General features: G+C 46.9%; 1 protein-coding gene across 5 annotated transcripts; it reads right to left on the reverse strand.

The window, feature by feature from the left end:
* Positions 1-24,910: 24,910 nt before the first annotated feature.
* On the reverse strand, positions 24,911-416,220 carry LOC138503311 (uncharacterized). Of its 5 annotated transcripts, none has more exons than XM_069622930.1 (6): positions 415,391-416,220; positions 280,529-281,048; positions 104,246-104,333; positions 100,513-100,575; positions 48,324-48,485; positions 24,911-39,718 (listed from the first exon to the last, which is right to left on the reverse strand). In XM_069622930.1, exons 2-6 carry the CDS (start codon positions 281,015-281,017, stop codon positions 39,615-39,617), a joined length of 906 nt encoding a protein of 301 aa, XP_069479031.1. In that variant the 5' UTR covers positions 281,018-281,048; positions 415,391-416,220; the 3' UTR covers positions 24,911-39,614. The 5 variants fall into 5 exon arrangements, with proteins under 5 accessions (XP_069479031.1, XP_069479029.1, XP_069479030.1 ...); XM_069622928.1 differs by lacking the exon at positions 415,391-416,220 and adding an exon at positions 415,224-415,246; XM_069622929.1 differs by lacking the exon at positions 415,391-416,220 and adding an exon at positions 365,533-365,646.
* Positions 416,221-576,716: the final 160,496 nt, after the last annotated feature.

Raw genomic sequence — 576,716 nt, forward strand, 5'->3', positions numbered from 1 at the left:
ATGCAGCATTTCTTCTGTGCAAGCTGTGCATGCCAGCTATGAAGACCTACTACTAAGAACCGGGACCACTGCAGTTTCCAATGGAAACATAATCTTGACAAAGGGGGACAGGGCTCCAATTTCCAGGACAGTCCCAGTAAAAGCGAGACGTCTGGTCACCCTCGCCTACCCATGATGATCGAGACAATGAAGCTAGAATCATTCTCACACAGGGGCAATGCGCTGGTCTTGGAAGCAAGAGCATGCAGAGCAACAGAGGTTTGAATCCTGGATTCGCGTTTAGAAATTGAACTCAGGTACGGTGTTAGGCGCGTTATAAAAAACAAATTCAATAAAATAAATAAAATCTAGCATAAGACGCTTTTATAGCATTTTGTTTTTTAAAATTTTCATGTTAGGTTATGTGATTTGTGTACTTTCCAAGTTACTTCTCTAAAATGGGATTTTAATAAAGTAGGTTATTTATAACGTGCTTAATACCCAGAGGTTTCTAAGTGCGGATCCGGGGATCGAACCTGTGTTGCTCCATGTCATCTTGCTTCCAAGGTGAGCACGTTGCCACTGAGCTATCCTCCCGAGATTTAGTTACTGATAAGAACTGGAAAAGAAAGTGATAAATTGTATGAATCAAAGAGTTGTCGGAAATTCCAGCTTCACTGCTTAACCAATGTGTTATCCTGGTCATCTCAATTAATCTTGTAATACCTACCCCGTCAAAATTGGTGTTGCTTCCTCTATAGTAATAGTGAGCATGGATACATTGGACATAAGAGTCACTTGTTTCTTTGCCCTCTAACAGCAACACCACTTGAAAACTATGTCCCACCTCTAATCTTAGTACATCTGCATACAGACACCTTCCCGGTAGCTTCTAATCTGCATCCACTATCTACACTGCAGTATGTGTGACTTTCTCCTTGCTTCCAATTTGTCTCCTCCATCCATACCTGAACACTTTTGTATTCTTTGAGCCATTTTTTCTGGATTACGAGCACCTTTTTCATACGATCTGTGTGCTACATTATACAATGGCCAGTATACCTTCACAGTGCCTGCTATTGATGAAGTGTCATGTACCTCTGCTAGAACACAAGTGCCCTGGTCGCGGACTGCTAATGTTGGCATTGAAATGCTACTTGTTTATCATTCTGATTGCTGCAAGAATGACAAGGTAAGGGGACTGAAAGTGAGCACCCATGTTTATGTTGATCGTTGCGATTAAGCATATCGATCTTTGGGGTGTGATTGTGAAAAGGGGGTGAGAAAAGATACTGTGGATCCATTCATTCGTTTGGTTCGATGGAGGGGGGCCCAAAGGTGTCTGTGCCCCGGGCCCCAAAAGTGCTTAAGATGGTCCTGCACGAGAGCATGAGAGTTGCAGTGGTCCCTGATTGGACCACTGCTGGCGTGCATGAGTGGGGCAGATCTTCTCATTGGCCAGCTGAGTGCGAGCACTCACTGGACTTTGGGATATGAGGAGGGGTCCTGAATGCAGACCCGCAGATCACCAATAGGTCCAAATCGACCTATACATGGATCCAAGTATCCAGAAGCACGAAGCAGATCCAAGGACTATCCAGAACCATTCAGAAAAGGTTGGCACTGTGAGCCCGCTGTTGTTCCAGTAGAGCTCTGCTTTGCACTTGATCTCCAAAGGCCTGCAAAGGTGCTTCAATCCCGTGGTGGGACAAATCACTCTTGATGCCTCCTTGTTGCCATGCAAATAAGTCTTTTCGGAAGTGTTCCTGGGCCCTCCAGTGGACTGACCAGCTTGTACCTTGGCACTTGTGCTGGAGCGTTGTTTCATCGAGTTTCGTCTCAAGCTTTGGGGGAATCCTAGGTCACACTGCAAGGCATCTTCTTGCCAAATCTCGTTGTCCCAGCTGCTTTGGGCTGTGAGACAGAAGCGTGCGTCAGACTGCAAGACTTGGGTGTCCCAGCGTCACTGTGTGACAGTGGCAGTCGCTGTTGGGGACTTTCCTGCCTTTCTTCAAGTGTCCCAAGGCCAGCTGTATCACTGCTTTCTTTGTCCTGCAATCGAGACGAGAGATCCAGCGCCAGTTCTGAACCTGACCCGTATCTGCTCCCGCACCACCTGCGCACTTTGAAGCTAAACCAATGGTGGGATTTAGTACTCCAGGTGACCCTCTCCAGACCTGCCAGGTTTGATCCCGGAGTGAGCTAAGGGTGGTGAGTAATCATACCACTTACCGGTGGCCCCTAGTTCAACCATTCCCTTTTCACGGACACAAAGGATCCCTTGTGGTACTTGCCTTGGCTTGACTCCACTTCCTAAAGCCGTCTGAAAGTTGGGAATGGCTTTGTTCTCTGCAGCAGAATCCTCTAACTTTTCCTCCCCTTTGAATATTGTACTTTGTGTCTTTACGCACGACTGTGTGCTTTTACACACAAAGCTGACATTGAGCACAAGGCTCCAATCTTATCAGGGGTGGACTTATAAAGTTAGGGTTATCGATCTCTGGAGTTTGGCAATATGTTTAAGTTTGTCTGCTTTCCCTCCTTACAGGTTTTGACAGGAATCCACACTTTACCACATTGACCAAAAGTGACTGTACATATATTTTACATAGTGTGTGTTTAAGTAGTGATATTACTGTGTTTTCCATTATTCATTTGTGTTTGTTCTGGGCCTAATAAATTGTGTATTTCTGATACATTACTGTCTCAGGGTAATTCTTGTTGTCCTACTGGGTGTGCTCCTCCAAGACCTCAGATCACCCCCACTGCCCCTGAGACTTAGCCATGACTGCTCTCCAAGCTACCTTGAATTGTCCTTGCTAACTTCACGGAAGTGTTCAGTGTTTCACTAACAAGGGTGGCCTCCTAAACATTTGTTCCCCAGAGCAGAGGATAGAAATCCATTCACAATCAGCCCAAAGAGAAATTTAGAATAAAAGATCAAAAGAACTTTTGTGAGGGAAAAATTGTTCATGAGAAACTGAAGAACCATAGGGATTCAACTTCCCTCAAAGTATTTGAGAGAGAAAAGAATAACAGGACATTTCAAGAAGAGACTGTGAATAGGGTGCAAAACCCAAAGCCTGTGAGAAGGAGAAGAAATATAGCCCAAGAAGGAAATTGGGAACCAGGGGAGTGGAAAAGTCCCCTAAAAGAACTGAACAAGTTAATCAAGAAGATAGCACATCACAATCTGAAATTCCTATACCAAGTCTGGGGAAGCCTATCCAGGAGAAGGGAGTCATTCTCCTGGACTTTATGTTGCGTTCTCTTAATTGGTAGGGTCAGAATAGATTACTTTCAAGGACACAAGGACAGACTATTCATTTTGACTTTAGACTTTTGACTTTAGATCCTTATGACAAGCACCTTAGTTTTGATTAGGTAGGGAAACCAACAGAATAGGGATAGACAGGCATTTTTCTGAAAGAAGGAAAAGATAAATATGCAGATTCTGCTGTGAAAAAATGTGTTTCGTTGATTACAAGAACCCAGAAAGTTACTTATCACCTGTATTGAATTTTTCAGAACATATCGGTCATCCCACAGAAAGTCTGAGTATACTGCATGAGTATATACGAGATAAGGGACGAGCGTGGGGCTATTGAGATCATTACTCACCCACAAAGGTATACAACTCTCATATATATATATGTCCCGTGGAGGGCAATGGTCCCTTTGGCGTCAGTGGAGCTGTGTAGCCATGGTTACAACACCTTCTCCCAAGATGGCACCTTGTATTGCTGATCGCATTGCAGTCTATTTCGTTCTCCTGCTTGTGGCGCTGTCCCTCCTGCACGCTGATAGAGCTTATCTGGAAGCTGAGGCTATGATGCAGCGCGTCGCTACTCCTTACTGCAGACGCTCCGTAAGTTCGAATTCATGGAGACTTGTGTTTATTCAGCCTTTGCTTTCTGTGCCTATTTCTTACTGCTCTGTTGCTTGCAGCGATCGGAAGCTGCCCAGACCTGCGTCTCTGCTGGTTCACTCCCAATCGCTTCCTGGTTCTTCCCGGACGCAAGACAGTTGCCAAGCAACGGTACATCTGGCCACCTTTGTGCCGCACAGCATTGTTTTCTCGCCCCTGGTTCCTCCAGCTCCTTAATCAATCTACTATGGTCTACTATGGTCGATTTCCATAGCTTTGCCAACAACTCCTCATCACAGTAATTCCCATAGCACTCGTGCCATCCCCTCAGAGAGCAGCGACTTCATGTGTCTTAACCTTCAGCTGTCCCGATACTCTCCACTCGGCTGCGCCGAGGTGGGTGTTCCCAGTCTTCCCCAACTCATTATTCATTACTTACTTCTCTTTGTAATCTCCTCCAGACTAAAGACTCTGCCCCTTCAGTGCGATTTCCCAGCTATTTGGAACAGGACACGCCGCTCTGGGCATTCCAGTCACCTCATTTCAAGGGTAGTTTCCTCTCCTATCATCATTCACCAGTTCCGCCTGTACAGTCAAGATATTCACTCATTGTCCTTTCTCCTTTCTCATACCTAACAGCGAGATCCAGAGTTTGGCCGAGTTTCGGATTAAGAAGACTCTTCAGACCCTCTCACCCATCCAAGTACAAGAGAGCAGTCTGAAGACCACTAGAAGACCACGCTCCTTCAGGGTTTTCTTTCCCAGTGGGATTCCCTGAGGGTTCTGTTCCCTCCACCCTGTGGAACGGAGTGGGGGGGCGCAGGGCCACTGAGCAATTCTCTCATTGCCGCAAGCCTCTCATCTGGTTCAGGTTAGTGCTAAAATCCTTATTGGCTTGATTCAAGTATACGTATTCCAAATACAGTTGTTACAATACGATACATTACTCACCATAATTGTATTTATGATGCTTGTATCTGCTTAGAGTCACATGCTATGCATAGGCTGATATCTAGTGGGAGCTGCAGAGCATTACAATTTTTGTTTTCGAAACTCGAAAAGGGACGTCAACAGGGCATGCCAGTAATACTATCCCTAGTGTGACAAATACAGGTGTAATAAAGCAAATTATAGCAGATGAAACCAGAGAAACATATATGCAACCTCTACTCTACAGGGGAGGAAGCATGGGCGCATGTGAATCTGAGCAGATACAAGCATCAGAAAAACGGTTATGGTGAGTAATGTATCCATTCTAAGGCTTGTTGATTCTGCTTAGCAGCAAATAGATGTTTATGAACTGCTTGTCCCACCTGTGAATCTGCTTTAGAATGTGTGTCAAGCAGTAGTGCTGAGTAAAAGTATGGATAGAGCTCCATGTAGCTGCTTTGCAAATGGCATCCAGCTGAACGTAAAGTAGCAGACCTGTATGCATCTGACTATCCATCTGGAGATGGTGTTTATTGAAACGTGGTCACCTTCCCTGCCAGGAGCTATGGAGACAAAAAGTTGGTCTGTGTTCTTAGCGGCTTTGTCTTGTTTACATAGTAAAGGATCGCCCGCCTTACATCTAGTGTATAGAGTTTTTTCTCAGCTGAGCTTTAAGGGCTTTGAAAGAAAGCTGGTAGTTTGATGGACTGGTTGACATGGAACTTAGATATGGACTTAGGTGCAAACCTAGGATGTGTTCATAATACCAACCTGTCTTTGTGGATTGCAAAGAAAGGGTCTTGCACTGACAGAGCTTGTAGTTCACTGGCTCTTCTTATGGAGGTGATAGCCACCAGAAAAGTCGTCTTATATGTAAGGGATTTATGGCTAGGCTCAAAGGGGGGTCCCATGAGTTTTGCAAGTACTACGTTATGGTCCCACCCAGGAGGCGAGTTTGAAATGGGAGGGTACTCCTTTTTACTGCTTCCATGAATGCCTTAATGACCGGGACTTTCCACCAGGACACCTTGCTTTGAGAAGTGGTGTACACGGATAGAGCTGCCAGGTGAACCTTGATAGAGTTGAATACTAGCCTGGAGTCTAGTCAGTGGAGCATGTAGTGGAGAATGTGTGATGGGGTACATTCTATCGGGTTTATATTCTTTGACTGGCACCATATTACAAATCATTTCTATTTGTTGTAATAACAGTGTCTGGTGTTTGGTTTAGATGCCTCCTTGAGGATGGCCATACACCTTTGAGGTAGTTTTATATGGCCAAATTCTATGACCTTCGGAGCCAAGCTGCCAAGTTCAAAGACTGAGGCTATGGGTGGAACGTTGTTCCCCCGTGCTATGCAAAATGTTGTAGAGGCACAGGAGTGTGAGTCAATTGCACATCAATTGCACATCGCCAGTTTGTGCATATGTGGAAACCAAGGTTTTCTCGCCCACATAGGAGCAACTAGGATTACTAGAGTCACTTGTTCCTAGTACACTTTGTTCAGTAGCAGAGTCGGGGGGAAAAGCATAGGCAAATTTCCCTTCCCAGTACATCCACAGCGCGTTCCCCTTCGACCCGTTTTGGGGAAACCTGGTTGCAAAGTCTGGGCATTGCATGTTTTGGCTTGTGGTGAACAAGTCTAAAGGGGGGGTAACCCCATAGGGTGAAGATATCATTTAGGACATTTCTGTCGAGCTGCCACTTATGCTCTTCGGGTAGAGGATCTCTGCTTAATGAGCCTGCCAGAGAATTGAGTTCCCCTGAAACATGTTTCGATGTTAAAAACATGCCCCGCTTGAGTGCCCAATTCCACATTTTTTGTGCTAGCCTGGACAGAGTTGGAAAGTGTGTGCCCCCCTGCTTGTTTATGTAAAACAGGGCAGTTGTGCTGTCCGTGAGGATTTGTACTGGCTGACCTGACAGGTGCACTTGGAAAAGCTTGCAGTGCTTTGAGCACTGCTAGCAGTTCCAGTAGGTTTCTGTTATTTTGGTCTGTGATCTGTGTCCACAGGCCATGCGCTGTGTGGTGAAGGTAATGGGCTCCCTACCCGGTGAGTGATGTGACTGTTGTGACAACTGCTTGCACTGTGGTGTTGTGAAAAGGTTTTCCCTTTAACAGGTTTTCCTTTGTCCACCAGTGTAGTGCTTGGCTAGAGTTAGCGAAACAACCACTAGATCGTCACACTGACCACTTGCTTGAGACCACCGTTTCGCTAACCACTCTTGCATTGGACGCAATCAAAGTTGTGCATGCGCAACCAGGTAAATGCATGATGCCATCATCCCGAGCAAGCGCATTGCTTTGCATACGGTTATTTGGTGACCAGGTAGATACTGAGGTATTTGCAGCAGTATGTTTTTCACGCTTTCGTTTGATGGAAAGACTAGACCCTCTTCTGTCTTTATGTCAGCTCCCAAGAACTGTTTGGTCTTGCTTGGAACAAGATTTATTTTATTTTTCGTTGATTGAGAATCCCAATTGGAACAGGAGATTGATTGTTCTCTGCGTATTTTGCTAGCAAATTTGGGGGGGGGGGTTCCTCTGTTATCAACCATTCGTCCAGATAAGGGTACACTGGGATTGATTCTCTGCATAGATGCAATGCCACTACGCCTAGTACCTTGGTAAATACCCTTGGAGTGGAGGCTATGCTGAAGGGTAGTACCTTGAATTTATAGTGTTGGATTGCTATTTTGAAACTCAAGAACCTTTCTGTGCGCTGGGAACATTGAAATATGAAAGTATGCATCTTTCATATCCAAGGTTGCCATGTAGTCTCCCTGCTTTAGCAATGGGATAACCTCCTGTAGCGTTGTCATGCAGAATTTTTGCAGCTTGACATAGGTGTTCGCAGGGCGCAATTCTAGGAAAGGGTGCATTGTTAAGTCGTTTTTCGACACAAGAATGTACATTGAATAAATACCCTTATTTACCTGGTTTGCCGGGGCGATGTCTATGGTGCCCTTTACAGGCAGTGACTTCACCTCTTCCAACAGGATACGCTGTTCTCGCTGGGAGGTGTGTCTTTGTCTTGGAGGGTGGTTGGCAGGTGTTTGGATCATCTCTATGCAAACCCCCCCCCCCGCCACAGTGGAAATTACCCACTTGTCCAAAATGATCCCCTCCCATTCCTGGGTAAAGTGTGAAATACGACCTCCTACTGGAGTGGCATGGGATAGAACCTGTAGTGGGTCATTGCTTAGGGGGGATTTGAGCCCCCTCTTGAGGAGGGTCTGCCCTTACTTCGAGACCTTCTTTGGCCTCTTTGAAAACCCTGTTGTGAGGACTGCACTTGTGACGAACCCCAGGACGAACCTTGGCCACCTTGATTGTAATTTGAGGCCCATTGGGAGTTGTGTCCTCTGAAATGCAGAAAGTTAGAGCCTCCTCTTTGCCCAAAGGGTTTGTTGGTGAGCTGCCCTAGGGATTTGAGGGTGTCATATTCCTCTTTCGCACTCTTGAGAGCATCCTCCACCGCTTTGCCAAACAAAGCGTTGGGTTCAACGGGCATGTTTAGGAGGGTTGCTTGGGTTTCTAGTTTGAAGCCTGATTGGCGTAGCCATGTGTGGTGTCTAATCAGTGTGCCTACTACCACGATTCTCCCTGCATTGTCTGCTGCATCCAAGTTGTTTTTGAGGATGCAATTGGCTTCTTGCTTCCCCTCTATGAGGGTGAGTGAGAGCTGTTGAGTGATTTCATCCCACTTGTGACAATTATAACGGGCTCATAACGTCGTGTTATTATCTATCCTTGTTTGATAGGCTGCCAAGGACGCTACCTTCCTGATCAGGGTGTAGATTATTTTTACTCTCCTTGTCAGGAGGGGCTTCGGCAGAGGCTAGAGGGATTCCCGCCCTCTTTCTTGTAGTAGTAACTACTAAAGAGTCAGGCTTTAACTGCCCCCTAATGTATAAGGGGCATGAGGGGGCTGTTCTGAACATCTTCTCGATGTGCAGCTTGGCCGCCCGAGTTAAGTTGGGTGTAAGCAGAGAGAGTTGGATGTCTCGCTGTACTGATTGTAACAGGGGATCAATTGGGTTGCTGATATTTTACCGCCAAGGATGTCCTCCATGAAGTCCTTGTAGACTTGGGCTTCTTGTGTGTCTATTTTGAAGTGCTCTGCAGACTTTAGGAGCAGGTCATTATATTTTAACTGGTTATCTACCGGGGAATCAGCCACCGGTGGGTCGGTGTGATCTGGGGACTGGATGACGTATACATCCTCATCATTGTCATCATAATATTGGTCCAGGTCCACTGTGTCCCCTTTCGTCCTCTGGGTCTGTGTATGTGCCAGGATCTTGGGAGCCTTGCATGGTATGGTAATGAGTGTCTTGCCCTAGGTCTTGATGCGAGGTGGAAGCCTATGTGGAGTCTAGGCAGGCTTTTATGGTAGCTGGCTGATTGACTGCTGCCCGCTCTGAGTGGCTGCAGCCCTACTCTGTGGGGTTCCCTGAACATTTTGGAGGATCTCGGCTGGTCGTCAAAGAAATTCATAAAACAGGACATCCTCCTCATAACTTCATAACTTTATCAAATTGTTCTTATGTCCATTATGAGAAGCTTGGCAGTACAGAGGGAACAGGAGTATTAGCAGCAGGTGTAGGCTCTGGGACAGGGGTTTTCTTATGGTGCATAGCCAGTGAAAGAGTGCCCTCTGGGGTGGTGAAATACCTGCTTATAGTAGCTTGGAATTTTTCCACCTGGGACATCGAAGACTTGTGTTTTTTTGACATTAGGGCCTTTAACAGGGTGTCAGGAACGTATTGTTTTATTAACTCGCTCATTTTCCAACTTTTTTTCAGAGTTCATTGATGCGTCTTTTGATGCCCGGTCGTAGGTGCCTGAGGACTTTGTAGGTTTAGACGCAGTGTTGGAAACAGACTTTACTGTCTGTTTCAGGGGCCTGTCGTGTGGTGATTGTGACCGCGATGACCCAGAGGACAGGGAAAGTTCGGACCTCTCCTCAATGCTGCGTGTGGCCTATCGGTCAGCGGCATGGTCGACTTTCAGCCGTGGGAGGTGTGCTTGGTGTGATAAGACTTGGTATTACTTAAGCCACTGGGTGTCGTCCCCGTAGCAAAACCGCCGGCCTGCCTTGTGGGATCAGGGGCTCACATGCAGGAATCCAATGGATCCCGATCGCCCTCGGCATCACTTAAGACGTTGATGCTGCCGTCACAGTAGGCTCCCTTGACGTCCATGGCGACCTCAGCCTGCATGGCATGGTGGGCCCAGCATTTGGTCTTGCAGTCCTTTAGGGTTTTAGGCCTGCACAGTTTGCAAGACTTGCACTGTCCCTCAGCGTGATCCCTGGGCAGACAAAGATTGCACACCCGGTGCAAGTCTTTCCAGAAGAACTTCCTATTACAAGAAGGGCAACATTTAAAAGGTGTGTTTTCCATGATGTATGAGGGTGGCAGCCTGGCGAAATAGTTGGGAGGAAAGGGGAATATACATTCTCTTAACAAGACTAGAATATTAACCTCCCCCCGCTCTCCCTACTGTGCAGGGCCGAGGCCCGTTGAGGCCTTCAGAGGCTGTAGACAAAGGATCTTCGAGACGGGTGTTGCTGTCGTTGACGATTGAAAACTTGTCCTTGAAGCCATTGCCGAAGATCTTGCGGCACACTGACCATGGCTGAAGGCCATGCTTAATGCCAGTTACAGTTGTAATGTAATTAGTGATGTCATCAGTGATGTGATCTGTGATGTCATCATTGTGGTCATAGGTTGCACAACAGGGGGCGCCAAGTTAAGGTGGCTTTAGCTGAACTTCAGGGATTTTGTTGCGTTCTCACCTTAAATTCCCTGCAACTTAAGTCTTTTCCTTGGATATATTTATAGTTAAGGTGATAGGCCCTCATTACGACCCTGGCGGAAAGTGACTGACCGGACCGCCACAGCGTAAATAGCGTTTCCGCCATTGCACGATGGAGCAAAGTGCGGCTCATTCCGACCCATCGGGCACGAGCACCACGCCATGGCGGAAGTGCAAAGTCCGCGATGGCGGAAATGACCCCAAAACGGCCCACACCGCCGCCGTACGGCGCCCTAGGTGCAATACCGCCACCCATCTCAGCGGACACCGCAGTGAGCGCCAACCGGAAAGTACGGTGACCGTAAATATACGGAAACGGAAGTAAAAGCATGGTCCCGGAACGGGAAACATCACGCCGTACACCTATAAAACCACTAAATCCACACAACCATTAAAAATACTACCCTGAGACACATCCCAACCCGTCATCCACCCTAGTGAAACCAAGAAAAATGGGAAAAGTAGCGAAGAAAGCGTGCGACCGCAAGCGGCAGGTCCACTTCTCCCGTGAGGAACTCACCGTACTCACAGAGACCCTCCAGGAGAATGCAGCCGCCGTCTTCTCCACGCAAATGACCAGGACGGCACTTGCGAACAAGAAGGCCATATGGGCCCTGGTGGCACAGCGGGTAAGTGCGGTGGGGACCGCACCCCGCAACCCACAGCAATGCAGAAAGCGATGGGACGACCTGCGGATACGCGTCCGTAGCATACTTTCTGCCAACCGCAACATTGCCACAGCCACCGGGGGAGGATCGGAATCACCCATCAAGTTGACCCCCTGGGAAGAAATCTGTGCCTCCACCATAGGAATGGAGAGCATAGAGGGAGTCGGAGGGATGGAGAAAGGAGTGCAGACATCCGAAGAATCAGGTAGGTGGCCCAAATAAAACAATGCCAAAACCACAATGTCCAATCATGTGAAGTACCACGTGCCCACATAGTGCAACAGTAACACATGTCCAGGAGAACGTCCACATACATAGGCCTGATAGCACACTTCAAAACTCACATCAAATACATAAATAATTAAAAATCCTAAAAACACCCTCTACACGTGCAGCAGGCACACCCTAACTGCAGGCTGCCAAACAACTGCACCCTCACTCCACACACAAATGAAACCACCTCCAAGGCCCCGACCCAAATCACCCTCAGGTACCACCCCAATGCATGTGATACATTGCCATTCCAATTCCCACAGACCCATTAATAACGCACGCCCTCCCTTACTCCACCACAGGGTCCGATCCAAACGACGTGCTCCAGGACACCCCTACCAGCACACCTGCAAAGAGGGCCAAGACCAACGGCCAAAGACCCTCCACCTCAGCTGCACGCATCAAGACACGGCAGCAGCACAAATCAAGTGGCAGCACAGAGGAGGGAACTCCAACAGGCACCCCAGCAGCCAGCATGCCCACACCACCACCACCACAGGTCCCCCCAATGGATGCCACAGTAGGCACTGCTTCTGGTGGCAGCAGCACCATAGGTGACACTGCATTAATGGCAGCATGCTCCGACACAGAAAACGGGGATGTCGAAGTCAGATCCATCCATGACCTGTCCCAATCCCCCTGTCTGTTCCATCCCGTACACCATGAGGATACCACGCAGGGGCACCCACAAGACGACGACTGGCCATCCCCCACAAGCCCTGTGGCAGGGCAACAGGACGCGAACAGCCACTCTGTGACACCACCGCAAATGGCCATGGCCCAGCAGAGGCAACAGTCCCTCGACCAGTTAATCGTGCAACAGCAGCAACTGGCCACGCTCCTCAAGGACCATGCCGATGAATGTGGGGGCACTAAGGCAGACATAGAAATATCAACTGAGACACTTAGGGCAGAAATGGAGAGAAGTACAGAGACACTAAGGGCACAAATGGAGAGTAGCACCGAGTGCCTGAGAGTCCAAATGGAGAGTAGCACCGAGAGCCTGAGAGTCCAAATGGAGAGAAGCACCGAGAGCCTGAGGGGGGAACTGCATGCGACGTCCAAAGACGTATGTGCCGAACTTGCCGCAGTGCGCCGTGTGCTCACTGAGCTCTCACAAACCCTTAGGGACATGCATGGACGTGAGCAGGCAGAGACATCATCCGTTGCAAGTTCCGTCCAGGGCAGCCCCCAACGTAGATCTGGGAGGAACCTGCGCTCCACAGGCAGGGGTGCCCCTGATACCCGCAGAGGGGGCTTGCAATAGCGACTGCCCACTGACAATGAGCATCTCTGGACACTGGTGTTCGGGGGGGAGGTAGGAGGGTGGAGGGGGGGTGTTGGGCTCACTTGGGTGGCGGGTCGATAGGGTGTTTAACATGATATCACATATGCCATAAACAATGCACGATCAACCAATGAGATGTGTGGACATTGATCTTTGTGTACGAGGCCATTATAGGCGTACAGTCCATATTGTGCATGTACCATACACACACAGTGCCACGAGTCCCGTGTCCATGTATCAGCCACCAGGCGTGAGTGCTAGAAGCATGCATCTATGAGATGCTGACGAATGTCACGGCCCTCCTGTGCCTCGCAGACTCCTTGAGGTGCTGCCACATCCCCACCCTCATCATGACCATCTTCAGGTGCTTGCAGTTCTGCGTCAGGGGGCATGGGCACATTTCTACGTACGCACATGTTGTGTAGCATGACACATGCCATCACCATCTTCGCAACCTTCACATGGCGGTACAGGAGTGCCCCGCCAGACCTGCTGAGGCACCGGAAACGAGTCTTCAGTAGGCCGAATGCCTGTTCTATGACTACACGGGTACGTGAGTGGGCATGGTTGTAGTCCTCCTCATGCTGGTCCCGTGGGTTCCGGACTGGTGTGAGGAGCCATCTCTTCAGTGGATATCCGGCATCACCTGTATGTGGACGATAAACGAATCATGTGGAATGCCATTGCTACGTACGCACCCCCCCCCTTCCTGCCAGGTCATTGCCGCATCACATACCCCACATCATCATGCATGAAATGAGACTCACCGAGTAGCCAGGATCTGTTCCCTGCGTGTCGCTCCATGTAGCGTGGTATTGTAGAGTTCCTCAAGATCATAGAATCATGGGTTGATCCAGGGAATCGGGCACAACAATGTGTAATGATCCTGTTGGAGTGACACACCATTTGTACATTCAGAGAATGAAATTGTTTCCGGTTGCGGTACTGGGCCTCCATGGCATGTGGGACGACCAATTCCACATGGGTGCAGTCGATGGCACCAATGCAACCCGGTATGCCGGCAAGTGCATGGAATCCCACTTTTGTGTTCGTAATTTCCTGCTCCGAGCGTGGTAGAGAGATGTAGTCGTCTGCGTGCTTCAGGAGGGCATCGAGCACTTGCAATAGTGTCCGTGAGAACAGTGGCTGTGAAATGCCATGCAACTGTCCGACTGTGTGCTGGTAGGTGCCTGTGGCCAGGAAGTGGAGTACAGACACCACCTTCAGTAGGGGTGGGATGGCGGTTGGGCTATCTATCATGCTGACAAGGTCAGCCTGTGTCATGTCCACAATGGTGGTTATGGTGTCCCGGTCCAAACGGTAGAGGGTGTGGATCTGCTCATCAGTGAGGTTGAACGGATGTGCTCGGAGGCGTGGGATTGCGGGCTGCCTGCGTGGTGGTAGTGGCTGTGCTGGCGGCCCTTGCTGGCCCTGCCTTGCCCTCCTCCTCCTCCTGCGTCTCCTCCGTGCGGCTGGTTGTAGTTGGTGTTCGTCTTCTTCTTGAAGTTGGAGTACCTGCAGTGCTATCAGGTCCCCCAGGGCCAACATAGCTAGTCCTGCCAGTAGCATTTCGGAGTGGTTGTGGGAGGAGACTGGGTGTGCAATTTATGTGTTTTCAGGCTGTATGGCCTCCACCTGTGGTGATTCATTCCACCTGTGCAAGCTGCTCTCCCCTTTGGGCGAGCACGTCCCGCACACAACGCTGCAATTCGACGAATGGCATCTTGCTATTACAATCATGTATTTGTACCCGATGGCAGTGTAACATTGGTTGATATGTTCATTCGGCTATGGTCCCATTGTTTCACGTACTATCTTTGCAGTCGCGAACAGACTTGTGAAGGGTCAGTGGAACGTAGTACTCGAGTAACGGTCGACCCTCATGCATCACTGTACCGAGGTTCAACGACGGGCGGGGCGTCCCATTTGTGAGTGAAGGCAGTTGCCATTTTCACACACAGCCGCACTAGATGGATTAATTTGTGATTTCAAGCGGCCACAGATGCCTTTTCAACGTGATGTTGCAAATGAGGAATTCGAAGGGCGGCGCTTTCGGTTTTCAGCTAGCGGCGAGGAGATGCCCACAGGTCTGACTGCAAATATAACGTTCTATTGTTCAATGTCCTTGGGACAGGGGCCATGGCGAGGATGCAATGATTGATATGAATAGTTTGGGATGCGCAATGGCGAAGTGGACGATGAGGCCGGACGTTCCCAAATACATGTTACTTCACAACACTGGAATTACGGGCTGGGGCACAGTGGATTTTGCAGGCTGCATAACGCACAGACTCAATGGAAATTTCACATGTTATGCGAGTATGGAAACAGGCGTTTTCATTACGGGATGAGGGAATGATGAATGGATGCATGGACAGATGAATTGATACAGAGTTTGCCATGTACAGGGCTTCTTGGAATCTGTCCGCCTCCCCTGCGCTATGTGATGCAGGGCTGCCATAGTGGGACCATCGTCTATCTGGCCTTGTTGAGCCCTCCCTGTCTCGACGCACCTTCAGACACTTGTGTCTATGCACGTTACCAATCCCATCTGATGGATTCTGTTTTAACAGACGCATGCACAGGTACACTCGTTTGTGATGGTGTTTTCACCTCGATATAGATAGTTATGATTCGCAAGTGGTTTTTGGGTGGTGATGATCCTTTGGAGTGGGCTAGCATGCATATGGCTGTGGATTTGGTGTGATCATTGAAGTGAGTAATTCAAATGTAGTTCTGATGGCCATACTATTCTTTTTCATTTCATTTGGTTGACAGGTATCTCCTCCCCTTTTGCCACTGCCATCTGTATGCCACTCCTGCAGATGGATTTTACTCCCGACACCTGCTGCTTCGTGTTAATCAGTGGAGCAGCATTACGATCTTATGGGACGATCGCCAATGGGCCACATGCCCTTACGCAGTACTAGTGGCTAGGAGCAACATTTCGGCCTTTCAGCTGGACTAGTGCCTCCCTATTGGGACGGCCCTGCGGTTCTAGGCGCTTCCATGTTGCCTTTTCGTACGAGAATGTAGCCCCTGTGTACCATGAAGGAACAGGGCGTCACACAAGAAGTAGCTGGTCATTTATTGCGGATGCAGCCCACAATGGTGAAATGTGTTTTGGAGTTCATGGCCTAATGGCTGTATGGGCTTGGTGAATTTGTTGTGCATTAAATTTCTATTTTGATATGGACCGTGTAGCGTTCTTCTTTGCAAGTGATGTGGCATATTCCTATTTGGGGAGCGATGTATTGTGAGGAGATCTGCATTGGGTTCCAGCTTCGGAGTATAGTTGCGTGGTACTGTGCTGGGCGCGTTTGCCTACGAAGCCCAGTGAGGTCAGGGATGAGGGCTGCCAATATGACTGTTTTAATGATGTCATGCTCAGGGGCGGGGGATTTGCTTTTGTGTAACAGATGCCGGTCAGCCAGGTGGATTGGTGGAATGATGTGATTTTCGGAATATTGCTGGTCACAGGTGCCTGTGTTTGCGTGCGTTTCTTGGTGGGAGACTGAGGTCATGTCCATTGGGATGGCTTCTGTATTCGTGCCATCTGTGCCCTGCAGCTCCCATTGGCCCCTCTTGAGATTTATTTGTTCGTTGGCAGGCATGGATGACTAGTACATTTCACTGGTTGCATTGTGTGACTTCATTGCACCTACGGGGAGTTGTACAATGTGGCCAGGGAGCGGTGTACAGGCACTCAGTGGGGCCGTTTACGGTTGGTTCGCGATGCCGTACTTCTCACCATGGCGGAATGGTACTTTCCGCCGTGCTTGATGGCGTTAGGTGCATGTCCGCTAGGGTCAGAATTCGCGTACCGTTGCGCCATGGTGGTAATTACGGTTTGGCATGGCGCGCGCGTACTTGGTGCAGTTAGCGTTGGCGTTCACTACGGTGTCGCTAATGGCATCGTACTTTGCGGTGACGGGTCATAGTCGCACCGAGCGCTATTCGATGGCGGTATTGCATTTCCGCCATCGTTTTTCGATTTCCGCCAGGGTCGTAATGAGGCCCATAGCCTTGAGTCATAGGAAATCAAAAAATTCTATTGCTATTAACTTTTGAATTGCATGACGGATATGGCTGATATTTTCCACCAAAATGTTTGTCATCCCCCCTCCGTCACACACATTGGAAAGATTTGTTAAAAAATGTAATTGCTATTAAGAAAACAAAAAAAGCAGTTTTTGGCAAACGCCCATTAATGTTCCCATAGAGAAAAGGTCAAAATCTGGTAAAAGCCAAAGTGCATAAACTACCAAATAAGAAAAAAACAACTTGGAAATGAAGAGTTGACTGCATTTTCACGACAGATTTGGGTTTATTCCATCCAGGAGTTTTAAAAATATTTGACAGGGAAGTGGGTGTCCCTGCTCCCAAAAATATAGCTATATCTCCCATGGTGCTTTGCAGCAGAGAGACTTTTCAGAAATGAAGAGCCACCATTTTGTTTTTGCTTGATGGGTGCGATTACCTCTATCTGCGAATTTATAGAAAAAGGTTTACTAACCTTATGTTTCAATTTAATGTATTTTAATTGTTTATTTACTTTTAACATGATGATCATTAAACAAACTGTTACCTTAATACTTAACATGATTGTTAATTGAAATATTGTTGAATCCGTATTTATTGAATATATTGTAATTTATTGGTAACCTTCGTGGTCTGTGACTGAATGCTATTGGGTTCCTGATAGGATTTGTCTATCAGACAATTTTGTACATATGATGTATAAATCCAAGGTGGAGGACCTCGTACAGTTAGCACCGATAATTGTATTATGCATAATCAAATATTTTAATGAAAATGTTGCATTCATGTTAATCCTAGTGTGCATACGACTCTTAATCTGTTATTTATGCAGTTACTTCTCCAAAGAACTTTACATAAGGCCTTTTATATGCAATTTTCAAAAGGCTGGAGTTTTTTTTTAGACTCACCTTATTTTTCTTTCTGGGATTTTTTAATTTTCCATTCATGATGTGAAATGAAAGCCACAATGGTATTCTTCAATCCTAACTCAGAAGTATGTGACATGCAGCTCTCCAGTTGTTTTGGACCATGACACATATGACTCTTCAGCATTGCTGGCTAGGGCTGATGGGAGTTATAGTTCAAATCACCTAGGGAGCCAAGGGTTGCAGATCCCTGCCTTAACATGTTTCTATAATGATGCATCTATTGTCAGATTGTTCGTCTATGCGATTTGTGTATTTTGTAAACACTAGAAAGCAGAATTATAGTGGACCTTGAAAGCCAAGTCTGAAACAGCTGTACCAAGTAAATATTGGAATGTTTGTGTTTAAATGCCTAAACTGCAGAGTGGGCAAAAATCCCTGCTTCACTGCATAACCAAAGTGTGTGATCTGGGCAAAAAAATGTAATCTCGCTGTAGCTGCTAAAATTGGAGAAGTTCTTAATTCACTATTTGAAAAAAGGCTCCCTTACCATGGGACAGATTTCATGATTTAAGTGTCACCTCGTTCTCTTGTGTTAGGATCTCCTCAGGCCATCAATTAATATTGTGTTATTTTTGGCTCTCTTTAAGTCCTGTATCACTTGATTTGAGAAGCAGATGTATACTCTCACCAGCCAGTCCATGCACCAGATTCTAGTATAGCCGGGTGATTGCGGAAAAACCAACATTGATTTCTTCCCCTGTTGCTGCCAATCACTGATGTTGCTTTGGCCATACAGAGTACTGCCCCACAGGAGAATGAGTTATTATGTCCTGTTATGCTATAGTATGGAGTCTTGTAAAACACACATTCTGCCGTTTTCGTGGTATCTTGGCGTTGTGTAATCTTCAACTGGTGGGGCTGCTGAGCCAAGTTGCTTTGTTGCAATGTTGATGTTTCAAGATCACAAAAGATAGAGCTCTGTGGGGTTTGGTTTTATACATTTTGTGAGTTTTCTGAGCTGTAGTTAATGTGAGCACCAGGTTGCTAATGTCAATTGTTTGTGTGGTTCTCTGTAGTGTCTGTCAGAGTGGTCATTTTTAAGTAATGTGGAGTATTGTGTTAGTCCATCTGTGGTGGGTTAGTGTGGTATATAGGGTAATTTAGTGTTGACTCATGCCTTTAGTGTCAACATTAAATTTAGTGTTGTCATGGTGTTAGTTCCATCATGTAATTTGTGCTGTTTCGTGCTCCTGAATTGTGTGTCGAGCGGTGGCGTCGGTTAGGAAGGGAGGTAAAGTGATTTTGAGGTGGTTATGGTTACCATGCATTGCACAACAGCCCACCCAATAATTGTGAACAACCTGTTTCACTTTGGAAACATCACAGTTAGGCACATGTATTCGTTCATATACATGCAAAACATGTCTCCATCTTTTGTACCATGTTATTGATGTAAGGCTACGTGATTTATTTTATTTTTGGCATTTATATAGCGCACAAAGCCCAGAGGCATCTAGGTGCATTGCTAAAGAATATGGTTACAGTAAGTGCTTGAGGCAACAGGTTACAATAGTTATGAACCAGGCAATACATAAGGCCTGGGTAGTGCAAAGATACATACTTGGAGAAGCTTGCCTCTTGTTGCGAGGAACTACATCAGAAGTACATATAAGGGACAAAATAGCCGCATAGAATATATACTTGGAGAGGCTTGCCTCTTGTTGCGAGGAACTACATCAGAAGTACATAAAAGGGACAAAATAGGCGCATAGAATATATACTTGGAGAGGCTTGCCTCTTGTTGCGAGGAACTATATCAGAAGTACATATAAGGGACAAAATAGCCGCATAGAATATATACTTGGAGAGGCTTGCCTCTTGTTGCGAGGAACTACATCAGAAGTACATATAAGGGACAAAATAGCCGCATAGAATATATACTTGGAGAGGCTTGCCTCTTGTTGCGAGGAACTACATCAGAAGTACATATAAGGGACAAAATAGGCGCATAGAATATATACTTGGAGAGGCTTGCCTCTTGTTGCGAGGAACTATATCAGAAGTACATATAAGGGACAAAATAGGCGCATAGAATATATACTTGGAAAAACGTGCCTCTTGTTGCGAGGAACTACATCAGAAGTACATATAAGGGACAAAATAAGTGCATAGAATATATACTTGGAAAAAACGTGCCTCTTGTTGCGTGTAGCTACATCAGAAGTACATAAAAGGGATATGGTAGGGGCATAGAATATGTACTTAGGAAAACACGCCTCTTGTTGCGGGGCACTACATCAGGAGTACATATAGGGACGTAGTAGGTGCATAGCATATATACTTAGGAAAGCTTGCCTCTTGTTTCAGGGAACTACATCATGGGTATATATAGGGACGTGGTAGGTGCATAGCATATATACTTGGGAAGGCTTGCCTCTATTTGCAGGGAACTACATCTGGAGTACATATAAGGACGTAGTAGGTGCATAGAATATATACTTAGGAAAGCTCACCTCGTGTTTCGGGAAACTACATCATGGGTACATATAGGGACGTGGTAAGTGCATAGAATATATACTTGGGAAAGCTCGCCTCTAGTTGCAGGGAACTACATCAGGAGGACATAGAAGGACAAGCTACGCAGTGTCACCTGACGTGATGCTACGTCAGGTGACTCTACGCAATAGCACACATCTGGAGCCTATAGTTTCTAGTCAGTTGGTCAGGACCTCCTTTCTGACTGCCCACTGACACCTCAAAGATACTCCACAACTGCAGTGCCATTCAGTCGTACAAAGGATTATGGTACAATGCAGCTGGACATGCACCATGAGCTAGCAACTGGCCTATCACACCTGACATTCATAACCTCTGGCGTTTGGCCAGAGTCTCATGGTTTTTATGCTCTGGAGAAGAGACTGCAAACTCTGGCATTCCTAGGGCCTGAAATAAATTACATTGCACTGGATTACAGTGGCTGCCTTCTCTTGCCACCAGCAATAGTGATCAGACAACGCCTGTGGCAGACCATAACTCTGCCAGCAAATTCCACAGGGCTCGCACTGGGGCGTTTAACGTTAACGTCTTGTTGTTAATATTTGGAATTAAGAACCGGAGGAGGGATTTGCTAATTTGTTTAAGAAAACCAAAATAAAGCTTATGTTAAATATCAATGTATCCCTCTTATTTAAAGACAAAAACAGTTAAACTGTCTCCCATTTTCATCGTGTTCTTATTTGACACACAAAGAGTTTGCATTTACATTTTAAATACCTGTATCAAACAAAGTCTTGAACGTACATTAGCAAAACAAAGGTAATTTTTTAGGTTTACATTACTTTGCATTTTGGAACAAGTACTCCTGAATTCAACGGGGGAGGGCGGGCACTAAAATTACACTCTTTTGCTGAATATATTTCTATAAGGATTTATGTATTTTTCAAGCTGCATTTTTGGCAGTCAACTATTAACAAATACCCCTTCCAACTAGGCCTGAGAAGATATGTGGCCAAGTGCTCAAGTTGAAGACCGCTCTCAAATCCCGGCTTCACTCCTTATTTAAATTGTGTGATTGTGGCAAAGAATGTTCTCAATGTGTTTGAAACTCTATGTCCTGCTTTTGAAGTGAATAGCTGATGATCTAATTAAACAGAACACATTTGTGCAGCTGTTTTTAATCATCGACAAAACTGAAATATTTAGGTTTAGCCTGATGAAAATAAACTAGAGATGCTGATAAAGTTGCAATAACTTATTTTTTTCCAGATTCCTCCATTCTAAGAAATGCTCTGTTTTCACATGTGTTTGTGTCTCTTTGTGTGTATACAAATATTATATATATGGGATACATTACTCACCGTAATCATATTTCTGATGTTATATCTGCTTAGATTCACATGCTATGCATAGGCCGACATCTAGTCATGGTCCTTCACGTGTCGAGGTCCGTCAGATTGTTTTGTTTCTGACATGAGGTAGCATGAAGTGTATCATGAGTAAAGGTGTAACCAAGCAGATAAATATCAGAAAAGCTCATAAAACATCTATGAACCTTCTCTCAGGGGAGTAAGGGTGGACGCATTGTGAATATAAGCATATACAAGCATCAGAAATATGATTACGGTGAGTAATGTAAGGCTTGTGGAATCTGCTTCGAAAACATGCTATGCATATGTTAGCGAGCAGTGTTAGGAGAAGGTGGTGGGTCGTGAGAAGGAGCGGCAGCAAACAGATGTTTTAGAACCACTTGTCCCACCTGTGTATCTGCTTTGGAATGAGTGCCAATGCAGTAGTGCTGAGTGAAGGTATGTACTGAGCTCCATGTAGCTGCTTTGCAAATGCTGTCTAGAGGGACATTTGCGATAAAGGCCAAGGTAGCTCCTGTGCTTCTAGTGGAGTGAGCTCTTGGTGTGAAAGGTAGTTTTTTATTTGATAATGAATAGCACAGTTGTATGCATATGACTATCCATCTACAGATGGCATTCTTGGAAATGCGATCTCCTTCTCTGCCTGGTGCTACAGAGACAAACAGCTGTTCTGTTTTCCTTAGTGGTCTCGTCTTGTTTACGTAGTAAAGGACTGCCTTCCTTACATCTAATGTGTGGAGTTTTATCACAGCTGAGCTAGTTGGATTCTGAAAGAAGGCCGGTAGCTCAATGGATTGGTTTACATGGAATTTGGAAATGAACTTAGGAGAGAATCTTGGATGAGTACGTAAAACCAATTTGTCCTTGTAAATGATAAAGAAAGGATCCTGCACTGACAATGCTTGCAATTCACTAACTTTTCTTATGGAAGTAATAGGCACTAAGAAAGCAGCCTTGTAAGTCAGGTGTTTAAGACTTGACGTGTGCATAGGCTCGAATGGGGGCCCCATGAGCTTAGCGAGTACAGTATTGAGATCCCGATCCCAGCTTGGCGGTGGGCTAGAAATTGGAAGCTGGAGTCTTTTTACCCTTTCCATGAAAGCCTTAATGACTGGAATTTTCCACAATGGTACCTTACTTTGAAAGGTGGTGTACGCCGATAAAGCCGGCAGGCGGACCTTTATGGAGTTGAATACTAACACTGAGTCTAACAAGTGGAGCATATAGTTTAGAATGTGGAATGGAGTACATTCTATGGGGTTTATTTGTTTAGACTAGCACCAGATTACAAATCTTCTCCACTTGTCGAAATAACAGTGTCTAGTGTTTGGTTTACGATCCTCCTTGAGGATATCAATTCACCGTTGTTAAGGTGTCTAAACTCTATGACCTCAGGAGCCAAGCTGCCAGGTTCATAGAGTGTGGTTGAGGGTGTACTGTTATTCCCCTGTGTTGGGTCAATAGTTTTGTTTCGTTTTCGTTCTGTACGGAGCCCTGCCTTCCTTTTCCATGGTGGCCATCTTGGAAAAGGATTTTCCTTCCTACAGCGTGTTGGAAGAAAAATCCTTTTTTTTAGCACCCCGGGTTACCGCTTTGGGAACCCAGGGTGCTAATGGGCTTCATCCCCATTGCAGGGGCTGGAACGGGGGATAATGGTCTGGAGCCTTCGTTATCCGCCCTTGCTTCACTTGGGCCAATAACTTGGGCTGCCGGGCAGTTATCCACTGTTCCAGTCCCTCGAACGGTGGATGACCACCACATTATTCCCATTAGCATAATACAAAATGCTAATGGGAATGTTGGAAAATCTTATTGAGTCTATTTACTTTAGTGAGAAATGTAAAGTAGATGGTGTCAATAAGATTTTATTTTAGTTCTAATTTTTAACTCCGCAAGGTGGTTCCTAAATGAACCTTCCTTTTGTTGTTGTTTGATGTATTTATTTTTTGCAGGAGAGGTTTGAACGTAAGGTGGTGAGGGAAATGAGGGAAGAGGCATCAAGCACTAATATGGAGGGGCAGGTGGACAGGGGAAGATGTTGCTCGTGTGTTACTTCTATGGTAGGGGGCAGTGTTTCTCATGCTCCTTGATTACAGCTTCCAAAGCACTTCAAATTTGCTGGTTACAGTATTGGTTGAGGAAGATGAGGTGTAGGAAGACAGCCTCCTACTTGCTAAGAAAGGAACAGCCTTTCTGAGAGCATTGCAGTGGCTGGATTGGGTGTGGCGGCGCATGGCGATGGTCCCGTTGGAGTACTGTCCAGGTAATCCATGACTCAGTGAAATTCACTGGTAGCTTTAGCCTTTGGTACATTCCCAACGGGTGGTAAAGAACTGCCACACCCATGATTCTCTCTGGGTGCTAGAGGTAGGCACTTCCTCTACCTCATGTTCTTGGTCGTCTTCATTGTCTTTGGAAGTACTGTGCTTTTTTTGTTGTGAAGGTCCTCCAGGTGCTGGTGGCTCTTGGTAGGAGGGATGGCAATAGATGGTGCCATTTTTAAGATAAATAGCAGTTCTGCTAATATTCTTCCATGTATGTGCTTTGTACCAGATTGTTAATGGACAATGAGTAAGTGTAGCTGTTGGAGCTGTGCAAGGGTACATTTTGAGCTTGAAAGTTCCTAGATCAGTAGAAAATGCATTTCCAAACTGTCCTCGGACCCGATCGCGAAGTGTGGACGCGTTTGCGGACACGTCAACATGATGTGCATGAGTGCATGGTCACGTGGCACTGTCCGAAATGTCCGCGATGATGTCAGACGTTTGTGGACATCGACGAATGCAAAAACAGTGGAAAAGGTTGCAAAAAGTGTATAGAAGTGTTAAAAATGATGATAGAAGGTGTGAACTTTGTTAAAGGGACGTTATAGTTAAGTTGCACTAATAAACACCTATGAAATTCACTGAAAAAACATTGCTAAAGGGACATTATGGTTACAAATAAAACCCAAAAACCTCAGAAACATAAGCAACCATAACTCGCGCCACCACTGTGCACTAACACCCAGGACATCAAAGATGACATCACAAAAGTCTACTATTGGAGTAGGTAAAAGTAGAAACAGACTCTGGGTTTGATCTGTGGTCAAAGGGTGTGGGTAACTTAATTTTTGTTATGCCATCATTATATGGTCCGCTCGTCTGCACTTGTGGCAACCATGTATTGAATAGATATTATAAGAGAAATCAATGAGGATTAAAGATTCATGAATATTGAGGTACTACTCATTAACGTTGTTGGTGCATATATTTTTACTTGTGTTTTAAATATTCACTTTTATATTGAACACTGAAGCTTCAGATCCTGTGGATTAAAATTGGTTTTAATAGAAGACTGACAAACATCAAATAAACCAATCTACACACACACACGACACGAAAAATTGTGAATTGCAACTTTTAAAAAAGGTACAATATAAATTAGACGAGTTTGGTGCACACAGGAAATACATATGCAACTTGCTGAATTTGAACTTTAAATGCAGTACAATACATATTTCACTGGTTATTTCAGTCAGTAGGGGAAACAAAAACAAAGCTGCCTCCAAAATCCCCACATCAAATGTCGACATGCCTAAGATAAGGGTGAAGCGAAAGAGAAAAATAAGAAATAGGAATTAAAGGATTCGAACAAGAGTAAATCAAATTGTTCAAGACATAAATAAGCCTGTCCTGGGCAAACTGACACGGTAAAATGATTGTTGGTTATTATCTAGAACAATTTTTCAGTTCAAACGTAGTTCCATAAATTAAACAGATTCCTGGGTGTGGAGGGTCTGTCTATTTGTTTGGGACAAAGGCACAAATGGTTCTCTATATGGTAGCTTGGCTGAGCAATCAGGGCTTAAGCACTCAGTAGGTGATGCAGACAGTTTCTTAAGTACAGTGAGTCCAGTACAGGGATTTTGTGGAGTGACAGGACACTGCAGCTGAACCCATTTGCCTTGATTGGTGGTACCACGTGTGCCGGAGGACGCACAGAAGATCACCATATGGTAAGTTTTTGTCTCAGTTTGCTTCTGTGTCTTCTCTAATCACTTGTATCTACTGTGCCTACCACATCCCTCTCTGCACCAACTTTTTTGTCCTTTATGTGTCCAACCTTTTTGAGATAGGTTGGCACTCCGCTTTGGCCGCTCCAGCCGGATAGTTAGCTTTTATGATATTGTTTCCCTTTTTTTTTTATTCAAGCAACCGCTGAGATGGCCAACATGCAGGACGCATGGGTAGCAGCCCGGCTTCTCCAGGCCAAAGATTTATTTAGTGAACAGCAAGAACATACAGTCACGCCGCCCACTGTAGGGGCCAACAAAAAGTCTAATGCAAACATTAGTAAGGAAGTAACTTTATTAAGGGAATACGAGAAATTGTGGAAGAAAGAGATATCAAAGTGGTGGGAAGAGCATTCTCTTCAGAATTATTTGGACATTGGCAGAATACCTCGAGGCCTATGCATTATGACTACTCCCTCTTTCGAGGATCACGATCCGTTGATGCTCCAAGAGTGGGGTGAAGCAAGCAAAGATTGTTCCGGCAAGTTCCTAACAATCTTAGTCAAATATGCTAAACGTGATCGGGAGCTGGCGCTCAAGGAATTGGCCAAAGTAGAGACGGAATTAACCAAGATCCCTCCCACAGAGGAAGGCAAACAACTACGTATCAAAATTGATGAAGGTCTGATCTCCTATGAAGATGATATCAAACAACGGAAACATAGGAAGTTCTTGAGAGATAAAAATAGATTATGAAATGGGCCGAGTTTTTACTTTTGCCAAACGGTTTGACTCCCTCCGTAGGACCAATGCCATACAGTCGACAGCCACACAGTCTGGCGATTTGGGGGCTGCTGCATCAGAGTCGGATATCTCTGCATCTGAGACTGATGAACCTACGCCAACATTTAATTTTTCAGACAAAATGAGACTGCTATGTCAGGACTGGAAAAACCAAAAAAGAGGCAGAGGGAATGGCAAAGCAAAAGGAAAAGGACAGAAGTCACAAGCAGGAAGATCATCCGCCGAGGCCGCCGTGGGAAACAGTCCAAAGGGGCACCAACAGGGCAGATCAATGCGCTCTGGGACAAAAAATTTGCCGCCGATCCTATGAACTGCTGCCAAATAGTTAATCTGTCGACTCATGTCCTTACTAAATCAAAGACCTCGCTTTTGTCTCTTGGCCTCAACGTCTGTCCCACTGTCAGTTTTGACTACGTGCAAGCGCGCATCGATTTTGACAAATTTTTGCGCAAAATCAAGTTAAAGAAGTTTTTCGTCACCAATTCTACCACTGCCAAGCCTCCATTATCAAGAACTGGCGGCACTGATCTGTTGATTTCTGACATTCCATCACTCATGGATCTGGCCTGCCTTGATGACGACAAATTTAACACTGCTCATTTCGATTTGTTTGACTTTGATATTAATCCTAATTGGGACATACGTACCCGATTCAATCTGCAATTTCCAGTAGGGGGCTGCATCGAGGCGTTCCATGATCTCCGTATCAGTGACCTCAGAAAACTACGCAAGAAAACCAATAAGACTAAGCAGAACTTGACCTTTACTCAACAGGCCGCTATCAGTGAACTTCAACAATTGCCACACATCGTCATTAAACTAGCTGACAAAGGCTCGAACATTGTCATTCAAGATAGAGGCAAATATGTAGCAGAAGCTAACAGACAGCTACACGATCGCTTGTGCTACAAGAAGCTTTCCAAAGATCCATTTGTAGAAATAAGGGCCGATCTTACTACTTTGTGTACCAAGTGGGCGAAAGAAGATCTCTTGGATGATGATCTGATTAAATTCCTTATTCCTGCATGCCATACTATACCCACGATTTATTTTCTTCCCAAGATACATAAATCTCTTAAGTGTCCCCCAGATAGGCCCTTTGTTACTCTATGTGGCTCACTACTAAAACATCTGTCTCAATTTATTGACGAAACACTTTTTCCTTTTGTATCAGTGTTGCCATCCTACCTGAGGGACACTAAGGATTTCCTTCAACACGTCACAAATACACCATGGGAAGAGGGTCTAATTTTAGCCACATTTGATATGGTTTCCCTTTATACTTCTATCGAGCATACAGTGGGCACTAATGCATGCAAATATTATTTGGACACTCGCTCTTTAAATTATTTTGGTCACAGTTCTATGATCTTGGAAATGCTTCTGTTTTGTTTACACAACAATGTTTCTCTTTTTGAGGGGTCTTTCTTTCGACAAGTCAGGGGGACTGCTTTGGAAAGTACCTTTGCACCATCTTATGCTAATCTCACGGTGGGGTGGTGGGAGGCTACTTTCCTGTCTGATCTAACTGCCACTTTGTTTCCAACACTGATTGTGTCCTGGTGGCGGTATATTGACAATGTTTTTATTATTTGGAAGGGAACTGAAAGTGATTGGTTACTTTTTGTTAAAAGTATTAATACCAACAAGGTCAATCTCAGCTTCACTGAATGCCATAGTTTTTCTGAGATTGTATACCTGGATGTCATTGTTAAGTTGGACAACCTTGGTATTCATACAGCTCTTCATAAGTCGACTAATACCGGCTTGCCCCTTCATGCTAGCAGCTGTCACCCGCCGTCCTGCAAAAAATCTATTCTTTACGGCGAATTCATTCGATTTCGTCGCAACTGCAGCAATATTGCTTGCTTTGATCGTTACTGTGCATCGGCAGCTGTAGACTTTGCCAAACAAGGATATGACAGGAGGACTGTTGAAATGGCCTACATGAAGGCACGGGGCCTTTCTAGAGACACTTTATTGTACAATACCAAGCCCAAAATCGCCAACAATGATGACCCTAGATTTATCATCTCTTTTGATGCTGCCTCTAACTACATTCGGAAAATTGTTGAGAAACATTGGCGCATCCTTACCTTAGATAGTGATCTCGGTTCTGTTTTGTCCAATCGTCTCACTATAACGTACAAACGTGAGCCCTCTCTCAGAGACAAACTTGTATCCAGTTTTTTGTCTCCCGTAGAGAAAAAGGTATCTTCTACGACATGGCTCTCGACCCCCTCAATGGGGTTTACAAAATGCATGAAATGCAAAGCATGTGCCCATGCCACTGTGCTCAAATCTTTTATTCATCCTGTCACCAAAATTACTCAAAATATCAAGTATTCCATTAACTGTGACACCACCTTTGTCGTATATGTCCTCTCATGCCCTTGCATGAGATGGTACATTGGGAGTACTACGTGGAAACTGAAGCTGAGAATCAGTGGCGGCTGCTATCATAGGGCGGCCGAGCGCCGCCCACCCAGAAAAAAAAGAGAGAAGCTAAAAGAGATTCAATCAGAGAACTTCTCTGATAGAATCTCTTTTAGCTTCTAGTGTGCTGCATTTCCTTTGCCAACAGCGCGGGGGCGCTGTGGCAAGGAAACAATATTGTATACTAACTATAGGCCAGCCCGGCTTTCACTGCGGGGCGCGTCCCAATTTAGTATATTTGTTTCTATAGTAGAGTGCGTGGAGCTCTTAGCTCCACGCACTCTACGTAGCCCCTTTCATTAGAAGCCTGGCGGGGCGCTTCAGGGGTGGCCCCGCCAGTATAAAATGTGCGCAAACAGCGCACTTCGGATTCCAAATCCTTCCCCTGCCATGAATACAGTGATGTCATTGGCTGGCAAACAGCCAATGACATTACTGTATCTATGACTGGCGGCGCAGGGTGTGTGCGTGCGCTTGTGCCGCCTTCAATCACACCATCTGTTTCTCTTTCCCGAGCCCGACGACGACAACAACACACGAGTGCTGCTGCACCAGGCCAACCCAGAGGCGCTGCGGACCCGGTAAGTACCCCGCCATCCCCATGTTTGTTTCTTCTATCTGTTTGGGCCCGGGGACTCGGGAGTACACTTACTTACGCTCCCCTCCCCGGGCCCAAACTATGTGGTCCACCATGGCAGGCCAGGCCCAGTCAACACTGAACGACGTGTAGGCCAGGGCCTACACGTCGTTCAGTGTTGCTGCCAGTGCCGAGCTGACTGCCGTCAACTTGACCACCGTCGAGCCCACCAAGGCGGGGGCCGCCTGGGCCTACACGCCTGCCTGCCCTGGGCCTTTCCCAGTCCCCGGTTCGTGCCATGGCCCAAGGGCCTTGCCTTGGGCCACGCCGGACCGGGCAAGGCCCAGGACATGCAGGCAGGCGTGCGCTGCTGCTGCTCCTACTCAGCCGCGGCCCGTGACCACTCCCGCATCTGCTAATTGTGCCGTTTTATATTTTCGGCATTTAAAAAGCCGAAAATATAAAACCGCACAATTAGCAGATGCGGGAGTGGTCGCGGACCGCGGCTGCTGGTGAGTGTGCATTTGCTTTATTCTGCCATATGTGTGCAACTTCTTCCTTACGTGCATTACACGTGTCAACCACAAATCCATTTGTTGATGGTGTTTTTACCTAATGTGCATTCTGCAAGAGTCACAACCCCCCAGTGCTCTGATGGTGTGTGAGACTCTCCTACGTCTTCAGCACTCTCATGTAACTGTCATGATGCACGTGTCCCTTGTCTTACTAGCATAGTATGTTTCATGAGGCTCTATAGTGTGGTGGTGGTATGCATGTCTGTGTGCTCTTTAATCATCTGCAAATGTATGTGAATGGTGTTTCTATCTTATGTGTGTTGGTTTGTAGATGCAGCCCATATATGTGTGTGCATGCATCATTAACAGACACGTATAGTAGTCCTAATCCATTCATCCACCTCCTTCAAATTCATCTATCCATTCATCCGTCCACCAAACCCTCACCCCTCCATCTGCCCCTCCATGCATCCCTCCATCCATTCCTCCCATACCCGTCCATCCCCACCCATCCATCCATCCAGATGCCCATCTCTGCAACCCTCCCTGCAACCACTCTTCCTCCCCAGCCTCTCTCGCTCATCTATCCCTCAATCCCCATATCTCCCCCCTCCACCTCCCCATCCTTCTGTTCATTCTTTCTGTCCTGCATGTTCTCTTTCCCTCCAACCCTTTCACCCTGTGTCCCTTCCACTATTGATCGTCAATCTCTTCCTCCACCCATCTCTTCATTCCTCTGTCTCTCCCTCCATCACTCCATCCATCCTTTCCTTCCTGCGTGTATCGCGCCTTCACTCCCTACATTTCTTCCCTGTCACATTCCTCCATTCACCCATCTCTGTTAATCTCGGCATTTCTTCTCCCTCCAAACCTCTACCCTTCTCTCTATCCCTACCTTGATCCATCCATCCTTCTATTCCAGCCTCCATTGCCCTCCCTCTATCTCGTCCTCTCTCTATACTTACCTCCATTTTCCCACCTTTCCTCCCACCATCTCTCCATCCCTTTAACCACCCCTCTGTCCCTCTCTCCCTTCCTCACCTTGTCCCATTCATCCTTCCTCCATCGTTCTCTCCTGTACACCCTCCGTTCCCCCTTTCTGCATTTTTCCTTCCATCCATCTCTCCCTCCATCCTTTCTTCCATCCAGCCCTTCCCCCATCCTTCCCTCGCATCGATTCCTCCTTCTGTCCCTTCCTTTAGCTATCCCTCACTCCCCCATCTTTCACTCATTCACCCTTGCATCGTACATCCCTCCCTCTAGCCATCCCTCTCCTTCTCTAGGTTCTTCTAGGTTTGTAATATTCGTATCTCATGTTTTTACAGAGCGTGTCGTAATTGTAGCAGTTATTACCGGACTGTCACTTAAAAGGTACTCGGTGCATCGACCTTGGAAGGATGGGACTGAGGAAGCGGCTGCTGGCAAAGGTAGGATCCCTGGAGTTGGTGTATGGGGGACCCCCCCAGTTTCCCCTCTGGGGCCTGTAGTCCCACATTCTGGGAAAATGTCATTACTGTAACCACCAAAGAAATGTATTTCACGAGAAAGGAGGAAAGTACCCAGAGCCGCTACAATCAGGGAAGCAGTGCTATGGGGAGAAACCCACAGCAAGAGAGAAGAGGAGGGGGGTGTGGGGGTTGCATCTGGGCCTCGTATGGGCGAGTGACGTGCATCAGTACATTATGCCGTGTTTTAACCGGAACACGGGAAATAAGGACGTATCTGTGTGCATTGAGGAATGAGGATGCTGTTTAGTGGCAGAGCCTGTCGTGTGGTGGAGTTGGGCCGGGTTGAGTGCTTTCCCGTGGCTTCCTGTGCTCCGATGCTGTTTTGGGCTTGGTCTCCTGGAGACTACCCCGTATCCGTTTTTTTTTACAGCCGCCTGCCTACCTGACTCTCACTTGCTGGCGGTTGCTCAAGTTCCCGTCATTTTCACCCCTGGGGTCTGTGCTGCAAGTACTGAAATCCCAAAGCTGAATGTTCTTTCAGATTACATAAATTCACACGTGGAAATGCAATAGATGGATGGCTAAGTAAGGGACATTAGGGGGCAAGCAGAGTTATGGTGGTGAAGGCTGCCTGCTAGTAAGCCACTTTTTGGTTGTGAGGTTCTGAAGCTACTCAGGCCCTGTTACGATGCCTGTATTCTACGGGAACTGCTACTTAGTGGGCAGAAACATGCAGCTTTGCTCTGCTAGCCTGCTTCAGCCACATCCTATTGGTCATGGTTGCCTCTGGGGCTTGGGGGGTGTACACGTGTGTACATTTGCTGAGACCAGGTGCGGCTGTACATGTTGAGAGAGGACGGCTCTGCACTGCAGCTGCAAGGGAAAGTGTTAAAGGAAGCAGGTCATGGGTCATAGAGGGTCGTGGGTGAAGGGAGGCTACGAGCATTTGTTAAATTACGTTCATTGCAAAAATGGTTTTGCGGTTGAAATGCAGTGATGGGCGAGGGGGCGGGGGGAGGAGGGCTAACAAGGCGGCCTGTTATCCATGTGTGCAGAACTTGGGTAGCAGGGTGGCATGTGTAGGGAGATCTGGACAGGTGGGCAGCTGACACACGTGTGCCCTACACACATGAGCTTGGGGGACGAGGGGTGGGCAGGGACATATAACTCACATTCCGTAGGATAACAATGTATACACACGCACATTTTAGAGCTCACTCTGTAGTACAGATATATCGATCACATGAAGGGAAAATAAGTTGAAATGCCTGTCGATACATGAGCCCTGTTATGGTTCAGAAGTTAGCTCAGTGTGTGAAGCACTTGTTACACGATTTCATATGGCACATCACACTATGGCAAGTTTCATTACAAAAGGTTGCCCTGATTAATCAAAGAGAAAACATTGTGTTGTGCAATATATGAATGTTTATGTCCTGTATGGTCCAATATCATGAGTTTGGCTTTTGTTTTTTTAAACAGCCTAGGGTGTAAACGCTATCACCTCTAGGAACTTCTAATTTTGTCAGCTGAGTCACAATGAGATTATGATATGATATGGCATTTGTAACACGCCGATACACAAGGCGCGAAGCTCACACGTGATTTGCACAAGCTCATATGCATCATCATGTCATAGCTGGAACCAACTCCCTGTACGGGAAACCTGTGGGAAAAATTGGAGCTACCCCAAAAGTACGATTTTGTAGAATCTGTCAGGTAAGGTTTAATAATGAAATTATAAAGCACCTCCTCGCAGAATGCTAGCGGCTAAGCCCCACATATGAGGGGCCTAAAAATAAATATATATGTTAAGTAAAATTGAGCTTTATTTTCCATTTGACTTTTATTTCCTGACCGGAATGAACTGCAAGTCCAAGAATGCAAAAGCATTTTCAGGCCGTATTTGAATTTTGTAAAAGTAATTTCGAGACGTGAAGACACACAACAAAACGTAGTTGGCCTGATGTACAGGTGTGTTTTTGAATGGGAAAACCCCATTTAAAAAGGCTTTGTAAATCAGGCCCAGTGTGGTAAGGTCACCTGGTTCACACGTAAGAATAGTGTACCACCATTAATATGTAAAACCGAATGCTTTTTTCATATTTCGGTGGGTTTTTTGGACAGTAAATTGCACATTTTGTAGGCCATTTTTCAACCCCCCGCACTCCCCTCGGGGGGGGGGGGGGGGACTGCGCGCTGCGCGCGCGCTCGCTACTGAATTCACCCTGGAAAATATACGCCCCACCAGCTTTCAAACTCACCAGCCGCCACTGCTGAGAATCCTATAACATCTCAGAGCCATTAAGAACTCTGATCCAGCGTACCCCATGGCTAAACATTTTGAACAAGACCACGACAATGATGTGAAATTATTCACTTTTTTTGGAGTGGCACATGTACCTGCTCATCCGAGCGGTGGGGACCGTGTCCTAAAATTAAGACAACTTGAAACTAGATTAATTCTAGATTTTGATACCAAGTATCCAAAGGGCCACAATGTTGACGAGGAATTATATACCTTTCTGGGCACTTAATTTTCACTTGTTGCCTTCCTCGCCACTCTGTTACTGCTCTGTCTCTTTCCCTAGGCCTTTTTTTTGATTATTCTCTGATTTTTATGTCCATTTCGGACGTTGATTTGCTGTTTTTGGATGTTTTTCTCTTTTCTTTTTGTCTTATGTTCTGGAGATCATTTCTTTACCTTTCTACTTGTATCTTAATTTGGATTTTTTTATACTTTGGCTGTTCACTTTAGTACCTATGGGGAGGTCTACATCATCAAATTCTTTCCTTTTAATTGGTTTTAACTCGGAGTCCTTCCATTGCTGTGGTCTGGTGTACTGTTGTTGCCTTGCCTCAGATGGTTAGTTTTAGCTTCAAATTTTACAATCTGTGCAATGATTTGTGATTATGGGCTGTAAATTGTTACGAGTGCATTTTAATTGTTATTTTGGTTATCCTTCATATTTACATTTGTGTTTTTTGTCTTGTTCTAGTTGCTTATGCACTTGCACTTTAATATGGCCATGTGACCATGAGGCCATATCTACTATTTGTAGTTGCCAATATACTGGTGCTTTAATGCGTGGATAAAGGTACAGTCATACTGGCATTTTGGCAGTTAGCTAGGTGGGTTCTGTAATTGCCCATTTGGCATTTGCCTCCTATTGCACCTTATTAATTGCTTTAAGCCCTAGCTGCTGTTGCACTTTATTATGGCCATGCCATCCTGAGGCCATTTCTCATTACTGCCATGCTACTGCCGATGTATGTGTACCTTAATACTTGCTGAAAGGCCCAGCCATGAATGCACTTGCACTTTACCTTGGCTTTAACATCATGAGGCCGTTTTAATATACTGATGCCTTTTTATTTTGCACTTGTTTAGCCAGTATCTCATTTATTTCCATTTACGAGTACATTTTACCTATTCACTGATTCGATTATGAGAGCTATTACCATTGTTGAATTTTGGGAGTGTTGTTCGACCTGTTAATGAAATGTGTAGGTGTCATCATTCCTTACTTTGCTGATGACGTGGTTTGCTTCGGCTCCATTACTACATCGCAGAGTCATTATTTCCGCTTTCTTAACTGGTTGCAATTTTGCATTTACCTTTTAGCTTGATTGATGCAATGTTTTAGTAGAGTCTGTAATGTGGGGTTAATATTATTATTCCCCTCTCTATTATGAGCCTGACCCTCTGTATGCACTATGCACTTTAGTCCTTTTGGACCATTGTCCCTACACAAAGCCGGTATGCAACGTTCATGCTCGTCCGTTGTATTCCTTGGCTGGCGGTATACATGTCATCTATGCCAGTGTTTATATCCCTCACAGGCATGCTCAGCACTTCCCGACTGCAAGGCGTCAGTGCTGCACTCATGGTTTTATATGCAGTCACTGTATAGCAGTGTGGTTCTATTGATTAATATTGTGCGTGCATGAATTATTGCTTTGCAGGAATTGCTATTTATATTTGATTGCATGTATGTTTATCCACTCTGACTGCGCTTTTTATGCTCATTCTTTTTGCCACTGGGGCTTTAATTCCAAATTGAAAAATGTGTTAACATTTGCAGTATTATCTTCATGTCATATTTCCGTTACACATAAATATTCATATATATTTGTATAGGTATGATCTAATTGTCCCTTGTGACTATACATCACTTTCCTGTTTTCCTACTCATGCACGCATTTTTCCACACTCTATAATGGCTGCCAGCATTTTTCTTCTTTAGCCATGGACCCACGAGCTAATCAACATAGTAAAAGGACTGTAGTTTTCACTGTATTTCTACTAGTCCATTCCTCCCCCTTTGCTACGTGATCAAGCGCTTAGTGGAGCGCGAAACACGTTGTGTACAGGTCGTGTACCATGGCGTCCTGCCTCTGTGTGTCTTTGTGTGGTTGCTGATTGTACCATTATTTTTTTGTACAATTCTTTTATTTCTATGGAAACATTAAAATATATCCGGTTTTCAACACAGTGTTTCCTTGCTTTTTGTCCGTGTTTTGGAGTCTGCTGCAATTGCTGCTGTGCCTGCGGGAGTGCGGCTCGCCTTTCCTCCTTATTTTGGATATGGATATATATATATATATATATATATATACACACACACACACAAATAAATAACACTTTGTACTCATGCAGTTCTATTAAATAAAATGGCAAATATATACGCTCTATGTGGTACCACACAATACTTAAATTCAGTAATAAATCCACAAACTGCAGACAGTTTCAAATAGGCATGTGAATTGCTACGTGAGGAGAAACAGCATAGATTAGAGAAGAAAGGCAGGTTAGTTATGAACAGTGGCAGAATGCTTTCATTAGATTAGATTCACAATTCTGTGTGAGGAGCCCCCCCACCTGGGCTACCTGCTATGGAAAGGTTAGGGAGTAAGTTAACTTGTCTTTTACAGCCAAGTCCAAAAATGTTCAATAACCCTCTACTGTCTTTTTAAAGGTTCTACCACCCCCACAGTACCTGAGAGGCCACAGGAGAACAGGATGCAAGATGAATCTGCGACCCCTGGATGACTCCTGAGGCTGGAAGATGCTCTTCCCCGTCACAGTACCTTTGGTGCCTTGGCAGGCAAGTGGCAGAGTTTCTCGGTTTCACTCAATGATTGCCTTCAAGGATTGAGCCCCCCTTGGAAGAAGGAGCCACTGGGATGCTGAGTCCAAGAAGAAAAATTGAACTAAGTTCTCTCTGAAGTGCAGCAGTTTTGCTCTTCGGTGCTCTCTGTTGGTCAACGATTTCTCGGACTGTAGGAGTTCTGGGAAGAGGAAACTTGCTGTTGCCTCCTAAAAGGCTTGGTAGATGAGAGTAAGACTCCTGGGGACCTTCGATGACTTCTGGCGTCGACAAGTGCAGATGTCACATTTGGTGTCGGGTTCTGGGATTCTGCGGTATTCTGACTTTTGGTTCTTCTGTGCTACACTCACAACACAGACCTCTAGAGGGCTTCGGGCGACCTGGACTCGACTGACACCTACCATATCTGGACTCTTGGGATGTCTTTGTTGGATTCTGGTGGAGAGAAACCCATCAGCGGACCTTCCTCTGCACTCAGCGCCCTGGACCTTCTTGGGAAAAAGTCGTCAGTGACGATGGCTAGGAGGTCCCTCATAGCATTCTTCAGTAGTTTGGAACTTTCAAAGCTCCTGGTGTCAAGCAGCACTATGGCAGGGTACCCTCTCTTCTGGGCGGTAGACAGCAATCTGGCTTTCAGCAGTCATGAACACTGTTCTGGACTCTGGCAACACAACTGGACTTCTTTGACTCGAAATGTTCAGGCACTCCTCTTCTGGATTCACGAAGACCCTTTCTCTGGACGGCAGGCACACAGGAATGGCTTCCAGGGTACTTCTGATGAAGAGAAGCAGGTTGCACAATGGTTCCTCGTAGCTCAGGAAGAGAGTCTCCTAAACAGGTCCTCTCTGATCAGTCCTTGCAAGAACACAGCAGCTTTCAGATTTTGTGAAGAAAATGCAGCAGCAGACTTCTCCTCCAGCTGGGCTTCAAGGAACAGCTTCTTCTTGCTTCAGCTTCAACTTCAGCTTCTGAACAAATTGGTGAGTTTGTTCCCCATCAATTTAGGCTGAGCCAGACTCAGTCAACCAATCACACAGAAGGGCATTTATGCAGGCAGGCAGCCAATCAAGCTCCCAGGCATTGAGGCCATTCACTCCAGCCAGACACCCATAACAAAGAATGTGGATTGGGGTAAGCAGTATGATTTAGTTTGTAGTTGGACTAGACAGACAGTGATCCAAGGTTGGAATGTCTTCCTGCATAGTTCTAGCTCATCGATAGAAATTTCACATTAGTATAGATATACAGTGTGTCTACTAAAATCTAATTCTTTGATTTTACATGTAATTTTCTGTTGTTGTATCTATTGTTCTGCTGTGTTTTTGCACACATGTATGTGCCATCACCATGTTATGTTATGTATTGATGTACACACTAAAATAGAATGATGATATGTATATATTATTTGTATATGTAATCTAGTCCAGATGGATATATACCTCCACACGAATACTGTCTAAAGGAGGACATTCTATATTTAGGCATCTCCTCTCAACGACTTTAGTTTCTTTATATGTATGTGTTAATGATACCTTTCTGTTCACATATCTAATTAGTTTTAAACATGTCTACAAATGTTGGGAGCCCACCCTTGTAAACTGTAAGCACCCAGCCTTTCAGCACACTACACTGCATTTATACCAGTTTCAGTCAGGGCTGTCTCAGGCATAGTGTCACACACAGAAACCAGACACTCACATACAGAATTTGAGTTGACTCCCAACTCCATGCACACAGGTCCCACCCCAAGGGTGAACTCACAACACACATCCTCTGGGAAGGCTCCAGTCAGTCTGACAGGAGGCCCCAGAGCCATATATATGGCATTACCACACAACAGCCAGTCAGGAGGAAGGGAACAGAGGCAGGGGTTCCCAGGACGTTGGTAACAAGGTAAAAGGCAATAGAAACCAAGCGGCCACAGTGGCCATCTTGCCTTCCTTCAGGAATCCATTGATTCCTTTGGCAGGCCCTAGTTGCACCAAAGATATAGGACACTCAATGCCACTGCCAAGTCAGCATTTAGGTGCCACCAGCCCATACCCTGTTCTGTGGGCAACACAGCTGCCGCAAAACACACATAAGGGGTACAAGGATGTACCCCCACCCACGGTATTGCACGGCTGTTGTTCACCAGGTCCAGGCTGGACCTCAGTGTCCGGAAACAAAGAAAACACACACAGAGAAGTGGTAGGACAAGGACTAGGAGCCGCTCTCCCCACAAAAGGCATTTCCAGCATCACACTCAGAGTCCCGCCACATTCTTTTTTAGGACTCGAGCCCTGGACAAGTACCATTAAAACTGTGCATTTTGTCTTTAAATACCATCATGTTTTTGGGCAATGTCACTGGTCCATTGTGCTTTAAATAACACCATTTGCAGCTAATTTGTTACTTGCTCCCACACACATTCTTTGGGGAGAACAGTAAAGGGGGCACATTTGAATCGTTAGAGCAACTTGTAGTTGCGGGTTACTTGCGCCCTGGTACTAGTTCAGAGTATGTCACAACTATTCTCTGCACCTCCCTCTGTGGTCCCTTCTCAAGGCATAGAGGACCAGGAAATACTTCCAGGCAGGTGGTACGATATCAGGCAGAGACAGACACTGGTTAGATGTGCACCTCTAAAAGGGTAGTAAAGGATCTGCATAGCCATTAGCACTGGGCCAAGGTTGGTGGCATAATCCAAGCATTAACTTCACCTGGGGCAGTATATGTAAGACCAATTCTCACTGTTGATGCCAGATGCTATGCTTATGCACTGTATAATGTGCATAGGGAAAGTAAACCTTATTGGACAAATGTACATTTAGTCATGTTAAAATAAGCCATGATGTTAGAGGTCACACCAGCCTTTTCTTCCCAGTTTTCTTCACTTCCATGAGATGGGCCCATAAACTCAGACAAACAATGGCATGGGGGCCCGGCGGACCCTCACTGTTATTTCAATAGGCCAGTTTGCCATGGACAGGAGAAGGTGAAGGAAGCGTGGCTAGTGGGTCAGAATCAGAGAATAAGATGCACACAGACATGCATATACCTAACAAAGATGTATTTGCATAAGGGGTTTGCAGCATAATCTTTTGTTTAGCAATTATTGCGGGGAATCATCTGGACCATGAGTCAATCTTTCTTCGTCCCATCAGCCTTTTTGCTCCCCTTCAGCTTGTAGTAGACGGCGGTCCCGCCAATTGCACCGTTCAAGTAGGAGATGCCGGCTTTGGCGCCTAAAAGAAAAGAATGGAAAAATCATGAATAAAAGTCAATGGAAAAACATACTGTTTATTTGGTTAATGTACTGTGTTTGGTCGATTCCTACTAACTTTAAACTTTATAAATCCCAAAATACATCCAATCTGAAGCTAAGATTTCAAGGTAGGGATTCCGGATTATTGGATGACCAACCAACAGCTTAAGCCAGGAGCTCTTGCCCTCTGCATTGCAGATATTATATGGATATGAATACAAACAAGAAGAAGATTGGTTTAGCGGATAACCCTACCCCTAAAAAGGCAAAGGCAGAGACAGAAGACACTGCAGGACCCAAAGACATTTATGCTCTTCTGATGAAGATGCCACAGGATGTTGGGGACATGAAATATACTCTGACGGATCTCTACATGAAAGTCACTATTCTGGAGGGTAGAGTTAACAAGATTAATCAGGAGACAGGGGGACTGGTCACAGAGATAGAAAGCAGCTAAAGCGCCTACACCGATATGAAGCAGGAACTGGAGGATTTGCCAGCTAAAAACATAGATCTGAATTTAAAAAGCTGGCATCACAATTTGCGTTTGGTGGGTCTGGATGAGAGTGAGGAGTCTGATAACTTCTTGGAGAACTATGTTGTACATGTCTTGATGGAAATGTATGGTCCAGACACCCTACTGGCTACAGATATGGTTTATGCCTACAGGGTTGGTAAGTTCATCCATAATAGATTCAGACAACCTTTGGTGGCTTTTAGCAGAGTATGTGCAAAGGAGAGGCTCCTGAAGGTAGCAAGACATAGGGGCCGATAGTTGTACAAGGGGAAACCCTTGGCTTGACTTCCTGACTTTGATAATGAGGCAAGCCTTTGGTGAGGCCAAGAGAAAGGTGAAGGAGAAATAGATCAAAGTGATGTTCGTCAAACCAGCCATTCTCAAAACTTTCTTACATAATGGAGTCAGAAGTAAGGAGGACCCAAAGGAGGATCTGATCTGGATTAGGGACGGAGATCCCTCTACAGTGTCATGGGACTTCCTTCCAGTGTTTAACATGCATGAATTTGGATATGCATTAACTTTTATAAGTTTTGTCTGTTATGGCCTTACTCTTGTTGGGGACTAAAATGACGTTGGTCATATCGGCAGTTTAACAGCCTCTTTTAACCTTGTTACTCTTTGCCTTGCTCTGTGCCCGTGGGTCCACTGATCCGTGCCGTCTTCTGTTTTCAACTACACGATCGAAAGATGATGTGCAACATCTTCAGGTGCCTTCCTCTAAGGTGCACATAGAGTCAATTTGGCGAGAAAGCTGTTGAGAAGGATGCCAGGTCGCTCACACCCTTATTCATGGCGAGGATGGATGCTCATGCTTGGAGAGATTTCAGCTGGAGGTACTTTTTTTGGGGGACATTTGAATACTTCTCCAGCTTGAAAGTTTGGGAGATTATCATGAAGCCAATTGAGGATCATCTTTTAGTCCAAGGGATGGGCGGGGGGAACAGCGTTCTCTGACATAAAATAGCTGTGTGCTGCTGTCCAGGGAGCGGTGTGAAGGGAGTGCCCTCGGCCATGAGTGGGGCAATTTTTGTTCACAGGCACGGCTCCTCCGGTCAGTGAGTTTGCGGACAACCGTGAGTAGGAGCTCCATGCCTCTTCCTTGCTGTGGTTGAATGAGTGGGCTGAGAATCCACAGATTCCACAAAATAAGAATCTGTGGCCAGTATTGTCGATGTTACATTGTGCCAAAGCCAAGGCTAACACAAGAATCAGATAGGCCCAACACATCTCATTGCACCTCAGAACTGGAAATGCCTAAGGTGGGGGCCAATATGTTGAGAATCTGAATGTCAGCACTGTTCTATACAGTTTCTTCATACATTATGTGGAAAGACTCATCCAGTACTAAGGCCAGGGATTTCTTCACCCTATCTAATTAGTCATTAAAAATGCCATGTGGCTCGCTAGATGCTTCTGAAAGCATGTGTACATTATTTTGGAAGGTGACACGCCAGGCTGTGTAGGTCAATACTTAGCTCCCAACTGAACACTGCTTTAAATTTGTGTGTATATAATCTCCATTGGTGGTCATAATGCAGAGCATTGAAGATAGTTCCCCGATGGTTCCCCTGTAAGAAAAGATCAAACCAAGTATGATACAATGTTTAGTTCCAGGACTTTTATGCTTGCAAACTGATGATCTGTGTGTAACCCCCTTGATGGGGTTGGGGTTGCCTTAAACCGTAGGCTGGGTTGTGGGGACGCCCCTTCCTGGTGTACACAAAAAACCACATATATCACAGCAACTAGGGCTGAAGGTATGACAAGCATTTAAAGTGCACTGAATAGTGTAATACACTGTTTCCACTATATAATTATTATTAGTTAGGTGAATTGTATGTGAAATGTAAGTGTTATAGATTTAGGTTTGATGCAGTATGTATTATATATACCTATGTATTGTTATTAGCAATAAGATCTTCCATTGTAGCTGCCCCGGTGGGGTCTTTGGCCATAACAATGACCTTTACTACAAAATGTCCTCCATTTGACCTTTGTGAGAACCTATGAGGGCTCATGGAATGTTGAGGAAGTGGCAGTTGAAGGGCAGTTGGAGTGAGAGAGCAGCTGTGACAGCCTGCCCTGTAGTTAAGCTCTCCACAGGCTATATAAATATATACATTTATATATACCCTGAGAGAAAGAAAACAAAACCCATGACTTAATATAGGTTGTTTTAAACCTTTTATATGCCATCAGTTTAACCCTTCTCATTATACCAGCACTCACCAGTTTGAGGAGTTTTTATAAGGGGTAAAATGTGTGTGGCTCCCCTTCCTCATATGTTCATTCCAATCCGACTTCAGTTGTGAAGAGGTAAGGATTATTTTTAGCTTTACAAATGTGCAGAGTGTTCCGATCGACACAGAAAGCACTGTTCAACGTGCCTTCAAGTCATGTTATTAGAGAGAGAAAGGCTTCAAGGAACACTCTCTCCATTTCTCTCTGGCTCAAGGGAGATAGGAAATGTATAAACAGAGGCTGCAGGCAAATGTGTCACTAACGGAATACCGACCTCAGTACAGTCCTGTTTCTACACGGTATGAACATTTCTTGGGGATTCCTATAAATGAAGGCCTGCCAGATACTTTTGACTATGCCAGTGGAAGTTAAGGAATACCTTTGTTTGCAAGGCAGCTGCACATCTATCCTCTGCACTGTGATGTAAATTGGGTTTCAATCGTTTTTTATGTCTTTTGAGCCTGTACTCCCCCGTCCTCCATCCCACAGCGTCAGCTGTATGAGCTACATTAGCAGTGTTAATATTTTATTTGAGCTGCATTCACTGTCTCCCATACCTTTTCATATGGACTTCCTGAATCCCTTTTGGCACCAGGAGTATGGGATATTGTGACTGATTTATGAACTACGCGCTCTGAAACTGTATTTCCATTTTTTTCAAATAGCCTGAAGAATGGACCCTTTTATAGGGATTAATGCACTGAAAAGTAACACGTTGATTCCTGAATCTTAAAGAGACTGATATTTAAATGCTGTATGTTTCTTCAAATCTAGAGTCCTGGAGCACCAGTGGAGAGAATCCCATCTGAGATCACTGAAGCTGCTCCATGAAATTCAATCTGCGCTTGACCCAGGAGAGTGGGCAGTGTGCTATTTCATCCTTCGCTTTCAGCAACTAACTGTAAGGCATATGGTGTCTTACCTGGAACTGTCTATGTCACATGATTTGAGGCATTATTACTTGTTTTTGTCTACTTGGAGTATTTTAATCAATTTTATTATATAGGCCCAGTTTTGTTCTGTTACTGATAATTCAGATGTGAATGTACTTTAGTCAGAATGATACTTCCAAGATCCATATTTGTGTTTCACAGAGTATTATCCCTCTAAGGAGGGGACAAGAGTATTATATATAAGCACCACTGTTATACCTATGCATGCTCAATTTATTGAGTCATCCATGTGCAACAGTGTGAACGCTGCATATTACAATTAATATGGAGGGGTGATTATTTTTATTGATTGGGCTTTCCACACTGTCAGTCCAGAGGTTTGGTAGTGCTCTCAGAGTTTACTAAAAAAAGAATTCAGGCTAGTCCTGGTACCTTCGCTCCCATATGTGAGAGATGAAGGACCAGTTACATATGGGTGAATTGTGGTTTTCTGGCTGCCTGTGCAGCTTTACGCTGATTGTCTGTCTCCTTTCTGTTATTACCATGTTGGTATGATTTTTTCAACAGTGGGGCTCCAGTTATATGGGGGGGAGGGATTACTGAAATCTTTGATTACTTGGCATGAGCCGTCTGTGAGCATGGCAATTTGGGTGGGTATTTCCATCGTTTAGTGTGGATCAGAGGTGTTTGGGGTCTTGTTGCTATATAAGCGGTAGTGGAGCATTCTTTCAGCTTTGGGTTATTATTTTATAGGATATAGGAGGCTGCTCTTTGCTCCTTCCTCTTTGATTTTTGTTATTAGGTAGGTGTATCGACATATGGTTGCTGTTGTGCTGCTGCTACGGTTGGTTTTAGCACCGGTTGTGTTTCTTGGGGGTTTCTATGTTTGTTTGAGCTATTAATTTTATTCCTTTTCCTTCTAGGAACAGGAACACTTTCACCTCTCAGGGTAGGTTACAATCTGAACGGGACTCCAGTTTTGAAAGATAAGTTAACAGTGGCCTCATTGAATGTGAATGGTGTGAAGAGTCCAAAAAAGAGGAAGACAATTCTGATTCACATGAGGCATCTTCGAGCCAACACTGCTCTATTACAGGAAACCCATGTGACAGACATTGAGGACTAAAAGATGTGTAAGGAATGGGTGGGGCAGGTGATTCACTCCTCTTATTCTTACAGTTCTAGGGTGCGATGATCTTATTGAACAAACCATTTCCAGGGGTGGTTGTATCCACACAAAGATTCAGATGGAAGGATTGTTTTGGCAGTGTTGAATTTGCAAGGGTCCACCATTTCAGTTTGTAATATATATGCCCCTGCACGCAGGAACACAGAGTTCTTTGGGGAGGTCAGTCAGCATTTACATAATCTAGGTGTACAGGACATGTTGTTGGGTGTGGACTTCAACAAGGTCCTAGACTCGTATTTGGAATATAGCGGTAATCGGGTCAACAGAGAGAGGAGCGGGAGCAGGGATACTTTGAGGTCCTTGATGACAGAGTACAATCTGTGGGATGACTGGAGCACCCTGATGGGAGAGAATACAGTTTTCACTCTGGGGCTCACAAGGTTTATTTGCGTATTGACATTATTCTGACAGCCAGGTGTGTTACTAGGAATTTCATCTCGACTGAAATTGAGAGCATAATCATTTCTGATCACGCCCCAATTAAATTGGAGTTTTCCTTAGAGTCCACAAGCAAATGCTCTCCTTCCTGGAAAATGAATACGTACATTTTGGACAATGAGGGTATAGTGGATTCATTGGTACAGAAAGCTGAAAGTTTTATTAGGATTAACATGAGCGGTGAGGTAAGGGATGACGCTGTATGGGAGACTTTTAATACTGTGATGAGAGGGGTGATAATGAACATATCCAGTAAAAAGCAGAAAACTCAAGTCACTGGAGTTGGAGTTGTTGGGAGATCCGATTAAATCTTTGGAAAAAGACTTGATAGCTCAACCGAATGAGACCAAGAGGAGTGAACTTTTAAGCGTAAATGAGTTTAACAAACGTTTGAGTGATAGGGATAAGCAAACTTTGTTTAAGGCTAGGTGTGCTTATTTTGAAAAAGGTGAGCAGTGCAGTTGCCTACTCGCTGACCGACTAAGGACTATGGAAGGCAGCAGGGCTTATATGTGCTATTGAGAGGCAATCCGGGAGAGTGACATATGACCCTACCCTGTTCCATGAGTTTTGGGGTTACTATGAAAAGGTTTACTCCGAAGACCTCAAAGATGGTCAGCATGATGCCTCATATTTTTTGGCTGGTTTGTAGATACCAATGTTGTCAGGGGAAGATAGAGTGGCGTGGACTCTGATTTCTAGATGGATGAACTCAAGAAGTTGGCATACATTCTAAATTTGGGAAAGAGTCCCAGTGCTGACAGGCTTCTAGTGGATTTTTATAGGGTTATGCTGGATAGCATTTTCTGCCTTCTTAGAGATATGTTCAGACCGAGTAGAAACAGAGGCATGCTTCCTAATGCTGCTCGACATGCCACTATTTCTGTTTTGCTAAAAAAGGATAAGCCTCTGTATTCCTTGGCCAGTTATAGACCTATAAGCCTCATTAACTCGGATAGTAACATTTTGTCCAAAGTCTTGGCAGGTAGATTGGAAACAGTTTTCCCAGGCCTTGTCATCATGAATCAAACAGGCTTCGTTAAAGTGAGACACTTTGCAACAAATATGAGAAAGTTGATATTAACTCTGACTGAGGCGGCCAAGCTCAAGACTAGTGTTACGGCTCTCTCCTTGGATGCGTAGAAAGCTTTTGATCGGGTGAATTGGGAATTCATGTTGTTGGCTATTGAAGGATGAATTTTGGGCCAGAATTCCTGGGCTGGATCAGGTTGTTATACCGCTCCAATGGCGGCAGTGATGACTAATAGAATTTGTTCAAGGAGTTTTGAGTTGGGCAGGGGTACCCATCAGGGTTGTCCTCTGTCCCCCTTGTTGTTTGTTCTAGCCTTGGAGCTGCTCGCTATTTCTATCAAAGAAGATGATGGAATAGTGGGTGTTCAGCTCCACAGGGCCTTACAGAAACTGTTGCTGTATGCTTATGATCTGCTGCTAGATTTGCAGGATCTTTCGACTTCGGTGCTAGCCCTTATACAAGAAATTGAGAGGTTCGGGATCTTTTCTGGTTACAAAATAAACTGGCTCAAATTTGAAGCAATACCTTGTCCTAAAGCGTGCCTGAAGACTGTTTTGGTGTCCTATGGGTTCCAATTGTGCCCTCGCAGGATGCTGTATCTGTGTATTTGGCTGACGTTAGAGGTGGGCGTGTTGAAAAAAACTTGGATGCTACTATCGACAAGTTGGCAGTAGATTTGATGAGATGGGAATTGTTGAAGCTCTTACTCTGGGGCAAAGTGAATGCATTGAAAATGATGGCTGCCCCACAAATAAATGATATACTTAGCATGGTTCCTCTTCCCGCTTCCAAATCCTCGTTGATGGGAATAAACAGACTAATTCAGGGCTTTTTGTAGGATCATAAACCACCAAGAATGAAATTATGGAAGTTGCAACTCTAATGTGAAAGGGGTGGTATGGGTGTCCCTAATTTGTTACGATCTCAACTTGCGTTCTGTGTGCTGCATTTGTTGCCCTTTTTGGAGAATTTTTCGGACACTGGCTGATACTGGTTTTAGTGCACCCTTGGAACCAGCTGCATTGCTGACGAGTAAGAATGGTAGAGGATGCGATCGTGTTGCACCAACGGAATTTCGAAGGGATTGCTGGCTTCAAATTCAGACACAATTGAACAAAGATCCATTTTGTGGGATGGACGCTTTATGGTTGAACCCGTCCATCAGGTTTAATAACAAACCTGTATTTTGGCCCAACTGGTATCTGGCAGGTGTGCTTTGGGTTGGGGACATTTAGACAGGAGGTTGATTTCTTTCAGGTGTCTCCAGGGGTGTACATATGGGGAGTATAGGACTCTAATGCCAGCTTTGTGTCCTCTGAGTCAGGTTGGTGACACTGCTTCTGTGAAGGAGGCCATTCAACATGCCGGTAAGCAGGAGCTTATGGCCTCTTTGGTTTACAAACTTGTTTGCGGTACGCAGTTGGTAAATGCCAGGTTGCTGGGGGCGTGGTCTAATTGTCTCCCATCTGAGACAGCAAGAGGCGAGGTGGATTTTGATTTGTGGAAGCACTCCTAAAATGTCTTTCAAATTGGGCGAAAGGGTGAGGAAGATCAAGCTGTTAAATAGGGTGTACTGGACCCCTGAAAGAATGTACAAATGTCGGATGATTGACTCTAATGTGTGTTGGGGGTGCATGCATAAAACCGGCAAGTTAGAACATATGCTCTGGGACTGCCAAAAGGAGCTTTTCTTTTCTAATAACACGTGCTTTTATGGTTGAATAACCGAAATGAAGCTGAAATGATGATAAGGTACAGCATTTTTGGAATGACATTACAGTCGTGTTGAACAAGGTGTTGGGGGTTGATCTGAATTATGATTTCTCAAGTTTGACTCAACCTTTCGTAGTATTAACTGTACCCTTCTCCTTTGTCATGTTAAGTTAGCATGGTTTTGTGCTGCTCCAAATCACAGCCGTAATAGTTTCAAAACACCAAATTAATTGCCTAATGTTTTAAATTTATATACAGCCATTTCGAAAAGCAAGCTTTAACATTTTTAAAAATAACCTCTCCTGTCCCGGAGGTGTTTTCTATAGACTAGAGCAGGGGTCTGCAACCTTTCGCTCTCCAGACGTTCAGGGCTTCAACTCCCATCAGCCCTAGCCAGGATAGTCACTGGTAAGGGATCATGGCAGTTGCCGTCCAAAACATCTGGAGAGCCACAGGTTGCAGGCCCCTGGACTACAGCAATGGCTAAATACATATGAAAAGGTATCGTAAGGGACATAATTCATGTAAGTGGATGTTAAAGGCCTTCCACCAACTTACCCAAGCTTTGCAAGGTGGCAACCGCCCCGCCTGCTGGTACGCCACCTGCGCTGTAGACAGCTGAGCATTTCATCATGTATGCGGCCATAGACTTGGCAGCAATGCCCGAGCTGGTGAACCCCACTGCCGTCAAGGTGAATGGTACTGCGTACGCAGCAACCCCTGAAATAAGAGCGAAGAAGAGGATGACATTGCCTGTAGGCAGTCCAGGAGACAGACTGAAGAAGTAGGCATTTCCCAAAAAGGCCATAGAGCGTGCGAGATCTCCTGGCCAGGGAGCCCTGGGCTGGCAGTAACAGCTGAGGACAGAGCAGGATCTGAAGAATCTGAGCCCAGCAGTACCACCAATTCCTTGTTTAAAGGGGCCGATCTATTGAGTGCTGTCACATTAGGAACGTCAGAAGACCACCAATCAATCATCTGGCCAGAAACGCAGGTGTAGTAGCAGGTCGAGACACACATTCCTTTTGGTTACTTGCCCCCGCTAGCAAGCCTAGAAACCTGCACAGCTACTCTCCATGCCCATTCACCACCCGGCCCCCAACCCGACTTACTTGAATTCGCCTGCCATCGACATTTTTGCCTTTGGCAGCTCTAATATCCCCTGCCTGCTGCCATAGAAATAGTTTCACCGGTGAGCTTTGTTTACTGTTTCCCTGGCAGCCATCTTATTTCCCTTTTATCCATTAGCTATTTTAGGTGGTGCTAAAGCACCATCTATAGGCTGAAACTATTGCATTAGAGTACAACTAAGGAGAAATGGCATACGAGGAGGGGTACCAAGTTTGTAGGTGTTGTTTGGGTATTTACCCACAGCCACTTCCTGCCCTTCCCAGCAAAAAACACATTCTCCTAGGATCTTTGAGATACGTTCATCAAGCCTTGTGATTAAACTTTGAGCTCGAAGAGTCTGTCAGTGTTTTTAAAGCAGTCTTCTGAAAGTTAATGAACCGTTAATACTGTCCAGCCGCATTACGAGTTCTACTCGCGGGGTTTCTGACAGCAGCTGTGCGGCACCCGCGAGCATAACTCGTAATTGCGCCGGCACCATTATCAACGGTGCCGGCGCAGCCTTGCTCCCCACCCCCATTCTGCCCTATGGGGCAGAATGGGGATCGGGAGCCTGGCAATACCGCCACCCGCGAATGGGCAATTACCGGCCCATTCATCTCGTAATGGGCCGGATATTGCCCAATCGTGGGAGGTGGTGCTCGCAATGAGGCCCAATTACTTAATTTGAGCTGCAAAGGCGCTACTGGTGTAATAAAAATGTAATTTACCAGGTCTGCCTTCAGCCAGTCTATGCATGCACGTCACTGAAGTCCTGTTAAAAACAAGCATTGGCAAAGGCAACAGTTTTGGTTTGTGTACCAGTATTAAACATTTGCCAGGAACTGCTATTATATGGTTAGGTACACTGACCATTTTGCAGTTGCCATCATCAATCGTCAGTTATTGTCACTGCAGCAGTGCCTGGCAAACTCCTTACCAAGGCCTACACAAAAGCCAAATATGGGATACATTACTCACCGTAATCGTATTTCTGATGCTTGTATCTGCTTAGATTCATATATATAAATATAAAACACACACACACACACCCCCTCCCCCCCCAAAAAGGGCATTCATGTGGCCCAAGAAGACCCCTTAGCGGTAATCACAAAGAAAGGTCCGTCGGTCCCTACCTATCACACAAAGCCTTGCTCTCCAGGGACAAACCGTCAGGCCTCCAGAGGATCTTGGATTCCACTAGATCCTGTGGTATTTTTTTCATGGGTGGCAGATAGGCTTTAACAAAAACCCATATCTTGACTCAAGATCATTCAAACGATAGTTACAATTCCTGCCCTGGGACTCCTTTCGGTGAGTACTTTGCTTCCTACAGACAGGTTCCCTTCTCCATAAAATTCACAAGGACAGAATGGGAAACAAAACCAACTTTTGAAAACTAACATTAAGCCCATTGGGCTTCATCACAAGTTGGGCGGTAACCATTAAAGGTAGTGGCAATGGAATTAGCGCCGCCAAAACTGCTCCGCCAGATCATGAGCTGGCACAAATACCACTAACTGTGAAACCATCAGGCGCAATTACATCCGGCACCATTATAGCCGGCTACACGCAGCGCAAAAACAGGCCATGTTTGGCAGTATTAGCGCCAAAAACCGACGCTAATACCACCGAAAACACAGCACAGTTACTGAACACAGGTGCCTGAAATGAAGCCACAGGTGATCCTAATCCACCCCAGACTGCTACATAAGGCACACCCCTACCGCAAACACTATTTCCAACACCATGCTGACACTAGCCACAGTGAGCTGGGACAGGCATCATGCTTTGGCTGGAAGTAGACAAGCAGGACAACCAGTCAAGGGCACAGTGAGCACACAGGGGAGGGTTTGGCAAGGAGGAGGAGAGCCCAGGTAAGGCGTGCACCGATCCTCAGGGTTAGGCCCTCACACTGGACCCACACCGACAACCAGTTAGTCACCCAGTAGCGCCTAAATGGGGAGACCATAACAGAGCTGCTCACCACAATACAGGACAACAAAGGGAGCAGCGTCAACATCCGGACAGCTGTGCCCCCAGTGCTGAAGCTATTATCCGTCCCAGAATTCCTCACAACTTGCACCTTCCAGCACTCTTTGGCCATGATGCACGAATGGAACAGCCCACATCCTGAGCATTGTTGGACCAGGTGCTTGAAGTCCTCCTGCGGCAAGTGCAATGCCACATCTCACTGCCTACCACCCCAGCCCAGCTCAATGCCATGAAGGCACAGTTCTATGCCATTGCCCAAATGCCAAATGTGATGCTGCCCTGGATTGTACCCATGTTGCGCTGGTGCGCCCACTAGGCCCACGAAGCAGTGTACTGGACCCGCAAGCCCCACCACTCCCTGAATGTAGAGGTGACTTGCGACACCAACCTGTACATCACCCAAGGGAACAGCACACTGCCAGGATACATGGAGAGGCACAGCGAACAACGGACCTGGATAGTGGGTGAGTAGAGAAGCCAGCAGACATGCAATGCCAAACACATGACCAAATTGGGGCAGGAGGGTGCAAATGACTACACAAAGGTTGGCATGTCAAGTGAATGAGCAATCTGTCCTACACCTCCTCCCCCACCATCGTCACAATACAGGCCAGGGAGCATGCACATGTCAGACTCACCTGCATGGCGAAGCAGCAGTACACATACAGTAGCAACCATATACAAGAACATGACAACAGGTACCACAATGCAACGTGCACCTACCAAATCATAGCTGACAAATGCCCACATAACCCCATATAACAATAACCCTGCCAGTACAACAGCCATGCACCCATGTGCGCCCAGCCCACAATGGCCAACAGTTGGCACCAGGTGCCCAGGGAGGGCCCAAGAGGAACCAGCATGCCACATGCACGGTGTGTGCCTCGAGCGTACCTTTGGCCTCCTGAAGGCACGTTTCCATTGTGTCAACCTTACTGGTGGAGCCCCGATTTACGCACCAGAGAACGTGGGTAGAATTGTGCTTGTATGTGCCATGCTGCACAAAATCTGCCTGAGGAGAAATGGTCCACTACCCCCTGACGTTCACATGCCACCCCCAGAAGATGAGGAAGCAGTGCCTGTGGCTGAGGCAAATGCATGCATTGCTAGATGACGTGAGGGATGGGAGAATGGCACACCAGGGACTGATAGAGGATTTATTCTGACACTCACACATGGCACAAGTCATGCACCAATGGGTGACAGCACCCAAACTAACATGACAAGGACACAATCAGGAATGTCCTCGCATTGATGAAGTTTAATGGTTTTTATGTCATGAAGTACCCCAACTATCACCCCTCTCCCCACCAACTCCCAATCACACAATCCCCCCTCCAACTCCCCATCAAACAATACCCCATCCCACCACCAACTCCCCATCACACAATCCCCCCTCCTCCCTCCCGCCACCAACTCCACAGCATGGCAATCAGTGCCCCGGAGTCCTTCACAACTGTGCTCCCCCCCCCATGTTGGGTGGAGAAGGCGCAGTGACTGCTTTTCCATATTGCTTCTGCTATTCCAGAGACACCTTCCGTCATTTCCCTGACCCATTGTGCATACGTGTTGGCTGTCATCTTGGCCCTGTTCTGTGCCATAGCGTGCACAACCCTGTGGGTAGCCCCATTGATATTGTCCCGAATGGCCTCCAGGTATGCGGAGTGAGTGTGGCCAATCTGTTCCATCTCCGCCATCGGCGCTCCATGTCCTTGAGCCTCTGCAACAGCATGCTGCGTGTTGGACTGCACTTGGCACTGGCCCAGGGCTGAATGCGGGGGAGCCATATGACGGAGTGTCACCATCCAGCTCTGGTGTCTGTGTGTGCTGGCAGCGTGGAGGGCTCTCTGGCGAGTGTGGCCCTTCGGTGGGTGGTGACACCAGGCTGGTGTCCTCTTGTGGCTCCTCAGTTGCTTGGCAGCAGGTGTGGCCTCAGTGTCCGTGCATACGGCTGCTGTGTGCCCATCACTGCTCCTAATGGTGTGTGGCATGGACTTTGCCTTGGCCCTGCTCTGCTGCGGCATTACGTGCCGGGAAATCAGGCCTTTGTGTGGCCTGTGTCAGCCTTTGTGAGGTGTGGTGGCAGACCTTGATGGCCTGGATCTGCAGCTCCTTGATGGGCCTGCATCATCCTTCTCCTCTGTAGCCGCTGGTGATGTGTGAGTGCCTGTAGGGGATACAGGAAATGTTGTTGGGTATGTTTCCCTCACGTGTGATGGCATGCAAGACACAATTGCTATGGTACAGAGTGTGACCCCACACATATTGGCAAATGGGCATGGTTGGTTGTTCCTTGTGACGATGGTTGTGTGACCCATGGCTTGTTGGTCATTGGCTTGTGTTTGGGTAGGGCAGGGTGTCCATGCTGGGGCAGTTTATGTCCGACATGCATGCTAGTGGCCCTTCACTGCCCCACATCCCCTCCATGGGAGTCACTCACATGTTGGAGGGGGGGCTTGTCCCATGGTACTGTCATGGCTCTATGGGGCACTGCTGCGCAGCCAGCAGGGCTGTACTGTGGTGCACAATGATTGGCAGGCTGGGCACATGTCCGTGTGTGGGACGTCTACTTACCGGTGGTTTGTCTGCCATGCCGTCATGGGGCAGGCTTACTGGACCCGGAACATGCTGGTGTGACTGCTGCATGGTGTTGTGGTCTCTCACACACCTCAATCCCGCTGGCACAGGGTGCGCCACGCCAGTAGTGGTGTGGTGTGCATGGCATTTGTTTGGTTCACTTGACTTCCCTTGCCGCTGCTATGACGTTCAGGGGAGCCCTTGGTGCCCTGCCCCATGGCTGCTGTGGCTGGTGTCTGATGTGCCACCCCGTCACTATGCCCTGTTTGCAGGCCCCGCTTCTGGGTCTGATGACTTGTGTCCCTGGCCACTGGGGCATCTTATGCTGGGCTGCCATTTGTGCATGCATTTCTTGGGAGTGCAGGGGGGGTTCACTCACCTCTTGCACCCTGGCTGCTGGCACCTGCCTCCGCACTGCCGACTCCTTCTATACAGTGCCTCCTCCTGTCGCCAGGGACTCCCGGCGGTGTTGGAACAGCAGTCACCGCACCCTGACCCTCAGGTCGTTCCACCCCTTGTGGCAGTCCTCTCCATCACGTGGTACACTTGAGACTGCTGTCACCTTCTGGGAGATGGAGTTCCAGATGGACCATCTGTGAGGACCACCAGCACCCCCTCGCAAAATTTAGGTTTTCTCAGGCGATGTTCGGCCCCCTTGCCTGTTGTCCTCCCCTGGGACATTTTTCCTGCTTGGATTGTGTTTTTCAAAATGGCCGTCGCAAGGCTTCCCGTTCCGGCGGTGACACAATTTCCTCTGGTGCTAATAGTCCCGGGTTTGCCGCCGGTAGTGCTATTAGCGCCGCTTTCTCGTCAGTAGACCTTATTCTGGCACAGTTACCAATGAGCACTAATATCGTTTCCACCAGAGTCAGGGGCACGTTCAAGCCAGGTTGTGATGCAGCACTGATTCCGCCGCACGACCCGTCAGTAACACCATTAGCGCTCAGCAGTAATTGCGCCGGTTTACTGCCAGACTTGTGATAAGGCCCATAGTGCACTAAGTGAAAAATTGAAGCAGCCTGTATACAACATAAAAAAACATTAAATAACCTTCCAAACGAGTTTGGGGAGGGAGGAGGTTAATTCAATGTCCTCCTCCAAGAAATGTTGTTAAAGTAATGAGGCAAACTGAAATTTACGGAAAACGGCAAAAGAATGTTGTGCAAAAGGTAGAAGGTAACCAGAGAGCCCCTTCAGGTTCACTTGTGCACCCAAGGTCTGCATTATTGCACTCTGGACTCAATGTGGATGCACATGCACCAGTGTGCCCCTCGAAAACATGTGCCCATTATGCGCAGCGGGTTAACCTGGGCATCTTGTACCATCACATTTGCTCATTCTTTTTGCCCCTTTCCTCTCCCACCCAGTAAGGTGCAGAATGAGACAGGTCTTCTTTTTGGCATAAAAAGGCTATAGAATTACGAAACGAAAACAAGTCCTCCGGTGCGGCAGGTGTCCTACAGCAGGACGCCCGCCGGCTATTATGCCGCTTGGCAGGCCCCCGTCCTTTGTCACCCTTCGCCGGCTTTTCCTTGCATTTTCCTTGCATTTGGCACACTTGCCACAACCCTCCCCCTTACCCAGGGGGGAGGGAGGAGAACCCTGCCCATATGTTAACCGGGCACCTCGTCCATTTTTCTCCGTCATCACCTTCAAAATGCATGTATCAGAGAAGCTGCTGTGCCTGAAAGCATGATCCACCTGAAAATATCACTGGATGTAATGGTGTAGTTATCAGGTGCAACTTAAGGGAGACAAGCTACACCCGCCCTCCCCCACCTTTCCCCACTGCCCCTCCCCCCCACTGAACAGTCCATGAACATCACAGTGATATTTGTGATGCGTAAAACGCTCACTTGCACTTAACTGCCATTTCCTGAAAAAGCATTCATGCTCCTCTAGCACGTAGCACTGCATGGTTTTCTACCTCATTTGGAGAAGAGCAAACTGCAACTCCTCTAGAAATTGCAACTTGCCCATATCCAGTCGCCCTCGGTCTCCTTCCTTGCGTCGAGTCTTCTCTCGCCCTTGGTCTCTCAATACGACTGTATTCCACTCAGCTAACCAGTCGTTGCCACTCCACCATTCCCTTTACTGTACGGCACCTACATCAGGATTTCTTCTGGGCCCCCCTCCCCGATTAACCGCCCTAGCTTGCCTTTCTAAGGGTTTCTGGGAAATGCGCACGCGCTGTTCCCTCAATATATTCATTGATATTGACAGGTTATTTATAACGCGCTTAATACCCAGAGGTTTCTAAGCACAGGCCTGGGGATCGTACCTGTAGTGCTAAGTGACATCGTGCTTCCAAGACGTCACAGAGCCCCTGAGCTACCCTGCCGAGACATTGCTAGGCTCCCTTTGCTGTCTCCGGTCACCGGCAGGATCTGCAAGGCCCAGCCTGGCCTGTCTCTATTGGGGGCACGCACAGTCCCCGTGGTGACCCGCCTCAGGTCACCGGTGTGGGCCACAGGACGTGTCAGGATCACCCGACGCGGTATAGAGGCACGGCATCCTCGCCGTGCATGGGTCACAGGGATCACCCTGCTAAGCCCAGATCACCGGGGCATGAGTTTCCAGCCTGGGGATCACCCCAGTCACCGGCAGCACTGGCTCTGGGGACACCCTGGTCAGGCCGCGCAGTGGGCCACGACCACACAGCAGGATCGTCTCCCAATAAAACACAGACACGATTTGCCGCTTCCTGGGGCTCTGCTGCACTGCTTTGTGCGTGCCAGCAGAGCCCCTTTTATTACAGAGGCATCATGACGAGGTCATGACGCTCTCTGACAAAAAGAACTAGACCAACACACAACATCCCTCCTTTATTATAACCAAACAAAACTCACCCCATTGCAAACGGAACCTTCTACTGGGTTACCTTGGTGCATTCTAGTCCATGCACCCACTGTGCCCCTACATCATCACAGCAAACATGTGGTGCATTCCAGTCCGAGCCCCACGTAAAAGCTACTAAAACTTAAACGTTTAAGACTGCAAACAAATAGGCTTGTTCCAGTCCGCACACCACGGTGCCCGACGACGGGCTCTTTGAACTCAGAAGATCCCGGGATCAAACTGGCCACTGTCGCTGTTGCAGGACAAAAAGAATACATTTTCTTCATCTTCCTCCTCTCCCATATCATACTGTATTCCTCTGGGACCCTCCGCCACCTGGACCGCTGCCACTCTGGGGGTCTTTCTCCACTTCGACTCGTTCCCCCCCCCGATGTCCCCGCCATACTGGCTGGAGTTGGGGCGAGGCACACCCGTGCAAAGTGATCTCCTTTCCCGCACCTTCCAGAGATGTATCCTTTTGCCGGGCAATCCTGCGGGTGTGGAAGATCCCAGCCGGACTGATGACATATTGTGGCATTGGAGTCTCTCCTTGGCCAGTCTCCCCTCCTCATCGGTTTTCCTCCTTGCCACTTGCCGACAGCTGCCACCTCCTCAAGCTTTACTCGCTGCATGGGGGCCTCCAATTTGAGGTGGTGTCTGGATGAGTCCATGACTGAGGCCCGCACCTCCGCCAGTTCCTGGGCCCGGCCAAGGTCTAGTATTCGATCGAGGGAAAGCGTCGGGTCCCTCAGGACTTGCTTGCGTAGCTTCGAGGAGCTGCAGCCTTAGATGATCTGCGCTCTGATTTCATCCCCCTCGAAGTTTCCCAGGTCGCAGGACAGTGCAATGCCACGCAGCTTCCCTTGGAATGCATCAAGGCTCTCCCCTTCTTCCTGCCTCACGCACCTCATCCTGAACCGTTCATAGTCCCTATTGACCATGGGTCGAAAGTACTTGTTCAGGGCTGTGATGGCTGCGCCGTATGACTGATCTCTGGGCCTTAATGTCTTGAACAGCCTCTGAACGGACAGTCCGGCGGAGTACAGGAGGGTTGGGTGCTTCACTGCATCCTTGATCTCCATCGCCTCGAAGTACAGCTCTAGGTTTTCCACCCAGGCTGTCCACCGAGGTCCCAAACTGGCAGTGGAGCCCATCACATCAAAGTGGTGCAGTGGCACAAGCTGTCCTCGACATATGCCCTCATTGTCTTCCTCCTTCATGGTAACTACTGGTCAGGCACCCTCTGTGGCTAGAGGAGAGAGGTCTTGGGGTGCCTATCCGTTTATGACCGTCTTGGAGGGCACACAATCGCTCCGTGGGGAGCCGCTACCCTTAGATGTTGTCCTTTGTTGTTGGTGTGGGTGGTGCACCCCCTATCCCTTGGCTCTGGCCTGTCCAGGTCCCCGAGGGCGCACAAGCACTCCGGGTGGAACCGCAACCCCTAGGGCCTGGGCAGGTAACACACTCAGGGGGGACTGACGATGCCCCTCTCTTCTTTTGTCTGGGGTTTCCAATGTTAAAAACCACGCCCCTTTTCAGGCAGCTCTGCTGGCCCTGAGATTCACTTCTGAAGAGAAAAGTGCTTTTCCTTCGCTTCCCTTCTCTTCTAGGCCCGGGTGTTGATAGGCCTTCCTTTCCTGTTGGCTAGGCTAATCACTGCTGCGGCCCGGGTGTTGGAATCTGCTTCCCCTCCTCTGTGGGGGAGGCGGAGAGATGGCCCTGCCTCCTTTTTGTAGGCCCGCCGTAGGGCCTGCTGGGGCCACGCTCCTTTCTTTTGTTCAGCAGTCCTCCCGAGTGGAGGGCACGCCCCCTGCCGGCCGCACTGCGGTCAGAGCCCAGAGCTCACACAGCAAATTTCTTTTTTTTTTGTTTGTACACAGCAGCCCAGGTGCTTTTGGTCTGCTGGCTCCCTGGCTGCCACATCAAGGACTGGTGGCAGGGCTACAGCAGCGGCTGCCTCACCAGGCCTACGTAGCGACTCCTCGCGGGCACAGGCCTTCATAGGCTCCACCCCCTTCCTTTGTCCTGGGCCGGGGCCCGGACACATCTGGCTATGCATGCAGAATCTACCACCCCTATGAGGTGTCAAAGCTTCTCCTTTTGGGAAAAATGTAATATTGTCACGTAGTTACATTGCATTATTGATAGGTGATTTGTAGCAATTAAAATATTGTTTGAATTCACAATCGTATTATTGTATTCACCCCATCCAAGGGTCCTTCTACATATAAACAGGAGTACATTAGTGTCTGCAGCCATTTTCCATTTAAACTACCGCTAAGGTAGCTCAGTGGTTGAATGATCCTACGGCAGACATCTATGCATAGCCTGCAGGCTACAGGTACAAATCCCACTAATTATGGTCTGTAGTTCAGTTTGCATGCAGACATCTGTGTTTAGATAACAGATCATGGGTTCAAATCCGAGTGAGATAGAGCAGTGATTAAGCGCACCCGCTTCTGAGACATGTGTGTAAGCTACTGTTAATATGTTTCCATCCCTGGCTACTTTGAACTATTAGCAGCAAGTTGGGTCCAGGCAGGGCAGGGCAGGGAGGTAATCACCCTGCCATGCTCCTTAAACGTTGTAGTAAAGCTCAATGGCAGCCATGAATGTGTAACCGGTTCACAACCTGGCACTACTTTAAGGGGTTAATGGATTCCAAATATACTGAGAAAGGTGGGGGTACCTATTTGGGTTGTGCGCTAAGGCCCAAAAAGTAAAGATGTGACTGTATTAAATGGGGGTTATAGCAGCGGTTTATAGGGAAAAGTGGATCCCCCAACCCACTTACATGAATGAACTTGAAAAAGGGATTCCCAACCCACGCTGGAAAACCACTCACGTATATTTGCAGACAAACTAAACTTGCTCGTAAAATGTTTTTTTTTTCGGATTCCAAGTATACCCTGCTCTCTTGCTCGTTCTTGGGTTTTTCTGATTTTATACTTGTACTTTGATAAAGTCAACACGTTATTTTAGGATTTTTCAGGTGCAGAGGGGATACTACGTCCCTGACATATGGGATGTTTACGGATAATTGAAACAGAAGAAAGTTCCCTGTTTGGGGAACCCGCGTCCCCTGCACACTATAATTGGCTCAATTAATAAGCCCAACTTTCTAGAATGTTTTTACCCTAATCTAGAGTTATTTATGAATGATCATTTCCATAAGGAATTGTTATTCTGAAAATCAAGAATTTGTTCCTTCAAAAATAAGTTTTTTAAGACTATTTTTTCAAATCACTTTTTTTAGTTCCCAACGCATTTCGAGAATCTGTAACTCTTCTTCAGGTGCTGTTATTTCTATAATACATTAAAAAAAACGAAATCGGTACATCTTCTTACAATATACAGTGTAGAGATAATTTATGCATTGTGATGTTGGAGAAAATTATGTGTCATCACCCTTAGCTGTATTATTGGTTTAACTTGTAATTATCAATCCAGTAGCAAGGATCAAACCTTATTTGTACAATTTATGTAAGTACACTCTGAAATCATATTGTCAGTATTATCAGATTATTAATGAAAATGATATCAAAAAAGATTGCTAACCTGTATTGTTTTCTTATCTGACACTATCTAAAAGTAGAAGGTCTAGTATTCTCAACTCACTGTGAAACATGGAACTTTCTTCTCTTTCAACTACTTTAAGGAGTTTGCAGATGCGTTTTATGATCATTTACAACCAGCGCTGGAGTTCGACTAGATTTTAGCAGATATAGGATCTGGTAAAAAATTAAATAATAATAAGTCTCCACTGATCACAGATCCGGGAAAGTCTGGAAGCCCTTGACTTGGCTGTCAGTGAACACCGCACCTGCAGGAATCCTGAAGCCAGAGTGTCACGTTTCAGATCCCCGGCGCTTGCGCACACTGCATCTTCTGGGCTCTGAAACATGACTTCGTGGTTCCAGTACTAGGTGGTTCCTGTGCACGGAACACTGGATGTGGGTGGAGTTACAGAGGGACTGTAACGAAAGATGGATAAGTAAAAAACGAATTATATGGTTACTTGTGTGAAAGCCCATGTACAGGGGCCTAAGTGCAGGTTTTTATTAACACAGTAGGGCCACCATATATCCTGAGGCAACAGCTCCCTCTAGCGGTCAAAACAGGCGGAGCGTCTCTGCTGCGCATGACTGCATCAGAGAAAATTGATCAGGCCTTTTATTATATTGTTGGATTAGATGTGCATGTGTGTGAGCATAAGGTTGAGAGGTTTGGGGTTCCTACAAGCATGTGTGAGCTGGCGGGTGAGAGGTGTGGGTGTCGTTGAGGGCTGTGTGTTTTAAAGTGACAATGGTGACATATATTGGTACCAACTGCATGATAAAGTTATCAGGGGCATGTGAATTTGGACGGGTCAGAGAGAAATCACCATTAAACACCCCACGCCCCTTGCATGTGGGATCCACAGTACATAATGTCCATTTCCAGCACTGTTTTCAAGCACCCTTTTTGTAAACACTTGCTATTGAAGGCAGTGGCACAGTTAGCTATTCCTTGCCGAATTAAACAATTTATCATTAGGGGAGCATTTCAAAATGGAAAAAAAAGCTTCAGCCATATGCCCATACTAAGTGTGAGCAGCTAATCCAGCCCTTTTCTTTTCCTTCAATTCACATGTCCGTAATTTTGTTTTGGCTTTTTTATATGCAGGAGTGCAGCTACCAGAAGGCATAGAAAATGCATGACAGGATAGGTTACGCTTACCAGGCTTTTTAGATCATATAACTTTGCTTTTTGGGACTCTTAGTGTTTCTCCCATTATACACCGGGTCCACCATTCCCAGCACGTGACGTGCCCTCCGCTGCCGACCATGCTTGGAGGATCCTTTTCCATCTTAGCTACTCAGCTCTGGAATTCACTCCTAATACACATCGGAACCAGCTCAGACTTTCTCTCACCGACTTCCTTAAAGTGCAAAAATCCACCTGCCTTATGTGCTTGGAGGACATACTGATGGAACCCCTGGGATGGGACCCCTTTTGACTCCACCAGTCCTAAAGGTCATACATTCTCCACAGTAAATACATAAAACAATGCACAGAAACTTGTTTTGTGTTGGCAATAAAAAAGCTGTGGTTTTTTATTAAACATAATACTAATAAAAACATAACATATTATTAAGGGTATTTCCCACCAAACAGGTGTGCAGTGTTTTCTTACTTCTGTACTTTTGGGCACGTGGGCCAGGACCTGGAAGTTTCCCTTCTTTGCTCAAAGGGTGCCCCTAGCGTGAGCTCCCAGGTCTGTGTGTTTGGGACCTGTGAATTGGCTGGTGAACACTCCTATGCCTGATGGCAGTATACTTCCAGGCCCATGCTGCCTCACCCGAGTGGATTCACGGTCACTCTGGTTCCCCCAAAAGACCCTTGCTCTATTTACCTCCCCTTGTTGCAAAAAATGTTCTGGATCCCTTTGTGGAATAACTCCACCCCTTTTACTGGCAGGTGGATTCCATCTCTGTGGAATAGGTCCAGGTCAGGAAACCAACTATACCCCCATGCTTGATGAAATTCAGGCCCATACTTGTGCAGTATTATTCTATGCTTTGTCTGAAACACCCTGATGTCCAGACGCCTATTTTCTTGACCCCTGGTGGCCTTATGCCTCCACTCCATGCAGATGTTGCTGCGCCTATTCTGAAGGAGTGGGTTCCATTTTCTGTGCTGTTCCAGCCAGCCATAGCCATAGCTTTTTTGAGGATGGCTTGGAACTGAAAACATCTGAAGGCCTTGCCTTCCCCGGTGTATTAAGAACTATCCCCCTGGTAGATGGGGGCGAGTTGCAAGAAAATAATTTGTGATGCATAATGGAGAGCTTGACCCTATCTTCAATGCAGTATAGGTTGATAAACCTACCTGTTCTTGTGTTTTATTTCCTTACCCCTATTGTCACGCAGTCCAGCCCCATGCGCACCTCTAGCGTGGCCCAAACATGATTGGCCCTTGTATTAGAGGCTATCCGCTCACTGACCCTACAGGGCTCAAGGTAGGACCTCACAAAGCTGCCCTAAATACCTGGTCTCATATGTGTGAGCATATTTCACCCAGTTTTAACATTATTGTTTTTTTAGCTTTTCAAACTTTGGGGCTGCCTTTTGTCTTTTGCTGGCCCCTCGAGTTTACCCCACCCTTTGAAAGCATAATCTATCAGTGCGCGGTGGGTTGGTTCTTTCTCCCCAGCCAATTTTACAAAATATGCTATGGCCAATAGGTGCCTCATAGCCCAGGCTCTTTTTATTCTGGCTATAAGCCCATGGAACAAATGTGTTAACCTCCATCTGATTTATGTCTTGCGACATTTGTAATTTCTTTTACTGTAGCCAGACACTTACTGTATTGCTTGGCTGCCTTTTCTGCCAATGCCTTGTTGACCAGTTCCATCAAGACCCTTTCAGGGGCCTCCTGGTGTCTGACAGGGAGTGGGCCTCGGTAGGCACCTTGCTCTGAAGTGCGCTTGTCACCTGCTGATTTCTTCTCCTGGCCTTGGCTGTTTTCATGAGTTCCCGGTCAGAACCCCCCAAAACCTCTTTTGGCACTTGTGTCGTCATCTGGTAAGCGAGATAAAGCGGCGGCAACATCATTCTCTGTTCCTGCAATGTGTTGATTCCTATGCTGTTTTTCAGAGAAATTGTGGTCATTGCCCTTAGTTCTTTCAGCACCCACTGGCATGAAGTTGTTCTTTTGTTGCTGATGCTAACTGCTGCCATATTATCTGACCAGACTACCAGCTCTTTCTTGCTCAACTCTGCAACCCCTAGCTTTAAGGCAGGCCATGTGGGGAAGATTTCCAGCAGCGTTACGCTCCCGGTCAACCCGTGCTTGTGCCATGTCTTTGGCCAAGGGGCGGCAAACCAACTTTTCTTCAACATTTTGAAAGCACCTAGTTTTTAAGGCGTTTTCAGTGGTGAAGGTTTCCAGTATTGCCATGGTAACTGGCCCACCTGTATTTGTGTCAAGGCTTTGGCAAAGGGTCAGCACCAATTTGAACAGATCTTTGCTGCTTAACTGTGTGATGCACAGCTTTAAGGCAATTTATGTGGGGAAGGTTTGCATTGGCATGTTGTGGCCACACTTGTATTTACCATATTTAATGTCGTGCGTCATATGCCTGACCCACTGAAATTCTTCTTGACCTCTACCCTTAATCTTATGTGTTTTGTTTGTTTTGTTTATTATTTGTAGGGCGCCCAAAACCCTTAGGTAGCTGGGCGCACAGCATATCAAGATTACTTAGAGCATAGTTACAGTTTGCAAGTTACAGTTCGTTTAGTTACATACATTATATACAGTATATACATTATGTACAGTCGTTTGCATGTAGTTTGTGGGCAGGTACATAGTATCAGGGACACAGTTACATAGTAGCAGGAGTTACTAGGTAGGGTGAGGACATGGCATAGGGATACATCATGGGACTAAAGGTTGTTTCGTCGTAGCCAGGTGCGGGTATTGTGTCTAAAACTGTTGTATGGCTGGTCCCTTCTTAGTTCAATTGGTAATGCGTTCCAAAGCTGAGCTGCTTGTACAGGGAAGCTGATGCCTCCTGTTTTATTTAGTCGTAATCTGGGTATTTGGAGGCAGAAGGAGTTGGCTGTCCTGGTTGGTCGTGCAGAAGTTTTTCTTGTTATTCTTTCCCTGAGGTATGGAGGGGCTGCATTGTTTAAACATTTGAAGGTTAGCTTGACGATGATTTTAAAGATGATCCTATCACTAATCTTTAGCCAGTTGTAGTTTCTCCATACAGTTGAGATGTGCTCTCTGGTAGGGAGGTTCAGAGGCGTTCTGAGCGCATATTTTGCAGGGTGTGTAATTTACTGATGATGTATTTGTTTGCTCCTGCATATAGTGCGTTGCAGTAGTCCAAATTTGATAGGATAAGGGCATTGGCTTGAATAATGCAGCTTGCTGGTGAAAGGAAGGTTCTCCATGATTTAATAAGTTTGCCAGTATAGGCGGTGGATGAGGCCAGGAAGTTCACTTGTTTTCTTAGGGACAACGTGGAGTCCAGATAGAAACCAAGGGTCTTCACTTCTTTGGCGACGGGGATTATATTGCCATCGATATTGAAGGTGCTGTAGTTGGATTTTCTAAGTTAGGATTTTCTAACCCTTAGTCCTAAAACCTAATCTTCTGGAAGAAAGCTTTCCCTGGGGTATCACCCCTGCTGCAAAGTTGGACCTGGCAGCCAGAGACTGTAATTCTATGACTGCCCCTTTTTCTTTTTTTTTAAGCACCTTATTGCCTCAAGTATGTATCTTATTTTTCCCTTTAGGAAACCTGCATTCTCCTATGTTGGTGTCTAATTCTACTCCTAAGCTGCTGTCTTCTCATGGGCTGCTGGGGTGCCCCCATCTTCTGTTGAATTCATGGATTTTCTATCACCTGCAGTCAACCAGGTCCTTGGCCCCCTTGAATGAGGACTCATCCCCGTAATGGCACATGGACACCTCAGGCATGCATTTATGATAAGCCCCCCCTTGTAATCATAACACATTTTTTTTAAAAGGGCGTTAGGATTGCGCACCCCCGAGCTGGGCCAGGGCCCTCAGGGCTGGGGGAGGGGGCTCCTCGGCCTGTCGGACAGGGAATTGACTTATGTAGGCTCCCTTCTCTGAGGTGCGTTTGCTCGTCAATTTCTCTTTTCATCCCTGGCTGTTCAGCGTTGACCCATCAGCTGATTTTAGCAGTTTCCTGTCAGAACCTCGTCAACCTCGTCAAATAACATGATACGGTCTATTCAAAACTGGCATTTTAGAGTGTTGCGGATGTCTGCCCCTACTTTTTTCTGCATGTGTTTCCCTGTTAATCACTCTTAAATTGTGTGGGATTTTGTAACCCATCATGTGTACTGGAGATAGATATGGTAGCGTGGGTGTGGGCCTTGTTTTATGACAGCTGGGGGATCTTCTTTGGCCTAATGGACGCAACTATTCAATGTATTAAAAAACGTTGTGGCTTCTTTCCATTGCAAGCCAAACTGTTGCAGCTTCAACTCCCCCAGGTACCTGGAAAGGCATGTAACCATTTGCAGTAACACAGGCGTGGCTGTATATATAGTCATTTCTTGAACAATTCTAACCCTTATTTTTATTTTATTTTTGCACTTTGGTATTTATTATTCGGGGGATGGTCTCGATATCCCTTTTTGGGTTTAAGGCAACGTGCAATAACATATCGGGCCACAGACTACTTATGCCTGCCGCTGGGTGATAGCTGCACATGGTATACATCAATTATAACCTAACATAACCTGAAATAATCCTCTTTCCACCTATGTTGGTATGTTTGTACTGCACCAGCTGGCCTGTGGAGCCACAATTGTGCCTGGTGGATGTTGGTGCTAAGCTAAAACGTCAGTCCCAAGCTAATCATTTGATCACCGCCGCATGTGCACTAACCCCTTCATCTGTTCCACCCTCTTGCCACTTTGTCTCAACTAGTTTGATTTTAAGGTTTCCAGTAATAATAATAAAAATAATAATTTAGCATTTATATAGCGCTATGAACCCACAGGTATCTGAGCACTGCTTATTATTACCCACGGTGTGTGGTGCTCATTTATCGCCTCGGAACGATGAAAGGCTGAGTTTGGCCCTGCCGGGATTCGAACCTGCGTCAGCAGGATCTGCATGGATGTCAAAGCAAGCGCTCTACTTGCTGTGCCACTTAACCAGCTTAGTAATAATGTCTTATAGAGTTTACTTACAAAATATCAATTGCATAGTAACCTAACATGACAAAATGTAACTCCCTTTAGCAACCTGTTCAGCTGAAAGAATCTCACTGTAGTTTTAATTTTCGCTTCCTAAATGGTAAACTAGAAGTCCCAGAGTGGACGATAATGCCATCCTGGCCAATCTAGTTAACCCACTGTGCTTTCAGTGATTTAATACATGCAATAGAAGGATGTGTGTAATAAACAAACTAGGGATGTACCGAATAGTAAATTTACTATTCAGCCGAATGCCGAATAGTTGACGTATGTATTCTGCAGGAGCCGAATAGTTACCTAATAGTAGATTATTACTGTGTCAAGGTATGCATACAAAGCTAAAACTGTTGGCTTTGCCAATGCTTGTTTTAACAGGGCATCAGTGCAGGACATTCTTATAAACAGATCACTGCTGTAACTAAGCTTGTAACTAAGCTTTAGAATGGGAGGGCCCTGAAGGAGAAAGAAAGAAAGAGAGAAAGAGAGAAAGAAAGAAAGAAAGAAAGAAAGAAAGAAAGAAAGAAAGAAAGAAAGAAAGAAAGAAAGAAAGAAAGAAAGAAGGAAAGAAGGAAAGAAGGAAAGAAGGAAAGAAGGAAAGAAAGAAAGAAAGAGGAACAAAGAGAGAAAGAAATAAAGAGAGAAGGAAAGAAAGAAAGAGAGAAAGCAAGAGAGAGAAAGAAAGAGAGGAAAGAGAGCGAGAAAGAATGATAGGCAGCCCTACGAAAAATGAGTTTAACCAACATAGCTCCATCTTACAAGATATTAGTGCCAACTACCAAAAATCTGCATTGAGGAATTCTGTTGACATGGGCCAATAAAGCCAAAAAGATCTTAGCGAGTGCTGACATACAATGGCAAACCGTGATAGATATTCCACAATTGGCAAATAAATAAAAATTAAGAATCTGGAATTAGATATATAATAGCGAACTGCGTAATAAATTGGTGACGTCACTCTACACAAGAGCAGCAGCAAATAGGCTTGACAATCTGCCAAAATATCTTTCAAGATTTCCATCAAGAAGTCATTGTAACAATTTTCTGAGGTTCAGGCTGAATGCTTACAAAACGAAAGATGTATTGTGGATCAAACACGACAAAGAAGCAATGGATAATCAGAGCAGATTCTGCAAAAAAGCTATTGAATCTTCAAAACATTTAATCACTGAATTTGATTAACTAATCACTCAACGATCACTTCATTTGGGGAGATTTGCACCCCAAAATGGTGAAATAGAGGATTGGTGGTTTAGGATGTTGGCAGGAGTCCATGTTGCTCAAACGTGTGCAGTTGTTGACTTCTTAGAGAGGATTTTGGGGTTTGGAGAACAGAGTGAATAGAGATATCCAAAATTGTAAATGATCATTGAAATAGGGCTGTGGATAATGGTTTGGGATGGACTAAAAGTCTAAATGACTGAAATATTTCATGAAAATCTTATGAAATCGTAGGGAATCTTATGAAATTTATGAAATTTAAAGGATGTGTATGAGATGTTAAGTAGGAAGTAGAGTTGGAAATGAATGGATGGATGACGAAATAATGCTAATGTTCTTAAGTAATTGTAATTAAAGTTTGTATAAACTAAATGTTTCCATAAAAAAGAAGGAAAGAAAGAAAGAGAGAAGGAAAGAAAGAGAAAGAAAGAAAGAGAGAGAAAGGATGAGGAAGAGAGAGAAAGAAAGAAAAAAGAGATAGAAAGAAAGAAAAGGAGAGAGAGAGAAAGAGAGCGAAAGAAACAGAGAGAGAGAGAGAGAGAGAGAGAGGAAGAGAGAGAGAAAGAGAGAGAAAGAGAGAGAAAGAGAGAGAAAGAGAGAGAAAGAGAGAGAAAGAGAGAAAGCAAGAGAGAAAGAGTGAGAAAGAGAGAGAAAGAGTGAGAAAGAGAGAGAAAGAGAGAGAAAGAGAGAGAAAGAGAGAAAGAGAGAGAAAGAGAAAGAAAGAAAGAAAGAGAAAGAAAGAAAGAGAAAGAAAGAGAAAGAAAGAAAGAAAGAAAGAAAGAAAGAAAGAAAGAAAGAAAGAAAGAAAGAAAGAAAGAAAGAAAAAAGTAAAGAAAGGAAGAAAGAAAGAGTGAAGGAAAGAAAGGAAGAAAGAGAAATAAAGGAAAAAGGAAGAAAGAAAGAAAGAAAGAAAGAAAGAATTGGGATTTAATGTAGATAAATGCAACATAGTGACAATTAAAAAAAGTAGAATGGAATTGCAAGATGGAAGAGAGCAAAGACTGGGATGGGAACACCATGTGTGCGTGTGCAGCGGAGGGGCTGCCCAATGAGTGCTTTTGTTATGGACCGACTTAAAGTAATACGTTGCCTGCTGGGCTGGTGCCTGCTCAGACTGGTGAGAGGTCTGAGAACCCTTAAGATGTGACACACAATAGTGCTGCTGTCCTGGAGGTAGCATATGCTATGCATATGCATATGCTAACCATGGAAAGTAGCTCACGCATGACCTGAAACCACACCTCATTGCAGTGTGCCGTCCTCCAGGGATAGGATTAGAGAGCACATCACTGCCATGCTTCCTTGAGCCATTAGAGCTCCTCTCCAGCAGTCTTTGCTTTGGGGCATTCCATGGCTCCTCAACAAAGTGTCCGAGCCCCAGGTACAGCGGGGGGCCCTCCCTGCTCCAGAAGGGGCCTCCATGGAATACAATAGCTGCTCTCGGCTGCCATGGAAGTGTTAATGGTAGTGAAACCAGAGAACCTGGGAGACAGCTGCAGGCCCTGCCCCCGAAACTGAGCACTTATATGGTATATCTGCACAAGACATCAGAGTCTACTCCCTCCCCACCCCCATGAGGCTGGGGTCTTTCTTCCCAACACTGTTGTTTCAACAAAGGGGGGAGAGCCGAGCAGATTCAAACCAAGAGGACAAGCGTTCCTCATAGGACAGTAATCGCCATGCAATACAAGGGCGGCGAGCAGCGGTATCTCCCATCGCTTTTGAGGGTGCCTGCAGGCTATGCAAACCGCATGCCTTCATCCTGTTCCTTGTACAAAATGTAAGGCAATTGCACCACCTCGTGGACGGCAGAAAATGTTTCTGTCTGATAACACAGCACATGGAATGAGGCCAACCAAGAACTAGGAGTGTAAGCAACTTCGGCTTTGAGTAAGATTCCAGTAACTATTCTGCCGAATGCAAAATAGCTGATTTCAGCCGAACTTCGGCAGAATAGTTACTCGAAGCCGAAGTTCGGTATACCCCTAAAACAAACTAGATATGCAGATTCCCTGTCGCAAACTTTCAGCTAGCTTTTCTCAAACCCCAATTATACTTGCATTACCTTGCTTTCTGCAGCTTGCATTCGTCTTAACGATTTCTTGCCTGAAGGTCACTAACCATATTTTCACGCTAATAAGCATCTTGAGCAGTGTTCAAAGTGTACAGAAAAAGTAGTGGAACGATGTTCCTCTGCCCCCATTAGTTTGTCATTGTCCCCCACAACATGCAGCTTTATGCAGCTTCCCCTTCCCTTCACCCATCATTCACACACCTATGAAGGGATTTGCACATGACTATAGCCACTGATAAGCCCCTCCATTATCTGAAAACACTGCTGTGCCTACACAAGCACCCCTACGCCTACAGCAATTCCCCGATTGCTGCATGACTGCCTGGGAATAGGCTTCATTCGCAAGCAGTCCCTTCAAATAAACAAAGCTTAGCCAGCACTTGCGAGAGAGCACAATGACATTAGACACAGGATTGTTAATGCAGCGCCTAGGTTAAAATCCCCATCAGGGGAACTGTTACATTTTTCATTGCCCTTTCCTACCGTCCGAACAGTGGTACGCCAGGTCACAAAGTAAGGGAACTATGGCCCATTTCCCTGAGAAGTAAGGGAAAGTCGTACCCTTTAGTTCCCTCCCACTTTGACCTCTGATCTGGAGCACAATCGCAAGGCAGTCGTTTGGCCCTCTGTGTTTTCAGCATTAGTTTACCCAACAGCGGACCCTGTTCTTCAAATGGTTGATCGTTTTTGAATTAATGGATTTTTCAGGCAAGTGTCGGTGTTGATGAAAATACTTCCAGCTGCCCACAAAGCAAGGTTCCCTATGAGTTTGGTATATGTGATTGACACTCATATTTTAGGTACCATGCCTCCACATATGTTATTTACAATGTCATGGGTGGTGCTACAAACTTGTGATTTCTTCCGCTGCATCTGCCTGTGGTGTTAGAGTGAGAAACTGAATTATTATACATTTGCTGTATGCTAAAGTAAATTTAATAATTTGTTTCTAAAACTCAACTAACATATGACAAGTTTATCTATATTATTATCAGAAGGATGAGGGTTGATTGAGTTGACATTGCCTGGATTTGAACCTGCGAACTGCATACCAGACAGATCCCAGCAATAAGCGTTTATACCATTGAGCCATCTTGCCATTACACAAAGTATGTTTAGAGCGAATATCTAAACTTAGAGACATTAAAATGAAAAGTGATTCAGGCACTTTGTGTAAAGCCTTCGACTCTGCTACTGTGCACATTACCGGAGAGATGGCTCCTTGGCTTCGTTCCGCAACTCAGTGGAGGAGGAATAGGGTGACCCGTCGCCCCTATTGCGTGGGATCAACCCTCTGTTTCCCCGTCCAGGCAGTTATTTTGCTTAATTTAAATACCTTCTGGTGTGTGCGAACCCATGATCAAATTGCATCATGCATTACAGATTCTATGTCAAGAGAGGAGGTTTCATATTATGCATTAATCTTAGATTACTGACACAACAGCAGCAAAGTAAACTTTTAACAAAATAAGTTTCTTCAACTTAAATTGAAAATGGTTCTCAATGATGTCCAAGGGAAGAATCCCAAACCAACATGGAGGCCAGGTCATGCTCTGCAGGCAACCAACAGGCAGAGACCCACCCCCATATAAGTCCCTTCCTCAAACACCAACTCTTCTTTCTTTGCTACTGACGCCACAAGCTAAGTCACTCCCTTCAGTTGTGTACTTTGTTGCGAGCAAGTAGTTAGAGATACATTGTAGTGCTGTGCTTTCAGTCATAATATATCATTCTGTTCCCCAATGTGTAGGTCCTTTCACGCTCAGAAGCATGTCCCTTCAGCCGTAAGAGTTTTCCTTTCCCCCATTACCGTCAAGCTTTAATTGTGTTTTAACATTGTGTCCTGCCTCGTGTGCGACAGCCGATTTAACGGAGCTCCTGTTACAGAGGTTGCACATATGTAAGCATTCCGTCCGGGCGTTTGCTTTCTATTACAGTCAGGCCTGACGTGCGCAGGCCTTCAATTCCGTGTGCATGGGTGGCCTAACAGCTCCCTCCTTCTCGGGAAGCTCTCCCAACTTCGCCAGCCTGCCCGCATTGCGCACTTAACCAGAACGCCCTACTAGACTGACAGGCTTTGCTGCCTTGCGACCGCAAGACATTTCCCTCGCTCGCTGCTACGTGCTATACACCCTAATGGGGTGAGCAGCTGTTCATATCATGCCTGCTCGACATTTGCATTCAGCACCATTTCTGTGCCTCAGGGATTTTTCTTTCTCAAGTAAAACTTGGTTTCTAAAGTCTATGTCTGCCATAAACACTGTATTTTCGGTCAGTCTTTACTCCTGTGGTCAGTGTGTCCCTTCATTTCTTCCCTTTTCCCTTCCCTCCTATGTTTGTGGGTTCTGTCATCAGGGTGGCAAATAAAGGTGCTGAGGGCCCCTCTTCAGCTGATGCCAGTACCCAGGTCAGACCTTGTAGAAAAAATGAGAGGTTGGGTGATGATGGTGTTAATAAAGTGTCGGTGGAGGTAGCCCTTCCTACCCAGCCTTCAGTGGCTCAGTTAATTCAAACTACCATAGATTTCCTTCAGGACCTCAATTCCACACTGGCCTCAGCCTTTGATAGGTTTATAAATAACATTTTTGATTTTCTCCCTCCATCTGAAGGTCATTTGATGCCAGTACATATCCCTCGAAAGTGTTCTAAAATATTCAAACATATTCCAAGTCAGGGTGCCCCCCGGGTAGGGGTCTAAGGTGTAAGTTGGTCTAGGAGGGTCCCCTTCCGTCCCAGTCAGCTCCCGCCTGGCCAAGTCAATGAGTGCCTCCTGTTAGCGCCCCTTCAGTTCCCATGTCTTCTGAGGACAGTTCGGAGGATTCAGACTCTCCTCCTAAAAGACATAATAAGAAGGGGGATCCCGTAGGTTTATCCCAGGTTTATCCCAGGGTCCGTTGTTGGATGACAGTGGGCCGTCTTTTTTCGACCCTTCCCTTATTCAGCAGCCGAGGTCAGCGGAGTGGCACCCCTCGGATGCAGTTTCAGCCTTTTTGAATCATTGGCTTAGACGCCCTTTACCCAAGGAGGATAGGAACAATCTATGTTCCAAGTGTCCCAGACCAGTCATCCCAGAAAAAGTGTATCTTACCTCAGACATTGACCAGTCCATGGTCTCAATTCTATCTCAAAAAGGGAATGACCCCAAGAACGGGGTTGATAAGGCCTGGAGGAGCTGCCAGGATAAGCTATTGGATATTTTAGGACCCTTAACACAGATTTTTGAGTTGGCAGAGGAGGCGCGCTATCGGATTCTCCTGTAGATTTGCAAGCCCTCCAGGGCTGGGGACAGAGGGTGGTTTGCCTCCTCGGTAATACCAACGCTGCTATTTCCAAGGAATGGTGCAAGTCTCTCCTTATGCGTCTCGACTTCAAATTAGCTGATATGGCAGAGGGTGAGGCAGGTCCAAAGCCATGGGTAATTTATACGGTGAATGATTCATTAAAGATCTGGCTGCTTACGTTCATACCTTTACTGCCTTGGATAAGGCTCAGGTTGACATCAAAAAGGTTTTTGCCCCTAAGATGTTTTGACAGAGGTAGAGCCCACTCCTCTGGCCATTTTCCCCAGGGCTTTACCCATCCCAGACAGTATGCATCCAGAGGTGTACACAATTCCTCGTTATCTCGGGGAGCCCAGTCTGAATTCTACCCCCAGTGGTGGTTCCACTGGAAAGGAGGTGCGGCAGGGGTGCTGGTAGAGCAAGAACAGCTCCAGGCAATGCCACATATTTTAAATGTTTCTTCCTGCAAAGGTTTAGGGGGGCAGGTTGGCCAGGTTTTTCCCTCAGTGGAAGGCGCTCACCTCAGATCTCTGGGTGTTACAAACAGTGAGGGGATTTCGAACAGACTTTTATTCCCCTCCTTGTCAGCTCACATTCCCCTTTCCCTCGTGTTTGACAAGGCCAAGCAGAAATTAATAGATGCAGAGGTCCGGGATCTCATTTTCAAGGGGGCAGTGGTTCCAGCCTCCTTCAAAGCCTCCGAATTTCTAAGCACAATATTTCTAGTCCCAAAGCTCGAGGAAGGCTTTCTCCCAGTTATGAATTTGCGAGCTCTCAACTCATTAGAGGTTTATCAACACTTCAAAATGGAGGGGATTCGCCTCCTCGGGGACACCCTTCTCCCGGCGGATTGGATGGTCAAAATAGACCTCAAAGACTTGGTCGTCCCAGTCTATCCTTCCCACCAGGAGATCCTGCAGTTCCGATGGGGGTCTTGCATTTGGCAGTTTGCCTCCCTCCCGTTTGGCCTCTCGTCAGCCCTGTGGTGCTTCACCAAACTAATAAAGCCGGTGATGTCTCACCTCAGGTCAAAAGGGATTCCAATAACCATTTACCTGGACGACATGCTTCTTCTAGCTCAGAGTTTTCAGATTCTTCAGACTCATCTGAATTTAACAGTTTCTCTTTTACAAGCGTTAGGCTTTGTTATAAATGCAAAGAAGTCAATTTTCCAGCCCACGCAATGTAATCAATTTTCTGGGCTTCAGTATAGATTCCAAGCAGTGCATCCTTCTCCTTCCAGGCAGCAGGCTCTCCAAAATATGGAAGGAAATCTGCCTCCTTCTCAAGAAAGGGAAAGTCTCCCTAAGGCAGCTAGCCAGGATTGTGGGGATGTTGTCAGCCTCCCCGAGGACAGGTTAGAATCCTTTGGTGGCTCAGGCACATAAATGTCTGGAATGGCAGGGCGATTTTTGGCGCCTCTCTGGATGTCATGCCAGCAGAGCAGGCTGGCGCGCCAGGATAGGGCAGGTGTTCATGGGCAGAAAGTGGTGGAGAAGAAGCTAAATATCAACTGTCTGGAGTTGTTAGCGGGCTCCTTTGCAGTCAAGAGTCTTCTGAAAGATCAGGGGAATTGCTGTGTCCTCCTTCAGATAGACAATGCATCAGCTGTTTGTTACATAAACCATCGGGGGGAACCCGCTCTAAGGTCCTGGCGGATTTAGTGAGAGAGTTTGGGCATTTTTGCCTGGACAGGGACATTTTATTGAAGGCGGAGTATCTCCCAGGGGTCAACAATGCAGTAGCAGGCTTGAATTCCAGGCATCTTCAGGACAGGAGCGACTGGATGTTGGGCAACACTATTTGCCAAGATCTTTTCCCTCTGGGGCCTGATTCAAGTAGACCTCTTTGCCTCGAGACTCAACTGTCAGGTGCCCCGTCTTTACAGATGGAGACCCGATCCCAATGCATTAGCAACCAATGCTTTCATCCAGGATTGGTCAGTTCCCCTGTCCTGTGCCTTTCCCCCGTTTGCCATGATAGCCAGAGTCCTGGTTCAAGTACGCAGATAGGCTGCAACGCTGGTAATGGTGACTTCTTTTTTAGCCCTATTAGGTGTGGTTTCCAGCCGTGTTCGAGTTAGCTGTGGATGTTCCTCATATTCTCCCACCCCACCCTCGGCTTCTAACGAACCTGACAGGTCTCCCTAAAAAGCTGGTCCTTCAGTGGCATCACTCCCTTATGGCTTGGAAGATTTCAGCTCTTCCTTGTGCTTCCAGGGACATTCGCAGGACTCTATCTGTATCATCAAAGACTCCTGGGCAGTTTATACCAAATCAGGCTACTCTTCAGCATGGAGCCGCTGGGTTAGCTGGTGTGTGGCTCAACACATCGATCCCGTTTCTGCCCCTCCAGTAGAAGTGGTTAATTTTCTGGTTGAATTATTCAAAGAGGGTCAGGCATACAGAACTATCAATAGGTTCAGGCCAGCCATTTCAGCTGGGCATGTGTTAGTGAAAGGTGAACCAGTGGGTAGGCACTTCTTGGCGCGCAAGGCCCTTAAATCTATTCGCATCAAGGTTCCACCTAAGGCTAAGTTTTCCATTTTATGGGATGTTAATATGGTGTTGGATTTGTTTCATTCTTGGCCTCATAATGATATATTGACTTTGCAGCAACTTTTCTTCAAGTTAGCCATGTTATTGTGCCTCATTTTTATTAAGAGAGATTAAGAGAGTTTCAGATATTAAACCTGTATCCCCAGCCACTTTAGCCAGGTGGGTTAATGAAGGAAGCAGGAGTTGACACTTCTTCTTTCGGACCTCATTCAGTTAGGGGTGCATTGGCCTCTAAAGTCGCTTTCCTGGTGGGGAAGTTTGGAACCAATTTTAAAGGCAGCTGATTGGTCCAGAGAGTCTACATTCAAGACATTTTACCACACGCGTGTTGCTCATGTTGCATTTCATGTGAGGCAAGGGCTTTAAACTTATGAAGCCTCCTGTCTTGACATAGAATGTTTAATCCCCCTCACTAACTAAAGAGAAGGAGGCGAGAATTATCCCACCAACCCACCCTTTTTCATTTTGTTTTGCATTCAGCTTCGGTGTGAGGTGGCCCAGTGAAGGAGATTCCTTCTACGTCCCAAGATGGTGTGGTGTATGAGGTTTCCGGAGTTGGTCGTGGATGATGTCTGATTGCTACAACATCTGGTCTTCAGGGTTGGCGTCTGGTGTGATGCAGCTGCAGAAGAGGAGTTGGTGTTTGAGGAAAGGACTTATATGGGGGTGGGTCTCTGCCTATTGGTTGCCTGCAGAGCATGACCTGGCCTCCATGTTGGTTTGGGATTCTTCCCTTGGACATCATTGAGTACTATTTCAGTTTAAGTTGAAGAAACGTTTTTGTTGTTAAAAGTTTTCTTTGCTGCTGTGGTGTCAGTAAGTAAAGATTGTAATGCATAATACTCGCCTCCTTGTCTTTAATAGAATCTAAACCCCCCTGTTACGTTAGAGAATGGTTTGAATGAACTATCCACAAAGTATTGCCATGCAGGCTTGGCTCGAACCCCCCTACCTTCTGGTTCTAGGCCCATGCATTTTCTGCTTGTGCCATCAAGCCTATCGCTCTCTGTATTTCTTCATGCTGGGCGGGGAGCTTTAGCTCCCACTCTGTGCGCGCTGGGCTTTCCGATGATGATTGGACTGCTTCCTTCCTCTGTTCACTCTCCTCAGCGTGTTTCTCCACTGTTATCCCAGCTGATATCAATTGGCCGTGATGCAGATTCAAACCTCCGACTCCGAAGTGAGCGATTTGTGCGGCCACCATGAAATAAAGCTTCAGTGCTTCCCGACCCCGTGCATAGCTTGTGAAGCATGTAGGACTGCCAGATGTAATGATAAAGGCATTCCAATGTCGAAAAAAAAACCCAACATATTTCTTTACTTGTGTCGTGCACCTTTCGTTGCGGGTCCACCTTTGGAGTCCTTCCGCTATGTGTCCTGGTAATCCTGCGCAGGAACAAATCTCAGGCTGCTGGGAGCACAGGATATTTCCTTTCACTCCTTTCAAAAAACCTGTTGGATTTCTTGAATGAACACAGCTGCCAGAACAGGAAAGGGAATTTCCTTGCAGGTAACTGAGCCTCGTGCGAGGCTACTGTAACCAAGAAAAGAGCTCGGTATGCTGCAAAACCTGTTACACTCCATTTATAGTTTTCAATTGTCAAACAAAAAGATGGCACACGATAAACTGGATCTGCGAGCACAGAATCCAGATGCACTCCGAGCAGAGTGTTCTTTCTGCAGGGCTGCTCCATATGGCTACTGGCCACCCAAATAGCTGGCCTGTGTGGACAGCCGATTCACACCTATGAGCTTGACTTACTGCCTCTCCCCTCTTCTATTGTTCTCTGCCTCTTTGAAGAGGGAGAGAGAGACTAGGGGTTTCAGTGTTGGCGCCAGCCGCCCATTAGCACCTTTTGTTGGGTCCTGGGTCTCCTCCTTGTCAGGTTCCTCCTGGGAGTCCTGTAGCAGGAGAGGTCAGGAGGGGAAAGTGGTCTGTGCTTTATGGCCACCTTTCTTCCCCCTTTCCCTCCTATTTACCCTTGTGGGCAGCTCCCCAAGCTTGAGGGCCTGTGCCCTTGAGCTACATGGGGGTGCCCCCTCATACCACAGCACTGTACACTAGCCCACCACCTTTACCACTTTCACTCCTTCCATTTTATAGATATTTCTGTCATCGCAGCAATTCGCATTATACCTGTGCTACGACAGTATCATCTGGCATCATTCCCTCATTCTCTATTCTTTTCTTGCTAACACAGCCTTGTCTAGTCACTTTTGTTAACTTCAAAAATGTGACTCCGCTAACCCTGGCAATACTTCCATCACTGCAATACTTGAATTGTTTGCAATTTGTGTTGGAGGTTTTGTACTCATATTCTGTGATTATGTTCTTTGACTCAATTACTCTGTATTTCTTGTTCTAATGTTTTCAGTTTCTTAGATATCCCTAAATGTATTAATATCCTTGCCTATTTTCGAGATTTAATGCTATATACTGCATCTGGACATTTATTTTTTAACTATATATTTTAACTTATGCCTCACTACCGTATGTTTGAAAAAAATCACTTCTCACTCACACTGTGCCTTATTTTATGTAACTGCCAATATTTGGATCACCTATAAGTGATTCAGTTCAGTGTGCCAAATAGAATATTGAAGTTACTCCTACGGTGGTGCAGAATATATAGTTCCAGCAAGCCACTTGTGAACTAAATTTCACTTCACAGGACTCCTCACCAGAACAAGAAGCCCATTATCATTTCTACAGTGCAAGCTGATTTGGCCTCTAGTTCGCTCTTGCAGTGCTCCTGAGCAATTTTGGCAGTCTCGCTGCTCATTGCTCTGTAAGAAAAGAGAGGCGTAAGTGGGGTGGAGTGGGAGGCAATAACCCTTGCATTTGTCCATTCGTACCCATAAGCCAATTGGCACATTTTGCTCATTCTTCGGTTTCCCTCTGTACCCCTTAGTAAAATACCAGAATGAGACAGTTCTTCAAAATGGCAAACTTGGCCGCAGATTTATTTTCACAACATAAAGAATCACTGTACACATTAGTGAAAATAGTCTGTAAGTGTTGCGCCTGCTCCGTATCCAACACCTGCTTCCCCCTATTCCTTTGCACCAAGTCCATAGTAGGCCCAACTCTCCCAACCCTTTGTGCCTGAGCCCAGCCTGCCCTTGCAGGTGTTCGTGGGCGGGGAGAGCGCCGTTTTTCCGGGGGAAGCTGAGCCCTTATTGTTACCACCAGGCGCCCCTGCCGTTAGGCTCCCAAGAGGCGCTGGTCCAGCTGTGGAATCCATCCGATGAGCAGGGGCTCCACCCACGAGGCCCCGACACTGCAGGAGCAGCGGGCCTGGCCAGGAAAGCAACCTGGATCCGCTGTTGTAATCCGGTAAGCGCTGCCACATTGCGCTATTTCCTGCCATCCAAGTTCGATTATAAAAATGTGTTGCATAATCACACACAAGTGCTCCTAGATGCCCCACTAAGGACTCGGATAGGCCTGCACTCGCCCCGCACCTGAAAGAGCACGCTTTGCCCCGTTTCAGCATTGAGATACACAAGGTACCGACACGAGGCACCCCCTTCAAAGATGGCCACCGCATTTAGGCTTGTTTCAATCTGTGCCTTACCAGGCACCCAGCAGTAGTTTTGGCCTTGCCTGATTGGGCACTGTAACTACAACCCCCTTGCCATTGGGCGCTGGCAGGCGAAGCCGGCCCTCTCCCACCAAGGCCCTCGGGAACAAGGCCGGTGCCTGTTCTCAGCCTGGGAGCAGCTGTGGACCCCATCCAATGAGCAGGAGCTCCACCCACGAGGACCCAACACTGCATGAGCAGCGGGCCTGGCCAGGAAAGCATCCCGGATCAGCTGTTGCAATCCGGTAAGCCCTATCACATCGCGCTATTTCCTGCCATCCAAGTTCGATTATAAAAATGTGTTGCATAATCGCACTCAAGTGCTCCTAGATGCCCCACTAAGGACTCGGGCAGCCCTGCACCCGCCCCGCACCCGAAAGAGCACGCTTTGCCCCGTTTCAGCATTGAGGTACACGAGGTACCAACACGAGGTACCCCCTTCAAAGATGGCCACCACATTTAGGCTTGTTTCAATCTGTGCCTTACCAGGCACCCAGCAGTAGTCTTGGCATTGCCTGATTGGCCACTGTAACTACAACCCATGCCATTGGGCGCCGGCAGGTGAAGCCGGCCTTCAGCCTGTCTTCTGCCGATCCTGCCGTCTGCCAAACCCACTGGACCTCCAACACCCGTTTCCTAAGGCAGCATTATGGGCACACTGCAGCGTAGAGGCCACGAATGATCAGTCTCCCTCACAAACTTACCTGATCTGTTGCAACTTAACCTGGCCCCAGTAAACCACCAATTTCCGTCTGCATGCTTCTCTTGTACTTCATGGGTATCCGCGCCTCCCTGCTCTCTTAGGGTGACACCAGCGCATTGTGCACAATTTCGGCACCAAATCCGCCCTAAGAGTCACACTCCTGAGCTGTATTACACTCTCCCTCATCATGCTCGACCGTATTTTGAATTGTTGATTTGTAGCCCAAATGCAATATTCGAATCTAGTTGTTACTACCATTGCACTGTGCCTAATTGACTTTAGAACTGTTTGCTACTGATTTGTAGTCCATAAGTAATATTCGAATCTAGTTGTTACTACCATTGCACTGTGTCTTATTGTCTTATTGCCTGTAGAACTACTGATTTGTAGCCCAAATGCAATATTCGAATCTAGTTGCTACTACCATTGCACTGTGTCTAATTGCCTGTAGAACTGTTGATTTGTAGTCCATAAGTAATATTTTGAATCTAGATATTACCTCCATCCAACTGCGTCCAACTGTGTCTTAGTCACCCAGCCACGGCTACCTTAACTATTATCCCTTCACTCGCCACCACACCATACTCATCAGGTCACGACATGCGGTCACTGCCTTTTGCCAGCCTCTACCTTACCCACAAAGCCGTCCTAGGATCCTTATCCTTTATGGTACACACTCCCCACGCCAGCACTCCCAAGTCACACTACATGTATACCCACGACGTCCACCCTATCCCTCCCTCTATCATGCTCCACTGCTCTGACCTTCCCTCGAATCCTTACCTCAACGACCCAACTCTGTGGCTCAAACACTTTGCCACCAAACCTACACCAAATCTTCCATGCACTGTACAATTCAGGAACACCAGACTTAGATCTAGACTGCCCCGACCACCTTGCACTCAGCGCAGCGACGCCGCCCTCCTACAGCCCATCCCACCTACGCCACAGAACCCATCGTCCTCCACCACACCTACCTTAACACTCAAGGGAGCCCTTATTAATGCCAGATCTCTCATGGCTCACGCCCTTGACATCGCAGACCTAATCACTGTCCAAAACCTGGACTTCCTAGCCATTACTGAAACCTGGCTACATGATGCCTCTGGCCCACTCCTAGCCCTATCCATACCTAAGGTTACGCCATTATCAGAAATGATCGACAATCCAACTTGTCTAAAGGAGGAGGAGTTGCTTTCATACACAGTGACATGATCACTATGAGAACAATTGCCAATGCCCAATTCAGCTCCGCAGAATCCCCATCAGTGAAGCTATCCCTTTCACCTACTAACACAGCAACACTCCACCTTATATACAGACCTCCAGGTCCACTTGGCTCTTTTACTGACGATGTCACATCCACATTATCTGCCAACACGAAGCCTAACTCTCAGGTACTGCTATTAGGTGATCTCAACCTTGGCCTCTCCGATCCTAAGGACCAAATGGCCAGCGAAGTTGCCACTACCCTCACCAACCTAGGTTTCCAGCAGCGCAATTGTGATCCTACCCACAACAAGGGTAGAACGCTAGACTGGATAGCAGATTTTAATTGCAACACCACTGTCAGCTCCAACACTGCTTGCGTCTGATCTGACCATCACGTCATTACCTTCCTCATGCCAGCCACCAACCCTCAGCCCACACCTACCATAGCCCCTGGTATACCCACTAGAAATAAAAAGGACATTACCAGGGAGAAACTGCTTTCTCTCATCCTCCCTTTTCTTAACACCTGTGCCACGCTGCACAAGGACCCCACCGTCTTAGTAGACACTTTCAACAGCACTGTGCTTAAAGCCACTGAGACTATAGCCCCGTTAAAAATGTGCAAAGCCAAACAACAGTCCCACCTGAACTCTTGGTTCACCCCGCAGCTTAATAATCTATGCAAAGAAAAGCGTAAGGCCGAAGCACTATGGAAAAGTCATCCTAGTACGACTAATAAATCCTCCCTCCTGATCACCTCACTTAACTATAAGGAAGCCATCCTTCAAGCCAAGAAAGAGACGTATAACCTACGCATATCTCAAGCAGAATCCAACACGAGAGAACTTTTCAAAATTCTTAAAGAATTAGAAGCCCCATCTCCTGCCCCCGACTCGTGCACTAAAGACAACACCTGGTGCAACAATATACAAAATGCGCTTCTCAACAAAATAACCACCCTACAACTCAAAATTAATGCTAAACAAAAGTCCCTCCACATGCCGCTCATAAGCAAAACCATGCCACCTAAAACAACCACCCCTGACTCTCCCTTGCCTTTCAGCTAAATGCCGCTCACCGCCCTTGAGGTTGAAAAAATCATCTGCAACTTAAAACCCTCCAACTGCCAAGGGGACGCCTGTCCAGCTCCTATCATTAAGGAATCAGCCCATGACCTCGCTCCCTTCATTACAACCTTTATCAACTCCTCATTTCAATCGAGAGTTGTCCCTAACAACTTGAAGGATGCTTGGGTATCCCTCTTCTAAAAAAACCAACCGTAGACCCTGAGGTCCCAACCAACTATAGGCACATCACGACGGTCCCATTTCTCTTGCAAATCTTAGACCGTGTAGTTTATCTACAGATACAGAAATACCTGGAAACTAACAATCTTCTAGGCACTAGACAATCTGGCTTCAGACCTAAGCACGGTACGGAGACAGCCCTCTTAGACCTCAAAACCCAAATTGAGGATCTTAAAGACAAAGGCAAACTAGCCCTGCTACTACTATTAGACTTATCCGCTGCCTTCGACTTGGTCAACCACCAAATCCTTTGTCACCACCTTAAAACTTCAGCCCATTTTTCCGATAATGCCACATATACCATGTCATTAAAACCTGGATGGCACAACATGAGCTCTGTCTTAATGATGATAAGACAGAGTTCCTCATCCTAGGGACACAGCAAAGACTTAACAAGTTGAACCCTAGGTTCAGCTCCTTCAATATCGACGGAAACTCCCTAAAAGTCTCCAAAGATACTAAAACCCTCGGAATATACCTGGACTCCACTCTTTCCCTTCAAAGACAAACAAATGCAGTTGCAGCCGCCTCTGCCTACACATGCAAGCTAATCACAGCATGTCGCCCTTTTCTCTCTACCCAGAACTGCACAACCCTTGCTAGGACTTTGGTAATGCCAAAACTTGACTACTGTAATGCACTGTACCAAGGCACCAACCAATGCAACCTTGACAAACTCCAGATCATACAAAACAACGCCATCAGAGCAGCCCTCAACATCCCTAGATCAGCCCATATCTCTGAAACTAGGAAGAACCTGCACTGGCTGTCAGTCTCCCAAAGGATCTCACTAAAATCTCTTGCAATGACTTACAAATGCTTGAATAATCTGGCCCCCAGTTATCTATCCTCCCGGTTCACCCATTATATCCCACCTCGCTCACTAAGGTCTGCCTCTAGCCAGAGCCTACAGATCCCGAGATTCAAGCTCCAAACAGCCGGTGGGGCCAGCTTCCCAGCTCTGGCAGCCAAACTGTGGAACTCTGTGCCGCTCTCCATCAGAAACTTGCCCTCCCTGAACTCATTCAAACACAAAGCTAAACTTTGGCTTGTCTCCTCCGATGACCAAGAGTCACTTAGATAAACATGTTTATCTATGTATTAGTTGTCTAATCTGCAATGTTCTCCTACTCGAATGTACAAAGTAAATGTTCTATGCAAATAAAATAAATACAAATACAAGAGCAAAAACCCTTCCAGCTTCCTCATGGCTCATTCGGAGTCTGTCGCTTGTGCTTGGTCGCCCAAACACTACCATACCACCTGGCCGTCTCAGACGACAACGACCAGGCATCGTCCCCTGTTTGTTCCTCATTTAGGGTGGGCGGGTGGAAAACAAAAAACTTATCTCTTCCGCGACGGGTGTCCTATTCCTGGGCTGGATGTTCCCTGGTGTAGGATGCCTGACCATTTAAAGGGGCATATCACGCCCCTTTCGTTTGTTCGTAGTGATGAGCGCAGGCTGGACGTTCTAGTCCTGAGGGTCAGTATGGTTCGATGTGGTTTGTGACAGCGACATCGGGGTCTGTATTTTATCCAGAGCGGAGACCCAGGAACTATTGGAGAACAGAGCTGGGACACCAGGTTAGCCGTTGGCTTGTGATGGGTGGTAAAACATCTAAAAGGTGCAAGCTTTGGCATAGCTCTGTCAAGGTTAATGTTTCATTAGTAGGCATAAAGCCGCCACAGGCATGGTGATCTGCATGCACAGCGTGATGGTGCTAGAAGAGAGGCGAGTGGGTTAGTTAGGGAAGGGGAGGTGAGTTGGTATTAAGACTCCTGCTATTGTGTTTAGTGCTTGGCAGAGCAATTAATGCTGCAGTATGCAGTTGACATGGGAGTTGAGCCTTTGTCTCATTATTCATAGGAGTGCAGAGTTCTTACTTAAGCAATAACCCCCTCGCCAGTTGGACATTACTGCGTCAGGTAATGCCGACAGGGCCCATAGTTACAGGCACGAGCGCACTGAAAATCTGGATCTGTGAGAATAGCATACATGCATCCACACAAGTCACTGCAGTGATGTTCAAGTAATGTATGGTGATTTTTGGTCAGTTCAGTAAGCATAGCATTTTGTTTTCCATTCTCATCTGAAATTACTTCAAAAGCATTGGCTGGTAATAAACAAAGTACTCGTCGTGCAAAGTGAATTTGTATGTCAAACCATACTTTGTATTGTAGTGTATAAGGAAATGAGGTATAGAACATTCCACAGGAACAAAGTTTCGAGAGGTCAGGGCGAGAGATTGGAGCTTTGTGTTTTGCTTGGTCTTTTCCAATGCGCCGCAGTCGTTTGATAATGCTAATGAAAACATTGTTGACAGCTATAAACTGGTCATTCTGTATAATAGTGACATTTCTGCAATAAGGAGGATTGTTTAGGTGTTGATTCAAGCCAGATCGCAGAAAAATAAGACTTTGAGATCGGTATTCTGCTCCAGAAACTGTACGGACTTCAACATAAAATTGGCACAAAAGAAAGGCAAGAATTGGGAAAGGTTGCAGTTCAAATGCAGATGAATAACCTTTTTGGACAAGCCATCCTTTAAAGGAGTCCACTGCCGATTTGGTGGCACACTGAGTGTTAACTTCAGATCTATTCATTTCTATTGTATCCAAATCAGTATTGCACACTGAAACATGTCTGCCTATATGACATAAATTACTCACTGTAATCATATTTCTGATGATTGAATCTGCTTAGATTCACATGCTGTGCATATAGTCCGACATCTAGTGGTAATCGCAGAGTATTGCATCTTTTTTTTGAAGATCGATAAGGGACATCGACATGGGCATGACTATAACACGATCCCCAACGTGACGTGTAGTGGACCCAAAATCCCTCACGTGTCGAGGTCCCACCTTTTGTTTTTCTTCTGCCGTGAGGGGGCCTTGCAGAATGCGTGAGTGAGCACAGAAGAGAGAAGGTGTAAGATGTCTATGTTCCTTCTATTCCAAGAGGGGAGGAAGTGAATCTAAGCAGATATAATCATCAGAAATACGATTACGGTTAGTAATCTAGAGGAACATTTGCAAAGAATGCTATGGTAGCCCCTGTGCCCCGAGTAGAGTGAGCTCTAAGAGTAAAGGGTAGCTCTCTCTTGGCAAGAGAGTAACACAGTGTGATGCAATTTACAATCCATTTGGAAATAGCTGATTTAGAGACAGGGTCGCCTTCTCTACCAGCTGCCACAGAGATAAAGAATTGGTCAGTCATTTTCAGTGGTTTCGTTTTTTCAAGGTAGTAAATTACTGCCCTCCTCACATCTAGCGTGTAGAGGCTTCTTTCTATCAAGTCAGTGGGGTTTTGGAAAAAGGTGGGAAGTTCGATTGGTTGATTCACATGGAATTTCGAGATGAATTTAGGTGCAAAATGTGGGTGTGTGAAAAACCACCTTGTCTTTGTGAATAGTCATAAAGGGATCCTAAACTGAAAGGGCCTGCAATTCACTAGCCCTTTTTATCTAGGTAATGGCCACTAGAAAGGCAGTCTTATAGGTGAGGGCCTTTAGGCTAGCCTTGTGCATGTGCTCAAAGGGAGGCCCCATTCATTGTTAAATTTAATTGATATGGCATTTATAACGCGCCTGTACACAAGTGTTTCTAGGCGCGACAAGGAGGGGCAAACGGGGAGGACAAAACAACGATCTTCCTAGGCCATGTGTCATTCAGATCGCGCAAGTGCAGGGGAGAAGTGGCGAGGGGTGGGAGAAGTGCAGGTCACTCAAAAAGTGCCGCCAGCGTGTGGCTCAGTGCAGGTAACTCAAAAAAGTGCAGCCAACGGGTGGCTCATAAGTGCAGGGAGAAGGGACTGTAGGGTTGCAGATACAGACCAAAAGTGCTGGGGGAGCCGGGAGGCAGTGCAAGGGCAACTGGACATGCAGGAGCCTGGCCCCAAGTTCAGAGGGTGGCCAGGTGACCAGTGCGTGGAGCAAGAAGTTTCACATGTTCTTAAAATACACTGCATTTGAGAAACCCCTGCTCAGTATATTCTTTCAGGTATTTTAAACATACGGTTTCTGTGTAGATTGCTATGCTGCTTGCATGCTGTAACCATGAATTTTGCACTTGGGTAGACTTGAGAGTTCCTGAAACTTTAGCTGTGTGTGCGCACAACTTCCACGCATAGAGGACACCCAAACACGGATGCAACACAGGAGTTCCCCTTTAAAGGCTCGCTTGTACCTTTCGTACAAAGAAGCCTTGCTGCCAGCTGTGACAGAACAACCTGTTCACCTCCTCGTCACCTCATGGCGGTGATCAAAACAAGCTGTACTCTTTTCAAGCAGTGGATATACCACTAGATACATTTTAATTTTGAAAAATGTCTGGTCTCTTGCTTGAAGCATCAAGAATTTCTGGAATATCGTTGACAACCAGCTTTTGTTATTTCTGTTAATTTTGGTGTACTTATGTTAGTTGTTTTTTCCTTAGCTGGGACCAGCTTCCATGGAAAAAAGACCTTAACTTTAAAATGCAACTTTGATTTTCTTTGTCTGACAGAGACTTGACAAACCAGAAGAACCAGACTAGACTATTCTTCTTTTATGTCGGTCCTTCTCCCACCGCTCTAGAATATGAACTGCATACAGACTTGATAGCTTTTCCTTGGTTTATTCTTACTGGTTGCTGCGCTCCATTGAAACCATCTCTTTGAATGTCTAAATCCTCAATGAATGTGGCAGGTGCCCATACATTAATGTTATGTACAACAAGAATGACTTTAGGGAAACAAGTTTGCACACATTAATATTGCCAACATTCTGGAGCCGGCTTCATCTACAGGACTCCCTGTCTCGTCAATCCACTGCATTCACAGTGCTACTGATAAGATGAGACTGGAATGCAGCCTATGCATCTTACGGACGGCATTACGATTTCGCCATCTTGACTGAACAACTTGAGTCATCCATCTTTAAGATGTGGCTTCAAAGCACGGTCTCCTTGGGAGACTGTAAAAGTAATTAGAGCCTCACGTATGATTCTGTGCACACAATTGATTCATGTATTTCTGAGGTAAGTGAACTTGATAAATGCTTCACCACGGTTTGCCCACTTAATGGTTTCTTTCAATATTTAATGTGAAGCAGTTCAATGGGTTTTGCGTAAAATGCGTTCCGGCTCACTCTTGGCATGAAGAAAAACCAACCATAATGGTTTCTGCTTTTGAGTAGACTGTGTCCATTCACTTCCGGGGTACTCACTGCCTCTTCATAGATTGAACAGTTGGTCTCTAACATACACCAAAGTATTTTCTGTATTAGGGAAAATAGTCACACAGCTAATTGGGAAGTGCAACAAGACAGTCGTTTTATCGCATAGCAGTTCAATAGAGCATGCCCCTGTCTAAACCAAACAGGTTTGTTTGCAGCAAATGGCAAATAGGTTTCACTTTGCATTGCTCGCCTTTGGGGGGCAGCGTTGCACGAAATACGAAGTGTGCTTATGGTGACATGGAACATTTTACAGAAAGTACTGGCAAATATTTTGTCACCTGCCACCATGGGGAAAGTGCATTTCTTAGGTCGAGTGTGTAAACTAAGGAATTTGCAAGGTCTGCTGCTTCCTCTGATCACGTGACTGTTAATGCTCTTACAATGTCCATTCTCAGAGAGGCTACCCTCTGCTGCAAACCATGCATTGCATTCTAGGCATTCGCATCTTTAAATGCTGGTCCCGTTTCTATCGCTCCTATTGTTGCCAATGTATGCCTTTTACCCCTTACCAGTGCCCAAGGTCCACTGTTGCAAAGTCAGCAGCTATTCACAGTGCTAGCAGCCCCATCCCCTGTGACCTCACAGCAATCATTCAAGCTATTGCCATCTTTTGTGTTTACTGTTCATCTTTAAAGGACATGCTCATTGTAAAGAATGATTCCATATCCTCATATTGGTAAGGTACTCCTTTCTATACTGCATTATGAATCCTCGTTTACTCGTGCCCAGAGATTTAATATAGTAGATGTATGTCGTTGTGCAATGTTTCTGGGCATACATCTCAAAAGTAGGATGTTCTTAATCCGATTCTCTTCTCTTGTGATTTTTAATCCCCTCTTTGGTGGCGGAATTCCCACGTACTTCCGGAATTCTTAAGATAATGGTTAACTTATCTTAACCCTGTTATAACTTGTTCATATCTCTCTGGCTCCAACACTCACAGAGGAATTGGGATTACCCTTTCAAATCCCTTTATCGGTCACAACTTCTCTAAAAGACTGCCCGATCTACTCAAGGTTTGCCAGATTGTAAACCTCGTTCTCTGGCTGTAGGATGAAACCTGCTCAATGTACTTCTCATGGCCTTCCTCCACACTTGTTTTTCTGCAGGGATGTTTTTGACCATTTCAGTTTTTCATCTGGGTTCCCATGTCGGTAATCATGGGTGAATCTCTCTATTCTGCCTACCGTTTCCGTCCCATGGCCAACACTCACCTGCCACACTTGCCCTTCACTCCTCCGTGACCTTGTGCCTCTTCAGGCTAGTTTACGCATCCAACCAAGCAAATACCTTTTTTGCTTGGCAACCAAGACTAGCTGTTCTTCACTTTCTCAACATGGCGTTCAGCCAGTTCTGTAGTTGTTCCAAAATCCTCTGGGTTCTCCTGCTTCTCTGCTGTGTTATCTGGTATAGTTGGGCACCTCGGTCACACAGGGCCCTGGCCTACAGTCTTGCCTTTCTGGCCATGGATATGGCTACTTCCTGTCTGATGTTTGGATGGGCTAAAATGGAAGACTAGAGAAGAGCTTAGAGTACAGTCTTCTTTGATCCTGTTCCACTCGTTCCTCTGCTGCCAGTTTATTCTTTTCACATTAGATTACCACATCACATTCTGTCTGCCTTTTCACATGAAGGTTGTTTTTTTACCTAGGCATATTGATGCAATACAAAAGTCCACAGCGACCGAAGCATGATGTTGTGGCAGTCGCCAACAGAAGACAGAGTAATTACTTTTGAGAGCATGAGATTTTTTCTTGTATGTACCAGCACCCTGCAGCTCTACATCAGATAGAACTCCTTATTTTCCTTAAACGCAGAGTGCCCATTAACACCCTTTCCCTCCATCTAAAGCTAATATGGCGCAGTGCCACGTGCAGCGATAATACTGGTCCGACGCCTCGGAACCTTCAATGAATTGCAAGACATTGGCGGCTGGCCCATTGGGCTGGAGCAGGCAGTGCCCCATCACCTTCCAGCAGCTTCTTTGAGAGACAATGCCCATGAGATGCCCGGAGTTCAAGCATGGCATCCTACACTCTTAGACCTTTTCCCTAAGATTTCTAATATTTGTGCTATTAAAATGCACCTGATAATCTAATTACTTAAAAAATGTTAACCGAGAGTGCCCAGCCAATACTCCTTGGTTGGTTCAAGCCTCTCGCTTGCTCTGGCTGTAATTCTGAGGAAACATTTACAGCCCTCCACTTTCAGAATTCATTGCCATGCCCATATTAATGATGCAAGACAGAGTTTGACTAATTATTTAAGCCTTCCTAAAGATATGGCTCTAAATATTTCCAAAATGTTGTCCTTTGCTGCATTACAATTTGTATGTCTTTTAACATGGATAAATGCCGTGGTATGAACTTTTTAAAAAAAAATCTGACGTGGGACAGACATTTTCTCAAATGTTTACTTATGAATTGAGATCTCCCTGCCTGCAGCGTTTCTCAAGGTGAACCACAGCAGATTTAGGAAGTACCTTTTTGTGTGCAGCTTTTGTTAGTGTACGTGTTCTTGATTTTATGCACTTTCTAACCCAAACCGAAAACCTACTGTACTCTTTGAAGAACCCTCCTGTATCCTGAGGCAATCTCTGTGGCGTGCGGCACATCAGACTTTGAAAGGTACTGCAGCTAATGGGGGAGGGTTAATGTGTACCTGCTGCTGTCAGCACTTGCCTGCAAACCTTTATTTCCTGCACCGAGGAAATTATCCAGCAGCTTAATGTTGGGATGCGATATGGCACAGGAGTGTTTCTGATATTGAGATATAAGCATTTTAGGCAGGCATGAGGGATTAGAGGGTATTGGTAGTAAATATGCAATGTTCGACTGATTATGCGATAGATGTATTTATTTGGGCGCTCTGGTAAAGACACCATTCAAGTCCCCATCTGGGAGTTGGGCTGGAAATAGGGGATGAAGTCTCTTCACCCCTTCCATGAAGGCCTTAATTACAGGAACAAAGGAATGGCTTGGATGACCGGGGTCTTTCATTTAAGGATATTTTCCATGAAGTCTGAATTAGGGACGGCTCTGTGTGTGGTAATCTTCAAGCGATCAGCAGCTTTCTTCAGAAAGTTGTTCAACATCATCTGGTCATCTACAAGTGACGAGTCTCTAGGCTGGGAGGCGGGAGGCGCATGCAGAAAAATATTTTCTGTGTCATGTGGTGTGGTGGAATGCCACGTGCCTTGGTCATTGACAGGGTTCCAGTCCGGGTCCTGGTATGCGGGATTGTGTCCGGCCTTGCCATGGTCTTGGGCATAGGAAACACCCGGACTAGGATCATCCGGGTCCTTTATAAATACATCCACTTGGGGGCCCTGATGGAATTCCTCCAAGGAGGGGACTTGAGCACCAGGAGAGTGGAGCCTCTGGGACTTAGGAGCGACGGGACAGGGGTCCACATCCCAATGCCTCTTCAAAATGTCCTCGTATTTGCCTGAGAAATTAATGAATTCTGCCATTTTGTTCATACAAGCCTCAAACTTGTCCCTGGTCCATTCAGAGGAGTCTGAGGGATCTGGAGGGGGAAAGGGACATGCAGGAGGAGCTGGGTCATGATGCAGGGCCCTAGAATGAAGAGGAGAGGCTGGAGAATAGCCCTCAGGTGAAGGTGGGGCCTTCCTGTGGTCCAAAAGAGGCGACTTTGCTTTAGAGAGCTTCTCCCGAAGGTTTGTAAGTGTTTTCGCCGAGTGGACCCGTTTTGGCACATGCTTCGGCGCTACCCTGTCAGAAGCTGAAGATTTAGTGGGAGCGCCCAACACAAAAGAAGATTTCGCACCATGCAGAAGCGGTTGCGCAGAGGGCACTGAACCGCGAGGTTCGAAAGTCCCAGTCAAAGACTTAGACTGGCCTGCGGGTGTGGAAACATTCCTCGACGGGTCAGCCGGGGAAAGTTTAGGGGTTTGTGCTTTGATGCGTGAGTGTCCCTGTCGCCGGGATGTGACTTACCCATAACACTGCCGGCAGCATGCCTATAAATGAAGGTTTTATAAATGAAGGTGTTTTCACGTATATGGCAAGAAAAAAAGCCTGAGGAAGCTTGGAAGCTTGGACAGACACATGGGAGTGCGAAGGCTCCATTTTATAAATGAAGGTGTTTTTACGTATATGGCAAGAAAAAAAGCCTGAGGAAGCTTAGCAGCTTGGACAGACTCTTGGGAGTGTGAAGGCTCCATGGTAAAGTCAACGGCCTCTGAATCAGAACTGCAGCTGCCAACGTATTCCTCGTCTGAAGCAATGATGCTGGTGGGGGAGTGCCTCTCGGCCTGCATGGCGTAGGACAACCACCTCTCTGCACGCCTGTCTTTCAGGGTCTTGGGCTGAAAGAGATTACAGGCTTTACACAAGCGCTCGTCGTGAATATGAGGGAGACACCAATTGCATCAGCGATGGGTGTCCTTCCAAGGGAACTTGCTGTTGCAAGACGGGCAAAATTTAAAAGGCGTCCTGTCCATAGCAGAGGGAAGTGGCAGCCAGACCAAGAGAAATGGCAGAGAATGAAAGGCATTCTCAAATGAAGACAATATGAAAAGGGCTCCACTCTTCCTACTGTAAAGACAGGGCCGGAGGGCCAAGGCCACGTGGTAAACAGTCGTCGATCAGCCCAGGATGGAACATCGGCAAACAGGACGGGTGTCGGTTAGTCTTTGAAGGCAACAAACCACCGAAGAACTTTAGAAATCTAGCAATCCAAATTATGTGCAACCAACTAGGTAGGCGATAAAAACCCAATCTGGTGGGACCTTGGCGCGCAAGGAATTTTGAGTACACTACACCCATGTCGACGTCTTTTTTGAAAAAAAGATGCAATACTCTGCGATTACCACTAGATGTCTGACTACATGCACAGCATGTGATTCTAAGCAGATTCACAAGCATCAAAAATGTATTTACATTGGTGAACTGTAAGCTGATTTCCAATGATGGAGACTTTTGAAGTCCTTCATTAGTTTCACTTCTGCAGTCCTCCTGCCACTGCGCTATTGAAAGGAGCCCCGTCAGAGAAATGTGTGCTCTGGTAGGGTGCCTTGGATGGACTTTGAAATGTCCTTTTTATTGATCCAGGGGGGGAGGTTGCACTTGGCCCGTAATTGAAACAAGTTCATTGTTTGGAAAAGTAATCACAGAATTATTTGAAAATCCATTGTACTTGATGAAGGAAGAAAAGTAATTGTGGCTGACAAGATGAAAATGCTGAAAACGAATAGGAAAGAACTTTCAGGGCCTTCGCGTGCAAGACGGAATGTCGGTGGAGGAATTACCAGTAGGGTAAGGCTAGGAAATGTACCAATGGGTGCTGTGAGAAACCTGAAAGTGTCTCCCTGGCTAAAACCTGGGGGTCTTTCAACCAGGTGGCCAGGGCACGGTCATCGCTATTGGATCCAGTTCCTAGGGGTGGACTAGTGAGGGACCATCACCTGGATGAGGGGTCCTCGGGGCGTTGGACACCAAACGGTGAGACGCGGTATCCCCCTTCCTTCAACACCTTTTTCCATCCTTTTCTGTAGGACACTCAAAAACACTTTCGCACAACATGAAAGACAACAAACTAACACCAAAGCCATTTACCTGACATGTGCCAATACAAGGGTCAGGCAAAGTCAGGCAATTGACCAGAATCAGACACACCTGACGGCCCTTTCCCTTCCCAAGGCAGACTGCATGACAAGACAGCTACCCAGACCCAGCAGTTCAAGAGGAGGAGAAAGGCGGCAAACATTGAGAGGCTGACGAGGAGAGACGCAACCTTGCCCTTTTTTCGACAAAACCCAGCGAAACCCCTGCAGAAGGAATCGTAAGAACGAGGACAATAGCCCAAGTGTGTTGCAGCAGATGTCAACGGTACATTCAGCGAATCTACACTGATAAGTTGGAGCGAGGGAGACTCCTGCTACCGTGGTACTGGCCTTAACTCGAGTTACAAGGAAAGCTGTGTGGTTCATCACAGCCGATGAGTCGAAGGCAGAGCCGATAAGAACCGAGCTGTCTTGAATGAAAGTCGCAAAGTGAGAGAAGTTCAAAGAATTGTAAAGGGGAGACCAGCTACAGAAGGGGACCGGCACCACATGGGTGCTGCTCCGAGAAACTCTGGTCGATCCCCATCTGAGTGAAACTACAGATACCAGAAGCCGTAGGAGAGCTGCCAAAATAGATCAAAGTGGTAATACAGGAGGTCAAAAAATATCCCTGTACAGTCGAAAGTCTTTGACCTAAGAACTGTAGAGGAAAGCAAGGGAATGAATCCCGCACAAATTGAGAGCAAATGTGAAGTTGGCAAGAGTGAACCCGGCAGAGGGATGTCCACTATGAACTGTATGAAAAGACATTGAAAAGTAAAGGGAAGTGAATCCCGGTAAGGTGAAGAGAAAGCCATGGTGAACCAGGTGGAGAGAGGCTGATATTCGAGAGGTGAAAGCGCCCGGAAGAGGGGAACCCCGAGGTGAAGAGCAATCACCTGAAGTGAAATCCGAAAGGAACCTTTTGTTGTTTTGTAAACCTATCAGGCCTTCGGAACCAGGAGACACAACCACCGAAGGCCCTGATAATGATAGGAACTGTTTAGGGGATACAAACCCAGAAGAGGGAGATCCAGTGGGGGGTGAAAAAGCTATCGCCAGACAACACGAGGAACCAGGGCAGCGCCCGGAAGAGGGGGGACCCAGGGGTGAGAGAATCACCTGATGAACATTTTGAACTGAACTTATTTGGTTTTTTATTTTCCGAACTCGAAGGAAAGAGACTTTTTAGTAAATGAGACTTGGGCCATCGAAACTCCTGATAAGCTGAAACAGAACTGTCGACCCGTGCTGGGAAAGCTCGAGTGTGTGCTCCAAGATCCCAACTTACCCTGTGCTTAAAACATGGGGAAGGAAGACCAAGGCTACCGCATCCTGACATATTATTTGTGAACACTGCTTTCTTTCCTTGAAAACTATCCCATGACCTTTTTTGTATTAGATGTAAGGTTTGGCAATAGGTTTCTTAGCATAGGCCCTTTTTATTTGACTCAACACCACTATGACTGCCTTTTTTTCATATGATGGTCAACGCTTGCTCCCATCTTAGATTTAGGTTTAGATTAGGGGCCTCATTACGAGTCCGGCGGTAAACGTGGCAGTAAAACCGCCTGGTTACCGCCGGACTCGTCTTACCATTCCGCCTCCGTGATTCCCGGAATTACTGGGGCATTACAACCCCGGTTTTCCGGGAATCACGGGGGCGGAATGATGTTAATCCCCAATCCCATCGAGTCCTATGGGACTCAATGAGATTGGGGATCATGGAAACACCGGCAGCATCTCGTAATGCTGCCGGCGTTTCCTTGTCCGCCTGCAGGCGGGCGGTGTTAAACCCGCCAGGTCAGACCTGGCGGGAACATCACCTCCCGTTTGCAGGAGTCGGGATCAGGCGGTCCGGAAACAACGGTGGCATTATTTCCAGACCGCCTGAGTTATAATGAGGCCCTAGGTGTTTTTCCAACCTGCATACAGTTTAATAAACACCCTTGAACTGTGATCACTTGTGTCTGTCTTTACTGTTGCCACCATGAGTTCCTTACAGTGCATGCAGGTATGACAAAATATGGTTGCTGGGGTACTAATTAGTCAATAATCCTCAGGTTGGGGAAGGGGGGTAAAAAACATATGTACGTGCCTCGTAGCAGAGACTGTTGGCACTAACATACAAATGTATACATACTGACACCTTGATGTCATTTTTAGAATTCTTTGTATTATAAGATTAACCACATTGGTTTATTTGGAAGATACAAATAATAATTGAGTAAACCATGCGCAAAGGCTTCTATAGAACCCACACTTCTGATCTAGCGTATTTCCATTAGTATTCTGGGGTGAAATGCCCCGGGATACTAATGGTTTTTGCATGAATTCAAAGCTTTTCTGTGTTGGGTCTCACATGAACGCGGCAGTTGGAGAGCGCATAAGTCTAGAAAGACTAGATAGCGCATTCCGGTCTATTGATATGGAGTGGAAGGCAGCCATGCTGGAAGTAATGCTTCCTTCCGCTCCATATTAATGATCCACAGGTCACACATGGCTTGTGAATAATGCAGGTGAATCATTTTTTGAAGAAACCTCGGGTTAATTTGAAGAAGCTTCGCACACGGAAGATTATGCAATGTAATGTCGGACGATACCACAGTGTAATGGTGGGCATAGAAGAAGTGCTTAGCGTAGTTGGAATGGGAAAGAACGTTCAGGAGAGTCGGGTTCGAGATGGAAGATTCAAGGTGGAATTACTGTTCAGATAAGGCTTGGAAATGCACCAATGAGTGCTTGCAGGTATATAAAAACATGGCGGCCGGGGTACTAATGGTCTGTGTTCCATATTATGATGACTGTTTTATGACTCATGGCCAACAGCAGGGGAGATTGACCCCCACAGAGTGTGATCTCCAGAGAGTCTTGAAGCACTGTGCGCAGGCGTATTGCATCTGTTGGTGGAGCAGACCATGAAGAGTTTAGTTTTGGCAATTAGGTGGAGCCACTTAAAAGCTGAAACGATTGCACTGGAGTACAGCTCGGCAGAGATGACATGAGGGACACAGCTCGTGAGTGTTATTTACTCGGTGGTAGTTCTACACATACACACAGCACAGTCAATTATCAATAGCCAATGGCTCATGGCAAATGTACATTCTGAGGTCTGATTTACCCACCAATTGACTGCCCATTGTCTTGCTAATCCCTACGGCATTCACACCCACTACCTGCATGAAACTTTGTCGTCGAATCTCTCTGTGCTAGCTCCATCAAGCAGTAAAATCAAAACTTAGCCTACCAGTGTTATTTCTAAGCAGTCCCTTCAGAGTTCATAGCTGTGATGCTGGAAGCTTCATTTTGGAAAAACTGGTCAATGTGTGCTGGTAGGATTTGGTAGATTGGCAATTGTGTATTGTATGTGAATATTCCTGTATGTGTTGGGTGTCCTTGAGAGATGGAAGAGTATTTGTAGTTCAGTGTTTCGTATCTGAGGTTTGTGTCAAGTTTGTTATGTAGTGTGGTGGATATAGTGAGTGTTAACGGGTTAGAGAGGGTTGGTTGGGTGAGTTGGGTTTGTTTGTGAAGGGTTGGCACTTTCACTTAGTCTTGTTCCTGGAGTGTTCCTGGAGTGTTTGTGGTTGTCATTTGAGTGGTCCAGTCACCTGGGGTTCTCTTGTGTTGTGGTGTTAATAATTTCCTGAACTTGAGGCAAAGCTCTGTTGTTCATATTTCCTTTGGGACTGAGGTCCTGAGTTTCACCTCTATGCTGGAAAATGCTGATCCCACAAATGTATGTTTTAAGTATAGTTTGTGTTGGAGTTGGATGTCGTTGGTGGATCTTAGTGTTTGTGTTGGTTTGTAAATGATGATTTTCTCCTTTATGCATTCCGCTTCTTGGCCATGGATCGCTCTGTGTGTTATGCAGAACATTTTGAAGAAGATTACATTTTTGACTGGCAGCCAATGCAATGTTCTTAGTGTTGATGTGATGTGTTCCCTTCTTGTGAGTTTAAGGAGTATTCTTGCAGCAGCGTTCCGTTTTAGTTGGAGCTACTTTAACAGGATTTCTGGCGTTCCGATGTAGATGCTGATGGCATAGTCTATTCTTGACATGACGATGGAGATGATGGCGAACATTCTGTTTGTGAAGGAAAAGAAGGTATTTTCTTTATCGTGTGTACGTTGAAGAAGCATTTATTAACTACTGCATTTACTTGTGGTTCTAGTGTTAGCTCTTTGTCCATTAGTATTCTAAGATTTTTGACCACATTGAACAGTTCAGGTGAGCTGCTAATTTGGCGGGCCATGGAATGTCCTGGTTTATTCTAGATCGTTTGGTGTAATCATGATTTTGGTTTTTTTTCTGGGTTGAACTTGAGGCTGTTGGTGCTCATCTATTGTTTTAGTTTAATGAGGCAATTGGTTAGAGTTGGGTTTTGCTCTTCATGGGCATTTATTTTATGGATGATTTGGGTGTTGTCTGCGTAGCTGTAACAGGTGAGGCCATGTTTTTGACGAAGTTGATCAGTGGAGTCATGTAGATGTTAAAGGTAAAAGCAATGAGCCCTGTGGGACTCCACATGTTTTTAAAGGTGCTGATTTGAAGTCACTAACCAGATTGTTTCTGTTCTTTCTGTCAGGAAGGAGTTTAACCAGAGGAGAGCAGTGAAGGGAGCAGTGTTGCCAATCCCAATATGTTCTAGTCTTCAGATGAGTGTCGAGTTTGACTCTGTTGAAGGCTGCTGAGAGATCGAGTAGTAATAATGCAGAGTTAGTGTTGGAGTCTGCATTGGCCGTTAGGCCATCCCAGATAGATAGTAGCACAGATGCCGTCCCTCTCTTGGGTCAGAAGCCTACTTGTGCCCTATCCTGCAGTTGGTTGTCTTCCACGTATTCCCAAATTTGCTCGTAGATGTAGCTTTCTAGTAGCTTTTTCCCGGGTATGGTATATTTGAGATTGGTTGGTAGTTGGTAAGGTCTTCCACGTTTCCTGAGGTATCATGAAGGAGTGGTTTGATGGAGGCCTATTTGAAGGCTTGTGGCACTGTTCCTGTTGCTAGTGACAGGTTGAAGAGGTTGAGGTAGTAGTCTGCCGGTGTTCATTGGGCGAGGATGGCTTTGTAGACATCTGTTGGGCAGGCATCTGCTGGGGAACCCACTCTATTGCTAAGTAGGTTTCTCAATGTATCGGTTGAAATAGGCGGGAAGAGGTTTAGTCAGGTTGTTGGCTCCGGATTTGGCTGTTGTGGTGGTCTGTGGGAACTTTTAGCTTGCTTTGTATAATTAGCTGAATGTTCGTGATTTTGTTATTAAAGTGGTCGGCGAGATCGTTGCATAGTTTTTGTGTAGAGATCGGTGTGTTGATGCACATAGATGGCTTTCTCGTCTCATTTACGATCTTGAACATTTCTTTCTTGGTGTTGCCTGCTTTTTTGATACGTTTGTTGCAGTATCTATTTTTGGCTTTGAGCATTTCGGTTTTGTATAGTCTAATCTGTCTTTGGTACAAAGTTTTTTTGTGTTGAATGTAGTTTTTTTCTCCATTCTTTTTCTAGTTTGTTTGTTTTTTTCAGTGCTTTGAGATGTGGCATGCTGCCAGCGTGAGCATGGTGGGCCTGAGCAAAGAGAGGGCTATGGCGAGGGCGGTGGGCCATTAAAAGGCCATATTCGCCCCCCCCCCCCCCACCAAGGTGTGAAATCCATTAACACCCCGGGGTTCATTCGGGGTGTAGAAGGCTTTCTGTATTTCCCCTTGGGAGATTTGTGCTGCCTGCGTAGTTAGTCTTCTGAGGGGAAAAAGATGGCCATAGAGAAAAGGGATTACGTCTCTTTTCCATTTCTATGGCAGGTGCTGGAGCAGAAGGTGCAGGAGACCGGAGCTCAAAGCGCTTGCACATGTGAGAATAATTTACACTCATTAGAAACTAAAACCTAATGCTATTTAGGCAATGTTTGTGTGAAATGGTACGGTAAATTGCAGTTTGGAACCCACCCTCACCCCCCCTCAAGTTTTCTCAGTGGAATCACTCGCAGTTTCCCACTTAAGGGGTTTGGCCTCGATCGTAAATTTGGACTCCAAACTTTACGCCCCACCACATTTCAAAGTAACAAGCCACCATTTGGTGGTGGCGAGACCACAGAGGGAAGTACGTGGTGGACAGCTGGTCCACATAACATTGACAATACCACCATCAGAAGATCTTTGTGTATACAGGCGAGCAGACGAATACCGCAACACTGTAACGTAACAGAAGAACTAGATGAGACGGATGCCGGAGAAGGGAAGGCGTCGGCGCCTCAAGAACTGAAAGAAAGCTCCCCACGAAGAAGGTTTCCGAATACGTTCCTCTTCAAGAACCAAGGTAACGGGAAGAACGGGATACCTGTAAGGCGTCAAGTGAATAGTTATATCACACAGTTTACTTGTCACAGTAGAAACTATTAAACAAAGTTGACCTTGAAACAAAGTAACTACAAAGTTTGTTAATTCCAAGAAGCTATTGCTGAAAAGCTGACCAGTGTGAGAGAAAACCCATGCCTAACAATACCCTAAGATAAGGGAGAGATAACTATTGGCGAAAAGCTGAAGAGTGTGAGAGAAAATCAATTAAAAAATAACTTGACATCCTGTACAAGACAAAGATAATAATAGAAAGAAAGGAAGTGATGAATCAAAGTTCAGAGGAATTTGTCAATTGAGCCAGACACAAAGTCAAATTGACCAAGACAAGCGGAACTATTATTATCCAAGAGAGAAAAAATATTAAAGTAAGATTGCCTGCCAAAAATACACAGAGACACAAGGCTGAGAACATAGAGCTAATAAAAAAAAAAAACCCAAAATGGAATTCTGGACACCAGGGAAGACTCAATCACCCAAATGAGGAAGTTAAAAGACTGATCAGAGAAGTAACAAAAGCTTATTTGTGAATTATTTGTGAATTGGATATTAAAGACTGATACTCGAGGTACCCAGAGGAGAAGGGAGTCATTCTCCTGACCTAAGTTAGTTTTCTTAAGTGGTAAGGTCAGTAAGGATCTTTTTTTGGACAGAAGACTTATTTCTTGGGGACACTCACAACTGACAAACAAGCACCTTAGTTAGTAACATAAGTAGGGACCACCCATAGCGATAGGAAAAGTTAGGCTTTATACTGTTACTTTAATAAAATATCATCCATCATGCCATTTGAGAGTCTATGTCCGTCTTCTGACCCACCACAAAGCCCATTGTATCTACTACAGTTACTAAGTCAGCCTATTGCGCCTACAATTGGATCAAACTCTATCACAGCCAACTGTACCCGCTACAGTTACTAAATAAGCCTATTTCACCTGCATGGGGAGCAAACTGTATGATAGCCCACTGTACCTGCTAGTTGATAAGTCAGCCTATTGCGCCTGAATGGGTAGCAAACTGTATGACAACCCATTATATCCTCTATATTTACCAAGTCAGCCAATTGCGCCTGCATGGGGAGCAAACTGTATGACAACCCACTGTACCCACTACAGTTATTAAGTCAGCCTATTTGCCCTGCAAGGGGAGCAAACTGTATGACAACCCGCTGTAACCGCTACAGTTACTAAGTCAGCATATTGTGCCTGCTTCTATTACGCAGGATAGAAAACTGCGCTTTCACAAGGCTGAAAGTAAGGTCTAGTGTACTTGCTGAAATTGGTAAGGGCAGCATTCTGTACCTGCTCTAATCTGGAAGGATGGCTTACTGTACCAGCTCCATTCCATAAGACTGGCTTATTGCACATGCTCCAGTTGGTAAGGATGGTTCACTGGACCTATTTCAATCTATCCAGACGGGCTGTTTTACCTGCTCCAATAGCAATGAGCGGGAGAGCCTTCTGCAGTCTGTGCCAGTCCTTCCCATCAGCAGCTAAATAAATAAAAATGGCAAAAGGTTATATTTCAGAGACGAAAAGGCTACATTTACAAAAACACATTTCAGACATTCAGTACTTTCATCCACTTCTCCATTGTAAGGAAGGCAGGGAATTAAACTGTGAAGACAGACTCAAGTGATCACAGTTCAAGGGTGTTTATTGAACTTCAATGGGTTGGTAAAATGCCTATCTAAACCGAAGTCCAAGAATGGGAGCAAGCTAAATATCAAATAATATTAACGCAGTCCTAGTGGAGTTTGTCAGAATAAAAGGGCCTATACTGTGGGAAAACAATGTATGCAAAAGAAAAGTGTTCAAGAAATGATATGTCAGGATAGTTGAGCAGTTAGCGTCTCTTCCCTACGTTTTCAAAACGGGGCAAGGTGGCACGTGCAGGCTTTGCACACACTCTAGCTTCTTGGCCATGAGGTAACAGTTCAGAACATATGCATCAGGGCCTTCCGCCAAAGTCTCTCACGCAATGACAGCCTCTTAAATGCAGTCAAAATTTTACTTTCACAAGGTCAAGACTGGCCACCCTCCTTCGGGCTCGGACCACAGGTCCCTCTCGTCCGGGCTCAGACCCTTTTCTACAATGTTCACAGTTTGGTCTCCTTCATTCAGACTCAGACCCCAAGGACGATAGCACAGCATCTGCTGCGCCTCCCTGCCTTGGCCAGTAACGAGGGAGGACCCTCAATGTCTACGTCTTTCTCCCTTCATTCAACTGCTAACTCGAAACTTCTGTACCTTTGTGTGTTTCGCCTCGCTCAGAGTGTGCTCTTGTGCTCTGCCTTTTATCCGTGTGGGGAAGTGTAATGGAAGTCAGGTGTGAGTGATTGTCGATAATTGCCTGACCTCGACTGACCATAGTATTTGGATAGGTCATGCACACGGCTCGGGGGGTGCAAGTCTGTTTTCTCCCAGAGCGGGCTGTCTGCGAGAAAGTGTTTGTGCAGGAAAAAGTGGCTGGGCATTGAGTTTCTAATTATCCCATCGGATAGGATGGGATAAAGGTGTTACAGGGATGAGAGGGATACCACGTCTCACCATCCGGTGTCCCACTCCCCGAGGACCCCTCACCAATGTGATCCTCCCGCACTGGTCCACCCCAGGAACTGGATCCAAAAGTGATGGATGTGTCCTGGCCACCTGGATGACAAGTCCCCAGGGACCAGCGGGTGAGACACCTTCAGGTGTCACACCCATGTTCTTATAAAAAAAGAAAATTAATGTTTGAGTGATGTGTACCATTATGTGGTTTATATTTCACCATTATAAGGAACTCACAATGCAAGGTTTTGTCTAGAATAAAAAACAGAATTTAGCTGTTGCGTAATGGAACATAAAACAACTTTACATATCCACCATGCAGGGAGTGATTGTTTGTTAGTGTCAATATTTGGATTGAAAAAGCTTTAATTGGGTAAAAAACACACAAACGCGTGTCATTTTCTCATCCATAGTATTTGGCTCTACAGCTTGGTATCCCAGCTCCTTAATCCGTTCCTGCAGTGTATTGACCTGCTTCTTGCAGACCCTGCTTCACTGATCAACCTGCCCTATGTTATCGTCAGCAAGGTTGTAGGTTGTTCTGAGGTAGTTCAACAATCGCATCTCCAATGTAAGGTCCAGTACTGGTGTGTGGCAATTTAATCTCTGCAGCCGACTGTCAGTACCTGGATTCTTGCCTAAAGATAACCAGAACATCCTCAAACAGAGTTCCTCTACTGTTCTATGTGACCATCGGCCCACATGTGACAATAAGGTTTTCAATGACTAACATCATTCACAAGGTCTTCTGCATCATTCAGTCTTGGATGGCTACCCATAACCTTTGCCTCAATGATGATATGACAGAATTACCCATTGTAGGCTGACCCACTTGCCTTAAAACCCCCCACCCCTCTTACGCCCCTATCATTGACAGCACTACCATTCCTGTCCTCAAACATGCCAAAACCCTGTTGGTCTACCTTGATGTGGAATTAACCATGATGAGACATGTCAATGCTCTGGCATCTTCAACCTCCCACACCGCCAAACTTATCTCATTAAGCAGACAATTCCTGAGCCCCAACAACTGCCTATCCTGAGCAAACTAGACTATTATAATGCCCTATTTATTCAAGGGCACATCCGCGTCCAATCTAGCTAAGCTACAGCTGCTTCAAAACAAAGCCCTGTGGATGGCTTTGGGCCGCTGCAAATAGTACCACATTTCTGCAATTTGATGAGAAGTCCATTGGCTACCAATAAAAGCAAGGATTGATTTCAAAATCTTGACTCTAGCGCACCATTGCATCTAAAATGAAGCCGCCATACACTTGAACTACTGCATCAAAAAGAAACCACACTATTGCTCACTCCGCTCCTCAGACCAGCTTACCCTAAACTGTCCCACACTTTAAATTAGCCAGAGCAGGAGGGGTTAGTTTCAGCACCACAGCCCCTGCCCTCTGGAACTCCTTACCTGCACACTTAAGAAATGAGCCCTCCTACCCAGCATTCAAGTGACTGTTGAAAACTTAGTTATTCAGTATGACTAACACCTTAAGCATGAACTGTCTCCTACTGCCTGTACTACCTCTTATTAACTCAATGATCTGTGCTACCTGTGGGTCTGGGCATTACACAAATGTTAAAAAAAAGAAATACAAATATCAGAAGTGTCATTAAAAACACCATTGGAAGTATCATCAGAAGGGGAAACCTATAGCCCACAAGAAGGAACATTTGATGAACAGTGAAAAGACCATCTGAATGGTCATTGGAAGAGCCATGGGAAAGGTCATTACCCAGATGGTCATATGAAGGATCAATTAGAAGGTCACCCAAGCGGAGTGAATTATCGAAACATCTCAAGATAAAGACAGATATTCTGCTTCTAGTGTATTTTCACAACCTTTGGAGAACTTTGGCTCCACCCTAGCACCTAGGTCCACACACCCTTCACTCCTCACCCTGCCCGAGAAGGGGTGTTCTGCTCCCCACTGTTTCCTCCCCTGACTGCTTGTAGATACATTGCTGCCAAATTGCCTCCCTTCCCATCCCCTGCTGTTAGCACCCCGCTCCCTTATATCTCTGCTCCCATATCTTATCCTTTAACCTATGATTTGCAAAGCACTCTGCTGCTTCCCGAAGGTAGGTCTGCACTCAAGTACCAAAATGATAAGGACCAGGCGCTTGCAAACATTGGTACGCCACAGGCTGTAAGTAAATAGGACATTCACGTTGCCACACTCCTTAAAAATGCAGAACACTGAAATGTATTTATTTATTTAAATTCTTAATAAGGCGCTGCATGACCGTAGGCCTGTGATCATTTATTGGAGGAAGTATGAGCAAGGCATGATAAAAAGAAGTTCCCAGCCATGCATTTTGGGGCACAATCTATTTATGAAAAATATAACTAAGACCTATATTTACTATGCAAACTATATTATATAATTCCACTAATGGTCTAATTATACTATTCAACTAAGCCAACTACACTTTATACTTGTGCTAACTACATTAACAAAGTGACTATATATGAATCGTGTACCTACACTATATCACTATCTCAAATGTGTATATTAAATTCTGTTACCAGATCACACTGTTTTACTATGAAACTTGTGTAAGTTTACTAGCTATTTAAGAATATTAACTGCCACTTACTGGAGTCAGGAGAGCTCCTGGAGTGTGGGCACGCTGATTCGAAATTGGAGTCCTCCCTGAAGTCTGCAGTGTTCTGGTTCTCAAACACCTGGTGGGGAGGAATATAGGCAGTTAGTTCCTTGCCAGTCCGCAATGCTCTAGTCCCCATTAACCTACCAAAGCTGAGTGTACACCCAGCTAAAACCCACTGCTTCCATTGGTATATGTTCAGTCAGGGAAGAATGCAATGACAGGACTCAGAGTTTGCCAACCTCTTTAGATCACGTCAACTCAGGATGCAAGTCAAGTTACAAAGCACAGAGTGCAGGATGGGGTTGGGAAGGTAATCCCACAGAGTATGGAGAGAGCTGTGTAAATCAGTATGTATGTTTCTACGTATGGGATTTATAAAGCACAAACCTCCAAAGCAATAAATTGAGCGCTGTACATATGGGTGCACCCAAGGGGTTCGAAACAGAGTGCGAGGATAGTAGAGGGGCTGGCATGGGTGGGGGTCCAGAGGAAATTGAGCTCCGGGGGGGCAGAGGGGATTAGGGTTGGATGGAGTTAGGAATGATTTAATTGTCCACCATAAAACCCATACAGACATACGTTGATTCAATGATCCCCATAATGATGTAATGTGGCCTCCAAGATCTTACAAAGGCATATGTCCAGTGGTGGGCGGGATAGAGAGTAGCCACAGCAGCATATGCATGCATTGGGCAGGGACTATGCAACAGACAAGAAGGGTGACTAAGGGAGAAAAAGTGTTTGACAACTCAGATTGCCCGCTTTGCTTTTTGATAACAAATTTCAGGGAGTCTAATAGTTGGGTGAACCCACGTGTTCTAGATCAGGCAACAACAGGCCTATCTCTCAGAAACCGGGACCTTGCCAAATGTCTTACCCCATCCCCCCCATGTACACCCCATGCCCTGCACCTTGTAAGGAACATAATCCTAGGCTGGCAAAGACTCGCATGAAAAGGTCTACATCCTCATTACCAGTTTTGTGATTTTAGCACTGCACGAATACAGTTCCTAACAGCATAAAATGAAGTAAATCCAAAACATGACATGTTAATGTTATTCTCCATTATGGTGCGCGTGGTGATTCACGGGATCTCGTCACCTCTCCCCGCAGGGGAGCCCACCTCTGTGAGGCTGGGGAGGTGAGCCCACTATGCAACATTCCCCCTAGGGGTGGCGGTAAGCGTGACCTCACAGCGAGCAAGGAACAAGTTACTTACCTGTAACTGTTGTTCTCCAGCATGGGTCTGGCATGGATTCACATGCTCATGAATATTCCCCGTCGTCAGGCTGGGAATCCTCGGTAAAGAAAAAACCAGTATCAGTTTCGTTTCTGATCTGTCTTTCGTAGTAATAACCAATCACTGGTCTCTGCGTCATACTGACCACAGCCAATGACTGCCCTCTACCTAAGCACCGCCTCTGGCAGCCATCTTCAGATTTGGAAGCACGTGAAGTGGCAGTATGACCAAGTGAAGAGCCGCAGAGGGGTAGGCGGGAGGGTTCGCATGTGAATCCATGCCAGACCCATGCTGGAGAACAACAGTTACAGGTAAGTAACTTGTTCCTTCTCCAGCATGGGGTCTGGCATGGATTCACATGCTCATGAATAAAGAATACATAGCAGTACACACATGCACAACCACGGGAGGTGGCAAAGGCTCAACATTAAGCATCACATCAACTCAACATTAAGCATCTTACCTCCTCACCAGGCTCACCTCAGGCGAACAGGTTGCGCAGCACTGCTTGGCCGACCCTGGACTCCTCCCTGGAATCCCGGTCGACGCAGTAGAATTTCGTGAAGGTGTGCGTCGACCTCCACGTAGCAGCCCTGCATATGTCCAGCAGGGGCACACCAGATAGGAACGCCGTGGTAGCTGCGATCGCTCTGGTGGAATGGGCTCTCGGACGGCCAGGCAGCGGTCGGTTTGCCAACCGGTGACAGCACATGATACAGCCGGAGAGCCATCTGGAGATGGAAGCCTTCGAGAGAGCCTTCCCCTGATTGACAGGTCCAAAGTTCACAAAGAGTTGTGACGTCTTCCGAAAACCCTTCGTGCGGTCCACGTAGAACTTCAGCGCTCTAGCTACATCCAGCGAGTGCAAAGTCCTCTCAGCCGGCGACGAAGGCGACGGGAAGAACACAGGTAACACCAAGGGTTCGTTGAGATGGAAGTCCGACGGTACCTTGGGCATGAAGGAGGGGTGCATCCTGAGCACTACCCTCGTGTCGTGGAAAGTCAAGTACGGGGCCTTGCAGGAAAGGGCCTGGATCTCTCCCACTCGTCGTGCGGAGGTGATGGCCACAAGAAAAGCTGTTTTCCACGATAGAAACTTCAACGGGGCCGAGTGCAGAGGCTCGAACGGAGGTCCCATGAGCTTGGTCAGCACCACGTTGAGCTCCCACGCCGGGGCCGGAGCCTTCACCGGCGGGAACGATCTGAACAGTCCCTTCATGAACTCTTTCACCAGACGATGAGACCACAAGGACGTCCGCCCCGTGGTTCTGGTGTATCGGGAGATCGCAGCAAGATGAATCTTGATGGACGCGTGTGCCAGACCAGCTTTGGCCAGCGTCAGCAGGTACGGCAGTACTTGGGGAGCCGTAATCCGTAGAGGGTTAATCTTCTGTGCGTGGCACCAGACAGAGAACCTCTTCCATTTGTGTCCGTAGCATTTAAGAGTCGAGGACGCCCTGGCCTTTGCAAGAACCTCTCTGCAATCGGCCGGTATGTCGTATCCTCCAAACTCTAGCGCTGCAGGAGCCAGGCCTGCAAGTTCAGCGACTTCGGGTCGTGGTGGAGGATGGCGCCTCCTTCCCTGGAGAGTAGATCCGCGTCCGCCGGCAGCTTGATCGGCGGGGACGCTGACAAGTCCAGCAAGTCCGGGAACCATATCTGCCTCGGCCACGCAGGTGCGACGAGGATCATCCTGCACCGTGACCTCTTGAGCTGGTTGACGAGCCGGATTAGCAGAGGCAAGGGAGGGAACGCGTAGAGGAACAGGCCCTCCCAGGGGAACGAGAAAGCATCGCCCATGCTCCTCGTCTGGGGAAACCTGCTGGCGAGCCTCCGGCACTTGGTGTTCGTCGCCGTCGCGAACAGGTCGATCTGGGGTGTGCCCCACCGTCGGAAGAGGCGATCCACCAGATCCTGCCGTAGTTCCCACTCGTGGCACGAGCGCAGCTCCCTGCTGAGTGAGTCGGCGATGGTGTTTTTTATCCCTGCCAGATGAAACGGCACCAGAAAAATCCCTTGGGCGACGGCCCAATGCCACAGGTCCTGCGCCTCCTTGGACAGCGCTGGGGACCTGGTTCCGCCCTGTTTCCTGATGTAAAACATGGTGGTGGTGTTGTCGGTGAAGATCCTCACCACCTTGCCCTTGAGGGACGGAAGGAAGGACCTGAGGGCCCAAAACACTGCACGGAGCTCCAGGACGTTGATATGCAGGGACTTCTCCGTCGGGAGCCAGAGTCCCCTTGCGTGCAGATTTTCGGTGTGCGCTCCCCACCCTTCCAGGGAGGCATCCGTGGTCACAGTCTCCTGGTGGGCTGGGGTCTAGAAGTCCATGCCCGCCGTCAGATGCGCGCGGGTGCCCCACCACCGTATCGCTCGTCGGAAGCTCTCGTCGAGCTTGATCCTTTCCTCGAAGCTGCCCGTCGTCTGGATCCAGCGCGCATCCAGGAATTCTTGCAACGGGCGCATCCGGAGCCTGCACATGGGAATGAGGTAGATGCAGGAAGACATCATCCCGAGGAGGGACTTGATGGACCTCACTTTGGCCGCGTCGGCCACCAACATCCGTTGCACCTTGCCCAAGATGGTCCTGGTCCTCTCCTCCGACGGGGAGGCCAGAAGGGACACTGTGTCGAGCCTCGCTCCCAGAAACAGTGCGACTTGCGCAGGCACCAGGTGGGATTTGGCGTAGTTCACGGAGAATCCCAGGTCCGTGAGGAGTTGGACGGTCCTTGCCGTGTGGACCACGGCGAGCTCCCTCGTCTTGGCGCGGATGAGCCAGTCGTCCAGGTAGGGGTAGACGTGAATCCCCTCGCGGCGCAGCTGCGCCGCCACCGGTGCGAGGCACTTGGTGAATACCCTGGGTGCCGACCGTAGTCCGAAGGGAAGGGCTTTGAACTGGTAATGACGCCCTTGGACCACGAACCTGAGGAATTTTCGGTGCCCCTTTAGGATGGGAATGTGGAAGTAGGCATCCTCCAAATCCAACGACGATAGGAAGTCTCCTTCCTCCAGCTGACCCAGGACGTGCTGGAGGGTGACCATCCGGAACTTCTGCGCCTTGATGAACTTGTTCAGACGTCGCAGGTCTAGGATGGGGCGCCATCCTCCCGTCTTCTTCTTCACGAGGAAGTATCTCGAGTAGACTCCGACCCCACGGCCGGTTCAATCCTGCTTGGACGCGGCCTTGCCGCCTTGACCTCCTTGGCGAAAAATAGCACTAACGCTCGAGAGCAATAGCACGAGGATCCCAACACATGAACGTGCGGTAAAAATCTGAAGATGGCTGCCAGAGGCGGTGCTTAGGTAGAGGGCAGTCATTGGCTGTGGTCAGTATGACGCAGAGACCAGTGATTGGTTATTACTACGAAAGACAGATCAGAAACGAAACTGATACTGGTTTTTTCTTTACCGAGGATTCCCAGCCTGACGACGGGGAATATTCATGAGCATGTGAATCCATGCCAGACCCCATGCTGGAGAACTCCCCTCTTCGGGACAAGAACTTTCTTTCTGTCAAGGAACTTCCTAAATCCGTCTATGAAGAACCACTGAAACCATCAAGGCTTCAGGAGAAATATCCTTCACAAGTCAATGATTGTTATTGTAATGACTCACCAACAGTGCACATGAGAGAGACAAAGGACTATGGTTCTATGCTGGGGAGGGACCAGTAGTTGCCCTCAAAAACAGAAGAAGCACCAACCTATGTTGTTGGTGGAATGCGGGAGATTACACCTTAGCGAGAGACCAGAGAGCTACGTAAGGTTTTTGGCCGAGAGGACGCTGTCAACCATGAGGCATAAGAAGCACAGAGAGGGCAGAGAGCCAAACTGTGTATACCCAAGAACTAGAATCGAGGCAGTGGCGTGATCCTAAAGAGGTGGACACACTGGCCTTCAAACAATGCTGAGACTTTTACTCTGGAGCTGGAAGAGAGAAGACCCGCTAGACTGGCACAAGATACAAGCCCGACCCCACAGGAAGAACCAGTGACACAAATCTATTAGAACAGGGGTAACAGGAGCAGCGGGAGATCCGGGAGGGGAACACAGCAAGAAGAGGCTCAGGGGACACATCCTACTTGTCTCAGTGGTTGTGAATACCTTGAAGAAAGTGAAGAATATAAGGGGACTCATTATACTCGCCCCAGTAGTTGTGAATACCTTATTGAAAGTAAAGAGTACAGAGGGACTCATCATGCTCACCCCAGTGGTTGTGAATAACTGAAAGAAAGTGAAGGAAAGTTTATTAACTCAACAGAGTGGTTGAAATGTGATCTAAAGATAGAAAGCCATCTAGAGACACTGCAAGAAACCAAAAGGGATAAGGGTCAAACCCCTATTGTGAGAACCCAAGGAACTGTATTGAAAGCCTTAAAGAGGAAGCAGAAAAGGTGGAACAATCCCCAAGAAGAATTAAATAATTTGATTCACATGGTCACCAATGACTATCCAGGACCGGAAAGAAGCCTGTCCAGGAGAAGGGAGTCATTCTCCTGGAACCTTTCTCCTTTGATATTTAACTAGTGGCTGGGTTAGAATAGAATAGCTTTTTCATGGAGGACGGACCACTACTTTGGACTGACTGACGACAATGCCCGTAGTTAGTTTGTGTTAGGTAGGGCAAACCTTTGGGACGGATAGGACCTTTTTTTTAAGTATTGGAAGAATCCCACCATTAGGTCCGCCTCCTTCTGACCTACCACACGCCCCATTAGCCTACATTGGGGATAGGTGGAATTACTGCATTATGGACACACTGGGCCTCATTATAACTCAGGCGGTGCGTAAATAACGGTGGCGGTAAACCCGCCGCCACCGTTGTTTCCGGACCGCCCGATCCCGACTCCTGCAGGCGGGAGGTGATGTTCCCGCCAGGTCTGACCTGGCGGGTTTAACACCGCCCGCCTGCAGGCGGACGCGGAAACACCGGCAGCATTACGAGATGCTGCTGGTGTTTCCATGATCCGACTCGATGGGAATGGGGATTAACACCATTCCGCCTCCGTGATTCACGGAAAACCGGGGTTGTAATGCCCCGGTAAATCTGGGAATCACGGAGGCGGAATGGTAATACGAGACCGGCGGTAACCAGGCGGTTTTACCGCCGTGGTTACCGCCGGACTCGTAATGAGGCCCACTGTTTATTACATCATTTCTGATACACTATCTCGTTTTCAGTTTTTCCACCACAGCAAGCACTGGCAGGAATTTGGAAATGGTGGCATAACATCAGGTCACAAAGTTTTAATTTTGCCAATGCTGCCTGGTTATTGGGCTCGTTAGCTTAAGCTTCATTGTGGTGTTTGTGGAAGTTCTAAAGTAGGGGTGTCAAACCCAAGTCAAACCCAAGTCCCACAGCCGAGATGAGGCCCCAAAGCTCCTACATCAGGCCCTCCACATGGACAGTGCAATGTACTACAGGGACAGCTGGAAGAAGCCCTACAGATAAGGGGTGTATTGGTACTTCTCCTCCCTAGAAATAGGCAAATACTCCCAAAAAATAAAAATACGGAGTAAAAATACTGCCAACAAATAGGAAACAGACAGGTAGGACATTGTGCCCCTGCTTTCACCCACACAGCTACATGGGTATGTTTGGACCCGTAGTGCACATAGTACCACAGGAAGAAACTACTATCAAAACTGCATGATTGGAAGACGTAAACTTTACTGCCTAAAAATTCATTTCACTGCCAACTTAAAAAAATAGGCGACTTCCAAACTTATCTGGAGCACTTGCTGGAAGTCTGCTCTGTGCAGTAACAAGCAGCAGGCATTGTGACATCACAACTCAAATGTAATAAGCAAATTCAAGTACAGTGGGGATCTCAACTTCCAATTACTAATTAGTCTTTCATAAGGGTATTGCAAGATGCCATGCATTAGATAGTAGATAGAGGTTGTAGTTTGCTTTGCCAAAATTATAAGGTTCCAGGACAGATAACGTCACAAAAAATAAACTTGGAAAAGTAAGAACAGTCAAAGATAGCTGCTTGGTACACATTACTGACAGCAACATGTTTTGCACTGGCCAGACATATTTATGGGAAATGTTTAGCAATATCCCTCAAGTACATTTACCTCAGATGCTAGGTTACTTCACGTGCTATGTTATATCCCGACCGCTCAGTACTGCAGAAATGTTTTGAGGCCTGTACATGGACTTTTTGAAGAACAACATATCTACATAATGCAGCAACATGTGAAAACTTCACGTCAATGACTATTTTAACTTGGTGCAAAAACGATGTTCAACTCAAGGGATTTCCCCAGTGAGTAAATAAATGGGACCCAACAATTAATTTCACTTGGGACAATATGCGCTTCAATTGTTTCATCGCAATATTGCACTAGAAGGTGGGAGCTGAAATTATACAGGAAATCCACCCAATAGAAAACCCCTTTTGCACCTCATCAGCTACCAACAATGTGGCTCATAAGCAGGCTTCGATAATGCCATGCTGTAAGGATCCATGGAAATTGAATGTATCCATTCGGGACGTTCTTAGGATCAAGGTGGATGACAACATCCCATCAGCCCTCGTACTCCTAAACATCTGAGCAGCATTCAGCACTGCTGACCACACATCCCTCGTAAAGAGACTGGAAGAAGCTGGACTTTGACACACTGTCCTAAAATAGAGGAGGTCCATTCTCATGGACAGAACAGAAACAACCTGGCTACCCACTACAGACCAAACTCGAGCCACATATCCTGTGGATTACTGCAAAAGCGAGCTTATCACCTCTGCTCTTCAACACATCCATGGCACAATGCACGAGACTCATCAAAAAGCACGGCCCAACATGCTGCAAGTAAGCAGATGACACACATCATAGTCAAAATGACTACTGGCAAAGACACAGATGCTACCATCATCAATTTCCTTGCTCAAGTGGACACACGGTTGATGAACGAAAACATAAAACTAAACCTCGGACGCGTTAAGGGCGACTGCTGAGACTCCTGCTGTTTGCTGCTTTTCTGCCTTCTGCCGACCGCAAGGCTCTTTGCGGAGCTGTGCCACCGCGCGATAAAAAATAAAAATAAAGTGCTACTGGGTACATGACGCGAACCATGGAAGGTCCCCAGACTCGGAGGAAGACGCTCCACTACCGCAGAATGGCAAACCCATGGACTGCCCTAAAAGCCCCCTCGGATGGGGGCAGCAAGGTAAGCAAAAGTGCACCCTGGCCTTCCTCTGCACATCTGCAGGAAATATCTATCACTGCACCGAATATTACACACTTGTCAAAGGACCTACCTGTTGTATGTGACGATGGCGTATGTCCATCACTCCTCCTGGCAAATTTAGACATAAATAATTGCACGGACAGCCACTCCTATGATCACCCTCCAAACAATAGTACTCTCACCTCACAAGATCACCAACAATTGGCAATTGAAGCAAGTGCAATTCAGAAGGAAACAAGCACAAATTTACCCGAAATTGCGAAAACTCAGGCAACAATACTACCTCTGGCGCTTAAACACACCATCCAGGGAGCGCCACCTGATTTGTCCAATCCATCTAATACACAAACAAAGGTGTCCATGAAAACGAATAGTGATCTTGGTGACCCGTTCCTCAATCTCAAACCTCCTTTTTCTGGTATCGAGGTCACAGATGTTGAGCTAATTAATGCCGCCAATGTCCCGATCATGGACCAAGAAATACCTTTCAATAAAGTCCAAGAGCAGGCGGAAGGTGCTATGCCAGAAGGCACCTCTGACGAAAATGAAAATCAGTCTGCACAAATATTGAGCAATAATGCCCCTGTTGTTCCTATACAATCGTCTCTGCTGGCACGACAAGCAACCACAATTGAGACTAATGCAAAGCCACAAGGCACAACCAGAACTAAACCTAGCATTAAAAACAACAAGAACATAGTGCTGGCTGAACCCAGGGAACAAGCCGACAAAACACATAATGATGTCCAAAAACCATATAATGGGAACAACTCGCCTGTAACTCGAAGTAACCTTGCAGGAAATCTAACTTACGGAAACATGGAGACACGAAAAACCATTCAGAGAAAGGAAAGTGAAAACCAAGGCGTATATGCATGCCAAGCCCCTGAAGATTCAGGGGAATACAACCTGACGAAATCAGGCAGTGCTCCGGTGGCCCCAGACCAAGGGCTATTTAGCCCAACATCTAAGTTGGCAAGCAAGGACTCAAGCTCTATTGCAAGAGCCTCCAGCGAATAATCGAATTAAAATTAAAACTAAACCAGTCAACCTTCGACGATTCAGTGTCAGCACCAACAAACGTCAGTACTCCATGCACCAAAAACCCTAACAGCTCTAACCGAAAAAATATTGAAAAAGTCCTAAACTCTTCACTTCAAGACGATCAGTCTGATATGGAACACTCACAACAATCATCCAATGGAACCAACTCTTCGGTGCAACAAGTGATCTTATCTGCTGATACTCTAATCCAACTGCACAATAACGTTGTAGCTGCCTCCTCAATTGTCTTACTACCCTTCACCAAACTGTACGAATCTGTGAATGGGACAATAAGTGATCAAGGAGCGATGCTTATAAATCTAACAAACAAAATGGAAAAACTCAAATCTTTCACAAGCTTCCTACAAAAACAACTTGAATCACAGGCAGACCTATCTACTCGTTGGCAGGAACGGTTATGCGATTTGGCTGCAAGACATCATTGCCAAAACGACAACCTAATTGAAAGTCTGCTGGAAGCAGTCAAATGGATGCGTCACCAGTCTGAAGAGGTAGACAAGAAAATCCAGAAGCACAACGCCCTTTCGACGCGAGACAATCTGCCAAAAATGACCCTTTTACAAAGCGGAAACAAGATCCTAAAGGCTCAGGGTCCTACGTTGGCAACAACGTCCCCAATAGCTGAAAGCTCACGGCCACTGGCGATGCCCCCCCACGACAATCAATCGCTGCCAGCGCCTATCAAAAAAGTCTCAAGCAAGGTCGCATCCTCACTGTGCTGATAAAACTGATGTCAAGATACCAGAAACAAACCATCATCAAACCATTGAAGACACTACAAATGCAAATACCCTCTTGCAAATTGATGCCGATAAGTCTTCACCGACAGGGGAGGTACATATGCTACCGGCCTCAACAACTAATTGCGAGAACACGTCCTCTACAATGCCTTCCAATATCATAAAGAGCTCATTCAACATATTTACTGGGTCATCTAAAACCATTTCCACGACAGAAAAATCTGTCAGAACGGCAGGGCAAGGGAACAATCCACTATTTCAAGAAAATAAAAAAAGACAAACAAAGCCAAAACATCCCAATGTGAAAAAATATATAAGGAATCTCACAACGCCAACAAAACCATGATTGTTTGACCGCACAACGGGAACATCCAAGCAGACGTCAAATGACGTGCCTGACCAAGATCTAGATAAAGGACAGGACTATGTGCCTAACAAACAATCCACAAAAAGTCGCCGTCTCGACTCCGAAGAGCTGAGTAGAGACAGTTCTGTGAATGCCTCGAGAATTGATCTATGTGATCTTTCCACATACTCAGCAGAAGGTGACGACCAAGATGAGCCAATAAATATATCCCATCCCAAAGAAAGTTTGAGATCTCGCACGTGGAAACAACATAAAACATTGGCTGGGAAAAAACCAAGCAGGTCTGGCCCACAAAAAGAAGTGGCTAGATCGACCGCGAGATCAATGTCACCACACGCATCCAAGCTAAATCCAAAATTAACGTCTAATCAAAGAAACTCCAAAACCCGTTATACATCCAGAGTGCATTTAGGGAAAAATCAAACCTCTAACAACCGATTTTGGAAACTGCAACTTCAAAACATCCAATCTGACGACAACGAGGTCAACTTAAATAGTGCAAATGTCATGAAATTGTTCACATGCATTCCAGTGCTAGGGACAATATCGTCAGATGACATAAAAATCGTTGAATACCCAACTGAGTTAACTTCGGACCAAGTACTACTACACATTGGCTCGTCAGCGGTGAAAAACATGCTATTATGAGCTACAGAAGACCTACTCATTTTTGGTTTCGATCTAATGCTGGATCCCGAACACGAATTGCAACAAGATATCTTGGAGAACAATGCTTGTGAAAAAACGGTAGGATTAGACATTCAACATGCTAATCTGCGGAAATCTTTAGCTTATCCTGCCGCAAAACACAATGAAAACAAGACACGTGGTTCTCCCGGTCGAATTAGGCCCGGAAACCAATTCCAAAAAGGTAATCATCATTAACAATGATTGAAGAAGAACAACGCGGACCAAATTGTGCTATCCTGGAACTCTCGAGGATTCATCCACCTATTTAACAACTTCGAGGTGCCTATGGATAACATCCTCGCTGCATGTCTACAGGAAACTTGAATACGCGAGCTACCAAATCGAGACAGCTTTATTACATTCCTAAATCCTGCTGGGAAAAACGCAACTGGTCGTCCGTTTTCTGGGCTAATCACCTTATTGAAGATCCAAAACTGGCTGACGCCGCTCGAATCCCAAAACCCGAATCCCTTTGTTCAAGGCACCTTGGTACAAATAACTGCTACAACAACGCGGGCGAAACAATACCTTCTCCTAATAAATGGATATTGGAATCCCGCCAAGATCTCATCAAATAGTTTCATCGGAACAGTGACAAACTTAATTGACGAGGCATCACTGAAATACAACAACTTAACCATCATGGTATGTGGTGATCCAAATTGTAGTTGGTATAAATTCGATAAAACTACAAAAATAAACATGCTGAAGAAACCCGATGATGTCGAACAGAGAGGAAAGCTTTGGTTTGATGCCCTAGCAATAAGAAACTGCACCATGGTCAATGGGAAAACCAAAGGAGACCAAAACGTCATACCAATGCCTCAAAGCGACCATGATCTACTCCGCCTAGTTCTGGAGACGGACTGGGGAGACGTTTCTGAAAAATATGACTTACAAGTCACATCGAATGCAGCGGGAAATCGCCTGAGGATCAACCGGTCGCAAATTGGGAAACTCACAACCGACATAACCAATGAGAACAGTGTGAATTATGTTCCCTTGTTGACAGATTGCCGGCCGGAAGTCGTAAACTCTAGAGTAATTGGGTACTCAAATAAACATCTGTACAGCGATGTCATCGCAAAAGCAAAAAGGATTTTGAGGAAAGACTTGCGGCGGATTAAGAAATTGAAGTCACCACCAGACAAAATTGCAATAAAAGTAAAAACAAGACGTCAAGAATACCGACACTTGCTAAAAGCGCACTCAGTAATGATAGAACAAAACCGTGCTGAGCTGATGCTTCAATTGCTGATCACAAAAAACACGCGTCATATTTGGGCCATCCTAAACAAAGGAAACACAAAAGCAACACCGACAATCTCAAACCCGATTGATGGCAATAAATGGGTTGAGCACTTTGAGAAAATATATAAACACCCGAATGAAGACATACAAGTTCAAGAAAGTGTCTCAGTACTACCGTGGGATATAACTCCTCAAAGCGATGAAATAGAAATAATAATACAGAAGTTAAAAAACTCAAGAGCAGCAGGCCCTGACCAGATTTCAAATATCATGTTGAAGAAAAACAAAGTACATTGTGCCAAGTTCATGGAATCTCTGTTCAGAATAGTGTCGGAAAACAAGAAAATTCCTGAGTCATGGTCAAAGGCGATTGTGGTACCGATCTATAAGAAGGGCAATAGGAATGATCCGATGAACTATCGTCCAATCGCCCTTCTTGACACAATCGGGAAAGTCTATGGCTCCTTCCTTCGAAAGAAACTTACTTTATGGGCCCTCAAGACAGGAAAACACGATGTTCGACAAACAGGTTTCACCGAGGGGACCAGAGTTGACGTAAACCTACTCTTGTTGAACATCTTAAAACTTGAGGCTCTGTGCTCAAAGAGAAAAATCTTCTTTGCATTTATAGACCTAAAGCAAGCTTTCGATATGATAAACCGCGAGAAACTTTGGTCCAAGCTAAAAGAGTGGGGATGTCCATCAACAATCGTGGAACCACTGAAAGCTCTCCATTCCAACACCTCGATACAGATCAAGTTAAACCAACAGGGTGCGTTGAGCCAACCGGTAATAACTCATAAAGGGGTCAAGCAAGGTTGTTAGTTGGCAGCTGAACTATTCAAGATCTTCATAGCTGACCTACCGGCATGGTTAAACTCAGTATCATGTTTTTCGCCTAGGATCAAGGACACCCAAATCAAATGCAACATCTATGCAGACGATATAGTACTAACTGATTATACACAGATCGACCTACAGCGCCTTCTGACACGACTGAACGAGTACATGAAATCAAATGAGCTACTGATAAATACAGACAAAACAAAAATCATGAGTATCAGTCACACTCACAAGAAGGCAGGAAAAAGATTCATATGGCGAATCGCCAGTGATAAACTCAATATTGTAACATCCATAAGATATTTGGGTGTGATGTTCAACAATTCCATCTGCGAAACGGCATGGGTCAATGACCTGACCAGTAGAACTCTCAAACTCTGCCTACAAGGAGCAAAAATCAACCATCACTCCACGAAATTCACTATTGCACCAATATTGACTTTCTATCTACAGAAGGTCATTCCGACCATTGTATTTGGCGCGGAAGCCGGTTGGAACTTGGACTTTCGCTTATGGCAAAGATTAGAAGGTACCTTCTGGAAACGTGCCTTGAGGCTTCCCCACTATATCTCGATATTGGCATTGAGATACAAACTTGCACTCAACTCGCTGTACATGACAGTAATTTGGAAATCCCTCTCCACCATTAGGAAAATGTATTGTAGCAAAAAATACCAGCATATGAAATCTTCAAGATCAGAAACGACGACACCCAATCCATATTAATCCAAATTTGGAAACAAAACCTTGAAGCCATCATGGACACCGTAAATATAAGCCGACTCGAGCTAATCAATCGACCGCAACACGTGAAAAAAAAACTAGAAGAATGGGACTGGATGCAAAACATTGAAAAACGCATGAAACTAAAAACAGGCCTTCCATTAGGACTAGGAGAAATCAAATTACACAAGTCACCGAAATACCTACTAGACTGTCCTTCAAGATATCACAGGAACATGTTTCTAAAATTCAGGTTAAATGCCCTAAACAATCGAGAAATACTCTGGATAAGAAAAAACAAAGATACCGCAGACAATAAATGTCGATTCTGTGAATCGGGTGAAATAGAGTCCCTCAAGCATTTGGTACTTGAATGCATAGGCACAATTACCCAGCGGACCTTGCATTTGAATAGCTTCAAACCTCGGAACCATGACATGAATGATTGGTGGTCATATGTAAGTGCCGGCCATAACATCAAACTATCATGCAGGCTACTTGACTACCTAGCCATGATTCTCTGCGATACAACTTGTGATAGGAAAAATCAAAAGTCTAACCAATAGTGACCTAAACGTATCACCACCATAAAGAATAGACTGTGATCAAAGACTTGGGGGGATCGACGTGATGTGGAAGAGGTTTAATTGTAACAAAAGTTTGATATTGATTTATTGAACTGTAGTTTTCTTTTACAATAAAAAAAAAAACTAAACCTCGGCAAGATGGAGATCACAATCTTCATCCAATGCCACACCACAGGCAGCAGTTCCTTGGCCTGCAGAAATGGGTACCTTCCAGAAATCTTTTAAGCTGGTAGAGAATTTAAGGATGTTGATGGACTGGGAACTAACTCTGGACCACAAATGAATGCAGTAGTAAGGAAACGCTTCTACCACCTACGCTCAGTCAGGTGTATAATGCCCTTCCTCACCTGCCCACACAGGACACTCGCTACAATATTGCTGGTTTTACCAAAAGTTAGTTATATCAAAAGCATGCATCTTGGCATGCCGAATCACCTTACCAAGAACCTTTAACGTACCCAGAACACAGTGGCAAGATTATTACTCAGACTCGACAGGGGGGAGCACAGTACACCAGCTCAAAGATCAGTCTACTTCATACATACAAGGAAATAAAATTCAGTTCAAGGCAATCTGCATCGACCCCCAGTGCTCGTCAGGGCTGTGGAGAAAAGGACCTCTTGCACCAATCGACGAGAAGTTTTAGGTCCAGTTGTAGATCCTAAAAACCAGCAATTATATCAGAAACAGACACAGGGGATCGTCCTTTTGCAACATCATGGCGAAAAACTGGAGCTCTCTTCTTAAAGTAATTTGTCAAATCCAGGAGCACCTTAGGTTCTGTAAAACACTAAAAGACATGGCTTTTCAACCCACCTTAACCAAGCAAGCACCCCATCAATCTGTTACTGAAGTCCACCAGGACTCTTCCCTCTCTTAAATCCCTACTCCAAACATTCTCCAGTAATTATGTTCGCCTATGGTCTACTTTGTACCCACAGCTGCAGCCACCCTACGTTTCCCTGGCAGCTCACTATCACTGCACACTGTACAAAGCTATAAACACCAGACCACAACCAGGGGCGTCAGGACAGCTTCTCTCATGAGACATCTACCAAGGGGCACCCGACTGAGGCATTGCCACGCACACATAGGATGGACACTCCAAAGTTGCACACAAGGCCTCCACTAACCTCCCAGCACTAACATTCTCAACCTCTATGCTCAAACACAGCCTACGCAGACCAAGTAAGCCACTCACACATAGAATTGTAATATCCCTCCCAATAGACATCAAAGAACAGAACACTACACCTATGCAACCAAGTTATGTGCCACAGCCGCATTCAATGCATCATAGGAAGATGGACACACAAGGCTCCCTTCTGAACACAAATTCCCCATGCTTTCAACACACAGCACCTATAAAAACCTGTACGTAGAGCTCAGGGTACTTCCAGGTTGCACACTTGCATTACGTTCGGTCATGGATGGTTGCGTTAGGTCAGGGTTCAACCTCTGTCTCGCCATATGTTTTAGACAAATTTCCAGCAGCCCTGTACAGCATAGTCAAAAGTAAGGGGTTGTTGTATCCGCCCTGCGTCCCGCAACGCAGTGACGCGGAGTGTTTGAATAAAAGCCCCGCCCCCGTGAGTAGGAAGCAGTTCCGGGGCAGTCAGACCTAACAAGTGTGTGTGTGTCGTTATTCGCTACTGCCGGAGCTGCGCAACTGAGGCCCACCACCGCGGTCTCACACGTTCTACCCTCGGGCCTTGCGGTGCCGCGGATAGAACACAACACTGGCGACGAAGAACAACGCATGATCAGCTGATCGCCAGGATAGCGATTCATCAATTTTTGGAAACTCGGTGGTGAGGGGCACACAAACCCTCCCCAACCCCCCCCCTGACCAAAAAAAAAATGTTTTCCTTTTCTCCATTTCCTTCATCACACGCTCGTCTAACACGGCAGAGGTGCCACTTCCAGTTATGGCGACCTCAAGGAACTGCCACCATGAACTCCTGACACCCTGGAGTCAGTAGACACACGCACCACGACGCAGGAAGGCCACACACGCCCCTGGCACGGAGGAGTGCAGCAGACAGACCAGGTCAGTCAGTCAGGAGACTACAAACCCCCATGGACACGCACTGAGGTGAGGCAAAGAATCCCTTCGGGGGAAAGCGTAGCCCTGTCATGGCGACCGGCACATCCACCCTCAGGCCAGGCACGCAATCTAGACTTGCTGCCAACTTATCAATGTCGACCCCACAAGCCCGCCCACAGAGTGGCTCTTCAGTCATGATACAGCCATTTGACCCATTTACCGACCCATCTTCAGTTGGCCCCCGGTGGCAACTTTGGATCCAAAAGTTCGAAATGGCAATGGAATGTAAGGACATCACCACCGCAAGGAAAATTAGATCATATCTTTTGTTAAATATGGGAGATGAAGTGCTCCGTATTTTCAACTCTCTAACCATCGGTGATGACCAGGACATTTACCAGCAAGCGAGGGACGCTTTGACAGCCCACTTCCTCCCACAACTCAATCCTGACTACAAAACTTTTATATTTTGTACCACTGTTCAAGCAGAGGAGGAGACTCTAGATGCATACCACACCCGACTCAGAAAACTGGCGATATCCTGCGAGTTCACGGATGTCGAGAGAGAAATTAGGAGACAACTCATCAATGGCATCCAGTCAGAGAAACTGAGGAGGATGGTACTGAGCGAAAGAGGAATCTCGCTAACACGCATCCTTGAATTGGGTCGCCAGAGAGAGCTGGCACACGGCAGAGCAGCCCTCATGGGCACGACGCTCCAAAAACTACAGCCCGCCCTCACGACAACCATGGTTGCCCAAGTCACCAATCGACAATCAATGAGGGATGAGTCTGGCACAAACTACACGAGTGCCAGATGGCAGCCACGAATCCCAGGGCACATGGAATGTGGATGGTGTGGTGGACAGCGACATGGACGGAGAAACTGCCCGGCACAAGGAACAACATGCGGCGCACGTGGCAGGAAAGACCACTATGCCAAAGTGTGCCGGTCGTCAACTGCCCAACAAACCACACCACAGAACACCCCGGAGAAAAGTGGGGGCAAGAAGAAGAAGCAGGTTAGTGCCCGACGAGTAGAGACAGCAAACTCCTCGACTGAGGAAGAAGGAGATGACATAACCGAAGCCCACCAGGAGCCTGCCAAGGAACAGTGGAAAAAAGGGAGAAAAGTATATCTGGTGTCAGCCCTCAACCATAACCAAGTCACGCCCAGGAAAGGATTTAGGAGGCGCAAGTGCCAGGTCACGATCCAAAACCAGCAAATTTGGATGACCATTGACACGGGGGCATCCGTGAATGTCATGCCCATGAGCACTTTTCAAATGCTACAGCCAAAACCGAACCTGAAGGACACAGACACTCTGCTATTCGCATACGGGTGCAAGAGTCCATTACCCGTGGTTGGCAGATTCCGCGCGACCTTCAGCCATGGTGAGACCATGCTGCCGTCCAAGATCTACGTGGTAGACGTGGGAATCGAATGTCTCCTGAGCGGCGACGCGGCAGAAGACCTGGGCCTAATAACCTTCATCTGTCAAATAAAGGACTTACAAGAAGTTGAAAGGCTCCTAGCCAAATATCCCAACCTACAGAGAGGCATAGGATGTTTGAAAGGCAAGTCGATCAGACTCCATATCGACGAGTCAATCCACCCAAAAGCTGTTAGACACAGGAGGACCCCATTCCACATGAGGGAACAAGTGGAACAGGAACTTAGAGCGCTGGAGAAAGCAGGAATAATAGAAGAAGTAACAGGACCAACGCCGTGGGTTTCCCTGATGGTCGTCACAAAGAAACCAAAACAGCCTGGCAAAGTCCGAATCTGCATAGACATGCCTCTACCAAATGCCGCCATTAAGCGGGAGCGCCACATTACACCGACACTAGGCGAAATTGTGGCCGACCTAACGGGGTCAAAGATCTTCTCTAAGGTCGATATAAAAGCAGGGTACCATCAGCTGAAATTGCACAGGGGATACCGACACATAACCACTTTTTCAACCCACATTGGCCTGCAAAGGTACAAGCGCCTAAACTTTGGGATTTCATCGGCAGCAGAGGTTTTTCAACAAACGATTCAAGAGGTCATCAGGGGCATACCAGGTGTCCTGAACGTGAGTGACGACATTCTGATCCATGCCAGCGATAGAGAAGAGCATTTGAAAAGGCTGCACATGCTCCTTGGTAGACTGGAAGGAAAGGGCCTAACGATTCACCGGGAGAAATGTGAATTCCTCACAACCGAAATATCTTTTTTTGGCTACACTTCAGCAGCACCGGCATCTCACCAGTCCCCCAGAAAGTTGCGGATATTCAAGCTGCAAGTCCACCCACCAAACCGACCGAGGTGTGCAGTTTTCTGGGGATGGCCACGTACTGTGGGAGATTTATCAGGAATTTGGCCACACTGTCGGAGCCCCTTCGTGAATTTACCAAGGCTAACACAAAGTGGGAATAGGGGCAAATGCGCCATGAAGCTTTTGAGAACATCAAAGAGTCGCTATCAACAGATACCAAAATGGCATACTATGACACCACGCTCCCAACGGAGTTGTATGTGGACGCCAGCCCGGTAGGTTTGGGAGCCAGGTGACGAAGGAGGGTGAGCAAAGACCTATCGCATACGCGTCCAGAGCTCTCACGACGACAGAACAACGGTACTCCCACATTGAGAAGGAGGCGATAGCCGTATTGTGGGGGTGTCGCCATTTCCATCTATACCTGTATGGCAGAAGGTTCACAACATATACAGACCACAAACCTTTGATCCCCATCTTCATGGGCACATCCTCCCACCCGCCAGCCCGAATTGCTAAATGGCTACTACACCTCCACCAGTACAACTTTGAACTGGCCTATCAGCCAGGAAGTGGGAACCCGGCAGACTTCCTCTCCCGGCACCCCCGAGCGGTGACTCCGCAGGAAGTGCAGGTAGCCGAGGAGACAGAAGAACATATCTGCCAGGTGGTGCGCACCATGAGACCCAAGGCCGTCAGTATCGAGGACATTTCAGAAGAAAGGCACAAGGACCCGTGCTGCAACCTGATTAAGGACACTATCATATCGGGTGAATGGATAAACTTTATGAGGAACACCCACAACAGGACGGAAGCAAAGACATTCCTCACAGGAATGTTCACCATACGGCAGGGCCTGTCCATCACAGAACAAGGATTGCTACTGAGGGGCAATCGAATTATCATCCCACCAAGCTCCAGGATAGAATAGTGGCACTAGCTCACGAAGGCCACCAGGGAATGGCACAGACAAAAGCACGAATCCGGCATCGAGTGTGGTTCCCACAAATTGACGAGAAAGTGGAGGAGCTGGTAAACACATGTCTACCATGCCAAATCACCGGTGCCTCCCCAGACCCAGAGCCAATCCAGTAAGCGGCGCGAGGACTCCGGAGGTGGGCTGCTATAAGCATCGATTTTTGCAAACTGCGAGAAGGCCTCTACCTCCTAGTGGCCATTGATGACCACTCACGATACCCCAAAGTTAAGGTGGTAAACTCCACGGCGGCGGAAGTGGTCATCCCTGCAATGGAGAAGATGTTTGCGACACATGGACTACCCACAAGAATCACGAGTGACAATGGCTCACCCTTGCAAGGGGAGGAGTTCAAATGATGCCTGCAAGAACTGAACATACGTTACCACCACATTATGCCACGGTGGCAACAGGCGAATGGGGACGTCGAACGTTTCATGAGGACGCTCAACAAAGTCCTGAGGCTATCAAGAACAAACGCTAGCCTGTGGCAAGTCGACCTGTATCGATTCCTGCGTAACTACAGGGTAACTCCCCACAGCGCGACCGGCATACCCCCAGCTGACTTGATGTTTGGCACAGTCATAAGGTCATCCATACCTGAAAACCCCAGCAGAAGCCCAGACGTGATCGACGACGAACGAACAAACCAACAAACGAGAAGAGGAGGGGAGCCAATGCGCACATGAGTGCCAAGAGAAGGGCGAAACAAACCAGCCAACGGGTGGGAGACCAGGTGGTCATGCTACGGAACCCGACGAAATCCAAGCTGGATTCTCGCTATGAGGCTATCCCATGGACTGTCAGCAAAAGACAAGGAACCATGATAACTGTTCAAAGAGGGGACCGACAAGTGACACGAAATGCGTCATGGTTTAAGGCGGTGCCACAAAACTTATGGACTGATGGGGAATGCCCCCAGGAAGACGCTGACCACCCATCGAACAATGAAGAACAGGAACCCCCACAAGGCGAAGAGGAAGCAGACGACTGAACGTGGGAGTCGTGGAATGAATCAGAGATGGGTGAGCCGGACATGGAAGAGGCGAAAGCGAAGAGGAAGCAGACGACTGAACGTGGGAGTCGTGGAATGAATCAGAGATGGGTGAGCCGGACATGGAAGGTGAGACACCCAATGAGACTGTGGGTCCCAGTTCCAGGGGTGGGGGATATGGTTTGAGAAGTGCCACCCGGCCGCCAGCTCGGCTAAGAGACTATGGGCCTCATTACACAGACGGCGGTAAGGGTTTACCGGTACCGGTAAGGGCACCGGTACCGGTAAACCCTTACCGCCTTACTACGAGGTCCCTTTGTGGGTTGGTACTTTAACGCCTGCTGTTTAGCAGGCATTAAAAACCAACCCGCAAAGGGACCAGGGTGCTAATTACAGTACCGCAATTTGCGGCACCGTAATTAGTGCCTTCCCCATTCCCATAGAGCCCTATGGGGCAAAAATGGGAATGGGGAAGGGCAATGGGGGAAGGGGGAATTACCGCCCCGCCAACCTTGGAATAGGGCGGTAATTCCCCTTTCCTCCAAGGCGGTGCCGGTATTTTACCGGCATGGACCAAGGTGCTAGTAGCACCTTGGTCCTCCACCTACCGTGTAATGAGGCCCTATGTGTGGTGAGACCCCCCTGGAGAACTCTAATGAAGGGAGCCTCCTTTTGATAGAAATTGTTTAAAAATGTATGTGGCAGTTTGTTATGTTAAATTTGAGTTAACTTGAAATAAAGGAGGAATGTTGTATCCACCCTGCGTCCCGCAACGCGGTGACGCAGGGCGTTTGAATAAAAGCCCCACCCCCACGAGTAGGAGGCAGTTCTGGGGCAGTCAGACCTAACAAGCGCGTGTGTGTCGTTATTCGCTATTTCCGGAGCTGCGTAGCTGAGGCCCACCTCCGCGGCCTCACACGTTCTACCCCCGGGCCTCGCGGTGACGCGGATAGAACACAACAGGGGTCATGGGATTTGTAGTACAAAGCATCTGCAGAGACGCATATTACAGATCCGAGTTAGGTAAATTCACTAACTAATGGCAGGCAACGGTCTACAGATGATTGTTAAAACAAGGAGTATTTTACTAATGCCACACTCTCCTTGCATCCAGAAAACACATTTTATTTTTTACTTGACGCCTCAAACTTCATGGGACGATTCAGTAATCACAAAGTCTGGGGCTCCCTAAACATGAACGAATCTGTGGGATTTTTTTGTTAACCTTCCTGACATACCACTGACACAAAGAATGGGAAACCAAATGCCCAACAATTGACAACCTATAATGCAGATATTCTGGTGGACACACAACCACAGGGTGATCCACTGGCTGCCATGTCGCTAAATTACTGACTCTGCCCGCCATATACCATCTGACAATCTTTAGACTTCACACATGGACCAGAGCCTGGGACAGAGCGAGGTACTGGATCCTAACAGCAGCATGTGACTCCGGCTCTATAGGAATGCAATGATCATCTTCCACTTATGGTGTGGTAAAACAGCTTCTGTTTTACAACAGGATGTTCTGTTGGGATTGTAATGTATGGACAAGGCATCAGTGCCCAATCAGGGAAGTGGTATAGAAAGGCTGTGGCCAGAAGGACAAAGCTCGACCTCTTTTCCTTGTTCATGAGATGAACAAGTTACTTACCAATTGTAACGTTCTTTCGATTTGATGTTCCTCTCACACATTCCTCATCTTAGATATATCCTTACCTTAGCTTATCTGCTTTGTAAAAAAAAATTCTCTCCACCAGAGGGCGCTCCACTCGAGGCTGCAGCGTCGATGTCCCTCGTCGGCATCCGTCGAGCGCCAACGTCATCCGCTGTATAAATGCCTCAAGCGTGCCCATTGACCTCAGTTCTGTGTTTTCGTATATTGTAGCCAATGGATTGTAGTTAATAGCGTGCCTCCTTTGACCCAAGCCTTAAAATAATTTAGAGTGTAAACCACGGAAACTGTAACGTGGGGTATGCTGGGAGGGTTGATGAGGAATACGTGGGAGGAACATCCAATCGAAAGAACGTTACAGTTGGTAAGTAACTTGTTCTTCGAATGGATTGTGTCCTCCCACGTATTCCTCATCTTAGATAGACTCCCAAAGCAGTTTTGTATTGGAGGTGAGAGTACAGAAATGTTAGTCATGTACAGAATGAAGTACTGATTTAGCGAACAGACCTCCTTGTGAAGAGGTCGAATCTAGAGCATAATGTTTTATAAAAGTGTACATGACCATGTGGCTGCTGCACAAATATCTTGCACAGGACACCCCTTTGAAGTGCTGTTGAAGTTGCCATGCCCCTGGTTGAATGAGCCGTCAGACCATCTGGAGGATCTTTCCCAGCTAATCTATAACATTTAGTTATAGTCAAAATTATCCATCTAGATAATGTTTGCTTAGTCATGGCTTGTCCCAATTTGCGGCCAGTGTATCCCACAAAAAGTTGGTCACACAGACGTAGTTTTGCCAATCTTGAAATATAGAAGCTAAGAGCTCTTCTAGGACCTAATCAATGTAGCCGTTCCTCTTCCTTACTTGCGTGAGGAGGAGGGAAGAAAGTAAGCAGTGTTATTTTTTGTGACAAATAAAAATGTGAGACAATTTTTGGCAAGAAAGAGGGTTTTCCCCTAAGGACCACTTTATCTTTATAAAAGATGGTGCGAGGAGGCCCGCTAGAAAGTACCTGCCACTCACTTACCCTGCGGGCTGATGTAATTGCCACAAGAAGTATTGCTTTTAAAGTAAGGAGCCTTAACGGACAAGAATGTAAAGGCTCAAATGGAATACATGTAAGGAACTTTAGTACTAAGTTTAAGTGCCACACAGGAACTTGAAAAGGTATTGGAGTAAACACATTATTTAGACCTTTTAAGAATTGAGTTATCAAAGGTATCTTAAAGTAAGATTCTTCTTCTGAGGAGCGCTTAAAAATGGATAGCGCTGCTAAATAACCTTTTATCGTGCCAACCTGGAGCCCCAGATTAGCCAAGTGTAACAGAAAAGATAATATTGTGGGAATATTACACTGAAACAGGTCCACATTCTTCTCTCTGCACCAGTTACTGAACTTGTTCCAACAACACCGATACAGAGATTTAGTTGCTGGCCTTCTGGCCGAAAGCAAGTTCTCCATGACGTCATCCAGAAGGTCCCAATCATTGTATCTCAACCTCTCAGAAGCCATGCGTGAAGGTTGAGTGTTTTGACCTCTGGATTGAGAACGTGACCTTCCTCTTGCGAGAGAAGATCCTCCCTTTTTGGAAGACGTATTGGAGGGCAGATGGACATGTTCAGAAGGTCTGGTTACCACGTTCTCCTGGCCCAATCCAGGGCAATTAGGATCATGGTTTTCCTGAACTTTCTCAACCTCCTGATTACGTGAGGTCTCACAGGGACTGGAGGAAACGCATAGAGAAGTCGAAACTCCCAGTCCACTATGAACGCGTCCGCTAGAGCTCCTCTCGGAGGAAATTCCCTAGAGCAGTACAGTTTGCATTTCCTGTTGACACTGGTCGTCAACAGATCCACTTGCGGGGTACCCCAAAGGGCAAAGATCTCTTTAAGGACTTCCTGAGCTATTTCCCACTCGTGGGAAACTGTGCTCTGCCTGCTCAGAGCGTCCGCCGCTGTGTTTTGTTCTCCGGCTAGATGGACTGCCGACATAGAGATCCCTTCTTGTATTGCCCAGAACCAGAGCTGCATTGCTTCTCTGCACAGTGGTAGTGACCCTACTCCTCCTCTCTTGTTGAGGTAGTACATGGCCACCGTGTTGTCCGTCATTATTAGGACATTCTTTCTCCGTACAGAGGGCAGGAAGGCCTTCAGTGCTAGTCTGATTGCCCTCAGCTCCAATAGGTTGATGTGTAGTTTGGACTCCGATGGAGACCAACGACTGCTGATTGTCAACTCGTTGGTTTGAGCTCCCCACCCTGTGAGTGAGGCATCCATTACTACTGTTATCTCCCGCCATGGTTGCCAAAAAGATTCTCCCTTGAGGATATGTTCCCTGCAAGCCCACCATTGCAGATCCTGTGCTACTCTGGCTGGAACTTGCAACAGATCTGATATTTGCCCTGAAAATCGAGACCATTGAGTTCTGAGGGCCCATTGAAGGGATATCATCCTCAATCTGGCTTCTGGCACCAGAAAAATGCAGTATGCCATAAGACCGAGCAACCTGAGAAAATCGAAGGCCGGTAGATACTGGGCATTCTGGAATTTTATTACCATCTGCAGAATGTGGTGAGCTCTCTTTGCGGGGGCGAGGCTTTGCCCGAACAAGTATCCAGGACTGCTCCAATAAACTGGAGTTTCTGAGATGGTATCATGTTTGACTTTTTTAAATTCAGAGAAAACCCTAGTTTGTGAAGGAAGTGGCAAGTTCTGGACAGATGTTCCTGGGCTTGTTCTGGAGAACGTGCCCGGATCATCCAAAAGTCCAGGTAGGGGTAGACGTGAATCCCCCCTCTCCTAATACTTGCTGCCACCACCGCCATCAACTTGGTGAAAATTCTCGGGCGGAGGTCCACCCGAATGCCAGAACTCGAAACTGATAGTGAGAATTGCCAATCGCGAACCTCAGGTACTTTCTGTGCTTGAGATGGATTGGCACATGAAAGTAAGCATCCTGCAGGTCCAATGATGCCAACCAGTCTTGGAGTTGGAGAGCCTGAAGGATCTGAGAAAGTGTGACCATCTTGAACTTGTCTTTCCTTAGGAACTTGTTCAAGCTTCTCAAGTCCAAGTGGGTCTCAGTCCTCTGTCCTTCTTTGGTATGAGGAAATATGGGGAATACCAACCCTTGTTCCTTTCCGCTACAGGTACATGTTCTATTGCACCTTTCTGTAGCAGGGTTAAGACTTCCTGCAACAGGAGCGGGTCTGGATGTTGACAGAGTTGTATCCCGGCGGATGATTCTGAGGTTTCTTTTGAAAAGGAAGGCAGTAACCTTGGGATACTGTTTCCAGTGCCCAAGCATCTGAAGTAATGCCCCACCATTCTTCTAGATGCTGTGAGATCCTGTCTCCCACTGGGGTCTTGTGGGTCAAAACCTCAGAGTGGTTTTGCGGCAGCTGCAGCAGCGGCTGAAGGGGCAGTCGCCGAGAAAATGTCCTTTGCCCTCTCTGACTCGCCTGTCCTCTTCCTTTCCCAAATGAGGAATAAAATCGAAAGGGACGACCCCTCCGGGAAGATGAGCCTGTGTAGGGGCGTTGTTGAGGTTGTCGTATAGCAGCGCTGAGTGATTTTGCTGCCGCTTTGGAGGTCTGCAGCTTCTCCAAACTTTCATCTGCCTTGCTGCCAAACAACCTCGAGCCGTCAAATGGCATATTAAGAAGCCTGGATTGCACATCTGGTACAAAACCGGACTTTCTTAGCCACACAAATCTGCATAGCACCGTACTAGAGTCCATGGACCTACTGATACTGTCAGCTGTGTCCAAACCTGATTGAAGGCATTCCCCCGAAGCCTCCTTTCCATCCATTACTATGGATAGGAACCCTTCACGTTCCTCACCTTCCGGGATGTGTTCAGCTGCTGCTGAGATGCAGTCCCACAGGGTATATGTAAATCTTGCAAGGGTGCTAGTTTCTACTCCATCCCATGAATTCAGTTACCCTGTTCATCAATTTTCTATAACCCCCATCAGCATGTTCAGCTGGGTCAGGCTTTTCAAATTCATATTCTGGAGATGTATCCAGACCACTTGCTGAATGCAAGCACTAATGTAAGTCTTGCATTTTAGATTGAGGGTCAATTAACTCCTCAGGGACTTTGTACCAAATTTAACACCAGCAGGTGAAACCTCTTCTGCTGATGAATCTCCTTCATATATGGAGGACATGGTTCTAAAAAAATCATGTCTACTTTCTGAATGAAAGACCTTTTCAGGTGGCATAGACTTTAACATTGGTATCGATTTTGTCATTGGAGTGAACAAAGACGTCGTCAAAAGCGTCGATGGCGTCAAAGTAATTTTCGACACCTTCGATGGAATCATCAGCGCCATCGAAGGAGTTGTTGAGACCATCGACACCGTGGAAGGAGCCTTCGACACAGTCGACTTTGCACTTGATGTACATTTTTTGGGTTGGGTCATTGACACCTTGTGCTCGACCGCCTTCGATAGAGGCTTCGAGGACTTTTAGACGAGGACTTTGATGACGTATGAGAGTCTGACGCCATTTTCTTGAGTTCTACCTCCGATTTATGCACCGGTAGGCTTTTCCTATGAGGTGTTTGGGAAGATCTCCTGGACGACACCCTCAACGATTTTTTGTCGGATTTTCTCGTCTTAGATCTTCCCTTGTCACTTTATTTGTGAGCAGGGGCATGGTCTTCATTAGACTTTTTTGAGGGGGCCGCATTCTCAATAATTTTTTAACATAGATGCTCTGAAAGCTTCCCACTTTCTTGGGGAGTCATGTCTCGACAGACATGTTATGACTTCCTCAGACGAAGTCGAGGAAGAGGGAGACCGGTGTTGTCTTTTCTTCGCCTTCTTAGAGGAAGAAGAAGAGGACTTCCTGGAACTACTCCTCGACCTAGATTTTTTATGACGTTTTGCCTAAGACTCTTCCGAGTCTTTTCTCCCTCTCGAAGAAAACTTTGAGGATTCCTCCCCAACCGCCAGTTTACCTCTTCGTTCTTTTAAGGCCTTATGGGTCATCGACTGACAGGAACCGCACTCATCTATACACTGGTCGGAACCGAGGTACCAGAGGCAATTCTGATGGGGATCAGTTAGCGACATCTGTCTCCTACATTTCTGGCATTTCTTGAATCCAGTCTTCGGTGTGGAAGGATTAGATGAAGACGACATTATCGTACGAACTGAAGTGCCGTTTTCTCGATCCGAAGCGAAGCTAACGGAAAAACGGAACAGATGCCAACGGGCACGCTCGAGGCATTTATACAGCGGATGACGTCAGCGCTCGGCGGATGACGACGAGGGACATCGACGCCGCAGCCTTGAGTGGAGCGCCCTCTCGTGGAGAGAGAAAACATTTCAGAAGCAGCAAAGCTGAAGGTAAGGATATATCTAAGATGAGGATTACGTGGGAGGACACAATCCATTCGAAATAAGGATATTGCCCGCAGTGTGCTGATAAAGGAACATATTGACATGGGTGATAACCATTCTTACAGGGAACAGCGTACAGTACAAGGCAGAAGTAACCCCACAAATTTCCATCAGCACCAGGTCTCTGACTGGAGATCAGTATTCTCCATCAGACAAAAATAAAATTATCCTACATATTACAGTTCCTTTCATGGAAGGCTATTAAGACTATTTGATGCTCCGATTGTGGGACTGCTGCCTTAGGCTTCTGTGTCTATGGTGTGGACCCACCCTATCAAGCAATCCTGGTTACATCACCAATTCAGTCAAGAATATATAATGGCCTTTTTCAGATATATTAGGGCATGTCATGTCTCTGCAAAGATCCATTTGTTGCTATGGGTGGGTCTTTTGGTTCCATGTGAGGGTCTCTTGTCTTCTATTTGATAGATTGTTGGGGCCTAAATGAGAGTTCTATTGGGTCACCTGGGGGTAGGGGTTTTGGTATTGTGTGAGGGTGTAGCGATTACTCTGCAGGTATGTTGCGAACAACATGAGGATATGGTAGGGTTATACATGAGTTTGTTGGGACAGTGAGAGTATTGATATGATATGATAGGTTATTTATAAAGCGTGGACCCGGGGATCAAACCTGTGTTGCTCCGCGTCATCTTGCTTCCAAGGCAAGCACGTTGCCCCTGTGCTATCCATTGAATAATTCTTGGAGGGTCTGTTGAGGACTGTGCGAAGGTCCATTCGTGGCTACCTGAGGTCCTATTGAGGCAATGTGAGGGTCTTTTAGGATTATGAGGGAAGTCAGTAGGTACTACATGAGGTGTCTGTTGTTGCTAAGCGGGAAAGCTGAAGGCTCAAAAAGCACTACGTTTTGATGTTATGTTGAATGTGTTTTACATGCAGGTTCTGAATCAGACTCTTTTCACTGTCAATATAGTTGTTGTGTTGCTGATTTTTCTTTGATATGTAGCCATCTTTGCAGACAAGCTATGATCAAAGACTTTCGGAATTAGAACTATAAATAGAAGCCGGATGTGGTACATAGATGTAAGTCGTTATGAGCGAATACATTTATGGAGACAAGCGATTGACCTACTTTGTCCCTGATGAAATAGCTTAGGAGGCTCAATGTGCTGAGAAACCTGTCTGCAGCTCGAGTGGGATAGCCTTAAATCACTGCAAGGTTATTTCGGCTTTGCACCCTCCCAATGTGGATGAAAGGTGTACCATTAATCTTAGTGTCACCGAAAATAGATGCCCGGCTGTGGTAGGAAGTGATGTGTTCATCTGCATAAGTTATTATTTCTGCCATACTTTTAATTCATTGCTGTTTACGGTTTCTTAGGTTTCCGACCTTCTACTTACTTCAGTCAGGTGGCGGTTTCTTCAGTTTGATGAAAGTCTTGCCGAGCAGGGAGCTACATCAATTTTAACTGCTTTTCTGCAGTGATGGGTGTTGGTGTGTCTAGTACCCATTTTGGAACACCATTGTGTTTATTTTAATATATATTAGTGTGATATGATGTCATCTACGTGGTGTGAAGGCATCATGAAGCAAGACACAGACAACAGATTCAAAGTTCAAACAAAAAGGACTTTATTTACTCAAATGTCAGGATGGTGTAAGGCCTAACTCGACCTATACTAAGGTGGGATTTCCCTACCTAAAAAAACTAAGGATAGTCTGAGTCAGTAAGTTCAACTTAAAAGTCTGCCTGTGTTCAAAACTAAAGCTAAACAATGTGTACGGATGTCAGCAACCAAAGTAACAGTGTTCAAAATAAAGTTCTGAGCTCCTTCCAGCTCCAGGCTTTTGCTTGCTTCCCTTCCCCAAGTTCAAAACAGTTCAAACAAAAGGGTCTTGGTGATCCCTTCTCCAGGTTCAATACAGCTCCATAAAATGGCCTCGGGTTCACTTCCCCAAGTTCAACTCAGTTTCAAAAGGCTTCAAATTCACTTGTGTAATTTGCCTTTTCTTTCTATCACTTGAACAACTTTTGGGCCAACCAGCATCAGCCATTGACTCCTGTTGGGTTACTCCGAGGAAGGGTTCCTCATTCTAGGTGCAGTTGTCAGACCACACAGTCCACCCATCACAGGTCACGCAACCGATAACCCTTGGTGCTTTACAACAGTTCATACTTTCTCATAGGACTCCTTGACAATACAGGTTTCCTTTCTGCGTCTGTGTAAGAAGTCCACTTATTCATCTGATGCACTTTACTGGCCTTTTGCCTTTATCACTTTCCTTACTGGTATTTCTTCTCGTTACCACCTTGCTTTCACACTATTCAATAGTGTTTTGCTTTTCCTCACTTTTCACTTTGTTTGCCAGTGTGGTTTCTTTGATTTCATATTGTATGCAAATACACATCACGTTCTGTTTCATTCATATGATATTCTCGTATTGTTTCTTCAGTTCCGCATACAGATTTATTACATGCTTGTCAGCTCGTTCTGTATTTAATATTTCATCTTTGGTCTTTCGACCCACTCATTATTTAAAACGTATTTCGTGCTCAGCAAAATTGTTCGGTGTTCAATAGTTTACTCTCAGGGTCTCCAGACCCTTTTTCTGTGTATTCCTTCTTGGTTGGCATTAGCCGTCACCCGCACCATGCCGCTGGAGTGCCCCAGCCTGTGTGAACCTTCCTTGTCACTCACTGGTGAGACCGCTCCTGCGGGTGCACTGGTTTCCTTGGCTGGTTCTCGTTTGCTCCTCTCGCTCTCCTGAGGAGCTGCAGCCAGCAGCGCTCGCTCTCACTCGTCTCAACTGCAGCGGTTGGCGGCTCCTGTGTTCCCCACTCCCAACGGGGAGCACACGGCAATGGGCTTCGCTCAGCTTCAGACCCTCTTCTGGCCCGCAATGGCCTTGGTGACTTCCTGGATTTCCTTCTCTCTGCATCCTTTTCACCGGCTCATATGTTGCCTGCTCCACCTCAGATGGCTGCGCTCTCTGGGCCAGCTGCCTCTTTGCTCTGCTGCTTCTCACTCCTATTATACACCTGCAACCATTTAACAGGTTGCATGTGTGAACACTCAGTTTCACTTGCCTGATCATAGTTATTGGGACATGCCTGACCCTCCCAGTACTGCCCAGGCCTCTTCTTCGTCCCAGTACCAGAGTGGTGAAATGAGCTGTTAGTGTTCACCACTCTTAGTCGCCTCTTCCTCGTCGCAGTACTATTGTGGTGGAAATGAGGAAAGATGGTTTACAACAGCTTATAAAGGAAGGGGAGGGTGAAATTGGTTCTCACTAGAAAGGTGGGGATACCATGTCACGCTCTTGAAATTCCTCCTCTTCACCCTCTTCCTGGTGTTTGTAGAGTGATAATATCTTCCGGTGTTTACTTGGCTAGAGGGAAAAGAGTAGCCAGATCCCATAAATGTGTCTGAGATTAAGAGTTCATCATGGATTAGAAATGGGGGATACTGCGTTTTATCTAAGGGCATCCTCCTACCATTCCCCAAGCCTCACCAGGTGATCCTCCCTCGCATCTCCACCCCCAGGGTTGGGATTCAAGAGCGATGGCCCTTCCCTGGCCACCTGAGCAGAGGATAATGGGGAAAAAGAAGTGAGGACGCCCTCAGGTTCCTCACAGTGGGTGGGGAATCCAGAGCTTTTTTTGTTTGTGGAACACAAAAGCTATGCTGGTAATTCTGCCTCAGAATGTGAGCTCTGCTAGTCAGACCCACTTTTAGAATGTTCTTTACTAAAAAGTATAGTATAAACATGTACTTCTGCTAGGACTGTTCTACTGACACCCCTGGCAGCGGCTTTGTAGTTTGGCAGCATGACAGTTACAGAGTATTGCAATCAGCATTCTGTAACCCAAAGATTCACTAGCCTGTTCCAAATGATATACAAATGTACATCCCCAAGGCCTACAGGCAGTTTGATTAATAAATACATATAAGCCATATCTGGTTTGGGGGGCGTGGCCTGGGCTCATGCAGTAAGGACGTGGCCGCTCGGAGCTCTTACTGAAATCCTATGATCAGATCCTTATTGCTGCATTTCTTTCACATTTATATGCATCTACCTGTTGGGGAAACAGATGCCTACAGCCTTTCGCCGGAGTAAACCGGTACTGCTGAAGCTGCTAAATTATAATCGATTCCTAGGCTGTGGAGTCCCAAGATGGCCACTGTCTGAGCTCCGTAGGACTCTATCGTCTGTCGGGGCACGGACAATGTTGGGGTCGGGGATGTGAGCACTTAGTTTTCTTTGCCGGCAAGTGTGACGACCTTTGCACTGGGACTGGGCACCTGGACCACCTTCTTGCTGGGGTGTGCTGTAGTGTCGGCGGGCTTTGCCCGATTTAGGAAGTTGGTGTGCTTATAATACAGCGTTCCTGAAATTAGCGGTACCCAGTATTCGCCCAAACATGGGAGACCCAAGGAGCTACCTACTTGCCTGGATTGTTGAGCCCTGCTTCAACTGTGTACATCTTGCTTTGGAAGGTGGCGGCCAATGGGTGACTGGCCAGACTGGGAGCTCCAGATCAGGTGTGCGGAAGACCCGATGAACATTTGGCAGTTTGCTGCTGCCACAGAACCGTGGCGGAAGCTGAAACAGGGCTGTGTTTCTGCATTAGTGGGTAAGACCCCTGACATTGTTGGAGACCCCCCACTTGTGTGCCCTGGAGGATCACCATAGTGCTACTTTTGCCTTGTGACCAGCGGCCCAGGTTTGCTGGCAGCCTGCTGTTGTTGGCCTTGTAACGCCTGATTTATTACCAGCGAGGCTCCTCTACAAAATACTGGACTACCAGCAACAGTACCACCTTGTTTCCTGTGGCTTGAAGTATTCTGTGCCTGTTCTCCCTGTAAGTACAAACTAAAACTCACTGTTGTGCATTGTGCATACACTGCGGAATAACAAACCACTTGGAGTTGCCCAACAGAGATCCTACGGTCTGCACATTCAAAGTAGAAGATATTTGCTGCTGTGTGGCGGCGCATATTGCTGGGTGCTCTGTGAAACCCATGACTGATTCATGTGTCCGGCTGGTCTCCACCTAAGGATGCTGAGGGAGTCTCCTGACAACGGCCCTGTTGCCTTATATACATCAGGCCTCAGACGAAGTGAACCTCTGTGAGTTAGCTGGGTTGGTGCTGGTGCCGGGATCCTACTGACACTGTTCCACATAATGTGACCTACCTGGTTGTGTGCTTGAACGGTTACTACTTTCTTGGTATGTTTCATTCAATCTGAACTGCAAAGCATTGCTGCGAGCACTGTGTTTTGTAGGCCAAACACTGTCACTGCTATGTCATCCACCAAACAAAAAGGTAAAGGCGCGATTATGGACTCTTTTCCAAATCAGACCAAGCAGCATGGCCTTGCATACGCTACGGCTGTTATATATCGCAAGACACTCAACTGCCCCTTGGAAAACAGAATTGATGAGGTTAAGATCGATGTTCAACTACTCCGACATGATGTATGGGCACTGGCTGAGAGAGTTACAAATGCAGAATTGTTGCTGAAGGAGACTACCTCTACGATTGAGTCCCTTGTGATACGGGTGAAGAAGTTGGAAGCACAGAATACCACCCTGGAAATGAGAGCTGAGGACGCAGAGGGTAGATTCCGCAGGAATAATATTTGTGTGCTGGGTATTACAGAAGGTACTGAAGGTTTGGATCCAACTGCCTACATCGAAAACCACCTGCTTCAAGAAATCGGTCCTGGGAAATTATTGCAAGGATTTGGAGTCGAGAGGGCCCATCGATCACTCTAGAAGACATCGGCTATGGGGTCCTACCCCAGACCAATCCTTGCCAGAATTGGACATTTCAGGGATAGGAAGATAATACTACAATTTTCTAGGGAAGGGGGTGAAATACATAGGAGGTCTTCGAAGTTTGCCAAATACCCAAATTATACACCTGCTGTTGAGAGGGCGAGGAACATTTGTGCCTGTTAAAGCGAGGCTTTGAAAATTAGGGCTCAAATACATGTTCATGTACCCATCTAGGTTGAAGGTACAAAGGCAGATCACATTTTTTTGTTAGCCCGGAAGCAACGACCATGTGGATTGAACACAACAACTTGCATAGTGATGGTGACTCTGACACCTGGGGTAATGATGGCGCTGCAACTTAGGATCTTCATGTGGATGATAATTTAATGTTTCTGGCCCTTGATTTGAAAGTTGGCGGACTCCTCCGGTACAGCGACCACCAAATGGGGCGTGCATACTGCTTTCTACTTGTGTGTACTGATTAAATCATGTGGTACATTGACCCTGAGACCTTTAGATTGATGCTATAACACTATGATTCCCTATTGCAACCTAGATTCTTTTATTTAGTGGGCGCAATGTTCTGTTACCCGCTGAGTTGACTCAGCCAACCCCCTTTGCTAATACCTTGCACTGCCCTGTCGCTGGTGCCTTTGCCCAGTACCCAACAACTCTGATGGGCCATGAACGTACAGGTACGCCAGAACGGAATGTATCTGTTGGACGATGTTTAGTCCCTAGTTTTGGGGATTTGTTTAGTTTCTGTTTTATTCTTGTTGTGAGGCTTGCACTCTATTACTATCAGACGGAGGGAGGTGTGCTGGGGATACAATTGTGTGTTTTGTGTAAATTCATTGTACTCATTGGTCTTGTGTAAGGGGGGGTGTTTTTTACTGAGGAAATGGGTCTCTCTGTGATTGCCATGCTTGAGTACTGGGTTAGGCACGTGGGAGCTATTGTGGGCGTGGCGACTAGAATCCGATCATGTCACAACTCAAAATACTGACTTTGAATGTACGTGGCTTAGGGTCCTATATGCATAGAAATAAGGTGAAGTTCTACCTACACCATAGGAGGATTTCTATAGCTCTGCTGCAGGGGACTCATTTGCTGGCGGTAGACCAGGAGGCAGTTATAAATCATTGGGGGGGGTGGACTACTGGTTATGGCACCCCATATTCTAAATTTGCTTGTGGGGTACTTACATGGATAGATGGGGGGTTACCGTTTCAATTGCTAGACAGTCATATAGAGAGGGGGGGGAGGTATTTGATTTTGCGAGGTTACCTTGACCATAGGAAAATGTGTGAACTCTTACTTCCCGAATCATGAGATACCGGCCCATCTTCGTATGCTATGTAATCGTATTGCGTCTAGACAGAATGGTTCCTTTATATGGGGTGGTGACTTTAATTGGGTACGAGACACTACACTCAACAGGACCTTCCCCCCGCCCTCCCGAGGTGGCCCCTCTCTAGCCACATGTGCCTTAAAAGCAATGCTGTCTGACCTAGATCTGGTGGATGTATGGAGGGAACTATACCCGGATGCTAGGAGTTATTCCTTTTGCTCCTCTCCTCATAAATTCCACACTACGAAACACTATTTCTTTGTTGGCGCAGGACAATTGGCGGAATTTGTTAGTGCGGCTTATGTGGGCCGTATGTTACCTGACCACTCCCCTCTGGTGGTTGTGTAAGAGAACATGTTTTCCAGGCTCCCTATCCCAATGTTGCACATGCCTATGGAGGCCTTGGCAGATGACCTCTTTAGAGACAAGCTACAGGACATTCTGGTTAACTTTTTGAGGGATAACGTTGGGAGTGTTGATAGTTGGGGCACTGTCTGGGAAACCACAAAAGTAGTGGTAAGGGGGAAGTCATTGCTAGTGTTGGGGGTCATCCGTAGGGCATATCGGGAAGACCTGGAAGATAGGAGCATGCTCCTGGATAGCATGAGGGAAACACTGATTATACCTTTCCCCAAACCTGGGAAGCCCATAGAGAGGTGTGATTCTTATCGTCCTGTGGCCATGCTAAATTGTGATGTAAACATTCTCACTACTGTGCTGGCTATGCTCCTACGTAAAAGTACTGGTTCTCTAACACATTCAGATCAGACTGGATTCATGTCTGGTCGTAATACCACTCTGAACCTTCACCGACTGCAACATATCATTGATCAAACTAATACTTGTACTGAACATTATGTGGTGGCATCCCTTGACGCTGTCAAAGCCTTTTATTCAGTCTTTTGGGAGTGGATGATTGCTGCACTATGAAGTTTCGGGTTCGGGGACGTTTTTATGCACTGGGTGACACTGCTTTGTACTTCCCCGACTGCTAGAGTGAACTCAGGCACTCAGATATCAAAGTCTTGGGACAAACAAAGGGGAACTCATGAAGGATGTCCACTCTCCCCAATGTTGTTCATGCTCGCTCTAGAGCCTTTGGCTGTATACTTAAGGCAGGAGTATTTAGAGGCCGGCATCACAGTAGAACGTTCTGCTTTATCTTTGTGAACCTCAACATAACCTACCTATAGTACTGGATGTGCTGGACGGATTTGCGGTGTTGTCCGTGATTGCTTTTAATAAGCATAAATCTTGTCTTTTTCCTTTGGCAGGACATTGTGTGGAGGACACAGGGACCCTACCTGACCTGGGCTTGAAAAAGGAGGTAAATTCCTTTAAGTACCTGGAATTCATATCGCTCACACACCCAGAGACACTCACACGAATAACACACTTAGGGTGGTGGACGGTATAAAGTAGTCCATGACTTTCTGGTCTAAGCACCCACTCTCCCTTATGGGAAGGGTAGCCATTGTCAGGATGATTATTCTCCCTAGATTGTTCTACACCTTCACAAATGTTCATTATATAGTGGTAGCCTTTTTCTGCTGTCTCAACACACTGCTTAGGGGATTTCTGTGTGGCTTGGGATGACGTAAATTGGCACTGTGTATACTGTACTTATCTTACAAGGATGGTGGGGTGCAGATGCCAAATTAGGAACTCTACTACTTAGCTACTCAATTAAGTTTTGTAGTGAAATAGCTGTCAGATGATTCCACATCTGAGTATGAGATACTCCAGATACTGGTGAGACCTGCTTGGCTTAAGGAGGTTCTGTGGCTTCCGGAAAGTCGCATTAATCCCCAGTCCCTACTTGTGAAATTGGGCAGACAGACCTGGGCTAGAGCGTTAAAATTGCTCTGAGGATCAGCCACCAGGGGGCGTAGAGATGTAGAATGTTATGTTCTCTCTCTGCAACTCCTCACCCATGGGCCGAAACTGGACCTGAGTCCCCCCAGATAGCCCCCACTTGAGGTTGCAGCTGCCCCTGTGTGTGCGGTGAGCCGGTGGAGAGAACCCCTGAGACCCGGGGAACTCGGGGAATTCAGGGATACTCACCCTTATTGCTAGGGCAGGGCAAATCCCGCCTACGAGGCACCTCCAGGTTCCAGGCAGCCCATGACAGATGGTAGAGGCCTTATGACCACTGTGGCGGGGGCTTTTGATGCCGTTGGTCACCCAGTGCTTGGTGCCCGCTGCCCCCCCTGGGGTAGCACGCATTCAAAGGCCAAGAGGAGAACGAGCGAGGGAGGCGCAGAGAGGGCCCCCCCCCCCAGCTGAAAGCAGAGCAGCACCAAGGCCATTCAACTCTCCCATGGTCACGGGAGAAGGAGAGACACACTGTGCAGGTACTGCAGAACCCGCTCCCCAGTTTAAAGCGTCCCCGCCACCAGAGAGATTCCCTGCACCACCTATTGCCTTTTGAAGTGCCAAGTGGGAGCCCGTGCTCCCAACCTTATAGGAAGAACCCCGCTGTTGGCACCAGGCCCCCTACATCTGCACCCTCCACCCCCACTCCCTCTTTCTGGAATTAGCCCCACAGAGTCCTGTGCCCGCCCTCAGCCACAGTGAGTGAGGCTCTTTAGGTGCCCCACTGAGTGTCTCCCAGAACCCCTGCCGTCCTCGCACCAACTGGCCTTGCACCTGCTCACCTACTCCAGGAGGCTAAGACTTAAATCTTTTTGGGGCCTAACAAAAGCATCACGTGTTCGCCTGCATCTAAGGCCAGGGGGCGCCCTTGGCCTCGGCTTGCCTCCCACGGTTGTGCAGTAAGCGGCACACAACAGGTCTCTGAGCATGACCTAGTTGAGCACAAGCCTCATAATTTTGGGGGTCGAGAGAAGGTAAGAGAAGTGTTCTTTGAAAATGGATGACTTTGAAAACCACAAACGCCACAATAACCTACGCTTTTGTGGCTTCCCGGAACGGGAGGGAGAAACGCAGAGCGATATTATCAAAGCCATAAAAATGTCATCAGGAAGCTTTTCCATGAGAACAACACCAACAAGACCACTATCGATAGAACACACAGGGCTATAGGGGGATCCCCTGGTCCTAGGGCACTGCTGGATAGATTCCACCATTACACAGAGAAATCGAAGATTCTGGACATGGCGAGAAAAAGGGGCCTGGTGGACTGGGGAACCTTGCAAATTACAGTATTCCAAGACCTATCACAGTATTCCAAGACCTATCAGCCTTCACCCTGACCAGAAGGAGACTCTGTGCACCCCTTTCAAAATGGCTTGACTCCAAAGGAGTGTGCTATAGATGAGGCGTCCCCTTCTCTCTCTCCTTCGAGTTTGAGGGCTATGAATACAACCTCATAACAGAGGACATTGGCCCTGGCGGCCACCCACAGAGCCTAAGGGGGGGGGCGCAGAGCGAAGCCCCGAAAGGCAAAGGTTTTGTGGATGGACGCTGAGTCAGAGGACATCGAAAGGTTTAAGAAACTAAGCCCGATGCCCCCCCACCAACAGTCCTGAGGATCTGTCTCATTTTTCAGCCTTCCTCTGGAGGGAGCCACAGAGTACTATTTGCTCGGGGTCCCAGGGATCTTCGGGACCCGTGCCCTTTCCACACTTTGGAAGTGGGGCGGTTACCTAACAGTTGTTGAAACGCCGAGAGGCTCTTCAAGCCTCGCACCAGGGAACAGTTCTCCCACCGGCTTACGTGATAATTGCTGTGGAGTTGTGTCCTCAGAATGCATGGGGGAGCGGGTGGTGGGTTGAGTGTCAAACAAATCGGGCTCAATGGGGGCTCTGAGGTGGCAAGTTGATCATCATAAGCCTGAGGGTGGGCCAGCAAAAGGTGGTCTGGCCCAGAGACGTTGGGGATGTCGCCGGGAGTCAAGGCACCAGGGGGAGGTGGAGGGGTGGAGTTGGGGGTTATGTTGTTCTCAAAAGGGCTTTAAAGTTGTACAAGTCAACTGAAATCAAGACCATACGACAGGAGGTTGGGGTATCAAAGTTTAGACATACAGGATTTAAGGCACTGGTTCATTGGTTACATAGCATTGATAAGAGGAGTTGCATCGACCTGGTCATGGCCCTAAATTGCTAGCACTGTGAACAGTATGGCATTGGGTTCCCTAAATGTTAGAGGATTGAATTCCCTGCACAAGAGATCACTAACTATCCGTGAATTCAACCGGCTGAAGCTAGATCTCATGTTTCTGCAGGAGACTACCTGGTAGAAGGGAAGGGAGCCATCCCTGAAAGCTAAGTCAATAGGTGGGGTTTTTCACGCTTCATGTTTGTCCAAGAAAATAAGGGGTGGCAGTGGTAGTTGCTAGTATACTTAACTTTACCCTGAAGGAGCAATCAAAAGACCATGATGGCCACTTCGTGTTGGCGAAGGGGGAGGCTAGAGGGTGCACACTGACCATGGTCTCTTTATAGTGACCAAACGACGATCAAGAGCACTACTGGGAGTCAGTCAAGGGTAAGATCCAAGCGTTTGTTGAAGGCTCGCTGATAATAGGAGGTGATTTTAACATGGTCCTAGACCCCAATCTAGATAGGAAAAGAGAAGGCCCCCATGCAGCATCACAGTCGCAGCACAGGAAGGCCTCCTGCTTTCTGCGGGTCAACACAGAACTGGGAGTGGTGGACTCTCACCTCCAGGTTCTTAGTCGGGACCCCCCGTTCACGTACTACTCGAGGGTACATGATACTTTCGAGGATTGACTACATCCTCTTTGAAACTCCTCTAGAAAATAGGATGTGGAAATTAATCACGGAAACTATCCAGTGGTCGGACCATGACCTGGTGAAGGTCAGAACAGTTGTACTGCCTCCAGTGAAACAGGAATCCAGGTGGTCATGCAACAGCCTGCTGCTGAGGGAAAAGGAGCTCTCTTTGGTGCTACTGAAGGCAATAAGAGGCTACGATTCGAGGAGTCCTGGTGGGAATGGGGCCAAGAGAAAGAGAAAGAGCAGCAGAGGAGGGGGCACTTAAGGGGAAAATTAAATCACTGCAACTGCGAGGGAAATTAAAATCCCAGATGTTTCCAGGGAAATGGAATAAGCTTCGGAATATAAAGCAAGTTTGAAGGCTCTCTTGATCGGCCAACGGAACGTAAGTTGGCGTTCCTAAAGCAGAAATATATGGAGAAGGGGGAACGCCCCGGTAAAATACTGGCCTGGAGGTTAAGAGACCAGAGAAATGCCAGAAGGGTGGCTGCTATTCACCCAACTGAAGGAGAAAAGCTCCTTGAAGATGCCCAGATAGCCGAGGAGTTTGGGGTATTTTACAAAACTCTCTATAAAGCAGAATACACAGAGGACGGAGCCGCTGTAGACCGGTTCCTGAACTCCCTCCCGATCCCACCTAGAATAAAGTAGACTTCACATCACATCTTACCTCTCATCAAGCCTGGATGGATGCTCTCCTCACAGGCCAAGTCGTTGCTGAGCAAAGTACCACAGGGAGGCCATGCCTTAATTTACAAACACTTGTTGAACAACTGTTAACTGTAAGAATCATAACCCCAACTCAATAGTGGCTGGGGGAACATTGTAAATGGAAATCAAAGGTATGTTTCTGCAAACGCTCTAATGAAACCCATCTCCTCTAACCAAAACATTCCAGTGGGAGAAAAAATAAAAATAAAAACTACACTCCCAATAATATGCAACACGGGTCAACAGGTCTAAGTCTTGAGCCGGAGCTCCTTAAGTTCCAGAAACTCCTCAAGACTTTCCTCTTCGGCTCCTCCTTCTCTTACCCCCTCCCCTGCTAACCACCTCTTTCTGCTCTCTCGCTCTCTCTCCTCTACTTGCTCAGATTCACCGACTGGCTGCCTGGTGCACCTTCAGAGCCTCACAGGTCCCAAGCTTCCTCGCCAGTTTCCTGCACTTACCCTCGGGCCTTGCCCTTGCCGCAGCACTACTGCACTTAGATTACGACCCATGAGAGCGGTATCTCTCTGCACTTAACCCATGTTCTGACGGGACTGGGCACGCTTGTTCCCCATTCCCTCCCCGCACCACGCACTTCCTGTTTCGGTACACCTGCATAATCTGAATGTACCATGCCCAGTAAGATCGTTTGTCTTTGTGTTCCCTATGTCTTACCCTCCCATGCATGGTTGCGCTGTGAAACACTTGTGTATAAGCGCATAATAAATAAACAATCAATCAACATATATTTTTAAGTTTTAACTTGCGACTAGGATAAAAGGAAACTGAACACGTACTAGATACTTCCTTTAGACTGTGGACGATTTCAGATATGAAACCAAGCCACAAAGGGTATGCTTACTACTGGCCATTGGGGAGTGAATCTTCAATCTTGGCAAGTAAGAAATGGTGTGCTTTAGAACGGTCATCCATGTCAGGGGTTGAAGGCCTCAGGCTCAGAGTCACAGCAAAGTGTTGCCTTCTGCCTGCAACCTCCTCAAATGGGCGCTACCTCATGTCTTCACTAAGTTCGCCTTACAGGTCTGTGTATGGCTAACCTTTACCTGTTCACACGCCAAGACAGCCTTTGATGACATCTAGGGCATGGGACCTTTCCAGCACAACACAACAGGAGACAGCCCATATTACCTGTGTATATCAACGTTGCTAGTTTGTTTGTTTGTCCCTTTTTTATTCTGTTTCTCATTTTCTGACAAAGTATATCCTTGAAAATGTTCTGAGGTTTTCTTCTGGTGTCACCCCTCGCGTTTTTCCTCTGCTGGGAGCAGGGGCGGCGCAAGGCATGAGCTTGGGAGGGCTAAAGCCCCTCCCCCACTTTGACACAGCAGGCATCACTCTGCTGTTACGCCCAGCCCAGGGCTCAGACCTAGAAACTGTCACATTTCTCACCTCGGAGAGCAGTGTAGTTAGCTAAGCAAATACTCCACTTTCCAAGGTGAGAAAACAGACATTGAAGTGAAAGTAGAGGCAGAGGACAAAAGCCTGCCATGGGGATGTCAGTAGACTCCCCACACTCCAACTCATAACTGCTGGCTCAGCTTTTGCATGGCCCATGCTTTCAATAATTACCATTTAAAAAAAGTGTATTTGTGTGTGCATGCAGGGATTGTATGAATGTATGCATGCATGCATGCGAGGAACTGTGTAAGTGGGTGTATGCGTATATGCTCGGAGGTGTCTGCAAGTGCAAAGTGCACACCTATGAACGAATGTAGTGTGAATGGTGTACACTGCGCGTTTTAATGAGCACACAGTCTAAATGTTTTGGGTGCTCCGGTGAATGACAGATCAGCTGTGTGGGTGCATGACTGGTGGGTGAATGTGTCTGAATGTGTCCATCTCTGTGTATATGCACGCTGGGACCTGGGGAGGGGCATTGGAGCATGAACATTTTTTGACAAAAGCATGGCATGTTTTACTGCCGTTTTTGGGCAAAGGAATGCCAACTTTAGTGTTTTTATGTGATGGAAGGCAGGGGGTGGGGGGTTTTGGTGGAAATACAACAGTGGGTCTGGCCTGGCTGGGTCTTACTGTGCCATAGAATGTTGTACTCGCATTAAGTGCCATGGAATGTTGTACTCGCATTAAGTGCCATGGAATGTTGTACTCGCATTAAGGGCAAAGCCAACATGAGAGTTCTTACATGTGGAGGGAATGTTTCCTTATTTTGACTTGGCTTTTTATTTTACTGGTGTTAAGGCCAAAGGCAACAAAAGTATTCTTACATTGTGGTGGGGGCATTCGTGAAATGTTTTTTTTTTTTACTGTGGCATGACATTTTGTACTGCTGTTAGGGAGAAAATACAACATGATGAGAGTTCTTATATGGGGTGTGGGGGATTTCTGTGGATATGATATGTGGCATTTTATTTATATTGCGCCTATACACAAGTGTTTCAAGGTGCGACCAGGCAAGGGAGTGGAAAAAGGGGGGACAAGACAGCGATCTTACTAGGCCCAGTGACACTGAGATGGCAAAGGTGCAGGGGAGAAGTGCTAAGGGAAGGGGAGGGGGAGCAAGTGCAAGACATAGGATCAAACATTGAAAAACTAGAAGTGCGGCCAGCAGGTGGCAGTACAGGGATAAAGTGTTAGATAAGTGCAAGTAGGGAGGTTGTAAGGTTGCAGAAATAGCCCAAGTGCTGGGTTGCCAGGAGGCAGTGCAGGTGTGCAACTGGGAGGGCAGGGGCCTGGGCCCGTGGTTCAGAAGGTAGCCAGTGCCTTATCAGACAGATCATCAAGGTAGCGGAAGAGAGAAGGCAAAGAGGAAAGTCTTGAGCTGCTTCCAGAACCAGAGATTGTTCTGCTCAAGTTTCAGAGAGGCAGGGAGGCTGTTCCAGAGGTAGGTACCAGCCGAAAACAGAGATCTGCCCCAGACTCGTTGCTTGGAAAAGTGACTGACTCTCAAGGAGCTGGTGGAGGAGGAGCGTAGAGCTTGAGTAGAAAGATACTTCAGAAGAGAAAGCTGGAGATATTTTGGTCCCAGACTCCAGAAGGCCTTGTGGACAATGCAAAGGGTCTTGAACTTGATCCGTGCAGCCACTGGGAGCCAATGGAGAGATTTCAGTGCTGGAGAGATACGATCTCTGGGCTTGAGGCCAAGGACAAGTCTCGCAGACAGAGAGCAGAGGCAGGCCAATTTAAAAATAGGCTGTTACAGTAGTCAAGCCTAGAGAGCACCAGAGCTCTAGATACAGTAAGCTTCTGGGGGAAGTAGGGGAAAGGGAGCATACCTCTCAGGTGGTGCAGTTTGCAGTTTGACTTCTTAGAGATGTCGGAAATATGAGGAGAGAAGGAGAGTAAGGAGTAGAAGATTACCCAAAGGTTCTTAGTCTCACAGGTGGGGAGCAGGGGAGGCCAAGGGAGGCCGGCCAGAGGGTGGCAGGGAAAGACGGGTGCTGGTGTGCCAATGAGGAGGATCTCCGTCTTACTGGCATTCAGGCAGAGATCATTGGCGGCGCACCACTCCTGGATTGCAGACAGACAATCCGGGATGAGAGAAGGAGAGGAGGCAGCAGAGAGGAGCCTGAAAGCGAGCTGGGTTCCATCCGCATAGCACTGGAAGTTGGGGCAGAGAGCAGCAATGCGGTGGGCGAGAGGTGCCAGGTATTGGCTGAACAACCAGGGAGAGAGGTTAGACACCTGGGGAACACCGCAGGTGGAGAGAGAGATAGAGCAGAGGAAGGATACAAGTTGGACCTGGGAAGGTCGGTTCGAGAGGAAAGAAGTCAGCCAGGCCAGAGCCTGATCAGTGATACCCATGTTATCACAGAGCTGGTTGAGCAGGATGGCATGGTTGACCGTGTCAAAGGCAGAAAAAGGCCACAATATGTTTTCTTACTGTGGGATGACTTTTTTTCATTGGCATTAAGGCAAAGCCAACAGGATTATGTTCCTAGATGGGGATACTGGCATGTATTGGCAGAGCCAGCATAAACTTGCTTTGTTATAGTATCTTTACTGTCGTTATGGACAAAGCAAACATGATTGTTTTCCTATGTGTGAACAGTGGCATATATACGGGCACCAGAATGGAAAGGAGTGAGCACAATCGATATGAAAATGCTTTTTTACACTTGCAGGATACTGGCATATAGTTGGCAAAGGCATTATGAAAATGTGTTTGAAAATTCTCCTGTGCATTGTTGGTGGCTTGGCATCTAATGGACTTGCCAAACGGATTGTACATTGTCTGGCTTTTTAGCTAATTTATCCCAGAAAGTGTACTGAAAAATGCACTATTTTAACCCATTATTTAAAAACTTTTCTCAAGGAGACAACCCCGCCCTTGATTGATTCGCCCTCCCTCACTACTCTCCGTCACTCATGTGCATTTGGCTGGGGGCAAAACAAGTGCCCTTTCTTCTGCAGGCTCTTCTTAGTGTGTGCCCTACTACATTAGCTCCAAGACCTACTTGTTACAGAATTATGGCTATGCCTCTGGTGAGTTGAAGTGAAAGATGGATCTAATGGGCCAATGAAAAGTGTAATATCTACTCAGCCTCCTGGGATTGGGGAGGGGGCGGTAGGACAGGAAGCATGGGGGTGGGGGTATTCAGTAGCGCAAAAGGTATAATGTCCCGTCTCACTAACAGTTTTCAAAGCTGCCATCCAGGCCCCCCAAAATTTCGAGGCTGACTCCGCCCCTGGCTGGGAGATGGTTTAAGCCGGTTCCCTCTTCTTCCTGCTACCCTGGTTTCTGGTGCTGAACATTGTGGGTCAACCTGACGTGGGGAAACTCCTGACCTAGTGCCGTGCCGCCTCTTGAATCAACTGTCCTGGCAGAGGTGCTCTTGTTACTGTGGGTCACAGGGCGACTGGTATAGGGGGAAGATAGGGCTTTAAGTGGACCTAAGCAGAGACCTGGCAGTCTTCAAAAAGTGTTCCTGAGCCAGGGCTCTGCCGTGCTCCCCACAACTAGCCCTATAGGTGCCAAACACCTCAGTCAAAACTTTAGCTCAACAGAGCTGCATGGTTAAAGGGATGCCTGCTGTGCTGGAACTCCTGATTAGAAAATGTGGAGCGCCCCCGACCTTGGAGCACCCCTATAACCACACAGCTATGTTGAGTTAAAGGGTTGCCTGAGGTGTTTGGTACCCGTCGCAAAGAAACAAAAGGAGACAGGGTGCACTGATACCAATTCTTTTGGAGCGCCCACTCCTTTTTTGCTTAATAACCAGCCCGACACCCGCAAGCAGTGATTAAGAAACAAAAGGTGGGGGTGCACCAATGCACCCAGCCCCTCCTCCTTCGCTGCCACTATCATCCTCTCATTCTCTATACACCCTCCAAGCCTCATCCCCCTGCTCTTAGGCCAAATCCCTTGTTAGAGCCCCCCTCTAGCCCTTGCCCCCCTTTTAAAGCACTGGACACAGAACATAGTATTAAGAAGAGACATCACATGTGATGTATTCTTCATTTGAAGTCTCAACGATACAGCAACCCAGTCATCACGGCCTCCACTTCCTCCTTCATTCTCAGCTTCTCTCTCTCTCTCTTTTCAAAACTAAGCACTCCACTTCTTCCCCCGCCAAGTTCTAACCAAGGAACCTTTACACAGCATTACAAATTTCCTTCACAGCTGCTTAAAGGATAAATATAATACATCTTAATTATTTTAACCAACAACTCACAGTGCTTAACTATATACAATGTAACGCATCCTCTCCTATTATAACAAGCTCATACTTATTTTTATTAACAGACTCTTCTAGACACCATTTGCCACCCTTTCTTTATTCCAAACGTTCCTGTTCTCAAGCTTCACGACATTCCTCAAAGCCTCTTTAACCACCATCGTCTTAGAGTACTTAGACAACCCTTTTTGCACATTCCTTCCTAACTTCACTGTGATCACAGTACCTGATCGCATCGGCACATCGCTCACACAGTTCAACCGGTCATAGCTCTTTTTCGCTCTTTCACCTTTCTCCTCCACATCTCATCAAGATAATAGCCCCCCACCCTATTCAACCATCCTGAACATAACCTTTTGTTTGGCTTTCTCCTTCTCAAACACTCAAACAGCGACACACCCATGACATCATAAGGCACCAACCTATACTGGAACATTCTTTCCATTAACGCACATATCCACTCATCTCCCGTCACCTTAGCTATCCTCACTGCACCCATTATCGTCCTATTAACCCTTTCAACCACAGCATTCCCATTGGGATGATAAAATGCTGTCATGGCCTTTTCTTCCAAGAACTGCTCAAACTCCTTGCCCTTGGGCCATTTTCTGAAATAATCTTTCTAGGATATCCTTCTCGCCAGAACACTATCTCGGAAAGCTGAATGATCTACCTAGTGCTGACGTCCCTCAACAAGCATACCTCAAGCCACTCCGACAGAGCATCCATTAGTACCACAACATATCTGCCCTGCATGCCCCGCATTGCCAACGGGCCTAAAATATCCACTGCCACCACATCCCACACAACATCCAGCACTAGTGGTACTTTCAACCGTGGTGTCCTAGTGATCAACACCTTGTCACTCTCACTACAGTCCTGGCACTCCTTTAACATCCTATCCATGTCTTCATCCATCCCATGCCACTAGTAATCCTGCATAATCAAGGCATTTGACTTACTAAACTCCAAATGCCCCTCATGATCAATTTCCACTATCTTTTCTTTCATACCCTCCTGCACAACAATCCTATGTTCTCTCACCACTTCCCTTCCACATCCAATTTATCCTTTACTCTGTGAAATCCTTTTCATTTATTTGCAACCTCACCACTCGGCCATCCCCACACGAAATTTCAACAACTTTCCCATAAATGTCATCTGCCATACAACTTTCCGCCCCGTCTCCTCCTGTATCACAGCAGAATTTACTAAAACCTCCCCTTTCCCAAGCACACCCTCCTGCTCTTCGTCACTGCCTCTTCCACTCCCCATTGTCGATGAAAAAGCATCCGCTACCACATTTCTCCTCCCATCTGTGTGTTCATTCTCAAAGTTCACTCCATGCATCCCTGTTGTCCCCCTACCAATCCCACCCAAACGCCTCTTGCTAAATATTGCAACAAGAGGCTTATGTTCCATCTCAATTGTGAAAGCTCTCCACCAGATAAACTACTTCAACTTCTCAATTCCCCACACACAGGCCAACGCCTCCCTTTTCAACATTGAATACCTCTTCTCTGCATCCCTTAAAGCTTTTGATGCAAAAGCTACAGTGTTCATATCACGCCCATTTGGCTGCATCAAAACACGCCAAACTCCACTCTGACTTGCATCAGTGAAAATATATACTTTACCTTCATAGTTGAACCCCCACAAAACCGGGACATCCAACAGATTCTGTTTTATCATTTTAAACTCACACTCACATTGCTCCTCCCAATCAAAACACTCTTTTTTGTCAGATACCTCATATGCTCTGTTTTATCAGTGTGGTGGGTCAGAAGAAGGCGGTAGACACCTAATGGACATTTTGAATAATATTTATTTAAATAATAAGGATAAGGCATATCTTCCCCTGTTGCTAGAGGGCTATTGTAATGCTCACATGATGTCTCCGGGGGTGTTTGGATCCCTTGTGGACTGTCCCACACCTCTTCCTACCACAATCACGGGTGGCGCTTCTGCAATGGCGCACAGACATGTTTGGGGTAAAAGGGGTAGGGTTTGGATGTCAAGATAGCCGTCTCCTGGGGTGGCTTGACGCCAGTAAGGTCCCCTAAAAACAAGAAGGACTGAGGATTACTATAGACCCATGACTCCCCTCCCCAAACCCAGGTCATAACCCGGTTTATTTATTTTTTACATTTGTAAAGCGCCTAAGCCTAAGGGCATCAGGGTGCTGTTGCAGACCAGCTACATTCAGTGCTTAAGACTTTTATGCTTTCAGTTGCTGACCAGTTACTTCACTGGTCCTGGTCCAGGCCTGCTGTGACCAGTTGAGGGTCTTCACAATTGTGGATATGGTTTGGTCTCTAGTCTTGCCTCCTTACTTATCCAGGAATGCTGTTCAGGCTTTGTTTAATGTCTTTCTCCTTTTCCAGATGCAGGTGCTGTATTGCTTCCCAAGCAGCATGGGGTGGAAGAGAATCCCCTGATGGGTAAATAGGCGTGCGTGGGGCTCAGGTGGTCAGAAATGCTTCTTCTTGCAGGTGCGGCGCTGGCTATGCTGCTGGATCTTACTGACTGGTTTCCTTTTACTTCCAGGAGCTGCAGGGTGCCCGCAGCAGTTTTCATGGAGCTAGGAAGCAAAGGCAGCAGTTTTCAGGGAGCTGGCAAAGGATCCAGGTAAGTGTTGCTCGTGTCTGTTAGAAGTCTTTGAGAGGATCAGAGCAAATGCCCCGGCGAGCGCTCTTGCTGCTGATGCAAGCAGCCATCATGAACGCAAAGCACGGGTGTGGACCCAGGGCGTGGTTTACAAAGCCCTGGGTTCACATGCTCCTGCTGGCTAGAACATTTACAAGGGTTTAAGAACTGTAAAACTAACAGTGGGCATCTTGGGGGTCGAGGAGCAGCTAGTTTGGTTCATGGTGGCGTCCATCTTGGAATTGATTGTTTGGGATTGGACAAGTGTTGTCTTTAGGAATTGCAGATTTCTATGGTCCACGAGAACCATAACAGGGGGCCTGGCTCCCCATAGATGGTATTAACACTCTTTGAACGCGGCCTTGATGGCGATGAGTTCCTCATCAGGGATGGAATAGTTTAATTCTGACGGTGTGACTTTCTTTGACCAGAACGCAATGGGATGTAACTGTTTGGTGTTGGGATTCCGGTGAGAAAGAACAGCTCCCATGGCCACGTTGGAGGCATCAGTTGCGACCACATAAGGGAGCTCAGGTTCGGGTGCTGTAGCACGGGCGTAGTGGTGAACCAGTCTTCCAAGTTTTCGAAGCCCGGCTCAGTGTCTTCATCTCACTGGAAGATCTTGTTCTGACAGAGCAGCGACGTGATGGGGTGCACAATGTCCAAGAACTCTGGAATTAAATGCTGATAGAAGTTGGCAAACCCCAAGAAGCTTTGGACCGTCTTGACTGGTGTGGGAGAGGACCATCGGATTATGGGTTAACCCTATACGGTTGTCCATCTTGATCCTTGCGGCGAGAGTATGAACTTATTAATTCCACCTCTGTTACATGAAGTGTGCACTTTTGCATCTTGGCATAGAGATTATGTTGTGGTAACTTCTCCACTACGGCTCTCACATTTCCTATGTGCTCGGCCGGAAACAATGAAAAAATCAGGATGTCATCATAGACGATGGCACAGACATCAAGTAGTTCCCGTAAAATGTAATTCATGAAGTATTGGAAACCCGCCGGGGCATTGCATAACCCGAAGGGCACCTGATACTCATGCAGGCCATATTTTATACGGAAGGCGGTCTTCCATTCGTCGCATTCTTTTAAGTGCACAATGTGGTAGGCCTCCCCTGAGGTCCAGTTTGGTGTAGATGTTGGCCTCTTTAACTTAGTCCAGAATTACGGGGATCAGCGGGAGCGGGTACCTGTTCTTTACTGTGATCTGGTTTAGGGCTCTGTAGTCTATAAAGTTTTGTAAGTCCCCCTCCTTATAGGGAATTAAAAAGGGGGCGAGGCTGCTGGGGACTTTGATGGTCTGATATATAATTTCGCCCAGTACTGGTCCAAATAGGTACAAAGGTGCTCGTTATCTTTTTCAGCTGATACATAAATCCGGCTACAAGGGATGTGTGCTCCCGGCACCAGGTCTATCTGGCAGTCGTAGGGCCTGTGTGGGGGTAAAGTGTTGGCTTGTTCCTTCTGGAAGACATCACAATAGTCTGCGTATTCTAGAGGTAGCTCACCGGTAATCCCGAAGACATGTCCAGCTGCGTGGCCATTGTTGCAGATAAGGACAAAACTATTGTCGGGGTCATCACGTAACAAGCGCCCCTACAATCTGGAGGAAAAGTTAGGTTCCTGGCTCTCCAGTCAATGGCAAGTGTGAGAAACCCGAGGGTATTCGCCCAGGAAGACCTGTACAATCCCTTATTCAGGTGGCCAGGACACAGCCATCGCTGTTGGATCCAGTTCCTGGGGGTACACCAGTGGGGGAGGATCACCTGGGTAGGGGAACCCGGGGTTATGCTCGAGGGAATACCCCAAGTGAGATGTGGTACCATCACGGGGAGAATGGTGAGGGGAATGAAGTCTCTGAAGCTTTTATAAGCTATTTCCGCTCATCATCTCTTCCACCAACTGAATCTTCCTTACCCAAAGGTAAAGCCAACAATACATTCACAATTTTCATTGGTTCTTACCCGGATACCCCCGGACATTCTTTTCCACATTCCTGTTGTTATTCTGTCCCAAACACCCACTCCACTCGGGTTAGACATTACTGTTCCCTTAATCCCCCTGGTTTATTTCAAAATCCCAGTTATTCCGTCCACTTCAGGAACCCCACCAATCCCGTCCCTCTGAGTGTCATTTTCTGAGCTCCCAGGCTGCTTTGACAACTCACTACCATTCCCACAAACCTCCATTTTCAGGTCACGATAAGAACTCTGATCATTCTCGTTTATCTGGAAAAACCCTCTATAACCTACCTTGCCGAGATCATCCCAAACCAAAATACGCAAACCAACTCAGTAGGATACTTTAAAACTCCAACCCCCCCTTATTCCGATATGAACACCTTTACACACCCAAGACAACGGACTACTGTAAGCCCCGTCTACTTGACATGTGCCAGCCCCTATGTCAGGCAAAGTCAAGTAATTAACCTGAATCACACACACCAGACGGCCCGTTCCTTTCCCCACAGGAATAAAGGGTGGAGTAACAGAGCACAGTACGAGCAAGGCAGGCACGGCAGACAGCACAACGAGATGGGTAACCCGACGCAGCAGTTCAAGTGACAGAGAAAGGAAGCAGGAATCGAGAGGGTGGCGAGGAGAGAAGTGGCCTTGCCCTTTTTATCCCAGGCCTGCAGAACCTTTATGGAAGAGAGCCTAAGACTGCGAACAATAGCACAAGTGTCTTGCAGCAGATGTCAACGGTACGTGGGGCAAGTTTATGCCAATAAGCAGGATCGAGGGATGCTCCCACGACCCACAGTACCGGGCTTAACTCCAGGAAATCCAAAAGCCAAGCAGTTCATCACAGCCGGTGAGTCAAGGGGAGAATCAATAAAAAACGGGCTGTGTTGAGTGAGAGAATCACAAAGTGGCAAGTTTGTACCAAGTTCAAGGAACTGTGAATGAACTGTAACAGTGTTAAGGGGAGACCAGCTACAGAGGGAAACTGGCACCATGTGGGTGCTAACTCAAGAGACTCTGGTCGATCCCCATCTGAAATGCAACTACAATTACCAGAAGGCCGTAGAAGGGCCAGCGTAATAGGTCAAAGTGGTCAGACAGAGGGTCGAGCAAAATCCCTGTACAATCTAAAGACTTTGATCTAGAAGAGCGCTGTGAAAGGGTAGTGAATCCCGTAAACATTTGAACTGTGTAAAAAGAGAACATTGAAAATAAGGTGGGTCAGCGCCCAGCAGAGGGGGACACAGGGGTGTGCCATTATCACCCTGATCGAGAGCCACAGTAAACCCGGTGAAAGGAGGCTAAGAATCGAGAAGGGTCAGAGCCCGGCAGAGGGGGTTCTAAGGGTGAAAAGTTGTCACCCCAAGATCGAGAAAAGTGAAAGTAAAGTTAAGAGACAGCAAGAGTGAATCCAAAGGAGGAATGCCAGAGAAGAAGGGTCCGAGCCCAACAGTGGGCGATCCAGGCATGGAGCTATTATCCAAACTTCAAGTCAGAAGAGAATTGACATTTAAATTGAGGAATAAAATACGTGACGGGTCAGCGCCCAGAAGAGAGGGATCCAGGGGTGAAATCCTCATCCTATCAGAACTAGGGATACATGAATAGTGGTTGAAAATTGAGAAGGATCAGCGCCCAGAAGAGGGGAACCCAGGGGTGAACCCATCACCCAGAGAACATTGGAAGTGAATTTTATTTAGTTAAAGGAACTTTTGTTTTTGTAATCGTAATACGTCAGGCCCCAGAGGCAAGAGACGTTCAAAGGAAACGAGACTTGGCCTCAACGGTCCTGAGAACTGCCATTGGAACTGTTGTCTCGTGCTGGAGAAGCCAGAAACTGTACTGTGCTCCAAGCTCCCATCTTACCCTGTGCTAAAAACATGGGGACGGGGGTCCCAGGCTACCGCATTCTGACATATTATTTTAGAACACTTTTTTCTTTTCTTGAGAACTGTCCCACACACATTATGTATTGGTAGTAAGATTTGGCATTAGGTTTCTTAGTATAGGCCCTTTTAATTGACACAACGCCACTAGGACTGCCTTATTTTTCATTTGATGTTCGACGCTTGCTCCCATCTTAGATTTAGGTTTAGATTAGGCGTTTTTCCAACCTGCATATAGAATTAATTGTTCAATAAACACCCTTGAACTCACTTGTGTCTGTCTTACTTGTGCCACCATGAGTTGCTTACACAGGTTTGTGGGCTTCTAACCAGGGAATTCCTAGGATGATTTGGAACTGAGGGGCACAGATGAGATCAACAGAGATATGTTCCCAATGGTCATCCTGACACAGCAGGATGACTTCTTCGGTGCACTGGGTCAGAGGTCAGCTGTGTGCCGTCCACCGCCACCACGTTATCTGCTGTGGCTTTGGGGCCACGTTGGAATCCCTTTCCGAGTGGCCATGGTAAGGTCCATATAGTTGCAGTCCTCCATGCATTTTCCATGGTTGCTGAGGACAGATTAATCCAATGGGTATGGCAAAGTGTGAGACCTGAGTTACCTTCCCTCCGCTCGACAAGTGGGTCTCAATGACTTCCTGGCTCAACACTTTCCTGATTTTTCTGCTGGTGGAGCTGAATTTACTGCACCAACAGCATTCCGAGGGGGTTTTGTCATGCAGTCTCGTAGGAAATGTCCCGCACAGTGCAGTCACAAATTCTATCGATTCATTAATTATCTGTTCCCTTGTAGTAAAGTAATAGCATGCCAAAAATATTGTTCTCCTTCACTATATAGTGTGATGAATTTGGCAATGTCAACAATGCTTCCATGGGGGAAACCTCCCATAATGTGGCTAGGGTAAGGCAGATGTTTTCTGATCTGAACACTAAGGGCGGGTATTTGAGGGAGGTTCACAGAGGGGGAGACAACCCTCATGGATTTAAAGGTGACTTGCTAAATGAAACATGAAATGTCCCCTTTTCATCAGGGACTAATAACTCTGTAATATCCCAATCCCTCATGGTATATAGTAGTAGAAATCTCCCCAGAACCAAAACCAACTCCAGAGACCATAGACCCCCTTCCTACAACCCTAAAGACAATGCCTTCTCTAATGGCCTCGTGGGTTGTACTTATCCTACAATTCAACTAAAAAGTACTGGGAGGAGGAAGAATAAGAGTATCCTGAATTAAGATCACTTTTCCAGTACTAATATGAGAAAGACCCAGTGACTCACAAGGGAGTTATAGGATCAGTACTGTGACAAGGGAGAGGAATGGAAGAACGAGGATTACATGTAAGAACAACTGCACTGGTTACCTGCCCACCCTCTGATCTCGGGCCCAGGTCCCCTCCCCCGCCAGTTGCATACCTGCACTGCCTTTCTGGCAACCCCCGCACTTGGGGACTGTTTTCTGTATCCCTACAGTCCCACCACCAGCACTTGACACCTGATGTCTGCACTTACCCTTGGACTTGCAACCAGCTGGCTGTACTTTCACTTACTGTTATTTATTCTATTATCCCATGTTCTGCACTGCCCCCCCATTGCGCCCTGCATTTTCCCCTTCCCCTTTCCCATGCACTTGCGCGATCTGAATGACACCTGGCCTAGTAGGATCGTTGTCTTTGTCTTACCTCTGTTCCTCCTCCCTTGCCATGTCACGCCTTGAAACACTTGTGTATAGGCGCATTATAAATGCCATATCATATCATATCATATATCACATACAGCAGTGTAGTCTTTCCCAAAATCCTATTGGCCAGAGCCAGTATAAAAGCAATCAAAGACGCAGGAAGTATGAGAGGCCCTCCCCGGAGGACCTGGCTGCAGGAATTGTTTGTAGAAAAAAAAAGAGGTTTTGACCGCCATCCCAGAGAAATGAAGGAGGAACCCTTGGACCCCAACACCTGGTGGAGGACTGGGGACCGCTGGGGGACCCCAGGAACCACTTGGATCCCCAAAAAGGGGCTGGACCCCTGGGCACCAGCAGTGTGCCAGTGAAAAGCTGGAGGTTCCCTCACTGGCGAAACAGCTGAAGGTGAGAAGTTTGAATTTGCTACTGCTACAGCTGCGCGCTGCTGGTGGGAGAAGGTTGCTTCTCTCCGTATCGACAGAGAGACCACAGAGCTGGAGAGTATCCCGTGGAGCCAACCGGCTCATCAAGAAGGAGAAGGGAAGCTGACCATGAGCAAGACATGCTGCAGGAATGCCAGAAGCCAACAAACAACTTCTAGGCGGTTGCAGGTGTCAAGAGCTTTGAAACACAATTCTGTTGTATAAATCGCCTTACAAATGATCAATAAATTAAAATAAGAGGCAGCCTCCACCTTACCAATGCCCGAGACGATGCTTAAGAGCCCAGCAGGAACCGCAAGAGGAAGAGAAGCCGAGAAGCAGAGATGGCGAGCAGGAAGAAAATGCTGAACAACCGCTACTGGTTCACCACGTGAGAAACAGAATACATCAAAAAGAGCCGGTGAGTCCACCCAAGGGAAGCGGGGACACCGGGCCGGATTAGCATTCATGGCAAATAATTGTTGGTAAAGCACATGAAAGAGCAAGTGACCATTGCTTTAAAGTGGAAAATGGAACCAGTATAAGAGATTTCCAAATTTGTGCGTGTATGCATTACAAATATGTAAGAACGTCCTAGCAGGAGAGTATACCAGGCAAATTGAAAGTGCAAGAAAGTACATATGTAAGTAAGCCCTGGCAGGAGAGTATACCAGGCAGATGCAAGTTATGAGCATATTTATGTGAGAAATCCCTGGCAGGAAAGCATACCAGGCATGGTCAAGTTGAACAGTGTACAAAAATGATGTTAAGCAAATAAGTCCTGATAAGAGTACATCAGGCAAAGGCTGTAAAAATATATTAAAGGAGAAAGAAAACTTGGCAGGAGAGTCCACCGGTATCTTAACAAGACAAATACCAAGACCCAAGTTGTTTTGTATACCAGTTGTGTTGTTGATCATCAGGAGAAACTCAAGGAACTGATTTTCTTGGATATAAACCAGAGTGAAGAGATATCCAGGGGAAGGGAACCACCCTCTGGAACAAGGAACTCTATCCTTTTGGAACTTTTTGTGTTGGAGTTATGCATTTCCTTTTTTTGAACATTTGTTATCTACTAAAGGCCAAAGACATTTCCCCTTTTCACTGAGTTGTTTTGTTAGAATGTGAGGGCCAGAATACTACTTTGGACACATGACGTTTTGATTTGGACATTCTGACTATTGACAGACCCTTAGTTTTGGTTTTAGGTAGGTAAACACCTGTAGAGCAGGGACTGAGAGGCATTTCCCAACCCCCCTTTTATTTCAATACAAGTCTTTGATCAAAACTATGAACCCCTTGTGTCTGAGTCTCATTACTGGCTCCTCATAATAGTGTTTATCAAGTTTTTTCAAACTGATTTCAAACACATTTAAATCCACGCGTTCCGCTTCCACCAACTCCAAAAATCTTTTTTACACCGTCTGCCCTTCATGACCCAGGCAATGATACAGGAGTGAATCCTTTTGATCTGCTGCAGATGTCGCTTCATACATGCAATGGCAGTACCATGAGAACCCCTCTTTCCAGTCCTCCCGCTTTATAGGAGGTTCTCCAGGAGACTGTAAGAATAAGGGCAGGCCAGGAAGATTTGTCACGCCCTCTGTTTCAAGCTTTAAACCTTGCAGACTCCGCTTTATGGTGTGGTCACACTCAGCATGCCTTTAACGTGCCAAACAGCGAACCTTTGCTGGACAACCTTGTGCCCTCCAAAACAGTAAGGTGTAGACCTCGCTAAAACCTGCAGTCACTTTGCTTTTTTCAGTTGCTTTATGCTGTGTTCACACTTAGCACTGCCAGCAGTGAGATCAGATCTCCACTGAGAACCATTGCTGAACAACAGGATGCCAATACACAACGTTCCTCAAGTGTCCTATGTTTCTCAGGCGTGTACTGTTTTGTAACCTGAAGACTGATGGGTAGGATCTTTCGATTTTTAGTTTTTAAATGTTCTTAAGATCCTGCATAACAACGAGGTGGACATTTGCACTAAACGATTATTGTAGGGAGTAACTTTATGGCAGAATTTATTTTGTTATATGTCTAAGTGCTGAAAGTATGGTGGTGTAAAATGGAGAATTTTGGGTCTCAAACGATTTTGTATTCTGGGATTTGTAGACTGCCATTCTGGATGTGGAAAACAAACCTATTGATACTATTTTGGTTTTAAATGTTTTTAGAAGAATACACATATTGTCAGGTTGCTTTATTGTGCAATTTGTGCACTTTCAAAATAACCTGTATGAGGCAGTAGAATTGCTAGCTTCTTTGAGCTTTTGAATTATGAATGCACCAATATAAGAACAGTTTTTTTGTATTCACTGCAAAAACACAGTTGTCTGCACTTTTTTTGTAGTAAAGAAAACAGGAAAACACCAACAAAGACAGATACTGAAATTATTTGAAAAACATGAAAAGGCTCCCTTGGAATTCAATAAAGAAACACTAAAAACAAGAACCCCTAATTATATTGCATGGAACAACTATATCATTTGTATTTAATATCTCAGACCAGGAGGCCATTGACTTTTCTGAAAATCATTTAGGTACCTTATCAGATGAAACAGCCGTTTGTAATATGTGGAGATTCCATTGTGTAAATAGAACCTTTGAAAAGACACTAGGGTGTCTTCCCAATGTGTACCCCTTAAGGATCTTAAAATTATAATTGGTTATTTACAATGCACTTAATATCCAGAGGTTCCTAAACGTGGACCCAGGGATTGAACCTGTGTGGCTCCATGTCGTCATGCTTCCAAGGTGAGCACGTTGCCCCTGAGCTATCCTCCCGAGATCTTACAGAAATGCAAAACGGATTGTTTCATCCCTTCACAATGCTGGATGTGAGGTCTGGTAATCAGACTCTCAGGTGACATCCAAGTTAAACCAACCTTTAGAACTCTCACAAGATGATTCCACATACATTATATTTGTATTGATTTAGCTAGCTTGTATAAAATGGATACATTAATTGTAGTTACAAGATTTGACCATGACCCTGGGTACATACCACTAAGATATGTGGGGGGAAAAGTAGCCCGTAATTGTTGTTAGGAGTTCACTTAGGGCAGTTCCAATTGCATCTACCAATAAATAAAGGGTTTGGTGGTCCAATTTACACAGACCCCGTTGTCCCTTCTCTATAAACATCTACTTCCACTTCCTTCTGTTGATTCCTTGTATTGCTTAGAAGAGTCCCTTGAAAGTAAAGTCTCCAAACTAACCTAGTAGAAGCCATTAAGAACTATTCTGCTAATGACACAAGCATGCTTGTTCTTCACATTAGAAGATTTTACAAGCAATTGATTGAATCCAAAAAGCAGGAATGTAGAAAGAGAAGGTGGGAGTTACAGTCAGAAGCTAGAACATCCAAAACCAGTGTTCTTTCTGTCAAATTATGAATGCTGGCTCCTTGGCTGAGGGAAGCCCATGCAATGCTAATATATCAGAAGCATCCGGGACAAACCATTGTGAAGATCTTTATGGTATCACTGAGGGCGAGTTGCTTGAGGGGCACTATGAAACTAGAGGGCTGATGAAGTAAAAAAGAGGAAGCAAGTAAGCTCCTGTTTGCCTCGCTAGAGGTTACGTCTGCGCTTGATGCACAGAAATGGATCAAAGCCCTGGGGGCTGGATTGCCTTCCAGTTGATATTTTTAAGACAAAACATCGATTATGATGCCTTTCATAACTAACAATTTTGATAGCAGCTCTATGTTTCTGTCAAGGTGGAAAGGGGCTGAAATCATTCCAATATATAAAAAGGGCAACCAGGGCGGTCCCACAAATGTATTACCCCATATCTTTGTTGGATTCCTTATCCAAAGTGCTCAGGGAAGTCTTGTTAGTAAGTCTGGAACACTGGTGCGCTGGGGCTAATATTTTGTTCCACGATTTACCAGATATTTTACCAGATCTTTCGGCTTATCCGACTTCTGCAGAAATATCCTTCCTTGGGGAGGCAGGCTGTCAAACTGGTCTTTATGTACTTGAAAGCAGTCTTCAGATTCAATCCTAAGCAAATAATTATGGGTTGCAATGGGGGAAATGGGTGTTCCCACTCACTCTTAGAAGCAATATGTATTTGGAACATTGTGCAGAGGTCTGTTGTGGATTAGGAGGCGAAAGTATGCTGCCTTTTCCAGCACACAAGGGGTACATTAGGGTCGCATTCAGGCTCCCTTCCTTGTTTCACTGAACTTAAAGATGTCATTTATACTTTCATCAAAGTTGAATGTGGATACTCTTCAGTTGCGTCAAGAAAACATAGCATCATCCACAAAACAGAGTAAGCCCATCTTAATAGCAAAACGCACCTGTGGGGCAAGGCCAATCAAACCTATTTCACGAAATCACGAAGTAGGGACTTAGCAATGATTTCATTACTATAAAACCTATGGCCTGTCACTCCAGATGTAATATTGGATTTATTTTAACATCAGATGGTAGAGGTGTGGAGCAGATACACACTTTTGATTATTTGGGCGTGAGGATCAATGGTTTTACAGGTTGGAGGAACCAATTATTAAAAAGCAGTGTGTTTTGCTAGGCATGAGGGAGGTGTGAAGAACTTTAATGTTAATTTCAGAGGCAGTGCAATTAAGCCTGTCATTCATGTCTTTAGGGCACAGACAGTTGCTGCTGAACATCTGGAGCAGAAATCCTGGGTGCATATCAAGAGTATTTTCATTTAGCCTCTTAGTACTCCAACTGCACCCCCACCACTCGTTATTTGATATTGGGACACACTGAAATAAAATACGATGGGGGATGGGGGGGAGCTTGTCCAGCAGCCATGTTGTAAGACGTGAGCCCAGGGAGCTCCCGCCGGATCCGTAAATAGAGATAACCCCTGTGGCGGAGGAAATTACAGTGTGCCACAGAAATATTAAAATACTTTACCGAACTGCTGAAGATTGCGGTGGGAAGACAGAACGTCGAGACAGTGAGCCAGAAGAGTGCAGAGCCTGCTGCGAGAAAATGGCACCGGCTGACTGGTGGTGAGAAGAGAGCGGAGGGTGCTGCTGGTGTGACTGTGAGTGCCATGGATACTGACACTCCACAGGCCCAGTGCCTGTGAGGGTTGGGGGCCTGCCCTGGGCATCCGGCAGGCCCCCTGGTACTTTGGGACACCAGCACCATTGGGGGTTGTGGGGACACAGCCTGCCAGGCCCCTGACCATGCAGACCTCTGCCACCGTCCTGGCATGAGGGTCCCACGGCATCAGGGCCAGTAGGCCTGTACCTCCACGTGTAGGACTGTAGCCTACCTACATAGTAATGAGACACTGACTCAGGAGTTCCTCTTGTGGAGTCTGCAGCCATTCTCACGCATGTGCCTGCAGGACTCCCTTTTATTAGCTTGACAAAAGGGCAATGCAAGGGGGAGGGACACATCCCCTTAAAGGGGCAATACACACAGGAGGGTTCACCACACCACATCCCTCCTTTTTCATAAGAAACAAAACAAACTATATTACACCGTAACTGATTTTCCCCTCTCCCGTTACAGAACAACACTACTTCACAGTCGTGGGACGAACGACCCACAGGATATGCTCATAACACACATATCGTCTCACATTCTTATATACACATCACCTACCAGCCCATCACCCTCAGGTGACGGTCACAGAGGTACGTCCTCGGTGGACGGTTGGCATTTGGACCGCACGGTACAACTCTTTATTAACCTGGGGTACGGACCAGCCACCATTGCATGACGCTCCCGGATATCCACTGGTACCATATAGAGCACCCCTACCAAATGCAGGAGCACAGCTTCACATCTCTGTCCTCTACTGAGACCACTTTAAGCAAGAAAATACTATGCAGGTGCACAGCATTGAAACACATGTTTACTGAGTCCTCTTAAAGCATTGGCAGGACTACAGGAAATCAGTTCATCCTCCATCAGCGTCTGTTCAGGAGTCACCTCCCGGGACCAGGTACATTGATTGCACCGTTCAAACCGGCAAAGCAAGCCTGGCGGGTGATGCCAGAGGCCACATCGGCATAGACCCTCGATGTTATGGGCAGTCCGTGCAGGAGTCACTCCCCCACCCCCAGGTCCAAGTCCCTTGATGGTGCAGTTCACAGCCAGCAAAGCCGCACCTGGCGGGTACTAGGGGCCACATCGGCATAGTCCCCGGATGTTCAGAGCAGGGTAGCGAGACGCAGGTCTCAGGGCGTCCAGGTAGCTCCTGATGCTGTTGATAAAGGGACGGTGCTGTCGGTCGGGCACGGGGGGACAGGACGTCACTCACCGCCTTCTCTGCAATGCTCCCCACAGTCAGGAGTATTTCTTTCCTCCAGGGGCGCCGGAGGGCGCACAAGCACTCATGATGAACTGAAACCCATACCCTGCCCGTTGCACTGCTTCTGGGTGTTGGTTTTGTCAGACCCAAGTTGTTGGTGGAGCACAAGGGACCGGCAGGTACCTCCCCCAAGCCCACCTTGGCCTGTTCTCACGACGGCTTGGCATGCAGAGCGACACCAGTTTCAGCAGTCCAGGAACCTTTGTGGCTCAGTGTCGAGGCCACCTGTGGGCACGCAGGTTGGCTGTAGTGGTAGGGAGTCAGGGACACCTGTAAGGCCAACTGGGTGACACTGGTATCAGAGTGTAGGGCCACCGGCTGCCTGGTTCTCTCCATGGCAGTAGGAGGCCATCCTGGGACTACCTGGCAGTGTAGGGTGCCTCTTGTCCAGTGCTTGAGGGTCCTCGCATGCACTGCGCGTGCATACTCCTTGGCCTGATGATGGCAGTGAGATGGTTTGTGGCAGGCAGTCAGGGCCACCCGTGGGGCGGACTGGGTGTTCGTAGTGGCTCGCAAGGTGTTGAGGCCACTCGTCGGGCTACCTGGGTGACTGTGGTGGTATAGTGGTGGGGCCACTTTCAATGCAAACAGGTTGACTTCTGCAGCAGGGTGTCCAGTTTTCCTGATGGCACTGTGCCGGAAAACGTTTACTTATATTTTTGTTGGCCATACTTTTCGACTGCTGGTACAATGCACGGGTTCTTGTCCAGCTGGCTGTGCAGGAATTGCCTGGTGGTAGAGGTGCACAGTGGGATTCCGCCTCTCGGAACACCTGGCAGTGCGGAGCGCCTGTTGCCTAGTGCCGCGGGGACTTCACCTTGTCACGTCCTGCGCATGCAGCCTTTCATGTTTGATAATACTAGTGAGATGTACAGTGCACAGAGTGCCGGATGCTTCGATACTTGTGGCTTGGAACCCTTATGAGCATAAGGGTGTAAATCCCATATTAAACAGAGTAGCCATTGTCGGTGCTGGTGCAATGCCACACATCATCAACATATGGCTGCCTTTGGTGCGCCCAGTCCTTTCCCTGCACCTTCTCTTCTCCAGGCAAGAGTATGCACCCATAGTAGTGGGACACTCGTGACAGGGCGATGCTGGTAGTGTGGCGCTGAGAGTGGTGTGGGCAGCCACATGTTTATTATTCAGCTCGCCCGTGCAGAAGCAATACCCAAGCTGATGGCCCCAGGTTGTGCCACCCCTACCCCTCTCACCATTAATGGTGCCTTGGATTGCTTATCAGGAGAGGCAAAACAATTTTCAAGCAGTCACCCGTTTCTTGTTATGTATTGGCCGTGGGTGACCCAGCATGGCGGGGGCAAGCTCTTCCTCATTTTCCTCGCTCCGATGAGGAGTACTTTGCGTTTCGCCCGGAGGGCTGCAGTTCGAGTGGCAGCAGCTTCTCCTTTATCACAGCTCCAGCATGGAGCATGCATATTTCTTTGTCTTACCCCCGGGCGCAGGATCCAGTGGAGTTCCTTTGTTTCTCCTTCTGTTCCCCTTGGAGCACCGCAGCAATGCACCCAACAGGAGCACCTTTTTTTTCACATTATCACCGCCGGGCCCGGAATCTCAACGAGGCTCCAGCGGCGTGGTACCACCGGGGAGAGGTGCTGTCGCTTCGGGCATTCACCGGACATTCTTCTGAATCTGGGCCAGCTTGACTCTCTCTTCCCCCAAGAGGCTGTTTCATGACGTGGCTGCAGCTGCACCATTTTCTTTCCCCCCACGGAGGCAGATGCAGCGGGGGTTTGCAGGCAGGCTCCCTCCCTGGCCGCACGAGCACCCTCCATGCAGCGGGCCAAGGCCAGGGAGGGCCTACCATCAGGGTTCCTTTCCCCAACACAGTGGAGGCAGCACGGCTTGCCTCTTCGCGGAGGCAGAGGGGGAACAACACGCGGCAGATGTCGCTCATTACGTCTCCCCAGGGGTGCACAAATGTTCTCTTTGCGGCGGGAGTGCCGCGGGGGGGAACACAGCCTGACTCACCCCCGGCGGGAGGTGATACTTCTCTTTCGATGGCACGGCAGATGCCGCTGGGGGCAGGCTGGCTCTCCAGTGGGAACAACACGCGGCAGATGTCGGTCGTTACATCTCCCCGGGGGGCGAACAAATGTTCTCATCGCAGGGTGGCCCAGGCCTGCACCGCAGCTATGGCGGTGAGCCGTAGGCCAAACCAGACCGGCGGTGGGTCGAACGCTCCTCGCTCTCCCACCTTTCATTTACCCGAGTCCACAAGGGCCACAGGTAGTGCACTTCGTGCGCTCGTCGTCAACTCTCTTTTCTTTCTCATTTGAGAGAACGACTTTCTCGTCGTCAGTGTGGTGGTGGGGGCTCACCATGGACATCCGGTGGTCCCCCCTTGAGTGCCATGGATACTGACACTCCACAGGCCCAGTGCCTGTGAGGGTTGGGGGCCTGCCCTGGACATCCGGCAGGCCCCAATGGTACTTTGGGACACCAGCACCATTGGGGATTATGGGGGCACAGCCTGCCAGGCCCCTGACCATGCAGACCTCTGCCACCGTCCTATCACGAGGGTCCCACGGCATCGGGGCCTGCAGGCCTGTACCTCCACGTGTAGGCCTGTAGCCTACATAGTAATGAGACATGGACTCAGGAGTTCCTCTTGTGGAGTTTGCAGCCGTTCTCACGCACGTGCCTGCAGGGCTCCCTTTTATGAGCTTAAAAGGGCAATGCAAGGGGGAGGGACACATCCCCTTAAAGGGGCAATACACACAGGAGGGTTCACCACACCACAGGCACCCACTGGAGCGAGGAGGGAAGTGGCATGCCACTGACAGCAGAAGCCGAGAACGCAGTGTGAAGGCAAAGCGGGAGGCAGGTGACCGTGATCGCCGGCGCACGGCAACTGCTAGTGAAGGGCAGCGGAGTAGGCAACGGGACACCCAGCAGGAAGTCACCGGTGAGGAGACGGTCCGCAGAGCTGATCCGAGGAGTGAGTAGCCAGCAGCTGAGTCCGCAGCGAAGAGCAGGTGAAAGGGAAGAGCCAGCCCCAGGGACGGGGAGTGGGAAGAAACGCAGGGCCTGGGCAACGGCAGTGAGTGACAACGCAGTGGGTGATAGCTGTGCTGCAACGGGGAGAGTGCTGACAGCCCCAGGCAGCGGCGGAGAACAAAGGGAGCCCCATTAGGATGCACACAGTCTCTTTGGAGCTCTGCAGGAGAACGGGCATGAGCAAGAACAGAGGAACAGGAGCAAGCCTGCCTCAGTGTGTGTGCTAGAGAAACGGCAGTCCTGGGTCACGAGCCGCAGGGGCCTGGAGAAAGCAGAGAGATCGGAATTATTATAGGAAGGAAGAGACCTGATGTGCAGGTGATTGGGGAAGACAAGACTGCAGCAAAGTGTATACAGCATTGAGAGAAGAGGAGAACAGCTCCCGGGTGGTGAGGCGTGCAAGGCGGACGGCACAAGGGGGACAGGAGGGTCCGGAGGAGCAATGGCAACACAGGCCTGGTTGGCACATTAAAGACGAGGGGATGGAAGGCATTGAACAGTGTTATGTCAGGCAAACCGATGCTGGGGGCACCCAGCAGACCATGGGCTGCGGTCACGCAGAAGACTTCCAGGCAGGGATCACCCTGCGTATGTCGGGAGCACCAGACACGGCATCTAGGCTGGAGGCACCCAGCTTGCAGCTCCAGACTGGGGGCACCCAGTCAACCCGTGAGCACACAGGCTCTTCCATGCCCTGGGGGCACCCAGGCCGTGGTGAGCACGCCACCATAGTTACGGGGCACGGGGGCCCATACATCTCGTCACCAATGTTATGTCCTGGTCTGGGGGCACCCAGACCAGGCAAACCGATGCTGGGGGCACCCAGCCGACATGCTGGGGCCACCCAGCAGACCATGGTCTGCTGTCACGCAGCAGACTTCCAGGCAGGGATCACCCTGCATATGTCGGGAGCACCCGACACGGCATCTAGGCTGGAGGCACCCAGCTTGCAACTCCAGACTGGGGGCACCCAGTCAGCCTGAGAGCACATGGGCTCTTCCATGGCCTCTGGGCAACCAGGCTGATGACAGCTGGCACATTAAAGACGAGGGGATGGAAGGCACTGAACGGGGCTGCACAGCAGGGTGGATGATGGCAGCCATCGGGGAAGCTTTTTGTGGATGCTGCTGGTCGAGGACTGGAATAGAACCGCAGGAGACAGCGAATGAGAGACCAGAAGAGGTGATTGACCCCTTGCATGCCAAGTGGAGCTGAGAACTGCAGGTGCGACAGGCTGCATAGGATCCGGGGAGAGTACTCCATGTGGAAGGAAAGGAGTAAGCATAATGGACCACGGTGGTGCAGAAGAGGGGCTAGGCAATTACAAGCAGTGCGGAAGCTCCCATAGAGAGGCGACGCGGGATTGTGCAAAGCACACAAACAGGGAGAGGCAGGACAAGGCGCCACACAGACACACGCTTGGGCATGTATCAGGAAGAGAGGGCAGAGCCGCGGAGGAGGCATTCCGCTCATATGCCTGATAGACTATACAAGGGGAAGACCCGGCAGACCAGAATGGATGCCATTGCATCCAAGGGAGAGGGCAGTGGTGGTCCACTGCAGAAGGAGCTGACAAAAACTGGTACAGAAGATAACCAGATCTTGAAGGCCATAGCAGTGCTCCAAACCACTCTGGAGAGCAAGAAAGATGAGGTTATAATGGATGTGGGGCTGCTGAAGCAGGACTTCAGAACGCTGGCTGAAAAAGTATGAACAGTGGAAGCCCAAGCAGAGGAGAATAAGCAGCACATAGTGGGGACCATGACAGAGGTAAACAAACAAAATGAAAGTGGCAACATTGGAAAGCAGGGCAGGAGACACCGAGGGAAGGGAGCGTCAAAATAATATAAGGATTTTGGGACTGCCGGAGGAAGAAGAGGGCAGAGATCCCACGATATTCGTGGAAAATATGCTGTTACAGTAGGTAGGACAGGGCAACCTATCACAGGAATTCACTGTGGCAAGGGACCGGTGGGCCCTTTCAAGGAAACCCCGCCAGGAGCGCCACCGAGATCTATGATAGCAAAATTCCTGAATTACAGTGATAAAGAGACAATCCTAGCGTTATCCAGATGAGGAGGAGTCCCTGAAAGGGGGTCCGCCAAGATAGCAGTATACCCGGAATACACATTGAAAGTGCAGAGGCAAAGAGGAGAGTTTGACCCTGCCAAAGAAAGACTGCGGAATGCTGGCTTCAAATACATGTTGATTTACCCTGCAAAGCTCAAGGTCATACATAACGGCACCTTGCATTTTATTGACAATACAGCGGGTGTGCAAGCTTGGATGGACACTCGAGTTGCGCCTCTCCCGAGGAGATGTAGCACAGAGACTTGAGGGAAGATTCGGGGGACGACGATTCTAGCCTCGAGGCGACATGTTGCAGGGAAGTAAGAGTTCTACGAAGGGCAGGCAGGGGGGCGCAGATGTGAAGTGGGGAGGTTAAAATGGTGATAGACTGACACTGAGGAAAGGGGGCGAGTGGCCATGCAGTAAGTACTGTATTTCCACACTTTAACTGAGTTTTCTTTCTTTTTGGGGTGCCAGTTGGAAGTGCCCAGCTGCTGCACACGAGACTTGCGGAAGGGGTGGTGAGGACCGCTGAAGTGTGAGAAGCGGCCGAGTAGGAACGAGCCTAGCGCCGTTGGGCAGTTGTTACAAAGTTGGGGGGCTGGGGGGGTGTTCAACGTTGAATTACTAAGCATGCTAATCGGACACAAGACCCGTATGACCATACTGACATATAGGATGCACACAGAAGGGGGGGCACTGGGAGGAACGGGAGCAGTGACCGGATATGAGACAGAAGTGTGAGAAACCTGAAGGTGTTTCACTTACTAGTACCCTGGGATCTGTCATACAGGTTACCAGGACACGGCCATCGCTATTGGATCGAGTCCCTGGGAGTGGACCAGTGTGGTAGGATCACTTGGATGGGGAGTCCTCAGGGAGTGGAAGGGGAACACCGATGGGTGAGACACAGTATTCCCTTCCTTAGAACACCTTTTCCCACCCTACCCCGTAGGATATGTAAACGCTCTACCCCCCACCCCCCGTTTGCTACAGGAGCACTTTCGAACACACTGAAATACAAAGGACTAACACCAGAGCCGTTTACCTGACATGTTCCAAAACAAGGGTCAGGCAGAGTCTACTACGGACACCCGACGGCCATTTCCCTTCCCCACAGGGATAAAATACGGAGCACAAGAGCACACTTTGAGCAAGGCTGAACGCACTAGGAAGCAGCGATTCCGAGACGACAGTTCAAACAGAGGAGAAAGGCAGTGGAAACCAAAAGGACGACAAGGGGGAAATTGCCCTTGCCCTTTTCAACCCAGACCTGCAAAGCCTTCGAAGAAAGAACTATAAGACCGGGAAACGCAGCTGGCTATGGGTGTGACAGATGTCAACGGTGCACAGGGCCCTCCCGCATTGATAGCCAGGGCGGGGAAAAGAGCTTGCCTCCATGGTACCGTCCTTGGCTCCAGCGGAAGAAAAGCCAACATGTTCAACACATGCGGTCAGTCGGAGAAAACTGATAGTAAACCGGACTGTGTTAAGCTCATGGTTGTAGCGGCAACATTTGCGTAAAGAAAAGAAGATAATAGACATAGGTCTTTTGTGAACTAACAAGGTACCAGCGTTAGAGTGGTCTGGCGCCACATGGGGGCTCATTCGAAAGACTCTGGGCCTGATCACAACCTCGGCGGTAACCCTTAAATCCGGCGGTAACGCTATTACCGCCAGATTTAAGGGTCTGCCGAATCAGGGCTTTGGCGGATTTTGCCCCAGCTCTTGGCTGGGGGGAAATCCGCCGAAAATTTGTGCTATTACCGCTGGCGGGAAATCCGCCGGCGGTAAGAGCGTGAATTTTCCCCATTGAGCCCAATGGGGAATGGGGAATTCCCGAATGGGCTCAATGGGGAATGGGGACTTCCAAGTCCGCCCAACTCGTGATCCCGTGCTATTAGCGCCAGGGGCTATGGCGGTCGCGCTAATAGCCCCCGCGCTAATAGCGTTAGCGTTACCGCCGAGGTCGTGATCAGGCCCTCTAATTGAGGCACTGCACCTGCACAAGGAGAATGTGATGAACTGTGAAAGTACAACCGAAATGGTGTTTGTGCCCAGAAGAGGGGAACACCATATGTTCATATGAAACCAGCGAGATGTTAATTGGCAAGTGTTTTGAGAATCCATAAAGTGGAAAGAATATGCTGCCCAATTGTTTAAAAGAACATTACGATTCTTGAATACTACAAGAACCAAGAGGCCCAGGGGAGGCCCGGGAGAGATGTCAAAGTGGTCATACAAGGGTTGATTCAAAACCCCTTGTACAGTCGCAAGTCTTTGAAACGTTGTGAATTTAAAAGCTAAAGTGAACTGCATTGTTGTAACAAATGTGAACCCGACTGAGGGACGTCCACAGTGTGACGTTAGTCTGAACCTGAATGAGGGAGGCTGACATAATGAAAGGGATCGAAGCCCGGCTGAGGGGGATCCACGGGTGAAGAAGAGTCGCGACGTGTGAGGCGTGAGCACTATAGTTTTCAGGAGGGTTTGAGCCCTAAGACTTCAGTTAATTGATCCATTATGAGAGACTTATCCCAGAGGGGGAATTAAAACCGAAATAGAAAGGCCCGGATTTGAAAAAGATGCGAGATACACGCCGAAACACGTGTCATCCAACAAGGGCTAAACGACAAGTCAAATAAATTAAGAAAAACATTTTCAAGTGAACCGACTTTTGTGACTTCTTACAACGTGTTATAATTGGCGCAAAGAGGTGCAGGCACAAACTGTCTTTTTCTCAGTTATAGAAGTAACTGTTTGTTTGTTGTTTGTGATACATCAGGCCCTCTGAAGCAAGAGACTGTGCAAAAAGAGACTTGGACACAGAAGGTCCTGGTAATGGAATAGGATCTGTAAACTCAGGCCAGAGAAGCCCCAGAAGTGTGCTGTGCTTGAGAGTCCCGCCTTGTCCCGCGCTTCAAACGTGGGGAAGGGAGCCCCTGGCTATGACATCCCGACTTATCCTTTTGAGAACACTTCTTTCTTTCTTTGTGAACATTATCCCACACTATTTTGTATTTAAAGGGAAGGACTGGCAATAGGTTTTTCTTAGTATAGGCCCTTTTTATTTGACTAGACTCCACTAGGACTGTATCATTATTATTTGATGATCGTAGCTTGCTCCCATTTTAGATTTAGGTTTAGATTAGGCATTTATCTCACCCATTTTTAAAGTTTAATAAACACCTTTGAAATGTGAACACTTGTGTCTGCCTTGCTTTGATACCATGCCTTCCTTACATAAGCGAGAAGCGGGGCAAGGCGAGTGGGACACCTGAGGACAGGGGGTGTGATAAACCTGAAGTTATTCTCCCGAGCAAACTTTGAGGAGCCCTTATTCAGGTGGCCACAGGAAGCTTGACATGCTCAGATCCCAACCCTGGGGACAAAAGAGAGAATGGGAATCACCTAGGTAGAGGTGCCCTGAGTTGTGCGCAGTGAAATGCCCCAGGTGAGACGCGGTATAGTGCCAGAGAGAGAGTGGTGGCTTTCATGGGTTGTATTACATCTGCCTCCCTTCCTCCCATTAGATCTCTCCTGCCCAGATCCAACACCCCCTTCGTACGTAATTAATCCTCTAAGGTCCAAAACACGGTTGCACCCAAACTCCCAGAATCCTTTTTTCACCTGTCACCATTCGAATACTCCCCATCCTTCTTCTTCCCGTCCCTCTGATTATTATTTTCCGCACTCCCATACTGATCAGACACAACACTACGATTCCCACAATCCCCTTTGTTCATTTCTCAATCCCAGCTATCCACGTTTACCCCGCAAACCCTACTGATCCTGTCCCTCTGATTATCATTTTCCGAATTCTCACAAACCCTCCTGCTTATTTCACAAAACCATCCCTCCCCAAGGTCATCACAAACCCTAATCCTACGGTTATAATTTTGTGTATCACCTCTTTCCCTTCTGACCAGGTAGAATGTATGGAAACTCTACCACCCTCTTTTTCCAACCTGAACACTTCTTTACCATGTAACAGACAACAGACTTGTAATGGGACTATTTACCTGACATGCCCCGACACATGGGTCAGGCAAGGTCAGGCAAGGTCAGGCAATTGACTTGAATCACGCACACCCCTGATAGACCTTCTTTGTCCCCACAGGGATAAAAGGAGGAGCAAGAGGGCACAGTATGAGCGAGGCGAACACAGCAGACAGCACGACAAGACGGCTAAGCAGGCGCAGCAGTTCAAGCGAAAAAGAAAGGCGACAGGAATCGAGAGGGTGGCAAGGAGAGACGTGACCTTGCCATTTTCATCAGAGACCCGCGGAACCTTGGAGGAAGAGAGCCCAAGACCGCAAACAATATCACAAGTGTCTTGCAGAAGATATCAGCGGTGCACAGGGCAATCCTATGCTGATAAGCAGGAGTGAGGGAAGCTCCCACGACTGTGGTACCAGCCTTGACTCTGAGGAAGAGGAAAGCCAAGCGGTTCATCAAAGCCAGTGAGTCGAGGGGAGAACCGATAAGAACCGGGCTGTTTTGATTGAGAATCGCAAGGTGGCAAATTTGAACCAAGTTCAGTGAACTTTGAAAGAACTGTAAAAGTGTTAAAGGGGGGACCAGTTGCAGAGGGAAACCGGCACCACGTGGGTGCTAACTCCAAAGACGCATTGGAAACATTGTGTTGACAGACATGAACCCAGAAGAGAGATGTCCACTATGAACTGTTTCACAAGACATTGAGAAACTAACGGAAGAGAAATCCTGCATAAGAGAAGAGAGGGGGCCGAGCCCGACTGAGGGAGATTTCAGGGGTGAAACCATCACCCAAGCACTGGCAGTCAAGAGGGCTCCGAGCCAGACCGAGGGAGATCCAGGGGTGAAGCTATCATCCAAAGTTCATTAAGAAAAGCTTACATTAAGGCACAAGAAATAAAGGTTGTACAAGAAAGCTATACAAGAGTGGACAGGGGACTCAAGGATGACGGAAACCTGGGTTGAGCAACTAGCAATCATGACCCATAATCTCGAGCTTCAAACCGAATATCTAGAAAATAGGTCAAGGAGATCAAACATAAAAACCTGCCTGAAGATAACCTAGATGACCTAGAATCTGTTGTAAAAGGTATCTTCGTAGACTTACTAGACGCAGAGGAAAAGTATGAAATAAGGATTGACAGAATCCATAGATTGGGCCTCTGAAGAGCAGAGCCAGGGGCACGGCCTAGAGATGTACTGGCGGCACTGCAAGACTATAAAACAAAGGAACAGATTTTGCAAACATCAAGAAAGGCACAACAAATAACTTATAACGGATCTGACCTACTGCTTTTCCAAGACCTATCCCAGATAACTTTGAGCAAAAGGAGGAGAATGGCACCGGTCCGAAGGGTACTACGAGACAAGGACGTCCGATATTATTGGACGTTCCCGTTTGGTTTGGTGTTCGAGTGGCAGGAGAAGCAATATCGGATTGCTTACTTTGAAGAGGGAGCGAGAATCTTGGGGATAGAGGAGAAAGGCCAGGAGCCAAGGATCCTACAAACAAAAGTACAAAGTTCGCTCAAAAGCTGGGAATGGTCAATAGTGAAACCAAAGAGAAATAATGAGGGCTACCAGCCTCAAGTGAAAGGTCTGACCCTCTGATGAGAACAGGAGAGAAGATTACATCCGGCGAAGGACAGAATAACCTGAGACGGACAAAGAGGTACAATGGGCCAATTGACTAGCCAGCCGAGTAATTTGTCGACATATGATTCCCCAAGGGGATGGGGGAGGTGGGGGTGGAATCTGGAATGGGTTGGGGAGAACCTGCTGACGCGCAAGCTGTGTTGGGTAAGGGCTCAATTCCCGAGAGGCTGATTCAGGGGGTGGGGCTAACGGCTGGTTGAACCCTTCCAGCGGAGGGGTGGAGGAAGGGGGAGGGATGGGATGGGGGAGATGAGGGGAGAGTTGGTGAGGCCGAGGGAGTCCGATCACGCCTAGGTGAGGAGGTAAAAAAGTGGTTGCCACGCCTTTGATAATGGATAGCCACAAGAAGCTAGGCATAATATCCTTTAACATCAAGGGACTAAATTCCCCTCTGAAGAGGACAAAATTCGAAATATAACTACGGAGGGAGGGACCGGACAAGATAACACTACAAGAGACACATATACAGACTTCGGATAGGGAAAGATTGAGATGTCAAGGCTTTTGCCAAATTTACCAGTCCACAGAACAGAAGACGAAAGGGGGAGTATTGATAGCCCTTCAGAACAATTGTAATCTTACAGTTACTGACATGGGTAGGGATACCCAGGGGAGATATATAGGCTTGAATGTGAAGGGGAGGGGCGAGGGCTACACGGTACCAACCATTTCTGCTCCAAACACGGGACAAGATGCCTTCATTCAGAGCTCCCTGTCATTGAAAATATGAAGAGAGGCCAGGCCCTCTAGGACTTTGGAAATGAGGTACCCTGCTTTTCTGTTTAAGGATGGAACCTGGAGGAAAGAGTTGAAGGAAGCGAGTGTGAGCTTCTTTGAGGATAACAAATCGGAGGACACATCCATGCAGACGAGGTGGGATGCCTTCATGGCTACAATTAGGGGGAAAACCACTGCAATTAAGGCCCGCAGGGATAGGGAATTAAGTCTCGTAGAAAAAGACCTAGAAGAAAAATTAAAGAAGGTAATGGGCAGGATTGGAGTGGGAGCGAGTAGGGAAACAAGAAAGGAGTATAGAGCAATAAAATGTCAGCCGGAAACCCTACAGGCTAAGGCGGCGTAAAGATCCCTACTGTTCTTAAAACAACAATATTATATTAAGGCAAACAAATCAGATAGAATTCTGGCTAGGATGGTAAGGGGGAGGAGTAGGCTAAAACTATTTTAAAACTAGAAGGGGGGGCCAGTACGGATACTAACAACATTGCTCATGAATTCTGGAGGTTCTATATGGAACTATACAGCTTGGCGAATCCATCCGAACAGAGTCAAGTTGACTATATAGAAAAAAGGGATTGGACAGAAATAACATAACAGGAGAGAGAAGCACTCGAGCACATCGGACGAAGTGCTGAGGGTCATTGTGTCATTACCTAGCAATAAGTCCCCTGGCCTGGACGGCTTCACTGCAGAATTTTACAGATCCTTTAAGAAAACATTGTTACCATATATGGTCCCTCTTCTTAATGAAATTGGGGATAGGGGACAAATTACAGCTACCATGGAAGAGGCAAAAGTAGTCCTCCCCAAGGAAGGCAAGGACCCGGCAGTATGTGGGTCCTACCGGCCGATAGCCCTAATCAACGCGGATGCCAAGATTTATACGAAGGTGCTGGTGAACCGCTTAGACCAAATTCTTCCCTGCATAATTAGCCCAGATCAATCAGGTTTCACCAGAGGAAGGCAGACGAGTGATAACACAAGGAGGATAACACACCTTATAGAAAAGGTTAATGAAAAGAAAATTCCAGGCATATTGGTGGCGCTAGATGCTGCAAAGGCCATCAATTGGGTAGAATGGCGGTTCCTGTTCCTCGCAATGAAGAGAATGGGCTTTGGTGACAAGTTTCTAACAAGGATCATGGCCAACTACCGGAACCCGTCCCTAAGGCTAGCAATTAATGGCCAGCTGTCTGAGTGCAGCAAGGTCTAAAGGGGCACTAACCAAGGCTGCCTTCTCTCGCCCTTGCTCTATGCAATCTACTTGGAGCCACTTTTGGTGGCAATTATAACCAATAGGGAGATTGAAGGGATAACATTTGGGGGTAGGTTCTACAAGATTGCCACATTCGCAGACGACATGCTTATGACCTTGATGGAACCGGAACGCTCCATAAAGGAAATGGAGAGAGAGATGCAAGGGTTTGGGGCGTTAGCAGGGCTAAAAAATAAATACCCACAAAACAGAGATCCTGAACCTGACGACAACGAGAGAGACAGAGGAGGGACTCAGTGGTACACTCCAGTACTGATGGGTCGAGAAGTCCATAACTTAATTAGGACTCAAACTTACAAATACAATAGACATGCTTTTTCTGCAAATTACTTGCCCAAGTTAGAATCAATAAGGAATAAAGGGATCGACTGGGGACCCGTAATGATAACTTGGATGGGCAGAATCAATGTTTTAAAAATGGTTATCCTTCCTCGTCTGTTGTACTACTTTATGACTCCCCCAATACAGGACCCAGTCTCTTTCTTCCGAGACATCCAAAAACACACAGGGAGATTTGTTTGGAACAATAAAAGACCTAGAATAGCCAGAAGGGTAATGATGATGCTTAGAAGCTGGGGCGGATTGGGGGAACCAGTTTTGAAATTATACTTCATGACGGAACAAATAAAGGTGATGAGAGACTGGCTGAAAGATGACCAGGAAAAGATTTGGAGGGCAATGGACAAGGCAGTGGTAGGGGAAAACCTGGAGGAAGTACTGTGGAAGCCGAAGGGAGAGAGACCAAATAATATGTACCGCAGTAAGATACTGTTGGTGGTAGGGGAATCGTGGGGCAAGCTCATAAGGCGGGCCCAAATCACCACTTTCCCATCTCCATTTTCACCAATTTTTGGCAATCCACACTTCACGGCAGGGAATGGGGAAAAGGACTACGGGGTGTGGCGGGAAGGAGGCTGCCAAAAGATTCAGGACATGTTTGAAGGGTCGGAAATAAAATCATTCTCACAATGTAAGGTGGAAGAAGGAGATGTTTCGCTACTTTCAAATATGCCATTTGTGTAGCTGTCCATAAGGGAGGCAGCGACCCAAAGCTTAAACCCTTTGAGATATGTTTAATGACAGATCCAGGGGGTAAACACTTAGTGGGGGCGATTTACTCGCATATCAAACAGGGAGAGGAAATGGGAGAAAGGAAATACATGGCAAATTGGGAAGGGGCAATAGGTCAAGAAATAGTGGGCCAACATACCCAAGCTAACGAGATCTCTGCAAATCCAGGAAGTATGGGTTAAATTCATGCTACAATGGCTCTAACTCCGGCGGCCAAAATACAGAGATTTTACCTCTCAGTGCCTGACGTATGCTGGAGGCAATGCGGAATAGTGGTGACGTGGAATCATATATGGTGGGACTGCCCCTGTATTCAAGAGTATTGGAGGTTAATATGGGATTCACTAGCAGAGGCACTAGGTCTGAAGGGGGGGCAATAGATGAAGGTCTATACTGGGGTTGAGGGAACCATTTAAAGAACTGTCCTCCAGATCGGAACGTAAAGTATACGTGATCCTAATGATGGCGGGGGCGCTTGGGCTGGTGCAAAAACGGAAATCGAAGGACCCTCCTACGGAGCATGAATGGGTGGGAAAAGTATGGAACTTTGCAGCCCTGGAATGGGTAACCTACTCTCTACAAGGAGACCATCAAGGATTTTTGGCGGACTGGTCTCAGGTGTTGGGGTTTCTTCAGAAAGGGGCAAGAAGGATCTGGTGCCCGAGGACAATGAGACTGTTTGGACTGGTGTGAATATATCTAGACAATCGACTTAAGGAGTTTAAGTTTGGGGACATTTCAAAAGGAAGGCCTCTCAACCACGATCTGACTACAGGGAGGTATAGGGGGAATGTTCACAAATGGTTGGTAAATTGTGAAAATGCTAATAAAAAGTTATATGGAAAAGAAATAATAGAAAGACAGAAAGAAAGTTGAGGACAGGAAGATTGAGGAAGCAAGACTAGTTCAGAATAAATTGTCGAAGTTGTCAGTGGAAGGGGCATTATTAACAAGTGGGGGAGAAAGTTATAACACACAAGGGACACAGCAGCGAACAGAAATTCTGCAGAAAGGGGATATTATAATTATTTTCCCTGAGGGTTTGCACCCAGAAGCAGAGGGTTTGGATTTCAAGCTCCCCAAGGAGGAGGGTTTAATGGGGGACAATCAAGATGCGGAGGACCGCCCTAGCAGTTTTGGGCATGTGGGAAAATGGGGGACATTTCATGCATATGCCGAAGCAGGTGAGGGATGCAACAGAACTGGCAAGCATCAGATTCAAGAGGTGGCGATGTACCCCCAACCATATATCGCTGAGCCACCTGAATATTATGCCCAAGATCACACGTAGTATCAAGCACAAGCGCCACAAATACAACAGACGCAAAAGTCTTGGGAGGATAGCTCAGGGGCAACGTGCTCGCCTTGGAAGCAAGACGACATGGAGCAACGCAGGTTCGATCCCCGGGTCCGCGCTTAGAAACCTCTGGGTATTAAGCTCATTAAAAATAACCTATCATATCAATAAGGGATGCCACTTCAAATACAGTAAGCACCAATGCACACGCACAACAAGCCCAACACAGATAAAGCAAGCCCCAATGCAGACGCAGGCCCACCCGAACGGAGTGACATTGTGGAACACAAACATATTTCCAGAGGCACCTACGCCTAGGATAGGGGGTGTTATAATAGTGGGAGGGAATCCTTCCACTGGCACAGGACTGGACATGTATCCGCAATAGGACAGCCCACAGAAAGACTTGATGTGTTCCATCCTATAGATTTCACCAGACCCACAAGAGGAACTGAAGGTCGGAGTGACCATAGGTGACAAAATGTTTGCCTTCCTACTAGATACAGGGGTGACTCAATCCTGTGTTACAGAAGGGAAATTCCCAATGTCAGGCATTACTATGAACACACAAGGATTTTCTGGGGTGACAACCACAGTTCCTTTTACTGATGAATTATTCATTACCATAGGAGAACACATGTCTATGCCATTATTATATTCCAACAAGATACCAGTTAACATATTGGGGAGAGACTTGATGAGTACATTAAACATGACAATATAATTTACGGACCAGGGAATAATATGTTCTACCCCAGGAATCCATTATGTGAATGCACAAGAATTCATAACAGCATTTCAGGAAGCACAAAAAGGAGTGACACTAAACCTGGAAGTATTCCTTTACGGGGTACATATATTGCTAGCATTGCTTCTAAGAATATAGGACAAACTATTGCGGTTACCCACAGAATGTTTGTTTTGGCCAGAAGTACCCACGGACGTGGAAGAAGGACAGATAACTACAAGTGAGTTAGAAGCAGCAATAGTGAGGGAAGACAGCATAATCTTGCACAGAGGTGATGGTGAGGGGGTAAACTGGAGAATAGTGATCGCTCTTGATAAAGGACATAGGTTTGCTGACTTAACGGATGAGAGCTTGTTTACAGATGAAGACTCAGATGACAAAGTGATGTTTAATATAAATCTTACATATCAGTTACAAATTGAGAAAGGGGAGATACCTCAGAGAATGTCACTAGTGAAGAAAGTACAACCCTTTCTCCAGTAGGATTTGGCACACATGCCAAGCACATGCTGGACCAGTAGTGCATATGATGTCAGTCTACTGAAAGGGGTGGGGGCAGTAAAAATATACTGAAGCAGGCAGCTATTTTACCACAAGACAATATCCCATGTCAAAGGAAGCTGATGAGGGTATCTATGAAACTATTGCCACCTTGATGCGACAAGGGATACTAGTACTTTCAGAATCACCATACAAAACGGCTGTGTACCCGAACAAAAAGGCAACAGGGGGGTTGTGGTGATTAATTCAGGACTTACGTCCTCTGAATAATATTGTTCAGGCAGAATTCCCATTGGTTAGGAATCCAGATACAATATTATATAACATCCCACACAAACCTACATATTTTACAGTGACTGAGTTAAAGAATACTTTCGTTTCAATCCCCTTGCATGAAGAATTGCAGTATTTGACCTTGTTCACTTACCGCAGCATTAAAATTAAACATACTTGTTTACACCAGGGGTACTGTCAATCACCCTCTTTCTTTAACCGAGTGCTGATGATGGACTTAGGGAATGTGCAGCTTGACAGTGCAGTCATCTAATATGTGGACAACATTTTGGTTTGTAGCATCACGGTAGAAGAGTGCAGGAGAGACTCAGTAAAACATATGACACTATTGGCAGAGAAAGGGTACAAAGTTGACAAAGAAAAAATGCAACATTGCCAAGAAGAAGTCCTATATATAGGCCAACTAATACCAAAAGAAGGGAGAAATGTGATAGCTGAAAGAGCAGAAGCAATCATGAAGGCATCCAGGCCAGAGACAGTGAAGGAATTGCAGCAATTTCTAGGTCTTTGCAATTACTGCGGGACATGGGTTTTTGACTACAGCACTTATGTCAGGCCACTTTTAAAAGGACTCAATGAAGCACAGAAAGGCAGTAATGACATAGCCCGGGCAGGCAAGATGATAGATGCCTTTGAAATTAAAGCTAACAATCAGCACAGCACCTGTATTTGGAATCCCTGATTATAATGAATAATTCTTTTTATTTTCCCATTCGAATGGAGTAGTGATGCTGGCTGTCGTTGCACAGAAAACTACCATGGGACACAAACCATTTGAATTCTACAGAGGGATACTAGATCCAGTGATGAGAGGTCACTACCCATGCAAGCAAGCATTGGAGGTAGGAGCCTTTGCAACTAAGAAATCTCCCAACATAACTATGAACTGCATAGTTACATTATATTTTGAACATGCTTTATTTGCCATCCTTTAACAGCCCAAAAGTACATTGACCACACAGATAGCCTCCGGTTAGGAAGTTATTATTTCAAACCCATTGATTAAAATGGACAGGTGCAGAGTGGTAAACCCAGCCAGGTTTATAGAAAGCCAGTAAGGGAGGGAGATTATGTGCACAATTGCACAAAATACACTGAATATTATGACAAAATACCCCATGTCAAGGAAAATACCCTGGGAGAGGGGATAATTCTTTTCATTGATGGGTCATCAATGAAGAGATGGAAGGATAGCTCAGGGGCAACGTGTTTGGTCTTGAAAGCAAGACAATGCAGCGCAACAGAGGTTCGAATCCCGATCCTACACTTAGAAACAACTCGTTGGTATTAAGCGTGTTATAAAAGAGCAATTATAATAATAAACCAGAGCACTGGCGAATAGCACTGTGGGACAGCTATGGTGAAGGCAGGAGAGAATGACAGCTTTGAGACTGTGACAAGTGTGAGATTGCTAGCGCATTTCTGAGCACAAGCGGCAGAATTACTAGCACTGATTTTAGCGCTCGAAGTGCCTGTGGATGAGGCGGTAACAGTGTATTCCAACTCCAGCTACGTCATATCAGCAGTACACGCAGGACTGTCACAGTGGAAAAGCAGGGGCTTCCTGCCGCAGACAGCACACCGGTGCACCATTATTAGACAGGCTCATCGACGCTACTTCCATTGGCCATCGCCGTGGTGAAGTTGGCAGCGGACATCAGAGGTGCAGATTTGATTTCTCAACGAGGTTGCTGATATATAAGCAAAAAGAGCAGCATATTTTCTGGAAATATCTGACATTGCGACTGGACCGAACAGGTATACACATGCAAGCAACATGGTGATGAAGGAAGGCTTTAATACGCTACCCATAGCACAAATTACTGAATTGCAGGGCAGGACGCAACCTAAAGAGTTGTGGAAAAGAAGAGGGTGCTCATTGTCCCCCACAGATGCAATGTCAAGGCAGCACAGCACTGAGAAACACGTCATGCCCCAAGGGCTGTTTACAGTAACGCTAGACCAACTGCACTATCCAGCACACACACAAGAGAGTGTCTTGCAGTACTGATTTCAGAGGACTGGTTTGTCCCCAATTTAGCAGATCACATTGCTAACATTGTCATAAATTGTTTAACATGTGTAAGGGATGCATGGTATCACAAGTATGACACTTACACAAGAAATACAATTTCAAAACCTTTATTCAGTTTTCGGGGTTCGGAAAAACTCCTGCTTTGCATTATAGCTACGATGGGAGTAGTCTCTACTGTCAAATAATAAAGAAAACACAGTCCTAGTCAGTCTTTGTCAAATCAAAAATGGCCTATACTAACAAAACCTAATGCCTGCCCTATATCTTATACAAAAAGTGTGTAAAGGGGAATATGTATGCAAAGGAAATTCAGTGTTATAACAAAGGATCAAGATGGCTGAGTCCGCTCTCCTCCCCACATTGGACAGCATGGAATGAGGCAATCCCCGTAGACAGGATGACACACTGTGGGTCCGGTTCTCAAAAACAAAGGCAGTTAAAAATGTGGATCGAGGCCTGCCTGGCCTTCCATGTTAATGTCACTTATTCCAGCGTTCCAAAAGTTCTTTTACAGTTCAACAAGTTCATTTAGGTCGCCCTTCGTCAGGCTCGGACCTCTCAATCACAGTACTTGCAGGACTTCCCTTCCCTAAGCTTAATTCACATTCGTTAGGGGTTCCCTTCCCCTAACTTATCACACTTGCGGTATGCCTCAGTCGGGCTCAGACCAGTTTCTGATGTCGAAGACTTTCTAATGTGCGAGGCTTTTACTATAGACCTCCTCAGGACCACGTAGACTTTCTCTTCAACTCACACTCTTATGTTATTTATCCCAGTGTCACTTGGTCTTGGTAGTTCAACAGCATAAGCACAAAAGTTTAAAGAAATCTTTCTCTTCAAGCATTCACCTTTTCACTTCCCCTTTTGCCAGAGTTAATCTTGACCATTACACATTTCAGAGTTCGTTCACTTTGCCGCTTTATAACTAAACATTTCACATTTCATGAGACTTTCGAGTGGCTTCTTCCTTTTGCGGGATGACTCCGCTACCCTGTAACACTGGCTTCACAGTGATCAGCCACTTAAAAGTTCATCACTGGTTAGCTGTCTTTCGCGTCTCAATAGCACACACACAGCCTTCAATCGTGTGATATACTGTTGCAACTTCAATCTTTCCTTATCATGCACCAGCCTTTCATGTCGTTCGCTAACTCACCGGCTGTGTACCTTCCGTCTCTGCTTTAATTCACGAGTCTAGGTTAATGCCACAGGCTTGGCCTCGCCTCCCCAACCCGGGAGGCTCGCTGACATCCTTGAAACACAATGCAATCTTATTGTGTGGGATTTGGCCGTCTCTGCATATCCATCACAGCTCTTCAGATGCAACAACCTCCTGCAGGGATCTCCTGGGTTTCTCTACCCATGCTCTTGTCCCTCGATCAGTCGCTCTGCTCCAGTAGGTTCGCCTTCGCCCCAGGAGATCGGGTCCTTCTCGTGTTCAACCTTACTCCGAGTGTGTCTCTATGTTCTGCCTTTTATCCATGTGGGGAGAGCTAATGGGTATCAGATGTATGTGATTAAAGTCAAGTGCCTGACTTTGCCTGACCCAATTAGCAGGACATGTCCAATGAGATATGTAAGGGTTAGCCTCTTTACTCTCAGTTGCCCTCTTCCTCGGCCCAGTGTTTGTACAGAAAGGGGAGGGGGAGATGGAACGCCAGGAAATCCTATAAAATAGGATGAGATATGGGAACGGGAAAGGGGGGAATACTGTGTCTCACAATCGGTTGACTCATCCGCATTCCCCGAAGACCCCTCAAACAGGTGATCCTCCCGCACTGGTCCACCCACAAGTTCTGAATCCAAAGGCGATGACCGAGCCCTGGCCACCTGAGAGAGAGATCCCCGGGAACTAGTAGGTGACACACCCTTTGGTTTCTCACACATGGCAGATATTTACAGATAGGCATACTCTGCGGACAGTGAGAGAAGCAATACCCCAGCCTACCAGACCATTTTAGCACTTGCATATCAACCACGTGGATATGCTCCAAAATTGTAATGGCTACAGATATATGCTAGTGGTCATATGCCTTTTTTTCCCAATAGATTGAAGCAGCTCCATGCACACATCCAGATGCCACATGTGCTGCAAAATTCATTGTACACAAGGTATTTCCAAGGTGGGGAGTGTGCGAAGTGCTCAGGTCTGACAATTGACCACATTTTGTAAAATGAGGTATTTGAGCACATCACTAACCCTTTGGGAATAAAGCATACATTCTCATCTGCTTACCGCCCACAAGCAAACAGCAATTGTGAGTGTCTCAACAGCCTCCTAAAGGAACGAATTGCCAAACTAAAAGAGACATTGAAAAAAGGTTGGCTACATTGCATAATGCAAATCCGGCTATAGGAAGGCAATCAGACCAGCCCAGACCATCACCTGACTCCTCATGAGCTGGTAACGGGACACTGAATGCACACTCCCCTTGCTCCCCCCACTTGATCTCAAACTGATGCAGAGAATGCTGCTGCTGGGTTAGGGAAAGAAATGCATGATTATTTGGCAGCTATGATGGAATCTCTTAAAAGTATGTCACGACAGGTACAGGCACAGCAGGGCATTTTGACGGAGATTGATGAAGCACCTGAACAAATTGATCGACACATTTTGTTGAGAGCATTAGCGTTATTTCCGGCGGACAAGATATTGTGCCAGAACTTTACAAGGAAGTGTCACAAACCATGTTTTGAGTGACCGTTCATAGTGACGGGTGTCACTCGACCTGCAGGAAAGCTCCAAAGAAGGCGCGCCTGGATCCATCCCAGCTATGCTAAACTCTACAGAGGAGAGACCCCCTGTCTGCCAACATTGAGCCCAACAATAGAAGACGTGAGAAGACCCCAAACAAGGTCAACGACGAGGGTCAATCAGTAGCAAGAAGAATAAAGGAACACATAAGCCTTCCATAAATACAGGACAGTTAGTACAACCCCCTTTAAAGATGATAACTCAAAATAACACATGACACTTTTAAAATACGGGAGGAACACCACATGTTCCCCATAGCCATCCTATTCTTCTTGGTCTTGTCCTTTTTTATGAACACTTATCCTTTTGTAGGAGATTAAAACATTTGTATGGCCGTACGGCTGTTCAATAGAAAAGCCTACATTGTTTTTGAAAGAAATGTTCACTCACTTTAATAAGGTTTTTCTTGTAAACACTTGTCCCCTAACAACAAGCAAGAGAAATATTTCTCCTGACAGGAAGATGTGGTCCTTTAACGAAATGAGACATTGGGCCTCATTACAAGTCCGGCGGTAACCGAGCCAGAAAAACCGGCAGGTTACCGCCGGACTCGTATTACCATTCCGCCTCCGTGATTCCCGGAATTATCGGGGCATTACGACCCCGGTGACCTGGGAATTCCGGAGGCGGAATTCTGTAAGTCCCCATTCCCATGGAGTCCCATAGGACTCCATGAGAATAGGGAAGTGGAAACACTGGCACCATGTTGTAATGGTGCCGGTGTTTCCATGTCCGCCTGCAGGCGGGTGGTGTTAAACCCACCAGGTCAGACCTGGCGTGAGTGACACCTCCCGCCTGCAGAACTCGAGATCAGCCGGTCCGGAAAGAACAGTGGTGGCAGATTTACCACCACGGTTCTTTCCGGGCTGGCTGACTCGTAATGAGGCCCATTGTATTTTAGCGCCTGCAAGGTCTAATACCCATACACATTTGCAAAAGGAAGACACTATATCCATGAGGAAATGAGCAGCTGTTTGTTCCTTTGTGTGTTTGTATTTTCTATACTGGTTTTCAGTGCAACACTATAGCACCTATGATCCGATAAGGCCATCTTTTTCTCTTCTCCATGATGCCAACACCAGTACACTACGTATAATAATGAGAATTGAAACAGCCCCAGGAATATATCCTAACCATAGCCTTCCAGAAAAAAGAGATACAAGCACATGAGCAAAGTGGGGGAGAGAGACGTCTGATGAGAGTTGTTTTCTGTGTTCCCTCATCCCCTTTGCCATGAGCGCCTCCAGAAACTTTATAGCTGCAGAAGTACCCGCGAACAAAGCACATTGCATCACACACCTTGGACTATGTATGAACCAAGGCCATTTCCAGGAGCAGACAGCCTCTATAGGGTGGGTGACAAGAGCAAATTCTCCATGGGAGGATAATTTTGTAAAACAAAAGAACACCATGATAAATGCTAAAACACAACACAAAGTAGTGAAATACTTTCCAGTGGACAGGAACAGGAGAGGGATTAAAACAGAAGATCACAAAATGCTGTAGTGTAATGAAAGGAAACGAATACTTGGGTGTTGGAACAGAGGACAGTTAGAAATAAAGGGACATATACTTACAGCAGAAGGATGGAAGAAGGATTAATAGGGTGAAAAGCATTAGCACTCCTAGAGCAGCCTGAAGAGGAATGGCCCAAATATATTTAATTGCTCACCTGGGTAGAAGATGAAAGAGGATCAGTACCCATAATACCTTTGAAAGATGTCCCCCTGTGCTTCAGAAATAATTGGCATAGACCTGTTGGAACAAACCCAAAGTGTGGGCATATTTTCAATGTGCAGGCAGGAAAGTAGGAACAGCCGAGATAATGGAACAATATTGGATCTGTGGTTCCAAAGCCTACATGCAACTTCCCCCAAATTGGGGAGGCGTATGATCCTTGATAATAGTAAGTGCACCAGCGTTGGTAGTACCTCAGAGTGAGGTGCAGATTGGTGACTTCCCAAAAATGAACACACACACAAGAGGTCCCTCACACTTACACGCATTAAAAGGAGCAACTATAACACAATGAAGATGGAAGATCATATGACGCCATACCAGATGAGCATAAATTGTTTGGTAAAACTGAGATGTTCTTTACATCCCTCTTTACACCCGGGTTGCAAGCCAATACGAATGCAAAATGGCTGCAAATTACCCGATGGAGCTGTTGCAGACAAACACAACCGTGAAAAGCTTTAATGCCAAAAGGGAAGAGCTGAGGGCAATAAAACCCATGACCCTTCAAAACAGGCATGTTCTCGGTCTGATGGCGGCCATGGAGGGGAGCGTTTCTGCAAAGATCGGGCCGTCTTGCTGCACGGACATACCCACCCATGATGAGGAGAATGAGATCCTCACACATGCCATAGCCACCTTGACAGAATTGCACACAGAAATGGTGGAGGAGGTGGATGATACTGCAGATGATGACTGGTTTAATTACCTGTTCTCCTGGATCCCATCCTGGTTGGCTAATGTATTCAAAGTACTGATGGCTGTTTTAGTAGTAGTACTGTTTGGTTTTTGTTTTCCAAGAATTGCAATAAGTCAATGAAAAAAGACTGCCAAAAAGACAGTAGTAATGAAAATAGTAATAAACTTGGATAATACTGTACACAAGTATACCCAAACATGACCTCCCCATACCCAAACATTGGAAAGTACTTTTGCCCCTCCAGGATCAACATGTATTTGTCCTCAGCAGTCTCACAATTACACTGTCACTTGGTATACTGTGATTCCAATGGGGAATGCTGCTATATGATCTACAGTGTGGACAAACATGACAGACATGCAGGTAGCTTGATGGGGGTGACTAAGATATGAATACCCAAAGAGGCCTATATGGGGGAAGAGAAGAAAGGAGCGTGTGGCTGAGGACTGGAACTGAGGGGAATGTTAAGAGGCAGATGAATAGGTCATCCATAGCTAATGCCCCTCCCCCTGCCCAATATCACACAGGTAAGAAACGTTACTAAAACAACCGTACCACTCTTATCCCAGGCAGGTACAGCAGGAGATGGACACAATCTAAGCTGAAGATGGCAAGAGTAACCAAACTAACGTTGTGACAATACATGTGCATGCATTAGACACAAAGCAAATATGGACTCAACATGAAGAACATGTACACTAGGTAATATATGTGTTTATACTTGAAGAATATTAACATAGCATCCATAAGACATGAAGAATACTAACATAAGCAATTTATAAGCTGAATGCAATATGAATGACACACGAATATAGCTCAGCAACATAGAACTACAACAGTAAAGGGACAGACTTCTTTTCCAAAATGGAAGTCGCAACATGCTTAAAATTAAATGAAAGGCCCCAAGGCTTCACGAGAAGAACAAGTTACTTTCTTACCTGGTAACATTCTTTTGATGGGATGTTCCTCCGACGTATTCCACATCTATGACAGGTAATCACCACAGCTGTGCTGCTTCAGAAAAATTTTCGGCGTCTGCGCCCTGCGTCGATGACTTTGATATGCTGTCCCTCGAGGGCCTCCGTCGAGCCGACGTCACCGGATGTTATAAGTAGGACGCACAACGCCCATAGCCTCAGTTTTAGTTTTTTCCCAGAACGTGTGTGTTAGGCAGAAACCTATGCAGTTCCCTTTGGGAACACTACAAAAGATTTAGGACTACAGTTGTTAGCAGTAAACCCACTTGGTAGCAGTCTGTACCACCCAGATTTACCTGGTAGCTGTGTTAGGCAGTATGCAAAGTATACACAATAGGCACTCAGACACAATAGCACAAGCAAACACTGACCAGAGCTTTGGTATCAAAGTATATAATTATTTATTTAAAAACACACTGTTTGAAACACTCCCGCACTCTTATTGTAAAACCCTCTAAACACAGTTACTATTATGAAATATACAACCCTTATTCCTTATCAGACAAGTCTTAGTTAACACCACTTATTTCCAGACAGAGGTGAGCGCTTAACTATAGATGGCACTCCAATAAGTTCATGAAGAAGGGAGGGAAAAAGACAGAATATGTGAAGATACACCACTCTAAGATTTAGGAACACTTTTAGCAAGGCAGAAGAGCAAAAGTCACTTGTGAGCCAAAGTCCATAGGCTGGGCCCACTCTTAGAGAGAGCAGAGCACAAATGCGCCCAAGATCACACAGTTACACTAGGCTTTGAAAGTCTTGCCGAGAGTTCGAAAAGAGTTTAGAGAGGCTCAGAAAAGTTTAGCCAGGGAGTCCCAGGCTAACCCAGGTTCGAAAGCCGGGGCTAAATCTACCCCGTACAGTCGCTAGCAAGGGAAGCCAGGCGGAACACGGTACCTTAAGTGGGAAGGATCCTCCAGCGGTGGCAGTTGTTCCTGGCAGCGGGTGCAAGTCTCGGCGTCCTCCAGAGGAAGAGAAGATCTCGACTTGGAGGAAAGATGAAGGTCGTTGCACTGCCAGGGAAGAAACCAGCCGCAGAGTTTTCCGGTTAAAGGTATTACCCTTTATTTCGCGGTCGTGGTAAAACGTGGTATTCCGGTTGCCGCGGTGCTTGGCACAGGCAAGGCGACTACGAGATGCGGCGGGAAGGCGAAAAGACGGTGAAACTGGTTATCCCCACCAGTCAAAGGAAGAAGACTCTCTGGCGGGAGATCTCTGTCGTTGGGAAAAGTGGTGAGACGGTTCAGCAGGGCTCCACCGGTGGTGTCATCGTAGCAGGTCGGCTCAGCTTCTCCCTCGTTGGATTCTTAGGTCCTGTGGCGACTTCTAAAGTTCCAGTCCCCAAAGCCCTGCTTTTATGCAGAAAACCCCCATTCACTCAGCCTAGCTGTCACTCAAACATGCTAAGTGGTGAGCCGGCCGGCTCACCACTTGGGCCAATCAGGACGGAGTGCGACCTGAGTTGCCTAGGCAACTCAGTCCAGGGTGCCTACATCCCCCTCCATCCCTCCTAAGTACCCCAGACAGAGTGGCACCACTTTGGAGGGCTTCTGTGGAGAAGCCCGCCAGAAAGTGGAACAAAGGGCTTGACTTGGGTTGGAGTCACAGAAGAGAGCACAAACGCCATTTTAGAACCGAGTTTTGGCAAAAAATACCAACCGGAGAATTAATAATAAATAAATAAACCAGCGGTATGTTCGAGGCTATCGTAATTAAATAAATAAAGATAGTAATTCGGGGCAATTCGATTGCCCCGGGGTCTGTTAATCGAGGGGGCACGTCTCCGTCCCCCCTGATCGAGTTTTGGCTGGTGGCAGTGGAAAAATGGGAAAATCCCATAGAGAAATATTCGCGGTTGAATATAAAAAGTAGTATCCACTGCCACCAGCCAAAACTCGATCAGGGGGGATGGAGACGTGCCCCCTCGATTAACAGACCCCGGGGCAATCGAATTGCCCCAGCCAGTACGTCCACAATATGATGGTTTGTACTGGTTCTGTTCAGAATTCAAGACTAGTAAAGTCAATGGTGACTTTACATGCCCTGGGAGACAGTAGTCAGTCCCAGGGTATGGAGTCTATACTGGGGGGTCACTATGACACCCCTGTGTTACTGCACTGAGGGTGCTGTGTAACACACATCACAAAAACACATGAAGCCCTATGGAGTAAAAGACCCCATAGCCCATTAAACACATCTAGAGTCAAAGGAACACACTCAAATCAAGTCCAAGAGTGAGGGTAAAAGAGTCTCACTCTTGGCAGGAGAAAAAAATAAACCCCAAAAATCCAGCAAAGCTGCTGGGGGACTCACTAGGTTAGGAAATTCAGCCTAAACAGAGAATTCTCCCTGACAGTGTGGCACCAATCTTCTGCCAGTATGGCTACAGAAAGCCTTGCAGAAACCTAAGCTGCAATCGCATAAGAAATTCTGTAGAGGGGCAGGCTGGGAGGGTGCGATGTGGAATACGTCGGAGGAACATCCCATCGAAAGAACGTTACCAGGTAAGAAAGTAACCTGTTCTTCGAAGGGATTGTGTCCTCCAACGTATTCCACATCTATGACAAACTCCCAAAGCAGTACCAACGTATGGAGGTGGGAAAAAAATTTAGAATTTTAGAATGCCCAATTAAATTGCAGAATAGAGGACCGCCTTGCCAAAGGCCAAATCTTGCCCATGGATAGGATGCAGGGAGTAATGTTTTACAAAAGTATGGACAGAGGCCCATGTGGCTGCTTCACAAATGTTACGAACAAGAACACCACTCTGCAGAGCAGTAGAGGCAGCCACACCGCTAGTAGAATGGGCCCAAAAAACCTACCGGGTGGTCCTTACCCGCCAGACGGTAGCATTCAGAGATTGTCATGATAATCCATCTGGACAAGGTCTGCTTAGTAACAGCTTGACCCAAACGCCTTCCAGCATATCCTACAAAGAGCTGATCGTCCACTCTGACCCAGGACATGCGTGAGATGTAGAAACTTAAAGCTCTCCTAGGATCCAACCTATGAAGCCTCTCCTCTTCCTTACCAGGATGCGGAGGAGGATAGAACGCCGGAAGAATGACCTTCTGGCTCAAATGAAAGTCTGACACAACCTTCGGAAGAAAAGAAGGCCGGACCCTAAGGACAACCCTGTCCGTATGGAACACCGTGAAAGGTGGCTGCAACTCACTCACTCTCCGAGCGGAAGTAACCGCAACCAAAAATACAGTTTTAAATGTCAACCGTCTCAGAGGACAAGAATGTAAAGGCTCAAACGGAGCTCGCATCAGGAACTTCAACACTAAGTTCAAATCCCAACCAGGCACCTGGAAAGGTGATGGCGGAAACACATTAGTGAACAGGGTCGGACTGGCCGCATCGGCCGATCGGCCAGTGGCCGATGTACTTTGGGGACCGGTTTTTCTTGAAGCCGTCTCTGGGCCGTTTTTTTTTAAACTTGACTAAATTATTATACTGACTCACACAGCTCGCCAGGCAGCCAGCCACTGTGTCAGGCAGTGCCGTGGCGTGGCGCTGGCTGCATGCGTGAGTCAGTGTGCAGTGCCAAGGTCGTGTGGGAGGCCCAAGCTGGGGCGTGTTTTTTTTTTTAATGGAATGTTTGTCGCATCGGCATCACGCACGAGTAGGGCGGGGGGTGGGGGGGACTTGGGCCAGGCTGGCTGCTGCTGCCTCGCCTGCTAGCGGAAAGGAAACTGACACCTCAGTCGCACTCAGGGCCCGGGCAGGGGTCAGGAGGGCTGTCAGCCTGTCAGTGCAGCATACATTCATCAAAGCAAGGTAACACACACGTTGTTACCTTGCATTGATGATTTGATAAATCATTTGTAAATTTGCATGCATGCATGATGCATGATGCAGATGCCAAAGCTCAGGCCTCAGGGCCCCCGCAGTCGTTCCAGCTAAATGGTATGGTGCTCACTCGCCCTGGGCCGGGCCGCCCCCGGCTTGCTCTGAAATGCTAATGAAAGACATTAGCAGGCCTGCCTGCCTGGCTGCCCCCTCGGCCTCATGCTGCCAGGGTTGGGCCGGGGGCTGGGCCTGGGCCCCGGGGCACAGCACAGAGTCTGGCCGCCCGGGCAGCACCTTACCATATCAACAACAGTTGCTTTCAACTTTAGGAAGTGCCCTTTGTGCAAAGTTGAAAGCAACTGTTGTGCTTGGGGGGCTGGGCAGGGCCCTGGGAATTGTCTGTGGCTCAGGCCGCGGCCCAGACTCAGTGTCAGTGTCGCCACTCGCCGCTGACTGTTCATACCACATGACTAGAGAGAGGATAAATTGGGCCTCTCCTCCTTCCCTGGGCATGATGATTTTGGCCAGTGACACTGACACCGGCAGCAGCAGGCAGCGCAGCGCCAAGGAGGAGCCAGCCCATGAGATGACGAGTCCACACTCCAGGCAAACAGCAAGCACCTGTCCGTCCCGAGAGGCGAGAGACACTCCAGTCCCTCCCCAGAAGCAGCAGCGGAAGACGGAAATAAGGAGACAGTCAGAGACACGGGGAGAGTGAGAACGAGAGAGAAGAGGGAGACTTTGAATGAAGCGGGGACCGACACCGTGAGAAAGGCAGAGGCGTACCCGCGGCGAGTGGCGACACTGACACTGAGTCTGGGCCGCGGCCTGAGCCACAGACAATTCCCAGGGCCCTGCCCAGCCCCCCAAGCACAACGGGCCCACCATTTCCACATCTCTACATTTTTGGGGAGACGAGAGGTTCTGCGCGTGGTAAGTACACTGACCCGAGAGATTCACCTGTCTTTGCACACAGTTTTTTTCTTAAAAGCGAGGTGCGTCCACGCTCGCTCTCATCCTTAAGGTGCTAGAGTCATGGGGGCATTTACAGCGCGTGTCTGAATACCCCAGGTGCAGTTGCCTGGGTACAAGCCAACAGACTAGTGCCCACCCGGAGCGAGGCAGCGGGTCACCCCATAGCGTGGCTCTGAGTCAGGCACCTTTTGGCGTCAAATTGGGTGCGCATTTCAACATGCACTCTCCCTTGTTCTGGTTACAGCGCATAGAAGCGCACAGTCAGCATATTGCCCGGCCACCTAGAGGTATATTTTAGTATTCAGACAGAACAGAACAGAACTTCTTTGTAACCATTTAAAGTTCCCTAACAGATGCAGAAACTTTACAAGAGCAGCAACAAGTGATTAACACGTGTGTGTTCACATTTCTCTTTTAATCCTTGCTGTGCAAGAAAGGTAAAAGCGCCGAGGCACGTGGCAGCATTATCAGCAAGATGCTGTCTAATTAAAAAACGTGCATTTGACCAACGGAAGCACTAATGCTTGTTTTCCCGAATGCTGCTATGTTTGGACTTTTGGCAGCGATATATGGAATATTTTGCACGGTTCAAAGTGACTCTGCACTGCTGAAAAGTGACTTTGCACTGCCGGCACAAACCCTGATTCGTGGAACTGTGCAAAGTGTATTTTTGCCGTGCAAAGTCATTCTGTACTGCAAAAATGACTATGCGTGGACTTTGGCAAAAATACACTTTGCACAGTTCCATGAATCAGGGCGTGGGCAGTGGAAAATCACTTTGAACCGGGCAAAATATGCCATGAATCGGACCCTTGGTCTCCCAATAGCACCTGTTGGCTGTGTACCAAGGAAAGGGGCGGAGTGGGTGAAGAAAGGGGAGAGTTTTAACCGCGCGCGCTATGAGCTGTGCCTTTGCTCTGTGTAGCGCTATGAGCGGTGCGGTGCCTTTGCTCTGTGTAGCGCTATGAGCGGTGCCTTTGCTGTGTAGCGCTATGAGCGGTGCGGTGCCTTTGCTCTGTGTAGCACTATGAGAAGTGCCTTTGCTCTGTGTAGCGCTATGACGTGCCTTTGCTCTGTGTACTCTCACCTCAGTAAACCTCATGCTTGAACTGTCCCACAACTTTCCTGAAAAAAGTGAACCACGGGGGACAGTGTGGATAATTACATGTGCTGAGAATCAAAGCTAGGGGATGTCATGTGACTGTAGGTCCCAGCGTAGCAAGCGAGCCTGTATCAGTATCTCACCCGGGGCTGGGTGCTCTGCCTGTTCCACATACATCACTGCAGTAGGTGCATTAACCCACTGCGCTGTCGCCCTCCCCTATTCCTCTGCGACCAGGAGGCTGGTTATGATGCCTTCCTTCGGCTCATTAGATCCATCTTTGATTGTTTAAACTTACATGCCCTGATTTATGGAATGTTTAGCGGGGTGCAAAGTGTCTTTCCACTGCCAACAAACACCCTGATTCACAGAGCGGTGCAAAGTGTATTTTTGAAGCACAAAGTCAATTTGCACCAGTACAAAGTGACTTTGCACCACGCAAAAAATTCCATAAAATCAAGCCCACGGCCTGCTCTCACAGGTGAGACATGTGACAGTCTCTTACTGCAGCGCCTGAGTGCCTCCCCGGCTGAGAGTCACGGCAGAGGGCTGCCTTCCTCAGTTTGGGAGGGTCTTAAGCCCTCACAGTGGCTGACTCGACAAGTAGTGGAAGCAATGCCGCGCCCCCCCGAACCCACCCACACAGGAACTATTCGGTCAAAGCATTTAAAGCCACGCATGGTCAAGGCGACGTTTGGGGGATGGCACTTAAAGCCCGGTGCTCGCCAAATTAAGTAAAACATGATTTTTCAAGTGCACTTTATTTTAAAACTGCAAACTAGATAGCTCAGCAAGTTAAGCCTTCTGTTTTCACTCTGCAGGACAGCTCTCAATGGTAACTCCGCAGTCTCCGCTGACTTAGCCCTCCACCCTTCAGAGGGCGATGAACCGAGTACCATTAAAGTAATCAAAAGCAACACATTTCTGGTACAGTGCTTTGAAACGGGCAGCATCTGGCATGAAGCGCTATATAAAGCGTCATGTATCAGCTGGTCCTTTTAATGTCAGGGTAACATTGAAGTGCTCCGGAAGCATTCTTCTGTACCTCGCATGCGCACAGCCCATTCCTCGGCCTTTCTTCATGTTATGGCTATTTTCAGCCTTTTTTTAAAAACTCCAGAAGATGGCATGTTCAAAGAGGTGACTTATAAACTCTACAGAAAACCGTCACTCGCATACCATATTTTGTTTTTTTCTGAAAGCACAGGTCGTTTTTTGTCGCGCTTCGTATGGAAACAATATTCTTCTCTATAATCGCACGCCATTGCCCCGAGAAGTGCTGATTTGGAGCACACGCAGCAAAGCCGTTACAGGTGTTTTCTGGATGCGTGTACTTCTTATAGCGATTTTACCCCTTTTTTGGCTACAGTGAAGAGCACCTCTTCAATGGTCTGTGGTGAGAGTGCACTTTGTATTGCCCCAATCAGATGTAAAAAAATAAAATGAACCGCGACCCCAAAACCACCTTGCGTAAATACACCCTGGCAATACCAGGGTCTCTTTGCATCGTCACCGTGCTGTGACTGTTTTACATCCCTGTCATGCTGGGGCCGTGTCACACCCGGATCCTCCATAGTTAACTTTACAGGAGACATTTGACATCCGGGTTATGCTGGGGCCATGCGATAGCCTGATAAAACTCTGGCCATCCCTGCTCACACCGGGGTCATTGTACACTAGATCACTATGAGAAATTGTATACCGGGGTACAATAGGCGCCACTTTATGACGTGGTTATTCCAATGGGCCCATTTTAGATTATGATCACCCTGCCGCAGTGTACATCCTGTCACACTCGGGTCATTTTGTAGCCTGTTCATCCTGGGGGCATTTTATATATCGGTCACGCAGGCACCCTGTTGGTCACATTGGGGGCATTTTATAAGCTGGTGGCACGGGAGCCATTGTTTCTCCTGGTCGCACTGGGGCATTTAATAGCCTGATCACATCTGGGCCATTTTATCTCCAGGGCGCACTGGTCACACCATACTGAGTGACTTCTAATACAGACATAGGCTGAAACGTAGATGCATTGCACACAGGCTTGAAATGCGGCCAAATTGGCACCAGACCTGCAGATGCTCATTTTACTATAGCCGATATGATAGCTCAGTGGGTTGAGCGCTCGCTGCTGCAATGAGTGTGTGACCTACAGGTTGCAGGCTCGAACCATCTCAGCCTTTCATCCTTCCGAGGCCAATAAATGAGTACCAACACAGGTTGGGTGATATTGTATACATATTTGTTCTATAAAAAAAGAGCTTAAGCGTAAGTCCTATACAATAACATATTATCATTTGGCCTTAGATGTCTGCTTGCATTCACAGTAATTTGACAATATGGATCTATACACACAGATATTAATGATACATATGGGGATCCATTCTTGTATGAAATGTATATCACATTAGTGAAATCATAACCATATTTTTTGTAGTGTACTTAGGAACAATGCTTTTTGATGCTCCTTCCTGTTTTGTCAAGGGGTGAAAGGTCGTGTTCATGCCACCCCTGCGCCTCAGAGCTGTGGACCCTGTCACAGAACTGTATGCAAAGTTATTGTATGAGTTGTCTTGTAATGTAACAGACACGTGAATCCTAAGTAGCATTCTCTGGAAAGTCGTGAATTGACAAAATTCACCAATCACAGATGATGGTTTGAGGGCCACTTTTGAGGCGCGGGGTGGGCCACTTTTTTGAGGAGCGGGGTGGGCCACTTTTTTTGGGATGTCCGGGCCTATTTTTTGTCTCAGTCCGACCCTGTTAGTGAGCCCTTTCAGAAACTGAGAAATCAAAGGAATCTTAAAATAAGAACACTTCTCAGACGAGAGCTTAAATATGGACACAGCTGCCAGGTAACCCTTAATGGTACCCACTTGCAGGCCCTTGTGGGCCAACGAAAGCAAAAAAGACAGAACCACAGGAACGGCACATGAAAAAGGATCCACATTCTTTACCCTCCACCAGTCGCAGAACTTTCTCCAATGGCAACGGTACAGGGACTTTGTTGCTGGCCTTCTGGCCGAAAGCAACACCTCCATCACGTCTTCAGGGAGGTCCCAATCCTTATACCTCAACCTTTCAGAAACCAAGCATGAAGGTTGAGAGACTTGACCTCTGGATGGAGAACCTGACCCCCCTCCCATGAGAGAAGATCGTCTCGGAAGGGAAGACGGCGTGGAGGGCAGATGGACATGTCGAGAAGGTCCGGGTACCACGCTCTCCTGGCCCATACCGGAGCAATAAGGATCATTCGGGAACCAAAACTCCGTAACCTCTGCAACACTTGCGGAATGACGGGGACTGGAGGAAACACGTACAGCAGTGGGAAGGACCACTCCACTATGAACGCATCCCATAAGGCTCCTCTTAGAGGAAATTCCTGCGAGCTGAATCTTTCGCACTTCCAGATGACACTGGTGGCAAAGAGATACACTTGTGGGGTCCCCCAAAGGTCGAAGATCTCCAGGAGAACTTCTTGAGCCAGCTCCCACTCGTGAGAGACCGTGCTCTGCCTGCTCAGAGCATCCACCGCCTCGTTTTCGTCTCCAGCCAGATGAACTGCCGAGATCGGAATTTCCTGCTGGATGGCCCAGAACCAGAGCTGCATCGCCTCTCTGCACAGAGGGAGTGACCCTGCCCCCCCTTTTTGTTGAGGTAGTGCATGGCCACTGTGTTGTCCGTCAGAATCAGGACATTCTTCCCTCGCACAGTCAGCAGAAAAGCCTTCAGGGCTAGCCTGACAGCCCTCAGCTTCAACAGATTGATATGGAGTCTGGACTCCGACAGAGACCAACGACCGCTGACTGCCAACTCGTTGGCATGAGCTCCCCATCCCGTGAGTGATGCGTCCGTCACAATCGTTACCTCCCTGGCCAGGGTAGCCAAAATGGTGCACCCCGCCTCAGATTGCCTTCGACGGCCCACCAAGGTAGATCCTGGGCAACCAAGGGCGGTACCTGAAATGGATCCGACATCCTGCCGGAGGACTTCAACCACTGCATCTTGAGAGCCCACTGCAGAGATCTCATCTGCAGCCTGGCCTCTGGCACCATTAGAATGCAGGATGCCATGAGGCCGAGCAACCGCAAGAACTCGAACGCCGGGAGACTCTGGCCATGTTGAAACTTGTTCACCATCTGCAGAATGTGATGAGCCCTTACCTGGAGAGGCGAACACTGCCCCAGGGACGTGTCAAGCACTGCTCCGATGTACTGGAGCCGCTGGGTAGGTGTCAAGTGGGACTTCTTTAAATTGAGGGAGAAGCCCAGCTTGTGAAGGGAGTGGCAGGTGACTGACAGATGAACCAGGACTTGCTCGGGAGAGCGTGCCCTGATCAACCAATCGTCCAGGTAGGGGTAGACGTGAATCCCCCCTTTCCTGAGTTACGCTGCCACCACCACCATGAGCTTGGTGAAGACCCTCGGGGCGGAGGTCAATCCGAACGGCAGGACCCGAAACTGAAAATGCGAGTCGCTAACCGCGAACCTCAGGTACTTCCTGTGCTTGGGATGAATCAGAACATGAAAGTAAGCATCCTTGAGGTCGAGAGACAGCAACCAGTCCTGAAGTTGAAGGGCCCGGAGGACTTGAGAGAGTCACCATCTTGAACTTGTCCTTCCTGAGGAGCTTGTTCAAACCACGCAAGTCCATGAGGGGTCTCAATCCCCCGTCTTGTTTCGGGATCAAAAAATATGGGGAATACCTTCCCTTGTTCCTCTCCTCTACAGGCACCAGTTCTATGGCGCCTTTCTCCAGCAGGGATTTGAGCGGATCCAGTCTCTTCAAAGAGAGCTTCCCCTGTAGATTGTCGTGAGGCCTCTGCCGGAAAGGAAGACAGTAGCCGTGGGCTATGATCTCCAGAACCCACACACCTGAAGTAATGGCACGCCATTCCACAAGATGCTGCGCCAGCCTTCCCCCAACCGGCGAACCATGGGACTGAGCTGAAGCGGCTGCGGCAGTGCCTGAGGGCAAAGAGGCAACTGCCCGAGCGGCTTTGGCACCTTGAGTACCTTGTTTTCCACCACTGGTACTCCTACATTGGCCCCTTTGACTGGCAGCCCCCCTTGATCTACCAAAGGTAGAGTAGTATCGAAAGGAACCTCCCCTCCATTGCTGTCCCCTAGGACGAAAAGGTGGCGGTTGACGGACTGCAGCGCTCAATGACTTCGGTGCAGCTTTGGAGGTCTGCAACCTCTCAAGGCTGTCGTCAGCCTTTCTGCCAAAAAGATGTTCACAATCAAAGGGCATGTTGAGAAGCCGGGCTTGTACATCAGGAGCAAACCCGACTTCTGTAACCGCGCAAACCTGCGCATCACGGTGCTCGCCGCCATGGATCGGCTGACACAGTCTGCCACGTCCATACCCGATTGAACGGATTCACACATGGCATCCTTGCCATCTTGTACAAGGGCAAGAAAGCCATCCCGCTCCTCCCCTTCGGGAATATGTTCAGCTGCCAAAGAAACACAATTCCACAGAGTGAGTGTACTAAGGCACACGCAGAGTTGGCTGCCTTTAAAGCCATACTCCCTGAAGAAAATACTTTTTTCGCCCAACCGTCAAAACGCTTGTCGTCCCTATCAGGAGGGATGGTACTGTACGACACCTGCTTTGCTGGGGCCGTAGCTGCCTGCACCACCAAACTCTCTGGAGTAGGGTGCGATGACAAGTAGCAGGGGTCGCCACTGGCTGGACGGTACTTTTTCGGCAACGAGTTACCCACTGCCGGGAGACTCTCTGGAGCAGTCCAAGCCGCCACCACCCTTCTTTGCAAGGCCATATGAAATGGTAGTACCGGGTCAGTTGGTGGACATTGGTCCAAGATATCTGTCAGGTCATCCGGCAGAAAATCCACTGGTGGCGCAGACCACCCAAAGTACTCCGTCACCCTCGACATGAGATGCCGGTACGACGACTCAGCGTGTGTACCAGGCTCAGGCCTGCCAAATTCAACCTCCCGGGAGGTGTCCAGACCACTGGCGTCATGCAAGGATTGACGCAGGTCTTCCATCTGGCTATGACCAGTCAACAGGTCATCAGGAACCTCATCAGGAACCAAACATTCATCAGACCCTTCATCCGCCTCAGAGATGTAATCTAGAGGCTGGAACAAATCCCTGGATTAGGGCACAGAAAAAGGCTCCAACACAGGCCTTACTGACTTCCTCAGGGCCTTCTTCAGGGTTTCCACCGGTCTCCAGGGCACCTCCGATAAAGCCTCCTCAAAAGGGGTCAAGGGTATCGACGGAATCAGCGTCGACGTCGAGCGAGGCGCCGACGGCCTCGACACAGGCCACGAGGCCGGAGCCCCGAGCGTGTCCTTCGACGGCCTCAGCGCCGACGACTTCCTTGGAGGCGGAGCCTCGAGAGAGTCCCTCGACGGACATGGCGCCGATGGCATCGACGTCTTCTTAGAAGACCTCACAGGCTCCGACGGTCTCGAGGGCGTCGAGGACCGGGACCTGGAGCGGGCATGGCTAGAGCGATCCACCTTGTCCGATCGGGACCTCGACGGTTCCCGATGATCGCGCCGACCACCCGAGCCTGAAGGCGTGCGAGCGGTGGCCCTAGCGTGTTCCTTGCCGGCTTCTCTCGAAGGTGCGGATGGTACGGAGCCCTGCGATTCGAAAATCGCCATCATCTCCTTGCGACAAGTAGCAGGGGTCACCACTGGCTGGACGGTACTTTTTCGGCAACGAGTTACCCACTGCCGGGAGACTCTCTGGAGCAGTCCAAGCCGCCACCACCCTTCTTTGCAAGGCCATATGAAATGGCAGTACCGGGTCAGTTGGTGGACATTGGTCCAAGATATCTGTCAGGTCATCCGGCAGAAAATCCACTGGTGGCGCAGACCGCCCAAAGTACTCCGTCACCCTCGACATGAGATGCCGGTACGACGACTCAGCGTGTGTACCAGGCTCAGGCCTGCCAAATTCAACCTCCGGGGAGGTGTCCAGACCACTGGCGTCATGCAAGGATTGACACAGGTCTTCCATCTGGCTATGACCAGTCAACAGGTCATCAGGAACCTCATCAGGAACCAAACATTCATCAGACCCTTCATCCGCCTCAGAGATGTAATCTAGAGGCTGGAACAAATCCCTGGATTAGGGCACAGAAAAAGGCTCCAACACAGGCCTTACTGACTTCCTCAGGGCATTCTTCGGGGTTTCCACCGGTCTCCGGGGCACCTCCGATAAAGCCTCCTCAAAAGGGGTCAAGGGCGTCGACGGAATCAGCGTCGACGTCGAGCGAGGCACCGACGGCCTCAACACAGGCCTCAAGGCCGGAGCCCCGAGCGTGTCCTTTGACGGCCTCAGCGCCGACGACTTCCTTGGAGGCGGAGCCTTGAGAGAGTCCCTCGACGGACATGGCGCCGATGGCGTCGACGTCTTCTTAGAAGACCTCACAGGCTCCGACGGTCTCGAGGGCGTCGAGGACAGGGACCTGGAGCGGGCATGGCTAGAGCGATCCACCTTGTCCGATCGGGACCTCAACGGCTCCCGATGATCGCGCCGACCACCCGAGCCTGAAGGCGTGCGAGCGGTGGCCCTAGCGTGTTCCTTGCCGGCTTCTCTCAAAGGTGCGGATGGTACGGAGCCCTGCGATTCGAAAATCGCCATCATCTCCTTGCGAAAGGCGTCCCATTCCGCAGGAGACGAATGCTTGTTGGGACAAGCCACCCGCCGTCTGGCGGAGTCCTCAGATGAGGACAGGGAAGGTGACCGGTGACGGCGCTTCCGCGAGTGCCTAGAAGAGGCAGAGGAATGGCGGGAACCACTCTGGGACCGAGACTCCCTGGACTTACGCCGATGCAGAGAATCGCCCCTCGAATCATCAGTCGAAAGCCCAGCGGATCTCGACTTACGGGGTTTGGGAACCCTACCGACCGTCAACTTCTTCTTCCGCTCCCGCAAGTCCTTCGTCGTCAAAGACTGGCAATCGTCACAGTCATCGGTGGTGTGGTCCTCGCGGAGGCACCACAGGGAGACGTCATGCGGGTCCGTAAGCGACATCTTGGAACCACAGCCACGGCACTTCTTGAAGCCCGACCGCGGGATAGAAGAAGTCGAAGACATGATTCACAATACCAAGAACAAAGAACCTATTCAAGCAAGAGAAGAACCGAGGCGCGCCGAGATTCCGAAGCGAACACATTCGTGGAAAAAACGGAACTGAGGCTACGGGCATCATACATCCTACTTATAACATCCGGTGACGTCGGCTCGACGGAGGCCCTCGAGGGACAGCGTATCGACGTCATCGACGCGGTATGCAGACGCCGAAAAAAATGTTCCGAAGTAGCACAGCTGTGGTGATTACCTGTCATAGATGTGGAATACGTCGGAGGACACAATCCTTTCGAACTCAAGATGCTGAAATCACAAAACTACAAATCCGTGCTGTGAGATTGGCCTGGTGCAAAGAGGTAGACACAGGCACAAGGATACAGTTTCAAAAAATGTATTTAAGACACGGGGTTGGAATAACTCCACACTTGCCCTATGCTATTTGGGAGTAAACAAGGCGTGTATAATGCGCTTGTCCTAAACTATTATAGCAAATGCTCTTGTCACACTATATGCAGGGCTAGTTAGTTGTGAACTTTAAACCAATTTTATTGGAAATATTTCTAGTCACTCCAGTTTGCTAATGTAAAACCTATTCCAAGTTACTGCAATTTGCCTAAACACATACTTGGTTACAAAAACATAGCCAATTGCCAATATTTTACACATTCCAGGTTACTGTTATTCGCCAAAACCCGTGTTTCAACCAATATGGTCTTTTTCAAGGCAAAGACCTTTTAAAGGAATCCTGAAGTAACCTGATCACTTCGAAAATCCTAAACCTAAATTTGGCTTAAAGGTCCTCAATGTAAGGGGTATAATTATCACAATGGATTTCACAGTTCATTAATTCCTGTGTAAGGGTTCGAAGTCCACTGCATAAGGTTTATGTAAAGATCATTGAATTGCTTAGTACGTCAACTCTTCAAACCTAGGTAGGCTCTTCTCAACTCGCGGACGCCAGACGGAGGCAGAGACCTTCATTGCAAGGCACCCGACAGGACTTTGTGCTCACAAAGAACTATTGAGAACCAGAATATGGAACTTAATTTGGAGAATCGCCTACCTAGGTTTGAAGAGTCAACATACTCAGCAATTCAATGTCTTTCTTTAGAGTGCAGCTTTCCATGCCATCGCCTTCTGGCTCCTTCGAGACACAGCTCCCTCGCCACGCTTTCTCTGGCCCTCTCAAACCACACCTCGCAGCACCTCGGCGATCCATTCTCCAACAGCCTCTCTCTGGGTGAACAGGCTTTCTCAGTTGCCTATCAGCTCGGTCTCTGACTCGCATTCCTTCTCTGGCTCAACTCGTTCATCCACTCTCATGTACTGACCTCGTCCTCTCTCATGTACTCACCGAGGAGTACTAACAGGCTTCCAGTGGCTACAATGTTCATTCAGTGCCTGACTTCGCCTGTCCTCGTCAATGGGACATTCATAGAAATAGTAGTCTCTCTGCATCTAGCTGTTCCTTCTTAGTGATATCGTGATGGTTAAAGCAAGGAGAGTTCAGAGAAAAACAAGGGTCGGGCTTACTGTATGTCATGTAGGCCGAGGGAATGTCGGGTTGGGGGGGTGTTCGGAAAGGGGGGAAACCATGTCTTGCCCCGGGTAATCCCTCCCCAATTCAGGAGGACCCTCCACCCAGGTGATCTTCCCTCGCTAGTCCCCCCCAGGGTCGGGATCCAAAAGTGATGGCCCTGCCCTGGCCACCTGTTTAGAGGATCCCCCGAGAGTGGGAAGGCAAAAGGTCTTAGGTTTTTCACAGTGCACAGCTCAGGCAGTAGCCGGCAACCAGAGCCAAGGTTACAGCGAAACAAGGAAGGGTCATACCGTTGCAGAGAAGGCACAAAGCAGCAATTCCCATGCCACAGAAGAACAAGTTACTTTCTTACCTGGTAACGTTCTTTCGATGGGATGGTCCGATGACGTATTCCATATCTATGACAGGTAATGTCCACAGCTGTGCTGCTTCGAAAAACCTTCGGCGTCTGCATCCTGCGTCAATGACGTCGATGCGCCGTCCCCGAGGACCTCCTCCGACGGCCGACGTCACCCGATGTGATAAGTAGGACGCATGACGCCCGTAGCATCAGTTGTAGTTTTTTCCCCCAGAAGGTGTGACACCAGTTTTCTGCCAGTCAGACACACAAGGCCTTGCGGAACGCAAGCTGTAATCGCAAAAGAAATTCTGCAGCGGGGAAGGTAGGGAGGGAGCGATATGGAATACGTCGTCGGACCATCCCATCGAAAGAACGTTACCAGGTATGAAAGTAACTTGTTCACCGAGGGGTTTGGTTCCTCCGACGTATTCCATATCTATGACAGACTCCCAAAGCAGGACCAAGCAAGGAGGTGGGAAAAGGATTTAGAACACAAATTTAGCATGCCCAATCAAATTGCGGAATAAAGGACTGCCTTTCCAAAGGCCAGATCCTGCCCTCGGAAGGAATCGAGGGAGTAGTGACGTACAAAAGGCACTCCCCTGGTAGAATGGACCCGCAAGCCAGCCGGAGGGTCCTTACCCCCCAAGCGGTAACACTCGGAGATAGCTAAAATAATCCAACGAGACAAAGTCTGTTTCGTCACAACTTGTCCCAAACGCTTTCCAGCGTAACCAATGAAAAGTTGATCGTCCACTCTGACCCGGGACATGCGCAAAACATAAAAGCTCAACGCTCTCCTAGGATCAAGCCTATGGAGCCTCTCCTCTTCCTTACCAGGATGTGGAGGAGGGTAGAACGCCGGAAGAAGAACCTACTGGCTCAAATGAAATTCCGAAACCATCTTCGGAAGAAAGGAAGGACAAACTCTAAGGACAACCCTGTCCTTATGAAACACAGTGAAGGGTGGCTTAACTGAAAGTGCCTGTAACTCACTCTGCGAGCGGAAGTAACCGCAACCAAAAACACAGTTTTCAGAGTTAACAGTCTCAAAGGGCAAGAATGCAAAGGCTCAAACGGAGCACCCATAAGAAACTTAAGAACAAGGTTCAAATCCCAACCGGGCACCAGAAAAGGTGACGGAGGGAACACATTAGTGAGCCCTTTCAAAAACTGAGAAATTAAAGGAATCTTAAAATAGGAACATTCTTCAGACGAGCGCTTAAATATGGACAGCGCCGCCAGGTAACCTTTAATGGTCCCCACTTGCAAGCCCCTGTGGACCATGGAAAGTAAAGAAGACAGAACCATGGGAATGTCACACTCAAAAGGATCCACATTCTTAACTCTGCACCAGTCGCAGAACTTTCTCCAACGGCAACGGTACAGAGACTTTGTTGCCGGCCGCCTGGCCGAGAGCAACACCTCCATCACGTCTTCAGGAAGGTCCCAATCCTTATACCTCAACCTTTCAGAAGCCAAGCGTGAAGGTTGAGGGATCTGACCTCTGGATGGAGAACCTGACCCCCCTCCCATGAGAGCAGATCGTCTCGGTAGGGAAGACGACGTGGAGGGCAGATGGACAAGTCGAGAAGGTCCGGGTACCACGTCCTCCGGGCCCACGTCGGAGCAATGAGGATCATCTGGGAACCGAACCTCCGTAACCTCCGCAGTACTTGCGGGATGACGGAGACTGGAGGAAACGCGTACAGCAGTGGGAATGACCACTCCACCACGCACACGTCTCCTAAGGCTCCCTTTGGAGGAAATTCCTGCGAGCAGAACCTCTCGCACTTCCGGTTGACACTGGAGGCGAAGAGATCCACTTGAGGGGTCCCCCAAATGGCAAAGATCTCCAGGAGAATCTCCTGAGCCAGCTCCCACTCGTGAGAGATCGTGCACTGCCTGCTCAGAGCGTCCGCCGTCTCCGTTGTCGTCTCCGGCCAGATTAACAGTCGAGATCGAAACTTCCTGCTGGATGGCCCAGAACTCGAGCTGCATCGCCTCCCTGCACAGAGGAAGTGACCCTGCCCCCCCTTTTTGTTGAGGTAGTGCATGGCCACCGTATTGTCTGTTAGAATCAGGACACTCTTTCCTCGCACAGTCAGCAGAAAAGCCTTCAGGGCAAGCCTGACGGCCCTCAGCTCCAACAGATTGATATGGAGTCTGGACTCCGACAGAGACCAACGACCGCTGACTGTCAACTCGTTGGCATGAGCTCCCCATCCCGTGAGGGATGCGTCCGTCACGATCGTCACCTCCGGCCAGGGCAGCCAAAATGGGGCCCCCTTCATCAAATTGCCTTCGACGGCCCACCACAGAAGGTCCTGGGCGACCGAGGGCGGCACCTGAACAGGGTCCGACAGCCTGCCGGAGGACTGAGACCACTGGAGCTTGAGTGCCCACTGCAAAGATCTCATCCGCAGACGAGCCTCTGGCACCAGAAGAATGCAGGATGCCATGAGGCCGAGCAGTCTCAAGAACTCGGACACTGGGAGATTCTGGGCAAGTTGAAACTTGCGCACCATCTGCTGAATGTGAAGAGCCCTCACCTGGGGAGGAAAACACTGCCCCAGAGATGTGTTGAGCACTGATCCGATGTACTGGAGCAAAGTGTTGGCGTCAAATGGGACTTCTTTAAATTGAGGGAGAAGCCCAGCTTGTGAAGGGAGTGGCAGGTGACGGACAGATGATCCAGGACTTGCTCGGGAGAGCTCCCCCTGCTCAACCAATCGTCCAGGTAGGGGTAGACGTGAATCCCCCCTTTCCTGAGATGCGCTGCCACCACCACTATGAGCTTGGTGAAAACCCTCGGGGTGGAGGTCAATCTGAACAGCAGGACCCGAAACTGAAAGTGCGAGTCGCCAACCGCAAACCTCAGGTACTTCTTGTGCTTGGGATGGATCGGCACATGGAAGTAAGCGTCCTTGAGGTTGAGAGACACCAAACAATCCTGAAGTTGAAGGGCCTGGAGGACTTGAGAGAGAGTAACCATCTTGAACTTGTCCGTCCTGAGGAGTTTGTTCAAACCGCGCAAGTCCATGATGGGTCTCAATCCCCCGTCTTTCTTCGAAATCAAAAAATAAGGGGAATGGACCACCAGAGGGCGCGGAGCATGCAGGACACATAAGCATCGCGTTTCTGATAGCACTGCAGGGCCTAGTGGACTTCTCCAGTCCCCGGCCTGGAGTACGGGACTGAGCCGGAGAAGACCTGTCCCCTGATCAGCTGTCCCCACCCGGAGAGTACCTGGGGACACGCCGTTGGGACCCGCCGCAGCGTGGCCTGGGGTCCTGACTACAGAGGAATCCTGAGGAGTGCACACGAGCAGTGGGTACCGGTGGGGGCCTGCGACACCGTCCCCGTGGCTCCGCGAAGAGGCCCGTGGAGCCGGGCGCCCCACCCCCCCCCCTGTTGCGGAAGCATATCTGGCAGAGGCGTGCTGGGGGACGCACCGCACCGTGGGGGGCTCGGAGTGGGGCTCATACGAACGTGGCCCCCACGGACACAGTGAACCATACGATAGCCGCGGGCTGAAGAGGACGCGGCCCGGGCTCCCCGCCCTGTATTAGTGCATCGGAACGGGGGCAGCACAGAGGAGCGCCCTCCAGCACCCTGAAGAGATGCCCTCCCGGCTGGGGCCCAGAGCCAGCTCCCGGCCCACACCTAGCACACGGAGGCCCGGTTCGGGGCTGGCATACGGCGGCCCCACGACAGACAACGCCCGGACGGAAGCATCGGCCCTGTGGATGCCACAGAAGCACCTCGGCCTACCCGGCGGGGCCCAGCACAGTGACGGAGAGCAGTTGGAGGTGAGCAGAGCGTGGGGGGAAGGGACAATTGAGTGGACGAGCCATCTAGGGGCAACCCCCCCCCCAGGGCCCTCTCCTTAGTTATACACTGGAACGCCACCCGGTCGGGGCGTGACAAAGGGAGGTCGGTGCTGCCTGAAATCTACGGATCCATCTTGGGCCAGTACCTCGGAGGCCCTACTTAGATCAGCCAGCCCCGGCTAGGGCACGGCACCTGTTACAGAGCCACGTGCTCACATCGCCCGAGTTCCCAGTAGTCTGACCACTGAAAAGGCCTTGAACCATCGACCTTGACACCGTCCCTCGCAAGGGGAATCCTGATAGCAGCACCACCCTGAGGTGCGCCGGAAGTCTTCGACCGTGGAGCAATCCCCAGTGCCCGGGGTGATCTCATCCCTCCAGCGCTTCCGCCGGCCCCCCACGGTCACGAGTGCGGTCCCCAGGAACGCCTTAACCACCATGCCAGCAGGCAGTGAACCCCCTCCCGCTGCACTCACCAAAGACGATCTCAAGGACGTTCTCCAAGAGATTAAGGCGATTCGCACAGACATTCAAGCTTCCATAGTGGACCTCAAGGGAAGGGTGGATACCTTGGAGGATAAAATGGAAGGGATGGAAAATAATCACTTCCAGGCAGACCTGCTCGACATGAAATATGAGGCAAGGCTAATGGACTTGGAAATGAGAGAGGAGGACATGATTTTGAAGATGGATGATCTGGAGAACAGGGAGCGCCGAAACAACCTGCGCATTATGGGTGTGACTCAAGAGAGAGTGGAAACTGCAGCTGATGTGGGGAGGAAGGTCCAGGGTCTGATAAACCAGCTCTTTACACTGGAGGGCGGCAAGGAGGTCCAGCTGGAAAGAGCGCATCGAGGTGGAGGGGGTGCGGGCGGTGGCCCGAGGACCATCGTAGTGTGGTTCCTCCGCTATAGAGAGAAAATGGAGGTCCTGGAGAAGGCAAAAAGACTGGGGAGCTTTACCTTTGGAGGCGATACAATTAAGATATTTCAGGACCTATCATCCCTCACGCTCACCCGCAGAAGAGAATGTCGTCCACTCACCCAGTGGCTCACAAGCCAAGATATCAGATATAGATGGTCCTTCCCCTTCGCCCTTTCCTTTGAACGGGCTGGGGTAGACTATAGAGTGATTAGTGGCAAAGAAGACTCGCAAGTATTACAAGTGCTTAAGGGGGACGCCCAGGAAGGGGGAAATTTGATGGAGACTCAAGAACCAGGCGACACCGTAAGAGAAGCGGCGGGTCCCTGGTCCACGAAGAAGAAGACAAAGGGCAGGAGAAAATTCAGAAAACCTAATACTCCGACATCCGAAGCTGAAGGGGACTAGGAGTGTAAAGATAGATTAACGAGTTTGGCTCGTAGACGACCCCGGCTGGGGACACATATTTTACCAAGAGAACTGCGGTGCAGGAACATGCACATACCCTGGTGGCTTACCTGTTGGCAGGCGTCTTGGACAAATAAGTGAAGAGGGAGGGGTGGAAGTTGACGGTAAGGGGCTCGGGGCACGACATCCACCACACATCAAATGGGCACGGGGCAGCTCCAACATGATCGGGAGGACAAGATACTCAAGAAGGGAAAGCAATGGCAGTCAATGAAAAAAGGGGCCGGGTCGAGTCACTCAGGGTGGGTTCACTCAACGTCAAGGGGCTCAACTCCCCGACAAAGCGCTCCCTTCTCGGGAGGGAAATGAAAAACGGGAAGGTGGATATCTTGTTTGTGCAAGAAACTAGAACAGTGAAGGGGAGGAGAGGGCCATCCCAGGATCTCACGTTGGCCAGACCTTTCGGGCATCAGGCCACGTAAAGAGAGGCAGAGTTGGCATCCTTCTCCAAAGGAACCAGAAATTGACAGAGGTGTCCCGGTGGGAGAGGGAGGATGGAAGATCCTTGGTAGTGTCCGGCAATCTAAATAATTCTAGAGTCAGCCTAGCAGTGATATACTGTCCTAACGCGGGTCAGAGAGAGTTCGCTCAAGTGGCCTTCGGGGAGGTGATGGCTAAAGCAGAAGGGCTCCTGCTCCTGGGTGGGGATTTTAATATGTGGGCAGATCGAGAGCTGGACCATAGTGGGAGTTCGGCCACATCAGGTAATAGAGGAGCTGAACATCGTGGTGGGCTGCGGGAATTAATGTGGGAACAGGGATTGGTGGACATATGGAGGGAGCTGCACACTAGGCGAAGGGGATACACCTTCTACTCCGCAGTCCATGGTACCAGGACTAGGATAGATTACCTTTTCATGGGGAGCCAGCATATGAGCAGAATAGAGGCCTGTGACATCCACTCGGTCAGCTGGTCAGACCACAACATGGTCTGGTCGGACGTCAGTATAGCGGGCCTGAAACCCAGGGAGTCCCTCTGGAAGTGCAACAATTTCCTGCTGAGGGATGCGGTCTTTAAGGAAGAAATGACCGTTGCAATTAAAGAATTCTTTGAGCTAAATGACACGGGAGAAGTGAGCTGGGAGATTGTGTGGGAGGCGTCTAAGGCGAGTTGGAGGGGTAGGTTGATCAGCGAAGGGGCATCCAAAAAAAGAATTAGGACTCTCTTGACCCACAGGTTGAGATCCGAAATAATCCTTCTAGAAAGCTCGGAGGGGAAGGTGGAGACAGAGAAAGAGAGGGACCTAGGCATAGCAAGGGATAAGAGACAAGAATTGAGAGAAATGGAGATGGGGAAAATTGTAGCGGGGCTCCAACATCTACGTCAGAAATACTATGAGAAAGGGGATAAGGCCGATGCTATGCTGGCAGCAAAACTCAGAGGCCAAAGGGCAGATAGATGGGGGGCAAGAGTAGTTAGCGCTGAAGAGGGGGAAAGATCTGATCTGGAGGGGATTGTTGAGAGTTTTGCTTCATTCTATGAGAAGCTCTACGGGAGGGAAGGGGAGATAGAGAAGGAAGCAAGTGAAGCATATCTCAATGGGGTCACCCTCCCTGTCCTTGGTCCCTTAGAAGCATCAGCCCTAGATGCCCCTATAACAGAGGAGCAGGTGCTTAGAGCCATATCGGGATTGAAACTGGGCAGGGCCCTGGGGGAGGACGGGTTCACGGCAGGTTTCTACAAGGCCTTGTCGGGCCAACTGGCGGGGTTCCTGGTGAACCTTTTCTCGAATATTATGAGGACGGGGAGGGCACCCCCATCCTTTGGCAAAGCTCTGATCACGGTGATTCCGAAGGAGGGGAAGGACCCAGTGGACTCCCGCTCCTACAGACCTATCTCCCTCCTGAATGTAGATGCTAAGCTATTTACCAGGATCATTGCCTCGAGATTGGACAGCTACATGCCGAGGCTAATTCACCCAGATCAGGTGGGTTTTATACGGGGAAGGCAAGGTGCAGATACATTGCGCAAGACTTTGCACCTGATGAGAGAGGCAGCACCGAAGGGTGGGTACCCTGTCCTGGTGTCCATTGACGCCGAGAAAGCGTTTGATCAGGTCGACTGGGGGTCCCTTCAGGGGGTACTCGAGAAGCTGGGATTCGGTACAGGGATTAAACAAGCCATCAAGGCCCTATACGTGTCACCAACTGCCAGAGTCACAGTTAACAGGCGTTTGTCACGAGTCTTTCCCCTCCAGAGAGGGACAAGGCAGGGTTGCCCTCTTTACCCTCTCCTCTTCGCCATGACAATGGAGATCCTGGCAGAATACCTCAGGGGCTCATCAATGTTGAGAGGAATTGAGGTGGGCGAATGTACCTTTAAATTAGGCCCAGCTGCTTTGCAGGTGATTCAACAGTTCGGCCACCTCTCCGGATTTAAGGTAAACGTAGGCAAGTCAATGATCTTTCCCTTCGCACCCGATGCGGACAGAGACTTGGCGGAACTCGTCCCACTGGGCCTCCGAAATTTTGTACGGAGGAGATAAAATATTTGGGGATCAACATAGTCCGTCCCGACAGGGATTTAGGCCAGGCAAACTACCCCCACGCTCTTTGATAAACTATTCAGGGACATGGAGGGTTGGGGGAACGGGCGGGTCTCCTGGATGGGTAGAATAAATGCCATAAAAATGAATCTGCTCCCTAGGGTGCTGTACGTCTTCCAGATGCTCCCCTTGGAGGCTCCTGAAACATACCTCAGAGAAGCAAAGAGGCGTATAGTGACGTTTAAATGGCAGGGCCAGAGACATAGAATCGGATACGAGACTCTCACCCTCCCCAAGGATAGAGGAGGGGTCGCTCTGCCGGACCTGAATGCCTACCATAGAGCAGCCCAATTTAGGGCCTTGGCTCCCCACCTTAGGGAGGACCCCAATAAACAATGGGTATACATTGAAAACTTTTACCTACGCCCAGTTACCGTGGGTGAATGGCTATGGGTCCCACTGAAAAAGCTCCCCAAAAGAATCAGGGACCACCCAATACTGGGTACAATGTGGAAAGCATTAGCGGGGAAAGGCCCTAGCGAGAATGTCACCACATGGCCCTCTCCCCTGAGCCATATCTGGTCTACACCGGTCCTGGAAGAAATCCCAGGCCATGAACACTACCAGTCATGGTTCGACGCGGGCCTGTGTAGGGTAGGCCAATTGGTAAGAGAGGACACTTTTATAAGCATCCACAAGCTGGAGGCGGCACTGGGAATCGGCAGGCTCTCCACGCTTCTATACCTTCGCCTCAAGGGCATCCTAATGAAGCCAAAACTAAAACCTTGCATACAAAGAGGGCTTACCCCGGTTGAGAAAATTCTATACTCCCACACAGAAATTAAAGGTTTCATCTCCCTCTTGTATGGAGCACTGATAACCTTCCGCTGGGGAACGACTAAAAGACTCAGAGGGAAATGGGAAAGGGACCTGGGTTGTGCCATTGGAGATGGGCCCTGGGGGAAATTATGTAGCAGGGCATTTAAGACATCTATCTAATGCCAGTACAAGTCCCACGCCATCAAGCTTCTCCATAGGTGGCAGTATGACCCGATCTCCCTCTCTAGGATGTTCTCAGACACCGTCCCACTGTGTTGGCACGGATGTGGAGAAAGAGCCGACTACTGGCATATGTGGTGGTCCTGCAAGAAAGTGCAAGTCTACTGGTCAGAAGTGCGCAGCTGGCTTAAGGAGGCGGGAGAGGGGGTTTACCCATTAGAGCCATTTCCACTAATATTTGGACTCTGCCACAGGGACGACTGTTAAGACGGATTTCTGAACTCTGTCCTGGTGGCGCAGAAGTTCAGAAGGCCAACCTAATTACTTGGAACAGGGTAACCTCTGGACGAGCCAGACCAATCAAGGTAGCGATCGCGGCGGTCAAGACTAGGTCTCAAGAGGGGTGAGGGTGACTGAAAGCCCGCAATGAGCACACAAAGCAAGAGCGCTTACAAACTACTCCAAACAGTTGTTATATCAAAAATATATACACATTTATTTTAAGGCCTTTAAAATAATGACCGTAGCGAGAAAATCACAATATCACAATATTAAGCCAACACATACCATATCAACACAATATATATACAAATACGACAGTCGCAAGCGTTATATGCACGAAATGTGTAGTCCACCTGAAAGGGAAGGAAAACAGGCAGTGCGATAATGCTTTAGACTCAGTTCGCCTTCAGAGGCACCTAACTAGATGGAAGTCCGAGCCCTGCGAAGAGTGGAGCCTTGTGCTCAAAGTACCTGCACACGCTGGTGCCAACGGGCAAAAGGAGAAGCTCTTTGGAGGAAGTCAGGCAGTTCGGGTTAGTGCACAACAGAAGGAGAACAGGTTCCGCGACTCAAGCGCAGCCTCCACAGCGAGCAGAAGCAGAGCGCGAGTACGGACAAAAGGGTGCTGTTTTTACACAGCGGGGAAAAGCAATGGGCTACTGCAGGAGGGCGACCAGATCCTAGCTAAACTACTCACCGGTCCCCGATGCAAGCAGACCCAGGCTTCTCCACGTTAGTTTCAGCAGCTGGCAGGTTCAGAAGAGCCGGGAATGCCTCGTCGTCGTGTAGAGCAAAAAGACGTCCGAATCGAAGAAACCTGCACAGTTTTGTCACCACCGCAGGGCAACGGAGCGGCCGTGTGTATTCGAGCCAAATGTACACTACTCACTTCAGACTTGGGAACGCCAAGTGTACGAAGCGTGTGAGAGTGACCAGGACTCGAAATACAACACAACCTGGCGGCGGTTACAGAGCAGGACTCCCTTGTAAGCTGGTCAGTCAACTGGATGGCCCAGAGACACTTCCGAAGGCTTACTTGGCAGGAGATGATGAAGTCGCCGGGAATAGCTGTTCCTGCTATTCCAAAGGTCGAAGCACCAGTACAGGCCTTCTGGTTCGATCAAAGGAGGAAAGGGTTTCACAGGACGACAGCAGTGCAAAGGAGGAGTCCTTCAGCGGGTCACCAGCGATTCCTCGGTCCAGCCTCTTGGTTGCAGGATACTTGGCTCCTGTATTCCTTCGTTCGTGAGAACTCAGGAGATCGACATGGTAGTGGTGTTTCCAGCCCCCTCTTATCCACGGTTCCTTTCGCGCCAAAACGGAGGGGAGCCAATGGGAGATCCGCTCATCAACACACACACCATTCGTGGACCAATCACGGACCACGGTGGTCCCAGGCATTCACACTACCCTAGACTCTCTGGCACCCAGGATGTGTATTGGGACCAGACATCCCAGCCCACACCCTGGAGGCACACAAAAGACATGTAGAAGCCCGCGAAAGCATCCGTGTTTCGCGGGAAAGTACATGCCCAAATAAGGAAGGCCCCGGGTCGCTCGACCTGGGGAAGGTGAAGGGAGCAAGACGGTCAGTGGACAGGACAAAGGAGCCTCGTGGTCTGGCCATTTTGGGAGCCAGGCCACCATTTTGGGTTCAGTGCGAAAAACGCGCTCAGAACGCCAAAAGGAGCTCAAAATACACAAATCGATCGCTGCCACCATTCCAGTCCCTGAATGACTTGCACCGATCAAATACAATCCTAAACGAGTATCTAGGGCCTGTAGAAGGCTAGAGACCCAAGAGAGCTGTAACTTAGCTTACAGTGCCCTCTTGTGTCATGTTGCACTAAAGCCGCAACATGATAAAAGAAACTACGGGAAACAGCGTTCCCCGGTACTGACTGTCTTAAGGGCATGTCAGTTTCCCCGTAAGAAAAGGAGCGAAAGCCCAGAGGAGTGCGGCAGAAGGCTGCACTTCTCTGGCAAAGTCAAGAACAAGGTGAAAAACAACAGCAAAAAGTTTAGGGGTTGCCACATGGAAGGAAAATTACCTACAATTACGAAATCTTTCCTAACACTCGCCCCTCCCAGACTATGGACAGGGGGAACTAATCCACCCCTGGATGAGTCTCTTGTTCAGGTCGGTTAAACATTCTGGACAACCCATCAGCATTGCTATGTTGGACACCTGGCCTATGCTCAATAGTGAAGTCGAAGCCTTGTAGACTTATGGACCACCTAAGCAACTTTGGATTCTCCCCCTTCATGTTCATTAGCCACTTTAACGGCTTATGGTCAGTCTGCACAGTGAAGTGGGTCCCATAGAGGTAGGGCCTCAGCTTCCTTAGGGCCCACACAACAGAGAAACATTCTTTCTCTACCGTGGACCATCTGAGCTCTCTGTCCTTAAGCTGGCGACTAATAAAACCGATAGGGTGTTCCTTACCCTTCTCATCTACTTGTGATAGTACAGCTCCTATCCCAGTGTCAGAGGCGTCCGTCTGCACGATAAAAGGTCTTTGATAATCCGGGGCCCTGAGGACAGGGGCCTGGCACAAGGAGTCTTTTAAGCCATTGAAGGCCTTCTCACACTCGTCGGTCCAAGTTACCTTCTTGGGTTTCTTCAGAGTTGTGAGGGCAGTCAGAGGAGCAGCTATGGTGCCATAGTCTGCCACAAAATTGTGGTAATACCCCGTGAGTCCTAAGAAGGCTCTCACTTGGGTTTGCGTAGTGGGGGTAGGCCAGTCTCGTACTGCTTGTACTTTACTGGGTAGAGGCTGTATCCTCCCTCCACCTACTTCATGTCCAAGGTAAACCACTGAGCCTTGTCCAATCTGGCATTTACTAGCCTTTATGGTCAAGTGGGCTTTCTGAAGAGCCTGGAGCACAATCCCGAGGTGTTTCACATGGTCTTCCCAGGTGGCACTGAAAACTGCTATATCGTCCAGATATGCAAGGCAGAATTCGTCCAACCCATTCAACACATGATTCACAAGCCTCTGGAAAGTGGCAGGTGCATTCTTCAACCCGAACGGCATTACCCGGAATTGGTAAAGGCCGTCTGGAGTAGAAAATGCTGTCTTCTCCTTGGCATGTTCTGCTAAAGCTATTTGCCAATAGCCAGCAGTGAGGTCAAACGTGCTGAGGTACTTGGAGGCACCCAAAGTATCCACCAGCTCATCTGTTCGAGGCAAGGGGTGTGCATCTGTCTTGGTGACAGCATTCAGAGCCCTGTAATCCACGCAGAACCTCAATTCAGAAGTGCCTGCCTTTGGAACCAAGACCACAGGGCTGGACCAAGGACTACTAGAGGGTTCAATCACCCCAAGGTCTAACATCTTGTTGACCTCGGTCTTAATATAAGACCGTACTTTGTCTGACATCCTGTATCCCCTACTTTTGGTAGGTACACTGTCTCCTGTGTCAATGTTATGTTTGCACCAAGGTGTCAAACCAGGCGACTGTGAAAACAGGGGGGAAAACTGCCTAAGCAAACTTTTCACCTCAGCCTGCTGATCAGAAGTCAGGTGAGGGGCCACTCGGACACCCTCAAAGGAGCTATCTGAAGGACCGCTTTGGAACAGGTCGGGGAGAGGTTCAGACTCCTCTTCCTCAACGTCTGAAGCCAGTAGCAGTGCTGCGATTTCGACTCTTGGGACTAAAGCCTTCAGCCTATTCACGTGAAACACTTTTGGAGCCTGTCCAGGCATTCCAAGGTCCACTAAATAGTTCACCTCACCCAGGGGCTCCACCACTGTGTAAGGGCCTGACCATTTGTCCTGTAAAGCTCGAGGCCTTATGGGATTCATGATCAGGACTTGCTGACCAGGTGTAAAGTTGATGAGGGAAGCTTTCTGGTCGTACCAATGTTTCACCAGCGCTTGCCCTGCCTTCAATTTATCACTAGCCAAGCCCATCAGAAGTACCATCCGTTTTCTGAGCCCTAGCACATAATCAACTACGTTGGTAGTAACAGGGGGAGTGGGCATCTCCCATCCCTCTTTGACGATGGCTAAGGGTCCCCGTACGGGATGACCGAACAGAAGTTCGAAGGGGCTGAAGCCAACACCCTCCTGTGGTACCTCTCGGTAGGCAAACAATAAGCATGGTAACAGAAGATCCCATTTTCTTCTCTGAGGCTCCTCCAGAGCCCCAATCATGCTCTTTAACGTTCTGTTGAAACGTTCCACCAGACCATTGGTCTGGGGGTGGTATGCAGAAGAGAACTTGTAGGTGACCCCACATTCTTTCCACATAGCCTGCATATACTTCGACATAAAGTTGCTGCCACGATCTGACACAACTTCTTTAGGGAAGCCAACCCTAGTAAATATGCCGAGTAAAGCTTTTGCAACTGACTTGGCAGTTACAGTTTTCAATGGGATGGCCTCAGGATACCTGGTTGCATGGTCGACCAGCACCAGGATAAACCTATTGCCCGAGGATGTTTGCGGGTCAAGGGGACCAACGATGTCGATCCCTACCCTTTCAAATGGTACCCCCACAACTGGGAGCGGTACCAACGGAGCTTGGATTGTCGCGCCAACCTTACTAGACAACTGGCAGGAGGCACAACTCCTGCAGTGACTTTCTACTTGCACCCCCATCTTGGGCCAGTAGAAGTGCATGGATAACCTTTGCTTGGTCCTCTTCATACCAAGGTGACCAGCAAGGGGAACTTCATGCGCCAACTGCAGGAGGAAGGGCCTAACAGCAAGGGGAACCACCAACCTCCTGTGGTCTCCTTCTGTAGACTCTGTGGGCTCACTATACAGGAGTCCACCTTCCCAATAAATCCTATGCTTCCCAGGAGGTTCACCCTCAAGCTGGGAGCAGGCCTGTCTCCTTAGGCCTTCCAGAGATGGGCACTCACGTTGGCCTTTACTGAATTCGTCCCTATCAGGACCTCCTTCAACTAACAAGTCTTTTAGTTCAGGATGATCGTTGGGGTCGAATACTTCAGGCATCGCCACCTCCTCGTCAGGCCCGGGCGATTGACCAACTTCCCCCACCGCAGTGGTAGGCGAGCTCGGGGGAATATTCTCTTTCCCTCGTCGTGACTTGTCGACTCCTTTCGCCTTGGGTTTCCCCTTCGGCTGGGGCGGCGTATTGGACTTGGCCAATGCTGCCCGTGCTTGAGACCGTGTGTAGGGTCTTTCGGCAGTGTCTCCTACGAGCCCTAAAGCTCTGAGATCATTACCCAACAAGACCTTTCCCGGGACGTTTCTCTGAATGCTCACTGGAATCCTGACTGCTGTACCATTTAAAGTAAGATTTACAGGTATTACTGGAAACATACGGAGGGGGCCGTCCGCCAACTTAGTGGGCATCAGAGTAGCTCTGGCAACTTCCTCTGAGTCTACCAAGGTAGAATCCACTACAGTGCGACTGCACCCACTATCCCTAAGAGCTGGAGTATCTACTCCATTGATCAGCACACTGTCTTTAAAGTAGTGCTTGGTATTATCCGGAATCCTAGCATAAGCCTCTGCGACTTTAGGCTCCCAGGAACCCAGGGACACTAAAACTACCTCAGCCTCTATTCCGCTGGGAAATGAGTCTGAGGAGAAGGATGCTCCTGTAATCTCTTCTTCCTCGTAGGAGGAGAAGGCCAGATTAGCGGAGTGGACCCCCAAAGGTCTAACCTTACACCGGGGATCCCCCTTCACATGGTCAGTTGCTCCACAAGAAAAACAAGCCCCAGTGGGTCTGTTTACGTAGGGGGGCTTATTGTAACCAGAGTTCTGTTTCGGAGGCTGACCTCCACTACCCTGTGAGTTCTCTTGTGTCTTACCCTTGTTTTTCTTTTTGTGGCCCTTATGGGAAGAAGATTTAGCAGATTCCCCACCCTCCATATCTTTGGACTTTTTCCCTTCCTCCTGCTTAACAGGATGAGTTTTGTCCTTATGGAACACTCGATGTGACACCCATAAGTCTGCTGCAATGGCCAGCTTCTTAGGATCTATCTCCTTCGAATCGGCCAAATGCTGCTTAAGCTCCGGGGAAGAAGAAGCAAAAATGTGTTCCAGCATGACAAGATTTATCATGCCTTCGAAGGTAGAAACCTTATAAACTTCAACCCAGCCAGTTAAGTTTTTCAAAGATTCAGCGACATAAAATACCCAAGTACCACCTTCCTTTTTCTTATACTCTCGAAAACGCTTTAAATATTGGGCCGGAGTCTTCCCAAACTTTAAAATGAGAGTTTGCTTTAACATTGCGAAATCAGCTCGCTCAGCCTTCGACATTTCCATGATGGCACTACAGCCAGAATGGGGCAGTCTACTGAGCAACCACGCAATCTTATCAGCATTGTCAACTTCTTGAACTTCGCATGCATACTCAAACGCATTCAGCCAGTCCATAATGTCATTCCTTTCTTCATACACACTGAGCAGATCTTTCGGAAACCGTGGATGAGAGGAGGCCCCAGACCCATGTCCAGGACCCTTGGACCCATTTGCAACCTGAAGCTTGGCCAGTTCCAACTGGTGATCCCTGTCTTTTTGTTTTTCTGCCTGTTCGATTTTTAGTTTGGCTATGCTGAATTCAAGCTCCTGCTGCCTAAACCGCAGCTCTTGCTTCTTGAATTCAAGCATAGCCTCCCCATCAGCACTGGCAGAGGAAACATTAGACATCTCTTCCTCCCTGTCCTCGTGGTCGCGATGGATCAGTGCAGCGGCAGAACCGTCGCTTCTACCAGTGAGAGCAGCCCCACCACCTTCTGCACTGTCCTCAGAAGTTATAGCGTCAAGCTGCGCTTCTTGCCACGCCACGATTCTTTGGATCATTTCCAATTTCGTGCCTTGAGAGGAAACACCTCTCTCCGCACACATCTTCTTCAATGTTTCTGATTTGGAAGCATTTAAAGTTAACAAGGTATTTGTTTCCATACTGTTTGATAGGACTATGGCCTTTTTAAAGTTATACTACAACAATTCACTACGTGTACTGGTTGGAATAACCTGAAATGCCTTAGTTCGTGCGCAACACTGGATACCTTCAGTCGTATCCCACCGCTGTACACCAATTTGTTAAGACGGATTTCTGAACTCTGTCCTGGTGGCGCAGAAGTTCAGAAGGCCAACCTAATTACTTGGAACAGGGTAACCTCTGGACGAGCCAGACCAATCAAGGTAGCGATCGCGGCGGTCAAGACTAGGTCTCAAGAGGGGTGAGGGTGACTGAAAGCCCGCAATGAGCACACAAAGCAAGAGCGCTTACAAACTACTCCAAACAGTTGTTATATCAAAAATATATACACATTTATTTTAAGGCCTTTAAAATAATGACCGTAGCGAGAAAATCACAATATCACAATATTAAGCCAACACATACCATATCAACACAATATATATACAAATACGACAGTCGCAAGCGTTATATGCACGAAATGTGTAGTCCACCTGAAAGGGAAGGAAAACAGGCAGTGCGATAATGCTTTAGACTCAGTTCGCCTTCAGAGGCACCTAACTAGATGGAAGTCCGAGCCCTGCGAAGAGTGGAGCCTTGTGCTCAAAGTACCTGCACACGCTGGTGCCAACGGGCAAAAGGAGAAGCTCTTTGGAGGAAGTCAGGCAGTTCGGGTTAGTGCACAACAGAAGGAGAACAGGTTCCGCGAATCAAGCGCAGCCTCCACAGCGAGCAGAAGCAGAGCGCGAGTACGGACAAAAGGGTGCTGTTTTTACACAGCGGGGAAAAGCAATGGGCTACTGCAGGAGGGCGACCAGATCCTAGCTAAACTACTCACCGGTCCCCGATGCAAGCAGACCCAGGCTTCTCCACGTTAGTTTCAGCAGCTGGCAGGTTCAGAAGAGCCGGGAATGCCTCGTCGTCGTGTAGAGCAAAAAGACGTCCGAATTGAAGAAACCTGCACAGTTTTGTCACCACCGCAGGGCAACGGAGCGGCCTTGTGTATTCGAGCCAAATGTACACTACTCACTTCAGACTTGGGAACGCCAAGTGTACGAAGCGTGTGAGAGTGACCAGGACTCGAAATACAACACAACCTGGCGGCGGTTACAGAGCAGGACTCCCTTGTAAGCTGGTCAGTCAACTGGATGGCCCAGAGACACTTCCGAAGGCTTACTTGGCAGGAGATGATGAAGTCGCCGGGAATAGCTGTTCCTGCTATTCCAAAGGTCGAAGCACCAGTACAGGCCTTCTGGTTCGATCAAAGGAGGAAAGGGTTTCACAGGACGACAGCAGTGCAAAGGAGGAGTCCTTCAGCGGGTCACCAGCGATTCCTCGGTCCAGCCTCTTGGTTGCAGGATACTTGGCTCCTGTATTCCTTCGTTCGTGAGAACTCAGGAGATCGACATGGTAGTGGTGTTTCCAGCCCCCTCTTATCCACGGTTCCCTTCGCGCCAAAACGGAGGGGAGCCAATGGGAGATCCGCTCATCAACACACACACCATTCGTGGACCAATCACGGACCACGGTGGTCCCAGGCATTCACACTACCCTAGACTCTCTGGCACCCAGGATGTGTATTGGGACCAGACATCCCAGCCCACACCCTGGAGGCACACAAAAGACATGTAGAAGCCCGCGAAAGCATCCGTGTTTCGCGGGAAAGTACATGCCCAAATAAGGAAGGCCCCGGGTCGCTCGACCTGGGGAAGGTGAAGGGAGCAAGACGGTCAGTGGACAGGACAAAGGAGCCTCGTGGTCTGGCCATTTTGGGAGCCAGGCCACCATTTTGGGTTCAGTGCGAAAAACGCGCTCAGAACGCCAAAAGGAGCTCAAAATACACAAATCGATCGCTGCCACCATTCCAGTCCCTGAATGACTTGCACCGATCAAATACAATCCTAAACGAGTATCTAGGGCCTGTAGAAGGCTAGAGACCCAAGAGAGCTGTAACTTAGCTTACAGTGCCCTCTTGTGTCATGTTGCACTAAAGCCACAACATGATAAAAGAAACTACGGGAAACAGCGTTCCCCGGTACTGACTGTCTTAAGGGCATGTCAGTTTCCCCGTAAGAAAAGGAGCGAAAGCCCAGAGGAGTGCGGCAGAAGGCTGCACTTCTCTGGCAAAGTCAAGAACAAGGTGAAAAACAACAGCAAAAAGTTTAGGGGTTGCCACATGGAAGGAAAATTACCTACAATTACGAAATCTTTCCTAACAACGACCACTGGGAGAAACTCCCGGACCTGACTCACTTCCTGCTGTTGGCAGCCAGAGCTGCACGGGCCAGGACCTGGAAGAGAGCATCTCTCCCCTCGAGGAGGGAATGGGTGATAGTGGCCAAGGACATTTATTTTATGGAGAGACTAACAGCAGCAATACACGGCTCCAGCACGCAGGTTGAGACCGACTGGCTACAATTCATGGAGGCGTTCTCTAACGTAGAGGACGAGGCAGGTGTTTAACAGGAGCACTCCACCCGGCCTGAAACTGGTCGTGGCATAAGACTCATTGTACTTTTCCAAGTAAAGTTCACTAATGTTTGTTCCTTGTATGCCCGGTTGGAACTGCCTGAAAAGGATAATCATGGTGATGTGGATCGTGTGCCCTATCATTAGGGGTCTTGTGCGGGAGGGGGAAGGGCGGGTGTATACAGCAGAGTATTATGGTTCTCAAATGGAAGTTGGCATGGGCCAGTGCCCCAATGTCATTGTTTGTATTAACGCTCTGTTGCCATGAAAAACCAATCAAATTGAATTAAAAAAATAATAAAATACGGGGAATACCATCCCTTGTTCTTCTCCACTACAGGCACCAGTTCTATGGCGCCTTTCTCCAGCAGGGCTTGAATTTCCTGCGCAAGGAGCGGATCCGGACTCTTCAAAGAGAGGTTCCCAGGCGGATTGTCGCAAGGCCTCTGCCGAAAAGGAAGACAGTAGCCGTGGGTTATGATCTCCAGAACACACATATCTGAAGTAATGGCGCGCCACTCTACAAGATGCTGCGCCAGCCTTCCCCTAACCGGCGAACCATGGGACCTGGCCTCATGACTGAGTGGTAGCGGGTGCGCGTCGCCTGAGGGCAAAGAGGCAACTGCCTGAGCGGCCTTGGCACCTCAAGTACCTTGTTTTCCACCTCTGGCACTCTTACGGTGGCCTCTTTGACTGACAGCTCCTTTTGCTTCACTGAAGGACGAGTAATAGCGAAAGGAACCTCCCCTCCATTGTTGTCCCCTAGGACAAAAAGGCGGAGGTTGTCGAACTGCAGCGCCCAGCGACTTCGCTGCAGCTTTGGAGGTCTGCAACCTCTCAAGGCTCTCGTCAGCCTTGCTGCCAAATAGATGTTCACCGTCAAAGGGCATGTTGAGGAGCAGGGACTGCACATCAGGAGCGAACCCAGACTTCCGCAACCACCTAAACCTGCGTATTACGGTGCTCGCCGCCATGGACCGGCTGACACAATCTGCCATGTCCAAACCCGACTGAACGGCCTCACACATGGTATCCTTGCCATCCTGAACCATAGCAAGGAAACCATCCCATTCGTCCCCTTTGGGAATATGTTCAACCGCTAATGCAACACAGTTCCACTGAGTGTGTGTGAAATGAGACAAGGCACATATGGAGTTGGCCGCCTGAAGCGCCATACCCCCTGAAGAAAACACTTTCTTCGCCCAGCCGTCAAAACGTTTGTCGTCCCTATCCGGAGGGATGGTAGGATACAAAGCCTGCTTTGCCGGGGCCGTAGCCGCCTGCACCACCAAACTCTCCGGAGTGGGGTGCCTGGACAAGTAGCAGGGGTCGCTACTGGCTGGATGGTATTTTCGCGACAAAGACTTGCCCACTGCCGGGAGACTCTCCGGAGCAGTCCAAGCCGCCACCACCCTTCTCTGCAGAGCCATATGAAACCGCAGTACCGGGTCAGTGGGGGGACCAAGATCAAGGATGTCCGTGAGATCATCCCGAACGAACTACTCTGGGGGAGCCGACCATCCCAAGTACTCGGTGACCCGAGACATAAGGCACCGGTATGAAGAATCGGCATGAGTGCCAGGCTCCGGCCTACAAAACTCCACCTCCGGAGAGGTGTCCAGTCCACTGGCATCATGCAGTGACTGCCTCATGTCATCAAACTGGCTATGGCCCGAGAGAAGCTCATCTGGTACCGTAACAGGAACCAAGCCTTCATCAGAGCCTTCATCACCCTTTGAAATGTACTCCAGGCGGTGAGAGGAAGACACCTGGGGTCCAAAGCTATGCCTGACCTTAGCCAGAGCATTTCTAGGGGCTAACCCCGTGCCACGGGGCCCCTCCGACACCACTGCCTTGAAAGGCGTCGAGGGCGCCGAACGAGTCGGCGCCGGGAGAATCGGCGTCGACGTCAGCTGCGGCGCCACCAGCATCGATGGCGTCGACACAGGCCTCGAAGCCGGAGCTCCGAGCGTGTCTCTCGACGACCTAGGCGCCGACAGCATCGACGACCCCCTCGGAGGCGGAGCCTCGAGAGAAACCGTTGACGACCTCGGCGCCCCAGGCATTGACGTCTTCCTCGAAGACGGCACAGGATCACGCGGTCTCGAGCGGGTCGAGGACCGGGACCTGGAACGGGCATGGCGAGAACGGCTACCCTTGTCTGAGCGGGACCTCTCCCGCGAGCCGTGCCGACCACCCGAGCCCGAAGGCGTACGAGCGGTATCTCTCGACCGGTGCCGACCGACCCCACTCAGAGGCGCGGACGGACCAGTGCCCTGCGATTCAAGAATCGCTAACCTCTGCTTCCCCAAGGAAGCCCATTCCTCCGGTGTGGCTTGCATGGTGGGATAAGCGACCCACCGATGGGCGGAGTCTTCGGAAGAGGACGGGGAAGGCGACCGATGCCGGCGCTTCCGGGAATGCCTCGAAGAGGCGGAGGAGTGGCGAGACCGACTCCTGAAAGGAGACCCACTGGACTTCTGATGATGACGCGGAGAGTCGCCTCTCGAGTCATCCGTCGAACGCCCCGTAGACCTCGACTTCCGGGGCTTAGACACCCAACCTACCGACAGCTTCTTTTTGCGCTCCCGCAAGGCCTTGGCAGTGAGCGACTGGCAGTCAACACAGTAGTCCGTATCGCAGGCCTCCCCGAGGCACCAGAGGCAGGCGTCGTGCAAGTCCGTGACTGACGTCTTGGACCCACAGTCCCCGCATTTCTTGAAGCCCGGACGTGGGGTTGAAGATGAAGTAGACATCGTCACGAACAGGTTTCAACGAATCGAGAAGAATACAGCAAACTCCAAAGAGCCGAGGCGTACCGAGATTCACGAAGCGAGCACGTTCGGGGAAAAAATGGAGCGGAGGCTACGGGCGTCGTGCGTCCTACTTATCACATCAGGTGACGTCGGCCGTCGGAGGAGGTCCTCGGGGATGGCACATCGATGTCATCGACACAGGACGCGACGCTGAAGATTTTCCGAAGCAGCACAGCTGTGGACATTACCTGTCATAGATATGGAATACGTCGGAGGACCCAATCCCCTCGAAGTGTAGTCCCAGATTAAAGTTGAGACAAGCACAACCGACCATTGTTAGCCAGGTGCACACAAACTATAAGCTAAGAAGGGTCCATGCAGAATATCCCAATAGTGTGCCCCCCAGTAGTAAAATACTACAGCACTCACGTTAATATTAGCTAAAACCCTAATAAATGCAGGGTAAAATAATTCCAACCATGGTCCCATCACACATGACCCATAATTGTCGAACATTGTCTATTCATTAGAAACCAACACAGATAGGACACCTGTTGTACTCCCTACACATAAACCCAGACACATGCAATCGCACAAGGTCAAGTACAAAGAAATCAACCTAGCTCATTGCATAGGAATAAGGGATGTTATCTTTTATAAATTGAATGCAAAGCAGCCTGTGGACATCTCTTCCCCAATCCTGTCTGGCTCATGTCTTGATGACGTGTATCATTCAAGGTTGGTTAGCAGAACGCCATCCAATTAGAATCTCCTGTATTAGGCCGCCCAGCAAATCATATGCCAACCAATAATGGGATGTAGACACAATGGGCCTCATCACGAGTTGGGCGGTAGCCCTTAAATCCGGCGGAAACAGTATTTGTGCCACCAATACTGCTCTGCCGGATCACAGCAGTAAATTCTGTTGGCGCTATTACAGCCGGCTGTAATAGTGCTGGCTGTAATAGCACCGGCAAACAACAGCGCTATTACAGACCTAGCACAAGTTCAGCGTTGGCGCTCCTAGCGCTGTAAAATCGGCGCTAATACCGCTGAAAATAGCCCCGGACAAATGCTGGAGGTAAATGACAGTATTAAAGGTCCAGGTGGAAAAAATGCACACAAAAGGCCTACAAAACACCCATCCATGCCCCACACACCCTCCCCAACACCATGTTGCCATTTGAAGCAGGGGGCCTTGATGTGAACCTCTACGTGCGACGCCAGGAGCTACAGAGGCCTGACAAGCAGCCCAGGGCACAGGGAGCAGAGGGTGGGGGGAGGAGGAGGAGACCAGCACCAGCAAGGAGGCCAGCCATCCCCAATGTCAGGCCAACACCCTGGGCCCTGACTGATGGTCAGTGGGTATCTGAGTACAGGCTGGACAGGGCAACCATCACCCATTAGCATGACACAATCCAAAGTGACATAGCTAGCCGGATTGCCATCAGCACTGCTGTGCCGCCACTTGTGAAGGTTATGTCAGTCATACAATAGCTTGGAACTGGCAGCTTTCAACACACAGTTGTCATGATGCATTGAATGGCCCAGTCCACATTTAGTGCTGTGCTGGGGAAGGTGCTGGATGCACTGCTGCACCATGTGAATGAACACATTGCATTGCCTGCCACCCAGGCACAAGTCAACAAAGTCAAGGCACAGTTCTATGCCATTGCCCAGCTCCCGAACATGACAGCAGCCCTAGACTGCACACATGTCGCACTTGTAGCACCCCGGGACCATGAGGCAGTTTACAGGAATAGAAGAAATTCCATTTGCTCAATGTGCAGATGACCTGTAGCCCAGGCCTATCACCCACTGCTGCGCCTGCTACCCAGGATCCACCCACGACTCCATGGTGCTGCGCAACAGCACACTGGCAGTCCACATGGAGAGGCACCGAGGCCATCGCACATGGATAGTGGGTGAGTACAAATCCTGCATGAAATGCATGCCAAAGTACACCAGATGAAGGTGGGGAGACACACAGGAATACTTGCAAGCCACAAAGAGACACAGCCAGCACTAACACAGCACCAGTTACATGCATGTGTGGCACACAATGACACATGCACACATCCCTCACACCAGAACACACAGAAGTAGAAGGGCACACACTTGTGAATTCATAATCACATATGGAAACACAACAACCACAATGCATCTTGACTGTGTTGCAGTGCTGCTTCTCACCCCGACACCCAACAGCAACCTCACCCAGGGCAGCACACAGGAACGCCATGTTAGATGAATGCCAAACCCACCCAAAAAATACCACTGTAAATGAGCAGGAAAATACACGACCATCAACATCCCTGAGAGAGTGACCCCCTGAATGGCCATTAAAATGGATGCAAAATAGCAAAGAAATGTTACATGTATCAAACGCCATACCAGCCACAGCGACAGCCACAAACCTATATTAATAAACATTGTCCGTGAACAGGCAGATATGACGGGAGCATCATCCGAAAGAGATGCACCACTGTGCCAAGAGGGTGCTGCATGTAGAAAGTATTCCACAAGGGACATGGCGCACATTACAGATGAACCATGGAGCAAATGAAGACACCATAATCAATGGACAAGTGCAAACATGACAAAACATGTTCAGCATGAGGTCACACACATATCCATGCACATAGGTCATAAAACACTGCTGCTAGTCCATTAACAGCAAGTGCATGCTAATGTAACTTTCCACAACGCACTTTACTCATTGACACAGGATCCATGTAGGGGTCAGATTATGCATGTCCCTATGAATACCAATATGCCAATGACCTAGCATGTACCCCTTGCACATATAGATCACCATAGTGCATAGTTATTTTGATGCTTTTCCCTTGCACACCCAGTGAAGCAACCTATGCCTAACGTACAAATTATTATACATGCAGGTGATTCTGGATGCCCGCAGTACACATGGCTGATGACCCCTGTGCGTAACTCCTGCAGAACTTGCATATAACAATGCCCATAGTCATACCCGCATATGTGTAGAGAGGACATTTGGATTGCCGAAGGCACGTTTCCAGTGCCTGAACCGTACCGGAGGGGCACAGATGTATGTGCCTGAAAATGTTGGACAAATTGTACTCATATGTTCCATGCTGCACAACATCTGCTGCCATAGGCATGTGCCACTACCACTTGATGCGCAACAGGCAGGGGGTGGGAGTGACGATGACCACGTGCCCGTTGCCAGGACGATTGCACACAGGGATGGAGTGAGGGAGGGGAGGTTGGCCAGACAGGCATTAATTGACAATTTCTCGTGATATGGTGGATGGGTACATGTCACAAAGATGGCTTGTCAAATAAACAGCACTTCTACACAGTCATGAATGGCCAAGCTTTCTGTTAATTTTCAACAGGCTTTAATTATCGTGGAACAAACCCCCTCCCCCACTAACTCCCCAGCACACATTCCCCCTCCCCCACCAAACATTTCCCCCTCCCCCACCAACTCCCCAGTACACATTACCACCTCCCACCCCCCCCCTCCCCAACACAGTGCATATGGGTCCATGTCCCCGGCCCTCAGACTAATAGTGCATTGTCCATCTATGAAGGACGTTGATAGCTTCCCACGTCCTACACCTTCTGGTGAGCGCCGTTGTGAATGGCGCAGGGAACGTCTTCTGGGCGAACCCTGTAGGGATCCCTCAGTGGGGGTTGTCGAGGTTGATGGCAGCAATGCCGCCAACTGCAGCTGCTGGAAGAGAAGGTTATTGTCCTCATACATCTGCTCTGCATGAGCCGATTGTACCTCACAGAGTTCACAGACTCTCTGTCCAAACCTGTGAGAGCCGCAGTACACCACTCCATGACTTTACGGGTGGAGGGATTGTCTCGCGCCATGGTTTTGGCTGCACCCCGAATTGCACTGCTGATCACCTTTATGTGGCGGTTGTGTGCGACCGCCATGCCCTCAATTCGCATCTGACATGCCTCTATCATGTCCAGGCGTGCCATTACTGCTGCTCCCGGAGCTGTGGGTCTGTCACATGTCAGGCTGATTGCCCTGCCAGGTCTACGCAGGGTAGTGAGGGTGCTGTTGGTAGATGTGGTGGCTTGTCTGGAGGGGCTGCCGGCAGGTGACTCATATGAGGGGGTGTCCTCATCTGGCACTGGTGAGTGCACACAACGTCGGCGTGCAGGGACATGGGGACTCTGGCTTTCACCATGTACTTCTTCCGGAGTCCCTCGGGGTGTGGCCATTTTGTGATCCAGACTATGAATGGTGACACCGGTGCACCATGCTGCTCCTCACAGGATGTGTTGCTGCCCTCAGCAGTGGTTGCACTGGTGGCAGCCTCAACATTTTGTGACCCCCTGGTGGCTTGGGGCCGTTGAGGTGGCGACCCCCTAGTGGCTTGGGGCTGTTGAGGCAGTGTGACCCTGCTGCGATGGGGTGGGATGTGTCCTCCACTTTGATGTGTCAAGCCGGCATACTACGGGATGGACCTGCCTCCTCTTCTTCACGGTTGCCCTCTGATGATGGCTGAGTGCCTGTAGGGAGCATAGGGTGTGCTATGAGGACAGGGCAACTTAGATTTGTTTCATGCATTTCATGCTTTAGAGCAGGTGACAGGATAGTTTGTATCATGCTAGGCCATAACCTATTTGTTATTCACAATGTTGGGATTGCTGGGGCCTACTACATGGGGGTGGGGGAACCACAGCTCAGACATATTGGTGTGGCATCTTCAGATGTCTGATGTGAATGCACAGCTGGCATGCTGCTGTAAATGAGGGGGGGTTGGAAATATACACGCACAGATGACGTTGCTTTGGCGAGGCCATGGATCTGTGTGCCATGGTACTTACATTTATACATTGGATGTACTTCAGACTACTCTGGATACCTAGGGTCGCTAGGGTGCACTGGTACAAGGGTCCACTAATGGTTGGCTGCGATACATCACACGCACTGCACCCACAGTACCTGAATGTCAGACATTGACACCGGGTAGGGATGGGTGGACCAGTCACAATGCTATTTGCAAGGGGGTGAATCACCAGCAACCTCCTGGGTTGCAGTGCCTGCCTCCGCTCCTCCCTCTCCCTCAATCATACCCATGTTGATTAGGGTGGTGCACTCCTCCTCCCACGGTGTGAGCTCCTGTGGTGGTGGCCCTCCTCCAGTCCCAATGGACTCGCTCCTGTGCTGGGCCAGGAGGCACCGAACACAGACCCGCAAGTCATTTAACCGCTTGCGGCATTCCTCCCCATCCCTGGGGACACGGCCCACCGCTGTCACCTTCTGGCTGATGGATTTCCATATCTGTGTGTGCCGCTGTGTGCCAGTCTTTCTCTGCTGTGGGCCATAGAGCTCATCCTGATGGCTTATTACCTCCTCCAACAGGTTTGTCAATTCCGAGTCTGTAAACCTGTGTTTACACACCCTGCCCAGGGCAGATTTGCCCCCGACACTCTCCTGGGACATTTTCCTAGCTGTGGATGGCTTCCAGGGGCTGTGATTTTTGGCGGATTGTGATTTCCAAAATGGCCGCTGCTTTGTTTACCATTCCGCCGGTGACGCATTTCCGGCGGTGTGATTAGGGCACTATCAGCACGCGCTAATAGTGTGGGACGCCGATGGTAACGCAATGTGTGCTGGGTTTTCGGGTTTACAGCCACTGCTACCGCCAGACGCTACTTGCGTTAACGCCATGTCCGTGTGCACCTGCACACCAACTTGGGATGGGGCATTGTTTGCGCCACACATCGCAGCGTTAACTCAAAAAGCCCTTAGCGGAATATGCCCCCAGATACTGCCCAACTCGTGATGAGGCCCAATGTATTTTATGTTTTATCAATTTAGAGTTGGTCCCAGGTTGAGCCATCAGACTGTCATAACCCAATGAAATTTTATAGACTCTATATGTAGCCAATCCCCTTAACCAATCCCTAGTCCCCATAGGTTTTGTACAGAGAGATTATGTTGTGATGTCAGCAATGACAAGTTTTGAGTATTTAATCCATTGTTAGTTTTGAATTAATCGAGAGCTCCACGAATTTGATGCTTGTATGCCATCCCTGATTTTATGTCGGATGTCAATAAAGCAGGGTTTTGCTTTGCACTTCATCTACATCCATTATTTAGTCTGGTTTTGTCAGACGCCATATCCTTTCCTGGGCAGTCTTAAAGCCTTGTCATTGGTGTAGCAGCTCACAAATTATAACTTTGTGTCAATTCAACATTTAGAATGTCTTGTCTATTGCCCAGAAAATGGATTGCATACTTGTATCGTAAATATTTTATAATTTTGCACATGTTCATTTTTGTTGAATGGAAATGTTCATGAATTGGGTTCAAGGATTAGTCAAATAAATGAAATATTCTAAACAAAATAAATGGATTATCCAATAAAAGCAACAATAAATATATTAAACATGTGCATCTTACTGGCATAAGAAGACTTGGAATCAGTGTCCAGTGTCCAAGTCAGGTCTTCGATAGCAAAAGTCACACCTGGTTTTCAGTATTACCACTGAAAGAGAAAATAACTGAAATGTTCCTTCACTATATTCAAATCCTTGTTTTTCAAGGACCTGCCTTCAAAACCCCAGGGGAGGCACCTGTCTATTATCCAAAGCATGTATCTGTGCCCCTTTCGTTTTACTCCCAGGCACCAACTAAATAGTATAAGTCCTACAAGGACAGCCACATACTGGGGCCCAGAGCCACTGATGCCTACTTCCCCTCGCCCCCCCACCTCACCATCCCTCCAATGAAGGAATGCCACAGCCAGGCCACTTAACCCATCCTGTTAAGGATTTCAATCAGGCGATACACACCTTGGTCTCAGCCTAGGATGTAGCGCTCAATTGAGATGCTTTCTCTTTATTTTATGCATATGCTATTTGAGACGGTACACAAATCATCTCACACCCCCTTTTTCAAATACCCCGGGTCACAGTGGACCGTGAACCAGGCCGGTTGGTGAAATTGCAATATTTATTTATTTTTTAAAATTCAAAAGAAATCATACAATTTTTAATATGGGGCAGCAATCACCAATGGGGTGAGAATTACAATGAAAATGGAAGCAATGTACTTGGTTAACCTATTAGTAGAACATATACAAAGCACAAGTGAATAGGAGCACTTTTATGAATTAGGATAGATAGCACCCAAGCTAGGATTTCCCCCTGAAAGGTTCCCTCAACCCACAATCAATGTTGGTTGCCTCCTCGAGGAGGAGTCCCAGTTCATGAGGTTGCATTTTATGAGGTAAAAAGCCATTCCACAGTCCTTTTTGCCAAAAATCAGTCATAACCTAATTTACATATTTATACATTTGTGGCACTTTAACAAATCACATGGGCAGATTACAAATTGTATGTAGAGCATAGCAGTCCAATCCTCACGGTTATGGGCCCTTGTTTCGACCTTCTACCAGTTTTTCTCGCTTTTCAGTGAGAATTATATTACTTAAAATTCTATGGGCCTCATTACAGGTCAGGCGGTCCGGAAATAACGGTGGCGTTAAACCCGCCGCCACCGTTGTTTCCGGACCGCCTGATCCCGACTCCTGCAGGCGGGAGGTGATGTTCCCGCCAGGTTTGACCTGGTGGGTTTAACACCGCCCGCCTGCAGGCGGACGAGGAAACACCGACAGCATTACGAGATGCTGCTGGTGTTTCCATGATCCCCATTCCCATTGAGTCCCATAGGATTCAATGGGAATGGGGATTAACACCATTCTGCCTCCGTGATTCCCAGAAAACCGGGGTTGTAATGCCCCGGTAATTCCGGGAATCACTGAGGCGGAATGGTAATAGGAGTCCGGCGGTAACCAGGCGGTTTTACCGCCTCGGTTACCGTCGGACTCGTAATGAGGCCCTACATCTTTACACATGTGTATAGATTATTATTAGGCATATCCGTGTTAGATTTGACAGTGGCATCCTATACACTTTCCGTGGAATACCCAATTCTCTGCCATTTCTATTCCCCTTGTGTCAGTGAAGTCTATGACATCTTAAATTGAAGCCCATAAAATCACATTTAAACAGTTAACTTTTCACATTTTTCCAAAGTCCTGCTGCAGAGATAAAAGTCTTTAACATTTTTATTAATAAATAGTCCTTGGAGGCAAATGTCAATATTGTTCCCCATATATGGGCATGCCTTTCCAAGGCTACACCCTCAATCCAGTGTTGTCATAGAGATTTCCTTTGAAGCTTCCTGCAGAAGTCACGAGTAGGTGTGATTTTTCACTTCGCACATCCGTGTCCTAGAAGTTCCATTGTAAGATGGCTTAACCCAGACCACAGTCTGTAAAGGTAGCACTTACCACTTGTGTGTTAGGATCTACTTTGAATGGCCTTCTGTTGCTAGCATGCCCCCAAGACGAAACATGTCTTGGCTGGTTTCTCCCAGGTTGCCAATGCAGTTTAATTTATTTTATTTATTTTTGCTCTGAATTAGAAGAAACCTGCTGAATAAAACCATCTCATACATGTATTTCACAGCACAATCCCCTTTCACATTGCTAGGCAAGGATAAGTTTTTGTTCAACATAGTTTTTTTTTAAACAGGCATTTTGGTTTGTAAAAGCCCATTTTGACACATGTGGTGCAAGCTGCTAGCATTTTCCCTTCAAATTTGGTTTTTCCATCTGACTTCCCAATATTGTTGGCAGCCATAGTCAGCTTGTTTTACACAACAGTATGTACATGGCAAAAGTCTTCATGAAATTGACATGTGCACAGAAAGCTATGATTTTCTTTTCAAGCAGTGATTTTTGACATTTTGTAGCAAAAAGTAAGCGTTTACCATGTAGCTGAAGGAAAGCTTTTGCTGATTTTCTCAGATTTGGCTGGCACAGCCTGTCATTCAGGAATAAGGCTCTTTTCTGATGGAGCACAATTTGAATATGGCTGGGCATGACAGGGCCTTTTTGATAACGTTAGTGAGATGAAGAACAGGGACCAATAGCATCAGAGCGGCATCATTTTAAAGGTGAAATATTCCCTTTTTCAATAGGAATTTGGGCTTGCAGAAAAACAGCCTGCTCTTTCATTCCATTTCTTTAAGACAAACAAGAACACACCCTAGTAGTCCTTCTTGGGGTTCTCCATTTTGCCCAATGGCGCTTGGAAAAAAAGTGCATCCGTCCTTCTGTCGCTGAAAAATGCAGTTTGGGTGTGAGGCAGTGGTGCCTCAGGAGCCAGCGCAGCCATTTTGCTGGTTCTGCTGAAGTGCAGCTCGGTGATGTGGGGAAGTACTGCTGAGTGGGTAAATATATCCCACAAATTCCCCTCCCGCGACTCTACTGAGATTCTTTGTCGAGGGAGAGTAGGAGAAAGTGGGATTTCATCAATGAAGCAAATCAGGGTTCATCAGGAGGCCAAAACGGGATTTATCAGGTGTAGTCCTTTCATCATCAGGGAGCGGTACTCCACGATCCTCCCGTAGTCTCTCGTTGTAGTATGTAGCGACACCGGCAGCTTACTCTTGGATCTTCCTTTATGGCTTTATGGTGTGGAACGACACCCCCAGATTTTCTTAGATATTTCCTTTCCCAGTACCCGGGGAGGTTCTCCTTGGTAGTGAAGGCGCAACCAGTATGAATCTATGAAATAAACACAAACTGGTTACTACATTTTCCCACTAACTGCCCCCTCAGAAGGATGACAGCAGTGGGGCACACATGCATTCAATAATGACAATTGACAATGAACAAAAATACTCCCTGTTACATAATAATACCTATGACTATCTGCTCCCTTCTGGTTCTTCTTTTTCTTATTCTCATGCTTCAGATGTCTCCTCTGTTTGATTTTCCCTGGGCTCCTCAATTTGTTGCAAAGTGTGCCTAGGGTGACAACTCTTTAGCTGATTACTATGGACCCATTTCTCTTCTGTCAGTTCTCCTTTGGGGATGCAGATTCTATAGGCAACAGGTGAAATTTTATCTACAATTTCAAAAGGACCCTGCCCGCTTGGCAAAAATGTACGCTCTTTGGTCTGGTTCCTTTGGAAATTGTACAGGTAGACCCTGTCTCCTACTTAGTATTCCTTTTTGGTTGTTTTTAAATCATATTGAATCTTCATACCCACTGCAGATCTTTCCAGATTCCGCTGAGCATACGCAAAAGCATGTTAAAGGTGTTTTCTTAGGTTCTCAACATACTCATGAGTTGTGCAGGCATTTATCAGTGTCTGCTCTTGTGTTCTATAGAGCAGATGCTGAGGTAGCACCATCCTTCATCCAGTAATCAGCTCAAATGGAGACATCTTGGTTGCAGAAGAAGGTGTAGATCTGATGGCCATCAGGACAAGCGGTAATCGGATGTCCCAACTTGGCCCAGAATCTGCCACAGACTTTATTAGAATGCTCACAATTGTTTTATTGTACCTCTCAACTCCCCCACTAGAGGACAGTGGTATGCAATGTGAAGTTTCCTTTTTACCCCAAGTATCTCCCACATCTTTGTCATCACTTTGTGAAGTGGCTACCTCGGTCTGACTCAATCCTTCGGGATAGGCCAAAACGCAAGAAGATGTGGTTGATCATCAGGGCAGCTGCTGTTTCTGACTTGCAATTTGGGGCTGGGAGACATTCCACCCATGTTAACATGTACTTGTTCCGCCAAGAGGAACGAATCACGGGCCCGATGAAATTTACTTGTAAATCTGACCAAGGCAGTGTCATCCCCCTCTTCTGGAGGGGAGCTCGGTGTGTGAGTGAAGTTGGCTGAAATTGTGCACACACAAGACACCCATTCAAGTATTGGTCGAGATCCTGCCCCATGTGTGGCCAGTATGCAATCTCTCGCAAGATTTCCAAAGTAGTGTGAAAACCCCAATGACTGGATGTGGGCGCATCATGGCCGTGACTTAGCATCAGGCTTCGGAATGAGGTAGGGACCACCCACTGGTCACAGCCAGATATGGATCTCCTTACCAACAAACCGTCTTGGATTCAGAAAAACATTTTTGGACACTTCATCAATGCAATTGGTATCCGTCAGGGGAAAGTTCTCAGGGTCCTCAATGTGTTGATAACATTTTCCAATAATCGGATCCCCTTTTTGTGCTGTGATCAAATCAGCATCTGGGGTCTCCTTATTCCACTGGGCAGTTGAGAGTTCATTGTGAGCATTTATCTGGGACCTAGTGATAGCAGTGACCTGGATTTCCCCCAACAGGGACTCGATCTCAAGGAGATCCCCCTGGATGGCTCTGGTTTTGTCCAACTGATCAGCTAGGTTGTTTCCAGTTTTGTCTGGCCCCTCTATTCTGGAATGACCCTTGATCTTCTTCCAATAGATGGTCATCTCACTAGAGGTGAAAAGATCATCAATATTTTGGATTAGCTTGCCATGTTTGAGAGGTTTGTTTTTAGCACATAGCATGCCTCTGGTTTTCCAATTAACCAGGTTCTCCACAAACCCATTCCGGACATAATCTGAGTCAGTGATTATGACTAGTTTGTGAAGTTGGTGTTAGACGGCAGTGAGGATGGCCTGATGAGAAGGCTAGTTCCCATTGGTGAAGCCCTGAGGTGGAAAGGGCTGAGGACTTTGTGCTGTGCTGGTTTGCTGTGGCTAGTGACAGGGAGGAGACAAATCTACAGAATTCCACAGAATTCACAGAGAGGGAACAGAGGTGCGTGTGTCTCTAAACACCAGCCAGCTGGGTCAGCTGACTACCACTGACTATTTAAGGCCGCCTCTGTTGCTCTTGCGTCGTGAAGCCCTGAGGCGGAAAGGGCTGGTTGTGCTGTGCTGTTTTGCTGTTTGGCGAGTGGGCGAGCCGGGTCCATGTCGGCTGTGCCATCCCCAGTACTGAGGACGCAGGCTCAGAAGCAACGCGATTGTGCAGCTGGAGCGTCTGCTGCTGCAGTGCTACAGTGACCTCACACGACACCTAAAGTAAGCCGCTACTTTTCATGTAACTCTGTCGGGGAAGATTCAGACCTAGAGTCTGCTGCCCACCCTAACAGCGATGTGGTAATTGAGGACCCCACGGATGGCGCCCTGTGGGGCCCCTTGCCCCTGTTGGAGTCGGTCGGGTTTGGACCGTAGCGTTGCCAGGGTGAATGGAGGCGGGGCAGCCATGGGCGAGGGCCGTAGCATCGGTGAGCCTAATGCAAACTCATCATCGCCTAACTCCACTGATTGCCGACTTACACACAAACCCCCAGGATCTCCCTCCAGCTATGAGAAACACCTACTCACCTCTCGATTCTGCAGCTGGCGCCTCTTCAGTCCCGGGCGAGGGCGGAAGGCGGTCCTTGTCGCAGTGTGAAATGCAATGCGCGGTAGCGTCTTGGAGTGAACCGGCCTGCGGCCGCGGTGACAAGGGGGCGGCCCTTGGTGAGGGGCATGCACAGTCCCTGGAAAGTGCGACTTCAGGGGGCGAGTGTGGGAAACCCCCAAAGGTGCACAGCGAGTATGCGCTTGCCCAAGTTGATAACCCACTCGAGCCTACGCATTTCTTGAACAGGTGTGAGCTAGGTATAACCACCATAAGAGTCGCTGAGGTGCCGATCAGTGCGAGCCTGCCGGTCGGCGTGGCAAATATCTTGCAATTTGAGCCATGTAACGACAACGTGTTTTGTGTACCTAGCCTCAGTCCAGAAGTGAGATGTTGCGAGCCTATGCTTGGAGACGATGAAGCCTTTTGTCCACAGGACGTTAATGCGATGGAACCGCCTTTAAACGACACTAGAAATATCGCAAGAAGAGACTCCCTTGATGTTGTAAACAACGTACTACATAACCTAGTTCTCATGTACAAAGCCTGCTCTGATAAACTACATAAAGGAGACATAAACCATCACTGAAACTAACACTCAACTAATGGAAGCTAACGAGGATATTTGGCCAAAAGTATGTTACAAACGAGCAAAAACATATGAACATCCGCTCAATGAGGAGTCTGGCACGATTTATCTGGCAGCCATTTGAACTCCCAAAAAAGACTCACTTTTGTGAGCAGGAAAGATCCTAAAGATGGAGATGAGATGTCTGTAACGCTCACCTGATTCCCACGGAGGCGCAGGTCTGGCTTCGAGTGCTGGTGCTTCTTCAATGGTGAAGCGCAGGACCCTGAAGATGGACAGGAAGGGCCCCTCTACTCTGGCTTCTCTGGCTCGCAGGAATATTCCCCTGTGCGTGAAAAGGGAGTATTACCTACTGACTGAGTTATGCTCAAGCCTCCCACTCTCCTCCAGCCCTCCACGATACCCTTCCACGATTCCCTGTGAAGTCTCACCTTAGGGTCAAGAAGGATGAGCTCTCCATCCTGCTTCTGATGCAGGGGCGCGTTGAAACCAGTTACTTCACTGGATTGAGGATTGATGGGAGTTCAGGTAAGCTTGACTATTCAGGTAAGGCGCTGTAAAAGTTCTGCTGCAAGTTCTAAAGTCCAAGCTTAATAATAATGTTCATTGTCTTGTTGCAGCAAGCGCTAATGCTAAAGTCTTTTTCCCCTTAGGGGCCGGGGTTCGGAATGCCGGAGATATGGCGCCGACCCGAAGTGAAACGTGCAGTTCCAGTAAATGACAGGTAAGTTCTGGATGAGCGCTCGGGTAATGTCTTTGCATTCGCTCATTCTATGTCTTTGTCTTTTTTCCCCATAGGGGCCGGGGTCCGGAGAATGCCTGGAAGCGGCAAGACCCGAAATGAAATGGGAATGACCCAACAGGTAAGTCTTAGAAGGAAACTGAGCTTTTCCTATTCCTTTCCTTCTCTCACCTTGTTCTTGTCTTTTTCTCTCTAGGCTCTGGGAAGCTCCTGTGGATCCGGATGATCGCTGCTGAAGATGGAGGCGTCCAGGATAGGTGAGTGAAATGCAGCGCTGCAGCGATCGTAGCGAAATGCTTTTAAAAATGATGTCTTCCTTTTCAGGATCGTCGGTGTGATGTCTCGGTGGTGCTGATTTAGCAGGTAAGGTCTTTTGTCTCCCTTTGCAGGTGACCCAGGATACTGACAGGCGTGGCTGAGGTCCAGATGCAGGAGCTGACACAGTGAGCGTCCAGCTGCGAGGAGCAGAACAACGCGAAGCTTGAGTTGCTGATCGGGTGTGGTTTAAATAGCTTTGGAAGAAGTTCCCAGTGTGTATCCTTCCACCGATCAGGTATGTATCCTTCCCCGACCACACCCGGGTGGAAAGTAGTCCCACAGGTAAAGTAGTTCCATTCAGGCCTCAAGAGGGCCTGGATGTAGCAGCATGGTCTGCATCAGGTAAGTGCACATTAAAACACTTGAACACATGTCTAGCTTTATGAGCCTGGCGCCTAAGGCGCCAGGACAGGGGTCCAACATGAGCCTGGCGCCTAAGGCGCCAGGACTGCGTCCAAAGGGCCCCAGCTTGGGCCCGCTGGCATTCCCCTGGGGGAAATGATGCCTGCCTCTGGGGTTGCTGGGTCGGACCTGGCTCCTTGGAGGTAGGCATCATGACAGTACCCCCCCTCAAGGCCCCTCCCAAGGTTCTTTCCTCCGGGGGTTTTGGCTTGTTCGTAAATCTCCGGTGAAACCTTTGTACTAATCGAGGTGCGTGGACATGGTTACTAGGCTCCCACGATCTCTCCTGAGGTCCATATCCCTTCCAGTCAACAAGATAGAAGAGTTTCGACTTTACCACCTTGGAGTCTAACATGTCTTTAACTTCGAATTCTAATTCCCCTTCAATTTGAACTGGATCTGGAGGCTTGGACAATCGGGTTCCTGGTTGTACTGGCTTCAAAAGTGAATCATGAAAAACTGGATGAATACGCATGTTGGACGGTAGATCCAGTTTAAAGGCCACTGGGTTGATTATAGCCTTGATGGGGTAAGGTCCTATGAATCTGGGATTGAAGGTTCGCGGGCCCTTGAGGGGTAAATGTTTAGTTGCTAGCCATACCTGGTCTCCTACTTGGTAAGGAGGAGATTTACTTCGGTGCAAATCAGCGTTTTCTTTATACTTTTTCGTGGCTTGCTGTAAATGACTTGCAGCTTCTTTGAAGGCTCGGGTTATTGTGGAATGCAGATGATTTACTGCGGGCATTTCCAGGGTCAGAGGTGGATCTAGGTCAGAGGTCCGAGGATGGTGACCATACAAAGTATAAAAAGGGGTTTGTCCGGTTCCAGAATGCACTGAGTTGTTGTATGCATATTCTGAGATCCAAAGAATGTCTTTCCAATTCAACTCAGATTGGTGCAACATGCACCGAAGATATTGCTCGAGAGTCTGATTGGTTCTCTCGGTTTGTCCGTCGGTCTGGGGGTGGTGGCTGGTGGATAACCGCACATCTATTTGTGCTAATCGGCAACACTTCTTCCTAAAATTGGAGATAATTTGACTTCCACGATCCGAGACTAATACGGAAGGGAAACCATGTATGCGAACTATATTCTCCAGGAATTCCTTGGCCAAGGTGGAAGCTGAAGGCAAACCTTTTAAAAGGATAAAGTGGGCCATTTTGGAGAATAGGTCCACAATTACAAGGATTGTGTTGTAGCCAGCACAAGGAGGCAGGTCGGTTATGAAGTCCATTGACAGGGTGTGCCATGGTGCCGGTGGAATATCCAAGGGTTGAAGTAGGCCGGCTGGCCTTTTCTTTTGAGCTTTGTTTTGGGCGCAAATTCCGCAAGACAGAACAAAAGACTTTATGTCTTTTCTCCAAGAAGGCCACCAGAAGTGGCGTTTGATTTTTTCCTCCGTTTTAGCGATACCAGGGTGTCCTTCCATTAAAGATTCATGATGATGGGCAATAACAAGTTCTTGCAATTCTTTACTTGGCAGAAACAACCGCTCCTGGAAGTAGGGTAAGTCATCCTTAACGGTGTAATTAGGACCCTTTTGACTCCATTTCAGTAAGGTTGAAGAGTCTAGAAGTTGTTTTACTTGCGTTTGGATGTCCTCAATAGTTTGCAATGAAGTTAAGCCTAAGATTCTTTGCTCGGGTATGATGGGCACAGGTTCTAAGCTCAAATTAGGTTCTTCCATGCCAATCCGGGATAAGGCGTCCGCTTTTCCATTCTTGCAGCCAGGGCGATAGGTAATTACAAAATCAAATTCCGCTAAGAATAGAGCCCATCGGAGTTGTCGTGAAGATTGAGCTTTGGCCGTCTTTAAATACTGTAAGTTTCTGTGGTCCGTAATTACGGTGATGGTGTGTCTTGCCCCGAGAAGGTAGTGACGCCAAGCCTTGAAAGCAGATTTAATGGCCAGTAACTCTTTATCGGTAATTGCGTAGTTGATTTCAGGAGGAGAAAATTTTCTGGACCAAAAGGCCACTGGGTGTAGTTGGTTAGTTTTTGGGTCTCTTTGCGACAGGACAGCTCCCATGGCCGAACTGGATGCATCGGTTTCCACTATGTACGGGAGATCTGGGTGCGGGTGCTTCAATACAGATGCAGAGGTGAATTTGGTTTTCAGGTCCTGAAAGGCTTGTTCGGCCTCAAGAGTCCATTCGAAACGTTTGTTTTTCTTTAGGAGAGCTGTGATGGGTTGGACTGTTCGGGAAAATTCCGGGATGAATCTTCGATAGAAATTGGCAAAGCCGAGCATGCTCTGAACTCCCTTCACCGAACTAGGAGATGGCCATTTGAGGATGGCGTCCACCTTTCGCGAGTCCAGTCGGACTCCTTGAGGTGTCAGGATGAATCCGAGAAACTCAACTTCTGTGGTATGAAAAACGCATTTTTCGAGTTTTGCAAATAGTCTGTGCTGGCGCAATTTCTCAAGAACTGCCCTAACATGTTTTCTGTGATCCGATTCTGAAGAAGAGTACACCAGGATGTCGTCAATGTAAACAATGACACATACATCGATAAATTACCGAAGAACATCATTCATAAAGTACTGAAAGGCGGCAGGTGCATTGCACAAACCGAAGGGCATCACGTGATATTCGAAGAGCCCAAACTTGGTGCGGAATGCAGTCTTCCATTCGTCGCCTTCTTTTATACGCACCAGGTGATAAGCTCCTCGGAGATCTAACTTGGTGTACACACAAGCGTCTTTCACCTGGTCGATAAGCTCAGGGATCAAGGGCAGAGGATAACGATTCTTAATCGTTATTTGATTTAGGGCGCGATAGTCTATACACGTTCTAAGGTCGCCCTCTTTTTTCGGCACGAAGAACAGAGCTGAAGAGACAGGAGACTTGGACGGGCGAATAAAACCATTGGCTAGGTACCGATCTAAATACTGACGCAAATGCAGGTTCTCAGGTTCCGTAAGAGCATAAATCCTACTACAAGGTAGTTGAGCATTGGGTACCAGATCGATTTGGCAATCATAAGACCGATGGGGAGGTAACGTGTTAGCCTGTTCTTTCTGGAAAACGTCTTGGAATTCTTGGTATTCTGACGGTACCTGTACAGGGGTGGAAGTTGCTGAGGCTAGACCCATAGCTGGATTTCTTGGATAACAAGTTGGTTCACAATCAGGAAAACTTATCTTCTTTGCTCGCCAGTCAATTCTGGGATTATGTGTTTCTAACCAAGGAATTCCAAGAATTACTTGAAATTGTGGGGCCTTGATCACATCAAACACGATTGCTTCCGGATGTCCGTCCTGACCCACCAGTGTCACTTCAACAGTGGAATGCGTTACAGGCCCTGAGGCTATTTCAGTTCCATCTACTGTAGTAATGACATCTTTGGTTACTTTCGGGCGGAGAGGAAGCTTAATCCTGGAAGCCAATTCACGGTCTATGTAATTTCCAATAGCTCCACTGTCGATGTATGCTTTTATAGCATGCAACTGCTGAGGTTGTTTTGGGTCCACGAGCACCATTGGCATGACAAAATGCAAGGTCAAAGAGTTAGTTTTCAAGCTCGGCAAGCGGACCGCTACGCTTGTCGGGCTAGGTCGTTTCCCGAATCAGGTGTCAATATTTCGTTATCAGTAGCTCCAACCACCTTCTTAGGTGGTTTAACTGGACAATTTCGAAGAAAGTGACCGGAAGTCCCGCAATACAGACAAAGTTGCATTTGCCGCCTTCTCTCTCGTTCTTTCTGCGTTAATGGTCCTTTAACACCACCGATTTGCATAGGTTCGGATACGTCGGTACTCTTGGAGTTAGCGTGGGTTTTGATCGGTATTCGGGTTTCGTGCTTGAACCGATCTGTTTTTCTGTTTTGAAGTCTGTGATCAAGTTGAACCACCAAGTCTATGTAGTCTGCGCAGACCTGGGGTGGGTTTACTATCTGAGCTAGAACATCCTTAAGCTCTCTGCGCAGGCCTCGATGAAACAATGTGATCCTTTTGTTTTCTGGCCATCCAGTTTCCACAACCAGTCTGTTAAAGGTGGCAATGTAGGGCAGAAGATCCTGATTACCTTGTCGTAAGGATAGCAGTTCGTTATCAAGGGCCTGTCCTTGAGAGTGTCTAGCGAACAATCTTTCCATGCTGGCCTGGAAGCCCTGAAAATTCTGGAGAATGGGATCATCCTGATTTACCAATGGAATAGACCAATCGGCAGCACTGCCACTGAGGTAAGATAGTATAAAGGCTACCTTGGTCTGGTCGTTAGGGAAGGCTCCGGGTCTGCATAGAAAGTGTAAACGACATTGGTTCATAAAGACGGCATATTTCTTGGGATCCCCCGCAAAACGTTCAGGCGGGGCCAAAGGCATGTGTCCAGGTAGATTGATTTGTACCGGGTTATTCAAACCCATTGATGTGGAAATGTCTCCGGAATTAGGTAAAGGAGTGTGCCCTGCCTGGGCCTGTAATAACCTTTTGGCTAGGTCATCTGTTCTTTCCTTGGATAGGATCAGTTCTCTTTTGAGAGCGTTAGTCTCCTGGCGGGCTGAGTGCACCTCTGCCCGCAATTCCCCCAAAAGCTGCGCCAGCTGGTCAGTCTCGGAAGTCTCCATAGCGCCCGGGTGGGAAATTGTGGGTAGGCTTTGCGTTCTGTAACGCTCACCTGATTCCCACAGAGGCGCAGGTCTGGCTTCGAGTGCTGGTGCTTCTTCAATGGTGAAGCGCAGGACCCTGAAGATGGACAGGAAGGGCCCCTCTACTCTGGCTTCTCTGGCTCGCAGGAATATTCCCCTGTGCGTGAAAAGGGAGTATTACCTACTGACTGAGTTATGCTCAAGCCTCCCACTCTCCTCCAGCCCTCCACGATACCCTTCCACGATTCCCTGTGAAGTCTCACCTTAGGGTCAAGAAGGATGAGCTCTCCATCCTGCTTCTGATGCAGGGGCGCGTTGAAACCCAGTTACTTCACTGGATTGAGGATTGATGGGAGTTCAGGTAAGCTTGACTATTCAGGTAAGGCGCTGTAAAAGTTCTGCTGCAAGTTATAAAGTCCAAGCTTAATAATAATGTTCATTGTCTTGTTGCAGCAAGCGCTAATGCTTATGTCTTTTTCCCCTTAGGGGCCGGGGTTCGGAATGCCGGAGATATGGCGCCGACCCGAAGTGAAACGTGCAGTTCCAGTAAATGACAGGTAAGTTCTGGATGAGCGCTCGGGTAATGTCTTTGCATTCGCTCATTCTATGTCTTTGTCTTTTTTCCCCATAGGGGCCGGGGTCCGGAGAATGCCTGGAAGCGGCAAGACCCGAAATGAAATGGGAATGACCCAACAGGCAAGTCTTAGAAGGAAACTGAGCTTTTCCTATTCCTTTCCTTCTCTCACCTTGTTCTTGTCTTTTTCTCTCTAGGCTCTGGGAAGTGGCTGTGGATCCGGATGATCGCTGCTGAAGATGGAGGCATCCAGGATAGGTGAGTGAAATGCAGCGCTGCAGCGATCGTAGCGAAATGCTTTTAAAAATGATGTCTTCCTTTTCAGGATCGTCAGTGTGATGTCTCCGTGGTGCTGATTTAGCAGGTAAGGTCTTTTGTCTCCCTTTGCAGGTGACCCAGGATACTGACAGGCGTGGCTAAGGTCCAGATGCAGGAGCTGACACGGTGAGCGTCCAGCTGCGAGGAGCAGAACAACGCGAAGCGTGAGTTGCTGATCAGGTGTTGTTTAAATAGCTTTGGAAGAAGTTCCCAGTGTGTATCCTTCCACCGATCAGGTATGTATCCTTCCCCGACCACACCCGGGTGGAAAGTAGTCCCACAGGTAAAGTAGTTCCATTCAGGCCTCAAGAGGGCCTGGATGTAGCAGCATGGTCTGCATCAGGTAAGTGCACATTAAAACACTTGAACACATGTCTAGCTTTATGAGCCTGGCGCCTAAGGCGCCAGGACAGGGGTCCAACATGAGCCTGGCGCCGAAGGCGCCAGGACTGCGTCCAAAGGGCCCCAGCTTGGGCCCGCTGGCACTCCCCTGGGGGAAATGATGCCTGCCTCTGGGGTTGCTGGGTCGGACCTGGCTCCTTGGAGGTAGGCATCATGACAATGTCTTGTAATGAGGCTTCACTTTATGAGGACACTTCGGACTCATCCATGATGAACGTCATTCCCCAAAATTCGACGTGATAAGGACCGTCCACCAAGAAAGCCGCTCAACCAACAAGATCAAGCATTTAGAGCTGATGCGCCTCCTATGATGCCTTCAACGGAACTCCAAGCCCTTCTAATTTCATCTTCAGCGATTTCTTTAGCCCCATTCATAAAACTGTATGAGAACATACATGAAGCAACTAAAGATTTGACGACTGTTGTGGCTCTGATGAACTCCAAATTGATTTAGCTAGAAAAAACATGTAAGCGTTCTTATGCAGAGAAACACGAGGGAATCAAAAAGTTGGATACAGCCCAGAAACTCCTAAGTGATGACAGAAAAAGCGACTCAACCGACAAAAGGTTGTTTGCTGAAGTTGCCAGAGAGGCACTCACACTTTTTAAACATGATGCTACGCGAACGCCCTGGTTAAGACAACCAGACAATACTAACATTGAAAGCGTCTCAACAAATGCCATCAAAAGAGCTCAAGGTGAGCAAGGCCACAATTCACCACATCAAAACCAGCAAATCCAAGCCGGAGTGTACAGAGCGCAGGAAATCCAACACTTAGAGTTGCTAAACACGAAGGGTCATTTGACAATTCATAACGTGGCTCCATCTGATGCGAGTAAGGACAATGTGGCTCCTTTGGCTTCTGTAAGCAAGGATAGCCAGCCACTAACCAAGACTGGACCCCGAACATCTGTAACATCCGTCAGTTCAATTATTGCGGACATTTCATTTCATAATGCATTTGAACAAGCCAGTGGTAATGCTAATCAAGCTCATCATGACAATCAAACAGCGTCGACCTCAGGAACTAGCCCTCCATCCAAAGAGGCATCAAGTGAAGATCCAGTATTGCCTACAGTGGCGCAGCCTAATGTTGACTCAATTTTCATTGGCGGAACATAATACTCATGTAACCCGGAGAAAACTCAATCCCAACCACAACAACCAGTTAAGAAAAACATTAAGAAATCAAAAAACCAAAAGGCGAGAAAGAATAACACACTTAATGGTGCACAGAAGTTCCTGTAGACCTTAAAAGTGGTGCAAATAGTGGCTACGGACACTAACAAACCAATCACAGGTGTTGCACCGCTTAAGAATAATAATGAAACGCAAGATAACTTCTCGAATTCAACATCTTCAAAGCATCACCGAAAGCATCGCGAAGTCTGCAAGCTCTGCGGACGACATACCGCCCAAACTCCTAGACCTGTCAACATACGATGATCCAGAATACGTGGTCCTAGATGAATCAATTAATGCATGCCAAAGCATCAAAATCATGGAGATCCAACCAATCCTGGCGCCTAATGTAAGCAAGGCCAAAAACACACAGCCTGAAGCCAAAATAGTCCTGGACATACTCGACTCGAGCCAAGCCCAAACCGACAAGGGGTCTGGTAGAACCTCTGCCACAGTATGCGTGTCATATGAAAGAACTTGTCACATTATTGAAGAAATGGACTCTGACAAAGCTCAGTCTCCACCTTTACTCAGTCCGGTGTTTATGACAATGCACGAAAAGAGAATGCATTCTCTAGTCAACTTTCAAGCAACCAGACCGGCATGGCCATTATCTGACTCCTGGCAAGCTGCCAAATCAGTTAATGTAAATGGCCCTTGTGGGCAGTCTGATACATTTGCCAACAATGGGACATCTGGCAACAAATGCTCGAAGGAGCACGGATCTGTAGCAGAAATAAGCCTTCAAAAGCCTCAAGTAAGCATTCCTAAGCTGGACTCCAATAAGAGCATTGTCCACAAGTTAAAAATTGAGAGTCTGGAGGCCAACAATAATTTGATCTTAAATCGAGGAAATCTAATCAAGCTACTTCGCTTTGTACCAAGCCCACGGGCAATAACCTCAAATGATATAAACATCGTGGAGTTTCCGGAAGAAAGGAAGAACGATAAGGTGGTGCTCCACCTAACTTCATCGTTAATTGCAGCAACCATATTGGAGGCCAACGTTGCTTTGTTCTCATTGGGCTTCGATGTCTACAAGCTTACAGAGCCTGAGAAGCCCTGCCCTCTCATTAATGGAAACATGGCAGCCCAAAGGTCAGCAACTACGAAGCCATGCCTGGCACTGGAACCAAATCGGGCCCCAATCGGGACAGCCTCACAAGGGCATGTATGGAAGCCTCAAGAATTGGCCCGCAACTGTGAAAAACCTCAGTCTCCCAAAACGTCTCCACAATCGCCTAAGAGTGACTGTGTAGGCGTAATTGATGGCCAGAACCCGCAAATAAGAATCACAATAAAAAGGAATGGAACCTCTGAAAGTAGCAAGGAAACTGCGACAAAAACCTCAACTTCTCCGTCGACAAATAATGAGTGGCAATGGTTAGCAGGGGCATTAAATACGAAACCCAAACAATAACGCCAGGAAGTCGAGACCCTACAGGTATGTAGTTTAGCCTCTTGGAACACACAAGGCTTTACACACCTGTTTAATTCTAACTGGCTAGATGGTCTCCACATTGCATGTCTCCAAGAAACATGGCTAAGTGACATGTCGGTAGCATCTGAGTTTGAGGTCGCCTTAAATCCAGCAATAAAATCACAAAAAGGGCGCCCGATGGCAGGTATGATAAGTAGTTATCATACCTGCCATCGGGCGCCCTTTTTGTGATTGTAGGGTCAGAAGATCTTCGGGCTGGCAGATTACAAACTCGGTGAACCATTCTCCTTACATTCAAGAGACTATCATAGAAAGGTTGGGTCTACACGAGCATAGTCCCAACCAGATTATCTTATTGAACCTGTATTGGAACCATCTAAGACCGGGAAAGGCCGATTACATCGACCAGATATCTGAACTACTTGACCGTCGGGTGGAAGCCTCAGGATGGGTAAACATAATCATTTGTGGTGACCTAAACATCGACCTTTTCAAGCCTTCAAAGGGAAGGTAGATCAAAACACATTGGCATAGGCTTGGATCAACAAAATGAGTTTACGAAATTTACAAATGCTGAACGGAAGCACTCGGGGTGACATACAAGCGATACCGATGTGGCACCGCGATAATTTATCTTCTACTATAGACTACATGTTTGTGTCTGAAGCTCTACATCCAAGGATAAATTCACTGAAAGTCTGTAGAACACCTAACAGCGACCACAGTATGTTGCTAATGAAGTTTGCAACATCTTCAAGTGCTCAAATTTCAACGTGGACTCACAAAGTCCTGGTGGAATCTAATAGAGTACGCTTAAGATTAGACAAGTGTGAAGTTAACATCTTGACCAACCAGTATGGTCAATTCAGTACAGACCTTGAATATGACCAGTTATTGACGCAATTCAAATCAAAAAAGGTCGGCCTAAAACACCAGAACTTGGTTTGTGCACACTGCTTTGATCTCGAGATCCTTAAAGAAAAGCGCCTGATGCGGACTTCGCTTAGGAGATCTTAGCTTCTAGATGTCGACGTTTGTAAACAGGCAATAAAGACTGTGAAGCAAAGATCCAAAAACTGGTTAAACTACACAAGCATGCCATGTTGCAAAACGATGCAGAACAAATGCTGGCGACACTAAAGAACAAAAACTCGAGAGACTTTTGGAGCCTTGGTAACAACACTCAAGCCCCTCAATCAGCCCTACAGTCATGCATGGTCTCGGAATCATCTTGGAAAGCCCATTTTGAAGACCTATACCAAGCAAATGAGCATCTAAGAGGCTTAGTAGAAGCACCTTTTAAACCGTGGGCCTTGACCTTCCTGAAAGATGACATTGTGTCAATAATTAAGAACGCAAAAAGGTTGCGAGCCCCGGGTCCGGACGGCCTCACCAATTTTACCATCAAACAGCATCCAGACTCATGGCCAGACTTATGGGAAGCCTTATTCGACAGAATAACTAAGTGCTGCCGAACCCCAAAATCCTGGAAGTCTGCAGTTATCGTCCCAATATTTAAGAAGGGAGACAGAACAAGCCCTAAAAACTATCGTCCAGTCGCATTGTTGGACGTACTAGGTAAAAACTAAGCCACAATGTTGCAACAAAAACAGGTGGCTTGGGCAGTCAAATCAAATCACGTAGACAAAAGGCAATCTGGGTTCGTAAAACAGGTGGGCTGTTCGCTAAATCTGTTACTATTGAACTTGATCAAAATGGAGGCAATAAAATCAAATACGAAGGTGTACCTAGCCTTCATTGATTTTTCGTATGCGTTCGATACCATTGACAGGTCACTCTTGTGGTCCAAATTGCGTCGTTGGGGATGCCCAGCGGATTTAACAGCAGCTATTCAAGAACTTCACACTGAAGCTTCAATCAAAATACGGCTCGATCAATTAGGAACACTGTCGACACCAATCAAAACCTTTAAAGGTGTAAAACAAGGTTGTCCTTTAGCTGCCGCAATATTCAGTTTGTTCAAATCGGACATAGGTCTATCAATTGATTCAGTAAACTAATTTCCACCAAAGGTTGCTAACTCGCACTTAAGCTGGCTTCTGTATGCCGACGACTTGATCCTGAATGACGTAACACCTGTCGGCCTTCAAAGAAAACTGAATGCAGTTTCCCAATATGTTGCAACCAACAAACTCTTAAATAACACAAAAAAGTGTGAAATGTTTGTGCTTAAGAACTTGAATGGCCAAAGCGGCAACAATGCAAGAAAACTGAAATGGTTCTTGGGTCAAGAACCAGTCCAGACATCCCTGAGTGTAAAATACCTTGGAATGTTAATAAACTCATCTATCAATGACGCTCCATGGATTGCTGAAACCCAAAAGAAATGCAGACAACTGGCGAGTCAAGCAGTGATCATGCAAAAAAAATTGAGAAAATGTTCAATAAAACCGATGCTGGCTTTTTATCAACAAAAAGTAATCCCAGTCTTGATATACGGCGCAGAAAATGCATTGGGCTGCTCTTATGAAGTATGGTCGTCATTAGAGAATCATTTCTGGTCCAAGGCATTGGCTCTCCCAAAGGGGATTATGACTGCTTGTGTGAGGTATAAGCTATCGCTCATATCGCTTCATGCTAGGATTTGTTGGAGTTTGTTAGGCTTGTTTCGTAAAACTCGCTTCCGTGAGCAAATACCACAATTTGACATTTTTCACTCCACGACACCGGCGAACTCGAGCATTGTGACAATGTGGATCAAGCGATGTGAAGGGATCCTGAAAGAACACGAAATTAGCTTGGACATGCTTCACGACAATCCAAACGCGGCAAAATTAAAAATATGGCACGCTGACTGGGATCAAACTTGCACACAAAGAGCTGCTGCAAAATTGATGAGTGAGGTGCCTCTTGAAACTCGGGCATTTAACAGGCCACAATGCTACATCAAGCTGTTTCCAGACCCTCAAGCATGAAGGCTGTTCATGATGTTGCGTCTAAATATGTTCAGAACCAAGGAGCGACTGCGTGCATGGAAATGTAACAGAGCCTTATATCCAATCTGCAGGCTTTGCTCACAAGATAAGGAAACCCTCAAGCATTAGTGTTATTCTGCACTAAACTTCGATCAGAAAGAACATTCCATCTGGGTCCTTGGAGTCTAAATCACCCCTCCCTTTGTGCAGACGAATGGTGGGCCTACATGTTTCAGGGATTAGATATGAAACTGTTACTGCCATTGACCCGTTTTTTATCGATAGTTGAAAATCGCTTAAGCTTGCCTTTAGCTGATGAACAGTGAAGGTAACGCATGGGTCACAAAGGACAAATGGAGGGGTTCATCAGGAGAATGCTTATGACAAAACTGTTTGGTATGTGTGTAACATTTTAAAGGTTTGTGATAAACCGATAAAATTAAATTTAAAAAAAAAAAAAAAGATGAACTGCCATCACCTCTGCCAGCCGACTGCTACGGGGACCGATTTTGTACCCAGTGGAGGGTTGCAGGGCATCATTCACCCAGGCATTCCTAATGCTAGCCACCAGTTCCTTTTCCCCGTTGTTGTCAACATGGTAGGAGCACCCGTCCACATAAACGGTGGGCATTCCCTGGCACTTGTCTTCTTCATAGACTTTGTACAGGAAATTCAGGTATGCCTCCATGTTGTCCTGGATTTTAAGACTTTCGTCCTCGAGACAGTTTTCTCTGGCACAATCATGCAAGTCAGCCAGACCTTGCGCGAGGGGAATCTCCTTGTTTTGGCCATATCTGACCTCAACAGGAAAGCCTTGCATTAACAGAATCCAGGAAGTAATTCTGGAATTACTCACATTTCCAGCCCGATTTCTGTCACTTTGGAGGTATTGCAGAGGCTGGTGTGGAGTCACCACTATGATGTGTTCCCCCTGGATGAACGGGCAGTAATTTTTCAATGCCCACACAGTAGCCAGGAGTGCCTTCTCACAATCATTGAATTTTTCCTCCACAAAGGATACAGTCTTACTTGCATAGGAGATGACTTTATTGACTTTGTCATGCTTTTGATATAATACTTCTGTCAAGCATGTATGCGAGAACCCTGTCTCCAAGAAGAACTCCTTGTTTTTGACAGGGTAAGCTAGATAGGGCGCTTGTGAGAGGCTTCTTTTGAGTTGTTTTACTGCCTCGGCTTGTTCTGGACCCCACTCCTACTTGACCCCCCCTTCAACAGATGGATCAGGGGTCTTGTGATCTCTGCGTAATCCTCAATGAAATTCCTACTGTAATTAGTGAGTCCAAGGAGGCTTCTTAGCTCACGCAGAGTTGTGCGGTCTTTTAGTTTAAGGAGTGCTTCCATTTTCTTTTCCTGGGGACAGAGACCCTCAGGAGTGATCTCGTGCCCCAAGAAGTTGACACAGGTTCTGCGCCACTGTGCCTTTTGGAAGGACAGTTTTTCTCCGGCAACCCTCAACTGGGTCAGAACATAACAGATTTCTGCTATATGTTCCTCTACAGTTGAGCTTTTTATCAGGACATCATCCACATAGGCCAGGTTACCCCTTTAACCGAAGTCGGCCATGGCCTTATGTAGGAAGATGTTGAATTTGTTGCCAGAGTTTATGTATCCGAAGGGAGTCCGGGTCCACGTGTCCTGCTGCCCCCCGAAGGTAAAGGCCAGCTTGTATTGGTCCTCCCTACTGACGGGCACGGTCCAGTACCAATTGGTCAGGTCAATGGCAGTGTATACCTTTGACCCCTCGATCTGGGCCAGCCCCTGGTCAATGTAGGGGAGAGGCCATCGGGACATGTGAACACATTTATTTAGCTCCCTAAGGTCAGCACAGAGTCTCCACTGACCGTTTGGTTTTAAAATCCCCAGCACCGGATTATTAAAGGTGCTGTGGACTGGATGAATTATCCCACAGGACTCAAGGTTTTTGATGATTCCTGTCAGGGACTCCATGGATGCGAGAGGCAAGTGATATTGCTTCACAAACACTGGAGTCATTCCAGGGTCCGTGGCAATTGTTGTTGTATGGACCATAGTCGTACGAGTCCACCGCAAAGAGATCTTGAAAATCTAAGAACACCTGTTTCAACTTTTGCTTTTGCTCCGGAGTCTCACAGGCATCAGCTAGGTTGACCCGCTCTTCAACCATTTGCCTGAAGCCTGGAAAGACTTCCGGTTTTGCTATCTCAGCTGCCTCCTCCAGCTGGGTGGAGAGGTCTCTGGTTAGAGTATTGAGCTGGACAGAGGGTTTCAGGTAGGAGACGCAGTCCTTGTGGACCTGGTATATCACCTCATCCTGCCTGATGTCACAGGTCACCTCTTCCTCACCGTAAGGGCAAGAAGAATACACCAGGAAATTCCACCCTTGCCGGGTGAAGATCCTGTCTGGTGGTATGTCATTGTCACTGTCATTGTCAAAACAGTCATTGGGGATTGGTCCTATCAGTTCATTTCCTAGATCCATCGAAAAATGGTGGTCATCAACCGCCATTCCAATAATGGTGCCTGCGCCCAGAATGATACTCCTGAGGTCGCTGTTATCCACCAATATTGGAATGGTGTTATGTTCTATATTGACTAATGGTGTTGGGTTTAACCCTAACCCCTGCTGTTGGAGATGGGCATTGAGGTGTACATATGCGTCAGAATTCTGCAGTTTCTGTCGTCTTCATTTTTAATTCAAGTGGGAATAATCGTGTCCATCCTGGGATGGTGACCTCCTCTCCAATTTGAACCTCAACTGCATAGGGCAGCAATTGGGCTGACCGAAATGCTTTTTCGGAATCATCAAAGTCCATGGGATTTGCCCCTAGTCGGGACCAGGCTTTGTAATTGATCAGGTCCAAATTAATGGAAAAACGATTGAGAATGTCACTGCCTAAATACAATGCAGCAGGGACATCTCGCACAACCCAACAATAAAGTTCTATGCTTTTGTTTCCTATAAATATTTTGAACATACACCTGCTAGGCAGGAAATGTTTGGAATTGTGAGTTTCCAGGCCCATTTCCCACTTATTGATCAATTTAAATGTGGGAATGGATGGATCTTTTGGGAGCTTTCGGAACGTGGCTTCGCTGATGAAGCTCTTACCGTTGTTAACACACACTCGGGCGAGAACAGACTCCTTCCCCTCATTTAAATGAATAGGGATGAACAACTGTTCTCTAATTTTCTGAATATCAGCTAAACTTTGAGCTGGTTTCTCATCACTTATGACTATGTAATTGGGCTCTTCAGATTGTGAATCAGTATAAAATTTCAAAGTATTTCCTTCCAGTGTGGAATGCCACTCAAAACTGGAAGGAAGGTTGTTTTCGGGAATGGAGAGGAGTTCCCATCACCAGTTTGTTGTCCTACAGCAATTACTGTCATGTCAGGTATTTGATTGTTCTGCAAATGAAACTCAATATGATCAGGTTTTTGTTCAACCATGTGGCATGTGCCATTTAAACTAATATGGTTGACACTCTGTATCCCTTGTATTGGCCTGTTAGTCTGAGTCCAGAGGACCTTGTTCACACAGTCTATTAGGGGGGAAAACCTGCGCAGGATGTCATTCCCTAGTAGACAGGGTGTGCCCTCTGGAGTCATGACTATGACAGGGTGTTTTACCTTATTGTTTGTTTGTTTGTTTGTTTATTTGGTATAGCGCAGAAGCCAAACCCGCGAGGGTAACTGGGCGCAGGCAGTACAAGGATACTTGAGAACTTAGTTGCAATACAAGAAAAGGTTATACAGATGAGAGGAAAGCATATACAGGCAGTACAAAATACAGAACTGTAGATAGAGCAGGTAGTCTAGCGACCTGTAATCTAGTTATGCACATCCGGGAAAAGTGGCGGTGAGGTGGACGGACGGGCTAAGTGTCGAGGGAGCGAATCCAGGAGAGGGCTTTACGCCCAATTTTTATTTCCAAATCCGCTATCCCCTCGACAGGAATTTCATTCCCGTCGAAGTTCTGGAGTTGTCCAGGGAGAGGTGTGAGAGGGATCTGGTATCTCTCCCCCCATCCTGAATTTAGCTGATCAAAGGCCCTTTTTGACAGAAGAGCGGCTTGGAATCCAGTGGTCCCCAGTGCTGGAAATATACATTTCCCTTGCACTTGGACCGGGGCATAAAATCTACCCTCCTTCTCGTCAAGTGGGCAAAGGTAATGTGCATTTTGGGCAAGCTGGGTGGTCATTTTCTTTATTCTGGACTCCGACACAGGGGTTGTTTAGCATTATTCTGTGTTGGAGTTTGGGAATCTAAAAGCAAAATTTTACATTCTGATATTTGGAGAGTTTTGGGTTGCTTCTTTTCTGATTCTGGGTTGCCCCCCTTCTTGGAGGCAGTCACCAGAATTGATTCGGGAAGTTTGAGAATCCTCTTTCAATACTTGATTCTCTGGATGCTCATTCTGGGGTTCAAGGATGGGCGATTCTGAATCAGTCCCCACACCCGCCCAGTCTTCATTAAGATCTCTTGGGACCCATTTTTCTTTGGGAGGAGTTCCCCCGTCCCTGAAGGAGAAGATTTTTTCTCCTGAATCCTCTAAGGATTCTTCCCCTTCAAACTGGAGGACACTAACCTCCTCCACAAAATGGGCCTTTTTGCTGTCTTTATTTCTCCTACCCACTCTCTGTTCCCTGGGTTGCAGATTTTCGGGGGCAAGAGATTTGTGTTCAAGTTCCTGGGTGTCCAGGGGCTTTTCACGAGTGAGGAAGGAAGCTTCCCCTAGGGCTTTAAACCCCCTTTCCCCATGTGCCTCATCCTCTGGAACCGGTGAGTTGTCAGGGTTCTCTCCCCGTCATTGTTCTGGGGTGCCATACCCTTGGTTTGTGGGGTTCTGAGCCACCATGTTAATCTGAGGGTTCTGTTGAGCCCTCAACATGCGATCCAGATCCTGGGTAAGGTTTGGGACCTGGCGCTCCATTTCGAACACCCGTTCCGGCAGGGTTTCTATTCAAATCTAGGTGGATCACGGGAAGGGTAACTATCCCTTCTCCCGTAGTACCCTGGATATTGTGATTTTTGGTAACCCTTGGCCTCCGCTCTCCCGGATTGGGTTGTCTAGTTTCCTGAAAGCGGGGAAAGAAAGGAGGGTTGTCCTGCAGGTTGGGGATTTAAGAAACTTAACCCAGCATTTGGGGGATTACTGCCCTCTTAGTTAGGAGGGAAGTTTCCCGAGGCAGTACTTACCTGATTGGATACCCTCCTTGGGCTGGGGGAGTCCACACATACTGCAAGATTGGTCGGTTGCCCTTGTATCTGGGACTTATATAATCAGGGGAGTTAGGGGTGCCATTGGTGGGATTACCTCCCTGAACTGTTTGTGATTGGCCTGAAGGCCTTCTAGGTCTCTGATTTTGCAGATTTTTTGCAGGTACATTTTTAGGCTCCCCCATCTCTAGGTCCAAAATGGGAGCAACCTTCACCTCTGCCACTTTAGCAGCAGCAGGGGTGTTGGCTGGCTTAGGGTTTTTTGTCTGATTTTTGTTTTCTGCAGGTTTTTAGACTTCATAAAATGCGAGCCGCCTGCTCTATGACCCAGTCCAGAGATCTTTTATCGTGGAAATCCCTCACCAGCTGGGTCATGATATACTTTGGGAGCACATGAAAGAAGGTAGTTATAAACTCCCTGCTATCCGTGCGCACCCTCCTAGTGGTTTGTGCAAAGGCGCATTTGAGCTCCAGCACAAATTGTCGTGGGGCCTGATCTTCCCCGCACTGCATATTGTAGGCCGCTTTGCGAGCCTCTTGGGAGTTTCAGTGGGCGGAAAAGTGTTTCAAGATGGCCACCCTGTAGGTGGACCATCTTGAATGGCTCTGGTCCTCCAGTCCAGCAAAGAAGTTGGAGTACTCTGGAGAGAAGGTCCATTTAACATACTCTATGCAGTTCTGGTTGTCTTTAAGGTGAAAAATGTCCATCATCTGCTCATAGAGTTCCAAGTGTTCCCAGACAGAATATTTTGCGTTTTTGTGGTATGGGGTTATGAAACTCCTAATGGCCTTAATCTGCCTAATGGGGTCTTTTGTCATAACTCTCTTGAGTTTATTTGCCTTTTTAGGCTTAATCACCCGAGTCCACTCGCCCTCAGACTCAGAGGCGCTGCTACTTGAGGTCCCCTCATGATCATCTAGGCGCTCCCTGATTATGTTAGCTTGAGAGGGGCTCGCAGAATGGTGGGGCCTAGTTTCTTCACTCCTGCGGCGCACAGGAGAGTAGTCTTCTGACTCCTCCCTGCTCTCAGGGTAGGCAGAGTATCCCCCCCACTGCTCTGACTGGGTGGGGCTTCTTTTCCTGTTGTTCCTGAGCAAATTGAACCAACTGGTCCCTTTGGAGGCAGTGCTCCTGCAGGTCTGATTCCCTGACTCTCTCCTCATAGGAGGTTTTCTGGTCTGTACCTGCATAGGGACGCCCTTCTATCAATTTCTGGGGGGTGCTGACCTGACAGCTCCATTATGCTTGGCCTATTAAATTCTGATGGCCTCATGGTTTCCGGCTCATGTGAACCGGTAGCCATGAAGTCAGCAGTGCGCAAAGGATTAAATGGGTATGAGTCCCTTAGTATAGAGGTCATCATACTATGATCAGGGGTTGCCCTGTCCCTCTCTACTTGTTCGGGGTCCCTCCAGTTTGTATTAGATCTAGGACAGTCCCTCTCCAACCTCGCTAGTTTTTCTTTCTTAGCTCCTATCTCTTGATAATAGGCAAAGATCTGAGCCTTTTGTTCAGCTATCAGAGTTTTACTGGCCTCTATGACCGGCTCTTGCGCTACCACTTGTTTATGGAGCCCATCATTCTCTTCACAGAGGGCCTCATTATCTCTTTGTGCTGCCTGTATAGTTTGGGCACCCTGAGCCAATGTTGTTGTAGGAGACTCTTCCAGAGCACCTTCCATCCGTCTGGCGTGCTCCAGTAGATTCACATATTCTGTTTTGAGTGCATTTAGTTTCTGGAGGCCTAAATCACTTCCCTGTAACTCTGTTTTTAAATTGCTTACTTCCTGGCATAGGGCGTCTTTCTCCTGATTTAGGGTGCCCCTCGGTTCAGCCAGGTCATCCCTTTGTTGCTTGATGGTATTTAATTTTTGGCGCTGCTGATCGAATTTTGCTTGGGAGTGGAGTTCTTTAATAATGTATTTGCTATTCTCCTCTTCCAACCTTTTTTACCTGATCTTGCAGCATGGTTATTTGTCCTGAGCAGCTCCTGTTATACGTTAATTGTTGAGTCAGCTTCTGACCTTTTCCTGACACTATTTTTACTACTTCTAGTTGGGCCTCCATGTCTACATTATTTTGATGTTGCAGAGCAAAGTCCTCTTTTAGTTTTAGTTTTAGAATGTAATTTCCAGATTCTACCTCCAAATCTTGGTTCTTTTGTAAACTTTTGTTCTGCTTATTTTAGTTCCGTCTGGATTTTATTTAATAGTTCAGATTGATTCTGCGCAAGAGTTGTATTTTCCTCATGCTTTTCCCGCATCACTCCCATGTGGAGATACATGTTGGCCGCGATTCTGACGATTTTAATTTGCTCCTCTTTCCTTTTTGGGGTCATATATAACTCACTCAAAGCTTGGTGTAATAGGCCACCGTCCTGCCACGTATCCAGGTTCATGGCAGTAACCGGTTGTGTTATTTCTACTAGCCAGACTTCGTCATCTTGTTCTGGCCATTCACCTCTGACAAATAACTTGTGCAGAAGGTGCTCCCTAGCCATATTGATCTCTACTGAAATAGTCATTTTGGAAATGTTCTTTCTTTATTAATTTATTTATTCATGTAAGGGTAACCTGTATTCTGTTGCTTTCTGTCTATTTTTGGGTTGATTTAGCTTTATACTTATGTACAGGCCTGGTACTTAGAGTATTTGTTTTCGGGAGGCACTTGTACAGTGTAACACAGTATTCCAACCGCACAAAGTATCACTACCTTGCAGGTTAGTCTGCTGTGTTAGACTGCCACAGGTGGCAACCAAACTCAATTCCCGGCTACGAGCCCCCAAATTTGTTAAGGATTTCAATCAGCCGACACACACCTTGGTCTCAGCCTACGATGTAGCGCTCAATTGAGATGCCTTTCTCTTTATTTTATACAGATTCAATTTGAGACGGTACACAACTCGTCTCACACCCCCTTTTTCAAATACCCCAGGTCACAATGGACCATGAACCAGGCCGGTTGGTAAAATTGCAATATTTATTTATTTTTAAAATTAAAAAAAAAATCATACAATTTTTAATATGGGGCAGCAATCACCAATGGGGATAATTACAATGAAAATGGAAGCAATGTACTTGGTTAACCTTTTAGTAGAACATATACAAAGCACAAGTGAATAGGAACACTTTTTGAATTAGGATAGATAGCACCCAAGTTAGGATTTCCCCCTGCAAGTTTCCCTCAACCCACAATTTCTGAATGGATAGAAAGAAACAGCAAGTAGTCAGGAATATGTGACACTAAATGGAATCAAAATCCGACCGTCCCTCACAAAATAAAGATTTTAAACCCTTTGCAAAGGAATGAAATGACACTCGGAAATGGACAAATAATTAATTTGCGGTTAAATGTGTGAGGCAACTATGATTTATCACAATGGCAGAAATGCATAAACACTAGCAATCACAAGGCAATGGATCAACAAGAAGCATACAATTCGAAAATTATTGGAAAGTTAAAACATGCTGCAGGCAAATAACACGTGGGAAAATTGCACTTCTTTTCAATTCCCGTTTAAAATGACCCAAATGTTTTTTTTATAAAAACGGGTGAAATATTGAAAATCGCAATGCAGTTTTTGGTCTGGGGGACAGATGTATATTCCTGGCACAATATCAAAGTGAAAGGATGGTAGTAGCTGAAGATTTGGATGAGATTTTCGGGGTGGAATGGGGTTCAGTTTTAGGAAAAATAGAGCAGTAAAAATAAGGAAATCAGTTTTGAGAGAAAGGCAAATTTTATGTAAACTAAATTATCTAGACTATATTGTTAAAGAGGAACGCAGTAAGCTTCAAGGTTTTTTTTAAAAAACAATTTTATTGGTTTATTCAAACATAAAACAATACAAACCAAACACGCAGTGCATATATCAACAGCTCAATTGTTCATTGCTTTCTTCCTGTCACTGCTCCCCTTATCCCACTCCCCCTTACGAGCCTATTTATTCCACGCACTCTGTATCTGCCTCGCGTGATGGGGCCTCATTTCCCGTGGATTCTGTCAGATCTTGTATCGTTCCAATTAATGCCGCTAACAATGCTTTCCATGCATTCAGGGTTCCCGCCTCCTCCTCTCCCCCTACATTGCTTGCCATTGCCATACAATGGTTTCTGCCTCTGCCCATTTCTGCAACTCTTTCCACCACAACTCCACCCTTGGCCTGTGACATGTCTTCCATCCCATGGCAATCCTTCTTTCTGCGAGCACATATGCTAGATCTTTCAATATACTGACATGCTTAAGTTTCTGCGATCTGGGGATCCCCCCAGCAAGCAGGCCCAAGCTGTATCTATCAAAATCGTGACCCCTTTTTCTGCTACTTTCTGTTCTACTTCACCCCAGAAACGCTCAATTACTGGGCATGACCAAATCATGTGTACCATGCCAGCATTTTCTTCGTCACATTTGGGGCATGCTTGTCGTTCAGCATTTTCAAACCTAGATATCCTCTGGGGTGTCATATATGCCCTGTGCGTAATATATAGTTGTATCTGTTTTAGTCTCGCATTCCTTGACACCTTCTTATGATACCCAAGGGCACGTTCCCACATCCCATCCTCTATCGGGGCTCCTACTTCCGCTTCCCAGTCTAGTCTTAATTGTGTTACTTCCTTTCCAACCTTAGACATCATCACCTCGAACAGTCTAGAGATCTCATGCCCCCATTCTGTTATATCATATATTGTATCTATAGTAGCATCTGGTTCTTCTTCCGGTACCGTTTCGGCCATGTTCTCCTAATTCTCTGCACCATTCTGTGATATGTGATATACTGTCCCGTGTGTAACCCTGTTTCATCACCCAGCACTTCAAAATCTATGATAGTCCCCTCTCGCCAGATATCTCCCATCGTCACTAACCCCACCGACTCCAAGTGGTTCCTGATTATCATCCTCAGCTGCTTATCTCCCCCTGCCAGTGCAACTAGTGGTACCTGCGGGGAGCATGGGAATGGGTTCTCCATCATCTGGCATGCCCGGCGCCACATCTTTCACCCAAGCATCATCATTTTAGGGCACTCTGGCTTGGGCAGCGAGATCATCTCTCTTAGATAAAATGGGGCCCAATCATGTCCAAACAACCTGGATTCGGGGTTCACTTCATCTGAGAGCCATTTGGCAATGAATTGCAGTTGGCTCGCTACGTAAGAGATCTCATAATTAGGCAGTTTTATCCCTCCTTTTTCATAAAAGTTCTGCACCTTCCATAGTGCCACCCTATTCCGGGTACCATGCCACAGGAAATCCCTACACATGCTATTCAGTTTAATGATAAACCTCTTGGGTATCAGGTATGGAATATTCCCAAAATAATCCAGGAGCATAGGTAGGACCACTATTTTAAGCATTGCCCCTCGTCCTATCATTGCTAAGGGCAACTTCAACCAGAATTTCATACACTTCTCGATGTTCTCAATGGCTACCTCGGTATTTTGCCTGTGCTCCTCTTCCACCGTGTGGTACACGTCTATCCCAAGATACGGAAAAGTACTAACCGTCCCACAGGGTAACTACCTAATAGGAAAATACTAGATTTTTGAGGATTCACTGCTATGCCAGACAGCCCTGCATATCTCTCCATCACTTCCAGGATTTACTGGAGATTTTCCTCCGGGTGCCTCAAGTACAGCAGCAAGTCATCCGCATACAAGGATATCAAGTATCGTTCCCCTCCCACCTCGATACCTATAGTATCGTATTGTTGTCTAAGCTATATTGCTAGGGGCTCCATTGAGGACCACGGGCACCCCTGTCTGGTGCCTCTCCTAAGTTGCCATCTATCCGATATCACTGATCCTGTTCTGACCCTGGCCAACGGTTCACTATATAGCATCTTCGCCCACTTTATGTATCCAGACCCCATTCCATAGCCCGCCAGGGCCGCCAGCAGTCATGGCCACTTGACTGAATCGAAGGCCTTAACCGCGTCCAAGGACACAATCGCCATTTCACACTCGTTCTTGCTCCACCATTCAACAACCCGTTGAAGTCGTCTATGATTATGAGTTATATTTCTATTCGGGACATAGCCCGTCTGGTCGGGGTGTATTAGTTTGCCAATAACTCTCTGCAGTCTGTTTGCCAAGACAGCCGTCAATATCTTGCCGTCTTGATTCAACATCGACAAAGGTCTGTAAGAGCCACAGCTATGCCCAGGCTTGTTGGGTTTGGGAAGCGGCATTATGATCGCTTCTCTAAGTGACTCCGGCAGCCGTCCCACCTCAAACGCTTCATTAACATTTCTAACATTGGGGGTAGCACTTCCTCCTTGTATACTTTATAAAATTAACTTGGGAACCAGTCCGCTCCTGGGGTCTTACTAGTAGGCAGCTGCAACACCACTTCTTCTAACTCCTCCAAAGTAATCGGTTCATCCGGCTCCTCTCTTTCCTCAACACTTATCATAGGCAGTCCTATGTCCTCCAGTGTTTCTGTTATCTCCCCATCACTAATTCCCTCCTCATCCCCATATAGTAACCTATAATAATTTGCAAACTCCTGATTAACTCCCTCCTGGGTGTCGGCTACACTACCATCTTCTCTTGTTATCGTTCTGATCGTGGGTCTGGGAGTTTCGCTCTTGTACAACCATGCCAAAAGCCTTCCTGTTTTATCCCCTCCCGCATGTTGTCTCTCTATATAATTTTTATAGTTGAGGTTGCACAGTCTTCCCCATTGCTCTGCACATTTCTGCTGCAGTTTAAGTATCAGCTCCATGTCTCTCTCCGTTTACCCACCTCCCTTCAGTGCCTTTTCCAGTTCCCTTTCTGTTTCTTTTAGGTCAGCCAAGATCTCACCTTGCAGGCCTTTAGATTTTGCTATGGCTATGCCTTGCATCACCACCTTGAAGGCTTCCCATAATGTGCTCGTCGAGTCCACGCTACCTGTGTTCATCTCGAAGTAGTTTATAATCTCCTCCCTTATATCTTCCCTGAAAAAGGGATCCCTAAGTGCCTCTGCCCGGAGGCGCCACGTCGGAATCCTTGCTCTCGGGGGGCAATATTGCCATCTGAGAACCAGGGGCGAGTGGTGCGAGAGGACCCGCACTTCATATTCTGCTTGAGTACTCTCTGTAATTACCTCTGACGTAGCAAAGACATATTCCAGCCTCGTATGTAACTGCTGCGGGGCGGAATAGTGCGAGTATTGCCTTTCTTGGGGGTGTCTCGTTCTCCACACATCTGCCAGACCAAAATCGTCTAGTAGTGTCTGCAACGCTTTAGCCGCTGGGGTGGTTCTTTCCATCTGATCTATCCATCCTGGGGTTTAATACACAGTTAAAATCCCCACCCCAGATCACTGCACTCCCCATACACATGCTAAAGTTAGCACACAGAGTTCTGAAATATGCCACCGTATTGTGATTGGGGGCGTATGTATTTACAATGCTTATCTCCCTATTCTCCACCAATCCCCTCAGTATGAACATCCTCCCATCCGTTTCCGCCTTTTCCTGCAACAGTTGAAACGGGACATGCGGTGTCACCCAGATGAGCACTCCTCTAGCATAAGCAGAATATGTCGAGCCCACCACAACCCCTTTCCATTTCTTCACAACCATCTCCATCTTTTCCCGTGTCAGGTGAGTGTCCTGCAACAATGCAATATCTATCTTTTGTCTGCGCAGGTACAACATAACCTTGTTCCTCTTTAGATAACTATTAAGTCCCCTGACTTTCCACGTAATTATTTTAAGGTCCCCATGGCCCATTTGAGTTCCCCGTCCCCTCCCATCGGTGCAGTCCAGATCCCACTTCCCTCTCAGTCTATATAGGCTTGTACTTCCCTTAACCAAAAACACACCAAACTCCCCAGTCCCCCCTCTCCCACCTCCCCTCCCATCCCATCCCCAAGATCACCCCCCCTCAACTGTTGCACAGCTCCATCCCTGGATCTCGGGCACCCCCGCATCTAGCTCTTTCTGGCAATAGCCTTTACTCGAAGCTCAGCAGGGTGAGGTCACCCTAATGGCTATCCTGCGACTACTACTACTACTACTCAGGGGGAAGGGTGCCTTTGTCCTGTCGCTCCTGTTCGCTTTCATTCAACCACACTCTGCTACTTAATATACTTATATATTCAACTTCTATATTCCAGTCCTTTAAGTTCAACAAAATCACAGACATCCTGCCAAATGTCAGCATTACTCGATCGCACCCCTTTATCTTATCACTATCATAGTGTCTTCTGGGGTACCCGCTCTGCATCATTTCAATATGCATATAATATCCCTCATGGGCCTTCTCCGCATCTCGTTCCGGGCAACCCTGTAGATCCAGCCATGCCGCTGCTTCCTCTGGGATGTCAAAAAAAGAACATTCTACTTTTGTGCAACACTTTCAGTTTTGCGGGGTACAGGAGCATGTATTTGATTCCGGCCATGCGTAACCTCCTCTTGATTGCCACATAGCTGTACTATTGCCTCTGGACCAGCATTGTGTAGTCAGGATACGCCGTGATAGTACTCGAGGCCCTTTCGATCGTTCCCCCTTTGCGAAAATACTCCAAAATCTTCTTGCGATCTTTATAGTTCAGTATCTTGGCAATTATCGCACGAGGTGGGGCCCCAGGCTTCGGTTTTCTCATGAGGGCTCTATGTGCTCGCTCCACCGTGAATCCCTGTGAGAGTTTGTCAGCTCCAATTTCTTGCAAGATTAAGTTCTCCACATAGTCTGTAGGGTCTTGGTCTTCCTCCCCCTCCGGCAGTCCGACCACGCAGATATTGTTCCTTCGTGCCCTTCCTTCCGCTTCCTCGGCACGGTTCTCCAGGTTGGCCACCTGTTGCTTCAGTATGTGTGCCTCTTTTGTATAGCTGGTGCTAGTGTCTGTGTTGGTTTTCACCGCACTTTCCAGGCTGCTCGTTCTCTCTGCCAGCATTCTAACATCTTGTCGCAGTAGGGTGACTTCTATGCCGACTGCGTCTATTTTAGCCTCCAAGGAAGATCGCAGGTCCGCCATCCCTGTCCCCAACGAGTCTCTCAGCTCTGTTATAGCCGCTAGTATATGGAGGTTTTCAGTCACTTGTGTGTTAGGATCTACTGTGAATAGCCTTCTGGTGCTAGCATTCCCCCCAAGCAGAAACCTTTCTTGGGCTGATTTCTCCCAGGTTGCCAATGCAGTTTAATTTATTTTATTTATTTTTGCTCTGAATTAGAAGTAACCTGCTGAATAAACCCATCTCATACATGTATTTCACAGCACAATCCCCGTTCACCTTGCTAGGCAAGGATACGTTTTTGTTCAACATAGTCCTTTTAAAACAGGCATTTCCTCCTTTGGTTTGTAAAAGCCCATTTTGACACGTGTGGTGCAAGCTGCTAGCATTTTCCATTCAAATTCAGTTTTTCCATCTGACTTCCCAATATTGTTTTGCAGCCACAGTCAGCTTGTTTTACACAACAGTCTGTACAAGGCAAAAGCCTTCATGAAATTGACATGTGCACAGAAAGCTATGATGTTCTTTTCAAGCAGCGATTTTTCACATTTTGTAGCAAAATGTAAGCGTTTCCCGTGTAGCTAAAGGAAAGATTTTGCTGATTTTGTCAGATTTGGCTGGCAGAGCCTGTCATTCAGGAATAAGGCTCTTTTCTGATGGAGCACAATGTGAATATGGCTGGGCATGACAGGGTCTTTTTGATAAAGGTAGTGTGATGAAGAACAGGGACAAATAGCATCAGATCTGCATCATTTTAAAGGTGAAATATTCCCTTTTTCAATGGGAATTTGGGCTTACAGCAAAACAGCGCTGCTTTTTCACTACATTTCTTTAAGACAAACAAGAACACACCCTGGTAGCCTTTCTCTGGGTGCTCCCTGTTCCATCTTGCCCAATGGCGCTTGGCAAAACAGTGCATCCGTCCTTTTGTCGCTGCAAAATGCAGTTTTGGTGTGAAGCAGTGGTGGGTGGCCACAGGAGCCAGCGCAGCCATTTTGCTGGTTCTGCTGAAGTGCAGCTTGGTGATGTGGGGAAGTACTGCTGAGTGGGTAAATATATCCCACAATCCCGAAACAAGAAATTGTGTGTATTTTCAGTTGGACCATTCCTGTCAATCTGGAAAAATGAATACCCTTCATTTGAATGATAGACGTAACTTGATGGCCGTGGGCCAACCGTCTTATGCACCAAATTATAGAAATATAATTTGCTATGCTTGACCGACGAGCGGCCATTTTAAATGTAGCAAGAATCGCCATTTTGTTTGTTAACCATTGCTCATTGCTTTCTGTCTAAAAACTGCTTTGCAGCTTGCAATTCTTGCGGATTCTGCTTACTCTGCTCAACTGTTAACATTGTTGTCTGAATATGAAAGGACAAGGTCGCGGGACTGAAGAGTTTGCTGAAACTCCTCATGAGTAGCCCACAGAGGAATGCCCACGCTCCCTCTCTGTAGCCTTGGGAGGAAGCTGCAGGGCATTTAATCACTTCACAGCTGCCCGCCAGTCTCGTACGATGGTAGAATATGTTAGAATAATACAGTTAAAGGCTTGAATTATGCTTCTCTTACGGCCCCCCTTCGCAAAACCCTTTAGAACGTGTCGGCTCCCAGGACACGAATAGTAACTCATAGATAGCAAAGCTTGGAATGTGGCTCTTCCCCCGTGTACAGATTGCTTCCAAGAACAGAACCACCGTGTTCTAAAAGATGCCTCCGCACTTTCTAAATTGCACATTGTTACTAGAATAGACATCGAAAGCATTATAATCGTCATACTCGTCGGATATGTCCATCGTCATCCCGAGTTCAAAGGAACTTAATACAGAGGGGTGTTGAACATGACTTTGCTGATTGTATGATATGCATTTTGTATATATGTAATTGATGTACGTAATTCGCTCTCTTGCGTCCCTCGAGGTCTAGGAAACTCACGTCGCGGGGCGTGAGATCAGAATTGGCCAATTGATACTATCTTTTGCTTGCAATAAACCCTAGCATTGGGAATTTGAAACCTCGTGTCTGGCGCATCTTTTCCTGTATGGTCATTGCCTTTTTTCCATAGCACGAGGGACCCCTAGGGGGCCCCTTTCAAGATGGCGCCCGAAGAGGGACCCTCCCCCACTCTCCCCATCGTATACGTTGTAACGGAGTAAAGGCGGAAGAACGGCGAGGACGGGACGGTCGAGCCGGGATCAAGAAGTGTACGGGGCGCCCTGTAGAAGTGAGGAGAGATTCCTTCCGCAGATCTGCACACATCTGATCCCTGATCGACGTACCGGGCCAGAGGGCAAAGGAGGCGAGGGTCCCGAGACGAGGCAGAAGCCAGAGAAGCGCAGACACGACGTGGGGAGAGGTTGCATTAGAACAGGCGACTTGTTTTATCAGGTGAGTCATTCCCTGATTCAAAGAGACACCTGATTTTTGGTAGAGTGTTGATTTTGCAAACTCAAACGTCCAGGTAAAAGTGGCTAACCAAAGGGGAAGGTTAAAGAAACATGCCTGGACTACTGTCCACTTTAGCTGGGCTTTTCAGCTGCGGTAGACAGTCCTTGGAATATGGCCAAAGTGCACCGCCTGGGGGAACGCCGGCTTATGATATGTATGCGAAATATGGTGTGGGTGCGATAATATTTTGTGAAATTTGGCATAGGCAAACTAGAAAGCAACCCGACCATCAGTGGCCGATTAATGGTAGTTGAGATGGGGAGGATAGATAACCTAGAGAGGGTGCTGATTAGAAAGAAAGCGCGACCTGCAGCTTTTGAGACCGTCAAAGATTGGAGGAGGGAAACGATGCTCTGACTAAGGAGTAGAGAGAAGCATGCGCGTAGGCATAAAACAAAGCTAGAGATAGCAGAAGAAAAGGAAGAGGAGGAGTGGACTGAAAGTCTAAGACGGGAAGGGAGACGGGACCAGATGAACATAGACAGAATATACCCGCAGCGGGAACTACACATAGCAGATGAATTAATGGAACATTTGTTAACTAACACGGGTCGAGGCCCAAAACCAGAATCGAAACCAAACACGCCTGCAGTGACTGCGAGGGCTCAACCAATAGCTCTCATACCCCCTCCAGCAGCCCGAGCACTTCCCCTCACGCAAGCGTTAACCCAAGCCCCGCCCACAGCACGAGCACTCCCACAAGCGCAGACCGCGGACACATAATTTCCCAGCACCCAGCAAGGCCCTTCACAGATGCCACCTGTGTCACTTGTCCCATCCGCACCTCCCGCTCTAGAGACAGATTCAGCACCATCCGCCCCTCCCGAAGTCGAGATTGAGACTGGGGAGGCGAGAGGCAGGGCTGAAGGAACAGGATTTGGACGAGTAACTCGAAGAGCGATCAGCAAAGAGAGAAAGATTGAATTACGGCAAGAGGCAGAAATGTACATAGAAGGAAATGATGAGACGGCAACATTGGCCTCATTGTATGGGTACCGAAGAAGAGACGAGAGACAGGTAGTGTTGGAATGCATGGGGGAAATTCTGGTGGGAGAATGGAAAAAGATACTTGGGAATTTACCGCCACAGCGGTTGCTAGATTTGAATAAGTTAGCACGCAGTGAGCAAAGAGATGAGGATGTAAGAAAACATGTACACAAACTGATTGAAGTAAAAAATGAAATGGAAGACATATATGCTGAAATGTTTGCTACACCTGAGTATAGTAGAGAGTTTATTAAGAAAGGTAGGAAGGAGGCGTCAAGGTTGAGTATTAAAAAATCATGGCCGAGTGTTTTTCCAGGTGGTACAAAGCATTTGCCGGTACCGGGACAGATAGGCGATAAACAAAGATTGCAGGTATGGGTAGGGGAAACAATGCGATGGATGTCGAACAAAAGAACGTCAGTAAAAGAAGTGAGATATGTAATGGGTACCCATTGGAGATGAGAAAGGAAGCGATGCAAACGATAGTAGGGGTGTTACTGCAGCAGGTCATTGGATACAATAGAGGTAGAGGTAATGCACAATGCCAGGGAAATTTGAATAATATGCATGGGGTGTCATTGGGATTAAATCAATGTGCGTACTGTAAGGAGGAAGGACACTGGCGAGCGCAATGCCCGCACCTACAGAATAGAGGTGGGTTTGGTCAGAGAAGGCCTCATAGAGGACATCACGGGTCAAACGGCCCAAGCAGAAGTAACATGCAGCAGCAACAGGGATATACCAATGGAGGTACTCAAACCCAATCATATGGCCAAAACCAAGCACAACAGAACCAGACATTGAACCAAAGTGTTTCGAACCAAAATCAGGGGGGGCAGGGACAACAGGGAAATGATCAGAGTGGAGGACATCGAGGGGGAAATGGGAATATTTTTGATACACAACCAAACACGTATTACAGCAGTAGCGATGACTACACATCAGACTATGTGTTATTTTCGCGATAGGACAGCCCACGACAGGGGTCGGAACCAGTGTCTATTCCCATGAATCAGAGAGGACCCTACGTAGAAATGAGAGTCGGGAATAAGGAGCACCGTTTCCTTGTAGATACAGGGGCACAGAAGTGCTCGATAGACCACCACTTGGTTCCGGAGATGCCACTGTCGGGGCAGAAGAATGTTTCTGTAGGGTTCGCAGGTACACCAGTAATTAACCCCATGTCCGAAGCTGTCCCAATTACAATAGGACCATTTACGGAACAGTGTCCATTTCTTTTGACAGAAAATTGTGGAGAGAACTTGCTAGGATTAAATTTGTTGAGAAAATTGGGGGCAGTCATACATTGTACGGCAGACGGGGTGTTCCTCACGATGTGGCCTCACGATGCACCGGTGACGGAATTTATGTCAAAAGAATTACCAGAAGAGCTAAGTAGAGTACCAACCTGTCTTTGGGCAATGCATGATAATGATGTAGGATGCTTGAAAATAGAGCCAGCAAAAATAACTCTGAAAGAAGGTGTAACACTACCATGAATTCCCCAGTATAAAATTTCTGTTGAAGGTCAGAAGGGATTGAAAAGCATTGTTACTGACCTGGTGAGATTGGGGGTGGTTGAGGAAATCGCAGGTAGCACGTGCAACAGCCCGATTCTTCCAGTTTACAAGAAAGGAGGCAATGAGGTACCCTATCGTTTCATAATTGATCTGCGCGCATTAAACAAAGTGGTAGACCCACAATTCCCTTTGGTCCCAGATGTCACAACAATACTGACAATGATACCGGCCACTGCAGAATACTTTAGTGTAGTCGATTTAAAGAACGCATTCTTTAGCATCCCAGTGGATAAAAGCAATAGATATCTATTCGCGTTAACTCTAGGAGGTCGATCATTCACATTCACACGCATTCCACAAGGATATACAGAAAGCCTGAGCATTTACAGAACTACCCGAAGGTTGCGTACTCTTGCAGTACATAGATGACTTGTTATTAGCTGCTGACACGAAAGAGATCTGCAAAGAAAGTACTATATTACTCTTGACACATTTAGCGACCCATGGTCATAAGGCAAGTTTGAAGAAATTCCAGTATAATCAAAAGGAGGTGTCTTATTTGGGATACCTACTTTCGAAAGAAGGGAGAAGATTAACACCAGAACACATAGAAAGTATTTCTAGTATGCCTATTCCAAAAACTCAAAAAGGAGTGAGAGCTGTAATAGGCATGGCCTCTTATTGTCGGCAGTGGATCAGTAATTTTGCGTTGATTGTGAAGCCGATGATAAAATTGACTAAAAAGGATGCAGAGATGCCTTTGCAGTGGGATGAGGAATGTCAGAAAGCGTTTGAGCAATTGAAAGTTGCATTGTGTGCTGCGCCAGTTTTAGGCACTCCCAACCATAAAAAGATCTTCAGACTATTAGTGAGTGAGAGTGAAGGATGTGCATTGGTGGTTTTGACACAGGAACAAGGTCAAAGAAATAGGCTGTGCGGCTATTTTTCTTGCGCGTTGGACCCTGTAGCGCACGCACTACCACGATGTTTGCGATCCGTCGCAGCGGCTGCTGCGTCAGTGAAACAAACGGAAAGAATGGTATTGGGCCACACTTTAATTCTGATGGTGCCACATGCTATAGACGTTCTATTAAATAGGACGCAGACGCAACACCTCACCTTAGCTAGACTGACAAGATATGAGCTCATCTTGTTTGCACCCCACATCCAAATTATGAGGTGTAGCGCATTGAATCCTGCAGAATTAATGCCACTGCCCATAGCAGAAATTGGTGACAACGAATCACCACCCCATGATTGTTTAATGATCACTGAAGAAGAAACAAAGGGAAGGATTGATTTGAGCGATATCCCACAAAAAGAGCCAGATGGGGAGTTATTTTGCGATGGCTCTTGTTTTAAATTACCTGATGGCACATCAACGGCTGCATATGCAATTACTACCCTAAAGAGAGTTGTAGAGAGCAGAAGGATCCCCTACAATTCGGCACAAGCCGCAGAAATAATAGCACTGACCCGAGCCTGTGAACTCTCTGAGAATCTGAACGTAAATATTTATACTGACAGCCAGTACGCCTTTGGCGTGGTTCACAATTTTGGCCGACTTTGGGCTGAGAGGGGTTTCTTGACATCACATGGAGCCAGGATTCAGCATGACCCTTTGATTGTGAGGTTGTTGTCTTCGCTCACGTTTCCAAAGCGCCTAGCTATAGTGAAGTGCGAGGTGCATAAGAAAGTAACATGCAGAGTGGGAGAGGGAAACGCGTTTGCAGACAGGATTGCGAAGCAAACAGCCACAGATTTGGGGAATAAAATGATGACAGTACAGACTGAGGAAGTACCTTGTATGATAGAGAATGGAGTTGCCACAGTCAAAGAAATGCAGGCTGAGGCCATGACCAAAGAGATTCAGGGGTGGGCTCTGCTGAGTTAGATTTGGAAGGATGTTGGGTGGACAAGGAAACAAAGAACTGGATGTTGCCAAATTGTTATGTAACTGCAATGGTCATAATGGCGCAGAGCCCTACCCACATTTGCGCAAAGAAAATGGTACAGCATTTATCCACAGTATGGAAGAATGAGCACATAAAAAAGAATGCAGAAAGGCTAGTGCAGAATTGTATCACGTGCCTGCAACACAATGTAGGGAAGGGAACTGTGACTCCAGCAGGTAGTTTCGGCCCACCCTCTATGCCGTTTGAGGTGGTCCATTTTGATTTCATAGAAATGGAAAGGTGCCAGAACTACAAGTACGTGTTAGTGGTAATCTGTGCATTCAGCAAGTGGGTGGAGGCATATCCTTTAAAAGACTGTACTGCCATGTCCACAGCAAAAGTAATGCTGAAGGAGTATTTCTACCGGTTTGGGTTGCCCCGTGTCCTGTGGTCAGACAACGGCCCCCACTTTGTGGGCGCAGTAGTGCTACAGATCTGTGCAGGGCTGCAAATAGAGAAGCGATTCCACAGTTCAAGGCATCCCAGTTCTGCCGGGCTTGTGGAGAGACACAACGGAATCCTGAAGTCAAAGATAGCGAAAATTTGCGCTGGGAGCAAGTTGAGTTGGGAGGATGCATTACCCCTAGCGCTGTTGTGTATGCACACGTCTGTGCAGGTGAAGACTGGGCTCTCCCCCTATGAGATTATAATGGGGAGACCAGCAAATGTATGGTGCGCCCCGCAGCCCAAAAGATTATGTGAGGTCGAGCATCCTATGTTAAGCACTTACTGTGGACTTTTAATACAAAAGTTGTGTTTGATTCATCAGCAGGTGCAAGAGGCGTTGCCGATGCGATATACAGGACCAGGGCATTCACTGGAGCCTGGGAGCTGGGTGTTAATCAAAAACTTTGAACGGAAGACAGCATTAGCACCCAGGTGGCGCGGCCCTTATTAAGTACTTTTGGCAACACAGACGGCCATCCGAGTGGACGGACAGAAGGCATGGATCCATGCGACACATGCCAAAAGATTCCCAGGACTGCTGACAACTTCCGATGACCAGAGAAAGGAAACGGTCTCGGAAACGAAAGAAACTGTTGCCAGTCCAGTGCCACAGCATCAGCCTGAACGAGAAGTGAAAGTTGAAACAAAGCGCAAACGAGAAGTGAAATTCGAAGCAGAGTCTGAGGAGGCTGCCAGTAAGGGGGAAGGGCGGAAAGTGCCTCAACGTTGATTAGCAGAAACAACATCACTGCCGAGCGGCACAAATCCTGCATTGCAAACACGAGCAGAAACAACGCGTGCACCCCTTTGGCGCCCACCAGTCCTCGCAAATGCACCAAAGCCAGAGAAAGAAACTACATCATTGCCACGACGCCCATCATTGTCCATCATTGTGCCTCAGGCTGACACTGAGCCTGATACTGGAAATGCAACGGCACTATTCACGGATCATACAATAGCAAGAGTGAATCGATATAATCTGCGGCCTCGACAGGCAAAGTGATCCACAGATCTTTGGTGCTTTTCTTTTTGGCCTTTGGACAGAGTAGGAACCAGGGGCGTAGAGGAGAGAAGTGTGAGAATTGTGCAAGACGGACAATTCAAGACTCACGGCTCCTCGGTGCGCTTATAAAAGTACATGTGTCAGGAGCCAGAGCAGGACAAGCTGGATGCACATAAGTACTAAGGCTGATAGAGTACATGTGTCCTAAACCAGAGTGGGACAAGCTGGATGCACATAGTACTCGATCAATAAAGAACTGTTCAAAAATCGTCTGAGCAGTGGGAGAAAGAACAACTAATCTTGCTCGGGAGTGGATAAATGATCCAGGCTGTGAAAAGGCTGGCAGAATTGAACTGTGACATTTTTCGTTGAACTTTTCTGGCATCAAGAACGTAAAACATTCACGACGAACTTCGCCAGCAAGAAGAAGGACGATGAAGAACAAGTCAAGACTGGTTTCAGCCTCCTCCTGCACCCCTGCTGAAAAGATAATAGATTTAGAGACTGTAAATTTAGGGAAAAAGCATGGTAAAAGGAATAAGGTACTGATTTGGACATTGGTCCTATGTTTCTTAAGTATGATAGTACCAACAATAACAGCTATTACACTATGGTTCCTGGAGTACGTACACCCATTAGAAACACTTTTGCCAAAAGCAGCTACTGAAAGCCCGGTTCATGTAATCACTAGTACTTTGCCCCCAATGGAAGAGAGACATAGAGAAGGATACGGCAACAATACATTGGTGCTCATCATGAACATGACCCATGCAGTGTTAAAGAAAAAAAGATTGCTGGGTTTGCGCCCATTTACCACAGCACGGTGGGAAAGGGATAGGCTGGTACGCACAACCATTGCCATTGATTTATTCCTGTGAAGTAACGTTAAGTGCAATGTTCTTTGGGAAATGGAACAAGAGCAATACGGGTCAGCTAGATGAGACCAATATGAATGAATTTGAGGAAGTAATCATGAGACCTGTGGGTTGTTCCATATTCCAAAAAGCTCGCGTTTTTGCACTAGAACCCGTGAGAAAGAATACACGAAAAATAACAAGACTAGATAGATTACATAGGCAGAATAGACCAACCCCGCCAGCAGAAAGAACATCAGTAATGACATTTCGGATGAGGGATGAATGGAACAAAGATGCTGTGCCCCCTGCCTATACAGTGGATCACAGCCCCAAAACTGCTCCCCTATGTCTACAGAAAAAGGGTTCCTATAAAGTAGGAACGTTTAGCAACTGCCTGAACACAGTGGTTTTAAAACATGAAATAGAACCCGTGTACGTGGGAGACCCGGTTTATTTTATATGTGGACAAAAAGCATATCCATGGTTACCTAGGAACTGGGGAGGTACATGCTACCTAGGTCTACTGTTTCCAGGAGTGTTCCTCTTGGAAACAGCAGAAGTAGCCAGACTAACAAAAGGTAGAACTCGAAGGAGTAGTGAGGATGGAATGATAGCAATGGATATAGCCAAATCATTTATACCGTTCTTGTCCCAAATAGAAAATTCTTACAATATAAGAAAACTGTCTGGAATATTACAAAAAACAATAGATTCCACAACGATATTTTATTGAATATGATGTTAGAAGAAAAAGGAATAAGACTGATGGCACTCCAAAACAGGATGGCTCTCGATATAATATTAGTTGATCGTGGGACAGTTTGCAAGCTCGTAAAAACTGCATGCTGTGTGTATATAGATGACTACTCCCCTACGATATTTAAAGCGATCCGGAAATTACATATCATAAGTTCCACACTCTCTACTGAAGCAGGGGGTTGGGGGATAGAATCCTGGTTATGGGGCTTATTGCGGTCTTGGGGATGGAAGTTAATTTTGATACTAATGATGGTACTCGGAGTATTCATAACATGCTGCTGTTGCATACAATGCTTACCAATAATATGCACTGAAATAACTGATGGATGTACTAAGGGATGTATGCACATGGTGTTGAGAGTAAAACAAACACATGGCCGGAATAACAGAGACACTGAGGAAACAAAAATAGTAAAACAATTCATGGCGATAGATATTAATGATGGAGATGATTTAGATATAGATACCCCAGACTCCTCCTCAGAAGAGGAGGATACAATAAATAAATAAGACGTCTGGCACACGGCCAAAAGGAGGGTTTGTCAATCTGGAAAAATGAATACCCTTCATTTGAATGATAGACGTAACTTGATGGCCCTGGGCCAACCGTCTTATGCACCAAATTATAGAAATATAATTTGCTATGCTTGACCGACGAGCGGCCATTTTAAATGTAGCAAGAATCGCCATTTTGTTTGTTAACCATTGCTCATTGCTTTCTGTCTAAAAACTGCTTTGCAGCTTGCAATTCTTGCGGATTCTGCTTACTCTGCTCAACTGTTAACATTGTTGTCTGAATATGAAAGGACAAGGTCGCGGGACTGAAGAGTTTGCTGAAACTCCTCATGAGTAGCCCACAGAGGAATGCCCACGCTCCCTCTCTGTAGCCTTGGGAGGAAGCTGCAGGGCATTTAATCACTTCACAGCTGCCAGCCAGTCTCGTACGATGGTAGAATATGTTAGAATAATACAGTTAAAGGCTTGAATTATGCTTCTCTTACGGCCCCCCTTCGCAAAACACTTTAGAACGTGTCGGCTCCCAGGACACGAATAGTAACTCATAGATAGCAAAGCTTGGAATGTGGCTTTTCCCCCGTGTACAGATTGCTTCCAAGAACAGAACCACCGTGTTCTAAAAGATGCCTCCGCACTTTCTAAATTGCACATTGTTACTAGAATAGACATCGAAAGCATTATAATCGTCATACTCGTCGGATATGTCCATCGTCATCCCAAGTTCAAAGGAACTTAATACAGAGGGGTGTTGAACATGACTTTGCTGATTGTATGATATGCATTTTGTATATATGTAATTGATGTACGTAATTCGCTCTCTTGCGTCCCTCGAGGTCTAGGAAACTCACGTCGCGGGGCGTGAGATCAGAATTGGCCAATTGATACTATCTTTTGCTTGCAATAAACCCTAGCATTGGGAATTTGAAACCTCGTGTCTGGCGCATCTTTTCCTGTATGGTCATTGCCTTGTTTCCATAGCACGAGGGACCCCTAGGGGCCCCTTTCATTCCTGCCTATTTGTTCCCTCCCTCTATCTGCTGCCTTTAAATCGATGCATCCCTCCCTCCAGGTCCTTCCGAGCAGTCTATCCTTTTAATTGTATCCATATCATTGTGCCCCATAATAATATGTTAAAATGATGCATTTGAATTATATTTTCTGAGGAAAAGTGGGTAAAAAGCCACAGTTTACAATTGGTTTTGTAGACTAACAGATTAAAAACTCAAATAGATACCAGATCACCAAAAGTGCAAATAAGCATTTTCAAACACATGTTCATGATGCCTTCGACCACAATAGATGCCATTAATCTGCTAGTGTAAAAAAAAAAGATTTGTTTTTGCTTGCAGTGCCCATATATGCAACTATCCCCAAATGAGAACATGTTCATGTTTGCTTTGCCCATAATGATACTGTAAGAAAATGTTTCCATGCTGGCAGCACCAACATAGACACATTTCCCAGGTAAGACCACTAGTCGTGCCGGAGTGTACATATATAGAAAAAATGCTCTGAGAAAACATGTCCATACTGTCTGCACAAATGTAGGCCAATATTCCCACGTAAGAAAAAATGGCAATACAAATATTAAGCACCCGCAGAATCTCCTGTTCCCAATCCCAACGCCCCCCAATCAGTGGCTCTTCTTCCCCTCTGCCTGCATGCATACATATTACCACACACGCCCATATAATATAGCATGCACACTGCGCTAACGTGCGCACCCATATGCAACTATATACACACTTCACTCTCATTCACATGCACACATTCCCACATGCACTAACAAACCACCCAGCGCATATATGCATGCATGCATAAAAACATACATACACAACGTTTTTTTTCATACCTTTGATGCCTCTGCTCTTTCACAGCTCGGGACTCCTCCCATTGCCACAAACACTGCTCTGGATGTTCCCCTGACTTCTACACACTCTGGAGACAAGAACTAAAAACAAAGTAGGAGGTGACGACTAAACGCATCGCTCTTCCTGGTTACTGACAAGTGTGGTTGAGCCAGAACACCACCAACTGAACACCCCAAACCCTTTGAATGCATGGGTATGCACAGGACGATCCCATTCACATGTTTGGGCCTGTTAGCAAAACACCCCTTTTTTGCATGGGCCATTGCCTGTGGGGTACTGTAATCCTAAAGAAACCATGAAAACCTAACAGAAAAACCAGCCCTAGAAAGCATCCTCGGCTGCTTTCTGCAGTTCAAGGTACGCTCGTATATTCATTTGCCTCGCTTGACTCCTCCATAATGGTTGGCGGGTCTGTGCCTGGTCGGCCATTATGGACGAGCCACCACTGGAGATGAGAGGAATAGCTAAGTTCATGTTGTGCAAAGATCCCATCTGCTCCACCCCCCTCAGTGAGCTTTGAGCCTAACATGGGCAGGAGTGACTTAGTGTGAGACAACTAGGGCAACACGCAGAAGAAAACCTCTTGCCACCTGAATGGTAAAGGGGCCCTAGGTACCTGAACTGCGGCTCCTCTGATGTTCCCACTACAACCCCCTATTTTAAAATGTGTCAACATCCCTGAATTGGCATTTTGCAATGTCAAAATGGAGTCCATATTTTAATCTGGCTCAAATAGCGACTCCCATCCCCCTACAACTCCGACATAGCCTCTCGTTTGTCCGTAAGAGCCCTGCATTTGTTTCAGAATGGTGTGAGGGGATGTTGCTATGCATGTGCTTTAACAGAACTTAATATAGTACTTCTTGAATAATACCGATTTGCGTGTGTTCGGGTGTATGTATGTACTGGGTTTTCTATCGTGCAAACATAGCTGTCAAGCAATGGAGAGCTGTACAACAAGGGGGGCCCACTCACCATCCGCCACTACTTGCCTCATCCTCAGCCTCAGACTTATGACAGAATTATTACTTACTCTATGTTGGCTCAGCGCAGCGGTCAAGTCCTGGATACGCTGCTGCTCCAAGTTAGCCTCCTGGTTCTTCCGCCCATGCTCCTTTTGCAGTTTTGCTTCCAGCAATTTCAGCTGCAATCCAACTCTTTGTCTGTCCATCTCTTGTAGCATGAGCCGTTTCCTCCTTCCAAGGTCCCCATCTTCTGCCGGGGAAGAGGGCATCTGTTCAGGAAGAGGTTGGGGACTGCCATCCTTGCTGGAGGCCTGAGGTATTGTGGGCAAGAAGCATGTCTCAGTAATCTGATCTTCGATATCTGGGTGATGCCCCTCCGCTCTTTGATACTCAACGCATTCAGAAGGTACCTCAGGCCCACCTCCCTCGGACTTCACCTCAGCGTTTATCAGGACTTTATCCATTCTGGATGATGTGGTTCTCTGACACACGACATTCCACATTGTACATAGGCTTTTTAGAGGGATGGCCATCTGCTTCACTGGCAGGGAATACATTTCAATATTGGAGCTTTTGCACCAGATGTCACTATTAAAAATAAAGTGTATAGTATTAAAATCGTATTAGGAACTCTGATGCAACTCTAGCCCTCTTTTGAACTTCATACTCCTACTAAGCACTCAACTGCATATCCTTTGTATCAACAAAAACCCATTCCATGATAAAAAAAGTATGTTACCTTTAACAAACATTCTGCAGCTTGATATTTTAAAAAGTCTGATTAAATAAGTCACAATCGCACTGCGCATTCAAATCTGTAATTTATTCCAAAGCTGACACGTGTTTCGACCACACGGTCTATCTCTAGGCGTTCACAGAGTTATTGTGCCAAAAAAATATATAACATATGGGTACACAATGAACATATTGCACAACATCAACATACATGGCACAAACATCAGGAACAGGTGGTTTAGAGGAGTCCAAAGACATAACATGTTAATACAAAAATGCAAAGTTTACAAAGCAAATCAAATATCAGACGGGGCGGAAAAAGCCACGCAAACCACAAGCCGAGATTTGTAAAAACACATAATTGCCATGTATTACCAAGCGCCCGTCAGCATAAACACAGACCAACAAAGTAAATAAACCAATTAGATAAGTAAAACACGAAATAAATAATTTTGCCGATAATACAAAATGAATAAGCCCAGAAAGAGAGATATCAAACAATGGAAAAAAGAATAAGAAATTTTGGAAATGCAATTACATTGATGTTTTTTTTGCATTTCACCTCAGTCTAATACCAATAATACCAATAATCCTCACCTATTACACAATATTAAACAGTCTGTGTGATAAGGTTTAAGTTACTTACCTGTAAGTATTGTTCTCTAGCATGGGTCTGGCATGGATTCACATGCTCATGAATATTCCCCATCGTCAGGCTGGGAATCCTCGGTAAAACAAAAAACTGTTTCACTTTCACTTACAAAACTGTATTTCATCTCTAAACCAATCAATGACAGTGCTCTCCATAAGCCCCTCCTCTGGCTGCCATCTTCAGATTTGGTAAGCACGTAAAGTGGCAGTATGACCAAGAAGAGCCACAGAGGGGACAGAGGGAGGGTTTGCATGCAAATCCATGCCAGACCCATGCTGGAGAACAACAGGTAAGTAACTTAAACCTTCTCCAGCATGGGGTCTGGCATGGATTCACATGCTCATGAATAACGAATACATAGCAGTACAACATTACACAACCATGGGAGGTGGCAAGGATCAACAGAAGCAATTAATGATTTCCTCCGGAACAGTCTCACCTCAAGCGGACAGGTTACGTAGCACTGCTTGGCCAACTTTGGCCTCCTCCATGGAATCCCCGTCGACGCAGTAGAACTTCGTGAAGGTGTGCGTGGACCTCCATGTAGCAGCCCTGCAGATGTCCAGAAGGGGCACACCAGACAGGAACGCCGTCATCGCAGCGATCGCACTGGCGGAGTGTGCTCTCGGACGGCCGGGCAGCGGTCCGTATGGCAACCGATGACAGTGCGTGATGCAGCCAGACACCCACCTTGAAATGCAAGCCTTGGACAAGGGATTCCCATGGTTCACAGGACCAAAGTTCACAAACAGCTGTGATCGTCTTCCGAAAACTGTTTGTGCGTGTCACGTAGAACTTCAGGGCACGAGTCATGTCCAGCGAATTCAGGCCCTTTTTGCCGGTGACAAAGGTTTCGGGAAAAAACAGTTAACACCAAAGACTCGTTGAGGTGGAATTCTGACAGAACCTTTGGCATGAAAGAGGAGTGCGTATGTAGCACCACCCTCGATTAGTGGACATTCAGTTATGGTTGCTTACAGGATAGGGCCGGGATCTCACCTACCCTGCGGGCTGAGGTGAAGGCCACAAGGAAATCTGTTTTCCACTAGAGGAACTTGAGAGGGGCCTGATGCATAGGCTCGAAGGAAGCCCCCATGAGCCTCGGCAGAACCATGTTGAGTTCCCACGCCGGGACAGGAGCCTTCACCGGTGGGAAAGATAAAAAAAAAGTCCTTTGAGAAATTCTTTGACGAGTCCATGGGACCAAAGTGAAGATCTTCCTGGAGACCTGGTGTAGCGGGAGATAGCCGCCACATGTACCTTGAAAGAGGCGTGTGCCAGTCCAGCCTTGGTCAAGGATAGCAAGTACGGAAGGATCTGCCGGGCAGTGACCCTCAGAGGGATAATCTTCGGAGACCGGCACCACGTAGCGAAACTCTTCCACTTGTGACCATAGCACTTCAAAGTTGACGACGCCCTGGACTTGGCGAGGACCCCCCTGCAGTTTGCAGGCAACTCATATCCTCCAAACTCTATGGCTGCAGGAGCCCAACCCTCAGGTTCAGCGATCCTAGGTTGTGATGGATTGCGCCTCCTTCTCTGGTGAGAAGTTCCAGAACCACTGGCCCATTGACCGGAGGCAACGCTGACAGGCTGAGAAGGTCCAGATACCAAATCTGCCTCGGCCACACCGGGGCAATGAGCATCATTTTGCGTGGACACTGAGTGTGTTGATCACTTGTAACAGGAGAGGGAACGGTGGGAAAGCGTACAGGAACAGTCCTTCCCACAGGAAGGAGAACGCGTCCCCCAGGCTCCTCGGTTGGTGGAACGTGATGTCAAACTTCTGGCACTTGGATTTTGCCGCCGTCGCAAACAGATACATCTGGGGCTTGCTCCACTTGACAAACAGGCGGCCCACCTGATCCTGACGAAGCTCCCAATCATGGCAGGAGGGCAGCTGCCTGCTGAGGGAGTCTGCAAGGGTGTTCTTGACTCCCGCCAGGTGGAGAGGGACGAGGAACATCCCCTGTCCGACGGCTGAGCACTGCAAGTCCTGCGCTTCTTTGCAGAGCGCTGGGGAACGATTGCCCCCCTACTTACAGATGTAAAACATGGTGGTGGTGGTGTTGTCCGTAAAGATCCTCACCACCTTGCCTTTCAGAGACGGGAGGAACGACTTGATGGCCCAGAACACTGCCCGTAGCTCCAGGATGTTGATATGAAGATCCTTTTCCTAAAGGCAGCCACAGGCCTGTGGTGTGCAAATATCTGATGTGCGCTCCCCATCCCCCCAGGGAGGCATTCGTGGTGACGGTCTCCTGGTATGGCAGGCTTTGAAATCCCGTGCCTTGGGCGATGTTGGAGCAGACGCCCCATCATACTATCGGCCAACGGAACGCATTGTTGAGAGAGATCTTTTTCTGTGAAGCTTCCCGATACCTGTATCCAGCTGGCATCCAGGAATCCCTGAAGGGGTCGACATTTGCAACCTGCAGAGCCAGACGAGGTAGATGCAGGACAACATCATTCCCAGTAACGACTTGATGGCCCGCACTTTGGCCGTCTTCGTCGACGACAGCCGCTGCACTTTTCCCAGAATGGCTGCTATCCTCTCCTCCGAGGGCGACGCCAGGCAAGACACCGTATTGAGTTTAGCGCCTAGGAACAGCACGTTCTGTGATGGGGATAAGCAGAACTTTGGATAGTTGACAGAGAATCTCATATCCGTTAGTAGCCGGACGGTTGCCTCCGTGTGTCAGTCGGCCAGCTCCCACAAGCGGGCACGAATCAGCCAGTCTAGGTATGGGTATACGTGTATGCCCTGTAGACATAGATGGGAGGCAACTGGTGCCAGGCATTTCGTGAATGCTCTGGTGGCCCACTTCAAGCCGAAAGGTAGGGCCTTGAACTGGTAGTGCTGTCCCTGCACCACAAAAGCATAGAAAGTTTTGGTGTTTCTTGTGAATGGGGACGTGGAAGTAGGCGTCCTACAGGTCCAACGACGTCAAGAAGTCTCCTCTTTCCAGTTGGCCGAGCATGTGTTGCAACGTGACCATCCTGAATTTTTTTTACTTTAGGTATTTGTTCAGACGTCGTAAGTCTAGGATAGGCCTCCATCCCCCCGTCTTCTTTCTGACCAGAATGTATCGGGAATAGACTACAGAGCCATTGGGGAACTTGCTCTATTGCCCCTTTTCGCAGCATGGCCCGTACCTCTTCCAGGAGCTAAGGGGTGTGCTGCTCCTGATGGATAACCGGAGGGATCAGCGGACACCTGCGTTGAAACTCCAGGGTGTGTCCTTGGGCAAAAGCATCCAGCACCCATCTGTTGGTGGTGATCTTTCTCCACTCGCTGATGAACCTCGTCAGCTGGCCTCCCACAGGGGTGCACGAGTGGGGGCCCGACGTCCCAGTCGGTTTTGGCTTGCCTTGGCGCCGACGTCCTGCCCTGCTAGCACCGCTGTCCTCTACTGCCATAGGCTGGGAACGTCCTTTGTAGACTTCCTGCTTTGTGGATCTAGAAGGTTGTAGGTACGATGCAGAGAAACCTTTTGAAGACCTGTTCGACTTTCCCCAGGATGAACGAAAAGAAGACCGGTGCTGCTGGAGAGTGCCCATGGAATGGGCCGCCTCTGTATCCGTTTTGATGGCCTGGAAGGACTCGTCGATGACCTTCTCGAATAGATTCTCTCTGACGAAGGGCATGTCAAGCCTGAACTTCCTGATAGAAATTGGTGGCTTTCATACAACCTTGGCGACGCAGGCAGACACCGTTCTCCATTTGCCAGAACCCTGTGTCAGCGACGTCCAATGCCACTGTGATGGCGTGATCAGACGCCACTTCCCCTTCCTGGAAGAGAGCGATTGCCACCATCTTCTTATCATCGTGGAAGAACTCTAGAATCAAGCTCAGCTTGTACCACAACTCCCTGTCTTACCTGGCAATCCTTGCCAGTGCTTTGGCCGCCTTGGGAGTGGACACCGCTGTGTAAATCACCACCTTCCTCATGGCGTCCATGCTTTTCTCCCCTCACTGTCGGGAGGGACCAAAGACAATGAGGACGGGTTTGCCGACAGTTTCCTCGCATCAGCCTATACCACTGAATCCGGCGATGGATGCGACCTCGGGCACTTTGGTGCGGAGTCCGGCACCCTATATTTCTTATCCAGCCTATCCCGTTTGACTGGAGCCATGCAAGGGTTCTTCATGAGAGCCAGGCCCTCTTCCCAAACATCGTCCAGAAGGGGCACCACCATGATAGTCTTTCTCTTGGCCTCGTGTCTCTGGTACAAGAAGCCCTCCCTTCTTGGTTTCCTCAGGCACCAGCTGGAATAGCTCAGAGGCTCTGGAGATCATCCGGTGGGGACATCCTATGTGGAGCATCCAATTGTGGAGATTCACCGTCCGCTGTGACGATATCCTCATCACCATCAGTCATTGTGCCCGTATCCGTCCCCGTCCCTGTGTCTGCTGGGGGAGAAGGGACCCGACGTGGTGGCGGAGGTTGAAATGGGGGTGTCGGATGATGTGTCCTCTTCTTCAATGGTGACTAATCGGGGACCACAGGTACCGGAGCCAGAGGCATCCTCCTCTGGATCTCCGACACCAAGGTGTGTAGAGTCAATAGAATATCCAATTAAATGTCACTCGGCTGAGAAGGCACAACAGGAACACTAGGCCCTGCACCGTTGTCGTCCTATTCTTCAACGCACTCGTGTATAGTTTGTAAGGACTCCTGATCCTTGTTGTCCGTGGATGAGACCTCCATGTCTGGGTGATGGCCTGGAAGGGCATCTTTATGGCCTCCTTGCCCCCTGCTTTTCCCACCCCTGGGGGTCTTGAACTGGTTTCACCATTTCTGGCATGCCTGCAGACTTTGCCAAAGTCACTGTGGCTGTGTCGTGCCACAGTAGTAGGGACAATTTCTGAGCCGTGGGAGCTATCCTTGCAGGATCAGTGCTCTTAGCTGTCGTGGCAGTAGCAGTCGTCGACTGAGTCGCCAACGATGTCTTAGTCTGTGCAGGTTGAGCCTGCTTGGGCTGTTCAGCCTTCTTCTCCTCCGTGCGTGGCTTATCAGATTTCTCACGTAGTTTAGCCGGGGTAGCTGACTTCCTCTTCGAAGAGGAGCTTGACTGTTGGCTAGCAATGGAGGCGGAAGGTGATGCTGATCACGCCCTTCCCACCTTGGGACCCGCTTCCACAGTGAATCCGGTGGACTTGGACTGGCGGTTCTTGGCCTTATCTTGTGCCCCCATGGATGAGATGCCCTCAAAGAAGACCGCTCCTCGAACTGGCCGGTCCTGGGTGAGGCATGACCCTGCGTGGGTCAGAGGGCTTGCCGTTAAGCCATGCCACCAACCTCTACTATGCCTGTCCTTCGTCGTTTTCTTGGAGAAACTGAGGCATATCTCATACTCTTACTTCCTTGTGGTCCGGGTGCAGGCAGTAGAGGCATTGCGGGTGCTTGTCCTCCACAAACACGTTCCGAAGCCCGTACTTTGGTGCAGGGCCTGAAGAGGGACCTTCCCTCCTTCTCCGTCATGGTCAGAGGGCGCGAAGTAGGCCCGAAGGCCTTGTAGAATCTTTCAACGATTTTTGCCCTTGAGCGGTCTGGAACTTCACCGACAACAGATCCCTGCTGTCGGCAGATGAAGAAAAGAGCACACAGGGTTCTTCGAAACAAAAATAGAACTTTTCCCATCAAAAACATGAAAAAACGTCCAAATAGCTCAGAGAGTAAATTCGAGGCCTCCCAACACTGAAGCATGCGGTAAATATCTGAAGATGGCTGCCAGAGGAGGGGCTTACGGAGAGGACTGTCAATGCAGAATGACTCAGAGGACAGTCATTGGTTTAGAGGAGAAATACAGTTTTTTAAGTGAAAGTGAAACTGTTTTTTCTTTTACCGACGATTCCCAGCATGACGACAGGGAATATTCATGAGCATGTGAATCCATGCCAGACCCCAAGCTGGAGAATAATACAAACTGTTAAGATATTTATTTAGGTAACATCCGAGCCAAGTGTGGAACATTTCACATGCTAACCCATGCTTAGGACAAGTGCCCCCATAGACTCCATGCTATGACAACGTGGGGAATGTATTTCCAACCTGTGATGGCCAACTGACCTGAATGAAATAACATAGGCCAGAGCAGACACTTATACAGCTGGAGTCACTGCATGCTCCAATTACAGCCTCCTAGCTACATGTGCAGGCATGATATATCAATGTGATCTTATACCCTTGCCCACGGTAACTCCATACCTGAACCAATAAATGCTGGCAACACCCAAAAGCATGGGTGGACAGAAGCCAACGAAAACAAAGAAAAGGACTATAATTAGTTGCTCATGATATATGCACCCATGACCTAAGGCTAACCCTGAATTCACCTGTCTGCATGCCCACACAACATACTTGCAGCGAACCGAAGTTATAGGACCGACAGTGCGGAGAATTGAATAATAGTAAGCTGCCAAGAGAACATAAGCCACAATTACAAACTAACTCAGCACTAGTTATGAAAAGCATCTAATCTGCCGAATTCAGAAGTCCTGCATATGTCCTACATCGTTTGAGCCGCTCATACTGCTGCGAGTCTAGTCAGCATGTTCTGTGAATCTTAATTTAGAGCTGAGAACGACATCCGTAACCGGAAGCTACTAACTGTGCAAACCTGATCGCCATTTTGGCATGGACTCTGTTGCAATGAATAAGGGCCTAGTTGGATACCATACCTATACTTAACATAGACCAACATCCCGTAAATGTTAACATAAGACACGGTATGACTGGCACACATACTAATGATTATTGAAATGTTGGGTGATGGATTAACCCGAAACTCAACTATTTTCATGATGCGAAACATAACTTGATCCTGCACTAATTTAATGCGGGCCAGTGAGTGGGCACAAGAGTGCTCAACCAATGTGGAGAATAACCACCACCTGCATACATGCTGTCAATTAAGTAAACTAATATCAGAAATAATAAGTGCGTGGGGGGCGTGGCTAACGCCCCAACAAGATGGACGTGTAGTCCGTTATATCGCTCAAAGGTGCTTCGATCATATTGCAATTCTGTCATCATAAAATAATACTGTTGGGTTGAAACACCCTCCAGAGATATAATTACCTGCCTGTGTGTGCTGGTTTGTGGTGACATCTGACAGAGCAGCTCTTTTTGTTCCTGTAAGCCGTGCCAGCTGAGGAAATCGTGGGCTGAGCACCTGCATTTTAAACCTTTTCATTTAGAAACTGAGGTCTCTAACTTAGAGGATAGGAATAGGAGGGACATCATTAGAATGTCTGGTGTTCCAGAAAACTCAGAACAAAATAATACCATTAAATTCCTGACTGATTGGATTCCTAAAATACTGACTATCTTCTTCTCTCCCCCTCTGGAGTTCCAAAGGGTGCAAAGAAGTAGACCACGCTTTACCACAAACAGCGCTTCACCAAAGGCAGCTCATTGCCTGTGTATTGCCACACAAACAAGCTAGGCAGATTCTCTCAGCTGCAAAAAAGTTGCAATCCCTAACCTTTCAAGGCAATAAAATATTCTTCTACTTAGACTTTTCCAGAGCTACTCAGGATAAAAGAAAACTATTTCTGGACATGAGACCTGCATTAAAAAAATCTAAACATCAAATACGGCCTACTGGAACCAGTTAGAATGATTAGGAGTCACCAAAGAATACCAAGACACAAATGAATTACAAGCTCTTATTAAAGCCCTCCAATCTTCAGAGATGGACATCTCGCCACCCACTGCATCTTCAGCGGCTTTGTGTTCTGATGCGTCACTATCTCTTCAAGCTCATAACTTATCTTCGCGTAACAAGTATAAAACCGGGAAATCTCACTTTTCTAGGAATAGATTGGAAAATATTTATTCTTCAAGTTCAATACCTCTTACAAGCACAGATACAAATCTAGATCTCCTATTAAACATATTGACCCGGTGGAAGAGATTCCAACTAATTGACTATTGTTCTTCAGTCCTTAACTTGCTAATATTGCTTTTTCTCCTTTAGTAATTCTGTTGATTATCCGACTACCTAATACTGAATCGCTACATTTGAGCTAATGGGTCTTCCGAAGACTCTCTTGTTTTCCCTGATGGCAGCCCCAATTGGATTTTTCCATTTAGCTACGTTTTTAGTCACTAATAATAATATTTTTTATCTTTATTTGCAATGTTGTATTCCCTTCCCTTCTGTGTTTATCCTTCATTGTAGTTTTTGTTATTGCATTCTGGAATCTCTCCAGCACGATGTTTTACACTTCCATTCGCTAATGTTCCTTTTCAAACATTCTTCGTTACTCAATCTATTTCACTTCAGATATTACCTTAATTACCATGTACCCTATTCTGTACTGTTATGAGTATCAAGGTATTGTCATGGAGTGTTAAAGGTCTTAATAATCCTATCAAAAGACAAATAGTCTATAGTTAGAAAAACAATCCAGATGTACGCATTCAAGAAACCCATTTAGAATATATTGAAGAAGATAATAAGCTGATCAAATTATAGGTAAAGCATGCATTTTTTGCACCGGCAATAGATAAAAGGGGAGAAGTTACTATACTCATTCATAAGAAAACTTGTTTTCAATTTCTTGATCAACAACACGACCCTTCCGGGTGATGGTAAATCATTGACGCCAATATCAAGAAGATTATGGTTACTATCCTTGATATTTATGGTCCCAATGCTCTAGATCCATCCTATTGGAACAATTTAAAACATGTTCTCTTTAACAAGAATTAGGATTGACTCATTATTTGTGGGGACTGTAATCAAATCTGTGATTTCACCTTGGACCGCAAATCATATTCCAAATTCATAAACTCGAAATCCCACAAACAATTAATCAATTGTATAGAAGACCTCACTCTTGTTGATACTTGGCATTTTTGTCACCGAGATGTTAAAAATTGACCTTTTTCTCCCCCCTTCACAAAACCTTTTCCAGAATGGATCATATATTTGTTAACTCTCCACTTGCTTCCAATATCCTCCATTCTGAAATCGGCCCTTTTGTCATTTTAGACCATGCACCGTTCCTTACTGTCCTGGAAAATGAACCTCAACATTCCCTGGCCTCCCAATTGAGATTCAATTCTTTTCTACTCAATGATCCTGATTTCATCCCACAAATAAATGTTTTCTTTACCGAATTCTTTACTTTTAACAACACCTTGGACACCACAATTCATAATAATTGGGACGTTTTCAGAGCCACGTTATGTGATTTTATTATACAATTTACTTCTTTGAAGAAGTAACAAAATGAACAAAAATACCAAGAGCTTTTATGCTCCAATAAATTATAGAGGATGGAGTCGATAGAATGGACAGAGTGGATAGAATAGATGGAGTGGATGGATTGGATGGAGTGGATGGATTGGATGAAATGGAAGGAATGGATGAAGTGGATGGAACGGATGAAGTGGATGGAACAGATGAAGTGGATGAAGTGGAAGGAATGGATGAAGTGGATGGAACGCATGAAGTGGATGGAACGGACGGAGTGAATGGTTTCTCCATGAAGTGGATGGAACGGACGGAGTGGATGCAATGGTCAGATGGAATGTTGGAAAGGATAGAGTGATGGAACGGATGGCACGGATGGACCGGTGATGCAGATGCGATGGAAGGCGCGGATGCGCCGGATGGTGCAGATGCAACAGATGGTGTGGACGTCACGGGTGATGCGGATGCCACAGACAGCGCAGATGCTATGGATGGTGCGGATGCTGCAGATGGTGCAGAGGATGTGGATGCTGCAGATGCTGCGGACGCTGCGGATGGTGCGGACGCTGCAGATGGTGCGGACGCTGCAGATGGTGCGGACGCTGCAGATGGTGCGGACGCTGCAGATGGTGCGGATGCTGCAGATGGTGTGGACGCTGCAGATGGTGCGGACGCTGCGGATGCTTCGGATGGCATGGATGCTACATATTGTACACTGCGGATGCTGCGGCCAATGCAGATGCTGCGGACGGTACGGATGATGCGTCAGATGGTAGATATCTGTATCTCCTAGATGTGCTATATACCTTTATCCCCATCTTTATCTGTATCACATGTTTACTCCTGTCCATCCATCCTGTCGCTTTATATACGTATGCCGCTATGTACTCCCCCACTGTCCTGCTCTTGTGCCTGGTCCCAGACGTTTTACTGATAACCACCATATCACACTACTATGCTCACTCTCTCCTATACACCATCATTCAACTAGAACACAGCTATACTACGATCAATTCAGCCTAGCTGTTCTCATACTAACATGACGCCACAAACTCATCATCCTAATAAAACACAGCTAGCTGAGCGCATACCGGCTAGTTTAGGCGCCTCCTCAAGCCTAATGCAGCCAGAACTCAGTCTGGGTGTACACCCTCCAGACTGAACACATCCAACTGATTTCATCAGCACCATACCTACTGCTAGGAAGCAGCTATCATGCAACAACCAAACCAGCTGCACACATATCCGGTGTGCCCACACCCCATACGACACTCTCTATCTCTACTGACTTTGAACTGCGGTTCCCGAGGGCGTTCAACCTACCAGCGCTTTGAGGTCATACCAATGATATATAAGGCACTATATAAATGCCAAGTAACATAACATAACATTAAAAACAGCTTATTTCAATAACCCTACAGAAGATTATTTCAAATCCCTCCTTGCAAAACACATAGAATTTAATAATCACAATACTAATAAAGCCTGTTCATCCCTGTTCAGATCTAAAGCAAATTTCTATGGTGGTTCCAATAAATCGGGTAAATTATTTGCTACATATCTTAAAAGGAAGAAAGAAAAATCTATTATAACTTCTATCATTAATCAACATGGGGTTAGGGTACCCAATCCGCAACAAATTAACAATACTTTCTTTGAATTTTAATCTCAACTTTACTCAGCTGATCAAACCATTCTTAATGATGATATTACTAACTATTTCCGCTCTAAGAAAATTATTGATAATCCTGTAGATCTTTTCTTTTTTGATGCCCGCATTTCATTACAGGAAATTCAAAAAGCCATCCTAGACCTTAAAATTGGTAAAGCCCCAGTGCCTGATGGATGCCCTGGTGATTTTTATCACTTTTTTTCTACCTTTCTCTCCCCTAAACTCCTTGAACTTTATAACCATTTTTTTATGTCAGGTTCCAGCTCCGGAACCTTTGGAGAAGCCTTATTAATTCTGTTCCCCAAACTGGATAAAGACCCAGACAAAGACCCTATGTTAGTCAAAAATTATCGTCCCATACCATAATTCAGACTCTAAAATCCTAGCCAAAGTAATTGCTAATCGACTTGATGTTATAATGCACAAATTCATTAATGTAAATCAAACAGGTTTTATCAAAGGAATATATGCCTCATCCAATACTAGGATCTTTTTCAATAATCTTTTGCATGCGCAAAATTCACCTCATCGCATTATCATCCTTGCCTTAGACGCTGAGAAAGCCTTCGACAGAGTTTCATGGCCCTTCCTATTTGAATCCCTTTCATGGCATGGGTGTAGTCCTAATTTTTCCAAACTCATCACACTTTTATATTCTACACCCTCAACTAGAATGTTTATCAATAATACCTTTACCAAACACTTTCCGATATCACATGGAACCAGACAGACCACTTCTGTTTATTTTAGCTCTAGAACCCCTTCTTCAAAGCATCCCCCTTAATAATAGTATTAAAGGCATTGTTATGAAAGATTTCTCTATTAAATGTTCTGCATACGCTGATGATATCTTACTCTACCTTTCAAGCCCGACTACCTCTATACCGGCATTCACGTCTACCATTGATCAATTCACTCGTGTCTCAGGATACAAATTAAATTTTGATGAATCCAAAATCTTACTTCTTACTAATTTGTGTGTCTTATCCAATAATCTCCTTTATGGCATTAAGCGGTGCACTTCTTCTATTAAATACTCAGGGATACATATTGCTAAAGATATTAGATCCACTTAAAGCCTAAATCAGAATGCAATAATGGATAAAATAAGCTCTTCTATCAATCAGTGGTCCCCTTTTATCCTCTCTTGGTGGGGCAGATTAGACTCCATCATAATGACTCTTGGTCCTATCTTCTTGTATTACCTTTCCATGATCCCAGTTTTATTACCAAGCGCCTTCTTTGAAAGAAATTCACAAAATCCTATCCAATTTTATCTTCTGAACCCCAATTTATTAATGCCCCATCTTGGATTATTTTAACATCAAAACATATTACTCCTCTATCCTGTTCACATTTTCTCAGAACCTCCTCATGGCCTACTATTAAAAAACAGACCCTTTTTTATTCCTTCAAACAAGCTTGGTTTTCCTTAATCTCAACCTTAATCTCAACCTCGCCAAGACTCTACAAACGCCTTCTTATGGTTCAACAAATCATCCCCGCTTAAGATTAAACATGATAACTTACTTAAATGTTATTTAAGTAACACACTTGACTTACAACAATGTACCCATACCTTTCTACCTTTAATATCAATACATCTGATTTCAAAACCTATACTACCCTTACTAAGCTAATTGCCAAAGCCATCCCCTATTATTCTCAGAAAGCACCTTCTAAATATATAGAATAAATTGCATGATCCTGCCTTACCAAAGCTTCCCAATTTTACTCCATTCTTAACCAACCCAATGACAACGCTTCTAAACGTACTGTACTATGGGAAGCTGACTGTGATCACCAAATATCAAAAGAAATATGGACTCAAATTGAAAACAATGCTTTCCTACTTCTGGGTAGCTGCAAACCTCACACAATCACATTATTTTACATAGAGCATATTGGACTCTCCACCGAGTAGCCAAAATTACAAACTCTAATCATAATTTTTGTTGGTCTTCTCAATCCCCTACCACTGATTTTACCCACTCAATCTTTTATTGCAAATGTGTCTTTTCCTTCTGGACAGAAGTATGGAATTCTTTACAAAATAGTTTTTCTTTTCAAGAAACATGATCACTGTTCAACGTTATGATTGGTGTATTAGCTAATCTTACCATGTCACCCATTTCCTCTCTTAATTATTTAATTATGGTTTATTTTGCTTTTCACCTTTTTGTGTCCAACTGGAAAAATGCACAGAAACTATCGTAAAATGTATGGTGGAATTCTATATGCTCATACCACAGAATTGAAAAAATGTTTGCACTATCCTCCAGAACGTTGCCTAAATGTCACAACAAATGGAATGCTTTCGATAGCTACCTGACGTAATTTGTACTCTTCATTTATGATAGCATCATCCCCTCCCTTCTCCTTCTTTGTTTCTAAGTTTGTCTTGTTTGTCACCTCCCCTGCTTATATCAATTCATTCAACAGATCTCATTATTAACCTATTGATATATATTATATTTTATATAATATTGTTAATATCTGAAACTATATACTAAGGTCAAAGTTTTACTTGTTTCACTTTCTAGTTTAATCAAATGCATTCATTTTTGTATTTACTATTGTATTTATAAAACTTTCAATACAAATCAGTTAACTAAAAAACTTTAAAAAAAGAAATAATAAGCGTGTAACTCAAAGAGCTCTCAAAGATTGTCTGAACAAGGACAATCTGTTTGCTGTCTTTCTTTTACAAGTACAACTGATTTATACCAAGGTTGTGATTTTTATTCTTTACCAGTACGTCAGAAAACCAATATTGATCTGTACATTTCGGGATGAATGTTATATTCAATATATTAATAATATGACGAGTGCTACAACAGATAAGGCCTGGTTTTTGTACTACTGATCACATTGTAATTGTTAATTATCGACCAATAGCATTGATAAATAAGGACACAAAAATACTTACCGTGATCCTCGTGGATCGCCTCAAAAGAGTGACCACCACTTTGATACATCCTGATCAGATGGGTTATGTACCCGGAAGCGCCACAACTGCCAAGTTACGACGTCTACAGGAAGTCATAGCAGAGACACGCACCCGACCTGATAATTGTGCGGTAGCAGCCTTAGACGCCATCGGGCCTTCGACTCCGTAAAATGGGAGTGGATGTTCGCTACACTAGAACACTAAAGGATAGGCCAGGGGTTCATGAGATGGATCTGTATGCTGTACGCAACACCAACAGCCAGAGTACGAACCGGAAAATATATTTCTGACCTGTTCAGGATTTCCCGAGGTACCAAACAGGGTTGCCCGCTCTCACCGCTTTTATACATCTTAGCACTAGAACCTCTAGCCATATACATGAGGAACACGTTTCGCTACACGGGATTATGCGTCAATGGGATTACACATGTCATATCCCTCTATGCAGATGACATCCTTCTATTCATATGAAATCCGGAAGACACATTGGGATCATATCTTGAAATGCTTGATAACTTTGCACGTCTCTCGGGGATAGCCATTAGCAAAGCCAAGTCATGCCTATTTCCCCTAGCAGGCTGGGTGGGGAATACAGTGGAACAACTCCCTTGCTTGGAACTGAAATGGAACACCTGCACATTCCGCTACTTAGGCGTGAACATATACCATTCCATAGAAGACACACCTAAGGCCAACACACTGCAAGCCAAGCATAACATAGATGCCTCCATCAAATTCTGGGAGAAGCTCCCCCTGTCAGTGGTGGGCTGAATATCCCTAGTGAAGATGATCGTATTACCTAGGTTATTGTACCACTTCAGTAATGTACGCTACCTCATCCCGAAAAAGTTCTTCATAGACCTCAACACTACACTAAGTAGCTTCATATGGGGAAGAGGGAGGAAAAGAGTAGCCATGGAAACACCCTGCAGAGACTATGCGGAGGGAGGTCTGAGGCTTCCACACTTCGAACTGTACTATCTTGCTGGACAGCTACAGCATGTAGCCAACTGGCTCACAGACACGGAAATGGTGGAGCACACCCTCCTAAACAAGGCTGTGTCCGCATACCTCCTAAAAGAAATACTGTGGATAGAGGATGCAACGATTCCGAACACCCCCATGCTCTTGCACTTAGGGAGCAAATATGGAAGAGAACACAGAAGCTATTGAAAATCAAGGAGCCGTACTCCCCCCAGATACCACTTGCAGCACTCAGCGGTACTACGAGAGAACACCTTCAACAGAGCAGAAGTCACTGGGAATCCAAAGGAATTATCACAATTGAAGACCTAGCGCCAGACGGGAAAGTAAAGGAATTTCAGGAACTAACATGGTCCCACGACCGGCATAGAGTTCAATACATAAACTACGTAAGGCTCATCAAACAGCTGAACATTAAGTGGCCAACCCCTGCAGAGCAGCAAACAGAAAACCCGACATTGAGACTTCTCTATGATGTAACAGAAGGTGGACACATGGTATCTAGAATCTATCAGATAATGGAGGATGAGGTCCCCAAAGATAAAAACAAAGGGAGACAAGACTAGGAGCGGATACTAGGAAAGGAAATAACAGACAAAGACTGGGAAAAAGCGAAGCTCTATCCAAAAAACATATCAAGAAATGCCAGGTTAAAACAGCTGCAATTCCACATACTTCAACGAGCATTCCTAACCCCGGAGAGAATAGCTTGTTTCCCAGGTGCTACCGCTCAAAGGTGCCCAAAATGCGGGGAAGAAAATGCCAATTTAGGCCATATGTTTTGGCACTGTCCGAAGATTCGCTCATACTGGGAGAAGATTGAACAAAGCCTGAGAGACAAGGGAATAAAAAGGAAAACCTGGAGAATTGAAGCCTGTCTACTAGGCATCTATACCTTCCCAAGTATGAACAAAGCAATGGCAAAAATGATTAATCTGGCGTGGGCACTAATCAAACGGCGGATAGCAATGGGGTGGAAGGCGACAGAGGAACCAAAAATCGAAAGATCTACAAAGATGGACCATTGCAGAGACAGCGTTTTGGCAAGAAGCACTACGAACTGGAAAAGGGAAAGTTTCATAGATATAACGACATGGAATCTGATACTAGAGGACTTGTTCAGCTCTCCAGATGATAAACCCCCCCTGAACCAGATCCCCTTGCGCAAGTTTGAGCAGCACAGGACACGTAGGGTGCAAGAGAACAATCGTCGTCAGACACATCGACCTCGTGGCAAGGAACGTCTGAGATGTTGATTGCCTGTGACCAGTTTATGTAGCATGTTTAAGTTTAGGCTGGATTTACGTTAAAGTTAGGCTAAGGGGGAGGCGGACGGGATAAAAGTAAGGACGACATTGAGACATATCACAATGCTATGGTTTCATTTTTAGGATTTACTAAACTTGGAAACTAATGAATACATTTTTTAAAAAAATGTTCTATTGGCAGCTTACTATTATTAAATTCTCTGCACTGTCGGTCCTATGACTTCGGTTCTCTGCAGGTTTGTTGTGTGGACATGCAGTCGGGTGAATTCACGGTTAGCCTTAGGTCATGGGCGCATATATCATGAACAACTAATTATAGTCATTGTCTTTGTTTTCGTTAGATTATGCCCACCCATGCTTTTGGGTGTTACCAGCATTTATTGGTTCAAGTATGGAATTACCTTGGGGAAGGGTGTAACATCACATTGATATATCATGCCTGCACATGTAGCTAGGAGGCTGTAATTGGGGCATGCAGTGACTCCAGCTACGTGTATGCTCTGGTTATTTGTTATTTCATTTAGGTCTATTGGCCATCACGGGTTGGAAATACATTCCCCAGGTTGTAACAGGATGTAGGATATGGAGGCACTTGTCCTATGCAAGGGTTAGCATGCAAAATGTTCCACACTTGGCTCGGATGTCACCTAAATAGATATTTTAACAGTTTGTATTATTATCACACAAACAGTTTAATATTGCGTAATAGGTGAGGATTATTGGTATTAGACTGAGGCTAACTGCCAAGTGTTCAACATCAATGTAACTGCATTTTCAAATTTTCTTTTTCCTTTTCCGTTGTTTGTCATCTCTCTTTCTGGGTTTATGCTTTTAGTATTACTGGCAAAATGACTTATTTTGTGTTTTACTTATCCAATTGGTTTATTTACTTTGTTGGTCTGTGTTTATGATGGATGGGTGATGGGTAATTCATGGCAATTTTGTGTTTTTACAAATCTGGGCTTGTGGTTCGTGTGGCTTTGTCCGCCCTGTCTGATATTTGATAACCATTTTTGTATTAACATGTTATGTCTTTGGACTCTTCTAAACCACTTGTACCTGATGTCTGTGCCATATATGTTTACTTACTGTTTACTTGATGTTGTGCAATATGTTCATTGTGTCCTATATGTTATATCATTTTTTTGGCACAATAACTCTGTCAAAGCCTAGAGGAAGACTGTGAGGTCGAAACACGTGTCAGCTTTGGACTAAATTACAGATTTGAATGTGCAGTGCGGTTGTGACTTACTTAATCAATTATTACTAAGGATTCTTGGGGCATAGGGTCCTTCATTTCACATACAACAACAGCAATCCTAGTGTAGGGTTAGAAAGTGAGGGGAGCTGGGATCTATTTAGCTCCTGCTTCCAGCACAGTAGAGCCTGGATAGCTTGGACCATCAGCTACCGTGAGCTACTTTTGTCTTCTAGGGCCAACTGTTGCCTTCCAAACATGTAAATGTGACATTAACTTTGAGTATTTGAGAATGTTAATAAAGAAGAATTAGAACACATGGTTCATAAAAAATTGACAAAAAGTTAAAAGGGCATCTCTGGTAGCTCCTGGTCCCCCTACGATAGCTCCTACCTACTGGGTGAAGCTCAACACCCAGGAGCTGGTTTTAGCTCCTGCTCATTGAATCTGAAATTCGAACCCTGCTAGTGTAGCCTACTGGCGCAGCAATATACTTTCCTAATTAGTGAAAAGCGCAGTGGGTTCAAGCTTGTTTGCCTCAAACCTTTTTATATGTATTTTAAAAAGACCCTTACTAAAAGGGGTTTTGTTGAAGACAGGTTGACTACATACAGTATCTCATAACATGAGAAGGCTGGTGCCTTTTATTTTTTGTAAACAATTATATGTCTAGACTCAGCCATTCGATAGCAGAATAAGCAAAGCCACATTAGGTTATTTTGCCGTCAAGAGTATGATGTGGGTAAAAAAATGTTTTTAAAGTAAATTAAAAACTGTTTCTTGCGTTGCCCTTTTTTGTTGCATTGCAAAGTGGGAGAGAGGTACCTTGCGGTAAAAAAAGATAAAAGAAGCAAACATAAAACAGAGATGCTTCTGACAGCATTTTTATACTAGTGGAATTGTACTGCCAGCAAAATTAAGCAGAACCATTTACTTTACTTTATTTTATTTATATAGCGCACCATAGTACCCGGAGGCGTGAGGGTGCAGCACAGTTAGCTACAGCTCGTCTCATATAAAATGAGATATAAGAGTATGACAGTTAATTAAACAGTAGCATTTTGATCCCTTTTTTTTAAAAACATGTTTATTTTTGATCGACACACCAGAGAAAAGTACATTACAACCTATTCTTTCATGACACTCTATGCAGCTCATTGATCATCTCCTCCCCCATCAACCCCATTCCCGTCCCCCCTTAGTTAACGTCCAAATCTTGCTATTCTGTCCGTTGTATCATCTCCGTGTTCCTTGCCGTTAGAGCGTTTGCTACCGCTCGTGGCTTAAAAGTTAGTGCTGGATAGCTCTGGTCATAGTCTATTACAGGGGACCAGATGTTTGTGAAGCAGTGAAGGAGGCCTCTGTTTGCCGCTGTGATCTTTTCGGCGATAAAGATGTCCCAAAGTTTCAGCCACCATAGGATCATCAGGGGTCCCTCCGGCGATTTCCAGGTTCGTGCCACTGTGATTTTAGCGGCCAGGAGGAGGTGAGTGAGGAGGGTGGCACTTCTACCCGACCGTGGGTATATGCCTGGAAGCGGGGCTCCTAGTAGGATTGATTCTGGCTCCAAGGGCAGCTTTATCCCAGTTATGTCTGCTATGGTGGCGATGCATTGGGCCCAGAAGTTTGCAACTACTGGGCAGGACCACCACATATGGATGAACGATCCCTGTAGGCTGCATCGACACCAGCATCGAGGGTCCAAGGCTGGGTTGATATGGTATAGTCTAAGTGGCGGGTAGTACCATCTTAGAAGTAGTTTATGGGCACACTCCCGATTAGTGATGCAGAAGGCGGAGGCCCGCGTGCAAGACCAAATGTCTGACCAGACCTGGTCTTCTATTGGGTGTCCTAGGTCTGTTTCCCAGTGGTTCATGTAGGTTGCTCTAGCGACCAGGAGATTCGTCTGCAACAGCTTGTACATCGCTGAGATGCGCCCTCGGTGTGGGGGATCTGCGATTGTCAGCTCTGTAGGGTCTAGATCTCGTGTCGCTGCCTTGCGCGTTGTTGGGTGGGAACACCAATGCCTCAGTTGCACGTATGTGAATCTGTCTGTTTCCACTAGGTCAAAGGCGTTTTTGCATTGTTCAAAGGTGAGTGGTTGATTCCTCTCAAAGAGCTGGCTTAGGGAGCTGAGGCCGCCGGCGATCCAGTCCTTAAAGTTCACTAGGTGGGTTCCTGGGGAGAACGCTGGGTTATGAAATACCGGGGAAGCTGGGACTAGGCCTCTAGGGATTCCCCTCTGTTTACGAGTCCATTCCCAAGCTTTTACAGTCTGTCTAGTGGAAGAGAAGATGTTCGGCCACGTTCTTCGGAGGACGGGGGAAAGGTGCAGGAGGAAGCGGAGAGGGAGGGGTAAGCGGGATTGTTCAATCTCGACCCATCTAGGTCTGTTCGAGGTTATCGTCCAGCCCACAGTGTGAGCCAGCTGGGCTGTGATCTGGTATTTCTGGAGGTCTGGGACTCCTAGGCCTCCCAAGTTCGGATTGCTCAGCATTGTCTTGAGCGGGATCCTTGACTTTTTACCTTTCCAGATGAAGCGTAGTACCTTCCTTTGGAGGCGCAATAGTGGGGTCTGGGGGATCAAAACTGGAATGGCCGAACAGGTGTAAAGTAGGCGTGGAAGGAGGTTCATTTTACATGCCGCTATGCGGCCCAGTAGAGAGATCTCCTGCGAGAGCCAGCGAGTGAGGTCCTCCTCCAAGGTCTTGAACAGTGGTTGAAAGTTTGCTTGGTAGGTATCCTCCGGTCAGGCCGTGATCTGTACTCCTAGGTAGGGGATGGACTTTTCGCTGAGCTGGATCGGGCAGAGGGCTCTAAAAGAATCCTTATCTTCCTGCTCCAGTCTCACCCCCAGGGCCGATGATTTCGCGAAGTTTATCGTGAATCCTGAAACTTTACCAAAGCGATGAATTTCTGCCAGGGAGGACCTCAGCGATTAGGTGGTGTCCGATATGGTTAATAACACATCATCCGCATATAGTGCTATTTTATGTTGAGTGGGGCCTACTTGGAGGCCTTTGATTCTGGGGTTCAGTCGGATCCTTTGGGCCAGTGGCTCCATAACCAGGGCGAAAAGCAGGGGAGACAAGGGGCATCCTTGTCTGGTGCCGCATGATAAGGGGATCGGGTTAGATAGGAAGCTGTTAACGCAGAGCAAGGTCTTCGGTGATTGGTAGTTCGCTAAGACGAGTTTCTGAAATGTGGGTCCAAAATGAAAGGACTCTAGGGTGAATCGGAGGAATGACCAATCTACTTTGTCAAAGGCTTTAGTCGCATCTAAAGCTAGCACAGCCAATTTACGTGCATCTCGTTGAGTGACTTCGACCAGGTTTAGGACCCTGCGGACGTTGTCTGCAGCGGATCTATTCAGTACGAATCCTGTCTGGTCTGGGTCGATGATGTCCGGGAGCACTCTCGCTAATCTGTTGGCCAAGACCTTTGAGTAAATGTTAGCGTCCAGGTTTAGTAGAGAGATAGGTCTATACGCTGTGATGTCTCTGGGGTCTTTTCCCGGTTTCAGGGCGAGAACCGTGATCGATTCCTGCATGGATGAGGTGATGGACCCCGAGGTAGCGAAGGAGTTAAAGAGCGATGTGAGGGGGGTCACCAGCTGCGAGCGAAAGACTTTGTAAAAGTGGGTCGAGAATCCGTCTGGACCCGGGGCCCTTGGTTTGAGACTTTTGATGACTTTGTCGACCTCTTCGCTCGTGATCGGGGTCTCCAGCTCGTCTCGCACCGTAGGGGCGATCCGGGGAAGCGCTGCGTCTCGCAGGTGTGAGAGCTGCTCTTCGGGTGATCTCGGGGAGGCTGTCATTGTGTCTGTGAGGTGAGTGACTGCGATGTGTTGCTCGTCTCCCTCTGCGAACTGGACTCTGCCCTGGGAATCGCGGAGGCCTAGGATGGAATTTCTCTTTCTAGTCTTCGCCAGTTTTTCCACCAGAAATTTTTTGGCCTTGTTCCCTTTAGTGTAGTAGCTCTGCTTAGTTCTGGCAAGAATCTGAGCCGTGTCCTCAGCGTAATGTGCTTGTAGCTTCTTTCGAGCTATCTGCAGGGCTCGATGGGTTCTGGGCGTCCAATTTTTTGCTTTACATATAGCTTCTGCTCTCTCTACGTCCTCCTGTAAGATCTGGCGAGTCTGGAGCTTCTTTTTGTGATAGGCCGCTCCTTGGGAGATTAGGACCCCTCTCACAACCACTTTCATTGCGTCCCACGTGTTGGCCGGTGAGGTGTCCTCGCTCCTATTTTCTTTGAAGTAGTCTTTGATGGCTTTCGCTACCACATCCCTTAATGACATGTCATTCAAGATCGGGTCGTATAGGGACCACTTGCGTTTTGGGAGCGGATCAGTGTCATGGGCTCTCAATGTTAGCATGACCGGGGCATGATCCGATAAGATTCTGGGACCTATGGTCACCTCTTCGGTGTAAGCCAGGACTTGGGGGGAAGCCAGCAGCAGGTCGATGCGAGAGTAAGTTCTGTGTACATAAGAATAGAATGAGTAGTCGCGGACCTCTGGGTGTAAGACTCTCCATGTGTCGACCACATCCAAGGTGCGGAAAAGTTTAAGAAGAGCTATTGCCACACTGAAGTCTTTACGAGCAGGGGGGTGAGATTTATCTTTGATTGGGTCAGGGGCTCTGTTGAAGTCTCCCCCTATTATCGTTTGACCCTCCACGAATGGTCGGAGGGCATCTTCCAGAGCTGAGTAAAACTCTTCCCGTTTATCATTCGGGGCGTAGATCGAGATAAGGGAGTATAGTTGGCCATAGATCCGGCATTTAATTGCTACGAAGCGGCCATCTGGGCAAAGCACAGTGTCTAAAATGTGTGGTCTAAGTGTCTTAGCGATGAGTAAAGCTGCTCCACCTTTTTTGGTGCCGTTCGATGCCAGGAATTGTAACGGGAATTGTCTGTGGCGGAGCCTAGTGAAATCTGCTGGAATCAGGTGAGTTTCTTGAAGGAATACGACTGAGGCCTCTTCGTTCTGTAGACGCCGTAGCATAGATTTCCTCTTCTGCGGCCCGTTTAAGCCTCTGACGTTGAGGGTTAGGAACTTCACTTTCAGGTGTGGTTGAGGGTCATCGTGGGCTTTCCTCGACGGCTGGGGTGGGCTCTGTGGGGGAGAGTCATGAGTTTCAGGCATCATCCAAGAGCTTGGTGACAATGCGGTTCTCTGGTGGTCTTGTTTTATAACCTCTCCTACGGGAGGGCAAACTGAAACGGGAGGGTGAACATGGATGTGTGTGGGGGGCCGGGGTTTTCTGTGCGGCATTCTCCACGGCCAACAGGGCCAAAACAGTTTTCCCCTCCAACAGGGCCAGGGAAGAACCATTGGACTTGGTTCGCCTCCAAGGGTGAGTTGGTGACATACTCCTCGGAGTGGGGTGTGGGCCGCTCGGGGCCCGCGGAATAGTTATGTTCCGCTTTAGTTTCGGGATCGGGATCGGCTAGATAACGATAGAGGGGTATCACTGGATCATCGTATCCTCCGGCCTCTCTGTGCTTTAGACCAGGATTGTTGTTGCTGTCTTTGGGGTGATTGGTCCGGTTCTTCTGGCGGGAGGTGAGGACTGGAGGAGAGCGAGGCCTCCGGGGCGTTTGGATGCAAGATGGATTTCACGTCCTCAAGATGGCTGATTTTGCATAGGGTTCCCTGGTATGTGAATTGGAGAGTGGAAGGGAACAGCCATCGGTAGCAGATCTGCTGGCTTTGGAGGAACAGGGTCAAGGGCTTGAGGGCTCTTCTTTTCTGAAGGGTCATCAGGGGGAGATCCTGGAATATCTGAAGTGGGGTACCCATGAATGAGAGCTCGTCCTTGGTGCGGTTTATCGCCGAGATGGCCTCTTAAGTGGCGTAGAAATGGACTCTAGTGATTACATCTGGGGGGCCATCTGAGTCTACTCCTCGCCTCGGGCGCAATCTGTGGGTTCGGTCCAGGACGAGTTGAGCTTTGTCTGTGAGCGGGAGAAGGGCCTGGAAAAAATTGCTTATATATTCTGGTAGTTCTCTGTCTTGGACAGACGAAGGAACCCCTTGGATGAGCAGGTTATTCCGTCGTGCCCTATTCTCCAGGTCCTCCTGCTTAAATTCGAGCACTTTGCTTCTAGTCTGGAGCGCTTGAATCTCGCGTCGCATTTCTATTAGTGTTGCGTCATGGCTCTGGGTTAAGTCCTCGACTTCTCCTAGCCTCTGTTCGGCTTCTGTGAGTCGTTGGTCTGTCTGTTCTAGACGTGTGGTGAGCTCGGTCATGCAGGACCTAAACTCAGCTTTGATGTCCCGCATGAAGGCCACGATATCATCTTTGGTGGCCAGCTTAGCTTGTTCTTCCGGGGCCTTCTGTGGGGTGAGCCTAGGGGGAAGGTCCGGCTTCTTTGCCTTATCCGGCGCTAGGAGCATGGTGGAAATGTCCCAGAACTTGGGTGTTTTAGCGGGCTTCGACATCTTGCCAGTACAATGACCCTGGGGTTTCTTTTCCGGATGGGTCGCAAAGGGTAGGGGACTGCCCGCCGGGGAGCTGCTGTTTCAGGCTCTACACCGGGCTGAGATCCGGGATATCAGGGTGACGGTGGGCAGGGGCGCCCCAGGAATTCGCCAGGTGGCTGGGCCAGCGGAGGATCGAGGTTCAGGCTTCTATGGCCGCGTGTCCGGTGTCATGATCTCTGCTTCCAAAAGGTCAGGGTTTTCCCAACTCCCTTGGAAGCAGATCCATAACCCAGGTTCCGAGTGCCAACCAGTCCCAATTGGGACCTTTTGGACCCAGTCCTGGCGCCAGTGGCACCAGGCTCATAAATATGCCCAGTCCCAGCGCTGGAAGCGCCGGGCTCATAATGCTTGGGTGGACTTACCTGCAGCAGACCATGCTGCTTACTTGCCTGCCAGTTGAGCCTCTGATCCTCTTCTGTTTGGAACTACTTTTCCTGTTGGGTGGGGCAGGAGCCACTCCCTAGATTCAGAACACTGGAACTCTTCTGGAAAGCAGGAACTCTTTTCTTACCTAGGCGTGGCTGTGGAAGGAGACACCTAAGCACTACAGGAGGCTATTTAAACCACACCCGATGGATGAATCTTGCTTTGCGTTATTCTGCATCCTCTGCAGCAGAACACTCATCGTGTCTTCTGCATCTGATCCTGGGCCTAAGGAAAAAGGCTTACCATCCTGAATCCAGTCTTCAGCAACACCTATAAAGACAAGAAAGAACAGGTTAGCATTACGGTCTTCAGTGACAGCTCTTCACTTACCTGGTCCATCGGCTGTCACCAACACCTCGCGCTGCATTCCGGCATCTGAAAGACAAAGGCTTACCTACTCTTCGTGCGCTCCGGAGGTCTTCACACTGCATTCCGGCATCTGAAAGACAAAAGCTTACCAACTCTTTGCACGCTCCGGAGGCCTTCGGCGCTGCATCCCGCATCTGAAAGACAAAACAAGGTGCGTTTAAAGACATTGGGGAACTTTAATACTCACGTGCCATTATTCCTTTCCACATCTAACACAGTGGGTATTCCGGCACCCTGCAGCCGCTCCGAACTTGTACCTGCAAAATAAAAAGACAGTTAGAGCGCATCGTGAAGCAGGCAACAAGCGCTTACTTACGTGCTTCCAGGCGCTTCTATTCATCACACGGGCTCCATCTTCAACTCACTTCAGCCCGTCATCCGCCATCGCCGGAACCCTGCAAAACAAAAAACATCATTACTAAAGACTTTAAAGACATTAGAATTACTCGAAACTTACCGTTCGTGCAGTAAACGACGGACAGCAGTCCTCTGAAGTCAAGAGGCCTGCTCCCCTTATCCAGTGAAGAAACTGGTTACAGCACCCTGCCCCGAGGCAGATGGAGAGCACGGCGTTCACTTACCTAAGGTGAGAGCGTTAACCTTTGGGGTTCTACAGGAGAAGAGAAAGGGAAGAAGAGAGAGACATTCAATAACCCAGTTCCTTAATCCCATATTTTCTATCTGCAGACATCTTACCCTTCAAGTCAGACATACAGTGCACAGAGGTCCAGCCCAAAGAGCCAGCCGTGTGTTACACATCACCTTTGCAGATACGGTATACGCCCAGTCAAGACCGGCGCCTCTACGGGAATCAGGTGAGCGTTACATCCGGGTTCCTCTGACGTAGCTGGAATGGTGTTGGGGGAGGGGAAGCCGGAGTTCAGCTACTTATCAGGGACTCGGGTGATTCACCCCTGTTGGGCCGAGTTTAGAGCAAGGCCTCAGGGCCCTCAATTAGTGAGTACCTCGGGGGGCCGAGCGCTTCGCTCACTCCGCAGGGCCGATGCTTATGGGGGATGGGCTCACCTCTCTTTTGTCGCCGCTCTCGGATGCCGCAGTTCCTCCAGTCCTCGGTTCGGTTCTGGCTCCGACGCTGCTTGCTGCTCAGCCACGGAGAGGGGAGTCCTTCTTTTTCACGGCTCCGTCCGCTTCAGTACCCTGGAAATCTTCGGAGCGAGCCGCCAGTGACGGGGCGAGGAATCTCTCCTCACGGCTCCACCTCCACCTCCTCAGCAGGTCCCGTCTGCCATCTTTTGATCCCTTTTTTAAATATTTCTTAAGAATCACTATTCCTAAGGTGAGGATGGATATTATTCCATGCCCTTGGTGCTGCCACAAACAATGCACCTTTTGTCACCTGAGTGAAATTGCATTTTGGAACTTGAAGCTGATTTAGGTATTCGACCTCAGTGTCCTGATGTTATCTTTTCTTTGAAGTGCCTCTGTTAAGTAGCGGGGTCCAATGCTCTGTAGACATTTATCCGGTTCTGGTGGATGTGTTGTTGCAGAGAATCGGAAGCGGCTGTGTGCGGATAGGTGAGTTGCACAGTGCGGCTTGATTCCATGTGCCCAGCTATGTGGCGTCAGATGTGAGGCGTCTAGGTTCTTTCCTCTAGCAACTGAGTGGAGGAAGCGAGGACGGCAGCAGCAGCTGCAGCAGCGGCCCGAGGACCCAAGTCTTTCTGGAGTCTCTTGAGAGCCGTTTTATGGTGCCTTGGAGGCGCTGTGGAGGGGGAGTGGAGTGTGCTGCATCTAGCCAGTGCAGTTCGTTGGAGGCTGTGATTATGGTAATGGCACAATATGATGACACTAAGATAATCTACCAGTAATTTAAAAATACCGACCTGTGGCTTGCATTACAATTCAGGTGCCACGACTGTAGGAGTGAGTCTCTACAGCCTATTATTTTGATACTGTCCTTACTTTCCATATCTTAATTTCATCAAGTATCGCTTGGTGTTCTGGGAAATGGTCTGCCTTTAACTACTTCGTTGACATACGTTATTATACCAGGCTGACTGAAGGAGGGGCAAGTCAATCTACATTAGTCTGGTGATTATTATATAATCTGCTGGCAGCTGTGCGGCAGAATAGAGTAGAGGTGGACTCTACCTTTAATATCCTGCTGGTGACTGTGAATAACTGCTTTTTATCTTTGAACCAGCTGGAAATCTGTCTGCCCTACCTGAGAACTGATATAACATTACGGGTGCGATCACTGGGCATATCAGTGCTATATTTGATACATACTCCAGTGATTAGGATCATATCCCTCTGTTGGGAAGTTTCTAATTTATAGCACTGAATACTTAAAAGGCCTGAACTAATTCGAATCTCTTTCGCTGTGGTGCATTCAAAATAAAATTAAGAAGCAAAGTTGAAGGCAATAAAAGGAACAAAAGTGGCCCTGTGGATACTGACAAAGTGGAAATAAGCACTAAAACTGAAAGGCCACAAAATGAGGCTTACTACAAAGAAATGGAAATAGCCAGTCACAAGGCCAAAGAACACTTTTTATTACATTCAAGACTGGGGTCTCAGCGCCCCACGATGCATGCGTACAGACACTGTGGCGGGAGAGCCCGAGTCACCAAAATCATACACGTATATACATTCAGAATCACATATGCAACGCTTCTCCAGCCCCCTTGTATGATAGGGTTCATAGGGTTCATGACCTTTCCACGCAGATGGCATTACTACGGCAACGGCTTTGCATATTTCCCCGTCCTCCTACTGACAATTGTTTGGGAGCAGGGCAAAGCAGTGCATGGGGACATATCATGTTCCCTGGTACAAGGTAACATTTGCTGCACAGCTTATCTGTGTTGCTCCTAGAGCCTAAGGTCAGTCTGTTCTAAAGCTTGGGAATAGGGTTTTCCCTAGAGGAGCACGGTTTAAATGTACATTATTACGATTAATGGTTCAGTGGGGAAAACATGGTCGAGACAGGCGGGCACCTATTTGTAGATTAGCTATGCTCCTGTGAAGACTTTAAGGTTGTACAGTGTAAGATAAACAACATGCTCAGCAGAATGTGCATTCCTGTCTCGTAAATATTGGAAAGTTCATGCTGCGGTCTTCTACCGCGTTCACATCAAAAACGAAGAATGTGCAGGGCACTGAACATTGTTTCCAAGATGGCGGATAAAACAAAATGGCAACGTGGCCATCATTATTGCAGCAATAGATTTGTAGTGTGCTGTGAAATGCGAACGTGCTTAGGCCAATATACTTACTACATAGAACACTGAACCCAAATGCATTTTTCACCAAACTATTGCACTAAAAGAGAAAAAGATCACAGATTTTTTTGGGGAACCACAGGTTGTGGCGGAAATCCATGCTGAGCCTGAAGGATCTGGGCTACCCTTCAATGAAGCTGCCTGTACGTCAGCCGAATTTGATAACAATAATTCACTACTTAATCTGTGTTATAGCTTGGAGGGTCAGATTACCGATATTGAACAGAGAAATATGGAAGCACTTGATGCCGAAGACAGAAATACTCCCGCTCAGGATGGGGAGGCTGAGAATGAGTCTTCTTCTCGGTCTATTGTACTTGTTCCAGATAGACTATCATGCTCACCATGTCTAACTGGCTTGGTAGACGGCTCCAGTGTTTCAAATACGGAACCATCTGACAATGTCCCCTTCGCTACTAATTTTGATTGTGGTAATTGTAACCTTGAACCCCAGCTTAATGAACTTGATGCGCATCATTTAGCAACAAGTTTTGCTTTGATAATTTTGCTAAAGCTGTGCCATAATATTATGTGTCAAGTGAGAAACAATGCTGAGATGTTTAAAATTAATCAAAAGGAGATCATCGGAGTAGGTTCGGATGTAGGTAGTGGATTAAAAGAAGCTATCCCTATGAAGCCTATTATCGATAATATGGGTTCTGCTAACCTTGAGTCCACAATGGTGGAGGTGTTAGCTGGGAGTGATGTTGAGAGTATGGATGGGGACCATTTGTCTAAAAGAGAGAGGAGAAGAAAGCAGAAACAGCTGACCAAACCCCAGAAGTCTATTGAGGCAGTAGACCGTGTAAGTGATGAAATAAGTGAGCCCATAATAAAACAACCTCTGATTAAAAGCGACAGAAAGAGGGCGGCGAGAAAAGCGAAAAGACTCGCCCTCAAAACAAATAATTCGACTACATGGCTGCTTGCAGCTAAAAATAGCCAAAAATCTAAGAACACCTCTACATTGCCTGAAGTGGTAAGTCTTTTGGAGGAATCCAGTACTATTTCGCTGGATACCACAGATAGCTAGTTGTGTTGAGATGGCTGAAGCTTCTGCATCTAAAAAGAAGCATAAAGTCAAGTTTATAACTGAGAATATGGAAGGTCATAAGAGTCTAATGAACAAGAGAGAAGTGGTGAGTGACAAATCTGGAGTGAAACAAAATGATCATCTTCCTAACAGAGAGTTTACTACCTCAGCATATACTAAAAAAAGTACAAAGCCTATTAATAGAAGTAAATTATTGGAAATCCTTGGCTCACATCTGGTACTGAGGATTATAAAAAGTAGAGATTTAAAATTTGTAGAACAGTGTCTTGGCTATATTACAAAGGTTCATTGCCATTCTGAAGCAGTGGTTTGTTTAATTGGGGATTGTAGTGAAGAGTTGAAAAGGAGTGGCTATGTGTTGGATGCTGGCTGGGGTAAGAATGAAATAGCAGAATCTACTAAGAAACCTAAGAAGGCGGGTATGTTGGGAACAGGAAAGTCTGCTGGGGAAGATGATGCTGTAGTCAAATCCCATTGGGAATGGCTGTGCTCTTTCCTCCCACTCATCAACAATGGTTAATGAGCTGAGCTTACTATAGTGTCTTGGAACACCAGAGGGCATCGTCATCCTATGCTGGAATCAGGCTCGTAAGATATCTTTAGTAAGGCTCAGTTTGTGTTTCTACAGGAGACGTGGCTCATGCAAGCAGTTGAATTTGATGGATATACCGTTTACCATTACCTTGTTAAAAGAGGTGAAATGGGAAGACCTTATGGTGGTCTAACAATATTAGTATCAAATGCATTTGAATCCACTGAATGCATGCTGGGAGGTATTAATTGTCGAAGTCCGAGTGAATGATAATAACAAATTCATGTTGGTTATCATCTATGATCCTCCGGGTGAGACCTATACCTATACCTCTGCTATTCAATTGTACATATACAAGTGTCTTGTTGAATAGTATGTCACTATGGTCAACATGAATATCATTCTTGGAGTTGATTTAAATGCTAATGGTATATTGACGGATGAAATTATAATCTCACAGCAGACGGCAATGACAAAGGCGGAAAGCCTTTATTATGGATATGGAACTTCAAGCAGTCAATGGTTCTGAATTTAATACATCTAAAAGCACTGCTAGATGGACCAATGGCACGTATTCATCGACACTGGACTATATCTGTCTCAACGATAAGCTGTATGCTCATGTATTTGGTTTACAAATATTGGTGAATTCATTTAGCGATCATGCCCTGTTGATTTGTACCATTGGGTTGAATATGAAAATGTTGCACTATGACAGAATTGGGGATGTTGGCATTAACAGTAAAGGTAATAGACTAGGATGGTCGGATACTAATTTGGCTAAGGCAAAAGTATGGAGCAAAGGATTACAGGTTGAACATATGTTAACACTATCGGCAGATGAAATTGTGGGCTGGATTACCCAATGTATGAATGGTTTGATGCCTATAGGTGAAAAGTTGCAACCATACAAATATCGACATGATAATCTGAGACCATATGATAAGATCATACGTGGTATGAAAATTAAGCTGCGTAGAGATCTCAGATCATCTGACCGTAGTGGCCTGAGCCCAGAGCTCTTACATTCGGTGAAACGTTGCATCAAGAATAACTATAGAAATGCGACCAGATGCTATCTGTGTCAGATAGGAATATCAACTGGTAAAACATGACTCGGCTGCTGTCTGAGGGTAAAACCAAGAGATTTTGGATCAGCTTTAGGTCTATCAGTAATGGTGGTAAACATGAATTGGTGATCCCCATTCATGGTCCGACGTGGTTTAAATTTCTCTTGGAAAAATGTAAAGGTGATGTAAACAAATGGATAAAAACACAATAATTAATCTGACCATTGCTAGAGATGATATCATTGAGATAATTAAAAATATGAAATCTTCAAGAGCACCGGGGCCCGATGGGCTGTGTAACATCATAATAAAGGATAACCCAGAGATATGGGCAGATGTACTGCTAACAATATATGGAAAGGTGCTAGAGACTGGAACGATGCCAAACTCATGGAAAATGTCTTATACTATCCCAGTGCACAAGAGTGGCCCTCACAGCCTACCAGAAAATTATCGCTTCTTGGCACTTACGGATGTACCCAGTAAGATCTTCTGTACATTGATACTAAGTGAGATCAATAAGTGGATAACAAGTGAGCACATACTGGACAAGGTCCAAACGGGATTCCGTAAAGACTGTTCCACTACTGACAATATATTCATAGTAAATACCCTAGTTGAACAAGCTAAGTGCACTGAGTCACTACCTCTCTATATGTTGTTCGTAGATTGTTCCTCAGCGTTCGACACAGTTGACCGTGTGAAGTTGTGGGATAAATTACAGCTGCTAGGTATGCCAGAACACTGGATCTATGTGTGTAGGATGATATATGAGGAGAGTATGGCCAGAGTCTGATTGGACAACATAGGATTAATGTCTGATACCATAGCAATCCAAAAGGGTGTGAGACAGGGCTGCACCCTCGCGACTAGTTTATACAATCTGTGTATGGCCGATTTTGGTGGAATATTCAAAGATAAAATTAATGCTTTCCCAAAATTGGGGTCATGTAAGATTGGATGGATCTGCTATGCGGATGACATTATTGTGTTTGATAATATTTATATCGGCATTTGTAATAGCGCCAGGCCCATATGTGATTATGCAGCTAACAATGGCCTTAAAATCAATATGTCTAAAACACAATATATGGCTGTAGGTCGTAAGATCAGTAAAAACTCCTCTATAATACAAAAAATAAATTGCTATAAATATCTTGGTCATGAGATCTGTGGAAAAAGGAAAAAAAAATATTGTGGTTCAACAAAATAAAAAAGTCAAAGTAATATCCACACTCGCTGTAGTAATGTCCTTCTCCAAGAAAACGGCAGGATATAGTTTAGTGGTGTAGGATTGTTTAGCGTGTTTTGGGAGCACAGAGCACAGCACCACTGCACAGGATCAATGTATAACATGTTTTTTGAAGTGCAGCACCACTGCATGGGTTTGGTGCATTGCTATAAGGTGGTACAGCGAGGCATGTGTTGCCAGTGTAACATGGACATGTAAATGAAAACAGGCTATGCAGTCAAAAAATGATTTCTACATATAAAATGCAAATAATTTTTTTCACAGTTAAAAGCATATATTTTTTTACCTGAAATTCCTCTGTTGCAGGAGACACATTTGAGGATTAATGAACTAACCTCATTAACAAAAAACTAACATGCTAACTCATTAATAAAATAATGTGTTCTCCAGTGCAAAATGGATGGAAAAGACAGGCTCTGAAAGTCATTTTAAACGCGCATCCAGATTTTTTTTTCTTTTTGCTGCTCTGTGCTGCTGTGTCCACAGTATTTGCAGGAAGCAAAGACTCGAATAGCAGGAAATCAGTTTTGTTACAGTTGCTTACTGTAAAAGATTTCTATTGTGTGCAGGAGGAAGATAGGACATAGGGGATTCTTATTGGACAAGCATCATATTAGAGGCTGTGACCAAGTTTTCCTGTAGAATCTGGGGGAAGGAGAGAGGGAGAAGACTTTTCACACAGCTGGAAGAAAGACCTGGCTGGTGGCTGAGTTCCTGATTGAAAAAGCAGATCCCAGCTGCACTGCTGCAGAGACTGGGAATCCCAGACAATAATCCCCGGTTTGACTAACGGCAGATGCCTGTTCTCACTGGGGGTGCTTGAAGAGGGAATTGCCACATCCAGAAGGCAACCAGCCGAAGAATTTCACATGCTGAACAGATTAGGTAATTATATATAGCAAAGTACGGGGGCAGTGTGCGTGAATGAGAAACTATTCAGTCAGTGTAGAAGAAAGAATTCCAGTGTCTTATCAACAGGTTTAATGTTGCGACTGTTCTCGTCGCCCTCTTCTCATTTTGTTACAGATAATGTTGACTGTGCTATTTCATTTATTTCTGTAAAAAGAGTAAGATTGTGTTTAAATGCAATTTTTATAATACACAAAAATATCTGAAAGCAGACGGGTAGTGTGTTTTATTTTCTCTTTCCTTTGTGCATTTACCATTATAGTGCTGATGATGTGGGGAGATGTTTAGACAGTGCAATTGTCATTTTTAAGGTAGCTAAAAATAAGACTTGGCTGCAGCTGTGTGCACGATTTCATTCAGTATGAGCAATTATAAATAACTGTGTGTGTGAAATAGCCTGCTGAAGGTAAATGAGTCAGCAGAAATAGAGACCCGGGACATAGTTCACTATTGTATATAAAATAGTGAGTGTTGTACCACATATTAGCTCGCTGTTGTAAATAATTCAGTGAGAATTGCCCATGGTGGCACACTAAAAATGAAAATGTGGTATTTCTGAAATGTAGGCCTGAGGTCTCTCTAGTGATCACACGAACAATCTAAACAAAAATAAGGGGTTCTGGATATTGGGGCCACAAATAAAACAAAGGAATTATGCTCACCAAAAATACAACCAACCACGCATACCAACAGCGCATACCAACAAATGTATACCATCTAAATATGTCTGTGTACTGAAATAATGCATATCCACTGTATTATTATTATACATAACCCAATCTGAATACAAGGAGTGATTGTTGCAAAATTATTTTTTCGGCGGTAAGAAAATACCGCCAGGCCCCAAATCTACACAAAATACCCAACATATTTATGGTGCGTTGCAGGCCGGGAAAGTGATCATAGAGCACCTACCGGGCGTGGCGAGCGTGTCTCACACTGCCATCTGTACATTAAAGAGAACCCATTTCATAATAGCACTGTGCCACTAAAAACGAATTTCAGAATGTCTCAAATGGAAGCCACATTCCCAGAGCTAATGCAATATTTAGAGGCAAAGTTGTTTGCACATGGGGCGTGGTCATCGAACAATGCCACAGAATGGCATGACCGCATTCATGGTGAAGTGCAGAAAGAAAAACTAGACAGTATTTTTGCAGCAGGCAGCATAATTCAGGTCTGCCTTCAGAGAGTATTAAATGCAGCTGACAAACATGCAGAGAAAGATTGTCTGATACGGCTATGTGCCAAGATCTGGTTTATATTGAATAGGTCCCTGCGAATGCAAGAAAATGATACCCAGCTAATTAACAGGTTAAAGATTTAAATGGGGCAAGTAAAAAAGAGGAGATGTTAAGAACAGAATTAGAAGGATGTCAGAAAGACATGCAATTAAAATGCAGAGATTTTGATATTCAGTTGTCCTAAAGCAAGAAACAGCTTGAAGACAGTGAGCAAGAATTGGTACAAGTAAAAGCCTTAGTGGATCACATTAGTCAGGATAAAAATGAGATTGTTTCAGAAATGCAGATTTTACAAAAAGAACATTTTGAAAAAGAAAGTGATCTCCAAGGTGCAGAGCAAGAAATGGTTAAAATGATTCAAGAAAGAGACAAGCAAAAGAAAGAATTCAATGAATGCCAAATGCAAATGTGCGATATACAGGAGGCGATAAATAAAATGAGTGATGAAAACAACTATCTGCAAAATGAAGCACACAGGCTCCTTAAAAAAGTGCAAAGACTTAGAACAGCAAATGTGCATTCCCAGGTCCCAGGAGAGGCGGCAGTGAACTACATTCAATGGAGTGGAGGTGAATTCTAGTTCTGCCCAAAGAGCTAGTGCTCCAGTGACTGGGCCGGTGACTGAACTTGGTTGCACCGCCCTTGGGGGATTTGATACTCCCATTGGGGGCAGCCACCAATTCCATACACCTGGAACCAGGATTGAGTCACCAAGTAGTGCAATTCCATGCATTGCAACAAGTAGCCCCGTAAAAATAATGAAATCTATTAAAGCTCTGATCAAACCATTTAAAAAGGGAGGGTAATGCTGCATGAGGATCACTTAGAAGCGGTTCATGACATTTTTATGGCACTCCAGATACCTAAGGAACAGTACAGACAATATTTTCATTTAACTTTAGATGCTCCGATGGCCGGCATCATAAGGGGATTAAATGAACAGCAGAATATGACATGGGTGGAGTTTGAAAAAGAAATTAGGCGTCATTTTTCTCCTTTCCAGTCATTACAGGAGGCAAAGAATGTTGCTTACACACTTACTGCTGGGCCTAATACATCCCCTCGCCAATTTTTACAGGATTTAAAAAGGGCATTCTCTCGCTTTGATGTATCTTTTGACCCCAACTCTAATGAATTTAAAACCGCCTACTTCTATGGGCTACAGACAGACATCATATCCCAATTGGTTAGTGAATTTGATTGTGACAAGTCCCTTGAGTGGATTGTGCATCAAAGCACAATACTATATGAGGTACTCTATTGTCAGGGTAGAGAAAGTGATAAAATGAAAGATACTAGACCTAAATCTAAAGAACCCTCAGCAACAGTGATGGAAATCAGGTCAGCCAAATTGTCCCTTGAGTCTGCTCAAAGTCCAGGTAAAAATAATTCGGCACCTGAACAAAGGGTCAATCAATACAGGTCATCACACTCTGCACCAATGTTTCAATCACATCATCCTAGTAATAGGGAGAGCTACATCAGTCCTAGGTATTTAGAAGATAGGCCACGGGCAGGCTATCGGCCTGATATGTCAGGTATGAACTATAATCAGAGACAAAATCAAGATCAAAGAAATGATGGTCCCTACCAGACATGATATATGGTAATCAGGATAGACCCCGATATGTGGATCCATTTGCTGATAATGGGAATCAACATAGGGGTCAGTACCCACAACATGAGAGACAGGACATGAGACAGAACATGAATTACCCTCCACGTCAGTACAATGATTCCCCACCAGGGGACTACAAACAAAGGATGGGTGCACCCCGCTCCCCTCCACAAACGAATCAAGAGTTTAGGAACCATCCCAATAGAAATCACTCACCTGAGAGGTATCAGAATAGATCCAATCAGGGGGAAAACAACCAATATCGACCTAGGCCACAAAAAGAGGATTCTAGAGAGATGGAAAGGTTCCAGTGCCTCGAGGCCCAAGTGAAAATGTTAGCTGAACAAATAGGGAAGCTTTGTACAGCATAAAAACAGTCATCAAAGGAGGGGGCTGATGGCCATAGCAATGACCGGGGGGCGTCTGAAAAGTGACTAAGTACTCATGATACCTACAGCGCCGAAAAGACAGATTGCTCTCATGTAATTTCGCATAATGACTCTGAGATGTCTAATGATTTAAAACTGAAAATGCCAGTAAATTAACATGTAACAGAAAGTGCAAACACTTCTAAAAGAGAGGTACGGTTTAACCTAGAGCTAAATCAAACATTGGAGATTTGTACAAATGAAATAAGAAAACCTGAAACTCCAAGAGAACAAAGAGACTGATTTAAGAAAAATGACTCATGCATGGGGAATACCAGTAAACAGGGAGTAAGTGGGGATGCTATGATTTCTTCCCTGGGCAGTCAAAACAATGACCAAACACAGGCAGAAAAAGGAAATACTCAAAAGGAGGGTACATGCCAATCACCTGAAGAATTCTTTGAGCCACATAATTTTGAAGAGGTTGAAAGGGCTGGTACCACACTAAATGATCACAAATGCACAGAATTAAACAATGACAAATTACTAAATGATGTTGTTACACATGTTCAGTTGGAAGGTTGTAATGTGGTCCCTGATGATACCAAGATGGATAGGCGAACAGTGGCCACACTCCAAAAAACCTCTGAACATGGAGAAATGAATAAAGTCTCTCGTGCAGAAATGGGTAAAAAGGAGGGAAAAATATCATTCCATTTACCAATGTGCTTACCCAAAAGTGAAAAAGGCCTGAGAAAGGTGAGTCCTGAAATCAGTAAGAATTCACACTTCTTATGTGTATTAGAGGAAGTTGAGGTCAGGTATTATGCTCCCATCACTGTAGAAGAAAAACGCCAAACATTTGCAATGATTGACACTAGCGCACAGGCCACAATTATGTCCAAGGAGCTGGTAGAGTATCAATGAAGGGAGATCCCCACAGAATCAGATCACAGTGAAGGAAAATCAAGGTCCAGTGCATAACTTTAATGGGGAGGAGGTGCCCATCATAGGTGTAACTGAGGTTGACATAAAAATAGGAAAGCACAGAATGAAACAAGAGGTATTGATCACATCTATTTGTTTCCATTTCTGATGGGGACAGATTGCCTGAAAAGGTTGTCTACGCTCATAGATGGGGTGAATGGAGTGCTGTGGTCCTTAACCAAAAAACCATTAAGACCTAAGAAACTAAAATCACAAAACAGCAACATAAATGAATGTCACACCGTTGCCAAAACAAATGATGCTCTGGAGGTATATCTCCAGAATAGTTTCATACCTAGTGTCACTGTTATATTAATGTGTCAAGACAAAATGCAGAGCGACAATGAAAAACTACCTGTACAAATATACTTGGACCCAAGGAAGAATTGGCAGACCGCCATAGATGAGCACACATTACGTTTTTATTTAAAAGAAAAGATATGCAAACAAAATATTACTCCTAAAGCAGATTCAGAAAAATACATTACCACTCTTGCTGAAATACACATGGAAGATAAGCAACCATGGATTCATGTTGGTATAAATGACGGTTTTAAAACAATAAAAGCCACTTTAGCGCTTGAACAGGAGAGGAGCTTCATTAATGAGAAATTATTGCAAAAAATAATGGAGAGGGAGGAGATCCCGAAATTTAGAATTAAAAACCAATATGTTTCTGGGTTGGACAGTCCAGACTTTGAAAACCGAATTGTAGGCAGATGCATGCTTAAAATTAGCATTGGGCAGAAAACAATTTACCATAATGTATGGATAGTGAGTGGAGCACAAAATGATTTTTACATGGGCAATGACATGATGCACAGAATGTGTATGGTGTTAGATTTCCTTAATCAAAAAATATGGTCACGCCTAGGTGGGCCGGCACCTGAATTTGAAGACAAAAGAAGGGCTTATCATTGTGCACAACTGGTTCCTTATGCAAATCGAATTACAAATGAGGAAAGATACTACTATTCCTGCATTTACAAAACAGTTTGCAATAACAGTGAAATGCAAAAATGGACAGCAGATGAAAGACTCTGATGCATTTGTATGCCTGAATGAATCCATAAAACAGCAAGGCCTGGAGTATGAATACATTCCATTGGTAGATATTGGTGAAGGGCCTGTAAGAATTATGGTAAATAATAAGGGTTGTCAAGATATTCATTTAGAGGAAAACTCCCCATTAGGAATGGCCATACAAAAATCACATTATACTGCAGATCTAAATAACATGGTGATTGGAAATATCCCTGAAAAGTATGTAGATGACAAGGGTGAGTTACCAGAATACCTGGACTCTCAGCCCAAAGGAATATTTAAAATTCATTCTGTGTACCCTTATGATTCAAATGAGACAGTGGCCCTCATTACGACCCTGGCGGAAATCGCGGTGCTAAATGCACCGCGGAGCACGGCGGAAAGCTGCCGATAGCGCCATGGAGGTTGGCGGATTTTCCGCCCCATGCCGACCTTGGCGGGGCGGTAAATCCCCATTCCCCATTTTACCCTTCCCCATTCCCATTTTTGCCCCATAGGGCATAATGGGAGTGGGGAAGGCGTTAATTGTGCCACCGCAAAATACGGTGGCGTAATTAACATCAAGGTCCCGTAGCGCCATGGATTTCTCCGCCCGGAAAAACCAGGCGGAAAACGTTCCATGGCGCTACGGGAACTCGTAGTAGGGCGGACGGGTCCGCCGCGAATAACGCTGGCGTAAACCCACTCCGCCAGGGTCGTAATGAGGGCCAGTGTGTTGCCATAAAGAGGATTGCATAACATTTAATTTAAATGAAAATGAAACAGAAAATCAGCCCATTGAAGAGGAAGCTGATATGCCAAAATATTTAAAAGTGGCAGCTTTACAAAAAGACACAGCCACACAGTTAGAGGAAAGCGCCGAGATTCCCTTACCAGAAGATTTTCCAGAATTTTCCAAAATGGTAGAAGAGCAGATTTTATCAGCGGATGCATGTGACAGCGATGAGGATAGAAACAATCTGAGGGAGATATTTATGGAGTTTAAGGATGTATTTGCAAAAGATGCTTATGATTGCGGTTTAACTGATTTACATGTGGCCACACTACCAGAAGGGTGTAGCAGAAGTCCAGTATTTGTACGCCAGTATAGACTACCGCTGGCATGTTTAGAATCATTAGCAGAGATTATAAAAAATTTGGAAGCTCGGGGAATCATCAGGCCCATTCATAGCACATTCAATACACCTATTTTAGGTGTGTTAAAGCCAAATGGTCAATTGCGGCTATGTGCAGACTTGAGGGAGTTAAATAAAAGAGTACCAGAATCCAGATGGCCACTGCCATTCATTGATCAGGGCTTAGCTCAGGTACATGGTTCAAAAGTATTTACCACATTAGATCTCACCTCTGGATATTGGTGTGTGCCATTGGCAGAGGAGATACAGAATTTGTTTTCCTTTTCGTTTGATAAGACTCAATACGCATGGCTTAGAACTCCGTTCGGGTACATCAATAGTGGGAGTGAATTTGGCATATTTTTAAGAAAGGCCATGCCAGATGCAGCGGAAAGAGGAACCATAGTTTATGTGGATGATGTCCTGATAAAAAATGAAAGCCTGAAAAGCCATTTTGATGAAATAAGACATGTGCTTGGCCAATTGCAGAAAGCAGGCGCCAAAGTATCTTTACAAAAAGCCCAATGGTGCAAGAAAAAAGTGAACTTTCTAGGCCATGAAGTGACTGAACATGGGCTAAATCCACAAAAGAAGTAAATAGAGGCCATACAAAAACTAAAGGACCCTAAAAATGTGAAAGGGGTAAAAAGTGTATTAGGGATGACAGGCTATAATAGAAAGTTCATTGAAAATTATGCTGAAATCACTCAACCATTGACTAAACTGCTTAAACTGAATACACCCTGGATATGGGAAAAAGAGCAGTCTGGGGCAGTGGCTAAATTGAAGGAATGTCTTGTAAAGGCACCATGTTTAGCATATCACATAAAGGGTAGGGATTTCTTTATAGAAATAGGTTTCTCTGAACAATGTATGTCAGCAGTGTTATCACAAAAACACGATTTGAATCACAAAACCATTGCCTATGCAAGTAAGGCATTTTCCCAAGTTGAAATGAAATTCAATTAATGTGAAAAAGGCCCTATTAACCACTGTGTGGGCGCTACAATATTTCCACCCTATTGTTCAGGGAGAAAAGGTGATTATTGAAACAAATCATCAACCTTTGCAGTTTTTAGAGAGTAAAAGAATTAGGTCAGGTAATCTAGCGCAGTCCAGAATCACTTCATGGACGCTGGCATTAGAAGGTTTTCCTGTAGAAGTGAGGATGGTTGTGCTTTTCACATTGAAAAGGACAGTAATAAACAATTAGTGTCAGGAATAGGGAACGTCTGGTTGAAATGTGAAGGCATCCCCAGTATAGGGATGAGGATTGGAGCTAGAAGCAGTCAAGTGGCGGAATTGGCGGCTATTTATAAAGCAATTGCTACTGCAGTTGATAATAAATTCAGTGAAATTGTCCTGGTGACTGATTCTGACTATGCACGAAATAGCTTTGTGGAGTATTTACCTGGCTGGAAAGCGAGAGGCATGATTACATACAACAAAAAGCCACTTAAACATGGAAAAATAATACAAGCCATAGACAAATTGGTGTCAGAGAATGATTTAACAATATACTGGAGAAAAATTCGTGGGCATTTAAAAACACCCAGAGAGGATAAGGAGGGAAATGATAAGGCAGACCACCTGGCTAAAATTGGGGCTGTGATGGGAAAATTGCTACCTATTGATGATTTACTGGGTGAAATAAAAATTGATGCAGTAACACGTTCTAAAGCACCAAAGGAGGTCGATCAACCAGTGGTACAGTGGGGTCATAATACACCAGACCAAGATTTGATTGAGGCACAAAAGAATGATTGAATTTTGGGAATCTATTATAATCATTTGATAGATCCTGAACAAAACCCTTTAACAGAAAATGATTGTATGGGAAAAGAAGAGTTGAGGGTGCTATTAAAGAATAAAAAACGAATTAAACTACAGGATGGACTCATGATTAGAGAGTCCATAACAGGACAGATACAGTGGGTGGTACCCCTTTCATTCAGAGGGCTAATGCTACAACATGCACATGATGCAATAACTGCAGGCCACAGAGGTTCACAAAAAACATTGGAAATACTAAAAGATTATGCTTACTGGCCACATATGTCCCAAGATGTGGAATTATATACTAGAGGATGTCTAGTATGCGCCCAATATAAACCTGCTTCACCAATGCATAGAGCCCCATTGATGAAAAGAGGCCTAACTCTTCCATGGTCAGATTTGCAAATAGACTATGTAGGCCCTTTAAAAAGGTCGAGGAAACCGTTATATTTTAAGTGTGATATGTTTGATGTCGAAGTGGATTTAATGTATTCTTGCACCAGATTGTAGTGCGCAAACAGCAGCCCCATTGCTGGTGAACCATGTGTTCTCAAGGTTTGGGTTGCCACAAAGAATTGAGTCAGACAGAGGAAGTCATTTCACAAGTACTCTAATGAGTAAGGTATGGCAAATACTGGGTGTGAAAAGGAAACTACATATTGCATATCGGGCAGCGTCTTCAGGTGGAGTTGAACGGAGCAATAGGTCTGTTGTGGACATATTAAAGACATTTGTGGCAGAAGCAGGTTCCAGCTGGGATTTACGTTTACCGTTGGTTTTAATGGCAATCAGATCAACTCCTGCCAAAGCAACAGGTGTTAGCCCCCATGAGGTCTTGACAGGTAGGAAAATGGTGTTACCACAACACCTGCTATACAGAACACATGAGCAGACACTTGATGAACTGAGGAAGCATTTGCAACATGCATTTGCTTTTGTGCAGAGAAATCTGGAAAGGGCTGCTGACAGCGTCAAGTCATACTACGATAAAAGAACATCAGTGGGAGAATACAGTGTAGGGGATCAGGTGTATAAGTTTCATTTTGGAAAAAGTAAACAGAAAAATTCTAAATTTCTAGCAGCCTGGCAGGGGCCATTTCGAATTATAGATAAGGTCTCTCCTGTAGTTTATAAAATTTTGAAGAATGAAGGTGAAACAATAATAGAGCAGTTTGTTCATGTAAACCAAATCAAGCCATGTCATCCAAGACATGAAATAAAAAATCTGGAGCGTGTAGAAACAGATAAAGTCCCTTGAACACAAAAAGGTAAAATAAATGGGTACAGTCAGGAGGCAGTGACAGAGAAGTTAAATAAAGATGGTTGATTATAATGGCACATAAACACTGTAATATATGTAAATATATATAATATAAAAAAGAAGCTGAAGTTTATGGAGTCGGTGTGCAGAATGAAAATGCATTAAATATTGAATGTTGTTTTATGTATGCTTGTTCTCTATAACCTGTGCTTAATTTCAGAAGGCGAAAGAAAAAGGGCGAAATGTTTTACAAGCATGTTTTATTTTTGGCAAAAGGGTGAAGTTAGTATTGTACTATATACTTAATCTGTTTCTTTTCTATTTGATTTAGAATATTAACATATTTGTACCGGAGGTCACGGGAGACGATGGAGTCCTGGAGTCCCATGGATGAAGACCAAATGATGCCTGCCTCCGGGTGGAGGTGAAGACAAAATAACCGGAATGCCAAAAGAGATGACTCCTATGGAAAAAGGATCCAAGAATGCCAAGTGGAAAGAGTACCCGAATGAACCAAAAGAGGCAGACAAGTGTCCTGGCACATGTAGTTCCACGTATTTATTCTTTTAATGAATTATTTTAATTTGGTTTGTTAATTATTTATTTTAGCTGGTTGTTTTAGTTTGTTGTTTTCAATTGACTTATAAAATTGGAACACTGGACTATGGACACTTCCATTGGGAAGGCAAATGTAGAACATTTTATAAGAATTGATGAATTCAGATGAATTTTAATATTATGTTGATTGAACAGTGGTTTTTCAAATTTTTCATTTTTGCACGTGAATATTCATTTTATTGGATTGACACATTTTGAAAAGAAGAAAAGAAGCAAATAGTTTTTTTCCAATTGGCATGGATCGTAGCCAAGTTAAAAAAGAAGGAGGGGATATGTAGGATTGTTTAGCGTGTTTTGGGAGCACAGAGCACAGCACCACTGCACAGGATCAATGTATAGCATGTTTTTTGAAGTGCAGCACCACTGCATGGGTTTGGTGCATTGCTATAAGGTGGTACAGCAAGGCATGTGTTGCCAGTGTAACATGGGCATGTAAATGAAAACAGGCTATGCAGTCAAAAACGATTTCTACATATAAAATGCAAATCATTTTTTTTCACAGTTAAAAGCATATATTTTAAAAAAAATAAATAAAAAAAAAATAAATATATTTTTTTACCTGAAATTCCTCTGTTGCAGGAGACACATTTGAGGATTAATGAACTAACCTCATTAACAAAAAACTAACATGCTAACTCATTTATAAAATAATGTGTTCTCCAGTGCAAAATGGATGGAAAAGACAGGCTCTGAAAGTCATTTTCAACGCGCATCCAAATTTTCTTTTTTTTTTTGTGCTGCTCTGTCCACAGTATTTGCAGGAAGCAAAGACTCGAATAGCAGGAAATCAGTTTTGTTACAGTTGCTTACTGTAAAAGATTTCTATTGTGTGCAGGAGGAGGATAGGACATAGGGGATTCTTATTGGACAAGCATCATATTAGAGGCTGTAACCAAGTTTTCCTGTAGAATCTGGGGGAAGGAGAGAGGGAGAAGACTTTTCACACAGCTGGGTGAAAGACCTGGCTGGTGGCTGAGTTCCTGATTGAAAAAGCAGATCCCAGCTGCACTGCTGCAGAGACTGGGAATCCCAGACAATAATCTCCGGTTTGAGTAACGGCAGATGCCTGTTCTCACTGGGGGTGCTTGAAGAGGGTATTGCCACATCCAGAAGGCGACCAGCTGAAGAATTTCACATGCTGAACAGATTAGGTAATTATACATTGCAAAGTACGGGGCAGTGTGCGTGAATGCGAAACTATTCAGTCAGTGTAGAAGAAAGAATTCCAGTGTCTTATCAACAGGTTTAATGTTGCGACTGTTCTCGTTGCCCTCTTCTCATTTTGTTACAGATAATGTTGACTGTGCTATTTCATTTATTTCTGTAAAAAGAGTAAGATTGTGTTTAAATGCAATTTTTATAATACACAAAAGTATCTGGAAGCAGACGGGTAGTGTGTTTTATTTTCTCTTTCCTTTGTGCATTTACCATTATAGTGCTGATGATGTGGGGAGATGTTTAGACAGTGCAATTGTCATTTTTAAGGTAGCTAAAAATAAGACTTGGCTGCAGCTGTGTGCACGATTTCATTCAGTATGAGCAATTATAAATAACTGTGTGTGTGAAATAGCCTGTTGAAGGTAAATGAGTCAGCAGAAATAGAGACCCGGGACATAGTTCACTATTTTATATAAAATAGTGAGTGTTGTACCACATATTAGCTCGCTGTTGTAAATAATTCAGTGAGAATTGCCCATGGTGGCACACTAAAAATGAAAATGTGGTATTTCTGAAATGTAGGCCTGAGGTCTCTCTAGTGATCACACGAACAATCTAAACAAAAATAAGGGGTTCTGGATATTGGGGCCACAAATAAAACAAAGGAATTATGCTCACCAAAAATACCACCAGCCACGCATACCAACCGCGCATACCAACAAATGTATACCATCTAAATATGTCTGTGTACTGAAATAATGCATATCCACTGTATTATTATTATTATACATAACCCAATCTGAATACAAGGAGTGATTGTTGCTAAATTATTTTTTCGGCGGTGAGAAAATACCGCCAGGCCCCAAATCTACACAAAAAACCCAACAGTGGGAATAATTAACATCTATAAGCAGAAACCTGCAGCTATATCACTCTATGCCCTGGAGGCATCATATTCTGATTGGTCAGATTGGGCGGATGTCACTGAGGGGATTATGTGGAGAAGACTATTGGGGTTTACAAACTATAGCCCGGTCCAGGCAGTATGCCTGGAATTGGGCCTCATCTCCCTCTCCTCACGTATCAAATTTAATCAAGCTAAATTCTACCTTAGGATTACGTTTGCACAACCTGATACCCTTCTTGAGATTCTGCAGGATGGTTTGGAGGGTGGAAAAGTTGCAGCATTGAATAAATTCCAGGGCAAAATTGTGCAATATTTCGATAAGATCGCGATAATTGGGAGGATGGGGAAGGAGCCCTGATAAAATCTCTTAAGGACCATGCTGAGAAGTGGGATTGGTGGTCAGCCACGAGAAGGTGGCTTATATGAGCTCCTTAAGTTACTTTTCCAAGATGCCTTTTGAATATCAAAAAACACAAGGTTACCTCAAATTGCTGACGTCACCAGCTACTTGCAGAATATTTTTAGATATTAGGCTTAATCGTCTCAATATCTTGAAAATAAGAGGGGCATGGACAGGCATTCCGGCCGAGATGAGAACATGCAGAATATGTCTGGATGGTAAAACTATAGAGTCGGCTAGACATGTTCTCAAGATTTGAGTTCGAGGAGGGGTACATTGATAGTGAAATCTTCTGGCTAAGATGTATGTCTGGATTGAGTAAAGGTTTGATAATTGCTATCACCCAAATCTGGAAAAGTGCTAATGAATATCTGTGTAAGTTTGTGGATGTGAAACTACTAGCGGACTTGGAACTGTCAGTATAATAGTGGATATCTGCTGATACAGCTAATGATGCCGCTATATATGTAAGGCCTCCAGTCTGCAATACTTCTGGATGTACAGTACCTTTGGGCCTCGTTGAACATAGCTGACTTCTTGTTTTAATTGGCGTGTTGGCTATGTCTCTGTTCCCAATCTGGACATGCTATCTGCCCTTTAGGTTTTCTTTTTAATATAAGGTTTGATTTGTATTTTACTGATATTCTAATGATATTTTAGTATCACTGACATTATATTAAGTTATTTTTTTCGCTCTTGTTTTTTTCTCTGTGTGAATTATAAGTTTAACTGTGTTATTGCATTACTGTTTTCCCCTTTATCTTTCTATTGATGTATATTTGTGTAAATGTTTAATACTATATACACAATAAAAATAAACTAAATTAGACATTTATATGCTGTGGTAAGTAGTCAGTATTGAATCCTGGAGGTGACAGGAAGCCAATGCAGGCTGTGCCTAGCCTCTGTGACGTGAACCCTCTTTTTTAGGCCAACAATGGTTCTGACCATAGAGTTTTGGAGAGTTTGTAACAGTGTGATGTCTGTTTTAGCTGCCCCCCACCAATAAACTACCTCAATCATCAATCTTTGAGCCAATAATGGCCCTAGAGATGGTCTCAGAATTTGTTTGGGATATAAACGGTCTAAGCTGGGTCAACAGTTTGATATGATAGGATGTAGAAGACATGAGATTATTTATGTGTGCCTTCATATTTAGGTTTGGATCTATGACAACTCCCATAGTTTTCACCTTCTGTTTAGTTTCTATGGCACAATCTGCTATTTTAAAATGTTTATATTCATCCTTTAATTTGTCGGTTTCGTTTTTTGTGCCTATTACCATAAGCTTGGTTTTTTCCTTATTCAATGCCAGGCCATTTTCCATCATCCAGCGTTCGATGCAACGTATGGACATCTCTAACGGATTAACACTCTATAACCAGCCCTACACTCCAATATCTCAGTAGGGAAGGCCCACAGAACCTCATTTACGCTGCCAGTCTTGAGGCAGTTTATCAAAATCTTAGGCATGGTTTGAGAATTGCAGGCCAAGCAGCAAAAGCGATACTACAACCCTTGCACCCAACTTAAAAAAAGCATAAAAGTTCACAGTAACTAGTAAAGTCACAACAACATTTTTTAAAACATAAATATGGTTTTATATTGGAAAGAAATAACCCAAAGTAAAAATGAAGCAGTAAAAATTAATTTTATATTAAAAGTAATGTAACAAAGCCACCTGGAATACTTTTTTTAATAATGTTATTTTTATTGAGCTTTCTTTTTCAGTATAAAATATCACAGCAAATTAAATGAAAATGTAGTCTAAAAACAAAGATCACCAGTTCGCCAGACTCTTTTAGACCATCTTATCCCCCGCTCCATCTCCCGTATCCCACCTGTGGTAGGTCAGACACAGGAGACAGACAACTGGGCATGGTTCAAAGTGTTTCGCTTTATTAAAGTAAAGAAAAGGCCTCACCTAGCCTACTGCTATGATAAAAGTCCCCTACTCTAGACAACAAACAAAAGGTGCTTGTCAGGATGATATACACAAATCAAAACCCTGTCCTCTGTTCACACCTATGTTATGGGACTTACTGGCCCTACTACTAATAAAGGAAACAAAACTCAACCTAGACAAGTGTTCTTTAATCCCCTTCTTTGGTTTGTAGGGATCGAAATTAAGGTTGGATAAGCGGCAGAAAAAAGCAGCTCCTGTGTATCCAGCATTAACTAGTGACAAAGAGCTGGGGATCGAGGAGTTAGTGCATCATATTTCGCAATTCAAACCTCCAAAATAAGATGCAAACTTATCTTTTTGTCCATTGATGTTTGACCCCTTATACTTTAAATGTCTTATAGATTTGTCTTATATATATGTCCTAATACATATTTATAGAGTGTCCTGAATGCACAGAGTTAAATACACTTAGGTGTGTTTGTTCGGCATCAGTTGGCTTTGGCAGCCAAAAGTAGCTCCTGGTAGCTGTTGGTTTAAAGCTAATCAGGCTCTTCTAAGCTACAAACAGGAGATAAATAGCCAACAAAAACGTTTCTAAGGCACACCCTTCACCAAAGCTCAATGTGCCTCAGTTATTGGCAACTGCATGAATTAAGCCAACTGTGCAGCAGGAGTTACTGATAGTTTGCTTCATAAAAAAAGACGTTCTCAATTGCAAACCCTGGGTTTGTGCTGGCTGGGGCATGACTCCTTCCCCAAAGTGTCCCTTGAAATGTTCCTGTAGAGTTCTCAGGCTTTTGCTTGCTTGCTGTTAGGAAGGCTTTTCAAAGTCACTCTCTGGGATAGGACTTGGAAAAGCCTAACTATGGTTAAGAAGGTTTCTTACAACCCCAGTTGAACAAAGCCACTCACCTAAGTAGCAGTGACCAAGCATCAAGGCTGAACTAAGGAGAAAGGGGGCAGTGTGTGCAGTACAATTGACAGCCAATCAGGTATGTAAAGGACCCAGAGGTAAGTTATAAAAATAAAAAGCTATTTATTTCAATATGACATGAAGGCACACTTTAGGTATTAAAAAGGTAAGTAAAAATACATTAGACCACAAATACAACTCACAGTTAGGTCACCCCCTTGGGGAAAGACTCTTCTTTAAATTACTTTAGCACAAACACAAGCATGAAAGGGAGAAAGAGATGTTTCCATAAACTGAGGTTAGGCCTGATAATCATAAAGGCACCCAGCACCACATACTAAACTTTGGAAGTCCAGCCCTAGTCTACCCCAAGTGTCTTTAAGGTGACCCAAAATGTTCCTGACGATGGAGGTCAGTGGTCAGGAGGGTTAACTCAATTAGTGCAGGTGCAGTACCAAAGTTCAGTTAGTGCAGGAAAATTCAGCAATGCAACAATGAGGACTTAAGTCCAGTTCCAATGTGAGGAGGAGTAACTACGACTCCTGGGGTTCTTCAGGAAGGACCCTCAGAAGTACATACCCAGACACCACCACCCTGGATCAGCCCTGCAGTGTGCTAAGATAAGCAGGACTTTACACCCAATGCAATCCCTATGGAGAAGAGAACAGATAAAGAGATCTAAGGGATCTCAGGCCCTCAAGCCCCTTGCAAGTTAGAAAGGGTCTGAGCTAATCAAGGTTCACTGTTGTCGCTGTGCACTGTCGTCTGCTCGGGGGTTTGATTCAGTAATCTCTGGTCAAATTTAGATTTCTCTGGGAACCTCAGATTGTAGGGGAAATGCAAAGATGTAGTTGCATGGTGAAGAAGGGAACCTCAGGGATATCTTCATGGATGCACTTCTTGCATTGACCCCTGACAGGATCAGGAGACACTCGGCAACATGGAGGTTGAACTTCAGTCGGCAACGCAGCTGATGAACTTTGGTCGGCCTGGAGGCAAGTCTTCTGGGGGAGGGCAGCAAAACAGATTTCCAGAGGCGTAGCAGAGTCGTGAACATGCCCATGATGAGTTCCAGCCATTTGGTCAGCCGGAAGCCCTAGCAACGACTGATGTCTGGTTTTGAGCCTTGCAGCGCAAATGCAATGGTGCACGCTCCTGTGACGGAAAAAAGCCGACAAACCTTGAGCTGGACAGGTGATTGGTTGTCCTACCAGTCTTAAGGAGGCAGGCACCTCGCAGGGGTCATCCCTGTTGAGTAGAAGGTTGAGGTGTGCGACGTTGTGGTTCTTACTGGGCCAGAACTGGTCATTACAGCAGTCCTCCACCATTCCTCTGTCATCTTCTTCAGATCTCTTCAAGGTCCAGTGGTCAACTTAGTTCCTGGGTGCAGCTCATCTCCTTATATCCAGAAAAAGGGCTGGGATGACTCCAGCCCTCGAATAATGACACTCTGCAACATTGAGACCTGGAGGTGGCTGTCCAATTCAGAACAGTGAGTCTCCCAAAATCTGCCCATCTACGTCCCCTGTGGATGTGGATTGTGGGGCAGACAGCCCCCTCACCATTTCCTGCCAGCTCACACACACACAAAGGTGAGCCTTTGCAGGCTTCTTGCAAGAAGCCCGCCAAGGTGCATGTGGAGAGCCCTCCCTCACCTGGAAAGGAAGAAGGACGTGATCAAAAGAACGGGGCATCTTGAAGAGGGTTTAAAAGAGAAGTGGGTGCCATATTGAGTATATGGTGCCCTTTAGTGCATTATCATGCTGCAGCAGCAGCCCTGGGTGATGCACTCCAAAAATAAGTGACAAAACATTGACTGCCACCAGACTGTTCTGAGGATGCCTGGAAAGTAGCAAAACTGCAATGAACTAGTCACAAAAAGGAGGGGACTACTCCTTTGATGGGGAGTCTACAGACTCATCAGTGAACCCACAAATGACATTGCACTGGGTCCCTGGCAGCACACCACATATAATGGGGGGGTGTTGCCATAGGAAAGCATGGAGCCAACGACTAAGGGGAGTGGTCTCCTCTCCACTCCAGGTGTCCGTCACGCCTCTGGATCGGTCTCCTAGTTCAGTCGTTATATTTTCTAGACAGTCCATCTGTCAGGATGTGCTATCCTGCCTGGTCTTTGTGGCACAAAGGAAGAGATCAGCACATCAATCCCTTCTGAGAATTAGAGAATGGCACAGCATAATTCAGACAAATCGTATCACTAACAGGGCTTTAACCTTTTTCAAGATGCCGCCCGCACTTTCTCGTGTCACCGATGTTACGAAACCGGCAGAGTACAAGAAGTCACCAAGCGGTGAGTGCGGCGCGTCACTGCTTTTGGGACACTGACGCTTTATGCAACTTTACCTTAATTCCCTGCTTTGCGCTCAGCTGGCCTCTACCGTCCTCGTCTTTTCTCTTTTCTGCTCTCAGCTTGCCTTTCTCTCGACTCCTACTATGGTTCTCTCCCTGGCTTCCCAATATAGATCTGGGCATAGCTTCTGTTTCATTCCTCCTGTCATCCTGTGTGTCCACTACACATCGCTGCTGTTTCTTTGGCCCTCCAACATTCTTCTTTGTTTTTAGGATAATCTCTGTGGCGAGCCCTCCCTCACCTGGAAAGGAAGAAGGACGTGATCAAAAGAACGGGGCATCTTGAAGAGGGTTTAAAAGAGAAGTGGGTGCCATATTGAGTATATGGCACCCACTTCAGCTTATATCTACTCATCCTGCTTCTAAGCATCCAAAACCATCACAGCAGCGACCCCAGGATTTTCTTCCCTATTGAGGGTTTCCCTGAGGGTACACATCTCACTGTTTTTGCACCTTCAGGGCGTTGGATATCCTAAGAGGAATCTTTGGATGCATCATCTTACAGCTCCATTAAACAGGTTGACAAAAAGAGATGCCTAATAAAAACCTATGATGGACCAGATGCAGCAAATGCTTGCCACAGTGCAGGTTTTGACTGTGGAGGTGCAGACGTTGATAAATAAAAACCTCACCCTCTGGCAATTAGTCCATTAAGTCCATCCTTCTCATGAATTACCACCTTGGGCTTTGCCTGGAGGCAAATATGAAGGTAACCCCAAGAAATTAAAAGAATTATTGGATGTTTTTACTGTACAGTTCACCTTCAAGCCCACATTTTTCCTACAGATCGTGAAAAGTTTGGTTTTATGATATCCAATCTAGCTGGGAGTGCTTTAGCTCGGGCTACCCCCTAGGTTACCACCAACAATCCCATTTTGTACTCCTATCAAGGCTTTCTAAATAGTATTTGTGCCATGTTTGGAAGGTAGGAGATCACCATCAAAGCCCAAGAACAGTTATAAGACTTTAAGCAAGTACTTTACTTACACTGTTTTACATAACTTGATTCAAACAAATGGCCGAATGATGCCTTGCCAACGCTTTTTAGGCAGGGGTTGACCAAAGAGCTTAAAGACGAAGTATCCAGACTTCCCAGACCAGCCATTCTAGCACATTTGATCACGTTGGAGATGCAACTAGACTACAGACTACAGGCAAGGCACTTGGAAAGAAAAGTAAATATAGGACTTCTCGAGCTCCATCAGAGCCATCTAGAATGAATACTAAGCATCCATCAGACGAACCAATGCAATTAGGCACTACCAGGGGGCATTTAACCACAGAAGAATGGAATAGACAAAGAACACAAGGCCTGTGTATGTATTGCACAACTCAATATCATTTGGTGCAAGACTGTCCAATAGCTCCTCCTAGACGTTCAGGAAATGCCACGTCCCAATCGTAGAGAGAACCGATTCGGCAGGGACGTACGTGTTCCCAGGAGGAGTATACAATTCCAGGAGAAAACCATATGGTGGTGTTAACGGTCTCCTTGTATTTTCAGAACACTGCCATTCATGACATTCCTGCTTTGGTGGATTGTGGAATGGTAGGATTGTTCCTTGATAATAAGTGAGCTTTGGCTCATAACACCCCACGAGTAAGTAAACCACTACACATGTGAGGAGTAGACGGAACACGATTGTCTTCAGGTCCTATTATGGAAAACACTGTTTTTAACTGGCAATGTCTATAGCCACCCATACTGAGAAAGTAAGCTTTGATTTGATAAAGGCTGCCCATTACACCCATCATTCTGGGGTTGCACTGGTTGAGAATTCATAATCCTTTTATCAATTGGTCTGCAGGTTCTATATTTGTTGGCTCTAAGTATTGCATTAACCATTTGTCTGCAAGCTGGATCGCTGGGATTCCATTTTCCCACCAATACTGTAAAGGCTAGATCTGAATCCACTCAGGTTGACTGTATTCAATATTTACTGGAAGCATATCTTGAATTCCAAACTGTGTTCTAAAACTCTGAATTTAAGGAATTGCCTCCTCATAGGAGTTATGATTGTGCTAGTGACATTCAACCTGGTAAACAAATTCCCTTCGGCAGGATGTACATCCTACCAGATCTGGAAAAAGAGGCTTTAAAGGAGAATTGGCAAACAAACTTACTTAATGTCCTCATAACAGAATCCAAATCCCTAGCTGGAGACTCAATGTTTTTTATCCCTGAAAGAACACATTGGAATTAAGACCTTACATTGACTTTCGTGGTCTAAATAAAATCAGGATCCCTGACAAGTATCCACTACCCCTGATACAAATTCTTGAAGATGTATGGGGAGCCACTCATTACACCAAAATCAATCTAGGCAGAGCATATAACTTGATACGCTTACGTCAAGGTGACGAGTGGAAAACTGTGTTCTGCACGCCCTTTGGGCATTACGAATACTGCATAAAGCTATTTGGACTAGCCAATGCTCCAGCTATGTTTCAGCGTTACATGGATCACGTTTTCTCAGATTTACTCCTACACTCGGTCATCATCTACCTTAACAACATTCTGGTGTTTTCAAGATCTAAAAATCATCATGTGCTACATGTGAAGGAAGTACTAAGAAGGTTGCAAGAAAATCATCTACTGGCCAAATTGGAAATATTTTCGATTCATCAGTCAGAGGTCGCATATCTGGGATATATATTATCTGCTAAAGAAACACAGATGGAGCTAGAACATGTCAGAGCAGTACTACAATGGCCTGTACTCAAATGGGTTTGCGATATCCAAAGGTTTATCGGTGTTTTAAACTTCCATCGGAAATGAAATCAAAACTTTTCATGATGGATTTTGCCTTTGACTTCTTTATTGGGAAAAGGGAGAACTTTCCTTTGGAATGCACAACCACAAGAAGCATTCCAGGGCCTTAAGAAAACATTTACTTCGGCTACCTTCCTACGCTTACCCGATCAAACCCGAACTTTTGTGGTTGACACCGACGCCTCGAACACCGCGACTGGTGCTGTTCTCAAACAAACCACCAATTCTGGAATCGAACATCCAATAGCATATCTCTTGAAGACTCCCATCTCCTTCAGAAAGAAACTACACCGTTTTAGAAAAGGAGTTTCTGGCCATTAAAAAAGCCTGTAAAGAACAGTGCCATCTTTTGTTAGGAACCCATTATACAGTAGAAATCAAAAAGGATCACCAGAATCTAAAAATCTTTCAACAGGCGAAGTGCCAGAATAGTAGACAGGCCAGATGGGCTTAATGCTCCTCACAATACAATATTCGTTGTACCTTGATTCCTGGCAAAAATAACAACTTAGCCAATGCTTTGTCCTGTCAAAAATAGATTAAAGAACCACTTCCGACAGAACAGATGTTCCCTAAAGCATCCTTTCTCTTTTTTGTCACAGATTTCCTACATATTGTTCAACAGAAGAGTATTGAGACACTTTCCAACAACCAAGAAGAAGACTTACAACAAGAAAATGAGTTGTGCTTCCATGGAAAACAGTTGTTTGCCCCAACACTTAAACCACAACGAGAAGTCTTGCGAATGTGTCATGATTCAGTCGCTGCAGGACAGAGGGATTTGTTCCACCTAGGACCTTATTTCCAGACCCGTTTGGTGGCCTTGGATGTCTAAGGATATACACAACTATGTGACCACCGGTATGATCTGTTTACAAGAAAAGACACCTCAACAAAAGCACTTTGGACATTTAGTGCAACCAGTATTACCGGAATAACCCTGGCAACAGATAGCAACTGACTTTATAGTAAAATTACCACCTTCTTCTGGACATACCACTATAATGGTAACAGTAGATTCATTAAGAAAGATGGATTCTTTTCTCCCCATGCCTCTGATTCCCACTGAAGCCCAGATGGCAACATACTTTTTACAGAGCGTCTTCTGTTTACATGGTCTCCCTGACCCCATCATCTCTGACCGGGGACACAGTACACTTCAATGTTCTGGAAACAAGTATGCAAACCTTTGGGTGTAAATCGTGCACTTGGTTCTGGTTTTCATCCACAGACAAATACAGACAGAAAGAATCAACCAATTGCTAGAACAGTATTTACATGGTTTCATTTCGGCATCACAAGACAATTGGTCAGATCTTTTACGCATGGCAGAATTCGCCTATACTAACACAATTCAAACGGCCACAGGAATGAATCCATTCAAGTGCACATATGCTCCTTGTCAGATGCTGATGGTGGATGCCATGGCCACAAGTATACAAGGCCATTTAACAGCCCTACAGGCATTGCAAGAATCATGTGAAGCATACAAGATATATGCGGATAAGAAAAGAACAAAATAACCCACATTCCTCCCTGGAGACAATGGGCCTCATTACGACCCCGGCGGATGACCATGGTGCTATGAGCACCATGGTCCATGCCGGTAAGTTACCGACTCCGCCATGGAGAAAGGGGGAGTTACCACCCCATTACAAGGTTGGCGGGGCGGTAATTCCCCCTTCCTCCATGGCCCTTCCCCATTCCCATTTTTGCCCCATAGGGCTCAATGGGAATGGGGAAGGCGTTAAGTACGGTGCCGCAAATTGCGGCACCGTACTTAGCACCAAGGTCCCTTTGCGGGTCCCTACTTTAACGGCTGGTAAAACCAGCCGTTAATGTCGGGTCCCGCAAAGGGACCTCGTAATTAGGCGCTAATAGGTTAACGGCGCTGCAGCCTTTTACGGCGCCGTTAACCCATTAGCACCTGGTTCAAATGAGGCCCAATATTTGGCTATCCTCCCGATTTCTACCTAAACGGTTGGTTACCTTTAAACTATCTCCTTGCTTCTTTGGTCCATTTGAGATCTTATCTTCTGTGGTCCAGTGGCATATCGCCTCTGCTTGCATGTTTCTTGGTCACGTCTGCACCCAGTGTTTTATGTTTCTCAGTTGAGATCTCATGTACAAGATTTTCAGAGGTCAAACACAATTTATCCTGCTCCTGTGGATACCAGTTCCGGATTGGAATACAAAGTCTCTGGTATTTGTGATTCCAGATATGTTTGTGGTGGGCTATAGTGTCTGGCGGACTGGAAAGGATACAGATAATCAGGCTGCACCTGGGAACCTGTCTCTCGCATTAATGCACCAGTGTTACTCAGATGTTTTCATGCAACTCATGTTTCCTTGAAGTTCTGACAATCTTCTTTTTTTTTGGATCATCTCCATGGCACCTACAGCTTAAATGTGCTCATCCTGCTTCCAAGCATCCAAGACCATCACAGCAGTGACTACAGGGTTTTCATCCCTATTGAGGGTTACCCTGAGGGTACACAGCTCCCTATTTTTGTACCTTTAAGGTGTTGGATATCATAATGGGAATATTTGGAAGCATCAGTTTACAGCTCCACTAAACAGGTCAGTGTTCGCTTCTATGACACCATCAGCATTACTATGTTATGCACCTGGCCTATGCTCTATGGGGACATCAAAGGCTTATAGGCTTATGTACCACCTGAGCAGTTTTGGATTTCTCCTTCCTATTCAGCAGCCACTTTAGGGGTTTGTGGTCGGTCTGAACCTTGAAAGTAGATCCCAATAAGTAGGGGCTAAACCTCTTCAGAGACCACACAATGGGAAATCCATTATTTCTCCACTGTTGCCCACCTCAATTCTCTATCTTGAAGTTGCCTGCTGATGAAATAGATAGGGTGCGCCATGCCCCGGTCATCCAGTTGACTCAGGACTGCACCAATTCCTGCCTAAGAAGCATCTGTCTGTATAATTAATGGTTATTGTGGTTTCAGGTAATCTGGGGCTCTTAAAATAGGCAAAGGACATATTTCAATCTTTGAAAGGCTTTCCGATAGTCCTCATTCCACTGACCTCTTAGGTAACTTGGGAGATGAGATGGCAGCCAGGGGAGCTGCTATAGTACCATAGTCAGCAATGAACTTCCCATAGTACCCTGTGAACTCTAGGAAGGCTCTCACCTGAGTTGCCGGGGTCTCCCAGTCATGTAGAGCTTGTACCTTACTAGGTAGAGGTTGTATTATACCCCCTCCTACCTCATGCCTAAGGTAGACCACCAAGATCTGTCCAATCTAGCACTTGCTGAACTTTATGGTTAGGTGGGCCTGCTGAAGAGCTTGAAAACCTGGCTCAGATGGGAAAGATGTTCTTCACAAGTCGAGCTATATACTGCAATGTCATCCAAGTATGCCATGCATATGCTTGCTAGCCCATTCATCACATGATTCACCAATCTCTAAAAGGTGGCAGGTGAATTCTGTAGTCCAGAAGGTATCACCCGAAATTGGTAGAGGCCTTCTGGGGTGGAGAATGTGGCATTCTCCTTGGCACATACGTTAAAGCTTTTTGATAATAGCCTGAGGAGAGGTCATATGTGCTGAGGAATTTGTCAGAACCAAGTTCATCCACCAGCTCATCTCTCCTTGGTAAAGGGTGGGGATTAGTCTTGGGGACTGCATTTAAAGCCCTGTAGTCCACACAAAATCTAAAAGGCCTTATATCCTGCGTTTGGTACTAGTGCAACTGGACTAGACCATCTACCATTGGAGTGTTCAATTATTCCCAGATACAAAATCTTGTTCGACTCTGACTTGATGCGGTTCCTAAAAGAAACAGACATCCTGTAGCCCCTGCTTTCTACAGGTACACTGTCACCAGTATCAATGTCATTGTGGCTCCAATGGGTTAACCCTGGTGTGGTGGAAAGCAGAGACAAAGTGATTCAACAAAATGTGCATATACTCTGCTGCTGAGATGTCAGTTGTGGAGAGAGAGGAGGGCAACCCCTTCTACTGAGCCATCTGAAAGGCTACCTTTGAGGAGATCCAGCAATGGTTGCCCTCTCCTCTTCATTGGTTGAGGCCAGGAGTATGGCTCCTATTTCGACCATAGGGACGAAAGCCTTCAATCTGTTGATGTGAAAGATCCTAGGACCCTCCTTGAAGTCCACCAAATAATTGACCTCCCCAAGTTGCTCAAAAATCTTGTAGGGGCCAGTCCACTTATCCTGTAGGGCCCTGGGCCTTACTGAAATCATGGCAAACACCTGTTGTCCTCGTGTGAACTCTATTTGAGAAACCTTCTGGTCATACCAGTGCTTTACTAGCTCCTGACCAGCTCTTAGGTTCTGACTTGCCTCAGTCATCATAATGGCCTTCTTCCTCCTGAGGTCTATCGCATAATCTACCACATTTAAAGTAATGTGGGGGTGAGGGGGATTCCCAACCTTCCTTAATCAGGGCCTAGGGGGATTTTATTCGATGACGGAACAGGAGCTCAAAAGGGCTAAATCCTACATCCTCTTGAGGAACGTCCATGTTGACAAAGAGAAGGCAGGGTAGAAGGCGATCCTACCCCCTTCTGAATGGCTCTTTAAGGCACCCATCATGATCTTCAAGGTTCTGTTGAACCATTCCACCAAAGCATTGGTTTGTGGATGGTAAGCTGTTGAGAACGTGTAGGAGACTCCACAAGTCTTCCTCATGGCCTGCATGTAGCGGGACATGAAGTTGGTCCCCCATCAGACATAACATACTTGGGAAATCACACATGGATAAACATCCCCCTACAAAGTCTTGGCTACTGCCTGAGCAGAGACAGTTCTCATTGGGATTGCCTCAGGGTACCTAGTGGCATATTCCACTACAACAAGAATGAACCTGCTGCCTGAGGTGGTTGGAGGATCAAGAGGACCAATGATAATGATCCCTACTCTCTCAACAGGAAGTGCCACCAAGGGTGCCTTGTTCTTGCCAGCTCTTGCAGTGGCCTTCTATTGAGACATCCATCTTGGGCCAATAAAAGAAAAAGGACAACCTTTCTTTAGTCTTCTTTACTCCAACATGACCCAAGAGTGGTACCTCATGTGCCAAATGATATAGAAAAGGTATAACAGCCTAGGGGACCACCAACCTCTTGTACCTAGGGGACCACCAACCTCTTGGGATCCCCAAGTGGAGATTAAATTGGATCATTGTATATTGGCCCATCCTCTGAGTAGTTTCTTTGCTTCACAGGGGCTTCCCTTTCTCCTTGAGAAGCTGCCTGCCTTCTCAGGCCTTCAAGGGTAGAACATTCCTGTTGTTCCTTGCTAGAGCCTGCACTAGAGGGGCCATCCTCTGCCACCAAAGATTGTAAGTCAGGGTGGCCTCTAGGATTCTGGCATTGCGAGAGCCTCTTTTCTGTCAGAAGTTTGTGGATTTTCAGGAGACTGTCACCTCAGGCAAGCCAGGAGGTGGCTGTCATGATCTCTGCTTCCAAAAGGTCAGGGTTTTCCCAACTCCCTTGGAAGCAGATCCATAACCCAGGTTCCGAGTGCCAACCATTCCCAATTGGGACCTTTTGGACCCAGTCCTGGCGCCAGTGGCACCAGGCTCATAAATATGCCCAGTCCCAGCGCTGGAAGCGCCGGGCTCATAATGCTTGGGTGGACTTACCTGCTGTAGACCATGCTGCTTACTTGCCTGCCAGTTGAGTCTCTGATCCTCTTTTGTTTGGAACTACTTTTCCTGTTGGGTGGGGCAGGAGCCACTCCCTAGATTCAGAACACTGGAACTCTTCTGGAAAGCAGGAACTCTTTTCTTACCTAGGCGTGGCTGTGGAAGGAGACACCTAAGCACTACAGGAGGCTATTTAAACCACACCCGATGGATGAATCTTGCTTTGCGTTATTCTGCATCCTCAGCAGCAGAACGCTCATCGTGTCTTCTGCATCTGATCCTGGGCCTAAGGAAAAAGGCTTACCATTCTGAATCCAGTCTTCAGCAACACCTATAAAGATAAGAAAGAACAGGTTAGCATTACGGTCTTCAGTGACAGCTCTTCACTTACCTGGTCCATCGGCTGTCACCAACGCCTCGCGCTGCATTCCGGCATCTGAAAGACAAAGGCTTACCTACTCTTCGTGCGCTCCGGAGGTCTTCACACTGCATTCCGGCATCTGAAAGACAAAAGCTTACCAACTCTTTGCACGCTCCGGAGGCCTTCGGCGCTGCATCCCGCATCTGAAAGACAAAACAAGGTGCGTTTAAAGACATTGGGGAACTTTAATACTCACGTGCCATTACTCCTTTCCACATCTAACCCAGTGGGTATTCCGGCACCCTGCAGCCGCCCCGAACTTGTACCTGCAAAATAAAAAGACAGTTAGAGCGCATCGTGAAGCAGGCAACAAGCGCTTACTTACGTGCTTCCAGGCGCTTCTATTCATCACACGGGCTCCATCTTCAACTCACTTCAGCCCGCCATCCGCCATCGCTGGAACCCTGCAAAACAAGAGACATCATTACTAAAGACTTTAAAGACATTAGAATTACTCGAAACTTACCGTTCGTGCAGTAAAGGACGGACAGCAGTTCTCTGAAGTCAAGAGGCCTGCTTCCCTTATCCAGTGAAGAAACTGGTTACAGCACCCTGCCTCGAGGCAGATGGAGAGCACGGCGTTCACTTACCTAAGGTGAGAGCGTTAACCTTTGGGGTTCTACAGGAGAAGAGAAAGGGAAGAAGAGAGAGACATTCAATAACCCAGTTCATTAATCCCACATTTTCTATCTGCAGACATCTTACCCTTCGAGCCAGACATACAGTGCACAGAGGTCCAGCCCAAAGAGCCAGCCGTGTGTTACACATCACCTTTGAAGATACGGTATACGCCCAGTCAAAACCGGCGTCTCTACGGGATTCAGGTGAGCGTTACAGAACGCAAAGCCTACCACAAAACTCCCGTCCAGGCGCTATGGAAACCTCGGATACTGACCAGCTAGCCCAGTTACTTGGGGAACTAAGGGCAGAAGTGCATGCAGCCCGTCAGGAAATGAACGCTCTAAGAAGGGAACTGATTATTTCCAAGGAGCGAACAGATGATCTCGCTAGACAATTGCTACAGTCACAAGCCGGACAGACCCCGTTACCCGCATCTGGGGTAAATCTTCCTTCTACATCCTCTATGAATCCAGTGCAGATCAACCTACCTGGGAATGTACCTCTGGCTCCGCCCGAACGATTTTCTGGTGACCCAAAGAGGTTTGCAGTATTTATCAATCAGTGCCGGTTGCATTTCTTATGCCGGCCAGCAGCCTTTCCAACTGATCAAGCTAAAGTAGCTTTCGTGCTTTCGTACCTTAGTGGCAATGCGGCAGACTGGTCGATCCCTCTAGTAAATCAAGATGATCCGGTCCTCCATGATTTTCAAGCTTTTCAGCTCAGTATGGAAAAACTGTTCGCAAAGACATTCACAGGGGCAGGCCTTGGACAATGAGCTTCTTTCGTTGCGACAAGGTAATCAAGACCTTTTGGCTTATATTGCGTCTTTCAACAGACTGATAGTGGAAACTCACTGGCCTGAGGACAAAAGGATTACGCTGTTTTATAGAGGTCTACGCGGAGAGCTCAAAGATGTGTTAGCCCAAGTAGTGAATCGCCCACAAGATTGTTCGGACTATATAGACTTAGTCGTTCAAATAGATCACAGACTGCAGAACAGGAAGGCCGATCGTTCCAAGTTTGATGCTCGAGTATTTTCCAAACCGCCAACTCCTTCCAAAGGAGTAGACTCCGGGGAACCCATGCAAATAGGGGGTCTGAAAGGTCCTCTAACACAAAAGGAGCGGGAAAGGAGAAAACAGTTGCAATTATGCCTCTATTGCGGAAACTCAGGGCACTTTCTTCGAGACTGTCCGGTGAAACCTGCCAAGAAGGCAGTAGGAGCTGCAGTTACCAAAGTTACAAACTCTCAGCAGGGAAACGACCTCGCCCGACAAGAATAGAGGTCCTCTTGCCGAGCGTGAAAACCAGTTCCGTGACCTCGCATTTCGTGATACCTATTGTCCTCATCAGCCCTGATAATCCGGATCGATTACATGCAATTGAAGCTTACGTCGACAGCGGTGCCATCGGCAATTATGTGGATCATGAAATGGTTTTGAGGATGAATCTAACTCTTTGTCCCAAGGCTGTAAAGGACGTCATTACTACGGTGGATGGTACGGAGATAGCCTCCGGCCAGTAACGCATACCACTCAAGAAGTGACGCTAGTAAGTCAAGATGGACACCATGAGAAGATCGTGTTCGATGTGATCAAGGCCCCTCAGTTTCAGATTATTCTAGGAATACCTTGGTTAGAGAAACACAATCCTCTGATCGATTGGCGAGCAAGAACAGTCCAGTTTCCAGAATGTGTCTCTACTTGTCACCCTCCACCTGGTGTTGCACTGGCAGCAATTTCTTCAGAGACTCCCCAGTTACCTCCCGAATACCTAGAATACCAAGATGTTTTCCGGAAGGATCAGGCTAACTCTCTACCTCCTCATAGGTCTTATGACTGCCAGATCGACCTGATACCTGGATCTACTCCTCCTTGTAGTAGAATTTATGCCCTCACCGAGCCTGAGAACCTTCACCTTCGACAATACCTGGATCAATACCTGGCAAATGGGTTTATTCGTCCTTCCAAGTCCCCTGCTTCTTCAGCTTTGTTCTTCGTTCCAAAAAAGGAAGGAGACCTTAGAACTTGTATAGATTATCACTCCCTGAACCAGATCACCGTTAAGAATAGATATCCGTTACCTTTGATCCCTGAACTCCTGGACCAAGTCAGAAAAGCATGCATATATACAAAGCTGGATCTTAGAGGAGCTTACCACTTGGTACGAGTAAAAGAGGGCGATGAATGGAAGACGGCCTTCCGCACCAAGTATGGGCTATTTGAATATCAGGTCATGCCCTTCGGACTTTGTAATGCCCCGGCCGCCTTTCAATATTTTATGAACGATGTCCTCAGAGAGCTCATAGATGTGTGTGTTGTTGTTTACATTGACGACATCCTCGTTTATTCTTCATCGGAATCTGAACATCGGAAACACGTGAAAATGGTCCTCGAAAGATTGCGTCAACACAAACTTTTCGCTAAGTTGGAAAAATGTGTTTTCAACGTGACTGAAGTTGAATTCTTGGGATTCATATTATCACCTGGCGGAGTGCGTTTGGATTCAAAGAAGATCGATGCAGTTCTCAAATGGCCATCACCATCCTCCGTAAAAGGTATGCAAAGCATGTTAGGCTTCGCTAACTTTTACCGCAGGTTTATCCCCGAATTCTCTCGAATAGTCCAGCCCATCACTGCCTTGTTAAAAAAAAAAAAACGTTTTGAATGGTCTACCGAGGCGGAACAAGCTTTCCAGGATTTGAAGACTAAATTTATCTCTGCACCAATCTTAAAACACCCTCGCCCCGAACTCCCCTACATCGTGGAAACTGATGCTTCAAGCCTTGCCATGGGGGCAGTTCTAACACAAAAGGACCCGGTAACCAATCAGTTGCATCCCGTGGCATTTTGGTCCCGCAAATTCTCGCCTCCTGAAATCAATTACACGATTACTGACAAGGAACTTCTGGCTATCAAGTCTGCCTTTAAGGCTTGGCGGCATTATCTGCTGGGGGCCCGACACACCGTTACTGTGATTACGGATCACCGAAACCTACAATATTTGAAAACCGCAAAAGCCCAATACTCTAGACAACTCTGTTGGGCATTATTCTTTGCCGAGTTTGACTTCATAATTACCTATCGACCTGGTACAAAAAACGGTAAAGCTGATGCCCTTTCTCGGATGGGAGTGGAAGAACACTTGATGAACCCTAAACCTGTACCAATCATTCCCGAACAAAGAATTCTGGGTGTAATCGCCACAGAATCCATAGAGGAAGTTAAGGATAAAGCCAGGCAACTTGTAACTCCAGCAGACATACAGAATTGGCATCTGCAGGGAAAGGACTTTGCAGTAAAGGACAACTTATTGTATTTCCAAGAACGATTATACCTACCCAGCACAGATTTACAGAAAAAAGTAATCTCTTGTTATCACGAATCTTTAATGGAAGGACATCCCGGTATGGCCAAGACCTCAGAAAAGATCAAGCGCTACTTCTGGTGGCCGTCTTGGAAAAAAGATATCAGAGACTTTATAATGTCCTGTGGAGTATGCGCCCAAAACAAGAGTCAAAAGGAAAGACCAGCAGGCCTCTTACGCCCTATTGACATCCCACCTCGCCCTTGGCATACGCTTTCTATGGACTTCATCACCGATCTACCTCCATGCTCCGGATACAATACGATTCTAGTAATCGTGGACTTATTCTCCAAGATGGCGCATTTCATTCCGCTCAAAGGCTTGCCAACAGCAGCAACTCTGGCCCGAGAATTTCTCGAAAACATCGTCCGACTGCACGGTTTTCCTTCGGTTCTAATTTCGGATCGAGGTAGTCAATTTATTTCTCATTTTTGGCGAAGTTGCTGTCGGTCGGCTCAAATTGATGTGAGACTATCGACCAGTCACCACCCTCAGACCGACGGACAAACCGAGAAGACCAATCAAACTCTGGAACAGTATTTACGCTGCATGCTGCAACAAACTGAAAAAACTTGGAAAGACATCCTTTGGATAGCCGAATATGCCTACAATAACTCTGTCCATTCGGGAACTGGGAAAACCCCGTTTTTTCTTTTGTACGGCAGTCATCCTCGAACCTCGGAGTTGGATCCCCTCCAAGATCTTGAAACACCAGCAGTAGACTACCTGCATTCTACAATCACCCAAGCCTTTAAGGAAGCTGTTTCTCACCTTCAAAGGGCTAAAGAACATTACAAGAAAGGAGCAGATCAACATCGGAAGGAAGCCCCTCAATATCAAGTAGGGGATCAAGTCTGGTTATCCACCAAATATCTACCTCTAAAAGGGCCACGCACATTCAACCCAAGATACCTTGGTCCCTATTCCATCACTACCATAGTAAACCCAGTAGCCGTCAAGTTGGACTTGCCCCCGCACATGAAGATACATCCGGTCTTCCACGTCTCTCTATTAAAACCCGTGCAACCTCAAACCCGAATCTCCAAAACCTATCCTAGTTGATGGAGAACTCGAGTTTGAAGTCAAAAGCATTCTGGACTCCAAGATCTCCAAATCTAAACTATTCTACCTAATTGAGTGGAAAGGCTACGGCCCCCAAGAGAGATCCTGGGAACCTGCTGAATATGTCCACGCTCCTCGCCTAATCAAAAGATTTCACCGAACATTTCCTGACAAGCCAAAACCCCCGGAGAAGCCCGGTTTGGGAGGGGCCTTGAGGGGGGGTACTGTCATGATCTCTGCTTCCAAAAGGTCAGGGTTTTCCCAACTCCCTTGGAAGCAGATCCATAACCCAGGTTCCGAGTGCCAACCATTCCCAATTGGGACCTTTTGGACCCAGTCCTGGCGCCAGTGGCACCAGGCTCATAAATATGCCCAGTCCCAGCGCTGGAAGCGCCGGGCTCATAATGCTTGGGTGGACTTACCTGCAGCAGACCATGCTGCTTACTTGCCTGCCAGTTGAGTCTCTGATCCTCTTCTGTTTGGAACTCCTTTTCCTGTTGGGTGGGGCAGGAGCCACTCCCTAGATTCAGAACACTGGAACTCTTCTGGAAAGCAGGAACTCTTTTCTTACCTAGGCGTGGCTGTGGAAGGAGACACCTAAGCACTACAGGAGGCTATTTAAACCACACCCGATGGATGAATCTTGCTTTGCGTTATTCTGCATCCTCAGCAGCAGAACGCTCATCGTGTCTTCTGCATCTGATCCTGGGCCTAAGGAAAAAGGCTTACCATTCTGAATCCAGTCTTCAGCAACACCTATAAAGACAAGAAAGAACAGGTTAGCATTACGGTCTTCAGTGACAGCTCTTCACTTACCTGGTCCATCGGCTGTCACCAACGCCTCGCGCTGCATTCCAGCATCTGAAAGACAAAGGCTTACCTACTCTTCGTGCGCTCCGGAGGTCTTCACACTGCATTGCGGCATCTGAAAGACAAAAGCTTACCAACTCTTTGCACGCTCCGGAGGCCTTCGGCGCTGCATCCCGCATCTGAAAGACAAAACAAGGTGCGTTTAAAGACATTGGGGAACTTAAATACTCACGTGCCATTACTCCTTTCCACATCTAACCCAGTGGGTATTCCGGCACCCTGCAGACGCCCCGAACTTGTACCTGCAAAATAAAAAGACAGTTAGAGCGCATCGTGAAGCAGGCAACAAGCGCTTACTTACGTGCTTCCAGGCGCTTCTATTCATCACACGGGCTCCATCTTCAACTCACTTCAGCCCGCCATCCGCCATCGCTGGAACCCTGCAAAACAAGAGACATCATTACTAAAGACTTTAAAGACATTAGAATTACTCGAAACTTACCGTTCGTGCAGTAAACGACGGACAGCAGTTCTCTGAAGTCAAGAGGCCTGCTTCCCTTATCCAGTGAAGAAACTGGTTACAGCACCCTGCCTCGAGGCAGATGGAGAGCACGGCGTTCACTTACCTAAGGTGAGAGCGTTAACCTTTGGGGTTCTACAGGAGAAGAGAAAGGGAAGAAGAGAGAGACATTCAATAACCCAGTTCATTAATCCCACATTTTCTATCTGCAGACATCTTACCCTTCGAGCCAGACATACAGTGCACAGAGGTCCAGCCCAAAGAGCCAGCCGTGTGTTACACATCACCTTTGAAGATACGGTATACGCCCAGTCAAGACCGGCGTCTCTACGGGATTCAGGTGAGCGTTACAGTGGCACCTTAGATGATCGGCTTGATCTGGTTCTCCTCCTACTCTGAATGGCTTTTTTTTGTTTCACAGCCATGACTGGGCACTAGGCTCTCAGCCTGGTTTTCCCTTCTTTCAGAACCCTCTCGGGGGTTTCCGTTCCTTCATCTCTCTAGTAGCCCTTCTCAGGGTGACAGTTTCAGCTTCTTCCCCTTTGGGTATTTCGTTTCTCTCCAGGTTTCCGGTAACCCCTACTAGGGTATGGGACTTTATCTCCCGTTCTTTGGGTATTTTCCTCAAGTTTGCCTTTCTCTTAACCCCTTGAGGGGTACTGCATTCCTCTTCACCCCTTTTGGGTCTATTTGTCTGCGATCTTGATAGCCCCATCAGAGTCGTTTGTTACTTACCTTGACTTTGTGTTGGTTTTGTTCCCTTTTGGAATGCTCTGGAGCCTCCCTCCTCCCTCTCCTCGGATCGCATCAGAACCGTTCTTCTTGGGTCGTCAGTTCGCTGCTGTTCCTCCTCCAGTTGGGCACTGTGATTCGAACACTCACAGGGGCCAGGGTCTACAGTGGTTCGGTTTCCCTCCACCAGAGACCTCGGGACCTTGGGACTCACAGCAATCCTGGGTTTGGTAGCGTTCTACAGGCACTCCGCCCACCACGTAATGTATGTGATCCCACCTTCAAGGTCTACTGGCTCAGCACTGCAGCCTTCGCTCTTGTTTTTCTAGCGGCTCCTCCGCCACATGTAGGCCTTCTCGTGCCTTTTGGCCTCTCCATTCAACAAGAGACAAAACACCATTGGTCCTGTCGGTCAGGCCTCCAGGAGCACAATCAAGCACATTGAAAGGTCCCAATACATTGTCACCAGTTTCCATATAGGCTGAAAACACTTGGAACCTTGGTTCCAACATTCTGGCTGTCCTGGGATGCTTCCTTTTTTTTGTCATGATGCATCTCGTAACCCGCAGGATAGAGATACCCATGGAAGGTAGTGGGCTTCCAGGAGCAGGAGGAATCATGCGGCAGCCGATGCGCAGGGCTCAAGGATCAATTTGTCCTGAAGACCCAGTTTGGTCAATAAATGAGCTTCCATAATCGCCTTTGCCGGGTATTTATCAGAAGTGTCCTACTCTTCATATTCCCCCACAGCTGCAATGCCACTAGCCTGGGGTATCTAAATGGGAAGGATAGCTTGGAGTGCAGGGAAACCTGCTGTAAATTAACTGCATTTACGGTATCATAGATCGCTTCAGCTGGTGTGAAGATATAGCCACCATTAGTGCATGTTGCTGCGTAACATATAAAGAAGAAGGTGGGTCCCGCACCCTCCAACTGCTGAGAGCAGTGTCGGGGGAGCCCAAAAAGTAATTAAGACATCCGAGGCTCTAGGACCACTGCTAATTTCAAACCCTGCATATTTTAAACACACACACACAAACACACACACATCACCCCCGACCCACCTCGATAGTCTGTTCACTACATATTTCAGTGTTCATTGCTTTCCCTAAATACTACATAGCTTGGAATGGTGGGGCGACAGCAAAATCCCACCTTCATTATTTTTGACAAATTAATATTCTCCAGGTCTTCTTTGTTTATTGCCCACTCTGTCACTGCCATAGGGTACTCGTAGCTAGCCAATTACATCCTTTGTGACTGCCCCATCCTTGACCTGAAAGGCTCCTGTGATAAGCTAGATATAGGAGGCATACAAGAGGACATGTTTGAACAAGATGGTTTATTGAGGAAATTAAAGAAAACCTCCTCTAATCCTCTTGTGGATTCCCTACGCTAGAAAACATCAAATGGGTGCTTGTCAGAACATCTCACAAATAAACTCTGTCCCCTGTCAACACTTACACAAACCCCACATAAGGGGTGGGAGGATGGCTTCTTTAGCTTAGAAGTGGGTTCCTCCCTCTTGGGTTAATTAGTGATGGCAGGTTTTCTGAACCCCCACCAAAGAGTTCTCAAGGTCTCGTCCAGCTATAGGCTTCGTAGAATGGTTGCAATCAAAACCACCAAAAGAAAAGTGACTCATTTTATCCAGTCTCTTGGGATGTGTCCTCCTCACCTGGATAGGTTAGTATTTACAACAAAAACAAAGTTTTCTCTTTGCCCCCCCCCGGGTTGTTCACCTTCGTAGCCGCTTGTAGGCTATAGGCCTGTTCAGCTTTGCTTCGTTTGCACTTCTTTCACCCCCTTGTGGGGTAGCCAGCTTCTCAGGACATTCTGGGCTACGGGCCTCCTCAGCCATGCTTAGTTTTGTTGCTTCTCTCACCCCCTCCTGGGGTATTTGTTTTCTCAGTTCAATGTGGGCTATGGGCCTGCTCAGCCCTGCTTGGATTGTCGCTTCTCATCCCCTTCTGGGATATTCGAATCCTTAGCCCGTGTGGGCTCTGAGTCTACTCTGCCTGTTTTGGTTGTTGCTTCTGCCACCCCGTCGCAGGTTATTTGTCTTTCTGGCCCCACGTGGCCTTTGAGTTTGTTTAGGTCAGCTTGGTCTGCTGCTTCACTCACCCCCTCCTGGGGTTTCGTATTCTCAGCCCAGAATGGGCTCAGTTGTGGCCTCACCACCATCCAGCTGCTCCTTGTATGCTGCCGCATTCCTTCTCTCCAGTAGCAGTGCTCGCTAGTGGAGGTGGTCTCTATGGCCCATGTGGACCCACACTCTAGACTTGGTTCTGGTCTGCGTGGTTGACTGTTCCACGTTGTTTCTCCGGACTTCAGCATCAGCAAGATAGGATGCCGGTACATCTCGTTTCCTTCGGTTTTGCTTCCTTCCCCAGCTGCCCCAGAATCGTTGGAGTTTCTGCCTTTGTTGAGGCAGCAGCGTTCCACAGGCTGCCTTGGGCCTACACACTACACTCCAACTGCGTGGTGCTCCGCTGCTCCTGTGAGGGAGATACATCCTTCTCTGCATGTCTCTGGCCGATTCTCTCCTCCTCGGTTGGCGTCCGGCTGTATTTAGTTTCCTCCCTGGAATGAAGGGAAGATTCCATTGGTCGTGGTTATCACAAAGAGGCCACAACGAATACAGGTCAGAAAGCAAGCCATCCTCTTTAAAAGGGCCATGTGCGTGATTGCCCTGTTTAATTACCTTAGACCCAACAAACATGAGTGACTGAAGCAAAGGGAGGTGGAATGGAATCCTGATTTGGGCATTCCTTCCCCTCCCTCCTGAAGAGGTGGAAGGGGGGGGAAATCAACCCATGTTGGATCCTCCTTGCCCTGTCCCCTAGGCAGAGTAATGCATAGCGGACTCACTTATCGGGTTCTAAAAGGGGTGGGCCCCCTTAGGGAAAAGGGATGAATTCCCTGGATTCGTCCTACTCCTTATTACAGATGGCCATGCCAGTCATTGCCAACAATACTTGAAAATGTCCAATGTTTGCTTTATGACATCTCAACACGTTAAAACCCAGGTGCATAACCATATTACCCGAAAGCCTCTTCTTTGCAGCCTCTAACCAACTTGCCCATGCACCTAAAGCCATCTTATCTTCCCTTATTAAAGTTCAATGGAATCTCTCCAACAATCCTCCAGTTTCATAGGGAATAGGTATGCTGTTCAACAACATCCTTCTTCAGTTATTCCTCCCATCTCCTGGGTTGAGCTTAACTCTACTGTCCGTGAGTTATGGGTCCAAGCAACAACAAGACTATCACAGTTTGGGAACATCAAGCGGTATTGTTAACACAGAAGCTTAAGTGTGCACATTGTCACTTTCCACACAAACAGCACATAAAAGATCTCTCCATTCTACTGTCTAAACCTGGCCACCACCGATATGCTTTTACAACCTCTGTATTGTCGCCCTCTATTGTCGCCAACAGGTAACCCCATGTGCACTCTTAGAGGACAAAGAACCTCATACATAACATTTCTTGTGTTCAAACAGTAAATCCAATAGCTTTGTGTTCAGTATCACAATGGAGTGTAAGTTACATAGCCAGAGAGAACTCCCAACAACTGAAGACAACTCTCTTGTGTATCAAATTTATGAACAATTTAAATTTATTGTAACATTCACGAGTTGTAATCCAACATCATCCAAAGATCTAGCGGTGTTGGATACATTTATAGCGCCACGGTCTATGAAAGAGGTTGAAAATATTATCACTAAACTCAAACCTTCCAATTGCCAGGGTGACACATGCCCAGCCCCCATTATTAAGGAGGCTTCCTATGAATTGACACCTTTTATCACCACCCTCAAACTCTTCCTTCAACACAGGCATCGTACCAGATAAACTCAAAGACGCGTGGGTCATCGCCCTACTCAAAAAAACCTTCCTTCGACCCAGGTACACCTACCAACTACAGACCTATCACCACTGTCCGCTTTTTACTTAAAATCCTTGACCGAGCTGCAAACCTGCAGGTCCAGGATTACCTAGATTCCAGTAATCTCCTCGGCCATACACAATCTGGCTTCCGACCCAAGCAGGGAACAGAAACAGCCCTAATCGATTTGAAAACTAAAATTGAGGACCTTAGAGATAATGGCTGGCCCTCTTAATATTGCTTGACTTATCGACAGCATTTGATCTGGTCAACCATGAAATTCTTTGCCAGCATCTCAAATGTGAAGCCCACTTTTCCGACAAAGCCGACATGGATTAGATCCTTTCTGGCGAACAGATCTATGAGGGCCTTCTCCCCATCGGCCACTGCTGAACCCTCGCCAGTCCTTTGCGGAGTCCCTCAAGGATCATGCGTGTCACTTACACTCTAGAACATGTTCACGAAACCGCTGTTCAATATTCCTGACTATTTGGGTGTCACCTACACTAATTAAACATATGACACCCAAAAACTCATCCCCATCACTGGTGACCACACAGTTGGCACCAAAGCTCTAAATGACATCTATCAGGTCATCCAGGCTTGGATGGCTCAACACGGGCTCTGTCTTAACGATGACAAGACGGAGCTACTCATCCTTGGCTCCCACCAGACTAGATCCAGCATTCAAATCATTCATCATTGATGGCAATACCATTAAGGTTTCCAACGACACGAAAACCTTAGGCATTTATCTTGACTCGACCATATCTCTTACAAGATAGACCTATGCCGTAATCTCGTCTTCTGCCTACACATGTAAACTTATCACTGCAAGCCGAGCTTTCCTTACCACTGTTAACTGTGCTATCCTTGTCAGAACCCTCATGTCGAAACTCGACTACTGCAATGCGCTTTATCTTTGCACCAATCAACGGAACATTAGCAAGTTACAGGTAACCCAAAACAATGCTATTAGGGCAGCACTAAATATCCTAAGGGACCAGCTTATCTCTGACACCAGACGTAGACTACACTGGCTCTCTGTCTCCCAAAGAATCTCGCTCAAAACTCTTGCACTCATGCATAAATGTCTGGCCAACCAGGCTCCAAAATACCTGCCGATCCGTTTCACAACCCACGCTTCCATTCGCCCACTCAGAGCAGCTCAAGCTAACTGTCTTTCACTTCCAAGGTTCAAGCTTCAGAGAGCAGGGGGTAGCAGTTTCCCGGTCCTCGCCACCAAGCTGTGGCACTCGCTACTCAACCCACTCAGATCTGAATCCTTCTTCCACTCGTTCAAGAGAAAAGCCAAATTGTGGCTCATACAGCAGGACTTTTAAAGTTTCCACCTGCCTCTATACCTACCTTGAACATAATAACCTACACTGCTTTTCTTTTGCTTGGCTCTGTTAGGCCTTGATATGTCGACTAACACCCTGTAAATATATTGAAATTATATTGTAATTATCTTGTAAATATTGAATTGTATATTGCCTTATGTTTTGCTGTACATCATGCCTCTGTAACCTGTAAGAAATGCGCCCAGATGCCTTTGGGCTATTCGCGCATTATAAATAAACAAAATACAAATACAAAGTAAAACTTCCTAGGTTGGCACTAAAGGCCAAAGCACAAAATCCCAATCAGGGTATGTCAAATAGAGATGTACAATTATATTTCCATTGTTAACAAGCTTGACTCTAAATCAGTTCTCAAAAAGTAGCCGACGCGTTCCGGATTAACCATCCATCATCAGGGTTTATTTTTTTTAGTGTCTTGCAAGAGGTAATAATAACACATTTACATCTGTGTTCCTACAACATATAACAATCTGTGTTTCAGTGTTATTTTAGAGTATTGTAATTTTAAGAACATAAAACATGTATTTCATTTAAAACTGACCTCCAATGTTAGCAGTCAACCACCAGGACTCTATGATCCGTGGTGTGCTTGATATATATTAAAGAGCCGAACTGAGAATGCTCCCCACTCACTCCTGGTAATCTATAGGGGGGATATATAGACCAAATCCATGTAAAAAGCAGCTAAAGGCAGTGCGCCCAAAATTACAGATAATCCACACTAGTGTTTCTCTATTACTGATACCGTCCAATTTGCACTCAGTGAGATGCGCGGTGAAAAGCATGTGTGCAAATCTATCTTCGTTTCGTGCACCTCCAAAAGAGGGCTCCACGATTAGATTGCAAATGAAAGTGTTGTCCCCGCTATTGTTCTAGGCGCAGAGGTTGAAAATGTGCCATGGATTATAATCCTCGCGCCTTCTGTGTGTACACGGCATAGAGTATGTGGTTTCCTAAATCTATAAAACGTCACCCCTATGGATTTTTAAAAACGTACAGTTCTACCAGGTTCAGCAGATTCACACCCCCGCTCGGGGGCTGACGTCCATGGAGCCGAGCTCACTCACTTGCTCGTAAGTATGTTTTGTGCGTTGGCATGGCAACCTTGCGCACGCGCAGAAGGATGCATCTCGGAACCACAGCCATCTTGCAGGGGGACTCACCCTATGTCCTCTCCTCGGGTATTCTCTGTTGTTTTACTACGTGTGAATGGGGCGTGTTGGTCACGAATACGACCTGGTGCCCCACCTCCTGTGTTAGTGTTGTGTTAAATCTCATAGGGCCAGGAGATTCTACCCGAATGCACCAGAAGTGAATTTTAAAACAATGTAGTTTGTTATACAAGGTGATGTTTATGAAATAAGAAAAAGTCAACAGTAATTGAAACGGTGGTGCTCCTCTATGTAATCGTATGTTTCCCCCTTCTCTTTCACCACCAGTATGCTCTCAAGTCAGTGGCTAGAAAGCCAAGGACAGGAAAAAGAGATGGAAAAAAGGGGATATGATGTGGAAGCGAGGGTGTTGGAGCCCTGACAGCCTGATGTTCACCATGGCTAGCTAAATGCATGAAACACAGAGAATCTGCACCATGACAACACTTGTTGAGATGAAGAAATGGCTCCTATTGCCCTCTAAGGTTACGCATACCACTGCCACTGCATGTCCTCTCCTGTGAGCATCGAGAATTGCAGCATCCATACCTCATGAGAGCCCTCCAGTCTTTACCCGCCTATCCAAGGAACATGACATGGCAGGGGACCTTGCTGTGGTTCTACACTATGGCAGCTCACCCGATGGTGGAAAAAACTCCACGCTAAATGCCCACTCAGGATCTCCAGACTTGTGCTACAGAATGAAACAATGTCTTACTTTGGAGCAGTGGTCTGATCTCCCAGGGCTTTGCTGACACTCAGCAATGCTTTCTCCCACTTCAATCAATCAATTGATGGAAGCCACTTTCCATTCCTTGGTGAATGCTCCAGATCTAGGCTTGCTTTTTATAGTATCCTTCTATTCCAATTCATGTTCTCTCTCCCTTTTCTGTACTTAGGTCATTTCTATCAGAGGCAGATCATTGGCTTTTCTCTTTTGATTTTCAAATGTCCTTCCTTTAAATTGTTTCTTCCCCAATCAGCAATTAGGCTTAAGGCCTGCAATAAAAGGCATGTTATGTCATGGTGATGTTATACAGCACACAGCTGCCATTTTCATGGTTCCCAGATGCTCCAGTGAGTCTCCAAGAGAAGTGGGTGGGGTTTGATAAGTGGGTGGAGAGGTAAAAAGCAAGTTAGCTAGCTGTGCTTTTGTGTTGAAGCGTGCAGACCGAAAGAACTCTGAGCCCTGTGAGCATTCTGTGTGTAGTAGTCCCTTGATTTCGAATCCAGTTTTTGATGCTTGCTTGGGATTAGATTTGTTCATTGGGTAGGGGATGATAGCACCCCAGGACTCTTCGGCACCCTCTTAGGAGAGACTGTTTTTAACAGCAATCTTGAATTCTGTCACTGTTGGAATGTTCTTAATTTCAGGGGATAAAGGAATCCAGCAATGGGGAGCCAGGAGAGTGAAGGAGTGAAAGTGGGTGGTAGCACTGTATGGATGAGGAAAAGTTGGGTTGAGAAGAGCTTTGGAGTGTACAATGCGAAAGGGTGAGCAGTGTGGGATATGTCCAGACAGGTAAGGTGGAGGAGGCACACAGATCAATCATAACACAATAGCAAGAAATTTAAATAGGAAGACATTTTGCACTTTTATACACCCCACGTGAAAGTGGTGTGCGAGGGTGGCAAATTTCATTAACTTCCTAAGAACAGCAAAGGGCTTAGTGGGGTGCATGGGGAGGCTGGCGTAGTAAACCAGCCTGCTGAGGAGCTGGGTGGTGAGGAGTGTTTTGGAAGTGTGAAAGGTGAGATAGGACTGATTTACTCACGTTCCGCACAAGCAATATAAACATATAAATAAAATAAAATAAAATAAAGGCTACGGGAGGATGGACCTTATAAGTAATGAATGTTATGTCCTGGCCTGCGGTCACGCAGGCCAGGCAGACCAAGGCTGGGAGCACCCAGCCGACATGCTGGGGCGATCCAGCTGACACCACTTGACAAGGGGGCAGCGTGCCAGCCCTTGAGCACACAGGCTCTTCCATGGCGTGGGGGCACCCAGGCCAACACCAAAGACTGTGCAGACGTTGCCGAGCAGGGTCACCGGCGTAGGTATGCAGGGTTGCCCAGCAGGGGCTCCACTGGCATTGGAGAAGACCACATGCACAGCGTTGCCCAGAAGGGCCACTGTTAGGTAGTAGGGTCATGCAGCAGCGGGCCATCTGCCTACTGCGCTCTGCCTACTGCGCAGCGCCAGCATTGCGCTGCAGCCAAGGACACACACAGCAGGCAGGAGTCAGGATTGCATCGAATGATGAGCCGAAACTGACTTTTCCTTTTTATTGTTTTAGTCGCATGGTCACTGACATGTGACATGGGCACAAGCCCTGGGAGATAGATACCATGTTCCCAGGAGGGGTGACACACCATACTGAATTCCAATGTATTTACAGAGGAGACAGTGCTTAAAGTGGGCCGGGGCCTGCTGGGGCCGGGCCCCGGCAGTCTCCAAAAAGTGGGACTGAGACGGGGCCCTGCCGGGGCGCCCGTCCTACCGCAACATTGGCGGGATGCATTTTCATGTCGCTGCAATGAAGTCAGGCAAGCTGACAGAAGTGGCAGCCAGCCACAGCGACGCTGTGACTGGCTGCCACTTCCGTCAGTCATAGTAACTACATCTGGTGACCACTCGCGCGAGAGGTCACCAGAGGCAGTTACTGTCCCTTTGTTTCCCCAGGTCGCCGGGGCGTCTTTAACCCTCGGCGAACCTGGGGATTCCTCGACATATTTCGAGGTTTATAAAAGATGGCTTTGAAAGTACACAGTTCAAGCCACCTTTTATAAAGCTTTTGTCTGTCGGCAAAGCTTTATAAAAGATGGCTTGAAATGTGTACTTTCAAAGCCATCTTTTATAAAGCTGACATGTTTAAAAAAGATGGCCTGAAAACTAGGCAAACCGTAGGGTATGCACACAAATATATATAAATGTTATATATTTGTGTGCATACCTTACTATGGTTTGTGTAATTTACAAGCCATCTTTTATAAAAGTAGAAATATGTTACATGTTTCTATGTTTAGAAAAGATGGCTTGTATAGTACACAAACCATAGTAAGGTATACACACAAATATATAACATTTATATATATTTGTGTGTATACCCTACGATTTGCGTACTTTTTAGGCCACGCCCTCCCACAAGCCACGCCCCACATGAGGGCCCCCCCTCGATTTCTTACCCCACTTAAAGCCCTGAGAGGAGATAATTTACAGGCAACACACTACTAACGTATTTAGAGACTTGAGCTAAAACCTTTTCACAAGGCTGACACTTTGACAAGTTTATAAAATGCCAAGCTTTGTTCCATTGTGGGTATAGATTATTCTGAGAGAAAGCTTTACATCGATGGCTTCCTCAGAAGCAACCTCGCATTTTAATACAAAGCTTTCTCTCAGAATAAACAGTGTTTATCTATTACAACAACGGAGGCAGCTCTCTCGATACTCTGCTTCTTTTGTCTGTGACAGCTTGGAAGCGGGGCCGGTACTCAGACTCACGGAGACGGTGCTAAAACTTAATGCATCCAATCAGCGATGAGCCGAACACAGCCGCAGAACATGGGATATCGGATCATATGGGATACCAAATATTACATAACATTGGCACCACGATGGCTGTAGTAAACACACAGGCGCTAGTAGGTGTTACGCTCAGCTGGTCTCTGCGGAGGCATTGGGGCACGGTTGCATCCCTCCCTGAACTTGACTCCGGCCCATAAACCTCACCTGTGAATTATGGAAGAGAAGCTCTCCGTCCTGCTACTTCTGGCAGGGGCGCGTCGAATGAGATCTAGTTCCTTCACTGATCCCTGATAAGGATTAGTCCAGTCCAGCTGCGACCATGCTTCTCCTTATGATTGGTAAGTCTTTCTTGAGCTCTTGTGATGCTGTTCGTTCTGTTTAATGTCTTTATATGTTGGTCCTATATATGCCCAAAATAATGTCTCTCTTCTGTTTTCTTCCCTTAGATGGAAATGCGGCCTCAATGCAGCTGTGAGACGCGAGACGTGGCCGGATGGAAGCTACCTCAATGTTCGACAGCAGGTAAGTGATGGTTTAAGGAAAGCGCAAACTATGGCGAAGCGCAACCTTAAACTGACTGTTTTTTTCGATGTCTAATCTTGTCTTCTGTTTTTCCTTGCAGGCGCTGCTGTGGACGATGGAGCGTGTCGTGATGCGGGGCCAAGATGAAGATTTCGGCATTCCGGAAAGTGTAAAGATGAATACTTGGTTCGGCGAAGAGATGTACAGGTAAGAACAGCTTCCCCCAGTTGGTAAGTATGCTGGCAGGAAGCAGGATGTCCAGGAAGCAGGATCTTCAAAGGTAAGTCTGACCTCAGGCGACGGTGAGCGTTACGCTGCTTGCAAGTGCAGAATAACGCGAAATGTCTGTCTTGAGGATTGGGGCAGCTTATATAGCTGGGATCGTGGGCACGTCCATTAGGGCCGTCTTACCAGCCACACCCTGTCACTCCTAGAGAGTGAGCACGTGCAAAGGCAATCCATTAGCAGCCACACCCAAGAATACACTTGGGGCTGCTTAATGGATGGAATGTTCAAGGTTAATGCATCCTGCTTAATGGATGGAATGTTCAAGGTTAATTCATCTGAAGTGCTAGGTCCATAATAACAGCTTTCTGGTGTTAAATGGATGTTCTTGTTTACTTTTGTTCGTGAGCCTGGTGCCAAAGGCGCCAGGACAGTGTCCACCCCGGTTTCCTGTGCATACGACCCCTGCATGCCTGTGCCCCTGACTTCATGACCATGACAGTAGGGTACCTACCTGAAACATGCACTCTACCATTACTGAACAAGTATGAGATCCTTTTGACGGAAGGAGTGTGTCTTGTTCATATTGGCATAAATTAAACAAGGGATTTTTTTACATGGGCGTAAGAAAGAACAATATTTTTAGGTAGGGTGTGTCACGTACGGCACCCCCTTATAGTTTCAAATCCAGAAGTAACCATTATTGCCTTGTTTATGTATTTGTGGTTGTCTTTATATTCTCTAATGTGGCCGTAGCCCCTGACCACCAGCCGGCTGTTTTCCTTTAAACGGTCTGATGTTCGGAGTGCTTGGTTACACTAAGCCAGTGCTGACTGAATTATCAGTCGTGTTTTTAGACAAGCATTCTTGCTTGACTATGTATTCTAGCTTCTAATTAAATGTTATGTAGTTAACGAGCTTGAAACATGATTTAACATGTATGTTTTAAAATAATGAAATATAAATAAAATATTAATGTTTTCTAATTGTATTGTCTTTTGTATGATCTGATCTGTGATTCCGAATTTGGCTGCCCCTCTCCCTGTCCGTTTGCCGGATTCCCCTTTAATTTGACTTTTTCCGCTGACATATCTTGTGTATATTACACGTGGGTTGCCAAGGACATATCTCAGTTATAAACAAACGATGCCTTGTCAAGTTTGGAAAATGCTTAGCGTTATTTATTGCTTTAGTGGAAGCAGGGCATGCCACTGCCGACTCGGTATCTTTCTTCATGTGCGTGTTTTATTCACATGGGCCTGTCCTGCCATTGTCAGGCAAAGAAGCAGACTGTGTTAACTTGCTCCATAAGGGCACATCAAAGACCGTTGGTGGAGTTCACGGCCTGTGAGAACCACCGGAAACCCCCACATAAAAAGGGGGATTTAACAAGCCTTGTAACGCTGCACCCCCAGCAGGCCCGAACCACAACCCCCTCACTGTCTCCTTCTTAGAGACTTTAACATCCACCTGGATGCATCCTGTCCATCCTCTGGACTCTTTAGTGACCTCTGCAACTCGCTCTCTCTTTCTTTTCTCCCCTCTGGACCGACTCACTCTGCAGGGCACATTCTGGATGTTCGGATCTCCTCAGACCACACCCTCTCTATCCCTCTCACCACTCCTCTCTCCTGGAGTGATCACTTTCTTCTTTGCTCCCATCCCTCCATCTCTATCCCCAGGTCAAGCCAACTCCTGCACTGCCACCTCACTTCTCTGTCATCCAACCTATGAAGCGTGTGTCAGTTGAGGCTTTCACCGCCACGTTCTCTCCCCCTCCTCCTCCCCTGGGCGACTCACACCCTGGCACAGCCAGTTCCATGCTCCACTCTGCTATATCTGATACTCTTGATGTCCTTGCCCCTGTCATGAGTATTGGCTTTGGGATTCAAGCGAAGTGCAACTCTTCGTACGACTCTGGTCTCATCACCCTTAAACGCAAGTGCAGGGTGGCTGAGAGGAAATGGCTAGCTTCTCGTGCATCCTCTGACAAACTGGCCTGCCACCTTCTCCAAAGGCAATAACGGCTCTCTACCGCACAGGAAGAGAGCCCACATCCAAGCCTGCATCTCTGCTGCATCTAACAACTCGGCCGAACTCTTTAAAATCTGCAAGGAGCTGGCCAATCCTGCTGCAGTCTCTACCTCTCCTGTCCCCTCCCAGGCCCTCTGCATGGCCCTGGCTTCTCATTTCATCTCTAACACTCAGGGAATCCTATCCACTCTCTCGTCCTCTCCTCCTCCTCCCTCTAATCTCTGCTCTACCTCCGGCCCCCCTGTGCCCATCTCTGCTCCCTCCTTGGCTGCCTTTAGGTTTCTAGACAAGTTCGATCTATGAAAGTCTCGTCAAAACAGGTTCTTCCCTGTTCTTCCAAAACCATCAAGGACCACATTAACACCCTTGATCCTGCCCTGGCTGACATCTGCAACTACTCCTTCGCCACTGGAGCCTTCCCCTCCCCCCTGAAGCAATCTCTTGTGCTCCCTCTTCTCAAGAAACCATCAGCTGACCCCTCCTGCCTGGCTAACTATCGCCCGATCTCTATCACTCCTTTCTTGGGCAAACACCTGGAAAAGCTGGCCATCTCCCACCTTACTCTTCATACTGAATCTGTTGGTTGTCTCCATGACCATCAGTCTGGCATCAGAGCAGCCAGAAGCATGGAAACTGCTCTCCTGAACATCCGTGAAGACCTGCTCTCTAACCTCGATTCTAATCTCCCCTCTGTTCTCATCTTACTTGATCTCTCTTTTGCCTTTGACACGGTCAACCATGCCAACCTGCTGAATTATCTCTGTGATAACCTGGGCATCACCGATCAGGCCCTGGCCTGGCTGACCTCTTCCCTCTGATCGACCCTCTCAAGTCCAACTTGGGTCCTTCCTTTCCTCTATCTCACTCTCTACCTGTGGTGTTCCCCAGGAGTCTAACCTCTCTCTCTGGTTGTTCAACCAAACCAATACTTGCTACCTCTTGCCCACCACATTGCCACATTCTGCTTCAATTTTCAGTGCTATGCGGACGACACTCAGCTCGTTTTCAGGCTCCCCTCTGCCACCTCTTCTCCTTCTCTCATCTCTGACTCTGTCTGCTATGCAGGAGTGGTGTGCGCCAACGATCTCTGCCTTAATGCCAGTAAGACAGATATTCTAATCTGCACACCTGTACCCTCCTTTCCTGTCACTATCTGGCCGGCCTCCCTTAGCCCTCTTCCTGCTCCCACCTGTGAGGCTAAGAACCTCAAGGTCATCTTCGAGTCCACACGTTCCTTTTCTCCTCACATCTCTGACGTCTCTAAGAATTCACACTACCAACTGCACCTCCTCAGTGGTATTCTTCCTTTCCTCTCCTTCCCCCAGAAGCTCACTGTCTCCAGAGCTCTGGTTCTCTCTAGGCTGGACCACTGCAACAGCGTCTTTTTAAATCTGCCTGCTTCTACTCTCCGCCCTGTGCAGCTCATCCAGAACAGCACTGCGAGACTTCTCCTTGGCCTCAAGCCCAGGGATCAAATCTTTCCATCACTGAAATCTCTGCATTGGCTCCCAGTGGCTGCGAGGATTAAATTCAAGACCCACTGCATTATTCACAAGGCCTTCTGGGGCCTCAATATCCCCAACTCTCCCTTCATAAATACCTTCCTACTCAAGCTCTTCGCTCCTGCGCCTACAACTCCCTCAGGGTCAGTCGCTTCTCCAAGCATCGAGTTGGTGGTAGATCTTTCTTCGGCTGGGGCCTCCCTCTGGAACAGCCTCCCTGCCTCTCTGAAAGTTGAGGAGAACCATCTCCGGTTGCGGAAGCACCTCAAGACCTTGCTCTTTGCTTCTGCCTTCTCTCTTCCTCGCTCATTTCCTGCCTGAAACTGCGTTTGTCACCTGGCTACACTCTGATCTCGGGCCAAAGTCCCGGCCCGCCCAGTTGCACACCCGCACTGCCCCCCCAGCAACCCTTGCACTTGAATCTATTTCTGTAACCCTACAGCCCCCTTACCTGCGCTTGGACACCTGCTGTCTGCACTTCCCTTGCATCTGCCACCCGTTGGGCAGAGACGTTTTTATGGGAGAGCAAAAGGCCCCCACAAGGCTGCCTGATCTAAAGTAAGATTCCATTGTTCAGCAGACTTAAATAGCACACACCAGGAGATGATTTTATGGCATGCTGCTGAGGTGCTAAACCTATTGCCTGTCTGTTTTGACAAGTACATTTTGCCTTGATCAATTGTTCATGTAATGCTTTCTGTATTCGCTGTGGAATACATAGTTTGTGTTTTCATATGGCACAACTTCTGTAGCATTCTTTCCTTCCTGTCTGAATTATGTTGATCATTTGCAATAGCTAAAGTCAAAATCCATATTGATAAATTGAGTGCCACAATGGTTCAGAAGTTAGCTCAGTGTGCTAAGCACTCATTGCAGAGATATGTGTTCATATGAACGGTTAGAAGAGCTCATTCCAGAAAGGCTGGCTGAACCTTTCTTATGTCTGAAGCTTATAAACCTACCTGCATATGTACTTGATTTTGTAGCATAAGAGGTGCTATTATCAGCAATGTTCCCGCACAGATAGGGGTTTCTATAAAAACTAACATGTCATTCGCATGGTGAAGGTCTCGAAATTAGTTTGTTCAGATGTGGCGTTCTAAAGCGTAGGCAATCCCCTCGAAAGATGAGCATTAACTATTAGTCCAAGAGGTGAATAAGTATTCAAATTCAAGACTGTGGAACCAAAGTGTTCAAGCTTGTATCCTGATTTGGCAACAGACGATACTGTGATCCTGGCCAAATCATATAATATCGCTTGCATTACTGTGCTTTCTTCTGATGTTTGCCTTCTTGCATGCTGATGGCATCGTTTAACTCATTACTTGATCTTTCTTCTTATGTAGGCCATTTGAGTGGAAGGAGTGGTAGACAGGAGAGAGTGGACCAGATGTTGTAGGCCTTGGGCAAGCATATTTTAAGGTCTGCTTGTTTGACAAAACGTTTTGCTTTTTGTATAAAAGTCAAAGGTTTTTCTGCACGTTTATGAATGACAATTTCACAAGCCATTGTTTTGGAAGTATTTAAAGCTTAAAAGTACAGAAGACATACCCAGATTAAATCTGTTAAATCACATCGATTGGCATGCTGGTACTTATATACTTCCCTTGATGATGGAGAGAATGAAGCTAGAATAATTCCCATTTTTCGTAACGCCCTTCGGTAATATTTTAGTTTTAAAAATGGTACGATTGGAAATGTGATTTGTGTACTTTGCAAGTCAGTTTTATAAAATGAGATCGTTTTAGTACATGGTAAGAGCTGGAAAAGAAAATGTTCAAATGTAGAAATTGCAGAGTTGGCACAAATCCCATTCTCTCCCTTTAAGCAATGTGTGATCCAGGGCATCTCATTTAGTCTTGTATTGCCACTCCCTAAACCTTTCAAAATTGTCAACCCTTGAGAGTGATTTCCTTCTCAAGGGTATGATCTTCATAAAAGCCTCACTCATAGTTTCACCCGCTATAGGGTTGCTTCCACTATAATAGTGAGCATTGGTATACTGTACACCACAGGCACTTGCTCCCTTGATCTCTAATGGCAACTCTATTTGAAAACCATGTCCCACTTCTAATCTCAGTCTGTCTGGATAGACACCTTCCTGGTAGCTTCTAATCTGCATCCACTATCCATGCTGTGCTATGCGTAGCTTTCTCGTTCCTTTCATTTGGTCTACTCTATCCATGCTTCAGCACTTTTGCATTCTCTGAGGCAGCTAATGTGATTTCTCTGCCTATTCTGGGTTACATGTACCTTTTACATACAGTCCCGCATTAATACTACAGGCTGCATACCTTCCAGGATGCTACTGATAAAAAGTATCCTGTTTCTATACTAGAAGAGAAGTAGCCTCTTCGTAGATTGCTAATGTTGGCCTCCAAATGCTACTTGTTGATCATTCTGATAAGAGCAAGAATGAAGAGGGTAAGGGGACTTAAATGAAGTAAACATGCTTATTTTGAATGCTGCGAGGCAGTATATCAACCTATAGGTTATGATCACGGTGGGGGGGGAGAGGGTGCCACCAGATATTCTTGATCACTTAATTCCTTTGGTTTGGTGGAGGGGGACACCAAAGATATCCATGCCCAGGGCCCCAAAAATGCTTAAGATGTCCCTGCTGTTGGGCGCACTTCTTATTGTTTGATCCCATGCACAGCACTTCACCCCTCCACTTTTCCCCACCCCTCCCCCTGTGCACTTGCCCGATCTCAATGTCACCCGGCCTAGTAAGATCGTTGTCTGTCCTCCCTCTGTCCCCCTCCCTTGCTTCGTCACGCCTTGAAACACTTGTGTATAGGCGCGTTATAATTGCAATATCATATCATATCACTGCCCAAAGGAGCTGTACTGAGACTAGGCACTCATATTATAGCGTGAAAGAACGAAACGCTGCGTGGTCCGGTGGCTAATTGTTCATTTTGAAATTACAGCCCCACCCCTCCTCCAAGTTCTAAATAAATAAAACTTGCCCCCCCTTTGTGATCGTGGACATACACCTTCCTTTCTAAAAATGCGTTTATTTTTCAGATAAAACTTGCTTATTTCTAGGCTGTATGTGTATCTAGAGCTTAAAAAATGCCTCGGCCATTTCAACCTGAAGGCATTTCATCTCACGTTTTCCGGCAATGCACGTACCATTCCATGCAAGGACGTTCAATCGGTTTAATTCTAAATCTTTTATGTTATGCTGTGTAAAATAATAGGACTGTACCTTGTCTGTCTGCAGTCTGACCGGACTGCGGTACCTGCAGCGGGTCACAAAGTGTGTTTCACATCCGGTGGAACATCAAAAAATCCTATCCTTGAAAAGTGAGCCTGCGCACTCTCTATGCGCATGCTCAGTCCGAAATAAAGGGCTAGGCTTTTTTTTACAGTAGTTTTTGTGAAGAAACGTGTCACTAATTCCTGGTTGCTTGCGATCCATTTTATGGTGTGAAACCATGCATTACGTGACCTGCCTGCATCCGGAATTATTCCACAATATTCTCGAGCGGCTGCATATTAGAAAACACGACGCAGACTGAGCAAGCCCTCATCAGCCTGCAACAAGGAGCCGTGTTTAAACTGAGCATCTGCTTCAAAGAAAAGGGAAAGATGCGAAGTTTTCTTTATCCAGCTAGCCGTGGCAATAAAAAAAAATCTTCAATAGTAAAATCCCCCAGCCCCCGCTCGCCCCTCTGTAGCCTTAGGCTCAGCATGGCAACTCGGAGCCCTCACAACAACAAAGTCAACCCATGGCCTGTTCAAGAGAGGGGGAGAAACATACAGATCTATGGAAGGGATTTGCTAACTTATAAGAGCTCAAGTGCCCTAAGTATGCAGCGCTAACATGAGTGCACCCCAAAAGGCGTGTGCCCTTGAAAGGCCAGTTGGACTGGGGCAAGATCAGTCACATACCAGGTTACTGACAAGAGTAACTTTCTTGAGCCTTGAAATCTTTTCAGACGCAGCAGGCAGTCAGAAATAAAAGGTGTTATTAACCAATATAACAGTAAATGTGTATCACTTGCAAAGATAAATGGCTCACGGTGTAACCTGCAGTTTAAATAGTGATCACAGCAGTAGATGAGAAGCGTAGTGATCAATTTCACTAATATGGTTCAGTGCAGTGATGTACTGCTAAAGAAATGGTGCAACATGATGGCCATTTAAAATCGAAAAAGTCAGACTCTCCCTTTTATCCTTCCTAGATGAGTAACATTACGGCTATTCAGTTATTTATTTATTTGTATTATTGTTTAAAGCACGGACCTAGATCAAGAGCAGTAGGGCACTGTACAGAGTGTGGGGAGCCAGCATTTGGGCTGGCATCTATTAACAATCACACAGTACTGTGAGGTTTGTGCATCGATATCTGCATCCATTGGAATTAGTCCTTGGTCAGGTGTTGTTGAAAGATTCATGTTTTAACAGATTTGGGAAATTGGTGAATTATGGGGCATTCTGAGCCAACACAAGTGAAGGATTGTTTGCAGGTCCTCTTGCCACCAGATAGTGGAGCTTAGCTGCAAGGTGCGCTGGTGTGCTACTCGTGACTGCTTTGTAGATGATACATGCAGTCTTGAAGAGTTGGGTAATACCTGATATTAGTGAAACAAGGCAGCAATCAACGAAGCATTGAAAAAGTGAATATTTGGGCTTTACAATAGTGACATCCTTCCGTATTGCCATGCATTGCCTGTAAATGCTCATAGCATGCAGCATGTATTTGCATTGTCTGCCAAGTACTCGGCTCAAATGATAGGCATTCCCATCCAGTACCCAGGTATTTACATCAAGTAAGATATTCCTATCAAATACTGAGGTGCTGAGATCATCTGCCAAGTATTTCCATCACGTCAATATACTCAAATCCTATGCCATCCATTGCTATCAAATGCTACGTACTCATATCAAAGGACAGGTATATTTAGCCAATGTACAGGCATTCGGACAAATGGAAGGTACACCCACCCCGGAAGGGTATTGCCATTAAATTTGCAGGTACACTGTAGCTAGTGATTACCATAAAACTGACTCAGCACTCATACCATTGCCACACGTTACCATGAGATGCACCTATACTCATACCATTGCCAAGGACTGCCACCATGTGGTAAGAAGCCATACCATTTCTAGGTATTTGCCATTGTTCACCCAGGTACTCAATCCATTTCCAGATAATACCACTGAAAGCTTGGGTACTCAACCTTTCCAGATAGTTACATCAAATGCCTGGGTACTCAGTCTATTGGCAGGGACTACAATATAATGTCCGAGCACCAAATAGTAACATCCAATGGCCAGATACTGATCACATTGCCATTGATAATCAACAAATGCACAAGTGTGCATCCCATTGTCAATCAAGGCCATCACATGCCCTTGTAATCAACCTCTATAAGGGGTTGTCATGAAATTACCAGGTACTCACCCACCCATTTCAAGAGGGATTGGTCAAACTATAAGGTACTAATTTCAAGGTAAGGATTGATATCAAATGTCCAGGTAAGCACTCCATTGCCAGTGGATCAATGCCTGGTAGTATATCGATTAGATGGGTTCATCATCCAATTCCAATGTACCTATCTGTCACAACTTCCCAGTGGTCATTATAGCATTGTTGTAAACGTAGGAAACCATTAAGGATTGCCACGACGTTTCTGCCTGAACGGCAGCAGCGGTCTAGTTTTTTCCAAAACTGCGCCTGCTGTGTCTGGCGTCCCATTTGGCGTGTCCCAACCCTCTGGCTTGATTCCTACCTGAGGTGGCGCGGCCTGTGGCTCTCTCTTTCCTTGTTCCTAGTTTCTTACTATTCTGGCTTCCTCCTGTTTTATCTTCCATGTTTCCATCTCTTGCTTCATTACTGCCAGCCCCTTCAGTATGTTTCTCTGCCTGCTGGATCCACTCTTAGTCCTGAAGACTTCCTTCCTTCCTCCATCAACTGGTACATGGGAGTACCTAGTTCAATAACTTGTTAGCTGGTATAATTTGACTGTCCAGTGTGGGGTTTTGATGCTGCTGGCTTTTCCGCTGACCGTGGGTTTTCTGCGGGACGCCACCTTGTTGTGCCCGAGGATATTAACAATGGAATAGCAAGGTGATGGCCAGACAGGATCGCCCATACCTATTTACTGAACGCCTGCATTACCGCAAGAAGACCTCCAAGTCTTCTATGACGCTTAGATCCTAGGTAATTGAACCTATTCTGGTTGCTGCTTGTGAGAGCTTGTGATGCCAGAAAACCAAGACCTTCGACATGCCACAGATACAGGACGTAACCAACTCTGTGCAGAATCTGACCTTGGAGGTTCAGAATTTGAAGGCTAAAAAACACTACACTTCACCAGATGCAAGTCGGCAGAGAAACCCCTCCTGTCGACGCCCCTCTGGGTGGTCTATCTTTTGGGAAATACTATGGGTCATGGAAAGACTGGTGGGTGGTATCTGTACTTCTACCCACTATATGGTTGGGGTAGTGGCACAGAGCACCCCAGCCAAGGTTCTCTATGTGGTAGCAATGGACGAGCACCCAAGACTGAGACTCTCAGGAGGTGATGCAGGCAGGTTCTTTGGTACAGTGAATACCCAAGGCCCCACAAAGGAATGTCCACACACTACCGTATGTTGTAACACAGTTCTTTCATATAAAATATGGTTCAGGTAAAAATACACACATAAATAACACACATTGTACTTTGGGCAACACTATCCTCATACTGGTAAATATATACACATCTAGGTAGTACCACACTATACTTTAGATTCAATTTAAAATGCACCAACTGCTGATAGTTATTAAAAATTATAAGACTCATAAAGCATTGGATAACAGCATAGAAAGGCAGGTTAGATTTAGAACATAGGCAGTACACTTTCTTTAGACTCAAATAAGTGATACTGTGTGAGGATCCCCCCACCTGAGCAACCTGTAAGGACAAGTTAAGGTGTTGTTTATCTTGTATATTACAGCCCAGTCCAAATATGTTCATTAATTGTCTTTGTTTTCTACAGGTCCCACTAACCCAAGGTACCTGGGATGCCACTAGAGAACAGGACCCAAGACGAATCTGGGACCCCTGGATGACTCCTGAGGCTGGAGCATTTGTTTTGAACTATAAAGCTGGGCTGCAGGTAGACAGCCAAGAGACAATTTCCTTTTTCACCTTACATTGAGTTTAGCTTGTGAGGGATAGGTTAGAATTTGGACGCAGGACGGCCTACTTTACTTTGGACATTTTGGACATTTTGGACATTTTGGACATTCTGACACAGGCATTTTCATTAGCTTGTTTTGGTGATGCAGGGAAACCCCTCTTACAGGTAGGGCTTGTTAGGATTTACTCCAACTCCCCCCTATTTTTGTTATTAATAAAAGTCTTTGTCAATCAACATGCCACCCTTGGTTCTGACTTACTCCTACACTCCCATATATGGTGTCAAGTGTGGGATCCTGACCTGGTTGATACTAACTAGGGGGCCTGAGAGTATAGAGTAACCCAGACCAAGACAAGCCCCCTACAAAGGAGACAAATCAGTTTTGTTCCTTAGAGGGACATTGAGTCATTTAATATTCTGGGAGTGGTTCGGGAAACTGCTCCATTTTCTTCCCCTTCCTTTTTCCCCATGGTGATAACAGTTAAAGATTTTCAAGGGCAAGAGGGTCAGTTAAAGGTTTCCCCAACAGAATACCTTTGTACTATTAAACAATCGCTGTTAACCAAATGAAAGGTTCCCAAACTCCACCAAAACCTCCTTTTTAAAGCAAGGCCATTAGCTGGTGGGGCTCGACTATTGGGTTATTGAGTGGGACCCAACCAAAGGTTAAACCTGTTGATAAGTACTACTAAAGACCTTCCACCACTAGGAAGTTTGGGTACAAAACCAGGGTCGGACTGGGGCAAGAAATAGGCCCGGATACCGAAAAAAAAGTGGCCCACCCCTCGCCTCATGACCCTTGACCTCTGATGACATCAACAGAAGTGATATAATTTGACCCCACCCAAAAGTGACATACCGGGAAGTGATGAAACACAACCTTTCACCCCTTGACAAAACAGGAAATGGCATCAAATAGCATTGGTCCTAAGTACGCTACGAAAAATATGGTTATGATTTCTCTAATGTGATATAAATATCATACAAGAATGGATCACCATATGTATCATTAATATCTGTGTGTACAGATCATATTGTCAAATTACTGTGAATGCAAGCAGACGTCCAAGGCCAAATGATAATATGTTATTTTATAGCACTTACGCTTAAGCTCTTTTTTTTGTAGAACAAATATGCATACAATATCACCCAACCTGTGTTGGTACTCATTTATCGACCTCAGAGGATGAAATGCTGAGATGGCCTTGCTGGGATTCGAACCTGCAACCTGCAGATCATACACACATCGGAGCAGCAAGCGCTCAACCCACTGAGCCACATATTGGCTACAGTAAAATGAGCAATATTATGTAGTGCTTACCATTAAACTGGTAACTGAGATTTAACAGCAGAACAGTTAAGTTCATCTGCAGGTCTGGTGCAAAGTTGGCCGCATGTCAAGCCTGCGTGCTTCTACTTTCAGCCTTCAGAGGTTGGCTGAATAGGGAAAGCAGCGCGCTCACAGGACATCCCAAACTTTGAGCAGCATGCCAGGGAGATGGGAAAGATAGACACATTACAACAAAGCATTCATTGTGGCACAATGAAGTCAATGGCCGCTTGATGTTCTATGGTCAAATATTTCTAACCTGTACAGAAGCCTTTAGGCAGAATGATTTTGTCAAGTGAACGAGGACACCGAGATGGAATGTCTTGTGATGATCGTAACAGAGACAACGGCAAAAGAAAATATGCTTTCAATAAAAAAAAAAATCTTTTTTTATTTGTATTTTTTTTTCAAACCGGCCCAGGTGTGGGCAGAAACTGGCCACCAGGGACTACACACGACCCTATACAACACCTAGTTTGAGAAAACCCAAAGTCTTACCCCACCTGATCGTGGCAGTACAAGTTCTGACGGGAAGCCTATAGAAGTGGGGTAGGACTCCTTTAGTCCTACCCTTCAGAGTGAAGCAGAGGAACAAACATTTGTAGAAGTTTTTCTTTTTGGAACACTTATTTTGTTTCCTTCTTCTTTCATTCTTTCTCCAGGAAAAAGTCTAACCAAGAGCCCACCATGAGTACCCGTGAACCTCTGCTGGAATGCCTCATGTCCCACAAGGTAGAAGAAGAAGCCAGATTCCAGGAGGGTATTGCAGCGGTAGTGGCGGCCAATCAAACACACCACCTTCCACATGGAATCCTGCAACCCTATAATGGAGGGCATTTGGGTACTTTTTAAAAAAGACTTTGAACGGCTAGCCTAACAGTTCCACTGGGGAGGGGAGATGAAAACCCGCCACTTAGCTCCATTATTTATAGGGAATTTGCAGTCATTTTACCAGACCCTTAATCCACTAGGATTTACGGCTTATGATGAAATCAAGAAGGGTCTGCTTCTCAGAGTAGGACAAACAGAGAGCATTTATAGAAACGAGTTGCGAGAGATAAGATTGAAACCAGGGGAGACTCCTGTAGAGTTAGCAGCTAGGATTCAAAACATTCTATCCCTCTGGTTAGGAAAAAAGTCTCCCCCAAGTACTGCAGATCCTGGCCTAGAGCAACTTGTTAATAGCTTACCCCTTCCCTTTAAAGGCCCATCATTCAGGTGAACAAACCTACAATGACACTAGTGAAAGAGACTGTGCAAACCCATGCAGAAACCAATAGACATCTACAACTTCTACACAAGGTAGACAATGGAAAGAGAGAAATAAAATCAGGACCCCAAAACTCTTTCCCCCATCACATCTCCACGGGATGTAAAAAACAAACAAAGGATCACTCACACCCAATAAAATGGGAACTAGAGAACCAGAGAAAGAGGAGAAAAGAATCCAATAATGCGGGCTAAAGGACCTTTAAAACTGGAGGAGGGTAGAACACCTAAACCTTTTCCCACTGTTTGTTTCTTTTGTGGAGAGAAAGGGTTTTGGCCAGACAGTGTCCCTTTAATAGAAAGGAAGAACCCATTGAAATAGAGTGGGTAACAGGTGAAGAATGGGGTGTTCCAGGATATGGTCACACCCTTACATTGAAACCACCAGTAGTTACAATTGCCAAACGGTCCCTTTTAAGACTTAATGACCCGGTTACCATTAATGGTATCTGGGCGTCGGCTCTGGTAGATTCAAGGAGCAAACAGACAGCCATGAGGAGTGACTTAGTAAGCGTAAATAACCTTGACGACGGTAAACCCATTAGGGTTACTTATGTGCATGGCGACCAAGAAGTCAATCACAGGCCCACCACTGTTACAAGTGGCACTCACTGACCTTGGCAGGGGAGTAAACCAAGGCTGTGACTAGAGAAAGAGAACTGTGAGATTAACCAGGTGAAGGAGGTCTGGGACCCATGCTGGGGAAGTATACCCGAACAGTAATAAAGAGAAACACAAGGCTTATGTGTACAAGCGACACTTAGAGACCTTGGAAGGAGAGTAAATCAGGGCTGTGGGTAGAAACAAAGTCAGAGAGAGAAGACAGTGAGAACGAGATCATTGAGTAGAAGACGCTTTGTGACTTTTGGCCACAAGACCCCATACATCATTGAGTTTGGACTTATGAGCTACCCATGGGCTCTATGGCAGACAATCATATGATGGTGTTCTGGGTCCTGTGTGGTTTTCCGCTCTATGAATTGAAGGAGTAAATTATAATTCTTGTATATCAATCCCCCTCTACAATGCCCGATTTCTGCTCCCAAGTATGCAATATGTTAATGACCCTTTCAAGGTTTCATCTAAACCTGTAATTTTGCGGGATTTTAATCTTGGTTTCTCTGATGGTTCTAATCTTATGGCAAGAGCTACTGAGTCTACATTAACTAATGGGGGCTTTGTTCAACATGTTACTTATCTGACCCATCAAAAAGGTAGGACTCTTGGTTGGATCAACAGTCATAATGTTTCCATCAGGAGTCTAGAAGGGACCCCTTGTCTATGGTCCGATCGCGCTTTGATTTTTTAAAATATTGTTCACACTTTACAGTGTAGGAAGTTTGAAAGGATTCTTATTACTTCCAGAAACGTACGTGACCTCTCTGCGGAACTACTAGCATCCCATTTGGAAACTACTTTGAATATGTTGAATACCTATATTTCTGCATCTGATCTTGCTGAGGCTTATGAGAAGATGTTGCTTGATGCAATTAATGTAGTGGCTCCAGTAGAAACCTGCTCCGTTAAGACTAAGAACACTAAAGTTTGGTTTTTGGGTGAGATACAAGAAATAAAAATAGTTAAGCGTAAATCTTTGTGCTGCTGACTAAAACCAATTCAGTAGAAAACAAACAAATGTAACCTTGCGGCCAAAGCTTATAAATCTGCCATTACTCTAGCAAAAAAATTGACATATGATCAGAGGATTGAAAATGCCAGCTCTGATACTAAGAGCTCTTTAAAAATCTTAGGGAGCTTGAAGATCCCTGTCCAGTTACTTCATCTGTCATCAACGATAAAGGATGGTGTACCTCCATCCAGGGTGCAATGGTGGACAAAATTAAGAAAATTCCGGATGATTTGGTGAGCACAACTACAGTGTGGGAGGGGACGCAAACAAATATTGCTTCTTTGAGCTCTGAGATTATCGCTCCTGTTTTCGAGTTTAGGATGGTTACGGATTCTGAGGTCGTAGTCATCTTGCAACAGCTTAAGCCCACTTATTGTAAGGGTGATGCCTGTCCTGCTATGATTGTTAAGGACTGTGGCTTCACAATCTATTCCTTTGATATCATATGGCATTTATAACGCGCCTATACACAAGTATTACAAGGTGCAAAATATATATAAGATTGTGAAATACCTCAGTCGGAAAGGTTTTGTTCCACCATGTATTAAGCAGGCATGGATATCACCCTTACTTAAAAAAACAACACTTAATTTAAACATCCCTTTGAATTATAAATCTATTACTAACACTCTGTTTCTGTTGAACATTCTGGATAGGGTGGCCTATATTCAAATATGGGATTTCCTCTCCAGCAATATGATTTTGGGCTGACGACAGTCTGGTTTTCGCAGTTCTCATAGTACTGAATCGGCTCTGTTGGATTTGAAGGTGAATATGCTTCAGGTTTTTGAGAGATGTGGCACTGCACTTCTTATGATCCTTGATTTGTTGGCAGCGTTCCTCTTAATTGGTAATGTAGTGCTGGTATCTAGGTTGTTATTTTCTGCCTGTTTTTCTCCTGCAGTGGCTGGCTGGGTTGAGTCGTTTCTGTCTGACCGCTTGGGTAGGGTGTTCACAGGGAACATGAGGGCTAACGATTTCTTGGTGACTTGCAAAGTCCCTCAGGGATCCTGCTGGTCACCTACATTATTTAATATCTTCACTCTGCCCTTTTTTGATCTGCTTGATGCTAATGAGGTGTGCTATACTAATTATGCAGATTATATTCAGTGTTTTATACCATCAAAGACACTGAAGTCATCAACTCGGTTTTCTCACTGATCCAGAATTGGATGGTTGAAAGTGGCTTAGCACTCAGCAACACCAAACTGAGCTGATGATTACATGTACAGGAGCCCAACTTTGAAAGCTTGGTTCGGAGTTTGGTGAATTTAAACTCGCTAGTTGTAAGATTGCTACACTTCCTAGGGTTAAATCACTGGGTATAATCTTGGATCAGGAGCTTAATCTGATGGCGCATGTGAGCAGTCTTGTCTCAACGTCCTCGTATTATCTCAAACTACTAGCACAGTTGCAATTGTTCTTGAGCCATGATAATCGGGCCAAAATTGCTAGGGCTATGGTGGAAGTTAAGCTAGATTGTTCTTGTCTCCTGTATGGCAGTGGTAAAGGGGTAATTGTCCGACTGCCGACAGTGCAGAATAATGTGGTGCAGGCTGTTGAGGGCTCTCAAAGGGGGGATCACATCTTTGAGGCCAGTAAAGCCTTGCATTGGCTTCTGGTAGCCTCAAGAATTACCTTTCACCTACTTTCTATAATACACAGGTACTTATATGGCACAAGTCCAGCATATCTGTCTGACAAACTTTGCTGCTACCTACTGTGAGGGCCCATCGATTTAACAACTCTATGCTTTTGTCTGTGCCCAAAGTTAGATCGAATATGGTCTCTCAGAGGTTCTTTCCTTATGCTGCGCGAAAGTGTTGGAATGCACTTCCACCTGATCTGAGAGCATGTCGCTCTTTGGATTGCTTTAAGTGTGGTCTAAAAACTGCTTTGTTTTGTTGATAGTTCTTCACTGTTCTGGTAACATGACTGGATGTGTTTGTCTTTTCTGTTTGTGTGCTCCCATGCCTACGGGCCTATCTTTAGTGCCATAGAAATAAATAAATATCAAGTTAGGGAATAGTGCCGAAATACCAGCATGCCAAGAAGCCGGCACTGGATTCACACAGACAGCCTGCCGGCCAGCCCTGCCCGATGTGGAGCAGCAGGAACTTGTTGCAGAAGTGGAATCATGGAGACCAAACTCCCCAATTCTCCTGAGGAGCACCGTAAAGGAATGTGGTGGCTCCGGGGGAACTGGGAGAGGGGAGGGGAGGTTGAATCAGACCCCAAAACGGGGTAAATTAACACAGACACCAATGCAGGGTAAGAGGAGGATGCCCCCCAAAGTAAGGTGAGAGAATCCAGACTCCAAGGCAGGGTGAGTGAGACATGACCATAAGACGGGGTGAGAGAATGACAGACCCAAGATAGGGTGAGAGAATTTAGCCCCAGGGCAGGGTGAGAGAAGGACAACTCCAAGGCGGGGTGAGCGAAATAAGATGCCAAAGCAGAGTAAGAGGCGAAGATCCCAGCTGGGGTCAGAACAACAGAACCCCACAGCTTAAGAGAGACACCACACTCCAAGGGTGGGTACAAGAAATGAAAACCCAAGATAGGGTACTAGTTAAAAACTGCCTTGAGGGCGTCAATGATCAGGACCTTCCTGGTAGACGATACCCAGAACGCTCAACCAGAAAAGGGGATAAAAGGACTAGAACTAGATAAAAGCACTCATGGAACTTGACTGAACTGTGCTGGAGCGCGAGCACTTGAAAATACATTCTGACCACTGCATTAACTGTGCATCATGAGCAGGGAGCCCTATGAAGGACAACATGCCTGAGTGGGGGTCAGAAACCAAACACCGTTCAAATGCAAGTGCTGTAGGCCTCAGTGTATCTTTGTTTGAGTTATATGTTTCGTTGTAAGTGGTAGGGACAGAATCTAGGTTAAAACAGGCTTTCGGACAAAGGACTTTATTGTTTGTAACAACCTCACTGATGAGCACCATTGGACAGTTTCTTTTGTAGTATAGGACCAAGATCCTAGGTCTAGGGACTGTAAAGTAGGCATGTATCAAACAGTGAAGACAGACACAAGTGATCACAGTTCAAGAGTGTTTTATGAACTTCAATGGGTTGGTTAAACGCCTATCTAATGCTAAATCTAAAGATGGGAGAAAGCTATGACCATCACATAACTCCTTGAGGAGTCTTTGTCAAAATAAAAGGGCCCATAGTAATAAACCTATTGCCAATCCTTACTTCTAAATACAAATGGTGTGGGAAAACAATGTATACAAAAGAAAGGTTTTCAAGAAAGAATATGTTAGGATAGTTGAGCAGTTGGCTTCCTTCCCCACGTTTTCAGCACGTGACAAGGCTTTACACTTGAACATCGGACACACTCTGGATTCTCTGCCACGAGGATGCAGTTCCAAAACACAGGTATCAGGACCTTTGGCATTAAAGTCTCTTTCCCGATAAAAGCCTCTTGTTGCAGAGTGCCTGACGTACCAAACAAATATAAAAGTTCCTTTCTTCTTAGGATTTTCACATTCACAAGTTCATGGGTGGTTTAATGTTCACCACAGGCCCCCCTCCGCCAGCCTCAGACCCCCTTTTACACCATGTTCATCATTGGTCAACCTTCTTCAGACTCTGACCATTAAACACAATGTTCCCAATCGGTCTCCCTCAATCGGGCTCGGACCATTAAACACAAATGATCAGTTTCTAAGCTTTCCTCTTTGTATCAAACATCGAAGACGTTCAACTATGCAATGGAGTTTGCTTAAACCGTTGCAGGACAACTTTGATTTTCTTCACTCATCTATTTCATCTTTAAACTTTTGCTTCTGCCCATTCTTGGCTGGGTACCTCACAAAGACCTTTGATTGAGCACTCCCGCAGTGCTGGACCAGCATGTTACTGGTATTGTATCTCTCTCTGTTAAAGTTCAAACACCCATCAGCAATTGAGTTTTACTCATCGTCTTTCATCATAGGCGTTAATTATGTTCAGTCTTGCGCTCGTTATACAATATTTCACTTGCAACTTTGACTTCAACTCAGACCAGTCTTGCATTGGTCTCCCCAACTCACCGGCTGTGTTGATCACTCTGGCGCTGCTTTGTTCTTGGAGCCAAGGATGGTACCACTTTACTTTACTTTAAACCACTTATAACACACACCATGGTCCCAGAGGCTTAAGGGCGCAAAAGAAGACATAAAGGAATGTCAGCAACAGGACAAACGTGCACAAATACGAGTGAGTCTTAGAACTCAGATTAGAGTGATAGACAAGAGTAGCACCAGCATAGTGAAGACATCTAAATAAAAGCGTTTTCAACCTTTTTCTAAACAAGAGTGTGGAGCTCAATTCTCTTAGGTCTGATGGTAAGGCATACCACAGTGGCTACTGCTCCTCCCCTACTGACAGTAACGTAGGAGATCTCTGGGTATCTCTGACACACAATGCAGGATTCTTCAGCCTGGTTTCCTGGTCTTTTAATCTGAAGGTTTCTGGAAAGTAACGGTTTCTCATCCAAAAGGTCAAGGGTCTCTCCCTCCTTGCGCTCCCTTCTTTGTTTGCCATCTTTCTCCCCTCATTCATCTGCCGTCTAGAAACTGCTGTTCCTTCTTGTGCTTTGCCTCGCTCAGAGTGGGGAAGCATAATGGAAGACAGGTGTGAGTTGTGACCAGTAATTGACCTTGCCTGATCATACTCGTGGGACACGTCAGGTACAATGCTCGTGTGTGTGTCAGTTTTCTCCCAGAGTGAGCAGTCCATGTAAAAGTGTTTGTGAAGGGAAGTGGGGGGGGGAGGGGGTACAGTCCCCAATTATCCTACCTGGTAGGATGGAGTAAAGGTGTTACGGGGAGATACCGCCTCTCACCTTCCGGTGTCCCAGTCCCACTCCCCGAAAACCCCTCACCTAGTTGATCCTCCCGCACTGGTCCACCCCCAGGGTCTGGATCCAAAGGTGATGGCCGTGCCCTGGACACCTGAGGAAGAGACCCCCTAGAGCCTAGTAGGTGAGACACCTTCTGGTTTCTCACAGGCCTGAACAGGTTTTTAGATGGTAATAAAAGACATGCAATCACAATGCCACCTTGCCCCTTGGGGAGAGGTGACAAACTCCCTGGATTTTTCACAGTACTCTTTTGTCATTTTCAGAATGGCAACTCCCAGAATGCACCTGGGCATAACCAAGAAAACCCAGACTGGAATGAGCCGAGTGGAATCGAAATCATACAAGGAATGATGGACTAGGATTCTTCATGTCAAAAAGGGCTGAAAACACCCAACACGCGAACCACCAACCCAATACAGAGCAATGGTGGGGCAAGAGAAAATGAACAAAGAGATTTCAGGGTAGCAGAGAATCCTCCCAAAACCCACCTGAAAACAAAACCTCCCAGTATATGACGAACACCACGAGGAAAAAGAGCAGCCTGAGCACATTACTGCCATCCCACAAATGAAGATTGAAAAGAGCAGGTCCAAATTACTTCTTAAAGCCATCCCAGGATAGCTTGGCCAGAGATTGGCCCAGGAGAGCATGTGACCAGGCAGAACAATGGGAGCCGGGAGGAGTCTACACTGCCTTCCCTTGGAAGAGGATAGGCTAGGCTATAAAAGCATACCCAGCATACAGAAGATTGAAAGGTGTTTGGGTTAGGCCATGTCTTCTCTTTTGGTCCCTCCAGTTGTGTATGCTGTAAGGATTCAGAATCACAGGTCTAACACAGTGGTGGCATATTTGTTGGCAAATACATTTATTCAAGTAACAAAAGGAAAAGAAAACCCTATCTTGGCCTATCACTAAGAGAGGTTTCCCCGCCTCAACTAATATACTAATGACTCAGGATGACAGGCCAAAGTAAAAAGGTTCACCCTCCTGTTTCAAAACCTATTTCCTTCCCTTACACTCTAACCTGAACTAAAGAAAAGGTGGGTCTTCCAAAAGTTCAATGTGGCAAACAAATGTCTCCCTTCCCAGAAATGGTCTTCTTTCTCACACAAAAAAAATAAGCAGTCCAAATCAGTTCTCAGAACACAGTTCACTGAAGCTTTAGTGTTTTCTGTCCACTTTAATTGCCCCACTAGTGCTATCCGCCAGAATTCAAATTTTCCTTTGGTTGACCAGGGGATGACTCTCTCCCCTCTGGTCATCGGTTCACACTGTTAAGGGGATGTCTGTTACACATTGTGCCCATCGACTTCCACGCTGCACCACATACCTGATGGATCCTGGCGATTGTATCCCAGGGGGTGTGGGGCGGGCGCGTTGCCGTCTGTGTACCCTGGGATGTGTGTGGGCACAGGGAGGCACTGGCAGCATGTCCGATGAGGTAGTCGCAGTTTGGTTGATGTTTCTGGGTTCGGGACCACGCTGTGCTTTCGTCACAATGCAGCCTTCAATGCTCTGCTCACGTGATTCTCTTCCAGAGGGCTGCGTTCTGTCTCCTGGTAGACCGCTGATGCTAGAAAATCACTGCGCTTAGTATAAAAGGCTGGCATGTCCGCTCCTCAGTGCATCATAACGCTCCCATGCGTTAGGTCTGTTTCCTTGCCTCTCCATGGTTCCTTTGGGGTTCTGCCTTGCTTTTTTGCCTAATAGCTTGCTAGAGCCTTTTGTATTCTGCAAACCTGCCTACTTCAGCTATTTGCCACCCACTAGTTCCTTACCTTTTCTCCTGCCATTTAGTTCTTGCTCCGCATCCTTCTTCTCTCTCTAATCCTTCCTGCCAGAGAGTGGATCCTCTGACGGATTGCAACATCAACAGCGCTTACCGGCCCAGTGGGACCCTTGTGGCCCCATTGCCTTTGCGCCACGTAAATCCGAGAAGCAGCATAGTCTGTGGTGTGGGGGAACTAGTCCCCAACCCTGCCCAGGTTAACATCCGCCTGGGATGGAAGGGGGCTGTCTCCTGCCTGCATAGATCCCGATTCATCCTGGACGACCTGCAATTAGTGCCTCCAAGAAGGGGAAATGACCTTCGCAGCCAGGACCTGGTAAGCAACGTCCTAGCGTTAAAGCCCTTGACAATGTCTCCCTCTCCATTACATTTTCCCTGGTTTCTTTTCACACAGTTCAGACATTGTTGTACCTTTTCCAGGCCTTAAAATTGTAGCGCCAAGTCTGGTGCACTATCCTACTGGACGTGGCTGTATAACTCAGGATTCCAGGAAATGTATTTTCCTTTGAAAATGGATTCTACGCCCCTGGTTTCCATCTCTTGCACTTTTCATTCTCTTTCATCTAGTTTCCAGATTGCTCTGGGCTGTCTCCAATTCACTCTATGCCTAGACGCCTGGACTAGATGTTCCCTTGCTCTTCTAGGGGTCCCTGACACATATGTCTGTCTGATGTGAGCCTCGTCCAACTTCATATGTGTCCCGGACCCTGGTGTATTGGCTCCGTGGGTTCTCTACCCTTGCTTCAGCAAAGGTCCACCTGATCAGACCTGGTATACTCTTCTGTCAGGTACTGTTCCACATAGGATCTCTTATACCGTTTGTTTCAACTTTTATGGTTTCTCTGGGTATTGACTCCCGCCAAATATAGTTTTGACTTTCTTCCCTGTGGACAATCTCGGGGTCCCTGTCCCCCTTACATCAATTTTGCATCTGTGATTCACTTGGGTCCCAGACCCCTTCGTACTGGTCTTCCAGGATGCTTGGTTCACTCTCCTGCCAAGTATCTATGGATGTGGTAGAGGGCTTTGTCCATATATTTCCATGAGTGACCTTGTGTCAGGGGTAAGACTGGCCTTAGACCCAGTACTATTGGGACTGTGGGGCCAGGGACCATGAAGAAACCCGGATCCAGAGGATTTCCGTACTTTAAAGGGCTGTTGTGCCCTTTCTGCAGACTGATCCAGCGTTCAGCCCGCCGGAACTACAATTCTCAGCAGGCTTCACGGGCCCGCGAGCCAATGGGAAGCCGCGCTGGGTGTGGCGCGCGACGAATGCGCATGCGCAAGCTCCAAGGCACGGGGCTTGTGCTCGAGACACCGAGGAGAGAGGACGTAAGCCCAGCAGCTCCCCGGAACCCATACGCGAGGGGCCTAGAGCCACAGGAACAACGATCCGGCCCCTCGCTGACACAAGATAAGTGCCGCTCAGCCCAGGCAGAGTCTGGGATCCTAGGGGAAGCGCAGGGGGCATACCCCGACCCCTTCCAGAGCCCCTGCGCATCACGCAAAAGCTAAGTAGGCGGATTCACGGGGAAAGTCATGTTTGCTAACTGAAGGAAGTGTGCATGGTTTCGAGTGCATTCGTCTCATGGGAAAAGCGCCGGAAGGGCGCATGAGATGAAGGAGCACTAGCTTGGGGAACCCGGTCTGAGGAAAGGCCGCGTCCTGACACCCGGTCTGAGGGAAGACCATGTTTTTGGGCAAATAGTAACATTGGGGCTTGATAAGCCACGTGCGGCAGCGCACCCTAAGATTCCTGGAATAATTATATGAAAACGCTAAATGCGTGTTGAGAGAGTTTGTGAGAGTGTGTGAGACCAGCAGAACGTAAGACATACGCTAATGCTTGTCCTTTGTTTCCTTTTAGTTTGAACCTGATTCGAACCGGAATCTCGGACTGCAAGGTTGTGTCACAGGACTTGACAGCCTTTGCAGGACAGGACTTCAAAGACTAAAGCAAAGCTAAGTGTGCTAGTGCGCATGTGTCTGTGTTCATGAAAATGTAAATGGGCTAATGTCAACAATTGTTTGTTGCTAATCCTGGTATGCTGCTGTAGAGCTCAAAAGAGCACCTTCATGTTTGTTCAAGGGGTCTGGTGAAGGTGGCAACACCTTTACATGTAGAGGTGTTACAGCAGTTCCATCAGCCAGTTTGAGGAAAGTGTGCAGACATCGTTTACCCTAAAATCCCCAGTCCTATCCATAACCTCTTCCCAACCCTCGATCCGGTTATCCTAAAATCCCTCTACCTATCCACTCATCGAGATCCTAACCCTCCTTCCCCGCTCTGGTTAAGGAGGTCTGTGTAAAGCTCTGTCTTGCAGGCACTGAAACCATTGAGGGGGTGGTTGGTACTGCGTCGCTCCTGCGCCTAGGACCTGAGCAGCCCTGACAGAAGCACAAGCCCACGTCATATTCAGGTGCCTGAGTGGTGTAGCCAACCCCCATCACCATTATGGAAGAGATCGCCAAGGTTTTGCAGGACCTGCAAAGCGAACTAGCGGCGTCCAGACAGGACTATGCCACGCTGTCAGCGCAGGTACGAAGTTTGGCCGCGCAAACAGCACCTTTGCCGGGTCACGCACCAGTACAGGTGCAAGTCACCCCAGAGCCCATGATTCCTCTGGCTCCACCTGAGCGGTATGCAGGAGACCCGCAGAAATTCTCTACCTTTATTACACAATGCCGCCTCCATTTCCTTACGAAACCGGCAGCATTCCGGTCCAATCAGTCTAGGACTGCATTCGTTATCTCCTATCTCACAGGCGATGCAGCAGCATGGGCAAATCCCCTAGTCCTAAAGGACAATACTATCCTTTATGATTGGGACGAGTTTCTCAGTGAATTTGAGAAAATATTCAATCGTAGGGCTGCCACCCTGTGTAAGGATCGGGAATTGCTGACGTTGAGGCAGGGAAATAAGGAACTAGTGACGTATGTCACTCAGTTCAATCGATTGATAGCCGAAGCCAAATGGCCACGCGACAAATGCATGTCCCTATTTTATCAGGGATTGAGGGATGATTTGAAAGATCTTATTGCCCAAGTTGACCCCCAACCCCGAGAATGCTCGGATATGATTGATCTGGCGATGCGGTTGGATCATCGTCAGGCGGAGCGACGGGGGGATAGGAAGAAAGGAGAGTCACGTCCAGCGGCAAGGTTTGACCAAATTAAAGGGGCACGAGGGTCAATGGACAAGTCCGAAGGAGACGAGCCGATGCAAATTGGGTCGGTTCGTGGTCCCCTATCAAAGGAAGAAAAAGAACAAAGGAGAAAGGATGGTGTATGCATGTACTGTGGGAAGTCCGGACACTTTGTTCGTGAATGCCCCACAAAGCCCAAGACTCAGGGAAACGCCTCGGCTCGTCGGTAGTGGGGGTCACCAGGTCGAGCCTGACTGATTGTAGGGCCCCGATAGAAGGTAGTCCCAATTTTGCCCCACACATTTCGGTAAGGGGGTGTCTTGGTTTTCAGGGTATATCAAAAGAGGTCACCATGTTGATTGACTCGGGGGCAACGGGTAATTTTATAGATATCCAGTTTGCGGCCAGGTTGGGTATCCCTATCCAGCAAAAGGCAAAACCTGAGCCCGTACGCGCGGTAGATGTTACACCTCTATGCTCAGGACCCATCACACATAACACTCATTTAGTGACCCTGAGTTGTGGTATTGGGCATTGGGAATACATTGCCTTTGACTTAATTGCTGCCCCGCAGTTCGGCCTTATCTTAGGGTTACCTTGGTTGAGAAAACACGATCCTCAGGTTTGTTGGACCTCCGGTTTGATAAAATGTAGCTCTCCTTATTGTCGGGAGCATTGTAAACAGCCGGTGGCCGCGGCCTTTCAAGTCGCAGGCATTACCGGTGTTCAACCCGAAGCGCGCTTAGAAGAACTACCCACAGAGTATTCAGACTTTGTAGACGTCTTCAATAAGAAAGCCGCTGAAACTCTGCCCCCACATCGACCATTTGATTGCCGGATCGATCTTGAGCCAGGGGCAACGTTACCGTGCAGCCATATATACGCCTTGACCGAGGCTGAAAACAAACACCTTCGGGAGTATATAACAGCCAACTTGCAAAATGGCTTTATTAGGCACTCTAATTCCCCGGTGTCTTCTCCCTTGTTCTTCGTACCGAAGAAGTCCGGAGAACTCAGGACTTAGATAGATTACTGCGGGGTGAATCGGATAACCATCAAAAACCGTTACCCACTTCCACTCATCCCCGTCCTTCTAGGTCAGGTTAAGGACGCGGTTATCTATACTAAGCTGGATCTTCGTGGGGCTTACCATCTTGTGCGGGTGCGCGAAGGTGACGAGTGGAAAACCGCCTTCCGAACAAAATTCGGATTGTATGAATATCAGGTTATGCCATTTGGTCTCTGTAACGCACCTGCTGCCTTCCAGCATTTCCTAGATGAGGTTCTTCGGGAATATTTGGACGTATGTGCCGTCGTGTACATCGATGACATCCTCATTTATTCCCATAGCCTAGAAGATCACGTTCAGCATGTACGCGCTGTCTTACAAAAGTTAAGGGAATACCATCTATATGCCAAACTTGAGAAATGTGAATTCCACCGTACTACCGTGGAATTCTTGGGGTACTACCTTACTCCGACAGGCGTACAAATGGATACAAAAAAGGTGAAGGCAATTCTTGATTGGCCCCCGCCAGCCAATGTCAAAGACGTACAATCCTTTCTAAGATTTGCAAATTTCTACAGACGGTTTGTCAAGAATTTCTCTGAGCTGGTTACACCAATCACGAGACTTCTGCGCAAAGGCTGCCCGTTTATTTGGGACGCCTTGGCTGAGCAGGGATTTCAATGGCTCAAGAAGGCCTTTACCGATGCACCGGTATTGAAACATCCGGACTTGTCCCAACCATTTGTGGTGGAAACGGACGCTTCCAGCCATGCGCTGGGAGCTGTTCTGTCCCAAAGTGATCCTCAGACGGGGCTCTTACACCCAGTAGCCTACTATTCAAGGAAACTGCTTCCAGCAGAAGTCAACTACGTCATTGCAGATAGGGAACTATTGGCCATAAAGGCAGCCTTTGGCGAATGGCGGCACTACTTGATGGGGGCACGTCACACAGTGACGGTTATTACCGACCATCGCAATCTTCAGTTTATTAGGACTGCCAAGACCTTGAGTCCACGTCAACTGCGTTGGGCCCAATATTTCGCAGAATTTGATTTTATAATCACATACAGACCTGGAACGAACAATCGGCAAGCTGACATTTTGTCCCGCTTTCCAGATAAGATCTCTGAGGAAATAAAAACTGTGTCTCGGCCAATAGTCTCTCCGGCGCAAATAGTGGGTTTAACTACCAACATCTTTGAGAGCATCCAAAAGGAACTTTCCGTGCATGATCTTCACCAATGGTGCAAGCAGGACCCTCATCACAACATTTTGGATGGGCTCCCATATCATGGGCAATCATTGTACTTGCCTACACCCCAGCTACAAGAACAGGCGATGTCATGGTGCCACGATTCCCCCCTAGCGGGTCATCCCGGTAAGGCAAAAACTCTAGAATTGGTGGGGAGACATTTTTGGTGGCCAAAGTGGCGGATTGATGTCCAGCAATACGTACGACAGTGTGCAGTATGCGCTCGGAACAAAGCCGATCACCAGAAACCGGCAGGCCTCCTACGTCCCCTGCCAACACCAACTACTCCATGGCATACAGTCACCATGGACCTAATAGTTGAATTTCCACAAGTGCAGGGCTTTACCTCCATACTGTGGTGGTGGATGCCTTTTCTAAAATGGCCCATTTCATCCCCTGCAAAGGGGTTCCAACAGCTAAAGAAATCGCTGAATTATTCCTGCAAAACGTGGTTCGGCCTCATGGCCTTCCGTGCCGTATAATCACAGATAGGGGTCCAACGTTCACCTCCAAGTTCTGGCGCGAATTTTGTAACATCATTGGTATGGAAGTTCGGTTATCCTCGGGATATCATCCCGAGACGGACGGCCAAACCGAACGCGTGAACAAGGGGCTTGAGCAGTTCCTGAGTTGCTTAGCCGCAGGACGGGAGACAACATGGGTTCAACACACTTGGCTAGCAGAAATGGCATATAATAATGCTGTTCATTCTTCCACAAAACGATCCCCGTTCTTCTGCTTGTATGGAAGACATCCACGGATTTTACCTTCATCCGTCCCAAAAGCAGAAACGGCACTGCCTACATTAGCAGGACAACGGATCGGAATAGAGCAGGTTTGGAAGGAGGTGCAGGATAATCTCGTAAAAAAGCCAAAAAAATGTACAAAACTTATGCCGATAAACATCGACGTGCTAGCCCTGTATACCATAAAAACGATTTGGTGTGGTTGTCCACTCGTAATTTACGATTAGAGGGACCCAAAAAGTTACAACCTCGCTATTTAGGCCCATTTAGCATTGAAAAAGTAATCAACCCAGTAGCGGTACGACTGGCCCTGCCATCTCAGATGAAAATCCACCCAACTTTCCATACGTCACTGTTGAAGGCAGCCCCGCCTGGGGTACGCACTCAAAAAGCCCCCCCGGTACTTGTACAGGGGGAGCCGGAGTATGAAGTCTGGGCAATTTTGAACTCTAAAAAAAAGAATGGCCAAATCTATTATTTAATTGACTGGGTGGGGTACGGGCCTGAAGACCGCTCCTGGGAACCCTCACACCATGTACATGCCCCACGATTGCTGCGCACCTTTCACAAAAACTACCCTGAGAAACCTGGGGAACCTGCCTTCCATGGGAGTGGGAGTGCTGTCAGGGGTAAGACTGGGCTTAGACCCAGTACTATTGGGACTGTGGGGCCAGGGACCATGAAGAAACCCGGATCCAGAGGATTTCCGTACTTTAAAGGGCTGTTGTGCCCTTTCTGCAGACTGATCCAGCGTTCAGCCCGCCGGAACTACAATTCCCAGCAGGCTTCACGGGCCCGCGAGCCAATGGGAAGCCATGCTGGGTGTGGCGCGCGACGAATGCGCATGCGCAAGCTCCAAGTCATGGGGCTTGTGCTTGAGATGCCGAGGAGAGAGGACGTAAGCCCAGCAGCTCCCCGGAATCCATACGCGAGGGGCCTAGAGCCACAGGAACAACGATCCGGCCCCTCGCTGACACAAGATAAGTGCCGCTCAGCCCAGGCAGAGTCTGGGATCCTAGGGGAAGCGCAGGGGGCATAGCCCGACCACTTCCAGAGCCCCTGCGCATCACGCAAAAGCTAAGTGGGCGGATTCACGGGGAAAGTCGTGTTTGCTAACTGAAGGAAGTGTGCATGGCTTCGAGTGCATTCGTCTCATGGGAAAAGCGCCGGAAGGGCGCATGAGATGAAGGAGCACTAGCTTGGGGAACCCGGTCTAAGGAAAGGCCGCGTCCTGACACCCGGTCTGAGGGAAGACCGTGTTTTTGGGCAAATAGTAACATTGGGCTTGATAAGCCACGTGCGGCAGCGCACCCTAAGATTCCTGGAATAATTATATGAAAACGCTAAATGCGTGTTGAGAGAGTTTGTGAGAGTGTGTGAGACCAGCAGAACGTAAGACATACGCTAATGCTTGTCCTTTGTTTCCTTTTAGTTTGAACCTGATTCGAACCGGAATCTCGGACTGCAAGGACGTGGCACAGGACTTGACAGCCTTTGCAGGACAGGACTTCAAAGACTAAAGCAAAGCTAAGTGTGCTAGTGCGCATGTGACTGTGTTCATGAAAATGTAAATGGGCTAATGTCAACAATTGTTTGTTGCTAATCCTGGTATGCTGCTGTAGAGCTCAAAAGAGCACCTTCATGTTTGTTCAAGGGGTCTGGTGAAGGTGGCAACACCTTTACATGTAGAGGTGTTACAGCAGTTCCATCAGCCAGTTTGAGGAAAGTGTGCAGACATCGTTAACCTAAAATCCCCAGTCCTATCCATAACCTCTTCCCAACCCTCAATCCGGTTATCCTAAAATCCCTCTATCTATCCACTCATCGAGATCCTAACCCTCCTTCCCCGCTCTGGTTAAGGAGTTCTGTATAAAGCTCTGTCTTGCAGGCACTGAAACCATTGAGGGGGTGGTTGGTACTGCGTCGCTCCTGCGCCTAGGACCTGAGCAGCCGTGACACCTTGACCCATGTCTTATAAGCTTCAGTTTGTATTGTGTCCCGACCCTTCTTACGTTTCCCTCGTTTGGTTCCCAGTCCCTCTCAAGGACCCAAGCAGCACCCGTACCTTGTTTCTGGGTTCCTACTCCGTCGTGTCTGGCTCTTCAGACTCTTGGACGGCCTCTCGATCTTCCTCACTCCACTCCAGCTGTTCTTCACGTCTCTGTTTCGGCGAGTAGGGCTGCACGGCTCTTCTTCGAAGGCATCCCAATGCTTCTGCAAACTTGGCTTGCCTTCGGCTTCCCATGGTCTGCCGGTTCTTGGCAGCACCCTCAGGGAAGGCGTCTCTGTATCACGGCCGTCCCGGTCTGCAGCTTCCCTGCATCTCTCTCCGCCTGCAGCATTCAAAGTTCGCTCTACCTACCTATGGGACAGGTTTGACCAAAAATCTAGTTCTTCTTCTAATTTGTATCATGAGTAACCAATAGGCAGTCCCTGGCCACTAAACAGTGTATTATGGTTCCTGCAGGCATTCCGTATTGCTCCATCCTTCCTCCACGTCACAGTTCTGAACTGATGATCATTATAGAATCCAGTAGCACTCTTCCTCGTCTCAGCATTTTCTTGGGCCTTGGTTTCCTCAACTCTACACAATCTATACAAACAGAGAGACGTGTGGGGGATCACAGGGCCCTGAGTGGGGTGAAAGGAAGGAGGGGACAGAAATGAAGGAGGGGAATACCACGCTCTCCCAAGGTGATCGTCTCTGGCCCTAGGAAGGGTTTCCTTCTCCATGCGATCCACCCGCTGAGTACTACCCCCAGGGGGACTATCGGGTATCGGCCTCTCCTCCCAGGCTTCATGGGAAGGGGCTTCCCCCAAGGAAGCAGTGACAATACCCTCTGAATCATCACATACCCTTGCCCTCGTGCAGCTGGCTTCTCCATCGTGTAAAGGAAATCGGGGCAAGAAATCCACATTGCCCTGTTAGTTATCTTTGCGATGTTCCACGCTAAAACAAAAAGGTTGCAAATAAAAAAAAAAGCGCATGATGCAAGGATTCATATTTTTCCTCAAACTAAGCCACATAAGAGGTGAGTGGTCTGTGATCAAGGTAAACATCCTCCCATTGAGGTAATATTCTACATGTCCCACTGCCCACTTTATTGCAATGGCCTCTAGCTGTATGGTTGCATAGTTTACAATTTTCTACCAATATACATCATTGAATACTCTAATCCCTCTTTTGTCTGTGAAAGCACTGCTCTTAGGCCCACCCAGGATGTGTCAGTTTTGAGTATAAAATCTTTAATAAAGTTAGTATGGTTTAAGACTATCAAAACAGTCTTGTTCTTCCTTACCCACTTTATCTTCTGAGGTTCAGCATTTCTCAATGTATTGGTCAAACAGGATGTGATGGATGAGAAATTGGGAATAAAGCGTATCCTACCAGCCACAAGAAAGCCTTTAAACAACCCATTGCCCACAAAGAAGCCCAGATACTTCAAAGTGGGTTGGGTTAAGTGACACTTCTTTGGGCTGGCGGTCAATCTAGCCTGTTGGAGGGCTTTGGTGATTTTATACAGGTGTGCCTTATGCTCCTCCCAGGTTTTAGTGTGGATGATGATATCATCAATCTGTGCCCAACTGAAACTAGAATACGGTCTTAGTACACGATCCATTAGCCTTTGAAAGGTTTCTGGGGTGCCATGAAGGCCAAAGAGAAGTACCTTGAATTTAAATAATCCCACAGGTCTGGAGAATGCAGTCTTTTCCTTGTCTTCAGGGAACGGAGGGACCTGCCAATAGTGTTTGGCGGGATCAGTCATGGAAATAGAAACAGCTGCGTCCAGTCGATCAATCAGGTCATCTTTCCTGGGCATGGGATAGTTATCGAACTGGAACACAGCTTTTAGTTTTCGAAAATCAATACAGAGTATCCATGATTGATCAGGCTTAGCTACCAAGACTGTTGGTGAGGACCATGGACTCAGAGGGCTCTATAATATCAGCTGCTAGCATCTTCTCCACTTCCTGCAGGATTACTTATTTTTTAGCTTCTGGGATCCTGTATGGTTTTAGATTCACCACTTTTCCAAGGGGGTGTGACCAGTCAGAAATATGAGGCGGGTAACTTTTTGATGATTTATCAATAAATGCCATTTTATTAAATTATAAATGTCAATAAATGCCTCGCTATCCCTACTCTGACGAGGATTTCTCCGCCTGAAATAAACTAAAGGAAACACTCTAGCAAAGGCCATCGGGCACTCACACTTGCACATAAAAGACACAAGAAAATATATGGCAATTCACAACAACAATTGTATTTGTAATGTAATCCCCTTTCCCGGGTTTTAAGTTTGATTCAGTTCCACTGTTCAACTAAAAGAAACAAGGACAGCTGGCTTTGTAACAAAGTTACAACACAGTTCTTTGCATCTGCAACTTGTCAAAAGAAAGTTCCAATAATCCAATGTTCAACAAAGTAAAGATTCCTCTTCTTCCTTAAATAGATATTTTTAGCCCATCAAATAGCATCAATGATATTCTTGGTCAGGATGATTTGCCACAACTTATAGGATCAAAGAAGCACAGCTTCTTGATATCAGCTTCTCTCAGCTCTCCTTTTAACACCACAAATTACAGTCTGTATATCTGTCAGGATAACTTCACAGTACTTCAACGTCCACCCGGTTTACTCTAACACCAGGCCTACTTCTACAAATATCCACTGCACAGGTTTACTCACTTACCCGACAGTTTTCCACAACCAACAGTGCTTCTGAAGTTCTAGATCTACTGATAACCAAAAGTTCACAACAGCTTCAGCAGTTTGCAGTTTAATGACTTTCAACAACTTTTCAGAAAAGACAAGTTTCACATTAGTGCTCTTCAACACTTTAAAGGAAGCAAGGTACTCTTCTTCTGAACATTGAACAGAAGGGCAGCCACTCTTGTCTTCCTCCAACACCAGTACCCAAGTACTATTAAGGATATGACTTTGACTTTTCTCCTTTTGGCTTTGGCATTGTGAGTTTTTATATCAACTTTAATTTTATGTAACATTCATAAATCAACAAGCTTCACCTTTGGAAACATTACATGCACCCCTTTTTTGTCTCTTGGCTTTGGGCAATGGTTGTATCACTCTTGGCTTTGGGCAGTGCTTGTATGTTCACTAAAACTCACAATCTTAAAGTTTGGTCCACTTGGTTTAACTGTCACAATGTATCTGCTGTTTCTAAAGGATTCTGCTAATAATTTAGAATCACTTTTAGGTATGCGCGATTAGCATTTAGGCTGTTTCCTTCAGTTTAATATTCAAATAACATCAGCAAAGCAGTTTCACTAATACGTGAGTGTTACTTTTGTTGCATTCCATTGTCTGACAATCAACAGTCGGGTTAACAACAATTTCACTTGCAGTGAGTGATTCTCTCTTGCTACTGTTGCCTGCCCTTATTACGTGAAAGGGATTAGAATGCTTGGTAACACTCACCAGCTTCTTCCTTCTCAATTCATCCCTTTATGTGCTTCAGGACTTCCACTGCTCTGGCTTCTCTGGAATGGACACACTTCTTCATTGAAGTTGCCTTCGTTCTGGCCACGCAGACATGGAGCTCAGCTTGCTCCTGAGACCCCCTGGTGCATAACAGCCCCAGGCATCGGTCTTTTGCATGCTTCCTGCTGTGCAGTCTCTGCCATCCGGTTCACATGAGGGAACGCCTTCCTTCTGCAAGCTTGCTGCTGTGCAACCTCTGCACTTCAGATTTAAGGGGAAAAAGACCCTCTCAGGACCAGCAGCTGGATGCTGCCCCGCAAGGGTCCCGGCACCCTCTCTTTCCTCCAACCTCTGCTTGGGCTGCCAACAAAGTTCCTTCTTCAGCTTCCTTCTGCTGCTGCTTCTACTGCTGCTCCTCCTACCAATGCGTGTGCTAATGGCCTGCATCTGAGGAGGCCATTTAAGCCTCTCTGCCTCCCTCAGGTGTGGGTCACTTGCCTTTGATTGATTGATATTTTATTTCTATAGCGCTCATACACAAGTGTTTCACAAGTGTGTAACAAGCTGACCACTCCTGCAACATTGCTCTGGAGCCCTCTTTCCCGTCGCAGGGACTTATGGGACTTGAAGTCTCCAACAACACAATTAGGTTTTCTTCTCAGCTTTTCACTTTTGAACTTAAGTTCATTTCTGTTAAGTGTATTTAAGGAAACATCACAAGAATTTACTTGGGAAGGCAGTTTATTTAAGCCATTATTTACAGATTTCCTTTCACTGTACCTCTGGGAGTTAGGATGTTTTCTAACTTAATAAGTCTCAGACAGGCTTTCATTTCTTAAGATGTTTAGGGATTTCACATTAGCTTTACCCACATTAAGAGGTTAAATTTGTGGATCAGACAAATCATAGCGACAATGAGCCATTACATGCCTTGCTAGTTGTAAAAGGTTCTTCCCATTGGGAGACACATACTGTGGCTCATCCCATGGAATCGCCTCACCATTCTGAGCTTTGTCTCCTCCCAGGTGATGCCCCCGCAGAGCACCAGCCCCAAGGTCAGGATCGGGAAGCTTCTGCCTTTCCCTGGCCACCTGGGAGGAGACTTTAGGCAGGAGTTCAGTGAGGGATCCATAGGATTCATCACAGGGGGTATGGATGCAGTGAAAAGAAGAACCTTAATCCTTCCTGGTTCCTCATTGAAAACATCCAGGAATTGGTTCAAGAGGTCTTGGATGTTATGCTGTTGGGCTACAGGAAGGTCAGATGGTATCAGGTTATGTTTCTCCACTCCCTCGGTTAACAGACTGACCATCACTACCAAAGAAGACTCTACCGGATCTTCCTTCCATTCTTTTAAGATGTAAATATGGTAGATTTGGGACTTGAGTCTTCTATCATTAGATGGCCTGTCTGTTCTAAGACCTTGTATGGACCATGCCACCGGGACAACATTGTATTTTCGGATGTAGGGACTAATAGTTTTTGTCCTATCGAAAGTGAGCGAGTAGCTATTTTCTGGTCATGCATGCCCTTTTGATATTCTTGGTTAAGTGGGAATGGACTAGATCTCAAACAATTTTCATATGTTCCTTTATTTTCTGTGCTGTCTGGGATAAATGTAATGCGGCTTCCTCCCTCTCTTCCCAGGTCTCTCTAAGCATATCTAGTACATCCCTTGGTTCACGTCCATATAGAAGTTCACATAGCAAGAAACCTAGGGACTGGGGAGCTTTTCTTACTGCTGAGTGCCCAAGGGATCATTATATCCCAGTCCCTTTCTTCAGTTTCCACAAACGTTCTGACAACCATTTTGAGGGTCTTATTAAAACACTTAACTAGTGCATCCATCTAGGGATAATATACTGACGTAAAAATAAGGTTTAAGCCCCACACGCTTTATCCACTTGGAGCTACCATGGTCCGTCCATGACGGGTCTGTGAGCTCAGGGCCCCAGACTGTGTCTGGCTTTCCATGGCTGCCATTCTCACTGGTAAATATAGCCTCTAGAAGATGTCTGGCTCCTCTTTCATGTCCCTGGTGTTTTAGGATTGCACACAACTCTAAAGCAGAGCTCCCACCTCTAATTAGTGGATACCCATGTGGGTCATGCAATGTCGCTGTCTCTATCCCAGGTCTTTGCTGTCAGTTTTTCCTACCCTGTCAAATTGTCCTACCTCTATTTCCTTTTACTTTTTCCTGCAGGTAGGAATTTCTGATGTGCAGGAAAAATGGCCTGACCGTTGCTGTCAGAATTAACTACCCTGTCAAATTTTACTAACCTTATATTTTTCCCTTATTCCTGCAAGTAGGAATTTCTGATGGGTTGGAGAAAAAGACAAGACCTACGCTGTCAGATTTTCCTACACTGTCAAATGTTCCTATCTGTGGGATTTTCTGACAGATAGGAAAATGTGCCATTACCAATGCTGTCAGATTTTCCTACCGAAAGGAATTTCTGACATTACACCGGCTGTACTCAATGCCCCCCACCAGCTCCTCGGCTAGCCAATGGCTCTGGGGGACGATGCTCTAGTCCAGTTGACTGACCAGGATGCGGCCCCCATGGGCGAAGTCGTGTACAGAAACCACCCTGACAATTGCGGCCTTGGCCAGAACCTCTTGTACCAGCCTTTTATTGGTCACCACCTTTTGCAGCAGGGATGGCTACTCAGACAGCAAGGCCAGAATGTCGAGCATCAGGTGAGCCGCCCTGTTCTCCCCAGCAGGCTTGGACTGGCCTATAGGGCAATGCCCAAAATGACAGCCCATGATTATAGTGTGGGACAGTTTTTTGGGCCAGATTGGGCCACATTTTAGCCAGAATGGACCAGTTGCTACAATCGTTTGAACCAATGTTGCTAAACAAATATTCTTCAAATGTACTTTTTTAAACATAGGTTACAAAGCATTCCCCCTTGGGTAGTTTTGTAGTCTGTTCTGAAAATGACTTAATTTCAGTGAGTGATTGTGGGCCACTTTTTCATTGGTGCCCGGCACGATTTTATGTCCCAGTCCGACCCTGTCCCCCAAGTACATGCCGGAATGAACCAAAAGGGTGCTGGTCACCTCAAACAGGTGCCCCATTGTGCAGCGCGGAAATGGCATAGTGATATTCAGGGACCGCTTCCTCTGTGGGCACGCTGAAGAGTTTGAAGTTGGAAATCCAGAATAGAGATATTCAGGGACCGCTTCCTCTGTGGGCACGCTGAAGAGTTTGAAGTAGGAAATCCAGAATAGTGATATTCAGGGACCACTTCCTCTGTGGGCACGCTGAAGAGTTTGAAGTAGGGAATCCAGAATAGAGATATTCAGGGACCGCTTCCTCTGTGGGCACGCTGAAGAGTTTGAAGTAGGAAATCCAGAATAGAGATATTCAGGGACCGCTTCCTCTGTGGGCACGCTGAAGAGTTTGAAGTTGAAAATCCAAAATAGTGATATTCAGGGACCGCTTCCTCTGTGGGCACGCTGAAGAGTTTGAAGTAGGAAATCCAGAATAGAGATATTCAGGGACCGCTTCCTCTGTGGGCACGCTGAAGAGTTTGAAGTAGTAAATCCAGAATAGAGATATTCAGGGACCGCTTCCTCTGTGGGCACGCTGAAGAGTTTGAAGTAGGAAATCCAGAATAGAGATATTCAGGGACCGCTTCCTCTGTGGGCACGCTGAAGAGTTTGAAGTAGGAAATCCAGAATAGTGATATTCAGGGACCGCTTCCTCTGTGGGCACGCTGAAGAGTTTGAAGTAGGAAATCCAGAATAGTGATATTCAGGGACCGCTTCCTCTGTGGGCACGCTGAAGAGTTTGAAGTTGGAAATCCAGAATAGTGATATTCAGGGACCGCTTCCTCTGTGGGCACGCTGAAGAGTTTGAAGTAGGAAATCCAGAATAGTGATATTCAGGGACCGCTTCCTCTGTGGGCACGCTGAAGAGTTTGAAGTTGGAAATCCAGAATAGTGATATTCAGGGACCGCTTCCTCTGTGGGCACGCTGACGAGTTTGAAGTTGGAAATCCAGAATAGTGATATTCAGGGACCGCTTCCTCTGTGGGCACGCTGACGAGTTTGAAGTTGGAAATCCAGAGCACCATCTATGAAAGAAAATACAGATCTTTCAGCACTGAGTATTTCATCCTTCCCTCTACTGAAGGCTGGGGTTTTCTACTGGACCCCAAGTGGCCATTTTGATTCCTGATCTCAGACTCCTGACTTTATCCCCCATCCAGCCCACCCCCCACAAACCCAAAACAGCTCTGGCATGGATGTAAGATAATTGTGATTGGTTAGAAGGAACGGTGGCATACACTTAGGGAAACTTGAAGTTTATCAAAACGGAAGATTTTTGAGGGGAAAAAATGTCCAGAATCCGGTTTAAAATCCAGCCTGGGAGCGATGAATTTAATGGCTGCCCTTCAGACTGAGAAGCACTTTCTTCCCGGGCCTCGCTGCTCAGAGCAGAGTAGGATGCCGTGGGGTGGACGGCATCCAGGAGGACTCTTTCCAAAGGGATTACACATAGACCCGTGGGCACGCTCCCCGTGGGAAACGGAATACGAACTCTGTGTGAGGCGCTGCTTTTATGCAGCATTATATAAAGTGGCGCAGAGGTAGGGTGCTCGGGGGAGCTTGCTCCCAGGTGGTTTCTATTGCTGAAAACATAATTAACCACATCAAAGGCCCTCTTCCACTGACTGAAAGCACACACACAGCCTGACCTCTGGGCCATGAGCTTCTCAAATATTTCCAATTGTTTGTCACCAGACAACACAAGAACCGCTTGTCAAAATGGTGCAGGTGGCAGTGCGCTAAATCAAAAGCATTACCACCCAGTGAAATAAGTGGATAAGTCTTTGCTCGTACACTACCGGGCGCCCAAAACCTGCAAAAACGAAAAACTGGTCTTTCGGTTCGGTGGGCGTCCCTCTGCTCGAGCAGGAATCTCTTTGAGTGCTTGTTCTTCTTCTTGCTGATAGACTTTTATCCATCAGCAGTGATTTTGGATACCAAGGCTTGAGCCTCATTACTCCATCTTCTCGGGTTGAGTATGTTGTCGTGGGTTTGTATTCTTCTTGGCCCGTCTGTGTGGTCTTGTCACAGTATAGCTGGTTTCACAGGGTCTTCGCAGTGATGGGCCGAACAGACTCCGGCGAGCAGGGCCCGGCCGGCTTATATATGCTGCCTGGCACGCCCACTCCTATTGTTTTCTTTCGCTGGCCTTTTCATGGGTTTCGCGGGCTTCCCGCCCCTCCAGCCGCTTCCTGCACACCTCCCCCTTACCCAGGAGGGGAGGAGGAGAGGACCTTGCCCATGTTATTAGGGCGCCTCCTCCATGCCCACGTCGTCACCTGCACAATCCTACCTGGCCCAGAAGCAGTGAAACACGCTAGCTCTGCAAATCCTCAGGCATGCCTTACAAACACCAAAGAAAACCTGCAAAGCCATTTCACGGTTTTGAACCCTGTTTTTCCTGGTACAAAACTGCACTGGAATGGCGACAAGGAAGCAATAAAAACCTAGGCGGAATGGTACTTTAGATTGGCCAGCGTCGGCGATGGTAAGCCTGTGCTGGACCACCTTCCTCTCCGGTAAATTAGCAACATTGCCACTTCAAATGTCATTCTAGAAAACATTGCCCAGCAACTACATAAACAAGTTAACCAACAGGGCATATTATCGGACTACCAGTCTGGGTTCAGGTTCAGGAGTAGTAACAAGACAGCAGCCATCCAGGTCAATGACCACACCTTGCACGCCAAGGGGACACGTGACCAGGCAAATCACACTACTTGCCATATGGAAGTAAGAGGCTTTGCACTGGCCTTGTTAAATTCCTACCTATCGGACATACATCACCTTGTCCATGTGGGAAATGTCAGAATAGTACAATGTCTAGTCTTGTGAAGGGTTCACCGAGGCTCCATCCTATCCCTAGTCATCTTTAATCTTGACATGGAGCCTTTAAGAACGCTCACCAATGGCACTGACATCACTATGAAGATGTCGCACAGTTATACCTGAAAGTCAGCCATATTGAAGACATCTTACAGCTGGAATGCTGTCCCACGGTGATTCAGTTCTGGATAGCAAGCACATATCTAAAAATCAGACACACTAAAACTAAGCTTGCTCTCCTTTGCAATCCAGCAGTCAAACACACATTCAGTCATGGCAGGCCAACATATATCTCGTAGGGTTCAGCCAGCCAAAACGAGCTCAAACAGCAAATCACTAAGCTTCATCATTCACTGAAACCTCCCCTGCAAACTTCACATGGCCAACATGGCCCGCACAAAAGGTTTCCAACCCTTCTTGCCACCCACTCAGGTTATGACAACCATACAATATCTGGTGTTTTTAACATAACGTTTTTTTTATTTTCTAATCAAAAAATAAGATTTTTACAATACATCTGTCTCCTTGTGTCCATAGCTTGCCTCTCATACTTTAGTTCATATCAACAGAGACTGATGGCTGTACGACATTTAATTTCTTTGAGTCATTATTTGTCTTTTAGTAGGTCATTTATGATAAATTCCAGTAGTTTGGCTGTGATTATTTGCCAGCTGGTTTTGTCGCCTCCTATAAGTCTGCACCACCATGTTTGTTCTTCCATCAGAGGGGTGTCTTTTGAAACATGCGAAAAATACCTTTTTCTCATTGATCGTGTCGCAGGGCAGACCATCAGAAGATGTCTAATGGTTTCATGTGAGGAGGCACAGTGCTTTGACACAAGCGACAGTTAGCTGTTGGTGATAGGCCTCTAATGTGCAAAATTTCATTTGTTGGTAGGAGATTTAACCGTGCTCTTAAAATCAAATTGCGCGCCTGTTTGCTTGGAAATCTCTTTATGAAGTTTTGCAATTCATTTAATTTTCTTGTATTGCCTGGAAGATGAGAGGTGAGCTTTGAGTTCACGGCTAATTCAGTCGTTTTTGCCCAGTCTGCTTCCTTCAGTTTTCGCAGGATTTTACACGGATTGTGAATGAGGTCTTCTTCGTTCGAGGCAATGGTGTCCAAAAGCAAGATGTTTTGTTTTTGCCATGTTGTTAACATCTCGGATTTGCCTCTGTCCATCTTGCTTTTGATCATACTATAAATTTCATTGCCATCTACCATTCTGCACTTTCTAAAGAGCATTAGTGTGTTGCAGTTTACCGTGCATTGCATGGACTGGAGGCTCAGCTCGCGTCTTATCGCCACTCCTGAGGTAGAGGTCGGGAGCTTGAGCACTGCTTTCCAAAACATAGCTTCCAGTTTGGGCCAGATGCTTTTTGGGATGGTCGGCATGGCCTCGGTGCTGTATGTCATCGTTGGCACCACCTTCTTTTTGTAGAAATTGATTGTTGGTTGCAGTGAAAATTTCCCAAATTTACCGTCAATTGTTTTTGCCTGTGCGGCTAGTTTCTTGATCTTCTTGAACAATGTTGCTTGCATTGTAATTTCGCCTTTTGTGCTGTCAAGTTGTACTCCAAGGTACTTGAAGCACTGGACGATTTCAATTTTTGAGTCTCCAAGGGTCCATTTAAGGTTTTCTATTTTCTTTTTCTTGTTCTGCAGTATCAGTACCTTTGTTTTTCCCTTGTTGATTTCCAGGACGTTTTTTCTTGCGTACTCTTGTAGGCCATTAAGTTGACGTTGTAGGCCTACTGGTGTCTGGTCAAATAGTGTGAGGTCGTCCGCATAAAGAAGTCGTTCTATCGTGGTGTTTCCGATTTTTGGAGGAAATGCACGCGTGGTAGTTGTGCATTCTTGAAGGTCGCCTATATAGGCTAGAAATAATGCTGATGCTAAAGGGCATCCTTGCATGACTCCTCGTGTGGTTGGAATTTTATCGGATAAGTCACCTTCACGGCTTAGACGCACCCTCATCGAGGTGTTATGGTGCAAGGCTTGTATGGGGACCAATATGTCTTCAGGACATTTCCAGCTTCTCAGTTTCGTCCAAAGGGGATGTCTTTCAATGCGATCAAACGCTTGTGTGAAGTCGATGAACGCGACAAACAACCTTTGGCCAAGTTGTAGGGCTCTACTTTTCAATATACTGAAGATTAGTATGTTGCCTGATGTCCCGGCGTTTTTTTTGAAGCCCGATTGAAGGTGGTCGTTGCACTTGGCTGTTGCCGCCCAATTTTGAAATTTCTTTAGAAGTAATGATCGGAAGACTTTACCTATGAAATCAAGCAGCGCTATCGGACGAAAGTTTGCGGGGTCCTTTATGTCTCCCTTTTTGTAGATGGGAATTATTGTTGCTGTGGTCCACGATTTGGGCACCGAACTTGTCGCTGCACAGCGTCGAAAGATTTCGCTGATGAAGGTGACCCATTCGTTTGGTTGCGCTTTGAGTTCAAAGTTGGTGATCCCATCTGGGCCAGGCGCCCGTGAATTTTTTATGTTTTTGATGATTTCTAGAATGTCTTCTTTGTCTTCTAGGTTGGTCCACTTGACTTGGTAGTGGGGATACTCCCCTAGATTTTCTGGTGTAGCAGATTTAAACACTTCAACAAAGTGTGATTCCCAAACAACTTGAGAGATGTTATTTGTTATCGAGTTTTCCACTGGATGTTCTGTTGTTTTTAGTAAGGACCAATAGTCTCTTGCATTATTCGTCGTTAGTGCTTTGGTGATGTTTTCTGCATCCAACTGATATAGATTACTTCGATGGGCTCGTACCCATGCTTTGTACTCTGATTTCAAGGCTTTTTGTGTGGTAATGCCATCAGCGGTTGGCAAAGTTTTCTTTGCGATCCTCATGGCTCTTCTGTACTCACGTCTTCTTGAAACTAGGTCGCTGTTATAGGTGTGTTTTTTAATGACGCCTTTGTTTTTCATTCATGTTTTTGAGTACGCGTAAGCCATTAGCAGTGGCTGGTAATCGACTGCTTTGTTTTCTGCTTTCTGTACTTTGTCTTTATACCTATGCGTTAGATCTTTGATCGCCGCTGAGCTTAATTTGAGCCGGGTGCCTCTGGCATTGTTCTCAATGCCCAAGCCTGCTTGGGTGTTTTTCGTGCTTTGGATTGACCAGCTGGTCTCCAGTAGGTTGTGGTCGCTGGCAATTGTACGTCGTACATTAAAGAAGGTGGTGGCGCTTAGCAGCGGTTTTGGAGACAAATATGTAATCGATTGTCTCACTCGAGTCTGCACGTTCCCAGGTGGGTGTTCTATTTAGTTGGGGGAAGGCGATATCAAGATTATGCAGGTCACGGGAGTGAGTAAGGTCTAACCATGCTCTGCCTCGCTGTTCCGCTGCTGACGGCTGTTTCTTCTCTCGAGTGCTTTTCTGAGTTTTGCAGACTGCATTCAAGTTGCCACATATCATTATGGAGGACACTAACAGCTTGGCCATCGATTACCTGTTCGCACATTGAGATGAAACTTTCTTCGCTAATAGCAGCAGGGTTCCAATATGCGTTAACAATGACTACTGTGTTTTCTGTTTGCTTGGTGTTGATTTTTTGTTTCCATTTGACACTTACTGCCAGGAGAGACAAGTTCGCGATCAGGATAGGACCGATGGATAGTCCACAACCGGTGCGGCAGGCAATCATAAGTCCCGACATTGGTCGTCCTAAGTGGCCCTTGGCTGCTGGGGCCATTACTATCTGGAACCCCTCTAAGATCGGGGTGCCTGTTAACCATGTCTCTTGGAGACATATGATGTCGTATTTCCCTAGGTTGATTTCTCCTGGGACTGTTAAGTGCGAGGGCCCTCTTGTATTCCACGAACATAGTTTCACCTCACGATGTAAGTTTTTTTCTTGCAGTGTTGCTGTTGGGTTGAGCTTGCTGTGAGCGAATTGCTATTTTTTTCGATGCATTACGAGGGCTTTAGGTAACCAGGCCCAGAACCCTTGTTTGTTGTCTGTGACTGAACTCATATCTTGTGGTGTAGAATTGTTTTGTACTGTTTGAGAGATGACCCTTTTTATTTCACATGGTTTGTCCTGCGAGTGTGATTCTCTGTCTATGTGATGGTCACTCCCGTGAGTTGGTTTTATAATTTGTGTAATTGTTTGGCATGTTGTCTTTTATGAAGCGTATGCGCTGCGAAATAAAGATTAATTCATTCATTTAATATCTGGTGCCGTCAAATTTGGATGTGGGGTATTTCTCCCCGGCATACCCGCCACAGCCCTTGCACCACTCAGAGGAGTACATCATGCCATAGCCATCAAATTAATTACTGACATCAAAACTTTAACATATATCCCCCACTCTGAGGGAGCCACATTGGATATCTATAAAATCTTGGGTAATCTTTAAGAGAGCTTGTATCAGTTACAAAGCTGTGGCAACTCAAGTTCTGCTTTACCTACGTCTGCATGACCGCATCGTTCTTGTACTTCAGGAAAGAACAGTTAAAGACCTTGCTTTGCAAAGAATTCCTCAACTAGCACCATGAACCATTGAGCACCACATAGGCCAACACACGCCCGCCTAATGTGTGGACAGCCGCACCTAGGATCTTTATTTGTATATAATTCACTGGTTTGTACAGCTCTCTGCCTTGAGAATTCCCATGTTTTTAATACCACTGCAACAAGTAGGTTGCAAGCAGTCACCCAAAAATGCTGACCAAAGAGTCACAGCATATAGACGTTGCTGTAATGGCCAAACGTGTGAGGAACCAGGAACGAGACACAGACAAAGATGACTCGTAGTGATTGCTACAAACCTGTATTGAAATAATAAAAGGTTTGGAAAATGCCTCACTATCCCTACTCAACCAAAATGAAGGGTCTGTTGTGTGTCAAGATGTCCAAAGCAAAATGTCCTGTGTCCAAAATCCTATCCTAGCCCTCATAGTCTAACTGTAACTATAAGGTGCTAAGGGTATTATCTCTGGCCTTGAAAGTGCACAAATGTTCAAGTTCAAAGGAAAAGGTTAACTCCAACAAAAAGGTTCCAAATGGATAATGTTCACAGTTCCAGGGGATGACTCACCTCCCCAGGTTTCTTTTTACAATACAAATAGTTAAAACAATTCCGAATATCAATGGCATGTGTCTTCACTCGTAATACTCTTTTCATAGTGCTTCAACTTCGGTGCAGGTCCCAGACTTGCAGAATACCTGGTACACTCTTCTTCCAGGCTTCTTTTATATTCAATATACTTCAAAGTTCTAAGGGCATGGGTCTTCCTTAGGATTCTATTTCTATACTTGGCTTTGCCTGGTATACTGTCCTGTCAGGCCTTTCTCATGTACTTCACTTCACACACTTGCAGACTTGACTTTGCCTGGTATACTCTCCTGACAGGGCTTTCTCACGTGCTTCACTTCTCACACTTTCAAACTTGACTTTGTCTGTATACTCTCCTCCAGGGCGTTCTCATGTGCTTCACTTCTCACACTTGCAAACTTGACTTTGCCTGGTATACTGTACTGCCAGGGCTTTCTCTTGTAATACAACTCTTTCACATTTGGGTGTGGGCTCCAGGTTTGTAACCCCTTTCTCATTACTTCACTCTTGCAATTGGTTTCTCTTTTCCCCAGATCTTGCAGCCCTCACCCATTCTCACTTTCATCTGTTCTACATCTTCACCTCAGCATCCCAAATCCCTGCTGTGGGCTTGCTTTCATTTTCTTAGTGTTTTGCTTTCCTACGCGATGCTCTGAGAGAAGCGCCTTGTTGTCCCAACTCCCTCCTATGGGCTCAGTGGCTTTGTTCGGCTTCTCTGAAGCTCCTTGCGGTCTTCACTGACTCCTGTACCTGGCCAATGCATTGGCTGACATTTCACCTGCTCTATGGTTCCCGTGGCTTAAGAGAGGCTTCTCCTCTTTCCTCGCTTTCAATACATATAGAGGGCTTCTCTCCCTGCAGGATTTCCATGAACGCAGTCTCCTTTCGAGCAGCTTCCTTCTGCGTGACCGTTTGCTTCCTCCAGGCTCGCCAACCTGAGTCGTGACTCTCTCTCTCCATTCGCAGGGTGTAATGCTTGTTAGACACCTACAACCACTAGAGTGCGTCTCCGCCTTCTGGGGACCAGTGCTCTGTATCGCTCAAGTCATCTTCCTCATCTCACTTTTTGTCATGTTGTTTTCCATGCAATATTGATACCGCTGCTATTGGTTCTTTTTGGAAGTAGTCATTACTACTCCTTCCCTCTTCCTCGTCTCCATTTCTGTCATGCTGTTTTTCATATGGTATTGAGGAATATTGAGTATAGATTTGGCAAGCGGTTGAGGGAGAACACAATATGCTACAATATGCCATCAAGGCATAAGAAAGGCAGGGAACATCCCTAAAAGGAAAAAGGGGATATGTCTTTCCATCTCATGATGCCGTGTCATCCCCCTGAGGGTCGCCTCGCCCCATGTGGTCCTCCCTCATATAGCTGCCCCGAGTGTCAGGATCAGATAGCGGCTGCCGTCCACTGGCCATATGGGGAGAAGCTACCTCTGGGAAAGGCGTGCTGACATCGTCAGATTCATCACACGTCCCAGCTGACCACTGGGCACAGAACCTGAGAAAGGTAGAGTGAGGTTTGAGATGACACTAAGCATGCCAATCAACATACTAATGAAGTTGAAATGGGTGCTTGGGGTCTTTGTATAAAGCAGTTTTTCTCTGAACCAAAAGGTCTTACCTCCCACAATCCTTAGCAACTAGCTTATGGTAATGAGTTAAGTCCCCAAAGTCTGCAGACTGCTCCCTTTCTTGATTTGCCAATTCCCAGATCCTTGTAGGGGAAATGGGAAAGGAGAAATCAATCTGAAATACATTTACTGAGGATTAGGCAAGATATCATAACTGTTCAGTTAACAGAATTGTATGGGCTACAATGGCAATGATAGTTTGTAACCTATGTTGCAGAGAAAATGTGGTGAGAGGGGTGTGAAAACAAATTATACAGAATATTTAAGAGAGTCAATATATTTGCAATAAAGCATACATTTTCTGTATATTTTGCTTTCAAACCCAACCACCACATTTTTCTCTGCAACCCACGCAGAATCTTTCTTGTTGGCGTTGTAGTACGTACATCATACTTGTGCCAATTCAACCTTTATAATAGGGAGAGATGGAGGGGAGAGAGGGAGAGGAGAGAGGTCTGATGCTGGCAATGTGTCTGCAGGACGCCAGTTGTAACAACACAGGGAGAACACCAGGTTTCAAGGCCCTTTTCATGTTTTTTGTATGACCTTTAATGTGTTTTGATGGCTGTCATGCCTTGTTTTACCATTTTATGATCTCATGCATTTGGATTCTGGCTTGCCTGCCCTTTGAGTTCTCTGACAGCACTAACACACGTACATTCTGCACCCCATCACAAAAACATGTACAAACTATCCACCCATACATGGCAATTGAACACCCCTCTTTACAATCCTCAACCATCAGAACACTAGACCTCTGCATGCAACTGATTTACCACACCTCAGGCCAATGCATCCTAGGACTACAGCAGAGGAGGCTCCTCTTCAGACACAAATGCCTCTATATTCTTGACACATAATACCAAGAACATGACGCACATGCAAACCTCTGGGTATTTACAGTCTGCGTTCTTCAACACAACAGCAAAGCTATTGTGGATTCCCTCTCACTCTCCACTACCCTTAACCACCATCTTCTCTTTCAGATCCACCAGAGCACCTGGAGACCCTGTAAATGGTCCTCCTTTTAGAAGACCCTCTGCTTCAGATGAATTGCTCTTAAAGCAACTGAAGCACATACAGTGTGTTATTGCCACGTCTTGGCGCATCTTGTCCAAGGTCATGTGAATTTATCGACAGTAGCATATAGACTACATTGGCAGAGGGGGCTTCTTGCCTCCACACAGGCTCCATAGTGGCAAGACTTCAGACATTTCGAAGCAATCCAGGACTTTTGTCCCAGCTGCTGCCTCTGTCAGAGCTGTCAGGAGAGCCATGAGACTTGTAGAAAGTGTCCCAGCCACTCCTACCTCTGGCTTACCATGCGGAAAATCATTGTTTCACACTTGTCTTTGTTTCCATAAATGCCATGCCAATGGGCATCATAGAGTGAATGGCTTCAGCCCCCTCTCCCGTGTATTTCTCTACCATTGCTGAAGGGACCTGCTCACCTTCAGAGCGGTCATAGGCAGGACACAATGCTGATGAGAAATGGCATCTCAGCACCTTTATAAGGGCCTTGCAATTACTTTAAGATTGCATATGTTCTACTAATAGCAGCATCTTTCTCCTCTATGAGTGTCTAGGCAATTGCCACTGTGATGGGAAATATCCAACTGAAAGGCCTCCAGTTACGTAACAAATCTGGGTCTGCTTCCAATATAATTAAGGTGTATAACACAAAGGAACTCCCTTTTTATTTATTTATTGGAAATTTGTATGGCGCCTATACACAAGTGTTACTGGGCACCACAAGACAAAAAAGGGGTAGGGGTGAGAAACCTGAGGATTTCTCACTTATGGACCCCATGGATACTTTGTTCAGGTGGCCACGGCACGGCCATCGCCTTTGGAACCAGACCCTAGGGGTGTACAAGTGTAGGAGGATCACCTGGGGAGGGGGTCCTTGGGGACAGTTGGAGGAATGCCCTCGGGAGATATGTGGTATCCCCCCCTTTCTGATAAGCCCCTACCTGACACTTCTTCCACCTTTATCGGTTGTTATGTATCCTGTCCCATTACCCCCCTCCCTAATTCCAACAGGTACTAACGTTAAAGGGAGGCGTAGGAGAAGAAATATATCTCTATCCGACACAGTCACTATGGGACATTATTATCTAAAACCCATTCACCTACAACCACACATCTACCCTCTTTATCCTGACAAATACTTACAGAATTGTCCGTCTATCATTAGGAAAAACTACAACTCCCATACTTCCTCCACATTGCCTTCTTTCAAAACCACTGTGACGACGAAGAAGAGGAGCAGGGCTATGAAGATTGCCCATAGGAACCAATGTACCATGGATTCCTATGATTGGTCTCCATTAACGAGGACAGGAAGGGCCAGGCCTCCCTTTTCAACCACCCACAGCTGACTCCAATTAACACTCCCTGTCAGTATAAAAGGTGGCGCACTGAGACACACTTTGAGTGAGCTAGGGATGTAGAGTAGACCAGAGGAGCTGCAGAGGAGAGTGCCGAAAGAACCCTGGAGAGTCTGGAAGGGAGCTGGGGGCCAAGATGCTGATCCTGTGTTGTTGAAGGGCTGCAGCAGGGCTGAGGAGCTGTGCCTTCCAAGAGCGAGAGAGGGCAGATCATATCCTGCTGACTCTGTCCAGAGAAGTACTAATTTCTCCAGGGCATATGAAAGGAAGTTCAGGTACCTGAGGGGCAGGTGGGAAGACCCTGACCACGACCCAGAGAGCTCCAGAGAAGTTGCTCGCCAGAGCCGCGCTAACCGCCTGAGTCTCATGGAAAGAGAGAGGAAATCCTGGCGAGCGTGTGTGTGGCTGGAGCTGGAAACTGAGCATTGAACCTGAGAATGAAAGCAGGAAATAAAAAGACGAACGGCATTAGGGGACTTGAAGTTCTTTTTTAAATGAAGTGAAATTGAACTGTAAAATAAAGTAACAGAGTGGTCTGGCGGAAAACAAAGTACGCCCATTCCAAAGACTCTGTGCACTTGAAAGGGGTCCGAGCCCGAATGAGGGAGACCCAGAAATTGTGTTTGAAAGGGATCCGAGCCTGAATGAGTGAGACACTGAATTTGTGTTTGAAACAGGTCCGAGCACGAACGAGGGAGACCCAGAAATTGTGTTTAAAGACAGACATTCTTTTTTTAAAGCCAAGGCTGAAGAGACCCTGAGAAGATTGTGCGATTTGTTGAATCTTGTCAACCTGTGTAAAAGCCTACGAGTACCATAATGCATACCAAATGCTAAAGAATAAAACTAGGGGAAGGGAACCCAGAGAAAGTAAAGTGAACCAGTTTGAGCCTGAAAGAGGGGAAGCAGGGAAAGAGATTGAAAGTGAGAGTTTGGGCCCGGTTGAGGGGGCCTATAAAGTCTTAAAATACCTTTTTTCGATTTGGAACTTTTGTGTTTGTGCTGAAGAGCTTGGAACTTTTGTGTTGGTGCTGCAAAAAGCATGGGATTGACCTGGACTTGTGGGGGAAATAGGAAGACCCGAGAGGTGAAAAACCCGAACTTTGAGATGGAGTACGTGAATCCCAGGCATGGGCCAGCTACCCCAGGTGTACTCACATAGCAGAGTGTGCCCAAAAGTCAAGTGCTCCACCCCACCCACGTGTTATACAACGTGGGTAAGAATCTTTTCATGCCATTCTGTCATCCTTTTGTTTCCCACTTATTTTCTGTCTGCATTACCTTTCCCTATTTCACTTGTATGGTATTAGAGTGAGGGCAGGCAATTGGTTTTCTGGTTTAATTGTTATTCTTTTGGAGTAACGACGGACTGGGACTGTTTTCTTTTTATTTAGATGGTAGCGTGTGCTCCCATCTTTAGTGTTAGGGAAAGACAGGAGTTCTTCCACCCTCCTTCTGAAGTAAATAAAACTGGTGATTTGTATCTTTTGTGTCCTCGTCCTTCTTGTGATACCATGTCTGCCTCACAGGGGACATAGGGAAGAACCAACAGGAATGATCGTACTAGGCTTTGTGACATTCTTACTGTGTAAGTGCAGAGACAAAAGGTTCAAGGAGGGTGGAGGTAGGTGGCAGGGCTGGAGAGGGTTGGGGAGGGTGTGAAGTGCAGGAGTGGGGGCCCAGGGGGCTGAGCAAATGCTGACAGAGGGCCACGAAGAGCAAGAGCAGGAAAAGTGGGAAAGGTGCGATGGATGGGGTGGACCAGATCAGGGCTAGTCTGGGAAGGGTGCCCAAGGGCAAGTGCTGGTAGGGATGCTGGGGGGGACTGGTCAAGGAAGGTCTGGCCCCTGTAAGATTCATAAGGTACCAGGCACCAGTTGCAGCAGCAGAGGGACATTAGAACGGAAGGGTGGTCATTATATAAATAACAATTGATATCCACCATTTCTACTAGCCCGACATGCCAAAAAGGAGGTTACATTTATGTGAATAACCACATGTTCTTAACAATATGCAGAACAGGAAACTGGATGTTTGGGCCAGATAATCTCTATAACCAAGTGACCTTATAACACAGTTAATTTCATCGTGGGTCACTAAGTGCTGCAAGTACAAAGGTGTAAAACAGTAGATAATTAGACTCACTTGTTTGCATTCAAGGACTTGTTGTTTTTCATTCGGGATGTGGAAAATAAATGCACAATGATACTCGTTTGGCTTAACAGGTTTATATAAGGATTGTCATGTTGCTTTACTATGTGATTTGTGTATTTTTCCCTTAAACACTATAAGAGTATTATTGCAGTCCTTGAAAGATACAACTTAAATATATGTATAAAGTAAAGCTCAGAAAGCATATGGTCCAGTGCCTACATTGCAAAATGGGTTAAAATCTTGACTTGTATTTGTATTTATAAAATTGTATATAGCACTTTAATCTCACTGCTTAACCAAAAGTGAGATCCTGGGCAAACACATGTAATCTCACAGTCACCCAACAGAAAAAATCTGTAGAAGTAATTAAGGTCACACAATTAAAGAATGCCCATTCAGCGATACAGATTTTATAATTTTAGAGACAAAATGGCATGCCCTCCTGCTTTCCTGTTAATGGCTCTGAAGCTGTCACCTACAATGACACTATTGTTGCACTGGCCTTCCCACAGCTTCATATCTCTTGATTTGACAGCCACATATATATAGTCTCAACAGCCAGTCAATACACAAGAAATTCTTCTATAACAGACTGGCTGCAGCAGAAGCAACTTAAATCTCCTCCCCTCTTGCTGCCAATTGTTGATGTTTCTTGGGCCATCCAAAATGCTGCCCACAACATAATTATAGTGTCTGTTAATAGAACAACCTCTTATTTGATTGCCTTTATAAGTATGAATGGCTTGAATTGAATATGTTTTCTGTTGTACGGGGCAGAATAGACCTATCATGCAGCAATGACATTCTGTGAACTTTTAAGCTGTGCACTCTCCCAAAACCATATGTTTTTGCCCAACACTCTACTAGTCAGCTCTTTAAAAACAAGAATTTCAAGATCCTATTAACACACCACTTGTATCAGTATAAGTATAAGAAGAGCAGCTGTGTTTACTGAAGACAAATTCCCTTTTTGGACCTCAAAATCAGACATGAACATGGCTTCCTGAAATGTTGTTTGTATCGCAAAACTACTGCTCGCAACACACTCTTACACTTCTCAAGCAACCACCCACGACATTTGAGAGAAAATATGCCTTATGGCCAGTTCCTCCGGGTAAGGAGGAACTGCACTAACCTAGCTGATTTTTACCAACAATCTGACGATCTTGCCAACCGTCTGATGGCAAGAGGCTACCCAAAAAAACTCATTTCTTATGCCAAGAAAAGAGCAATATTCACCGACAGAGACATCCTTCTAAGCCAAAATACTATCCACAAACTGGAGTCAGACAAAATGACCTGTGTGATCACACATGGTCCACACACCTTTCGCATAAAGAAATTGATTTGTAAATATTGGCCCATCGTCAAATTAAGTCTGCCTGACCCGCCGACACCATGTTTCGCCTTCAAAAGAGCCAAAAACATATGCAACACTCTGGTTCACTCCAAATTCAAGAAACCAGCTCCCAGAATAGGTCTATGGGATCTTAGGACGACTGTGGGACATTTCCCATGTGGGTCCCGCTAAGTATGTCAATTTACTTATAAAATGAAGAATTTCAACATTGGAACAAGGAACTGGAACCTGAACACAATGACAAACTGCAAAACAAAACAAGCAATTTATTGCATTGAATGTCCGTGTGGCCTACAGTATGTAGGCCAAACAAGCCGTTCGGTTCACATCAGAATTTCTGAGCACCGATCTCGCATCAGGTGCAAAAATACTTCGGCACCTCTAATAAATCACTTCCTGGAAAAGTATCATACTCCCAACAATATCAAATGGTGGATGCTAGATGTTGTCAAGGAATCTGCAAATATACTGCGCAGTCTCCAGCTCAAAGAAGCAAGATGGATCCATAGACTTTCCAGCCATATTCATGGTCTGAAAGAAGAATTCCTGCCTCAAATCTGATGCATAGAGGCCATCCCCAACATGAAGTCGGAAGATTTAAATTCCTTTTATGCCCTAGCTGTTGATGACATGTTTATCATTTCATACATTGATATCCATTTCACATTTTAAATATTGAGAGTGTATACGAATGACATCCTGCATTCAACTTGCAAATGTTATGCTCCTTTTTTCATCTAGTCAAGTGATCCCACAATCATACACTCTTGTCTCTTTCTTTTTTGTTTTAACACACTCCGCTCTACAATGCGGACCACAACGCTATGACCACTCACTCATCCTAACTGCATTTTATGCATGACTTATGCACATGCCCTGCACACATTTTGGCTTCATGACCAGTGTGGTATCTTTACATTTTCACACCCCCATCCCATCACCCTCTTTCTTCCCCCTCCCCTGTTCCCCTTCTTTCCCTCCCATCCCATCACCCTTTCTCTTTCTTTTCTCCCACCTCCCCCTAAACCCCTCCACCCCCCTCCTTCCCTCTGCATCGGGTTGACGAACGCAGACTTATTCTCTTGCTTTCAGAATTCTGCGTGCACACTACATAACTTTAAAATGACTCTGACTATGGCTGCCCTATCGTTTTTGACAGCGATGAAATACATCTCTCAGTTACGGTAACTGACAGTGCTGCGGGCCAACCCATGCGCGAGCACACGGACCCATCTGTCCATCCAATCAGATCCATGCATTCAGAGACACACCCGCATGAGTTACGGTAACGTACAGTGCTGCGGGCCAATCCGTGCGTGAACACACGGACCCATCTGCCCATCCAATCAGATCCGTGCGTTCAGAGACACACCCGCAAGAGTGACGGCGGTGTCTCAGTCCTAACCAGTGACTCAGCTCTTCGGTGCTCTTGAGCTGCTGCACCGTACGATAAGAAAGCAATATCAGTTTCCAAGTGAGGCTGCCTTGCACCAGTCTGCCTGCCCTCTCTTCGACGTGAGTCAGGTACATAGTTCATTTACTCCATAACGGTGTGCATTTAGCAATGAACACGCTTGGCATTTCAAGACGATTCAATGTTCGTCTTTACTATTATATATTTTTTTGTCTCCCTTCACCTTTTTTCTTTCCCCATCCCTCCGCCCCCCACCCCTCTACCATTATCCTTCTGCCCCCCACTTTTCTCTTTCTCACCCCTTGTCTAGGCACATCAGCTGAATCATTTACGGCAATTCTTCCCAGAGAGACATACGTCCCCTTGAGTGCTGACACAAGCACGAGTCGTACTGGCTTTAGTGCCTCACTAGCTCAGCCGGCGGACATACGACAACCCGACTTTCATCAACCCGAGGGCTCTCTGAATCCCTTCCATCAAAGTATGAGCCTTTTCACATTGGGGATTATATGTGATAGGTGAAAAACATACACACCTTACTGATAAAGCCTGACGGCTTTACTTTACTTTTCCAGTACCGGTCCGAATACTGAGAGGCTGGTTTCCTGGTTGCCCGGTGGTACGTGCTGCGCTCTCCTTATCAGTGGAGGGCTCCAAACCCAACCTACATGGGCTTGTTTTAGTCCCTACCTATGACTTGGTAAGGATTATGTTCCCATTAGGTGTTTTCTAGTTGTTCTGCAATACAAAAAATATGTTACTCACGCAAACGCCAATAATTACAGAAAACACTCCTTAAAAAATGTCTTTTTATTTTTCTATTTGTCTGCCTTCACACAGGGTCAAGTGTTATCTCTCTCCCTGTTCCCGCCCTGAGGAAGGCTGCATTATAATCAATTTGCCTGGCAGGGGGTAAATCCGAAAAGTGAACTGGATGTTTGTTTTCATAATAAGCAGGAAGAGCCTACATTTTAAACTAGTTTTTGAGCCAGCTGTATATAGTGAGGTTTCAGGCTATCTTCCAAACACACACACGTCGACAGACCTGCAATTATGGAACTGCGGAATCTGGAATACTAATTTAGGCCGCAGGGTCCCTCTATTTTCTTCATTTCTCACTCACCTTTTCCTGTATTTATCTACTCCAAAAGATTTGGTGCCTTATATATATATGGAAATAAGGCTTTCCTGAGTTTTCTCTGTTTTCTCTGTTTTTTCTGTTTTCTCTGTTTGCAAATCCAGTTTGAATGTATATGCCTTGATGAACTTTTTGACTCAATTAATGTTTGCTTAATCTTTGGTATTTAAGCTCTTTTTTGCACTTGTGTTTAAATTTGTTATATTGTCTTTCATGTGATTTTGAGTTTAAGCAAGTCCTAGACTATTGTCTTTCATGTATTTTGAGTTCAAGCAATTCTTAGAAAGAAAAATATTTTGGAATTTGTTTCACCAATTTCTGTGCCATTAATGGTTTGTTCAAAAATTAAAAAGTAAACAGCAAAAATATCCCATTAAAAGATCTTTTTTCAAATTAAGAAGGAATGTTTTCAGTATTTATAAAGGTGTAAAGTAAATGTGATATCCGCTGTCAGGATACACCATAACTTAATCTGATTCAAATTATATTAGATTTTTCTCTTCAATAGCATAGTGGATACTACTGGTATAACAATGTTTACATGTCCCAATCCACATTATGCTTTAAGGGACGATCCCTACCTCTTTTTTATGTATGAAGTACCGAAGACAATAGGCCTTGTTTTAAAAATCAAAAAATAACATTAGGTTCAAGCAATAGACTGGGATTCAGGCCAAACTACATGCTTTGCTGTCTGAGCTAATTTGAAAGAAAGCCATTGCACTGATGAATGAGTGTTGGGACGAATCTAAGGAAGGCGTCCCTTCTCACCTTAGGGGAGACCTTTCCCCATGGGGCCACGGCGATGCGTCCACAGTTCAATAGTCCCCCTGGGTGTTACGCACCGGGAGAGGATCACATGGGGCAGGAGGCCCCCCATCCGATTGTGGGCAACCCTGTTCAGAGAATGCAGTATTCCCCGCATCAATACACCTAAACCCTTCTTCAATGCTAAATCCCCGCCCCCTCTTTAGATAGGGCTATTGTCAAGTTAACCAACCTAATATACTTGACCAGATTGAAACATCAGAGAATACAAAGTGAGCTGCATATGGCTCTATTCTGAGTACTGAGAAGCAGAATGAGTGCTCTAGCTTCTCAATGTATGTGTTTGGACCACAGAGAATCCACTATCCAACACAGGAGTTTAAACACAGCTCAGCTGAGATGCATAGAGAGATATCCTCCAAGGAGGAATCCTCTGGTGAGCTGTGTACCGGCCGAGCAGACGAGAGCCAGCAGGAGTGAAGCAAATGAGCAGAGGAGGAGAACCCAAACGTGATCCAGGAAGGAAGGACTGCTCTGGCTGCTGCTGAGTGAAACCTATCGGCTTCCCCAGCACCAGCGAAGCGTCCGTGAGTGGACGCACTACAAGGGAGAAGCAGACATCTGCAGAGCCACTGTAGACTGTGCCAGAGCACAGAATGCTACCAGAGCCTCAAGAGATGAAGCAGCTTCTAAGGAAATGCTGGTACTGGCAACGTAGATAACCGAGAGGTGCTGGAGATCCGGGGAAGCAAGGGGGTGAAGATGGAAGGGTGGAAAAAGAGGGTTTGGGATCCTGGGAATGAACTGCAAGTCTGGAACCACGCCCATATGAGAAAAAGAAACAAAACCCATTCAGAATATTTTGATTCTGGAACTCCCACCTACATGAGAACAGAAAGCTAGCCAATCAGAATATTCTGAGTCCGGGACCCGTACACAGAGAGGGACAGTCCATGAGAGGACGAATGCTTGGCAGGAGAGTAAACAAAGCAGACCTGAATATTACGAGTCTGGGACTTGTACCTAAAGAGGGACAGTCCATGAGAGGATGTATGCTTGGCAGGAGAGTACATTTTGAATGTTGCGAGTCTGGCACTCGCACCCAAATGAGAAGTTCATGAAAGGATAATTACTTGGCAGGAGAGTAAACCAATCAGTTAAAAATATTGCAAGTCTGGGACTCTGTCAGGAATCCGCCGACCTTGCACTCGTAGTGTAGCCGAGGAATTCCTCAAGACAATAGAACTCCTGTGTGTAGCCAAGGATAAACACACTGGGAGAGATATCGACCAGAAGATGGATACCACTGGATCTCGTAGAGACAGGAAGTTTCACGATGAATCCACAAGACGTTCCAATATAACACCAGGATTGTATCCCTGAGATCTGCAGGACGATATCTGAATTATCACCACAATAGTTTTCAGAATATAATTTGTCTCAATACCAACAAAGGAAAGTGACACTAACCTGAACATGAAACTGACGATCTATGGGTCTCAATAGGATGTAACCTCCGGAGAATCAATAGCCTCCTACAATACAATATTTGTCAAATCAAAGTTCAGGCCAAACACAACAATTGTAGGAATACTTGCAAGACATAGCCTTACTAATGATGTGGGGTTAATACTCACCAATGTACGGAAGATGAGGTTAAAGCACTTCTTGTCCAGAGGAAAAAACAAATAGTTCCAATAAATGACACTAATCGTGACCAGTCTCTAGTTCCCCTAGGGTCAAGGGAACCGATGGCACGCGGACGCCTAGCTCTGAGGTGGTCAATCTCTAGTCCCCACGGGACCACCGGACACTATGACACAAGGACGCCTAATACAGGTAGGTACATCTTTAGTGGACCGGAAGGCTGGACGTACTTCAATCTTCCTTACAACTGCATGAAACTTAGGAGTCCCATATTTAACTTGATGGATTGTTGGAAATGTCGTGAAACTGTGGGTGGACAAAATATTGGCAAACTACTCCTCCGGATATCCAAGGAAAAGTGTAGCAGGTAAGCAGTATGCCAGGTATGAAGCAAGGTAATAAGGGTAGGGAGCAGTCGTAACAAGTAACAAAACCAAATTCCAGCTGTATACGGGCAAAAAATAAGAAGCCAAAAACGAAGACCGAAGCAATCCTGGGGACAGACAGCAGGTCATAAATCCAAGCGGGCAGAATGCAAGACAAACTCAGACTGAAGCAATCCAGGGGACAGGCAGCAGGTCATAAATCCAAGCGGGCAGAATGCAAGACAAACGCAGACCAAAGCAATCCAGGGGACAGGCAGCAGGTCATAAATCCAAGCGGGCAGAATGCAAGACAAACGCAGACCAAAGCAATCCAGGGGACAGGCAGCAGGTCATGAATTCAAACGGACAAAAACAAAGCAGACAAGGGTCAAGCAGGTCGAAATCTGTGAAGCGTAAGCAATCTGTAATTGAAGTACACCAGTAAATCTTCAGACAAGACGAGACAAAGCAACTCAATTAGGAGCACAGCGGCAAGTTCTGGGCTTCCTTACATAACATCACGTGACAAGAAACAACGCTGTGTACGCGCGGAAAGCTGCTGGCGCCGGGCCAATCACCATGATAACCTGCAACGCTCCATGACACACGTCCTGGCTGTAAGGAAAACACGTTGCGCCAGCGAGCCTGAACCAAGTAAAAAAGCAGTTTTACTGTTATCTGCATGTACCGTCCTAGAAGCCTTTCTGACGGCACCAGGAACGTTAGCAGCGGACACCAAAGGAAATGGTTTCCTAACAGACTCCCACCCAACAATGGACAGTCCATGAAAGGACAATTGCTTGGCAGGGGATAAACCAAGCCATTCTGAATACTGCCAGTCTGTGACCCACACCCAAAATAAGAGAAGAATACTTAGTGAAAAGGAATTCTACGCTTGGTGTGACGGGGCAGCTCACCACAATTTCAAGGGTGTTCATTAAAATTAAATTGTCAGAATGGCGCTTCTCTCCTTAATTCTCTGGGGTCTATGGGACTGGGGATGATTGTCGTTAGTGTCATCCTTCTTCTCTCTCGACTTCCCCGGACCTGGAATTCACCTTGCAGTCCCAGATGTCCCTATCAGGCTGTTAGTCTTCTACTGATCAGTAACCCCTATCTGTCTCTTTTCTTACTACCACTAATGGTAACGTTGTTGGCTACCTGACTTCCTAGGGACTCCCTATGGAACTTCTAACTTTCCATCTCCTATTGTTGGTTAGTTGCTGGGGAAAATAGGGAATGGTGCCTTCTTTCACCCACTCTCTGCCTTTCCACCTCCACCCTTCGATCTGACTTCCCTTCCCACTCCTGTTCTTATAATGACTGATATCTTCCACCATTCCTCTATCTCCGTTCCTCCCTTTCCTCTCACTCTGCTTCTCCACCTCCTACTATTGCTCAAATCCACCTCTATACCAATAGCTACTCCTATTCTCCCACTCACTGTCACTCTTCCTGCTACTACCATGACTACTGGTCCCACTCCCGTATTACCACTATCTCGCTCTGCTACCTTCCAGATCACTCAGGGATATGATGCTGTGCACACCTCTATCATTATTACAAACCCCTAGGGATATGGTGCCCTGTTCACCTTCTGTACTAGCCCCTGTTTTACCCTCAGTTACTACCAGCGATATGATGCCCTTCTCACCCAGGGATATGGTGCCTCGCTCACCACACTCCTACTAACCCCCACCCGACTGCTAATATCCTTCACTCGCTACTCCCACCACCTACTACCTCTACTCCCAACCACTACCAACGACCTCTGCCACTACTCCAAACCCACTCTACTACTCCTACTTCTACTACTCACACTCCTCACACAAACACTTCACAGACCCCCTCCTTAACAAGATCCTCTGCACTCATAACGGCTCTCGCCTTCACTGGTCTCTCGGACATCCTGCACCTCCTCCTGTCCTCACCTAACTAAACCACACCTACACATTCACACACTCTTTCTCCAGCCCTCCCAGGATTGGCTACTTACCTTAACCAATAGCTTACCTGACTCCAGGGGATGGCCAAGGCAGGGCTTGAAAGGTCTAGTAAGCCCCGCCCCTTTTCCAACATGGATCCTGCTGGGGTCCCTGGACGCTGGAGCAGTTCTAAAGCCAGTAGGCTTTTAAAAATAAAAATTGCCCAAATCCCTGGTGGATTAAGGCCTCATGGGGCCTTTTAAAAGATCCTTGGTGGGCTAGTGTTAAAGGCCTCTGTGCGACCTGAACGTTTTTATAAACATCCCTGGTGGGTTAGTGGCAGTGTTTTCCTTTTGCGGGCTCCGGCTGATGCTGTCAGCTGGAGCCACGTTCCCTGGCCGGTGTAGTGCAGCTTGGTGGCACCCTGTGAAAGAGATGCCGATGCTGCCTCGCTGTTCTCAGGTGTCCTCGTCTGTGGCTGCCGGCTGGCACTCCCCATCTCCTTCTCGACCCGAATACCGGCATCTCTGCAGGTAAGGAGGGTTGGAGAGGGCCATGTACCACATCCAGGCACCCAAGGGAGGTTGGGGTGGGCGGGCTCCCCTGGTCCCCTTGACAGGGCCACATGGTACAGCATTGAGCCAGAACCAGGCATCTGGGTGCTTTCAGTGTCAGGCCGTGGTCAAGTCGAGATCAACATTGCTGTTGCTTATGAAAACCTTGACCAAAGTACAACTTGTTCATCTATTCATCAGTAATACGGCCTAATGGACTAGTTTCATGCCCTTTGTTAAGCATAACACTTGCCAATGGTAAGGGTTTAATGACTAGATACTGTAAGGGGTTCAGAAGTAAGGCTTGGACACAATGGCGGCATGTTTTTGGGCAGAAGCGTTTATTATACAAGAACGGGTTGAAAAAATGGTTCTCTACCCCTACAACTAGAGGGGTTTCCCCTCCTCAAAGAAAACTAAGGACATTGTGAGAATGTCCAAAACTATAAAGTCCATCACTGTCATGTCTCAAAAAGCCTACTTCTGTCCCTTACACTAATAACTCAAACTAACTGTGCAAGGATGATCTCTTCCCAACGTAAGGTGTTCTTTGTAGATTCAACTAACAGAAAAGTTCCCAGTTTCCAGGCTAATCAAAACTGGTGAAAATAAAGAAATGCTCACAAATGTAGGACTCCAAGGTTAGGGTTGTGATGCTTTCCCCTACATTCCTTCTTGTAGTTCTCGTCTCATTCTGGGCCTCGCAGGCCTGTACTGCCTTAAACAAATGTCAATGGGTAGCTCACAAGAATATGCTTCTAATATTTATCCCAACAACTTGGCATTGAGCCCCAAAGACAAGAACATGGGAAACTGTGAAGAGGCCCTGTCCCGCGGCCCTCATTTTGGAACCATAGTGACTTTTAAGCCCCTCTTCACTACCTTGTTTTAAATACATATCATTTGGACGGTGACATTGTGCTAGTCTTGTGCCTGAACATCACATTAATCTACCGAGAGCTTCCTTTTTCAAAATTCAACATTCTCTGTATTCTTTTACAGGGGTGGTTTTATTTGATGATTCCTGATCAATTGTTTGCATTTTTATTGTTTTATTAAAAGTCTATGCATCATCACGAGTTGGGCGCTAACCCCGGCGCTATTAGCCCTACCGCCAAACCCCCCTGCGCTATTAGTGCTGGATCACGGGTTTGGCAGAACGGTAAATTCCCATTCCCCATTGGGCCCATTCATGAATTTGCCATTCGCCATTGGGCCCAATAGGGAATGTTTGCGGCTATAACCGCTGGCGGTATTACTGCCGGCAGCATAACGCCAAAAATCAGCAAAATCGTGGATGATTTGTCCCCAGCTCAGAGCTGGGGGTAAATCCGCCAAGCCAGTGATTTAGTGGACCCTTAAATGCGGCGGTAATAGAGTTACCACCGCATTTAAGGGTTACCGCCAAACTCGTGATGAGTCTGCGAACATTGATTGGGCATTCTTTTATTTTAGACTGTTGTACTTAATTTTTTGGGTTTGCAACTTTCATCAGCTTCCACCCCTACTGAAGATATGGCCTGTATCCGGCCTAAGCCACCACAAATGGCGAAGAAGGTATAACTTTCGGGCTGCACCTGTTTCACCTTTATGATTTCAATCACTGCTGGTTTAGTAGTAGTGTGGAGCTGAGTAGGTGGTCTAGCCGCTACTCATCCTTGCACTCCTGCAGAGGACTAGTCATCCTGTCACAGTATGGATATAGCCTGGATACTTAATATTAAATTAAAATGTTAGTGAGACAAAAGTAGGCAGGTCACAGGGAATTTATTTCATTGTAGCTTACATTCATTTGTAAGCCTTCAATGTTACTTCCCAGGACTGAGAGTTAGAGAGCCACCCGCATTTCTCTGATTTTCCTTTTTTAAGAAAATCAAATATTCTTATTAAAATAGCCCGTTTCTTGTCCCAGATTGTTTGTTGGGGATTGCACTGCAGGGTATTAGATCAGGGAGAATTATCTGTAATCAAAGAACTAATATGAACATAAATAGCTGTTCCTTAGACATTTCATTATGTTTAGGGATATTTACGTGTCTTCGGCTGGTGTATGTTCTATTTTGTAGCCTGTGTTGTTTCTGTGCTGGAAGCGGGTTTCGAGATGTGCTGCTGGTGCTGGACAGGGTTCAACATTTCCTCTGCGCCGAGTGCTAAATAGCTCCTGGTTTTAGCATTTGCCTTCCGCAGAGGCTCCGCGGGAGCTGTTACAGGCGCGTGCTTTGAAAAGTGTGCTTGTGTTGTACTTGCCTATCACTGCCACTAGGTGGGAGCAGAGGATAACAGGAGCTGAGATGTGTTGGCAAACTGGAAGTACATTGAGAGATACATTTGTTTCCATCTTTGCAGTGGCCACTGCATTAAGGCAACCCCATTTAAACACATGTAAAATAATGTATTGTGTACTCCAGCATTCTTGAGGGTCTACAGTAAACGGCACCAGGGACATTTTATTTAGGAAGCTGCTACCTTTTTAAGTCGTCATAACGGCCCTACGGGCAAAGTGTTGCAGCTGTTTTAAGGGCACTCTGCAACAGTGTGCTGCATATCCTGTTGCTCAACATTCTTTGTGTAATAATACAGTGGTAAATGGACTGTTCATTGGTAGCTTCAGCAGATAATATAAACACTGCAGGAGGGGCAATTTCCTCTAACAAGTCTCGTATTTGTTAATAATTGTGTAATTACCATGGCTTGGACAATTTGTGTTTTAAACCCCCCAGTTGCTCTCAATCTGTGCTTGTTATATTAAGGAAAACAAATGACCAAGTATTGCTTGTATAAAAACGGACTGGCCAATGATGCCTGTTTGATGTGCAAATGCAGGCATATCTTCTTTGTGAAACTGAATAGCTTGTTGAAATTATGCATGACAGTTTGCACTGACCTCTAGTTGTCCAGTGTCAGGTATGAAATAACCACTTGTGGCATTTACAGTAACATCATGTTGCATTTTGGTAGAAGTAGTCCTGATCTTATGTGTACATAAATGCAGAATGGCATGCTCTTAAAATGGCACAGTTTTCAGAAATAAGAGTGTGAATGAAGAAGTGGTGCCAAGGAAAGAATAGTGTGCAGCGGTTTCTCTGCATTACCAGTATTAAGGTGTCCATGCAATTTTCAAATTCAGCAGTTACTTTGCATGGAGTTTGCTACTGTGTGATAGAAAAGAAATCACTTACTACTGCCAAGTGGGTTCATCCTATGAGGCCAGGTACATGTATGTACTCCAAAGATATTGGCGTCAACTGCATGCATATGTTTGAATTCTAGCAGGGCTGTCTCTGCTTTTCTTTTTTAAGCAGTCAAAATGAGTACCATTTATCTTGATGATAGCAACATTTGTTATCTGTAATGCAATGATGCTGCTGGCACTTACTGTAATGCAGTGAAGTTTACATGTTTGCACAAGTAAGGCCCTAACGCTGACATCACTAGAAGCTCACAGTGAGCTCCAGCTATTTTACGGACGTTAGTGGGCAGTGTAGGCAAACGTACCCTGTCATCACCAACGTCATAATGTTATCTAATGCAGAACCAGGAACATAAACATACACATCCACAACAGACGCAAAAACTTTGTATCTTTTTGCAAAAATGATAAAAGCAGTTTATTTTGAAGAAAACAGCAATAGTCAGGACTGTAACAAGTACTTTTAATTTTCACATAATGCTGAAAAGAGGTAATTAAGTCCACACAAACATGGCTAACGCTTTCCAATAGAGATTATAGCTCGCGAACATCGCATGGTTCTAATTTTTTGTTTAACTGTGAACAGTGATCTTATGATGCTGATTCCGTTCATCCCAGTCTTTGTATTCTTCACAGAAAATTATTATCTTCTGTCACTGATTTCTGATCGATGCACATGGCGTTGTATTGCAGAGAAGAAATTAGTGGTTTAAATTTCAAATGCAACATTTTCACATCCGCACATTTTCAGAACTCATAGGCTGCCAAGTTGCTCCTTATTTCTGCAACCACAAAAGGACCGATTGGTGTCCTGCTATCGTCCCAGATAATGGTTATCACAGATGCGTTGTTGATGATTATTGTCCAAAACTGTACCCATGACAGGCACACATCGGTATACTATAACTCTGTAAAATCTAGAATGCAAAAATATATTTCAGTACCTAATTTATAATTGTACATACACAGTACTATCAATGTAAGTTACAATTAACACGTACAAGGTCTATTATTTGCATCACATTGAACATTCATGCATCACAACATTAATCGTAGCATACAGCAAACGTGCCATCCTCATTTGCATAAATATCATTTGAAACGTTGCTTACATTGTGTCTTATGTTTCCATTCTCCCGATGCGACGATTGACCAACCGATTTGAAAGACAGATCTCAGTAAAAGAAATTTAACTTTCCTATGTTGGCTTTCAATATAGTGAATCTTATCAATTCTTTGCGGATAATCGACACATGTTGCCCTTCATTTTGTTAGTGCGCAGGATTCAAGGACAAATAAAAATGCAACCATTCATCCAGCGTTCACTGCATGTCAGAGTTTGGTTTTTGGAACAAATGCCACAGAAATGAACAATTTTAATTGCAAGCTGTGCAGTGAAAAACAACTAAATATTTCAATCCCACATATACAAATATTTACTTCCATTTAAATGGTATCAACGTGCCTTGTCCCAACACATGTACATATTCTTTCAAAGATGAACCTAAGCTAGGTGCAGATAGACTCAGATTTCCCTATACTTCAATAGGGCAATGGCAGAAACAAAAAGCCAACTTAATGGTGTGGCGCAGGTTATTTTTGCCAAAGTGGGCCACTTCTTTTCTGAAATAAACAGAATTCGAATACACACCAGGAAAACAGGCTTTTGCATCTTGAGCCCAATACAATGGGCCTCATTACGAGTCCGGCGGTAACCAAGGTGGTAAAACCGCCTGGTTACCGCCAGACTCATATTACCATTCCGCCTCCGTGATTCCCGGAATTACCGGGGCATTACAACCCCGGTTTTCCGGGAATCACGGAGGCGGAATGGTGTTAATCCCCATTCCCATCGAGTCCTATGCGACTCGATGGGAATGGGGATCATGGAAACACCGGCAGCATCTCGTAATGCTGCCGGTGTTTCCTCGTTCGCCTGCAGGCGGGCGGTGTTAAACCCACCAGGTCAAACCTGGCGCGAACATCACCTCTCCCCCGTGCAGGAGTCGGGATCAGGCGGTCCGGAAACAACAGTGACGGCGGATTTACCGCCACCGTTATTTCCGGACCGCCTGATTTGTAATGAGGCCCAATGTCTTCGGCAATTCTGTCAATTGGTTAAATAATTTCACTGTTGGGACTATGCCACCTATTTTAATAATAATAATAATAATAATTTGGCACTTATATAGCGCTACGAACCCTAAATGTGCAAAAGTCACAGGCGCATGTTCATAGCGTACAGCGGCAATACATATTCCATCGCTCGTTATTTCAATGTTGGGTAACACTGTGGCACATAAACCTTTGGTCTATTGTAATCTGCAGCCACTTATCATGATTCCTACTTTCCAGCAAGGTTGAACTTCATTTTTTAAAATTCATTTATTGGTTATTTGTTAAGCACCTATACATGAAATGGTGTTTCAAGGCACCACAAGACCCAAAGGGAGAGGGGGGGCAGGGAAGAGAAAAACAATAACGGTCCTACTAGGCCTTGTGTCATTCAGATCGGGCAAGAGCAGTAACAAGAAGTGCAGGGGGGGAGTGGGGAGGGTGGAAGGTGTAGGTCGGGGCAGAAGGGAAAATGCTAGGGTTGGAGGGAGGTGCATGGCAAGATGGGATATACAAGTGCAGGCGGGGCAAGGAGGAGGAGGGGAAGAAGAGGGCCAATGGGACTAGGCAAGTGCTAAGGAGAGACCAGGTGGACACATGCCAGGGGACCACATGCGAAGCGTGAGGACAGGGGTGGATTAGGCTCGGTAGGGATGCACACCCCACCAGGCTTGTCAGAGGAAAGGAGCCTGGAAGGACAAGTGCAGGTTGTGGACGGGGGTAGGAAGACAGGGTGCTGGGGTATACTGGGCGAGGAGGGCCTGGTGCCCTGTGGAGATCAGAAGTGACCAGGCAGCCAGTCAATGCGACAGAGGGGGGTAGTAGCGGAGGGGAGGGAATGAAGAAGACTAAAGTTTGGTCTTGAGAATCTTTCGTAACTTGGGGATATCAGACAGAAGCCTGACAGACACCTGAGAGGGGAAGGGAGGCCATTACAGAGCGATGCTCCTGCCAAGGAAAGAGATCGACCCCACACTCTCTGCTTGGACTAGCGTCTGATAAGTAGAGAATTGCAGCTAGATGACCGAAGGTGTCTAAAATGTGCCCCAGCCCTCTCTGGCACCCTCATGTGCATTGTGATACCAACATCAGGGGATCAAGGTCCTCATCAAGATCGCCACCACAGCAACACACCTCTTTGCCTGCCTCTGATTCACCCAGGAGAAGCACCTTGCTGTCCCCAGCATCAAATTTAAGACTGGCACCGAGCCGGGAGGTGTAGCCGGTCCCTGTTTGAAGGCCCTGATCTAAGGCTGCAACCCTATCTTTCCCTGTCAATGCATGGATTCCGATCTGTCGCCACAGAGAGGCACTGTAAGGGCTGGGATATTCCCTGTTTGGCCCTGGGTTGCCTTGATGGACAGCCTTTCATTTGCTGCTGGATCAGCAATCATCAGCTATGGCGCTCCTGTGCATTTTTTCCTCCTAAGTGCTGCTTAGGTAAGAGCACCACGTGTGTCATCATACCCACCCTTGACCTTGGTTTTGCAGCCTCTCTCCCCTCATTTCAATCCATGATTCCCTAACCTCCCCCTCTCCGGGTGGAATATTGTTCCTTCCTTCACTGCAACCCACGTTCATTACCCTTCTGGTGCTGACGCTCTGGGGAATCGTTGCCCATCCTGGTCTCCTTGCCTTCATATGACATTCGATTCTTGGTGTACCTTCCATCTCTGCATCCTCCCCTAGCTGGATTCCAGTTCTGCCCAATGCCGGTACCCTCGTCAGTACCATCCTGCACCTATATCCTGGTGGTCGCTCACCTACCCTGGTCTCCTGGCTTCCTATGGCTCGCTTATGGCTCTCTGAATCTGAATGTTTTACTTTACTGTACGACATTTATACCACACAACCTTGGACCTTTGGGTGTTAGGGCACAAACATGACACAGACAGAAAACATAAAACAGAAGAATAAGGATCCTAGCATGAGGTCTTTACATCTTTGCACCCTCCATTTGGCAATGTATCCGTGTGCTTTCTGGACTTTAGAATTTGGTGTGTTTACATCTCTGCACCCTACATTTTGCATCTGTGTGCTTTCTGGACTTTCGAATTTGTACAGTTATAGTTTTTGTACCACTTGCTCATTCTGAATGACTTAAGGCCTAGTAAGAACGTTAGTTGACTGAATTTTCCCTTTGTTCCCTCCCCTGCCTTGAATCGCTTTGAAACACTGTTTCCATGTGTGTAGGTGCTATACAAATAACCAATAAAATCTAAAATAAGAGGGAGGTATTTAGGAAAAGAGTCAGATGTAGTGGGGTCCGTGGCCCCAGAAAGCCTTGTGGATAGTGCGCAGGGTCTTGAATGTGATTCTTGCAGCCACCGGGAGCCAGTGGAGATATTTTTGGGCTTGAGAGATGCAGCCCCTGGGCTTGAGGCCAAGGATAACTCTTGCTGTCCTATTCTGGATTAGTTGAAGTGGGCGTAGGGAGGATTTAGGCAGATTGAGGAAGAAGCCGTTGCAGTAGTCCAGCCTGGAGAGGACCAGATCTCTGGAGACATTGTGTTTCTGTATGTCTGCTGCTCGAATTTCCTAGATTCTTAGATTCTTCAACTATTGTGAGTTCATTACAAACCGGGCTCAAAATTAGGATTGGATAAACAGGAATTAAAAGCAATGCCTGAGTATCCAGCAGTAACCCGTCAACAGAAGCTACGGCTAGGCAACAAGGAGCTAGTTTATAGCGTTATATTAGTTGGCCTGGGGAGACAAAAGTAGCTCCTGGTAACTGTGCTTTTAAGCTCACCAGTCTCTTCTACATTGATTTGACTTGAAATAATCAGACTGACATTTAATGTAATATAAATCAATTATATTGATGGTAATAAATACAACAATCAAAGAAAAATAGAAATGTTTAGGCCTATCTAGTGGCATTACTTCACAAACATTAACAAATTAAAAATAAATTATTTAACAATTAGATCTCAAGTGACATACTATTCAATTTATTATACAATGAAAACAGTTTCCAAACACTGTGCAAAAGCTTGAAACTTGTTTTTTTTAAACATTGTGAAAAGAGCCACCCATCATTTAAATCTTGAAATTAACCTTTCAACAAGTTCAGGTTTGAGAGGGTAAACCTCGTTTGCAATGTTCTGGAAACAAAATCTGGATCAATTCCAATGGCTTGTATGGCCAGCACATTCAATGACAGATCTTTCACAAATTCAAAATCCATCTGCTGGAAGATTGGCTTTGCCAACCATTTATTGCTTGGTGTTGTAGCGAGGCATTACAAAAATTCCTGCAGTTTTTGCTTGTTCCCTTCCAACGTTCCCGTTCTGGCCTCCATACCGTCTATGCCAAAATGCAACCTTTTAGGCCGTACTTTAGGCACATATTATGGACCAGCTCCAAATCTCAAGTGTTGCAGAACTCAGTGAGTCCCCTCATGTATCTCGAAAGCATTTTGTCGTACACAATCTTCTCAAGCGTTGTGTGTGGAGGGGAGCCTGCAACCAACCCCCTTTTCATATGCTCCTGCTCCTTGATCAATGGTCCATGTGCATATTCGTGAAAAGGTTTGTTTTCTTTCCAAGAGTGTACGTTAGAACAATGATGGATTAAGGAACACCATTTTTCAAACAGAATATCTACAGATCCATCACAGGTTTTTGAGCTCCACCAAAGATTGTTGCTGATAGACTGAACATGTTTAAATGTTTTCTGTGGCCTTTTTTCCAGCATCTGTAATTACTTTTTAAATTGATTTTGCAACATGCCATACATCATATTGATGCTTTATGTCTGGGAACTGCTCTCGCATGGCCTTCGCTATTGAAATGTGCCTGTCAAAGTTGAATGGATTTAATGAAACCATATTTTTCCATGGCAACAGAAGATGTTCATTCAGATACTTGCACGAGGACCAAACTCACTATTTATTTGGTTTCCATGTCTTTGAAGGGGTAAGTGCAGTATTTAGCAGAAAACCCTGGACTGTCACACTGTCCATCACCAGCAAGCCAGAGCCTTTTGCCAGGGAGAGCATTGTCCATTGACAACTGTTCAGGTGTCCATGCCTGTCTAATAGCGGGGAACAACAAATCCTTCTGATATTTGTAGTACTGGGTTTTTGGAAGGAACACGAATCTCACAAAGTTATAAAAACATGAAATTGTACCATACGTTGATCCGCTAACCAACAAAGCAAATGAACAAAGAACATTTCCAGCAGACACTTTTCCAAGTATAGGTTGAGTAGACCATGAAAATGAATTATGGTGGTGTACACAGCCACCCTTGATCTGCAGGTTGGTGCCTTTGACTACATGAGTAAACTTCACCAATGGCTCCCCATACATCCTCCTATGCAATTTATGATCATATTCAATCGTTTTCATAATCTCAATCAGGCAGCAGTTGAATACAATGTATTTTGGTTCCTTTAATAGCCAATTGTCCAGCAGTATGGTGGATTGCAATTCCATGGTAGTGGATAAGTCCTCAACAATAGGAAGAGTGAAGTCCACATCACAAGCACAATGGTCAATCATTAGGGAAGATACTTTGGTTATTTGTGTGTGTGATATTTCCAATATGTCCACTTATATTGGAGCAACAGGAAACATTGTCTGTTTCTTAGATGGCATTGTCTTTAGAGGATGTGGACTGTGTGAGCGGTTCTGCAAGCAATTCTGAAACACCTTCTGTGTTGTGTGTTTTTTCTGGGTGACGTTGTGTGCTGTAACAATGATCCAGGGTTACTTTCCATGGGTCACTGCTGACATTCAAACCAAATTCTAGAAACTGGATATCTGCATCACAACACTGAATCTTGCGTGGACCATGCTGAGGCTCAAAATGTAGCTGCTCCCAAGTGATAACCGTTTGGCATGCAAGATCATTAGTTTGTATAGTTGTCTGAGTCTCTATTCTCCTCTTCTTCCTAGGCCTCTGATCTACAAGAAAAAAACATGCTTCATTTATACAACATGAAAATGTAATATCAATGAAAAAACTGATAAACAACTTATTTTTTTAAAAACCTTTCTGTTATGTACCCTTGATTTCCGAATTTTCTTTCAAACAGTCACATTGGAGTTGCCGACCACCAGACCAAGCTGAAAAGCATTTTGAAATTGTATAAACTTTGAAATGTGCTCTTTGACTTAAAGAATCATATCTACATATATAACAAAATATCTCTATGGAAATCATTAAAACATATTGAATATTGCATCACGGTTAAAATGGATGAAAACTGATATCAGTACTGCTCCAGTAATACATTCCTTGTACATAACAAATTCAAAGAACATTGATTAAATTGTTAAAATCTTTGATCGCACAAAGGCATCTTGAGAAAATGTATTTAAAGATTGTCGACCTTACAGTATGTTAAAAGATACGCTTAATCGTCTGATTGACATTTTTAAATTAGTATTGATATAAAGTAAAACACTGTGTAGATGTAACATTTTAAAAACACATATTTGAAAACTTTACCAGAAAACCTTCAGAGATGTCACGTTGTAATGTTATTTTCTTTCACTAATTCCATTTTTGGCTAAACAGCTAATGTTTATAAACAAAAACATACACCATTCATATAGTGGAAGGGCCTATGTTATTCAGTGACAAATTACATTTTTCTGAAGATTTACTTTCATTGTGTCCTGTGTTTCTGTGATAAATACAGCAAGGTTGTTGATCTAATGCTTTGCAATTTGCTGACAGTAATGTAAAAAAATATATGTTTAATCAATAACTATTAGCATAAATCAATACATTATCACTTCTCATACCTCATCCTCCAGACCGGTTGCAGTAGAAGAATAGTACGTTGTTGACGTCGCAGGCACCGCCTCCATTACCAGTAATTGTAAAAATAAAGATGTAACATCAACAACATCTGAAAGATGGTCGATATTGACAAAGAAGCTTACAAGCCACTTTGTATCAAAAGCTAATATTAGACATAACAATTATCAATATATTTTAAGTTGAACTTGAACAAATACATATTGGGCCTCATTACGACTTTGGCGGTAGCCATGCCGCTATTCGCGGCATGGCTGCTGCCAAAATCGGGTCCGGGTTCCCTGAATGGGAAATTATCGCTCCCATAGGGCTCAATGGGAATGGGAGAGGGAGCAAACAACGGGCCGATTACAAGCGCCCCGTTGTTTGCTCCCTCTTCCCCTCGCGGGACCCGGTAAGGACGCCTGGTTTGGTCCCGCGATGGGAGCTTGTAATGAGGCGGAACGGGTTTAACGGGTCGGCCTCCTTTAGCGGAGCCTGCTAACCCGTTCCGTCTCAGTCGTAATGAGGCCCATTGTGTATAGTCTCCATCTGAAGTAATATTCTAAAAGAAATACTTGAAAGGTGAGTGAGATTGCTGTTGACTCCGAAATAGTGGTTGATGTAGCATCATGGCCCTTTAATCAATGTATATTTTCATACTATTTTAATAGAAAATGGACATTAGTATTATCATTTAGACCACATTAAAAATGATTAAAAAAAAGGTTTGTGTGCAAGTTGCTTGGCCTCACCATTAGGATGTTGGACGTCTGTGGTTTCCTCCATGGTAACGGTCTGTAATTCCATCAGTGCGCTCTGCGTAAAGACAGACATGGTAATTTTAAAAATGACCTATTTTGCAAGGACACAAAGTGAGTGTGTTTTTGGAAAGGCTCCCATTGCACTGAATTATTCGAGTATCTCCATAGTAGGGATACACAAAGAAATCTAAAGTTCAAAATGTACAAACAACAGTATATCATGTCAAAAAGGAAAATTGTGTAACAAAATATCAATGGAAATGTTCCCCCCAAAACTGAAAACCCTTCATTATGTTAACGGTTCACAGACTATTTCAATATATCAAATGGTTATTTATAAGACACATTATACAGGCAAATTTAGAAAATGGTCAAATACATTTACAAATTCAGCGTCCACTACTCACCTGGGCAAGCATGTGCTGAAATTCAGTTGGAACTGCATTGGTAAGTAATTTGCGAAGGAGGCTGAGGCAACGCTTTTTAGTGTACTGTGATTGTTCATACATATCTTCTGAGAAGTGCATGCTGCAGACACGGAATCAACTGCCCCTCACGTCACCCAAGACATTCTTGGCTCTGCTTTCAAGTTCGGACACTGGAAATCTGTAGCTCAAGAGCTCTTTTCTCATTAAATTTAAATCCTTTGGAAATACATGCAGGACTGTACTCTGACTTTTAGCATGGCTGTTATTAGTGCAACCCAAAACGATACAAGAAGGCATTGTTGGATTGTCCCTATGCTCTGTTAAAAAAGTATCACAGTGAGTAAGTCAAACATCATATACCTTTGATAATAAAAAAAATGTACTTTATAAAAAATGGCACCTAAAGCAAACATGCATGGAAAACATGCACTATGGTAGATTACATTTGGAAACAATACTCTGCAATGTTATGTGCTAATTACAGAGATAAAAATGCATAGGACGGTACATAATGGTGTAGACCTTTTAAATAAAGTGAAATGAGATCAGGATGTCCATTGAGTATAAAGCAATAGAAAGTAGCCCAGCAGAGAACGTTGACACTACAGAAAACAATAGTAAAAGTTGACTAACTGTTACTTAAAAGAATGAATGAGGTGAGCACAATATGCCCAGGACACAGTCAAAGGACACAGACATATGTTGATTGCAGGGACAGGGGCTTCAAAAGGGAATCGGGAGACATCAGGTCTGGGGTGGCTATGTGGATCTGGGTGCCCATGCAAAAGAACCCTTTGTGGTGTACATGGTATTCGGCAGCTGGCCTGTAAACTTGTTAAAGCACACCAATCTTTTACAATACTCTTAGATGTTTGGATGTGTTGTGGACTTACACAAAATGTCTAACAACTCTTCAGATTAAATGATTTTTTATTTTTTATTTAGTTTGGTAAAGTGGATGACAATGACACTACAAATCATACTGCTGAGGTTGAGGTACTGTCTGTACAAATCCACGGTATTGTCCGTGGTCACTGGGGAATTCATCACGAATGGCTCGAACCACACAGCAGGTATTACTCATTGAACGCGAAACCCCAGTCTTCAATGAATCCACCATGTAAAGGCATGATATGCCACAACTCTATACCACTTGTATAAGAGATACAGAAAGAGTTGAATTAACCCAATAATTGCATTTTTTTTGTTTGCACTACCTTATAAAATGTAAGGCAATGTTATGTTTTAAAAAGTACTGACCGTACTTGTGATTTCAAGTGGGGATCAATTAGAAATGGGAACACACATTCCAGCAAAAACCGTTTGGGAGATACTACCAAGTGAAAGAAACCTAATTGTTCGGATGATAAATATAAAGATGAACACTTTGGTTTCAGATTAGAATAAGTAACTAGTCAATTTGCAGAAAATGTCTTTCGTCAGTGATCCTTCAAAGTTATATTGATGTAAGGGAACAACATATTATGTTAGTCGTCTTGGTTGTCAAACACACAACATATATTTACTTGTTATTTGGATCACGAGGGCAAACTGTAGCTCGAAGTTCGTGCACAAGGACCATCATCATTCCTAAAACTCAGATCTTGTAACGAAGGAATCCCTGAAGTCACGCAGCTCAGTAAGCTATAGCAGTGGTGTGTCTTCTTCGGCGATGTAGGCCAAGCAGCCAGAGTTTTCTCTGCAACAGCAGTTCTCCGCCAGAGTAGGCATAAGCTCATAACGATGACAGGTACACCAGGTGGAAACGTCTTGCATGTGACCGGGTTCAGGCTCCAGTGATTGATCTTCATGTCTTTCATCTGATTTCACATTGTCTCTACTTTTTTCTCTTCCAAGGATTTCCTCTTTTGAATATTCGGGCTCGTACAGGTAGGGCTGAATTGTTGCCATAGTACCTGAATAGTGAAGAAGCACAGAATCAACAGTGAGGTAAATAAAACGTTTTTTTGTATACAGTAAAGAAAAGAGGTTTTCCATTAACAATGAACCTTAAAAGACAAGCAAAGAAAAAGCTATGTTACACAAACACATTGTTAAAAGACAAAATGAATAGGCTCAAAATGTAAAGGTTTTCAAGGACACATGTTTGAACATGGTTTAGTAAATATATTTGTCCATAATATAAGAAATGAAAGGCGACTACTGAGTTAATTCATTTTAGGCAGTATAAGTACTGGTTCCCAGTGTGTTGTACTTGGCAGGTAGCTGAACAGAGCAGATACAAGTCAGGGAAGCTCGAAATGAAATACACTGACACAAAGGAAAAAGAAACTCCAACGGTGTGTGATCAGAAAGGGTTTATTTCCACTCGTCGAGGAACGAGGTGTCTTGACATTTGCATGGAGACACATCGAAAGATTGCGCACAGCGGACGTTAACATGAGACGTGCATTGGCATTGTAAAATGGGGCGTGTGCGGTTAGTGATGTCAGCATTTGGGGCAGGTGATCTGAATTAGTGTCGCAAGGGCACTTGAAATTAGGGAGATGGATCAATGGATATGATTAGCAAAAGATGGCGGTGCCCGACCTGTCCTTTTCACATGTGTTAAAGTGAGAAAAACTTGGGTAAGCTGCACTGGACATTTTTTTAAGAACAATCAATGTATGCTATAAAATACATGCCTGATCGATTGGGCCACTAACATTTTTGATCAAACTACCCCTTTAAAGTATTATTATTATTATTTTTTTTTTTAAAGATTTGATTGGTTTTTACAACAAACAAAACATAACCATCAAACCCGACAATTTGGGTTACAAGCTTCTTAGCATACATTTGCGTGTTATTTATTACTGTATTTCCCCTGCCCCCACTTTAACTCGAGCTTCCACCTCAGTTCTTCGGACTTCCTTTCTTTTGGGATTAGTCCCCTTCGCCGTTCTCAGGCGTGTCACTTTCACTGGAGTTGGCATGGGAGATCCCGACAATGTGGCTACCATTTGTCTCCAGGCTATCAGAGGTCCCACTTCATTATCCTCCCCTCCGTTGGCTGCCTCATACCATGCTACTGTCTCAGCGTCTGTCCATTTCAGAAGATCATTCCACCATGCCTCTAATCTGGGTCTATGGGCTGCTTTCCAGCTCATGGCTATTCTTCTTTTGGCCAGGATGTAGGCTAGGTCCTTGAGTTTGCATACGTGTTTCAGGTTGCGTGGTCTGGTAAAACCCCCCATCATGCATGCCCACACGGATTCCACATCTAGCTTGATTCCCTTTTCAGATAGTCGTAGCTTGATTTCCTCCCAGAATTTTTCCACCTCCGGGCACGGCCAAAACATATGGATCACCCCGGCATCCACCTTCCCCCATTTGGGGCATTTTTGTACTTCTGTACTCCCAAATCTGGTGATCTTTCGGGGGGTCATGTACGCCCTATGGGTGACATATAATTGAATCCGCTGCAGCCTCGCATTCCTAGACACCTTTTTATGATATCTCTGAGCTCTTTCCCATTGCCCGTCTTGCATAGGTTCTCCAGCTTCCTCCTCCCAGCCCCGCCTCAGTTGGGGTAGCTCCTTACCCACTCTAGACATCACCAGTTTGTAAATCCGGGATATTTCGTGCCCTCCCTCCGAGATATCATACATCGTTTCTATGGCAGGATCAGGTTGTTCTGCTAGTGCTATTTCGGCCCACGTTTCCTTCACCCATTTAATTATCCTGGTATATGTGATATATTGCCCCGCATGTATCCCAGTTTCGTCCACTATCGGTTGGAAGTCCAGTGCCTTCCCTCTTGCCATTTGTCTCCCAAGGTCGCTAGGCCTACCGGCTCCCAGTGTTTGCGCATCCCCTTCCTCAGTTGCTCATCCATCCGGCATAGCGCCACAAGTGGCGCCTGCGGGGAGCATGGGGTCGGGTGTCCCATAGCACGACATGCTTTGTGCCATGTTTTCCAGCCCAGTTCCAGCAATCTCGATCACCCATGCATCTCTGGTTTGGATAGCCATGTCAGTTCTTTTAGGAAATAAGGGTCGCATTCACCCCTCAGCAATCTAGATTCTGCGGTCTCATCATCCGACAGCCACCTAGCTACATATTGTAACTGTGCTGCCAAGTGGTATATCTCAAAGTTCGGCAGGTTTATACCCCCTCTGTCATACGCATTCTATAATTTCCATAGGGCCACTCTGTTTCTGGAGTTGTGCCACAGGAAACCTCTGCATAAACTCTGGAGTTTAATAAAAAGCATTTGGGCAATATATGTGGGATATTTGCAAAAAAATGTAGTAACCTAGGCACGACCACCATATTGAGCAAGGCCGCCCTACCCACCATGGCTAGGGGAAGCTTTGCCCAGAATCCCGTGCTGTTCTTGATACCTTCTACTGACCTTTCCGTGTTATATTTGTGCTCGTCTACAGTCGTGTGATATATGTTAATCCCCAGGTATCTGAATGTTCTGGTCTGCCAGGCTATCTGCAAGATGGGTAAGCTCTCCTGTGGGACTCCTCTATACCTCCCCAAGGAGAACATGCATGATGTTTTGGGGTTCACCGCTATGCCCGAGAGAGTCGCATAGCGCTCCATCACCTCCAAGATGTATTGCAGGTTTTCCTCCGGGTAGCGCAGGTATAGCAGCATATCATCCACATACAATGATATGAATTGCAGTCCCCCTTTAGTGCAAACCACTATTTCTTTGTACTGCTGTCTCACACAGATCGCTAGTGGTTCTAGTGCAAGGATGTACAGCATCGGGGACCATGGACAGCCCTGTCTCGTGCCTCTGCTAAATTGCCATTTATCTGAAATTATCGCTCCCGTTTTGACCCTGGCTGTTGGAGAGCTGTACACCATTTTCACCCACCGCAGGTACCCTGGTCCCATCCCATATTCTTTCAAGGCCGCCATCATCCAAGGCCACCTTACAGAGTTGAAGGCTTTCACTGCATCTAGCGAGACTACTGCTATTTCACTTGGGTTGTCCGCTGCCTGTTCTATGATATGGTGGAGCCTCCTGTGGTTATCGGATATGCTTCTACCTGGGACATATCCGGTTTGATCGGGGTGTATGAGTTTATTTATTACCTGCTTAAGTCTATTCGCCAGCACACCCGTGAGAATTTTACTGTCCTGGTTTAGCATGGACAGGGGTCTGTACGACCCACAGTCTGTGCTTGGCTTGTTGGGTTTAAGGAGTGGAATAATTACCACATCCCTCAGAGATTCCGGCAGTCTCCCTTTCACAAAGGGCTCGTTTAGCATTGCCAGTCGCGCGGGGAGCACTTCTTGTCTATACGTTTTATAGAATTAGCTGGGGAGCCCGCCTGTCCCAGGGGCTTTGCTCGTGGGCAGATGTATTACCACTGTCTCTAAATCCTCTATTGTGATTGGGGCATCCAGGTTCTCCCTGTCTTCCTCGCTGATTTTAGGTAATCCTATGTCTTCTAGCGTCTCCTGAGTCTTCTGCTCTACCGTCTCTCCTGCATCTTCATAGAGGTGCTTGTAGAAACTAACGAATCCCTCGTTCACGCTCTCCTGGGTGTTCCAGATTTGGCCCGCTTCTCCCGTTATCTCTCTAATTGCTGTTCTTGGTGTCTCATTCTTATATAACCATGCAAGCAGCCTCCCTGGTTTGTCTCCCCCTGCATGTTTTCTTTCAATATATTTTTTGTAATTCAAGTTACGTAACCACTCCCAGAACCCGCCACATTCCTGTTGTAATTGACTCACATGTTCGGCGTCCTCCTGTGAGGTGTCCTTTCTTTTCATGATTACTTCTAGTTTCTTTTCTCCTGTAATTCTCGCACTATACTACCTTGGAGCCTTCTAGATGTAGATATAGCCACACCCCCTTACTACCACCTTGAAGGCCTCCCATAGGGTACCCTCTGAGTCCACGGTTCCAGTGTTATTTTCAAAATACCTGATTATCTCCTCCCAATTATGTCTTTAGTTCCGCTATGGCATGTAGTATACGTTGATTGTTGAGCGCCGTCTTATCACCTTCTGTAGTGCTTTGTCCTTTCCCGCTGGCCCCCTCCACTGTCTGCGGTGATTTAGCATACTCCTCGATAGTAGGTTGTTTCCCTTTGCTTTTGGGCAGTTTGGATACCATCCTCTTTTTGTGTGCGGGCTGCAGGCAAGAACTGCCTTCGGCCTTAGCGCTCTCCAGTGTCCAGGGCCTTCCCTACTCACTCAAGGGCCGCCTCCATTCAATTGTTGCCTCTTATGTCGCTGGAGTGTCACTGGTTTCCTTCAACTCTGGGGTATGTGCGTGTCAAGCGTCCTCCTAGTCTGAGGTGTTCTTCAGGTCCAATTCCACTCCTTTGGTTAGTGTGTGTGCCCCTGAGTCATAAGTCTGGGTGACTGTGTCCTATAGTACGACTAGCTTGGCCCCTGTACTTCTTTGTGTGGACTTGGTCTTATGTCCGTTCAGCTGCACTCTGCTCCGGTCACTATGGCCTGTTATTTGGGCATAATATGTTCTTTTGGGTGGGCTGTGGTGAAGGCCAATACTTAGTGTCCTTATTACTTAATCTATGCCCATTCAGTCCTTGGCACCGTTGTCTCACTGGCAAACCTTACTGGGGGCCCCCTCTCTGTGCCTTTTAGTGCTTCTTGGCGACTCTCCCAGTTGGGAGCCGACCACCAGGCTGCAGTGAAAGCTGCTGCTGCAGCAATTCTGTCCGGGTATGAGTGCCGCTGCACCGTGTAAGCAGACTCCAGTGCGAAATTATCTGGCTCAGCAGGTTCAGGGGGTGAATCCAGCACGTATCTCTGTGTTGGATCCCTATGAGGGCCTCACCAGGGTCATTAGTATGTTCTCCACTGGTCTTACAGTGGTCAAGTCACCTGCCACCACTTATCCAGGGACCTCCAGCAGCCCTGTGTACCAATTACTGTCTCTCAGTGCAGACAGCTTCCATGTGCTGAGTCCTCCCGTGCCTTCCCTTGACTCCTGTTTGCAGGCACTATATAGTATCGTTGGGTTGGTTGTTGCCCCGCACTGGGCAGTGCCCCAATTCTACCAGCGCTTACAGGTCACAATATATGGGCCTCATGCACCAGTCATGAACAGGACGTTTAGTTGGTTAGTGCAGGCACCTTACTTCCCCCGTGTCCAGTTGTACCCTCTCATATTTCGTACCTGATTGCAAGCACCATAGAGATCAGGCGCCCTCTCTCACCCACCGCTGCAGATCAGCTGTTGTGGCTCCGCGTAGTGTCGGGATGACCAGCCACAAGGTATCCTGCTGGTGGAGGCCCTGAGTCAATTTCAAAACCTCGCTCCGCAGCCCGTCCACGGCAGCAGAGCAACTTTGTATCTGCTGCGGGGCTCGGCTTCGGTCTGCCTCTGAGCCTGCTTCAGTATGCCGCAGCTGCAGCAGCCGGTCCCCCTCACCGGCAGAATGCTTCTAGTGGTCCTGTTTCCCTGTCGGATGCCGTCCTCTTACAGCGGCATCCTCAGCCGGCCCCTCATTCCGTCCTGGGCACCTTCGGTGCGGAATGCGATGTGGCAGTCTTGTCGGCACTCGGTGCGCTCTAGCTCTTTGTCCCCCTTTCTTTAGGAGGCGGTGGCCATCTTGCTGTTGCAGCCTCTGAGTCCCCAAAAACTCTTGTAGCTTCTTATATTGCGGCTGCTCCTCCGTCCCACGCCACAATGCATCACCATGTGCCCCGGGGCGTTACACGCACGATCGTCTATTCATAGGACATTTGCAGCATTAATCACGCAAATTTAAGAAGGATGCTATGCGGATCAGCAGGAGCTCCGGTGAAGATACTTCCTCTCACATGGCTCCTTAACCACGCCCCCTCTTCAGGTTATTACATACAATCGATCTGTGCTTATAATATGCTTTTGTTGAACTTTTTTATCTTGTCCATTACGCAAGAGGACATTTATGACATTTCACTTTAGTAGTTCCTAGGTCAGGTGAGTAACTCCTGGTCAGAGGAAAAGCCCTGAAACCCAGGAGCTACGTTCAGTTCCTGCTCCACGAATACCAATTTCGACTCCTGTGGTGTGAAATAGAATATTTTTGAGGTGGCTATCATTACCATACCTTGACCAACAGACCACCCAATTATCTTTATTATTTATTTATTATGACATTTGTCGGAGTGCACCTAACCCGGAGGCAACTGGGCGCTTGTTACATAAGAGTGATGGTTACAGTAGTCACATATTGTATGTTATATAATATAGTTGATTACAAAAGAGCGAAGGTTACGGAGAAAACAGAAATGAACATTACTAATCACAGAAGTGACAGTTTTGGTTACTATTAAGCAGTACGGGAGCGCTGAGGATATATATATATATGGTTGGAAAACAGGTAACTCTACAGGTGAGTGGCTGGTGCAGGTCGTTCCTCTAGGTGTCTTGTGAAAAGAGCCAGGTCTTAAGGCCTTTGCAGAAGGACCCAAGGGAGGGATATGATCTAAGCACTAAAGGCAGGGCGTTCCATTGTTTGGCTGCAATCACAGGGAAGCTGCTGCCACCAGTTTTTTGGCACCTGTATCTGGGGATGGTTAGGAGGCATGTGTAGGCTGATTGGGTAGGTCAATTGGAGTGGGCCTTGGAAAATTGACTGGCTAGATGTATCTGGGCACTGTTCGAAAGACATTTGTGGGTCAGAGATAAGGTTTTGAAAGTGATCCGTTCCCGGATGGGGAGCCAATGGATGTTAGATCTGGCTGATGAGATGTGATCTTTTTTGGGATATTGAGTGCAGCTCGTACGGCGTTTTTCTGGATAGTTTGTAGTTTGTTGATGTTGTGTGAATTAGAACCTGCAAAGAGGGAATTGCCGTAGTCGATCCTAGACAGTATGGGGGCTCTGACGTGGGTGATACAGTTATCAGAGGTAAGGAATGGTTTGCAGGCGTTGATCGTTTTTGACAGTGTAAGCTGCAGGTGAGTCTATAGCATTCATCTGACTAGTTAGGGAGAGGGAGGAATCTAGATATACTCCTGATGTTGTAACCTCTTTGAATACAGGGATTAGGTTTCCGTCAATAGTGAGTGATTTATAGGAATCAGGGAGGTTATTTAGCCAGGATTGGGAGCCAATGAGGAGTAGTTTCTCGTCATTTAGGCAGAGCTTCTGTTGTGCTATCCAGGCTTGAATGGTTAAGTAAATTTCATTCAGTGCGCTGGAGTCTGTGTTGTAGTTGCCGGTGATGCGTAGGAGTATTTGGTGTCATCCGCGTAGTTGGTATATGTAAAACCCAATTTGTCTAAGAGGTCGAACAGTGGCTTGGTGAAGATATTGTAAAGAGTTGGCGAGACACAAGAGCCTTGAGGTACTCCACAGGTGACTGCAGCTGGGGGGCTGTCGCTATGGTTGAGAATACTCTCATTGAGCTGTTGGACAGGAATGATTCTATCCATTTTATGGCATTGGACGAGAAATGACCAGCTTGGGTGAGGTGTTGACAAAGTAAATTGTGATTTACCAGGTCGAAGGCTACTGAGAGGTCGAGTAGGAGTAAGATAGGTTACCTTTGTCTTTGATCTCATCCATTTGGATTTTGAGGTCTAGGAGGGCGGTTTCTGTCCCGTGACCAGGGCGGAAGCCAGATTGGCGGAGGCCAAGGAGGTTGTTTGTTTTTTCTTTAAGAAGTTCTCGTACATCTCTAGAGGAGAAAGAGTTGTTAATCAGGGTCGTGATGAAGGGGGGCAATTCTTCAGCACAGTCTTTTATGAAGGAGGGAGGGCAACTGTCTCCTTGACATCTGGAAGGTTTCAGGCCTTTGTTGATTTTGGTGGCTTCAGAAGTGGTTACTGGGGTAAATTCAAATCTGGGCTTGGGGCTATCGTGTGTGGGTTGCTTGTCGTGGGTCGGGGTGGATGGGATGAGTTCGGTTTTCTTTGCAGTGATTTTGTTTGGAGTATGGAGATTTTGTCGAGGAGGGCATTTTAGATGTTAGTGCACCAGGATATGTCTTTGGTACAGTGGTCAGGTGAAGGGGCTGGTGTTTCGAGTTCACGTAGTATGGTAAATAGTTCTTTCGTGCTTGAGTTTGCTTTTGCAATTCTCTCATTGTAGGAGTTGCCTTTGGATTGAAGTATGGCTCGTTTATACTCTTTAGCCAGGGCGTGAAGTTTGTTCACATGGGAAGGTGATTTTTTCCAGGCACTCTCAGGGATTCTTTTTGAGGAGCATAAGGCTTTGAGGTTAGGGGTGAACCAGGAGTTTAAGTAGGCTCTGGGTTTGGGTTTACGAATGCCCAAAGGAGCTACTGACAGCTGTTTGGATGGTTTGGTTGTAAAGCGTGATCATCGCAATAGGCTCAGTGTTGGTCTGTGGGATGGTTACTAGTGGCTAAAGCAATGGGAGTATGTTGTTGGGCGTGATGTTTTGAGGATTTCTTGAGTGGGCATCTGAGGCTAGTTGGGGTGGACTTTTAGTTTGGGCAAGGTTGTTGAATAAGATGACATTGTGGTATGACCAAGGCCAGGGGTCCCCAACCTTTTGTGCACAATGAGCAAAATTGCCATATCAAATAAAATGGTGAGCAACATACATTTTTTGATAGAACATATCGACGCACAGTTGGCGGACAAATGATTGCAAAACAAATTAGAAATGAGAACATTGGGCCTCATTGCGAGTTTGGTGGCATCTCAATGCTATCGCCACTTTGTCTGGTGGTATCACTGCCGGATTCAAAGTGGTGGTTTGGCAGTGTTTGTCCCCACTGATGGAGTCCATAGGACTCCAGGGTGGATTTCGGCGGTGTTCAATTGATAGAAACAGTGTGGCATAATTTACATTTTATTGGGGTCTGTGAAAAATCTGCGGCTGTTGCCCCTTCTCCCTGGGGGGGGAGACCATTCCGTGGGGCCAGGAGGGTGGTGCATCCTCAGTACAATAGTTCCAATGGGGTTGGTGATATGATAAGTGCATTTATAAATAACTGATCATAATACCCAGAGGTTTCTAAACGCGGACCCGGGAATCGAACCTGTGTTGCTCTGTGACGTATTGCTTCCAAGGCAAGCATATTGCCCCGGAGCTATCTTCCCGAGACACAGGGAGAGGATCACATGGGAGAAGAAACCCCTCATGGGGCTTGGGAGGACCCACCCGTGAGAAAGCGGTATCCCTGCCAATCACCAGAACCTAGCCCCCACCTTTCCTATAACACTAAGAGCAACCCCTTCCATAATAGGCTCATGAGATAGTCGCCCTGCCATTTCCCTAGAAAGTACTAGGACTATGAAGAGCACAATTGCCCAAGGGAGATCAAGGGTAGAAATACTGATACGAGGAAAAGTGGGGAAGAAATGAAAGATATACTATTTATAACCACTGAGACGAAGAAGATGCATGGAGGAATGTAGAGTGCCCAGAGGACCCCACATACATATTCTAGTCAACTTGGAATAAGTACTGGGACGAAGCAGAGGCAGAGAGGCAGTAAGAGTACTCCTAAGAACCACAATGAGCAGTCTAGTTGTTGCTGGTTGCTCATTGGTCAATGTAAAGTAGAAAAAGATGAGATTTAGGAAGAAGTTGTCTAGTCCTCCATGGAGGAGCTGCAGGAGCCAGCAAGGTGCAGAAAGGGGCAGGAAAGCACACATGGATTCCAAGAGGGGAGCTGGAAGGACCAGAATGCGAGCTGGCAGAGAGTAGCTCCCGGTGTTCCTGAAGACTGGGAAGCACGTGAAAGGAAGACGTCGCTGCCCATGGAAAGATTGACACTGCAGTGTTTCCGGGTGGGCCAGAGCCCACTACAAGGCTCCATAGAGATAGGGGAAGTGCTCAGGCTGGCTGGTAGGAAACTAAGAAGGTGCAGTCAGCATCTTCATAGTCACAGGATCTGGCAGGCACGTGAACCAGGTCTGTCCCGCAAGAAGAGAATTTTAAGGGTCTGGGACCCACCAAACGAAAGCAAGGCAAGTCCTTCTTCTCATGGTGGTACTTGGGAGGAAAGGGCTCCAAGTACCTGCACACAAAGAAGAGGTATCTGGGACCCATTACACGAGTGCCACGCGAGTCCTCTTCCTCGTGGTAATACTTGGGAGAAGAGGGGTCCCCGTTCCTGAACATAAAGAGGGGTCTGGGACCCAATCCCATGAGAAGAAGGGAAATGACAGAGCAATTTAATAAGGACCATACTTAGCAGGGAAGTGAACCAAGTTGGCCCAAGCTGAAAGAGAAGCAGAGATCTGGGACCTACAAGAGAAGGAACCAGGGCAAGGGAGTCAATAACCCTGGTTGTGTTGCAAGAAATAGATAATTGCCAAGAGAAGGAACCAGGACAAGAGAGTCATTGCCCCTGGTTGTTGCAAAGTTTGTGTAACAGAGAAAAATCTAAGAACTTCATGGAACTTTGTTTTACATTTATGAAGTTTGGGTTTGAAACCTACAACCTATTCTTCTGAATTAAGAATAACTTTTGTTTTTTATAGATTAGTCAACAGTGTGAGGGATGGAAATAGGTATTGGACTTGTGACAGTGGACTATTTACTTTAGACAAAAACAGCCTGACAGTTTGCTTAGTTTTGGTTGAAGTAGGGAAACCCCTCTCCGCTTTAGGGAAAGGCAGGAGTTTCCCCAACCCCTGCACCCTTTTACTTTAATATAAGTGTATGCCAATCCACATGGGCCCACTGCGTCTGAGTCCTACTTCTACACCATTACAGGTCACTAATGGTTTGTTAAGTCGTATCCAACAGTGATACGCAGACATCTCAGAATCTGTCCGATATACAAGATCGGGGAATTATACCTTGCTTGCCACCACAGATAAAGGTGAAAAGCAGGGATGCCAGTTGGGCCCAATTTATTCCTTTTGGATGTTGATTCTAGTACTTTTGGGAGAGGTAATCCACCCTCTTTGAAGGGTGCATTTTATAGCATGCTTCCTTATGCAGAAGACACATCTATTTTGGACTTGCCCCACGGCAGGTCTCCAGCAGGGCCTGCTAAACACAAGTTACTATAGTTTGAAATTAAAAACTATTTAAATTATGGTGTTCATGAAAAGGGTGTAACTATGTAGCTAATTTTTAAATGAATGTAAAGATGAGGGGGCAGTCTCATTTTTATTTGAGCCTAATCATCCAAAGTGTGATGCTTGCGTCAATCATTTTAAGAAGACAGCTGAAAAGGCATCTTTAAGTTATAAAGGCCTTTTTACATTGTTATTTCAAGTTTGAGGCATTCCGATTGGAGAAGTGCCTGGAGGTATATAAGGCAAAGGTGTGTTCCATGATTTTTTATGGCAGCAAAATCTAGGGTGGTTCAAACTGTCATGGCCTGGAGGAGTTGCAAAATAAATTCCTGAGCCAAATAGTATGCATCGCTGCAGATGCACCTGGTAGTGTCTTATGAGCTGAATTAGGGGTGTTTAATTTGAAAATGTTGGACCAGTTAAGATATTTTACCTATTTCTTAAAAGCACATCTGGGATTTTCTGCTAATCATAAAGTGGATTTCAGTGCAAGTGCGATTGTACCCTTCCCTAGTAAAGAAAGCTACTTGAGTTTATGGGCGTTTGCAAGGCACTGTCCATTTGGATAGGGATGGGATATAACTAAATTTGGCACATTAAGCCACCTCAAAATAGCTCTAATAGCAAGAGCTTGTCCGATGGAAAAAGAGGCAGATGTCCAAAATATACATAGGCTGACCTCTTTAGCCTTATATACAGACTTGTGTAAACGTATAAGATTGCAAGGAGAGATCTGTGAAATGAGATCACCAGAAGGCAGGAGGCTGGTTAAATGTTCCCATTCCTCAATAAATTAAGGTGTGCAAGAGGAAGCACAAAATGTGCTTGCAAAATACGAGTCGAGGATTTGGTTCATGTTTTGTTAATTTGTCGTTGTTTCTCTGTTTTGCATAAGAGTGGAATGCATGGGAGCTATGTTTTATATAATTAATTGCAATTATCAGGCATTTATATATAGCATGTTTGAATAAGTTAAAGTTGCTTTTTTATTTTGGGCTTGTTCTGTGTGAATTGTATGAAAAATATGATGCATGTTTTTAAATATTGCTAACTTAATGGAGAAATACATTAATTGAGTACTACAGGTCATTACATGGTAGGCTTTAAATAACACTTCAGTGGGGCTTTGGAGGTTACTTCCTAAGAATTATTTGGGAATGTTATAGCAAATGGTGCGTTTTAAAGCTCCAGTGGGCTGTTACATTGGTGAACAAGTGGTTAGGAATAAAAGAATGCCTTTCTTTTCGCTCTTTTCTCTGCCCAAAAGGGATTTTACACAAGACTTAGTGGAAAACATTGGTCAAAACTTTGAGCATTTGATGACCACTTCATAGAGGGGTGTGGTGGTGTTAATTAAGTATTTGGATTCATTAATTGGCTTGTTAGTATAAACATTAACTGTATCTTAATTGGATTTGAATATAGGGCAAATTAATTATGAAAAATGTGGCATGCATTTACCTTATCTGCCCATTACCCGTGTCAGATGTGCAGGGTATCAAACGATTACAAGTTTTCCACTAGGGCACTAATAATGAATATAGGTGACACCAAAATTAATATTGCAGATAAATATGCATGGTGGCATCTAACACAGACTACACTTGTACAAAAAGCAGTGCATGCAAATTATTTAATAAAGGAAAGTTGGTTATGCATGCCACCTATCCATTGTGCTCCTGTTAGCTGTACCAAGGAACAGAATATGACTATTTTCTCCAGGACACAAATATGGTTCAATTATTTTACTTATTAATACATTTGTCATCTGAGCAAAGTAACTGAAGATGACAGGGTTTTAACAATGACACTACGATAATAAGTAAGGACATTTACTGAAAATTAATTTGCATGGTGGCAACAAACAAATCTTGCATGCATAAAAATAAACAGCTGGAACCATAGCAGGCTCATTTGCCAACATTATTGCACATTGCAGGACTCTGTCCTGGCTACAGTGCTATGGATATCGTATTCCTTCAGCACCTCCTTCTAGGCCTCCCCACCATGGCCCAGAGCAACTGGCGAGCAACAATTTAGGGTGTAGCGAGCAACATGTTGCTCCCGAGCTACACGTTGGGGATCCCTGCCGTATCGGGTCGGCAGCCTGCCGAAGGTCTGTCTACCAGGGAGCGTTGGCAAAGATCAGCTGTGCACGATGGTCCCTCATAGCTCGGGAAGAAGGCGCCTTACCATGTCCTCTCTGGGTCAGTCCTTGGAAACACAGCAGCCTTCAGATTGCGAAGGACAGCCACAGCACTCCTTCTCGTCCAGCAGGGGTTTCAAGGTCAAGCGTCAGTTACTCCAGTTACTCGTCGTAGTGGACTTCAGCTTCTGAACACGATTCCTAGCAGTGAGAGGTCCCCAGATATACTGTTGATCTCCCATTCATTCTGCTGGGTCACACTCAAGCATCTAATCACGACTACGGGCATTCATGCAGGCAGTGTCATGATGCCTACCTCCAAGGAGCCAGGTCCGACCCAGCAACCCCAGAGGCAGGCATCATTCCCCCCAGGGAAGTGCCAGCGGGCCCAAGCTGGGGCCCTTTGGACACAGTCCTGGCGCCTTAGGCGCCAGGCTCATGTTAGACCCCTGTCCTGGCACCTTGGGCGCCAGGCTCATAAAGCTAGACATGTGTTCAAGTGTTTTAATGTGCACTTACCTGATGCAGACCATGCTGCTACATCCAGGCCCTCTTGAGGCCTGAATGGAACTACTTTACCTGTGGGACTACTTTCCACCTGGGTGTGGTTGGGGAAGGATACATACCTGATCGGTGGAAGGATACATACCTGGAACATCTTCCAAACCTATTTAAAACACGCCCGATCAGCAACTCACGCTTCGCGTTGTTCTGCTCCTCGCAGCTGGACGCTCACCGTGTCAGCTCCTGCATCTGGACTTCAGCCACGCCTGTCAGCATCCTGGGTCACCTGCAAAGGGAGATAAGAGAGAATTGGAGCGAAAGAAGACCTTACCTGCTAAAGCTGCATCACGGAGACATCACACCGACGATCCTGAAAGGTAAGACATCATTTTTAAAAGCATTTCGCTTCAATCGCTGCAGCGCTGCATTTCACTCACCTTTCCTGGGCACCTCCATCTTCAGCAGCGATCATCCGGATCCGCAGCCACTTCCCAGAGCCTAGAGAGAAAAAGACAAGAACACAAAGTGAGAGAAGGAAGGGAATAGGAAAAGCTCAGTTTCCTTCTAAAGACTTACCTGTTGGGTCATTCCCATTTCATTTCGGGTCCTGCCGCTTCCTGGCATTCCGGACCCCGGCCCCTATGGGGAAAAAAGACAAAGACATTGAATGAGCGAATGCAAAGACATTACCCGAACGCTCATCCAGAACTTACCTGTCATTTACTGGAACTGCACGTTTCACTTCGGGTCGGCGCAATATCTCCGGCATTCCGAACCCCGGCCCCTAAGGGGAAAAAGACATAAGCGTTAGCGCTTGCTGCAATAAGACAATGAACATTATTATTAAGCTTGAACTTTTGAACTTGCTACAGAACTCTTACAGCGCCTTACCTGAATAGTCAAGCTTATTTGAACTCCCATCAAACCTCAATCCAGTGAAGTAACTGGGTTTCAACGCGCCCCTGCATCAGAAGCAGGATGGAGAACTCATCCTTCCAGACCCCTAGGTGAGACTTCACGGGGAATCGTGGAAGGGTATCGTGGAGGGTTGGAAGGGAGTGGGAGGCTTGAGCATTATTCCGTCAGTAGGTAATACTCCCTTTTCACGCACAGGGGAATATTCCTGCGAGGCAGAGAAGCCAGAGTAGAGGGGCCCTACCTGTCCATCCTCAGAGTCCTGCGCTTCACCATTGAAGAAGCATCAGCACTCGAAGCCAGACCTGCGCCTCCGTGGGAATCAGGTGAGCGTGAAAGAACGTGAAGCCTACCCACAATTTCCCACCCGGGCGCTATGGAGACTTCCGAGACAGATCAGCTGGCCCAGCTTTTGGGGGAATTACGGGCAGAAGTGCACTCAGCCCGCCAGGAGACTAACGCTCTCAAAAGAGAACTGATCCTATCCAAGGAAAGAACAGATGACCTGGCCAAAAGGTTATTGCAGGCCTAGGCAGGGCACACTCCTTTATCTAATTCCAGAGGTACTTCCACATCAACGGGTTTGAATAACCCGGTACAAATCAATCTACCTGGACACATGCCTTTGGCCCCGCCTGAACGTTTTGCGGGGGATCCCAAGAAATATGCCGTCTTTATGAACCAATGTCGTTTACACTTTCTATGCAGACCCGGGGCCTTCCCTAACGACCAGACCAAGGTAGCCTTCATACTATCTTACCTCAGTGGCAGTGCTGCCGATTGGTCTATTCCATTGGTAAATCAGGATGATCCCATTCTCCAGAATTTTCAGGGTTTCCAGGCCAGCATGGAAAGATTGTTTGCTCGACACTCTCAAGGACAGGCCCTTGATAACGAACTGCTATCCTTACGACAAGGTAATCAGGATCTCCTGTCCTACATTGCCACCTTTAATAGACTGGTTGTGGAAACTGGATGGCCAGAAAACAAAAGGATCACATTGTTTCATCGAGGCCTGCGCGGAGAGTTTAAGGATGTTCTAGCTCAGATAGTAGATCCACCCCAGGTCTGTGCAGACTACATAGACTTGGTGGTTCAACTTGATCACGGACTTCAAAATAGAAAAGCAGATCGGTTCAAGTACGAAACCCGAGTACCGATCAAAACCCACGCTAACTCCAAGAGTACCGACGTATCCGAACCTATGCAAATCGGCGGTGTTAAAGGACCATTAACGCAGAAGGAACGAGAGAGAAGGCGGCAAATGCAACTTTGTCTGTATTGCGGGACTTCCGGTCACTTTCTTCGAAATTGTCGGGTTAAACCACCTAAGAAGGTGGTTGGAGCCACTGATAACGATTTATTGACACCTGATTCGGGAAACGACCTAGCCCGACAAGCGTAGGGGTCCGCTTGCCGAGCTTGAAAACAAACTCTTTGACCTCGCATTTTGTCATGCCAATGGTGCTCGTGGACCCAAAACAGCCTCAGCAGTTGCATGATATAAAAGCATACATCGACAGTGGAGCTATTGGAAATTACATAGACCGTGAATTGGCTTCCAGGATTAAGCTCCCTCTCCGCCCGAAAGTAACCCAAGATGTCATTACTACAGTGGATGGAACCGAAATAGCCTCAGGGCCTGTAACGCATTCCACTGTTGAAATGACACTGGTGGGTCAGGATGACCATCGGGAAGCAATCGTGTTTGATGTGATCAAGGCCCCACAATTTCAAGTAATTCTTGGAATTCCTTGGTTAGAAACACATAATCCCAGAATTGACTGGCGAGCAAAGAAGATAAGTTTTCCTGATTGTGAACCAACTTGTTATCCAAGAAATCCAGTGGGTCTAGCCTCAGCAACTTCCACCCCTGTACAGCTACCGTCAGAATACCAAGAATTCCAAGACGTTTTTCAGAAGGAACAGGCTAACACGTTACCTCCCCATCGGTCTTATGATTGCCAAATCGATCTGGTACCCAATGCTCAACTACCTTTTAGTAGGATTTATGCTCTTACGGAACCTGAGAACCTGCATTTGCGTCAGTATTTAGATCAGTACCTAGCCAATGGTTTTATTCGCCCGTCCAAGTCTCCTGTCTCCTCAGCTGTGTTCTTCGTGCCGAAAAAAGAGGGCGACCTTAGAACATATATAGACTATCGCGCCCCAAATCAAATAATGATTAAGAATCGTTATCCTCTGCCCCTGATCCCTGAGCTTATCAACCAGGTGAAAGACGCTTGCATGTACACCAAGTAAGATCTCCGAGGAGCTTATCACCTGGTGCGTATAAAAGAAGGCGACAAATGGAAGACTGCATTCCGCACCAAATTTGGGCTCTTAGAATATCAGGTGATGCCCTTCGGTTTGTGCAATGCACCGGCCCCCTTTCAGTACTTTATGAATGATGTTCTTCGGGAATTTATCGATGTCTGTGTCATTGTTTATATTGACGACATCCTGGTGTACTCTTCTTCAGAATCCAATCACAGAAAACATGTTAGGGCAGTTCTTGAGAAATTGCGCCAGCACAGACTATTTGCAAAGCTCGAAAAATGCGTTTTTCATACCACAGAAGTTGAGTTTCTCGGATTCATCCTGACACCTCAAGGAGTCCAAATGGACTCGCGAAAGGTGGACGCCATCCTCAAATGGCCATCTCCTAGCTCGGTGAAGGGAGTTCAGGGCATGCTCGGCTTCGCCAATTTCTATCGAAGATTCATCCCGGAATTTTCCCGAACAGTCCAACCCATCACAGCTCTCCTAAAGAAAAACAAACGCTTTGAATGGACTCTTGAGGCCGAACAAGCCTTTCAGGACCTGAAAACCAAATTCACCTCTGCACCTGTATTGAAGCACCCGCACCCAGATCTCCCTTACATTGTGGAAACCGACGCATCCAGTTCGGCCATGGGAGCTGTCCTGTCGCAAAGAGACCCAGAAACTAACCAACTACACCCTGTGGCCTTTTGGTCCAGGAAATGTTCTCCTCCTGAAATAAACTACGCAATTACCGACAAAGAGTTACTGGCTATTAAATCTGCTTTCAAGGCTTGGTGTCACTACCTTCTCGGGGCAAGACACACCATCACCGTAATTACGGACCACAGAAATTTACAGTATTTAAAGACGGCCAAAGCTCAATCTTCAAGACAACTCCGATGGGCTCTATTCTTTGCGGAATTTGATTTTGGAATTACCTATCGCCCTGGCTGCAAGAATGGTAAAGCAGACGCCTTATCCCAGATTGGCATGGAAGAACCCAATTCGAGTTTATAACCTGTGCCAATCATACCTGAACAAAGAATCTTAGGCCTAACTTCATTGCAAACTATTGAGGACATCCAAACGCAAGTAAAACAACTTCTAGACTCTTCAGCCTTACTGGAATGGAGTCAAAAGGGTCCTCATTACACCGTTAAGGTTGATTTACCCTACTTCCAGGAGCGGTTGTTTCTGCCAAGTAAAGAATTGCAAGAACTTGTTATTGCCCATCATCATGAATCATTAATGGAAGGACACCCTGGTATCGCTAAAACGGAGGAAAAAATCAAACGCCACTTCTGGTGGCCTTCTTGGAGAAAAGACATAAAGTCTTTTGTATTGTCTTGCGGAATTTGTGCCCAAAACAAGGGTCAAAAGAAAAGGCCAGCCGGCCTACTTCAACCCTTGGATATTCCACCGGCACCATGGCACACCTTGTCAATGGACTTTATAACTGACCTGCCTCCTTGTGCTGGTTACAACACTATCCTTGTAATTGTGGATCTATTCTCCAAAATGGCCCACTTTATCCCTTTAAAAGGTTTGCCTTCAGCTTCCACCTTGGCCAAGGAATTTCTGGAGAATATAGTTTGCATACATGGTTTCCCTTCCATATTAGTCTCGGATCGTGGAAGTCAATTTATCTCCCATTTTTGGAAGAAGTGTTGCCAACTAGCACAAATAGATGTGCGGTTATCCACCAGCCACCACCCCCAGACCGACGGACAAACCGAGAGAACCAATCAGACTCTCGAGCAATATCTTCGGTGCATGTTACACCAATCCGAGTTAAATTGGAAAGACATCCTTTGGATCGCAGAATATGCATACAACAATTCAGTGCATTCTGGAACCGGACAAACTCCTTTTTATACTTTGTAGGTCACCATCCTCGGACCTCTGACCTAGATCCACCTCTGACCCTGGAAATGCCCGCAGTAAATCATCTGCATTCTACAATAACCCGAACCTTCAAAGAAGCTGCAACTCATTTACAGCAAGCCAAGAAAAAGTATAAAGAAAACGCTGATTTGCACCGAAGTAAAACTCCTCCTTACCAAGTAGGAGACCAGGTATGGCTAGCAACGAAACATTTACCCCTCAAGGTCCCGCAAACCTTCAATCCCAGATTCATAGGACCTTATCCCATCAAGGCTATAATCAATCCCGTGGCCTTTAAACTGGATTTACCGTCTAATATGCGTATTCATCCAGTTTTTCATGCATCACTTTTGAAGCCAGTACAACCAGGGACCCGACTGTCCAAGCCTCCCGACCCAGTTCAAATTGAAGGGGAATTAGAATTTGAAGTTAAAGACATTTTAGACTCCAAGGTGTTAAAGTCAAAACTCTTCTATCTTGTTGACTGGAAGGGATATGGACCTCAGGAGAGATCGTGGGAGCCTAGTAACCATTTTCACGCACCTCGATTAATACAAAGGTTCCACCGGAGATTTCCGAACAAGCCAAAACCCCCGGAGGGAACAACCTTGGGAGGGGCCTTGAGGGGGGGTACTGTCATGATGCCTACCTCCAAGGAGCCAGGTCCGACCCAGCAACCCCAGAGGCAGGCATCATTCCCCCCAGGGAAGTGCCGGCGGGCCCAAGCTGGGGCCCTTTGGACACAGTCCTGGCGCCTTAGGCGCCAGGCTCATGTTAGACCCCTGTCCTGGCGCCTTAGGCGCCAGACTCATAAAGCTAGACATGTGTTCAAGTGTTTTAATGTGCACTTACTTGATGCAGACCATGCTGCTACATCCAGGCCCGCTTGAGGCCTGAATGGAACTACTTTACCTGTGGGACTACTTTCCACCTGGGTGTGGTCGGGGAAGGATACATACCTGATCGGTGGAAGGATACATACCTGGAACTTCTTCCAAAGCTATTTAAACCACGCCCGATCAGCAACTCACGCTTCGCATTGTTCTGCTCCTCGCAGCTGGATGCTCACCGTGTCAGCTCCTGCATCTGGACTTCAGCCACGCCTGTCAGGATCCTGGGTCACCTGCAAAGGGAGATAAGAGAGAATTGGAGAGAAAGAAGACCTTACCTGCTAAAGCTGCATCACGGAGACATCACACCGACGATCCTGAAAGGGAAGACATCATTTTTAAAAGCATTTCGCTTCAATCGCTGCAGCGCTGCATTTCACTCACCTTTCCTGGGCACCTCCATCTTCAGCAGCGATCATCCGGATCCGCAGCCACTTCCCAGAGCCTAGAGAGAAAAAGACAAGAACACAAGGTGAGAGAAGGAAAGGAATAGGAAAAGCTCAGTTTCCTTCTAAGACTTACCTGTTGGGTCATTCCCATTTCATTTCGGGTCCTGCCGCTTCCTGGCATTCCGGACCCCGGCCCCTATGGGGAAAAAAGACAAAGACATTCAATGAGCGAATGCAAAGACATTACCCGAACCCTCATCCAGAACTTACCTGTCATTTACTGGAACTGCACGTTTCACTTCGGGTCGGCGCCATATCTCCGGCATTCCGAACCCCGGCCCCTAAGGGGAAAAAGACATAAGCGTTAGCGCTTGCTGCAATAAGACAATGAACATTATTATTAAGCTTGAACTTTTGAACTTGCTACAGAACTCTTACAGCGCCTTACCTGAATAGTCAAGCTTATTTGAACTCCCATCAAACCTCAATCCAGTGAAGTAACTGGGTTTCAACGCGCCCCTGCATCAGAAGCAGGATGGCGAACTCATCCTTCCAGACCCCTAGGTGAGACTTCATGGGGAATCATGGAAGGGTATCGTGGAGGGTTGGAAGGGAGTGGGAGGCTTGAGCATTATTCTGTCAGTAGGTAATACTCCCTTTTCACGCACAGGGGAATATTCCTGCGAGCCAGAGAAGCCAGAGTAGAGGGGCCCTACCTGTCCATCCTCAGAGTCCTGCGCTTCACCATTGAAGAAGCATCAGCACTCGAAGCCAGACCTGCGCCTCCGTGGGAATCAGGTGAGCGTGACAGGCAGCCAATCAGGCACATGAGGTATTCAGGCCATTCACTTCTCTCCAGACACTCACAACAAGTTATGTGTATTGGGACAAGTACCGAGCCGTTCAACACTCCAAGCTGCATTCATACCGGTTTTGGGCGGGGTTGTCTCAGTCATTGTGTCAACCACCAGATACTAGACACCCACAACACAGAATGCATATTCGTCACACACTCTATTCACCCAGGTCCCACCCACAGGAGGTACCCACAACATACATCACCGGGAAGGCTTCAGCTAGTCTGGCCGGGCCTTCACAACAACACCATATACGGCATTTCCACCCAACAGCCGGTCAGGGGGAAGGGACAGAGTCAGGGCTTCCCAGGACTTTGGGAAAACAAGGTATTCGGGAATAGAAAGCAAGAGGCCACAGGGGCCATCTTGTTTTCCATCAGGAATCAACGGATCCCAATGGCAGGGCCGGGGTATCCCAAAATGGAGGATACTCCGCGCACCTGTCAAATTCAGCATGGAGCTGCCACCAGCCCATACCCTGCTCTGCGGGCCACCCACAGGTGCCCAAAAACATACACTAGGGGCACAGGGTTGTACCCCCACCCATGGGTGCCATAAGGGTATCCCACGGGTCCGTTCACCAAACCAAAAGAAAGAGAGCTGCACCACCAGGAGTCCCAAATGAACTCCTGTGCGGAAAACATGGCAGAACACACGATAAAAAGCAGTAAAGGACAAGGATATGGAGGCCCTGTCCCTCCGATGCATTTGCAGCATCACAGTCGCCCCCCCACAGACTGAGGTGGAAGGTGCCTAATCTCCCACGGGATAGACACCCTCATCCAGACGGTCAACATACCTTCTGGAAAGGCCATCTGCATTATCGTGACTCTTCCCTGGTCTGTGCTCTATGGTGAAGTCTAGCCCTTGCAGGCTAATGGACCACCTGAGCAATTTCGGGTTCTCACCCTTCATCTGCATAAGCCACTTCAGGGGCTTATGATCTGTTTGGACCTTGAAGGTTGACCCCGTAAGGTAGGGCCTAAAACGCCTAAGGCTCCAAACTATACTAAAACATTCCTTTTCAACAGTAGCCCACCTAAGTTCTCTACCCTTGAGTTGTCTACGGATGAATATGATAGGATGTTCTCTCCCTTTGTCATCTAACTGGGACAAGACGGCTCCAATTCCGGTGTCGCAGGCATCCGTCTGGACGATAAAGGGTCGACTGTAGTCAGGTGCACACAACACGGGTGTCCGACACAGACTTTCTTTCAAGGCATCAAAGGCCCTCTGACAGTCTTCAGTCCAATTAACCTTCCTAGGTTGTTTGGGTGAAGTCAGAGCTGTCAGTGGTGCAGCTATGGTTCCATAGTCCGCCATGACATTGCGATAGTACCCAGTGAGCCCCAAAAAGGCTTTCACCTGGGTTTGAGTAGTGGGAATCTCCCAGTCTTGTACATCCTGTACCTTACTGGGGAGAGGTTGGATTTGACCCCCTCCTACCTCATGACCAAGATACGTGACTTTCCCCTGAGCTATCTGGCACTTGGTGGCCTTGATAGTGAGGTTAGCCCTTTTTAAGGCCTGCAACACTCTACCCAGATGTGTCAAGTGCTCTTCCCAAGTGGAACTGTAGACGGCAATGTCGTCTAAATAAGCCACACAAAAGGCTTCCAGCCCACTGAGAGCATGATTGACCAATCTCTGGAAGGTGGCAGGGGCATTCTTCAACCCAAAAGGCATGACCCTAAACTGGTAGAGTCCCTCTGGTGTTGAGAACGCCGTCTTTTCCTTGGCATGGTCCGTCAGAGCTATTTGCCAATAGCCTGAGGTGAGTCAAAGGTGCTCACAAATTTGGCAGCACCTATGGTGTCCACGAGCTCATCAACCCTGGGCAATGGGTGCGCGTCAGTTTTGGTGATGGCATTGAATCCTCGGTAGTCCACACAGAACCTCCAATCCTTGGTACCTGCCTGGGAACTTGCCTTGGGGACAAGGACCACGGGACTGGACCAGGGACTGGTTGAGGGTTCAATAACACCCAGCTCCAACATCTTGGCGACCTCAGCCTGGATGTGGTTCTTAACCGTATCTGACATTCGGTAGCTCCTGCTCTTGACAGGCATGCTGTCACCAGTGTCAATCTCATGCTTACACCACGGTGTAAGGCCTGGCGTCAGTGAAAACAGAGAGGCATACTGCTGGAGCAAAGTCCTGCAGGCCCTCTGCTGCTCGGTTGTCAAATCTGGAAAGAGCTGCACTCCCTCCACGGAGCCATCCTGAGGGTTGCTATGCAGCAAATCAGGAAGGGGCTCACTCTCATCCTCTTCTTGCTCTGAAGCTAGCAAGAGACATGAGACTTCTGCTAGCCAGTGGAAAGGCTTGAGCCTATTGACATGGAATACCTGAGGGGATACCCCTGGGACTCCCATGTCAACCAGATAGTTGACCTTGCCCATCTTGGAGATTATCCGGAAGGGTCCAATCCATTTATCTGCCAATGCCCGAGGCTTGGTAGGCTCCATCACGAGGACCTCCTGTCCCGGAGTCCAATCCACTTGCGATGCTTTAAGGTCGTGCCAGTATTTGTTCAATTTCTGGCTGGCCTTGAGATTCGCTGTTGCTTGACCCATCATCTGTGTCCTCCTCCGTCGGAGGCCTAACACATAGTCCCCCACTGGCTTGGCGGGACCAGGAGGGGTGGCTTCCAAATCTTCTCTGATCAGGGCAAGGGGCCCCCTCACGGGATGTCCAAAGAGTAACTCAAAGGGGCTGAAACCAATACCCTCTTGAGGTACCTCTCTGTAAGCAAACAGCAGGCATGGCAGGAGGAGATCCCATTTCCTCCTTAGGGGCTCTTCCAAAGCACCTAGCATGCCCTTGAGAGTTTTATTAAATCTCTCAACCAGACCATTGGTCTGCGGTGGTAAGAAGTGGAGAACTTGTAGGTTACCCCGCACTCTTTCCACATGGTTTTCATGTAACTAGACATGAAGTTGGATCCTCGGTCAGAGACGACCTCCTTGGGGAATACAACACGGGTGAAAATGCCCGGGAGGGCCCGGGCAACCACCTTGGCAGTAACGGCCCAAAGGGGTATATCCTAAGGGTACCTGGTTGCATGATCTACCAAAACCAGGATGAACCGATGTCCACCTGACGTGGGAGGGTCAAGGGGACCTACGATGTCGATGCCCACCCTCTCAAACGGTGTGCCAACCACTGGCAATGGCTGCAGTGGGGCAATGACACTGCCTCCAGTCTTGCCAGGCAACTTACAAGTTGGGCAGGTCCTGCAGTTGGACTCCACTTCTGCTCCTATTCGAGGCCAGTAGAAATGGGCAGAGAGCCTCTTCTTAGTCTTCTTGGTACCAAGATGACCAGCCAAGGGCACCTCATGCGCCAACTGCAGTAGGAAGGGCCGGTAAACCTGGGGTACCACCAACCTCTTGAGGGCACCAGGTTCAGGCTTAGTGGGCACGCTAACAAGGAGCTCACCCTCCCAATAAATCCGGAAAGTCCTAGGCACTTCTCCTTGTGCCTGGGACAGGGCCTGTTTCCTCAGACCCTCGAGAGAGTGTCACACTCTCTCTGTCCCTTACAGAAGTCTGCCCGGGAGGGTCCCCCTTCAGCTAACAAGCATTGAAGATCGGGATGATCTTCTGGGTTAAGAACCTCTCCCACAGGAGAGTCTTCTGGCTCTTCTCCCACAGGAGTTGAGACGGGGTTTACCACTGGACCCAGCCCGTCCGGAGCATGGATCCCAATGGGTGCTGTAGGAACAGCAGGAAGAGAAGGAGCTCCCTCTACAGAGATGGCCTTCTTGCTCTTCCTTCGTCGTGCCTTAGGCCGCACCTTCGGCTTGGGTACCTGACTCACAGCCAGACCCGGTGTCACCTGTGATCTAGTGACCGCAGCATCAGTCATGGGAAGACCATCCGCGATCAATCCCAACTCGACTAGATCGTTACCTAACAGAATGTTAGCAGAGACGTTGTCCTGAACCAGGACAGGAAGCTTTGCTGTCTTGTCTCCAATTATGAGTGTGACTCGGGCTACAGGCGATAATTTGGGAGGCCCACCAGCTAACCTGGTGGTTCTCAGAGGAGCATCTACATAGTCATCTGGCTTGAGCAGGGTCCTGTCCACCACTGTCATGCTTGCCCCAGTGTCTCTCAAACCAGTAGAAGGCTGGCCATTCAGGAGGACACTTCTCAAAAATCTACGGGTGTTCTGTGGGATAGTTGCCAGTACTTCCGCGTACTGGTCCCAGGCCCCAAGGGACACTAAGGAAATCTCTACGGGAGCACCAAAAGTGATTCCGGTAGAGGAGGGGAGGAGAGTGGCCTCCACCTCAGACATGGGGTAAGGGTAGGTCAGGCTGACAGCCTGTACTCCGAGTGCCTTACCTTTACACTTGGAGTCACCCCTTTTGTGATCCAGAGCCCCACAGTCCCAACAAGTGCCGGGAGTGCGGGGTACGGTACTGGAACCACCGGGAGCCTGCTTTGCAGCAGGTGGACCACTACTCTTATTCCCACCCACAGATGACTTATCCCCACTAGATCTTTGGGTCTTAGGAGAGGAGGGTTAGGTTTATTCGACTGTGACTGCTTTTGGGACTCCTCAGCTTTCTGAGAGGCCCCCTTTTCTTTGTCCTTGTCCTTCCCACTGGAGTCCTTAGGGGACACCCGGTGGGAGACCCACTTGTCAGCCAACCTAGCCAGCTTAAAGGGATACAAAATTGTTCTGGTCAGCAACATTATGCCGCAGCTCCGGTGAACAGGCTTCAGAAAAATGCTCAAAAAACAACAGGTGGGACAATTCAACAAAAGTTTTCACCTTGTAACCATCAATCCACCCCATCATATTCATGTGCGCAGCACTCACCCAGTCAACCCAAGACACATTCTCTCTTTTCTTAAAATCCCTGAACCTTTAAAGGTATTGGGTTGGCGTCTTGTCAAACTTGGCAATCAAAGCAGATTTCATACACACATACTGACCCCTTTCTTCCACACTCAGCTTCAGAATACAGTCATATCCAGTTTGAGGCACTCTGCCTAGCAAACACTTAGCCCAATCTCTTTGGTCAACATCATGAATTGCACAGGCCATTTCAAACGCTTCAATCCATTGGAGGATATCAGAACCCTCACACCAACCAAATCCTTCATAAATTTAGTTGCTGTGGACCTGACACTCTCACTGGGTTTCGCTGAAGTCTCCACTCGAGCTTTCTCTAGCTGGATTCTCTGACATTCAGTGTCCTTGTCTTTGAGCTCAAGAGCCCTATTCTTGAGTTCAAGAACCCTATTCTTGAGCTCCACTTGTTGCGCCAGCTCCTCTTTCTTAAGCTCAGCATCTATTTCCAACTAGCGATATTCAAAGGCCAATTTCATCCTTAATAACTCAAGTTCCAAGGTATTGCTGGGGTTCGGAACAGAGGCCGCAGGAATGGCGGCATTGCCAGATACAGATTCAGTAGAAACCCCAGGGGCAGAGTCCTCATTGGTTGCATTCCCCTCCTCATCAAGAGTTTCACCATCAGTCTGGTAGTCCACCAGGTCAGCTATCAGCTCAGCCCTATCCACAAAGTCTAACTCCCTGGCTTCACAAGCACTCTGGAGAGCCTCTAAGCTCATCAGAGTCAATTTACCATTTGCAGTAGACTCCATTGCTTGTAATGCGGTTATTTTGTACACACCCAAACCTTAATCGAATAAAGTGCACATATTTTGTAAGTGGCACGTTTATACATTGATTCTTAAAACCATAAGCATCCCACCGCTGCCACCAGTGTAAAGACTGGTAGGGGGTGTCTGTACTTCTTCTCTCTATATGGTAGAGGAGAGGCACAGCGGACCCCAGCCAAGATTCTCTATAAGGTAGCAATGGAGGAGCAATCAAGGCCTAGCTTCTCAGGAGGTGATGCAGGCTGGTTCTTAAGTACAGTGTGGTCCCCGAACCCCCACAAAGGAATGTCCACACACTGTATTACTGAAAACACAGTCTTTATATAATTAATATTCAAAGGTATGTACACGATCACAATAACGCACTTTGTACTCGGAAGTCAATAATGATAAATATATACAATTCTAAAGTGGTACCACCAATGTTATCAAATCTCATTAAAGTGCATCAACTGTACGGTTAAAATGTCACACAGATTAATAACGAGGAAACCAGCAATAGAGACAGGAAGGAACGCAAGATGGTTGAAACAGCAGGCAGAATACTGGCCCCGTACCCTATACACAGTTCTGTGTGGAGATCCCCCCACCTGGGCAACCTGTAAAATAAGATATATCGCACAAGCACAGTCCATATGTTCAATAGTCTCACTTCTTCCTATTAAGGTTTTTACCCCCCAATGTACCTGGTGGAGTAGAGTTCTCCGACGATGCATCGACCGATCCTTCTTGAGTGCCTCCCTTTCAGGCGGGAGCCATGGATCGTCGAGAGGTGTCGGGGAACTTGGCGTTCGGTGTCGGGGAATCGACGGCCCTTCTTGAGTGCCCTCCCTTTAAGGCAGGAGTCACGGGTCGTCGAACGTCCGACGGTGAACAGGGTGAACTACGGCAGGGAAGTGGCAGCTTCGTTCCTAGCGGTGCTCGTCGACAACAGAGCGTTGGCGTCCTGCAAGGAAGAGGCGTGCGGGGCACCTCGGTGACGATAGTTCTGGACCGCAAAGAGATGATGAAGAACTGTGGCCCAGCAAGGGCATCGAGTCGCCTGCGTCTCTGCGGTCTTTAGGTGGCAGGAAACCCACCGGTGGATGCTCCTCGGCGCGTCGACGGTCGGGCCTTCTCCAGCGGGAGACAAGCGGATGACGATGCAGACGAGAGCGTCCGATGATCAATTAAAGTTCTTAGGCAAACGGGAGCACGGCGGCTCCGGTCGGCAATGGCGGTCGTCGACAGTGGCGGACAACAGTCCGGGTGCTTCTCCTGGGAGTTCCGCAGCAGTCCCCGTATCGGGTCGGCAGCCTGTCGAAGGTCTGTCTACCAGGGAGCGTTGGCAAAGATCAGCTGTGCACGATGGTCTGTCGTAGCTCGGGAAGAGGGCGCCTTACCAGGTCCTCTCTGGGTCAGTCCTTGGAAACACAGCAGCCTTCAGATTGCAAGGGAGAGCCACAGCACTCCTTCTCGTCTTCTCAAGGTCAAGCGTCAGTTACTCCAGTTACTCGTCGTAGTGGACTTCAGCTTCTGAACACGATTCCTATCAGTGAGAGGTCCCCAGATATACTGTTGATCTCCCATTCATTCCGCTGGGTCTCACTCAAGCATCCAATCAAAACTACGGGCATTCATGCAGGCCGGCAGCCAATCAGGCACACAAGGTATTCAGGCCATTCACTTCTCTCCAGACACTCACAACAAGTTAGGTGTATTGGGACAAGTACCGAGCCATTCAACACTCCAAGCTGCATTCATACCGGTTTCGGGCAGGGTTGTCTCAGTCATTGTGTCAACCACCAGATACTAGACACCCACAACACAGAATGTATATTCGTCACACACTCTATTCTCCCAGGTCCCACCCACAGGAGGTACCCACAACATACATCACCGGGAAGGCTGCAGCTAGTCTGGCCGGGCCTTCACAACAACACCATACATGGCATTTCCACCCAACAGCCAGTCAGGGGGAAGGGACAGAGTCAGGGCTTCCCAGGATTTTGGGAAAACAAGGTATTGGGGAATAGAAAGCAAGAGGCCACAGGGGCCATCTTGTTTTCCATCAGAACTCAACGGATCCCAATGGCAGGGCCGGGGTATCCCAAAATGGAGGATACTCCGCGCACCTGTCAAATTCAGCATGGAGCTGCCACCAGCCTATACCCTGCTCTGCGGGCCACTCACAGGTGCCCAAAAACATACACTAGGGGCACAGGGTTGTACCCCCACCCATGGGTGCCATAATGGTATCCCACGGGTCTGTTCACCAAACCAAAAGAAAGAGAGCTGCACCGCCAGGAGTCCCACATGAACTCCTGTGCGGAAAACATGACAGAACACACGATAAAAAGCAGTAAAGGACAAGGATACGGAGGCCCTATCCCTCCGATGCATTTCCAGCATCACAGACATGCACAATGAATTGGCAAAGCAAACCATACCCCACATCAGAACCACATATTACCGTACTAGCAAGTACTGTTAAAATGTTGCACTTTAAATCTTATAATGTTTTGGGCCACATCAGTATCAAAATGTGCTTTTAATTACACCATTTACAGCTAATTTGACACCAGTTTCTAAAAACATTCCTTGGTGCGAACAGGAAGGGGGTTCCATGCAAGTTATTTTGCCCTGCCCACACAAAGTCTTGAAGGTAGCCTCTCCCCCACCATTTTAAGCGTTAGCCACCCCCTTCCCGATGTTTTGTTCTAGTTGTGCCCTTTGCAGCAGACCTAGCAAACAATGAAGGGACGGGTGGCCCTTTCCTCCAAACAATCTCGGCGCTCTTAAATGTTGCAGCTGAGTGTTTGATGTGCAAATGTTGTGTACATTATGCCTACCTTTGCCAAACGGAGGCTACAAGAAGATGGGTTTATCGCAATGGTTCTGGGGGGCTGAGGGGAAGTGGTGGAAAGTGCTGTACAAATTAAGATCTATCGGACAGTTTAAGGCCATCCCAAATTTTCCAATGTTAGTTGCAAAAGAAATTAGCAATTTTTGCTTTTAGTCTCATAAAAAGGTATGTTTAAAAAATGCATTTACATAGATGCGTGTATGCCTACATATGTGTATACATGTGTGTGTGCGGAAAAAGGCACAGTTTGCAGACTATGAGTGACATGATGCAAAACTCTTGGCAACATGGGCATATATTGAGGCAGAGTGCAGGATTGGATATGGGCCATAGCAACATGAAAGGTGGGTAGCGTAGGTGTACATTGTTGAGATAGGTCTCATGTGTTCTTTGGCAACTAGCATCATGAAAACGTGTTTTACAGTGGCAATGCTGCCATCTATTGTGAAGACCAGCCTCATTACTTGCTTTGGACACAAAAAGCAGGCAAGGGGGACAGGCCTCATGATGTGATTTGGACAGAACATGCTAGAAAGTGGAGCAATGCTGGCATATGTTGTTGGAAGAGGCCCCATGTTGCTTTCTTTGGGAGCAGCCAGAAGCAACACATGTTGCAAAATGCTCCTGTAAACTGTTGGTGTCTTGGCATTTATTTGGAGTGTTTAATGTACTGTCCGGTAACATATAGTGCACATTTTATAGATCGTTGCCCAATTGTTCAGAAATGTGTGCTGCAAAATGTGTGATTGCAGCCCATTAGTTTAAATGGATTTCTAAGAAATAGAATAACCCAAAGTCTTGCTCAACCAGACAAATTCAGGGAAATATATATATATTTTCACAGCATTATCTCCTGTGGCCTCAGAATGAGTTACAGTCTGCCCTCAGCCTGTAGCCTGCTTTGCCTCCCCTAAGTGCTGCACTTGTCTAGAAAAAAGCAAAACACATTCCAAACTGAAACATGTTTCTTAAACTTACATTCACTATTTTTCTTTTAAATGTGTTTCTTTTTTTGACGGACTACCTCCCAAATACCCTGTGATTTTTGAGCCCATCCTTTGCGATTTATCAAAGGATATATTTCTAAAGCTGTTATATGCTTGTCAAATTGCTTAATCTTTTTTGACGGACTGCCACCCAAATACCCTGTGATTTTTGAGCCCATCCTTTGCGATTTATCAAAGGATATATTTCTAAAGCTGTTATATGCTTGTCAAATTTCTTAATCTTGATAAATGCTCCTATTGCACTGACAGCTGTCATTAGGAAATTAAACTGTGGGCTCATGGGTGCCAACTTTTCATTTTCACTATGGGGGCAGAAATTCCCCTAAGCCTTGACCTTAATATAAGAAAACTACCAGCCCAACCCATCACCTGTCCGAACACATTTTACAGCACTTTTAAAAAGGAATTGCAAAAAGTCATAAGATTTACAATACGTTTAAAATATATAACATCTTAGCAACAGGCACTCAACCTGCTGAGCTACCCTGGAGGCCTTCTACTTTAGGGCATGTTTATTGATCCCTTAACGTGTTCAAAATCACTGCATTACCAACAGTCCAGTTTGTGTACATGACTTTAAAGTCAATAGTATTTCATCTACAGCCACACTGACCCTGTGCATACATTCACTGACGGTGTGCCAGTGGCGGCTTCTCCAATATGGACGAGGGGGCGCTGACGCACGGGCACGCTCAGCCATTATGTAAACCCTGAGCACTCCCTCAGCTGCTATTTGCAGCTAAGTTAACACTCCAGACTGGCTTGGACTGTCAATGCATGTCTGATTGAGTTTAAAGAATGCTGGCTCTTGCTGAGTGCATATGGCATTTTTTGCAACTGTTGAACATGAGTTCACTTTTTTTAGGATGTCTCATAACTTGATGCGAAACTTTTTTTTGATCAGCTTGATAAAATAACGGTATACACATAAACCGGTTTGGCCTGTTGGCCTTTATTATACACCGGGGCCCCACCTTGTATTTGTGCCCCCCGGTTTGCCACCCTCCACTCCCCCAATAGCGATTTCTAGTGACGCCACTGGTGGCAGGAAGCTGCACATCAGCACTAAGTGCCTCATTAGGACCCTGGCGGTAGCCGTGCCCTTATTAAGGGCACTGCTGCCGCCGGTAATTATTTTTTTCCGGGGGCCCAGAAAAGGGCAATAACCGGGTCATGCCGACCTTTTGCGAACCCGGTTATTGCCCTTTTCTGGGCTCCGGAAAAAAGCATTCACCATTCCCATTCGAGCCACATAGGGCTCAATGGGAATGAGGAGGATGCTAACAGCAGGCCCTTTAATGATGGGCCCGTTGTTAGCAGTGGCGGCTGGTGAGTTTGAAACCTGGAGGGGCGTACATTTCCCCGGGGCAATATGTGAGCTTGCGCGCGCAGCGCCCGAGCCCACCACACCTAGAAGGGGTGCAGGGGGGTTTGTCCCCCCGCAAAATTTTTTGAAAAATGCCAATTTACTGTCCAAAAAACCCACCGAAATATGACAAAAAGCATTAGGTTTTCCATACTAATGGGGTACATTACTGGTACGTGTGCAAGTGTGACGGTGTATTTTACAGCAGCTTGTATTGAGAATAGCTGGTACTATGGTGTATGCATAACGAAATTCATTATACAGCCAGTAATGATGGAAACATCAGTGGCGGCTGCTTACATTGGGCGGGGGGGCGCGGCCCCCCCACCACAGAGAGAAGAAGAAGAGAAGAGAGTCTCTCTTTCTCTTCTTAAAGTTAACTTACACATTTAAAACCTGTGCAAAGTGGCAGATTAATTATTTATTTATTAATCTGCCGCTCTGCAGCCTTGCAGCCTGGGCTGCTGGACGGGCCCACCAGGCCTGCTACTGCGGCGGGGCGCGTCCCGATTTAGTAGCTTTTCGGCAATGTAGAGTGCGTGGAGCTTGTAGCTCCACGCACTCTACGTAACCATTCGCCCATTCAAGAAGCTGGCGGGGCGCTGGAGGGGTGGCCCTGCACTCTTGGCATTCTACGCAAACAGCGTAGAGTGTCCTCTCCTCCTTGTGGGCTATGGAGCACGCATAGCAACAACAGATTATGGATGGATTCTCATTGGCTGTTTGCCAGCCAATGACAATCCGTTTGGTGTGTGGTGGGTGGAGTCGGGTCATGGGCACACGGTGCCTCGCCTTCCGTTCCAGTTGTTTCTCTCCGAGCCCTGTTGCTGGTCGTTTATGTACCAGAATTTTCGGCCATAAACCCTCAAAATCAATGATACATGACAGGACCAGCCAATAGTATGTGCCGCATTCACAGGTAGAAATATTTCATACATTTGATCCAATTGAATTGATTGCAGTTCTGTGCTCGGGTCGCTCATGCATTTGGCACTATTTGGAAAGTGATGCATTTGATATTTTGGGGTTCTGTTTCCTGGTGGAATCGGCGCTATTCGAGCACTCACCAAGCCAGTTCCAGGTGCCACGACTCGGGAGAGGACTGCGGGCCAGGGAGTCAGTCGTCGTTGTCGACTATGCAGATTTTGGGGGTAACGGCCTGGAACTGGCTCGGTGAGCACTCGTTTACTTTGTTACGGTAACGCAGTAAACAAGCACTCAAGCGAGTTCCAGGCACCACGAGGAGAGGACTGCGGGCCAGGGACCACCGGACCGGTGCAGAGTAGTGGGGGCAGCGGGGCTGGCAGCGAGGCTTATCTGCTGCGAGGTGGGAGGGCTAGTAGAGACTAGGGGCGAAGTGGCTCAATCAAGCAAAGCGGGTGGGCGAGATAATACACCACCACCGGACCCCCACTGCAGACTTGCAGTGTATGCTTCTCCCTTGTATAAGCTTGTAGGCCTGAACCTACAAGCTTACAAGCTTAAGCATACACTGCAAGTTGCAACTCTGCGGCCCACACAAGTACACGACCAGCATTGTGCGGGCCGCAGCGCATATTCAGGCAGGCAGGATTCTCGCAGTTACTATTAAATTAACTTACCTTTGCGAATCAATCTGGACTGGACTCCATCAGGAGGAGGGCAGGCAGCAGGCGAGCAGAGACAGCACGTCCGGTGACCAGTCTCGTCTGTGGATGGGCCTGGTCCCTGGCTGGAAGAAGTCCACATCGACCAGCAACAGGGCTCGGAGAGAAACAACTAGAACGGAAGGCGAGGCACCGTGTGCCCATGACCCGACTCCACCCACCACACACCAAACGGATTGTCATTGGCTGGCAAACAGCCAATGAGAATCCATCCATAATCTGTTGTTGCTATGCGTGCTCCATAGCCCACAAGGAGGAGAGGACACTCTACGCTGTTTGCGTAGAATGCCAAGAGGGCAGGGCCACCCCTCCAGCGCCCCGCCAGCTTCTTCAATGGGCGAATGGTTACGTAGAGTGCGTGGAGCTACAAGCTCCACGCACTCTACATTACCGAAAAGCTACTAAATCGGGATGCGCCCCGCCGCAGTAGCAGGCCTGGTGGGCCCGTCCAGCAGCCCAGGCTGCAAGGCTGCAGAACGGCAGATTAATAAATAAATAATTAATCTGCCACTTTGCACAGGTTTTAAATGTGTAAGTTAACATTAAGAAGAGAAAGAGAGACTCTCTTCTCTTCTTCTTCTCTCTGTGGTGGGGGGGCGGCGCCCCCCCGCCCAATGTAAGCAGCCGCCACTGGTTGTTAGCATCCTGGGCTGCCAGCGGGACCCGCTAAGGACACCTGGGCCCTCATTTCGAGGTCGGTGCTAGTCATGGCGCTATTAGCGCCATGACTTGCACCAATAACGGTACCGCCACCGACGTGGTGGTATGGGGACTTACCGGTCCATTCCGCCCTTTGCGGGACCGGTAAGTCCCCATTTGAAATGCCATTCCCATTTGAGCCCCCAGAGGGCTCAATGGGAAGGGGCAGGCGGCAATAACGGTACCGCAAATTGTGGTACCATTATTGACCCCGGTATCCCTTTGCGGGTGCTGTCCTTAACGCCTGCTAAAACCAGGCGTTAAGGAAGGACCCGAAAAGGGACCTCGGAATAGGGCGCAAAGGGATTGCCGGCACCAGTGTCATTACCGGTGCCCGGTATCCCTTTGCGCCCGGGTCGTAATTACCCCCCTGGTCTGACCAGGAGTCCTTAGCGGGGCCCGCAGCAGTCCTCGTAATAGGGCAGCCCGTAATGAACAGTGCCGGTCCCGCACCGGCACCGTTCATTACGTGTCCACCTGCCTCCTAATGAGGCCCTATGTTTTCCTGGATGTTCGGTAACAGCGACCGGAATCAGTCTCCGACTGGCCTATAGGGCAGTAGGCCCATGGCTGAACCAAAAACGCAAAATGCTTCTGTGGGCACGTTTTTTGGGTCAAAGTGGGCCACTTTTTTGGCCATTGTGTGCCATTTTGATGAGTTACTTCACTATGTGGCTAATAGTTTTGACCAGTGTTACTGAGTAAATATTCTTTAAAATGTACAGTTTGCATCACATTTGATCAAACATCTCCCCTTGGGTACTATTCAAACAGCGTCACAAAAGGAATGAATTCCCATTTGCAACTGTCGGCCACTATGGTGCCCAAGACAATTGTATGCCCCATTCCGACTCTGACCGGAATAAGCAAAACTTTTAATGCATCTTCAAAATGGTTGAAGATTGAACTAGGAACAAAAGGGCAAATGGTCACGCTTGCGGTTGAAATGTACATACAATTTGCCAAGCCGGCAGCACGTCCCTGTGCTTTAGTAAACAGATGGGTCACAAAACAGGGAAGGATTATGCGCTTTTAGACTTTAAACTGATGTAATCACACTGCGCCTTCCAGGCCCAGGTGGTGGCGACACACTCGGGGCACCTTCCAGCCTGAGACGGGACCTGCTTGCTACAGCTGGTTTCCTCCCAAAATAGCTACATCCGCTGCCCTAGCCCCAGCGCGTGACAAGAATCAGAGTGATACAGCGAAAATGTGAAGGAGACTTCCCTACAGGCCACGCTTCTAAATGACCAATAGGACAGGCGTTGACTAGCGTTTGGCAGATTCTGCCCCGTTCCTGCCCGCCAGTCACAGCACAGCTTGGCATGTAAAGAAACTTGACAGGCTACCGACTCTTTCCGAACATGGCACTCTTTTCCACACCACTACAAGCGCGTTATTGGTGAACCGAGCATGTCGTTTACCATTCTCCATCCCTACAGGTTTCCAGAGGCACCCCTGGCATGTCTGTGGTTGACTCCTCCCCAGGCCTACCGGCCTTTAGGAAGTGAGATGGGCATATGACTGACTGCGCCCAAGCACTACAGGCCGTCACAGACACTGCTGACGTGTATGTTGTCTAACCCAACCATATTGTCCTTTGGCCCGGCATTTGACAGACTTATCAGGCCCAACCAGTTTCCATGGACACGCCTGAAATGCCTGTGGTTGACTCACCCCCAGCCCCACTGTGACCTCCAGGAAGTGAGCGGAGCACATATGACTGAGCATTTGCAGATTTCCAGGGAAACAGCCGACATGCTGATGAACCCGACCCCCGTGCTACCGACGTTTAGCATGTGAATAGGGCATGTGACTGACAGATCCCCTGCCCTTCAAGCCTTCAGAGTCACGGCTGTCATTTCTATGGTTACTCTTCCCAGCCCTACTGGCTATTAGGTAGTGAGCAGGGAATGTGACTGACTCACCCCAGCCCTATAGGCGTGGCTTTCAAAGGCATGTCTAACATGCATGTGGTGGCCTCACCCTCTTCTCTACCAGTGTTTAGGAAGTCTGAGGACCATGTAACAGAACGACCCCCTTCCCAAACAGGCTACAAAGAAACCCAGACTTGGCAGTTAGATTTCTTCTGAAGCTCCAAAGGTGCTCACCAACCCCTGCAAACACTACTCTCACTCACCTCCAAACTAAGGGCCTAATTCACAGAGCGTTACCCAATGGGGTGTTTCCATTATAAAATGCGTCTGTGAATTAGCCCCTTAGAATTCACTTAAAACCAGTGGCGTCGCGCCTCCCCCCTCTGAAATCCAGGGTGCCCCCGTTGCTCCCCCCCACCTCAGCTGGGCGGCACTGTCAACACAACACAGGAGCTGAACAACAGGATAGTGTACTGTTGTGCAGAAATAGATAGTGAATGGAGACTGTCATAAGTCTTCATAAGCACTCGGCTTGACTCATAAGCACAACAATCAAAACAGTTCGGTTTTCTCTGCAGCTAAAACCAGCTTGAAGTGGGAAAATGGAAAAACAGGCTCCCATCTTCCCCCTCTCGCGCTTGGCCTAAAGGTTCACGGCCCAAGCACCCGCCACGAGAAGAGTTTGCCCATCTACCAGATGAACAGATACCCTGGTACAGGAACATAAGGATGTGTCCATCTGCCTGCCCAGCAGCCCGCCCTGCCCATGCCGATGCCTGCGGCATGGATCAACTAGACTAAAACCTATACGTCGTTAGAGATGCCATGACGACCTAGCCAACAGATAGCACACCTGTGCCAATATACACACTGGACACTCCCGCACCAATCTACACGAAGAATATACTCAGTGCTATGACGTAGGCGACAGACATACTCACGGACGTGCATCTTTATTATTTTCCACATAGGCTCTCAAAATGCAGAAACGCAAGACGCACCATGAACTCATCTAAAGAGCTTGCTTATGCTTCTTCTAAACCTAGGTGCCATAATGAGAATTATAACGAAGACACGATACTGGTCATAAGACAATATGAGACTATAACCTAAAGCGCCTGTGCACCAAACGGTTCCACCTATACACCAGGCCTAAGTAGGCCGCAAGCAAGAGCTCCCGTGGACGTTAACAGAACAAGAGTCAGGTTGGTGATCCTGCAGAATGAGCTTGGTGAAAGGAGACAGCCAAGGTCGTAATGTTGCAAACCCACATTCCAAAAGCAGACCATGAAGGGCACGATGTTGCAACCTCGCACCCCGTGCACCAACATCAAAGTCGCACCTGCAAATTAAACCAGGCACACAGTGGAAAAACAATATTAATTGTGCAGAATTCTGCCTCAAACACGGTCCCACCTCACGTGACCAAGCCGAACCTGACAAGATGCCAAGCTCAGGAGGAAGGAGGCGTCTGGATCCCTCGTTACAAGACACAGGCAGATACACTTGAAAGGATCAATGGACATCTGCGACAGTGGGAGTAGTCGGCCGTCCAGCTCATGAATAAGTCTTCACATTGTCTGCATGTACCCATAGTGAAACATTGTTGCAAATTGCAGGTACACCGAGAGCTGGGAACAGCGATGGTCCCAGGCTGGGAAGCTCACGGGCGCACCAATCAGAACATGGGGCTCTTATCACTGACGCCATTAACATTAACCAATCATTAGGAGTCTTCATGTAACAATTCTCATGTATCTAATTGTAGGGACAACCCAGATATATCACCTGACTAACCCTTGTGCACTCATATTATTCTCTATACGTATGCTATACTAACCCTACCACTCGAGCAACCAATTAAGAGTGGCAATAGGTTTTTTGTTAACTTTCTAAAGTGACGCAAGTAGCGCGTCATACTACAGTAAAAAGGGCCTGCGAGCCCCACGATTGTGTGTGTGTCAGGTCAGACGCGTATGATCCTTGACCCATCCCTGCCGTTTGTGTTTAATAAACAGCAGAGTCACCTTGCTTCTTGTGTGTGTCTCATACTCTATCTCTTTTGGGATATACGGGAGGAGTTGGGGCCTCCCTGCCCGGAGGTCCGCGGACGGCCCGGCCGTCCCCGGCAGAATTTCCCCCCGACAAGTTGGAGGCACCGCTGAGATCTGTTTAAGATTGGCATTTTTATTTTTTACTTTTTCCAAGCACTCCAGTTGCGAGGAGGCCCGGCGGCGCGGCCCCCTCTGCCGTTGCCCCCTTCTGAGGACTACAGGACCATCGCGGAACTGCGAGAAGACCGGACAGCGCAATCCGGATATTGGTCCTCGGGAGCCGGTTGAGAAGTATCCCGCCCGCGGTTGGCGAGTGTCCAGACGTGGTCCAGACGAGGGGAGGTGACGAGCCGCTCGGAGGGGTGCACGCAGTCGAGCGGCCCGCATCAAGAGAACTTGGTGAGCATGCCACGCACAACAAACAATGTGAAATTGTGAGGGAGGGGGGAGGAATTAAATACGGGAGGCGGGAGGTGTTGCACAGGTGAACGGCGAAGGTTTGACAATTTAGTGTTAGAAATAGAATGAATGGTAGTTGAACAAGCGCGAGAGCAGTTGGCTACGTAACGCGAGAGAAGGGGGCGGAGCACGAAAACATCACGTGCGGCCGCTCGTAGACACTGATTGGCCTAGGTCACGACTACGTGTAAGGGTGTGTGTGTGGTTTCCTACGATTTGGCATTTATTGATCAATGAGTAGATGAGGATCCCTATTGTTCGAGCAAGACACTCGATAGGTAGATGACGTTTCCCTGTAGGCGGTAGCTAGTCAGTTGCCCAATACGGAAGATAATTGGCTGGTTAAGCCCTCCTGTCGAGGGGCGTATCACACGCGAGGCGACGCAGCGTGCGCAGTCCGATTATATTGTTGATTTGATTACCTTGTTCCAGGAGTGACAGGAAGACAGCTGTGGGGTTAACGGGGGTAGATTGGAGGTGTATTTTGGATTTAAAGAATATATGAAGAACTTACCAGTAGCTCTAACAGATCGGTGACGTCACCAGTAGGGTTTTAATAGGATATCGCAAGCACGAGACATCCTCGTTTTGAGAGTGGTGGGGAAGAGAACTGTGGTAAGGGAGTGGAAACGGAGATAAACGGTAAACAAGTTGATCGAGGAAAGGCGAAACGGGGAACGTGGCTGCGCACGGAGAACGCCGGCCACGGCAAGTGTAGGAGGGGGAGGAGCACGTGAAAACAGGACGACTGTATAAGAACGTAATAAGGGGTACGCAGCCGCAGGGGGCTGCGTACGCCTCGGCCGCAGGGGGCCGTAAGGGTGTTGTATAAAGGAAGAAAGGCAGTGGAAAATCTACAAATGTAACATACTATATTTTTATAATTTTCCTTAAGCGGACTATCGTAAGTCCCCAAACTTACGGGGCCAGGTAACGATATAAGGCTGCATATTGTAAACTATTAGTGGGATAAACTGATACCAGATTAGGGAAGGGTAGCAAGTGGAGCGCTACTATGTCATACGGAACAGGATCGGGAGGGTGGGGGAACACCCTCACCACGCCACTACAATACATATGCACAACTCTGCCACCCCATAGGGAGAAACTGATTAAGTATAGCATAGAATGGACCCAGGGGACGGATAACAAAATGCTAACACCGTGGCCGCCTAACGGTAGCTTCGATCCATATGCCCAACATTCACTATTAAATCATCTGCACAATACATATAAAGGGAAGAAGTTGGCAAACCACGTGGAAGTGTTTAACTTATGGAGGATGTTCCAGGGGTCCCGACCAGGACCAAATGGAATATTCACTATGGGGGAAATACAAGAAGAAACAGAGATTAAGGAGGAAGGAGAGGATGGGAAACAGGGGAATGAGGACCCAAAGAACACGGGAAACAGAGGTGAGGGAGGAGAAAAGAATAATAAAGCAGATGAAATAAAAAAGGAACCGAGCAATGATATGCCCCTAGCAACGGGAGTAAAAACAGAGGGAGGGGGGTTGTACCCTTTAAGAGAATTGGGAGAAATAGAAAGAGGACAGTTAAGGGCGGCTGAGGGATACTCGAACCCGGCATACAGCCCTCCACCATATGTGGCTCATAGGAAAATGCCAGCAGGGGAGGGGAGGACTGGAGAAGACCAGACTATGGAAATAGGAAATGATGAATGGGTAGCTGCACAGATATTATTAAAATTACGAGGTTCATTAACAGGAGAAGAGAAGGAGGTAGTAAAGAAAACAGAGGAGGATAATGCCAGGGAGAGTGAATTGAGGGGGGAAGAGCTGTTAAGACAAAAAGAAGAGATTTTGGAGGAACGGTTAGCAAAATTAAGGCATGAACAGAATGAATTCATCAAGCAGCTTGAGAGGGAGGAGAGAGAGAGGGCGAGGAAAAGGAAAGAAGGTAAGAACGAATTGGAAAAAATAAGGGAACGAACTGAGGAGCAAAGGAGAGAAGCTGACAGGGTAAAAGCAGCAGCAGAAAGGGTATCAAGAGTAGTACTGCGGGAAAAGAAAAGGGAAGAAGAAGAAAAAGAAAAGGAAATGGCAATATGGAGGAGGAGGTTACTATCAGAATCAACTAAGAAATACGAAGAAGGGAGGGTGATGGAGAGTATAGTAGAAAAAGAAAGGGCGAAATGGGAAAGGAAGAAAGAGGATGAAAGACTATTAGAACAGATGAGAAGTGAAGTGATGGAGAAATTGAAAAGGAAAAGGGAGGAAAATAGTAAGGAGATGGAGGAAAGGTATGAAGGAGAAAGAGGAGATAGGGGAAGGGAGAGTGGAACGTGAGGGGATGTATATGATGACACAGAAGTAGCAACAACATCAGCACAAAGGGGAGCGGTTGATAAAGGAGAAAGAGGAGAACTGGACCTAATAGATTTACAAACAGTAACGATCAAGGGGAAAAAGACCGAGTGGGGGGTGCCGTTTATGACTAGCTTTTGTAGTGAGGAAGAGGGAGTGGAAAATTAAGGAAGAAACAGTGAAAGGGAAAGCTTAGATAAACTATACATCACCCGGACCAACATAGACTCGCCATGGATCAGTAGGAGAAAGGATGAGATGGAGAGAAGTGAGGAGGGAAAGAAAGGAATAGAGGAAAGACAGGCACATGAGGCCGCAACATCCCCATCCCCATCACGCCCTCCCCTATCGCACCCTACATGCTCAACCACCTCACGTTCGTTACGCAAAATAAAACTAGCGCCCTTCACCGACGAACTGACACCCTACACATGGCGGCTTAGAGACCTCCCTAGTCGCAGGCAGGAAAGAGGTATACACATGCCCACATTAAATACAGAGAAAGATGGAAGAAGGGGAAAAGATGGAGAAGAAAGAGGTATGAGCAGGGGAAATACAAACGAAAGTGAGAATGTGGAAGAAAGGGAAGAGGAGGAAGGGTGTGAGGACTCAATATTATGGAACACAAAGGGTGAAACGAGACATAATTTAATGCCACTGTTGGAGAGAGGTGGGGTTAGACCACAGTATGTTCCTTGGAAGCATACCGATAAAGAAAATATAAAATGTAGGCTCCCATCATTAAGTGGAGGTGCGGGTAAACAGAAGCTGGCAGTAGGAGATGTAAAGGGCCTTTTAATATCAATATTAGGGGATAGAGCGGATGACATCTGGAAGAGAGCGGGATTTCATGGGGTAACAATAACAAATACTTCGCACGATGGGGCACCGTTCGCAAACTGCAGACATGCACTATGGCAGGCATTGAGGGTACAGTACCCAGACACATCAGATATAGGAGCAATTACATCCCGCAAGATGCATGAGAACGAAGATCCTGTTGATTATATCCAGGAAATCCAAGAGAAGTGGCGCATGGAAACTAGAGAACAATGGGATAAAACACCAGCAATATTTTACCATATACTGGTACAAGGGCTCCCAGAAGGAGTTCAGAAACAACTAAAGAAAGTAGTGGGAATGGAAGCAAAACCATGGCCCGAAATACAACTGACTATAGTGCATCATTGTAGGACATGGCAAGGAAAAATGAAACAAAAGGAAGAGGACAGGAAAACGGAAGAGGCTAAATTAGTACAGAAAAAGCTTACTAAATACACAATGGAAGGGGCACTAATAACTACACCTACAACAATGACCCAAAACCCCACACAAGTAGTGGCTGCACAAGATTCTTCCCAAATACCACCTTCACAGACTATAACACAACAGGTGCCGCCACTCCAACCATACACGCCCAACATGGGAGGAGGATACCCAATGCCAGGAGCTGGGTATTATAATTACTACAGGGGGAGAGGAGGAATTATGAGAGGGAGAGGGTACGGATATGGCACCCAACCGCAGGTGGGAGGACTTAGAAATTCCTACCCCACAGGGCAACCAGTATACCAGGACAACGCAGGGAGCTTTCCATGGCAGAATAGGGAACCACCGGTGTGTTGGAGCTGTGGACTATTGGGGCACATGTCACGCACGTGTAGAGTTAGACCAGGAACACCATCATGGAGTGATCAGGGACAACCAAGGCCCTCACAGGTACAGCAGGGCATACCACAACAGCAAATGTTGCAACAAGGAAATGAACAACAACAACAATTAACACAACAACAGCCCCAAACACTGCCACAACAACAGGTAGCGATGACACAACAACCCCACATACCACAAACACAACTGGGTAGGGTGACGGTTTTGGGACACAACCCTTATACCGGAAATGGCCAGTCGTTGTACCCCCAATAGGACAGCCCACAGACGGCCTTGGTGTGTCCCATCCTGTCAGTAACACCTAATAGTGCGGAGGAACCACGCATAGAGGTAACGATAGGTGACAAAAAATTATCATTCCTTGTTGACACCGGGGCGACCCGGTCTTGCATAAAGGAAGGTAAATTTAAGATGTCAGGCGAGACCATGAACACCCAAGGATTCTCTGGGGCTAGAGGGTTGGTTCCCTTTACTGATAACATTCCCTTATCTATTGGAGATTACGATCTGTCAGTTCCACTTTTATATTATAGTGCCTCACCAGTAAATATACTGGGGAGAGATATAATGAACAGGTTGAATATGACGATCTCCTTTACTTAGAACGGCATAATTTGCTCTTCTCCGGGGATTAACATGCTCACAGCACGACAGATTATGCAAGCATACTGTGGACAGACAGCGATTAGGGCGGAGCCAGTAGATGGTGAACACTTCCAGTATGGAACGGACATGGCAATTGCATGGATGCCAGGGATAGAAGGGAAAATATGGAGAAGGCCAGCAGCCTATCTGTTCAGACCAGAAACACCTGTTAATGAACAAGAAGGGAAGGTGGTTTCAATGGATATTGAGAGCATTATTGCAACAGCTGATTATATTGCTGTACATGCCCAAGACAGAGAAGGAAGAGCATGGAGGGCAGTGATAGCATTAGCAGAAGGATGTAGGCTCACCCAGGTGTCAGATGAGGAGCTGTTTTCAGATGAAAAGGAGGAAGGTGAAATGGTGTTTATGATGAGTGTGGAAATATGGCTAAGAGTGGCCTACAAACAGGTAGCACAGAAAATTGCAATGGCACTTGAGGCACCCGCATGCACCCCGGTCCCTTTCTTTAAGGACGATATGTCAAAAGTACCCAAATCATTGTGGACTACTGGCCCCTATGACGTGGGCTGCATAAAAAGTATAGGGGGAGTAAAAATAAAATTGAAAAAAGGTGCAATACTCCCCAGAGTAAAACAGTACCCACTATCAAAAGAGGCAGATGAGGGCATATATGAAACCATAACGGCCCTTATAAATAATGGTATATTGGTCCCCTCAGAATCACCATGTAATACGGCTGTGTACCCAGTGCGCAAGGCTAAAGGGGGATCTTGGCGCTTTATACAGGATCTCAGGCCCTTGAACAACATAGTAGAAGCGGAATATCCCGTAGCTGCAAATCCGGCCACAATCTTGTGTGGCATTCCAGCAGAAGCATCACGATTTACAGTGATCGACCTTAAAAATGCTTTTTTCTCAATACCATTACACCCAGACTCACAAGATCTGATGAGCTTCACTTACAGAAACACTAAGTGGGAGCACACCAGATTGCCACAAGGGTATTGTGAATCACCTTCAATTTTCAATAGAGTGATACAGATGGATTTGGGTAACATTGAAGTAGAAAGCACGGTGTTGCAGTATGTGGATGACATAATAATTTGCAGTAAAAACGAAAAAACATGCAGAGAGGACTCCTTAAAGATGCTGACAATATTGGCTGACAAAGGTTACAAGGTAGACATGGAAAAGATACAGTACTGTCAAGAACAGGTACTTTACATTGGTCAGCTTATATCCCAACATGGAAAAAAGATCGCACCACAAAGAGCACAAGCTATTTCGACCACTCCAATGCCACAAACTGTAAGGGAACTGCAGCAGTTCCTGGGGCTCTGCAACTACTGTAGAGCTTGGGTATTTGATTACAGTTCGTACATAGGACCCCTGCTTGAGGCGCTACGGGAAGCTAATAAAGGGGAGAAAAAACTGGGGTGGACGATGGAAATGAAAGAAGCTTTTGATGAATTAAAAGATGCGATATCAACTGCTCCGGTACTGGCATCCCCAGACTATGAGCGGCAATTTGTTATATTTTCACATTGCGACTCAGCAGTAATGAAAGCAGTGTTGGCTCAAAAAACAAGCATGGGCTACAAACCAGTAGCATTTTACAGTGGCCACTTAGATCCTGTAATGTTAGGCCACTTCCCCTGTGAACAAGGTCTCGCCGCAGCTGCTTTTGCGGTGGAAAAAGCATCAGCAATCACCATGGGGTGCCCGACTACACTATTTGTGGAACATGCACTTTTTGCGATATTAAATAAACCTAAATCCACCCTAACCACGCAAAGAGCATCAGGTTATGAGATCATTCTATCCAGACCCGAACTATCAATTGTTAGATGCAGCACGGTCAACCCTGCAAGGTTCCTAGCAGAAGTAATTGAGGAGGGAGATTATGCCCATGACTGTACACAAATAACTGAAATGTACTCATGTACTAGAAAAGTTGAGGAAAACGCACTAGATGGGGGTGAGCTCTTATTTATTGATGGGTCATTAACTATCGATCAGAAGGATGGTGTGAGGAGAACTGGGGCTGCGGTGGTAAAAATGATGGAGGTACCGGTGTGTGTGGCAATGAAATGTGTACAATTACCACAGCATTACTCCGCTCAAGCAGCTGAACTGGTAGCATTGATCTTGGCGTTGAAGGAAAGCTTTGACAAACGGGTGACCCTATATTCCGACAGCGCATATGTTACATCCACTGTACACTCAGGACTGTCGAAATGGAGAAGAAGAGGGTTTAGGAGAGCTGATGGCACTCCAGTGCAACATGCCCTCTTATTGGCTGAATTAATTGAAGTAATTAATGACCCCCAAGAATTAGCTTTAGTAAAATGCACCGCACACACCAATGGTGAGGACCACGTCTCAAAGGGAAATGCAGCAGCGGACGCACATGCGAAGTACGCTGCATACTTTGGTGAGATATGGAACCCCCCCAGAGTCACAGAGAGGGAGAAGGAGGGGAATGGCTAAGGAGATGTTGATAAGAGAAGGGTACACCCGTCTCCCAGCCACACAGATTATGGAGTTACAAGCGGCTGCACCAATGGCCGAAAAAGAAATATGGGTAAAAAGAGGATGTACAATGTCACCAACCGACGCACTATGGCGCCAGGGTGGCACTGGAAAGGTTGTAATACCATTGGCACTTTTGAACACCGCCCTGAACCAACTACATCATCCAGCCCACACAGGCAAGGAAGTAATTGCAGCACGAATTAGGGAAGATTGGTTCTGTCCTGAGTTAAATTCGCATGTGTCAAATTTTATCAGTAATTGTCTCACATGTCAACAGTTTACGGCCGGCCACACTCTAAAGGTGATAAGAGGTACTATACCCCGGCCAGAGGGACCTTTCCGGCATTTCCATATTGACTATGTTGATATGATCAATATATGTCAAGGAAATAGGTATATGATTGTAGTAGTATGCCCATTTTCTAGGTGGATTGAGGCAGGGCCTTGTTCACACCCAGATGCATTTAGAGCTGCTAAATTCCTAGTGAGGGAGGTCTTCCCCAGGTGGGGAGTGTGCGAGGTGTTAAGGTCAGACAATGGCCCACATTTCGCAAACGAGATGTTTCAGCACATTACATCACTGCTGAACATTCAACATAAATTTGCATGTGCATACCACCCACAGGCCAACGGTGTATGTGAACGCCTGAATGGCCTATTAAAGGAGGCAATTGCAAAGATACAGCAAACAACAAAGAGGAGTTGGTTATATTGTCTTCCATTAGCCTTATTTGAACTAAGGAATAGGCCAGAGTCTGACCACCACCTCACTCCCCATGAGGTGGTTACCGGACGTCAAATGCGCCTTCCCCTAACGCCAACGTCAAGAGCATTTACCGACCACGAAAGCACTGCAAGTGTTCTTGGTGATGAAATGTACCAATATGTGTCTTCTTTGATTACTAGTGTAGTGTTTGTGTCTCAACAGCTCGAGCGCACACGGGGCGGGTCTAATAGAAGCCAGCAAGAAGACGCGGATAAAGAACTGGAAAAGGAAGGACTGTGTAAGATTGCTAAAGGTGACCACGTACTACTTCGCAACTTCAATAGGAAGTGGAACAGCCCACGCTTTACTGGTCCCCATCTGGTAGAGGAGGTATCAACAAGAGCAGTAAAGCTACAGGACAAGCGTGCCTGGAACCACCTACACGACGTAAAGATCTACAAACAACAGACCCGCCCCAGCGCCACCGACAGGTCCATTGAGAGAACAGCAACAACATCGACAACGGAGGAAGGAAGTGATACCACAGTCAGCGGCCCAAGTATTCCCATACCTTGTCACTCCCCAGACTCCCCAGAGACAATAACTGAAGAAGAAAGGGGTGATCCCCATACAGCCCACCCCATGATCACACGCTCAAAGAGTAAAAGCCACGCCCACCAGTTGAGCCCAAAAACCCCCTGCCCACCATCCACTGACCCCTGTCCCCATTACAGTAGTAACTGAACTAAAGGACATTGCCTTGCACAAATACACATGTAAACACGTGAATGCTCTCTTTTTCTTTTCTCTCGCACATGCAGGAACCGCGTATTATTGTATTGCTAAGAAAGTAGATAACTAACAAATTCACTGCCCAGGAGTAGATGGTACCCTCAGATGATAATTACCCAGAAGAATTGTCACACCAATTTGTATATGAAATAAAAAGGCCAACGTACCTGAAAAGGAAAAGGGTACGTGTCTACTACACAGCATTCCTCTTGGCCATAGAATACTCGATGCCCCACCTCCACCCATACTTGCCCGCCCTAAGAGATAGATCGCTTAGATTAGCGTGGGAACAGCTCTTCGCCTGGGCACTGATTGACTATTTGATAGGGAGAGCTTAAAGAACAACAACTAACATTTAATAACCAGCATATTGAGAATTTTCAGGCGGGCAACTCTAACGTCGCAAGAATACGCTGCCGGACTGCAGCAAGGTAAGAGCAAAATGCCGGTGAAATTAGCATATGTAATAAAAGTAATAGGGATTTTGATAATCACCGGGTTCGTAGCTGCCTCTGTATGGCAGTACAGCTGTGCTATCAATATTATTGCTGTACCCAAACCTAACACACCCCCATCCCCAGCTGCAACAGGTGTTACGTCAGGTGATATTAGTAAAATTGCGCACAAGCAAAATAGAGTTCAACGCAGCACATACTCAGATAATAAAGGTATTGACAATTATATACAAGATTCAGCACACGTCTCAAACAACATATGGTATCAACACATGACCCGCATTGGTAAGCAGACAACAGAAGACAGCTGCTACGTTTGCTCATTTATACCATACGCCATGAGCGCTTCTCGAACCTTTGTTGCCACAGAAATAGACGAAAAAACAGCACGATGCATAATATACTTGGCACTGTTCCAAACGAAAGAAAGATTTCAAGGAGCAGTGGTGCATATGACGTGGAAAACACGAGACTCATACCCATACGAAAACAACTTCCTCAAGACTTATTTGAGTTACCACAAGAGCAGTTTACATGCTGAAGCATTCAGATACATAACAAGTGGTCCTGCAAAAGGAGAAACAAAGAAAGTAACACTGCAGTATTTATCATGTGATTGGTACGCCACTGAAGTTCCTGGTAAACTAGGATGCTGGGAGAGGCCACTGGTGACGATAACGGGGAAAGTGTACTTGGACAACAAATGGGAGATAGGAGTGGTTGGCAGCAACATGGTAACAAAAGAAACTATTTCAACTATCGATGCACACAACCACAGATGTTGGACGACTTGGATCAAATACATGCCTATGCTCACATGGATAGAAACGGATGAAGACCCGATAACAATACTGCCGCTAACTGTGCCTAAACTTTGCTACCAACATAAAGGAGAGGTGGACGTAGGATACAACACCAATTGTGGAAGCGTGATGGAGTTACCTGAGGGGGGAGCAGGAACAGCAGTGATAATGGATCATTACTGGGCCTGTGGAGAAAAGGCATATCACACACTGCCCCCTCTGTGGAATGGTGTATGCACAATGGTGCACGTCAATGTACCATCGCTAGTGGTACCCCAGAAGCATGTGAATGTGGCGAACTTTCCCAAATAAGAGATCTGCACCACCTCAGGAGGAGCCAGGGAACAGGACCAGCGGCAATGATACTGTCCTAAATAGACGGAAAAGACAAGGAGAACCTCTGACAGGAAATTACCTATGGGGAAGGTCGGAAACGGCACTCACTTCAATCCCGCCAGAACACAGACTATTCAGCAGAGCAGCAATGTTCTTCTCCTCAATAATCCATCCAGGACTACAGGCTTACGCAAACGCAAAATGGCTGCAGATAACTAGATGGGAACTTATGATGACCATCAATTCAGCAGTAAACGGATTCAACGCGATAAAAGAGGAGCTGCGAGCAATAAGGATGGTAGCACTGCAGAACAGATATGTATTAGACCACCTCACTGCCATGGAAGGAGGAGTTTGCGCAAAGATAGGACAATCATGCTGCACATTCATTCCTGCCAACGATGCTGACAACGGTACACTGACAGAAGCAGTTTTACAATTGGCCCAGTTGCACTCCAAAATGGTGGATGAAAGTAAAGGTGTGAAAAAGGATGAGAGCTGGTTTTCGCTATTATGGTCATGGGTGCCATCTTGGCTGTCAGATGGACTGAAAATTATAGTTGGTTGTATTATTTTGGCTGGAGCTACATTGATCATAATAAGATTTTGGAAAGCCCGGAAGGCACGCACCACTGACGAGTTGCTTGAAATGGTCGGTATGCACCCACTGATGCCAGCAGATGACGGCCAACACACAGGCATAATCATACAAGAGAGAGAGAAATTACGCAACCAGATCATCACCAACCACCTGGACCCACCATCGGTGAAGGTCGAGAACCCAAGAAACCCCAGGAGTTACATAGGGAAATGGGTATACTGTACTCCTGGAGGAACCTGTGAATATATGTATTGGCCATTTGAAGATCATGTCAACCATTATGGACATTTAGGAGGAATAACTAAAATATGGAGAGTAAGAGGAGATAACGAAAAGGATATGTTTGTGGTCGACAAGTCGACCAGAGGGGGGACTGAAGTGGGAAAATGGAAAAACAGGCTCCCATCCTCCCCCTCTCGCGCTTGGCCTAAAGGTTCACGGCCCAAGCACCCGCCACGAGAAGAGTTTGCCCATCTACCAGACGACCAGATACCCTGGTACAGGAACATAAGGATGTGTCCATCTGCCTGCCCAGCAGCCCGCCCTGCCCATGCCGATGCCTGCGGCATGGATCAACTAGACTAAAACCTATACGTCGTTAGAGATGCCATGACGACCTAGCCAACAGATAGCACACCTGTGCCAATATACACACTGGACACTCCCGCACCAATCTACACGAAGAATATACTCAGTGCTATGACGTAGGCGACAGACATACTCACGGACGTGCATCTTTATTAATTTCCACATAGGCTCTCAAAATGCAGAAACGCAAGACGCACCATGAACTCATCTAAAGAGCTTGCTTATGCTTCTTCTAAACCTAGGTGCCATAATGAGAATTATAACGAAGACACGATACTGGTCATAAGACAATATGAGACTATAACCTAAAGCGCCTGTGCACCAAACGGTTCCACCTATACACCAGGCCTAAGTAGGCCGCAAGCAAGAGCTCCCGTGGACGTTAACAGAACAAGAGTCAGGTTGCTGATCCTGCAGAATGAGCTTGGTGAAAGCAGACAGCCAAGGTCGTAATGTTGCAAACCCACATTCCAAAAGCAGACCATGAAGGGCACGATGTTGCAACCTCGCACCCCGTGCACCAACATCAAAGTCGCACCTGCAAATTAAACCAGGCACACAGTGGAAAAACAATATTAATTGTGCAGAATTCTGCCTCAAACACGGTCCCACCTCACGTGACCAAGCCGAACCTGACAAGATGCCAAGCTCAGGAGGAAGGAGGCGTCTGGATCCCTCGTTACAAGACACAGGCAGATACACTTGAAAGGATCAATGGACATCTGCGACAGTGGGAGTAGTCGGCCGTCCAGCTCATGAATAAGTCTTCACATTGTCTGCATGTACCCATAGTGAAACATTGTTGCAAATTGCAGGTACACCGAGAGCTGGGAACAGCGATGGTCCCAGGCTGGGAAGCTCACGGGCGCACCAATCAGAACATGGGGCTCTTATCACTGACGCCATTAACATTAACCAATCATTAGGAGTCTTCATGTAACAATTCTCATGTATCTAATTGTAGGGACAACCCAGATATATCACCTGACTAACCCTTGTCCACTCATATTATTCTCTATACGTATGCTATACTAACCCTACCACTCGAGCAACCAATTAAGAGTGGCGATAGGTTTTTTGTTAACTTTCTAAAGTGACGCAAGTAGCGCGTCATACTACAGTAAAAAGGGCCTGCGAGCCCCACGATTGTGTGTGTGTCAGGTCAGACGCGTATGATCCTTGACCCATCCCTGCCGTTTGTGTTTAATAAACAGCAGAGTCACCTTGCTTCTTGTGTGTGTCTCATACTCTATCTCTTTTGGGATATACGGGAGGAGTTGGGGCCTCCCTGCCCGGAGGTCCGCGGACGGCCCGGCCGACCCCGGCAGAATTTCCCCCCGACAAGCTCCTCCAATCAGAATGTAGTGCACAAAATTGCTAATGATGGGCCATTAGTCACTGAATAGTTTCGTGGCTGCATTCTGATGGGAGGGGAGGTGCAGTGGGTGTGGGTAGTTGGTGTGCACAAAAGCCTCTCTGCAGGAGGGCTTGTGAAGTCACACATTCCCTTTCATAGGCGGCCCCCCACTTTTGTCTGTGGCTGGGAAGTCATTTAGGGGTCTCCAGAGGTCGCAAATGAGACCTCTGTGGTCTCCCTTGCGACCTCTAAAAAAATAAACTAAAGAAATAAAGTTTTTTTTTTGTAATCCAAGCTCTTGGGCTGTGGCCAGCACCATGTGGCTCTTTACTTCTGGAGTGGCTGACTTTCTTGTTCAGGCCCCTTAAAAAAAAGAAGAAAAATAAGGACAGGAGTGCCACAAGTCTAAAACTTTCAGCACTGACCCTAAATAAGAAAAAATAGGAATACCAAATAATGTGTCTTTCTGGAATTGTATACAATAATTGCTAGACTCATTAAAGGTTTATTTCAGGCACACTTCAGGGGGTGAGTCACTGATTTAGTCTGTTCTTAAACGCCTCAACTCAGCCTTTCATCCTTCTGAGGTCAATAAATGAGTACCAACACAGGTTGGGTGATATTGGGTGTATATTTTTTCTATATAAAGCGCTTAAGCGTAAGTGATATAAAATAACACATCATTATCATTTGGTCATGGACGTATGCTTGCATTCACAGTAATTTGGTAATATGGGCCTAAACACAGTGATCTTAACGATACATATGGCGATCCATTCTTGTATGAAATGTACATCACATTATAGTGATATCGTAACCATATTTTTCATAGTGTATAATGCTATGTGATGTCACTTCCTGTTTGTCAACGGGTGAAAGGTTGTGTTCCATCGCTTCCCGCGATATCACTTCGCGGTGGGGTCAAATGATCACTTCCTGTGATGTCATCAGGGCGTCAAGGGTCGTGTGATGTCACTTCCGCTACCCCTGGCATTTTGGTGAAATGACGTCCCTGATCTGTGGCCCCCCTACTTTTTTCTTTGACCCCCTTCGTACTCCTCCTAAACTTGATTCCTGGCGACACCACTGCTTAAACCTCTGTGCACTGTACACAATTCCTTCAACCGCAGGGGGCCAGGCTCCACCACAAGTAAATTCACCCCAGAACAAACCATTGAAAATGTGCCAAGCCAGCAACGCTGCCCTATTGCCAAGCTTTTGCCGGAAACACCACGGAGGGTCTTCCGTCTCCATCCTTTCTGCCAAACTCTGGAATTCAATGCCCAAAAATTTGCACACAGAGGAAACCCCCTTGTCCTTCAGAAAATCCATGAATACCTGGCTATTCAAAAACATGGACGAAAAAAGAACGCTCTCAACATGCCCTGCAAGAGATCTGACTCATTCGGGTCTGTCTCCCTTACACAAAGTACCAGCCAAGCAGTGCTTTAAGTGGGGTGCTAAATAAAGGGCGAGGGCTCTCGTTAGGGGCTCCTAATGAGAGCACCCCCTCACAGCCCTTGCATTCAAGGAGCTGTGTGTTTAAAGGGTTGCTTGCTGGGGTCGCCAATCCCCGCAGGCAACCCTTTATCCATGTGGCTCCTTGAGTGAAAGGGCTGCATGCTGCCCGATGTCTCTTTATTCAGAAGCAGGAGGAGGGCTTGGTTGGACAGCCTCTCCTTTTGTTTCTGAGTAAAGAGCTAACACACAGCTGGAAACCCTTTAACCAAGCACAGTTAAAGGGCTTCCTGCTGCATGTTAGGTCTTTACTCAGAAACAAAAGCAGAAGCCGTCCAATGCAGCCCTCCTCCTGTTTCTGAATAAAGAGACATCGTGCAGCAGGATTAGTCGAAGTGCTGCTCAGTCAAAGGGCTGACGGAAGGTGTCAGCACTTCAGATTAGAAAAAAGAATGGGGGATGCCACCTCTAGACGTCTTCAGAGACATGGCTTACACAATGGGACATTACAGATCAGTATGTGTCTGTGATTGACTCAGCTCCAGGACTGTTGCCTTTAGGAAGGGAAAGGGGCATGTGACTAACTGTTCTTAAGCAGGACATCTTTTCAAAGACATGGGTGGCATGTTTCCGGTTGGCTCTTCCACAGAGCAACCTGCCATTAGGAAGTGATCCGGACATGGAACAGACCCTACTCCAGCCCTGTAGGCTTCATGTGGCACACCTGACATGTCAGTGGTTGATTCAACCTCAATTTTACCAACTTTTCAGATGCATCAACCTGCAAAGAAATATACTGGTGCGGCTAGGGAAATGATATGTGACTCTCACAGGACATGTCTCGGCACTGTAAGACTATTACTACACAATACAGTGGTGATGAGCGTAGTACAAAGGCTTAATCATATAACATTAAAAAACATGGGCATGTAGAGATGCAGTTGGACGCATTATCCCTAACTTCCTCCCTCACACCTCTGTCATACTGGAACAGTAGGAGAAGAGCTCTGTATGGGACCCGATGTGTTGTTCCTAAATCTCATCGAGCATCCGAGAGACGATATGCACTCAGACAGCCGTACCGTCTCCAGTTCTTCTGCCTTCGCTCCCCTTCTCCCCTGCTGATCTGCTCTCTCGGCACTGTGCACCTGGCCACCCTCTGTCCCCTGGGCCCAGGTACCTGCTCACCCTGCCACCTTCCTGCACTGCCTCCTGGCCACCCCTTGCACTGGGGACTGTATCTGTACCCATAAAGGCCCCCCCCCCAATTTTTCTTCTTTGTCTGCACTTATTCAGACTTACCCAGTCTGCTGCCTTAAGCACAGCACTTGCCACTTGCTGGCTGCACTACCACAGTTTGCCTCCATCTATTTATTTTTATTTATTTTATTTATCTGCGCTCCTCGGCTCTGCACTTTCCACTCTCCACCTTCCATGCACTTTTTCCCTTTTCCCTTTCCCATGCACTTGCGCATTCTCAATGTCACTGGGCCTAGTAAGATCGTTTTTATGTTGCACTGTGTTCTCCCTTGTTCCCCTACCTTGCCTAGTCGCGCTCTGAAACAAATGTGTACGAGTGCGATACAAATAAAATATCGTATCATATCATATCATAAGAGCGAAGGTTACAGAGAAAACAGAAATTAGCGTTACTAATTACAGAAGTAACAGGCTGTGCAGTAGTGGTTACTATTAAGCAGTATGGGAGCGCTGAGGATATATATATATATGGTTGGAAAACAGGTAACTCTACAGGTGAGTGGCTGGTGCAGGTCGTTCCTCTAGGTGTCTTGTGAAAAGAGCCAGGTCTTAAGGCCTTTGCAGAAGGACCCACGGGAGGGATATGATCTAAGCGCTAAAGGCAGGGCGTTCCATTGTTTGGCTGCAATCACAGGGAAGCTGCTGCCACCAGTTTTTTGGCACCTGTATCTGGGGATGGTTAGGAGGCATGTGTAGGCTGATTGGGTAGGTCTATTGGAGTGGGCCTTGGAAAATTGTCTGGCTAGATGTATCTGGGCACTGTTCGAAAGACATTTGTGGGTCAGAGATAAGGTTTTGAAAGTGATCCGTTCCCGGATGGGGAGCCAATGGATGTTAGATCTGGCTGATGAGATGTGATCTTTTTTGGGATATTGAGTGCAGCTCGTACGGCGTTTTTCTGGATAGTTTGTAGTTTGTTGATGTTGTGTGAATTAGAACCTGCAAAGAGGGAATTGCCATAGTCGATCCTAGACAATATGGGGGCTCTGGCGTGGGTGATACAGTTATCAGAGGTAAGGAATGGTTTGCAGGCGTTGATCGTTTTTGACAGTGTAAGCTGCAGGTGAGTCTATAGCATTCATCTGACTAGTTAGGGAGAGGGAGGAGTCTAGATATACTCCTGATGTTTTAACCTCTTTGAATACAGGGATTAGGTTTCCGTCAATAGTGAGTGATTTATAGGAGTCAGGGAGGTTATTTAGCCAGGATTGGGAGCCAATGAGGAGTAGTTTCTTGTCATTTAGGCAGAGCTTCTGTTGTGCTATCCAGGCTTGAATGGTTAAGTAAATTTCATTCAGTGCGCTGAAGTCTGTGTTGTAGTTGCCAGTGATGCGTAGGAGTATTTGGTGTCATCCGCATAGTTGGTATATGTAAAAACCAATTTGTCGAAGAGGTCGAACAGTGGCTCGGTGAAGATATTGTAAAGAGTTGGCGACATAAGAGGCTTGAGGTACTCCACAGGTGACTACAGCTGGGGGGGCTGCCGCTATGGTTGAGAATACTCTCATTGAGCGGTTGGACAGGAATGATTCTATCCATTTTATGGCATTGTACGAGAAATGACCAGCTTGGGTGAGGTGTTGACAAAGTAAATTGTGATTTACCAGGTCGAAGGCTACTGAGAGGTCGAGTAGGAGTAAGATGGATATGTTACCTTTGTCTTTGTTCTCATCCATTTGGATTTTGTGGTCTAGGAGGGCGGTTTCTGTCCCGTGACCAGGGCGGAAGCCAGATTGGCAGAGGTCAAGGAGGTTGTTTGTTTCTAGGTATTTTTGAATTTGTAGATAGGCCACTCTATCAAGTATTTTTAGGAGGAAGGGTACCGTGGTGATAGGGCGGTAATTTGTGGGGATATTGGCGTCCAGTGTGGGGTTTTTAAGAAGTGGGAGTACCCATGCTTCTTTAAGAAGTTCTGGTACATCGCTAGACGAGAAAGAGTTGTTAATCAGGGTCGTGATGAAGGGGGCCAGTTCTTCGGCACAGTCTTTTATGAAGGAGGGAGGGCAACTGTCTCCTTGACATCTGGAAGGTTTCAGGCCTTTGATGATTTTGGTGGCTTCAGAAGTGGTTACTGGGGTAAATTCAAATCTGGGCTTGGGGCTATCGTGTGTGGATTGCTTGTCGTGGGTCGGGGGGAATGGGATGAGTTTGGTTTTCTTTGCAGTGATTTTGTTTTGTCGAGGAGGGCGTTTTAGATGTTAGTGCGCCAGGATATGTCTTTGATACAGTGGTCAGGTGAAGGGGCTGGTGTTTCGAGTTCATGTAGTATGGTAAATAGTTCTTTCGTGCTTGAGTTTGCTTTTGCAATTCTCTCGTTGTAGGAGTTGCCTTTGGATTGAAGTATGGCTCATTTATACTCTTTAGCCATGGCGTGAAGTTTGTTCACATGGGAAGGTGATTTTTTCCAGGCACTCTCAGGGATTCTTTTTGAGGACCATAAGGCTTTGAGATTGGGGGTGAACCAGGAGTTTAAGCGGGCTGTGGGTTTGGGTTTACGGATGCCCAAAGGAGCTACTGACAGCTGTTTGGATAGTTTGGTTGTAAAGCATGATCATCGCAATAGGCTCAGAGTTGGTCTGTGGGATGGTTTATTAGTGGCTAAAGCAATGGGAGTATGTTTTTGGGCGTGATGTTTTGAGAATTTCTTGAGTGGGCATCTGAGGCTAGTTGGGGTGGGCTTTTAGTTTGGGCAAGGTCGTTAATCGAGAATAAGATGACATTGTGGTATGACCAAGGCCATGGATTGTTAGCTAGAATGTTGGTATAGCAGTTGTGGTCTGCTAGCCAATCTAGGGTGCGGCCTTTGTCATGAGTAGGGTTGGAGATTCGGTGAGAGAAGCCTTGAGTTTCGAAGGTATTAGCAATGGACAGTGATTGGGGTCTGAGGGGTCATTAAGACCTAGGTGGAATTCACCCAGGATGATGATTTTGGACGAGTGCTTGTTGTTGGTTGAAAGGAGTTGTGCAATGTCTTCCTCGAAGGAGAGCAGGGGACTGGGCAGTCTGTAGATGAGGTGGATCACGAGGGCAGTTGTGGCAGATACGGATATTTTGAGTGAGACAGATTCAGCAGACGGGATAGACTGGTTCGGAATTTCTCTGACGGGAAGGATATTTTTGCCAATGACGGCTACTCAGCCTCCTTTGGATGTCAGTCTATCTTTCCTTAGGATGGTGTAACTCACTGGGATAGCTAAGGAGAGGGTGGGGCCAGAGGCTGGGTGTAACCACATTTCAGTGATTGCTAGGAAGTCCAGGTTGCCGGTGGTGATTAGATCGGAAATGTCAAGGGCATGGGCCAAGATGGATCTGGCAATAATAAGGGCTCCCTTGAGTTGTTTTGTGGTGCTTGTTTCCAGATCGTCGGTGGTGGTGACCACTTCAGATGTGGGTTCTGAAAGAGTGTCCATGTTCTTTGAATATTCTGCAGTAGTGAGGGAGTTGCCCTTAGTTGCTATGACTGGTTTAGAGTAAGAGTCTGTATGCTCAGCGGGGCTCAGTTGAGGGTTTAGACTCTGAGGTGAGATGGATCCCTTTGGGGAGTGTGGAGCTGTTGGAGTGGAGGTGGTATTGGTTCTAGTTTTGAGTCATTGGATTCTCAGAGGGATGTGTGGGATAGTTTTAGGGAGGTGCTGCTGACTAGTGCCTAGACGAGATACGAATCGCTTGTTCCTATTCACTAGGGAGCATAGTTTCATAGTGTTTAAGGCAGACTTGAGTGTAACAGTAGTGGTTGAGCAGTGGCGGGGCAGTGCCTTGGGCAGGAGGAGTGGTAGGCGAGATGCTAGTCAGTTGTTCCTGTTCTCTAGGGAACATGGTTTCTTAGTGTTTGAGGCAGACTGGAGTGTAGCAGTAGTGGTTGAGGAGTGGCGGGGCAGTGCATTGGGCAGGAGGAGTGGTAGGCGAGATGCTAGTCAGTTGTTCCTGTTCTCTAGGGAACATGGTTTCTTAGTGTTTGAGGCAGACTGGAGTGTAGCAGTAGTGGTTGAGGAGTGGCGGGGCAGTGCATTGGGCAGGAGGAGTGATAGGCGAGATGCTAGTCGGTTGTTCCTGTTCTCTAGGGAACAAGGTTTTTAGTGTTTGAGGCGGTCTTTGATGTGTTTGTTTGCCAGTTTGTGGTGGTGCAGGTTGGCCATGCCTGGGGAAGGAATGATGAATATGGTATGTCATAGGAGTTGGCCAACACAGGTGCCATTTTCAGGGATAATTGGCGATTGCATTTGGTAAAGGTGGGTGGCAGGAGGTTGTTGGGGCGGTGTGTTGGCTCAGAGGGATTAGTGTCTTGGTGCGTCCAGTTGGGAGTTGGGCTAGCCATTGTTAGTGATTCTTAGGTCTGGGTCTGATATGGGATATGGGTGGGTCTGGGATGGTGAGATGAGAATAGGTGGCCAATGCGGCCGAAAGGGTCTGTGAACCTTAAGTGTCACACCTAGAGTTGATTGTGGCTAAAAACTGGCTAAATAAGTGTGGTGCTAAGCATCTACAGATATTGCAATACATTTAAGAGCACATCAAGATCTAAATGCAAAAATACAATGCAAATGCATTTAATAGCACATCTAAAATTAATTGCAAAATATGATGCAAATACATTTAGAAGCACATCTAGATTTGAATGCAAGGTTCAACGCAAATACATTTAAAGCACACCTAGATTTGATTGCGGCCTAGGAGCCAGTGGGCAATTAAAACAAATAGAAAAATAAAACAGGCTAAATTAGTGCTGGACTTAGGATCTACAGATAATGCAAAACATTTAGGAGCGCATCTAGATTTAACTGCAAACGTACAGTGCAAGTACATTTAGAAGCATGTGGATTTGAGAGAAGGCAGGGGCCGGTGTGCAATTAAGGCAGTGTTAGATTGGTATGAGGCCAGGGGTCTGCAGACTTTGGAGAGAGTCACGCGAGTGCGTAGAGGAATAATTGTGCTGTGCAGAAAATAAATATGTGATAAAGTGCATGTTTGACGGGAAAGCTCAGGCGCATAGCACAGTCAAGAGAGTTTGCAATGTCGGTACGGTGCGATCTGAGGGGATTAGGTCAGGTACCTTGCACAGTTTGCGAACTGGAGGTGGTGTGTGTGTGCTGTAGACAACATACACATGTAGTGTGAGTGAATACATGTTTGTAGGGTTTGCGTGAGGCGTTACTTCAGTGTGGGTATCCGATGAAGGTATTTGGAGTAAAGTTGTAGTGGAGGGGATAGGAGCCAGGCATCTGGTGCGAGCAGGGTCTCCTAGTGCTCCTTCATGTTCCAACAGGCTTGGACAGGAGCCTTTAGTGAGGGCCTTTTTGGTTTCCAGCCAATCACATACTGCATGGCAAGGGAGTAGCAGGTTTGCCTGTTGGTTAAAGCGCTTTGGCGGCCATCTTGGTTAGGGATATTCTGGTATCAAAGACAGTGTAACAAACAGAATGCCAGCAAAGGCGCACACTGCAGGATGCAGTGGGCTAATTTAAAACCCTCCCTGGAAACGCGGGGCGGTTTCCGCTTTGTTGCTATGCTGTGGTCGATGTGCAGAGATAAACTTCAGTAAGAGTCCACTGGGCTTGGCTCCTTTTGATGGTGGGCCAAATTGTGTCCAAGGCGAGGGGTGAAGCAGCTGTGTCGCAAGCAGAGATCAATGTAGATGCAGGAAGAAGGCTCGGACAGGAGCCTTTATTGAGGGCCTTTGTGGTGGGCCGGCTTTCAGCCTCTGGCTGTGGGATTGGCTATAAGTAATTTGTGCGGCCCAATCGAATAGGGTATGGCAAGGGAGTAGCAGGCATTCCAGTAACTGTTGGTGAAAGCGCGTCGGCGGCCATGCTGGATAGGGATATTCTGGTATCGAAGATTGTGTAACAAACGGAACGCCAGCAAACGCACACACAGCGCAGGATGCAGGGGGCTGATTTACAACCCTGCTCTGGAAACGCAAGGTGGTTTTCGCTTCGTTGCTGTGCTGTGGACGATGCGCAGAGATAAACTTCAGTAAGAGCCCACTGGGCTTACCTTGTGGAGGAGTTGGCTCCTTTTGATGGTGGGCCTCGTGGTGTCCTAAGCGAGGGGTAAACCTATTCCACTGAAGAAAGCAGCTCCAGCTTTTATGCCTTCTAATGCCACACGATATGATGCTATGCTAAGTGATGCTACGTCAGATGACACTATGCCAGGACACAAACTCGGGGCCTACAGTTTCTAATCAGTTACCCCAGGACCTCTTTTGCGACTGCCCACTGACATCTCAGAGACACTGCAAGTGTAGCGCCAATCAGCGTTACGTGAGATTGAGGTGCAATGCAGATGGACATGCACAATGAATTGGCAAAGCAAACCATACCCCACATCAGAACCACATATTACCTGTTAAAATGTTGCACTTTATCTTTAAATCTTATAATGTTTTGGGCCACATCAGTATCAAAATGTGCTTTTAATTGCACCATTTACAGCTAATTTGACACCAGTTTCTAAAAACATTCCTTGGTGCGAACAGGAAGGGGGTTCATTGCAAGTTATTTTGCCCTGCCCACAAAGTCTTGAAGGCAGCCTCATCCCCACCATTTTAAGCGTTAGCCACCCCCTTCCCGATGTTTTGTTCTAGTTGTGCCCTTTGCAGCAGACCTGGCAAACAATGAAGGGACGGGTGGCCCTTTCCTCCAAACAATCTCGGCGCTCTTAAATGTTGCAGCTGAGTGTTTGATGTGCAAATGTTGTGTACATTTTGCCTACCTTTGCCAAATGGAGGCTACAAGACGATGGGTTTATCGCAATGGTTCTTCTGGGGGGCTGAGGGGAAGCGGGGGAAAGTGTTGTACAAATTAAAATCTATAGGACAGTTTAAGGCCATCCCAAATTTTCCAATGTTAGTTGCAAAAGAAATTAGCAATTTTTGCTTTTAGTCTCATAAAAAGGTATGTTTAAAAAAAGCATTTACATAGATGCGTGTATGCCTACATATGTGTATCCATGTGTGTGTGCGGAAGTATCCATGTGTGTGTGCGGAAAAAGGCACAGTTTGCAGACACTGAGTGACATGATGCAAAACTCTTGGCAACATGGGCATATATTGAGGCAGAGTGCAGGATTGGATATGGGCCATAGCAACATGAAAGGTGGGCAGCGTAGGTGTACATTGTTGAGATAGGTCTCAGGTGTTCTTTGGCAACTAGCATCATGAAAACGTGTTTTACAGTGGCAATGCTGCCATCTATTGTGAAGACCAGCCTCATTACTTGCTTTGGACACAAAAAGCAGGGAAGGTGGTCAGGCCTCATGATGTGATTTGGACAGAACATGCTAGAAAGTGGAGCAATGCTAGCATATGTTGTTGGAAGAGGCCCCATGTTGTTTTATTTGGGAGCAGCCAGAAGCAACACATGTTGCAAAATGCTCCTTTAAACTGTTGGTGTCCTGGCATTTATTTGGAGTGTTTAATGTACTGTCCGGTAACATATAGTGCACATTTTATAGATCGTTGCCCAATTGTTCAGAAATGTGTGCTGCAAAATGTGTGATTGCAGCCCATTAGTTTAAATGGATTTCTAAGAAATAGAATAACCCAAAGTCTTGCTCAACCAGACAAATTCAGGGAAATATATATATATTTTCACAGCATTATCTCCTGTGGCCTCAGAATGAGTTACAGTCTGCCCTCAGCCTGTAGCCTGCTTTGCCTCCCCTAAGTGCTGCACTTGTCTAGAAAAAAGCAAAACACATTCCAAACTGAAACATGTTTCTTAAACTTGCATTCACTATTTTTCTTTTAAACGTGTTTATTTTTTTGACGGACTGCCACACAAATACCCTGTGATTTTTGAGCCCATCCTTTGCGATTTATCAAAGGATATATTTCTAAAGCTGTTATATGCTTGTCATATTGCTTAATCTTAAATAAATGCTCCTATTGCACTGACAGCTGTCATTAGGAAATTAAACTGTGGGCTCATGGATGCCAACTTTTGATTTTCACTATGGGGGCAGAAATTCCCCTAACCCTTGACCTAAATATAAGCAAACTACTAGCCCAACCCATCACCTGTCCGAACACATTTTACAGCACTTTTAAAAAGGAATTGCAAAAAGTCATAAGATTTACAATACGTTTAAAATATATAACATCTTAGCAACAGGCACTCAACCTGCTGAGCTACCCTGGAGGCCTTCTACTTTAGGGCATGTTTATTGATCCCTTAACGTGTTCAAAATCACTGCATTACCAACAGTCCAGTTTGTGTACATGACTTTAAAGTCAATAGTATTTCATCTACAGCCACACTGACCCTGTGCCTACATTCACTGACGGTGTGCCAGTGGCGGCTTCTCCAATATGGACGAGGGGGCGCTGACGCACGGGCACGCTCAGCCATTATGTAAACCCTGAGCACTCCCTCAGCTGCTATTTGCAGCTAAGTTAGCACTCCAGACTGGCTTGGACTGTCAATGCTGTTCCCATTTGACAGTTATTTGAAGCTGTGATGTCTGATTGAGTTTAAAGAATGCTGTCTCTTGCTGAGTGCATGTGGCATTTTTTGCAACTGTTGAACATGCGTTAACTTTTGTAGGATGTATCGTAACTTGATGCGAAACCTTTATTGCAATAAACCCACTCTAAACATGCTTAATATTACCTTTTTTTGATCAGCTTGATAAAATATAGGTATACACTTAAACCAGTTTGGCCTGTTGACCTTTATTATACACAGGGGCCCCACCTTGTTGTATTTGTGCCCCCCGGTTTGCCCATGCCCCACTCCACTCCCCCAATAGCGATTTCTAGTGATGCCTCTGGTGGCAGGAAGCTGCACATCAGCACTAAGGGCCCCATTAGGACCCTGTCGGTAGCCGTGCCCTTATTAAGGGCACGGCTGCCGCCGGTAATGATATTTTTCCGGGATTCAGAAAAGGGCAAAAACCGGGTCATGCCGACCTTGGCAGACCCGGTTATTGTCCTTTTCTGGGCTCCGGAGAAAAACATTCCCCATCCTGGACTGCTAGCGGGACCTGCTACTGCTAGCGGGACCCGCTAAGGACGCCTGGTCTGATCAGGAGTCCTTAGCGGGTCCCGCTGCAGTCCTCGTAATAGGGCAGCCCGTAATGAACAGTGCCGGTCCCGTATCGGCACCGTTCATTACGTGGCCGCATGCCTCCTAATGAGGCCCTATGTTTTCCTGGATGTTCGGTAACAGCGACCGGAATCAGTCTCAGACTGGCCTATAGGGCAGTAGGACCATGAGCGAACCAAAAACGCAAAATGCTTCTGAGGGCCCGTTTTTTGGGTCAAAGTGGGACACTTTTTTGGCCAGTGTGGGCCTGTTTGATGAGTTACATCACTATGTGGCTAATAATTTTGACCAGTGTTGCTGAGTAAATATTCTTTAAAATGTACAGTTTACATCACATTTGATCAAACATCTCCCCCTTGGGTACTATTCAAACAGCTTCACAAAAGGAATGAATTCCGATTTGCAACAGTAGGCCACTTTTTCGTTGGTGCCCGACACAATTGTATGCCCCATTCCGACTCTGACCGGAATAAGCAAAACTTTGAATGCATCTTCAAAATGGTTGAAGATTGAACTAGGAACAAAAGCAGGGCCGTCAAGGGGGGTGTGATGGTGTCCCCCGTGCCTCGGGCCGCCCCGTACTAGCATCCGCACGCATGCACACTTAGACAACAGTGAACACACGTCCGTTCGTTCCAAGGTCCCGACGGCATCTGCCGCACGGACCGTCTTTATTTCAAACGCGCATGCGTGGCCATAACGAGGCTCGCGCATGCGCACACTCAGTTAAAGACGTAACATCCCTTTTTTCTTTAAACAAATTAGTGCAAAACCTCGCAACTTGAACAGGCTTAAATAACAAACATTAACTTTTCTTAACAGTAGTTTATTGGCCTCGGGCAGTCACCTGTTCAGTCTCCTGAGTCCAGGACGTAGTCCTTGAGCCGAACAGGTAAATTGCGTCCTTGTCACGCAGGGTACCGCCGCTCCACTCTCGGACTTGGTGGCGGGGTCCCGACTGGACTGGTGAGGGGTCGTCCTGTACTCTCTGAGAAACTCGAAAAGATTCCTCTTCAGTTCCTCTCCACTGTTTGCTGCGATGCGAAAGACCTTGTTGAGCGTTCTCATAAGCCTTTCGGCCTCTCCATTCGTCCGGGGCCAGAGTGGCGACATCTTGTGGTGTCCAGTAAATGCTGGTTCATTGTCCGAGCAGAGAACCTCTGGGAGGCCATGCGTGGCAAACATTTTTTCTAACGCCAGGATAGCATGGTCACTGGCCGTTGAATCCACAAGCTCCACCTCCGGATATCTCGACCACTGGTCCACTACCACTAAGAAGTACATGCCCCTTCCGGTCGACCCAAAGTCAGCATGGACCGTACCCCATGGCTTCTCACTCCGCTCCATGGAGTTGATCGGTGGCGCTCTTTCGAGGGGACTTGCTGCTTGGCACGGCAAACATCCTTTCACGTGTGCCTCAACAAGGCCCTCCAGATCTGGAAATCATATTTTTGGTCGCAGTCTCGCCTTTGTTTTTGCCACACCCTGGTGTCCAGAGTGGGCCAGCTCCAGGACTCGAGCCATCAGTGACCATGGTACAACAATTTGCCTCCCTCTTAGCAGCAAACCATCCTCAGAGATGGAGAGTTCATCACAAATTTTCCATAGTGCCTGAAGGTCCCTCTGGGCTCTGTCTTCCCTCCTTGTGTTGTTCTGTAGGATATCTCTCCATTCCCCACTCCTAATTGCAGCTTGGATGATCTGGAATACCTCGTTGTTCGCCGACTCCTGTGCCACAACATTTCTGTCCAGCACCACCGGCATGGCACACTCCACAATGTTGTGGATGAATTCTTGGCACTCCACCACTTCCCCCTGTCCATCTTCCCTTTCCTTGTTGGGGTGGCGGGACAGGTAGTCTGCCGGATTGTTCGTCCACGGGCGGTATACCAATTTGACCCCATATTCGATAAGGGCGAGCATCCACCGCTCTATCCGGGGAGGTGGCTTTGAAGACGGGCCTGCTAGGATGGGCAGATGTGGCTTGTGATCCGTTATAACAGTCACGTGTTTCCCCAAAATGCACAACCTAAAGTGTCTGAAGCCCCACAGGATAGCTAGGGCCTCCCTCTAAATCTGAGAGTAGCGTCTCTCTGTCTCCGTGAGGGCTTTGCTCGCATATGCAATGGGTAGCATTTCGCCTCTCGCATCCGCTTGCATTAGGACTGCCCCCAGGCTCACCGGGCTCGCATCCACCACCATCTCGGATTCTGCCGTGGGGTCAAAATATGCCACCGTGTCCTGGTCAGACAGCGCCCTCTTGATCGCCAGAAATCCCTCTTGTTCTCTTTTGTCCCATATCCAGACAGCGTCGTTCTTTGTCAGGGCCCGGAGGGGTTCAGAGAGGGATGCCAGCCCCTTGATGAATCGGCCGCAATAATTAACCATCCCCAGAAAACTGCAGACTTCCGTTGGCGACTGGAGGGCGGCAGCCTCGTGGATATCCCTGACTTTTTCCGGATCCGGGACACCCCGTTCTCGTGAAACACGAAACCAAAGAACCCAATACGGTCCTTGAAGAATTCGCATTTCTCACGATGTAAAGTGAGGCCAAGGTCTTTCAGTCTCTGCAGGGTTGCCTCCAAACGTTTCATGTGCTCAGCATGCGATGTGGCGAAGACCAAAATATTGTCACTTATATTTATGACTCCCTTGAGGCCTGCCAGAGCACCCCTGATGGCATTTTGAAAGACCTCCGCAGCAGAGGATATCCCAAAGCTAAGGCGTTTGAATTGGTACAGACCCTCGTGTGTGGTAAAGGTGGTAATGTACCTCGAGTCTGTGTGCAACTCCAGTTGGTGGTATCCTGGCCTCAGATCCAGCTTGGAGAATATCCTGGCTCCCTGCAGTTCGCCGATAATGTCAACTAGCGTGGGCATCAGGTGGCGTTCACGCTTAGTGGATGCATTGGGCAACCGCATGTCCACGCAGATGCGTACCTTGCCCGGTTGTTTGGGCTTTGGCGCCACAACTATCGGCGAGACCCATGGAGTCAGCCCCTCCACCCTTTCGATGATGTCCATGCTGATGAGTGCTTTGAGCTCATCTTCGACCTGGCAACGAAGGTGGAACGGAATACGTCGGTGCTTCAGCGCTATCGGGCGAATGGTTTCGTCTATATGCAGTCGAACTGGCTCTGCTTTCAGTCTGCCAATCTCTTGGAAGGTATCCACAAACCTCTTCAAAAGTGAAGTAATGTCCCCTTGGTAGACCGCAAGCGCAAAATGAACAAGGTCCAACGCTTCCGAGGCCGCACAACTCAACAGGGACCGTAGGCTGACATCTGTGACGAAAAACCTTGCTTTAATCGCCTTGTCTCCTCGGGATACGGGAGCCACAAACACCCCTTTTATGGGCAAGGGAGTGTCACACCCGAATGTGAAAATTTTGGCCCTTGACTTGTCCAGTGGAGGAGGACTTGTGATGGCCTCATAATGTTCAGTGGCCAGCACCGAGGCCCCGGTGTCAATTTGCACCTGTGTAGGAACCCCTTGAATGTCAACAACGGACGTCGGTTGTCTGAGTTTCTTGGTCCCTGTCGCCAAATTCGAGTTGAAGAAGACTTCTTCATCCTCCTCCTCCTCCTCTGCGATGTTGAGCCTCTGAGTGTCCTGCTCCACTGCAGCGATATTGCGTTGTCTCCTAAACCCACCGCTTAGCCTGGCGGGCCCTCTCTGCGTGGCAACTGGGGCAGCAGTTCTACACACCCTGGCATAGTGCCCTGGTGTGTTGCACCTCCCGCAGACCCTTGATTTAGCTGGACAGTCTTCTGAATGCGGTAAATCGTTCCCACAATATTGACAAATGGCAGAACCACCTTGCGGTGTTGTCGGTTCCTGTCTCTTCTGGCTCCACCTCGGTTTTGCCTGAGGTTGTCTCCCTATGGCAAAAGCGTCCTCATGCTTGCCTGGGCATACGGCAGCCTCCATCTTGGCTCCTCTACTTTCGGCCAGTTCGTAAACTTTTCCACTGTCCAATATCTGTGCTCGAGACATGCCCGGCTCCCTCAGGACCTGTCTCCGCAGCTTACCTGAGCTGCAACCTTGAATTAGTTGGTGGCGGACCATTACTTCCGCGTCCGTCCATCTGCACGTGGTGGCTAGCTGTCTTAAGCGTGCACAAAATTGATCCAACAATTCATCCTCATGCTGCTTTTCTCCGCACATGACAAACCTGTCAAAGTCAATGTTGGATAAAGGAATAAAATGGTCCTTAAGTGCAGTTTTGACAGCATCGTAAGTGACCACCGGTAAGTTGAAGGATTCATAAATGCGCAATACTTCTGTCCCCGCTGAGTATAGCAGTGTTGCCACTTTGGCATCATCGTCCATTTCCCCAATGGCCGCAAAAAACATATCAAGTTTTTTGATCCATAAAAGCCATCTCGGGCCCAGTTTTGAGGGTGGGCCTGAAGTATCAAATTCTTGCATGGGTTGTAAGGAGCCATGCTGCCTTCTCACCACACTCGCCACCCCAGGAGCTTCTCCATCGCTGTCCGCCATCTTCACAGGTCGCACAGGCACCTCAATCCGTATTAGAGGCCGCAAACCTGGCTAAATTCGGATTCGAAGTACCAGAACTCTTGGGCTGAGATGCTGTGATGATGCGCTGTGGCTTCCTCTCTCCCACAACCTGTTTGTACAGGCCGAAGTGCAGTCCCCCTTTTTATTTTGTGAGAACTGCAGAGTGTCCAAAAATTGAGGAGATGTTCACCTCAGTATTTAGGCAGGGCACGAGCACCCTCGCGGGCCGCAACTAACGTCAATACCAAAAACAAAATGGCCGCCATCACACATGTGAGGTTCGTAATACACGAGAAGATGAAATACCCATGGCAACACGTTTGTACGTGCCGAGCGTTTCTCTCCCCGTGTCCCAACTCGTCGCCAATGTGATGGTGTCCCCCGTGCCTCGGGCCGCCCTGTACTAGCATCCGCACGCATGCACACTCAGACAACAATGAACACACGTCCGTTCGTTCCAAGGTCCCGGCGGAATCTGCCGCACGGACCGTCTTTATTTCAAATGCACACGCGTGGCCATAACGAGGCTCGCGCATGCGCACACCCAGTTAAAGACGTAACAGGGAGGGTGAAAGGGGAACAAACTGCCCCGGGCCTCGCACTTGCGGGCGCCTCGCGGCCCCCTCTCCTAAGGAGAAGGCAGCACAGTCTCCCGTGTCCTTTATTCACACGGGGGACTGTGCTGTCTCCTCTCTGCCCCGGAAATGATTTTGCTGTTTGTTGCGAAGTCGTTTGGCTCCACAGAAAACAGCAAAATAATGGGAGACAGCAGGGCTCAGAAGTGAGCTCTGCTGCCTCCCGTTATTCAGCTGACAATGTAGACATGTTGCCTGACAAGAGAGGACTCCTCTCCTGTCAGACAGCATGTCCACGTGTCGGAATGCATAGAGTTAAGGTACGTGTTTTTTTATTTTAAATTAAAAGTGTAAATATGTGTATTTAAATTAAATTAGTATGTATATGTAGATATCTTAGATATTACCTAGTTGTCACCCATTGTCCTCTGAAGAACCTTGGATACCAACTAGCACCTGTATATATGTAAATCAATTGGCATTTGATCTTCTGGAGCAATGTATATCTTGCCTGCATGTAACCTGTATTTAATTGTACATTTATGTATATACCGCACATTTCTGTAATATTGTAACTTAAGCCTCGCACTGTCTTTTCTGCTGCGCCCGGATACCCTTGGGTCTGGTGCGCATTATAAGTAAATAAACAAACAAACATATGTGTATGTATGAATGCATGCGTGCATGTTGGTGTTTGTATCAATGCTGTGTTTGGTTTTATGTATGCATGTATGCATGGAGTTGTGTAACTGGTGGATGAATGCATGGGTGAAAGTGTTTTATGTGAGTATGTGTTCAGCCCCACCCCTAAATTTAGCTGCCCTGGGGGCCACTTCATTAAGTGGTGGGTTCATGGCATCAGAGGTGCACCTAGGTTAAAATGTCAGGTGGGAGGGAGGACTAACACTTAAAATGTTGGGAGAGGCTCTAACATCAGAGGCTGTGAGGGAGTGGCAAACTTCCTTGTGTCGGGGCACCTAACATCTTTCCACATTCGAATGAGACTTCTGGTGAAGCGTTAATGTTACAAGCAGCTACCTCTTGCCTTCATTTCTGAAACGTCACACTTAAGGACGGACTGCTGTGAGAATGAGATGTCTCATGTCACCACTTCCCTTCTTCTCATGGCCATGCTAATCCCTATGGCAATTCTCAACCAGTTCCTGCCCTCCCTACCCAAAACACCTCCTCACTGGAACTCTTTGAGCTAGCTTTAAACAATCCTTGCCATCAAACGTTGCCCTCAATGTGCCTGCAAGTGTTTCCTCAAAGGAGTCTTCTGAGAGTTCATGACTTCATTGGAGTTGCAAACACGGAACTGGTGTAATAAAAATGTCTTAATCAGATCTGCCTTTGGCCACTCGATATAAAAACACCTAACGTGTCTTTCGCTGAAGTTCTGTTAAAAACAAGCATTGGCAAAGCCAACATTTTTGGCTTGTGTATAAGTATTAGGCATTTGTCAGACACTATTAGCTGCTCAGGTACTCAAACCATTTTGCACCGGCACTATCAATGACCAGCTAATACCAATACAGAAGTGACTTTCCCATGCCTACACGAATGCCCAAACTGTTAGCATTGCCAGTGCTCTATTTTGTTTACCCTTGATGCACAGGACTATGCATCAAGGTTAAGCAAACATACTAATTGGCTAAATTGGCAAACATTGAATGTAAGCCAATCGAGCCAGTAATAACACTTCTGGTACACAGTCTGCCTGGTTATACTTTCTGTGGCATGGCATTTTTACTGTCTGGGAGTCTGTACGTGGTAACAATGGCATATATCGATGCAGCCTGCATGGACATAATTAGAACAACCAGCATGAATATATATTTATACTAGCATATCTCGCATGGAAAGGCGGCATGAAATGTATTGGAAAATGTTCCTATGCATGGTTTGTGATTTGCAGCTATTGGGATTTTCCATGTGCTTCCATACAAAACCAATTGCAAACTGTATGGATTTCTACCCAATTTTGCTAAGAAAGTGCTGCAAAATGCATAATTGTAACCCAATGTTTCAAACATTTTCTTGGGCGTGAGAATCCCCCTCAAGCAACCCTTCTTTGGTTTGGGCTCCCTCACTGTGCTCTGTTGATCCTGCCTAATTGGCACAAACATTGAAGCCTCTTAAGTTCTGAAATGTACCAGCCTCCCCTGTATATCATTTGTCACTGTGTATGATGTGTGTTTTAATACGCACACAGGTGCAGGGTGCTCCTTAATGATATGCTATGGCATTTATAACGTGCCTGTACACAAGTGTTTCTAGGTGCGACAAGGCAAGGAGGGGGAAACAAAAGAGTAGTACAAAAAACAGATCTTACTAGGGCCTTGTGCAATTCAGATCGCGCAAGAGCAGGGAAGGGGGAGGGGAGAAGTGCTGAGTGTGGGGAAAGATGCAGAAGTGCAGGAACAAAGGAGAAACAAGAGTGCAGCCAACGGGTGGCAAGTATGGGTACTCATAAGTGCAGCCAACGGGTGGAGAATAAGTGCAAGAGAGGGGACTGTAGGGTTACAGATAGAGACTACACGTGCAGGGGAGCCAAGAGGCAGTGTGTGATTGCAACAGGACAAGCAGGTACCTGGGCCCAAATTCAGAGCTTGACCAGGTGACCAGTGCATGGATCAGGCGGGTGATCAGGAAGGGAGAGGAAGAGAGAAGGCGGAAACAAAGAGACAGGTCTTGAGTTGCTTCCGGAACCGTAGATGGTTCTGCTCAAGTTTCAGAGCAGCAGGGAGGCTGTTTGCAGAGGGAGGGTCCAGCCGAAGAAAGAGATCTGCCTACAACTCTTTGCTTGGAAAAGTGACTGACCCTCGGAGAGTTGGATGTGGCGTACTGGAGAGCTCATGCCATCCTATATATATATTTTGCATATGATACAAAAGTTAGTCTAGCATAAACCTTTCTTCAGTATAGAAATCTAACTTTGCTGTAGTTGATTTGGTGTTGCAGAAATAAACCATATTTGGGATCCTGCACACAAACTCAAGGGGAGATTTCTCGAGTCTCCTGTTCCGCTGCTAGCGGAGTGCAAAAAATTGTAAGGGGGCCTCACCAAATGTTTTGCCCCAGGACTCACCACATCTTCTGACAGCCCTGAACAAAAGGGGAACGGTCACGCCTGCGGTTGAAATGTACATACAATTAGCCAAGCCGGCAGCACGTCCCCGTGCTTTAGTAAACAGATGGGTCATAAAAAAGGGAAGGATTACGTGCTTTTAGACCTTAAACTGGTGTAATCACACTGCGCCTTCCAGGCCCAGGTGGTGGCAACACACTCAGGGCACGTTCCAGCCTGAGGCAGGGCCTGCTTGCTACAGCTAGTTTCCTCCCAAAATAGCTACATCCACTGCCTCTAGTTCCCCAGCGCGTGACAAGAATCAGAGTTATACAGCGAAAGTGCTCTGATTACTTACCACGTCCACTCTTCCTCGTCCCAGTACTTACTTCATGAGGTATATCAAAGCAGCAACCGGGAAAAGGTCCCAATGAGACACAGAGCTAAAGACAGTGCAGCAAACACACCCACAATAACTCTTAAGTCATATCCCCAAAGATAAAACTCCAACCACGAAGGAACCAACCCCCCCGAGTGGGAGAAACTCAACCCATAGTGGTTGATGAAAATGCCTAGACCAGCCAAGGTGGCAGCCATACAAATCTCTTGCAGAGAAAAACCCTCCTTGCATCGGCCCAGGAAGCCGCCAAACCCCTGGCGGACCGCCCATGATCGTACGCAGGCACAGGCAGGCCAGAAGCCACATAGGCCCTGGAGAGCACAACCCCAAACCACCGGAAAAAATGGAAACCACAGATGCATTATGCCCAGCCCCAGCCAGACCAGAAGCAATCAGAAGACTATCAGATTGGTGGAAAAAAGCAAACCTAGCCAAATACTCCAACACGTCCCGCCGGACATAATGTTAAGCCAAGCCACCTCCTCATGCATTCTCGGATCATGAAAGAAGTCAGGGAGAACCAGATCCTGAGAGGTGTGAAAACCGAGATACAACTTAAGGGAGGAACTTCGGACCACACCTCAGCACCACCGAGTCTGGCAGCACCCTCAGGAAAGGAGGGTGACATAAGAGAGCCCCAATCCCCCCAAGCCTACGGGCAGAAGCAAGGGCAATAAGAAAAGCAGATTTCAGTGTAAGATGTTTGATATCAATCTCGGAAAAAGGGCTCAAAAGGAGGCCCTTGAAGGAACCGTAATACAAGAGGGAGATCCCATTTATCAGCACAAGGACGGGAAGAAGAAAAACCCTGGAGCTACTTCCCCACCAACACCTCTCCATCCAAGTGACCATCAGAGCCCCCCAAAAGGAATTTCATGGAGGCCCACTGAGAGCAAAGCCTGGAAAAAAACTGCCAGGCCCCTGTCAAAAGCCCTTCTGGAGGAATCAAAGTATAGCAGAGAGGCCAGAACGCAGGGGAGGGATCCCAGACCGGCTATACCAGTCTCGGAAATGGCTCCAGTGCCTGCCGAACACCTTCAGAGTGGAGGGTCTAAGAGCATCCATTTTGTACTCAACTACAGGATCTGAGAACCCCTGAGATATCAACCTAGACTGAGCAATAGCCACACTGCCCATTGCATCTGGTGGAATTCCAACCGCAGATCCCCTTGAAGGGGACACCGCCACCTCGGAACCAGCCAAGGTTCCTAGGACCGAAGCTCCAACAGAGAGGGGAGCCAACTGTGGCGGGAACAGAACTGAGCTAACAACAACACAGTCACCCTGGACACTCTGATGCTCCAAACCACCCGGGGCAGAAGGGGAATAGGCGGAAAGGCATAAAGGAAAACCCCAAGGCCACTGTACAGAGAGGGCATCCATCCCCTAATCCCCCTGGCCTGAAACTGAGAGCAGAAGAGGGGAACTTCTGCTGAGGCCGGGGATGCAAACAGGTCTGGAACCGGGGACCCCAATCTGACACAGGTCACTGCAAAGACCTGGGCCAACAGGACCAGTTCCGCAGAGGAGTGAAAACCGGCATCTGAGAAGATCCGCTTGAACATTGTCCACCCTTCTGATACGTGAGGCCACCAGAGACACCAGATGTGATTCCTCCCAGGTGCCTATCAGGACTGCCAGAGCATTCAAGGAGCGGCCGGAACCCCTTTTTCAGTTGACATATGCCAAGGCCGTCGTATTGTCCGATCAGAACAAAACCGCCAACCGTCCAGCAACTCCTGTAGTACACCAGAGCTTGGACAATGGCACAACTCTTGCCAATTGGATGATCGCCGGCTCTCCCCAGATCTCAGAACCCTTGAGCTGAGAGGACCTCCAATGTAGAACCTTTTTGCTGGCATCGGTAATAAGAGAGGCCACAGGAGGAAGGACCATGCACACCTCAGCCTGTAAACCTGAAACTCCCCGCCACCTTAGCAGGGAGACTCGCAGCGCTGGGGACACTGAAAACAAAACAACGAAAGCCGAGACGTCAGGAACCAGTGGGAGAGAGTATAAGACACCAGGGCACGTAACCGAAGACGGGCTCAAGGAACCAGAAAACACGCAATATGCCACGTGCCCCGTAACTTCAGCAACAGGCGAGCCCAGACATACTGCCTTCTGAGAACCCAGCCCAGAACAGCCAGCAAGCGCCCCCCCTGCACAACATCCAGAGTACGCTCTCCCCAGACGTCCGGACAAGCAGTGCAGGGTCTTGAGATCCATAAGCAGGTGACACATCCTAGAAGGCATAGGGACCAGGAACACCTGCAAGTAGAAAACTTGACCCTGAACAGGGAGAGGAACGGGCAAGACGGTAGCCCACAACAACTGTTCGGAGAGAACGGATCCCATGGCCAACTACTTGGACCGTGAGCTGGGTACCAAAGTCCTAACCATGCAAACCTGGACAGGAGGAGACAGGAACGGCAACTGATAACCCCCTCCGGAAGGAGCCCATTACCCAGGAAGCCAAACCCCACCGGTCCCATAAACCTCCGTGAAGATAGAGACGAGGAGCCAGGGAAAACCGCCAGTCACTGCACTTGCACCAGAGGAAGATCACAGGACGTTGAAGCATGCCTGTGCAACAATATAACAGCATGCTTGTCAGCCCACAAAAAGATCCGACTTATCAAAAGGAAGATACAGGACAGCCCAGAAGTCCAGCAGACCATGGCCTCCCAGCCGACACAGGAGCCACCAGGCTGGCGTCAAAAGGGCAGAGTACTGTCACAAAGCAGGGCAAAGCAAGCCATCCCGGATAGCAGACATCAAAGGCAACCCCCCACCTGGGGTATGCCTACACTGGAAAAACCCACTGAAGTGACATCCCCCTCCACCGGCACCAGGGGTTCTGAGAACCCCTCTAAGCACAGACATGTGTCACCATGTGCCATATCACTTCCCACGAGTCTGAGAGGAGGCGTGAAAGCAACACGTCGGCACCGGAGGACCTAGGCCCTAAAAGAAGAGACACTGGGAATCCTCTGAATGGCCATTACTTCAATGATGCATTTTCTATAATTCCATGCCAGACAAGGGAAAAGAAAATCATCTCCTTTGACCTTCCCTCGTGCCGTTCAGAGGAAGAGGACAGGACAAGGAGTCTGCGTCCATAGCTAGCACAGACCCAAAACACCACTAACTCGCCACATGACTGAGAGGTGGCTTGAGCCCTGTATCCAGTAGCTGGTAGCCCCAAGCTCTAAATTGTTCCAATGCGTCGGTCTAGGAAGGATGAGGGGCCGAGTCAGCACCGTAGAGACTCGAACCCGAAGTGTAGACTAGGCCAGGCCGGTACCCTTCCGGCCGCTTGCAGACCTGTCCAAATCCGCGCCGTTTTCACAGGCTGCACACAAAGAATGCAGCCGACATCTAGTGCATCCTGGGCTGCGTATGTCTGAGGAGCGGGTGGTGTGTGACCTGCCTGTGACAGAACAGAGCCCCCGCACTTTCAAAGACTCTCTGCCACTGTCACCCCACGACAAGAAGCAGAGAGGCCTCACACCAAAAAGGGAAGGCTAGCCCATACTGCCAAGTGCTTGCCATTATTTTCAATAAAGATGTGTACACAGAGCATGAGGAAACGGCATGTTGAAGGAGTCAAGATGGCCATACCAGCAGGAGAGGGGAAAAATATCAAGCACAGTCCTCCCCTCTCCTTACCTTCCTCCAGTGAATGCAGCTAACATACGGTGCATCCTGGGCTGTGTATGTCTGAGGAGCAGGTGGTATGTGACAGGCCTGCGACAGAACAGAGCCCCCGCACTTTCAAATATTCTATACCACAGTCACCCCACGACAAGAAGCAGAGAGGCCTCACAACAAAAGGGAAGACTTACCCCTTACTGCCAAGTGCTTGCCATCATTTCCAATAAAGATGTGTACACAAAGCACGAGGAAACGGCATGTTGAAGGAGTCAAGATGGCCATACCAGCAGGAGAGGGGAAAAATATCAAGCACAGACCTCCCCTCGCCTTACCTTCCCGCAGAAAATGCAGCTAACATCCGGTGCATCCCAGGCTGTGTGTGTCTGAGGAGCGGGTGGAATGTGACATGCCTGCGACAGAACAGAGCCCCCGCACTTTCAAAGACTCTCTGCCACATTCACCCCACAACAAGAAGCAGAGAGGCCACACAACAAAAGGGAAGGCTAGCCCATACTGCCAAGTGCTTTCCATCATTTCCAATAAAGATGTGTACACAGAGCACGAGGAAAAGGCCTGTTGAATCAAGATGGCCAAAAACAGGGGGAGAGGGGAAAAACATCAAGCTCAGTCCTCCCCTCTCCTTACCTTCCCCCGGGCCGTGCAGGACCCGGGACACAATGCTCACGCTGCGGTCCTGAGCCCAGCAAAGAACCGAGCGAGGCAATCCCACTCAACTGTGACCCCAAACCCCGCAGGTGGCCCAGGAGCAGCGCCGCACCTGAGGGAACCGAGGGTCCGGCCACACAGCCCCCCCGGGGGCCAGCATCGGTGCCGCCCAGTGCCCCGCACTGGGAAAAAAAAGTCCAACCTGCCGGAGGCAGGAAAAATTAAACTGAGTGACGTGAATGTGGGGGAGGAGTTATAGGAATTTAAAGAAATGGAAGAAGGTCCTGTGTCGGAGGCAGGGGCCTCATGAAGTAAGTACTGGGAAGAGTGTACGTGTGTACGTGCAGGTAATGTGAAGGAGGCTTCCCCATAGGCCACTACTTCTCAATGACCAATAGGACAGGCGGTGCCTAGCGTTTTGCAGATTCTGCCCCATTCCTGCCCGCCAGTCACAGCACAGCTTGGCATCTAGCGAAACTTGACAGGCTACCGACTCTTTCCGAACTCTACGGGCATTTCTAAGGCAAGCCTGGCACATGGCAATCTTTTCCACACCATTACAAGCGCGTTATTGGTGAACCGAGCATGCCGTTTACCATTCTCCATCCCTACAGGTTTTCAGAGACACCCCTGGCATGTCTGTGGTTGACTCATCCCCAGCCCTACCGGCCTTTAGGAAGTGAGATGGGCATGTGACTGACTGCTCCCCAGCACTACAGGCTTTCACAGACACTGCTGACGTGTATGTTGTCTAACCCAACCATATTGTCCTTTTGGGTTAACTGCACAAAAACCCAGACTCGCTTAAAAGTGGAAAAGGTCGCTTTAATGTGACAGGCCAAAGCTCACAAATAAACGCTAACCTGGCCTCTGGACTTACAGGCTAAATTAACCGCTTGAACATTTCGCCAAACATTAAATAAATAATTAACTCTTAAAGCCCCCAACATTTCAATGAATAACCCCAATTTCCTCCCCACCTATCTCCAGGTCCTTACCATCCCCTAACCATCTTCTCCAGCCTTCGTCCCCGCTTTCTGCCACCCTCTCCCCGGGGCCATGCCCCTTCATCTTCCAGACCTGCTCCCCTCTCTGCATCCCCGGGGTAGCCCGTTCGTGCAAACAGCACCACCCCCATCCTTACTCTCGCTATCCCCCCTTGCTTGTCTCCCCCCTCATCCAAAGGGGCCATGCCTCCCGCCAACTACTTCTTGCACCCCCTCAACACCAATCTCCTCCTACCTCAGACCCGCAGCCAGGCCGACCTGTCACATCAGCAACAAAACCTCTTAACATACCTCCAAACTAATGCCCCGACCTGTCACACCAAAGCTACCAACAACCCTCTTACCTTATGCCCTAAACACACATTAGCGACCTGAAAAATTCCAATACCTGGGGGAAAATTACAAAACCTACTTCCCACTCACAAATCAACCGCCCCTACCTCACCCCAATGGACCTCACCAAAAAAGAAATGGGGGGGGGCGGGGACAAAGACTCGCCCTCAACGGTCGCCTGCTCTCGAACCTTCCCTGCCCCTTAAATACCACTCCCAGAGACATGCTATGCGCAGGCCAGCTCGCTGGCCTGTGCAGCGCCCAAAACCACCCCGGGGGGAAACGCTGCGCGTTCCCCCCAGGGCCCCCCTTTGGGCTTACTGCACAAAAACCCAGACTCCCTTAAAAGTGGAAAAGGTCACTTTAATGTGACAGGCCAAAGCTCACAAATAAACGCTAACCTGGCCCCTGGCCTTGCAGACTAAATTAACCGCTTTAACATTTTGCCAAACATTAAATAAATAATTAACTCTTAAAGCCCCCAACTTTTGAATTAATAACCCCAATTTCCTCCCTGCCTATCTCCAGGTCCTTACCATCCCCTAACCATCTTCTCCAGCCTTCGTCCCCGCTTTCTGCCACCCTCTCCCCGGGGCCATGCCCCTCCATCTTCCAGACCTGCTCCCCTCTCTGCATCCCCGGGGTAGCCCATTCGTGCAAACAGCACCACCCCCATCCTTACCCACGCTATCCCCCCATTGCTTGCCTCCCCCCTCATCCAAAGGGGCCATGCCTCCCGCCACCAGAAAAAACCCTCCCCTGAGGTGTTCTTTTCTGCCCCAAACCGAGGTGCTCAACACTTCCAACTCTTCGCCATATCCTCCACCAACAACCTTAAATCCAGCAGATAGTAGCTATTACCGTAAAGCGACAAATGAACTCCATCCTCCCTAAAAACCTCAAAATTCTCATATATAATCTCCTTGTGCTCAAGAACTCGCACCGCTGCCAGGCCACAAAACCTTATCATCTCCCTGTTTATCTTTTTCCTTTTGCGCTCTGCCGCACCTTCACTCACTGCACCCCTCCACACTCTCCTCTGTAACAACTTAGTCCATACCAAACTTACCTTAGGCCAAATTTCCCTAAGCCATGCCAGGTCCCTCTTCATCTTCTTCAACAAAGCTACTCCCGTATCCCGCACCGGATCATTCTCCCCAGCATGTACTATTAACCCTTCCGGGGCCCCAAAACGCTCTTTCATCCCTGCTAGCATGAGCAGCAGTTGATCCCAGCGCAGCCCCCCAAACCCCGACCACCTCACAATCTCCATTTCATAGCTGCAGCCCAATTGCATGCCGAAAACTCTCTTTTCCGCCTCTTGCCCGCCCACTTCACAATCGAGTGCCCGACAATCCAAATTTGCCGAATCTGCCCTGGCCTCCTCGCCGTCTCTGAAAAAGAAATCAAAGTGTCACTTACGCACCTCCACCCCACCACAAGAGCCCCCCCCACACCACGACCCCTTCTCAAACAGAATCTTTTCCCAGCTCCCTGATATAACCCTTATACTTCTTAGACCTCCACCTTCCCAAACTCTTGACCTTATCCTCAGACAGCCCCAAACGGTTACCCTCAGAGGCTGCACCCATCCTAAATGAATGTGTACCAAAATCCTCAGGCTTTTCCCCCACCACCCCTAATGCTTTCCTCAGAACCCCCAGCACCTGCGCTGCCAACACCCCTGACCCCTCCGCATGTCTAAAAACCAACCCGACCTTCCCCTTGATAACTCCTTCCACGCCAAACCCGATCTCACCGGGCACAGCTCATTACTTCCCCACCCCAGCAACACCTAGCAGCCTTTCCCCTTCTGGTCAGTCTTTGACCTTCCAATCCAAATATCCACCCTTAAATCTGAAATCTGGACATCCTCCCACTGTAAACCACCCGCACCCCCTTTTGCTCCCACAAGCTCCGACACCCTGAATGCCCCAAAAAACAACCATGTAAAGCAAGCCTGAAACATAACCCCCTCCCAACCCGACCAGCAAACTACTTCCAGGGCCCGGCATAATCTGACCAACAAGGTTGCTGATATCGGTCTTCTGCTATCCTTCACCCCACCTTTTTCCCTCCCCCAGCCCTTTAACATCCTGCTCGCCAACTCCCCACCATTAGGTGAAAACCCCCAAAACCATTTGCTGTAGAAGGCTATTCCCACCAATTTCCCTGCTATGGTGGCCTTCGACCAACCGTTATCCATACACCACAAAAGAAAATTAACACATCATCCCTCCTGCGCTCCTCAGCATCCTCCTAGCCCCTCCAGCTACGAGCCCCCTTCTTTAGAAATTCTTCCCATGCCCTCCTGTACGCTGCCCTAGACGATGGTGCCAAAGAGCCCTCCACTAGCGACAGGGCTCTGTTTCCTAGTTTTCACAGCTCCTCCCCAATCCGCTGCCCGATCTGGTCTGCTGCAGGTGCCAATCCACGGAATCTCTGCCATTGAAAACGAGATAATGCATCAGTGATGCCATTATCTTTACCCGGTACGTGCGTAGCCCTGAACAGCACATTCCATTCAAGGAATCGCAACACAACACAAACTCCCTCAATAACCTCCCCACCCTCTGGTCCCTTGCTGACTGCCTGTTGACGACGTTGACCACGCTCTCATTGTCCACATTGAAATTCACCTTCTTATTTGACAACTCCCTGCCCCACAGATCCAATGCCACCAACAATGGAAAGAACTCAAGGAATGCAATACTCCTCCCCTCTTCCAGCCACCTCGACGGCCACCTCTCCGCACACCATCTACCTTGCCAGAAGACTCTGAAACCCCCCGCACCTGCTGCATCCGAAAATATCTGCACCTCCCAGACTACTGGATCCCCTTGTAGCAACATGGACACCCCATTAAACCCTTCCAAGAAACGTAACCAGATCCTGCAATCCTCCCTCACCGCCCCTGAAACCCTCACCCGATGATGTGGGCATTTAGCCCCTGCCATGGCCCTCGACATGTTCCTGTAAAAGGTACGCCCCGGGGCCACCACCTTACATGCGAAATTCAAATGACCTACCGGCTGCTGCATCTCAAGCAAAGTCACCTTCCGCGCCCCCACCACCTTCTCCAGCAAACCCACCAAACGAATCACCTTCTCGTGCGGCAAGCGTGATGTTATTGTTGTTTAAATCCAGCTCAATCCCCAAAAATGTCAAAACCACTGCCGGCCCTTCCATTTTATCCTCGGCCAAGGGCACCCCCAGCTCCTGCATCAATGCCTGAAAAGTCTGAAGCATGTTCCTGCACTCAGATTCATCATCCGCCCCGCCGATAAACAAAAAGTCGTCCAGGTAATGTAAAACCCCCTCCGCACCTGAACTATAAGTAAAAACCCACTGCAAGAATGAACTAAAACGTTCAAACAAAGCGCAAGAAATCACGCCTCCCATCGGTAGAGCCTTGTCTACATAGATGCAATTCTCAGATTGCATTCCCAGCAACCAAAAATCTTCCGGGTGCACCGGCAGCAACCTAAACGCTGCCTTGATATCACACTTGGCCAAAAATGCTCCACGCCTCACCTTCCTTATCAACTCCACTGCCTGGTCCACGCTCGCATAGGACACCCCACAATCCTCCGGGGCAATGAAATCATTGACTGACAATCCCTCCGGCCATGATAAATGATGTGTCAGTCTGAATTCTCCCGGCACCTTCTTGGGCACCACCCCCAACGGGTATATCACCAAATCGCCCGGTAAATCCACAAATGGACCAACCACCCGCCCGGCTGCCACTTCCTTGCGCAACTTCTCCTTTACCACATCCACCTTTTCTTTGGCCGATTTCAGATTTTCCGCCCATCTACGCACCCTCTGACCTTGGTACCCCAACCTGAAACCGTCCCTAAAACCATCCCCCAGGATCTTCGCCCCTTCCCTATCCAGATAAAAACTGAGCCACCTCTCCAGAACCTCTACCTTAACTGGAGTAGAAGCCTTTCCCCACAATCCCTCGTCCCGCTCCCATCCCCGCCCACGGTCTGCTTGCTGGAAGCACTGTGTAACCGGGTGCCGCCCTGCACATCTGGTGCACTCATGCCTGAACCTGCACGCCGTCCGCGTGCATCCATCCCTATTGAAACCCCAACACAGTGCTGACGGCTGACCCCTGCCTCCTCCCCCGACCCCTCGGGAGCGGGGCGACCAAGAAAGGGCCGGTAAGGCACGGATAGTCCACTTGCAATGTGTACCGTCAGCACGGGCCTTGTCGGCGCCATCCATTGCAGCCAAAGGTCATTATCTATCTCCCCCCAAATCGCCTGGCTATCCTCAGCCAATTCTTAACCCATCACTCCCTCTCCCCCTCCTGGCCACCCTGTAACTCTCCTCAGCCCATTGCCCCGCATACCCAATCTCGCCCTAAATTCCTTGTCATATCTCACCCAAGCAAAACCACCAAAGTTCTTGAAAGCCTTCCTAATGACATCCATATACTTCCACAGTGCTAAACACCTGTCTGGGAATTTCTCACAGTAAAAACCGGCGTATATGATAAAAGCTGATGTCCAATTCTCTATTGTCACCGGAACCTTCGGACGCAAAGCTAACTCCCATTCCTTCGAACCCTCTTTTGCTCTGACCTCCCTGTGTAACAGCTTGAAAACATCCACAAATTCGCCCGCCCAAATCTTATCCTTTGTGGAAGCCATCAAATGCGCTCCCAATGGTTTAGTGATGCCCTTATACGGCAGCTTCTTGTCCTTCCATTTACCCTCTGTCTCCTTATCTTTCGCTGCCTGCACCTCGGTTGCCCTGGGCTCCATCGTCCCGTCAGTCTGGACCTCCACTGATGACACCTTTCCCCCCACAAGAAACCCTGCAGCCTGCGTGCCCACATCTCTCCCTACCCCTTGCACCCTCACCCCCCCACTTACCCCTTGACCTTATGTCACCCCTTTGCCATGCAGCTGACCACTCCCTACCCTGCTCACCTCGCTCTGCCCTGCCATCGCCAGGCTGTAGCCTTGCCTCCACTCCAACGCTCCTCATCTCCCTCCTCAATGGGCTCCTGCTACGGGAAGAAAACAAGACAGCACCCTCAGCCTAACAAAATGTTCCCCTGCCCGCTCAGCTGTTGTCCTCCAAACCTTCCCCCCTCTCCCTCCCTTCTTAACCCATCACTCCCTCTCCCCCTCCTGGCCACCCTGTAACTCTCCTCAGCCCATTGCCCCGCATACTCTTCCACCCCATCATCATCCCCAATGCCATACCAGGGCAGTTGCGAGCACATGCTCGTTCCGGGTAGTTCCTCCTCAGGTGAACTCAGGGTGTCCGCCCCACCGCTCCTTCTCCTTCTTCTAGGCGGGGCCGTAGAAACCCCTGCCTGTTCTCCTCTTCCTGGGCAAGGGGTCTTCACCTCCACCCGAGGCTCCTCCTCGCTAGGGGCTGTGCTGCGCCCTCTAGGCTGCCCACCAACATCCTATAGGGGGCCATTCTCAAACACTCCCTTGTCTGCTCCTGACGAACTGTGGGGGCTGCCCCAAACCCTCCACCCGAAGCCCTCCTCCGTGGGGAGGTCGTTCCGCACCTCTCCCTCTCCTCACTGCTATCCGGTGACCTCGACTTCCTTCTCCCCTTCACGCTCTTCTGTAGATACTTACCCCCTCTACCTCTCTGTGCCACTGACCCCTTCTGCGCCACCTCTCCCCCTCTCTCCTCCCTTGCAGGCCCCGCCCCCCCAAAACCAATCCCCTCCTCTCCATCTTCGCCTGCATCCCCCTCTTCCACAAACCTATATCCTCGCCCCCCCTCCCAGGCTCCCCCATCCCAGCCACAGGGCTACATGCGACTACCGCTAAAGCGCTCCATCCGCAACAGCTCGCCTCTGCGGTCTCACTACTCCCCTTCCTTACCCCCCCGTAACCTCCGACACCACCCCTTGAAGCTGTGCTTTGGAAGCCCTGCTGATAATTGCCAGGGCCTCCCTCAGAGCCAAGAAATTCTGCCACCGGCCCCCGGCCCCACCCGCTCCCAGCGGCGATCTGCCCTTAACACGCGGCGTGCGCTGAGGTTGGCGAGGCCCGCGACTCTCAAACAACACGCCCTCCACCTCCGGCACCTCCCCGCTGACCCACCGCGGAGCCCGCAAGCTCTGCGCCAGCCGCCGTGCACCACGCGCAGCCTGGCGGGTCAGCCAACCCGATGAGCCTTGCACCCCGGAGCCGCCCCTAACTAAGAAGCCACCCCCAGCTGCCCGGCTCCGCAAAAAGAACCCCGCCGGCTGAAGGCCCTGCCTGCCCCTGCAGGTGCGTCACTGGGACCGCTTTATTTACAGCAGGTCCTCTATCGTACCCACTATACTAACTTTCTGTCTTTTTGGCGTTTTTTTTTTTGGGGGGAATTCCTGCCCGAATGACTGCCTACGCTATACCCGCCTGCCTACCTTGCTACCCCAAACACCCCGGCCTCACGCAGGGAAGTATCGAAGCAGGCGACCTGGACAAAGACTCGCCCTCAACGGCCGCCTGCTCTCGAACCTTCCCTGCCCCTTAAATACCCCCCCCCCCAGAGACACGCTATGCGCAGGCCAGCTTGCTGCAGCGCCCAAAACCACCCCGGGGTCCCCCGGGGTCCCCTTTGGCCCTGCATTTGACAGACTTATCAGGCCCAACCAGTTTCCATGGACACGCCTGAAATGCCTGTGGTTGACTCACCCCCAGCCCCACTGTGACCTCCAGGAAGTGAGCGGAGCACATATGACTGAGCATTTGCAGATTTCCAGGGCAACAGCCGACATGCTACCAACGTTTAGCATGTGAATAGGGCATGTGACTGACAGATCCCCTGCACTTCAATCCTTCAGAGTCACGGCTATCATTGCTATGGTTACTCTTCCCACCCCTACTGGCTATTAGGTAGTGAGCAGGGAATGTGACTGACTCACCCCAGCCCTATAGGCGTGGCTTTCAAAGGCATGTCTAACATGCATGTGGTGGGCTCACCCTCTGCTCTACCAGTGTTTAGGAAGTCTGAGGACCATGTGACAGAACGACCCCCTTCCCAAACAGGTTACAAAGAAACCCAGACTTGGCAGTTAGATTTCTTCTGAAGCTCCAAAGGTGCTCACCAACCCCTGCAAACACTACTCTCACTCACCTCCAAACTAAGGGCCTAATTCACAGAGCGTTACCCAATGGGGTGTTTCCATTATAAAACGTTTATGTGAATTAGCCCGTTAGAATTCCAAAAAACCAGTGGCGTCGCCCCTCCACCCCTCTGAAATCCAGGGTGCCCCCGTTGCTCCCCCCCACCTCAGCTGGGCTGCACTGTCAACACAACACAGGAGCTGAACAACAGGATAGCGTACTGTTGTGCAGAAATAGATAGTGAATGGAGGCTGTCATAAGTCTTCATAAGCACTCGGCTTGACTCATAAGCACAGCAATCAAAACAGTTCGGGTTCCTCTGCAGCTAAAACCAGCTCCTCCAATCATAATGTAGTGCACAAAACTGCTAATGATGAGCCATTAGTCACTGAATGGTTTCGTGCCTGCATTCTGATGGGAGGGGAGGTGCAGTGGGGTATGGGTAGTTGGTGTGCAAAAAAGCCTCTCTGCAGGAGTGCTTGTGACGTCACACATTCCCTTTCATAGGCGGCCCCCAACTTTTGTCTGTGCCTGTGGCCCCCCTACCTTTGTCTTTTGCCCCCTCGTGCTCCTCCTAAACTTGATTCCTGGCGACACCACTGCTTAAAATTCTGTGCACTGTACAAAATTCCTTCCACCGCAGGGGGCCAGGCTCCACCACAAGTAAATTCACCCCAGAACAAACCATTGAAAATGTGCCAAGCCAGCAACGCTGCCCTATTGCCAAGCTTTAGCCGGAAACACCACGGAGGGTCTTCCGTCTCAATGCTCAAAAATCTGCACACAGAGGAAACCCCCTTGCCCTTCAGAAAATCCATGAATACCTGGCTATTCAAAAACATGGACGGAAAAAGAATGCTCTCAACATGCCCTGCAAGAGATTTGACTCATTCGGGTCTGTCTCCCTTACACAAAGTACCAGCCAAGCAGTGCTTTAAGTGGGGTGCTAAATAAAGGGCGAGGACTCTCGTTAGGGGTGCCTAATGAGAGCAGCCCCTCACAGCCCTTTCATTCAAGGAGCTGTGTGTTTAAAGGGTTGCTGGCTGTGGTCGCTAACCCCCGCAAGCAACCCTTTATCCATGTGGCTCCTTGAGTGAAAGGGCTGCAAGCTGCCTGATGTCTCTTTATTCAGAAGCAGGAGGAGGGCTTGGTTGGACAGCCTCTCCTTTTGTTTCTGAGTAAAGAGCTAACACGCAGCAGGAAACCCTTTAACCAAGCACAGGTAAAGGGCTTCCTGCTGCATGTTAGGTGTTTACTTAGAAACATAAGCAGAAGCCGTCCAACGCAGCCCTCCTCCTGTTTCTGAATAAAGACACATTGTGCAGCAGGATTAGTCGAAGTGCTGCTCAGTCAAAGGGCTGACTGCAGGTGTCAGCACTTCAGATTAGAAAAAAGAAAGGGGGATGCCACCTCTAGACGTCTTCAGAGACATGGCGTACACAATGGGACATTACAGATCAGTATGTGTCTGTGATTGACTCAGCTCCAGGAATGTACATGGGCATGGGCATGTAGAGAAGCAGTTGGACGCATTATCCCTAACTTCCACCCTCACAACTCTGTCATACTGGAACAGTAGGAGAAGAGCTCTGTATGGGACACGATGTGTTGTTCCTAAATCTAATCGAGCATACGAGAGACGATATGCACTCAGACAGCCATACCGAATGTACCCTTGCTCATAAAGTGTGGAAGGATGCCGTGTGGAAGGATGTCAGCACGCACCATTGGACATCATGGAGCGCTGAGTTAAACCTGATAAGGGCAGAGTGATGTCATAAAGCAAATATACAAAGCCATACTGAAACGATATGAAAATACTTGAAAGAGACAATGGAACTTGAGTAACAAGAGAAACATGTATGAAATGATAAAGTAATCTGCAAGAGCCAGATATTGGACAATTACAAGTATATAAAGTCTATACAAGGTAGACTGAGCAAGTCTCTAGAGGGCAAAAAGAGTAATGACAATCAGTATACTTAAATCAAATAGCAGTAAATAAGAGGTTGAAATGGACAATGTCTCTTCACATGTGACTCAGAAGTAAAAAACAAGGGCTATTCATTAAGCCTCGGATGAAGATAGTAATGTGCTTAAACTCCCTTGAATGTCCCATAACAGAGAGCAGGCTACAAGGTCAACTATAGACGGGAATCTTTGTCTCATGGCCAAACTGATGAGAGATGATGGACTTATTGGGAAAGTGGGAAGTAATCTGACATGATTCAAGCACCTGGGTTTCGTTTCTCCTGCGTGCTGCTAGCGAGTTGAAGGCCCAAAGTTGGGTGAGAATGCCAACCAATCACAGGGTCTATGGGCCAAACTGTTATACAATGTTGCATAGACCAATCCGCTGCCATTTTCTTCGCTATAATCAGTGTAATACGTATTTAGAGGTAGGTCAAGGCGTGCCTCATAGATAAGAGACAGCCAATGGTGTACTAAGCCCTATGTATTCCATAAGTGGATATGTTCCTTTATCCAATCCCTCCCGCTAATAGGTGTTACAGTTTGCCACGTAGGATGACATCATAGATGACACATATTGGGGTATAAGACCTCTGTGTAATCAAGTTTGTGTGTGAGTGTGCAAGTATCAGTCTGATGTCCGCTAGCTGACTGTGCTTCATTACATTGAGAATAAAGTAGTACTTTGCCATATTCTTTGAGTCTGTCCGGTATTTTGGTCTGAGATCTTTATTGGTAATTCCATTTAGCACAAGAGACACTTCAAGGTGCTAGAGCACATGTTGGTAGCAGTGCTGATGTTTCAGGTCTAATCGACCTAGGCCCAGATCCAGATCTTTGGACTTTTGGCTGCTCCCGCCATTAGCCATAAGACCGCAGAGCTTCCTGTGGAGAACGGCGCGCAACAAAACACATGTAAAAAGATACTGTTGGCAGGTCCCCCTTTGACGAAATTCCAGTCCGGTCCCCGCAGGTGCCCCGTGGATGGAAGGCGAACTGGTTGGTTGAGGGAGAGTCGATGCTGAGGGACTCAAGCTGAGCCGCGGACATAAGTAGAACATTTAAAGTGGCAAAAATAGGGGAAGGGACTGTGTTGTAAATAATATATATGTCTATAAAGGTAACTGGATTTTTGGGGACTATAAAGAAGAGTAGATACCTCGATTCCTTGTTTCAAGAGGACGGAAGGGGACGCACTAAAAAGATTCCGAATAGGAATATAAATTTTGGAAATTTTGGAAGCTGCATTCCGCAAAATAAATGCACAGTCTGGTAACTAGGGCAAGAAAATAAATCTAACCTTTGTTTATATGACTACATTCGACATCATGTCTCAAACCAACTATAGGAGGTTGGTGAACGGAATCAGACGCTAATGCACGTCTGCTACAGGTGTTCGACTATTCGAACCCCGACCTTTTGAACATCGAACCTTTAAGTCCAGACATTGTATGCCGTTTTCTCTGTAACAACAGCTTCTTCTAGCATATCTACGTCATGTTGGCCATGTCTACCTTTTCAGTGAATCTCTTAGCTCTGTAGGAACAGTAAATATTCTTGTAAAAATTGCTAATTGTAATTACAAACAAGTAAATAAAAAAATAAAAAAATAGGTATATTAAGGATTCCTGCGGCAAGGCCAGCAAGAATAGTGAGTATCAAGCTCCAAGATGGAGTAAAAGTGAGAGGAGATACATTTATTAAAGATAGTAAAGGAAGGGGTACGCAGAACATGTTTAAAAGTGCACATGTGTGGGATTATAAATATGTCAGTATAAAGCTTTTGTTGTGTTTAAATTAGTAAATATAAAACAATAGTAAAAAATCAAGGTGATTATGACGATTTTTAAATCAAGAACGGACGTCAATCACGAGGGTAAAAATTAAAGGAAAATAATAAATAAAGATGTGATTCTTAAAATATCAATGATAAAACAACAAGCTATTAAAAATCTATAGAAAGTGTAAACGAAGGAACAAAAAGAACATTGTTGTGTAGAGTTTTAAAAAGCAAACAAGTATTTAGATTTTTGGGATAATTAAGCGGAAATTGATGGTGCCTGCTCAAATTTATCATTGTGGTATATTTGATAACATAAAGAGAAGAATGAACAAACTGTGTAAGTATAGACAGTCGCAATCGACTTGTCACCATGGGGGACACTCCTCTTCTACACTTATGCAGGACATTGCCAAGATACACAGCTAAGATAAGGAAATATCATTCAGAATGGGTCAGAGGCATGACTAATAAGACACTCATACTGTGGCCTCAGGAGGGTTTGTTGTCAAAAGCAGTATTGCTACATATGACAACGGATTTCCATGTAACATACAAGGGAAAGAAGTTACAGAATAGGTTGGCTGTTTTAGAGCTATTGAAGATGTACCAGTGAGAAAGAAGATCCAGCATAGAAGGAATGGATGCTAAATCAGCATAAAGGGAAGGATAAAAGGCCTTTGGCTCCCCCTTCCCCTGCTGAAAACAAGAGCGTAGACAGAGAGGAGAAGGAATGTTATCCTTTAAAGGAATTGAAAGCAGCGGTGGGGTACGTTAACCCGACATATGAGCCCCTTGCTTATAACAGTGAGGACAATGTGGAAGAGAGTAAAAACAGAGAACGCAAATATATCTCGACACGCGATGAAAGTAATCAGCACAATGAGAAAAAGGATAGACAAGATAGACAGATGGAGATAGAGGAAGAAGCAAGGAAGCAGAAATAAATAAAGGACAAAGCTAAGGGAATAACAATAGTAGAGAACAAGTGGATGGGAGGACAGATATTACTCAAGCTGGATGATGAGGACATTGATGGGTTAGAGAAAGAGAAGAGCAGGAAAAGAAAGAAAATGAAGAAGAGAGAACATATAAAGAATCGAAAGAAAGAGAATGCAAGTGAAGGGAAGAATGAAGAAGGTGCGAGGCAAGGAAAGAAAAGGAGAGACCAGAAGAGAAGAGACGAGAGGAGGTATAAATGCAAAGAATGAAAGAACGTAGGTTGCAAAAAATGGCAAGAGGAAGATGAATTAAGAGGAAGAAGGGAAGAAGAAATGAACAGAAGTAGGGGGACTAAAAGATGATGAGATAGAGTATCTGTGTCATAGAAGCATAGTGCTGATCGAAGCACAATAATGACTTGAGGAAGAGAGAGGGTCACAACAGCCCCCGGGGAACCTCAAGCAAGGCAAAGAATACCAACATGGGCTGATTAGCGAGATACAGAAGGCCTAGGGAAAAGATTGGGGATTTATATAGGCAAACAAGGGATAAAGAAGGGCATAAAACCCAAGAGTACATGGAAGGATCTTGTTTGAGGGAAACTGGAGGTAGGTCAGATGGCATCATAACAGAAGAACATAGGATGCTGTCTTTATGTAGACTAGATCTTGATGATGCAGAAAAAGATAAATCACATAAACTGGGGCATAATAATGTCAGTCAAAGAAAGGGAAGAAAACAAAAGAGCCCAAAGGGAGGGCGCATACAGATTTTCAAAAGAATCGGGTGTAGAACAAGGGGTAAAATGGTCTGATTTAGAGGCCCCCTAAGAAAGAACACCATAATCAACACTATATACTGATCGACCACAAGCACAATCATGCAGTGTAGGGGATGTCTCCCGCCTTATGTAAGCAGATTAAGGGCACTACCAGGACGGAGATAAATGGGCGAGACTAGCCCCACCCGGAAGACGAGAAGTGTAGGCAGGTATGAATATGGACCAGGAGTTTAGAAATTCCCATTAACAGAGAAAAGGGGCGGATGACCACAATATATACCATGGCCACAAAGGGATAAAGACAATTGTTTTTTTAAAAACTTTCTTTTAAGAGTGCGCTTGACATTACAAGAACAGTTTGATACGCAACGTACAGAGCGTTTTATACATTGACATCATGATGCATCAGTCCACTTCATACACAGAGAGGAGCAACCTTATCAGTGGCGGGGGAGGACTGGGGAATTTGGCATATTGCTGTAAAGGCTGGATTACAGCTGCATAACTTTACAGGTGGCAGCTTGTCAGTGCTGTCAGTACAAGGTTGGGTGGAAATCAAGTAGCTGCGGAGTGGGGACCATATGTCCTTGGGGCGTGAGTTCATCGGTTGCAGGGCTGGCCAGCGCTCCTCCATGTCCGACACCCACATAACTGCTTTTAGCGATTGGGAGACAGTTGGGCCAGCATGGCAAAGCCACACCAGCAGTATACATCGGACAGCTAGTAACAAACATAGACTTGCCAGTTTGCTAATGGAGCCGCGTAAGTGCTTGGATTGAAGAAATTAGCAGATCTTTGGGGAGGGGTGGAGTCCAGTGCTTAGTATAGTTGACATGGTATTGCAGATTCCGGACCAAAACTCCTCCAGTATCGGGCATCCCCACAGCATATGTATATAGTCTGCCAGGCATGCTGTGCATCTGGGGCATGTAGACGGGTGACTATGTGAGATTCAGTGGAACCGGATGGGGGTGTAGTGAAAGCGGTGTAAGACTTTGAACTGAATCAGTTTGAATTTTGTATTAAAGGATACCTCACGTGTTTGCCGGCACATGGATTCCCACCTCTCGCCTGTAATGGTCTCCCCCAGATCTCTGATCCAGGCTTCTCTAAGCTTCATCAAGGGTGCACAGCCGCTGTCCTGCGGTGCCCTGTACAGTCTAGCGACTATCGCACCAGGTGTGGTGCCCATAATTGCAATATCTAGTAGAGGTTCATCGGGTGGCTGTATAGGAAAAGTGCCCCACGTATGCTTATTTGCTCGGCGTAGCCCAGCATATTGTAACCATTGCACAAACTGCCCTCAAGGGCATTTAGACAATTCACTGAATTCTGTAAAGGAGTTGTTATTATATATATCCACTTAAGTGCTATACCTACAGCTGGACCACTGTTGCAGGTCAGCTTTGCTTACACCTGGGAGGGATGGAACAAAGTTCCATAGAAGCATATTTTTATGATATGGTCTAGGGTTGTTCAGTATCTTCCATATTTTCTCCCATGCTAGAGCTGTTACCGTAACTGGGTCTGTGTCTGCTCGTGATCCGAAGCGTGGAGGGAGTACAAGGGAGCATATGCCCTGAATACCCTTAGCATGCCTTTCCAATTTTAGATGGGGATGTGTTGTGTCGGAATCGCCTGCGCTGCTACTCAATAACGCTCAAAATGAGGGGCTGAGTGGCCTCCGCTCTCGTATGGCCTGGCCAGTTGGTCCCATTTAAGGTGCACTGCACACGTGTGCCACATAAAGCCGCCCATCTCCCTCTCTAGCGTTTCCAAAAAGGCTGCTCCAGGCCAAAGTTGAACGCTCACAAAGTAGTACAGCAATTTTGTGATGATTAGCATCTTTAGTAGACAGTAGTGAGACTCGGCCTGCAATAGTGATCGGGAGCTTTGCCCAGGCGTGGAGTTTGGTGAGTAGTTGAGGTAGGTAAGCTCCGAAGTTGCTCGCATAGAGGGTAGCTTTTTGTCGTGTTACAGTTATCCCCAGGTATTTTATTTCAGATGGTGACCAAGTGAAACCCATCAGGTTGGGGGAGTTGTAGAGTCCGTTAATGGAAATAGCTCTGATTTAGTACAATTTACCTGTGATCTAGACATGTTCCCGAACTCATGGACGGTCTGCATTATGTGCGCCTGGTGTATGGTGGGATCTCGTATGAAGATTAATGCATCATCTGCGTACAGAGAGATGATTTCAGGTTCCATTTTGAGTGTGATCCCTCTGGGAATCTGTTTACTCTGTATGTCATCTGCCAGCACTATAGCAAACAACAGGGGCGACAGTGCTCAACCCTGCCTGGTCCCACTGCCTATTGCGATCAGTGGTGAAAAAGTACTGTTGGTGTTTACCCTTGCTAGTGGATATGCATATAGCAATTTAACCCATGAGATGAAAAGCGGGCCAAAATTGCATTTCTCCAGCACCGCCCACATGAACTGCCAGGACACTGAGTCTAACGCTTTTTGTATGTCTAGGGCCGCAGCCACAGCTTGTACTTTGGGGTCGATCTGTGCCAGGATATTAAATGGGCGCCGTAAGTTCAATGCAGAGGATCTGCCAGGAATGCACCATGATTGGTCTGGGTGTATGATATGTGGTATGTAAGGGGTGAGACGGAGGGCCAATACTTTGGCAAAGATTTTTATATTGGAGTTAATAAGAGAGAGGGGGCGGTAGGAGCCGCACTGTTCAGGAGGTTAGTCAGGCTTTTGCAGGACTGTGATCACTGCCTCGGGCAGAGTGGGAGGAAGAACTCCAGATGTTAGGGACTCAGACCACATCACCAATAGATCTGGAACAGGAAGAGGCTTGAATTGTTTATAAAGTTCGATTGACAAGCCATCTGGGCCGGGAGCTTTACCAGCAGATAGTTCATTGATAGCGCGGGAGACTTCTTCTGGGGTAATGGGACAGTCCAGAGCCGCTGACTCCTTCTGGAGTAGCAGCCAATGTCCCTGAAGCCCTTAATATAGTAGGGATAGTAGGGATATGTTGGCTACCCCAGGATTGGCAGACCACTCTTTTGCGAGGAGCCTGCCAGGTCGCTCGCTCACACCATATCTCCTCGCCTGATTGGGACCGTCTAGGAACTGCAGTTCCCTGTCAGCGTGCTGATGGAACTTATCCAGCTTTGCTTTAATTTCCCCCAGGGTGTAGTTGCCAGACGTTGCTCTTAGCTCTTCTTCCAAGCTACGTAAGTGGGTCTCACTACGCTGAATGTCCCTACGTATGCATTTGAGTATACCAGCCTAAGAGGCCAGGGCCACCCCTCGGATATATGCCTTAAAGGCTTCCCAGAGTGTTGCTTGTATATCAACTGTGCCCCTATTTAGTTAAAAGTATTCATCAATGCAGTTAGCTAATTGGTTTGTAAACACAGGATCTAGTAGCGATTGTGACTTAAACCCCCATCCTCTATCTTTGTTGGGTATGACCCCAAGGATATCCTTAATGTAACCGGAGAATGACCAGAGAACATTCTGGGTAGTATTTCTGCCCCACTCACATTGCCAATCATGGTGTCTGAGATGTGCCACCTGTCAATATGGGAATGGGAGTCATGAACTGTGGGGTAATATGAATAGCACTCTGTCGCTGAGTTAAGGACTCTTCATGCGTCTATTAACCTTAGGTTTCTGAGCAATTCCTGGCATCTGAGCAGCCTTGTTCGGTAAAGGGGGGCGAGTTCCAGATCTATCCAGGTCATGGTCTAATATGGTATCAAAGTCTCCCCCCAGAGGATGGGTATCAGGGGGTATTGATTGAGTATGTCTAGTAGGTTAGCCTGGTGAGGCAGGTGGGTGTTGGCCCCTGAAGACCCTCCTCGGCCGTGATTGCAACTTGTGCCCTGGTTAGCCCTGTGCCCTTGCTGTTTGGTTCCCTTGCTGTTCGGTTCCCCGATCCCTCCCACTTCCCTCTTCCAGCTTCCTCCCTCCCCACCTCCCGCTCTGATTGGCCGCTTGGGCCTGCTGTGCCTGGTTTTACGTGGGGCTCACTCCCTGCTTGCCTCTTTGTTAGCCTGGCGAGGCAGGTGAGTGTTGGCCCCTGAAGACCCTCCTGGGCCGTGATTGCAACTTGTGCCCTGGTTAGCCCTGTGCCCTTGCTTTTTGGTTCCCCGGTCCCTCCTGCTTCCCTCTTCCTCCCTCCTCCCGCCTCCCTCCCCATCTCCCGCTCTGATTGGCCGCTTGTGCCTGCTGTGCCTGGTGGTACATGGGGCTCACTCCCTGCTCGCCTCTTTGTTAGCCTGGCGAGGCAGGTGAGTGTTGGGCCCTGAAGACCCTCCTGGGCTGTGATAGCAACTTGTGCCCTGGTTAGCCCCGTGCCCTTGCTGTTTGGTTCCACATTCCCTCCCGCTTCCCTCTTTCTGCTTCCTCCCTCCTTCCTCCAAGCCTCCCGCTCTGATTGGCCATTGGGCCTACTGTGCCTGGTGTTATGTGGGGCTCACTCCCTGCTCGCCTCTTTGTTAGCCTGGCGAGGCAGGTGAGTGTTGGCCCCTGAAGACATTCTGGGCCGTGATTGCAACTTGTGCCCTGCTTAGCCCCGTGCCCTTGCTGTTTGGTTCCCCGATCCCTCCCGCTTCCCTCTTCCTGCTTCCTCCCTCCTCCAGCCTCCCTTCCCGCATCCCGCTCGGATTGGCCGCTTGGGCCTGATGTGCCTGGTGTTAAATGGGGCTGACTGCCTGCTCGCCTCTTTGTTAGCCTGGCGAGGCAGGTTAGTGTTGGGCCCTGAAGACCCTCCTGGGCTGTGATTGCAACTTGTGCCTTGGTTAGCCCTGTGCCCTTGCTGTTTGGTTCCCTGATCCCTCCTGATTCCCTCTTCCTGCTTCCTCCCTCCTCCCGCCTCCCTCACCGCCTCCCGCTCTGATTAGCCGCTTGGGCCTGCTGTGCCTGGTGTTACGTGGAGCTCACTCCCTGCTCGCCTCTTTGTTAGCCTTGCGAGGCAGGTGAGTGTTGGCCCCTGAAGACCCTCCTGGGTTGTGATAGCAACTTGTGCCCTGGTTAGCCCCGTGCCCTTGCTGTTTGGTTCCCAAATCCCTCCCGCTTCCCTCTTCCTGCTTCCTCCCTCCTCCCTCCCCGTCTCCCGCTCTGATTGGCCACTTGAGCCTACTGTGCGTGGTGTTACAAGGGGCGCACTCCCTCCCCGCCTCTTTGTTAGCTCAGCGAGGCAGGTGAGTGTTGGCCCCTGAAGACCCTCCTGGGCCTTGATTGCAACTTGTGCCCTGGTTAGCCCTGTGCCCTTGCTGTTTAGTTCCCCAATCCCTCCCGCTTCCCTCTTCCTGCTTCCTCCCTCCTCCCTCCCCGCCCCGCCTCTGATTGGCCTCTTGTTGGTCTTCACTGACCTCCCCAGGGCAGCCCTCTGCCCGGCAGCGTCTGCAGCTAAGGCCCCCTAGGCAAAGGTCGGCTCCAACTGTGGGAGCTCCATCGAGTGTCTGCAGGTGTCCACAGGGAAAGCCAGTTACAACCGTCAACCATCCGCGACTATGGCAGGTATGTTTGGCCCGGTTTAGGCTTAGAACTGCACCCCATCCTTCAAACTTGACCATCTAGCATACTCTCAAACTTAGGCATGTTTTCTTGTTTGATTTGCATTGTGAAAGTAGCTAAAACTGCACTGTGAAACATAGGACCTTTTCCCACTATTCAGGACACTCAAACTTAGGCGTGTTTTCCTGTTTGATTTGCATTGTGAAAGTAGCTAAAATTGCACTGTGAAACCTAGGCCTTTTCCCCACTATTCAGGACTCTTAAACGTAGGCGTGTTTTCCTGTTTGATTTGCATTGTGAAAGTAGCTAAATTTGCACTGTGAAACCTAGGCCTTTTTCCCACTATTCAGGACTCTCAAACTTAGGCGCGTTTTCCTGTTTGATTTGCATTGTGAAAGTAGCAAAATTTGCACTGTGAAACCTAGTCCTTTTTCCCACTATTCAGGACTCTCAAACTTAGATGGGTCTTTTCTCTTATCTTAAAATTGCATTGTGATAGTCTTTTAAATCTGAGTGTCCTTCGTCCTGTCCAATAGTTCAACTTGTGTCGCTGCTCTGCCTGCTTGCACCCTGCCTTGTGTCCTTCCCCTGTGTTCTCCCCTTCCCTCCCTTTCCTCTTCTCTCTCCTCCCTACCTACTCTTTGGTGCTCTCTGTCTCTCCTATTTTCTCTAACTGCTTCTCCATCGACTATCCTGCTCTCCTCACTAAATCTTGTAGGAAGAAGTTTTGGTCTCCAACGCAGGCCTCCCTATCGCTGACACCTATACCAGTGCCTCCTCCAGGCAAACATTCACCGACATCCTCTTTGTCGTTCCCTCTCCAGACCTATGGACCCTACATATGGTCTCTGTGCTCTCTCTTTTCTCTTCTTCTCTCATTAATGGTAGCACCCGGTGGGAGGCCCTCCTGGCCTCCTTCCACTCCTCTAAGGTCATCGTTAATGTTTATGTGAATGGCACCGTATTGGTCCAAGGCCCCCAGGCCAGCCTCCTCCTCTTCAACAGACGCTTCCTGCGCCTCATCAACTTCCTCCCTTCTCCTGCTGTCCCCTCTCCCGCCTCCTTGGCTCCCCCTGCTGCCTCCTCCTTGGCTACCTTGCCCTCTCCTCCTTCCCTTTCTCTCCCCCCTCTGGCTTCTTCTACACCTCAGCAGGGCGTACCTCTGATATGTACCCTTCCCCGGAAGTCTTTCAAGGATGGCAACTTTCTCCATATTCTCACTCTTAACTCTCGCTCAGCTGTCAAACACTCCTCTGACATCTGCCGCCTTCTTGAGGAACATGACCTTGATGTCCTCAGTCTCACCAAGACTTGGTTCACGGCCAGCTCTGTCACGAGCTTTGACACTCTCTTCTCTGATGGCTACAAGATCCTTTCTGCGCCCATGTACAACTGCCCCAGAGAGGGTGTAGCCCTGATCTTCCCAGAGTGGATTCCTGCCTCTATCATTCCTACACAGGCCTACTCCTTTGAATGCCTCATCTGCAGGCTCTCTCTCTCTCTCCTAGCCACTTCCTTATTGTGGCTACTATCTATCAGCCACCTGGTCAGATCTCCTCCTTCCTCTCTGAGGGGGCGGACCTCTCCTCTTCCCTCCTGGTCTCGACCACTCAACTCCTCCTTCTGGGAGACTTCAATATCCACCTGGATGCTTCCTGTCCCTCCTAAGGACTCTTTTGCAACCTCTGCGATTCTCTCTCTCACTCTCTATTCTCCCCTTTGGCCTGATTCACTCTGCAGGGCATACTCTGGATGTTCTGATCTCCTCAGACCTTCCCCTCGCTATCCCTCTCACCACTCCTCTTCCCTGAAGTGATCACTTTCTCCTTTCCTCCCTGCTCACCCTCTCTACCCCTCAGGCAAAGCCGACTCCATCACTGCCACCAACCTTCTCAGTCATTCGACTAATGAAGTGCGTGTCTGTTGAGGCTTTTGCCACCACTTTCTCCCCCTACTCCCTTTGGCTGACTCACACCCTGACACAGCCCTTTCCATGCTCTATTCTGCTATATCTGACACTCTCGATGTTCTTGTCCCTGTCATGAGGATCCGTCTGAAGCCCAAAGCCAAGTGCAACTCTTGGTATGACTCAGGCCGCGTCACCCTTAAACGCAAGTGCAGGGTGGCTGAGAGGAAATGACGTGCTTCATTTTCATCCTCTGACAAACTGGCCTGCCGCCTGCTCCAAAGGCAATACCAACTCTCTGTCCGCACTAAGAAGAGAGTCCACATCCAAGCCCGTGTTTCTACGGCATCCAAATCGGCTGAACTCTTTAAAATCTGCAAGGAACTGGCCAATCCTGCCGCAGTCTCTACCTCTCCTGTCCCTTCCCAGGACCTCTGCATGGCACTGGCTTCTCATTTCATCTCTAAAACTCAGGACATCCTGTCCTCTCTCTCCTCCTCTCCCCTTTGTTCTTCTACTCCCTGCTCTTCCTCTGGCCCATTCTTTTTCGGCCTCCTCTCCTCCCCACTTCTCAGCCTTTTCCCTGTTCTCCCCAGACAAGGTTTCTAGACAAATCTGATCTATGAAAGTCTCATCAAAACAGGTGCACCCTTGTTCCTCCAAAACTATCAAGGACCACATTGACTCCCTGGCCCCTGCCCTGGCCGACTTCTGCAACCACTCTTTCGCCACAGGAGTCTTCCCTTCCCCTCTGTAGCACCCCCTTCTTAAGAAACCCTCCGCCGACCCATCGTGTCTGGCTAACTATCACCCAATCTCCATTACTCCTTTCCTGGGCAAACTCTTGGAAAATTTGGCCACCTCCCAGCTCAATCTTCATAATGAATCTGTTAGTTGTCTCCATGATCATCAGTCTGGCTTCAGAGCTGCCAGGAGCACGGAAACTGCTCTCCTGAACATCCGTGAAGACCTGCTCTCCAACCTCGATTCCAACACCCCTTGTGTCCTCATCTTACTTGATCTCTCTTCTGCCTTCGACACGGTCAACCATGCCACCCTGCTCAACCGTCTCTGTGATAACCTGGGGATCACTGGCCAGGCCCTGGCGTGGCTGACTTCTTTTCTCTCTGATCGACCCTCCCAGGTTCAACTTGGGTCCTTCCTCTCCTCTATCTCTATCTCTACCTGCGGTGTCCCCCAGGGGTCTAACCTCTCTCCCTGGCTTTTCAAGCAATACCATGCACTTCTTGCCTACCGAATTGCCATGCTCTGCCCCAACTTCCACTGCTATGCAGATGACACTCAGCTCATTTTCAGGCTACTCTCAGCCACCTCCTCTCCCTCTCTCATTTCTGACTGTCTGTCCGCCATCCAGGAGTGGTGTGCCGCCAATGATCTCTGCCTTAATGCCAGTAAGACAGAGATTCTCCTCATCGGCACACCCACACCCTCCTTTCCTGTCACTCTGTGGCCGGCCTCTCTTGGCCCTCTTCCTCCTCCCACCTGTGAGGCAAAAAACCTCTGGGTCATCTTCGAGACAACACTCTCCTTCTCTCCTCACATCTCTGACGTCTCTAAGAAGTCACACTACCAGGTGCACATCCTCAGAGGTATCTTTCCTCTCCTTCCCTCAGAAGCTCACTGTCGCCAGAGCTCTGGTTCTCTCTAGGCTGGACTATTGCAACAGCGTTCTTCTAAATCTGCCTTCTTCCACCCTCTGCCCTCTGCAACTCAATCAGAACAGGACTGCGAGACTTGTCCTTGGCCTCAAGGCAAGGGATCGTATCTCTCCAGGGCTGAAATCTCTGCACTGACTCCCAGTGGCTGCAAGGATTAAGTTCAAAACCCTGTGCATTGTCCACAAGGCCCTCTGGGGCCTTGGGCCTCAATACCCTCAACTCTCTCTTCCTAAATATCTTCCTTCTCAAGCTCGTCGCTCCAACTCCCTCAGGTTCAGTCTCAAAGCAACGAGTTGGTGGTAGATCTCTTTCTTCGGCTGGGGTCTCCCTGTGGAACAGCCTTCCTGCCCCCTTGAAGCTTGAGGAGAACCATCTCCGGTTCCGGAAGCACCTAAAAACCTTTCTGTTTGCTTCTGCTTTCTCTCCTCCTCTCCCCTGCTGATTTCCTGGCTGAAACTGACACTGCACTGGCTACCTGGCCACCCTCTGATCTCGGGCCCAGGTCCCCTCCACCACCAGTAGCACACCTGCACTGCCTTCCTTGCAACCCCGCACTTGGGGACTGTTTTTTCTGTATCCATACAGTCCCTTTACCAGCACTTTACCTGCATTTAGAAGTGCTACCAATAGCATCTGTGAAAGTTGATTATAGAAGTGTATCCAATAGACACCCTGGAAAGTCTCAAGTAGAAGTTTGCCCAATAGCCTCTCTGGAAAATTGAACTTAGAAATGTAGCCCAGTAGACGCTCTGTGAAAATTTGCATTTAGAAGTGTACCCAATAGCCTCTGCGAGTGTTACACTTAGAAGTGTGCCTAATAGCCTCGCTGATAAACTGAATTTACAAATGTTCCCAATAGCCTCTGTATGGAAAATTGTACTTAGAAGTTCGCCCGGTAGCCTCTCTGGGAAAGCGATTTTAGAAGTTTTCACATTGAAAGAGCATATAACCATTCTTACCACACCCCACGCGTACTCTCTCCTTTACATCACCACTCAACTAGAACACAGAGATACTATGACACCATTCGGTATAACTGTTCCCATACGAACATCCACCGCTTACTCCACATCATTCTATGTAAACACTGCTGGTCTCACACCCCCAGCCAGGTGTTTTCCTCAGGCCTAACGCAGCCACATCCTGCCAGAACGAACACATTCTCCTGATCTCTCAACCACCACACCTACCAATAAGAATCAGCTATTACATGTGTACCGCACGAGCTGCACACATATCCGGTGCACACACGCACCTTTTGACTCTCCCTACTCTCTCTACTGATCTGAACTTCGGTTCCCAAGGGCGTTCAACCTACCAGCGCCTTCAGACCATACCAATGGTATATAAGGCGCTATATAAGTGCAAAATAACAATAACAATAACAATAACTTGACACTTGATGCCCGCACTTACCCTTCACTGTTGCACTTGCCAGCTGCTGGCAGTAGTTCACTTATTGTTATTTATTTTATTATCCCTTGTACCGCACTTCCCCTCGCACTTTCCGCTTCCCCCTTCCTATGCACTTGCGGGATCTGAATGTCACCTGGCCTAGTAGGATTGTTGTCTGTCTTCCCTCTGTTCCCCCCTCGCTTGCCTGGTCGCGCCTTGAAACACTTGTGTATAGGCGTGTTATAAATGCCATATATCATATCATAATATAGAAGTCAGGGTCATCGATGTTGGGACCATATGTGTTCAAGAGCAGGACCTCCAGCCCACGCAATTTTCCGTGTAGTAGAACATATCGTCCAGCCGGGCCTATAAGGGCCCTAATATGTGACTAGTGGATGGATTTGTTTATGAAAGTCATGACCCCCCCTGATTTGGGTCGTGTAGGTAGTGTAAAAGCGCTGTCGGCCCCAGCTCTTGGCAAATGCTTCACAGGACCGCGTCATTGCATGCGTCTCCTGCAAGAGCAGGACATGGACTTTATGTTGTTCAAGGTATAGTTGTAGGCGCCGCATTTTGATCGGGTAGCCTAGCCCCCGAACATTGTAATTAACTAGGTGCAATGCTTCAGTCCCCATCTAATCTACTTGAATAATAACTATGGACTTCTGTGGTGTCATTTATCAATTCATCCCCCATCTGATCTATACAAGTGGTAATTGATTATTAGGGTAATCTTATACAGTAAGTTTGTGTGTAAATCTTTACTGTGCGTGTCGTGGTCATATTTGATACTTAAGGACATGTTGAACACTTTTTTTTAACTGTTCCCCCATCCCTCCCCCAAACAGAGGAAACCTTCATGAACATCCCAACCATTTTTGCAGCCTTGCATGGGGGGACATGTGCTAACTGCTTCCGGAGCGGCACAGCCGGCTCGACTGTGAGGATGCTAAACAGTCGATTTCCGGTTATCGTGCAGCCTGGGTGGGAGCCAAATTTCAATAATTACTAAGGGCCTCATTACGACCCTGGCGCTAAGTGTTTAACGGCGCCGTGAAAGGCTGCGGCGCCGTTAAACACTTAGCGCCTTACTACGAGGTCCCTTTGCGGGACCCGACCTTAACGGCTGGTCTACACCAGCCGTTAAAGTAGGGACCCGCAAAGGGACCTTGGTGCTAAGTACGGTACCGCAATTTGCGGTACCGTACTTAGAGCCTTCCCCATTCCCATAGAGCCCTATGGGGCGAAAATGGGAATGGGGAAGGGCCATGGTTCAATGGGGAATTACCGCCCTGCCAATAACTAGGGTGTAGGGGACATTAATATCTTACTGTTGGCATTTAGAATACTTTTAGAAGTTGGTAAAAGGCAAAGATTATTAGAACAACAAGAGACCACAAATATTCTTAAGCAGGCAAATACCTTTGGATCCTCCAAGAAGAGTCATACAATTCAATAGGCTAAGCCAAAGTCAATGGGCAAACGTCTTGTATAGGATGAAGCACTTCTGGCAAGTAAATGGAAAAGTCTTTGCACAAGTTCTTAGGAGTCTTTGATGAAAAGAAGAATTAAATGTAGGGCCACAAGCTGATTAGGCTTGTGAGTTGTAGAAGTTGCAAGCACTCTACAGTAAGAGGTAAGTTCTCCAGACTTTTTATCGTACCTTAGAAAGGAAGAAAAAGATGCAGCTGATGACCTCTGTTCCTGTGCAGCTCTGAAGATCTCACTGTTCCTGGGCCTCAGTCATGGGGACAAGAGGGAGGACATCGGGGGACTCCTACAATGCACTGGGACGGTCAAAACTCGCAACCAGCAAACTTCACTTTCAATCGCTGTTCAGTGTTTCAGCTCCTTGCATATACCGCAAATAGCAACACAGCGGTTCCTAGCTGTCGAGATGGACTTTCCTTGCTTCTGGGGTCCCGCACTCTGTTGAGGGGGCTCAGGCTTTGTCAGTCCTGCTTCTTGGGAGTCCGGAGGATCTTCCAAAAGCTCTAGGCAAGCTTAAAAGCAATACACACAATCTGGTGTTCCTCTCCCTGGCTATACGGTTTCCAGGAGCAACTCTGTGGAAATTCAACCAGCTCCAAGATGGATGTCCAGGTGGCTTACTGTCGAGTTGATTGGTCCCACCAACTGAAGGGGAGAAGTCGTCCTTGCAGGGGCTTCTCTGTCAATGCACACTTGGTGTTTCGGCACTGCAGCAGGTCTTCACTGGGCAAACCAATGGTCCAGGAGTTGAAGCAGGTGTCCTCTTCAAGTTCTTTTTCGGTTCCTTCATCCAGTGGTCGACTCTGCCTTCCAAGCCAAAAGACTCGCCTTTTATTCAGTTCTCTCCCATTCATTCCAGCCTAGCTGTCAGTCACCCAGCAGGACGTCTGTCCTTGCCGGAAAGTCTGCCGGCCAATCACCACAGAGTGCATTTGGTTCTCCTAGGAGACTAAGCAAAGGGAGTTTTGGGCACCTCCCTCACTTCCTGCCTACCCCAGACACTCTGAAGCCAGAGGCGGGTTTCACTCGTGACCCCCGCCAAAGGCGAAACTAACTAAGAGACCAAACCGGCATGCAGAGCAAATCTCAAGAAGGACTTTTCCACAAAGAAATGGTGAAAAAAGAAGACCGGGGCCATTTTGACAAAAATGGCTCTTGTGTGTGCTTTACTGTAGCTGCGAATGCAGCCGCGGTAAAGACACACCGTGGTAGTTAAAACAAAACCACTGCCACCAGCCATTCAGTGTGAAAAGAGTAACATAAAAAATGTTACCTGAGAAACTAGACAAGGGGGATACTAGGTAACCCTTCCAGCACCCTATTGTAAGATAGGGTGTGCTGCGTCTAGAAAGTTACAATGGTAAGTAAAGTCAATTTCACTTTACTGCTCTTGGAAACAGTAGTTTATCCAAGAGAAGGTATTTAAACCATTGGGAAATCTGAAAGACTTCCATGTGCCACTGCACTGAAGGTGCTGTGTGGCACAATGTAAAAGATGATGCCTTTGGAGTTTGTCAGACTTGTGCTGCTGGAAATGCATTGGAGGGACAGGGCCTCCCTGTTTTGTCCTGTAGTCCTTTTTCATTTGTGTTCTGTATTGTTTTCTGCCAAGGAGTCCATGTGGGACTCCTGGCAGTGCAGCTCTTCCTGTTTTTGGTTTGGTGTACAGACCCATGGGATACCCTAATGACACCCATGGGTGGGGGTTCAACCCTGTGCCCCTAATGTTTGTTTTTGGGCACCTGTATGTGGCTCACAGAGCAGGCTATGGGCTTATGGCAGCTCCATGCTGAATTTGACAGGTGCTCTGACTATCCTCCATTTTGGGATACCCAGGCCCTGCCATTCGGATCAGTTGATTCCTGCTAGGAAACACGATGGCCCTTTTAGCCTCTTGCTTTCTATTACCTGTTACCTTGTTTTCCCAAAGTCCTGGGAAGCCCTGACTCTGTCCTTTCACCCAGACTGGCTGTTGGGTGGACATCTCCCAACAGATGTGAAGTCCAGGCCAGACTGGCTGGAGCCTTCCCAGTGACTGTATGTTGTAGGTACGCCCTTGGGATGGGTGAATGGAGTGTGTGACAAATACACATTCTGTGTTGTGGATGTCTAGTATCTGGTGTGTGACACAAAGACTGAGATAGCCCTGCCCGAAACTGGTATGAATGCAGTGTGGAGTGTTGAATGGCTGCGTACTTGTCCCAATACACATAACTTGTTGTGAGTGTCTGGAGAGAAGTGAATGGCCTGAATGCACTATGCACCTGATTGGCTGCCTGCCTGCATAAATGCCCTTCTGAGTGATTGGTTGCCTGAGTGTCACACTCAGCAGAATGAATGGGAGATCCCCAGTATACCTGGGGGCCTCTCACTGCTAGAATTCGTTCAGAAGCTGAAGAGAAACTGGAGTTGAACTGAAGCTTAACCTTGAAGCCCTGCTGGAAGAGAAGTCTTGCTGCTGCTCTACTTCGTCGATCTGAAAGCTGCTGTGTCTCCAAGAACTGATACAGAGAAGATCTGTTTAGGCGCCCTCTTCCCGAGCTACGAGGGACCATTGTGCACTGCTAACCTTTGCCAAAGCTCCCTGATAAACAGACCTATGAAAGGCTGCCGACCGGAGACACGGCCTGCCGCGGAATCACAAGGAGAAACGCCCAGACACTGCTGTCCATCACTGTCGACGACCACCGTCGCTGACCGGAGCCGCCGTGCTCCCTTTGCCTAAGTAACATTTGATCCAAGGACGCTCTCGCCTGCACCGTCAACCGCTTTGTCCAGCTGGAGAAAGTCGAGACCGCCGACGCGCCGAGGAGCATCCACCGGTGGGTTTCCTGCCACCTGAAGACCGCAGAGTCGCCGATGACCCGACGCCCCTGCTGGGCCAACGTTGTTCAACTATGCGGTCCTGAACTATCGTCATCGAGGTGCCCCGCACGCCTCCTCCTTGCAGGACGTCTATGCTTCATTGTCGACGAGCACCACTAGGAACGAAGCTGCCACCTCACCGTCGTTGTTCACCCTTTTCCTCGTGGGATCTCGATGATCCGTGGTTCCTGCCAATGTCAAACTCTGGTATTCCAGGTACATTGGGGTTGTAGAACTATTTTAGAAGGAAATAAGATTCTTGTGAACAATATATGGCCTAGGTTTGTACGATATATCTTTATTTACAGGTTGCCCAGGTGGGGGGATCACAGAACTGTGTCTATTGGTAGGGGCCAGTATTCTGCCAATTGTTCTAACCAACTGCTTTCCTTCTATGTCTATTGTTGGTTACCTTTATTAATTGATTTGGGTGACATTTGACCAGAGTATAGTTGATGCACTTTAATGAGATCTGATAGTAATTGTGATACCACTTAGAACTGTATATATTTGCCATTGTAGATTTACTGAGCACAGCGTGAGTTATTGTGATGTGTATATAACTTTCAACCTTTAATTATATAAAGACTGTGTTTTAACTAATACAGTGTGGATATTGCTTTGTGGGTGCTTGGGGACTACACTGTACTTAAGAACCAGCCTGCATCACCTCCTGAGAAGCTAGGCCTTGATTGCTCGTCCATTGCTACCGTAATAGAGAAACTTGCCTGGGGTCCTCTGTGCCTCTCCTCTACCATATAGAGAGCAGAAGTACAGACTCCCCCCCTCCAGTCTTTACAAGACTCCACAACCATAAGAAACACAGTGTATAAAATCACATTAAAATACATGAGAGAGTGGGAAAAAAGGGTCACACTCTCTCCAGGTTAAAAGATCGAGTCCTCAAAATCCAGCAAAGTTGCTGGGGGTCTCTAAGGTGGAGGGAATTAGCACATTTCTGAGAATTCTCCCTAACACTAAGGAAAAGGGGACAGTGATGCCCGGAGCTGCAGCTCTTACAATATGCCTATTAGGATGTGACAGTGAGTTTACGCAGGGCCAAGTGGCCTCCTCCCCGATCCAGGGTAGTGTTCATCCATTATGCGCATGGCCTCCTCAGGTAGCGTGAAAAAGTACACTTTACCATTATGTTTGATAAGGAGCCTGGCAGGGTAGAGCATAGCATATGTTATGTTATGATCGAGCAGTCTCTTCTTTACGCTTCTGCTGTACCGATGCGCAGAGGTCGGGGTAGAGATGCACCCTGCAGGAACCCAGTAACAGCTCACCCTTGGCTCTCGCGGCACGCAGCAGTACATCTCTGTCTCAGTAATTTAATACACTAGCTAATATTGGACGAGGAGGTGCGCCAGGTTTGGGTTTCAGAGCCAGAGTGCGATGCGCACGTTCGATGGCAAATTGCGGTGACAGCTTCGGGTAATCAAATAGGGTCATCAATGTTTGTTCCACAAAGTCTTCCATTGACCACTTTATGTTGTTTTCCAGTATGCCAATGATCTCTATTATATTTTTGCGTTGCGATCTAGCCTCTAGGTCTTCGTTCTTCTTACTGATGCTTTGTACCTGCCTCGACAGCGCAGTGACGTCAGCTCTGAGTGCACTCATTGTGTCTTCAGTTGTGCCTACCCTGTTCTCGACCTCAGCAATATGGGTGTCTGTTTTATCCATATGCGCTTTAATGGAGTTTATTGTGCCACCCATGTCATCAAGCTTTGAGTGGAGCATGGTGAATCCCTCCCACAAGTGCTAGCTCCGGGCGAATCACTCGTGCCCACTTTGTTCGCTTTATCAGTGTTTTCTGCCATTTTTGCTGCGTTCTTGGCAAACATGTGAATTGAACTTTGTTTTGACCAGCTCTTTTCGTCATTGTGTTTCAAAGCGGGCAACCTACCTGTGAGGGTCAGGCACCAGGCTCTCTTGGCGAGCGCGGGCATCCAATTCACAGTGATTGGTTACTCGGTGAAAACGCTCCAAGAAGCGACCGGTCGGAGTTCAACAGGGAGCCGACGCCACTCGCCGCCCGGGTGGGCTCAGCCCTCCCCAGCCTACTGAGCCAAGGCCTGCTGGTTGATGGCCGGTCGAATTGGAGTTATGATTGTCGGTCAAGTGGCACAGCGTAGAGTGCTTGCTTTGACATCAGTGCAGAGCCTGCTAACGCAGGTTCGAATCCCGGCGGCGCCAAACTCAGCCTTTCATCCTTCCGAGCGCGATAAATGAGCACCACACACCGTGGGTAATAATAAGCAGCACTCAGATACCTCAGGGTTCATAACGCTATATAAATGCCAAATCATTATTATTGCAGTTTGTAGTTCACTGTGCGTTACTCGGATTTGATACATGCATAGGTGTTGTGGATAAAGGTCGATATCGGAGGCCCCACGGCACCAGAGGGGTGACCAAGCACACTACGGCCGAATAGTGGAGCATGGTATTACTACTTGAAGGGGTGCACAATTAGGTGGGCACCGCCCCTGAGCTCTTTGCCAACAGCATGAAGGACTAATACTCCGGGCCCACTGGTGCTCTCAGTGTTCGATCTCTAGTACAGAGAACCAGTAGTATGCCGCTACCTGTGTGCCAGCGCCTCTGAGCAGATCCCGCTACCGGGTCCCGTCTGATCTTCCCACATGTCACCAGGTCCTGCAATGATAAGTGTAGGAGGTTATGCTGAGTCTGTGCTCGGTGTGTTCCCTGGTGTCCCATATTCAGGAGTAGAGAGTGCGGCACTGAGTAAAGCTGCAGGGGGGCGGTGGTGTTAGTCTCTGTTGAGCAGCGCACGCGGTTCTGGTCCGCCGACAGCCTCTATGGCTTGTGAGTCAGTTGCTGCCAAATTAGAACCGGCAGGTGTGGTAATGCTCCTCATCCAGGGGGTGGGGGTGGTCACTCCATTCGTCTCCAGCAGGTCTCTGCCCTGCAGATTCAGTGGGGCACCAGGGCCACAGCGGCTAATGGTGCTCCAGGTGTAGGTGGTGTCACAGTGGCATATGCTGTTACAGGGGGTAACAAGGCAAACAAATGTGCACCTGATCAGTATTGGCAGGTGCCACAGACATGCCGGTGGGTCTCAGGATGTGTTGAAAGTTAAGGGAGGAGCCGCTGTCAACACAGCGGATAGTGTACTAGGTTTGCTGCACAGTGGGGAGGTGGCTGTTGTTTGTAGCACCAATTTCCACTAGGCACTAGGAAGCAGGCATGCAGGTTATGCATGGATCGGGTAACATCGGGGGATGGACCTTTGCAGTGCCAGTGAGCCTCCCAGTCCCTTCATGGGGTTAATGTAGAGGCAGGATGCACTCACTGTGCCGGGCAGGCAATGTAGTGGCTGTGTGGCCTCAATGAGGGCCAGCGTTGTGGGAGGCTCAGCAGGCGTGGCTCTCTAACAAGCAACATGCAGCTTAACACAAGATAGCGACAAGGGTCGGAAGGGGCAACCTGTGCCTGGGACGTCTGAGTCGTGCGGTACCTCTGTGTCTTTGTGTGTGCTCGGCGGGCCAGTGTCTTCATGTCTTCTTCCGCGAGGCAGCTCTCCAGATGGCCTCCGCCACAGCGGTATGTTGAGCCAGACCCTGGATACCGGTAGCAGCCACGCCGTGTTCGCGGTGTGAGGATGCCCCGTTAGCATGTCTCCCAGCCTCAGAATAACTGTGAGCGGGCCAACGCCACCACGGCTGCTCCACTGGCCATGGGAGCAGAACAAGTGGGCCCAGAATCCCTGCAGTAGCAGCCCGCAGCAGTCGTTCAGGTAGTCCAATTCCTGCGATTATTTCTCGGGATATGCCACAGGTGCTCCGCTTTGGCTGTCGCTGCAGTGCAAGCTCTTTTGATGCCGGAATGTATGGGATATAGCCGAGCCAATGCCAGCCACACCACAGCTCTCTCGTTATGCCTCCATCTTGGTAGCATGCAACAGCGCTCCTCCCCATAATAAAGACAATTTTAGATGTAAATTACCAAGTTTAACTTCTGGTGTGGGAAAATGGATCTATGAGTTAGAGAGAATGACATAATGAATGAGGTTAGCTATAGGTGACATATAAGACTTGCTAGCAGCCATTATAGGGGAGAGAGATGAGGACATTTGGAAGTGAGCAGGATATGCATGTGTGACTGCACAAAACACGACAGATGATGGAGCACCATTTACTAATTGCAGAGCAGATGTATGGCGGGCACTCAGAGTACAAAACCCTGATACATCAGATATGGGTGCGATTATGACTAGGAGTATGGGGGAGGATGAAGACCCTGTTGCTTATATTCAAGATACTCAAGAGAGATAGCGCCTTCAGATGTGCGAACCGCACGATAAAACTGAAGCCTTATTTTACCACATGTTTGTGTCAGGGACTGCCAGTGCAATGGCAAATGAAGAAACAGGTGGTAATGGAAGCAAAACCATGGCCAGAAATCCAATTTCCGATCACGCATCACTGCTGATTGATGAAGCAGAAGAATATGAAAGCTGAGAGCAGGAAGAGACAAAGTTAGTTCATGCACTTAGGTTATCAAAAATATCCATAGAGGGAGCGGTATGGACAAGCAATGAAGGTGGGGTGACACAGGAGATGCAATCAGAGCAGCAAAACAACATAGTGAATCCCACGGATCAGAGTGAGAGCAATTTGTGGCCAAGGAAAAGAGGAAATGGGACTAGAGGAGGAGGATGAGGTGGATTTCAAACCCCTCAAGAAAGAGGAGGATTTCATGGCACACAGCCGCAACAATGCTGGAATTGCAGAAGAATAGGACACATAGCCAGAACATGTAGAAGCTGAGGAGGCATGCAGCACCAGCACAATTGGCAAGCTCCAAGAGGGGAATGGGCTGTACTCCACAATATAATACAGAACCACAGGAATATTATGCCCAAGATCACACACAGGTTCAGACATATGCGCTGCAAATACAGCAAGTGCCATTAAAAATGCAATTGCATCAAGGGCAATCACAGCAAGTACCCATGCAGGCACAACAGGTACAAACTCAGCACACACAGACACAGCAAGGTATGGTGCCACAATGGAATATGACCACAGGAGTCCAGCAAGCACCTGCACCCACATTAGGGAGTGTGACTGTGGTAGGAGCAAATCCTTTCACAGGTACATGGATGAATTTATATCCACGATAGGTCCGCCCACAGAGCGACCTGATGTGTTCAGTACTATCTGTGACACCGGACCCCCAAGAGGAACCAATGGTCAAGGTGACGATAGGAGGCAAGACATTTTTATTTCTTGTGGACACTGCAGCAACTTGTTCCTCTGTCCGGCAGGGGAAATAGCCAATGTCAGGTATTGCAATGAATGCGCAGGGATTCGCAGGGGTGATGAGTTTAGTTCCATTTACAGACAAATTACCAATCTGTATAGGAGAACACAACATGTCTACGCCATTATAGTCAAACGCCAGTTAACATATCAAGGCATGCCTTAATGACAAAACTTAATATGACGATATATTTTACTGACAAAGGAATAGTGTCCACTCCCGGGAACATTATATGAATGTGACAGAGTTTATATTAGCCTTTACAGGCCAGAAAGCATTCTGAGGGGTCATTTTGGACCCATAATTATTTCTGTATGGGGTTACTGTTTTATTATCGTGGTTACCCAGATTGACAGGTAAACTATTAAGAATACCTGATGAGTTTTTGTTCAGCTCAGAAATCCCTATGGATGACGAAGAAGGGCAGATTATCCCCTTCGAGTTAGAAGCAGCAGTGGTCAGAGAGGAAATGGTGGTTCTTCATGGGACAGATGATGAGGGAAGAGGATGGAGAACAGGGAAAGTCCTCAGTGAAGGATATAGGCTGACAGATTTGACAGACAAGGAGTGGTTTAAGGATGAGTACTCAGATGATGAAAAAAAAAGTATTGAATAAAAGCAGAGAATAGAGAAATACTGCTGAGAATGGCGTTGGTAAAAAAGAAACCAATATTTCTCCAGGAAGATTTAGAGAAAGTGCCAAAGATTTTATCGACCACAACACGATATGACGTGGGTCTATTAAAATGAGTAGGAGCAGTTACAATCAAGCTTAAACCAGGTGGATGTAGGTGTATTCAAGACCATTTCTGCTTTAATGAAGCAAGGAATATTGGTACAATCTGATTCTCTATGGTACACGACTTTGTACCCAGTGAAAAAATTGACTGGGGGAGTCGTGAAGATTTATACATTACCTCCGCCCTCTAAACAATATAGTCGAAGCTGAGCTTCATTTGGTTCCAAATCCAACAACAATATTGTGCAACATCCCATCTAAGGCCAAATATTTTACAGTCATATGTTTAAAGAATACATTCTTTTCAATTCCCCTCCATGAAGACTGCCAGGATTTAACATCATTTTTGTATAGAAATACCCACCTGAAACATGCTTGTTTGCCCCAGGGGTACTGTGAGTCTCCTTCAATCTTCAAAAGAGCCCTCCAGATGGACCTAGGCAATGTTCAGCTAGAAAGTAAAATATGTGGATGACATTTTGGTGTGCAGTGAGAGAGAAGAAAGATGTAGAGAAGATTCAATTAAGCTTATGACTATCCTCTCAGAGAAAGGATATAAAGTGGACAAAGAGGAGCTACAATACTGTCAGGAGGAGGTCTTGTATATAGGAAAGTCGATTTCTCATGAGGGGAGGAAAGTGATGCCTGAAAGGGCAGAAGCAGTTATGAAGACCTCAGAACCTAAAACAGTAAGAGAAATGCAACCATTTTTAGGTCTATGTAATTACTTCAGGGCCTGGGTTTTTGATCACAGTACATATATTTGACCACTTTTAAAGGGGCTTAAAGGCGCACAGGTGGGCAAGAGTAAAATAATATGGACAGATGAAATAACTGGAGGATTTAAAGAATTAAAAAAGGTTATCAGTACAGCCCCTGTGTTGCGAATTCCCGATTATCAGGAAGAATTTTACACAGAAAATGACATTAGGACATGGACAAAAACCATTAGCCTATTATAATGGGATTTTAGATCCAGTTATGAAAGGGAATTATCCTGGTGATGAGTATTTATCTGCTGCTGCAAACGCGATTGAAAAACCTTAGCGTATAACAATGGGGTGTTCAGTAAAATTATTTGTTGAGCATGCATTATTTGCAATTTTAGAGAATCACAAAAGTACATTGACCATGCAAAGAGCATCAGGATACAAGGTAATAATCTAAAATCCTGCGATTAGAATTGTCAGATGTTAGACAGTGAACTCAGAAACGTTCATTGCTGAACCATTAGGGGAGGATGAATAATGTGATTGCACAACGTATACTGAAAACTATATTGAATCTCCCCAAGCTAGAGAAAATGCCCTCGGGAGGATGAAAGTTGTTTTTATTGATTGATCTCCAAAAATTGACCAACGACCGATGAAAGGCATACTGGATCAGCGGTAGTAAAGCTGAACCGAGAGGGTGAATTTGAAGGGGTAACAAGCGCGACATTGCTTTTGCTTTGCTCAGCACAGGCTGCAGAATTATTGGCACTTATCGCTGCACTTCAAAGATTTGAAGATGAGGAAGTGACAGTGTACTCTGGCTCTACCTATGTGACACCACCCGTACACACAGGTCTGTCATGCTGGAAAAGGAAGGGCTTCCTCATCTCAGACGGCACTCCAGTGCAACATGCAGCTCTAATGGATAAGTACTAGCACTCCCTTTCACTCTAGCAGTCGTAAAATATGCAGCACATTCTAAAAGGACAGATTTAATTTCTTGCGGAAACAAATTCGCAGATTTAGAAGCCAATAAGGCAACCTATTTTCCAACCATTTCTATTTTGAAATAGAAAGTGTTAAACAAATGACAGCGCGATGCATGATATGGTATGATATGATATGGCATTCATAACGCACCTATACACAAGTGTTTCAAGGCACAACGAGGCAAGGGTGAGGGAACAGAGGGAAGACAGAGACGACGATCTTACTAGGCCAAGTGACATTGAGATTGCACAAGTGCAGGGGAAGGGGGAAAGTGCAGGGGGAAGGTGGAGGGGGCAGTGGAATACATGGGATTGACAGTAAAAAATACATAGAATAAATAAAAGCAATAAGTAAAAAGTGCAGCCACCTGGTGGCAAGTACAAGGGTAAGTGCAGACATTAGGTGTCAAATGCTGGTAGTGGACTGAAGGGATACAGAGAACAGTCCCCACGTGCAGGGGTTGCCAGGGAGGCAGTGTAGGTGTGCAACTGGCAGGGGAGGGGACCAGGGCCCGCGATCAGAGGGTGACCAGGTGACCAGTGCAGTTTAGGTTTCAGCTAGTAGATCAGCAGGGGAGAGAAGGAGAGAAAGCATAAGCAAAGAGGAATGTTTTGAGGTGCTTCCGGAAGCCGAGATGGTTCTCAAGTTTCAGGGAGGCTGGGAGGCTGTTCTAGAGGGAGGCCCCAGCCAAAGACAGAGATCTGCTGCCAACTCGTTGCTTGGGGAAGCGACTGACTCTGAGGGAGTTGGAGGCAGATGGGCGAAGAGCTCGAGAAGGAAGATATTTAGGAAGAGAGAGTTGAAGCTATTGAGGCCCCAGGTGCCAGAATGCCTTGTGGACAATGCAGAGGGTTTTGAACTTAATCCTCGCAGCCACTGGGAATGAGTGCAGGGATTTCGGTCCTGGAGACATACGATCCCTGGGCTTGAGGCCAAGGACAAGTCTCGCAGTCCTGTTCTGGATGAGTTGCAGAGGGTAGTGAGTAGAAGCAGGCAGATTTAAAAAGAGGCTGTTGCAGTAGTCCAACCTAGAGAGAACCAGGGCTTTGAAGACATTGAGCTTCTGGGAGAAGGAGACAAAAGGAAGAATACCTCTGGGGAGGTGCAGCTGGTAGTGTGACTTGTTAGAGACGGCAGAGATGTGTGGAGAGAAGCAGAATGTGGAGTCAAAGATGACCCCAAGGTTTTTAGCCTCACATGTGGGAGCAGGAAGAGGACCACGAGAGGCCGCCCAGAGAGCGACAAGAAAGGAGGGAGCAGGTGTGCCGATGAGGAGACTCTCAGTCTTACTGGCATTAAGGCAGAGATCATTGGCGGCACACCACTCCTGGATAGCAGACAGACAGTCAGAGAAGAGAGACAGAGAAGAAGTGGCGGAAGGGAGCCTGAAAATGAGTTGAGTGTCAGCAGCATAGCATTTAAAGCTGGGGCAGAGGGCGGCAATGCGGTGGCCAAGAAGTGCCAGGTATTAGTTGAACAACCATGGGAGAGAGGTTAGACCCCTGGGGAACACCACAGCTACTGCTCTCACTCCTGTCCATCTCGACCAGGCTGCTAACTTACGCATCACCAGTCCACCTTTCTTGCTCTCCCTCCCCTTTGCGGTACTTGCATACCCTGCTCACTATCAGCTACTGCGTCCACCCTGCCACTCCATGGGTTGCCACCTGCCAGTGGCTAATGAGTACAATCACAATGATGCCTCCACTAACCAGTACCTCCATGCCCCTGCTCTCTGGCTAGAACACTTAGCTAAGTAACCCACACCGAATCAACATTGTGCCCTCCACATTAGAAATAAGAGATTAGGATCCAGGTTCTGTCACGTGAACAGGCGCACTAACTCTTTTGCTCACACATCTCCTAGTCTCAGCCCCCCTGCCTGTTCTCCCATTACCATCAACAACCCAAAAGTTGCAGCCCCAGTAGCCAAAGCTGCACAGATCAAAGGCGCTCTTATCAATGCCAGACCGGTCACTGCCCATGTACTAGACATTGCTGACCTTATCACAAACCAAAAGCTTGACTTTATTGTTATATCCGAGATATGGTTACATGCAGCATCTGGACCTGCACTATCTCTAGCCATACCTCCAGATTACAGTATTATGCGTTGCGATCGCAACACTGCTCAATCTAGAGGGGGTGGAATTGCCTTCACCCACAAAAACTCACTTGGCTTAAGAGCTGTACCTAATGTCAATTTGGAGTCTGCGGAATTACTCTCAGTCAAGCTACCTCTAACGGCCAACCAAACTGCCACCTTACACCTTTTTTACAGACCACCCGGCCCAGCTTCCTCCTTTGCGGATAGTATCACTACCTTATTACTAGATAAATCCAAAACCAACTCGCAAATCATTCTCCTAGGAGACCTCAATCTGGGATTACGTGACCTCGATTGGCCACACCGCCATTGATCTTGCTAATACTCTAACCGAATTCAGATTTACTCAGCACATTCAAGAACCTACCCACATTAAAGGAACGACACTTGACTGGCTAGCCGATACCAACTGTAACATCAATGTACTCTCTAATGCACCTTGCTTATGGTCAGATCACCATATAATTACCTTTAAGATTGAAGCACCCTCACGCCCCCTACCAACAATGGCTCCGAATTCCCTACTAAAAACAAAAGGGACATAACTAGAGAGAAATTACTCCCTCTTTTACTCCCCTCCCTTAACAAGGTCACATGCGCCTGCCCTGATCCTACAATCCTAGCAGACACTTAGAACCAAGCGATGCTCTCAGCCTTAAACTCTATCGCCCCCATAAAACTGAGAAAGCCTAAACCTCACGTGCACCTTAACTCCTGGTTCACACCTCAGTTAAGAGTGCTCCGCAAAGCTAAACACTGCGCCGAAAATCGTTGGAGAAGCCATCAATCAGATGCTCACAAGGATGGCCTTATCCTAGCCACCCTTAACTATAAAGAAGTCATCTACCATGCCAAAAAATGAGTCTCTTAATAATCACATCATGCAAGCTGACTCAAATACCAAAGAACTATTCAAGATCCTAAAGGAAATCGAATCTCCTGCCACACCTCCTGACACCTGTATTAAAGATAGCAAATGGTGCGTAAACATCCGGAGAGCCTTATTGAACACAATCTCTTCCTTCCAATCTAAAATTAAAGATAAACAAAACGGACTGAAGTTGGATAATCGCCAGCCCACTTCAATAACGACTGGTCCCTTGGCTTCACCTACGATCAAACCACTTGCCTTCTCTCCATTCACCATTGCTGAAGTGGAAGTCATCATAAATAGAATTAAACTTTCCAATTGCCAAGGTCATTCCTGCCCTGCCTCATTCATCAAGGAATCGGTTCACAACCTTGCCCCTTTTATAAACTGGCCTTTATCAACTCCTCTTTTAAAATAGGTATTGTTCCTGACAATCTCCAGGATGCTTGGGTGATCCCACTGTTAAAAAAACCCTCCTTAGACCCGAATATACCAACAAATTACAGGCCCATCAGAACGGTCCCGTTCATGCTCAAAATACTCGATCGTGTAGCCTACCTGCAGACTCAAGACTATTCGGAACTTAACAACCTCCTTGGACTAAGACAATCTAGCTTCCGTCCCAGGCATGGGACCAAAACAGCCCTGATAGATTTGAAAACTCAAATCGAAGTCCTGAAAGATAATGGAAAATTAGCCTTGCTACTACTTTTTGACCTGTCTGCGGCCTTTGATTTGGTCAATCAAAGAATCCTGTGCCAGCACCTCTGATCTGCCGCCTACTTCTCCAATTCAGCCAATGCGTTGATTAGCTCCTTTCTCAGCAACAGACACATGAGAGTTTTCTCCCCGTCAGCAACTGCTGACCCCGCCCCTATCCAATGTGGGTCCCTCAAGGCTCATGTGTGTCACCTACACTTTACAATGTGTTCACCAAACCATTCTTTGATGTTCTCGATTATCTGGGTGTCTCTTACACTAATTATGCTGATGACACCCAGATACTCATCCCCATCACAGGGGACCACATTGCGGACACTAAGGCATTGAATGAAGTATATCTGGTAATCCAGGCTTGGATGGCCCAACACGAACTTTGCCTCAATGATGATAAAATGGAGCTCCTCATCCTGGGCTCCTCTCAACGGCTCAATAAATTAGATCACTTGTATCAGTCCTTCATCATTGATGGCAATGTCATCAAAGTGTCCAAGGATACTAAAACCTTGGGCATCTATCTCGACTCCACCCTGTCCTTGACAAGACAAACCAATGCCGTCAAACTCATTGCGGCCTGCAGACCTTTTATGACCACCCCCAATGGCATCATTCTAGCTAGAACGCTTATCATGTCTAAGATAGATTACTGTAGTGCCCTTTATCTGGGTACCAGCCAAGCTAACCTTAACAAACTGCAAATCACCCAGAATAAAGCCATTAGAGCAGCCTTAAATATTCCAAGAAACCAGCATATTTCCAATATCAGGACTAACTTGCATTGGCTCCCTGTCAAACAGAGAATTGAGTTGAAAACACTTGCCCTTACTCATAAATGCGTGACTAGCAAGGCCCCGTGTGTCTTTTTTCCACTTAGGGGCCGTGGTACGGAAGTGCCAAAGAAGCGGCGCCGACCAGAGGTGAGGAAAGATTGTCCCAACAATAATCAGGTAAGTCTTAAGGTGGAAGAATCAGGCCTTCCTCAATCTGTTCCTTCGCTCACCTTTGTTTTGTCTCTTTTTCTCCTTAGGCGCTGAAAGGCGACGGATGGTGCCAATGGTCGCTGAAGAGCCCGAGGGCGCCTCGTGAAGGTGAGTGGAACGGGGCGCTGCAGCGAGCGATGCGATGCGCTTCTAAAATAATGTCTTTTCTCAGGATCGTCGGAGTGATGGTTCCGGACTCCGGATGGAGATAGGTAAAGTTCAATTATTCACCTTTCTCTCCTTTCCTTCCTTTTCAGGTGTTCCAGGTTGCAGGCGGGCGTGACTGGAGCCAGGATGCAGGAGCAGACACGGTGAGCGTCCAGCTGCTATATGCAGAACAACGTGAAGCGTGAGCTGCTGTCTGGGCGTGGTTTAAATAGCCCCCAAAGTAGTTCCAGGTAAGTATTCTTCCTCAGCCACGCCCGAGTGGTAAAATAGTCCCATAGGTAAAATAGTCCCTTTCAGACCTCAAGGAGGTCTGGATCCGGCAGCATGGTCTGCATCAGGTAAGTCCATCCAAGCACTCCCATAATGAGCCTGGCGCCTATGGTGCCAGGACTGATGCCTTCTATGAGCCTGGCGCCAAAGGCACCAGGACAATGTCCAAAGAGCCCCTATAAGGGGTTGCTGGCTCCCTCCCTGGGGACATGATGTCTGCTTTCAGGGACGCTGGGCCTGAACTGGCTCCCCGGGAGTAGGCATCATGACACATACAGGCTATCTCTGCCGAGATTTAAACTCCAAAAAGCTGGGGGCGTGAGCTACCCTGTTCTGGCCACGAAGCTTTGGAACACTCTTCCGCCCACTATCATATCTGAGCCCTCTTTCAACTCCTTCAAACTAAAAACGAAATCATGGCTTTCCGCTCAAATCTGATTCAGCCTTCTGCCTGTAGCATTCACCTAGAGTTATCTGCCTCCACTAAATTTTGTCTCGCTTAAACTATGTTCCTATTATAAACTGCCTAAAGTGACTGTCTATGTAACACGACTATCCAATATATTCACTACTGTATGTATCTGACACTACGTTCAGCTTGACCCAGCCTACCTGCTGCTGTATATCTCTGTGCTTCTTGTAAGTTTTCGCTTGGCTGTCTATTTTACTTACCCCTGTAATTATGTCTATTATAATATACCTTATATATACAATTTTTGTAGTATACTGTAAATTTACGCTCTGTTGTATATTTTGTATATGTTCAGTTCTGTAACTATGCCTTTCAAGTCTTGCGCCCGGATGCCTTTGGGCCTGGCCCGCGCTACAAATAAAATAAATACAAATACAACTAGAGATAGAGATAGAGGAGAGGAAGGACCCAAGTTGGACCTGACAGGGTCGATTGGAGAGGAAAGAGGTCAGCCAAGCCAGGACCAGATCGGTGATACCCAGGTAATCACACCGATGGTTGAGCAGGATGGCATGGTTGACCGTGTCAAAGGCAAAAGAGAGGTCAAGTAAGATGGGGACACGGGGTGTTGGAATCAAAGTTGGAGAGCAGGTCTTCAGGGATGTTCTGAAGAGTAGTTTCCATGCTTCTGGCAGTTCTGAAGCCAGACTGATGGTCATGGAGACAGCCAACAGATTAATTGTGAAGATTAAGCTGGGAGATGGCCAGCTTTTCTAGGCGTTTTCCCAGGAAAGGAGTGATGGAGATTGGGTGATAGTTAGCCAGGCAGGACGGGTCGGCAGAGGATTCTTAAGAAGAGGGAGCACAAGGGAGTGCTTCAGGGGGGAAGGGAAGACCCCAGTGGCAAAGGAGTGGCTGCAGAAGTCAGCCAGAGCAGAGGCCAAGGTGTCAATGTAGTCCTTCATTGTTTTGAAGGAGCAGGGGGAACCTGTTTGGACGAGACTTTCATAGATCAGACTTGTCTAGAAGCCTTGTCTGGGGAGAACATGGGAAAGGAAGAGAAGGAGGGAGGAGAGGTGGCTGGAGAAAGGCCAGAGGAAGAGTAGAGGGGGCAGGGTGGGAGGAAGAGAGAGAGGATGTCTTAGGTTTTAGAGATGAAATGAGAAGCCAGGGCCATGCAGGGGGCCTGGGAGGGGGGACAGGAGAGGTAGAGACTGCAACAGGATTGGCCAGCTAATTACAGATTTTAAAGAGTTTGTCCGAGTTGTTAGATGCTGCAGAGACACAGACTTGGATGTGGACTCTCTTCTTGGTGTGGACCGAGAGTCGGTTTTGCCTTTGGAGCAGGCGGCAAGCCAGTTTGTCAGAGGATGTACCTGAAGTATGCCATTTCCTTTTAGCCATCCTGCACTTGTGTTTCAGGGTGGCGAGATCTGAGTCGTACCAGGAGTTGCACTTGGCTTTGGTCTTCAAGCGGATCCTCATGACAGGGGCAAGAACATCAAGAGTATCAGAGATGGCAGAATGGAGCATGGAGAGGGCTTTGTCAGGATGTGAGTCAGCCAAAGGCGGAGGGGGGGGAGAAAGTGGTGGCGAAAGCCTCAACTGACACGTGCTTCATGGGTCAGATAGCTGAGAAGGTAGGTGGCAGTGCTGGACTTGGCTTGGCATAAGGGGTCGAGAGAGTGCGCTGGGAGGAAAAGAGAAAGTGATCACTCCAGGAGAGTGGAGTAGTGAGACGGATAGAAAGGGGAATGTCTGTAGAGATCAGAACATCCAGTGTGTGCCCTGCAGAGTGAGTTCGGCCAGAGGGGAGGATAGAGAGTGAGAGAGAGAGACAGAGGTCGCAAAAGAGTCCAGAGGAAGGACAGGAAGCATCCAGGTGGATGTTAAAGTCTCCACGAAGGAGGAGTTCAGTGGTTGATACCAGGGGGAAGGAGGAGATCTGACCAAGTGGCTGATAGATGGTAGCCACAGTAAGAGAATGGCTAGGAGAGAGAGAGCCTGCAGACGAGGCATTCGAAAGAAGAGTAGGCCTGTGTAGGAATGACAGAGGCAGGAATCCACTTAGGGAGGATCAGGGCTACACCCCCTCCGGAGCAGTTGGACCTAGGCGTGGAGAGGATCTTGTACCCATCAGGGAGGAGAGTGTCAAAGCTTGTGACAGAGCTGGCTGTGAACCATGTCTCGGTGAGACCGAGGACATCAAGGTCCAAGTTCTTCCAGGAGGCGGCAGATGTCAGAGGAGTGTTTGACAGCAGAGCAAGATTTTAGAGTGGCAATATGGAGAAGGTTGTCGTCCTTGAAAGACTTGCAGAGAGGGGTACAAATCAGAAGTGCGCCCTGCGAAGATGTAGAAGAAGCAGAGGGGGGGGGCAGTAGAGGATGGAGGAGAGAGCAAGGTGGGCAAGGAGGAGACAGTGGGGGGAGGCAAGGAAGCCTTGGAGGGAAGTGAGGGGACAATAGGAGCAGGAAGGAAATTGATGAGGTGCAGGAAGCGTCTATCAAAGAGGAGAAGATTGGCCTGAGGGCCTTGGACCAAGACGGTACCATTCAGGTAAACATTGATGATGTTAGAGGAGTCGAAGGAGGCCAGGAGGGGCTCCCACCGAGTGCCACCATTAATGGGAGAAGAAGAGAAAGGAGAAAGCACTTAGACCATATGAAGAGTCAATAAGTCTGGCGAAGGAACGACAAAGAGGATGTCGGTGAGGGTTTGCCTAGAGGAAGCACTGGTATAGGTGTCAGCGATAGGTAGGCCTGGGTTGGAGACCTGGATGTCCTTTTTAAACTTCTTCCTGCCAGATTTAGTGGGGAGAGCAGGATAGTCGATAGAGAAGCAGTTAGACAAGATAGGAGAGACAGAGAGCACCATAGAGTAGGTAGGGAGAGGAGGAAGGGGGGAGGGAGCGGGTGGTAGGGGGAGCACTAGGGAAGGACGCAGGAAGGGGTGCAAGCAGATGAGACAAGGAGAGACGAGACAATAGTAGACAATTGAACAAAATGACAAGGGCTCAGACAGTAGTAGAACAGTTTGTTAGGTGAACGCTTAACTAAGAAGGCAAGAACACAGGACAGTACTACTTTCACAATGTAGTTTAACGACAGAGATAGCAAACCTAGGTCTTAGAGTTCTGTAAAGTGAGAGAAGGCCTAGGTTTCACAAAGCAATTGAAATACTTTCACAATGCAATTAATAAAAAACATACCTAGGTCTGAGAGTCCTGTAAAATGGGAGAAAGGCCTAGGTTTCACAAAGCAATTTAAATACTTTCACAATGCAATTGATAAAACACACCTAGGTCTCAGAGTCCTCTAAAATGGGAGAAAGGCCTAGGTTTCACAAAGCAATTTAAATACTTTCACAAATGTCACAGCGCTGTTCCAGAGTGGCACAGGCTAACAAAAACAGTATTATTCTAGTGTAGGTGAGGTTGTTATGTGGCAGGGTTTCAGGGTATGGTAATGGCTCTATACCTCACCCGGGATCACTCCTACCTAACTAGTCACTGCTGGTTGATGGCTGGCCTCTGGCTTCCCCTGCCGACACCTGCATGTTGATAAAGTAGGGCTTTAACATGCTGTCCATTGCCCAATTAATTGACATACAAGAGCGAGCAGCACAAGAAGAGAAGCATTTATGGAAGAAACAGGGATGTTCTTTATCCCCCACTCAGGAAATTTGGAGACAGGATAGCACTAGAAAGCCAGTTATGCTTCTAGCATTATTGAGGGTAGTGCTGGAACAACTTCACTATCCCGCGCATGTGACTCGAGAGAGGCTAGCTGCTACAATAGCAGAAGAGTGTTTTTTCACCAAATCTGTTAGAGCGTGCCAGAAATGTAGTGCACGGCACACTTTGAAAACAGTCAGATGAGCAATTCCTAGACCCAATGTCCCATTTCAGCATCTACACATAGACTATGTAGATATGCTGCAGACATGCAACGGTTACAGATATATGCTCATTGTGGTGTGTCCTTTTTCTCGATGGAGCGAGGCAGGTCCATGCACACACCCTGATGCCAAATATGTTGCCAAGTTCCTTGTGCATGAAGTGTACACAAGATGGGTGTGTTTGAGGTTTTGCGGTCTGACAATGGACCACATTTTGTAAACGAGCTGTTCAAACGAATAGTTCTTCTATTAGGCATTAAGCATACATTTTCCTCTTCTTAGTACCCACAGGTGAATGGCATCTGCGAGAGATTAAATGGATTAATGAAGGAAAGGATTGCAAAAATAAAAATAACATTTAAGAAGGGATGGCTAAATTGCCTACCCCTTGCCTTAAATGCCCTAAGAAATCAGCCTGGTTCAGATCACCATCTAACTCCTCATGAGTTGGTGGCTAGATGCCGCATGAGAACCCCCCTCCCTTGCTCCTCCAACTAGGTTAAGAATTTATGCCCATAGTGTAGTGAAGGCATTAGGTGACGAGATGCATGATTACCTAACAACAATGACTGCTATTATTTCTTCATGTCTCAACAGGTCAAGAATCAAAGGGAGGGGTCAAAGAGAAGCAACAAAGATGATCAATCCATTGAAGCAGAGGATTTGTTAAAACAACCAATTACATAACCAGGGGACCAGGTGCTGGTATGAACATTTGTATGCACTGTTGGTACTTCCCACTTTGAAGGTCCATATGTGGAAGAATTGGGACCAACAGCAGACAAGTTAAAATAATGAAGAGCCTGGCTTCCTTTGCACGACATCATGCCATATAAAGGTGAAACCCTGACTCCTCATGCAACTACGGCCAAGAGTAAAGACAAGGAAAATGAAGAACACAGCAGCACCTTAGACCAATATCTTTTAACATTTGACAAGGAATAAACAGACTTACAGTTATCCTGGAACTTTTTCAGATAGGCTAAAGGAACAGTGGGCCTCATTATGAGGCAGGCGCAGACGGAATGAAGGGGGCCGGTATGGGACCGGCCCCCTTCATTCCGTCAGGGCCGATTATGAGCTTCCCTTTGTGGGACCCGGATCAGATGTCTGGTAAAACCAGACGTCTTTTCTGGGTCCCGCGAGGGGAAGAGGGAGGTAACAACGGGACACTTATAATGTGCCCGTTGTTACCTCCCTCCCCATTCCCATTGTGCCCTATGGGGGCTCGAATGGGAATGGGGAATGGTTCCTGCAAGGAGGATTCACTGGGTCCTCCTATGTCGGAATGACCCGGTTATTCCTCATTGCAGGAACCCGGTAAGAGAGCCCAGTTTGGAGGCAGCCATGCTACTGCCAAACTCGTAATGAGGGCCAGTGTGTTGAATTGCCAGAGCTGAAAGAAGAAAAGCACACTTCATCTTTGTTACCTATTGCAATAACATTAAAGATCTCCTTGTATGCTGTTTTTACCTACATATAAATATAAAGCTCTAATAACAAGGTACGTCAACGTCATAACGTTTCTTGCTAATCCTAAGAACAATCATATTATTTTTAGAATAATTATAGCAATCATCTTGCAGTTCTTGATAGAATGGTGTGATTCATAGAGATTTACAGAGTTACATATTAAAGGTCTGAGCAAAAATGAGGAGGTTTCAGACTATAAGAGGCTTCTTGCCATCAAGAAAATTGATAGGTTTCCATAGAATAATAATTTTGGCATCATTCTGCATTATGATTTGTGTTTTCCTCCAGATTATTATGACATTTAGACATATTATAAGAAACAATACATATATAGTGGGTGACAATGAAACACTTAATATTGCCACTGATTAAATCACAAACAGCATTTTTTATAATCTTACTGGGCATTTATTTCGATTTAAAAGTGATATTGGTGAAGATCATGAAGATATAAATATGTGTCTTGATAATTCGGCTCATTTAAAGAATAGCATATGGTATCAGCACATGAAGAAGTGGGAAGAAGAATGTCAGATGAAAACTGCTATGTGTCTATGTGTGTTCCCTTATACATTATGCTTTGGGAACCTCTAAAATATTTATAGCAACAGAGGTATTAGTGAAAAAGCACATTGCCTGACACACCCTGCACTTTGCCTAACCAGAGGACAGTTCCAAGGCAGAACAGCATCCATAGTGTGGGTGAATAAAGTGACATCCCAAAGAGAAACCATTATTTACAAGACATACAATCAAGAGAAAAGCCAGAAACAATGCATCAAATAATAAAATACGAACATCCTGGAATAAATGGAGCAGGAATCAAGATTGAAGAAAATAAGATGTTACAACGCAAGGAGAAGAATGGGGAGGAAATATGAGCATGCTCGGAAATTGGTCAACTAAAAATTAAAGGAACAGTGCTTACTCCTGAAGGTTGGGCTGATAGATTGGTTGTGTGCAAAGCAACAGCATTAACCGGACAATGGGAAGCAGTTGTGGCAAATGCAGAAATGGAGTGCAAAAACCAATGGCCTAAGATTGCAAGATTGTTGACGTGGGTTTACGATGAGGGGGAACTATTGCAGATGCTACCCCTGAAGAATGCAACTTTAGGCTTCAGAAATAATGGCACAGTGAAAGTGGGAGAAAACCGCATGTGTGGCTGAGTTTTTGATGTACCAAGCATGAAGGAAGGAACAGCAGTCCTGATAGACCATTACTGGACCTGTGGATCAAGAGCAGATTTAAAGGTGCCACCAAAATGGGGAGGAGTTTGTTCATTGGTACTGATAAGCATACCGGCCTTAGCAGTACCACAAAGTGACCTGCAGATTACAGACCTCCCAAAAATGAACACGCACCTGAGGAAGAAAAGATTGTTTCATCGAAGCAGACAGATGAGAGATAATTGCTTCTCAGCAAAATCTGTAGAAGCCTATTATGACATTCCAGACGAGCATAAGTTGTTCAGCAGAACAGCAGTGATATTCAAAGCCATATTCCTGCCAGGAATTCAGACTGCAGTAAATGCTAAGTGGTTACAGATAACCAGATGGGAGCTGCTGCAAATAATAAATACGGCAATATAAGGATTTAATGTGATCATCGAAGAGCTAAGAGCAAAAACTGGTTTTTGTCTCTGTTTTCATGGATTCGATCTTCGTAGGCAAATGCCTTCAAATTACTTGGAGCAGTAATAGTGTTGGTATTGCTAGAATTTTGACTCACAAGGATCATGTTGGGACAATGATATGATATGATATGATCGTTTATTTATATAGCGCCTATACACAATGGGCCTCATTCCGAGTACGGCGCTAACCAATGGCGCTATTAACGCCTTGGTTGACGCCGTACCCGGACCGGCAGCGCCTTGGTGGTTGGCGGAATTACCGCCCCATTCCAAGGTTGGCGGGGCGGTAATTCCCCAATCCCCATTTACCCTTCCCCATTCCCATTCTTGCCCCATAGGGCATAATGGGAGTGGGGAAGGCGTCAATTACGCCACCGTAAATTACGGTGGCGTAATTAACATCAAGGTCCCTTAGCGCCATGGTATTTAACGCCTGCTAAAAGCAGGTGTTAAAAGCACCATGGCGCTAAGGGAACTCGGAGTATGGCGGTAAGGGATTACCGCCACCGCTCTCGTTAGCGGTGGCCGCTATCCCTTACCGCCATACTCGGAATGAGGCCCAATGTGTTTCAAAGCGCTTCAAGGCAAGGGAGGGAACAAGGGAAAATACAACCACATTCTTACAGGCCATGAACAGTAAAGATGTGAAATTAACTATCGTACTCGGCCTGACGACATTTCAGATAGTGCAAGAGCTAAGACATAGATAAGGAAGGGAGGGGGAGAGTGGAAAGGAAATGGAAACAGACAGGCGACTACCGTACTAGGCCTGACAACATTTCTGGTAGAGCCGGAGAAAAACAAAAGGTTAGGGAGAGGGGTGCAGAAAATGCCAGAAGGCAGCCCACAAAGCTATTGGGATGAAGATCATGATTGATATAGACGCTGGAACTGTTGAGCAGATGCAAAATGAGGCAAGTACCCGTGAGAATATAAACAAAAGTAACTTTGCACCTCCAGGAACAAAGTTCTTTTACGCTAGGGATCATAAGAAATATGTAGGATGATGGATATTCTGTCCACCATCAGGAGATTGCTGCCACATGGCCTGGAGTGTGGATGAACATATGAAGAATGCAGGTCACCTGAGTGGGGTGACAAAGATCTGGGTCCCAAAGAAACGAAAGTATGAAGAGATGATAAAGGAGAATGAAGAGAAGCATGTGGTAGAGGACTCAACCAGATGGGGGAATGTAGAGGAGCAGTTGGAAGCATTATCTCTAACTCCCGCCCTCACACCACCATCATACTGGAACAGTAGGAGAAGAGCCCTGTATGAGATCCCATGAGTTTTTCCTATACCGCATCGAGGGTACAAGAGACGATATGAACTCAGACAGCCGTTCCAAATCTACCCTTGCACTGAAAGTGTAGAAGGATGTCATGTGGAAGGATGTCAGTACGCACCATTGGACATCATGGAGCATTGAGTGAAACCAGATGAGGGCAGAGTGATGCCATAAAGCAAATATACAAAGCCATACTGAAACGATAGGAAAATACTTAAGAGAGATGATGTAACTGGAGTAACAAGAGAAACATGTACGAAATGATAAAGTAATCATGAATGCAAAAGAAGGCTGACCAATAAGTGTAAATACACAGCAACACAAGGTAAAATAAACATATATAAGCTTGCTATAGAGGAATGTATAACTTGGCAAGGGTGGCCATAAATGAAAAATGGATACCGGCTCATATAAAGATTCTATTCAGCTACCTCAGAAACAGATGAGGGTTGAAGAGTCAGGAGACGCTGGAAGAACAGCTGTGTGTGCAAAACAAAGAGGGGTCTATGTTGGCTTGGGATCAAGGATGTTATTTTTAAGGAATAGCTGTAAAGCACAAAGGGAGGCAGACGGCTAAGCCATGGAAAATACATATTTATCTTACATTAAAGACGAATAAAACATCTGCAAGAGCCAAGTATCAGACAGTTAAAAGTGCAGAAAGTCTATACAGGGTAGAGTGAACAAGTCTCTAGATGCCAAGAAGAGGAATGATACTCTGTACAATTCTATCAAATTGCAGTAAATAAGAGGTTGAAATTGACAAATTTGTGGACTCTTCACATATGTGTCAGAAGTTGAAAACAAAGGCTATTCATTAAGCCTTGGATGGACTTTTCGTCGAAATCCAAGGCATCTAAGACCTTTCCATCGAATTTTATTTAACAAAAATACTTTCCATTGAAATGCATTTTCATTTTGATGCATTTCCATCCATGGAAAGACCATAACCGCCTTGGATGAAGGTAGTGATGTGCTTACACTCCCTTCAATATCCCAAAACAGAGAGCAAGCTGTAAGGTCAACTACAGACAGGAAACTTTGGCTCATGACCAGACTGATGGGAGATGATGGAATAATTGGGTAAGTAGGGAGTAATCTGACGTGATTTAAGCACCTGAATTTCATTTCGCTTACATGCTACTAGCCAAGCCAAAAGTCCAAGGTTGGTTGAGAATGCCAACCAATCAGAGGATCTATGGGGCAACCTGCAATACAATGTTGCATAGACCAATCCGCTGCCATTTTGTTTGCTATAATCAGTATCATACGTATTTAGTGGTAGGTCGAGGCGTGCCTTACAGAAAAGAGACAAGCAATGGTGTACTTACCCCTATGTATTCTTTAAGAAGATATGTTCCCCTAACCAATCCCTCCTGCTAATAAGTTTTGTAGTTTGCCACATAGGATGACATCATAGATGACACATATTGGTGTATAAGAGCACTGTGTAATCAGGTTCGTGTGTGAGTATGCAAGCATCAGTCCGATGTCTGCCAGTTGACCCTGCTTGATTGAATTGAGAATAAAGTAGTAGTTTTCCATATTTTTTTAGTCTGTCTGGTTATTTGGTCTGAGATCTTTATTGGTAATTCCATCTAGCATAAGAGACTTCAAGGTGCTAGAGCACAGCTACCTGGACACTGAAATGCATATTTGAGAGCGAGGCCAAAAATGGTCACTGCACCCTTTTTAAAAGCCACTCGGTGACACCATGCAGCTCCAAGGACAGCTCAATCATCGGCTTATACTCCAGCAGTGATGTTATTCACAGACATGCACAGAGCCGCCAATACTATTTCCCCACTTCCACCCTTTTACCCCCAGAACAATTGCAAGGAAGAACTATCACTAAAACAGAAGTTGCCAATATTCCAATGGAAACATTTGAGAACTGAATTAAGAGGGGACAAGAGGATGATGAGGCATATGTGGGAGGCAATGTCTTCATCTGACATTGTTTTGCATCATGCTCATAGCGAGAAGCCAGCAGAGTTCCTGAGTGAATTAAGATTTTGTTACACACAATTTTATTTATTTTAATTTTATTTATTGGGTATTTATAATGCGCTTATTCAGCCAAATGGTGTTTGAAGGTGAATGGCGAGCGGACAAGGATGAAGGAAAAACAAACAAAATGTTACTACTAGGCCTTGAGACATTTGGATTGTGCAAGCGCTGTAACATGATTGCAGCGGGGAGGTGTGGAGGGGAAGTGCAGGTCGAGGAGGAAGGGGAATGATTAAGGAGGGAGGGGGGAGGAGAAAGGTATATTAAGTGCAAGTGAGCCGGTTCAAACACATAGGCTGGAATGAAGAGCATCGGAATGGGTGCACAAGATGGGAAAGCATCACCCCATAGTGTTGGGGCTTCATCAGGTATGCAACTAGGTGAAGGTGATGAGGGAGTCAATGGTAGTATGTTGGTCATTAGAGCCGCTAGGAGTGGCAGAGTGAGAGTGGGTGTGCCGTGGCATGCTTAGGATGGTCGAGTGCCCGGGTGAACTGTGAGGACTGAGGCAGAGAGCTCAAGAGGAGCAAGTCAGTAACTGGGGGAGACCATTGGGTGTGCGTGCTATGCAAGTGTGCCAATCCAATCAACTGTGATCAAGAAGATCCTCAGAGGAACTGTTGCTCGCTATACCTCTGAGTTGAGGAACTGTTTTTCGAAGGAACCATTCCAACCAAAGAATCAACTGAATTTGCAACTCCAAATTGGAATTTCATGCTATCCACAGGAAAATACTGTTTCTTTCAGCCTAAAAGACCAAGTGAATCTAACTAACTGTTCTCGCAACTCCAAATTGGAATTTCTTGCCATTTACAGGAAAACACCGTCTTTCTCAACCTAAAAGACCTAGTGAATCTAACTAAGGTCTTTCAACTCAAAAGACTAAGTGAATCAAACTAAGGTGATAACTGCAAGTGAATCTAACTGTATTCGCAACTCCAAATTGGAATTTCTTGCCATCTACAGGAAAACACTGTCTCTCTCAACCCAAAAGACCTCGTGAATCTAACTAAGGTCTTTCAACCCAAAAGATCTAGTGAATCAAACTAAGGTGATAACTCTAATAAGGATAACCTCTGACCAAAATGATAACAACGCAGACCACAGCTCATCTACATCTTCTTGGAACTTTAATCCTAATACTAAGACTTAGTGAAAGTAACTAAGGACACTACAATTTCGCATTGATTGGATTCCAATACAGACCTAGTGAAAATAACTAAGGACATCATATTTTTTCATTTATTAGATTACGCTTTGACTAGAAGACTGTTTTTTCATATGTACTTTAATTTTCATGTCTACAATTAACCAGTCTCTCGACCTACATGTGTCAATACTTACAATTTCAAATTAAAATCAGTTATTTTTTTAAACCTACCACTTGTGCCAATATCTAATTTTGAGACGCGCAACAGGAGGGCCTATTTTTTTCCCACAAGAATGTGTGCAGAAACTAAAGCGTGCCTTTGCGCAGACTACCAGAAGGGTGCGCACGGACAGCAGAGAATTTGTTAATACTTTTTTCCACGCTCTACCAAAATACATCATGACCCAGCGAATGAGAGATTTTCATGAGAAAAGATCACTAGACTGGGTCATTGAACAGGCCACACGGATCTATGAGGTGCAAAAGCCCATAGACAACAAGAATACTCAAAAAAGCCCCAAAACAACCAACCCCCCTGCTGCTGCTAAGGTGGCAGAGGTAAAGGTTGCCCCCATTTTAGATTTGGAGATGGGGGCCTAAAAACCTGCCTGCACAACAGAATAATCCCAAGCCAAGAAGGCCCTCGGGCCAGTCACAGACATAGAGCCAAGGATGTAGTCCCACAAATGGGATCCCTCACTCCCCTGACTATGTAAGTCCCCGCTACAAGGGGAACAGACCCATCCTGGGTTATGTGTGGACTCCTCCTGCCCAAGGGGGGGATCCAACCAGGCACCTAACCCAGGGAACGTCCCTCCTAACTTCCCCCAGGAGGGCAGAAACTCCCCAAATTCTGTTCAGAACTTCTTCCCCAGGTATCCACAAAACTTTCAACCCCAAAATCATCCATCCTTCTTTCCGCAATTTCCTGAGCCCAGACAACCTAATCCGGAAGAGGGGAGGCCAAGGGTGGAGGGGTACCCAAATCTTCCCAACCTGGGGTATTACCAGAGAAGGGATAACTACCCTGCTATGCTCACATGGCTCCCACAGGGGTGTCGATCGGAACTGGGCAGCCGCGGTTTCCACCCACGTGACGCGTAGTGCAGAGATGACAGACTGGACTGGCCCACCTAATCTCGTCTGTTTGACCCAAAGAAGTATTCTCCTGAATAACCCCCCCACTGTTCTCCCCTCTAATCACCTCCGATGTCTCTTTTTATATTCTCACCGTAGGTTTTTAAAGGATGAGCTCTCCATCCTGCGTAGAAAGCAGGGGCGCGTGGATAACCAGTTACTTCACTGGTCCAAAGGAATTGGAGAGTTCCAGAGCAATATTGACTCTGAGGTTCCTGGCGAGGAGCCGTAAGTATATAGTTTGTAAGAGTTCAAAAAATGTCTGACTTTCACTCTTGTCCGATTCCTTGCAGCTTGACCCTAGAGAAGATTGCCTCGTGTGGCTGGTAAAGTTCAGGTAAGAGTCTGTAGTATCCAACACTGTCCGGTAAATGACACCTGTATGTAATCTGTTGCTTTCTCCCTTATTACAGGTGCTGAGTGAGAATTATGGTGTTTTGAGGAATAACACCTCCGGCGGTAAAATCAGATAAGTCTATTATGGTGAAGGAGATTCCCTTGGTTTGTTCTTTCGGCTCACCTGGCTGTCCTTTTGTTCCCCTTAGATGCCGGAGTTCGGCGAAGATGAAAGGAGACTGCGCTGGCCCGTGGAGATGAAGAATGCCTCCGGCGGTAAAATCAGGTAAGGCTATTGTGGTGACTAATATTGCCTTATTATTCTCTCGGCTCACCTTGTTGTTCTTTATTCTTCTTAGGTGCTGGAGTTTGGTGAAGAAATGAAGAAGACAGAGGTGGATCGTGGAGGTACTGCGAAGGCTGGTGAGTATAGCGCGGCGCTGCAGCAGGCGATGCGACACGCATCAAATAATGTCTTTCTTCCTATTCGAAGGCGCGATGGATCCAGAATCAGGTGAGGAAAAAGTATTGTTCTTGTTCTAACCTTTATCCTTCTTTCTCCCTTTTCTCTAGAAGATCCAGACTCGAGGCGGGCGTGGCAGAAGACTGGATGCTGGCTTGCAGGCACGGTGAGCGTTACGCTGCAGGGTGCAGAATAACGCAAAGCGTGAGCAGCTCTTCGGGTGTGGTTTAAATAGCTTTCAAAGTAGTCCCAGGTAAGAAGTTTCCAAGACCACACCCGAGTAAGAAAATAGTCCCTGACATAAAGTAGTCCCCCTTCAGACTTCACATTGGCTTGAATGCTGAGCAGCATGGTCTGCATGAGGTAAGTGAAAGCAAATGAATGAGCCTGGCGCCTACGGCACCAGGACTGCACCCAGATAGCCCCTAGCCGGGGCTGCTGGGTTTTTCCCAAGTATCTGGATGCCTGCTCCCGCGACAGATGGACCTGGTCCGGATGCCCAGGGGTAGGAATCATGACAGCCCCTTCCCGGGATCAGCCCAGGAGAGAAAACAGAACCCTGTATCAGCCTGAGCGGGTTTCACAACTAGTGCGCCAGGTCCAAGATATGGCACAGGATCTGGGTTGCATGCTGAGGGCTCAACAGAACCCTCAAATGGGCATGGCGGCACAGAATGCCCCAAACTCTGGACCTGGTGCTCCAGAACAATGACGGGGCAGCACCCTGACAACCCACCGGTTCCCAGGGAGGCGGCACAAGGGGAAGGGGGCTGTAAAGCCTTGGAGGAAGCTTCCTTCCCCACTTGTAAAAAGCCCCTGGAAACCCAGGAACCAGAAACAAAATCTCCTGCCCCTGAAAGCCTGCCACCCAAGGATTAGAGGGGGGGGGTAGGAGAAACAAAGGATCCAAACGGACCCATTTTGTGGAGGAGGTACAGATCTTCCAATTTGAAGGAGAGGGATCCTCAGAGGATTCTGGGAAAAGGATCTTCTCCTTCAGAGATGGGGAACTCCTCCCAAAGAGAAATGGGTCCCAAAGGATTCAAATCCAGACTGGGCAGATGTGGGGACTGAGCTTCTCCCATCTCTAGTTGCCATCGTTTTCTTTCGGATTCCATAGACTCCCAACAGAATTCTGTCCAAATCTCTTTTCTCTTAATGTCCAAAACTAAAAAACTAACCCACCAGTTGTCCAAAAATGTACATTATCTGTGCCCCCTTGCGGTTCAAGTACAGGGGGAGGGAACAATTTTGGCACTGGTGGCCACTGGATCCCAAGCTACCCTTCTGTCCAAAAAGGCCTTTGATGAACTGAATCCAGGAAGGGGGGAGAATTACCAAATTTCTCTCACCTCTCTTCCTGGACAACTTCAGAACTTTGACGGGAAGGAAATTCCCGTCGAGGGGACTGCGGATTTGGACATTAAAATTGGGCGACACAAGGTGAAGCACCTGGTCATAGTTGTGACTCCAGAGGGCACCCCTTGTTTACTAGGGAATGACCTCCTGCGAAGGTTATCACCCCTAATAGACTGTGTAAACAAAGTCCTCTGGACCCAGACTAGCCGACCAATAAAATTGAAACAGAGTGTCAACCATGTTAGTTTAAACGGCACATGCCACAAGGTTGAACAGAAATCTGACCAAGTAGAATTTCACTTCCAGAACAACCAAATTCCAGACGTGACAGTAATAGCAGTAGGACAACAGACTGGTGATGGGGGGTCCTCTCTATTTCTGAAAATCAACCTTCCTTCCAGTTTAAGGTGGCATTCCACACTGGAAGGAAACACTCTGAAATTCTTTACCAATCCACAATCAGACATTCCCACTCCTATAGTGCAGAAATATGTGAAATCAGCTCAGAGCCTGGCTGATATTCAGCAAATTGGAGAGCAGTTGTTCATCCCTGTTCAGTTAAATGAAGGGAAGGACTCTGTTCTCGCCCGAGTGTGTGTGAACAATGGTAAGAGCTTCATCAGCGAAGACATGTTCCGCCAATTCCAAAAAGATCCAGCCATTCTCACATTTAGACTGATAGACAAATGGGAAATGTATCTGGAAACACCCAACTCCAAACATCTCATGCCAAGCAGGTGTATGCTCAAAATCTGCATATGCTACAAGGGCATAGTTCATAATTGTTTGGTCGTGCGAGACGTCACTGCCGCCTTTTACTTAGGCGGTGATGTTCTCAATCGCTTTGCCATTAGTTTGGACCTAATTACCTTCAAAGCTTGGTCCCGATTAGCGGATAATCCCATGGGCTTTAATGATCCAGAGAAAGCATTTAGGTCAGCTCAACTGCTGCCTTATGCAGTTGAAATTTAGATTGGAGAGGAAGTCACCATCCCAGAAAGGACCCGACAATTCTCCCTGGAAGTGAAAGTTAAAAGAGGACAGAAATTGAAAAACCCTGATGCTTATATTCATCTAAATGCTTTTTTCCAACAGCAAGGGTTGGGGGTAAACCCAACACCACTAGTCAATATAGAACATGACATCATTCCAATAGAGGTGGATAACAGTGACTTAAAGAATATCACTCTAGCCGCAGGCACCATTATTGGAATGGCGGTTGATGACCGACATTTTTCCATTGATTTAGGCAATGAACTGTTAGGGCCAATCCCCAAGGACTGTTTTGACAGTGACAGTGATGACAACACAACACCAGACAGGATCTTCACCCGGCATTGGGGGAACTTCCTGGTGTACACTTCCTGCCCTTATGGTAAGGAAGATGTGACTTGTGACTTCAGGAGGGATGAGGTGATTTTCCAGGTCCATGAGGGCTGCCTTTCCGACCTGAAGCCACCACTCCAAATCAGCACTTTGACCAGGGACTTCTCCACCCAGCTGGAGGAGGTTGCTGAGATAGCGAAACCAGAAGTCTTTCCAGGCTTCAGGCAGATGGTTGAAGAGAGAGTCAACCTATCTGATGTCTGTGAGAGCCTGGAGCAGAAGCAAAAGTTGAAACAAGTTTTCTTGGATTTTCAAGCTCTCTTTGCGGTGGACTCATATGACTGTGGTCGCAACGACATCCACACAACAAAAATTCCCACAGACCCTGGCATGACTCCAGTGTTTGTGAAGCAATATTGCTTGCCTCTCGCATCAATGGAGTCTCTTACTGAAATAATTAAGAACCTTGAGTCTGGTGGGATAATCCGTCCAGTCCACAGCACCTTCAATAATCCAGTGCTGGGGATATTGAAGCCAAACGGCCAGTGGCGACTCTGCGCCGACCTTAGGGAGCTTAACAAACGGGTCCATACTTCCCGATGGCCTCTTCCCTACATTGACCAAGGGCTGGCCCAGATCCAGGCATCACAGGTATTCACTGCAATAGACCTGACCAATGGATACTGGACTGTACCGGTCAGTAGGGAGGACCAATACAAGCTGGCCTTCACCTTTGGGGGGCAGCAGTACACATGGACCTGGACTCCCTTCGGATACATCAACTCCGGCAATGAGTTCAACATTTTTCTACATAAGGCCATGCCCGACCTGGGTGAAAGGGGTAACCTGGCCTATGTAGATGATGTTCTCATCAAAAGCTCAACTGTGGAGGAGCACATAGCGGAGATCTGTTATGTTCTGACACAGCCGGAGCAAAACTTTCCTTCCAAAAGGCACAGTGGTGTAGAACCGGTGTAAATTTCTTGGTGCATGAGATTACTCCTCAGGGTCTCTGTTCCCAGGAAAAAAAAGTGGAAGCACTCCAGAAATTGGAAGACCCCACCACTCTGCGGGAACTAAGGAGCCTCCTTGGACTGACTAATTACAGTAGAAAGTTCATTGAGGGCTATGCGGAGATCACAAGACCCCTGATTCATCTTTTTGTTACGCTCACCTGGTATCCACAGGGACGCCACCTAGCCGGGTTACTCGCTGGTATGCTTCTCAGCTTTGCCCTGATATGGTCTGCGGGGAAGTTGCTGCCTGAAAATACAGGAGGGCTGTGTTCAAGACTGACCGACTGGGGTAAGTATCCTCCCTCCACCCCCGTATGATTTCAGTCCCTCTGGCGCCCTCTCCTCACCTTGTGGTAGAATTAGGCGTGCTCTCCGTCCTGCCTTATTTGCAGGGGCGCGTTGTCTTTCATGGGCGAGTGCGGTCCAGTTACTTCACTGACGCTGGCCCGTTTGATATTGTTCAGGTAGGTCTTATTGTTATTCTTTAGTTTTGTTGCTATCCTGCATGCCTTTCTTTGTTTAAAATGTCTCTTTTTTCTCCCTCAAGTATTCGGAGCTTCAGCGCGGCGAGCTGGCTTGGTTGAGCCCCGCTGGTAAATGATGGTGCATTAAGAGCGCTATGATGTGGTAAGTTAGTGCTATGCGCAGCGCTGCAAAGTCTTGCCTTTGCTAACCTGTGTTTTCCTTCCTTGTAGGTCGCGGTGTTCTTCAGCGCGAGTGGAATGTCCGGAGAGGTGCCAGCTGCGAGGCGACCAGCCAGGTAAGCCTTTTGAGCAATTCGTAATTTGTAAATGTCTCTACTGCTTTCTTTAATGTTGCCTCTATCTTCCTCTTTCAGGTCGTTCTGTCCGGGAGGTGTGCAGATTCGAGTAAGCTGTTCTCAGTAGCTGCAAGTGTTTAAAGATGAAGACTCCAGGTAAGATTCTGCTGCTAATGATGTTCCTTTTGTCTCCTTGCAGGTTCTGCTTCTCCGAGGTTCGAGGGAATAGCTGGACGCGGTGAGCGTCACGTTGCAAGCTGCAAAGTAACGCGAAGCGTGTTGTCTTGCTCGGGTGTGGAGTTCAGTCTACCCCAGTCTGTGTTACTGTGAAGCCGTTCTGCTATTTTTTCCTGAGAGGAGCTGCACGTCTGAATTTTGGGACTACCACTTTAATTCCACGGCCTGTCTTTAAAAACGAACTTCCGGCGCGGAGCCCGGCACGGAGTTCGGTGTCGAGTTCAGTCTACCCCAGGCCACCCCTGAATGCCCAGAAAACGCAGGATGGAGGCGCGGTCGTCTAGTGATCTTGAAGTGGCCCTTACTGACACTGAACCACACACACAAAATCGACTACAACAGCTGAAGCGGCGGCAACAAGCGAAGGCAACAATTGCGAAGGTAAGCGCTCAGAACTGTTCCGCAATTGCCTCTCTATCTTGTTGCAACATCAAGCCGGTAAACACATCAGGCGTCCCGGCTGTGGGCTTAGTGCTTGAAACTGATTTATCACTCGAAATGAACTCCATCTCTGCGGGTGCAGGACCTGTGGCCCCCGCACGCTTAGTGGAAGTCCCACCTCGAATTTCTCTCGTAATCTTAACACCAGCAAGTGAAAATGCAACCATGAATGCAATTAGTGTGACTAACGAAGGTGAGGAAGCGTGCTGTTCAAAAGGCAGTGACAAAATGCCCTCTCTTGTTCCAATGATTTTACCCCCAAACACAAAGGAGAGTACCAACCTTGCAAAGCTAATAGTGGACACTCAGCTGCCAACAAGATCGCCCCCCCCCCACTCAGTTTACCTCGATGCCTCAGAAGCCACCTTTTCCTTCGACATCACGGATGCTGATCTACCAGCCATGTGTTCACCTGCGGATGATACGCAAACAACGCTCACGCGGCCCTTGTTGCAACACAGTCCTGACAAGAAACAGAGAAAATCGACGTGACATGGAGTAAACACGTCTATCGACGAGCCGGCAAAAGGGACCGGGAGTCGAGAGCCCGTGAAATGCAAGGAGCCTCAAAGAAATACTGTAGTAACTGAAAACAACACGGCAGAAGCTAATGTAACCACGGTGTTAGTGATGCCGAAACACGACGAGGTGGCAGACCACAGGGGAAAGATCGGTGCTCAGCCGCAAAATGATCCTCGTAAGGCGGCGAGTATATGTACTACCACGTCCTACGAAGTGGTAGCCCGAGAAACTCGTTTGGCCGAACGTCTGAAAGCCGACTTTGTCCAGATGCCCGAACGACTAAATGAAAGTTTCGCAAACAAACATGACTTTAAATCTGGCAAACAACGGACTGCAAGCACTTCAATTAAGGAAGCGACCCGTCCACCAAACAAATCCCGGATGCAAAAAGACTCAGCACCTGTAGCTCGGCTGATTAATCTGGACATAACGGATAGCAATCAAGTTCCTTGTCAAATAATTTGTGATACTGATCTTTCTGGCAATATAGAAGTTGTGCAAACACCATCTGGAAATTACCAACCCGCCTCAGGAGCCTGCAACTCCCCGATACTCGGACACTTGGGAGAGGCGACTGAAACAGAAGGAAACATTTCCATCGCTGCGGGTTTACAAATCCACAACAACGTACTGGCAGTGTCAGGAATAAGGGCCTGTGGTGCAGGAGGAAGCAGGTACGGCATATCTAAAAACTACAATTCCCAGCAGGCATGGGGAATGTGTAGTTCCTTGGGCCTGCCGGTACTCAGCTGTCGGCACTTTGCAATTAGGGATTGGGCTCTTAACGGCCACCCGCCCGTGCTCAGTTGCTGTTGATTAATGTTGGAGAGCACGGGCGGCGGCGGCAGGAGCGAAGCAGCAACACTAGAGGTGTAAGTGGGCGGCGTGAAGGAGTCACGCCGGCTATGCCTCCAGGCATCTCTATTCCCCGGGTTGCGGTGGTGCACACTCCTTAACCTGCTCCAGTGCTACAGGTCCGGGTCAGCCGCAGGAGGCTCCCGGACCATCAGTTAAGTGTTTCTGTGTTTGTTTGTTTTGCCGGGTTGCGGCGTTGATATGGAGTGAAACAGATGCTTCAAGCATTTATGTCCGGACGTAACAAGGAAAACGTCCGGACCATGAGTTAAGTGAACTCTCGTAAATTATTGGTCTAATGTGATAACAAGGTTTTGGGCAAGATAAACGCCAGTCTGGTTGCAGGCACATCGTTTTCTTCACGTTCTAAATACCAGGGAAAAAACAACCCTACTAATCTGCATTTCCAGTTATTTGGCTTTTCTACAAAAGCGCCTTTCTATGTGCAGTGTGTTATGTTAATCCATGTTTGTGAGGCATGTGTATGTCTCAATGTTCTCTGCTCACAAAGGGTTGTAGGGGCTGTAGTCTCTAAGTTGATGAAGCAGGTGAAACAGGCAATGAGGAATCAAAAGAATCAGAGTTGGGGAGTGAATAACCCTTTGGAAACATTTAAAGAGAATCTCCCTTTTTATGATGGAAGATTATATTTGCCTACTTTGGAACTCCAAACGAAGGCTATGCATTGGTGCCATAATTCCCCTTTGGCTGGACATTCAGGGAGTAAAAAGACACAGACTCTAGTGGAAAGATACTTTTGGTGGCCCAATTTGAGACAAGAAGTAACCAGGTACGTGCAGGAATGTGAAACATGCATACGAAGTAAAGCTGATCACACCAAGAAGTCAGGTTTACTTAAACCATTGCCCACTCCCACCAAAATATGGACACACATATCAATGGACTTTATCACAGACTTACCATCGGATGATCAGTATGATACGATATGGGTGATAGTGGATTACTTATCTAAACAGGCTCACTTTGTGCCTTGTAGAGGTATTCCAGGAACAGGGGAATTGGCAGAATTGTTTTTGCAGCATGTGGTTCGCCTTCATGGACTACCACGTACTATTGTGTCTGATAGGGGACCGCAGTTTACATCAAGGTTTTGGCGCGCTTTCTGTCAGATGTTAGGAATCAATTGTGCCCTGTCCACTAGTTATCATCCCCAGACCGATGGACAAACTGAAAGAGTTAACCAGATGCTGGAGCAATACTTGCGCTGTTATTTACATGAAGGAATGGAGTCGTGGGTTCAAGCATTATGGTTAGCTGAATTCACCTATAATAATGCTGAACATGCTTCCCTGGGAATGGCTCCCAATGAGTGCTAGTATGGGCAGGTACAGGAAATGTTGCCGGAGCAGCTACCAAATGTTGAAAACTTTCCAATACTCCAAAACAGAAAACAATTGCTTCTAACCATCAGACAGAAGGCGCGAGATAATCTTGAATATGCAAAAACTCAATATAAGATGTATGCAGACAAAAAGAGATGGGAGGCTCCTCAGTACAAGGTGGGGGATAAGGTGTGGCTATCCACACGCAATTTGCCTCTAATAGGATCTCGAAAATTTGCTCCTAAATTTATTGGACCCTATGAAATAGTAAAAATCGTGTCAGAAGTTGCTGTGAAATTGTGTTTGCCTAAGTCTCTGAGAATCCACCCGGTATTCCATGTGTGTCTGCTTAAACCCGCAGCGCCTGGAACACGCATGCAGAGACCTCCAGCCAACCACAAAGAGGGGCATGTGGAATATGAAGTAAAGCAGATTTTGGACTCAAAAAGGAGGAGACAAGTGTTGTGGTATCTGATCCGGTGGGCTGCATATGGACTGGAAGACTGCTCCTGGGAACCTGCTAGTGCAGTTCATGCACCTCATCTGGTAAGAATGTTTCATGCAAAATATCCGGAAAAAGCAGGTCCTGGGAAGAGCCCTGGAAGGGGAGGTAATGTCAGAAATAAGGGCCTGTGGTGCAGGAGGAAGCAGGTACAGCATATCTAAAAACTACAATTCCCAGCAGGCATGGGGAATGTGTAGTTCCTTGGGCCTGCCGGTACTCAGCTGTCGGCACTTTGCAATTAGGGATTGGGCTCTTAACGGCCGCCCGCCCGTGCTCAGTTGCTGTTGATTAATGTTGGAGAGCACGGGCGGCGGCGGCAGGAGCGAAGCAGCAACGCTAGAGGTGTAAGTGGGCGGCGTGAAGGAGTCACGCCAGCTATGCCTCCAGGCATCTCTATTCCCCGGGTTGCGGTGGTGCACACTCCTTAACCTGCTCCAGTGCTACAGGTCCGGGTCAGCCGCAGGAGGCTCCCGGACCATCAGTTAAGTGTTTCTGTGTTTGTTTGTTTTGTCGGGTTGCGGCGTTGATATGGAGTGAAACAGATGCTTCAAGCATTTATGTCCGGACGTAACAAGGAAAACGTCCGGACCATGAGTTAAGTGAACTCTCGTAAATCATTGGTCTAATGTGATAACAAGGTTTTGGGCAAGATAAACGCCAGTCTGGTTGCAGGCACATTGTTTTCTTCACGTTCTAAATACCAGGGAAAAAACAACCCTACTAATCTGCATTTCCAGTTATTTGGCTTTTCTACAAAAGCGCCTTTCTATGTGCAGTGTGTTATGTTAATCCATGTTTGTGAGACATGTGTATGTCTCAATGTTCTCTGCTCACGATCTGTGTATTGTGGCTTTAAGTCATGAGTGCTAACATCCCTACTGATCCGCATTTCCAGTTATTTGGCTTTTCCACATGGAGAAAAGCGCCTTTCTATATGCAGTGTGTTATGTTAATCCATGTTTGCTCACGATCTGTGTATTGTGGATTTACGTCATGATTGCTAACATACAGGAGGTCATGTATAATGAGTTATGTATGGTATGAATGTTATGTTATGTTCTACTTATTACTGAAGATAGAGTCAGGTCAGGTTGCAGGAGTATTACGCTATCTAGTCAGGAATTGTAGGGGTCTTTTTCTGTTTATGTCTTGTTGTCTTCCCTTCCTTCCCTTTATTTGTCCATCCCCTTTCCCTAACTCCTTCTTCCCCCCATTGGCTGCCACGTGGCTACCTGTAATTCGTACATCCAGGCGCCCGTGCCAACCACGGTGGGAGGGGTCGATCCATTCGGCTTCTGTGATTTGGGAGAGGGGATTGAAATCCTCCTCCCTTAAGTTCAGTTGTGACAGAATCAACAGCCCCTGATTTCGGGATTACTGAACCACCCAGGCCAAATGGATAACCCTCCCTCATTAGCGGAAGTGCTAAAGGCACTACAGGATGTTCAGGTGGAATTGATACATGTCAGACAGGAATCTAGCACTTTGAAGAATCAAGTGCAAGGATTGGTAGCACAAGGGACTCCGTTGGAGGAAGCAGGGACTTCTACCGGTAGAACAGGAACAAGAACGCCCACTGTTGTGGTTCAAGCTCCCAGTAGTGTGCCCTTGGCAGCGCCCGAAAGGTTTTCTAGGGACCCAAAAAAATACATGACGTTCTTGACCCAGTGTAGGTTACATTTTCTGTGTAAACCATCGGCCTTTGAGACTATTCAAGCAAGAACTGCCTTTGTAATTTCATACCCAACAGAAGATGCGGCCGCTTGGGCGATGCCATTGGTACAGAAAGTTGATCCATTATTGTATAATTGGGATAATTTTCTGGCAGAATTTGGTCGATTGTTTGACCGAAGGGAAGTGTCATTGGCACAAGACAAGGAGTTATTGGCACTAAAACAGGGTACCAGAGATTTGGTTTCTTATGTGACACACTTCAATAGACTGGGAATTGAAACAGATTGGCCAGAGAATAAACAGACAGTTTCATTCTATCAGGGATTGAAGGAAGAATTAAAAAACGCTATGGCACAGGTGGAGCCTCAGCCCAACACATGTACAGCTATGATTGATTTGGCAGTAAGGTTGGATCATCGGATGAATGAACGAAAGGGAGATAGGAAAAAACCAGAGGTGGTACCTTTTGTACGATTGGATAGAGGAAGGGTGAACAGAAACGGTGAAGGTGAACCTATGCAGATTGGAGGGGTGAGGGGACCTTTATCAGCTACAGAAAAGGAGCAGAGGAAGGTAAACAATTTTTGCTTATACTGTGGTCAACCTGGACATTATATTCGTACTTGTCCAAATACTCCCAAGAAGATAGGTGGTGGAGATAAGAGCAAAGGCGAGTCGAGAAAAGGATTGGGCCGGCCTTAGGGGGAACACAGGTGTCAGGCTCAGTGGTTGAAAAGTTCCCCACTTGGGTAGCAAATACTTCACGAAAAGGTAATTCTCATTTGTATATTCTGGTAACTTTATTTTTTGCTTGTACAAAACAGATGGTGTCAGCCATGATAGATTCAGGGGCAACTGGAAACTTTATTGACATTGATTTGGCCAAAAGACTGGGGTTGCCATTGAGAGAAAAGACTCAGGTGGAAGGGGTGCAGTCGGTGGATGGGTCACCTTTAATTTCAGGACCCATTTGTCAGCAAACTCAACCCATAGAAATGAGGTGTCAGTCTGGACATGTGGAGGACATTGTACTGGATCTAATCGCAGCTCCCCAATTTGGTCTTATTTTAGGAATTCCTTGGTTGACTCAGCATAATCCAAGAATTGATTGGGTAGCTAGAGAGATTTATTTTGAGAATCCAGAATGCATTGGTCACATTGAGGAGGAGGTGAGCCCTGCATTGTTTTTGGCAGATCAGCCACGGGCAGTGCAAGTGGTGGGGGCTGTGGGGTTACAGGTTCCGGCTCAATATCAAGAGTTTGTAAATGTGTTTGACAAAGGAGGAGCGGAACAATTGCCTCCCCATAGACCATATGACTGTGTTATAGAGTTGGAACCCGGGGCTAAACTGCCATGTAGCAGAATCTATGCATTAACGGAAACTGAAAACCAACATCTGTGAGAGTATTTGGATGATATGTTAAAGAAAGGATTCATTCGCTATTCCACATCACCCGTCTCATCCCCATTGTTTTTTTGTGCCTAAAAAAGAAGGTACGTTGAGGACATGTATTGATTATGGTGCATGGAACAAGGTGACAGTAAAAAACAGATATCCACTCCCTTTAATTTCTGGACTGCTGGATCAAGTGAAAACCGCAGTGGTGTACACAAAACTTGATTTACGGGGAGCTTATCATTTGATTCGTGTCAAGGAAGGTGATGAGTGGAAAACTGCATTTAGAACTAAGTTTGGATTATTTGAATATTTGGTTATGCCTTTTGGTTTATGTAATGCTCCTGCGGCATTTCAATTTTTTATGCAGGAGGTTTTGAGTGAGTTTTTGGACATCTTTGTTATTGTATATATTGATGACATTCTAATTTATTCCAATTCACAAGAATAGCATGGGAGCCATGTAAGGGCAGTGTTAAAGAAATTACAAGAACATCAGTTATATGTGAAATTGGAAAAATCTGCCTTTCATGTGAAAAGAGTGGAGTTTTTGGGCTTCATATTGACCACGGAAGGGATAATTATGGACAAAAGCAAGGTGCAAGCAGTCCTGGATTGGCCCAAACCCCAGTGTGTTAAAGATATTCAATCTTTTTTGGGTTTCGCCAATTTCTATAGACGATTCATTACTAATTTTTCTCAGATTGTGGCACCTATAACAAGATTATTGAGAAAGGCAACACGTTTTTGTTGGGATGTGGGGGCGGAAAAAGCTTTTCAAGAATTAAAAATGGCATTTACCTCAGCTCCAGTATTACGACATCCAGATTTGGATAGGATGTTTCAAGTAGAAACTGAAGCGTCCAATGTGGCCATAGGGGCGGTGTTATCTCAGAAGGATCCAGAAGGAAGTTGGCATCCAGTAGCCTACTATTCACGAAAGCTCACTCCATGTGAACAAAATTATTCCATCACTGATAAAGAATTGTTAGCTATCAGGCAGCCCTCTTGGAATGGAGACATTATTTACTGGGGGCTAAACATCAGGTGTTGGTAGTGACAGACCATAAAAACCTACAGTACTTTAAGACGGCTCACACATTGAGTCCTAGACAACTACGGTGGTCTCAATTCTTCAACGAGTTTGATTTTGTGGTGACCTTCCACCCGGGAAAAAGAAATGGAAAGGCAGATGCCTTATCACGCCAACAAAACATGGACAACATGGTATCTGAAACAAAATCTATAATCCCGGCAGAAAAGGTTGTAGGGGCCGTAGTCTCTAAGTTGATGAAGCAGGTGAAACAGGCAATGAGGAATCAAAAGAATCAGAGTTGGGGAGTGAATAACCCTTTGGAAACATTTAAAGAGAATCTCCCTTATTATGATGGAAGATTATATTTGCCTACTTTGGAACTCCAAAGGAAGGCTATGCATTGGTGCCATAATTCCCCTTTGGCTGGACATTCAGGGAGTAAAAAGACACAGACTCTAGTGGAAAGATACTTTTGGTGGCCCAATTTGAGACAAGAAGTAACCAGGTACGTGCAGGAATGTGAAACATGCATACGAA

This window comes from Ambystoma mexicanum, chromosome 11, assembly GCF_040938575.1.
Source record: "Ambystoma mexicanum isolate Mex_15411 chromosome 11, UKY_AmexF1_1, whole genome shotgun sequence".
Taxonomy (NCBI): Eukaryota; Metazoa; Chordata; class Amphibia; order Caudata; family Ambystomatidae; genus Ambystoma; species Ambystoma mexicanum.

Excerpts from the sequence above, each read along its gene's own strand:
- LOC138503311 (XM_069622928.1), bottom strand. Across the intron at positions 100,576-104,245 it reads CAGGAGCTCTCCTGACTCCA|CTGCTGATGGGAAGGACTGG; the intron begins GTAAGTGGCAGT and ends TTATTTATTTAG. Across the intron at positions 48,486-100,512 it reads GCTCATTGCTATTGGAGCAG|GGGTTGCTGCGTACGCAGTA; the intron begins GTAAAACAGCCC and ends CTCTTATTTCAG.